General features: G+C 40.3%; 15 protein-coding genes across 28 annotated transcripts; 11 read left to right on the top strand and 4 right to left on the bottom strand.

The window, feature by feature from the left end:
* The first annotated feature begins 948 nt into the window (after positions 1-948).
* On the top strand, positions 949-3,623 carry LOC134640288 (transmembrane protein 229b-like). The gene is made up of 2 exons (XM_063491970.1): positions 949-1,043; positions 3,034-3,623. The coding sequence occupies exons 1-2, from the start codon at positions 995-997 to the stop codon at positions 3,513-3,515; spliced, it is 531 nt and encodes a 176-aa protein (XP_063348040.1). The 5' UTR covers positions 949-994; the 3' UTR covers positions 3,516-3,623.
* A 2,619-nt stretch (positions 3,624-6,242) lies between these two features.
* haao (3-hydroxyanthranilate 3,4-dioxygenase) lies at positions 6,243-18,502 on the bottom strand. Of its 3 annotated transcripts, none has more exons than XM_063492070.1 (11): positions 18,450-18,502; positions 14,624-14,778; positions 14,360-14,438; positions 12,145-12,228; positions 10,798-10,904; positions 9,056-9,145; positions 8,926-8,969; positions 8,706-8,851; positions 7,838-7,906; positions 7,673-7,755; positions 6,243-7,537 (listed from the first exon to the last, which is right to left on the bottom strand). In XM_063492070.1, exons 2-11 carry the CDS (start codon positions 14,710-14,712, stop codon positions 7,465-7,467), a joined length of 864 nt encoding a protein of 287 aa, XP_063348140.1. In that variant the 5' UTR covers positions 14,713-14,778; positions 18,450-18,502; the 3' UTR covers positions 6,243-7,464. The 3 variants fall into 3 exon arrangements, with proteins under 3 accessions (XP_063348140.1, XP_063348141.1, XP_063348139.1); XM_063492071.1 differs by having other exon boundaries at positions 14,624-14,775; positions 18,450-18,466; XM_063492069.1 differs by lacking the exon at positions 18,450-18,502 and having other exon boundaries at positions 14,624-15,045.
* Positions 18,503-18,561: 59 nt separating this feature from the next.
* On the top strand, positions 18,562-36,732 carry papolg (poly(A) polymerase gamma). Of its 3 annotated transcripts, XM_063491162.1 has the most exons (24): positions 18,566-18,897; positions 19,600-19,758; positions 20,048-20,114; positions 21,373-21,454; positions 23,154-23,263; positions 23,378-23,431; positions 23,650-23,761; positions 23,896-23,985; positions 25,368-25,506; positions 25,600-25,672; positions 27,534-27,654; positions 27,772-27,856; positions 28,515-28,568; positions 29,871-29,990; positions 30,085-30,194; positions 31,253-31,374; positions 31,470-31,627; positions 31,753-31,919; positions 32,110-32,300; positions 32,378-32,461; positions 32,568-32,627; positions 32,717-32,820; positions 32,958-33,058; positions 34,264-36,732. In XM_063491162.1, the coding sequence occupies exons 1-24, from the start codon at positions 18,881-18,883 to the stop codon at positions 34,437-34,439; spliced, it is 2,556 nt and encodes an 851-aa protein (XP_063347232.1). In that variant the 5' UTR covers positions 18,566-18,880; the 3' UTR covers positions 34,440-36,732. The 3 variants fall into 3 exon arrangements, with proteins under 3 accessions (XP_063347234.1, XP_063347233.1, XP_063347232.1); XM_063491163.1 differs by lacking the exons at positions 32,958-33,058; positions 34,264-36,732 and having other exon boundaries at positions 18,564-18,897; positions 32,717-32,824; XM_063491164.1 differs by lacking the exons at positions 25,600-25,672; positions 27,534-27,654; positions 27,772-27,856; ... (10 more) ...; positions 32,958-33,058; positions 34,264-36,732 and having other exon boundaries at positions 18,562-18,897; positions 25,368-25,510.
* Positions 36,733-38,348: 1,616 nt separating this feature from the next.
* Positions 38,349-51,572, top strand: rel (v-rel avian reticuloendotheliosis viral oncogene homolog). Its single transcript, XM_063492026.1, has 11 exons — positions 38,349-38,762; positions 39,192-39,230; positions 40,811-40,950; positions 41,065-41,213; positions 41,998-42,089; positions 47,653-47,793; positions 48,498-48,602; positions 48,780-48,998; positions 49,097-49,162; positions 49,250-49,324; positions 49,409-51,572. Exons 1-11 carry the CDS (start codon positions 38,756-38,758, stop codon positions 50,242-50,244), a joined length of 1,869 nt encoding a protein of 622 aa, XP_063348096.1. The 5' UTR covers positions 38,349-38,755; the 3' UTR covers positions 50,245-51,572.
* A 10,805-nt stretch (positions 51,573-62,377) lies between these two features.
* On the top strand, positions 62,378-66,484 carry pex13 (peroxisomal biogenesis factor 13). The gene is made up of 4 exons (XM_063491514.1): positions 62,378-62,536; positions 64,326-65,044; positions 65,334-65,456; positions 65,625-66,484. Exons 1-4 carry the CDS (start codon positions 62,463-62,465, stop codon positions 65,996-65,998), a joined length of 1,290 nt encoding a protein of 429 aa, XP_063347584.1. The 5' UTR covers positions 62,378-62,462; the 3' UTR covers positions 65,999-66,484.
* An 8,420-nt stretch (positions 66,485-74,904) lies between these two features.
* Positions 74,905-97,765, top strand: sanbr (SANT and BTB domain regulator of CSR). Of its 4 annotated transcripts, none has more exons than XR_010095399.1 (21): positions 74,905-75,333; positions 76,554-76,705; positions 76,858-77,032; positions 78,266-78,362; positions 78,529-78,767; positions 78,961-79,019; positions 79,445-79,605; positions 80,668-80,754; positions 80,878-80,988; positions 81,129-81,252; positions 81,374-81,526; positions 83,236-83,378; positions 83,468-83,564; positions 83,664-83,696; positions 83,830-83,929; positions 92,418-92,503; positions 92,884-92,936; positions 95,696-95,769; positions 95,869-95,957; positions 96,105-96,239; positions 96,320-97,765. XR_010095399.1 is itself a non-coding variant. In XM_063491642.1 (21 exons), exons 2-21 carry the CDS (start codon positions 76,556-76,558, stop codon positions 96,354-96,356), a joined length of 2,151 nt encoding a protein of 716 aa, XP_063347712.1. In that variant the 5' UTR covers positions 74,911-75,333; positions 76,554-76,555; the 3' UTR covers positions 96,357-97,765. The 4 variants fall into 4 exon arrangements, 3 of the variants coding, with proteins under 3 accessions (XP_063347712.1, XP_063347713.1, XP_063347714.1); XM_063491642.1 differs by having other exon boundaries at positions 74,911-75,333; positions 96,157-96,239; XM_063491643.1 differs by having other exon boundaries at positions 74,914-75,333; positions 92,908-92,936; positions 96,157-96,239.
* A 1,658-nt stretch (positions 97,766-99,423) lies between these two features.
* Positions 99,424-126,738, bottom strand: xpo1b (exportin 1 (CRM1 homolog, yeast) b). 2 transcript variants are annotated; one of them, XM_063491230.1, is made up of 25 exons: positions 126,346-126,738; positions 124,767-124,898; positions 124,433-124,534; positions 120,345-120,417; positions 118,926-118,987; positions 116,717-116,761; positions 114,872-115,053; positions 111,750-111,798; positions 111,526-111,645; positions 111,268-111,396; positions 111,020-111,178; positions 110,696-110,893; positions 107,725-107,863; positions 106,429-106,610; positions 106,140-106,296; positions 105,861-106,024; positions 105,600-105,734; positions 105,329-105,512; positions 104,540-104,646; positions 103,914-104,108; positions 103,119-103,287; positions 102,718-102,852; positions 102,012-102,171; positions 101,827-101,923; positions 99,424-100,872 (listed from the first exon to the last, which is right to left on the bottom strand). In XM_063491230.1, the coding sequence occupies exons 2-25, from the start codon at positions 124,890-124,892 to the stop codon at positions 100,726-100,728; spliced, it is 3,216 nt and encodes a 1,071-aa protein (XP_063347300.1). In that variant the 5' UTR covers positions 124,893-124,898; positions 126,346-126,738; the 3' UTR covers positions 99,424-100,725. The 2 variants fall into 2 exon arrangements, with proteins under 2 accessions (XP_063347300.1, XP_063347301.1); XM_063491231.1 differs by lacking the exons at positions 124,767-124,898; positions 126,346-126,738 and adding an exon at positions 119,482-119,530 and having other exon boundaries at positions 124,433-124,538.
* Positions 126,739-141,561: 14,823 nt separating this feature from the next.
* Positions 141,562-152,624, top strand: LOC134640337 (RING finger protein 122-like). 2 transcript variants are annotated; one of them, XM_063492062.1, is made up of 6 exons: positions 141,562-142,462; positions 145,046-145,202; positions 146,383-146,425; positions 146,583-146,624; positions 148,513-148,595; positions 149,462-152,624. In XM_063492062.1, the coding sequence occupies exons 1-6, from the start codon at positions 142,438-142,440 to the stop codon at positions 149,574-149,576; spliced, it is 465 nt and encodes a 154-aa protein (XP_063348132.1). In that variant the 5' UTR covers positions 141,562-142,437; the 3' UTR covers positions 149,577-152,624. The 2 variants fall into 2 exon arrangements, with proteins under 2 accessions (XP_063348132.1, XP_063348133.1); XM_063492063.1 differs by lacking the exon at positions 146,583-146,624.
* Positions 152,625-163,396: 10,772 nt separating this feature from the next.
* pcgf6 (polycomb group ring finger 6) lies at positions 163,397-175,274 on the top strand. Its single transcript, XM_063492194.1, has 10 exons — positions 163,397-163,864; positions 164,129-164,228; positions 165,149-165,245; positions 167,329-167,384; positions 167,479-167,538; positions 168,111-168,228; positions 168,966-168,993; positions 169,413-169,511; positions 173,346-173,432; positions 173,551-175,274. The coding sequence occupies exons 1-10, from the start codon at positions 163,790-163,792 to the stop codon at positions 173,599-173,601; spliced, it is 771 nt and encodes a 256-aa protein (XP_063348264.1). The 5' UTR covers positions 163,397-163,789; the 3' UTR covers positions 173,602-175,274.
* A 107-nt stretch (positions 175,275-175,381) lies between these two features.
* Positions 175,382-180,567, bottom strand: inaa (internexin neuronal intermediate filament protein, alpha a). Its single transcript, XM_063492193.1, has 5 exons — positions 180,237-180,567; positions 179,125-179,355; positions 178,292-178,819; positions 176,419-176,543; positions 175,382-176,022 (listed from the first exon to the last, which is right to left on the bottom strand). Exons 1-5 carry the CDS (start codon positions 180,528-180,530, stop codon positions 175,848-175,850), a joined length of 1,353 nt encoding a protein of 450 aa, XP_063348263.1. The 5' UTR covers positions 180,531-180,567; the 3' UTR covers positions 175,382-175,847.
* Positions 180,568-187,739: 7,172 nt separating this feature from the next.
* Positions 187,740-231,536, top strand: sertad2b (SERTA domain containing 2b). Of its 2 annotated transcripts, none has more exons than XM_063491764.1 (2): positions 187,740-187,904; positions 227,385-231,536. In XM_063491764.1, the coding sequence occupies exon 2, from the start codon at positions 227,389-227,391 to the stop codon at positions 228,649-228,651; it is 1,263 nt and encodes a 420-aa protein (XP_063347834.1). In that variant the 5' UTR covers positions 187,740-187,904; positions 227,385-227,388; the 3' UTR covers positions 228,652-231,536. The 2 variants fall into 2 exon arrangements, with proteins under 2 accessions (XP_063347834.1, XP_063347832.1); XM_063491762.1 differs by lacking the exon at positions 187,740-187,904 and adding an exon at positions 217,187-217,290.
* A 5,930-nt stretch (positions 231,537-237,466) lies between these two features.
* On the top strand, positions 237,467-253,308 carry slc1a4 (solute carrier family 1 member 4). The gene is made up of 8 exons (XM_063491877.1): positions 237,467-238,061; positions 243,177-243,219; positions 244,700-244,765; positions 247,912-248,078; positions 248,223-248,456; positions 249,076-249,270; positions 249,382-249,516; positions 249,852-253,308. Exons 1-8 carry the CDS (start codon positions 237,547-237,549, stop codon positions 250,078-250,080), a joined length of 1,584 nt encoding a protein of 527 aa, XP_063347947.1. The 5' UTR covers positions 237,467-237,546; the 3' UTR covers positions 250,081-253,308.
* A 4,350-nt stretch (positions 253,309-257,658) lies between these two features.
* Positions 257,659-403,276, top strand: LOC134639660 (stromal membrane-associated protein 1-like). 4 transcript variants are annotated; one of them, XM_063490968.1, is made up of 11 exons: positions 257,659-257,950; positions 279,513-279,646; positions 281,666-281,751; positions 288,023-288,098; positions 312,217-312,285; positions 318,249-318,326; positions 353,113-353,173; positions 369,959-370,080; positions 390,796-390,988; positions 397,275-397,501; positions 402,183-403,276. In XM_063490968.1, the coding sequence occupies exons 1-11, from the start codon at positions 257,833-257,835 to the stop codon at positions 402,327-402,329; spliced, it is 1,311 nt and encodes a 436-aa protein (XP_063347038.1). In that variant the 5' UTR covers positions 257,659-257,832; the 3' UTR covers positions 402,330-403,276. The 4 variants fall into 4 exon arrangements, with proteins under 4 accessions (XP_063347038.1, XP_063347039.1, XP_063347040.1 ...); XM_063490969.1 differs by having other exon boundaries at positions 312,220-312,285; XM_063490970.1 differs by lacking the exon at positions 312,217-312,285 and having other exon boundaries at positions 402,183-403,275.
* Positions 403,277-405,288: 2,012 nt separating this feature from the next.
* b3gat2 (beta-1,3-glucuronyltransferase 2 (glucuronosyltransferase S)) lies at positions 405,289-472,210 on the bottom strand. Its single transcript, XM_063490972.1, has 4 exons — positions 471,154-472,210; positions 440,412-440,556; positions 421,012-421,160; positions 405,289-407,812 (listed from the first exon to the last, which is right to left on the bottom strand). Exons 1-4 carry the CDS (start codon positions 471,685-471,687, stop codon positions 407,726-407,728), a joined length of 915 nt encoding a protein of 304 aa, XP_063347042.1. The 5' UTR covers positions 471,688-472,210; the 3' UTR covers positions 405,289-407,725.
* A 42,869-nt stretch (positions 472,211-515,079) lies between these two features.
* ogfrl1 (opioid growth factor receptor-like 1) lies at positions 515,080-525,761 on the top strand. The gene is made up of 7 exons (XM_063491464.1): positions 515,080-515,408; positions 516,934-517,020; positions 517,142-517,220; positions 517,515-517,593; positions 519,817-519,883; positions 520,722-520,867; positions 522,170-525,761. The coding sequence occupies exons 1-7, from the start codon at positions 515,223-515,225 to the stop codon at positions 522,714-522,716; spliced, it is 1,191 nt and encodes a 396-aa protein (XP_063347534.1). The 5' UTR covers positions 515,080-515,222; the 3' UTR covers positions 522,717-525,761.
* Positions 525,762-566,537: the final 40,776 nt, after the last annotated feature.

The raw sequence follows: 566,537 nt of genomic DNA on the forward strand, positions 1-566,537 counted from the left end.
TGGCATCTTTGTGTACATGTCAGTTGGTGTCAGTGATTAATGAGCATAATCCACTTCCTTATTTCTATAATAAGAAAAGAAAACATAATAACATCATATAAATTTCTCCCCTGTATCTGAGCCATTCAGCTCCCTAAATAAACTAATAAATGCATAAACTAGCTACAGAGAGGACAGTGAAAGGTTTTTATGCACACCAAATAAATACAATACATTTGAATATGATGCAACTATGAAAATATTGAAAGCTATTTGAATGTAGACTGTACTTGGACCAAACTTATTAGTCTGTACTGGGTGTCTGGTGTATTGTTTTTTCTGTTCACTTTCTAAATTTGTGTTATTGCGCTAATCTTTACTAATCATTTTAAAGGTAAATGCCCAATTAATATGTCCTAAATAATGACTGAACAATGAAATTTCTGGATTTCACGGCAATCTGCTTCAGACTTGTTGAAGTGTCTTAGGTGGGAAAAGTGGTGGACTGGCCAACCAAAGTGCCATTCTTTAATTTACCTGATTATATAATGTAAATATTAAACTGATCTATTAATATGATTTCTGACTAGCTTCTCTGACACACCTAGGTACTGTAGTTCACTGATAACCGCCAATCTGACCCACTGCATGACTCAGATACAGCATTATATGGCGCTTCCGTGTCTGCCCTTTGAAAACACTCATCAATACAATTCTTCGCTCACTTATTGTATGCTTAAAACATTCAAACAGCCACTGTGGGATCAATACTAGGATTTGCACACAACACACACACAGTTACTGCTCAGGTGGTCCAGGTTTGCTTCCCGAGTTTTCCCTCAGTTCACAGCTTCAGCCTGTGACAGGGACATCACTGTCTCACTCTGATAACATGGAGCAGCTTAATGTTTAGCCCAAGACCCACGCACATGCACACACACACACACACACACACACACACACACTAGAGAGCTAAGAGATTACAAAGGCACAGAGACCCATATGCCGACAAGCAATGGAGACGTGTAAACTCAATGTGAGGCGAATGAGAGGTAACGATCAAGGTGAGTTATAACTGCTAATAGTATTTTAAAACGTGTAATGACTGAAGAAGAAAAAACTTTCAGGATTGAGGTGGTGTTACCTGCCACTGCATCTTTATTTCTTCTGCACTGAGTGAAGAAGCAAAGTGATGGAGTTTAATTCTGTACATATGGTAAATTATTACTGATTGTATTGACTGGGAAAAATAATTGACCGTGAAAGTCGCCTAGCTGATATTTATAGCAAAGTGAAAACTTGTTGAAGTCAGTCCAAGCCTTTAATTTGCTAAGTAGGGCTATTAGCCTGTTAATCCACACGAGAGCCTGTCAGCTGTGCTGCGTGGCCTGAGAATGAGCGAGTGAATTCATTTTGAACTTGTAATAATGTAAGGAACAAAATTCAACAAAATTTTCTTTCTCTTAAAATTTTAAGATTTTTTTTTTTATCTGGACAGGAAAATGCTGGCAAGGTAGATTAATGTTAAACACGCTGTTTAATATATTAATAGACTTAACAGCCTTCGACACCCGTTCAAGAAATTATGAAAACAGGATTTATTGCTTAGACTTTACAATTTCATGAAAGAGAGTGTTGAATAATGTAATTTAAAGGAAGGAAAATGTCTTTAAAACAGACTTTTATCCGTAAATAATCTGATTACTTTTCAGAGCAGGAAGCTATTTCCATCTATGGTTGAAGTAATTTATCATTTCATTTTTTTCTGATTTTGATCATCTTACTTTACATCCATGAAAAACAAAAGAGTGAGAGACATAACCCATAATCCAGAGACATTATGAGAAAAAAAACATGGCACAGAATAGTTTGTTGAAATCAGTAAACTTTTTAAGTTTGGCTTTTAATAGTTGTATTAACATTTACAAATGTACATCATCTCAATAAAATTTATAATACAAAAGCTTGAACCTTCCACAAAAAATGAGAAAATAGGAAGTGAAAACTAAACTGTAGTCTTTGAACTTTGGTTAATTAAGGCTAGCTGTTACCCTCAGCTAAAGTTAATATTTTGTAAATATTCTTTTCTGAAACTGATGTTTACTTCAACATATTTTACATTTAATTTGTTTCACCACCAAATATTAATTTTCAGTGATATTTCTGACCAGGCAGCATCTTCCTCTAAAACCTCATTTCAGTCCATGTAGCACATACGTGTGTGTGTGTGTGTGTGTGTGTGTGTGTGTGTGCGTGTGTGTGTGTGTGTGTGTGTGTACATATATATTCATATTTGTATGTGTATATATTGGTTTGCTCTATATGTCTGAAATAAAGATACAATAACAATATACGTAATACTGTACATTCAACCTACAGGCTGACTGAACATTGTAGAACAGCCGGAGACAGAGGGGGGGGGAGTTAGTCTGACACAACCCAAAACTAACGTAAAGTCTTATAAAAGTCAGCAATTATTATAATTTTTATTTTTATTCTGTACAAATTCTTTCAAATAAAAACACTTTATGGGCAATTGGCTGTTAAAGTCATTCTTGTCTGTGCACAGTAAACATTAGAAGTGAACTGAATTTATTAGGTTGACAGGTAGACAGACAACTCTAAGAAAAGGGTGCCCCAGGCAAAGAAATAGTCTGACGGCTTTTTTAATATTTGAACTGTTGAACAAATGAAACAAATAGAAGTTCATACCTCTGACAGCACTAGTGCCGAATTCGATTAAATTTTTCTGTCAAATCACAACAACAGGCACCTCTAGGTACTTTGCATTATAACGTGAAACCCTACAAAAACAGAGAGAAATCAGTTGAACAGTCTTACTGCTAAGCTGAGCTAAATATCTGGATGCCCTTAATATTTACAGCAAAGAAATAAGAGCACTCATCTAATTTATTCTCATCATTTATTAGCCCAGGCTTAATCTGTTTACTCTAAACTATTAAAAATCTTTGAAAAGTTATTTAGAAAACTACACATATTAAATAGTTTAAGAAAAGACGAAAACATCCAGTAATTTCTGTCTCTTTTTGACAGGGATTGTTGAAAATGACTCCCCAGCAGAACCACATGGCAGCAGCCCTGCTCGACCTGTTTCTGCTCTTGTTCGCCTCTACGTGTATGCGCTGCATGGCTGCCTCTGCGAGGTGGCCTTCACTGCTGTGTGGGACTGGTGCAGCACCCAGGACAGGAGGCTGGCAGGCCACAGTAGTCTGTGGGCGCTGCCCATGTATGCCACAGCAATCTATCTCATGGAGAGGCTGAGGGCCCTGATGCTCGCTCAGAATCACTCACTGACTGTGCGGCTCATGCTCTACACTGTTTTCATCTACCTGTGGGAGTTCAGCTGGGGTGTGGGGCTTAGTTTGTTAGGAGCCTGTCCATGGGACTACTCAGGCCATAGGTACAACCTGAGAGGACTGATAACTCTGGACTATGCACTTCCCTGGGCTGTGGCTGCATATATAGCAGAACAGCATGTGATCAGGCACACTTTAAGAATAAGACTGCATAACTGAACCGCTGTTGTGACGATCTGGATTCATGTGCTTCCAAAACACTTAATTAATTAATTTCATATTAATTATATTGAAAGTAACTATTCTGTTGTTTTTAGCAGTATAATAAACCTGACTGTTTAAGTACATTAAAGGAGTAGTCTTGATTTTGGAAAATAAGATAACAAAAAGTCTCTGTACAAAGCCACAGATATGAATTAGCCTGGACACTTGGAAAAATAAAATATTATGAAGAAACAGCAGGTGTAGTTTTATAGTAAAGCGAATAAAAACAGAAAGAATGATCAACAATGAGCTTTGAACTATTGAGAAAGTGAAGCCAGCTTTTTTAAATCCTTTGATCTTTTCCCAAAGGATTGACTCACACTAAGCTAAAAGAATCCAATCCCTTAATACGGTCAACACTCACCTTTTTATATCTTTGCTTTAAAAAGCAGTTTTACTTTAAACATTTAGCCTCATTGAAAGTAGAAGAAATTCCAGCAATCTATTCTCTCAATGCAACATAAATGCTCTTCTCTTTGTAGCTTCAAGGCCAAATTCATGCACGTAAGCGAACGAGGAACTCTCCAAATATTTCATCCTTTAAAAAGATTGTTTAAAACAGCTTGTACCGATTTGCAATGAGGAAGTTAGTGTATGTATTTAAAAAAACCCTGAACAATAACAGCACACGTGGTTCAGCACTTTTATGCGGGTGCACAGACACAGGCCTATTTAAGTCTCCACAGATAATGTGAGACAAAGTGTCTTGCAAAGTAATAGATGGGAGCAAAAATTAAACAAACAGTGAGAATAAAAAACAGGAAATGTCCACAAATGTAGCTCAATGCTGAAAAGTAAGTGTCAGACCAGAAACTAGTTAGTCAAAAACACAAACACGTACCCTGCATTGTGCGTCTAGCCCTGTACATTTGTCTGTGCTGTGATTGGTGCCTTCCTGGTAACGTTTTTTGCTGGTGCACCTAAAGCAGTAAAATTCTGAATTCAAACAAGCTCAAATTTCAGCACTGGGGATAAATAAAATAGTAGACAAAACCTAATAAGTGGGTTTTAAATTATCTTCATATATGACAATAACATCATTAAGCTTACACACTACCACCCCCAAAGTGTCTGGAACAATTCAAATCTTTATTGAAAGGCTCTTTCAGACTGTCGACTGAAGGCTAATTACACTGCTGATTTATAAAGTGTCACCAGTTCTTAAATGTCAGCTTTGTAAGAGACTACATGACAAATGTAGGTGGTTGAAAAGCAGAAGACAAGTACTACAACCAATCAGAAATGTCCAGCGCAGCAAGCTCCACACCCATAGTTCCCATTACTTATTAATAAATATTGTCCCACTTAGCTGGAACGTTTTATTGCAGGGCAACGTTCCTGGATCTTAATTTATAGCTTACACGTTCATGGGAAAAGTGTAGTGAAAATGATTCAGAAAATGTTCATTAAAAAATATTTGTATTTATTTTTTTAGTCTGGGTGCCATCGATAATTATGACTGGCATCTCACAGCCAAATATGCTTTGAACTCATTTCCAATCATTTGTGCAGTACTGGGGGAAATCCCGTACTCCATTAAACAGTGATGATTAAATAGGAATCTGGCAAGCTGAAGTTGGCACCTAACAGCAGTGTCATCTGACAACAAGGCTGCGTTCCTGATACTCGTTGAAACTTGTGTTTTTAAGTCCTTTCAGCCACTGGGACTGAAGTTTATGAGTGACAGTCATCTTGCAAGGAAAGCACATAATGTTATTTCTATAGATATTTATTTATTTTTCTCTCAGCACTCACGTACAATTACATCTGATAGGAGAGTACAGTTTTCACATTCTTTAATCACTTTTATTGCAGGGTTTACATCATTTAGTCTTTATGTGTTAGTCCATGAAATGCTTCTCAGTGAGCAGGACAGTGCTTTCGAATACAGATGTGACTTAGAGTTCATGCTTGGATTGAGGAGTATTTAATGATTGAGGGTATCGATTAATATAGCTACAAGTAAGAAAAGTAAAAAGAAAAGTATCCATAAATAATTTTTACATGAAGATTTACTCACTTTTCAGAATTTATGATTGTACTACTTTAAAATGTAATTAATTTTCTCATTTTAATGATCCTGTGCTATCCAGGGGGAAGGAAACAAAAGAAAAGTGAGTGAGACAACACAAAAATCAGAGACATTTTAAGAAATGAAGGTGGTTGAAATCTATGGGAAAATTTCACAGCAGCAATGAGGGTAATAGAAGGAAAAAGCTTTGCTAAGGCCTTATTTTAGGCCCAGGTTGGACCTAAAAACACTTGCTGTTGTGTCTTTTTTAATATCAAATTTTCCTTGTAAATTTCTCCATACTGTTTTGGTGACCAGGGCAATGGTATGACATAGAGGTTACTTATATTACAAATATCTGAAAATTTTGGGGTGTGATGCTTAAATTAATTTGTTTTTACATCTATTTTTGTATAAAATAGGTTTTTCATGAACACAGCAATGTAATGCCTCACAGTACTAAATTGAGAAATCACATCATCATTATGTCTTCCTGCAATCTTCTACATGACGAGAGGAAAGAAAGAAAAAATATGAAACATGGCATTCTGTTTTCTGCATGCAGTTGTGTTATAGTTGCACTGGACGTAGCGCAGTAGCATTTACCATCAGTTGTGCAGTTGTACTAAGATGTGCAGGGAATAGACAGGGTGGAGCAGTCTACAACGGAGGAGTGGAAATACCAACATTACTTTTATTTTCATTGCATAAAAACACAGGAGGGTGATGGTAAAGTACAAATTGTGTCCAGGACAGAAACAGCTGCACTGTACTACTAACACAACATCAGGTCTTTGCAGACATCTACACAAACAATGTGCCAGCACAGAGCTAGCAAAGACACATCTTATTTATCACCATGTAACAAAGTGAGTGATGAGTAGTCAAGCTTAGAGCACTGTAGCATTCATTTTAGAATCACAGTGGCAACACTTTGAAGTCTATGTGGTGGTTTTCCACTTTGTTTTGTGTTCAAACGTAACCTTAAAAGAAAAACTGCTCTTTTTAAGAAAAGGATTTATCTTATTATCTGGGACTGTAGCCTAAGGTTCATACTGGTAACTGGTAATTATGTCACAGTGTATTTCAGGACATGCTACTGAGTAACATGAAAGAAATATAAAAAAAAAAAAAAGCAGCATAACAAATTACTTTTTACTGGGAAGTAATCAAATTCATTTCTTTTAAGTAATTGTAAAACTAACACTAGATATGACCGTAATGTTATTAAACAGAATTAATTTGGTTACAAAAATCCAAACAAAGCATTGGGTTTGGCTCCAAAACTGTCAGTCTGCTGGTTGACGTGAACAGACGTGAACAGACAGCCTGCTAAGGAGTCAAATTCCTGTTAGCTCGCTGTATCAGTTCACCTCCATGCGCTACCACCTCAATGCATCTGGAACTATTCAAATTTTATTCAAGTGGCTAAAAGGTTTATGAAACAGCAGCAGGTTCTACATGTCAGTTTTGTAAGCAACTACACAAAATGTGTAGGTGGCTATGAAGCAGTTCGTTGGAAAAGTTCATCTGACAACAATCTTGTGTTTCTGATACCTGTTGAAACTTGTGTTTTTAAGTCATTAGAGCCACTAGAAATGCAGCTTATGAGTGACAGCCAACTTACAAGGAAAGGGCAAATGCTCAGACATGAGCATGTTTTTATTTATGCATTTTACTCGCATAAAATTACATGTAGTGATTGATGAATGCGAGAATATAGCATCATTTTGTAATTGTTTATTAATACTGTTTACCCTTACTAAATGGTCTATGCTACTTACTGTATTTGTTTTATACATAAAATACTTTCAGTTGTTCGAGCACATTTAAATAATACGTGCTCCCCTCCCAGCATATGTTTCAATGCAGGTGTGATTTGACGGTTGATGCTTAAGGTCTCTTCCTCTCTGGGTTTTGGATCACAACCAAGGCGACAGTCCCCTCAGCTCTCTGCCACTGGTATCTATGACAGAGAAAGTCACTGCATGTAAAACCACACTGGAAACCCTGGAGAGTTCACTTTCAACACTTTTGATCCAATAATTTGTACACTCAGTGAAAGAGTTTGTGATTTACTGACAACTTAATATTGACTTACTGGCTCTGCTCGGGAATGAGCAAACTGTCTCCTGCAGAAAGACTGAACTCCTGCTCATTCATAGTCACTGTAGAAGATCCCTCCTAAGAAAGAGATGTAGAAGAAGAAGGCAGATTTACATGTGCGTCCAGGGACAGACTGTTGGGACAGACTCTGCATACATACCAACTGCCAAACCCACACATCAGTTTGGGGTGTTGTCATCTCTGTGAGTCCAGGTCCGAACACCATCGCCTGTTGGGGAGGCAGTAAAAAGAGTCTTGTTTATCACTATCATTATCTACAACACATCTAGTCTCCTGTTATTTCAACAATAATTATACCTTTGACTTGTACTTTTACTATCAAAACATCCTTTCTGCTGGATAGACCTTACTATACAGTTGTGGTCAGAGGTTTACAGACACTCATCATGGGCATGTAATTTTGTCATAGTAATTTTGTTCCAGTAGTTTCCAGTTCAGGGTAGGCTTGTGCCTTTGTGGCCCCTGGATTGTCCCTGAAAGTCCTAGCCAATACCCTCTCATGTGAGGGAGACAATTTGTGTCTTCTTGTGGTGGCACACACATTAAACCTGTACTTACAAATATTTATTTAAGGTGTGATCTTGCAATCTACAGTTACTTAGTGCTTTCAAACAAATCTTGTTTATACTGGCAAAAAGAAACAACCATTGCCAGCAGTCAACCATGATCTCTGACAAGAAGCTGGTCTTAAAGGACACTGCAGAACCTTCAGGATTGCTTATTAAAAGAAATAAGTGAACGCATGTTTATATTTGAGTGCGTATGTATACGTTTGACCCTGCATAGATTTAAGACATTTTTTGGGGTTTTTTGTAACTAATTAAAGATGGGTGCTGTGCAATCATTCCACTTTGAGGAAAAAAACACAATTCAAAGAAATCATGAAAACCAAAATTGTAACTATATATGAGTGCAGGCCTAAATTAAATGTTTTACTGAAAATGACTGAAAAAAAACCCTGATCAACCATCTCATATAAGATCATTACCTGACACTAGGTTTCTTACCTCAGTCTCAAACTGAGCTCCGAACATGTCGATGGGCCTGCCATTCCCCAAAGACGGCCTCTGTTTTTCCAGCCAGTCTTTGAAGGAGAAGGGCGTCATCACGTTCATGGTGTTCAGCTGGAAAGGAGGTTCCCTGAAGACTTCATCTATCCATCCAATAATAAACATTGACACCAGCTCAAAGTTTACAGGGACTTACAATTTCTTCTGAACAACTCACTTGGATCAGGTTTTCCCGTTTTGCACTGCTTGGATGCCATGAACCTGAAAGTAAAATACAGTCAAGTCAACATACTTAAAAGAAAGAGCATGATCTAAGTATGACTTGTAAAGATGAAAAGATGCCTTACTCCTTGATTATTGGCACCAGTTGGGTTCCTAGATCCTGACAGTAGAACCATTTTTCAAATAGGATGTCAGTGGTGTTGTCTACATAGTACCTGAGAGCACAAATACATGCTAACATAAAAATCTGTTTACAGGATTGTTTTTTGGTTTTTGTTTGTTTGTTTGTTTGTTTGTTTGTTTGTTTGTTTGTTTGTTTGTTTGTTTGTTTGTTTGTTTGTTTGTTTGGGGGGGGTTGTTTTTTGTTTGTTTGCTTCTTTTTTTTTTTGGTGGGGGGGGAGGGTGTCCAAAAACAAAAACAAATGTGTTTCACTAAGATCTAAGACTCAATTCAATAGAATTTTTATTTATCTATTGTAAGACCCTACAATAAAACAGAACAAAGTGGCTGCTGATGAAGATAGCCACTTAATTAAATCCAAGGCATCACTTAACATTTATCATTTACATATATAAAAAATGTAGCCAGTGGTGTAAATACATATCATTAAAGGTTTATTTGTTCAAATAATTAATCATTAAGCAAAATGTGCTGGGTATAATCTGAAGTATACCAGTCCCATAAATTTTATTTGACCAGATTCGATAAAGTTAGACATTTTACATTGTACTTATTTTTGTTCTTGCTTGTACTTGAAAATTGATTAATTAATTAAAGTAGTTTAAGTCAACATTTTGGGCATACATTTTTGTGAGTGTAGTTTTAAGTCTTACTTAATATAGCATGCTGTCTATTTAGTAAATTATGGTCCTGTATAGAGAAAAACAGACAGTGAGGAGAGTATTCTTTAGAGCAGGGGTGTCCAAGTCCAGTCCTCGAGAGCTACTGTCCTGCAGCTTTTAGATGCATCCCTACTCCAACACAGCTGAATCAAATGATTGGATTACCTCCTCAGCATGGCATCAAGGTTGGCAAAGGCCTGATAACAAGCCATTCATTTGATTCTGGTGTGTCGGAACAAAGATGCATCTAAAAGCTGCAGGACAGTAGCTCTGTAGGACTGGAGTTGGACACCCCTGCTTTAGAGTATAGCCGGCTTGTGATTTATGGAGGGTCAGGAGTGCCAGAATGAATTAATTAGATATACCATTAAATAATTAATTAAATGTTTACTAAATTAATTAAATTTGGAATTTATTAATTACATAAATAATTAATTAAATACCCATTCATTTTATTCAAAACATGTAATAAATTATTTATTTGTTTCCTATTCTAATTAATTAATGACATGTTTAATTAATGAATTATATATTTTATTATGTATTTATTTCACATTTTAATTGATTATTGACATAATTGATTAATTATTTAATTGTGTATTTATTTAATGATTTTGGCACTCCTGGCCCTCCAATTGACATGGGGACTGTTAAATCCCCAAAATGCTGCTGTAATTTGATTATGTTGTCAGATTTGAATTTGATTTTATTTGTTGTAAAAATGTAAATTTGTTACATACTTACAAGGTAAACATTCAAGTTTACATCAAATCTGGTCAAATAAAATATATTTAACTGGTTTACAGTTTATACCACACGTTTTCATTACTGATCTTTGAAAAACCTCTTTTTATGTCAGTTGAGTTTTAATTCAATTTATTGCCTCGTGTTTATGAGGGCAAAGAATCTTTTTTTTAAGTGCAGCTGTGATTTTCCTGTCGTGTTTGTGACCTTTCATCATTTTCTGCTGTCAACAACTCTCTAAGAAAAAATGCAGAAAATCTAAACTGCCACAGCAGTGAACCTCAGGCAGTCGGTTTCAGTGAGCAGTCTTCTCCTTTCCATCACCAAGCCCACGGTGTTAGCCTGCCTCTGGGGGGAGTGAGGGATCCGAGCTGGCAGCAGGAACATCTAGAATTTGAGACAAAAAGTAGTGGAATGCACAGTGAAGAAGATTCACCTGAGATAAAGCTTATTGCACAAGCTTGCTGTGCTTCCTTATTTTTAATCAGCAGAGAGCAATGGGAACTGGAGCAGAAAAATAGTTTCCAGGAGGGTTTAGTACAGCTGTCTATCTCAACCAGCATTTCACTATTATGTATAAAATATTTTTTATTCCTGTTTTGAAAGATGACTAAATAATTTCTATGTTCTCTGTTAAATAAGTATCTTACTACAAATTTAGAGCTAACACACTACATTGTGGGGGACCTAAGAGACCTGGGCCCATCCCGACTGGCTGTGAGAAGTATTTTCTTAGGTCTTATCTTCAGTTACTAAATTTGGTTTTGTTTGTTTTTTTGGGTTTTTTTAGTAGACAGCTTTTATGACATTATCACAGACAAATTCTGACTATTCACTACAGCCCGTTTCACATTTACAAATACCTGTTAAATCTGAGCAGCACAGCGTGGTTCAGCACAATGTGAAGAAACTTTCCTCTACTTTATTTGGACGCTGCTGAAGACGCCTCAGGTTGTGACATGGGTTACTGAACTTCTATGACTTCCTTATGTCTAAAAGATATTTGCACCAGTCTCATCGGGAAAAACCCAATTGTTAACAAATTGGTTTTCGCAGGTTTTCTTCCTCCTTTTCACAGGAGGAGTATACTTCAGGGTGTGTCAGTGCAAAATGGGAGGAAGGGGCTACAGCATGCAAGTCAATGCATCAAATATATTTTCTTTTGAAAGTAAAAAAAAATGTGGAGGATAAATGGTTGTTCGAGCTGAAAATTTCAGTAAAGTTCAGGGGCTCTGCAGCGCACCGCTCTCTCTGCTGCTCTCTCTCACTCTTTCTCACTCATCTGACATTTAATTACAATCTCTTTGTTTAAGTGACTAGACGGCCTGTCTCAGTCTTCACAGTTAATAATGATGCATTGGGAATTGTATTCTTAATCTTTTCACACATGTGTAGCAGAAGTATTAAAAATAATAATCTGTGCAATTAAAAGGCCCAGACCAAATTACTCTGTACCCATCCAGAGGTAGTATCCTGCAGCTGCCCTTGCATAAACAGCTTAATTAATGCTTTTTTTTAAAAGTGTCATGTTTTTATGCAATTTTACAGTTAAATTCCATCTGAATGAATGAATTTGTATTTGTGAACAGCAAAGTACGAAGCAGAAACAGAAAAGTTTAGAGCTTACCTCTCCCTCTTTGATGTGTACATCCTTGTGTTTACCATTTTCAATCACCTTCAGACACATGTCCCCCTTCAGCTGGTAGAATAACTACTTAATGCAGAGAGAGAAAGACAAACGAAGAATGGCAGTGGGTTAAATACATGTTATAAATATTTATTTGCAGGCATCAGCAGGTACTTCAGTTGTGAAAAGCTGCCAGTCACAATTAACATAAAGAATTCTCAGACCAACCAGTCAAGGCTCAGTCTGGGTAATTTAGTACATCAATACTGAAAGAACCAAGAGGGAGAAATAACACAGAGGGTCCCAAATGCAAGGAATCAAATGTCAATATTATGTTTAGCTCTTGATATTTCTGATATTTCTTAAAGGGCAGTGAATCCTTTCAACTACTTTAGTCAAAAGTATTTCCATTGGCAGAAATGTACACACTCCGTGCTTTGTGTTAGGAACAAAAAGATCCTACACTGACTGATCGAAATCAAAATTATTAACCTAGAGAGGTCTGAATTCAAAGACATGCTGAAAATCACATGAAAAAACAATGCAGCAGGTTAGTCTAATTTACCAAAATTTTATTGCAGCAAATCAATCAAATGGTCCTCAGTAGTTTGTATGGACTCCACGAGCATGTATGCATGACTGAAAATGTCAGGCATGCTCCTATTGAGATGGCGGATGGTGTCCTAGAAGGTCTGGACCGGGACATCACTGAGCTCCTGGACAGTATGAGGTGCAACCTGGTGGCATCGGATGGTCCCAAAGGTGAGCATGGGGGCCAGTAAGTGGTAATTCTTTCATTCTCAATGAACTGCATGGAATGTCTCACCACATGAAGCCGGCTGGGTATTGTCATGCACGAAGAGCAACTCAGACCTTCCGTGGCCCTGTCCAGCTCTCCTAGAAAAACTGCCTGTCTCTGTGCTGGGAGACACAGCAAACCTTATGGCAATGCCACATATTGCTCTGTCATCCTTGAGGAGTTGAACTGCCTCAAGAACTACCTCTGTAGTGCCCACATATTACCTTCTTTTAATTTTTTTTGAGCAGCATATTTACCACCCTGCTCATCCATGAAAACTAAAAAGTCAGAGGTGGGTAGAGCAGCAGTAGGACCCCTAATAGAACAGGTTTTAATGACAAAAAATGACAGTTACTAAGTCAGATACAGCATGAAAGGAGCAGATGGAAGGGAGGTGGGTGGCAAAGTGGCTTGCAGATGTGTAGCAACTGACAAAGCAGCTTAAATAGAGCACCACATATGAGATAGCCATATATGTGATGTGTGGATTGTATCAGCCGAGCCTTCAGCTGATATGAGTGGGCATTTCTTGGAACTGCAGCTGACCTTGACTTCATGGCCTGTTTGAACAAACACCATGTTTAGATTTACAAACAAAGAGCTCATACGTGACTCTGATTCAGCTGACTGAGTGTGATGCAGTTGGTGTTCAGCAAGAAGCACAACAACAGTCTCCAGGATGTAGGCACACATGTTTCGTTCTCAGTGAGGAGAGTCACTGAACAAGAAATGTATAGATAATCAAATAATCAGCCTCAATTAAAATCAAAAGAAGAAAACCCGTAGAAATAATAATAATAATAACATTCATGAGCCAAACCAGAAGCTTATCTTCCTGTGTTATGGCATAAATATTTATGACAGTCAGATTCCTCAGACTGCCTCAGGCATTTAGTGGGTTTTGTTTTGTTTTTTCTTTTTTTCCACAATCTGGCAAGTGTATCAAAACTTACTGGATGGCATTTCTAATCTAATCTTTCTTCCTTTCTATTTTTAAACACAAACTCTGTTACAAGAACTGTAGTTTCCATATAATTATGTTATTATTAATATGAACCAACTTAAATTAAAGCCAACACCTTTGTTTTAAAGTTTAAAATTGAATGTGCAGAAGCATGCAGCTTTCACAAAAAATCATGAGTAACTGTCGAAAAAGACAGAAACGATCTGTATTTTTAGACCATGTCAGAAATTACCACAACACTAACAAGGGTATCCAAGAGTCATGATTCAGTAGCAGTGAATGTTTAATGTTGTGAAAGTGGCTGTCAGCTGACATACTCAATACTTTGACACAGAAGCAAGGAAACCCAGTAGCAGCAGCTGGCCAAAATAGCTTAACCAAGCACTGCAACACTTTGGTGGAATTTGCCCTAAAAGGACAAATGAAGCAAAAGAGACTAGTCCACCTCTCACCTCCTCCCCTTCCTCTATGTGATAATCCTTCCTGGTGTTAGGGCCTCCGACAAACATGACAAGCAGCTGGGAGAAGTGCCTGAGACAAAGAAGAATTGAAATCATGTCAGTGCATGCACTGCGTGTCCTCGCAGTTCAACTGTCTGAATCCCAAGTGTTCAAACTGCCACATAAATTACACATTGCTCAGTAATTACAAAACTCAATTCACATTTGCAAAGAATAAAGAGTGAGAGTGTAGCTAATAGTAAATGTGTTACTTACATGAGTTTGTTGCACACTGGGGGCAGGAAAGCATTCTGATTTTCTGCAATCCAGTGTTCCACATTGACCTGAAGAGTACTGCTGTTCATTTTGATGTGATTTGTGCTGCAGAATGAAACCTCTGGGACTGACCTCTCTGTCTGCTGTTATGACTGCTTTAAGCAAGAGGACACATAAAGTCCAAAATGCAGAAGTGGGAGTAAGCAAATCGGGGTGGAGCTCCATTTCTTAGCTGGGTTAAAGGTTGTTGTTTAATAAGTAACATAATGCTGTCCTGCAGACCAAATGGAATCCTTTGCAACATGCACAACGCCACAATGGGAGCAGTTTTTACCCGGCCTACGCTGTACAAAGGGTATTTGAGGTCTAGTTGAGGTAAAAAAATTATTCTCACTCAGTTTTCTGCTTCATTGGTGGTTGTATATTTTGGTTGGGTTTCAATCAACTTGTAATTAAAGTCCGTTCCTTTAATTCGCTATTTTTATTTAAGTGAAAGCACACAAGTTACACTTATTGTGCATTTCGTGTACTGTTGGGTTGATCTGACTTTAAAACAAACAAACAAACAAAAAACTTGCTTAAATCATGTGTTACCAATTCATGTAATAAAATTAAGTTGTTCTTTGTTTTTTCAGTGGTGTTTTTTTTTTTGGGGGGGGGGGGGGGGGGGGGGGATTGTGTATAAGATGTAAAATATTTAGCACCTTCTTAACATTCAAAATAGCATAAATGTTAAAAATCAGACCTGTATGCTCATTTCGAACCAGAAAACTGTCCTGGGGTCACTCAGACTGATCAAACTTTTTATTTTATTTCTGGAATTTGTGGATGCTGCATCCTCCAGCCTAAAGAGGAGAGGGACCAGAGGCCATTCTGGCTCATTATCAGCACACACTTCAAAAGCTACAAAACACATGGGTGTACAAACATGGTGAACAAAAAACATTGATCTACTTGGATTTTCCAACACAACCATCTATGAGGTTTACAAAGAATGGTCCAAATAAGAGAAAGCAACACTTTTCTGGGGGAAAATGCCTTGTTTGTGCCAGAGGTCAGGGGAGAAAAGCCAGGCTGCTTTGTGCTGGTAGAAAGGAAACTGAATAATCATTACAACCAAGGCATGCGGAAGAGCTTCTCTGAACCGAACCCCAACAGGTCGCAGCAGATGGCCGCCCCTCCCTGAACCTGGTTCTGCTGGAGGTTTCTTCCTGTTAAAAGGGAGTTTTTCCTTCCCACAGTCACCAAAGTGCTTGCTCATACTGGGTCACATGATTTGGGGGTTTTTCTCTGTATGTATTATTGTAGGTTATACCTTGCAAGATAAAGTGCCTTGAGGCGACTGTTGTTGTGAATTGGCACTGTATAAATAAAATAAAATTGAATTGACTGCACGACACATCAAACCTTGAAGATGGGCAGGTTCCACTCACGTTAGTAAGAACAGGAAACTGAGGATAGTTTCTACAAGGTCACCAAAACTGGGCAAAAGAAGACTGGAAAAGTGTTCCCTGGTTTTATGAGTCACAATTTCTGCTGAAATATTTGGATAATAGGGTCAGATTTAGGTTAAACAACATGCAAGCATGTATCCAAACTACCATGTATCAACAGCTCAGGCTGCTGGCAGTGTTTCTTTGCCCACTCTGGACCCTTTAGTACCAACTGAGGATCTTTAAAACATGCCAGCCTACCTCATTGTTGCTGACTATTTCCATCCCACACCGTTTACATGGCTGATAACGTGCCATGTCCCAAAGCTCAAGTAATTTCAAACTGGTTTCTTGAAAACCACTGAGGTCGCCAGATCTCAATCCAGTAGACCACCTTTCACTCCATGGATGTAAAGCCAACAAATCTGCAAAAGCTCTGTGATCCCATTATGTTAATATGGAATAAACTCTCTGAGAGATGTTTCCAGCATCTTATTGAATCTATGCCATGAAAAGGTAAGGTCGTTCGGTAAGCAACAGGTGGTCTGGTAGTACTAAAGTGAACTGAATAAGATATGTGGTAGGTGTATACAGACTTCAGACCAACATGGGCTGATGTTCATGTGAAGTCCCGCTTGTTTCATCAAGATACATTTTGAAAAATGTGTTTTGTAATATTGAAGTCAAATTTGTGACTTTAATCGAGTGGAAAAGATACTGAAGGACTTCATGAAGTAGTTACTAGAAATAAGAGTCACACAAGATGTTAAAACAAAATTCACACACTTCTGTCCCTTGAACATGTAATCCTGGAACATTTTACTCAATAAATAAATGACAATGTCCAGCATTTTTGTAACATGTTTAACTGAAGAATTTACAAAGAGGGCATTCTAAAGGGTTTACTAACTTTTGAGAATCAATGATGAGTGAAGATGAAAGTCTGTGTGAGATATTTGGTCATGGGCAAAGAATACACTGACCAATAAAAAGAGTCAGGTTTAGTCAGCCAAGCTTACATAAAGCCACAAAAACATCCACCACAAAGAAGTGAAAATGGTAATTTAATCTGTTCAGTATCATATCTGCTGTGCAAAGTGTGCTTAGAGTTAAGACATTTAATCAACTGATAATCACTTAACCTTCAGTATGAAAACAAAACAATTAACTATACTATTGACAATGTTTTTGATGCAAGCTCTGTCGTGTTTTCAGTGTTTTCTTGCCAAGATATGTTGAGCAAGATTCATCACAAGAGCAGTTGCTTCTTCCTTATCGTATTATTTTGTCATGACTAATATATTCTTTGCTGAGGAATTATGAGTTACCAGTGATCAGCAAGTACATCAGAAATTTGAAGTCCAGTGGAATATGAACAAAGAAGTCCTTCAAGTGCTGTTCAGAGATATTTAGTAAGTAAAAACCTACCTCCTAGTGGGCCAACTTGAAATGACAGTTTTACAAGTAGCTCACATTTTTTAAACATATACAGCAAAAAAGTATATGCTGTAAGTTATCGAGAGCATAAACAGATTTTGCTATTGAAACAAAATTTTAGGAAACTTATCAAAATGTAGATAAATGAAGACGTGTAAGTGCACACAGTCATGTGGAATGTTTTAGACAGTAAAAATGTATTTTGTCCCAAAAAAGAGCTTGGGAACATGGTTATACTACTTCTGTTAACCCCATTCAATAAAAAGCTGCGTCTACACTTAAGGCACATTTTTTTATCCTTTCAAATCCATCGTGCTGGTGTGCAGAGGTGCACAAAGTTAAACTACCACTGTCCAAAAACATATTAAACTCGCTGTAGATGCCTTTAAAGGAATTTCCGCCAGTTTATTCAAAGAGTGAAAGTCTGACTTAACTCTATGCCATAAACAAAATAAGAAAAAAGAAAGAAAATACTTTTATTTATCTAGTTATTGTAACTAAAGCTATATTTTGTTGCATCTGTTATTCATTGTTTTTTTCTGTGAGACGGTTCCCCCTCGTGGTCACAAAGGTAATAAAATATTATCCCAATACAACAGTTACGCAGTATTTATTTTGTAGACAGACTGTACATAAAGTCAGAACGTGTCTATCAATTACAATTCAATTAATATTTTTTTAATGTACTTTTAATTTTATGAAAACTGTTTAAGCGGGGTCATTCAATAAAGGGATAAAGATTTAATTGGTTCTCTTCCTGTGTGTTCCTTTTAACCTATCACAACCAATATTAGCTTGTGTACACTCAAACTAGTAACGTGACCTCTAATCAACGTATTATATATTTTTATACTTAGTCGTTTTGAAGCTTATTATTTATTTAAGTATTGATTATAGTTCATATGTTATTCCTGAAGATACACTTTTTTAAGGAGAAAATTGGATGTTAGTGCTACCTGCATCCGCTCGTGTTTTGTTGGGCTCATCAGGTTCAAGCTAGGCCTCGGTGGTCACGTGATTTGTGGCCTCACTGAGGCGGTGCCTTCTGCTCAGCGTGCTGCACGCAGTTGTCTCAGCAAACACCGTCACATTTGTAATTTGGGGTTCAAAAAATTCCATATAACAATTGGACGTGTGTTTAGCTGCTAGAAATCGAAACGTCCTTGCTTTTTGCGGATTAATTAGATATAAATATTCTTTCAGGGACACGAACCGATATGTTCACTCATAAGAACTAATTCCGGTTCACTGGGAAGCTTTGAACTGCTTTCTGGAAAGTGACCATTGTTGTAATCAGGTCGAGGCTGTTATCATTTCCACTTGCTGACTTTCTTTGTGTTTTTTACGGATTTACAGCAGAAAAACAGCGCAAGCTTTTTAGAGTGTCATGAAAGAAATGTCAAGGTAAGTTATGCATGTGACACATTTTTTCCTCATGAATGATTTTGCCCGCGTTTAAGACAATTCTGAAGAATAGGCTAAAGGCTAACGTTAGCAAACTGTCACAACAAGGCCTGCAGCCTTCGTTTGCTGGCTGTCTCGCTTTGTCGCTGGTGGGAAACTGCAGAGTAAATGTGTCAAAATACCCGCATAGTTTCCACTTGTTGGTTTTATTTGGGAAAATGACAACTTTTAAAATGTCTTTCTTTCGAGTCGTTACTTTAACCAGTTCTTCCGTAGCATCCGGCTAACGTTTTGCCAACTTGCTAAATTAGCCAAATTGTTAGCTTCCCGTCGTGTTTGTAGCATCTCTGCTAATGCTCGCACGCTGTAAGGAGAGGTTGAATAGTGGCACTTTTTAAATTTGCTGTCTTGGTCAACTCGCTTTCCAAGTTCGACATTGCACACAACTATGGATTTAAAGCTTGTTGTGTGTGAGATATGTGATTTAATCAGGTTGCTGTCTGTGGAGTGTTTACACAGTATAGTGTTCGCGGCAACAGAACAAGCTAACTGCAAAACCCGACTGGTGTTTATTGAAGTCTTGTTAACGAGTTGGGTAATGGTTCATGTCTTGTTCTTACTGAGCTTGAAACTTTAAAAAAAAGTGTGCTAAGTGGTGGTGTAGTATCTGCTTTTTGATCTGTTGTACCATGTTTATCGCAGCACCATGCCTAGTGGGCAGCAGCCTCAGAAACACTATGGCATCACCTCTGCGATTAGCCTCGCGCCCCCACGAGAAATAGACCACCACTACACTAAGAAGCTCTGCGATGCAATGAAACCTTTTGGAGTGTTTGAAGATGAAGAAGAACTCAACCATAGGTGAGGAATGCATGTTCTCGCTCTCTCTCCCTCTTTCTTTGTTAATAATATACCAATCACCACAATACAGTTTTTGAATATGTTGATTACAAACCTATGATTTGAAGAGCTATAAGCATTTAAACTAAGCCTCTCTGATATCTATTGTCTGCATTTTATTTGATGTGCACATTAACTAAATGAATGTACATGGGCATGTAAACTCTTAGGACAGGTGACCTTGTGAAAATCATTTTCACTCTCTCAATGATTGTGAAAGAAGTGTCAGCTAAAAAGTCTTTCTTTTCAGACTTGCAGTTCTTGGGAAGCTGAATAACTTTGTTAAAGAATGGATTGCAGAGATCAGTGAGTTAAAGGTAGGTTCTGCTTGGGAAGCTGAATGATTTCTAACCCTATTACCAATTTCCACCCCCAGAGTTCATTTTACGTTCATGCTGAAGTGAGATTTACGGTCCCAAAAATGTGTCTGCCTGTTTGCGCATCTCGGTTTGGGGGGTGTTCACCCACCCCAAACCTACTGCCCTAAATCATATTTGCTTCCACACACTCCTCCAAAGTCCTGACTTCCTGTCGCTGGAAGTGGGTGATGTGTCGTCCTACTCTTGATTAGTTGACAAGTGGGCCAGAATAGAGAAGGGAGCAACAGTGGAGTTCGCTGGGAACGGGTGAACTGTGGAAAAAGAATTCAAAGATAAAAAGAAAAAGAAAAAAATACAGCATGAAATACACAGACCCTAGCTACTGTAGGCACTACTTTTTTTAACATTTGGTTTCACTTCAGCTCTTTGTACATCAGAAGTTTGATCTTCTCTGTGTCTGGAGGAACAACAATATTACAAGCAAGAGTGGCCCACAGATCAATTCTACCACATACTCTGTACACTACCTCCACTACGCTGATGACAAGCCTGTCTGCAGGCCTGGAGTGGACAGTGACCGCACCACCACCACTGGGCCATAAATCCCATTTAAGACTAGGGCTGTTCTACTGTCTAATGCTTGTGCTTGTTTTTGTTTTGTTTTTTTAACTGTTTATTGAGTTAGGCAAAATTTTTGCAGAGTTTTACAGAATTTTCCACTCTTTATAGCAGTGTGACATTAATTATTGGATTAACAGGGGAAAGCCCTCAATTGAAATGAGCTTTATCAACAATGCATGAGGATCACAGCAGATGTCCACGTGTTTAGCACTTTATTTGTGACCCCACAGAAACACTGTGCTGCAGAGGCAACAACTACGCAAGCACCCTTTAAAGAATAAATAACAGGTGTCTATTGAACCAGCAGAGTATAATCTTTGCTTTAAAGTTTCCTCGTCCACGAATATGCAGAATCATATGAGGACATCCACATGCCTGCCAATTTTTGTGACTACTCAGCTGCACTACAAAATAATAAATACCTGTGCAGTAAAGCACAAATGGTCTTTGGTGTCTGCATCTCTCTACGTTTCCAACCAAGTGTATTCCCTGTCTTGGGCGAAGATGATGGGGCTTAGTGCTTTATGAAGTGTTTAATCTTAAACTGTCTAATCAGACACTAAAGTGACACTAACACTTTCTTCTGTTGTGTTAAGTCATACTGACTTCACGGTTTCTTATCTCTGCTCTACAGAACCTTCCACCATCAGCTATTAGCTGTGTTGGGGGCAAGATATTTACATTTGGTTCATACCGACTTGGAGTGCACACAAAAGGTATGTGTATCTGTTACTCTAATAATTTAACATCTTGTCAACGTGAAACCTGTAGTGTATGATGATTGTCTGGTTCTTTTGGCACAAAAAGAGCGTGTTAGCTGAGCATTATTACCACCTATTGCAGAACCCTGTACAAGCAGGTGTGCAACATTGTTTTTGAAAAGCTCAGCTCTCCCTGACCGCACTGAAACACAAGGCTGTCATTGTCATGTTCCTGTGCTATTGAGTGGTTTTGAAAAGGCTAGTTTTGGGGTCAGAAAACTGGGTAAACAAACACTGGTGTGACTGTGGTTTGAGTCTGCCATTGTTTTAAACAGCTGGCCAGTGTGACAAAAGGGGAAAACCTTTATTTAAATACAAGAGTATAATAGTGATTTGCACTCTTCTCATTTTTTAAAGTTACCTGGTTAGCATGTAAACTTTGCAGTATTTTATATTTCAACCTTTTGCTTTCTCGGACAGAATATATTATATATTGATATATTATTGTAATTGTAAATATTTTTCTTAGTAATGAGCAATTACATATTGCAAAACTGCAAATGAAGTTCTTTGTCTTTCATTTCAGTAATTTTAGTTGCTGCAGAATGAAAATGTAGTGCAAACATGCTGTCATTAAAAACCTGCGATGTTACGTATGACAGCCTGAACTGTATTACAGTTTAGTCCAACTTAATGCAATCACGTGTGAACTACTGTTATGCATTGGTGTTTTTAATGTGAGACAGCAGTTACCAGTCCTGTGTGAGATAATGAGCTGTTATGGTCACAAACATTGCAGCATCACGTACCCAAGTTCCACCATCCTGAGCACATTTGGAGATAGTTCTGTTAAGCTAAGGGTGCACAGTGTGTTTGATTTTGTTTTGTTTTTGTTTTTTTCCCTGCTTCTCGTCAGTTGAGCTGATTTGTTATCTTTGCAGTCCTTGCCTAATGCCATCTTGGGATCTTTGTAGAATTCTATTGTAGAATTCTTCTATTTTACTGCCATATGACACTCTTTCAAATCATGTGTCATATGAATCTCATGTCTCACTCTTATAAAAATGTTACAAAAATGTTTTACCAACTTCCTTCCACACACCTACAGTTGCCTCTGCTGACTTTACTAGAAAAAATCAATAGCACCATCAAGTGGACTGAGAAAGCAATGGATTTTATTATTGTAGTGCTAATTTGTGTAATAAACAAAGGAAGGGCATTGCTGTTCGACAAATTGATGCGACAGTTTCTGTTATGCTGGCCACAAATTGTCTCTTACTTAAGTGATTCAAATATTCCAAATGTTTATCAAAACATTTTCATCTATATGGCCAATATTTAAACTCCTTTGTTAAAAATCTGCTCAGTTTTGAATGTTCCCTACGTGTTCTTCCTTTCTAGTCCCCTTGGCAGGTTTTTTTTCCCTCATGTAAATGTTCAGTAATTTAGTCACCATGAACATTGCTACTTCCTCTAAACCCATAACATTTTCTACGCTAAACATGAGCAGTCATTAGGCATGTTGTACTCAATAGTTGCAGAACTTCTTTGGATGTTTACATACCTAGTTTAGTATTTCCTAAGTCGGTGCTTTAAACCATAACGTTTTATCATGTAATCTTGACTGAACCAACTTTACTATAATTTGATTTATCAACCATTTATCCTGCTGATCAATCCAGATGACACTGATCAAAGTAACTCCTCCTTACAGGAGCTGATATTGATGCCTTATGTGTGGCTCCACGGCATGTAGAAAGAACAGACTTTTTCCAGTCTTTCTTTGAGAAATTGAAACAGCATGAAGAGATTAAAGATCTCAGGGTAAGTCTTGTTGACACAGCGGGGTGGGGGGGCACACTGACCGACCTACAGTGTCCTCAGATGTCCTTTGTTTGTTGTTGATGAGGCCTTTTGTTTGTTCTCTACTCCCTCAAGGCTGTTGAGGATGCTTTTGTACCAGTGATAAAATTCAAATTTGATGGAATTGAGGTGAGTTTCATTGTCACCCAAATGATAATCATGATTACATCAGTGCATGCATACTGATTAAAGTAAACTAATTACACTACTGTGTTGGTAACATGCTTGCTGCAGGTTACTTTGTGCCATGTTGCTTTGGTCATGTTTCCCATTTCAACAAGTATGAAGGGTTAATCCCATGACGCAAACATTTTTATCTCTAATGTTTTATGTCTCTGTGTGAGCAGATTGACCTGCTTTTTGCCAGATTGGCCTTACAATCCATTCCAGACAACCTGGACCTGAGGGGAGACTCCATCTTGAGAAACTTGGACATTCGATGTATCCGCAGCCTTAATGGTGCGCTCAGTGGTCACTGCTGATCTGAGGCTTTAAGTTAAAACTGACACATCTCCAAAGTGACAAACAGCCAAAGTTTTCCTAATGGGAATTTCCACAACTGTAACACTGCCCTTTTGTTTTTTTTCTTACAGGTTGTCGAGTAACTGATGAAATTTTGTACCTGGTGCCAAACAAAGAGAACTTCAGACTGACACTGAGAGCCATCAAACTCTGGGCAAAACGTATGTGTGCTTGCACTTTCTATGTGTTTGCCGTTGTTTGCGTTTATTGTATTTATTTGCACTTGGGTTGTGTATCCTGTATAGAGGTTTAGGACGTGGCGTCATGCACACGTCGCTCAAGAGCTGCCATATTGGACATAATAAGCGTTAGCAATCATGTCTAATCGCTCAAGTAGTTTAAATAGAAATTGGATACAGGCATCAAATAAACAGTATAATGGCATAACAAATATAAGTTACTTGAATTTTTAAAATCACCAGTGTCTGTTTGAAACAATATTTGACCATTTAAAAATTTTACATGTATTTTCTCTTTGTAGTTTATTATTTTTTTTATTTATTTCATTATTATTATTATTATTATCTTCATCTGCCTTCTTCACCACTACACTCAGCTTCTCACCCTCCTCATCTTAAGCCTCACTCCTGAGTTGAAGTTAAATGGTAAATGGCCTGTATTTGTATAGCGCTTTACTTAGTTCCTAAGGACCCCAAGGCGCTTTACACTACATTCAGTCATTCACCCATTCATTCACACAAGCTACATTGTAGCCACAGCTGCCCTGGGGCACACTGACAGAGGCGAGGCTGCCGGACACTGGCGCCACCGGGCCCTCTGACCACCACCAGTAGGCAACGGGTGAAGTGTCTTGCCCAAGGACACAACAACCGAGACTGTCAGAGCCGGGGCTCGAACCGGCAACCTTCCGATTACAAGACAAACTGCCAACTCTTGAGCCACGATCACCCCAAGTTAGGGTTATAACATGAGTAATCCTATGTGAACAAACTTAGTTTAATCTCTATATTGTTGCAATTGGTTAACGGTAGCAGATCAGACGTGTGACCCTCCCGTCTCTGGACAGCTGACAAGAGATGGCTAAACAACAACATAACATCACAAGCTAACATCATGCCAGCTAACATTAGACTCTAGCGTCCAAAGACTTTTAACTGCTTTCCCTCTGATCAAAACTTTGATTACATTCTCAAATCACCAGAGTTTATATTCTAAGTTCAAACAATTCATCTCAGTGTGACTGTCGTTAATCAGAAATGAGCTACGTTGACCCATTGATAATGTAAGGGATAATGCACAGAGAGGTGCCAATATCAATATTGTGGTCCACTTGATACAGTGACTACAGTCCAGTAACTAGAGTTTGTTACCCATCTTGACAAAAAATACTGATAAACATTCAAACTTTTGTAGACTTGTATATCTCGTTCAATATAATGTTTGATATAAATCGTGTGGTGTGATGTTGGGGAGAACGCCAGGGTCACAGCTCCTCCTGTTTTTCTCACATGTCAGTGTATAACTCAACAGAGTGGTTAGTGATGCTCTTCTCAATAACCTGTAAAATTTCCCGTGGCTGCAGGTCGAGGAATCTACTCCAACATGCTGGGCTTTCTGGGTGGAGTGTCATGGGCTATGTTGGTAGCCAGGACCTGCCAGCTCTACCCCAACGCTGTGGCTGCCACACTTGTCCATAAGTTCTTCTTGGTTTTCTCTAAATGGTGAGATTCTGCAACTTATCGTCTTCCGCTTTTTGGCAGCGTCTCACAGCCCAAATATATTTGTTTACTGCATTCATTACCTTCCCCCTGCAGGGAGTGGCCGAATCCGGTGCTTTTGAAACAGCCTGAGGATAGTAATTTAAATTTGCCTGTGTGGGACCCGAGAGTGAGTATTACACCAGTGTTTTACCTTCTTATGGTATTGTTATGCCCTCTGTTTTGCACATATATTGCTGTGTAGACACTGGTAAAGCTATCTGGATGGAGATGTGATAAGTTTGTTGGTGTGTTTTTTAAATTTGGCTCGACAGCTAGTGTGTAGGTACATTTCACATCTGTTATTTCATGTCTCCTCATCCCTATGTCCTCACGTGACCACGACATTGATTGGGTCCCACTCATGAGCTCCAGTGCTCTTAACTCTGCTCGGAGGAGGCCTCCCAGAGCAGAGCAGTTTGGAGGAAGGAAGACTTCCTACATGGACGTCTTGTCAGATAACACACCCCTACAATAGAAAGTGCATTAGAAACTGAATAGAGCAGACATCTTTTTTATGGGCGTCTCATTTATTTTGGAGACTAAGCCCTTCGTACTTTCTAGCGCTAGTATACATATGGCAACCGTACCCTAAGTGGTAGGGCTGAGTGGGGCAATGGTGTGTGTACAGAATATTTCAGGACATATTGAGTCTTTTTTTGCAAATGTAACTCTGTTCTAGCTTGTCAACCTCACAGAGCCATGGGAAATTACTTAAACTGAAGAAGACATTGAAGCTATTAATAAATGACTTGGATCTGTGTAAAAATAAAGAACATTTAATCAAACTTTCTCGGGATTTGAAAAAAATCTTTTCGTCTGAACATTTGTTGTTCCTGTGATAGTTTGGGTGGTTTTTAATGAACATTGTTTGGTGGTTTGGTGGCTTTTAAATGAACGTGGCCTCCTAATTTTGCGTTTTGATGTAAAAAAAACAAAAAAGAAATTGTTTTTGAATGTAAAATGACTGTAGGTGATTGCATCCTTACACCAGGGGGTGCTGCAGAGTTGATGAGAGGGGGTTATTGAGCCTGTTCTCTTACAGTCAGAGCAGGAGCAGCTGTCTCTTTCAGTCTTTTCCTTTTCCAGCTGTTTCATATGTTTGTTTTTATAACTTTGCTTATAAATCTCTTTTCAAACTAAATGCTTTTTGCCTTAATTGAAAACACTCAAGCTCTTTGTAACTACTGTGTCATGTTTATTGTGTCCCTTCAGCAATAAACACTTTTTAATTGCATATTGGTGTCCTTTCCGTTCAGTCACTTGGCGACTGCTGAGCTGTAGGCTGAAAGTACCGTTTAGATTTTATTCATGCCACATGTTTGTTTTACTCTGAGACATTCATCACAGTGTGGACTGTTAAAAGCAGAAACTGTTTATTTCCTGGTGGTAAGTTGGCATTCGGCCGTAGGTCCTCCCCTCTTTTAAATACAGAAAAGCAAGTATCCAATGTAAAACCAATCATATGCAGGATACTTCAGAATGTGTCCCACTTTTGTGACAGGCTAAATCCAGATTTGGTGATGCTTATCATGCAGCTGGTGTTAAGGCTCATTGTGCACATAAAATTTCAAGTGTTTTGTAATGCTGGCAAACATGAATAGCTCTCATTTAGGAGATGATGTTAAAGATTAGTTATAGCTCATAGCCTTTTTTTATTTTTATTTTTTTTATTTTATTATTTTTTTTTTTTAGAAATACTTTCTTTAATTCTGCCATCCTCACATTGCCTGAGGGGAAAAAATGCAAATGAGGGAAATTTAAGGCAAGCAGAGTGAATTGGGATGTACTGTGTGGGTGGGTGGGATGTGTGTACCTTTAGCTTTATGTTGCTTTTGTGCGTGTGGGTGTGGGTTGTGGTGAAATTGATCTTCTCATTCAGCTCGGTGGGTGGAGTGCACTGACGCAACAGCTCCCTGATCTGCAGTGAACCCAACAAGAGTCCCCTGTGCTGCGTCTTTCCTTAATTAATCGACCTTTTTAAATTCTAGGTGAACCCAGCTGACAGATATCACCTGATGCCCATCATCACACCTGCCTATCCCCAGCAGAACTCCACATACAACGTCTCCACGTCTACACGTACCATCATGAGCGAGGAGTTCAAATACGGTAAAGAGTGAATCAGCACCGTAGCACTGTGAAGTCACTTCATCAGTGTTTTCCAATTTACACTGGGTGTACACGAGGGCTGAGTCATCAAATCCATCTTCGTTCTATCATGAACAGGTCTCAGCGTCACAGATGAGATTCTTCAGGGCAAAGCAGAGTGGTCCAAACTGTTTGAGCCGCCCAACTTTTTCCAAAAATACAAGTGAGTGCTCTGTCTGTGCTTTTGAAACCACCTGAGGATAGCAATGTAAGTGTACCTGTGTGGGACACCCCTCCCCTCCCCTTTGCTTTTTGCTTGTTCTACATTTTGAATTTGCCAGGTGCATATTTAAAAAAGACAAATATGATTTATGCAGCTGAAACAAACTAGTGCAACTTGCTTTACAGCCCCCCCCAGCAAGTTATTGTTTCTGTGGTGTGGGCAAATTTGAGTCATTCTGTGGTCAGTTTGGGTGACTCACTTTGTTTATGAATGTTCCTCCCACACGCAGTTTCTGCTAGCTTTCTGTTGGTGCTGCTCTGTTACTGGAGCTACAATGGTCACCTGAGCAGTGGTGGGACTGTCGATGCCCAAAAACTGTGGATTTTGCTCCTCGGTGTGGTATTGAGGATTGGTACAAGATCATTAAGACTGCACAGTAGTGCATCAGCAGACCAACACCAGTCTCTGTGAAAGCCTGAGGTCTTTCAGGACCTCTGGATTTATTATTTGCATAACTTCCATCCATTCTCTTCCGCTTATCCTTTTTAGGGTCGGGGGGGGGTGGAGTCTATCCCAGCTGTCTCAGGGCGAGAAGCAGGGTAAACCCTAACCATAACTTGTCTAACTTTATTTCATTTATTATTTTTTTTTGTGGCAGACATTACATTGTTCTCACTGCCAGTGCATCCACAGAAGAAAACCACTTGGAATGGTGAGTGTCAAAGATCAGGATTTCTAGTAGCTCAGGAGCTCTAAATCTGTAAATCACCATCAGCCATCATTGTCTTTGAAATTAATTGATACATTTGAGCCTGCCAGTTTGCATGCTAGCTTAGTTTTACTTCTCATGTGTGTGAATTTCATCTGTATTTACAGTCATGGTACAGGATCATCTATGTAAAGTGTGTATGAAAAAGGTGAATGTAGCTTCGGTGTGTGACAAATTAAGCTTTTGCAGAAGTGTGTGACTTTTGTTCTTTTTAAAACAAAAAGTGAAATTGTTTAGATGAATAGGTCTTCATCTAGAACCTCAGTAAACTCTTTCCTGATGAGTTTAGTCTCAGCAACTAGTGTCAAGTCTTATTGAAGACAGTATAATGATCATTTTTGTCCGATTAAGTCCAAAACAAGGATTTAGCAGGCCTAACTTGTGATTGTGAGCCCCATGCGGTTTCCTTAGGTTTCTCTCTGAGATTTGCGGCAAGAGCCAAAACACTCAGCTTGAAGCTTCAAAAACAGGCCTTCGCTTAATGGGTGATGTTACAGTGACTATGTCCAGCCGTTTTATACAGTTTGTCCTGCACATCAGTTGGAAAACTGTACCAAGTGCACTGTAACTGGGCGATTTGCTTCATAGTTCAGTCATCCTATTTCCCCCTGTTGCATTGCCACTGGGTGCCTGAGAAGCCTACCATTATGATTATGCTGCTATTCACCATTCATATCGTACAATACTTTTCATACATGCACACAAAAGGAAAAAAAGCGTAACAGCTACAGCAAGAGTCACATTTATAACACACAGAAAAGTTTGCATGTTGACATACAAACTTTTGTCATTAGTAGTATAACAGTCATTACTGTTATCCTGGGTCCACTGTCATGGGGTGCACATATTTACGTCGTTCAGAGCAGATTCATGGATGCGGAAAGTGTAATCAAGGCTGAGCAGTCAGAATTATCCTCCCGTTTTCTCTTATTTGATGATGATTATGATGAATCAGTGTCGCCGCGTCACATACACACCAACCTCAGAGCACGCAGGAGTCAGAGTGTCGATGTGTGCGCGCTGTGTTGCAAGCGTAAGTTATCTGTGAAGAATTGACGGGAATCTGCGGCTTTGTAGGTTGAATTTAATGTGACTCTCATGCATCAGATAAGTATAGATAAAAATCACCTCGATTGGTCAGTTATCACCTTTAACTGTGACCATCATCGATCAATGACATCATTGCCTGTCAGCACAGCCTTGTGGTGTACCCTCCCTGACTACGTCCGAATGTTTTTTCCCCAGGATCGGCCTGGTGGAGTCAAAGATCCGTGTTCTGGTGGGAAACCTGGAGAGGAACGAGTACATCACCCTGGCTCATGTAAACCCCCAGTCATTCCCGGTATCTAAAGAGAACCGGAACGAGTGAGTCCAGCTTCATCCACAGAAGCTCAACCAGAACATCGAAACAAATGCATATTCTAAGGGAGCGTGCTCTTTTTGTGTTTTTCTCCAACAGGAACGATTTTGTGTCAATGTGGTTTATTGGGATCATCTTTAAGAAGGTGGAGAATGCAGAGAGTGTGAACATAGACTTGACATATGACATCCAGTCTTTCACAGACACTGGTAGGTCCAACCTCACTCTGCGTTTTAAGTGAGTTGAAGGAAGAATTGCTTCTAAATCTTTTCAAACATTCTAGGAAAAAGGACAATGGCTTGGTTTTGGGGGGTTTTCAGCATTAACATGTGCTCTACTTTAGTGTATATGTCAGGGAAAACAGGTGAGTTTATAAATGAACTGAATGGAACTGCTGCAGAAAATACCTTTCCAAACATTTTAGCTCCTTTTACTAAAGGTTTAGTTCAGATGTTTGTTGTTGGGTTTTTTTTTTAAGGGATCCTATGAGATGTCAGTGTTGTGCCTAGTCTTTATAGTCTTTGCTATGTCCTCAGTTTGCAAAAGCTGAAGAGGGTAATGGTACCGAAGCAAAGGCAAAAAATATGTTTTTACTGCCGCACCATATCTTACGGCAGTCCTTCCCAACAGAACATACACACACTCTCTCCATTCTATCCACACAAAAAATCGTTTTATTTCCAGAATACACAAGTAGATTTTTATTTTATTTTTTTTAAACTAGGCTTTTGAGTCCTTCTACTCAGATTCACACAGTGTGATGAATCATTCAGGGCGGCTGTGTAACATACAGCTTTGAAACGTAAAGTTTCTGTATGAGTCAAACAAATCTGGTGGCTTTCAAAAGCGCATGTGATGAGTTCAGTTCTCCACTGAAAATGGGCTGGCTGACGGCAAAGTAAAGTGGGGGAAATGTTTTTGGGTTTTTTTTTATATATATGTATATTAAAAATTGTTAAAAAAAACACTATAGTTTTTGCAACTTTAACAATCAATCATTTACTGTGGTTTATAGTGTTGTGTAGGTTGTGTGCTTCTGCTGCTGTAGTTGTTACATTTAATGTAAATGGAGTTTTAACATTAAAAAAAGGACACAAACATACTACAGATACATATTCCGGCCACATCTCAGGTGTTTCACTGAGTAAATTGGCAGAAATGACCGGAGCTTATTTGTATGATTTTTTTTATATGTTTAACAAACATTTATATACACCTGTAGAGGTTGTCTGTCCTGTCAATGTTAACGTGACATTGTGCACATCAGTGTACAGACAAGCCAACAACATCAACATGCTGAAGGATGGGATGAAGATTGAAGCAACACATGTGAAGAAGAAGCAGCTCCATCAGTACCTGCCTCCTGAAGTGGTGCAGAAGAAAAAGAGAGTAAGATGTTGTTCTGGAAGTTGTTCTGCGATGCTTGTGTCTTGTTTTTAGGTTTGTTCTCCTCCTTTAACAAATCCGTCCTCTCCCTCCCGCAGAGCATAGCAGAGTTGAATCGTAGTTCTAATGGTGGCAGCTCTAAGCGGCCCTCCCTCGACAGCAGTCACCTGGACAGCTCCAGAGACACAGACTCAGGGACTCCCTTTAACTCCCCGCCCAGCAAACTCTCCAAGCCTGCATCTGACACAGACGACAGGTATGATGCACTACTTGTGTGTAATTTTTACTGTTAGTGTTGTCCTTTTTTTCCTAATCCCCTTTTACCTCATAAATACAGTTGTCTTCGAATTGTTGTCATGTTTTCTGCTCTTCATTTTGCAGCGTCAGTCCTCCTAAGCAGCTTTTTGTGGAGGGTTCTCCAGCACCTGTTGCAGCTGCTCCTCCTGCTGCTGTTGCTGCTCCTCCTGCTGCTGTTGCTGCTCCTCTTCCTGCTCCTGTTGCTGCTGCAGCTAAAGACCAGGGCATGTCCATCCCTGTTATTGGTTCAAGTGAGTTAAAATAAAATCACACAGGGACTGTGTATAATGCATGTTTTACTTTGCTTCCTAACAGAAATGTCGATTTAAACTGCAATACTTTAATTAAGGAAATGCAGAAAGTGTTACCGTGCACTTGTTAAGTTGGTCTCTAACATGTCCTCTTTTGATTTCCCAACTCCATCACCTCCTCATCCTGAAGAACCTCCTCTTAAAGCAAAGCCTCCTTCCCCACCAGCCAGCAGCTCCATCACCGGCAGCGCAAAGCCTACCGCCACCAGCAGCCCCAAAGAGGAGCCCAACGGCCTGGAGGACTCAGTCAACGGAGCTCCTTCCAAGAGACCACACTCACCCACACAAGAGGACCCGGCCAAGAGGCCAAAAAACACAGATGTAAGCATTTGGACAACTTATTGACATATTTAAAAGAATGGACCAGATACTGACACTGTTGTGTTTTGCTGCTGCAGGTGGTGTCAAATGATGACACTACTTTCAAAGAACCATATCCACCCTCGTCTGACCCCCAAACACACGGAGAAGCATCCAGCATTGTAGGTGTTACTGCTGCTGTGTCCGCCTCTGTTAACTGTTAATAATAAAGGATTTTCTCAGTAATGTAAAGCAATAAAAAAAAAAATTACATTTTCTCTTCGTTAGACTTCTCTTGCTGGATCAAAGGCAAAGCCCATTCCAACCATCGATACCTCAAGAACACAAGCAAGTTCTTTATTTTTACCCACTTGTTAAATCACTTATTAAAAGACTTGAGGTGATTTCTAACACTGCTGTTGTTCTTCCTCCCTCAGAGACTTCCCAGCATGGAGCTGCCTGATGCCTCCTCGCCTCTCCCTGCCAGTAACAGCTGTCGTGTTGTGAAAAATTCCATTAAACTGGCCCTCAACCGCCACAAGTGAGTTTCATCAGTTATTTATATGTATGGAGTTTTTCCCCCCTATCACATTTAGTAGTTGAAAGTGCTGCTTTCGCTGATGCAATTCTGATGTGCTGTATGTGTTGTCCTGCTTGTTTTTCAACGTGTCTGTGTAGTATCACACCTCCCAAGCCACCCGTGTTTGAGGACACCCTCACCACAGACGCTCCTGCTGCCAGCGAGGAAAAGGGCATGTCCATTCCTGTGATTGGCTCAAGTGAGTATCTGTTTCAATAGCTTCTTTTCATAAAACTGCACATAAATAATTAGAAATCAAATAAATTACAAGCAAGAAACAAACTGCAGGGATGTCCATAAGATTTTTTTTTTTTTTTTTTAAATAAACCTGTAGTAAAGTCACTGCTGCGTCCTGTCAGTTATCAGAGACTATATTTGCCTTTCTTGTTTACTTTAAAAGGACAAGAGATTAATCACCCTGCGATCTGGTCATTTACAGGTCGGCAGAACAATCCGACACCTGCTGCTTGTGGAATATCAAAGAATTAATAGGGTCATATATCTTCAATTGCATCAAATCATTTAATCAAGCTTCTGTAATCAAATTCTCTTGTGCTTTTATTTATTTATTTTAAAGAGCTAAATAACCCAGATGTGTGTTATCAGGTTTAGTGATCCTGGTTCTTGAATCAAAGACATGCCCAAAAGTAAAATGAACAACTCCTTTAAAAAGATTGACCTTTTTAATCAGATAAAAAATGAGGTTAGGCAACTTCAACCAATTCTTTTATTTTTCAGATCGCAGTAGCATTGGATTAAAGATTTTTCAACAAAATACTTATGAACCAGCATGTAATGGCTGGAGCAAATGCAGTAACAAACCCCAAAGCCACACAGGACAGCACACCATTTGTTTTAAATGGTAACCGTCACCTCAGCCTACATTACCAGCAGCTGTCCTAGAATTAATTGTGACCTCCAGAAAGGTGATTTTGCACTCATTTCTGAGTGAGGCACACTACATTAGTTCAGATATTTTTTCCATCGCACCGCTCAGCTGTCGACTTTGGTGACGCGTCAGAGCTGCTAATCGCAAACCACACTCGTGCATTTGTAGTGCTGCTCACTACAGGTGTTATTTAGCGACCTGCTGCGTTTCTGATTTGCCCCACTAAACACACCACATTTTCCATATCATTGTAAAGTCAAAGCAGAGCTTTGTTTTGCTTTCCTTTACGATGTTGAGTTGGTCAAGTAAGATTTTAATCTTTGTGATCTATTAGATTGTATTGTGTGTGTATATAAGAAAGTGTTTTGTTTTTTTTTTTATCTTATTCATTAATGAAAGTCCAAATGTATTGCATGATTTCTCCATTAGTTTGTTAGCACATGCTAAGCTAAGATATAATACAAAGGCTAGTGGAAAAACTCTCACCATTTCTGTCCCAATCTTTCTGTCTGTAGAACATGTGACATCCAAACATGTGGTGCCTCCCATCGGCAGCTCCATCCCCACGCTAGTGAGTCGAGTAGTCGACCCTCTGAACGGAGCGGCCTCCAAGAGACCCCACTCCCCATCGTCGGAGGAACAGGCCAAAAGGCTGAAAGAAACAGAAAAGGCCAGAATCCATATAGCTTGAACTGCCAACAAAGACTGGATTCACACAGATAACCGAGGTGAGGGGCTTTAAGTCAAGTCAAACACCGAGGACGTGACTTCACACAGGGACAGGCGGCGTTCAGGTCAGTCAGTCTGAAGCGTGAAGCAGCACAGACACCTCACCTCAGACTTCGAGATTACAGTCTTGCCAGTGGATAGGGGATTCGGCCATTGCTGTCACACACTCACAGCCAGAGGGGAGTTTAACCCCCCTCCCGCAGTCTCGGAGATATGACACGAGAACTAAAGCAGCAGGTTTTTGTTTTTTTCTTTTCTTTTCTTCTTCTTAACTTTGTGTTTAGAAATCTACACATTACAAGAGGAAAACATGCTGTTCTTCTATTTCATCGTCTCCTTTTTCCAGTTGACGTTTAAAAAAAGAAAAAAGAAAAAAAAAAAAGGCCCTGATCATTTATCAGCACTTGCTACACACATTTCTGGTGTATGCTGATTTTCTTTTACTCCTTCATTTTCTTTTGTCCTCAACAGAAACCTGTACAGTAAATGTTGATGTGCATAACTTTTTTTTTGTCTTAAAAAGGAGCAAAAGATCACCGTTAAAACTTTTGACCATTCTATTGTAGTTTTATCTAAAAATGGAAAAAAAAAAGTATATAAAAAAAATGTAATTTTTCTTTGTTTTCTCTACTGCTTGTCCAAAAACAAACTGTCCCCTGCCCTGGATATCTGCAGTAGATACTGCATAGGTTGCAGGGAGGGTTTAGTGAGGGTGTGCTTGGATGTGACTGGATACTAAAACCACAGCTCATTGGACCAGCATGGACTCCAGGTGTAGGCGCGCAAATGATCTTGGGCAACACGAGAGCTTCTCAGGGGCTGGTAAGGGCAAGAAAACGTTGTCATGACAACAGGAACGGTCACCAGAACCATATCAAAGTGCCACAGACGCTTATAGTTCTATTTGTCTGAGCTTCAGTGTCGCACCCGTCCGTCTCTGATTGGACAAGAAGGCTGACTTTTTCTGCTCACGTTCGTTCAATCCCTAGATGTCAGAAAAGTGTCCCGACACAAAAAAGTGAGCGCTGAACAGTTTAGATGGCCCCCCCGAAGTGCTTTCTATGTCTGTGATTGGCTGATTGTCTGACACCTAGTAATTTCACTCTAGTCCATCAGGAGAACTAAACAAAATGTTTGGGATACTGCTTGACCCCCTCCCAAACACACACACACACACACCCCTCCACCTGTTCACTGTGGTCTGGTTTTGCTTGTGAAGCGTGGTCCTTATTAAAACCAGGTCCCGGTTGTGAGTGCATTTCATGTCCTTTTGGGAAGTTTGTGGTGCTTTGTGACAAGAAAAAACAAACAAATAACAAAACAAAAAAAGATGGTTCGAAGCTTTTTGAAGAGTTGTGCTGGTTTGTGAGTGTATGCATGCATATCTGGTTGACTGTGTGTGAGCGTGCATGCATAGATGGCTGTGTTTATGTGTTGGAGAGAGACAAAATTCCCTTCTATTTGGGTGTTAACCCTCTGCGCCTCCTGTGGAGGTTCTTAAAAGGCATCTCCTGGGGCCACTAGTGGCAGTGGTGGTGGTGAGGAGAGGGGTCAGGAGATAACTACTTTCTTGCCTTGCCTTGCCCAACCCTCCATCTTGAAGCTGGGTGTCTTTGCATTTGATTTCAGTACAGAGGATATATAAATATAAACATAGTAAAGTGTAAAGCGATGCTAATGGGGCGCCCTCTTCATTGGAGCAGGTTGACAGTTGGGACATAGGCTTTCCAGCATCAGTTTCCCCAACTAAATGTACAGAGAACAATTTTTTCAAAAGGCATATTCTTCATTATTTGGGGGTTTTCTTATCACTTTATTTATATTTGCATATTTGTACCATGTGATTTTTTTTTCTTTTTTTTTTAAATAGCATTCATAGCAGGTAGGTCTTTTGAATCTGCACCACTCTGTTTCAGACAACTCATGTTTTACTGTTCAGAAACATTTAACAAAACAGGTCGTTTAGATGTTTGTTTCTAAAAATGTATTGAAAGGGTATTTTTGTATGTGTTTATCACTTCCTTTAAATAACTGTACACCCATTAAACCCCTAAAAACAATGTGCTGTCTGTGGTTTGGTTTGTTTTTTCCTCAATTTTATAATTACACCTTTGACAACACCGTAATGGGAGAAATGGGATTGGATGATAACTGATGTGCCGTGTTTGATTTCCTGGAAATGTTTATCGTTGAAGTAAAAATTGTCTTCTAAGAATTAATAAATGAGAGCCAGTAACTATACAATCCAGTCTGTTTGTGTGCAATGGGGAAGAAAGCCAAAACGGGTCAGACAGCAGATGAGCTGAAGGGGCCGAGGTTACTGTAGTTAACTAAAAAATCATTAGATGGCGGCGGGGGGGGGGGGATTTCCTAAATCTTTCCTCTGGCAACTACCCCATACAATAATAATTAAAAATGGTGAAACTGATTTTTTTTTTTTTTTAATCTACTATAGAAACTGAACTGGATTGTCAAAAATGAAATCAAAAGTAATTAGAAAATATGAAACTATAATAACAAAGCCTGGTATAAGATGCAAAGCTCCTCTAGCGGAGTCCAAGAACTGAAATATAGATCTGGGAATGAACAAAGCAGATCCTGTCTTAGTGAGAAGCAGTATAATGCTGACATTACTATATTAAAATGCGAGGTATGGCATTTTTACACAAATTAGCTGCTGACCTCATCTTTCACCTTGTGTTTCCCATTATTTTAATTCCTCAACATAATATATTTGTAATCTTTAAAAAAACCTTGAATCTCACTTAGACTTTCTCACAGATGTTCTGTTTTTCTAATCATCTAGAAGAAATAGAAAATCAATTTGAATTTCATGCTTGCACAGAGCGTTCAGCTTGTCATAAAGGTTGCAAATGTGACTTAGTGCGGCAGCTTAACCTGAGAACTTGCATACTGGCAACTCTAAAGCTAAAAATGTCATGAACAAATACCAGATGTTTTTCTGAGCTGCAGATTCAATAAAGAATAGCCAGTTGCCTACACTATCAACTACAAAACAGCAGAGAAAACACTGGAGCTGGGCAGATCAAAGTATAAATACCAATGCTGGTAGTGGTATCAGATTGATACTGGTACTACAACAATAATAACTTTGCTTTGATCCTCTAAGTTCAGTATGTAGCCCACTAAATTGTTTTATATGATTTTTTTTCCCCCAGAAATTAAGAAAATACACCTCAAACATATGGCATAGGGTCCAGAATCGGCTGGTAAAGAATTCAATCCGGCCTACTGGATGAGTTTGGAAAATGTGAAGGAATAAAGACATTTTTGACTTTTAACTGTATTTTCATAAGTTTTTTTTCTGCGTTCCCATTTATGCCACACCAAAGTAAGTTAGATTCCTGAAATTTTACACATTTACTTAACTTTAAACCAAAATATTTTTACTGATAGACTTATTTCTGTTGAAATAGCACTTCATTTTTTAATGTATAGGATATCTCAGATGCTTAGTTAAGCTTCTGTGCCCAGAAAGGACAGTTTCACAACAGAAGCCGACAAAAAGTGCTTTAGAGACGGGCACATTTACAACCTAGATACAACATACATGAATAGCTGAACGGTGTGTTTTGTTGTATTAACTAATAACTGTGTAAAGTAAAGAATCATAGTGATTTGGTGGTCATTCAAATGTGTTCAGAATTTTGCAAATTCATGATGATTCATCTCGTAAATCATGACATACTTGCTCTCCCCTACCACCGTTATATGTTAAAAGTATCAGTATCGGTATTGGTAGTGACAGCACTGTTCCTGTATTTACTTGGTATAGCTCAGTACTCATATCTCAGCTGTATATATGTTATATATACAGCAGATATATATAACAGTGTGTATATGTAAACACATAGTGGCTGTGCGTGTGGTGCTCCCTAATTGATATCTATTATCTATAATTTTTCGTGTTCTTTATTTGCGGCTGCTGTTGCGTGGCTCTTCTTTACGTATGTTCCCACCCTCATTCTCGCACTTCCGCCACCCACTTTAACCTCCAGCCCTGAAGGACCGACCCCGGTGGACCGCGCCGTGCATATCCTCGAGCGAGCGGGCAGGGAGGAGGCATAGTTGAGAGTGAATCCTCTGGACCCCGCCCTTTATTCACGGAAGCTTCTCATTGGCTACATCAGATGTGACGGACGGGAATTCCCCCGCTAGTGTCTTGACAAAAAATAGTTTTCTGTCCGCTGTCACTCATTCAGCCCGAGCTTCTCCAAGACACAATAACCCGTGACAGAGTGAAAGAGTGTTTGCATCATGGACGGTGAGTAGCGACACCTTTTATTTCCTGTGTAATAACAGCGATAAACGTGTAGAGTGAGCGGGTAGGAAACAAACGGTAATAACCACACCTGTGTACCTGTGTCAGTCAAAAAGCCGAAAATGTAGTACTGGCTATAGGTCGTACAACAGAATCGTGTAGCTGTACAATATCACCACGAACTGGAGTACTTACTCTTGACTTTGATAGTATTCGACACTGGTTGTGGGTACTATCACTGCTGAATGCTGTGAACTTCCTCGTTGTTGCATGACTAGCAGTGTTATTGGTTGGGCAGCTTTAGCTAAACTGATTGGGCTTACGAGACCAGTTTTAGCAATAGCGCCATTACTACCACAGAACAACTCGTCTGTGTGTGATTTGGATATCTATTTGCCTAAATTTTTTTCTGTGTCACATTTTCCTCTCCAGTTCTTATGTCCTCCGTGCTGCGGGACGAAGCACACCTACGTAAGTCAATTTCATTTGTCTCCTGACAAAAATAATCTTCACAGGTTAAAACTTAAAAGTGCAAAAATGTGTGTGTTGGGGGGGATGGTGTTGGTTCACTGAATAGTGTCTTTTCACTTCCTCTTTTTTGTTTTATTGGTAAGCACTGTATTTTCAGACTTATGTTGTAAGGATGTGAGAGAGCCTGAGGTTCTTGTAATCCTTGTCTTTACTGGTGTGTGTGTTTATATAGTGTGTAGTGAGTGCGCTTGAGCCTCATGATCTTTCAGTTCCTGCAAAGTGATCAGGGCAAAACTTGACTGGGCCACTTTTCTTTCTTTTCTTTTTCTTTTTTTCTCTTAATCATGTCAAAAATGTTACTTGACTTGTTTCATACTGGCCTGCCGGAATAACAAGCAGCACTCTGATCTGAGTGCTTGCTGTCATGTCCAAAAATAACCACGTTTTGTGTTGTTACTTCAGTGGAAACAGTGTACAACAAAAACTGAAACGCTTCCCGGATCAGTTTTAGTTCCTCTCTTGTACGGGCATCATGTGGGGTCGGTTTTATTTCCTCCAAAAAAAAAAAAAGCTTGAGGAAACAAATTTCATGTCTTGTCATTATGCAGAACGGCTGAAATGTGCTTTTCTGAGTTAACACTTGTGTTAAGATTTGCAGTCACGTCCTATCAGCATAAAGTTGTTTGAAAGCTGAAAGATTTCTACACATCTGGGTTGCATTCAATAGGTCTGTTCACACAGCAATCTTTAGGATGTAGAAATTACTTTCTTACAGACCTGCTAATTTCCAGTTCCATATTTTTAGTCTTGGATTCTACTGAAGTAGCTTAACATGATTTGATTCTCAAAATAATGCCTCTTAATATCCCACTGGTGCAGGCCCTTTGTTTTAGGCCCCTTTTCGTTTAAAGAGACATTTGCTGCCCCTCAGAAAGAGAACAGCAGTAGGTGCTCACAGCCAGAACTGTTTGCATGAGATGACCATATTAGGGATAGATGCTCTCAGTGACATCACACAGAGCCAAGATGAACTTTCTAAAATGGAGCCTTAAAAGCAATCTGAAGTAAAAATTTACACATGTGCTGATGTAAATCACTAGATTTAATATGAAGGTTCACAATTGTAAGAGTATATAAAATAAAAAAAGGAAATGGCTTAATAGGTTCCTTTTAAGGTTCATAGACCAATACATAAAGATTAGTATTAAACCATAATAAGCCTTTTTCACAGCAGGCTCGACATAGTGGGAAAGGTTCAGGTGTCACTAAAATCATGGTTCCCAAGAAGGCAATGACTGAGCCTGAAACCGAGGCAGCTAAATGGAAAGCAGCCAGCATTTTTTTTTATCCTGTACAGCTGCATTTTTACTGCTGCGACATGTCGAAATGTTTACTGAGAAAAAGAAATTTGAGTGTTAGATGTAGGTTTTGAGCCCCCCGCCTCCCAGCACCAAACCACTCATGTGGCAGCCCAAACAGGAAAAAACTAAAGCAGATAACTGTGTCAGATTCACACTCGGGTTTTCTTTCTCGTCTTTTCAAATCTGTTTATCGACTGCTTGTTGTCACCCCCTCCTTAGTGCCTGAGCCGGGGATTCAGATCTTCGAGCAGCCCAAGCAGAGAGGAATGCGCTTCAGGTACAAGTGTGAGGGTCGCTCAGCCGGAAGCATCCCGGGAGAGAAGAGCTCTGACAACAACAGGACGTACCCCAGCCTGCAGGTTCGACCCCAATCCTCCTCGACCGCAGTAATCTGTGTATTTGTGCGTAGAAGCACCTAAGCATGTGTCCTTTCTACATGCGTCTGAACGCACACGATTCCTCCTTCTCCTCAGATCCTGAATTACTGCGGGAAGGGAAAGGTGCGCGTTTACCTGGTGACGAAGAACGAGCCGTACCGACCACATCCGCACGACTTGGTGGGAAAGGACTGCAAAGATGGATTCTACGAGGCCGAGTTTGGCCCGGACCGCAGAGTGATCGCGTGAGTGCTCCTCCTCCCACGGTCGCCTCCACCTGTCCAAACTCGCTCTCTATCAGCGTCTGCTTACTTCGCTGCCAGTTGTTATCGTTGAGAGCCCTAGTCTCAATCTTAATCAGCACACTTTCACCGAAATAAGTAACCACTCTCTCTGTGACGCACTCACAGAGCCACTCACTGCACAACCGAATTGCTCTCTATTAACAGTATTTCGTCTTTCGCTTGATGGTTTCGGGAGGCATCATGTGTAAACTGATGTCCTCTCAGACACAGCTGAAGAAACTCTTACAGCACACTGCACACACACACAAAGCATATTTGTCGACCCATGTCTGTGAGGATGGCAATATGGGAATTCCCCAAGTGACATCACCCATATTTGCTGTGTGTTAGAGAGAGAAAACAAAATTTTGCGCGTGTGTGAGTGCTGGAGCATGTGTGTGAGTGTGTGAATGAGTCAGTATCTTTTGGTGTGTATAATTTGCAAATCCCAAACAGACTTCTGTAGTAAATACAGAATCATTTTGAATTTCAGGCCTTCTGGGTAAACAAACAGAATTAGTCCAGCATATTCATTACTGAATGTTTTCTTTACTACTGAAAAATGTGCCGGTCTGACTGGATAGGTGAGAGTAATTGCGTCATTACTTTGACCTTTAAACACAACAACATCATTGAGTTCATTTACAGTTTTAGAGCTTCCTTCACTCAGGGTTTATTCAGCATGTTTGAGTGCTGTCATTTTCCTCATAACATTTCTTTTCTTTTCTTTTTTAATTTCTTACAGTTTCCAGAATTTGGGTATCCAGTGTGTGAGGAGGAGAGAAGTGAAAGAGGCAATCATACAGAGGATCACCAGAGGAATCAACCCCTTCAATGGTGAGTGCTCTGAATTTTTATACTGTGGCTCTATAACTACATCAAGGGTCAGTGTTTTTTATGTTTGAGAAAAAAAACATGTTTTTAGACAAAAATGGAAAAAAAAACCTGAATAAAAAAAAATAGGTAGATATGCTATATTTACTTATTTACATATTTATTATTGAAACCCAAATGTGTATTAAGCCACAGTTGAAAATACTCACCCAAACCTTACAATATACCCCCAAATAGAATCATTTAAGTTAAATTGACAGCCTTCATATTTGTATGTTACCTTTATTTGTAAAAGCTGGAAAATAAGTTGGCTTTCTAGCCTTAACGGGCCTAAATTCAGGCACCTTGCAGCCATGAAAATGAGCTAATCCAAATTAGCCGTGTAAAGTTAAGCTAATCTCAGTTCTGAGTGTACAGCAATGCTAGCGGCTCTGTGAAACTATATGCCAATCTTTGCAGGCTTGCAAACCATAAATGATTGCAAATGTTTTGGGGGGTTTTTAATCTAATAGTAGCCCATCGAGCAGAATTTGAAATAAGTTATTCATATAATCCTTCTTTTCAATCTAAAACAACATGTAGCAGTTAACAGGCTAATAACCTTCTAGCTCCTAATAAAGTACCAAACAAGTCAGCAGAGTTTTAAATTAACAGAGCTTTACAGGACTTGGTAAAAAGTAATTACAGAATGTCTTGGAGTCTTTTACACTCTTTCTTAGCAAAAAGTAGTTAGCAAATTACTAAGCAGTGTGTTAGTACTCCAGAGGATAAGGCTAGCATTTGTTGTGCCGCCAATATGTAAATTAAAACAAGACTGTTACCCTTCAAAGAAACCTGTCCAGCATTATGTCCAGTAACACATCCGGCTAACTTCAGTGGTATTTCTGCTTCAGAGTTATTTTGTATAACCAGACATTTGCAGCAGGTAATATTCACTAATGTACATACAGAGATGCTTTGCTAGCTTTATGATTCTTATGTGTAGCTACAGCTAAAGTGTAATAAAAGTGCAAACGCTTGTGTGATTGAAATAATAGATAAATAACTAGAGTTTTGCTAGTATAATATCCAGCCTGATGTTAGCTGATATTGTCATCTCCCCAGTGGATGATCCACGCTAAAGTCAGCAGTTGACAAAACAGCAAATGGAATTGTATGTGGGTAAAATATAAATATCAATCCTGTTGCTGCTGCTTTTCCTGATCTTGTTACTGTTAAGCAGCTTCAAAAACAATTCACAAGAATTGTTTTCTAATGTTGGTTGACCCAGTTCTCAGGCAGTTTAGCAGATTTTCCTAACATCAAGTCACAAATCCGCTCTCTTGCCACCGCGCTATCTACAGCAATGCCATTTCCTCTCTGTGCTTTCATTCTGCGGTCCTCCAGAGCAGACAGACAGTTCTCGTGTACAAACAGGCGTTGAGCTACTTCCCCATTCTTTGTTACAGTTGCTCAATTCAGCACAGTGCAGAGATGCCACGTGAGAGCTGGGAATGCAGGATTCATTAAAAGGGGGAGGGGGTGGACCGAGGGGGTTCCCCAGCCCTGAGAGATGATGATAAAAGTAGAGTAGGGTGCTTTACAGGTCTGTAAAACTGTGGAGGGAGTGTGCTTTTAGCTTTTGTTTAGATCTCAGCTCTCACAGTTGCTATAGAAAAGAAACGGTGTAAGTGCACTGAGTACATTTGCATGGTAGCAAGTGGCAATAAAGAACAATTTGAATTGCCTTTAATTACTAAAACCGGGCCTGCTGTAAAGTGCACATCTTTCACTTGTTTGTAGTCTTTTTACCTGATAATTGTCTTAGCCTGAGCGCTCTCGCAGACCAAAATATGCAAGTGACACAGATGTGTCCTGCATGATATGAAAAGTAAGCCTGGCTGACATTTTTAGCACCTGTCACCACTGACTCAGATATGATCACATCTCTGTTTCTTAACCCTGTTAATAGCCACTTGGCCCTTAAAAGACTTGAGCTACTTGTTGCGTCAGGCCATATAGAAGCCCCACTATAAGCACTTGTGTTAAAATGTCCTTAGCTGCAGGAACTCGGCGTATTTATTGCCACAGACATGTGCGATGGACAGCTCGATGTCTCTTTTTTTTTTTCACATGGCTCAAACCTTCCCTTCTCTTAAGTTCACTTCTGCTCTGAAACTCAGCTGCTTCCTGTGTTAGAATGGGGTGTGGTGGAGTGGGTAAGGGGGGTTGGAGGCACTTTCCCCTCCCTGTCCGTGAATACATGCATCTGCACTTGCAAAAGTCTCTCTGTGAGCACTGTCCGTTTTTGGCCCAAAGCTCCCCTCACCTGCACGAGTGATGACACACAGGCATCCTGAGTAGGGCGTAGTAGATTTTTCTGTAGTACCGCTCCGTCACATTTTAACATTGTGGTTGCACACCTGGCAAGCGTTTGTTTATTTCACACGGGACATAAATCTGCTGTAAGACGGCGTCCATATTAATTCAAAGAAATACATGTGGCTATAACCGCACTGACAACCAAAGAAAATGCACAGCGGGGCTTCAGATAAGTGCCTGTACAATTCTGCTGAAGCCTGTGGTTTTGAAATATCTTCTGTAAACAAGTGGAAAACTACTTCTGAGCACAAAACTCAATTAAACATCCTTTGATTTTTTTGTTTGTGAAGTTACCGGCATTGAATTTTACCATTCTTCTCGCAAACTGAAAATCTCACAGATCCTGCTTTTATCCCAACTCTATCGGATTCAGCCACAGCACGATCACGTATTCTTGCAGATTTAATTGTGAAACTATGTCTGAATATCAATGGACATGTACAGATTTGCCGGTGCACTGCAGACAGTAGTTTTCTATTAGAAATAAGCTGTTTAAAAATGAACATTTTACCGAAGAGGATTAAGGTGCAGTGATTGTCCTTTAACTAAGTTCCACCATGTTCGGCTCCAAACGGTCCGCTTTTATTTTTGTTCCCTAACGAAACTTCCTTATGTTCTGTAAATGCACACACGTTCATATAATGTTATATGATGCAACAACAGTATGTGACTTCTCATGTAGCAATTGCCTCAGCCTCAGCCAGACACAAAAGCTCCACGTCCTAAAACGTGGTGAAATTGTGAGTCATGCAGTGGAGACATTGTTTGTGGTGAGACTTGGCACCTGCCTCCCCGTCTTTCTCACTTTTACACTCTGCTCTCACAGTCAGAATAACCACTTACCCTGAACACCCTCCCTTCGGAGCCACATACCACCCCCACCACCTGCAACCCCCCCTCCGCTGTCACTGAACATGACCCACCCCCCCTCCCTTGCAGCCCAGTGTGTCTTATGACCCTGGGCCCAGTTTCTTTCCACCACACACTCTCAAACATCAACCACCATTGCTACCTACAACCCACTTTCCTGCACCTGTCCGTCCAAGCTTCTCCCTCTGTCAGCGACACTCCACCAACACTCACGCAGACCAACACAGCATGTTCCATCAATATTTGTTCTGACGGTTTCGTCTTCACTTCTCCCTCCTTCAGTTTCTCCACTCACTGCGTGTCTCTGCCACCCACAGTAGGCAAACCTGATGACCCAACAGAAAGCTGCACAACAGAGCAGTGCTCCACACCGCAGAACAGAGTATTTGAGACCAATTAGACGTCCAAAGCTAGCAGGATTTGTTGTGCATTCTCAATGAGGAGACCTACGCTACCTCCTTCTAGAGGCTCTCTTGTAATAACGTTTTGTTACGTTGATAGAGTACACTGGCACAAGACCAGAAAGAAGCATTATAGGGAATTTGCTTTTTTTAATCTGACTGCTGCCGGTAAAGTTTTTTTTTAAACTAACAGTAAATCCCTCATCGGGTAAATGTTTCATATTAATTATGCCACATAAATACAAAATTCTTGAATGGTAGTCATGCACACAGGCGAAAAGGTGCGGAAAAGCAAGTCAATTAGCACAGACTCTTGCGTTAAAACTTCAACAATGACAATAACATTACTACGGGCTGCAGTCATGGTGTCCATAAAACAATTCTTTATGTGTTTAGCTAATTTACCTCTTCATAGCAATCTGGTGTGAGCCCACTTCTGGCTTAGAAAAACCCAAACAAACAAACACATCAAGGCACATGTCATGTTCTTCCCTGCTTGTTGCTTCTACTGCTATGAAATCAAGTCAGATTCACAGCATGAATCTGATTACTTCTGACTAAACACAAGCAGACTGTGAACCTAGAGAAGATTAATGTCCGGTGCCAGCAGCACATGCAGAGACAGAGCAGGAGAGCTAGCTGGCTCACTATTGGCACTCAGCATGCCCACTAAGAATGACGACTTTCCCTACACAGCTAATGTGTGACTGCAGTTGTATTGTTTGGGTTTTGCACATATAATTGCCACCTTATATGCCTAAAATAACAAAAAAATGATCATGCTTGAGTATACAGAGTAAGACGCCACTAAAGAATCAAAACTAAAAAGCTTATAAGATATTTTCTCATGTCACACCACTTTCACATACGTCAGGAGGCTCCCTGGTCACTCGTGCAGGAGAGTCTCATCTCTTTACTTATGTGCGGTGTAGACACTCAAACACACACACACAGAGGCGCATACTTGTTTCCACTCTGAGGTGACGTGTGGAGCGTCACAGTGGCGACACTTTGTAGGTGGGGATGGCCTCATGAGCACGGAAGATAGAAAGTAGGTAGATGTGAAAGCCTGCTCTGTGTGTGCGTGCGTGTGTCGGCACGTGGGCGTCTCTCAGTATAGAGTGTGTGTTATGTGTGTGTGTGTTTGCGTGTTGCTTCTGAAGGCGGGTGATGCAGATGAGCATGTAGGCTGAGGACGTTTGAAAAAGCTTATCTGTGACGTTTTTATGTTGATCCAAAGGTGAGGTTTTGTGGACAGCCTACAGATGTGCCTGCATAACTACACTGTGTCTGCCTGTTTCTCAAAGCAGGAGCGTATGCTTATAGCATGCCTTTGTTATTGCTGTAATAACGTCTGTTCAACAATGGTGTGCACTTGAAATGCAAGTATTTAGTTGTGCTGTTGGTTTGAAATACGTCGGTACTTCAGTGTGCAGCTAGGTAATCTATATCAGTGATATGTCACTATTAGCCAATAGCAGATGACATTTACTAGTCACAATGACCGATGTTTATCCAGTTTGCAGGTTTTAGATTTTTTTTTTATAATGAAATATTGTTTCACTGAAACAAAAAAGAAAAGACATAATGACTGGCATTTATTTTTATCCCCATGCTAAATAGGCAAAGTCAGAGAAACTAGAACATGTTACGTTTCAATATATTTGCTCCACACAAATATAAATTATATAAAAAAAAAGAAAAGGCTGGACATTAAACAAACTGCAACTCTAAATGTAGCTGGTTTGCCAGTAACCTGGTAGGTGCTAAGAGTGCCAACAGTCTCTACAAATTACGTCCACAGTAACCACCAGGTAATACTTGCACTGGCCCTTTAAAGGGAAAGTCTGGTGTAAATGTTTCTTAGTTTATATTTCTGAATGTTTGCTTTATTACCAGCTTCATCTAACTGATGTAAGTGTGTTTTATCGTAGTGCCACGGGAGCAGCTGTTGCAGACAGAGGAGTACGACCTGAACGTGGTTCGCCTGTGCATTCAGGTTTTCCTGCAGGATGAGAACGGCCACTACACCCGAGCTCTTAACCCCATCGTCACCAACCCCATCTACGACAACAGTGAGTGACCGAGCGCCGTCTGTGTCAAATACACTGACGTCACATCAGGCAATTGCATGAGAACATAATGAAATAGCCGTATAGTTGCCCTGACGAGGACACGGGCTCCCCGAGGTCAGCTTTGTACACCTGTAGAGTTCAGATAACAGCAGATTTCAAGAACTGATTATATAAGATTAAGTACATACTTAATTCCCTTTCCTGTGTGAGTATAACAATACTGTGTAAGTACTGAGAAGTGACACATGTAGTCGTGTTTGTACATACAGTATGTACCAGCAGCTGCAGCATATGTGAATGCAAGTGCTTTTTGCAAGACCCGTGTACGTGTGTCCAGTAGTGTTTCAAGTGTTGCAGTTGGTGAACTAGTTCACTGTTCCTCACATACACAAACACGCAGAAAGGGGAAGTTCTTTATACACACCAACCTTCAAACAACACTGTTACCATGGAGCACTTCCTCTTCTCGCTCCAGGCATGTGACATGTGACTCAACCTGCTGAAGCTTTAGCTGTAAACTGAATGAGGATTGTTCTTCAAAACCAAGGCAGCTTTTTAAGCTAGGCCCACTGTGTCACCTAAACACAGCGGTTATGAAATGAAAACAAAAGCAGATCCTGGTTATATTGTTTTTGTACTGAGTAACTTGTAACTTGTAGTATTTGTTGCGTTGTGTGTTTAGAACTTATTTTGTGTATTACCAGGGGCCCCAAACACTGCAGAGCTGAGGATCTGCCGGGTCAACAGAAATAGCGGAAGTGTCAGAGGAGGAGACGAAATCTTCCTACTGTGTGACAAAGTACAAAAAGGTACTTCAAAATGTTCTGCACTATAGACCTTTGCATTTTTGCACACTGTACTAAATTTATTTGCATCTGTTTTCTTTCTTCATCTTTATTCAGTCCACTGATCTAGTTTACCTCCCACACCCATAGTGCCTGTCTCTTTGCATGCTGATGTACTTTTCTGTTCCTGTATTGCTCCAGATGACATTGAGGTGCGGTTCTTCTCCCCTGATGGCTGGGAGGCCAAAGGCTCCTTTTCTCAGGCTGATGTTCATCGCCAAGTTGCCATTGTGTTCAAGACTCCGCCCTACCACAACACGTCCATAACAGACTCGGTGACCGTCCACATGCAGCTACGCCGGCCCTCTGATCAGGAAGTCAGTGAACCAATGGATTTCCGGTATCTGCCCGATGACAAAGGTGAGCAGCAATCGCTTTCTTTCTGCGGGGGCTTACTAGTGGCACCTAGTTCTCGGTTAGACTCACGTAGTGTTAATAAATTGTTGTTTTTCCATCAGATCCTTATGGATACAATGAGAAAAAGCGCAGAAGAGAGCACTTGATGAAGATATCGGGATTGTCAGGTAAGCAATGTAGTACAACTCATGTGATATGATTACTTGTGATTGCACAAGTTTGCATCGCAGCTAAGGTTTCCCGTCTCTTTTTAGGTGGTCCTTTTAGCGGTCTGACAATGAATAGGCCCAAGGCAGTACCACAGAGTACCATGAGTCACCTGAAAAGAGGTAACTACGTTTGAAGTCATGAAAAAAAGGAGGATGGCGATATACTTCATTGCTGTGAAACTAAAACTCTTTTCTTTTTTACAGACATGGGCAATGCATACCCAAGACAACAACAGCAACCTTCTATGTTCACCCAACCCTACCAACAGGCTCCTCAGAATCTAATGGCACCCAATCTACAATTAAGCCATGCATGGGCGAATTCCAATCCAACGCTCTCTATGGACACAGTCACCATAAACCCAGGTGCCAGCAATCTGCCACGTCCTGTTAGCAGGCAACAGCCACCGAACCGCAGCTACCAACACCGTGTGGACCACAACAGCTGTGAGAACAATGCCCTCCCTCAGCTCTCCATGCGGGACCTGCAGTGCTTGGATACAGGTTCTCAAGCCCCTGTAATGAGAGAACCAGAGCAGCTCTTCCACCAGCAGAATCAAAGGGAGGAGCTCCGATCAGAAACTCCAAACCAAGCTCAGAACCATCTGGTCAGCCAGAACCAAGGTATTCAGTGGTCCAATTTTACTACCATGGGTACAGTTCCGAACCCCTTTAATGGATCTGGAGGTGGAGGGGGATCACAGGGGGTAGGGTCATTCCCTTTCCTAGAGGGAATAGAAGAGAATGATTTTCTGAAGAACATGCCGGGAGCACCTCAGCCGTGCTTCCAGTTGAAACAGGAGTCCCAGATCTCAGTGGGACAAGAGAGCCATACTCCCCTCATGCAGTCCCCAAGGGAAAGTCAAGGAAATACGTATACTAACCTGCTGCCCCGTCCAATGACCAATGGCACCAACAGAGATCCAATGCGGCCAGACGGTACTGCCATCAAAAATCTCCATAGTCCTTACGTAAACAACGGCATGGCTGCAGAAGCCCACTATGCAACTTTGGAGGACTGGATGAGTCAAAATGACTGAAAGCTGCTCAAATTCTTCTTTTCAAACAGTAGCAGCTCAAAGGAGAGCAGAAATTTCTTTACTCACGCTGGCCCTGCTATGCTCAGTAGGCCTTTGCTTGGGTTGTTACCTCAGTGGGACCAAAATGATTGACAGCCAGTCAGCCTAAGGCAATGTTTCACAGAGATACAACTGGTTACTGATCGCTTGATTGGTTAGCAAGAGTACTTCCTGATTCTGATTCTAACAACATGGTACCTTGTGGTTGGTCTTTACTTCCAGTTAGTCATCAACATTATCAGGTAAATTTTGTTTCTTGAAAAACTGGAGACAAGCTATTCCCAGTCCTTGTCCTATTTAAATTGGTGATGCATTGTTTCATAATTCTGTTCAGTGGGATTCTGTAAAGTTCAGCCCCAACTTGTAACCTGTGATTTGTTGTTGCTTGTCCAACAAGCCTTTTATTTGTAGGGGTTCAGCTTTCAGCTGCTGGTGTTCGCCATACTAGTCAATTGAAGTGATTCATCTGGTCTCTTTAGGGGGTAGGATCTTTAAGTGGACGATCCATGCTTTTAATGACTATAAAAGAAAAAAACAGTAGCGTTGGCTTCCAAGCCAAAGTTATGCCTTTGAAGAAGTGAATGTACTACTTTCTTTCTTGAATATTTTTTTGTAAAGTTAGAATTACTACCAATATACTGTAACATAAATGATTTGTTTGAGGTTTCTTAGATCTTGAGAAAACAAAGGAGTAAATTTATTGTTTTTGTATAATGCTGGAATATATTGCTTATTGTTTTACTATTGATCTCTTTGTAAAATTTTCATACGTATGAATTATAGTACAATACTTTTTTGTTGATTTTTGTTTTCTTTTTTTTTATTTGGTACCAAAGCATTTACTGTTAAGTGCACTCTGTACATACATGTTAGCCATAGTTGAGAGTTACAGCAATACCAATGCCGAAACACTCAAGAACTGGCAAGGTACTGAAATTTCCATTGAGGAAGTGGGAGGAAACACATTCAGCTGTGTCTTTCCTCTGTAATGACTATGTCATACCAGAGATTGCATGTATTCAGAGTTCTCAGAGCATTTCTAACAGATGTTTTATAGATAAAGATGTCAGTTTTATTGTTTTATGTATTCAGCCGATGCTCTCTGAAACACCACTGAAAGTATCTTGTTAAAGCATTGACGGCACAAAGCTGATGTTAGACAAACTTTGTAGGCCTTCCAAAAGCTTTATGGTCTAAAATATAAACGTATATTCTGATGACTACTTTGTAAGATTTGCTGTTTTCTATTTGTTTTGATTTTTTCTATGAGATCAATTCTTAATAAACAAAGTCGGTCATTTCTAAATATTTTTGTCATTGTTTGTTATTTATAATATTTTAAACGGTAAAATGTTATAGCTCATTGCAAACATTATGCATTGTCATGGGCATATTATTTCATAGATGGTCGTGATATTGTGTGAAGGCATAGATGTGACTGGACATGACAGAAAGAAATACATTTTAAATCCACCAGTGCTACCTTAATGTGATAATGTGATAAATAAAACCTTAATATAGTTTAAATAACCCAATTTGAATAGCTGTGTTAAAGCTAAATTCTCAGATTAAACATCAGTTAATAGTGTAGATATAAAAATTTAATGAACAGGGTGTGGCACTGTGATTTTTCTTGAGACAATAATGAGGGGTCGATAGCCTGTCAGAGGATGTCTTCCTGAATAATTAGTGTCTCAACAACAAAACAATAAGTAGACTGAAGCACATGACTCTTAACTTTCAATTTAGACCGAGTCCATCCTCATGTTGATATTTAGCATGAGGACAGGCTCATGACTTCTGCTGTGACCAAAGCATTATTCACTTCCTTCTCAATCCAACAAAATAACATCAAATGTCCTGAAATGAATATCTCAAGCCTAACAGCAAAACTTGGGCTTTATGAGTTCAGACACAGGTGTAGACAGCTCTTTCTATGCTAACTTTAGAGTTGAGATTTAAAAAATTAGGTTTTATAACTAGCAGGTAGTTAGCTTAGCTTAGCATAAAAGCTAACAAGAGTGAATGGTTTAGGAGAATTTCTCAGCTTAACAATAGTGTGGCATATTATCACATAAATGTTAAAATGAATGTTATACTTAAATGATCTCCCCTATTTGGGCAAAGTCTCATTTTTTCCGTCAAAGATATTTATTTATATTTAACTGTTAAGATTGGTTTAGCTAGTTTAGCTTAACTTAAAAGACTCGAAAGATAACAACATTTTTGCAGACTTGTAGAGATTGTATTTTTAGTTGTACTGGTGTTTTGTCACATTTTGACAAAACCAGGCTAACAATCTTCCCCATTTTCGGTCCCTGTTCTATGCTAAGTTCAAGCTTGGCTGCGTTGCCTTAACACTGTCGCTGCTGAACAAACAAAAACAACTTTTATTCAGTATTCCTGTAGGTCAGGTTTCTGCACATGATATGGACAAAATCAGGACTGACCAGTTGCACAACAGGGGAAATGTAGTGACTTGGATATTGTTGAGCAACGTAGGTTGAGTAAATGGCCACGGTGTTTGTCCCAAACACTTTGGAATAGTGCAGTAGCTTGTTATCAATTACTTACAATTTCTGAGTAAAAAAGGCACATAGAACCATCCTGCAGAAAATCTTTTACATTTATTATACCAAATCATAAATCATTTTGTTCCCTTTAATCTATATGTTTGATATTATTGTGTTTTCAATGATTCTCCAGGTGATCTTTTCCAAGTAAAGGCTTAACTGCTCTCAAGAGGAGCTTAGTTTAGTTTCACTATAGCTAAATACATTGTCATAAGGCAATTTACTTGAAATCTGTTAATTTGATTTCTTATCAGTATGACATTTCCTCACCACCAAAAACAGATTATCATCCGTTTTTGGTGAATGGTAAAGTCACTATGTCATCTCCTGACATATTTCTGCCTATTCAACGTATGACGTACAATTCTGACACATGTGAAACTGAATTATCTCAAGGTGTCAATAGGCTGGCGGCAAGAAGGTGAAATTTTTGCTGAATATCTCAAATCTTTCAAAACAGAGTGGTTCTTGCAATTTTCGGCCTTTTGCTCAGTAGCACTTCATACAAACATAAGAAATAACCTACAGTTTCTAAAAGGAGTCAGACTGAAAAATCCATATCAGTGTGCTCTGTGCTACTCAAAAAATAAAGAAGCTGCAAGAAGAATTAAGAATGGAGAATTACTATAGTACAGTGCAAATGTCATAAGCCAATTTGACAAATTGCTCATCACCACTGGCAAAATGACAGAGCCTACAGATAGTTATGGATGCTGTTGTTTCTATGAGGTTAACACATCACATCAGGAGAAAGGCTTTGGCATACAGCTTAACCTTTAACTCACTTAGACAATACTGAAGCCATTATGACGAAAGAAACATCAAACAAGTGCAGCTAAAGGGAATTCACGAATTTCATATTTACATCAGTGCCATTCACATTTTCATCACAAATAAGAGATTTTGATGTTGATAGGTGACAAATCAACAGCTGATTATCATCTTTTCTTGTAAAATTCAGTTTTTCGCTGCCAACAAGGTAGTTTACAATCAGTGTGTCCTGAAGCGTCATTACCAAGGAACCCAGGATGTACTACAGGGGAGACGTTTGTTTTCTCTCGTATCAGGAGGCTGAGAAGAAATGCTCTGTGTAGCTTCCTTCCTGTCGCGTTGAACGGAACCACAGCGAACCCTGATTTAACCTCAGTGCACAGGATACTGTAAACAATCCACTCACAGGTTATATTGGTTTTGGTTTATTCCCCCCAACTTATTTGTAGACACAAAGCATATTCTTATTGGAATCTCAAGTTTACACCTCACCTGGTGTTTATTACAACTTCTAATAGAGAAAGTTTTCTAGTTCTGTTCTCCACCAGCTAGTTGCTCCTAACTTTATTAAGGAAAGCAAAATAGGTAAGTTTCAAGTGACAACACCAAAACAATGAGCTCAAAGAGGCTAAAACAACCCCCAGAGATGACTGCATCAGCACCATTACACTTAAGAATGCATATTTAATTTGCTTTAATCCATATTCATTAACCTGACAAGACAAAAAAACTGTAAAAAAAAAAAAAAAAATCAGATTTTGTGCTTTTCTAAGTTTTTGAAACATGCCACAAGACAGTGTTGGATTTTATTTAAAAGAAAAAAAAGAGTAACCACAAGTAAGCAACATGTTCTTTATTGCTTTTTTAAATCTGCAGCTGAAAGATGTAAGATGTTGGTTCCTGTAATGGTGCAGTTGTACTGACATTCAGACTGAACATTCATAATAACATACTCGAACTGGGCTGACATCATTCCTTTTGATGTTTATTTAGATGCAACTCCATATGTTGTGGAGGCCACAGAGAAGCAAACCATTTATCGACTCTGAAAGCTCTGAATTGGATGAAAACCAACATATGGTGCTCTGTGATTACTAGATCTTCATTAACTTTGAATCCCAAACACCAGCAATGTCACAACCACCATATCCAGTACAGTTTTCTCAAACTTTCAGACCGCAACTCTGGTCTTCTAAGATTGTTGTTGTTCTACTATCCATTAACTTCCAGTCTTTTAATCCAGCACTTAATTAATGACTTAATAAAAACATGTGGAAACAGGTTAAGCTAGAACTGTCCTATATTGCAACATCATATCCGGTTTATTGGTAAATAATTACAGGACAGAATGTCCTCACGTTGACAAAATAATGGAGTAACTCATCAGGACATTTCACCTCTGCAAGGATCTGCATGGAGATAGGCACACAGTTCTCACAACATCAGCACTGAATGAGAGTTTAGCTGCACACAGATTCCACATGCATGTGTTTGGATCTCTGTGTGATAGACACAGCTTGTCCCAGGTACTCACTGCACCGTATGTCTTTGAGTATTTCTTAACCATGTCCTGGAAAAGGCGAGCTAGACCTGTTTAGCCACCTATTTCCCGTAATGCCCCTCCTCTGCTGCTCTGTCTCCTCCCATTTCCCTCAGGTCCCCTCCTCCCCCTTCTCTCCCCCTCTTTCTCTTTCTTCCTTCACACTATAAATAGTTGCTGATTACACCAGCTCCACCTGAATGAATTTGCTATCAACTCACAAAATTAGACAGAAATTACTACAGGGCAGTCCTTTCCTCATTGCATTTATTATAATCAGGAGGTTTCTTTTAATGGCATTTATACACTTCCCTTATTTACTTACATACTTCTCGATTACATAAGTTATGGGAATTTATCAGATTGCAATATATTACTAAATATAGAAACAAAAACTGGATATTTTTTGTCCTATCCTGTGCACAAATAAGAAATTTAGACTAAAGCTGACTTTACACTATAAAGCTCTGTGTTTTTCAGTTACCTCAGTTTTGCATGGGGATTTAAAGAGTCCGTTCACTTTTGTGACTAATATTGATCTGAATTAACAGATCAATAACAATGCCAGGATCAAAACTAGCTCTCTTTCCCACTGATTTGTCTATGAAGTTTGGAGCATGCCTTTACTTCCATTCTCTGATCCTACAATTTCCAAACTTCCTGCTGCACATTTTAATGATAGGTATTGTACAGTATGTGTTGCTAGAACAGCTCCTTATGCAAGACCCAACTCATGTTCAGAGCAGGGAAAATCCCATGTAGCTGTTGCTGTGAATGTTTGACTAGAAACAGTATATACCTGTCTGTTGCTGAGTGTTCAGCAGACATGTGTGGCCTCATTGTTTTCACTGATTATTTTTCATGTGAGGCACACACACACACACACACACACACACACACACACACACACACACACACACACGCACACACACACACACACAAACACAAACATCCACCCAATCCAACCCAAATCAGGAAGTGTATTAGCCACTGCTGAAAATACTTTTAAAGTAGCAGGAAGTACAAATTTGCACACAAAGGAGTCGACTTTTGTACTTCAGTGTTACTCAATGAAAATTGGTACCAAATGTATAGCATTCATGATTTAAAATGAGCAGAAACCGAACAAAGACGGACTGAACTCCATCATGATCAAGTGTATAGTTTGTCTGTGTGACTTGTCTTTTCAAATCACCACATTTAGTTTCTTTTCTAATCAGAGACCATAGCTGAATGACCTACAGCTATTTGGCTAGCTAGTTTGTTTAGCAATTACAAAGGATGCTAAATTTGGCTAGTCAAAAACTGGCTTAAAATGAACCTGCTTGAAAAAACAGCCACACTGTTACACTGCTACAGCTTTAACTTTAAACCTTGTTAGTTCAATAGAACAAGCAGTAAAATGTAAACAGAAAGGACAGTATTTAAGCTAGCTTATTCAGTCCAGACATAACTGAACTGAATAAGCTAGCTTATACCGGACCTAAGTTTAATTTGCTAATTTTCCAATAGACAAGTTTAAGTTTAAGCTTATTGTACTAAAGCTTATTCTGGAAACTAAAAATACAACTTAAATAGAATATGCTATAAAAAATATATTATAGAAAAAACAAACAAACAAAAATGCAGCACTAAGAGCTTACTAGTTTAGTCCTTTAAAACAGAGTACAAAGTTCTTGAAGCAAGCCAAAACTGCCATCATTCATTACTAGAATGATTGCAGCTTACTGACCATGGCCTGATATATTTTTTGCGATAGGTTATTTACTTTACTACAACTGCTTCTGAGTATTGTGGTTTCATTTCTAGCTCCTTCCAGAGTGCCCAAATGATGTCTCACCACTGAAAAAAATGTCATGTTGATTCAATTTATCAATATGGTTAGTCAAGAAAATCCTAAGTGCACTTGTGATAAGGAGATATGCCTGCTCCCACTGAAACTATTGCGACTCTTTACTAGCCTACTGCATAAACATGGAACTGCAAATGGCTGGTGCACTGATACTGGTTCAGCTGTTGATTGAGTATTTGATTGCAGAATATAAGGATTCAGTGTCATGATGCCTTCACATCAGATGACTTAATAATAATTGCCTGCATTACAACACAGTTACCTAGTTTGACTCTTTTGCCTCTACAGTCGTGACATTACTGCATTTCCCTTTTTTGACAAGCAGCCACTCAACTGTGTCAACACAATGTGGCAGACAGACGCATTAAGTAGACATGGACTTCGAATAGCTTCTGTACGTTCCACCAACATTTTTCTCTTGGCAGTTCCACTTTTGTTAGAGTTTGTTTATTCCCCTCTGTCATGTATATTTGTACAATACCAAGTAGTTGACACAAAGAGGAAGGGTGAAGCTGTGTGTGTAAAAAAGTACGCCCAACACTCTCAGGTCATTCCAGCGTGCTGCCCATAAAAAATACAGCAGGAACACTGGAAGTTCAGAATGAGTGCTGAAATTGACATGTCAGATATACAGCACTGGGGAAAGCTTAGGGATTATTTGAACTAATCTTTACTATGCTCACCACCTATTTCGGTTGTGTAAACACAGGAATATACAGGGTAAGTTTCTGGCTGCCCCGCCAAATTTATTTCCAATTGATTTAAATGTACATCTCAGAGGCTCTTACAAAAAACTTTCTTTTGGTTCCTCTTCATTTTGGTGATTTCTTGCTCATTCAGCATTAGCGGGGACTAGATTGCCCGCTAAGACCCAAACCAAGTTTATACTGCTGGGTTCTTTGTGCTCAAAGAGAAGAACAAACAAAAAGGGACTAGGAAGTATGAAGCAACCAGAACCCTTGGAACGTCAACAAAAAAATAGCAATTTTTAGCTTTATAAAGGGAACAGTTACAGTAACTGTTCCTGTCATTGCTAAAAATTGTGGGTGGGTACTGAGTTCAACTAAACTCTCTCAGTTTTGAAAAAAAGGCGGAAGTGATATCCATTGGGAGAGAAGAAACTGCTGACCAACAATGTGATAGCGTACAACACTGTAATCTACATAACCAGAGCCTGGAATGTGTGTTAGCTAGCAGATGTCAGGGTTTGTTTTTTCTTTTGAACTTTAATCAGCATCATCCACTTCATAGGTTAGTTTTTTTTTCTTCAAACTAAGCAACTCTAGAAACTTTTATCTAGCTTTGTCAAAAGGTTGCTTTTTTTTTTTTTTTGCTTTTTTCCAGGTTTTATGCTAAGCTAAGCTGCCTAAGCTAAGCTATTGTGGTTTTGCAGTCGTGTAACCGCTACATGTTAACTTTTCTGACATTTTGGTGATGCTTTGGGCCCAGTGACATACGCCTACAGACTGGTCACATACCATCTGGTTACCACTGTTCACAATGGAAAAATGTGTATTCCCTGACTAGGTTGGCAAAAACCTCCATCTTATTGCTTTAGTCACTAGCAGATTGTTGCAGTCACCTGTAGTTTGCACTGAAGACACCAACTTGTCTGCAAACACTAAACCAAGTACTAGTGAAACAGTGAGAAGTGTGATACAAAAATGAAGCAGAGAATATTGATCTATAGTAAAAATCGAGCCTTTTAAAATGTGTTGGTCGTGCTGAGATACAACTGATAATTTGATACATTTGTTTCTGACAGTTTAAGCCCAAAGTAGCATTTCTTTGTCATGTAGAAATACTGAGAAGTATCATTAAAACTGCTCTTCTTTTTCTTGTATCAAAATATCTAAGGGATTAAATCTGTAGTTAAAGTGTATTTAATGTTTTTACTTTAATGTTTAAAGTGTATTTAATGTTTTTACTTTAATGTTTAAAGTGTATTTAATGTGACAGATAGGAGCGTTTCACTGGTCCGGCTCACTTAAGATCAAAGTGAGTTGCCTATGGCCCACAACATAAAATGAATTTGACATCCCTGCCATAGCGGTTACCTAACCCTTATTTTGGAAAACCTGTCTTTGGATAATAGTATCCTTTCAATTTGCTTTCACGGTCCTGCTTCGGTGTTACAGCATTTTTGTGCATCATCAAAAACTGTTTACCAAAGAATGCAAGCTTGATACAACCCAACATGTTTGGCATTATGTGGGACAAGATTTATAAAAATTTCCAGGTTAAGATTTTTCCCAGAAGAGTGGCAGATGCAGTATTTTTACAACCAACAATCACACTTACAAATCCACAACCTTTTAGCATGTAATAAATTAAATATCTTTAGTTCTGTGAATTAACTCAAGTGTAAAAATCATTCTTCTTCCAATATCATCACAATCTGAAAAGGTCACAGGTCACAGTTGCATGGCACGAACCCCTAAATATCAGAAGCATCATCAGTTCAACAGTCTTCCCCCACTCAGTGTCACCACAGGCAGACACTTGGATTCGCACCTTTGGCCCTGGATTCTGACACCATCACGCCACAGAAAGGCAGCCTCAGTATTGTACACCTACGCTGTGAGATCACACTGGTGTTTTCTGTCGTCCCACCCCTAGGGAATCTAATGTGACAACGCTGCGCACACCCCACCCCCACCCACCCACACGCACCAACAGTGCTTGACATCACAGGACTCCCTCCTGGTTCTTAGTGGTTTTTAAAACCACACTGTACACCTCCTTTGCTCACGCTCACAGCAGCGGAGTCACAGATCACCCCCTCAGTTAACTGACGTTACTGAGAGCTAGTGAACGCATCCTCAAGCCAATCTCACACAACAGGTTAATAGTAAAATCTTGAAGCTGCTGTCAGCAATATTTCTGACAACAGAAGTCTTATAATGCTAATATATATGTCTATATCCATAGATATAGATATATATAGATATATATTCTACTCGGCAAACAAGTATCCATCTTCTGTTAGTGTCAGAGGTGTGAAACTGTGTCAGCTGCATGTTGTTTCTTTTTGCTAAGCAGGTTACAGAGGATAACACAGAGATGTTATCAGGTCTTAGCAACTTTACTGTCTAGATAGAGGAAATTGTGTCATCTCGGGTGCATTAGAGTGAGGACAGGAGACTCTGTAGTGTAGTATTTTCTTTGGTTACCAAAAGCTGTTCACTCACATTTCACATTCTGACTGCCTGTTCTAGGTTTTGTAATAAAAATCCAAACATCAGCAACGTGTTGATGACTCTCGTCAGATTATACTAAAAATGACTGCATTTTAGTTAGTAAAACCATGTTTTTTAAACAAAAACGTGTTCTTTGTTTAATTACAGAGTACAAACAGGGGAAATTCCCTTTCATCTGTAATATTAAAGCCCACAGAAGTGCATCAGTCTTATCTGATGAGTCACAGCACCCTCTGTTGGACAAAAGCACAAAGTGCAAATGTTTTTTAATTTGATGACATTCTGAGATGACCTCACACGTCACCCAATTTCTTCTGTCTTTGCTTTTTTTTCCTCTCAGGGGTGTAATGACTGTTTTACCTGTAAATACTGAATTTATGCCTCAGGTCTTATATATATATATATATATATGTATATATACCACACCAGACAAGACCCCAGGGGCAGGCTTTGTAGAGATGCCCCTGAGACAATGCAGCACATAACAGCAGGGTGTAAGATGCTAGCAGTCAGGGCATACATGGAATGTCATGACCAAGTGGCCGGCACAGTATACCTGGTCATACTGTACCAAGTATGGCCTGGAAGTCCCAAAGTCCCAAGGTCAAAATGGGAGATGCCCCCTAGGGTGGATGAGAATGACCAGGCTAACATCCTTCCAGATACAGACAGACAAACTGGTAATGGCTAACCAACTAGACATAGTGGTGGTGGACAAGTAGTGGAAGATGGCTGTAGTGACAGATGCAGCTATACCGAATGATAGCAACATCAGGAAAAAGGAAGTCGAGAAGCTCAACAAGTACCAAGGGCTGGGAGAATAGCTTGAGAAGATGTGGAGGATGAAGACAACAGTGGTCTCAGTAATCAGGTAATCTGACTACTTGGTACAGTGACCCCCCCAACCTGGGCAAGTGACTCTAGGAGATCAGACGCAGTCCTAGGAACAGCAAAGATACTGCGCAGGAGCCTCGAGCATCTGGTAGAGGACCGGAGGATGAAGGATATAGACCGCCTTCAAGGAGAGAGGGGAATTTATACCATCCAAGGTGTAAACTCAGTGCAGGGGAACAATATGAGAACAGTGCCACCGAGACTAGAGATAGAGTAATACTGGAAGAGCATGTGGGAGAAGGGACCCATAACAACAATGCTCAGTGGCTAGCAGAGCTAAGAGCAGACCACAGCAACCTCCCTGAACAGGAACCAGTAAGCATCACAGTGGAAGACATCCAAGAAAGATTAACAAGATCAACAGGACCCTGAGAGCCTTCATCAGGAGTTTGTTGATCACTAGAGGCCAACTTCGAGCCAATACCACAAGTCACCATCAAGTGTGGGATCTGAAAAGAAGTGTAGTTGGATGGTAACAAAGAGAGGGAAAGGAGTCAGAACTGAGGGGAATGTACTACCAGGAGGCAACACTGTAGACATTAAGGACAAAGAGTGGGGAAGTTTTTAATCATATGGATGGCATTTGGATTTAAATTAAAATAAAATGAAATAAAATTAAGATTCCAGATTTAAAATGAAGCCACAAAGGACAATGATTTGTCAAAAAAGTGACAGAGTCCAGGAGCATTTTGAGGCGAAAAGGAAAGGAAAGGTAGCAAACACAGAGAAAGAAACAGAGAAAAGAGCTCTGAATAAAATGTAAAAAGACTTTCAAATACCAAAAATGATTTCATAGAATTAAAGAAAAATGTTAGAAATGTGCATGAAGAAACAAGAAAGACAAAACTCAGCATTAACATTTAGACTTGGACAAGACTAAGACTTTTCCTTAAACAGATATTTCCTGTTTATTTTATTTCAGAAAATAAAAGTTAAGTCTAACCTCACAGATGTCAGAGAACTCACAAAATTAACCGCAAAAGGTCATATTTTGGCATAATAGATAGAAAATTTACTCAAATGATGCATTTTGTCAACATTACACTACAGGTCCACAGAGTACTTCACACGGCAGTAACTGAGCTCTCACTGTCAAAAAGATCCTCTGGGGAACAGTGGAGTGGAGTGGAACGCGAGGGCAAACACCAATTTTGGGCTACTTTTTTGACAGTGAGAGCTCAGTTACTGCAGTGTAACTCCACACCAGATGGTGGCGGTAAAGCGTCTATTCTATGTTTTTAAACAACGATAAAAACCCAAAGGAGAAGTGGAACTACGGGTAGGCAGTAGTGGAAGGAGATTCTGCGAGGGCTCTATATTATTTGTGTACTGTGCACACATATTTTGCTATGGATTCACAGCCCCCGACACGGCCATGGGAAAGGCGGATTCCTGGCTCAGTTGGTGCACCTTTAAATTACAGGTGAGCGAATTTCGGAGGGGCCGCAGTCGCGAGAAGTCCCTCGTGTTTACAGCTGCAGCTGCTCGCAGTTGAAATGCTAAAGTTGTCGCTGTCACTTCGTGCAGGAGTTGTTAGACGACAGTTGACATTTTGTTTTAATAATTGACACGATGGTGAAAATTATTGCAAAGCGATGAGTCGTGTTTGCCCTTGTAAGAGTAATTGGTTGCCATTAAAAAAGCCCCAAAAATAAAAACGGCAACTAATTATTTATCTGCACAGCCGTACAAGTGGCTAACTGCTAGTTTGGTCCTCTGAGGCCGTGTCCTAGTCAGTGTGTCTCGCTAGATTTCTCTCCCTTCTGTTAATTGAGCGTTTTTGTTTGTTTGTTTGTTTTGTTGCAGTTCTGGTTAATAAGTGAAATTAATAAAACCCCCAGAAATATTTTAATTGCATTTCTGTTTGTTCTGTAGTTGTTAACAGTCAATTCAGAAGAAAATGTAGCTGCTGTCTTCCTGTTGCTGTTTGCCAACAAACTCAGTTACTTTGCACGATAATTTACTTCAGAAAATGCATGTATAGAGATATAGCCTCTCCAGAGCGTCTTGGGTCTGTCCCGGGGCCTCCTGGTTGTACATGCTTGGAACGCCTCACCTAGGAGGCATCCTTGCCAGATACCTAAATCGTCTCATCTGCCTCTCTTCAGTTCTACTCTGAGCCCCTTTCGAGTACCTGAACTCCTCACCCCGTCTTTGAGGGAGAGGCAACACCCTTCGAGAAAGCTCGTGTTTTTTCTTTTCCATTTGTCAGTCCTCTGCTCACCTGTCCCCAAACTCGTAAACAAGACCCAGAGACTATTAAACTCCTCCGCTTGCTGCTGCAATTCATGTTTTTTAATTGGCTTATTATTATTATTATATTCGGATAATTATAAAAATATATGTACAACAGTGTGTTTATGCAGTCGGCTGGCATTTGTATATATACAGCAGTACTCTCAAACAAGCAACAGTGAACGTACCTGTGTGAGGCAAATTCCACAATCACAGTTCAATCAGTCCCCACCCTGACACTTTTTCCACTTTAAGGGGGGAAATGGAGTTAAATCTGGACACATCTTTATCTTTTTTGGACATATCAACATATCCTTTTAAGGTTAAGAGAATATGGTCATCAGATCGGAGAAGCTGAACAATCAGAGCTGTGATAATGATATTTAAGGTGTGTTGACTGGTTCATAATGTCAGCTCATGTGAGAAAACATCCCATGCTAAAAGTTGCCGGTAGCTGCTGGTTGATGGTGAGCGGCACGGTGAATTTATTGTGTATTTTCCACAGTCTGTACAGATGAAGAGTAGCAGAGCTGGAGATGAGGCAGGAGGAAGAGTTGACTCAATTCAATTTTAGTTTATGTATATAGCGTTAATCACAACAACAGTCACATCAAGACACTTTATACTGCAAGGTGGAGACCCTATTGTAATACAGAGAAAACTAAATGATCAAAACAACCCCTTTTGAGCGAGCACTTGGTGACTGTGGGAAGGAAAAACACCATTTTAACTGGAAGAAACTTCCAGCAGAACCAGGTATAGGAAGGGGCTGCCTCTGAGGACTGGTTGAGGGGAGGGAGAAAGGACAGAAGACATGCTGTGGAAGAGAGCCACTCTATGAGCTGTTCATTCAGTTTGTGGACTGTGGTTTAGCTTGACTCCATGACGTTTCTGAACTAACGCTTTGGTCAATTAATGTTGCAATGAATTATGGGTGGATTTTACTGATATTCTATCTTTATGTTGTCACCAAACAGATCTACAGATTTAGGACTAGCTAGAGGCTCCTCCACCTCTGCTGGCCCTTCTGTCCTGCCCAGGATGGTGCCCCCGGTGCCCCCTCGTCAGGTCCAGCAGTCCTACCGTCCATCCTACAGCTCCTTCTCCCCCTCTTACAGCCCCTATGGGAGCTCCATCTATGGTGGCTACAGTCCTTACAGCTACGGCTATGGTGGTGGCTATGGTGGCGGCTATGGTGGTGGCTACAGCCTGGGAGGATACAGACACACACCTCACCTTGAAGACGTCCCCCCCAGCAGGTTTGTGCAGCAGGCAGAAGAAAGTAGCCGCGGTGCCTTTGAGTCCATCGAGAGCATCGTCCATGCGTTTGCTTCAGTAAGCATGATGATGGACGCCACCTTTTCTGCGCTACATAACGGTTTCCGTGCCGTACTGGAAGTAGTCAACCACGTCACACGACTGCGCGTGCACCTCACCCGGGTTTTGTCAAAGTTTGCTCTGGTGCGCACATTGCACTACTTGTACCGCTTGGCGCAGAAGCTGCTCGGGCGGAGGCTAGACCCTGAGGTCGAAGCCCTGTGGCCCAACCCCAGTGAGGCCACTGGTACGAGATCATCCAGAGAGATGGAGGACCAGACAGTTAAATCCTGGCCCATCTTAATGTTTTTTGCTCTGGTCTTGGGTGTACCCTACCTTATCTGGAAGCTGAGCTCCACTGCTGACTCTGAAATCAAAGGTAAGGCTTGCAGATGGAACAGCAAGCACTCACATATTCATAAAGATAAATTTTGTTTTGTTGTTTGCAGTATTTGCAGTTTTGTTGTTTGCAGTACACATGTAAGGATGAGCCTGCTTGTATGACATCATGTGCCTTTCTGTAACTCTGTGGCAAATAAATTGGCTATCATAGCTCCATATGCCATTAGTCACTTTACAACTGACAGTACAAAGCAGGTGGACTTGTTTTTAATTAAAACAAGTTAAAATTATGAATGTCTTTAATTCAGTTTCCCTGCTTGGTTTAGACACTAACTGGGCAAGTGGGGAGGACGACCACGTGGTGGCCAGAGCAGAATACGACTTTACAGCTGCTTCTCAGGAGGAGCTTTCTATGCAAGCTGGAGAGATGCTCAACCTCGCTCCTAAAGGTGATGAGCTTTTTACTGGCTGCGGGACATTTGATTCTGAGTGCTTTGACCAAAAATCTTCTATTTTTGTTTTCCTTATCTTAGAAATAACAGATAAGGGCTCTTCTTTTGTGTGAGCGTGCATCATGTTTACATCTATCACAGTGTTTTCCTCTCCCTCGTGTTTAGAGCTACAGCCCCGTGTGCGTGGCTGGCTCCTGGCCAGTGTGGACGGTGAGACCACAGGGCTCGTGCCAGCCAACTACGTTAAGATCCTCGGCAAGAGGAGAGGTCGCCGGGCCGCAGATATGGAGAGGCTCGCTCAGGCCCAGCGGGCGAGCACGCAGGCACCCCAAACAACCTCGGCTGCACAAATGCAGACAACTGGAGCCCAAGGCTTTACCCCGGACCTCCCCTCTGCCTCAGTTTCTGCCTCGGCTTCCTCAGAGGACCTTCTGGAGTCGGCGTACAGAGAAACACCTGCTTCATTCAATCAGGGATCATCCACCTCCACCATGCCCTCCAACACACCACTTAACATCCCTGAAAAGACTGATCCATGATCTTTGTGTCCATATGTTTTCATTCATAACAGCAGTTTGCTCAGTGTGTAACTCTGGAGCTTAACTAATAATCTGCTGTTAGTTGATATTTTGGGGTGGTGGGCAATCCACAGACCTCATCAGGAACTGTTAAAGTAATTTTCAATTCAATTTTTTTAACGCAGTATGGACCTTCTTATTACTTGCCAAGAATTGTTTCCTTACACAAGGCTCACTGCGTCTGAAAATCTGAGCTTAATTTTTTTTTCTTTTTTAACTCAAAGCTTTTACAGAAATAAATGAGTATTCTAAAATGTGTTTTTAGGTGCACTGGCACATGTGTGTATGTGTACAAGGACAGTGTAAGAACACAGTTAAGGTGTTTTGTTTGATCATGTGATCACGTTTTGTTTTGACCCTCACGTGTTCGGGTTTCAGTAGAGTTTTCTGTGATGTTAATTGGATCTATTCAGAATAAGAAAGGGGCGAATTTTGCACAATTTCAACCATTACCATTTAGAAATTTTTTGAAATATTTAATATGATTATTATGAAAATAAATAATTTAAAAATCGTTTTTGTCCATTGTGCTATAAGGTATCAAGTGACAATGTTAGAAATTTTGTAAAGATTTTGAATTTTAAACTTGGACCTAACTGTTTAGTTTTAGTTTATGCTAATTTAAATGACATATTAGTATAATATAATTTCATTTAATTTGTTTTAAAGTCTGACTTTATGGCAGAAGCGCTTGATTTGCGACCACTGTCTCCAAGCAACAGGACGCCTAGCCTGCTGAATTGCGCCAACAGTGACGAGCCACCGTTGCAGATACAGACCGAATAAACGCATTTTGTTAATCTAAAGTGTTCTGGGGGTAGATTTTTATGTAGTATTTTGATAGTGTAACCTGTCGATAGCATTTTCTCTGTGTTGTCGGGCTTAATAATATACATACGTCAATTTATATAGCCACTTGCTCAGCCAACTGTATGCTAGCTAGAAGCTAATGCTACCTTCCTTGGCTATCGGAATTACTGAGGTTAAGGACGGAGTTGAGCCTGAGGGCACATTTTTGATGTTCTAGTTCACTTTCGCCTTTGGTTTAAATGTCATAGCCACCGTGCTCAAACGACTTTAGAGAAAAAGCAAGAGACAGATGATTACATCTGTGTAAATCCCACCAGCAACTATATAACCCATTAGGACGGACCGCATCACTGGTGACCGTCGTTTGATATTTACGGGGAGTACCTGAAGGCAGCAGCTCTGTCCCGTCCCGCAAACGTAGCTAGCATTAGCATCACCCACACGCACAATGAGATGAAACATTTACCCGCTTATTAGATTGCACGAGACGACGGTGAGGATTATCTCACAGACCAGAACAGTAAGTGTCATTTCTGTTGTTGGATGGATGTGTGTCACATATTTTTTTTTCTCAATGAAAATGTGTTTCTGAGGCATAACAACCAAACCATGCTAAACAAACAATATTTGTCTCAGTAGTCTGCCAAATTTATTATTTTATGCAGTGGTGCACAGTTTCACAACTGGTCCATCCCTTTTACCTCAGACTATGTGCACGTTAGCATATGCTACTTCCGGTGCGGAAACTCCTGTGGGGAGCTTTGTTTCCGGTGTCCTATTCGCGCCCTGTTTACGGTCCAAAACAAGTTAAGCAAATGAATAAATCAAGCGGCGATTTACATTTCTATAGATGTCTTGGGCATTTACCCAATATATCTGTAAATGATGTTCATCGACTTGTCCATATTTTTCCCCAGCGCCTCTCTTTTTCTCAAAAGAGAAAAGGGATTCAAATGTTATATTTCTCAGTATCTGTAAACAGCTGTCCCTCGTTTATGGCGGGTGTTATGTTCTAAAAATAACCAGCGATAGGTGAAATCAAGTAGCCAGTTTTATTTTTTGACGCATGGACATCGTGGACATACAGTACTGCACTTCAGAGTCACACTGCTAGCGATCCATGTGGCGATTGTGTACTGTACAGGAGAGACGTCACGGAGGAGATCGTCTGCAGCGATCAGGACGCAGGACACAATGTGATGTAAAAAAAAAAGCATGCAAACTTGCACTAAAAAAATCTGCGAAACAGCGAGGTGAAATGTGAACTGCGTTATAGCGACGGACCACTGTAATTCTGAAGGTAAGTCACAACATACCCTTCGTAAATACTAATGTATAGAAACCCTTACCAGCAATCATTCATTTTTTGTGTGGCTTTTTTTCACGGTTTGTTAACATGCTGTGTAGGTGTGTACTTGACTAGCTGATATCGACATAACGGGGAAACATCTGGTTTGACTATTGTTCACCTGTAGTTTGAATGCTGAACATTTGCCTGTTTAAATCATAAGACCAGTCACTATACAGAGATGTGCTTCTGAATGTGGACGATGTGTCTTCTGATTCTGTAATGCAGTTCTGCTTGTGTTGGGTGATGTAAACAACTGATCGATCTAAACTCTTTAAACGTCAAAATTGATCATTAGATTTTTTATGACACAACAGTGGTGAGTGTTCCCACCTTCTGCTCTTTGTAACTTAACGCGATCTTTCCGTTTTCGAGTTTTGGACATGATTTTGGAGTATATCTTCGCAGTAGCGATTGACCGCAAAGTAAAGCTACCGGAAATGTACAACCCCACATCCGGTCTCAAACCAGGAAGTTAGCATTTTCTCGTGCACATAGTCAATTGGCCCACTCTATTTACCTCACAAATAGTCCAAAACCTGAAAGTATTCAGTTTAGACAAAGAAAGGCATCAAATATACATTTTTTATGTGAGAAACTGAAATCAGAATTTTTTTTCCAATAGTGTGTGACACATAATGCTTAAAGGCAATTAGAACTTTCTATGTTTTTCCTACGTAAGTGTTTTCTATCTGACATTCACACAGAGATGCATCGAAGATCACTTTGTGGTTAGTGCCTTCTCTTTGGTGTACAGACTGAATAATACCACCTTCTAATTAGTATGCCACCTGCACTGTCTCCTATTGGTGCTCTTCTACGAGTAATCAGTGCTTGATAGCTTACTAACCTTAACTTTTTCACAACATTGATAACAAACTCACAAAAACCCCAACAACGAGTGTTGGTATGTACAAGGTTTGTACACATTACTGTTAACAAGAATGTCTGCGACGGTATCTTCTCCCACGTCTGCGGACACTGGGGGCCTTGTGGGGTAAACCCACGACTGTACAGCAACACACAGCTCCAACACGATCATCAAATTTGCAGATGACACCACCATCATCGGCTGCATTTCTGATGGAGATGAGATGGCATACAGGGCAGAGGTGAGAGCCCTGACATCATGGTACCGCGACAACAACCTGCTGCTTAACGTCAGCAAAACCAAGGAACTCATCGTGGGTTACAGGAGACTGCAGAGAGGAGGCCACACCCCCATCCACATCGAAGGAGCAGAGGTGGAGAGAGTCAGCTGCTTCAGATTCCTGGTCATCAACATCAGCGAGGATCTGAGCTGGTCACACCATGTTGGTGTGATCACAAAAGCAGCAAGACGGCGGCTCTTCTTCCTGCGGCGCCTGAGAAGATTCAGCATGAACCTCAGAATACTTACAAACTTCTATCGATGCACCATTGAAAGTATTCTGACTGGCTGCATCACCACCTGGTACGGCAGCTGTAATGCTCTGGATTGCAAAGCTCTGCAGAGGGTGGTGAGATCAGCACAGCGCATCACCAGGACTGAACTGCCGGCCATGCAGGATCTCTACAGACAGTGCTGCATGAGGAAGACGCAGCGGATCCTCTCCGATCCCAGCCACAGACTTTTCACACTCCTGCCGTTCGGCAGGCGGTTCAGGAGCATCCAGACCCGCACTACCAGACACAGAGACAGTTTTTGCCAACAAGCCATCAGACTTTTGAACTGCTGACATCCCATACACACCACTACACACTGACTACAATTACAGGACTCTGCACACTGTCACTTCAACAAATACCACTTAAATGCTCGTTGCACAACTTTGCGCAACCTGTAAATACCAACTCGTCTTTCATGCTCTAATATTTAATACTTTTTTCTCTCCTTTTCTCCTTTTCATTGTTATCATTATTATTATTATTATTACTACTGCTAAATTCTGTTATTTTCTTCTTAATATAACTGCACACTGTATGTGCTCATGTAAAGCTGAGGAGCACGGGCCAAAGAATTTCATTATGGATAAATGTGGCTACACTGTTTATCTGTACATGAAATAAGTCTTGAAACTTGAAACAAAGAATATCTTTAAGAGAGAGGCCAGGCACCCTCAGAGAAAACTCTTTTTTTTCATCTGTCAGTCCCCTGCTCACCTCTCCCCACACTCGTAACCTCTCCCCACTTTTTTCCACTTTAAGTGAGGAAATAGAATTAAATCTGGACACATCTTTATCTTTTTTGGACATATCAACATATCTTTTTAAGGTTAAGAGAATATGGTCATCAGAATGGAGAAGCTGAACAATCAGAGCTGTGATAATGATATTTAAGGTGTGTTGACTGGTTCATAATGTCAGCTCATGTGAGAAAACATCCCATGCTAAAAGTTGCCGGTAGCTGCTGGTTGATGGTGAGCGGCACGGTGAATTTATTGAGTATTTTACACAGTTCCAGTAGAACACATGTGTCAAAGTCAAGGCCCGCGGGCCACATCCGGCCCGCGAGATAATTTTATATAGATGTACTATTATTGTTATGCATGGCCCGGCGATATAAGGCGCTAATAATATACAAACTACAGATCCCATAATGCAGCGCTGCAGCCTCCTTGCTGAACGCTAGGCTAACTGGGAACATTCCCGCGTCAATCAAGTCAAACTTCTGTTATTGCGAAGCTAGCCGCTCACAATGGTGGAGAGAAAAGTTGATTCTGAAAGCAGAGCCTTTCAGCGCCAGTGGGAGACTGAATATATGTTTACAGACATTGCTGGTAAACCCGTGTGTCTTATTAGTGGAGCTAACGTGGCTGTAGTTAAGGAATTTAATTTAAGACCGCACTACCAGACAAAACGTCAGGATAAGCTGAAAAACCTAAATGCAGAGCAGAAACTACAGAAAGTAGAAGAGCTAAAGAAGAATCTGACATTTCAGCAGACTTTTTTCACCAGAGCAAAATCACAAAGTGAAACTGTTGTGAAAGCAAGTTTTATTGTAGCAGAGGAGCCAAATCAGCCCGGTACCACTCTGAAGAGCTGCATGATGAAGGTGTGCGACGTCTTGTGTCCAGACAAAACGCAGATTTTGGCAAATGTGAGCCTGAGCAGAAATACGATTGCTGATCGGGTTTGTGAGATGGCCACTGATTTAAGAACACAGTTGTGTGAAAGAAGCAAAAACGTTATTGCATACTCTCTTGCTGTGGATGAAAGTACAGACATGATGGACATTGCACAGCTGGCCATCTTCATCCGTGGAGAGGAAATATTGAACATTAAATCGATGCACGGGAAAACGACAGGAAAAGACATTTTTTAAAACGTATGTCAAAGTGTAACCGACATGAAACTGCCCTGGGACAAACTTGTTGGACTTACAACAGATGGAGCGCCGGTGTTATGCGGTGAAAAAAGCGGACTAGTCAGCAGGATGCGAGTAAAGATGCAGGAGGAGAACTGTACCGGTGAGTTAACCAAAACCTAAGAACTAAAAAAGACGCATCAAGAAATCAAAGATTAATAAAACAAAACAGAAAACACTCCGCCATCAACCCAGGACCGTGACATTCAGTTTCTCAAGGAATAATCAAAGCAAACATTTTTTTTGTCTGTTTTTGAATAAGAGATTTCCTTTATGGGTTACATGATGGTGTAACTCTGGAGGAACTCAGCAGGAGAGGGAAACAAGGACAAACCCCAGCTTGGTAAAAATAAAAACAGAAAAAAAATCAACATTATTACACAGAGGAAGATGCTAACCCAGTGGTTCTTAACCTGGGTTCGATCGAACCCTAGGGGTTCGGTGAGTCGGTCTCAGGGGTTCGGCAGAGCCTCTGCCGTGACATGCACGGCTCATTTTGTGCACCAGTAAAAAACATATCTCTGTCTTGAATTTGAAAAAAAATCATATTTTATTTTTCACTAAAGAGGGGTTCAGTGAATGCGCATATGAAACTAGTGGGGTTCGGTACCTCCAACAAGGTTAAGAACCACTGTGCTAACCATTGTACAAATGTTGAACTTCCTGACATGCTAAAGGAAGGTAGAAATTACCGTATGTTCCGGGTAATAAGGTGCATTAAACGAAACAAAAACAGTCGGATAAGTCAAACTTTGCTCAACTCGTTCTTCTTTCTTCCTCTACTTCCGTGCCATTGATTCTCTCGCAGTTGCTCTGTTCCCATGATCTGGACCTGAAAACAGGGTTTGATCTTTGGTTTCATTCTATAATACTGGACTTCTTTTTCTACGAAGGTTTGAACTTTAAGAGTGTTTAAACAAGAGAGAAAAGTGTGAAAATGTTCATACCTGTCTGAGAAAAGTGGATAAAGTGTGTATTGAGGGGTTTTACAGCCTTAAAACATCTACAGTAATTGTAAAAAATAAAGTTGGCTACTTCGCAGATTTCACCTATCGCGGGATAACATGTTCATCAACGTTACTTGAAAAACTCAAGAGGAATGTGATGTTACAGTAGACTAATGTGCCTATATTAATTCATCTCCATATTATTGTATGAAGTTGCACTGGGTTGGAAGTGGTTGTGTGTGTGTGTGTGTGTCACATTTCTGGTGAGCCAATGGCTGTAATTGGACTAATTAGAGGCAGGTGTAATTGATTGCACTGATACACTAGTCTACTTATAGCCCACACTACAAACACTGCTGTGTTATTTTGTCTCTCTGTGCAGGTATGTAATTTGATGAAACCTGATATGTTGGGGATGGATGGGTTTTGCCCTGTGAATTATATAGTGAAGGTGTTATTTTGTCTCTCTGTGCAGGCCGGGGCCTATTTTGTGCCACGGCCTAAAGGCAGCTGAGTTGCAGAGGCTGGAGTGACCACTGGCTATCTACTTACAGGGTGGTGGGTCTCAGAGGACAACTGCTAACCCTGTTGAAGTCAACACGTGGAGTACACCTGGCGTTGTGGCATAGCTGGCGCTGGCCTTGGGACTGTGTGTTTTTACTTGATCTGCAACTGGGACACTGGGCTGCTTAATCTTTTACCTTTTGATTATTGTGTTAATAAATTATCTTTTAGAATTTTATTGACTGTCATCTTTTTGCCCACAGCTGAGATGGTTGGTCAGACCTAGAATCTTTTTGCGTGTTAAATTACAATAAAGACAAGGCTCCAGGTGTGTGGCATGGTGCCCAATGGCCAGATGTTGGTCTTGTAAACTAAAGGTCATGGGTTCAATCTCCATCCGTGGAAATCAGCACAGGTTATTCGCTCCTTTACTTCAACGAACAAGTTGCTTCAAGTGGGGCAAACACTCTGCTCCCAATAACCAGAAACACAGAACAGAACTTTGGACATGACTCTGGTGCCACAAAATCACTATTGATAGCACTTTACTCAGTGTATCAGTTTATTTTACTCACAAGTTAATATATTTAAGTGAATATAACACACGTTATGAACAAGGGGAAACATTCACAAATGCATATTTACACTGATAATTCATATTAATGTTAATAATAACATTTAAAAAAAATGTTTTAAACAATAAAGGGAAAGGAGGTTCTTCCAGCGGGACAATCAATTTCGCAAATGTTCACCCACTTTGTTCTGTTTCCAAAAAACAAACACACAAAAAACCAACAAGAACACGGTTACAGACTGACCTCTCCCATTACAAATGATATCTTATCTAAAAAAATTGATTGGGCCACAGTTTGATGCTCATGCTACATGTTTATTGAGATTGTCTAACGTCTGCGACGGTATCTTCTCCCACGTCTGCGGACACCGGAGGCCTTGTGGGGTCTCCTGCGTCTGCGAACGGGTCGAGAAGACCTCGCATGTTTGCTAGTGATGTGTGATACCACTGATTTCCTTTCCGATCCGATACCAAGTAAAATTCAGGGTGGTCGTGAATCGATTCTAGAACATACATTACTGGTATTGGAAGAATCGATTTTTCAATATTGATCTGCACACCACTAGCAGGCGCACCTCGCAAACGGAAGGCGCCCTTACTCCCAGCAAATGGGCGGCAGAAAACCGATTGGTGCCTATGCTATCCCCAAAATGCGCTGGCTGATGTCGGGGCAGCATGAGTGCGAGCAACCTGTTTTTTGGAGATGCCCGTGATGCCGCCCCCACCACGATGCCACCCTGGGCAACCGCCCACGTCGCCCCTATCAAAAAACCGCTACTGCCCTCACGTGTTAGGGTTTCTGTAGAGTTTTCTGTGATGTTAATTGGATCTATTCAGAATAAGAATGGGGCGAATTTTGCACATTTTCAACAGTTACCATTTAGAAATTTTCGAAATATTTATTATGATTATTATGAAAATAATTTAAAATTCGTTTTTGTCCAGTATGTTATAAAGTATCAAGTGAAAATGTTAGAAATGTTGGCAAGATTTTTTGATTAAACTTGGACCTAACTGTTTAGTTTTAGTTTATATTATACTAGTATGTCATTTAAAGTAGCATAATTTCATTTAATTGTTTTAAAATCCGTCTTTATGGCAGAAGCACTTGATTTGCGACCACTGTCTCCAAGCAACAGGACGCCTAAAGTGCTGCACTGCGCCAACAGTGACGAGTCACCGTTGCAGATACAGACCAAATAAACGCATTTTGTTAATCCAAAGTGTTCTGGCGGTAGATTTTTATGTAGTATTTTGATAGTGTAACCTGCCGATAGCATTTTCTGTGTTGTCGGACTTAATGACATACATACGTCAATTTAAGTAGCCACTTGCTCAGCTAACTGTATGCTAGCTAGAAGCTAATGCTACCTTCCTTGGCTATCGGAATTACTGAGGCAGAGTTGAACCTGAGGGCACATTTTTGATCTTCTAGTTCACTTTCGCCTTTGGTTTAAATGTCATCGCATAGCCACCGTGCTCAAACGCCATGAGAGAGAGAGAGAGAGAGCTAAATACGTCGGTGTAAATCCCACCAGAAGTTATATGACGCAATAGGACGGACCGCATCACTAGTGACCGTCGTTTGATATTTACGGGGAGTACCTGAAGGCAGCAGATCTGTCCCGTCCCGCAAACTTAGCTAGCATTAGCCGGTAGGAGAACACCGCAGCATCAGCATCACCCACACGCACAATGAGATGAAACATTTACCCGCTTATTAGATTGTACAAGACGACGGTGAGGATTATCTCACAGACCAGAACAGTAAGTGTCATTTCTGTTGTTGGATGTGTGTTCTAGGAAATCTGAAGATTTTAATGTGACCTGAAAGCATCTGATGTTGATTCAGCAGGAGGGCAGAGGCACTCGGCCTACCCTAATCTGTGCCTCTACTGCATCCCATAAACGTGCAGCATCTACCCGTATCATGTATAGTACATGAATGATCAGTCTCCTCTTTCAGCTCATACATAGTCACCAGTATGCTCTAACCTGTGATGCATTTAATAACAGAAAAACAAAACACAGGAACTTTGAATAGTAGTGAATGGCAAGTTCAGCCGCCAAGCAAAGTCTTTTACAATAAACTTCTTTTTTTTTTATGAATGAAAATGTGTTTCTGAGGCATAACAACCAAACCATACTAAAGAAACAAACAACATTTGTCTCAGTAGTCGGCCAAATGTATTATTTTATGCAGTGGTGCACAGTTTCACTTCCTTTTATCCAGCAATTTATCATCTGGGCTATAAAATGGTCCCTCAGACTCTATTGGGCCACTCTACTTACCTCACAAATAGTCCAAAACCTGAAAGTATTCCGCTTTGGAAGATCTACAGAACACCCGCTGTCTTAAAAAGGCCCAAAACATCATAAAAGATACCTCAAATCCTGGCCACTCCCTGTTTGAACTGTTGCCCTCAGGCAGACGGTACAGAGCAATTAGTGTAAGGACTAATAGACTCAAACACAGCTTTTATCCAACTGCAATAACACATCTGAATACTGCTACAAAAAAAATGCCAATCACGCCACTCTTGTATTAATCTATGCGCTGACTGAAGCATGTATGTGGGAATGTATGTGAATGTTTGTTGATACCTCTTATTAGCACTTTAAGTATTCTATTTATTTTATTATTGAATTTTATTGTTTTATTTATATTTTGATATCGTTAGGGATGATGCAATGATCGGGGACCATTTTTAATTTCGTTGTACCTGTGACAATGACAATAAATATTCTGATTCTGATTTACTATCATGAGACAAAGAAAGGCATCAAATATATATATTTTTTTATTTGAGAAACTGAAATCAGAAAATGTTTTCCAATCTCGTCTGACACAGAATGCTTAAACTTTAAGCATTCTGAAATGCTAACTGCACAGTGATTTCAGCTCTAATTTGGGTATGATGATCAAACAGATGAAGGAATTTATTGTTGACTTCCTGCCTGTTGTTTCCTGCCCTCTGTGTGTGTAGAGATGAGTCGCTTCTGTTCGGATAACAACAACTTTCCCTACGACAACAACGTCCTGGTTTTGGACATGGTGCTGGGCTCCCTGTGGGGTGTGCCCCAGCCCATAAACTGGGACAATGTGGCCAAGCTAGTACCAGGCTTTACTCCTAAGGAGGTAACTGGATCACTGGGTAACTAGAACCCCTTCATTCATCCTGCCTCTCCATCCATCCCATCCCGCCCATAGTTCGTTCCATGCTTTAGTAACAAGAGCCCTGAATTTTTAATGAGAAATAATTCTGTGGCTCTGATGTGATTGTGTTGCAGTGTGCCCGTCGGTTTGAGGAGCTGAAGAGCATGGGGGGGTTTCCTCATGTGGATAACCAATGCAATGCCCTGATAGAAGGAAGCAGCTCCCCGTCAGACCTCCTCTCCACACTGTTGGACACTCGGGACATAGTGGAGAGAGGAAGCGGCCAGAGCAGCAGCAGCAACGTTACAGGTCAGTTACTTTCACCCACAGATAAAACCTTCAATAAGTTTAATCAGCAAGAACTGGTTTTATCGATAGCCTTACTCATGTCTTTCAAACTTCACACAGTACTGGACAGTACACAGTTCATTGTACATGGGGAGCAAGAGCTGTATGTGTGCATTTAAACCCTGTGAACCACAAGCTCAGGCTTCAGACTGCTCGAAATATGCTGTTTCAAACAGTTTCCTACACTTTTGGCTCTCCATGATGTCAGTGAGGGAGGATATACTAATTTTGGTCATCTCAGGCACACAGTTCTGGCTGTGAGCACAGAAGCCCCACCCACCTGCAGTTCAAACCAATAATCTTTCAGACAGTGGATAAACTCGGGGGCTGCACCGTGAAATTAAAGAATAAAAACGCACTGCAGGAAATGAGCGTAATAGGCAAACATAAGTATAATAATAACATAATTTATTGTGTTGTTACATACTACTAGAAAGTGCTGAGAAAATATGAAATTATGAAGGCTATTTATATAATTTGACCACTTTTGGTCTTTATATATTTGCCTGTTTTACACTGGCTTCCTTCTACAGTCCAAAGACACGGGAAGTCATATATCTTTCTTGAACTGTCATGAAATAATGAGGAATGCTGTCCAGTTACTTCTGAGATGCAGAAAATGTCAAATCTCAAAAGTAATCGAAAATGTATAAATGTATAAAAATAGCTCCAATTCCTAAACAGTTAATGCGATCCTGTTGTTAAACCCGCTGTAATTTAAGTCTGGATTTTAGTTAGACCTGCTAGCTTGAGTTAAAGAACCACTCAGATGGTGTATAGAGTTAAAAATACAAAAATTGTGATCATCCAGATACTTATTGTGGATGTGATTTTATGTGTTACAGTATAATCGATTGGAATTACTATAAAGCAGTTTAAATGGCATTCTACTCTAATCACAGGCTATATCATAAGTTTAATGCCTTTTTTTTCTCTAAATTTAGAACTTCAGCTAACATAAACACAAACACATAAACATTTTTTGAATAAGAAATTTCCTTTATGGGTTACATGATGGTGTAAGTTCCAGCACAGCTCATTTAGTTTGCGGAAGTGCTCAGAGGCCCCTATGAAACACATAATTGAAAGAATCTAAAAAATTAGAGGGGTGCAGTAGCTGTAGCATGATTTTTGTTCTCATGCTGCATGACAACTTTACTTTTGTTTTGTTTTTTCCAACGTTTTTGTGTACAGGGTCCAAGTTGAAGTCCACAGGAAGAAGTGCTGCTGTGGAGAAGAAAGAGAAAGGAGTGTCAGCAGAGGAGGATGAAAAACCTCAGAAACCACGAGAGTACGCTGGGAGATACCTTTTCATACCACAGTGAACCGAGCTAAGAGAGATTCCTCACACATCCTTTGAAAATCGAATCTATAAACATGACTCCATGTTTTCAGCATTAATCACTCACACCCTGTGGATGAATATGATTGAATATTATTTTGGCTTTTCCCTACAGTCCCAACATGGTCATCCATGTGTGCGATGAGACCAAGAATCTGAAGCAGGACTTCACTTGTCCCAGAGATCTTCTGGTCAAGGAGATGCGTTACTTTGCTGAATATTTATCTGTGGACCCCCAGAGGTGGGAGGAAGTTGACATCTCAGTCCACTGTGACGTGCAGATCTTTGACTGGCTTATGAACTACGTCAGGAGGAACTCGGCAGGAGAGGGAAACAAGGACAAACCCCGACTTGGTAAAAAGAAACAAGAACAGAAAAAAATCAACATTAATACACATCCCTGAGCTGTCATTTACACCACCTGTGGCGCTTGATTTATTGGTCACTAAACGTGGTGTGTGTTTGGTGCGTCACTGGCTGCGTGTTCTGTGTTGTTTGTCGTTCGTGGGGTTTGCTCGGTTGGTCATGTGGTATTTGTCGGTTACAGAGCCCAGCAATGTGATCTCAATCCTGATCTCCTCCGAGTTCTTGAAGATGGACACGTTAGTAAGTGTTGTGACATGTGACGCAAGGTGTGGTGATGTGCATCGGGCCTTTTGTTTTTCAGCTGTGAACACATTTTCTTAGATATATCCAAAAAAAATGTTACAGCAAAGGTGCAAAAGTCTCACATTTGCCCTGTAAGGCACAGGCAGTGTGTAGAATGATAGTTCAAAGGTAATAATGGGTAATTGCTCCTAATCCACAAAAAAACAAGAGGCCTACACACAGTGCTTTGTTAAGTTAGTGTTGCATGAAAGTGCAGATATTCTTTTGCCCCCGTGCAGTTATGGTAGCAGTGTTTTCTCACCACTACTCTTAAGAAGAGCTAGAGCTGCTAAAGAAGTGTTGAAATGGTTTGGATGGAGCATTGTTGAAAGGACATTTCCCATTTTTGTTTGATGAGTGCTCTGTATATGCGTCTGGCTCAGGTGGAGGAGTGCATCCAGTACTGCCACAAGCACATGAGTGCCATTGTGGCTACTCCCTGCAACATGAACTGCATAAACAGCAACCTGGCCACACGGATCGCTGAACTCTTTAGCCACAACGAGGCCGACGACATCAGGGACAAAAAAGACAAGTTCAAAAGGTAAGAGGGGGGGAGCTGCTTTGCTTATTCTCGGCACCGTATTTGTATTCTGGGTCTCTGTGAATACAAATATTTGGACAAAGCTGTGAATCAGCTTTGCATCATTCGCATTTCAAAATAATCCTTTTTTAACGCCGGGCCTTGGCGTGGACCCTCAGTTAGGGTTAGTCTATCTAAAACAAGCCATTTTAGCTTCTTCCCCCTCCATTTGTGCTAACTGCTTCTGATTTGTTGCACTTAGCAAACAGAAGGTTCGAACCGCAGAGAACATCTTCTTCTGCCATTAAATGCAGTTGTGTTTCAGTTCAAAATGAGGACTCAAATGCAGACAAGCAACACCAGGAACAACGTGGAGACAGGGAATGGAGACAAATATATGCACTGAGACTTTGTAGGGAAATGGGACACAGGTAGGAACAGGTGGGACAGGAAAAAAATAGGAAAAGACTGGGAATAAATCTACAAAAGATGCACAGGGAGAAGTGCCAAAAAAGAATCACAAAGTAACTATAGCTGAGACAAATGAAGACCACAGGCAAAGAAAGATGTTAATTAAATAACCACGAACCAAAACTTAAACTCATTCAGTGCTGACTGAAGCCTGAGCTTTTGGTATGAGCATCTGCCAGTGTAATAGTATATTTCCTCGAATTCGCAATGATCACAGAGAAGTTAAAAGTTCCGTCAGTAACACTATGACGGCTGCAGCAGTTCAGCTGCAGACAGATGGTCTCTTTAAGCTCCACAGATTCGATTTAGAAAACAATGCAGTGACTTCTCTTTTTAGCCAGTTCAGTCTAAAGATCTAGGAAGTGTCAGACTTTTTTACATGAGCCCTACGCTGAAGTTTTGTCAGGTTAGAGTTTCTCCATATAACACCAATAAAAGAAATATTGCATGTGTTGCATTAAATAACTGAAGCACAAGCACAAAGGCTACTGTCACAAAAGCACCTGGTATAATTTTACTAAAGCAACAGTGGCTTATACTTTTATAACCTTTTATTAAGATATATGCAATATCAGCTCAAGTTTGATCCTTTCTTGTCTTTCACCCTCAAAGCAAACTGTTTCAAAAGAAAATTGAGCGTCTCTTTGACCCAAACTACCAGAACAGAGATTCACCGGGAAATGCCTCAACTCTGTACAGGTGAGTATAAGATTTTTATTTTTGCATTGTGTTTATTTTTATGCTCTGACATGTGTAGCGAGCATGTGAATATTCTCTGTTAATTTAATTTATATTCTTTGTCATCCATGCTTTTCATCCCAGGTGTGGTCTGTGCCTTAAGCTGTTGACCAAAGACACAGAGAGGAAAATTTCTTGTGTTCCAGGCAAAATCAATATTGACGCTCGTGGAGAGATCATCTATACACACACCAGGTATAGCAGCACGTTTTAATGGCTGTTTTAAACCTTTTACTTTAACCTTTTACTTGATTGGCTGAGTTCCTGATCACAGTGTGTGAGTGATCGCGCGCGTGTGTGTGTGTGTGTGTGTGTGTGTGTGTGTGTGTGTGCAGACAAAAGAGTTGGGATGTGCACGAATACATCACAGGCCTGTATGAGGAGCTCAAGTCCTGGGTCTTGGTTTACTGGAGAATCTGGGGTACCATCAACTACCTCACCTGCTTCCGATGCCAACAGGTTGGAGTGTTATAGTGTGTGTGTTGCACAAATGAGCAAAATGAATAATAAAGAGAAAGTGAACAGAGTAAGAGTGCGTGCAGGATATACTTTTAAAAATCATTTGTATGTGTGTGTGTAGGTGTTTGTATGTGCAGAGCTGACGCAGTGCAAGTACCACCCAGACAGCGTCCTGTACCATGGCATGGGTACAGAGAGAGGCTGGCACGGTGCAGGAATATATCCGTGCTGCAACCAGCGGGTTCTCCGCTTTGACCCCACTGGGATACCAAAGGTATGCATGTGCATGCACGTGCATGCACACAAACACACACACACACACACACACACACTTACCTATTCTAGGTGCAAGGTAATGCTTAATGCATTAATACTGCCTTTGCTTTCTTAGGGCACCTTCACACTTGGAGTTCATTTAACACACGTTTTATTGATAAAACAGGACAAGTAAATGTGAGGACATATAGACAGGCATACGTCAGTTATAGGCATATCTCACTTATTCCTTTTTCCAGTTCCACATCTTCTTCTTTCTTTTTTTTTTTACTTTATATGATTAATAGCTCAAAATAATCCATATTTATCCGATGCCGATATACTTGTACAGCTCCTTAGTTCATCTTCGTCTAAAACAAGCTGTTCTGCCATGCTCTGTCCTTTAAGGCAACCTTCTTCTGAGTGGCTGCCCCTCAAAAACAGCACTGACATCATTCAGAGGCAAGAATAGGAGAAAGACTACTTGAATTGAGTGTGTAGATCAGGCTTAAGCCTGAACTTCTGGCTCACGGGAATTTCTTGTACATGCGTTGACATAGTTATTTGACAATGAAATGCTTAATGCGACCATCCACCACTGTAGTAGTATATGTTAGTGGAAAATAATTTACCAGGTCCCCCTTAAGCCTCTGAGTTCATATTAAAACCACTATGAAGTGGAGCAGTACTCTTTCACACTGAGCTGATGCTGCTTCTGCTGCATTGCTGTAGCATACAGCTAGTTCAACAGGACCAGGATATCGTTCTATAATCTGGACTTGGTGGTGTTGGTAGCATCTGACTGATCTAAAAGGGGTGGTTCACGGGTCATGTGACTTTTCCCCAGAATGTTATTAAGAACTTTGTAGCAGAATGCTACACATGGTTGCACATCAGATCTCTGAAACTTTAAACTGGATCCATTTAAACATTAACCCTGTCATAAGTCATATAAAGAACTAAACTATAGCACCCTATAAAGGCTCAAAGGTTACTGCCCCAAAGCCTAATAAATAAAATGTGGAAATTGCTTCATTTTGTCGGTAGATCAAAGTGAAATTAGTCTGATTGATGGAACAGATATGCTTGGTGTGTGTCCTGTGTGCTAGTAGATGCATTTTCCAATGTAGAAAGAGTCTCAGCAGCAGAGTAGAATACAGTATAAAAACATTTCTACAATTTACCAAATTACCATAGATGCATTCCCACAACAATACTACACAGTTTATGCTTCATTCAGCTGTTTTAGTAAGGTACAGAATAACAAGCTGCACACTTAAAACACATTCCCTCAGCTGAGAATTTACATTGCAATGAAAACATGCTGTGAATGCAAGAATCAGTGAAAACTTGGGACTTCAAGCCAATTTTAACGCAAAACCTGGAGAATAACCTGAAAGTAAGGATTAAATATAGAACAGAAATTAAGCAGACTCAGTCTGTGTACAGATGTGATATTAGCTCAGCTAGCACTTCCAAGGCCACATCCCTCAGGTTTCAAACGTTGGCCCCCACAGTTTTGTGGTTACAGGCTAAAGACAGTTTTCGTTCTCATTTGCGTGCACCTGTGACGTGGTGCATGTTAATTAAACACTGTGCAAGCAGTCTCATTCTGGCTGCAGCAGAGTTTGTTTGACATCTCTCTCACTGGTGGGTAAAATTGACAAACACCCAAATTTACCCTGCAGAAGGAATCCTGATCCAGTTTGCTCGTGTTTGTGTGTGCAGGGCTGTAAGACGCGGGATCACATAGTGAATGTGCCCGATGAGGAGAACTGTGACGAGGAGACTTCAGCCCAGACCCGAGTCCTCAATGACCTGCTGCTGCACAGAGACGCTGTGTGTGTGTCAAACTCTCCACCGGCAGAGGGGTGAGTGTGTGAGGATTCTTTCACAATGTTCTTTTTGATTGTGTGTGTTATCGATACACTAATTGCAAATGTTCCTGTGTGTGTGTCAGTGCTGAGGAGAGCCAGTCCAGTGCAGAAAAAGTTCAGGACTGTGACGTTCTCTTGGAGCCAACAGTCCTCAGATCTCTGAGAGGAGATGGCAACACCGTAAGTCGCACACTTCCCATTTCTCTGTGTGCTTCTGTCTGTCTGCCCTCAGCCTTTCTTACTGTGTTCTTACTGTGTCTACTTTGTGTCTTTAACCAGTTTTCCCTTTTGAAAAACTGGAGTCTTCAGCTGGTAGGACACTCTTTTTTCATGATATCTGCTTACTTTTTTTAAATTATTCAAAATTACAAATGAGGAACCTGCAAATGTTGCTTTAGACAAGAAAGAAGACACTGTCTAAAAGCCTTGACCTTTGCCCTTTCAGAGACAGCAGTCTCTTTTGTCAGAGGATGAGGAGTACACCACAGGGTCAGAGGTCACTGAAGACGAGGTTGGGGATGAAGAGGAACTCTCTAAGAAGCAAGGTGGAGAATTTATTCTTGTTTTTTGCATCAGCTGGATCTCATTCTCTATTTTATACGGCTGAAGGGGAGCCTTGAAAGTGCTTAAAAAGTCTGTGTGTGTGTGTGAGAGAGAGAGATAAAGCCACGCATTACATTAAAGTCACTGTTGCAGAGACAGATGTTGTTGACATAATTAACAGCTCTCAGTGTGCTTAAGTGGCTGCCAGGAAACACGTTTGTGTCCATTTGGGCTCGTGTGTGTGTGTGTGTGTGTGTGTAAGAAAGAGAGACTGAGAGAAGCTGAGCTTTATTCAAAGTGATTTAAAACAAACTGCAGCAATAAGGGCAAACTAGTGCACAGTTATGTTTACGTGACCGTTATTTTGTATGCATTTGTACAAAATAACTGTGAGAGTACATTGATAGCATTTAGCTTTAGTAACAGGCATTTGTACCAGTGAGAATGAAAAAGTAGGGGAAAGACCTAGTATGTAAGCACTGACTGGTACTGTACAGTATATGTGTGTGTGTGTGTGTGTGTGTGTTTTTATGCTCGAGTGTATGAATAAACGAGTCAGTTTTAAACAGTAGCAATTTAAACAGTAGAAGAGTAGCACTATATTTATAAAGAATTACAAACAACAACTATTTATGCTCAAATTAATTAATTAATATCCAGTTTATTTCCAATTAGTTCCGAATTCATCTTGAATTCAATTCAATTCAATTTTATTGACATAGCAGCAAATCACACCATCAGTCACTTCAAGGCTGTATGTATTATTGTACGGTAGACCCTACAATAATACATACAGAGAACCCAACAATTATATGACCCCCTATGAGCAAGCACTTTGGCGACAGTGGGGAGGAAAAACTCCCTTTGAAAAGGAAGAAACCTCCAGCAGAACCAGGCTCAGGGAGGGGCGGCCATCTGCTGCGACCGGTTGGGGTGAGAGAAGGAAGACAGATGTTGTAGGTCTGATTGAAGGACTGATGTGATGGTAAGTTGACTGCTGCTCCGCTTTGAATATTGAGAGATTAGTCAATGGATTTTAAGCCCAATTGTGCCTAAGTTTAAGACCATATTCATTGGTTGTTTTTGTTGGTGTTATTACTTTGGGCTTTTTTCACGAGAATTGCTAGCTTCCCTAGAGTTTGGGACACCCAGACAATCAGATGATTGCTGAGAAAGCACAAGGTTTCATACCCCTGTGCTATTCATGTTGGTGCAGGATGGTCTCTTAGAGAGGCCAGGGTTGAAAAAAGGGATGCTTCAGAACCTCCGAGGGTGTTATGCGCTGATTTGCATCCAAGGCCAACATCTGTTTGATTAGCCTGACAAGTAATTGTTGGCCATTTTCAGGTCCTCGCCTAACCTTCATTAGTTTTTCGAGGTCATCGAGACACTTAAGTTTTATATATCGAGTTTCCTTGGATTGATAATCTGTCTCGTATTCAAATTGTTCTTTGGTCTTAAATGTCCAGCGCTGTTCGTTGTAGTTATCTTCGATGAAATAGCAATCAGTGTACACGCCAGAATCCAGAAGATGATCTGGTAGCTGACCCTGAGTTTCAGTTATGAATCTCAAAACATCATAATCGTCTTTCCCAGGATAGAGAGGCACCCCTGTAGCAAGCTCCACAGCTACCAGCCCCAGAGCCCACATGTCAATTGCTTCATCACATGGAATGCCAAGCATAACCTCGGGTGCACAATAACCAACCGTTCCCACACGGTCACCAAGAATCAGTGCAGAAGCGGGACGTGCGAGGCCAAAGTCTATAAGTTTGACTTTGACGGGAGACTCATGGCGATTCACAACCATTATGTTTCCAGATTTGAGGTCAGCATGCACTATTCCCACAGAACCCAGGTGGAACAGAGCATTTGCGAGCTGATGCAAAATTGGACTGAGTTCGCTTATTGGGAGACCTTGGTTATTCCGGTCCCCTATGTAGTCCCACAGGTTTTGGTCGAGGAGTTCAAAATTTAAGCAAATACGCTCTCCATCGAGGAAATAGCCGTTCCATTCAACAATGTTGCACCTGTCTGGATCCAAGCATCGCAGCTGCTCCAGGATGAAAATTTCCAGTTTTGCCTGTTGCAGAATTTCAGGGTCGCTCTTGTTGACTTTAATAGCCACAGTTTGGTTGTTTTTTGTATTGCGACATTTGGTTACAACACCAAAGCCTCCTTCCCCAAGGAAAGCCTCTACCACGTGGTGATCTCCCAAAATGGTCCCTTCAGGTATTTCAAGCTCATCTTCAGAGGAAGATGATATTTCAGAATCATCTTCAGAATCATCTTCAGGGGAAGATGATATTTCAGAATCATCTTCAGAATCATCTTCAGGGGAAGATGATATTTCAAGATCATCTTCAGAGGAAGATGATATATTATCTTCAGAGGAAGATGATATTTCAGAGGAAGATGGGGTGGCTGAGGTGTTGACGTGTCCTTTTTGTGGAAATTCAACTGAGTTTTGGAAACTGCAGTTGAATTTTTGCGACCCATGACTTTCCCAGCTTGAAGGCTGCTGAGAGACCACAAGGTTTTCTCCCCCTGTGCTATTCATGTCAGTGCAGGGGGCTCTCCCTGAGAGGCCAGTGTTGAAAAAGGGATGCTTCAGAACCTCCGAGGGTGTTATGCGCTGATTTGCATCCAAGGCCAACATCTGTTTGATTAGCCTGACAAATAATTGTTGGCCATTTTCAGGTCCTCGCCTAACCTTCATTAATTGTTCGAGGTCATCGAGACACTTAAGTTTTATATATCGAGTTTCCTTGGATTGATAATCTGTCTCGTATTCAAATTGTTCTTTGGTCTTAAATGTCCAGCGCTGTTCATTGTAGTTATCTTCGATGAAATAGCAATCAGTGTACACGCCAGAATCTAGAAGATGATCTGGTAGCTGACCCTGAGTTTCAGTTATGAATCTCAAAACATCATAATCGTCTTTCCCAGGATAGAGAGGCACCCCTGTAGCAAGCTCCACAGCTACCAGCCCCAGAGCCCACATGTCAATTGCTTCATCACATGGAATGCCAAGCATAACCTCGGGTGCACAATAACCAACCGTCCCCACACGGTGACCAGGAATCAGTGCAGAAGCGGGACGTGCGAGGCCAAAGTCTATAAGTTTGACTTTGACGGGAGACTCGTGGCGATTTACAACCATTATGTTTCCAGATTTGAGGTCAGCATGCACTATTCCCACAGAACCCAGGTGGAACAGAGCATTTGCGAGCTGATGCAAAATTGGACTGAGTTCGCTTATTGGGAGACCTTGGTTATTCCGGTCCCCTATGTAGTCCCACAGGCTTTGGTCGAGGAGTTCAAAATTTAAGCAAATACGCTCTCCATCGAGGAAATAGCCGTTCCATTCAACAATGTTGCACCTGTCGGGATCCAAGCGTCGCAGCTGCTCCAGGATGAAAATTTCCAGTTTTGCCTGTTGCAGAATTTCAGGGTCGCTCTTGTTGACTTTAATAGCCACAGTTTGGTTGTTTTTTGTATTGCGACATTTGGTTACAACACCAAAGCCTCCTTCCCCAAGGAAAGCCTCTACCACGTGGTGATCTCCCAAAATGGTCCCTTCAGGTATTTCGAGCTCATCTTCAGAGGAAGATGATATTTCAGAATCATCTTCCTCTGACGATGATATTTCAGAATCATCTTCAGGGGAAGATGATTTTTCAAGATCATCTTCAGAGGAAGATGATATATCATCTTCAGAGGAAGATGATATTTCAGAGGAAGATGGGGTGGCTGAGGTGTTGACGTGTCCTTTTTGTGGAAATTCAACTGAGTTTTGGAAACTGCAGTTGAATTTTTGCGATCCATGACTTTCCCAGCTTGAAGGCTGCTGAGAGACCACAAGGTTTTCTCCCCCTGTGTTATTCATGTCAGTGCAGGGGGCTCTCCCTGAGAGGCCAGGGTTGAAAAAAGGATGCTTCAGAACCTCCGAGGGTGTTATGCGCTGATTTGCATCCAAGGCCAACATCTGTTTGATTAGCCTGACAAGTAATTGTTGGCCATTTTCAGGTCCTCGCCTAACCTTCATTAGTTTTTCGAGGTCATCGAGACACTTAAGTTTTATATATCGAGTTTCCTTGGATTGATAATCTGTCTCGTATTGAAATTGTTCTTTGGTCTTAAATGTCCAGCGCTGTTCGTTGTAGTTATCTTCGATGAAATAGCAATCAGTGTACACGCCAGAATCTAGAAGATGATCTGGTAGCTGACCCTGAGTTTCAGTTATGAATCTCAAAACATCATAATCGTTTTTCCCAGGATAGAGAGGCACCCCTGTAGCAAGCTCCACAGCTACCAGCCCCAGAGCCCACATGTCAATTGCTTCATCACATGGAATGCCAAGCATAACCTCGGGTGCACAATAACCAACCGTTCCCACACGGTCACCAGGAATCAGTGCAGAAGCGGGACGTGCGAGGCCAAAGTCTATAAGTTTGACTTTGACGGGAGACTCGTGGCGATTCACAACCATTATGTTTCCAGATTTGAGGTCAGCATGCACTATTCCCACAGAACCCAGGTGGAACAGAGCATTTGCGAGCTGATGCAAAATTGGACTGAGTTCGCTTATTGGGAGACCTTGGTTATTCCGGTCCCCTATGTAGTCCCACAGGTTTTGGTCGAGGAGTTCAAAATTTAAGCAAATACGCTCTCCATCGAGGAAATAGCCGTTCCATTCAACAATGTTGCATCTGTCTGGATCCAAGCGTCGCAGCTGCTCCAGGATGAAAATTTCCAGTTTTGCCTGTTGCAGAATTTCAGGGTCGCTCTTGTTGACTTTAATAGCCACAGTTTGGTTGTTTTTTGTATTGCGACATTTGGTTACAACACCAAAGCCTCCTTCCCCAAGGAAAGCCTCTACCACGTGGTGATCTCCCAAAATGGTCCCTTCAGGTATTTCGAGCTCATCTTCAGAGGAAGATGATATTTCAAGCTCATCTGAGCCAAAGGATGGGTTGGCTGACATGGTGTAATGTGTTTGTTTGTTTTGTGAATTGGTGAGAAACAAAACTGAACTTGTTTTGGTTTCTGTTATAAAATGCTCTCAAAACTTCTCGAAAGGGTTTTCGTTGCTGTCAGGTCAATGTCCGTTAAGCTATAAAATATGATAGGTGAGCGCGCCTATTTAAGGGTTTTGGGATCAAAGCAAAGTTGCCGCGTCAGAAAGGATCAAAGCAAAGTTACCGCATCACAAGGGGTCAAAGCGTTCGAATATGTGCGCGCATGCGCACACACGTGGTTGTTTGTGTAATGTTGTTCACGGTAAGAATTTTAAAAGGAAACTGACAGTTGCAAAACTTTTTGTTCGTTTATTTGTATTTGGGGTTTTTTGTTGTTGTTTTCTGCATACCATGTCAAGCTTTTCTGTATAAAGTAATGAAGAATCTTGGATTTTAATATTGTAGTGCGTGGATTTCGGATTTGGTGCTTAAAAGTTCGTGAAACTGTAACCGTATTTCATTCACCATAAATAACTATCTGATTTTGAATAGTTTTCTTATCAGATAGAGAAGTCTAAAACCAACATTTCTCTGCCTGGGCTGCCTTGTACCTCTGCACGTTAGTCTGTTTCAATGTGTGACCACCCTCCCTCCTCGAACAGTCGGGGGTGAGTGATAACGTGTCCGGAGGTTGCCGTTTTAATGAGTGTTTGCTGGAAAACGAAAAATACAAGGAGTCTGCAAGAAGGATTTGTACGTTTTCACAATGGGGGAGTTTACGTAAGTCCTAGTAAATAATTTTCTCGAGTGTGTACGTTACACATGCTAATTTTTAAAATTGTTTTTATGATTTTGCTAGCTAGCAAACTAGCGGGATAAATGATTGAAATGTACTCAGTGTGATGCAATACGGTGCCGCTATTATAACAGTTAGTTATTGCAGGGTAATTTATGGAATATGCTGTGAATTTAACTAAGATTACACAGCAGTAGCAGTATTGCGAGTTACTTCCCCAAAGTGAACGCTTTAAACGTTAGCCCGATGCTTAACTTGAAGGCTAAAAGCGGCGTTGTCACCAAGTAAACAGAATATTGATTATATTTTTGTGTATTGCTGCAGCTTTTTCAAGTATGAACTTGGTGCTTTTGGCAACCTTAGGGGGAAATAATGGTAATATGACTGATCCATATGGACACAAAGAATATACACTTTTTTGTGCTACCGAAGTTCCCTCGCTTTCATTCAAAATCTGTTTATCGTTAAACAACTTAAACATTATAATGGCTTCAAAATCACATTGAGGCCTGTGGGGCACTATCAGCCACTGAAACAGTAGACAAATGAATATTTCATACCTTAAGGCTGCCTGTTTATTTAAGGGAGATGAACAATACATTATAATTGTATATAATAATATCACAGATGATAGATTAAATAGGTTTTTGATAGATGCTTGTGTATTCTTAAAGTCTTATATGTTGAATTGAACTGAGTATGTCATCTGTTCAAAGCCTCTCCCAGTCAGTGCTGTTCTCTGTGCCTGTCTTACTCTACATGATGTTATTAGCACAAACACTTTAAAGGTGATAATTTAGGACTTCAACAACACAGACTGCAATGTAGTTAAGCGTCTTACAGTTAGTTTTGAATGAATGAACTTAAAAAAAAAAGACAAGCAAACATCTGCCTCCTATTTTTTTGTGTCACGTAAGAAAGAAGCATAAATATCTGATGAGAAGACTTATGAATTTGGCCTTTCTCATGGTCTTACTGAGGGGATGCGAAATATGCATCCTTTTTTGGTAATGTGCTGGAAAAGCTTGAAGATGGAGATTGATAGTGCTTACAAATTGCTTGAATGTCACCCTGAAAAAGGTGTATGAAGTAAAATCTGATTTTGATGCTTTCAGCACAAAATTTAGTCACACAGGACAACATCTGATTTACCTTCATTGGGAAACATGTTTAAAGCAGGAGTTCTGTACATATTTTGTTTTTTGTACATATTTGTATAGATCTTTATGTTCATTAACTTTTTCTTATTGTATGTGTTTTATAAATTCAGGGCTACATCCTTTCTATAGACAAAGAGCTTATCTTGGAGCCTTCAGCTTCTTCTTTAGTACTTTCATAGGTGGATGTAGGAAGTAACAATAATATGTGATGATTATCTGTGATAAATGAAATAATCTTAGAATAATAGTAATAATGGATCTGTTCTTGTCAGGAAAATGCTTGTGCAGAGGTTTCATTGTGCTTGACACTGTCCTTATTACCACCACAGCTCTCAACTACTGAGCTGATGCATGCTATAGTTACAGCTGGATAATTTTTTCTCTTTCGTAAAGTGTTTTCATTGAACAGACTCGTTCATTATTAATTGTTTTACATATTTTGTCTTTTATGAACATCAACAAAAACACTGCTAAAATTAAAGTACTAGAAACAATTAAAATACAGTGTAATTAGTACTTTTAGCAATTTGATAGATGCCTTTTATTATATTTTTTAACATCAGCATGCTAAGGGACTTGTTTAGAAGAGACTGCTAATTTATATGCTAAAATATGTTTTTCTTTTTGGCCAAGTTGGTGAAAACACTTTATTATCCTCTAATAGATTTTTTAAATGCTTGGTGATCATAGTACCCAAAACTAGCTGCATCAGGTACTTCCCTGAGAGGATCAGAAGTCCCAGGTATACTGGTATTGGGGGTTGCAGCTGTAGGGATGACTCTTTCTGAAACCTCCAGCTGACTGTTTCCTCTCAGCTGTAAAAGGCTGATGATTTACAAAACAGACACCATGTCATTCAAATAGATGAGGCTCGTCATACAATAAGAGATATTTTACTCTCTGAGCATTGTTCCTAGTGTCCATTCATCCATTTAGTTTACTCTGGTCTTAATAAAGAGCTTAAGAAGAGATATTGTTAGAACTTAGAAATAGGAGGAGCAATTCAGACGTTAAGTTTTTAATACGTATCGCTGGACAGAAAAAAGTGGCACACCTATTCGTCTTCAAAACAGGTTTGACTGACAGGTTAAAAGCTTACAACACAAGATCCTGAAACTTTACATACATGGCTGTTACATACTGGGCTGAACTGGCAGCTTATCAGAAGTAGCTTTTGATGCTGGCAGTGTGAGAGCTGAAAATCCCAAAGTCATCCTATTTTCATCACTGACTGGTTTTAATCACGTGATGGCTTCAGGTTACCATGTGCTCTGACTAATGATCGCATAATGTTATGCTTACTCGTTTCCTTTAACCCCGACAGTCCTGTAATCCTCTCGTCACAGAGCGCCTCTTTAAGTGATTAAAGCAAAATGAGGACACTCGACGAAACACGATCTATTCATAGCACATCACCGCTGTTCCACCCTCATCGCCACCGCCTCATCTATTTTTAACATTTCATTGTCAGTCCTCACAGCTTAAGAATGGAAACTGAAGGCATTTCTCTTTTCAGCCTGCAGATGGCGCTGCAGTCCTTCACTACATCTCATCCTGTTTTTCTGTTTTCCAGCTGCTAAGAAGGCCAAAAAGGCTCACAGACCTTTGAAAAAACAGCTGTCCTCGCCAAACTTCCAACGCAAAGAAAAATCTGAGAAAGTGAGTCAGCAGTTTCATGAATATTTCACTGTGGCTCCTTAGTGGAGTCAAACACAGCAGAGTTCAACCCAAATATCTGACACGTCTTATCTGTAACCTACAACAGGATGAATTGTTTTTAGCTGGGTCTTATAAATAACTGAAATGCCCTAAATATGGATACAGAACTGACTTTGTAGCATTTTGGTGCATATCTGATATTAGTGGACATCCTGCAGGAAAAAGCTGGATTTATTATTGATACTCCACAATATCTTATTGTGTCGATAAAAAGATCTCACACACTTACACTGACTTACACTTCCTTTTAGATATCCTGTCATAATTTTTTGCTTATCTTTTTTACTTCAATTTTACAACATTCATTATTTTGTCTTCAGAATGTGCTTTTTTCCCTCCCTCAGTCACAGACCAGGGACAACACGCCTTTCACGTGAGTAGATCTACATATTTATCCTATTTACAAATTAGCTAAGCAGTAGCTGTGCATTGAAGTTTAATTCTTTAAAATGTAGCTGGAGCTAGTATAAGGGTTCAGCACTTTGTATTAATCACATTCATAGACTGTATAGAAAAGATGGATGAAGCCACCATGCTCTCATTAACTTGTTGGTGAAGTCCCGTTGTGAGGGGAGTGTCATCGCCTTTACAGTCTTGGTGTTTTAAAACTGGGCGTGGCTCAGACTGAAACAGAATTCATGTTGCCACATCTGTGTTTGTTTGCATATTTGGCTAGAAGGAGTAAAGCATTATGGGTATTCAAGCTATCCAGACTTCACTTCAATTAAAAATTTCTTTGTCTAGCATGACTCGGATCTTGTCTGTGGCAGAAGAGCCACAGAGAACGATAGTAGCCCATAGACCAGCTGGTGCCCTCTGGTGATGGTAAACAGTTACAACAGGTAAACCAGTCCTGGGTAGAAACCAGTGGATCCGCTGAGCTCAGCTTTTAGGGTTTTCCATTAGGTGGTAGTTAGGGCTGGGCCATATCATACCGTTCATGGTAATACCGGTATAATGTTGGGCAACGATAAGAAAATGAAATACCGCGATGGAATATGGGTAAAACGCACATGCGCAGTGCCTTTGTTTTCATACGCACATGCCGGAAAAGGCATGGCGGCGACAGAGAATGAGAAGGGCGAAAGCGGATCGTTGAATGAAACGGATGAACCAGAATTGGTTTGTAAAAATGCTGCAACTTCAGTGTGGAACTGGTTTAGCTTTCGTCCGTCAGATACACAACAAAGCACTATTTTTGGTAGAGCATGCTAGCGGGCCGTCGTTATTACCGTGTTTTTTGGAAAATACGGCACACTTAAAATCAATCCTTTGATTTTTCTGAAAGTCGACAGTGCCCCTTATAATCCCGTGTGCCTTATAAGGATTATAAGGTTGTGTTTACTGACCTCGAAACGATTTTATGTCGTACACGGCGCTCGAAAATCTGTCAAATGTTTTAGTACGACTTTGCTAAGCTACGAAGCCGCACCGCTTGATGGATTGTCGGAGCATTACAGCTATCGTAGGCAGGAGCCTCGCGGAGTGATACGTACTGTGCTTCAACATAATATTACGGTATTGTGTGTGTATAACCTCTTTTAAGTTTTGTGGATATTATACATGGTTATGCTGAGGATATGTCGGCCAATTTCCACTGGAAATGCCTTTTGGTTAAACTGTCAGCAAGGATTTTGCACTGTTAAATTTTTATATAACTTTAATGCACATAAAAAAACAGCTGCTTGTTTAAGTGAAAATACATAGATTTTTTTTTGCACTAATAAAGTTGTGGAGTTGTAAAGTATTTTGTCTAGTGTCAATTATATCATCAGTTATATCGTTATCGCAAATTTTCAATTGTATATCTTGATAAATATTTTTGGTCATATCGCCCTGCTCTAGTGGTAGTACTTGGTACCAGGTAATGTTTTTGTAGTTTCTCAGCCGAGTTTCCAAGTGATCCAAATCAATTTGAAAACAGACATCAACAGACTGCGTGCCACCGATTGGCCAGTTAGTGACTTCAGACTCCTTCACAAAAATCAAAACTGACATTTTTGAAATCCGGCAGTGAGGGAAATAGCTATACAAAACCCACCTCCGACCTTCAGCCCAACCAGTCTGGTTTTAACATTAGAACTTTCTTTTTTGATAAGGCTTATGGTCAGGGCTGGATCAAGTGACCCAGAATCCTACCTTAGTTACCCTGCAATAGGCTTAGGCCCTTGGGGTTTCCCATGATGCACTGCTTCTACTTTACTCACCTCTTTGCACTCTCTGTGTTTATACATCCCTCTGCATTTAATTCTTAGTTATTATCAATCTAAGCTGTCCTCCACAGTTTCTTTTCTCCTGCCTCATGCCCAGCCGGTGGTGGCAGAAGGCCGCCCCTTCCTGAGCCTGGTTCTGCCGGAGGTTTCTTCCTGTTAAAAGGGAATTTTTTTCTTCCCACTGTCACCAGGTGCTTACTTGAAGGGGGTCATTTGATTGTTGGAGTTTTCTCTGTATTATTGTAGGAACTATGCCTTACAATATAAAGTGTCCTGAAGCCACTGTTGTTGGGATCTGGTACTATATAAATAAAGTTTAATTTTAAGTTGATATAGTGACTCTTCTGAGAATCATTAGTCCCAGTCAGTAATCATTTTGCCATCTTTATGTGGAAGTTAGCAGGATCTGACCTTTGGTATCAAGAATGTCAACAGCAACTAGTCAGAGGTGTGTTTTGGTGTTTTTTGATTTGAAATGTTTCTCCTTCAGTCTGCATTTGCGCCATGTTCACTGCATGTGGGAAGGCGCTCTGTGTCCTGATTGGTCGTCGTCACAGGCACAAGTTATTTTGACTCAGGAGTTCCAGGTAAGGTGTGGAGAATCAGGCAGGACATTGTCCTTGGCTGCCCTTTCTGACACTTAACTGGAGATAGTCCGCTTAAGCTGGGTACTCACCCTGGGAAAAATACTCTGTGGTTAAGGGGAAGCTGCTCCTTTTCAGTCCCTGTTTGTTCCAGGTGGGGCTGAAAGTGTACGGCACGAACCTGATATAACAACGTATTCATGCTCTGAACTAATTTCTCTGCTGTAAATCTGGATCAATAACATTGATTTAAAAAAAAATGTATAATCTATTTCTCGTGTTTGCTGTTTGAAGTTAACTGGTGCTCGCTCTGTGGGTGTTTGTGTGTGTTGTAGAGTAAGCGTCCAGAAGAGTAAGTGGGACAGCTCTCGCTCTATGCGCTACAACCAGGACGCTCAGCGAGAGGAAGGTAAAGGAGGACTCATTGATGCTTTTCTATTTTAAGCCACTGAGTCAGACTACGTTCTTTCAGTCTTGCATTAACCATGCTTTTTTGCATGTTAACCAGACCAGCGCCGCATGGTGGAGATCATTGGCTACCTGACAAAGATGAGGTTTGGAGACCAGGAACAGAGTAAATCCAAGGATACTAAAGAGGTGGCTGTTTATTTACTGTACACCTAAAATGAGATTGATTGTCAGGGTGCAGGAAATGTGACTTTGACCAGGATTTATTGTCTTTCTTCACATCATGTGGTCAAGATTGGTGCTGAGCTGTCAGACCTGCTGTCCTTGTTTTTGCAGCTGCCTCATGTTGGATTGTTTTTCTTCCGGACTGTGTGTGTGTGTGTTACAGCCTGCAGGGGGGATCTACTCCAGACTTGAAGTGCAATTTAGGAGCTCCTCTCAAGTCAGACAGAGTTCAGAAAAGACACCCAGGTACATTTACAGTGTTACACACACACACCCTGGTGTCTCACTCAATAACTAAGCACTTTTTTCTGTCTTTACCTCTGCAGGTCTAAAACACGCTACGCTCAAATCCGAACAACATAAACAAGCTAATGGGGGGGAAAAAAAGGCAGTGGAGCTGCTAAATAGACCAGCATTAAACCCGATGAAGAGGACAGACTCGCTCCTCAACCCCAGCACTTGTCAGCCCCCCCGCCCCTGCTTAACTCAGGTGACTATGTATGGATCACCGTCAACCACATCTCCTCTCATTCGGCCCACTGTGTGTTTGTTCAGCTGCATCCAGTCCACAAAAACAACAAGCAGAACTGTGGACCCAGCTCGGCTCATTAGAAATGCACTTTGACTTTCCTCAGTGTTTCTTCAAAGACGGACAGGTGGGGATTTCTACAGAAGGCAACTGGAGAAATGTATGGAAGTCCACTCATGCCAGTGGGAAAAGAAAAAGTCATTTGTATTTCAGAAAATATATTTCATAGCAATGACAAACATGTATCTTATTGTAAAATACATAGTTTCTGTCTGTCCACCAACTCCTACACAATCAGGAGTTAATCAACCAAACTTGGCACACAGGTACATCTTAGGCCCCTATACGTTCTTACCTATATCAGATACTGGTGTAATCACATTACGCAACTACCTACTGACCAACTAAAAGGACACACTTTGTGTCTATGCACCTATCTCACCTTATACAAGCATTGTATCATTTCAGTTTCACAACAGTAGCATCTCATTTACATCAGATGCTATAGTTGTGAATATTTTGATATGCAATATCATCGTGTTGCTTGGCAACCACCTGGTAACAGAATAAAATGACATTTATGTAGTAGAGCAGGACATGGGATGTAGTAGTAAAGGTAAATTTAAAAAATAAAGAAATTACAAAAATGCCACAACAGAAAAAAGTTTTGATGTAAAAAAAAAAAAAAGAAAAGGAAAAAAAAGCATAAATCAAATTGACTTGAACTGAGGAAAAAAAACTACATCAGGATACTGGAAAACATGTGTGTCTAAAGCTCCAATGACATTTTTTTAAATGCTAAATTGAGATCAAATTTAATTTTGAGGTTAAGAAGTAAAATTGAGATAAATGTATTATATGTTATATGAACATCGGTCAAAAAGATGTCATGAGAAAAATTTATGAAAAAAAAATTCATTTTCTTAAACTGGCAGTGATTATCTTCCTGGATACCTAGGTTTTCCTTCTTAAACTGACATCTTTTATTTCCACCGTAGTGGAAGGTCAGAGATGTGTGGCATGAAAATTTTACTGCATCAACTGAAATTTACACCCAGCCTTACATTTACACTGTAATTCTGCCTGCGTTTTGTGTAAAGCTCATTCTTTAGGTGAGAAGGATGCCACATTTGTTCCACCAAGTTCTGGTAGAGATGTAGTTCTAGTCTTTCCTGTGTTTACTGGAACGTGACTGTGCCATGTACCACACCTAGGCCAATAAAATACAAGTGACTAAATCCATTCAGAGCCTTCTGTGAACTTTTGTTTCTGGTTTATATCCACTGGGTGGCAGCAAATCACACTGGGGGAATAACTACGGATTCCCAAGACACAACCTTTGCCCCAGTTTCACCATGACCTTTCACCTCACCTTTCCAACAATCTACCAGGTGACAAATACGCACTTGATTGGTTCTCAGCTTTAGCAAAGAGTGTTAGTGTTGTTTCCTGTATGAAAAGAAGCCAGAGCAGTTTGTGGAAACTGAAAGTCCCAGAGAGGGCTGGTATGCGCCACTGGGTTCGGGGTCACGCCGCTCCTCTCTGCATGAGAGGCACTGACCAATGGGCGTGCTAACCTGGCTCTTCCTGTAAGACTTACTCACAGGGGTATTAATAACCCTGGCTGCTCACAACACAGACCCAGAGCAGGGCTTAACGGGGCATAAAGCGTAGAGGAGGTGATGTGGGCATTTTTTTTTTCTCCCCCTGTGGGCGGGTGCTACCCCAGCTGTTCTATCTTCTCCTCAACAGCAGATGCCAAGAATGGCTGAGGATGTGGATCTGGGTCAGGAAGGGGGGGGTGGGCGAGTCCTGTTACAACCGGACTGAATTATGGTCCCACAGAGATAAAGAGATGGTTGGATACGAAAGCATCAAAGCAAACACGGCAAACTGACAGAGATGCTCAGTCTGCCAAGACCTGCAGAACTAAACTGTTACTGCTGCAGATTCCTCTGAAGCCTGGCTCTGGGACACAAGGAAATGAAAAGTTGAGTGAAATTAGAATTCCATCTCCCTCTCTGGTTACATCAGAGCTGACAAGATTGTTGGGATTGCGTAAGACGAGCGTTTCAACTTTCAATGGCACAGCGTCAGCATAACCTTTAATCTAATACCAGTATGTTAACAGGGATTAGTGGAGGAGTCCACTTACACAGCAGCAACCTTGGCTAAAGATGCCCAGGCGGAAACGGTCGGATGTCGCGTTGCCTGCGTGACGGATGCCATCCGTCATCACTGAGCTTTCTTTTTAGGATTTGTGTTTTGAAAACTTTTCAAAGCACGCTCCTCTTCACACGTAGATGTATGCGATCTAACAGGAGATGGGACAAAATAGTCACTATGCTTAACGACCATGTGGTCAGAAATCATTTTCCAGAGTTGGTTAACAGTGCATCGGGTCAAAGCGCAACAAACCTGTTTAGGTTGGCTTTAGTTTCACACAACAAATCTGACACAAGATGTCTTCTACTCCAGCTGGCATGTGGCAAATCGTCTTTTATAGTAAGTGAAAGCGAAAGCAGCCTGCGCTGTAGGAGGTGGGGTTGGACAAGTAAACGCGAGTTCTCAGAGTTGATGACTCAATCAGCTCACAACTGAATTCAGCACAACGTCAGTGTCATTGTTCAACTGTTGACACAAGAAAAAGCTAGTGAGTAAAGCTCTCACTAACAAAGGCTGTATGTTACAATGTTAGGTTAGGTTTAGAGTTTAGTCAGCTATGGCAGCGATGACTTAAAATTCAACAGAAAAAGCCTGCTGTATCGTAACACGATAAAGACTGCATTCTTACTCGGTATTGATCAAGGCCAACACTGTGAAGTCTTCAGACACAAACAATATCTGCTCATATAAAACTCGAGTCTCTGCTGTGGAATGAAGAGATCTGAGCGAAGGCAGGATTATAAAATTCTCACCTTTAATCGGTTCAAAAAGTTCACAACAAATGTAACACCTTGAGAAGGGAAATCTGCCATTAGAGATTGGATGCTTATTTGGATTTATACATTCTTCCTAATTAAACTCACTGGCAATTCATTTACTCTCTGGACAAAAAAAAAAGAAGCCTTTATTTGGACAAAACTCAAACAGTTACAAATGAAAAATGCAAAAATACAAAATTAAATGTAAACCCAGGTTTATTTCTCATTTTGCTCTAAAGGTAGTGTCTTGAAGCACTACTGCATGGTAAACAATCTAAATTAGTACAATTCAAAATCTCCAAAGCCATCTGAGTTAAACAGGAGTTGTTATAAAGATGCAACCAACCAAAGAGCCCATAAATACCTCCGCCACTTCCTTAAAACATCCCATTAATGAAGGCTCACAAATGAGCAACAATCCTCTTAGAGGAAAACAAAACGCTGATGTCGACTAGGCGACAGCACACACGCGCACACACCCACAACAAAAAGAAATAACAGAATAAGAGGAAAAAAATGTTCCCATGGTATTAAAGATGCTATACAATTGGGATGATATGCACATATTCGCTTTTGCTTTCCCTGAAAAAAAAACCTCACGCTGGCAGCAGCAGCAGCAGCTCAGTTTTTTGGGTGAAGCAGAAAGTCATGAGCAACAAGATGCTGCTGCACGAGCAGCGTCTCTCAGCCTTCATTCATTTTCCATTAGATTCACATTCTCCCACAATGCCGTGGGGCACCAAACAAGCGGTGCGTGCGCCTCTAAAAGACCACTTTCTGTCACACCACGGGTCTAGAAGCTTCTATGCCAACTCAACACATGGGCCGATTTTCACAACACCCCCGCCCACCCCTGCCCACACTGGGTGTAGAATAGATCTATATATAAACAAAGAGATGGGAAAGAGGGAAGAACTAGGAAACAGAACCAGGGAAGTGACGGAAACTGATCCAAAACAACATGGTTAACTTGTCCTAATCGTTATAACTTCATCATGCAGGTCTGAGAAGGGCCAGAGACCAACAGAACGTAAGCTAGATTAACAGTTTTGGAAAGTTATTACACAAAAAGTCTCCATAGAAAACGCAGATCATGTAAAAAGGACCACAGGGTGATGCGGTAATCATTTACAGAGTATTGGCATTATTTTGGTCAACAAACATCCAATGGGATGGCCCACGGCCTCCCACCACACTCAAGTGCCTCTCTTGGGTTTTGTTGCGTTTGCTGTGGTTAGGGTTAAGTTTGGAGTACTGTACAGTTAGACTGAGCAGACGCTCAGTCACACATCTCCTCTGGGATCTCGTGAGGATTCAGGATGCCGGGCACCGACATCTGGATCTTGTGTTTCTCCTCCTGGGCCTGTCGGAGTGACGCCTCCCTCTCCTCCAGGAAAAGGTCCGAGGTGTCCTCACCTGCAAACTCCTGAACAGCGACACAATCACAGAAAGCTGCTGTTAGCTACAAGGTTTGAAAGCCATGCTGCTTTTCTACCACAGCGACCGAGATCCTAATTTTTTACTGTTAGACTGCTCAATTAAATGCAACACTACTAAACCCCCATTTGGACAGGAGTGAGGGATCAAATACTCACTATGGGTGCTGGTAATTGAACTCACTCTTCCAAATGATGGGCTTTTATTTGTAACAGGGTTAGCATGCACATGCTTTTTAATAAAAAGTCATTTAAAAGCATGTATTAGGCTCATTTCCAGCATTTCTACATTTTTATATTCTTAGAGCTTTGCATGAGCAGTTCAGCTCACTTTTCCTTTCTTTGAGATAACTTCCTTCTGATTGGCTGCTGCTCACAAACAAAAGATCTGATTGGCTGATTGGTTGGGCTTCTTGGAATGCCCATCATTCAGATATTCCCTTTCATTTCTTTTCGCCCTCTTGGACAAAAAACAAACAAACAAACAAAAAAAAACCAACATGCTTGGCCTCAGCAATTGGTTTAACAGTATTTGATTTACTGACGTCATAATTACCACCTAAATGTCAACTTCAGTGCACAAAAATAAACAACAAAAAAATAATCATATAAATAATAACAATAATAATCAGACCAATCAGGACACATGACACAACACTGACTGTTTCCAACAGCACCCACAAACCTTCCATATAGTCATGGCCGCCTGACCATGAAGTGGCAGGAAAGTGTTATTTGTGGAAACAACAGCTAAGCAGTTAGCTATGTAGTCAGTGATAAGGAGAGACAAAGCTTCCATAGAGGGACAGGCTCCATGTGCTTCAGCTCAAATACACTACTGAGATACACTCAGTCTAACAACTTACACTTTGTGTACCTCCTCAACACAGAAAGGACTACTTAATACACCTCCAATCAAAGTTGCTACAGTCTGACGAGCTCACCTTTATCTGGACGAGGAAGTCCCTCAGATGCTCCTTGAAGGCAGGAATGTCCTGGTTTAAGCTGAACAGCCCTGTCACAAACACCTTCACCTGAGCACTGACAGACAAAACACACACACACGTAAGCATCGACTGAAAAACAGATTCACTCCAGCAGAGATTATATGCGTAATGTTCACACTCACTCCTGTAGGTGGGGGAAGGCAGTCTTAAGCAGGTTGGCCACATATTCCTGGATGAACACCTGGTTGTTGGTGGGGCTGGCGGGGTTCAGCGCTGCAGTGATCTTCCCCTCCTCCACCAGGTTGAACATGTAGGCCAGGATGGACGCGTGCATCGTCAGGCCTGCAGAACACACACACACACACACACACACACACACACACACACACACACACACACACACACACACACACACACACACACACACACACACACACACACACACAGAAAATGAATCCATCGTCTTTCCCTAATTCCCTCATCTTTGTAAAGCCACATTCAAATTGATTTAGTTCTCTGGGGGAGGTGTTAATATTACCTGGCCTGGTTTAGTGACTTTAATCCAGTTCAGATAATGAATGTGTCTTTTTAAAAATGTTTTTGATCCCATCACCAGGAAGATTCAACACTACAATCAACTCCTAAATAAATCAGTACTGAGTAATGTGTGATCTTTTAAGCAAGAAGTCACTTCCATTTTTCAAACTAGTGCCTTTAAAAGGTTGTACTGAACTACTACAGCCTTACTGTGATCTGAGCCAATGATTTTAACATAAACATGTTCATCTGACCTGCACAGCAGACGCCAACAGTTTTTGAAAGTATAAATATCATTTGGACGACTGCAGATTCAAACAACTGAACGGCATCAATTGTGTGTGAGCTCACCAGCAGTGTGCGATGTGTCAGTGACCACAGAGAAAATGTGCTGCAGGATATCGCAGAAATATGTCTGGTAGAAACTTTGAGCGGCTGCCTCCTCCTGGGCCACATTCTGCAGCAAGGTGTACAGAATCTGCAGACCTGAGCAGCAACAAGACACAAAACAACACAAAATTATAGTTGCACATCCTTCAAAGACCACAGCAGCTTATTGTTAAAAGCCGGGTTGCACAGTGATGTCGCTGTTCTGATGCACGTCTGTTTCAGTGTGAAAAGGATCACAGTGCACCTTCATGTCACGTTTCTGCCTGTGGATCCCACAGTGGGTTTTCCCATTATCAGTATTTAAGATGTTGTTGGTCAATAAGAGCATAAACATCTTAGTGTACTCATCTCTGTGCCCTTACCAGTGTCAGCCACATTCCTCATGGTGTGCTTAAAGGCCCAGATGATAGAGTCCAGCACTAGTTTAAACTGGGCTGGAGGGATGGCGAGGAATGCGGGAAAGCAGTGCGAGTTTACAGCTTGGAGCAGGTAGAAGAAGTGGGTCCTGTGCTCTGGATACTCCTCAAAGTTCTGGTACAAACATACAAACAGATGATGAAAAATTTAAATCTACAAGCCAAGTTATATCATAATCCTACACATGAAATAACGTATCAGCAGTCTAACTTAAATCTGGCCTCACACTGCTGCAGGTTTTTAGTTTCTGAGAGGCACCTGATGGGTCCCAGTTGTATTTTGGAGTGGAAACAGAGGCTCAGGTCAGAGTGAACAACAGCTGAAGCCGACTGAATTTTAAGATTTTCATTTTTTTCCTGCAGAACACAAGCACTTAACTGAAACTCTGTCAGATAGTGACTAAAACCAATGCAGTGCTGCAGTTAAATAGATTTTTTGTTTTCTATCAACAATGATGACGTGCATGAATGTAATTATCAGTCCAGTGATTTACACACTGGAGTGAAGGCCGCATGGTAGATTGCTTATCCCAATGCAAATGAAAGCTGCTGATTTGATGACTGAGGTGTTTACTCACTACTCTCAGTAATAAAAGAGCTGCTGATAACTACTAACAGTTGAACAGACAGCCGGCCACTTGATAAACAGAAAGACAAAGACTGCTGTCTCGGTCACGTGTGCAGGAAAGATTTAAAAACAAATATCCACATATGATGCGTCAGCGGCTCACTGGGTCGTACCTTGTTGATCATGTTTAGAGTGCACTCAAAGACGGCATCAAAGATCTGGGGTATCTCGCTGGTGATGTGCCCCCCCAGCTTGTTGACAATAGTTGCCATGGTGCTGAGGACTTCAGGCTCACGGGCGGCAGGGACATTGCGTTGGTAGTCAATGAGGACGGCATCCAGCAGGGGGGGAACAAAGTTCTCACCAACCTGAAACAACAACAACAACAAGAGGCGTCAGCAAAGAAAGCTTTGAGGGACGCACAAAAACCTGAGCAGACATGCTTTAAATAAAACTATGAAAGGTGACCAACTCCTCAGCACAGTGACAAACTGTGAATATTAAAGGGTTGTGCAGATGCAAACACAGAGGGGGGCAGAAAAGTCTGCCACAGGGGAACAAAATCTTTGTGTCTGATCTAAAAATACCAACTGGATTGTTCAAAAGCTGTTCCACAGTCAGCTGTTCCACTGGCTGCTACAGTAGGAGTAACTCAGGAGGACACAAGAGTGTAAATATATCACTTCTGATATCATCAGCATTTTTAGTACAGCAGCTTTCTTCCTTCATTCTTTGTCAATATAAAGCCCCAACTGGGTTTGTCTCCTTCAGCAGTGACATATGTGAGCGCCTTTCTCACCATCTGTGGGTCGTTTGATCGGCTGACCCAGCCTGAGATCAGCTTCAGAGTCTCCCGTTTCACTGTTCTCATACTCCGGATCAGTGGCTGCTTTGTCACCATCTCACCTGCAACACAGGCATTAGCAGAACATGCGACTTCTTAATGAGGATGGAAAAAAAAAAAGTATCACACATAGCAGCTGGGTCTAAATGTGTAGCTCTCACTAAACTTAATGTGCACTGCACACCTCTCAAATCTCAGCTTTTTGTGCCAATGAAACCCATCCCATGTTACATAACACATATCTGACACGTAGAATTACCTTAATTACTGTAATGCAAAAAAAAGAGAGAAAAGACTTTGTAGCTGACTAAGAGCCCACTTGGTTTGGTAGAGAACAGAAGTCTGCTAGAAAAATGGCTGGAATGAAGAAGTATGATATAATTACAGATCATTAAATATTATACTAGCGCTGCACCCATTTATCAGCTAAACACTGGCCCCTATTCTTCTCGATGACTGGTATCAGCAAATAAGATGTCAATTATCTGAAACAGTGGCTGATATTCATCTCATCTACCACATTGACTTAACCCTGATTGGAGTGTGATGAACACTATAAAAGTAAAATAAACAGTATAAACCTCTGAAAATCAACTCCGTTTGTGTGCTGCTTACAGAACAGCTATAACCTCACTGCTCTGACAGTAGCATGACAGTAAGCATGTTTACAACCATCTGTCTGCAGTGACCACCATGCAACTGTGACAGTCTGCTGCACGATGAAAACAAATGTGCCGGTCTTACCGTTTGTCTGAATGGCAGCAGAGATGTTCTCGCTGAGGCACTTGTACACGTTGAGCATGTCAAGGTAAATCCGTCCCAGCTGGATAACAAAGGGGTGTCCCACTGCCTTGCAGGCCCTGACGTTGGTCTTAAGAATGCTGCCCAGCTGTTTGACGGTTTCTGGGTCCTTCAAGATGTCCACGTTCTGATGGACAGAAGAGGAGCAGAAGAGCTATTAACAAACAGCTTGTGTGTCTCTGAAATGTGAATAAACGGTGATACACCATCTTACCTTGGTGGCCTGCTGGATGATACTGTCCCACACTTGATTGGGCAGCAGCATATATTTCTCTATCAGGTGCTCCTGAACAGCCTGGTCGGTCTGTGCCCCAATCATGTACCCTACTGCCTCATAAAATGTGTGCACCTGTACGTACACACACACACACACACACAAACAAACAAAACAGTCAGCACAGACACTCAACTGGGCAAATAAGAGACAGCTGTGCCTCTCTCTGATGGATTTCTGTGGGTAAGAACACTTAATGACCTGCTGAGGCTGAAGGTCACAGATGATCGTGTTAATGTTGTTGAGGATCTCATCGATGAAGGGCATCACCTCTCCCACCTGCACCTGGATAAAGTGGCGCCGACACTTCTGGGCAATCTTAATGAAGGTGTCGCACGCCATGTCCTGAACTCCATCATGGGTCTCTGTGAGGGCAGGACAGAAAAATAAAAATGCATTAGAGCTGTATCCATCTATTCATCCATCTGCCTGAAATAGATGCAAAGAGGGAGTTCAACAAATAAAAATACTCCAGCTCACCATGCATGAACTCAAAGAGCTTGTTCACAACAGTTTTGAGGAACTTCCAGTGGGCTCTAAGAAAACGAGGGTACTGGCCAACAATGTACATGATGTTAGAGGCGATGATGGCCTTGTTGTCTTTTCCTCGCTTCTGCTCACAGAGACCCAGCAGATCCTGAAGCAAACACCAAAGGATTCACTTAGGCTTAATGTTAAACCTTATGGGTGAGACAATAATTAATATGAGGCACAAGTATGAGTGAGGGACTGCTGTCACCTAAACCTAAATACACAGACACATCAATACCTTAATGACAGTAACAAGGAACCTCTTCTCATCCTCCTCGTGCATAGCCCCACTGATGGATCCAATGGCCCAGCACAGTGTGTTGAGGTTCTTCCAGGACCATTCAGTACCATTTACCTGGTTGTGAAGCTTCTCTGTCATTATGCGTTCTGTGTCCGCATAATCCAAGTGAGTCAGGTACACTGCAGGACAGTAGAGCAAATGTGTATCAGAGTACAGTACAGTTTCTGCTAAATTAAGAGTTAAAACTACAGAGACACAGTTCAGAACCAAGACAGAGACAGAGGGATAAAAACAACAAAAAAAGAAACAAACATATATGAGAAGAAATGGCAGAATGAATTTTCCCTAAAAAACACTGACGCCTGTGTGATGAGTGACACTGATCAAGCCAATTTAGTCAAATGTAAATTTATAGTCAGTCAGTTCTACAGTCAAAGCTAAAGCTTTCCCTACATCCATCCATTATTTAAACAGCTTATCCTTTTGCCAGTCTACGAGCTTCCAATCGATCTAACCTGCATTTCTTTGGATCTGTGGGGGAAAACCAGAGCACCCGGAGGAAATCCACGCAGACGCACAGAAAGGCCCCAGCCAGCCGGCAGTGCTAACCACTGAGCCACAGTGCCGCCCGATTCTCCTACAATATTTAAATATTACAGTGGTGCTGAGAACAACTCGCCTAACCTGTTGGAGGATGTGTCTGATCAGTAAATACAAATCCAGCTGCTTAATAATGATGAAGCCACTGGATGGATGCATTAATTAAGATCTATTCAAAAATATGACCTCTTGTGGTTATGATCAGTTAAACACTGCTTCTTAAGACAAGTGGCCTAGAAAAAAAAGACAGTTTAAAGCTTGATTTACAGTCCTGTGTTGAATCCCCGCAGAGCCTACGTCGCAGTAGCGTCGTCATCATTTGCATTTGTACTTGTGTGCTGCTGAGTTGCACTGGTCTGCTATCACCAGGGTAAACTGAGACAATCACATTCAGTTCAAGCTAATAGTATCATACCACTGCTACATCAAAATGCAAGAAAAAGAAAACCCCCCCAAAAAGAACTCAGAAGCAATCGAGCCTTTACACAGATTATTCGAGCTTTAAAACAAGCAACCAGCATGTACCTGCATTAGCAAAATCTTATTTTGCTAATCATTATACCACGTTTACACAGGATTTTACTAGCAAGCAGAGACACAACTGCTGCGGCGTAGATTATGCTGCAGATTTAACACAGTACTATAAATCAAGCTTAAGGATATAAAATATTAGAAGCTCTCATTAAGTCATACCAAGGGTCTCCCTCATATTCTTGTAGAGATTGATGGAATCTGTGTCCTTCATGAACTCCCTGACCACCTCCCCCTGATCATTCTCCACCACCAGGACCTCCTCTGGCTTGGCCATCCGACTTACCATCAGCAGACGCACCTGTTACACCAGATTAAAAAAAAAAAACCTGTCAGTAAGTACACACATCAAAACACCTGCCTTTCACACACACAGGAAAATATAGCTTAGCTTGTGTTCTCATAAATGTAAAAGGACGATACAAGTGGTTTGTCTCCCGGTTATAGTCACATTTCACACATATGGAATGTAAAATATCATCAAGTAGAAAAAAAAATGTTTGTATTACTTTAGTAGCTGCTGATTTTCAGTAACACTGTAACCAGCATCTCTTTTGGCAGCTCTGAAGCAGCCACCTGTCGCTGGCCTGAGCCAAGTCTTTCTAGTATGACTGCGAGCTGAGACGCTTCAGGTTCCACAAACTGGAAACACTTCAGCAACCTCTGTGTCATCTTCACTATAAACGTAAGACATGCTCCTTAAAGAAGAGTCTGCATTTATAAACTCAACTTCAATCATGGGGCTCTGCGATCATGTATGTGGTATGAATAAATACCATCTCAGGGCTCGCAAAATTTCAAAATCCCTGGTAGCCCTTCGGGCAGGGACTCTTCAGTTTTTGGTAGCCCAAAATAAATTTAAGTAGCCCGAATAAAAAAGGGAGCAATTTTTTTTATGTTTTGTTTCCTGTTTTGTTTCCGTTACAATATTATACTTTAATGTATAATATTGTAACGGAAACAAAACATTAATCAAAAAATTGTTGAAACACAAATTACAATATTGTATAAAAATTACAATCATCAACTCAAATACTTGGTTGTAATTGAACAGATATTTCTATGAACTTGTAAGAACTGTGTACAACAGGAATCAGTCTGTGTCAGATCCTGAATTTGAAATTTCCACTGGAGTCACGGGTAAGAGGCAAGTGGAACCAAGATCTAGGCCATTTGCTTTTTGAAGTTTGCAAAGACTGCTAAATTTTGCCAGTGGTAGTTCACTCTTTCCAACATAGTAGGCTGTTCTAAACAGATTTTTCAGGTTGATTTTTAGTATGTTATTTACAGACTGAGCAATAATCCATTTCTTGCATTTCTCATGGGTTCTAATGGGGGCCTTTCTTAAAATTACTGGTCCCAGTAACAAAGGCACTTGTCGACTCAGAAATCGAGGGAAACCAACAACACACCCGGCAGAACATTATGTTATTTACACGGGTGCACATAAGTGGTCCGCATGTGCGCATTCGCTGTCACAATAAAAGACGCGCACCAGATAAGAAGTTGCAACGCGCGTTTGCGTCCATATAAAAGGCACTGTTTTTGTCCGCTAGAGTGGGATTTTCATGGCACATTCTGCACCAAATCTCTGTGCATTCATCATTTGTTTAAAGCCAGCTCACCTCCTGCAACCACTTTTCCTAGAATACGCGCTTCTTTTGCGGTTCGGACTCCATCTGACATTTCTTTGGAGGTGGAGAAACACCAAAGTAATTGCTTAAAGGAGCTTCTTCGACATCTTTAAGAGTTCTAAACAAATGTCTGTCCTCCTCCAGAAAATCTTATGGACGCAAACACGCGTTGCAACTTCTTATCTTGTGCGCGTATTTTATTTTGACAGCGAATGCGCACCTGCGGACCACTTATGTGCACCCCTGGTTATTTAGCTTGTCATATTCCAGCCACAGAAATTCTTTTGTCCATGAAACCATAAAGCTGCACTTTCTTTTTGCCTTATAGTCTGATTTGTCATAACTTTTCTGTTTTGTGGTAAGCTTTTCTTTGGCTGTCACTTCTTCACCCTGACCGGTCTTATTTGGCTCAGCAGAACTAAAATATATATCCTGCTGCCTTTACACACGCACTCACATAACGCTCAGCGATTCTCTGCGCGATCAACCTCTCACATGTTTAAGCTTCCTGCGGGAGATTTCACTTGTCATGTTTGATAGTAAACTAACGATTGATAAGACGATGTCAGAGGAATTGGTGCGCAAATTATCGTCACTCACCAATCAGTACTGTCGCTCTCTATACACAGTTCGCGCGATTGCAAAGTGAAAGCAAAAAACAAGCGCAAATTCAAATGCGATTTCAATATGTCACATATAGGGCTGCTCGATTATGGCAAAAATGATAATCACGATTATTTTCACTGAAATTGAGATCTCGATTATTTGATGATATTTATTTAACAATAACAATGTATTGAATAATGGCTTTAAAGATTGTCAAAAATAGTATAAAATAGTGTGCAAATACTGATAACAGTGCAAATGTTTGCAATATAAAAAATAAAATGTAAACATCTATGTTTAGTGAACTTTGCCATGTCGCTCTGTGGTGCAGCTACGACACCAAAGTTTACACACTATGTCTACTTGATCCACGTCTGACTCCGCGAACCCATAATGTTTCCACACCACTGAAGGGTTTTTTTTACCTCTCTTTTCAACCAACGGCAGTCACTCTCCTCTCCAAATAACTTCTGCTTAGCTTTCCGAGCTTCCCTCTGTTAGCTCCTCTTAATTGTTGTGCCTTGTGTTTGAAACGCAGAGAGGTGCGCTCGATTTGCCACACAGAGCAGGGCGAGAGTAAAGCGCGAGGGAGGTGCTAATAATCGGCTCGGTCATTTTTAATGATCGTTGAAAGCCCAGATCGTAATTTAGATTAAGATTCGATTAATTGAGCAGCCCTAGTCACATATTGACAGTGGCTCACCGATGCCAATGACATATTTACCCAGCTACATTTCCGAAAGAATGCAAAAGCATTGACATATATTTTCCTTCCTATGATAGCCCGACGGGCAGGGCAGGGATAGATTCTGGTAGCCCGACTGGAAAAATCGCTAGCCCCGGGACGTCGGGCTAGCGATTTTGCGAGCCCTGCATCTTGTTCTATGCAGTACCTTGGAGAGAACGGGTAGATAGAGCTGTCTCCGTGGAGGCACGTCAAAGTGCTGGTTGCCAGACAGCAGAGGGGATGTGGATGTGGAAAAGGGACTCTCTCTGTAGAGCTCAGCGGCCAAGTGATTCCAATACTCCAGGCAGATTTTGAAGATCTCAGTCTCTTCCACCTCTGACACCAGCAGCATGTAGTGGAGGGCCTGAAGGAGAACCAGGGGAGTTGTAACGTAACGTGAACATGTTAGCTAATAATTACCATAATCTTCTCCTGTGTCCTCCTCCTATGTAGAGCAACAACAAAATACAGAATATCGTGCTTCCCTTACCTCCATTAATGTCTCTCTGAGGTTGAGCCTCTTCTCAATGAGTTGCCCGTGCTCTTTAAGGAAAGTACACAGGAACAGACTGAGGTTCTGGATGAAGTTTTGCTCGTCATCTTTCCCGTTGGCGTAGGCCAGCCGAATGTTGGTGTTCAGAGGCAGCATCTGAACAGATTAGAGTTAAAATTCATCTAAGAGTCTCAAACCGAGCAACGTGTCAGTGTAGCTTTGTCAGATGTCACCGGGTAACCCACCTGTTTGAGCTGACACATGGTCAGCGTGAAGAGGGTAACAAACTGCTCCTCGTACTGGCTGACACTCACGCCCGCAATTTCTGTCAGGCACTTCAACGTCACGTTACGAAACATCGGCACGTTCAAGAACTGTTTAAAATAAAAAATATATATATATTAAATATCCATTATCAATTGATTTTATGCACATCATCGAATATTTTAAATAATCACACAAATCTGCATCTTTGTGTGTTGTGTGGGTCTTTGCGGCCGCACCTTATACACCAATGTGCTGATCAGTTTGGTTTCAAAGATGTATCCCAGAGGAATCCAGTTGAGAAAACGCAGAAGTGTCTCCAGGGTGGCATGGACCAGGGGGGCATTCTGGGAATTCTCCTGAGGTGCACACAGCAACACAAAAATCAGCTGAAGAACAAACACTGGTGTGTAACCGATGATAAAAAAGAATGTACGATACAAGGAAAAAGATGAATGCATACCATAACAAACTGACACAGCTGGAATATCTGGGAGAATTCATTGCACATGCTGAAAGAAAACAAACAACATGTTAAACAGCATCTGACACTGATAATGAAAGGCAAATCTGAAAGTTTCATGTACAACCTGTGCCCTGAAACAATGTAAATAACCGTGGTTCGTTTCTTTTGATCACTTTATGTCTGTTCATGTTTGGTTTCAAACTAACACCGTTTAAAAGGTTTTGCTGCACTGACAGCAGCTAACAAGTTGCCACCTACTCAAGTAACACTGCCCTCTCTTCTCCCCCTCTCTCCGGTTCTACACTCGACCCGTCTCATGCAGCAGTTTTCACACATGAACTTTGGGCCAGTTCAGGAGAGTCTAGTTAATATTTCTCACATTTGTCCTTCCTCACATGTAGCACACAATGGGACATGGTTTGCTTCAGACACAGTTGCACCACTGGAAAAACACTGTAGTTTAGTGGAGGGTGCTGCCTAGACAGACTGTGTAGGAGGTACCACACACGATGCCCAACTGGCCAATAGTAAATGCACTAGGTGATGTTGGGTGACTTCCAGAAAAACTCAGGGAACCAGGCCATGTAAGAAAATGGCTACACTCTGACGTCTGGTGACAGCAGAACAGGGAAGTTTTGAGAAAATACATTAAAGGCTTTAAGATGGCATTAAAATAAAGTGAGTGCATATAAAGGAAGGAAATAAAAGATGGTTTTAATATTCTATCAATATCTTTTCCTTTGGCGTTTGTGTGTATCGTGTGACACGGTATTCCTGGGTAGCAGTGTATTAAGTGTTTAGTCAGATTTAGTGGTTTACAGCTTGTTTAGTTATACTAGACTTGGTAAATTCAACTGCAACGAGTCTAAACATAATAAGCCTCATTTGTCATTGAATGTAGTTCCAAACAGTCAGTCGGGATGACCTTCTTTAGTCATCTGAAGAGAAAAAAAACAAAACAAAATATCTAAAATCTAAAATGACTTCAGCCCCAGTGGACATATTTCGGATTCTTTGGATGAGGAAACAATAAAACATGAAGCTCCCAATCACACAAGCTTCATGTTTCAGGAACGGCCTCCCTGATCTGAACCTGAGCGGTGTTTTGTTATTGGACTTCTGTGCAAATCACAGTTTGGCCATAACAAACACCTTGTTCGAACATAAGAGTGTCCATAAGTGCATGTGGCACACGAGGTCACTGAGGCAGTTACACAACTCCTTGGTGGCATAGCCCCTGGTGTGGATGAGGTCTGCCCGGAGTTCCTGAAGGCTCTGGACGTTGTAGGGCTGTCCTGGCTGACATGCCTCTACAATGTTGCGTGGAGATCAGGGGCAGTACCCCTGGACTGGCAGACCAGGGTGGTGGTCCCCATTTTTAAGAAGGGGGACCGGAGGGTGTGTTCCAACTACAGGGGGAATCACACTCCTCAGCCTCCCTGGGAAAGTCTATGCCAGGGTGCTGGAAAGGAGAGTTCGTCTGCTAGTCGAACCTCAGATACAGGAGGAACAATGTGGTTTTCGTCCTGGTCGCAGAACACTGGACCAGCTCTTTATCCTCTCAAGGATACTTGAGGCGCATGGGAGTTTGCCCAACCAGTCTACATGTGTTTTGTGGACTTGGAGAAGGCATACCTCCTGTGGGAGGTACTACGGGAGTATGGGGTGTCTGGCCCATTGCTACGGGCCATTCGATCCCTATACAACCGTTGCAAGAGCTTGGTTCGCATTGCTGGCAATAAGTCAGACTCGTTCCTGGTGGGTGATGGGCTCCGCCAGGGGTGCCCTTTGTCACTGATTCTGTTCATAGTTTTTATGGACAGGATTTCTAGGCGCAGCCAAGTGGCGGAGGGCTTTCACTTCGGTGGCCTCAGAATCTCATCTCTGCTTTTCGCGGATGATATGGTTCTGTTGGCTTCATCGGGTGATGGCCTCCAGCTCGCACTGGAACGGTTCGCAGCCGAGTGTGATGCAGTGGGAATGAGGATCAGCACCTCCAAATCTGAGGCCATGGTTCTCAGCCGGAAAAGGGTGGAGTGCCCACTCCGGGTTGGGGATGAGTTCCTGCCCCAAGTGGAGGAGTTAAAGTATCTCGGGGTCTTGTTCGCGAGTGATGGGAGCCAGAGATCGACAGGCGGATTGGTGCTGTGGACGCTGCACCGGTCCGTCGTGGTGAAGAGAGAGCTGAGCGTAAAAGCAAAGCTCTCATTTACCAGTCGATCTACGTCCCTACCCTCACTTACGGCCACGAGCTGTGGGTAGTGACCGAAAGAACGAGATGGCGGATACAAGCGGCGGAAATGAGCTTCCTCCGAAGGGTGGCTGGCGTCTCCCTTAGAGATAGGGTGAGAAGTTCAGCCATTTGGGAGGGGCTCAGAGTAGAGCCGCTGCTCCTCCACATCGAAAGGAGCCAGCTGAGGTGGTTCGGATATCTGACAAGGATGCCTCCTGGGCGAGGTGTTCCGGGCATGTCCCAGTGGGAGGAGACCCGGGGCAGACCCAGAACACGCTGGAGGGATTATATCTCTCGGCTGACCTGGGAACGCCTTGGTGTTCCCCCGGATAAGCTAGAGGAGGTGGCTGGGGAGAGGGAGGTCTGGGCTTCTCTGCTCAAGCTGCAGCCTCCGCGACCCGGCCCCGGATAAAGCGGAAGAAGATGGATGGATGGATGGATGGCTATTAAACATCAACAACAGTCAACTGTGCTAAACAATCAACCCACATCTTTAGATATGAGGAATATTCATAAAAAAAAAAATCAATATGTTTATTTGATCTGTTTTTTTTTCCCACAGCAGAATTTTCAGGCAAGTACACAACTGCATATTAATAATATAAAAGAAACTGTATAACAACCTTATTGCCCTGACATTACTGATTGATAACATGGAGCCACATTTCATCTTAAAGTGAAATCCATTTTCAAATGCCAGCACAAAGACATCGTGTTTCATGAGCCTCTGAAATAATGTGGCAACACAAAGTTGCAGGACTGAATTCTTTAAAAAGTTGATTTGATTGATTTCGGTGTGAACCTTCTATAGAAAAGCTTTCCTATGCTAAGGTATGTTGGGGGTGATGATCAAAGACATTTTGGCATCCATGCTCTCAAAACTGACCTGTCTTTTAGGTGTTTGGCCTTGACCTGGGTCATTTGGCCACTAGAGAAGTCAAACACCTCCTCGCTGAGCAGCTTCAGAATGACCATGTTGTTCTGACAGAGGCTCTCGCTGGTACGACTCGCCCCCACAATGTCACTGATGAAGGTGGGCCAGTGCTTGGGCCACTCCTGCTTCAGGATCTGCAGACGTAGAGGACACAGACATGTTAGTGAGAGATGGCACACACTGAGAAGAATGTGTAATCTGAAGAAAAAACCGAGATCAAACTGCAACTCCCCATCAGTCTCAAGTCAAATACATTGCTTCTTTTACAAGCATCCCGTAATGAAGACAAAGCTGTTTTTGTTAAACTCCATACTTAATTGTCCATATTGAACATAACCATTTTAACCAGCCTCCTGACGATGAACGTGGAATCTGGAGCTCTTCGGCCCCTCCAGGCCAAAACAACGTTAGCTCAAATGACGTAAGCGGTGACTCATTCTCACTGGCATTAATGCAAAGTCACTTGTGAAGTCAGTGAACCAATCTCTGCCTCTCGCTCCTTCGCTCACACATACATCAAACGCAAAAACATGGGAAAAATGTCACGTTGCACATTTAGAAGCACTGAGGTCTAAGTTGTTGGTCTCATGGTCCTGATATTTCTACAACTCTGCATTTACAGATTTCAGTGCCTTGCTGAATTAAGGATGCTGCCATCAACAGCTCCATGATGATTTCCACTTTGCCAGTTTTTAACTAATTTGTATGTTTCCATACAGACACATACATCCATTTTTCTGCCACACTCTTCGAGATGATATCCTTTATTATCACAAGGTCACAGTCACTTTCTAAGCATCGTTTGCCTCGGCTGAGACATTCAAGTAGTACTGATGTCCCTTTTTAATGACACTGATGTTTTTTGAGCCAGATCTTCCAATTAAGAGTGACATCTTCAGGTTAAAAAGCACCACTGCAAAAGAGAAGCACTGAGGCAAAAACATAAGGTTCAAACCCAGCGTTTTTAGATTTACTGCTTCATATAACGACACCCAGAATTTTACCATTTAGGAGTCGATAATAGTCAATAATACACGCCCACTTGTTTATTAGACATTAACAAAGCACTGTGTCTTTGGTAGCAAGAACCACTTTGCTCATGGACCTGTAACATGGTCTCCAGTGAAAATTATGACATTTGCTGTGTTATCTTTACTGTATATACTGCTCTGAATCAGACTGTATAGTACATATCATAGTACTCTGTGACTCAGTGGCTCTACCATGCTCCAGGCAATGAGTACAATACACGTAGCTAGCTACAAGTGAATCTCTGCTCTGATGTACGCTACTGCTGTCAGAGTGAATAGCTTCTTGGAAACTGTTTGCTGACACTTTCTTTATCCCTCTCTACTATTCACCCACATGAACGCTGAGGGTTAACATCACAGTTATAAACACAATGAAGTGTTTCTCAGTGTTACTGAGGCTCTGTAAAGATAATACTGATAGATTTAAAAGAAAAGTAACGCACACTTTATTATTTACAGTGTAACCAATACTATATGTTTGATATAGTTAGGTATTTAACAGGTCTGAAATGAAAACAAAACCTGTGGCTGAAAGTGCACAATCAAATCCTTTGTTTTAACAATTCTTGGATTCTCTGATATTGTTTTGCAAATAGAAAACATTTACCACATGCAGCTCAGACACATCTAAGCGCACGCACGCACACAGACAATAGACAGGCCACATTTTTCATTCAGTAAACTAACAGTAACAACGCAAAATGAAGAGAAAACATCCCCCACAAAGGACTGAGTAGGTCCAAAAATGAACCCAAGCAACTCTTACCTGAACAAGGATCATGTTCAGCTTGCCAATGTACACCTTCTCTTTCTAAAAAGAAATAAAAAGAAGTAAGTCAAGGAACACGTTTCAGTTACACAACCATATCCTTTAAACACATCATGAAAAGGTAAGGTATAACAAGAGAAAATGCATGAACATGTTGATGTTTGACATTTTATATAAAATTAGTAAAGGCTGGGTTTCACCCACGAGATAAAGTCACAGGTGTTTGTAACAGAAATGTCGAGGCTGGTCATGTGTATTTGAAAGTAAACACCAAGAATTGAATTTATCCTACAATTATAACCTGCAGTAAAGTACGCTAGACACAAATAGTCATTTCTATAATGGAGAGTTATGGTTTTTAAAGCTCACTGAAATTATTCTTTTTGAGTGCTCTTTTGGAAAATCCCCTCACAAAACCTCCAGTCTGGTGTATCTGGTTGGTTTAATAACCTTAATAAACTTGATAAATATATCATGTTTTGTAGAGTTACATACTTGAGAATGATGCAAACACCTGAAACACGGCTGGAAAGTTGCTTGCTCAGCAGGAAGTTAAATACTAACTAGACATCAGTTTGTTGTAGGTGGCATCTGCACTCCTTCATTTTTATGTTGTCTTCTTCTCCTCAGCTAACCTCTTGTTAAAGCAAACAAGTATTTAACCGTGTTCACCGTCTGGCTCTTCTGACTTCACATTTAAAATCATTTAAGGAACATTTACAAAGCACAAATCCTTTCCATTAATCAAATCTAAAACAAAATTTTACATTTTCCCTGCAGTTACCTTTCAATTTACCCCCCTTTCTTGCTGTTTTTATAACAGCAATACAACCACCAAGAAAAATCAAGCTTCATTGGACTTAAAAACCTTAAAGCTAGGCCAGCATGTCATATTTTCACGTATCAATCTCTGTACTTATGAGAAAAACACTGCATTCTCCAGATGAACACCAGAAAAGCTTGCTGTCAGTTTAAGTTTAAAACATTTAACAACTCCAGCCTTTTAACTGCTTGAGTGCTCACAATGGCTGAAACAGTGAGAAAAGCTGCTGAAGTCACCATAGTTGTTCTGAATTACACAGCACTCTTAGCAGCTTAAGTCATGGCTGCCCTACTAACCTGCCTGTTTAAAGTGCTGCTGCAATAAAACATGGACACAAATAACGAGAGAGGGAACAAGAGGCTGTTTGTGCAAAATTTTTTTAACATTGACGAGGTTATAAATTGTTACCCTGACACCAAAACTGTGTTCTAGCTTTGTGTTTTTAAAGTGAATCTTCTAATATGTCTGACTTTTCCTTAAACCACAGGGAGGTTGTGTAAAATGTAAACTTTAATCATTTAAACCCTTTGCTGAACTGCAAATAATAAAAGAGCCATATTAAACACCGGCATGAGAAAGCCTGTTTATGATTTTTAATATATACCCATTTAAAATTTCCCAGTGACATGCTTCCAAAATCCTGAAAACGTGGACAAAACTCTTTACAAAAGAAACTCAAACAATCAAACAAAAATCTGGTGGAACTTCTTTGCTTTTAAGCTAATTTGTAACATTACTGAGTACAAAAAACGCACCGCAGGCAGGATCTCTCCAACTTTACGATGGGGAGGGTCTCACCACCTTGTTCTTGACTGAATGGGCAAATTGCCCAATTGTAAAGAACCTGGGAGCAATTAAAAGATTCACAGAATCCAGACAAATCTCTGCACATAAGAGATAAGACTCCAATGTTTAACAGCCATGGACTTTGGGTCCTCAGACAGCACTGCACTGCTGTAGAAATTACTATGAATACGGTTCATCAATGCATTCACAAATACAAATAAAATGTTATTTAAAGAAGAACAAAAAGCTCTTCTCCAGGCCTGAGCTCATTTAAGACAGACTGATGGGAAGTGGAAAACTATACTGCGATCTGAATCAAAATGGGAAATTGCTCGTGGACACATGGGCACATCCCAGACCTGTGACCCACTCAAAACATCTGGAGCATTATGGAAACAAAGATGTGACACAGGCAGTCCTGAACTACTGACTATTTGAAATCCAGTTACGAGAATGGGAAACCAAATTCTCCAACTCTTACAGGGTGTTTTTAACGGAAGAGGTGATGCAACAAAGTGGGAACTTTTTTTTTTTTGTTCCATCACGTACTATTACCCCAAGAATACAACCTATTTATAAAATATAAAGTTTACTCACCTCTACACTTGATGCATCAGATGAAGTCTTGATAATGAGCCCAACAACATACTTTTTTATACCTGGCAAATACACAGAGAATATCAGAAGATGTCCGTTAGCATGCACCAATAAAAATGCGTTCATCAGCACATCCTGACATGACGAGTTGCCTGGAGCACATTAGTCAGTAACCCTAACACAATCTGCGGGCTCATAACTAGCTGAATCTGCCAATCATATCCCACATTTGTACTGTAGAAAAAAAAAGGTGTGGTTCTCCATATACACACACTGTTGCAAAGCCAGTTTATAAACACGTGGACGTAAGCTGCAACTGCCACTGAACTTTCACAGGACAAAACCCTTTGGTCGGTTCAGTGGAAGTTCCATTTTCCCCCACGTGTTTTCACAGACATTCAAGATTGTCAAAGTGAGCAGAGCATCTTTAAAATGCGTTTTCAGCTCCCTCGCATTTCTCTCTAGACTGCAGCTGACTACGAAAATGTGTGTTTTGGTGTGGTGAGAGGAGCCGAAAACAAGGCAATACTCTGACACAAGGGGGGAAAAGACATACTTGCCAGTCGCCCTGCACTGGGTTTGCCACTTGAACAAAATTCAGGCATCTACGGTCAGAAGCAGGTAAGTCTTAGGTCAATGAAAAAATTAATTTTGAGCAAAATTATAGAAGAATGGAGGGAGGCAGAATCATCTGATTTGCACATGATTATCAAATTTATTTCATTATCACTGCTTTCTCCTCTGAAATTTTTTTCTAAATAAATTCTGTTCCACTGTGTTGAGACCTCTGCTATGTGCTAATGCTGATGTGTCCAATTGGCAATTAGGCAATAATTAAAGGCTGAACATTAAGAACCAATAGCCATATACTGATAACACTGCAACACTTTATATAGGTTCATACGCATATTTACCTTGTCAACAACTTCGTGTAATGTTTAAAATTATCAATAAACATTTTGAAAATATAACTGACAGCGATTACCCCACTCCATTAACCCATCCCTCATTCCTCCATGGGTACAATGTGGAAAAACTGGCTCAAAGCAACACACACAATCTGTCATTGATTTTAGAAACAACAACATATCCCATCAGAATAATGTAAGGCTAGACAGCAGTAACAACTTTGTTTCCTCTCAAAAAATTTCCCTCACAAAGCATTAAAAACAAAATAGTGCTGGGGTGTTTTCCTTGTTTCCTCTCTAAAACGACTGCTCAAATGCAGAATCCAACCTTTCTGAGTAGCCAGTTCGAGTCAGTCGAGCAGAAAACAAACCAGCATGCTTAGTGGGGGAATACTCCTCAACATGGCAACCGCACGTCACATTTACAAAGAAAAAAACTAAACAAAAACGAAACACACTAACACCATGGGAATAAATGTTTCAGGAATTTTTCCACAAAAGAAACTTTTACCTTCACACTGATTCCTGGGAAGAATCTTCCATCTGGTTTTGATAACCGTTTCCAGAATTTGGAGAGCATAGTACTGTAACACGCAAGGAAGAAGCAGCATTAGGACAAAGCTGTTATGACAGCATCCAACAATAAGAAGTGCCCACCTTTAATCCAAAAACAGTATGAAGTGGACCAGTCTGTAATAACTTGCATTTCTAAACTAGATTGCACTGAACCACATTTCATGCAGATTTTGTAGTGTGCAACACTTTCAACAGTAGTTTTTTTTTTAAAATATATATATATATTTGTACAAGCAGCATTATGCTGGAACACTGCAGAAGCCCTGCTGTTATTCTCAGCATCACACCAGACACAAAAAAAGGAAAAAAAAAAAAAAAAAAAAAAAGAGAGAAAAAGAAAGAAAAAAGGCAACCCATTAACCAGCTTTGTCACAGATTGCTTCAAAAGGGAGTCAAATGGCCTAGAAGACATAACAAGGTTTAAACGCTTCTCTCTAGGCTACATGGACCTTGTAGGGTTGGGCATCGAGAACTGTTTTTAAAGGACAATTTGTTCAAGTGCATAATTGCTACAGGTTTCTTTTGTCCCTTAAACTGATTGTGCTTTAAGACCCCTTAAAGCAAATTCTGAGCCCACTGTGCTTCAGTCTACATTAAAGGTGGAGCATGCATCATACAAGTACCCACCACAGGAGTCTGTGGGATGTTCTGAGGCAACTGGACAACTGTACAGGTTTCCACTGCAGAACTCATATTACCTTTCTGACTGCTGTTCTTTTCAGGGAGGAAAACCCGCTCTGGGGTCGATAGGACCGGATATCCTAAAAATACAACCAGCGTTTCTGCTGCCAACTAGCAAGAGCAACATTTTAGTTAGAGCCTGACCAAAAAATTAGATATTGGACAATAGCCTTCTTTTCCCCACCTCAGACACACAAAATATAAAAATCAAATTTATTTTTGCTCAGATCAGCTGGTTGTTGTGTTTGCCAACAGGGAGGCTGCAGAGCACCCACTGGTGGGCAAACTATGCAACATCACTCTTAACATGTTTGAAGGGTGTTTCTCTCACCTCATTTTCTTTTAGTTTTTACATTTTTATTCATCAAAGGATACTGACACATCGGAAAATGGGTCATATCAGCCAATCGCTACAGTGAAATAAAACAGAGGTTCAATATAAGCTCATACATACTGAGGAAGAATTTATGTATATATACTTTGTGGCTATTTTTCATACCTGTTAAAAGTATCACAACAATGCCAACGTTAACAACCATCAAACCTTGATAACTCCTCGATACTAACAGTCTGTGTAAACACTGTGTCTGTCTAGGTTGCTCACAATTCTACATAACCACTCTTTCAGTAAAGGCATGCCATTTTCTCAGGTTCACAACTCTGTCATTACTTGTATGAAGTCAATCTGTTTTTTTCTCTAGTTCCTGCAATTAAAAAAAGAAAAAAGGAACAAAACCCAAGCAACAAATAAGCAGTTTTAGCTGAAAATGCTGCCGATATCAAATATATACAAACACACATTTATTTTACACTTTTTGTAATACCAAAGGTTTGTCTCTGTTCCTATGAAAAATATAATTACAGCTCATGCAATAACTTGCCAGAACTACCTCATAACATTGGAACTCCTTCAGACTGACAATCCATCAAAATCAGTTGCATTTTTCAAACTGTATCTCGTGGATCAAATTTCACATTTCACTGATGCCTGAAGCAACATGTGGCCATCCAACAGAGACATACATGTTTTCCCTTATTTTAAAGCAGAGATTTTTTTTTGGACTGAAAGCCCTTTAAAATTGCAGTATTTTCAACATCTGAATTTTTTGTTATTTTCCCAGGGGCAGCATGTTCACAAAAAACTAAAGCCACATACCGCTATGAAATACAAAATTTTATCCCCTGTTTAGGTGTTCTTGCCTTTAAAGGTCGTTTCTTTATAATAACCAGAATTTAAGGAAGTGAAGCACCAACCTAGCTACAAAAAGATAAAAAAAATAAAATAACAACAGTATCATGTTGTCGATACCCAACCCTAAACTCTAGTCCATTTTCTTTACAATGCTTCATTTCTAACGTAAACTCAACTTTACCTGGTGTGTCATAAAGAACAGCAGGACCACCACAGATTACACTAATTTAAATCACTTACTTGTGAAGCATAAAGAAATAAAAATATAATTTGTTAATCCAGGTTAGTTTATGATCTGATGTTACTTCAACTGACTGTTTCAACTGTAGGGATCATCACTTGAGACCATGAGTCAATAAATTAAAAAAAAAGAAGAAGAAGAAGAAGAAAAAAAAAAATAGTAGTAAGAAATGACTTGTATTACAGGATGTTATTAAAGCAAGATTAACAGTGTGCTACAAACAATGGATGCTGGAAGATTAAAGGTGAAAGCTCCTTATAACAAGCTGACTGTACACCACTCGCAGGTGTCACCTGGAGCGCTGCATTAAATTCTGCCGTGTTTTATTTCACCTTTAATTACCGGACTACACAAACCACTGCGCAAGGTAAGAAGAGAGAAATTACAAGTAGGAAACTGCCAAATGCCTTGCAACATTTCAGCTCACAGAAGTGCATCTTAAGAAGAGGCCATGACTAGAGAACTCAGCTGTACCGTTTAAAAAAAGAAAAAAGAAAAAAAGGAAAAGCATGAGAGCGAGGTGGGAACAGTGCCATGATCCCTACAGTTGAAATTAAATCTTTTAAAGTGTCTCTTTACGATAGATCCTACTGACTGCAGCCTGCACCCACCCTCTGTCCAATGAAACAGATGCAATAAAAACGGATGAACAGAATTCAGTCAAAGGGAATTTAAAAAGGGTAGACCTTGTGGAGGCCTGCCGTCAAAGCCTAGCTGTGTCATGATGCACAGGATGACACACCCCTTCTCTTCCTATTACAAGCCATAAACATAATGGAACATTGTGATTAATATCAAAAAGTCACAACTTGAAATCATGACAATTTCAAATATAGCTACTGTAGTTAATTAAAAAAAACAAACAAACAAAAAAAAGGCAGACACCCAAAGTGCTTTGAAACTGGGCATTTTTCAAACTTATCACTGAAGATAGAATGCAGGATTCAAGAGGTGTTTACCTTGTTTCCCCAATTATCCCTATTTATTTGGCAAATTTATGAATTTTAAAGTGATATTGATACATCAAGAACTCAGATTAGTATTGAATGTCAGTATTAAAAGCAGTCTTACAAGCAAGCAAAAATAAATAAAATACAAATGAAAAACAAGTATCAACATTACTTTGAGGAAGTTGTGTATGATTTGCACTTCAATTAATTCATACCATGTAAATATTATTCTTTGATTATGGATATGTACTGGCTTTAACAGCACAATTCATCTGTAAATCTTTGACATCTGAATGGTTACAAAGTCAGACGTTTACCATTCACAACTGGTTGCTTAACTAGCAGTACCACCATGCAGAAGTAGCACAACATACACTTGCAAACAGATGTCCTAGAAAACACACAAGACCCAAATCTTTAAATAGTTACCAAGATTCATTCTGTTTTCTTAAATCAAAAAAACATACAACCACATAAGCAGAAATGCCAAATACACTTTACATCTATGTAAATGTTAATTATTAGCAGGATGCGTGTGGAAAGTTACTTTAACCATCTTTCATAACCCTTTATATTACCACACAAACAGGATTGGCATGCATGGAGTTTTACGATAGTTGTATTTAGAGAAGTACATTTTAATAATACAACAGTAAGATGACAGAAAGCCTCTATTGTTTGTCTGCTAGGTTCAGATCCAACAGAATTCAGAAGGACAGGGGTCCTGCATAGCTCAGCAGTTAGGGCATGAGACAAACACTGCAAGTGCATAAAGCTGCTTCCAACAAAAAGATCCACTACAAAGTATCTTTTATATAAATGAAAGCATGGTATAGGCTAACCACTGTGAGGTAGGGCGAAGCTTTTATGTTGTTTTGCGTGCTGGCTAAAAATACTTCTTCCTCAAAGTACATGTAAGTTTCCTTTCAGCAGCATTTTGCGGGTAAGAGTTAGCTTACTTTGGTGTTCATGTTCTGGGAGAACTCAAGGATGGTATCCACTCTCGTCCAGGCATCTGGGTGCTCTTTTAAGTGTGTCAACACTTCTTGTGCCATTCTTTGCTGTAAATCGATGAGGATAACACTTTAGAATTAACACTGAGGTGATATGAAAAGAACTGCAAGGAAAACGCAACAGTAAAGTCAACATTGTCTGTCTTACAAAAAGTCAATGTGTTACTCTCAGGTGAATGTAAAGTGGAACTTAAAAGAAGAAATTTACAAGCAGCTTCTTTCAGATATGGTGTAGAGAGAGAGAGAGAAATCGAGAGAGAGAGAGAAAAGGATAACATACCTGTGGTCCTACCCCATGATACAGACAGTTCACCACATTATCCAGCAGATTGATATCCAGTTTCTGGTTGAAGTCCAGCAGCTGCTGTGCTGCATGGTCTGCTAACATTGTCATAACTGCTGGCATAGAGCTCTGCAACAAGGACAGGGGGGCGGGGGTCATGAGTGCACAGAACGCATTTAACAGACAAAGTCATGTGAACTGTGTGTTTAGAAACCATTCTTAACAGCTGACCGTGTAACAAACATCTGCTAGACCAACCACTGAGCTGTCATTTTAAGATATTAGGCTCATGGTGTCACATGCCTGTCATGTTCAAAAAGTACAGGAAATCTCCTGGTTCCTTTGCTGGACTCAGTTTAGGAAACTTCAAACTGGCTGAAAATGCTGGACATAGTGCTCTGGTTTACACCAGGAGCCCAGGGACTCGAGCAGCAAAAGCCAAATTAACTCAATATCAATCTCAGTATAATTCCGAACCTTTTATTAGAGAAAGAGAGTTACAGCGCCACGTTATCTTTCAAAAAAAAAACAGGCCAGTATTGATCCGTAAACAGATGAGTGCACTATTCAGAAAGCCGAAGTCAATGACACTGCGCTTTTGCTTTAAACAAACAACTTAACAGCTGACTCAGACACAGTTACAAGCAGGCTTTTAATCCGTCCATGGTGCCTGCGTTGTTTCACTAACCAAGCACTCATTTCTACAACTGCATTAGTATCATTAAATGAGCCACGTGCCGCATATACTATCCGACGTCACGTTGTTTACGTCTGTAAAACACCGAGCACACCGCGAATGACTGGCAGCAACAGTTAAAAAACAACAAACGCATCTTACAACCACGTCTACCTAGTGGCACCACCCGCTAATTAACAAAAAAAAAAAAAGAGAGAGAGCACAAGCGCGTCTCCCGCACACATTAACCAGCCACTAGGATTCACCCCACACATGTGCTCCCTCACTGCTCACTCCAACCACTCCCACCGAGGATACCAGGGACGGAGGGCGCTCATACATAAATTTTACTCGCTGTGTCGTCACCGCTGTTTAGAGAAGTTAGCGCTTCTTGCTGCGACTCTACTCCAAAGACTAGAAACGGTTATGGGCCATTTTCCGGTACAGTACGGTAAAGTTAATACTGACGCCGTTTAGCACCTAGCAACATCAACTCGACATCCGCTCGCATCACGTACACGAGTGATGCTGCCTCGGTGGGAGAGGCACGGATTTAATCTCACGCTGTTTGGTGCTCGTCTGCAGCGTCGCACGTAACGTCAAAAGAGGTAGCCTGGTTATGCGTTTAGTTCGGTAAAGTTACAACACTTTCTCTGACAGCCAGCGTTAGCTTATTTTTAAGTGACAAATGCTAGCTAGCGGACAGTCGATGGCTATTTGGTTATCCCCACTGATGCCATTGCATTCTGAATTAGCATGTCGTTACATGAGCTTCAAGGCAAATTACAAGATAACACAGGTTAATGTGCACACAAAAATGCATTTTATTCTCTATAAAGGGTAAAGCCAAGACACGTTAATCACAGCATGGCAGGTTCGTACTTCACCCCAGTTACCTACCTAATATCCGAGGCTCTGACTGAAAAGAGTGGCGTTTGCCAAAAAAAAGCTACTAGGTACTTTGAGTACTTCAGAGTATCTGATGATTAGAAAAGATTTCCTATCTCTGCAGCGTTGACTATCTCCAGCTCCAGTAGTGAATGATGTCTGGCTGGTAAGAACCACTGATGTGGATTCCAAAACTACTATCACAGTAGACCTAACAATCTGTTACTCCGATACATTTTACGAAACTAAGTAAACCTTGATTCACTAATTTATTCTTTACTCTAATAATTTTCCAGCAGGGTGGTATAGAGGTTGTGTGCCTGCGCCTCCTCTCTTCTCTCCTCTCAAGCAACTAACTCGCAACCGGTTGAAACCGGTTCAGACTGGGAGATTCCATCTCGGTTTAGTTTTCAGCCGATGGCGCCGCGTAAAGTTTGGACTTAGGTTACGCCCAGGCCGCGCTGTGATTGGCTGTGTCTCTGGCGAAGACTTCCTACTTGGCGTCCCATTGAAGGATCGACCTGTCAGTTTATTTCAATTCGCACAAGCGCCCACGCGACTACTCCGCCCGGAGAGAAAAAGAGGGCAGACTCCCTTGCAGAATGGACTTCTACACGACTCCGTTTTACAGAATGGCGAATAACTTCTCGACCTGACTTTCGTGTCAAAACTGAGCTTTAACATAAACATTTCAATTATTTGAGCAATTACAAGAAATAACTGGAGCGCGAGCGTGCAGCACGCGGAGCAAAAGTAATGGCGTTTGATGTTTGTTATCCATTTAAGTCTCTCTGTGGAAGTTTTACTATTTTGAAGCCAAATATAGCCAGAAAGCAGAGTGCCTAGTTCATGCAGGTAGCCTGTTGTTTTGAATGATGTGATAAACCGCAACTACCATTCATTTTGCCTGTTGCTTGTAAGCTGGTAATTTTCCACCAGCCACGAGTGGGCGTGGTTACATGATCATGAACGCACGGGGTTAGAAAAACGACCTGGAGCAGAATATGTTTCCCCGAATGGGTAACGCTACCAAAGTGAACGGGGGACATTATGTGTATATATATATATATATAGTGTCAGCAGCAGCCGGGACGATAAATGCAGAAACGCTGTCTTGTATTTTCCTATTTGAGCGCCATATATTCAATGCACCGCTGTCAATGGAGGATGCAAACATGACAGCGTTTTTTTTCCCTCCTCTGTGGTCACGTGGTCCAGCGCGCTACTTGATGGAAAAATACTGGATTTGGTGTGTAGCGGAGACAGTACACAGCCCAGTAAAGTCATTCTGAGAGGATATTTCGAAGGGCGTTTTGAATGTTTACCCAGCAACACTATCTACCGCTCATTCTTTATGTTTCTTAGAAACCTGTAAGACTCGCTTTTTATTATTATCATTATTATTATGATGATGTCAAAGTAGTCGGAGGTGGGAAGTAATATCTATTTTTAAAGTCCAAGTCGGACTGAGGTGCACGACAGTCAGTCAGTGAAATTGCGCAAACTGCAATAAAATCCATTACCATTCGGGTTGTTTCAGAGTTGCACGCTGCTCATGAGAAGCGTACGTGTTATGTTATAGTGCATGTCATGATGCAGTACAAGGGGAACTGATTGCACACAACTTACAGTGTAATGTCAAAGCTATTCGTATTAAAGAAAAGTTTTTTTTTCTTTTTGCATATTTTCCATGTCGAAAATAAGTTATGTTATTTCACCTGTTCTGCCAGTGTGCCAATGGCGTCCCAGTGTCCTTGGATCAGCCTCACACCTCAGACAGTTGGCCTATATCCGAGCCTTTGTTATTAACAAACAAGATTTCAAAGCCTATTATCTATGTGTGGAGTCATGCACGCCATTTGCTTTGCCCTCCGTCCTGTCACAGAGTGCCTGACCCTCAGGAGGACAGGAGGCGCACATTTCTAGATACAAACAGGTCATCCTGCTTTTTGGGAATGTAATAGACTAGGCAAAGCTATCTGAAGTCCAATTTATATTATGTGTAAGGTAAGACATATTAACATTGGGATATGCTTTAACTGTGGTGGTTTATCATTTACATATAGTTCATGCACATAGTTGTCCACCCTTGTGAGTTTGACAGTTGTAATAAATATGCAAACAAATAAGTAAGTATGATAGACTGCTATTTTTAATGCCCAACAGGAAAATGTAAGTGCAAATCAACAAACCTCCAAGTAGGTGTGTGACCTCTGCAGGAAAAAGTTTCAGGTACAATTTACAGCGAAGCCTCAGATATTGAAAAATGGATCTAAACCCATACCACAGCTGAATGCTGATTTTTTTTCATAAAGCCAGAAAAGCTCTTTTAAACATCAGCCGTGTCTTCACTGTAGGGTCCACCAGTGCCCTTATCATAGAAAGTAGGCCACACTGTGTAAAGTTTACGTCACTCTGATATCATTAAAAATAGATGTAGTACTATGAAAATCCTCGTCGTGTCATTCATTTTCCCACCCTACATGAACCCAGCTGCCTGCAGGGCCTCACTGTCCACACAAATGAGGTTCTCTGGTAGAGCGGTGCTGGAATTTACTCTCAAACATGTGTGAAGTTTGGAGGTAACCAAGCTCGATCAGGCACAGGCTGGTTAAAGCTTGTTCTGTCTGGCTGGAGCATAGTAGGCCATTTACATATATTATCGTTGCACCACACTAGTGGGCTGACCTCTATGTGGCAATCAACTTAAAAAAAAAAACATATTGAAAGTTGTTGTGCTGGCTCATACTCCTCCTGTCCCAGTGCCTGAATGGTCAGCTTTGGCATGCAGTTCTATGATGGGAAAAGGAGAAATGAAAAGTGGTGCATAATTTCAGGGTATTATTGCGCAATGATTCCAGTGTGACAGAAAAAGTCAACTTGTTGGGTACACTGTGGGCTGTTTAAACAATGCGTTTTACTTGCTTGTACCAGCTGCTGGTCGGTACAGGAAACTAATCTGTGCTACAGAGAATAAAAACACTCATTGTTTTTTGATTAGCCTCTGACTCTAGCCCATGTTAAAGTCAGGGCCTTATAAACAATTAATAGCGCCATCTCCTGCTGTAGAAGTGTTTCACACTCCTGCTTCTAAGATGTGATTTTGGAGTGCCATCTGCTGGAGAAATGGCTTCTTTTTTGAACTATCACTGAGATCAAATCTCAAAGCAGTATTTTGATTTCCATTGTATTTGCAATATTCAGGTATTATAATTTTCTGAGCTTTGTCCACAGTCTTACAAATTTGGATCTTGGGTGTCATTTTAATGAGCTATAGAAAGTCTGATGGTCTTTTAAAGTGTGTGTTGGTTATCTGGGTTACCAAAAAATTCTGGGTTCCAAACCAAAGTTAATTTATCAAATTGAAGCTTAAATCAGTGCTCATATGGAGACCTTTGCTGTAGGCAATACACATAGATATTTTGTTTCTAAATCTATGCTTAAGTTTTTAGTTTTAAATGCAAAAAACAAACATTTATTTAACATCTCTAAAGCACATAACAGTGGATGAAGAACCCCTCATTTCTTTATATTTTGTTGCCAAAATAGGTGCAGCTTTTTACTGAGACATGTCCAAACAAAACTGGAAACACAGTGTATAAGACTATTCTAATGAGCTTGAAAGTCTTGAAACTTGAACTCCATCAAGTTTAACAAGCTCTCAAACACCACTGGTTGAAATGCAGCCCCAAAGCATGACAGAGCCTGTGCCGTGTTTTACAGATGGCAGGAGATACTCCCTGCTGTACCTCTAAGACCTATTTCCACTCATTTTCAGTCCAATTCTTGTGCAGTTTAGCATACCTCAGCCTTTGACATGACTTTTGGAAAATGTTCATCTGATGTAGATAGGCCTGACATTTCTTTTTTTTTTGTCCTCCACTCCACTTTCCTAAAAAACAATTTAAGGACACACTGCACATCATGCCCAGATAGACCAAGTTTTTGACTAATAGCTCTTTGGTCTCTTAGTACCCACTGAACATAACTTGAATTCCAGAGCCTGTCTGATTGTTTTTGCTTACAATGTATGTTCTTTTATGTTCTCATCTTCTGACGGCTGCTTCCAACAGGGTAACACACTAAAATAATCTCAAACTGGTTTCTTGAACATGATAATGAGATCTCTGTATTCAGATGGCCTCCACAATCACCAGATCCCAATCCAACGGAGCAGCTTTGGTATGTGGTGGAACGCTAAACAAAACAAAACAAAAACCCCCCAGAAAAATCAAAATAGGGGAACTTGATTTAATAGATTTTTTATTTTTTTCCTCAACTTTTGAGTTACATATTACTGATATGACTTTACATGATTAAACAAAAGATTAGGCAACTTGAATTTTCTTGTTGAGCTTTTTACAATTTTTTTAGAATTCTGAGAAAAAAACAAAACACATCCTCATTTTTTCCAGTGTCCATAATCCTCCTCTATAAATAGTGCATGCATACTGAAAGCTAAATTGTGTGTGTATCCATAAACTTTAATTTCAAATGAACACCATCTACAGTTAACATGAACTCACATTTCACTAACAATCAGTTTTGGGTTGTGCTCAGTCTTTGTGCAACTCAGAAATCCTTCTTCTACAGTTAAAAATGATTTAGGGCAACTATAGAATGAGGGTTTGGGGGTGTTTTATTGTTTTTGTTTGTTTTTGACTGTTAAGCTTTTGCTTGTTGCCAACAATCAGAAAAATTTGATATCTTTACCAAGATCAACAATTTCTAGGTTCTCATTTTTACATTTAGTGGAAGATTCACATCATCTACGCACAGCCAATGAATCTGGAGGACCTGTGTGATGTTATCATGTCACTAATGACCAAAAGCTCTGAAGAATGTTTCTAGCACCTTTTTGTATCTGCCACAAACAATGAAGGCAGTTATTTTCCTAGTGTTTCAGTCATTAAATGTTAAGTTTTTTAACATTTTATTTTCAATAATACAGCAAGTGTCATTTAGGTCAGCGGGTGTGTTCAAGTTTTAACGAAATGCTTCAACTTTTCGTTCACATCTGGAAAGTCAAATAAGATAAAGGTCAAGCTGTCTGGAATACCCTATTACCCGTCCTCAGACTGTGTTTAAACAAGACTTATAAGTGGTGATGAGATATTGTCTTTAAACAGTGAAGTTTAAAACATATGAAACGTGCTCTAATAGGCACATAACACATCAGTTACAGGTTATGCAAAAGCTCAGTGCTAAAATCCAAGTGTCATATAGTTATAATTGTGGTTTTGACTTAGCGACAGATGTTACCCGTTGAAAGCTTACACTGAAGATGTTGTTTTGTTTGTTTGGGTTTTTTTTTAGCTCAAATTCAGTACCCTGAGGAGCTGGAATTTATGAATGTTAGATGATCAGCAGCTCAGCCATGAAGTGTTAGGCCGCTTAAAATCACAGAGCGGGGTCAGTGGATGCCGAGGCACATGCTGCACAGAGGTCACCAACTTTCTGCAGATTCAATTACTACAGACCTCCAAACTTCATGTGACCTTCAGATTAGCTCAAGAACAGTGCATAGAGAGCTTCATGAAATGGGTTTTCATGGCATCTAAGCCTTACATCTCCAAGTGCAATGCTGGATGTAGTGGTGTAAAGCACACCACCACTGGACTGTAGTGTGCAGACATGTTCTCTGGAGTGACGAATCACGCTTCTCAGTCTGACAATCCAATGAACATCTGGGTTTGGCACTTGCAAAGAGGATGAAAGCAATGGGCCTTATAATGATCTGAGTCGGACTTATACCTGCCATAGAGGTATAAGATGTAACAAATCAGATTATAGCCACAACTGTCTGTTTAGTCAAGTTTAGCCAGTCAAAAAGAAAAAAAAATTAACTGTCTGCCCAGGCAGCCAGCCTACGTCATTTTGTCAAAGTGATGTAATCCATGGATATCCCTCACACAATATATGAATTCTGCATGACATCACCATAGTTTCCATGTCAAGGTATGCGGTGATTCCATAGAGGCACACACACTGAATATTCAACTCCATTTGGATCGTAGCTGATAGAAAGTGTAGCTCTTACACTTTGATCTGCGCACAGTAAATACATTTGGATGTTGTACAGCAGGAGCAGAGCCAAAGTAGCCACTGTGATTTTCAAAGTAAAGCTGCAGAAACACAGCTGTGTGTTTAAGAATTTTTAAATAAGTTCAGCTTTTTAGTATTTTCTTTTAAGTGCTGGTATGTTTTACTAACACAATACTAAGATTACATTTTTTTTCTTAATGTCAGTCTTTTTACTTTCGAGTTCGGTTTGATTGGCACTTGTTTTCTGCCTCAGCTCTGTCACTGCTTCCTTGCGCAAACAGGGCCTGAAGGGGTTTAAAAACATGGACACAGACAATTCAACTACTGAAGAGAGTATGTTGAGATGATAGAACCAGTACTTTGATGACCTGATGAATGCAGAGTTAGTGTTTTGGAGACAAAGGTAGAGAGGCAAGACTGAGATTTGGACATGTTGAGAAGACGGAGAGTGGATATATTTGACAAAGGATATTGAAGATGGAGCTTTCAGGCAGGAGGAAAAGAAGATCACAGAGAAGATTCATGGATGTAGGGGAGGATGAGGATCTGCTGCGCTGCCCCCTAGGGAAAAGCTGGACAATTTAAATTCATCTGGTAGTTCATGAATTCGAACAGCAGGTGGCACTGTTGAATAAAATAATGACTTGAGATTCAAACCTACAGCAGCTCATGTGCTCAAGAACAGCTTCTAAATGCATAACAACACATGAGACCACCTGTGGAAGTGATAAGAAGGTCACTATGCATCAACAATTTTACACAGCATCATATGTTAGTAGATTTTTTTTATTGTGAAATCTAATTCATGGGTGAAAAAGATCTAAGATCAGCGACAAAGGACAGGTGGACCAATTGGATATACATTGAAAAGAGGTGAGTAAAGGAAGTAAACATAGTCGGGTGCAGTGGAACAGCAGAAGCAAAGAGGTGTTCCAAGATGAGGCTCGTTAATCTCGTTTAAGAAATGGACACAGTAACATGGTATAAAGGCTGATCTTTTTATACACGAGTGTGGCTCTCCTGAGTGTGTCTCTATCAGCCCTTCACAGCACCTTCAACATTGCTTGCAAAGCCAACAAATTTTTTCAGAGTTTCCCCTCACAATTGCAGGATGTCGCAGACGGCAGCCTTGATGCATAGCTGCAAATGAAAAAGTTTTAAAAAGAAGTAGAATTCACCTTTGTGAGGAGACACTCGCGGCAAATCACGCTGTTTTGATAGGTACAGTAGAACAAGAGGGTTTTAGGGGGAAGGAGAAACACATTATACTGTAAGTACTTTAAAAAAAAACCATTCCTACACGGTACAGCTGTAAGTTATTTTAAGTATTTAGTAATTTGGGGGTGTTTTAGAGAAAAGAGTTTATGTGAGGTAAGCCAGCAAACTAAAGTGATGAAGGAGTTTTGAAGGAAGTTAGGCAGCTACAATGAAGCCATTGTAATGCTCTCTAAGAAAGGGTTCAGATGGGATCCTGAAGGCAACAATGAATCAATGCTCAGTGTTTTCTTTTAATCTGTGAAAATACAGAAATAATCACAATCTTTTGAAGGACTCCTGCTCCTACTGCAGAATGAATGTGGCACTAATCTGATGTGTCTCTGCTGATCTTGACTTTGTCTGTCACCATTTCCCTCTGGTCATCACCACGAGGACATTTTAATTTGTGAAAACACAATATTCAGCCACCTTTCTGCAAACAACAACAACAAACAAAAGGCATTCCTAGCTGTACTTTGTATGTCTACAGTCAAATATGTAAAAAACATTTTTCTTTTCATGTCTACGACTTTAAGTAACAGTAAGACATTTTTACATTCACGTGTCACTTGAGTCCAGAATTGCTGTTAAATAGTTAAACAAAACTCATCAGTCGCCCTGGAGTCACACGTCCATGTTCTCTATTTCACAACATGAATTATTATCTAAAAATCACATCAGCAGTAGAATAAAGTACTACTAATAGTAGAATGTATTTCTATTTTATGTTTTTGTTTAATTTTAAACAAGCAGACCATTTTGTACTTGATGCTGTCTGAATGCCAAATTTAAGCTAGTTCAGCTGTAAAGTGCAGATTTGCATCATGTTGCTAGGAAACAAACTGGTTTGAATCAAGTTGAATTTATTTTCAAAGCTGTAACGGTGTCTTACTTTTAGGATTTCTGTCACAGGTCTACACTTGGTTACAACTCAGCTTATTTGACAAATTTGTTTTTGTTTTTCTTCAGTTGACATGTGACCAAATCTGCACTTAAAAGCTGTATTCTGAAATTACGGTTAAGTTTTTGATCCATAATTGCAATGGATGTCATCAGATATGAAAACTGCTATGCACCCAGTGAGGTTTCCAAACAGACGGTTCCTTCAGACTGGAGAAATGTTGAATGGACCAACGTATGTTTCCCTTCTGCTTTCTGAGGATCATAACAGGTCAACACGTCAGCTCTGCGCTTTGCTGTCTGACTCTGTGCTTTACTCTGACAGAAAATGAAAGTCTATCTGAATTCTGACCAAGCTGTTACTGCCAAGGATCTGCTCAGCATGTTCTCACCTTTTGGATGTGTCATCTCTGTTCAGGTAACTGTCTTACAAACGTGCTTTAGAAATGCAAAATTCACTTACATTCAACTTGAAATTGCTTCATGATTTTCCTCTCGTACTTCAGACGACTGTGAAAAACAATCACAGATACGGCATGGTGCATTACCGCAGTGCCGATGAAGCTGCCGTGGCTTTGAGGGAAATGAAGAGCAGCACCAAAGTCTTCTTTGTAGCTCAAGTAGGCATCAGGGAGGTCAGAGAGGGCCCCAAGGATAAAAGATCAGAACGTCCCCATCGAGCACCACCAGGCAGCTGTAGTTACCGCCCACTGCACAGACGTCCCATTCTGTGGGAACCACTGTTTCCAGCTTACAGACAGGTAATGAAACATTTGGACTCCCACAAAAAAGAAAAAAAAATCTTAAGGTTTGTTGTTTTATGGCTGATGATGGATGTTTTGATAATTTTATGAAATCTTTTTATTTTCTCTTGTCAGACTGTGTCTATTGAAATTGATAACCTCCCACGATCTTGGTACGAAAGAGACCTGCTGCTCAGCCTCCTCCCTCCGACCACCATTGATGTAAAGGTGCTTACTCTCCAGCATTTAAAAGCACTGATTCAGGGAAATACATATGTACACAGCACTGAAAGTTTTAAATACTGTTTCTATTGTTTTAACATGTATGCTCTGTATTATGACCGTGCAGATGTTTAAGAGAAAGGCCTGTGTGGTCTTGTCGGACGTCTCCAGTGCCTTGAGGCTCAGGGATTTGTTAAACAGTGCCTTTAACCACCTCCGCTTTATCTTTTCACCTCGTGGAAGACGGAGGTGCCCCGTAGTGCGGCTTTTCATACGAAAGAAGATATCAGCAGCCGGCACCGTGCTCTGCTCTCAGTGACCTGTGACCTCTGCATGCTGTTACATATACAGATCAATACAAAAACAGCAAGAATCCAACTTCAGTATAATAATAAACGTAAATGCCGCTGTAGAGCTGGATCCATTATTTCTGCATTACATGTGTTACATGATTAAAACCAGAGAAAACAGGAGCTTAAAAGATGGGAAACAATAAAAAAACCAACATGCACACTGATCATGGAACCTTAGTGGGATATATTAGTGGTCATTTTTTCCTCAAAGTTGCTGTGCTAGAGTCAGTAAAAAGCACAAGGTCCAAACTGTGATGGCTGGATGATTGGGTCAGCTTTGGGCATCTCCAGATCTCCAGTTCTTGTGGGGTGTTCCTGGTCTGCAGTGGTCAGTATGGTGAACTAAGAACAGGGCCATAGGCAGCCAGTGCTCACTGATGCCTGTGGGGCGTGAAGGCTTGGCTGTGAGGTCCAATCCAACAGATGAACTACTGTAGCTCAAATTACAGAAAACATTAATGCTGGTTCTGGTAGAAAGGTGTCAGAATACACAGAGTATCACAGTTTGCTGTGCACTGGGCTACATAGCTGCAGACCAGTCAGGCTGCCCATGCTGACCCCTATCCACCACTGTGAGCACCAACAATGGGCACATGACCATCAGAACTGGACCACAGAGCAATAGAAGAAGGTGTCCTGGTCGGATGAATCACGTCCTCTTTTACATCACATACATGCCTCGGTGCATGAGCCTGTGTGTAGGTGGTGACTGCCTGGTACCAGGATGCACCATGGGAACAACACAAACCAGCGGAGGCAGTGCTGTGCTGGGAAAACTTGGGTCCTGCTGTAAAACTGGGGTTAATGATTGATGTGGCGTGAGGGGGAAGTTAGCAGTCACTGATCTGAGTAAACAGAAAGCTTACAAAACAATGCCCCACTAGTGACAGAATTCTGGCTACCTTGCAACAACGCCACCTAGGTTTAAATGAGCCTAGGAACTCTAATGTAGTTTCTGTTCCACAGGGGAGAGAATCTGAATCATTATTAATCCAAGACAATTAGAACAGTAACAGGCTGAACTAAATTAAATAATACAATATATTACAAAGTTTACAATATATAAGAAATTGGTCTGATATATATATAAATAGCTCAATTATAAATATCCAGAATATTACAGAGATGAGATATATATGACTGACATTTTACTCTAACCTGTCAAACTTTATTATTTTTTAATTTCACTGTAGAGCATGTGCAAAAGTAACTATTGCTCTGTGTACTGTGCATTAGATGGAGGAGTTGTACAGGTATGGATGATTCATGATTCATGATTTTCCTCTCGTACTTCAGACGACTGTGAAAAACAATCACAGATACGGCATGGTGCATTACCGCAGTGCCGATGAAGCTGCCGTGGCTTTGAGGGAAATGAAGAGCAGCACCAAAGTCTTCTTTGTAGCTCAAGTAGGCATCAGGGAGGTCAGAGAGGGCCCCAAGGATAAAAGATCAGAACGTCCCCATCGAGCACCACCAGGCAGCTGTAGTTACCGCCCACTGCACAGACGTCCCATTCTGTGGGAACCACTGTTTCCAGCTTACAGACAGGTAATGAAACATTTGGACTCCCACAAAAACAAAAAAAAAATCTTAAGGTTTGTTGTTTTATGGCTGATGATGGATGTTTTGATAATTTTATGAAATCTTTTTATTTTCTCTTGTCAGACTGTGTCTATTGAAATTGATAACCTCCCACGATCTTGGTACGAAAGAGACCTGCTGCTCAGCCTCCTCCCTCCGACCACCATTGATGTAAAGGTGCTTACTCTCCAGCATTTAAAAGCACTGATTCAGGGAAATACATATGTACACAGCACTGAAAGTTTTAAATACTGTTTCTATTGTTTTAACATGTATGCTCTGTATTATGACCATGCAGATGTTTAAGAGAAAGGCCTGTGTGGTCTTGTCGGACGTCTACAGTGCCTTGAGGCTCAGGGATTTGTTAAACAGTGCCTTTAACCACCTCCGCTTTATCTTTTCACCTCGTGGAAGACGGAGGTGCCCCACAGTGAGGCTTTTCATACGAAAAAAGATATCAGCAGCCGGCACCGTGCTCTGCTCTCAGTGACCTGTGACCTCTGCATGCTGTTACATATACAGATCAACACAAAAGCAACAAAAACACAACTTCATTAAAATAATAAATGTATGTAACTGTAGAGCTGGACCCATTATTTCTGCATTACATGTGTTACATGATTAAAACCAGAGAAAACAGGAGCTTAAAAGATGGGAAACAATAAAAAAACCAACATGCACACTGATCAGCCATAATATTATGACCACTGACAGGTGATGTGAAGAATACTAATCATCTTCATCATGGAACCTGAGTGGGATATATTAGAGAGCAAGTGACTATTTTGTCCTCAAAGATGCTGTGCTAGAATCAGTAAAAAGCATGACGATATGAGTGAGTCTGACAAGGTCCAAACTGTGATGGCTAGGTGACTGGGTCAGCTTTGGGCATCTCCATATCTTCAGTTCTTGTGGGGTGTTCCTGGTCTGCAGTGGTCAGTATCTATCAAAAGTGATCCAAGGAGGTAACAGTGGTGAACCAATGATCATGGACCCAGACACTGATACACATGGTGAGTGAAGGCTGGTGGTCCAATCCAGCAGACAAGCTACTGTAGCTCAAACTGCACAAAAAGTTAATGCTGGTTCTGATAGGAAGATGTCACAATACACAGTGTATCAGTTTGCTGTGAATGGGGCTGCATAGCCACAGACAAGAAAGGCAAAACTGGTAGTAAGCAAAAATGCTTCAGGAACGGTTTGAGGAGCACAACAACGAGTTTGAGGTGTTGACTTGGCCTCCAAATCCTCCAGGTCTCAATCCAATCGAGCATCTGTGTACCGGGCAAACAAGTCAGATGCATGGAGGCCCCGCCTCACAATTTACAAGACTTAAAGGATCTGTTGCTAACATCTTGGTGCCAGCACAAGGTCTTTGTTAGCAACACAACACAGTTTTAGGCAGGTGATCATAATGTTATGACTGATCAATGTATAATCAGGATGCATTGTGTAATACAGGAATTAGAAACACACCTTGCCACTGAACACTTGACAGAATAATTGTAATAATTTTGTTTTCTTTTGCCCCCTGTTACATTTTATTTAAAGCCAAGGAACAAGTTGCTGTTTTTAATTAACTGAGCAGCTTTTTGGAATTAAACAACTGCTTTGATGTCTTACAATTAGCATTTTAACCATGTTTAACCTAAACATAGTGAATGGCAGATTTTAGTATCACAGGATCTTAGTTCTGCAACCGTGACCATCGATCACAAAGCAATAACAGATCAGATGGCAAACTGTGTGGGACTTCCTGGGACAATGCTAAAGGAGTTTGAGTCCTACTTAAGGGACTGAGATGGCTTTGTGTCTGGATAATTATTAGAGTCTGTCTCTCGAGTTTAATGTGAATGGGTTTTCTGTGAACTCAATTCTACTTCCAGGAGCTGCACTCAGCCCAATGCTGCACTTCTGCACAACAACCACTAGATGGACCATTGGATTCTCTGAAGCAGCCGCACAGGCTGAACATGGAATACGTATACTTTACATTATTGTTTCTTTTAACGTTAACTGGATATTTTTCTCAGTTATAAATATTTCTGACATACAAAAACAAATAAATCACTTTTACCTCATTCTATTTCCATTTTAATTTTATATTATAGCAGTTATATCACACATCAACTGAGCAGGAAATTGATTTTGCTAGACTCACTCAGCTGAAAAGGTACAATAAGTAATTTTTTCAGGTTATGTAAAGAAAAAAAGGAACGTTGCACTCATAAATATACACTGATTAGTGTTTAATTACATCATCCATCAAATTCATGCATTGTCATAAACTTAGAATGAATCCATTAAAAATACATGGGAGCAGGCACTGGTTTGCATGTTATGCTGACTTCATGTATACATTGACTGAGGTGGATATCGCTGTTTCGCCCAATTGTGTTTTTTTGTATGTGGCTTGAGACCAGCAACACATGTAGTATGTCTTAAAAGTTACTTTTAATTTAAAGACCACAAATACTTCTTTCAAACTATATATGACCATTTAATATTTTTACGTGTATATTTTCATCGTCCTTCTCATTATTCCTTCTCAACTCAAGCGTCATCTCCTTAACTGAAGTCGAAATCGTGGATAAACATGTTTGTTTATTCTCAATATTGTCGCAATTACTTTGTCAGATGATAAACAGTTTGATTACAGTATCAGATCGTGTAAGAGTTTATTCACTAAGTGGCCGAGTCCATTGATGTTAGATCAACAAGACAGTTTTAAGTTTTTTACATTGGCTAACAGAGGCTAACAGCAGCTAACAGCAGCGCTTACTGACAGAATATTTTAGAATATTCTCCATAACTCACCTTGGTATCGCTGAAACGGACACATGTGAGCTTCACTGACTCCTCGATGTCACAACGAATGAGTGAACTCAAGCGCAGGACTCTGTTGATGTTGAGAATAAACAGTTTATTTACACAATCACCGAGTGCTATATACAAAGTGCGAGGGGAATAGGGCTCCAGGGAATCCAGGGAAGGAGGGGGAAAGCCACACACTTCTTTGTCCTACAGTAGCCACCATAGACAGGATTATGCACTTGAACTGGGAGGAGTAAGAAAAAAGCATTCAGTTAACCATAATCTGCCATGTACTGACATCTAGTGGTTAGATTTTACACGCTGTACCGTTAAGAAATCATAGAAGTCCCATAACCAGCTTTTTGTTTTTTTATAGCTACTTAAATAACTTTTTTCTTTTTAATGTGATTCTTCGTGAGATGAAAAATTTATTTATTAAGTATTTACTGGCCAAAAGCTGAAGTCATAAGGCGGGTTGTAATTCTTCTTCTATAAAAGCAGGTCTGAGGGTAGAAACTCATTGAACCCGTTAATCCTCACTTAGCAGTGAGGATTTTTCTTTTTTTTCCTGGCCCATAACCTCAGGCTGCATTTACAGTGGTTTATCTGGACTGTTTACCTTTGGCTAGGTTCATTTGTACAGGTGAAAGCACTGGAAAGGTGAAAGCAACAACCAGCAAACACAGTGACACACCCATCCATCTGTCTGTCAATAACAGCTGTACTGAACCTTCTGTCTCTCTGTGTTATATTCCTTCCATGTTTACCTATCATGATTAGCTATCTGCTAACATCTCTCTTCCTGTCTTATCGCCTGCAATTGGCACTTATCTTTACGATTATTGAGCTTATTGAAGCTATTTTTATACATGGGCAAGGGGCCCAGAGGCAGTTACATTTTTAGTTCAGTTGGAAGTTGGCTTATGGAAGTTTTGAGGGATTCAAAATTCCCCTTTGGTTCAGGTTACGAGTTTTGCATAAACAAAGCGAGTTGCTGTTTATCAGTGGAAAACACTGCATCTAATTAATCAAACTATCTTTCAACTGTCATATCGCTGACTTTCCCCTCATCTGCCTGTCTGCCATCTGCTCTGCAGCTACTTCAATAATAGCTTGCAGCTGCATAGGAAGGTGGGGATGGGGTGGGGGAGAGAGTGGGTGGAAGGAAAACCCAGAGGGGTAAAAGGAGGGCACGCAGGCGAGCTGGGAAGGAGGGAGGAAGGAGGGGGCGGTGAAAGCAGAGCTATGATGCAGACAGCGAATCACATGAGCAGGGATCTGTTTACAAACTGAGACCTTTAGACAGAGAACGTGGGGAAGAGAGACGAGGAAGGAGAGTGAATGTGAGAAGAAAAAAGAAAAAAAAGAAACCACAGGCGGAGAGAGGAGAGCCTAGGTCTGAGTTAACATTGGCTGCATTGTCTTCCTGCGTTGACATACCTCCCCGTGTTCTGTGTTCACAGCAGGAAGCCGGGGGAAGAGATGAGTTGCTGCTTTCCACGGGAACACTGAGAGGCTGCCCGCCTGCTTGGCTGGCTGTGCTGCCGGGAGAACCCGTCCACGTCCCTCCCTTTGTCTCTCCATAATTGGCAACGGCAGGTTTTCACAGCCAGAGAGGAGAAAAGCGGCGTGGAGATCTAAAAGGAGCGGACAGAGGAGTGAGAAGAAAGGGAAAAGAGAACAGAAGAAGAGGAAGGGAAGGACAGCCTTGTCACAGTGTTTTGAAGGGGGAAACAAAGCCAGAGGCTCATAACAAAAGTGCTGTATGGGATTTGGAATACATTTCCTTGTCTTGTCAGTGACATTGGTGTCTTCTCATCAGCACAACTCCACGTCGGATTCTTTGTCATGTGTTGGGAATGCACAAAGGAGCACTTTAGTTTCTACCTCTGATACATTCGCAGCCGTCTGGGAGTCAAAATCTCACATAAGTGGATGTTTTTTATGACATTCATGGGGTAAAATCATCACAGCAGACAGAAAAATTGTGTTCAAGGTCCTAGGCGTCTCTGATCAGGTGTACTGACTCTAGACCACAAGGATTTAACACAGGTATAAGAGGAACCTGGAGGCGGACATCATTTTCAGTGCTGGAAACATTCCCAGAAAAGTTGTGCAAATCATAGTTTGTGATACTGGAACGGCTTACTGGGTTTGCTATATGAACATTTCTATATGAACATTTGATGCATCCTGTCCACTGGTGTAACGGTAAGTGACCTGGAGCCAGTTTGCCCTCCTAAAAGAGTTATATTAAGCTATTCCACCACGATTTCCTTATACATAGTTAACTGATTTTGATTGGATAATGCTACTGGTGTTTTCTAGCAACTGATTTATACATTATTAAGCTGTTTGTAGGTAAGACATGTTTATATATAATTGTTACTAAGAGGTGAGGAAGGACTTTCCACAGTCACTAGATTAGTGAAGAGCTGACCCAACCCTATCCTGATGTCATGAAGTTATGACAACAGTAACAACTAGGCCACAACATGTTTTACTATTTTTATAATAAAAAAAAAATGACTGCAAAAAGGTTTTTCCTACTTAATCATCTTAAAGATTTTTATGCTACACATTTCTACAAATTTTCCATCCAAAACACATCACAATAAAACTAGTCATGTTTAACAATGATTTAATCCTATCCCCAAATAATGCATGTGCACAGTGGCCTAGCCTTTAGTGCTCCACTATCAATGATTTACTAGCATCGTGCTAAGATTACCTCCTTTGTCCAGATGTCCTCCTTAACCCTCCTCCTAAAACCCCCTGAGACTGTCACCTGCTGCAGTGACCCTTGTCCATTAGAGAGTGACTTCTGAACCAGACTTCCTCCACTGTAGCTTAACTTCCTGCACTTTAGTCTTGTGAAAACGTTAATTACTGTGGTTTAAACCTGACGTTTGTTGCATGGAATGAAAAGTGCCTTGCTCAAACCCCTCAGGCTAAGAACTTGTTTCTCCCCAAGCTAAACTAAGGGGTGTTGGGCCAAAAAGCAAGTAGAACACATTCCTTTGTGATGCAAGGACAGATATAAAAGTTCATATTAAAGTCGGTCTATTTTAGGGTGTGGAAAGATGCTTGTTTTCTCCGTCTTCATCATGAGGATAGCAAACATCACCAGAAACAAAAATCTGACCCCAAAATCCCACGATACTTCAACTTTCACCTGAATTCAAACACTCTGGGAAGCCCAAGAATGCTAACAGGGTAAGCAGTTTGCAATTTGAAACAAGAGGCTTCACAGATGTCGTGTGCAGCTCGTGTGCCAGGCTTTACAGACTGCACAGACACAAGAGTGCACCACCTAAAACCCAACCCTACATCCGCTGTGGAGGGTGGAAGGAGATGAAGTGTAGGATGGCCAGACAGGGTGATGTATGATGGGATATGTTTGCTACAGTGACCTGTGTGGAATATACACCACAGGCAAACCTCTGGTGGAGCTGGGTGGTCTAATACTCACATAAAAATGTGTTTATACACACAGGTGTTAAACTTATGTTGTTGACCTTCATTCCCTTGATCTAAAATAGCAACGCGACACACATGGGAAGTCCAGACTAGTATATTTTTTGAAACAAGTTTAACAGCCTGATTTTAAAGGCTAAAATGTTTGCTAATGCAGGCAACATTAACAACTGATAACTCTAGGCTACTTGTTGTCCACCAACTGCCGAGGAAAGTTCTGGTTGTAGCTGCTAAATGTTACACGTTGATCAGTCCTTAGCTCTTAGCTACTACTCTGGTCAAGCTAATGGCTACATAGCCTTTAGCTAGGTAGCTAATGGCAACGTTTAGATATGAAGATAATAGCTAGGTAGATGGGCATTAGCTTCCTAGCAAAGGGATAAATTTATCTGCCACTTGATGCCGGGCAAGTAGGGTACATCTGGTTCATCAGAGTTTTCTAGTGACAAGTTTGAAGAGAACAAAAAGAACCTGTAAAACAGTATAGTTATGAGGCATTGCAAAAAATTGTTTAAAAAAATAAAAACTATTGTGTATATTAGCTTTTCCTTTCCTTTTGTGCACATATATATATGTCTCTATAACATATATACATAATATATTGGGCTATTAGGGTCATTTCAGAACTACAGACAAAGGACATAAATTGTTCAGAATAAAATTAAATAGAAGCTTGCCCACATCTTTATGAATTTTGCAAACTATTTGGGTCATAAATATTCTGTGCAGAAAAAGCAAGCATGCTTTCTTTCTTTCCTAATGATTTCTGTTGGCATTTTAATTCCACAGCTGAATTAGCTGACTAATAGCTTTGTCTATTGTGTTGCCATACAACCAGGCATGAGAAACCATGAATCCGTATTTGCATTATCACCAACAGTATATTCATGAGTGGCTTGTTCTTTGTGTCAAGATATATGAACAGTGAGCCTTACATACAGGCCACTACCAACGTATTATGGAAATATTATACACTGATATTGTAAAATGATCCAGTTTAATAATTAACTGTATTTTAACTTGAAACCATTCATAAATGATTGCTGCTATAGGTATTTATTATATAGCTCAAAATACCTTTTCATAAATCTGAATAACTAAAATGTTTATTATGTCATTAAAGCAAATTTCCTTAGTATAAAAAAATCAGCTGTGATAAGCTATTGTGGTGGGACTGGTTTACACTAACGTGCAAGTGGTTACGGAAGTAGTTTCCTTGTGAGCCAAACTGTGTTGCTCTAGCTGTTTTAATACAGGTTGAGGTAGTTTATACACTGGGTGCAGTCTTTTTCCTCTGTGTGTATCCTATTCTCTTAGGGTGTCTATGTAACCTCGGACTGCAGAACTCTGATCCTTACTACAAGATGACATCAGAAACATTGTACGAACTGCCGCTCAACGTCTACATAATCATCCTGGGCATCGGCCTCTTCATCCTCATGCTCAGCCTCATCTTCTGCTGCTACCTGTTCAGGTACAGGACAAAAGGCAGTACAGCTTTAGAGCTCCTGCATCAGATAGCTCTACAAAACTCTTATATTTGTGTGTTTCTATGAACTAGTCACCATTTAGTCATGTGCATTAATTCATTCTAAGTCTGTCAGGCTCTCAGCGGAATTGGTCTCTAATTCCAAATAGTAAATGGGTCTTTCTCTTTTAATAAACATCATAAAATCTGTTGTTAAGTAGACAGAATTGTACACCTAACTTACAAATACAAATAACAAAAGAGTCAAAAATAGTTCCAAGACATATTTAATCCTCCATTCACTTGTACAGGATTTTTTATTTTTTTTTTTACCTATATTGGAGTGTGTTACAAAACAAAACATCTTATTTCTCAGTTTCTTGCAACTGTGTTTCATCCACAGCCAGACTCACTTCTTCGTATCATCTTTTATCATTTGGCATTCATATGGGAGTTGAAATGAGTCACATGAAACTATCAGTCCAGCTGAAACAAGCTAAATTATATTATGGGGTGGGTTCACATGAGCAGATCTTAATGGCTGACTCTGAACATTAGGAGATAGTATTTTCCGCTGTCTTTGCATTGTGTGGAAATACATGGAACATTGTTGTTTGACAAAATGAAGTGCTGACAGAACAGGGTTAGGACAGGGTGCTGCTTTCAAGCGCTAGCATTCCTGGAAAAAGTCCATCTAAATGGATTGATGAAGTCATGTTTCATCAGTCATATTGTGGTTTCGCTAGCAAAGGTGTAGTGAAGATACCCCGGAGACAAAGGTGCCTTGGAAAACTTGTAACTCAATCGTTTTTATTTATCCTTCAAATTTAGTAAGGGATTGGTGAACTAGATATTTACTTGTTCCCCAAACCCAAAATAACGCTAATCTATTTATGCTTTACACAGCTTGTGATCAGTGCAGTAAAGCTGAATTTCAGCCAGATTCTTTTCCTACAAGCGCGCATTCCTGACAGAGTTGCAGTTCTGCTCAGTACAAGAGTGGATGGACAGGCTGATACATGAATTTCACATTGTGTGAATTCCAGACCTGCTCAAAGTACTATCCCAGCTGATTCCTACAGCATGACAAGACTTGTAATGGTGAAGACAGATATGGAAGCATCAGACATAGTTTAGAGCTTTCATGCATCTAAATAATAATATGTTTCTTATTTGTGCTTCACAGACTGAGGCGACGAGGTGCTAGAGGGCAGTATGGCTACAACGAGGTAATATATTGATATTGTGACCAATAGGACAAGTGCCAAATTGTAATCCAGTTACACTGATGTGCACTTTTTCTAGAGAACTGCCATTTATATATATATATATATATATATATATATATATATTTTTTTTTTTACACAAATCCCTTCTTCTCAACAGGTTGTTTTAAAAGGAGCGGAGAAGAAACTGAGCCTACTTGGTGTAAGTTAAAGGGGCAAACTGGGCTGAGATGAACAGGAACCAGAGCCAGTGTTAACTATTTAAAAGATATTTGTTATACATCCTTTTTGTTAAGTGATTTAAAATGTGAAAAGCAAAACTAAATAAAGGGATTAAACAGAAGCCCAATTTACTGCTGAGCTGTAGTAAATCTGTAATTCACCCAAAGAAATAGGGAACCATTGTTTGGTGTGACTGCAGCGTAAATATAGGATAGGATCAGATAAGTGTAAACTTCATCCTACTCCTTTGACTCTTATGACAAAATGCCATCATATCTTTAAAGGTCAAATAAGAAGAGACCATGTAAAAGCATTATACATTATGTAAAACCTGCCAGTTACCTTTAGAACTACTTTCTTAACCATTAGCTACTGGTTTTGAGGTTTAGCTAGCTACAGCAATTACAGTCATGTGAAAGTTTTCATTCACAGTAATCTAGGCAGTCCTGTGAAAAACTAAGTACACCTATACTGCTTTATTGAAATTATGACAGTAAATAACAGCCACATTTTAAATAGACTCTAAAGTCTAGCATTTACCCAGTATATATGAAGGGAAGGTTTTTTTTATGATAGTCAGATAGTCACCTGTCCAATGCCATACTCATCAGCGAATGTTACAAGTCATCAAATGTAACTAGCAGATTTTGTTGAATATAATGCAAACTACTACAACAAAAATGAAGTGGCAGTATGTTCTTAGAAAGAATTTTTGTCTTCTTTGCTAGAGTTATTTTTCGTTTTCCCACAGGAGGGAACTATGGTGTGAACTAATACAATGATTTTTGGGGTCATAATTGGTTAAAAATGGCTAAAATTGTCAGATATGGCTGAAAAAAGTATGCCAATCTATGGATTTGGCATCTAGATTTAGATTAATCAAAAGTGAAACATACAAACTGCTGAAATAGCAGTGAAATAAAACAGAAAACAGGTGCATAGTTGGCCTATACATAATTTACAATCTGGTAACATGCACAATTGATTGGAGTTTTATTTTCAAGTTTGATGTGACAAATTTCAGTCTACTTTTCAGCGTTGTCATCCCGCTTTCTCCTACACAAAAACAGTTTTTGCCTCACATTTGGCTTTTAGTGATCTGGTCAGTCTACAGGGCCTGGGCACCTTGCAGTCACTGAGTCAACCATTAACTCCTTTGTATACCAAAGTATTCTGAGTCAAATATGCCATCTGTCTGACAGATAAAGCTTGACCCAAACTGGGTCATAAAACAGGTCAGTGATCCCAGGTACAGATGCAAATCTACAACCCGAATGGGTAAAAAAAGAAAAGAATCAAAGTGACCCAGTCGAAGTCCAGACCTCAACCCGGCTGACATGCTGTGACAGGACCTTTGTGCATAAACAAATGCCCACAAAACTCAATAAACTGAAGTCACATTGTATAGGAGCCACTGATAAAGTCATGCAGACTTTACTGTAAGTTATTGCTGTTACGGGTGCTCCACGAGCATGGCTTCATGATTGTAGCTACCACTTTGTGCTAGATGTTATGTATTTATATTTCATTATTTTAGCAGTTTGATACATCATAATAAGCGTAACTAGATTTTGGAAAAGTAAAGCAATCGAATAACTGATTAAATGCCAAATTGGTATTGTGGTTATTCACCCAAGAGAAACAGGCGAGGTACTCACAGCTAGCAATAAATGTGTGGTTCAGGAGCTTCTGGAAGATCTCTGAAAAATTATAGTAACTGCTATATCTTAATGTAACTCTTAAGCTACCAATGAGTGAATTAAAAGATGGTCTCTATTGTGAAATCACACCCTGATGTTACACAATAAGTGTAAAAAAAAAGGTAGTCGTTTTGAATTTTGAATTAAACCGTCATTTGGCCTTTTCAGCAAACATGTGCGGTGTGCTTGGAAGAGTTCCGCAGCAGGGACGAGCTTGGAGTGTGCCCGTGTTCCCATGCTTTTCACAAAAAGTAAGTTGTTTAGTACATCATTCCATGGTAATTATCAAACCTTCATGAGAGCAAACAACTGACTCCATGTTATGAAAACTCCAAACTCAAAACATGTTTCATTTGTTTTAGTGGTTTCACAAACTTGTAATGATGCACCTAAGCTGACTGCCTGACCGTGGCTCCATTCGTCTTTTTTAAAGCTTAAAAATTTTAGTAAAATGTGCAAGGATCTCGACCAGCTGGAGAAACGACATGTGCAAATTTCTTGCTGGTCTCTGCCTTCAATTAGCAGCTGACGCAATGACTGAGGCCGTAAAATTTGGAAAAAGATGCCCAGCAACGCTCGCAGGAAATGACTACCAGATTTCTAAGAACTCTTGACCGTGCATGTTTGAACAGGAGGACTTTTGTAACTGAGCCTTGAATTTACCCTGCAGCTTAGGTGTGACAATAACAGCAGCAGTTTTAGACCAGCTTCTGGAATGTACATGCTGTTTACAAAGTGTGTGAGCTGTCACTGTTCCTGTATTTCTCTTTTGTTGTGTTTTTAACCACTAAACCATCATTGGGTCGCCAGGGATCTTTTTTGGGGCAGGGTAGGTTCAGTTCATATTGACCCTTTTATATAGACTTTACACCTACTTGGTGTATTCAGGTTTAAATCTTAAAATAGGAAAGCTGAAAGGCCAAAATCCATGTAAAGGAGCTGAGTTAAAAGGTAACATGATCTTGCTTCTGAGACTGTGCTTGTTTAACATGTTGCTAAAATGGAACCTGAAGTATTTCTCTGGTGATCTGATGGATGCTACGTGGTTAAAACTGAACCTTTTCACATAACTTTGCAACTTTGTGACTTTGCCTCATGTCTATCCACATTTATGCAGGTGTCTGCTAAAATGGTTAGAGATTCGCAGCGTGTGCCCCATGTGCAACAAGCCCATTTGTCGCCTCCAGCCTGACCACCAGCAACCAGTGCCTCAGAGTCTCCTGGAGGTCTGAGAATGGAGCGTACGTCCAGCAGCACTCCACAGCTCTTCAGTCACTTGACCTGTCACTGTACAGAATCCTGTTCCACAATCTGACACACAGTACTTTTAGTAATGTGAGTATTTATGAGGCAGAGCTCTTCTGAAAGTGGAAATAAATATAGATATGAGAGTAAATAAGGAAAGCCAAAGAACATTCCCGGCAAACTGAATAAGGTGAGAGATGGGAATGGTAATCACATTTAATCTGTATGTACACGGCAGTAGGTAGAAATCAACCAAAGGCAGAAAAAAGGAGAAAGTTCGAAAATAACCAGCCATCTCCTATGGCTTTCCCATCGTTGGGGTTCCTTCCACCAGATGTGCACAAGATTATGTGCCCAAAACAAGGTAACTTTACTGTTAACATCATACAGAATTCAAACCTCTCTCTCCCACCTGAAGGTCCTGCATGTCCCTGCTTGGAATTCATTTCTTTAGATAAAAGGTGTACATTTTGCAAAAACATGTCTAATTTAGTTTGGTGTTATTCTCCCTTTGTGCAGCCATGCACAGCTCCGAGTGCTCTCGGTATGTTTGGATCACCCGTTGGAAGTCCCATTCATGACTAGCTTTGCAGACACAAAACAGACTTTTTTTAAGTCAAACTAACGCAACCATGATAGCGATGATCATCAGTATCGACAGTAGCTGGGAATGGCCCAGAGACCAGAAAGCAGTTTCTAGTGGAGGACTTGTTTAAGGCCAAAAAGGCATATCAGGTCAGAAGGTAGCACCAAGTTTTTCAGTTTTGGCTCTCTTCAAGTTTGTCCTCTTTTCCCAGCCTACATCAAGTGAGGTTTGACTGTTTTGAACAGAGGTGGAAGAGATTCAGTGAGCATCCACCTGGGCACACCAAGAGTTAGCAATCCAAGTGGAGCAGATGTGGAGGGAGAGGTGCAGCACTTCACAGTGGGATAATCTGGAGTCAGATTTAAATAAAGCTACTTTTTAATGGTGTGGTCACAGAATTATTACTTCACCTCTTGGCGATCAGCTATTCCAGTCTGTGCGGATCACCTCGCCGATCATGAGCTAGCTTTTTAAAGCCTGAAAACAAAACCCAGAGAAAGTGCAGCAGTCCACTTTCCTCTGCAACTGCTGGATTACAGCATGCTGGGAGGTTATCGATTTTCTTTTTTTTCATTGTTGCCAAAACGATTTTGTCCACTGTAGCTTTAACACAGTCAAGCCAGATGTGTAAACTAATGGACAAGTGCCTTCAAGATGCATACAATGCAAAGCCCACTAAAAACAGATGAAGTATTTAAGAGACTTTGTAATATAAAAGAGAAAAAGAAACTGGATTTGAAGTGAAAAATGTAGCATTCATGTAGTTTTGCCAAAAAAACAGACAAACAACAAAAACAACAATAACTCAGACCACAAATCATGCTTCCCTTCATCAACCTGTGATGACAAAGTTGTTACGATTCGTGTTTGAAATTCAGTTTGCTGGTTATGGTGGAAGAGTCTGTGCTACGTGTGAACAGTGAATGCGAAACTTGTCAGACATAAGTCTAAACTTCAGACTTCAAAAGGCTCCAGTTTAATATAGACACAAGTTTTGCTTCAGGTTAATGTTCTCTGGCTCCAGCCACCAAACTTTTGTGCAATTTAAAGACAGCGTCATCATCAGCAGTATATGAACAGGATCATTAGCAGAGATACCAGCTAGTTGTCACTAGTTAACACAAACTTGCTGATCAAGTGGGGTCAGATAATATAGCTTTACTGTAACTGAACTAATGAGATTATTTCTGCCTTCAGAGCAGCTCTGCCTCTGAGAAATGTTTGTATGACAAACTCCAGTCTGCTTGTTTTTTTCCTTTTTTTTGTTTTTTTTTACTTTACCCAAAAATGACATGCAGCTCCTTGTGAATATGATTTGCTTTGATCGTTTGCTACATTTTCATAGAGCCTGAGAAAAAAAGTACAGTCTCTTGACAATGTTATGAAGCGATCTGAACCTCCTTTGTCTCAGTGTGATGAGACGACAACGATGATGATGATGATAATGAATGCAGAGACTGTAAAGAAAGTGCAAAATGACCCACAGGGCTGATTTAACTTAAGGAAATGGGATTATTGTGAACTAACAAGAGGAAGAGGTGTATTTATTCAGGTGTATCTACTATTTCTCAGTCAGCTCTGTACTATATTGGGTTGCCAAGCTGAGTGAAGGTAGCCATGTCCCAAATGACAAGACAGTTGATTCATATAGGCTCTGACAGAAAAGAGCTGCTTGTTCATCTACAGCTAAGGGTCTCGAGTGACTCACCCACTAAAATATACCTGATTTTGATATTTGTTTCTTCTTTAAAAAAAAAAAAATCATAACAAGGTTTCAGTAAAAATATACTGTGAGTCTGTGATGACACAGCACTTTTGCAGGAGTGCTAACATGAACTAATTCACCTTTAAGGCAATCTTAGCTCCCCATGTCTGAAGAGCTACACTTGCTAAAGTAAGAAGGGACTGCAGTGACATGAAAGAGCCTGTCCGAGAACAAGTGAGGTACATCATAAATATAATTCTCTGTATTCACCATGTTATACAGGTTAAGTACTGTGTAAACTGTAACTATAACTGTTTCTGACTTCTAAAATATATTCAGTACAATCAGCTTTTTGATAAGGTTGTCTGGATCCACGTCTTTTTTTTTGTCTAGATTTGTTACATGTACACAGTTAAAACTGTTTATTTCTATGTTGTCATTTTAATATATGAAAGAAAAACCTGTTGGTACTCTCGCTATATTTTAGCAACTCTGATCTTTTACAATGTGTCCTCATACAGAATAATCACAGTGTTATAACCAATGAGGTGCCACCTTATCGGTGCTATATAAATGTACCCACCAATAATTCTGTGTAAGTTTAAATACAGTTTGTTGTTATCTTTATAGCAGTGTCTTTGGTGTTGACAACCTCAGCCTGTTGGTTCGTCTCTCCATCAAACACTTTGAGCTTTGAAGAAACCAGACAATTATTGTACCGCTATGGGATGCTGTAAAAACCATAACTGGTCCCCAGTGGGGATCCAGATTACTTTAAAATTAAAGTATTCACATATCTGTTGATGTTTATCCAGCACCTTCATTCAGTCAAAAATGAAATCTGTGTTACATTTTATGGTTTGTGCCTAAATGTCTGTGTAGGTTCTCAGTCATCCAGATCATGGTAGACTTAAATGCTTGAAATGAAAGCAGCTGGACCTCTTTTTGGTTTCACCTTTCATCCAAGGAGGCTTCTTTGGTTTAATCCAGCAAACTGAAGAAGCCTTAATGGTGTGCAGCACCATATCAAAAGAATTATAGGCTATTTTCATCAGCGTACCTGCTAATTCACTGACATGCTAAACTAAAATAGCAAACATTACTTTTGAAACATCAGCAATGTTAGCATTATTACTGTTAGTTTGCTAGCATACTGACCTCAGCATTCAGCTTCAAAGTTCTGGTGTGCCTGTAATAACAATCTGATTATTTCATATCACCATTTCTGCCTGTATTTATTACAGGAAGTCACGATATACTGAACTCTCAGACAGTCGATTCTGTTCATCTGTAACCTTTTCAGAGGGAGAAACATTTCCTCTCTCATCCAAGTGTCTTCTTCTGACTGCAAGCTTCATCAACCTTATACCTGTCTCAGCCCCAACCTAACAGAAACTAGCACCACTGACTAGCATTGGGCCATGAGGTCAGTTTAATGATCAATAGTAAAACTGTCACGACCATTGATCAAACGTCATGAGTGCCATACACAGAGAGTTGGAAAATGGTTGCATATGTACACTTGGGCGCCCTCCTCAGTTCAGAGGTGTATGTTTCCTTTTTTCATGTAAATGGTCTCACTGACGTCCCGCTCAAACCAGCGTTCCTCCCTGTCTAGGATGTGTAAATCCTCATCACTGAACAAGTGTCCACTGGCCTGTAGGTGTAACAGACTGTGGAGTCCTGACCAGTGTTGGTCAAGTTACTTGAAAAAAGTAATCAGTAACTAATTACTGATTACTTCCCCCAAAAAGTAATCCCGTTACTTTACTGATTACTTATTTTCAAAAGTAATTAATTACTTAGTTACTTTTTAAAAACAGGATTTACAACCTGAATAGTGATAAAGCAATAGATCTTTCAGCCCAATTCTACTTTTTCTGCATAATCCATCATACAAAATGTAATCAAATGGAAAAGTCTCTTTTTAAAACTTGTTTTATTAATTTTAATCTTTTAACTTTATGCATCAAGCAAAAATTTAATTATATGTAACATTCTCTGACTGGAAGAAATTTGTTTAACATTTAAACCTATTTTTGCACATTCCAGCACATAAAATAAAATATTTATTTGTGTTTACACTCACTCTTTCAAATAGATGCAAGTAAAACACAGCAGAAAATAAATAAAATCAAAGACTAGCGGTCCTGTTGCTCTATTTTGACCTGTAAGGTAGGAGTGGGGTGGCGGAGGTTTGCCCTGGTGCAGGTGTGCCGCAGCGGTCAGTGGAAGAATCCGCCAGTTTCTCTGTGAATTTCCCATTACGTTGTAGCGCACTTGGTGCTTGCTTGGAAGTTTAGGGGTTTTTTTTCGCTGTAAAAAGAAGTTTTCTTCCCACGCACAACGGACGCTAATGTTTTTGTCACTTTTTATGGAATCAAACTCAAAGTAAGGTCAGTACTTCCACGCTTTAAACGCTGCATGCTCATACTCTCTCCCGCACTCGACATATTATCCATTGTTGATCTGCACACAGCTGTTGTCACGAACGTCGCACTCGCTTACGTCATTCTCGCAAAAAAATCACGGTTTTAGTAATGCAGCGTTCCTACGGGAAAGTAACGGTAATCTAATTACCGTTTTTGCAATAGTAATCCCTTACTTTACTCGTTACCCGAAAAAAGTAATCGGATTACGCGTTACTGCCCATCTCTGGTCCTGACCCAACGAGGTAGTTCTTCTGTGTTGTGCCATCCACTTAGCCAGAGGTTGTTTGGTTTCCAGGATTTAGAAATCACAGGTCCTCCTGGCTCTTCACCGCGTACATTATAGTAATCGGCTTGTGCCGGGGGATCGATCCTTGGGGTGGACCAGTTTATAATGTTTTAATTAGGGGTTTGAAAGCCTGTCTACTGGGGATTAATAACACTAGAAATAATTCCTTGCTGCAGAAAATTTGCATCAAGCTACATCTATCCCGCAATACAGAACAGAAGTCTTCTTAACTCATAAACAGAATTTCTGGTCTACTACAGGGTCTTTACTGGGACAAATAAGCGACTGTACAGGTACAAAGATGCACGTCTTACTGCATAAATATGCACAACACAAAAGCAGAGACAAAAGAAAGTCAGCAAATGTCTGGAAATTCCCTGCTCAGGTATGACATCAGGGTATTTGTGCAAGAACACATCAACTGTGTCATGAAAAGGTTTTCAAAGATGCTAATTATTGGTTATTGACAGTGATTAACCGGATTACCTGCAGACACTTGAAAAGGCAGAAATTTCATTTGAGTCCCCAAAACACCACACTACAAATGTTCTAACATCTATATTCCCACATGCCCTGAAAGTAGTCCACAGTTCCTCATAAAGTAAATATTTAACTTCAAGAAGTCTCAGATATCAGCGTGCATTCAGTGTTCTGCAGACAAATGACCTCATTACAGCAAGTGGAGAGAATGATTGGAAGATAGCGAGGATAATCGCAAAGGGAGGGGATAAGCTGGTTCACAAGTTCTCTCAGTGCATGACTTGTTGCCTTAATTATAAATAGATATCAAAGAGCATATGGTTCTCTTTATGTTTTCGTCTTTGTCTGGAATGGTTGTTTTTGTTTCCTTTGCATCCATGCGTGTATAAGCAATCAAATCTCCGGGCTTAGTGACTCACCCAATGTCTCATTCCTCTTTCTGGGTGCACAAATCTAAGTGGCTGTAGTCTCTCAGTCAGCAAATGGGCTGATTGTTATCCTCCTGCAAGATGATCTGCCACATCTGGCATAACCTGACTCGAAGAAAACAAAACAAAACAAAACAAAACAAAAAGCAGGAGAATGAAGAAAAACTTTATCGTATTTGAGAGTGTAATAAAGGATAATACATCCATCTACTCATGATACATATTGTACTTTATGGTTCACATAAAATGAACATGTGTCACAGTTGATACTTTACCAACAAATTAACCATCTGTTCTGATATACAATACACAAGCTAGTCACTGTTATTCCTGCCTCTTGATTCCCAGGAACTGACTGTTGTATTCCATCATCAGCACAGGGATGTACCAGAAGTCACTTCCCTAAACAAAAAAACACAGAGGCAACCCGATGTCACACAACTCAACAACAACTCACTGTTGTTGCTATTTGACTTTGTGGATTATAAAGAAGATGTGATTGAAGTTCAGCTTTAGTTTAATGGTTTTAACAAAAATAAAATGTCAAAATTCTTTTTTTTACTTGGATAAAAATCCCTTACAGCTGAAGACTGCAATACCTTAAGCTGCAGCTTGTTTGTGAGTCTTTTCGTTAACTGAAAAGTTTACTAAAAAAAAATGTTGGTTTTTTTTCCCATTTTTAATAAAACAAAGAGTGGAAATACCTCCAACACACAAACATTTGACAACCCAGCATGCAATTAATTTGCACAAATGTAATGTCTTTGATATGCTGCTCAGAGATGGTCGTGACTCTCAAATCGGAGCCAATGATAACTCTTCCTCTATGCTGTTGCATGCTGGAGCGGCAGGTTGGGTGCTGCAGATGCCAATGGTCACAGGAGCACGCTCACTGAGAGACCGAGGTTACACAAATGCACCACAGAACGACACAGGAAGTCATCCATACCTGTACAACTCCTCCATCTAATGCACAGTACACAGAGCAATAGTTACTTTTGCACATGCTCTACAGTGAAATTAAAAAATAATAAAGTTTGACAGGTTAGAGTAAAATGTCAGTTATATATATCTCATCTCTGTAATATTCTGGATATTTATAATTGAGCTATTTATGTATATATCAGACCAATTTCTTATATATTGTAAACTTTGTAATATATTGTATTATTTAATTTAGTTCAGCCTGTTACTGTTCTAATTGTCTTGGATTAATAATGATTCAGATTCTCTCCCCTGTGGAACAGAAACTACATTAGAGTTCCTAGGCTCATTTAAACCTAGGTGGCGTTGTTGCAAGGTAGCCAGAATTCTGTCACTAGTGGGGCATTGTTTTGTAAGCTTTCTGTTTACTCAGATCAGTGACTGCTAACTTCCCCCTCACGCCACATCAATCATTAACCCCAGTTTTACAGCAGGACCCAAGTTTTCCCAGCACAGCACTGCCTCCGCTGGTTTGTGTTGTTCCCATGGTGCATCCTGGTACCAGGCAGTCACCACCTACACACAGGCTCATGCACCGAGGCATGTATGTGATGTAAAAGAGGACGTGATTCATCCGACCAGGACACCTTCTTCTATTGCTCTGTGGTCCAGTTCTGATGGTCATGTGCCCATTGTTGGTGCTCACAGTGGTGGATAGGGGTCAGCATGGGCAGCCTGACTGGTCTGCAGCTATGTAGCCCAGTGCACAGCAAACTGTGATACTCTGTGTATTCTGACACCTTTCTACCAGAACCAGCATTAATGTTTTCTGTAATTTGAGCTACAGTAGTTCATCTGTTGGATTGGACCTCACAGCCAAGCCTTCACGCCCCACAGGCATCAGTGAGCACTGGCTGCCTATGGCCCTGTTCTTAGTTCACCATACTGACCACTGCAGACCAGGAACACCCCACAAGAACTGGAGATCTGGAGATGCCCAAAGCTGACCCAATCATCCAGCCATCACAGTTTGGACCTTGTGCTTTTTACTGACTCTAGCACAGCAACTTTGAGGAAAAAATGACCACTAATATATCCCACTAAGGTTCCATGATCAGTGTGCATGTTGGTTTTTTTATTGTTTCCCATCTTTTAAGCTCCTGTTTTCTCTGGTTTTAATCATGTAACACATGTAATGCAGAAATAATGGATCCAGCTCTACAGCGGCATTTACGTTTATTATTATACTGAAGTTGGATTCTTGCTGTTTTTGTATTGATCTGTATATGTAACAGCATGCAGAGGTCACAGGTCACTGAGAGCAGAACACGGTGCCGGCTGCTGATATCTTTTTTCGTATGAAAAGCCTCACTGTGGGGCACCTCCGTCTTCCACGAGGTGAAAAGATAAAGCGGAGGTGGTTAAAGGCACTGTTTAACAAATCCCTGAGCCTCAAGGCACTGGAGACGTCCGACAAGACCACACAGGCCTTTCTCTTAAACATCTGCATGGTCATAATACAGAGCATACATGTTAAAACAATAGAAACAGTATTTAAAACTTTCAGTGCTGTGTACATATGTATTTCCCTGAATCAGTGCTTTTAAATGCTGGAGAGTAAGCACCTTTACATCAATGGTGGTCGGAGGGAGGAGGCTGAGCAGCAGGTCTCTTTCGTACCAAGATCGTGGGAGGTTATCAATTTCAATAGACACAGTCTGACAAGAGAAAATAAAAAGATTTCATAAAATTATCAAAACATCCATCATCAGCCATAAAACAACAAACCTTAAGATTTTTTTTTCTTTTTTGTGGGAGTCCAAATGTTTCATTACCTGTCTGTAAGCTGGAAACAGTGGTTCCCACAGAATGGGACGTCTGTGCAGTGGGCGGTAACTACAGCTGCCTGGTGGTGCTCGATGGGGACGTTCTGATCTTTTATCCTTGGGGCCCTCTCTGACCTCCCTGATGCCTACTTGAGCTACAAAGAAGACTTTGGTGCTGCTCTTCATTTCCCTCAAAGCCACGGCAGCTTCATCGGCACTGCGGTAATGCACCATGCCGTATCTGTGATTGTTTTTCACAGTCGTCTGAAGTACGAGAGGAAAATCATGAAGCAATTTCAAGTTGAATGTAAGTGAATTTTGCATTTCTAAAGCACGTTTGTAAGACAGTTACCTGAACAGAGATGACACATCCAAAAGGTGAGAACATGCTGAGCAGATCCTTGGCAGTAACAGCTTGGTCAGAATTCAGATAGACTTTCATTTTCTGTCAGAGTAAAGCACAGAGTCAGACAGCAAAGCGCAGAGCTGACGTGTTGACCTGTTATGATCCTCAGAGAGCAGAAGGGAAACATACGTTGGTCCATTCAACATTTCTCCAGTCTGAAGGAACCGTCTGTTTGGAAACCTCACTGGGTGCATAGCAGTTTTCATATCTGATGACATCCATTGCAATTATGGATCAAAAACTTAACCGTAATTTCAGAATACAGCTTTTAAGTGCAGATTTGGTCACATGTCAACTGAAGAAAAACAAAAACAAATTTGTCAAATAAGCTGAGTTGTAACCAAGTGTAGACCTGTGACAGAAATCCTAAAAGTAAGACACCGTTACAGCTTTGAAAATAAATTCAACTTGATTCAAACCAGTTTGTTTCCTAGCAACATGATGCAAATCTGCACTTTACAGCTGAACTAGCTTAAATTTGGCATTCAGACAGCATCAAGTACAAAATGGTCTGCTTGTTTAAAATTAAACAAAAACATAAAATAGAAATACATTCTACTATTAGTAGTACTTTATTCTACTGCTGATGTGATTTTTAGATAATAATTCATGTTGTGAAATAGAGAACATGGACGTGTGACTCCAGGGCGACTGATGAGTTTTGTTTAACTATTTAACAGCAATTCTGGAATCAAGTGATACGTGAATGTAAAAATGTCTTACTGTTACTTAAAGTCGTAGACATGAAAAGAAAAATGTTTTTTACATATTTGACTGTAGACATACAAAGTACAGCTAGGAATGCCTTTTGTTTGTTTTGTTGTTTTTTGCAGAAAGGTGGCTGTCAGAACAGTATGATTTGTGTCCTTGGAAAACTGAATTCTGCAACTTCTTTTTCCAACGTTTTAATTTGCAGCTACGCACCAAGGCTGCTGTCACTTTAAATTCTCTTTTTGCTGGTTTTTATCATTGTTTTCATATCTAAATACCAGAAGAAAGATCATATCTGTGTTCTCATTAGGGTTGGGATTTGTGTAGGTTTAGCCTATGGCCTTTAGGTTTATTTTGTTAAATGCTAATTGTGACACAGTGTGCTTCAGGTCTCTTATGGAGGAATGTGATAGTAATGTCATGAGTACTGTAATGAATTACTTTCTCCTTGGAGTAGGTACTTAACATACTGCGTTACTTTTTAGTAAGAACAACAACACTGATAAGAGCAGAAACAGCTCCAGTGTGCACAGACAACATCCACAGCAAGCAATTAATTTGCATGAATGCCTGATATACTGCTTAGTGACGACGGTGACTCTGAGAGTGGAGCCAATGAGAACCCGGTGACCCGATAAGGAATCAGGATGGCTGAATTCTTATCAGTTCCCATCTCTACTGAAATACATTTCCTATAGGTAAACGACAACATAACTGAAAACAATTCCTGTTTTGAGAGATCATTGAGCTCAACCGTTAAAAAATAGAAAAATATGTTTTCACTGTTGGTATTTCACAAAATGACAGAAAAAACCTTTTTTGTGAATTAGCTGACGAGTTCTGTTTGTTGTTTTGTTTTTAAAAAAAATTACAGGATAAAGTCCAAGTAAGCTGAGAGTACTTTCTGTAACTCTACAGATTTATTTCTGATCGTGTGCCTTCAAAGTAGTGATGTTTACTTTCCTGTTCAGTGGTTCCTTCCGGTTCATGTTACTCAGAGAGGTGCTACATTAACACTAGGCCCCTAACACTGATGTAAGGTCTGTTCTAAATGCTGCTTTGGTTTATCTATAACAGCATGTCTTAACTGTGATGGTCATATCAGTGCAACATGTAACTCCATTAGGACTGCTTATCTCTATGTTACCTTGGAAACAAAGGTGACTTAACGCAGAAGGCTATGTGTGGACTTTGTTAAACTTTTTTTTTTCTCTTGTAGTTACTTAAATAACAATAACATGTACAAGTTTCACACAAAGACTTTATCATGGAGATTATCATGGAGATTAACAGCTCTCAATGACAACTGTGGAACAACACCTCTGTGATGTATATAAACTTGAATTACTGGTAGCTTTTAAAAGCATGTTGACAGTAAATACCCAGGTCACCCATAGGTGTATTCATAGATATCGTTAAAAATAGCAGAGGAAAATAATTGCTTTTACACCATATTATGGGCAAATATTTCACACAAATATGTTTTCCCTAATCTCCCACTTAGATATTTGCTTTTGGGATTTCTTCTTGTTTTCTTCAAATCTGGAACTCCAGGCACCTCGCTCGATTCATAAGCAGTCCCAGTTACTGTCTCTGGTGACCCAGAGCCGAGTTCCAGAGCCGAGGAGCAGAGCGACTGAAAGCTCTGTGCCCCATAGTGATAAGGCGAGCAGAAGGAACAACAAGATGAATGGCAGATGAAGATCTGGGAGAGCGGGAAACTGTGGTGATATGAAGCAGATCACAGAGATAAGGAGGGGGAAGGTTATGAATACACTTAAATGTGAGAACTAATATTTTAAAGTTTATCTGGACTTCTATGGGCAACCAGGGAAGCTGTTGAAGAATTGGGGTGATATAGTCTCTAAAGCAGGGGTGTCGAACTCCAGGCCTCGAGGGCCGGTGTCCTGCAGGTTTTAGATCTCACCCTGGGTCAACACACCTGAATCAAATGATTAGTTCATTACCAGGCCTCTGGAGAACGTCAAGACATGTTGAGGAAGTAATTTAGCCATTTAAATCAGCTATGTTGGATCAAGGACACATCTAAAACCTCCAGGACACCGGCCCTCGAGGCCTGGAGTTCGACACCTGTGCTCTAAAGGGGGTACGAGTTATGACCCGAGCTGCAGAATTCTGAAGAAGTTGAAGTTTATGGAGGGACTTATTGGGGAGACCAAATAGGAGGGAGTTGCAATAATCAATCCGGGAAGTAATAAGACTATGGACAAGGATGGCAACAGCATGGGGAGTAAGGAAGGGACGAAGTCGGTTAATGTTACGTAAGTGAAAGTATGCAGACCGGGTTATGTAATTAATGTGAGGCTGAAATGAGAGAGTACTGTCAAGTATGACACCCAAACTCTTTACCTGCGGGGAAGGAAGGATGGGGGAATTTTCAATATTAATGGGGAAACTGAGATTTGGTTAAGGTAGAGGCTGTGCCAACAAGTAAAACTTCTGTTTTATTACTGTTAAGTTTAAGAAAATTGGAGGGCAACCAAGATCTGATCTCCATAAGACAGTTTGAGAGGGAAATAGGTGGAAGGGATGAATTAGGTTTGGAGGAAATATAGAGCTGGGTGTCATCAGTATAACAATGAAAATTAATATTATATTTTTGGAATATTTGGCCAAAAGGGAGCATGTAGATAATGAATAAAAGTGGCCCTAATACTGATCCCTGGGGCACACCAGCAGAAACAGGATAGAGACTTGAAGAGTGGGATTTAAATTGGATAAACTGAGTGTGGTCTGAGAGATATGAGGTGAACCAGGCAAGGGGGGTGTGACTAATGCCAATGGATGCTAATCTGTTCAGGAGGATATTATTAGAAACTGTGTCAAATGCCGGACTAAGATCAAGAAGGATGAGAATGGTTAAAAGACCAGAATCAGCTGCCATCAGAAGGTCATTAGTAATCTTTAACAAAGCAGTTTCTGTACTATGATTGGGGCGGAAACCAGACTGAAATTGTTTGTAGAGATTATGGTCATTGAGGTATGAGTGAAGCTGGGAGGCAACAACTTTCTCAAGGACTCATTCCCCTCTCATATGGACTCTGCTGACTTTAGCAACTCTCTTATATAGTTTTTCACTCATAAAATCGCTCATATCCACCAACAACTTAGCTCTGTAGGAGTTTTGTAATTTTACTAAACAATGAAAAGGGAGACCTGGAGTTACCTTCACTAGAACTGATTAAACCAGAATAGTATGCAGATTTGGCTGAAGCAATGCAGTCCTTATACAACAAGATATGATTGTTATACATTTCTTTGTGTATGGTAAGTCCGGTTTTCTTGAACAGACGTTCCAGTTGGCGTCCTTTAGTTTTGGATATTCGAGGCCGCCCGGAGTTGCGAGGTTGACAGATGTAAACAAAGTCAGATGGAGAAGAGTCATGAAGTGAAACAAAATCCTTAGGCTGTTGCCACGTTTCAGTCAAGCAAAGAAAATAGTTAACCTTCTCTCTATGATCTCTGGTCACTACATTGCTTGGACTTTATTTCGTGTGGATGGAGCTTTAGTAATTAGTTTAGCCGTTCAGCGCCTTTACTAGCTATTCATTGAAGACTGTCTCAGGAGCACCATCTGCTGTGCGCCTAATGAATTACAGCCAATTTCTGTGCAGAAGGATTAACAGGAATTTCACTGATTCATTACAAAGTGTCTATTTCCATGAGCCATGAGTATCTCATACAGGGCAGTCAACCCTTCGCTACAACACTTTCAGAGTCATTCACGGATACATGTCAACCTGCCAGCTGAGTCAGAGTCTGTGAAGGTTCAGATGCTTTCTAACAACAGCAGCTACTTAAACGCATAAAGACAGGCATACAATTGTTTGTTGAAGGTTTCTTTAAAGAACACTTGGGAGCCACTATATATTCAATACAGTATATTAATTATATATTAGTGATAAAGAAAAGAATAGGTTTTATGTATAATTTATGCCCAAGTCTAGGGTCAGATGACATTTATTTTGAAGTACCCAGACCGGAAGTTGCAATATAGTCGCCATTCGCTGAACACGAGCGGAGGGAAATTGAGTTGTTTATATGAGCATGAAGAAAGCAACAAAGTGCATTAAGTTAGGACGTGATATCGTTTTGTGTTAAATGTAACTTTTAGGCATTAGTACGTCTGAAGGATGTTTTTTACTTAGTCATTTTCAGTAACGCTAGCTGCTAAACGGTTACCGCTTTCACGTGCGTTTTTTTTTCTGGTCTTGCATGTAGTAAGCCAGCTAACGTTAGCCGCCTAGCCAAGCGTGGCTAACTTACAACAAGTTTAGCCAGACTTAAAGAAAACTTCGCTCGTTAGTGCAAAGCTGAAATTTAGCCAGAGGAAGCTGTTTAAGTTTCCATTTTGGCCGTAACTAAAAGAGACGAGTGAAGGGTTTTGAAGCGGGAATGTCATCGCCTCCGTTAGGTCGCAGGAGTCATGAAGGGTCAGCGAACGCATCAGACAGCGACTCCGAGGACGAGGTGCGTTTACAGGTGTTTTCCCTCGCCTGTGTTTTTTTCCCCCCCCCCCTGCTGTTTATTCATAATGGAGGCGGCTTTTCATGCTGTTCTGACAGTTAAATCTACTGTTCAAGAGCTGTCCTGCCCACTGAACTTAGCAGAACAATGCACTACACGAAATGTACACGTTAATATAAATAGTAGCTGACGCATAGTAATTATAAGGTTATAGTGATTTTTTTAAATTATGTAATCATTTACGTTGGTTTGTTTACATTTCCACAGCCCACGCTCCCCCTTAATCAGTTCTATCCATACATCCGCTGTGCCCTTTGCTGTGGGTTCCTAATAGATGCCACCACCATCACAGAGTGTCTGCACACATGTGAGTTACATCTTTATCTGCTGCGTTTAATGATTTAATGTGGTGGGAATAATGGTTGTATCAGCATTTATGCAGTGCTGTGCAAAAGTCTTGTAACTTACAAAAAATGTAAGGAAAATGATAAAAAGGTGCATACATGTATTAGAATATGTGCAAATATACATGGAAATGCAGTATATAAGGCAAAAAAGAATTTGTACAATTGCTACAAGCTTGAAAGCCAATATTTGATCTACTACCTTAATTCTATAGGCAAGCTTTCTTGTAGTTTCTTTAAGTAACTTTCAGAAATAGTTCTCCAGGCTTCCTGAAGTTAGATTCAAACCTTTTTATGGATGTTGGCTGCCTTTTGTTCCGTCTCTCTCAAGATGATCCAACAGTGCTTCAGCAGCATTGAGGTTGAGATCCACGGGAGGCACAGTGTTTGGGGTCACTGTCAAGCTGTAATATGAAGCCGTTGCCATTCAGATGCATTCCAGACAGTAATGCGTGGGAGATCAAAATTTGATCAATACTTAATTTAATCATTTTTGACAAGATCTTCATTTCCCTGAAAATGGTAAGGTAGAAGGGCTTAACTGAAAACGAGTGAAACACATTGAATTCAGAAAGCCTGGATAACTATTGCTCAAGACCACTTTAAAAATTAAAAAAAAAAAAGGCTCTTTGGAAGCAAAATCTAAAGAAATAAAGAGTGGCTCAAGGTATTTGCTGTAGATAATTACTGTAGATAATAGAGATAAATGCCACAAATACATGAAATATGTATATGAAGCAGTGTCTGTTTGCATTGTAGCTTAACGATAACGAGTAATTTTCACACAAATTTAAATGATGCTTAAAAATGTTTGTGGTCATGTGAGAAATGGGTATTTGATGTCTAAAATGTATTTTTTGTGCTTTTTTTTTTCCTCCCCAAGTTTGCAAAAGCTGCATTGTGAAGCACTTCTTCTACAGCAACAAGTGTCCCACATGCAGCATTGTTGTCCATCAGACACAACCTCTTTACAACATCAGGTGAGTCTGACTATTCTGGTCATATAGGAATCATCTAAGCAACTTTCAGGTGCTTTTTCAAAAGGGGTCAGCACAGCAAGTAGCTCTTCATGTTGTGATTTGGCAGATTTTTATGCCAGATCAGTACTATCAGGTCTTATGGAGTTATGAATCCTAAGTAGACAGTTTTGGTTCAGATGGTTGTACAGAGTACAGAGCAGGTGAGGAGAGAGGTACAACAGTGAGTTCTTACAGCCTGTCATGGTTTGGTGCTGCGTTTCAGCCAATCATGTTGATTTGTCTTGTATTGTATGAGGCTGATCTGCCATGCAGTTCCATCTGTAAAGTGCTTTATATGCTGAATAACCATTATGTGCACATTTATTAAAAACAAAAAAACAACATCACTGAAACTATTTCATATTTTCATAGCAGAATATGATGAAATAAGGGTGGCTCAAGACTTTGGGACAGGACTGAAATCAGGGAGTGGAGAAGAAATGAGTGCTTTACAGTGTATCACAGTGACCCCAGCAGCCTGAGCCTAGAGCCGTGTAACTAATGTCTCTTTTCCATTAGTGTCAACTTGACTCAGCTTTGGTTGTTTTCCATTAAAATTGACTACCTCCTAAATGTGCGTGGGGTTGTTATAGCAGCGCGGCTAAAAGTCCCATCACGTCATTTGTACATAACACAAACACAACACAACAATGGAGGACATCGAGGTGATGGAATACTTGCTGCTCTGTCTAGGACTTTTGTCAGACTCTGGGAGCACAGTGTTGGCTTTTGTGTAGCCGGGTTTCAAAAATGACTCCAAAAATGGAGTCGCTCTCATGACTCGAATGATGCCACTGGCTAGCCAGTCAGTCTTTTGATGTCACATTTCAGATCATTCAAATCACGTGGAACCCTGGCTGAGTAAGCACTAAAAAGGTACCTGATACTAGGGTTGGGCCATATCATACCGTTGACGGTAATACCGGTATAATGTTGGGCAACGATAAGAAAATGAAATATCGCGATAGAATATGGGTAAAACGCGCATGCGCAGTGCCTTTGTTTTCATGCGCACATGACGGAAAAAGCATGGCGGCGACGGAGAATGAGAAGGGCGAGAGCAGATCGTTGAATGAAACGGATGAACCAGAATTGGTTTGTAAAAATGCTGCAACTTCAGTGTGGAGCTGGTCAGATACACAACAAAGCACTATTTTTGGTAGAGCATGCTAGCGGGCCGTCGTTATTACCGTGGTTTTTGGAAAATACGGCGCACTTAAAATCAATCCTTTGATTTTTCTGAAAATCGACAGTGCCCCTTATAATCCCGTGTGCCTTGTGTATGAATTCTGGTTGTGTTTACTGACCTCGAAACGATTTTATGTGCTACACGGCGCTCGAAAACCTGTCAAATGTTTTAGTACGACTTTGCTAAGCTACGAAGCCGCACCGCTTGATGGATTGTCGGAGCATTACGGCTATCGTAGGCAGGAGCCTCACGGAGTGATACGTACTGTGCTTCAACATAATATTACCGTATTGTGTGTGTATAACCTCTTTTTAAGTTTTGTGGATATTATACATGGTTATGCTGAGGATATGTCGGCCAATTTCCACTGGAAATGCCTTTTGGTTAAACTGTCAGCAAGGATTTTGCATTTGCACTGTTAAATTTTTATATAACTTTAATGCACATAAAAAACAGCTGCTTGTTTAAGTGAAAATACATTGATTTTTTTTTGTTTGTTTTTTTTTTTTTTTTGCACTAATAAAGTTGTGGAGTTGCAAAGTATTTTGTCTGGTGTAAATTATATCGTCAGTTATATCGTTATCGCAAATTTTCAAATGTATATTGTGATAAATATTTTTGGTCATCTCGCCCTGCTCTACCTGATACCAGGTGCTACCACCTAATGAAAAACCCTAAAAACTGAGTCGATTCAAGCTGAGTAGGTACTAGTGAAAAAAATGCGGTAAGGGATGCTCGCCTTTTTCCAGGGACTACTTGAACACGCATTGACCTCCCCAATGGAACCTTTAGCCATGTTTAATATGAGTATGCATTGAGATATGAGATTCACAGGTTTGTCTCGTTTCCCTGCAGGCCCGACAGACAACTTCAGGATATAGTTTATAAAATGGTTCCCTTCTTGGAAGAGCGTAAGTATGTAGGCATATGAAGCATATTTGATGTGCTGCATTTTCCAGTCCACATTTTAATGTGATCTCTCTCTTGCTCCCCCGAAAAATGCAGTTGAAAGAGAACAAATGTGCAACTTTTACAAAGAGAGAGGACTGGATGTACCAAAACCAGGTAACATGTTTCAACTGTTGAAGTGTAGTAAGGCCAATACATTGTAATATACAATATGTAAGTACCAGCTAAAGTAATAACTGACCACATGACCTTTGACAGTTTTGTGTTTAACGAGGAGCTGCTGTGCTCTTCTTCGTTTCTCTCTTATAATTTGACAGCACTGGGTTGTCATGTTAAACATAGACACAGTTCCAAGAGAAGCCTGAAGCCTCAGCGTTCCCCCCTCTCGCTCATTTTCAAACATTTTTCTCTTCTGCTGATGATGCATTATGATTGAAATGCAAAATCCAAATTTGATGTATTGCTGTAATTTCTGTTGCTGTGGATGTTTGCTCTGTCAGCTCTCATATCCTGATTTGAATTCATTAAAGGGCTACTTTAAGATAGACGGAGTGCTAAGGGTTGACATTTTTAGAGCTGTGCTATAATTGTGCAGCCTGTGTCACTCCTTAAGCGTAGTAATGTCAGACTAGAAACGAGTAAAAATGCTTTTTAGATTTACAGATCAAGAACTGGAAGTGTAAAGAAGGAGCACAGCAGTGCTGAGGGTTCTCCTTCCTCTCTTGCAGTGATCGTCTCCCCTCCATGTCCTGCTGTTATAAAGAGGCAGAAGAAGGACAACGTTCCTCAGTCTGTGTTCACCGTTCCTCCAGAGCTGGATGTGTCTCTGCTCCTGGAATTTGTTGGGTAAACATTTGTACTGTATGGTTGTTTGTTTTTATTTTATTATTTGTTAATCATTAGTGAGAATAACACTGTTCCCAATCAATTTACTTGTGGTCAGTCTTTCTAGCTCTTGTTTTGAGAGTTCAGTCACTGCTTTGTGGTTCCTGATTAGAGCAGTTACTGCTGTCAGCGGCTGTATTCCAAGATGGTGGATGATCTTTTTATGCTTTTATGAGAGACTCATAAAAGGATGGGTGCTTTTAGTTTTTGGCTCCACATCTCAAGGCTTTGTTTAGACACCCTGTCCAAATCTTTTTTGGGGGGGAGATTTATAGAATTTAAAAAGGCTGTACTGGTGGGGAAAAAAACAAAAAACAAACAAATGAAATACTATTTTTAGAAAAATCCAAACCAATTGGAGGTGGTTTGAACTGTGCTTCAGTCATATTTGGACAGTGCTTCAGCCCTGCTGTTTAAATCTGGTGTCAGCGTCAGTTGCAGCCAGGTCAAGCAGAACGCGATTTTAATGTTTTCGTTTTATAGATAAGTTGACATCCAGATACTCAAATCTGACCTACATTAAAGATCTGATTTGAAAAACGATTGAGATGAATGAAGTTAAACATGGGTTTTTTAGGAATGAACCGTTTATTGTGCACTTACATAGAAATACCAGCAGGTGGTTCCACTGTCTCAAACTGACAGCTTCTTTACAGCCAAAAACTTGAACATCTCTTGAATCTCTTCTTTGTTTTCAGGGCTGAAGAGGGCATCTGCAACTACAAGGTAAAGTCTTTAATATGAAGGCTTTTAGATGATTATAACACTTATGGGCTGTTGATTTCAGGACCTGTTAAAGGCTAGTTGTGTCTCATGTTTTCCTTTGTGGTTCTCATATATCTATAGGGTACAAAGTTTAAATGGTTCAATCTTTTCCCGTGTTTTAGGACTCAATGCTGGCAGCTGCAGCACGTTCCTCACTAACTTCAAGCCTGCTTACTGTAACATTAGTTTGGGGTTTTGTGTGGGTGGTGGCAGGGGGCAATGACATGGCTAGGCTACAAGAAACAGTGAGCAAAAAGTATCTCACTTACAGTTTCAGTGTAACGTTTAACACCAAGAAATCGGTGTCAGAGTTACAGAGGGTGAAAATGTTGTCTTGGTGTTATAAATGTGTCTTTTACACTTTCTGTTTTCCCATTTAGCCGTTGGAGAGGCGGTATGTCCGCGTGTCAGGTGAGGCCACCGTTCGCCACGTGGAGCTGTTCATCAGGAGGAAGATGGAGCTGAGCCCATCTTGCCAGGTGAATCTGCCAGGCTTACAGCTCGGTGCAAGACTGCACACTTACAGACTTGGAAGCAGGACAGTAATAGAACTTAGCGTCCACACACTTGTGCAGAATGACAAGTGTGTGGATATTATTCTAAATTAGGAAGACTCTATGAGCCCACAGGGCTGTCAAAGGGCGTGCAGACAGGAAATGCATGATCCAACAAAGAAATGTATTCTCAATCATTTTGCACACTTCAGGGCAGCATACACCTGTGGAGGATGATGCACATTGAATCGGTTTGTTTTGCATGGAAACCTGCTCTCCAGGAATGTTACAGCATTAAGGCTTTTTGACGCTCTGATTTGTTCCTGCAGTTTATTTTAATGATATTTGGTTGACATAAACTCACCGGACCCTTTATTAGCTGCAGTGGGGCAAGAGATGCATTTCTGCATATTAGTGATGTGCGACACCACTGATTTCCTTTCCGATCCGATACCAAGTAAAATTCAGGGTGGTATCGACGATACTGATCCGATACCGATACTTTATACAAAAACTTAATGTTTCATTGTATTTCATATATAATTGTATTATGTAATTGTAATAATAATATAATAATGTAGCTTCATAATGATTACAGGACATCAGACTACTTGTTCTTATTGCTTAATAATGCAGAATTATCATATAGAAATAAAAAAAAAAATAAAAAAAAACCTTGAAGTTGTGCGCTATTTGAAAACGTTGCCTGCCTGCAGCACTAAAGGACTCCGTGAGAGACGTCTGTCTCGCCCTAGCAGCACCTGTCCACTCCTCCTCTTCAGTTGGCCTCAACATACGCTCGTCATATTCTGTGATATGATTTACTCTGAGGTGTTTGACGAGGTTAGTGGTGTTGCCACAACACCTCACTGTCTTGCCACACGTATCGCAAACTGCGTTTTGGCTGTTTGTGGAGGTAAAATACGTCCTCACATGACTCCGTTTACGCTCAGCCATTGAGTGCGCACGCCAGGGGCTGCAACACATTTATACAGCCGTATTTCACATATGACTATGAAAGGCGTAAGAGGAAGTAGTTCCTTCCAATTTAGACGATCCGAATGACATAGTTTCTTTCCATTGTGTTCCTGTTAATGAAAAACTACAAATTTACCCCAAAGTACTAAAATATCGATATTTTAATATGAGAATCGATTCTAGAACATAAATTACTGGTATCGGAAGAATCGATATTTCAATATCGATCCGCACACCACTACTGCATATCTTGAGAGTAACTAGGGATGTTGAGGGTGACTCATTTGTTAGTGGATTAAACAAGAGAGAAGATTAGACCAGTCGACTAGTCCAAAATACAGAAACTTATTGGAGAACATTGTTTACCTGTGCTCAGTTTTCAATGACCAAACAAGTATTTCCTGTGCTGTTAATCACATTCTTCACTTATCAAATCATATTTTAAACGTCACTTTGTGCTGTGTATGTCGTTGCAAACGCGCACAGTGTCAGATTGGTTTGCTGAGTTTATCTAACTTTAGCTTTGGTTCCTCCCGTGGTACCGTCCACACCTCAGTGCAGAATGTGGTCACACATTGCTGCATTCAAATGTATTCTACATAAACATACAGCTGCTCTTATTAACAATAACACAGTGTTGGTTAGCACAGCTGTCGGCTTTTTATTTTCCAACTCATTTGTTTACTTCCAACCACAGAGAGAGAGGAGTGTTTGGTGGCGCGGTAATGTCTTTGTTATAACCCGGTAACTACCATCATACATTGTCTGTCTGAGCTCTGCTAAAAGCCATATGATGAGAATTATTGAGTGTTTATCAGGATTGTCTGGACGATGTTTCCCATTTCTTCTACGAGGCTTCTTCAGTTTCACTGGCTGATGAGAACTTCCCAACAGTTCATCTTGATGGGAGACAAGTGGAAAAGTTATCCAGACATCAAAATATAAGAGGAATGAGGAGTGCACGTGTACACGTCAGGGAATACAAGCTGAACATTGACGACTCAGCAGCTCAGGTCAAAACTCAGCAGGCTGCCGGCTTCTAAAGGACAACAGAGAGTCCTTAAATAAAACTGTAATCTGATTAGAGTCTAGTTATTAGAACAGTGATACCATATTTCTGTCTCAGAGTAGTGAACCTGCAGTAGGAGATGGCTTGTGCTGCAAATATATAAACTTAATATCAGAATTGTCCTCATTTCCAGAAGAGAAACATTAAGTGTGATCAGAGTTTTAAGGTATTTGTACGTTTTGTATTTAGTAACACAGGGGAGAGGATTAGCAGCTTACACTGATTTCCTGGCCTCAGTGTGACACTAAGGTTTCCTGTCTGGACAAACCTACAGGTCACTTTTTAATGAAGGAGATGTTCCAACAGTCTGAGGTTCACCTTAGCTTTTACATCTTGTTGCGCTTTAATTTATAACTGCCCGGTGTCTACGTCCTGCTTCCAAAGTTTACACACTGAGAAATGTCAAGGCGATGTCGCTATTAGAATCATTTCTTTGAAGTATGTTTATGTCTTTGAAGGGGGAAAAAACTCATGAATTTGATGCAAAGTTTTCTTTATTTTGCGTTTACTGAGAAGTGTCCAAATTAGGGCTGCACGATTTTGCATAAAATGAGAATCACAATTTTTTTGCTTAGAATTGAGATCACGATTCTCTCACGATTTTCTTTTCCAGTATAAATATTTATTGCACTTATTAACTGCACATCAACTTCGTAACAGTTGAAACTGAACATAAAAACAATAAATAAACATAAAAACAATAAATGCCTCACATTTTGTGGTTGCCGCAAAATGTTGTACTGCTTGAAATTCCTCCTCCACCGTTGCTCGACACTGCGTGTACAGAGCAGGTAGTGCAACAATAGAAAAATAGTTGCGGGACGGCACTGTGTAGCGTTTGTCTAGGGTGTTGATCATTTTCTTAAATCCCTCGTTTTGCACAGTGTTGATATATCTTTGGTCAGGTGATAAGTAATAGCCTCCGTAATTTCTTTGTGCCTGCGGGAGTTCGACGTGTATAGGGAAGCGCTGTATAAGGTTCCCGTTATTGATGTTTGGGTGGTTGACCGGGACGAATTTTCTCCTGTCACTTTCTCGTCATCCCTGACGTGTTCTCCGTTGTTTTTCCCTGCCAATGTGAGCATCACGGCACAGCTTCTGTATCACGTGGTATAAGGCTCCGCCCTTGTCATTTGTTGAGCAGGAAGAGTGAGCGCTTGTTTTCATGCAGATTACGTCCCGGATCAAAATGCGGTACAATCGTCGTCGTCTTTTTTTTTTTTTTTTTTTTTTTGAAATCGTTGTCATTTGGAAATGAGATCGCACATAAGTTTGAATCGAGATCGCGATTTTCTAACGATTAATCGTGCAGCCCTAGTCCAAATTATACTTGTGGTAAGATAACTGGTAGGATGTTTGACCTGTCTTCTGCGCAGGATTGTTGGATTTGTATTAAAATGCTTGCTTTCCTAGCACAGCTAGGACTTAAATACAGGCTTTGTATTGTGAGTAGGTTTGAGGTCCCAACTTCAGCCTTCTCAAAGCTTCCTGAACTTTTTTCAGATCTAAACCACTGAAGCTGTTTTTGCCATCGTGTTTAACAGTTGGTACAGATTTCTCGAAATTAAAGACTTTGCCTTTCCTCCTGATAAATATGGCCACACTCCTCCTGAAGGTCTTTTTCTTTGTCAGGATCTGTTACAAACTGCAAATCCAGAATTTTGTACCTCAGCTTGGGGGTCTGGATTGAATGCCTTGATTTTTACCCAATGTTCTCGCTTGGAATCACATCACTGTGATGGTCTGTAATGCTGTCTGTGTGTGTCCTGCAGGTAGATGTGGTTTGTGGAGATCACCTCCTAGATCACTACCAGTCACTCAAAGAAGTACAGAACTTTGTGGGCGAAGATGCACTACAGGTTAGAACCAGAAAAGCACGTAGTAGGACTAACCTGTAATAACACTGGAGGTTTTACAGAAGGCTGGGGGTTATCATCCTGTGAGTAATCACTTTGCTTTTGTTTGTCTTTCCTCCAGGATGGTTTGTTGGTGCTACACTTTGGCTTGGTGCTGCCCTCCCAGTCTTAAATATGAGGCGTGGATTTAGCCATGATCTGAACTGCTGAACTGACATTTTGGTCTTTGTTTCTTTTTATAAGACTCGTGTCTTCATAAAGGTCTTGGATATTAGACTTTAATGAATTGTTGCTAGCTGATTACAAAACATATAAAATTCAAACCTGAACATAGCCACATTTGGCACCTGGCAAACTTTAATGTATTATTTCTTTATTGAGCAGACTGGAATGAAAATGAACTGTTTTGATTGAACTTTTAACAAACAAGATGATTATCTTTAGTTCATAGTTACCACGAATCTGCTGGACACAGATGACATCCATCTGAATTACGTGGTACCCACGTGTATAACATGAATTTGACCTGATAAATGAAAATGACACATTTCTGTTCCTGCTAGGCTGTTGTTTGAAGATTTGTTTAAAACTGTTTGCTACTGTTTCTGTAGCGAAAACTGGACTGAACCACTGTGAATAGATCTGAAACTCTTAAAGCTGCTATAGCAATATAGGCAGCATCTGTCTAGTTTACCCAACTTTTTGCAACCCAGGGATTGTCTTTAATGTTTTATGTTGACTACAAAGCTGTGATTTAAAGGGCTGCAAGAAAAGGACTGCCACTACCAAAGATTTATGTATGTTAACGCTTGCTTCTTAGAGATTGATAGTTATTTTAAGAGCTGTTGACTTCCTTCTGCTGTTAATAGAAAAAACTGATCAGCTGAAAAATACTTTGAGTACAAAAGCAGTTATTTAAAGGGAGTTTGTATAAAGTCTTTGTTATGGTTTGTCAAAAAAAATGTTTGTACTTGCTTTTGTCAGGTTGAATTAATAAAAGCACAACTGAGAAATATTTCCTGAGTCATCCTTGATCTCTGTTTTTAGAGATTTAGAAAGATCTGAATGGATGGACTAAAGGGTGGGTATGGTATTTAAACAAAAAAAAAAAACAACAAAAACATTTTAAATTGTTCAGATTTTATAATTTAGCGTATTAAATAGTTTCATATGCAAAATCCAAAAGGATTTTTCTCCTTCTGGGCTCAAATCTGTGAAATTGCTTGTCGTTAGGCAAACGTATAAACCGTTACACTATGGAGCCACTTGTCCATAAACAGTACACCTAACCTAAATGGTTCCTGTTGGGGCGGGAAATGACACTAGTGTCAATGTTCCACCAGTGACGCACATGCTGCCACTACATACTGTGCAATAAAAGCCTGTAGCTCAGGGACGTCAAACTCATTTTGCATTTAAAGTGGACCGTTCCAGTTCAAGTCAGTCATATATACAGTGGCAAATCACAACTGTCGTCTCAAGGTCAAACTCCCCTCTTTGTCAGTGTAAAGAGGTTTAACTGCTCATTTAGTCTCTGAAATGTTTTAATATAAGAAAAGGGACGATTTTAACCATGCATCTTGTTTTTAAAAAAAACAAAGCCGCTATAGTAAATGAAAGAAATATGCCAGCATGACTTTTTGGGCTTTCACTGTAAGAAATAAACGTGTAAAATTGTAGAATAGGTTCTGGTTGCCCAGATCACCTTGTAAAATCATTCACAAATATTTTTTCTATGGTAGGTAGTGAAAAAACAGGAACTTTCCATCATTTGATTTTCTATTACTTAACTATTTTTCCAAAGCCATGCAGTGAGCCAGATTGGAGTCTTTTCCAAGCAAAGCCAAGCCTTATGATCACCACCCCTGCATTAGATTATAGAAAGCATGTGGTGACAGTTATTTGCTTAACACATGATTAGGAGCTAGTTGATAATTATTAGAAACTCATGAAAGAAGTCGGAGAAGCTAGATTTATTGTTCCATTCATTAAAGTATAACATCTGTCTGCCACCTCGAGTCATCATAAGAAACCACAGTTCCAGTCATGTAATTTTATTTGCTTATCATTTTAGTGATATCCAAGTGGAACTGACAACCTTAATTTGTGGGTAAATAAACGCCATGCCTTCAAGTCTAAGCAATGTCTATTTCCTCTCATTTCATACAGTTTTGAGTGCATGAAACTGCAGCAGCAAAATGAAAGATTCCCCATTAACATTTAGTACTAAGGTTAATGTTTGGAGTGTCATGTTAGCTCCATGTTAGCTGTCGGTAGTTAATGGAGATATTTAAGACTACAACAAGAAATGTCAAATACAGGATGCTGACTATGACTCAAAACACTGACTTTAGAGACTACTTCCAAAACATCTGTTTCGGACTTAACAACTATGATGTCAGATTTCCCCGTATATCTTCAGTTGTTGGAGTTGATGTCCGCCTCGTCTTTATCCTCGCTGACGTCTTTGAAGCTTTCCTTCGCACCTCCTTCTTTCTCCCTCCTGGAGGAGCTGGATGAGGCTCGAGGTTGGTAGCTGTAGTTGAAGGACATCCCTGAGTTAAAGTGGGTCTCCTCCCCTTCCAGCAGTTTCCTTATAGGATCATAGGAAACAAATGTCAAGCTGCACACAAATAGAGTACGTCAAGAGATAGCCAGTTTGATTTTCAGAGGAACTTCAATAAAAGGTTAACACACTATTTACTTTTCTGCAACTGGTATAAGGGTAAATTAAAGCCTCCCTACTAGGTGGACGTGCCAATTAATTGTTAGGAAAGATATTTATGTATTCGTAGTTATAGTTTCAATGAGACTGAGGGAGTACATGTAACTTGAAGAGGGTTTATTTGAACTTTATTTTGGGAAAACCTCATCAGACAGTGCTATTCTGCGTGGTCTTTGAACTAAAGCAATACCTTTAATCAATACATATGTTATTTGCTCTTTAAGCTAAAAGATAAGGTTGCATTTTCTTGAATCCACTTAGCACCTATAAGCAGCGATCTCGATGTCCAGGGCCATCTTGACATTGAGCAGGTCTTGATACTCTCTCAGATGATGAGCCATCTCGCTCTTCAGGTTCCTCAACTCAGTATCCAATTGGCTAATAGTGTCCTGTTACAATGGAAATGAGACAATAGATGTAGAATATCAGCACTGTCAAATGAATGACACCTAAATAGAGTTGTTGGGTTTTTTTTAATCAGTAGCTGTACTTTTTCTGTTTCCTGAGTCATTTTCTATGACATTTCTTTTTCCTGTAGTTTCCTGTGATAAAGACGCCTCTAAAGTTTATTAAGGGATTTCCTTTTTGTTTCAACAACCTTTGGACTAAGCTTTACTGCCCGTAAAAAGCCAGTGAAAGCCAGATGGCCTTCCTGTATCCGACTGAGCAGGTCAGATGTTAAGCTAATAGACATTCAGAGTTAATTCACTAAGAACTGCTACAGCCACAGAGGCTGGTTAGACTGCCGACCACACACCAAAGGTCAACTCTGTGCCGCAGCTTACACGTTTTAAATATTCATTTCCCCAAAAAACAGAGCCAGAACTTTTTACAGATAGTCAAGTGTCCCCCTATTTTAGCCTCAATACAATTTTTTGTGAATTTGTTTTTAAAGTTTTTGTTGTTAGAGGAAAAAATGTTGCTAATTCTGAAGCTAAAGCTAGCAACTAGCTTGCATAGCCTAGCACATGAAAAAAAAAAACTAGCATGGACCTTTCCAAATGTAATAAATGCTTTTATTAGCATCTCTAAAGCTCACTGAATAACATGTCTTTTTTCTGATTCATAAGGAGGCTCTCAGAGTCCCCCTGTTTCTTTATGATCTAATTTATGCTAAACTAAGCTAACAATCTCACCGCCATAGCATCGTTTTTAATGGTACGAATATGAAAGTGGTAGTTTTCTTCTTCATTGAACTATATTACAATGAATATTGCATCTTCTCAAATAAAGATGAGCGGTCAATTTCCAGTGGTCAGTGGTTGGTTTGGTAGTGGTAGACACAAAAATAAAACCCTAGCCCCCAAATTTCAGTTAGAGAAAGCGATGTGCATGTCATGTTCAGGTATGCCTGAAAATATTTAATAAAGCAAACGCCACTAAGATGCTGAGGGCTGTTAATTTGCAATAGTTACATGAAGTGTAAGGAAGTTATGGGTTTAAACAACCAAGGCTAAGCCTATCTTTAGCTAAAACTTTGAGTGTGGCTGTAAATTTTTTCCATTATGCTTAGAGTTGAGTTGTTCAGATTGGGTTTTAGTTGAGCAGTTGAGATACATAAAAAATAAGAAATGGGTTCTAATTAACAGGCACACCATCGATCTGATCTAATTATTGAATGAATGTCACGGTAAACCCTGAGAGTATTTAAAAAACAGCTTTCAGAGAGTCTTGATCACAATTATTCTGTAGGATTATCTGTATGCTGGATTCCTTCTACTAAATCCTTGACACCATGGGGACACCGTGGTGTGTGCTGTTAGCCAAAAGCTTTACTCAAGCTGTGACATAATTGATGATTAACTTGACCTTGATATCTGCAGACTTTCAATCCTATTATTCTACAGGTTTACAGATAATTATGACCTCCTTCCAAGATTTCTCCCAAACGATTTTAAAAGAAGTTGTCTCAACTTTGGCTTTTTACAGTTTCAGTTCTTACTCAGATTTGATCGAATAATCCTTCATCCAACGAGCGTATATGAGTAGCACAGTATTCCCCCCTCTTATTGTTGCTGTTTATGTCTCACAAAAACTGCATGGAATTTGTGGTTCTAGTTCTGCCTTTAACTGTAGGTTTATGCATGAATCATAACATAATGTACAAAAGACTGCTTTAAAGGTACTGTTTGCTTGCCTGCATTGCTGTGACTTCAGCATTGTGTGTATCCTCCATCTCTGAGATCTGCCTCTCCAGAGACTCGTTGGCACCCCTTAGGGTCTCTATCTCAATGGTCTTGGACTGGAGCTGCCTCCTGAACTCACTGATCTCCTCCCTGCTGGCCCTCATGGCCTCGTTGCTCCTCGTGGCCTGCTCGCTGAGGCTCGCAAACTTGCTCTTGTACCACTCCTCAGCCGACTGCAAGTTCTTGGAGGCAATGGACTCGTACTGGTTGCGGATCTCCTTCAGCGCTGAGGTGAGGTCTGGCTTGGCGAGCTCAACCTCCACAGAGACCTGCTGCGCCTCCATCATGCTGCTCAGCTCCTCAATTTCTTCCTCATGGACTTTCTTGAGGAAGGAGATTTCGTCCATCAGGGACTCCACCCTGCGCTCCAGGTCCAGGCGGACGACGGTGGCATCGTCCACGTCTTTTTTGAAGGACCTCAGGGTCTGTTCAGCTTCTTCCCTCGCTCTCACCTCCTCATCATACTTTGCACTTAGCTTCTAAAATGAGACAAAACAGCACGGTTAAGAAGTGAGAAAGTGCTAGAAGTTTGATTCTAATGTGGATTCTAGCTTTGAAACAAGCTGCCCCCTTCATGCCTGAAAGAATGAAGCAAAAAACTGCGGTTCCTCTTATTTCCCCCCTTTGTAACAACTGTACTGGAGATGATCTCTTTAATACCATCCATTTAAATGTCTGTGTCCATTTTTAAGTACAGTCTATGTTTTTGTTTGTTTGAACTCAAATTCGAACAGAGGAAGAAACTTCTTCCTTTCGCCCCTTCAAGCCTGCCCTCTTCTCTCACCTGCAGCTCGTCCTCCATGTTGTTCCTCTCAATCAGCACTCGGTTCTTTTCCCTGTTCAGCTCCTCCAGCTGCGAGCGCAGGTCCCTCATCTCCTGCTGGTAGAGATGAGCGACGCGGGGCCGCTCGCTCTGCTTCTGCCGCAGGGTCACCAGCTCCGTCTCCAACACTTTATTCTGCTGCTCCAGGTGTCTGACTTTATCGATGAACATGGCAAAGCGGTCATTGAGACCCTGTGCAACAGAATAAACACTTTTTTACTACCAAAAAATATTTGGCATATTCAATGCATGACAGGCAGCAAACCGGAAGCTGCCTGTCATATGGTGGCTGTAGCTCAGGAGGTAGAGCAGGTCATCTGCTGATCGGTGGTTCGATTCCTGGCTCCCCCAGTCTGCATGCCAAATATCCTTGGGCAAGATACTAACCCCAAGTTACTCTCCAATGCATAGATCGGAGTGTGAATGTTAGTTAGAAATCACTTAAAAGAATAGAAGAAAGTGCTTGTGTGAATGTGGCATGTTGTATAAAGCGCTTTTTAGTACTCTGGGAAAGTAGAAAAGCGCTATAGAGGAATCAGTCCACTTTGTTACTTTGTTTCTGTCCTCTAACTTCAGTATGTAGCCCACTTAATAATGTTAAATAATTTTTTTTTGATAATAAATGAATAAATATACCTTAAACATGCACTGTGAAAAATTTCAGAAGCTTTTTTTGTTGACTGTCACATCTATTTTGTTAATAACACATTTAAACAACAGAAGTTGACCCAAAGTCCTTTAGAAACAGGCGCATTTATCAGCAGTACTGGCCAATATCAAAATTTGCAGTACTTTTAACAAAGTTGGCTCTCGTGTTAGCAGTTGTTGTATCCATGTCCAGAATGTGTCTGCTACCCTTCAGAATTAATCTGTCACTTTCCTTTGGGCTCTATTTTGGTCTTCATCTAACTCGGAGGGAAGTATCTGCTTCTTTGTCATTAAGTCTTGCAACCTTGTCTGAACTAGGCAGGTAAGTAAACAGTAAGGTGTAACGGTCCACGGTGAGCTCGTCACACTGCTGCGCATTCTTTCCTGCAACTCCTCTTCGTTTCTCGGGCTGTGATCACACCTACCTGTAGCTGCTCCTTCTCGTTGGTTCTGATCACTTTGAACTCATTGCTGACCACGGAGGTCTGGGACAAGTCCAGGGAGGCGGTAGGCACCGTAGAGAAAGAGGTGGAGGTCCGTCCCCCCCGTCTGTACAGGGTCACAGAGGACGCGCTGTTGCGCGACGCTGCCATGGATCGGAGGCTCGGGGAGCCCCGCGGAGACCCACCGCTCATGCGAGAGGAAGAGACGGGGAATCTCGGAGAATCTCCGAAAATCTTCCGATAGGAGGACGACGTGTAGCGGTCTCCGTAGCTCATCTTTGCTGTGACTCAGAGATAACACCGTGACGCGTAAAGAGATTTTCAGGAGCTTATAAAACTGCGGGTGGAGCGAACCATTTACGCACAGCGGGACTCGTAATATTTGTCCAGCCGAACGAACACACTGAACCAAGTTTAGCCATTCAAGAAAAAAAAATCAAGCTGATAACTTTTTCCCATATTTAAACTTCGTCTGTGTTTTATTTTGTGTGCACTGAGAAAACAAAACATGAAGGAACAGATGGAATTAGCCACGAAGACACTTCACCTCTCCTTACCTGTGCGCGTGTGTGTGTGTGCGCGTGTGTGTGTCTTGTTTGATGGATACTTGTTATTAGCGCAGATTAAGCTCTGTGGTTGAGGGGAGAAAGAAGAACAGTTTGTACTATGAGCCAAGCAAAAGTCGCTTAAATTCAGAGACGTGAAAAAAAAATTGTCTGACAGAAAGAAACGAACATAAGTCTTCTTGTCTTCCTCGGGCCAAAATCAAATGACGGCTCACTTCACCGCGGTCAAAATCACTGGAGTTCAGCCAGGATGAAAAACTTCCAGACCCAAAAAGTGCTCCATGTTTCCTGGTTCGCCATTTTTGACTTGTATGTATGTTTTTAGATATTTCTTTTCACTGTGCACCAGAAAAGCTCATTATCAGCAAAAATGAGGGCTGTAACACCCGCTGGACCAGCTAATTGTGCATGTTAGAAAACATGTTGGACCAACATGTCCGTGTTTAAACTTCCTCACTCTCGTTGCGACTTTTAGTCCCAAACTTTACAGATTTCAAGTCACAAATATTGTACATGGTCGCATTTTTAAAGGCTCAACAAAAAAGAATAAAAATATGCCAAAACTGGCATCCTCACCCTAACAGCTCCTCCTCTCTGCCACTTTGAACACTGCTTCCGCGGTTCGTGTCTCCGTGTGCGTTGTTAAAGCTTTCCAAGAACCCGACAGAGCTGGTCAGATGTTAAAGCTATCAACAACTGAAATAAATGAAACATTAAATAATATGTTTAAAGTTATAACTTTCACATTTAATGAAAGTTTGATATTATATGGAAGAAGACGCCAGAAGTCCAAAGTAACGCGATATTTAAAATCCCCATGTATCAGTCCTATATTCACATATGTTGTCAATACAACAATGCCAGTACGAAAAATAGCTTTTAATAGCTCTGTATAACATTATAATCACTTTAGATCAATCTATTCACCTTGAAGGAGAGGTCAGAGGTCAAATGTAACATATTTTATTTTATATCTTTGTACTTTCTATATGCCATTCTAGGTTCAAACGTTTAGGGGGACTCAACTCTTGATTATAATGTCATGCATGCAGTGCCTTGTAATTAATATTAATGGAATATGCTGTTTGCAAATGTAATCAACTATTTTCACATTTGTAAGCCTCAATTCATAAACATAATAAATAAACATCATCATCTGATTAGTTGGATGACCAATTATAGTGTTTAAGAATAATCAGAGTGAATAATCAGAGATTTCAATCTAATCCACCTCTTTTAGGGTGGAGCTTTTCGTTAATTAAACCAGAGGCAAAGGCTCAGTCATTAAAGAAGTTAAAGAACTATTTATGTCAAAGAAGACAAAATGAGAAACATTATTTCAGACTGCTAATCACATAGAGGCAGTCGACCAAATCATCAAGCACTTAAAGTAGCATCATTCTGTACAGACACTGGAAAATCACCCTGCCGCTCACAGACCTGTACGCCAAGCTAACTGGTAATCGAGTTGTTTCATATTAAAGTTTTTGAATGCATACAAACCCTCCCTTTATTATGCAGACTCAGCATAAAGCATCATGTACCCCAATTTCACGAGTGGAGAACAGATTTGTACTCCGTCACATGAATGTAGTGGCACCATCGTGTTCAGCCATGTTTAGAGTGACAGAGTACGAATCCTGTAAAATGCCACCATTCAATATACTCTGTATAGAATTTGCACTGGCATTTTGTAAGTGTGCTTCTGAAGAAGATGCAAAGTATCCATGAAAATAATAATAATGAGTATCTGTGAAAAATAACTTTTGTTTTTCCAGCAAACTTCAGTATCTGCTCCCTCATCCCTCCTGTTCTCTCTCTCTCTCTCTCTCTCTCTCTCTCTCTCTCTCTCTCTCTCCTCATTACTCAACTAGAAACTAGAAAAAGACAAAAATATAATCTTATGAAAATTACTATAGTAGCAAGTTGGGGGTCCATGACTGATTACAGTACAGCACACGGCTTAGTTATGTAAAATCATCATAAATGAATGTGGGAATTTTCATAATTTTTGGTGATTTTGACTAGATCTCCACTCTTTTCTCTCCCTCTGTCCTCCTCTCTCAGACTTTATGCCATCATCCAAAAGTTAAATAACAGTGAATAAAAGACATAAACTGATCCTTATCAATTTATAACAATATTCAAACTGAATACAGTTTGATTATTTGGACATAGACGGGTAACATCATTTTGACTTCCTGGATCTGGAACTGCTAAACAAACACTGACGCCCAATTCGACCAGAATAGGAACAAATTTTTTTTAACTAACTAAAATAATAAAGTTCATCAGCTCCTTGGCTGGCAACTCAAGATATATCAGCAAACTAGTGGATCAGAAGGTCTCTAGTGATATAGGCTACATTAGCAAATGTTTTTGACGCGATTTAGAGAACAAATAAAAATAAGCAGACACTTTATTAGTCACAAAAACAGTTGCCTCAATGCGATTTATGTTGTAAGGTAAAGATCCTACAGTAATACAGAGAACAACCCAACAATCATATGACCCCCCTGTAAACAAGCACTTGGGTGAGAGTGGGAAGGAAAAACTCCCTTTTAGCAGAAAGAAACCGCCAGCAGGTTTGGCTGCGCCATCTGCCTTGGCCGGTTGGGGTGAGGGGAGGAAGACAGGACAAAGACATGCTGTGGAAAAGAGCCATAGATTAAAAATAACCAATAAATGAATGCAGAGTGGTGTATAAACGTGTTGGTATAAACACAGTGAGTGTAAACGGTGATGATGATTTAATGACGCTTTTTCCTATCAAGTGAGGAAGAAAGCTTCCAGATGCAGTCCGTGGCTGTGAGCGCAGCTCACTCACAGCTTCTGCCCTGACTATGTTCTCAGTCTGTGGACAGTTAGTTAAGTGGATGGCTGTATCTGCGCGTGTCTTTGCAGCAGCGTTTCCTGGTCTTGTTTATTTTCAGCCAAATGAAAATCAAAGCATGACGTTTCCACATTCTCGGGGCGCATTTTACGCACGTGGCACAGCAGCCGCAACTTAATTGAGGAGGATATATTTAGATCTCCTGACACGAGATTAATCCCACAGTGTTCACGTGCAGTGATTTGTTACTCACGGACAGCTTTTACGCGCAGATCTCAAGTCTAAAACAACATCTGGAACACAGCCGCGTCTCCATGACGAGTCCAGCTCTGTCACCGCTGTGGGCACGTTTATTTTCAGCTGAATCCAAAGAGCATTTCCTCCGGACGATCAAACATCCTTCTGTCTGAGTTTAAAGGTCTGCTGCTTCAGATCATCACATCAAGCTTGATGTGATGAACGCGTGTTTCATCATTAAGGTTAACAACGCGATATGACAACAGCGATGAAAACAAATATTACTGGACCATAAATGGATCGATACACTAACTCCAGCCGTTGCTGCTCCATTGTGTTGGTTCAGCTCTTACATCTTTTCATTCGTCGCCTGTAGCTCACCGAACCGACGTGTGTCTGCAAACACATGAACATCAGTGCCGTAAAAGAGACTTCCTCTAAATGAATTCACACGCAAACTGAAGTTATGTCACATTAATACAATCACTGTGACTGAACGCCAACATTTCCCAGGAGTATTTGCGGTTGTGCACGCCCCCACCGCCTGAGGGCGCAGCAGGACACGAATCAGAAAGTGGTAACCGAAAAAAGTCCAAACAAATATTTATCGTGGATCTTCACGTAAACGCCAAATTTTAATCGTCTGGATAAATCCTGCTACATATCAGCTTACCTAAACTAACTCTTTCATCTGTCTCACTTCCAGCACATCACACCAACACAGCTTCTTGTTGTCAGTCTCTCACAAGTTTTTCTTATTTTCGTGCACGGAGACTGAAACCAGTGCGCGAATGCTCAGCTGATTTCCTTTAATGTTTCATGTCAGCTTACTGACAACACAGGGAGGGCTGATGTGGTTAATGTCAGCGCCTTTTTTGAGTTATGTTGCTGCCAACAAAATCAAGGTGGGCTATTTCTCATTAAATTGTAAAATGTCTCAGTTATTATGCATTTCATGGGGAACTTGGTGTCTACTTGTAAATGCATTTATTATTATTTTTATTCCTTACGAAGATCCTAGTCTCTAAGGATGTTTTTACTTATTCCACTCAATGGAAATTCCAGCATAGGTGGATTTTTGTCAACCGTAACGATTCTTATTAGTTTCAGAAGCTCTCCCTAAAGAGTTTGGGGCTTTTTCACGTGTTTGTCTCCTGGGTACTGCTGCATTAAACACTCCAAAGGCACATTTGAGGACTTTCAGATGGCTTTTTTTTAATGTCACACACATACACACACTGACAGTGTGAAAACAATACCAGCTACACTGTTGTGGTTGGTGATTATTTATACTGGTCTGGGGCAATAAAAACAAAAAGAAATTTATAATGCAGTTCCTTCACATTTCCAGTAGATGTCACAGAAATCCAGAGTTATTTTCCACACATCTCACACTTTATAAGTTAAATGCTAATACTGTCCAATTGTGTGTGTGTGTGAATGTGTGTGTGTGTGTGTGTGTGTTTTCATTCAGACAAATCTAAAAATGAAGTGCTGACTTGAATTTGAGAGTTCAAAATGATCCTGTATTACTTGAACTGCATCATACTGCTGTTTCTGTTTTTTGGCAGTTTTATAGAAAGTTAAATAGGTGAAGTCAGAAACTCGGTGGAGTAGCAGTTACTGAGTGGCAAAGCTTTTTTTTTTAACCATTTTTCAGCTTACTAACACTCAGATAACTATGGTTGCTGGTTAGACCACAGTTTAGATCCATCCATTTTCTTCCACTTATCCTTACTAGGGTCGTGGGGGTGCTGGAGCCTGTCCCAGCTACCATAGGACTAGGCAGGGTACACCCTGGTCAGGTCAGCAGTCTATCGAAGGGCTAAGACAGAGAGACAGACAACCATTTGCACTCATGGGTAATTTAGAATCACCAGTTAACCTAAGCAGCCTAACCTAACACAAGCAACCAGCCAGATGGTGGAATCAAACTGAGGACCTTCTTGCTGTGAGGCAACAGTGCTAATCACTGTGCCACCATGTGGCCCAGTTAGCTTACAGTTTAGTTTTTATTCCACAGACATATTTGTATAACTGCCTCCTGCTTCATTGCTGTCTACAAATCATCACTCTACAGTGGGAAAGTGAAACTAAATGCTGCTCCAGAAACTACCTGCTATGGTCGGCCACTCATACTTGTCCTCAGAGCCTTACTAAGCAGTGCTGAGAGCGCTAACACAGGGGCGTTAATGATGAAGAAGTCCTTGTAGAAAAAGATATTAGTGGAGCTTCAGAAGGTCCTTGCCAGCTCCCAAGCTGCTGCAGACCAGCAAAAACATTTGGCACACAACCAAAGTGCACCATGCAGAACAACTCCCAGGACTAAATGCTTCTCCCTAAGACCTCTGCAGGGTTACGACAAAGAACTGTCAGGTAAAAGTCCCCGATTGTTATGCGGAAGAAGCCCAGAAACAGGCAAGCATCAGAAGAACTGAGCCACTACAAACTCTATGACATCAGACAGAAATATCAGGTAGATACAAAAGAGATGGACATGGGAAGAAAAAGAGAATTACAACAATCTTATGGGGTAAAACTCCAGTTTTGGAAGATTAACCTCTCAGTGTTGCTGCCAGCACACAGTAGGATATTATCTCCCAGCCAAAGCCAGCTGCATGAGGCCCCGTAAGGGATCCAGCAGGGTGGAGTGCAACCAGGCATGTCCACGGATATCTTTCAACACTCTAGGAGAAGCAGCTCAGTGACGACAGCAAAAATGAAGTAAGTCCATTTTCCAAAGTAGCTCCTGCGTGAAAGAGCTATTTCATATAAGAAATAGAGGTGGCAGTAGTTTTATACCTCGACCATCAGATGGCCGTGATATCTCTTCCTATCTATGACACACAAAGTATCATCTCTAGTCTGCAGGACGCCTGCACCTTCCCCAACCTGTAGCCAGGCAGAATGAAGACTGACCACGACCCGTCAACTGTGAAAGCCCCATTTAAATGCTCAAACCCAACTATATTCTGAGGGTTTGGTTCTTAGCTTACAGTCTTCTCACTTTTCTTTTAGAGGGTTTCCACCAACAGCTGCATAAATGGACAGGAGCTACCTGCTCAGGTCAGAATTTAGGAATAAAAAAATGAAAAAGTTACTCCACAGGGCACGTTAAGCATTAAAGGAGTATTTCAGGAGTTTAATCTGGACCAACAAGATCTGTTTTCCCCCCCAAAAACTGGGAAGATACATGTCATCCATAGATTTCACAGACTATGGCCAATGCAAGTCAGCCTGTGGTCTGAATTCACTGACTCAGAAATCATCCTTCATGTTTCCTTATATTCATGTGAATGTGTGCCCTGCGTTCCCACCCACCTGCCTTTAATGGTCAATGGGAACGATTTCCGTGGACGGAGCGGGAGCTTGGGGTGAGGGTGGGTGTGTGTACGGGGCTGGCGTCCCTTTAAACTGCACACTGAGTTACTGTTGAGGGCTGCGTGACTCCTCGCCGCCGTACCCGCTTCCGCACAGGCGCGATTGGCCGCCACCGCTGTGTGGGCGGGACACGAAACAGTGAATCAGCTCTGAGTCACTGCACGACATGTCTGTCACAGAGCGAAGTGTGACGCGTTCACGGACTTCAGGAACAAACGACTGATAAAGAGACTCAAAGTCAGACTGAAACATGGCGAATTTTACAAAGCACATCTCCGTGTTATGAATCACATATATAATATGTTTAATAGGCTTTCGTAGGCAAGTGAACCTCCACACTGAGTGATTTCTTTTCATTCAGGAGCAGAATTCAAAGCATATTATTTGTCCCATGACACTTGAATGCAGCACGAGGCTGGCTGATATTACAAGACTTCGCATTGGCCGCGGTCTGTGTGACATTGGAGACGTTGGACTGAGCCCGTACGTAGTCCACCAGATTTTAGGTAGAACAGAAATTAGACATCCCGGCATTGGCCGTGTGACCTTTCTCCCATCACAGAAGCTTCAGAGTCCATTTTTTCAAATCCATTTTCTACTTCAGCACCGTGCTGGACGGATCTGCCATACAGGGTGAGTGTCTGAAACTGCATCATGAACTCTTGTACAGACACTCGCTGTCTGGGGCTCCTCTTGGTTGTGATCCTAAGTGATTTATTTTTGTGTTTATGTTTCCATCTCTATGAGTCTTCTTATCTTTAACACCTTAAACATCTCCACAAGTAGCTTTCAGCATTGTAAGAAAAAAACAATAACCCATCATAAATGGGTTCAAAGAAGGAGCAAGTACGTTGCCTGTGTACATCAGCAGAGGCTGTCAGAAGTGGAAAAGTGCAGCGTGGAATTCCCGTTACGCACGATCATAACGCGCGTAGACAGTTCAGCGCCAAACTTCACTGGAAAAATAGCGATTTGTTGGAGCGAACATGCTGCTGAAAGATAATGCATAACAGGTCAAGCGCGCAGCTGTGTTTTACGTGTGAAATGACGACGCTCTTGAAATCGGCCTATGTTTGACAAATGAAACATCGCTCATTGTGATATAACCTCATATTATTTGCGTGTTTAAAAAGTTTAATTAAAAGGCGTCACTTCAAGTTCTTAATCATGAAGGGAGCACAGGAACTTTTTTTTGGGGGGGGGGGGCGGGGGTTATAGTTTTAAAGGACTTTCAGGGAGATCTGATTCTTCTGGAGTTGGATGAACTCACCGCGGTGTTCTCAGTTGACGCTCACACAAAATCAGCGCTCATTTGCTGTTCTGCTACTGCCTTCATTATATAACCGAGTTGTCTTTAAGCTCACACACACCAGCACTGACTGACTGACAGGCAGATCGCGCTGCGCTGCTGCGCTGCTCCAGTGCGGCACAGTATTCCCCCGTGCCTGGACTTCATACACACATGTACTTATAATTTATGTGCCGTCAATGTCAAACCGAAGGAAGAAACACGTGTAGAGGATCGTGTTTATTGGGTATTTTAAATCATCATTGCTCACTAGGAGCATAGACTTTCATATCTGAGTGCAGCCCGGGCTGACCGGCCTGAATGAACACTCCTGCCGTCAAATGGCCAATGCGGGGCTGGCTGGTGGAACTTTGGCAGAGGGATTACATGAGCATCCAGGCCTCTAACTCAGCAGCTAATCCAGATTAAGGTGCTGTGGTTCTTCAGTGTTCCCAGCCTGGGTCTCAGACACTGTGGCCCGTCTGGCAGGCAAAATCAGCAAATCGTCCAGCATTAGCTGTCGCTTTCCCTACTTTCAAGACTCTGCTGTACTTACAATCCCCTGCAGTACACTAAAAGGCAGAAATTCCTGATCTATTATAATCATGAACCTGACCGTCACAGTAAAGAGAACACCATGTTGCTAAAAGCTACCTTGATGATCAAATCTGGACTTGCTTTGGGCCAAAAGCTTTTCAGTAGCCACACTGAACAGATGCAAAGCCCTTCCAGAAGCAAGTCTCACCACTGAGCGGCTACCTTGAAAGTCCTCTGGACACTTATCTGTTCAGGTGTTTTAAGTCATTATGGAAATGAACTTTGCCTCTTTATATCCAGCAAGCCACTCAGGGATGGGGTCAGGGTTCCCTTTAAGCCACATGCTACATAAAGAATGACATGCATTTCTACTGGGGTAAAATTCCATTTAAAGAGGAAGGTGTGGACCTACCTCTAACCCTAAACAGGTCAGCGGTGACTCTGTGGATGTTAAAAGGTTCTGTGGTGTTCTGTTTTCAGATGTTCCTGCTGTCTAAGCAGGCAAAAATTATTTCTTGGGGTTGTATGATATCCAGACACAAATTCTACCCCTTACTTGCAACACAGCATGGGTAACTAATGACCTGGTATATGTTAACAGGTTAGATCAGAAAAGGATATAATCACTAGTCAAATCTGGTCAACTGTAATTCTTCCATACACTTCAAACTTAGGATTCTTTGACTGTCCTCATGTCAAGAGTAGAAGAGTAGACAGGAAAATGGGGAGGCAGAGACCTGGGAAAACGAGCAGCAAAGGGCCACAGGTCGGAGTCAGACTCAGGCTGCTACGTTTAGCCTTGCAGCATCACCTGCTCACCCTGTGAGCTAAACTGGCTCCCAGCTGCAGAAATCTTGACCTACAAATGTGTCATAATCTCCAGTGGTGAAAGTTGCATTCTTGGCCTCATAGAAGTGAACATAAGAAGTCTGCAAACCTCAGGGTACAAATCTGTGTAAGACAGAGGACAGGTGTTGTACTTGTTTCTGAGGCTCAAACCGCTAAGTACTGGTTAGTGGTTCTGTTTTTCCTGACCTTCTGCTTTTAATGCATTTGGCATTCAGTATGGAGAATGTGACAGAGACCGAGAGAGAGAGAGAGAGAGAGAAAGACAGAGAGGGAGGGAGAGCTCTGTGAACTATAAATAGACAGTGGGAGAGTGGTTGTGATGATAGCATCACCACACAATAATCCCTCAGCAAGACTGGCGTTACTCCACTGCACTGTGCTGGCTCTAACAGGGAGCAGGTATCCCCTCTACTTTCCCCCTATACAGTAAGCAGGGTTATCCTGTGGACCCTTGACCTTATGCCAAAAGTCTGTGTGCATAAATGATGTATTAAGCTTGGTAATATGGAACGTGTTTCACTCAGCCTGAACAGGTTGGAGGGTGGATGGAGCTCACTGGTCAGTCAGACAGCAGGCAGGGGGGCAGATCATGTTCCTGCAAGGTTGTGGGCATAAACTGCCATTTGTTGAATGCCATCCTGGACTCCCGCTCATATCAGCTCCGTCTCAGCAAGAAAATATTGGCTATGATCAGTTTCAGCACCCACAGATCTTTTTCTTGTCTTGGAAAGCTAACTATAAGCTCTAACTGCAAAAATTACAAATGAAATGGATCAATGAAGGCACTCACAGAGTGCTTTTCATTGCAGTGTTACCATAGAACTTAAAGTTTGCTTATCTTGATCTGCCTCACTGTTGCTATAGAGTTGCAAAGTGGTGGCTGCTATTTTGGGCAATCCTGATCCAGCAGTAAAGTCCCATTCATTTCTCCCACAGAAAATGTAAGGTGACTCATAGCTGGAGCGCCTCTACAACTTGGATTACCATCAAAATCATCTGATTCAATCATCAAACCATTAACAATGGTGTTACAAAGTATTTATAATTTTTTTTTTAATTAAAAAAAGTCAACGGTGTAAGGTTGTGCAAATAAAACTTCCTGGTAAGAAAGTTAACTTAAATCCTTATTTGCATTTCCACAAGAACAACTGGGTTCTTCAGATTCTGTCAGGAAATCAAGTCTGTGTATCAAAATCAGTTTTGAATTTTTTTTCAATCTCATGTGATAAAATTAAGCAGCTGTGATTGGCTGCCTCTCCACCGCACTGGCTCCTGGAGGTCATGGGTATTGTAGTATTTAGACTGATGTACTTTTGCACATAAGGCATAAAAACCATCAACCTGTCAAACTCTGCGGATACCAAATATCTCTGCTAACATAGTTCTGTGTAAATGCTTTGTCACAGTCATTATAGTATTAACCGAGCATGTTTTTCAATAGTGGGGGAAGCTGCAGCTTTGTCAGTCCTTTAGTGTCCCTGTAATGTCTCTGTTTGAGGTGTAGCTATGCAGCAACATAAACATTTGGACACTATTAGAAGCCTAATCTTTATGCAAACAGATATTAGCTATATTTAAAAGGCAAATCAGTGGCTGCTGTTTTTTGTTTTTTTAAGGAAGTCATAATGTGGTCATGACACTGATGAAAATGCCTTATTCGTCTTTTATTGAGCCCATCCGTGCTTTTTCTGTGATTTACTAATTTGAAAGTCTCAATCTGAAGAAAAAATCTCGAAGCTGTTCCATAATATTTCTGGTGTTAAGCTTAATGACCTTCAGCAGATGTAGTGAAGATCATCTTAAAGGGCCAGTGCACGCTTTAGGACCTTCAACATCCTTTATATACACACAGATATAAACATACTCGACACAGATTGTCAAGCTATAATGAAAACGTCTCTCTTTTGTTGCTGTGTTTCATGGTGGCAGCGCTTGTGTGTGATGTAAGTGTTTGACTGCTGTCCATAAACTGCACTTACAGGTTTGCAGGTGCAAACAGGAGACACACACACACTCTCACACACACACACACACACAGACACACACTTGCATTTTGCTGCCTTACCATTCATTCCATTGCCACAGTCAGCAGTCGTGTGTGTGTTTGTGTGGCAGCTCTGCATTTTTGTTTTTAGTGCTTTTACTTTGAACAGAGCGCTCACCATCACCCCGCCCCTTCAGGCACTGACCTCCTTTTCATTATTCAAACAAACAGCAACTTTTTTTGTTTCATTCCTTCTTTCTTTCTCACATGTTGACGCGGATACAACTTTATTTTTAATTTTTTTTAAACCAACAGACCAACTGTGCAACATTACAGGGAGAAAGAGTGGCAATCGTAAGAGATTTTACTTTAGATATTTGATACTTTGATGTGTTTAAGAGGCTTTTATTGGCATGGATGTGCTTTTCAAGTTTGTAGTGTGGGAATGTGTAAAGCTGCGATAAAGGCTTCATTGTGTGAATGCTGCATGCCTTTTTTTCTTATCTTTTGAGATCTTGTAAAGTCAGGAAATGTTCAGGAAAGAAAACCGGACAAGAATTTCAGTGGTGGAATAATTTCATATTTGCCAAACAGAGCAGGGGCAGCATGGTGGTGCAAGAAGGCCCTGGGTTTGAATCCATCATCCATCCACCATCCACCAACAGGATAGCCGCAGATGTTCGCTGAATCTCAAAACACCCCACATTCCTGTGTTTTTAACTCCCGCCAATGTCACAGACATCAGGGAACGTCCTGTGCTAGACGCCACAGAACATGCCCACTGGTCTCTTGTCCATGCGCTGATGGGTCAGAGCTGTATGGGAGGAGAATTTAAAAAATCAGGGGGTGGTTTAACGTTGGGGCTTGTCTGTGTGCAAGAGTTAGCTTTGAAATGTCGTGAGACAAAATACTGTTACTCGAGGCGGTATTTTAACTCCCAGAACAGACCTCGTGGTAAAAGCGCGTTGTGTTACAGCATTACACCAGTGTCGGTGTTGTTTTCTGCTACGCTTACAGCATGTTTACGACTTGCATCGCAATGCACTTAGGATCTAATAACTGAGGGAGCATTGTGCTGGATTCAGAGATCCTCAGGAAACAAGACGCAACAAGCAGAGATCGGAGACACATCCTGTACACGCACACACACACACGACTGAGGGGATCAGATGTCAGAGAAGGAGCATTTGCAGAGCAGGCCTCTTAACAGGAGCAACAAACAACTGCATTCAGAGACAGAGAGACAGATGTAAAGAGAAGATTTCCAGTGTCCACTGAGAAAATAAGGAGCTCCTAACTGAGCCGCTTGCACAGATGTTGACTCGTTGGGAGGTTATCATGTTACATCCCCTAGCACACTGACTCATTGCTCCACTACCTGTATACTACGCTGAGTTACATCATGTACTCAGTTGGAATACCCCCTCCCACACACACTCTTCCTCCTACTCTGTAAGACAGCGAGAATGCTGCTCGATGCTAACGTAATGCGGTCGACTCTGACACACTTGGTTCATCATGCTGCATGAATACCAGCATGTTTTTCAGAACTAGTTTACTTTTCTACATTTTTTTGGTGCGATGATCGTCTGAAATGAAAAGATTATGATCAAAAAATGTTGTACAGTAAACACCTTAGTCAAGTGTCCTATCAATATATTCTTTTTAAAGGGGACCTATTGTGCTGTTTGTGGCCGCTCATCTTAGATATGCCTAAGGTTTCAGATAATGAGGTTAGTGTAAGTGCAGGTAATCCCTGTTAGCCAGAAGCTCATACTTGAGACTGCTCAAGTATGAGCAGTCTCTTTTAGACAGCTTTTTTAAACTTATTGTCTGTGTGATGTCACAGAAAAGGGATACCCCTAATATGGTGATCTCTGGCACACAGCTCCACCCATTTCCTGTTCAAATCTTTTGCTGGGCAGAATAAAGGGAGCTTAAAGGGAGGAGGAGCTAAAAACTGATTATTTTAGCTGGGGGATGAACTGAAGGGCATTCTCCTCGATACTGTAAATTATTATTTTTCAGAGCTGCTCTAGTAGAGTGCAAAAATAACCTAATATCCGAATAGGTCCCGTTTTTGAGCACACATTGTTTCCTGAATGCACCACTCACTCCGCGACTCTTACTGGATTAGAAGGTTATGGTCTAGGGCAGCAGTCCCCAACCCCTGGGCCACGGACAGTGTTGGGAAGGTTACTTTTAAAATGTATTCCATTACAGATTACAGAATACATGCCCCAAAATGTATTCTGTAACGTATTCCGTTACGTTACTCAACGAGAGTAACGTATTCTGAATACTTTGGATTACTTATATTATCATGCTTTTTACAACTACGTGAATGTACTATTGCTGTATGATTTATTACTATTACTGAAGGTCCACGGCTCCGAAGCGTAGTAAAGGGACCTCTGGCTAATACGTCGGGTTCCATGTCGGGCTCGTAGCCGAAAAATAGCTTTACTTTGTTGTGTGGGTCAACTTTGCTTGCGAGAGACAGAGAGAGGCGCTGAAAGGCTGCTCCAACGGAACTTATTGTTTTCGGAGGAAAACACGAACACAGTGTACAGTCGAGTCTTAATAGCTTACTTACAGCTGGGCTCGTCAGGCACTCTTCTTGGCTGCAGTGGTTATTATTATATTTACATGCTTCCAGCTCCCGTTTTTGCTCGGTGACAGCTCGTACTTTTCCACTATCCTTTTTTTCCCTCTTCTTGCTCACAGACACATAACGTGTATGGTAGTCCATTCTCCCTGCAACACGGACTACACTGCCCATGAGGCTACATTCTTTAGAGCTATGCCTGTAGCATTCTGCCTATTAGCTTAGCACAACAACAACAACAACAACAAAAAGGCGCTCTCTCACCCAGGAAACACACAGTCACAGAGAGAGAGAGAGCGTCGCCCTGTAACCATGGCAACCGTAACGCTGCCGCCTGGAACAACAGAACAAACAAACCCAAACAGTCCTGACCCGCCACAATATGAAACAGGAAAGTACCGCAGTGTAATCCATTTATTTCACCAAAGTAACTGTATTCTAAATACCACCTTTTAAAACGGTAACTGTAACGGAATACAGTTACTCATATTTTGTATTTTAAATACGTAACGGCGGTACATGTATTCCGTTACTCCCCAACACTGGCCACGGACCGGTACCAGTCCATGAGTCGTTTGGTACCGGGCAGCAAGAATTGAGGCTGGGGTGTGAAGTTCATGGTCTTCAGGTTTTTTTTTTAAATCAGTTTTTAGCATTATTTTTTAATCGGTTTTATAATTAACTCGGTTTCTCTGGGTCTTTTCCTGTGTGTTATGAATAAATCTTCTTTTTTTGGTACTTGTACTGGTTTTATTTTGTTGCATTTATCCGTGACACCTTAAAGGCTGGTCCATGAAAATATTGTCGGACATAAACCAGTGTGTGGCGCAAAAAAGGTTGGAGACCGCTGGTCTAGGATTAAGAGCTCCAGTTCCATTTCCAGTTACGTCATAATAGATTTCAAGACTCTCCTACAGCCACAGCAGCGGACCTTTGAGGTTCTCAGATAGAAGTAATTTATTAACCAAGAACTCGGGACAAATAATAAATTATTAGTATTCTGTTTCCCAAGTGTGTTTCTTATGGACAACAAAGCCAACATTTTGGACAGCAGCTGGTCTCTGTAGTCATTGTTGTTAACATAAAGCAGGTCTCCACCTGCTGCCGGTTCTGCTTAGAGCAGTTCTGTTGCTCACAGTGGATCTCAAGAACAGAACCAAAGCCATAAAGTTGCAGGCTATGATGCTGGAGTTGAAGTTGATTCATCTGCAGTACGAGAGACTCGCTGTAGCTGAAAGTTACTGAGGACTGCAATGACCTGGCCAGTGAGCTAATAGCAAGAAAAACACGATAGGAATGACTGGAGTCAGCTGGTTAACGAAGACTAACTGTTCAAAGTCAGAGTGAGAGGGATCAGCCATATTGAATAGGTGTAAGTTATGTCCAAAGGCTCTGCCTGAGGGTTGTAGCACCAAGTTGTTAGCAGCAGATTTGGACTTTGTAGGCTGTGGAGTGAGACTGAGTGTGTTGGGCTCTGTGTCAGCTGCATTATTCTCCTGGGGAAACTGCAGAGACCATAGAGGGGAGTCATGAGGGGAGTGGGGTTGGGGGCGCTTCTTCTGCAGCAGTAAGTGTGTGATATATGTCGATGATGACAGCAATGATCAGAGAAATCAGCTTAATAAGAAGTTCCATGTGCCCACGTTGGACTTTCTGACCATGATCATGCAATGGTGGTTGTTAGGGATGAGCACACAGAAGTACTGCGTTGTTGACATTTACGCATACACTAGGAAATGAGAAGAAGAATCTTTGATCAAATTAATCAAAGATGGTCCAGTGAAGGACGATGCATTATAGCAACAAGAAGGTCTCAGAGGGCGGACACCTCCACCAAGGCAGCTCTGGGTATTTACTTTTAAAGAAAGAGTACTGTATTTTCTTTTTAAAAGTGCTTTAAGAAATTTGCAGGTGTAAGACTTTTTGTCAGTTTTTGGCCAATGAATCATTGAGCTGACCTTTAAGGAACTTGATGTATGTAAGCTGAATTTTATTGACTCCAGGTAAGAGTATTTTAAAACGATAATCAGCGCCATTGTGAGGATGCCTGGGTCGTTGACCCAGGGTTTTGAGTTTATTATATTATTTATCGTTTCTAGTCTTTGGTTTCTTTGTTAGAGTTCTGTCTTATGGTTTATGTCTCTGTGTAATCCTTAGTTGCTATATCCCCGTGTCCAGTCAGTGTCTGTGTCTGCCCTGGTCCCACGTCTCTGTTCCCTCTGTTGCAGTGCCTGCGTGTGAGTCTGTGTCTTTAGTTCAGTCTGTGTTAGGTTTCCTGTTTTATTTTGAAGGTCCATGTCTGATGTTAATGTATCTGGTTTTGCTTCCCCTTGTCTCGTTAGGCCTGATTTGCCCCAGCTGTGTTTCCCTCCTGTTACCCATTCCCTGATTGCTCCCTCTGTGTATTTAAGCCCTGTGTTTCAGTTTGTCAGTGTCGTGATCTACTCTTATCTACCCTCACTCATGCTGTGTGTTTTGTTTTCCTGCCTGTGTTAATGTTTGTACTTTGAGAGTTAGTTACTTTGAGTTCACGTTTTGTTTCCGTGAGTCTGCACTTTGGGTCCTATTCCTGCCTGCACACAGCCGTTCCATAACAGCCATGATAAATAATTATATGAACCTTAGTTCAAATGTATATAAGTTCACATATCTTCTTCCACCAAAATGTAAAACCTACACAGTTGTGTGATATCAAAACACACCTTTTAAGATTTTGAATCCAACTTTCAAACAGGTTAAATTACAATTTATATTATTTGTATTTTTGTGAGAGTCTGGCAGATGAATATGTCTGTTGAGCAGGACTGTGTTCATTGTTCAGTTGTACTTTAAACATTTTGTTAGTCATTCAGTCTCCATCTGCAAAGGTGTGTGCTGAGATATTATCTGTTCACTCAAAGTGTTTGCTGAGACATTAAAAGCGTGTTGCCTCCTGAAACATAAGATATTACAAGGGTATGCTAAGTATATACACTCTCTTTAAAAGTGTGTACAAACTCTGTATTGTTAACCATCTGTAGCTTCCTCCCACTAGCCTACAGGACGATCAGTAACACAGGCTTGTAGAAAGCTTTGAGCTGGAACTGGAAAACAAATAAGCATGGCAAATGAGTCGAATCAGTTAGGGAGCATTAACATGCCAGCCCTGATATTGGGATATTTGGCTTCCAGTCACTGTATGATTACGGCCTAATGATTATATACTTTGTTATACAGTGCTGTGTCAGCTTGGCTGCCATTCAGGAGGCTGATATCTGTGTCAGTGGTGCAGAGTAGCATTTGGAGAGATTACTGTTTGGGCCTTTGACTGAATGATGATGTGTGTAACACCATAATTTGAGCCTTGTGTGGAAGCCAGTAGCGTATCCTTTGGGTAGCAAACTCACGCAGCTGGTCAGGCGAACGCTTTAAACAAGTGAAAAGCAGGAAAGCGGTCTTATTCTGCAGCATTTCTCACATTGTTTAGTGGATTAAGGTCTTTACCTGCTAGTTGGTCACTGGGTATATTTAATGCTTTTCTCATATCTGTTATTGTTACTGGTATTATATTTTTATCCTTTCACATTTTTTGGCACCAGCTGGTAGTTGTTCCTGGAGAAACAAAGCTGGTTGTCGCTAAGTTACTGACAAACTGAAGAAAACTTAAAAACGTGATGATTCTCAGCCAGCTTTTTAAAAATTTTGTTATCTTTTTTTATGTTGCTTAATGCCTCTGTGTGTTGTGTGTCACAGCCACTGCTGCAGCTCCAACTGCTGACCGTGATAAGTTGGCCGAACTACAATAACTAAAATCCCGTTGTTTTTGTTTCTGATCATGAGTACGCACCTGTCGTTTCGACCCCATGCAGCATCCTAGCCTCACATCTCTCAATTTAGATGTCTAAAAATATCTGGGAGCGCTGTAAGACGTGCTTTCGTGTGATAAAACCAATCAGTGGCTGCGTGGATGGACGGTATCTGCTGCAAAGAATTTCACATGAGCTCTCCCTGCTTTTCTAAGCTGTCAAATATTTCTCTGCTAATAGTAAAACTGAAACTGTATTACTGTTTGGATAATTAACCATGTGGTTGGTTTTAAATGGACACCTGCATCACGACAGGTCGCAATAATCACCTGATTTTAAACTGTGTTGACTGTGGAATTGTGCCTGCAATTAATATTAACATTCAGCTTGGGTCGCAGCCATATCGTGTTTTAGGTTTGCTTGTGTGTGTTTGTGTGTTTTTGTGTCTGTGTGGCAGAAGCTGGTTTTCATGACTCGTAGCTATTGGATGGATTTTTCTTTTCAATAATTAATGAGGAGGAAAGCAAACACATCCCTCTGCTGAATAAGGACAGTTTGTGTGTGATCAGGTGTTTGTTCTGGGTTGTACTGTGTTTCCTCGTGTTTACTGCTGGAACTGGTGCTGGGCCAGTTTACTGGGCCAGACTGCCACAAAGGGATTTGATTAAGACTGTTGTAGACAAGACTGGGACATACTGGTTTGGACTGGGCTGAAGTGGACACTTTAAAGATGAGTCAAACCACACTGATTAGCCCAACCCCAACCAATTGGATTGGTCTCCGGTGGACTGTATTGAGCCTGACTGGTGGTAAACTGGTGGTTAATTCAGCTAGGCCATGAAATCAAGCTCAGTCACAATCAGCAAATACTGTTCTACACTTATATTTGGCATATAGGGGGTGCTGTTTTAAGCTGCTTTATCCTGCTTTTCTTCTGCAAGCCACTTTGCAACCCACCTCCACCCTTTTTTCTTTTACATTTTTTGCTCTGTTGTGTGCCGGGTAAACAGAGCTGTCCAGCCAACTATAAAGTACTAGAGATGGAAGACTCCTCCTTACATCTATCTATCTATAGAGTTGCTGCCAGAACTGTGCATGAACAGTGTGCTCAGACAGGATTGAACCAGATTAGTCTTGGTTTTATTCAGTCAAGTCATTTTCCCCCAGTTTCCCTTCCTATTTAACATTCCCATGCCTCAAGAAGCAGCTCACATTCTCAGATTTTCCATGTTGTGGTGCTTCCAAAACATCTCACTTCATTTCATTTCTGTGGTAGTTTGTTTGTTTGAGCGGTTTAGGCTGAAGAAGGTTGGAAGCAAAGCATTTTTCTTACAGGTTTGGTTTGGCTCACAATTGCTATGGTGAAGGAGAAAGTTAAACTAAATATTTAGCAGGCCGTTCTTTGTGCGTGTGTGTGTTTTTCCCCCCTCCAGTCATTGCTTTGACTGCATTCCCCCTGATTTTATGAAGACAGATTTTATTTTGTTGCACAAATGGCTCCATTTTAGTCCCCCTGCTAGACCTGTCCACTATAATTAGCTGCTTTGGCTTTCTGCAGCTAATGCGTTTGTGTGCTCATGTTTTGGACAAAAGAGAAAATGGAAAAAATGGGATATACAATAAGAGCCTGTCCTGATTGAGCCTTTTTAAAGGTTTGTAGAGGTTTGTAGAAAAATATGGAGGACATTTTTTTTAGTTTTTCAGTTCTTATATAAACATTTGTAATTACTAGTTCCATATTCAATATTCATTCGTATTCATATTGAGCGATGATGAGTCATGAAAACCAAGCACAACCAGATCCACTGGGAAAGACAAGGAAACTCTGAAAGCTCTGAAAATAACTTTCATATGCCATGAAATAGTCTGAGTCCGATTTATCTGGTCAAACCTTTCTTTTCAAGGTCAACATCCATCTTTTAGCTCCATCTCATGTAAATATTATCGTCTACGTCCTCAATGCTGTGTCTGCTTCTGGTTTGGTGTTACCAGACAGCTGACGGAGTGTGCATGTGTTTCTTTTCATTCAGTCTCATTAAGTAAATGACTGAATCACATCTGATGTCGCACATCACCCCAGTTTTCCTCTTGGAGATTTTAGGGTGTGCTCATACAGATCATAGGGCGGTAAATGAGTTGTGTTGACTGCTGACTCATTGTGAAAGACTACTACCTGTTTTGACAGTCTGACCATATATGGAGTCCACCTGAAATACTGGGCATGGGTCTCATTGTGACCTAGACACCTATCAGTTGCATGAAGTTCAAGACATCTCCATTAATGGACCATGGAGCTTGCATTGATTTGTAAAGTGTCATCCTGAAGGTCAGAACAATTTCCCATCTTCACTAAATGTTTATCGGTACTTTCAAATTATTGTTGCAGATACAAGTCAGTACAGCAAGGGGCTTTCTGTGTCAACTGCTAACCAACTCAGCAACCAAAAATGTATAGGAGCCAGGGACATTGTCTTCCATTATTATCAGTGTCACATGATTCATTGACACCATTAGTCCTCAGCTTTATGAAGGTGCAAGTTTACAGTCATCCACACTAAAGGGTGGATCAACATCTGGGTAAAATTCACAGCCATACTTAATCTACTTCCACGCTCGGTGTAGATGCGAAATAGTCAGGGAAATGTTTCCGCTTGAATGTCGGTCCTTTGTGTTTCCTCAAAGCTCGCAGCTATATCAGGGGAGAACCAAGGCGAGCTTGCACCAACAACCTTCTTGCTGTGAGGCAACAGTGCTGACCTGAGCACCGCCATGCTGCTGACATAGCACGCAGATTCAGAATGAAACTTGCAGATCATGCATGAAATGCTTTTCATTTAACTCAAAGGAAACGGTAAAGTCTTCAAGTAGCAAAACCCTCCCTGTCATTATTATGTTATGTTTTGTTCTGTCGGTGGATTGTGACTACTGCTTACCAAGTTGGGCTTCAGAGTTGCTCAGATCACATGGTCATGATGACACGGCTCTTGTGACTCAGGTCCTTTATATGTGCCTGTTTTCTACCACATCCAGCACAGGAAACAACTATTCACACGCCATCACGTGGGTATCCTGGACCAGTTTTATTGTGTAATTATTGTTGTTCACTTCATCTGTTCACCTTAAGTTTTGGCTTGTGTGTAAAACACACAGTTCAACTGTGATACCACCTCAGCATCAGTACAGTTGTAGATGGTGTGCTGTAGTACAGTTATAAACATGCAATAACCTTGTAGATCCATATATTTATGACGACTACACATATAAAACAATTTTTTACAATAAAACTCTGAAAAGAGCTCAGGGCCCCCTGGTGGGTTAACATGGCGTTAACATGGCCATGATCAGATATTCAGTGACCCTGACTTTGTCATTAACTTTGATCATGACAAGAAAAATCACACTGATGATAAAAGTTGATTTCTCATTGAGTTGTATTCTGCTTGCATCATATTCATTTCTAACAGAGGCGCATTTAAGTTGTTAGTTCTTCTCTGGGGTTTGTAAGAAGTCATCCGGTGAAACTATGAAAGGCCAGGCAGAAGAATCAGGCAGTGGAAAAACAAACAGAGTAGTCAGAGACTTAATCACAACATATCTGCTGGAATGCGCCAACCTGCACACTTATGATATATTGCCGAGGATGTCTGGCAGTTTGGCTTACAGTGCGCACACACACATCATGATCATGCAGGTTTCTGGAGCTGTGATTTGCTGCAAGACTACTTACAGAGTTTGAGATAACAACTGAGCTCTGTTTTGTTGCTCAAATGCAATTTTTATGCATGTGTGTGAATGTGCTTTGTGTCGACTTCTTTTTTGTGGGAGGGGAGCAGGGGGGTCAACACATGTTCATCTGTTTTCCCCCAAATATGTCTTTTTTGTGTGTTTGTGCCGAGCAGAATGTGGACAAAGGACTGGGTGTCTGGAGAAGGTGCCGGGGAGGGGAGAAGGGGACGATGGGTGATGGGTGGGGGACTGGACGAAAGGATGATGGGTGGGAGTCTGCAGGGGACGGCTGGCTGGCTGGCTGACTGGCTGGCTGTGTTTATAGATGTGAGTTTGTGAGGGCAAAGGTGGGTGTGTGTGGGTGTGTGTATACATCTGCATATCTGTCTGCATGTGTCTAAGAACATGCAGACTCATCTGCCGGTGAACCCGTGCGCGTGTGTACACTGCCTGTCTGTTTGGAGGCTTGTGTGCAAGTGTGTGTGTGTGTGTGTATGTTTCTGTGTGTGTGTTCTTTTGTTTTGCTCTGGGTTGCTGGGTGATGGGACCAGCTGGGAGGGCTGAAGCCATTCACTTCCCTTCTGCTACCCTGAAGGCAGCCAGCAGGGAGGGAGGGATGGAGAGAGATGGTGAGGTTTGGGGGGGTGGAGGGGTGGGGTGGGGGGTGGGGGTTGTGAGGGGGGGGAAAAGAAAAAGAGGAGAGAACCGTAGAGTATGTGGATGCAGGATCTCTGCATGAGATTTAAAAGGAGCAAACGCAATCAGGCGAAACAGAAAGAGGCTCGCGGCAATAGTGGAGAGGCGAGGAAGTTTTGAACCAGCTCAGGATGAATGAAGAGATTCATGAAGGAAAGTTGGGGGGGAGAGACGGAGGGAGGGAAAGTGTGTCAAGCTGAATCGTGATAGAGCAGTGGAGCTGACTCAGCCAGTCTGGTCTGGTGTAGGAGGGCAGCAGTAAGGAAAGAAGTAATAGATTACTGAGGATGGATTACTATAACCACAATTCTGATGCACTTTTTTTTCTTGTCGATACAGCAAACATTTTCATATTGCCAGATTATTCCAGTAAACCGATTAATAAATGATCCCTGGAGAGATTTGGGAAATTTGGACTTTCAGAAAACAGCACTAATCGGAGTGAACAGTACAAGAATCCACCTTTTGTCTCCCTAAACGCCATCAGTCCACTTGGTTGTAAGAGACGAAACTCATATTCTGACACCTCGAGCTCACCCTGTGACTTTCTGTTTTGTTCTCTGTCAGTGTGATCACACAGGTGTCACGGAAATGAGTGTACAGTGGTGATTTTAAGATGCTTCCGTTGGCTCGGTGAGGGTTTTCACCGGGCTTGCAACTGCAATGCTGTGTGACCAAAAACAAAATAAGACAGTATTGTACAAGTGTACAAAAGTGTACAAGTCTTCCTTCTCTCACCCCAACCGGTCGCAGCAGATGGCCGCCCCTCCCTGAGCCTGGTTCTGTCGGAGGTTTCTTCCTGTTAAAAGGGAGTTTTTCCTTCCCACTGTCACCAAAGTGCTTGCTCATAGGGGGTCATATGATTGTTGGGTTTTTCTCTGTATGTGTTATTGTAGGGTCTACCTTACAATATAAAGCGCCTTGAGGCGACTGTTGTTGTGACTTGGTGCTATATAAATAAAATTGAATTGAATTGAAGTGAAAGACTTTGTTATAACATCTAAATATGACGGCATTTTTGCTGGTGGAAGTGTATCGTGTGAGCTGAAAACCAAAGAAGCACATTTTAATCAAAGCGGTGTGAGGGGTGGTTCTGTTAAGGAGATGTGAAAGTGTGGGATTTTTTTTTTCATAACCATGGCCGTCCATCACATTCATGTGGGAATATTAGCAGAAGGAACTCTGTTACATCTGACACAAATGTCCACTTGGTTCAAGGATGGACTGACTAGAATCTGATGGCAAAGTCATTGTGGCTTTTTACAAATACATATGTTTGCCTCTATCGTCAGGCTAAGCAGAAGAAGTGATGATGTCTTATTTTCAAAAATGTCTGATTCAGTGTGTTATAGGAATGTTCTGCAAAAACACGTTTCTGGCTGTTATTTAATGCGATAACCCAGGAACACCCAGGAATACTGAACTGGTAACATCTTGATGTTGTGGATGTGACTTTTGTCCTTCAGCTTTCACTTCAAAGTTTTCATGTGAGTTCAGGCAGACATGGAAGTAAACTGACACTTGTCTGGATGACAGTGGCAAACAAGTGTAAGGCAGAAATTTCTTTTTTTTTTTTAAATGTCTTAGCACTGAACGAGTCACTGGCAACTCATCTAGGATTAGAGGTAGGGTTAGGCTAATCTCCATCTGTCTTTTAAATAATTTTGTCTCTTTGGAACACCCAAATGGAAAATCCTTTAACAGAGGGATGTCAGAGGGAGCTCATTTTACCTCATGAATCAAATACGGCCCACTTTGATCTTAGCCGAGCCGGACCAGTGAAACTCCTCTTTCTGTCAGTGTAAAGAAGTTTAACTGCACATTTAATCCTGGAGGTATCTCAATGTAGGAAAAAGACTTTTTTTTACACATTAAAGAAATGCTGAAGTAGTTACTGAAAGAAACCTGTCAGCATGACTCACTGGTCTTAAATTGTAAGAAATAAATGTCTAAATGCAGCTCACAGCAAGGACTTTCCTGTAATCACAAAGCAGAATTTTTTTGTTAAATAAAATAGATGATCCACATAAAATGCGATACTTTACTGTTACTGTTTTACATATTATTCTGTAGTACAGCATTTTTGTTGTATATTTATATAGTGAAAACACATGATTTTTTTTTGTAATTTAAATGTTTGTCTATTACTTAATTGCTGTTATATGAATGGCTGTGGGGGAAGTCTTTGTTAACTAGGTGTAAAATTTGTGAAAATACAGTTAAAAAGTTCAAAATTGATGCCCTCCTTCTCATTTTCCAAAGTTGTCCAGTGGGCCTGATTGGAGTCTTTGCAGGACCAATTCTGGCTCCCTAGGCCTTATGTTTCACCCCTGTTTTGACAGAAAAGGTTGTCAAAACGTGCCCATTTTTGCATGTGGCAAAAACTAAACCCTAACCCCCAGGCAAGTCCCACGGCGATTTGATGGGTGTTAAGCGGTAAATTTATCACCGTTGTTTTGCCTGTTATTTTTGTACATTGTTCCGAGTGCATCCTGGTTTTTCAAAAGCTACACCAGAGAGGAAGAATATCTCTCTGTGGATCTCGTGACTGGAAGGAATAGGGGCGCATAAAATGAAGCTGCTTGGTAGCAGAAAATCGGGAGAAAAAGAAAGATGGATAACCAGCTAGGCCGTATAGCTACTAGCTGCTAGTCTCTAAAGCTGCTTCCTTGTGTGCCCTGACTTGTGTGTCAGCTCGCTTTCTCTCGAAGATTAATGACCTTCCTGTTTTCAGCTACAATATCCCCCCACAGAGTTTTCAGTGCAGTTTGCTTTGACTTGAAGTGCATTTAAAAAAAAAAGAAAAAAGGAAAGGAAAGAAAAGAAAAGAAAAGAAAGAAAATGCTGCAGAATTTACTGTTGGAGGCAAAGCGTCAAAGATATGCATGTGGGAGGAATTCACTCACACATGAAATGACACTGCAGTGAGTTGGTAAAAGCAATAACACTCAAGTTTTTACTATTACTACTCCACCTCTTTTTACTATGACTAACACGTTTACTGCTATGACTGCCATCACTTTCAGTATTTCTCACATCAGCTGCTATTTTCTGTACTTAGAACTTTGTTCAGACTAGTCATGCTAGAGCTAACCCCTGACTGAATTCAGTGTTTTCAGTTGGTGGACAGAGGTTTCTGTGTCCTAACTACTAATGGTAAGCTTTTCTGTTGGAATGTGTGACACTCACACACTCACTGGTTTGCTATGGATGGGTATACACACACATACACATTAAAGGGTTCGGGAAACTCCTCATTAAACACATAACTGAGTACGGTCTAAGATACATCTAAAATAGTTGTTTTAGCCTCAAATAATGGCTTTATTTTCCTTTCAACTTTGGTTTAAGTCCATTATCATATATAATTTTGGTAATCTGCCTCTTGCCTGTTTTTGGCATTCGTACTCTGATTTGTTAATCCGTTATAGAACACGGGCAGTGAAGTCAGGGACTTGAGAGAGAAAAACAATTCATGTCAGAAGTTATGAAACAAGGAAAACAGAGAAAAGTTCCCAAATGAAAGAGAAACAGAGCAAGAACGAGAGAGAGAGGGAGAGAGAACAACAACTTCTTTCCTGTAAGTCACCTGACACTGGAGGCGTTACAGCAGTCGTGAATAAACATACCTCCCTCCCTCCCTTTCTTTCTCTTTGTCTCTGTTTTTCTGTTTGGCTCTCTCACCCATGCTCAAGTCAAGTCACAAGCCCTCTCTTTGCAAGATGAAAAGTTTTGTGCAGAGCAACCTAACTTTTTTCTATTTATAGAGCTGTGTCTCGAAATTCTTCAGTCACTGGACAGAAAATAAAAAAGCGGTGTTATTTTGTTTGGGGAAAATGGCAACTCGGAAATGGCTCAGTAGAGCTTTTATTTAAAGATCATACTTTGCGTTTTGTGTTTTGAAAAAGTCAAAAAAATGTGTCTGTTTTACAAGAAATGGTCACCTTGCTCTTGGATCTCAGCCTCGAGCTTATCCTCTCAATGAAACACAATTTTGAAGAAAAAAAAAGCCTCAAAACACTTTAAGATCTGAATTTTTTTTTTTTTTTTTTAAAGAAAAAGAAGTAAAAAAGCAGAAATCGTTTCCTGAAACTGAGGTACTGCAGTTTTTACCAATGTGGCTTTTTTCTGCTGTGGATTAACGCTGACAGTACTGCGTTCTGTAGGCTGGTTAGATATTTACAGCAGTAATTGAGTCTAATTTAAGTAATTTAAGTCAACTGTAATAAACCATTATAATAAAAATTAATTTTTACAATTTTTGGAATAACAGTGGAGCTTTATGGCACAGAGGTAAGAGATATATTAGACATGCCTATTAGCAGGAAACGTTTGATTGTTTTGGTGATGGAAATATGACGATAAGAAATATATTAAATATAGTCTGGTTGACCCTTCTATCACAACGCTCATAAAAACTGGAGGATTATCTTGATTTGCCAATAAAAATACCAATTTCCAGCCAAAACATGGTATACAGTATAGAGAGTGCATACAGTAATAGAACATGACTAACTTGACTTTTAAGAATGGCAATATGAAGAGAAGGAAGAAATCAGACCGTTATGAGCAGATGTTTGCATTCACAGCAGCCTGAGGTGTGCGGATTTGATCTCACTGCATGACTAATGGGCGGGATGTGAAACCATCCGGTTGAAATAGCCTGAATTATCCAATCACAGCTGAATGAGAACGAATGTAAAAGTATAATGTGAAGAGTAACTTCTTCTAGATGGTGTCTCTGTTGCTCTAAATACTGTATATAAAAGATGGATGAATCCATTGTGACTGTCACACTCTGCTGTCTGTGTTTTGGTCACTGCCGTGTTGAATTTTGGAGCAGGAGTGAAACGCTACGTCCAGATGAACAGAATCAACTTCTTGGGATTTCCTTAACTGGACCCGATCAAAATAGCTGCTTACTATCAGTGTTGGGCAAGTTACTTTGAAAAAGTAATTAATTATAGTTACTAGTTACTTCTTCAAAAAAGTAACTGAGTTAGTAACTGAGTTACAATATTCTAAAAGTAATTAATTACTTGAAAAGTAACTATTGCGTTACTTAAAAAAAAATGTTTATAATTGACCATTTTTTACTACTTTTGATTTTCCCTCCACATTTTACCTTTAAAAACTATTTACTTTGCCTTGTTTGGTATCATCCTTTTCAGCACAACCTCACGTGTCTGAATTTACAGTTATGTTTTCATTTTGACATACTGTATTAACACAATTGAACTAAAATCAGACAGAAAACATAAAATCCGAGTAGAAAAGTTATATTTTTTACTGTAACAACCACAAACATGTTTAATGAATCATATTTCATAACTTTAAATGCAATTGCCAACTTTAAAATCCTATGCACAAGTTTTGCAAACAACAAAGTTATTTGCAGCCATTTACCTTTTACCTTTTTTTAAATAACCATTTCAAACTATTTACATAACAATCAGCTGTTCTTCAATAAGATGCCACACAAATTATTTGTGCCGCTCCAAAAAAAAAATTTCTGTCCACTATAAAGGAGAACATCACAGCCTGATACCTGCAGGTCTGACAGCAGCAGGTGTATCACTCCTCCTGTTTTCTACCTGGAGACAGCAGTCGCCTCATTGTTCTGACACACAACACAAAACTATCCACAACACTACACACTTACTACACAAGAAAACACATTAACTACACACCCCAAACATGCTAAATGTCACAAATCTCTCACATCTCAAAACTCGCTCTCTCTCTTTTTCTGCTCTCTCTCTCTCTCTCTCTCTCTCTCACTCGTCGTCACTCCTAAAACTTCCCCCTCTTCCTAAACAACCAAATGTCATGTTGCCATATCATTTTTGATTGGTCGACATGGTGCATTTTTCCACCAACACGAACGGGCTGTTTTTTGTTTGCTCATAAGCAGAGAGTGCTTGCTAGCGCTGTCCTTAGACAGTAAACGTGACGAAACTATTGAGGAAAAAACGCCGCGTATATATTGTTTATCATGACTCTGGTTTTACGTGGCCTATCAACATAATTTATAAACTGGTATATATCACCTTGTTGCTTTGTCATCTTAAAGTGGTCGTTTGATTGGGTTACCATGACTACTTTATTCTTCGTCAGTCAAACAGCAGCACTCATGCGATTGTTTTGCCCCCTTAGCTCCAGGTATTGTGCCAAAAAGTGATCGTCTGCCAGAAAGTGATTGCCGCCGTCGGGAGCGCGCACAGCTGCTTAAAGCTGTAGCGCCCAGATTACTTACAGCTACTTCCGTGCAACTGATATAGGATGCGGTAAGCTGAACACAGCTTCAACTGTCTGTTTGTTGAAAAATAGTAACGCGACTGTGCCGCATTTTCTTGTTAGTAACGGTAACGGCGTTGTAACGATAGGAATAGTAATTAGTTAGATTACTCGTTACTGAAAAAAGTAACGCCGTTAGTAACGCCGTTAGCAACGCCGTTATTCCCATCACTGCTTACTAGTATCCACCCATTCATGTACACACATTGGCAGAAACTCAGGGATCAGTATCTTGTCCTTAGATACTCTGATATGCATGATGGAGTAGCCACCGAATCAATCCATGAGTTTTGTAGTTTGTTTTTTTAATAATAGAATTTAACCCACAAGAATGAAGCATAAACTTATTGAATGAGACGTTCTACACAGAACAATTCCAGCAAAATGCTCTAAGTCAGCGGTCCCCAAACTTTTTTGTGCCACGGACCAGTTTAATGTCAGACAATATTTTCACAGACCGGCCATTAAGGTGTCACGGATAAATACAACAAAATAAAATAATTCGACCAAGACAAAAACTGTGGTATTTTGTAAATATAATAATAAACACGAATTAACTGTGTAATTCTGTAACTTTATTAGCAGCGTCCTCCTGAAATGCGGCAACAACATTGAGAGTAACGTCCTCCTCTCTGCCCCTTAATGCTCTCTGGTCGCTATGGTAACATGTAAATATTTCTTTCAAAATAAGACACACAAATACAACACGGGAAAAGACCCAGGGAAACCGAGTTTACGATAAAAACCCTGAAAACCATAAATTTCACACCTGAGACTCTCACGGCCTGGTACCAAATGACTCACTGACCGGTCCGTGGGGACCGCTGCTCTAAGTGACTTCTAAGTTCAGTGACTTTAATTAGTTACCACACAGCGATCAGCTATAGTTTCTTTTATTGCGACACCTGTCAAATCACCATTGATGTGAGTGAGGAAACTGTCCATTCAGACCAAATGGAGAAACTGAACCATCTCCTCTGGACTCCTTGTTGCCATCCTGATGCTGGTGGAAGGCCAGAAATCAGCCCTAGCTGGTTAGTTCTCCTGTTCGTCCTTTGCAGAGCTGAGAACTTTACCCATCATTGAGTGTACTTTCATCCACTACCTGTTTAACTGCATTTTCAGAATGAACACCTTAATGAGTCACTATCCAGTCTCAAGGTATAAAGTGGTAATACTCAACGCTTGCTGGTTAGCTTCAATAGCCTTCTCATAATCGTTTACACAACATCATAGCTGTTAAGTCTTCACTTTCTCCTGATAATTTTTGTTAATTTCATTTGAATTTTTGAATTTTTCTTTTTTTTTTTTTTTAAATTATTATTAAATGTTCTTACATATTTTAGCTCATCTTTATTTAAGCCTACGTAGTCTATTTTCATGAATGAAACTGATTTGGACTGCTTGGCCAACAGTGTAGCTATAAAACCTGACATCTCAGCCTTTGTACTAAAACCAGTGGCAGCTGTGGTTTCTGAGTTACAGTATCTCAAGGTAATTAATCCCGTAATCGTGAAATAAACTGTTTGCCCGGGATCACCGCTTAATTGTCCAATTTAGTTTAGATAACAAACTTTATCCTAAGGATAAAGGGAAGAGCTCTTTAATGAAAGCAGCTTGTAAAGGTCATGGTGTACAGAAGCTTGTTGTCCCAAGATAAGCACACATTTATCATATTTAGACAACAGTTTTTTATTATGTAGCAACAGCGCAGTAATTCAAGTGCAGTCAAGTCATAGGCTTAAAAAGACTGAAAAGCCCCATTTGTCATCTCTGTGGATACGTAATGATATAATTGGGTCATGTCAACCATGAGATTGCAGTTTCAAGTCATGTGAGAGGCCTAAAGATTTGTGTTCTCTTTTGATGTGAGGGTTGCTTTGTGATTGAAGAACAGTAGGATGCAGTGCAACAAGTCCTAAAAGCCTGCTCACACTCATGTATTTTTTTTTCTGCTGCACTCTTACAGCAGTACGGACTGGCTCCTAACTTTTCTACTCTGAGATTCAACATTGACACATTTTATTAATGCTCTTCTGACTATACCATTAATTGTAGATCTCATTAATGCTCATTTGGCTCGTGACAGCCTCCGTATAACATCGGCAGACATACGCTGCCATTGACTGTCACAGCAGGGTTCACAAATCACCAGCATTATAAGAAAAACCATCAGGGAGTTTAAGCACCATGACTGCATTTTGGAAGCATATTCAACTAAAATGGAAGCACTGTAGGAGGCCGAGTCGCCTTGCTTACTTGTACTTCCCCTTTTGAAGTGCATGAGTCAAGGCACTTAACAAGTGTTTGAAGTCTCAATGTAATGAGAAGAAAAAAGATGATGAAGTGTGTGTGTGTGAGAGAGAGAGGGAGGAACAGGCTCTGTCCACCTTTGTGTGGGCAGTTATATCAGTTTAGACTGTATAGCACAAAATTGTGCCACTAACTGTGGATATATCACATCAGGGATAAAGGATTTTGTGTGTATGCATGTGACCGAGGTAACAGCTGTGTCTGGGCCAAAGAGGGGGCAATGGTGGACTCTGATAAAGAGACGGGGCAAAGAGACAATGAGAGAGAAGAGGAGGAGGTAGAGACAAAGAGGGAGAATGGGAAAGAAAGCAGATGGGTGTTTTTTGGTGTGGAGCCCTTCCCCTCCCTGCTCCCCCCACCCCAATGTTTTCTCCATGTTGGGCCTGTGTGCCACACCCATGTCTAATAGTGTTAATAATATTCTCTTCACACACCCTCCCCAAATCTGTCAGCACACACGGATGTTTCTGCTGGTTTTACTCTTCTTCATTTTAAGACGTAAACTTAAAGGGGAGAAGAGTAACCAAAGATGATCAGCGGTGTAGTTTCCACTTGTGATAGAACGTAAACATTCTGTTACACAATCCCTTTACAGTAAATCACAATTACTTTGACATTAGATTAAGGTCCACTTGTGTGGGATGACAGAATAATAATCCTTTACGATAACAAACAATGGGGACAAAGTATTTTAGCACTGTAATGTAGTTCACCACAAACCATTTGCTTGTTCGATTAAGGGGCAATGGTACTGGTCTTTATATGAATTATATTTCATAGAAGATGTAATAATTACCATATAACTACGTCTGGTTCATGCACTGGCTATTAAAGTTGTCATTGACCTGTGAAGGGCGAACCCAATGCAGAAGTGTCTTGAACCTACATTCTTTTTAATGACCAGCAGGGGGCGAATACCGTGGTTGCAAAAAACCCGCAGGTTTTGTAGAAGTCTCTGAGAAAACAGTCCTTTGCTCTCTTGCTATATGATCCCAGTAAAAAATGTCCTTTAAATGTTCAAGTCTAATAAATTTTGATGGTCATTTTATTATAACAACACAAAAAAAATTGTTATCTAATTTGGTAACGACTTAGTGTATCAATCACAAGATTTGCGTTTATAGTCAGATCACTCTCATCTCCTCTTGACTTCTAGTTTCAAAAAGTAAAGAGGGCAATGGTGGAAACACTCAGCTCAAGGCTTCACAGCAAAACGTAACAAACCAATGGTTGACCTCACAGTGCCCATCTCCATCTTTTATATACAGCCTATTAGTGACGACAGATGACGCACTCAAAAACTATATCATTGTTGTATTAATTATTAAGTCGCTAAATGAAAAAAGCACTGAGGATTTAGTATTTATTCATTTGTTTATTGAAGACCAATTAAAAATAACTCAAAATGACAGTTCATTTGTAACCATCCAGCTGAATTCCATTCACAAGAATCGAAATTCTTATCCTTATTATCCTGATTCTTTTTCACCCACTCTGGAAGCTGACCCAAATATCAGTTGGCTGATAGTGACAGCGACTGATCGCATTTGTCTTTATGCAGGAAAACTTGTGTATAGAATATAATGCATTCAGAGGGTAATTTTAGAAACACAAATGCACAAATCTGACTGTTTCCACATTTGTAGCTGTGGCACATTCAGTAGAGCATCAGTTAAAGGTGGGAAGACAGGTGTTGTCTTCACAGTCTTCACTAGTTTGTGATGTACATTGGTGGAAATTGCTGGAGCCTATCCCAGCTTAAATAGGGTGAAAGGTGGGCTACATGCTGGATAGGTTGGCAGTCCATTACAGGGTTAACACAGAGAGACAAACAACCAAACACTCTTACAATTTGATATATCAATATCAGAATTTTCCACCCCCTTAAAATAAGCAAATGAAGTATCAGATGGACTCTTGTAGTAGTAACAGCAATTGTAGCAGTAATAACTGGAAATGTACAGTAGGCTGTTGTTGTAATGGTTGTAGTAATACAAGTAGCAGAGGTGTTAAAGTGTTCAGCAGGCACAGCAATGGATTACTAAACTCAAGACTGCTTGCCATGCAGGACCGCATTTACTTCAGTGAATAAGTCACCAGCAGATGGTTCGAAGTTGCTGTGATACTTCCTGTATTACTAAGAAAAATACACAACTGAGGACATAATCAATACATTGTTCACGTCAACGGCACTTATGAGTAACAGACACACGAGTGTGAATCAACTGTTGTGCTCGGTGGCATTTTTCAGCTCATGTGTCTGCATGAATTTAGAGAGCCTGATGATATGAAAATGCACCTCGTGTTGTCCTGCTGAGTATAAATGGAACATGATGTTCGTGATCTAATTTTGGTGACTGCCATAATCCCTTGTGTTACCACCCAAAGGTGCAACACAGTGATGGATGAAAGCGCGGTGATGGATGGATGCAGCTTCATGCGCTGGGTGTTGAGTTGGACCAGTGAACTCACCGTGAGTCAGGTTCACAGTTATAGTGGCACACACACACACACACACACACACGCACACAACCTGATATGTGATGAGTAAGTTATCTAGTTCCTGGTCTGACATGAGAACCTCGGAAAAAATGAAATAATTGAATGGCAGGAAAATATGTAGACTCGGAGAGACAAAAACAGAGGCACAGGAAGAAAATTAAGGTTAAGGCATCAGCAAAAAGTTTTACTCAGTGAGGGAAATAAAAGAGCAAAGGAGAAATAAATAGATAAATGGAGGGAGGGAGGGATATTGTGGGTGCAGCTCTCTCCAGTTGGTGTTGCTATGGCCCTGCCCTCCCTGCTCACTGAGCCATTTCCTGTTTTTGACCTGAAATCTTTATTTAGAGCCATCCCTCCTCGCTGCTCTGCATTCATGAGTCAACTCAGAGTCCAGAGAGATGAACGCGCTACTAAAATCAGATCTCCATTCACCACAGAAACTACGTATGCACCCTGGCTAACCCACTGGTTATCTGTACAGCAGCCGGGGCTTGATTCGGGTCTGTTTGCATAATTAAGAAACAATAGGATACATCCTTGTTGCCAAAAATAACCATTTCTCTGTCTGATCTGTTGTTTCCACAAGTTCTTCAGTGCTGAATCATTGAACAAGTTCGTTTAAATAATACTGTACTTTTTATGTCTCTCAGCCCTTATCTAAGCATGAATTTAGACCCTGTTATGCCAGAATTATAAATGAAGCAAGTGGAACATTACATGGTGGAATCAATGGAAGTTGTGTAAAAAGTCGCAGAAGCAAAAGCATTTGATTGTGTATTGAACTGTGATGTCTTTGGAGTTGTGAGAGAAAAGAGACCGCAAACCCTTGGAGTGTTGTTTGTCATTCACTCTTATGTCCTATAATCTGGTATACAGAAGAGAAAGAACTAGAAAGTTGATAGAAGTGAAATTTTAGAATTTGTGTCATGAAATTTTCATTGAATATCTGCTAATTACAAGCCAGAGCTTGTTATTGAGTGAAGAGATGTACGAGCCTGAGAAGAAAACGACACAGTGATGTAAGCCGCACAAGACAGAGCTCAGGGAGCTTCTAGCAAATGAAGACTGTAAAGAAAAGACGAACATAGCTGCGGTGGCATCACAAATTGGTTTAAAGTCTTGATGTGCCATTTTAGGTATCAGATTCTTGTTGCTTTCTTTTTCTTTTTTTCAAACTAAACATAACCAAATTTGGAAAACAGTGTGGAGCTGTTAGTATCAGCTGATACTATCATTGGCTGGCTAGCTTCGTTGGATGAGGGAGTAATTCAGTGTATAAGTGCAATTGCTTTTGCCAGTGTTAGCTGCTGTTAGCCTCTGTTAGCTGCAGTTAGTGATACATTTCTTAAAGTGGATCTAGCATTGTTGGACTCGGACATGTATATAGCAAATAAACTCTTATACGATGCAAAAATGTTATCAAACAAAACTGCAGTTTTGAATATTAGCTTGCATAATGTTTAGCCAGCTTGTTGTCAACTGTCTAGAGACAGATGGGTCTCATGTCTAGTCTGCAGGTGGCGTTGCCTCTTTCGTTTGTGTTTTTGCATCTTTGGTAACGGGGACGCCATCTCAGATGATAAAACATATCTGTTTTATTTGCCTGAACGGTATGCGAGCACCTAAGAGATCTCATCTCCTCTGCCTTTGGCATAATACGTGTATACATGTAGTAGCCACGTACATAATATGCGATTAGCAGAACAGCGATGTCCACTGCTATCAAGATAGTTTTACTAGATTATTTCTAGGTTTATGACAATTAATCAGTTTGCTGGAAAACATTGTTACAGACTCATCACTGAATACTTGTCAGTACAATATTCTTTTATTATTATTATTATTATTATTAAATAACCAAAAAATAACTTGATTGCCATTTTTTTATTTCTCAGTTAGACTAACCTGTTTCATATAACATGTGGTTTAAAAAAAAAATCATTAAAAAAAACCTGATAGCCAAAATGCCGAGCATAAACTTACGGGACGGGACTTTACTAAACAATGAGTGACACTGTAATTTGTGTCCACCTATATTTACAGCCTCTTTGCTGCTTGTTATAATTGACCTGTAGCATAGCTTACATTGTCATCACCAAAGTTTCTAAACCAAATATCTTGAAAAGATGCACAGGTGACTTTTATTGTGTACTTCCTGGTGTGAGCAGTGTACCTTAAAGGTCTAATTCCTGTTTTTGCCACCTTTAAAACCTCAGAAACTGACAGTTGGTATCTGGAAACACTGAGGTCCAGTAGATGGAAATACAACAAGTTGATTAAAGGCTGCCCTAGGAACATGCCGCCTGTCTTAAAAAAAAAGTGTTATGAGGCTATATTAGGGCACAACTGGGCAGCGTGCAACAGAGGGCATCGGGGCCACAAACGGTCTGTGTGCCCATTTTGTGCCTCAGGATGCGCCGGTGAACTGGTGTTTTTGTCTGCACGGAGCAGACTGCCGGGTTTTGTTTGAGTTTACCGGACATCACCCTGCCATCTGCTGCAGAGTAGGATGGATGTCAGTAACCAGCCAAAAGGCACCGGCCGTGCACTCTTCATTTCCGTCACCACTGACTACTGTTGTATTAATCAAGGAATAAATGAATGAATTTCATCTTTTTAATGCATTCGACAATATGAAATAGCGAAAAAAATCTGAAACGAGTATAAAATTGCTTATATATAAGAAGCCTTGACAATGCATCAATTTCGTTTCTAATGTTATTAATGTTTAATTAACTAGTCTTACACTGAGTGGGAGAGAGAAGGCACAGCGTTAAGACATTGTGTGTGTGTGTGAGAGAGCGAGTGAGTGTGTGGGTGGAAGGGTGGGCGGGGCAAAGTTGACGACGCTGCCTTTCGGGGCAGCTGTTCGGTTTCAGCTTCTCTTGTGGCGTTCAAGTGTTCCTCGTAAATATATGAAACATGACAAAAATGGATTCTAGCATAACGGTAATTATGCAGTTGTTAAATTAAAGTGGCATCGGGAGTGTAACTGATGCTCAATGGAAAGCCACTTCCAGAAACTCAATTCCATCTAACAAGGAAAGAAAGCGTATTTGTTAAGGGCTGTATATTCTTACTACACATTTTGTCGATCCGTCAAAGTGAAACTTTTAAAAAGAAAATATATCAGCCCTCTTAAGTATCCGATAGTAGATTTTGATGTGTGCCACATAACCCTAACAAACTCGTTTTTTTTCGGCAAATGACACTAAAGTGCGGGACATTAGCGCACGTGCTTTTCACCTCGCGAGCGGGTCCGGCAGCTCTTGAAGGCAGCAGCGTTCCTGTAAGCGGAGGCAGTTTTCTCCTCCTATCAGCGCCATTGTGTGACAGAGTCTCCGGGAGCTCGGACGGACTGGTTTTCTGTAGGCGACGGGACTGTTTAAATACCCTCCATGTTACTCTCTAAACACCCGGCGGACCTGGATGCGGTAAGACGTCGTTTCTCACATTTTAAAAAGCAAAGCAAAAAACACGCCGAACAAGTATGTTAAATTTCGGCGTGACTGTGTAATTTATTGGTAATGAATAATAGAAACGGTGACGGCTAGTGTTTCAGGGCTGCTGCGGGGTAGCTGAGTCTTGTTGAAAAAAGTTTCACTATTAATATTTGCAATTACCAGTTCCCTCTGTACTTCCACGGACCGTCGTTCTCTCTGTTATACAAACTCAGTCCAGCTGACAGAGTCGAGCCAGCAGCCGCCACTTCTGAGTTGGTCTGTCCGATAAACTTTTCAGTCCTCAAAATACACTGAAGGCTTTAACTGAAGAAAAACGTGAAATAAATAAACAGGTTATCTTTGACTACTGTTTATCTACAGTTAATTTGAACATTTGGCTGTAAAAAATGACACAAGTCGGTGTCAACACACTTACGTTTAAATGGCAATCAAACAAACATGTAAAGTCAACTTAGTAGAAGTGAGTTGACAACAACAAGACATAAAAGTCAGGTTTGATGTTTGAGTATATTTCAATGGTATTTATTTTATAATGTGTTTATATATATACACACACGCCACTCTTCCACTTCCTCGTAATCCCGTCGTACAAAAAATGGCTGCAGTTCGGCAACGTTCAGCAGAGGGCGCTGAGGAGAGCTACTTGAATAAATTATTTAAATAAAATAATTAATTACACTGGCTTCTTAACGAAAAGGACGCATTTTAATTTGGACAAAAAGACACTTAAGTCCTTTTGGCTTTCCTAATAGGAAGCTACTAGCATTCTTCTATTCCATGCTGATTGATCCATTAAAGGATTTATGAAATGATAAACAATGGCTAGACATGTAGAACTGTAAAGAAATTGACCTATGTCTAAGCAGCAGCTGGTTGTGGTTGCTGGTTCGTGTCTTAAGTGAAAATCGTAGAGTGGCTCTTGGTACTGTGACATGTCTTAACACTCCCAGAAACGCTTTTTGGTGAAATCAAAACCTGGAAACAAAACAAAGTTTCAGCTCCATAGGGCTCCCACTCATTCTGGACTATCTTGTGAGCCCCCCGCTACGATATCCTGCTATTGGCTACCTTTGTGAGACGTAGTGTTGGACACCAGTGAAGCAGTGAACTGTGTTTCTTAAACCTAAGTAAGTGTAGCTGTTGTGGTAAAGTTGAGGGGCCTCTAACTTTCGTAACAAGCACCACAACACATACGAGAACTCCCCTAATGACAGCAGCTCCTGACTTTTTGGTTGTGACCTGCAAGCTGTGCATCAGCCATGTCAGAGGTACTTACTTTGCGCTCACGAGTACCCACAACATAGACTTAGCATCAGACCACAGACAGTCAGCAGATGTGCTGCAGAGTTATACAACTGTAAATGAGCAGAAAACCACACAGGGGGAGAGAGGAAAGCCTAGTTTTTACTGAATGGGGAAGTCCTCAGGAGGTCCCCAAATGCCAGGTAGGGTCTAGAGTCCATTTAATATTTCCAAATTGTACTATTTGGTTTACTGGAGCATTTCCAGTTGCGGAAAAAACAATCCTGATTTTATTTTTGCACCCAGGCAGCTCGTTCAGCTCATGCTGCCATCTCCAGAACAAATGCATCAGCATCGAGCTGGGAGGAAAACATTAAAGCTCAGAGAGCCTGGATGTTGCAGAAGACATGACAGCTGCAGGCTTTTATTTTGAATCTGTAAGACCTGATAATAACAGAGTTTGATGCATGAGGGGTGGTTAATGTAGGTGAGCTGTATACCTTTAGCATGTGTGAGCGGTGCAGTTGCAAGGCTTGGTTTGTGCTGATGAGGATTATATTCAAGTAATACGGGTGCTGTCTGCAGTTGAAACGATGACACTCGCAGTACTGAAGCTGGTGCTGCTGTAACAAGGTGGGCACTGTGGTAAAAAGGCAGATTCTTGCCATGATGTGGCGCGTGCTGCAGTAATAAGGCACATACTGCAGTAATAAGGTGGGTACTACTTCACACCCGATGACCAGACATGTCAACGCTGTAGATTTCTGCAGCTTCAGAGGCTTTGTCACTGGAAGTGTCAAGCTGTTTTCTCCCTCGGTGGCTCAGCGGAGAGAGTGGAGCGCTCAACAGCATGTAGACATGTCTGCTGACCTAAATCTGCTCTCTTCTTCTGCCATTTATTTATAGACTTAAGTGTGCGTCTGTGTGTGTGTGTGTGTGTGTGTGTGTGTGTGTGTGTGTGTGTGTGTGAGAGAGAGAGAGAGAGAGAGACAGAGAGAGTCAGTTTGTGCGTGAATATAAAAAATGACCAGAAATTTGAGAAACACGCTCACTTTTTGTGCTTGTTCATTCTGTGCTACTGCATAGTTCTTTAGGAAGTGGAAAATGGTGAACTGTCCCTTTAACAGAAGTGAGCAACGTTATGATGTTATATAAAAAAGGCACCTGACATGGCTGTCTTTTATGATTGACATAGGGTCCAGTGTACTGACTGGGGGGCCCTGAGTGGCAAAGCCCCTCTGAAATGCGTCATATCAGTTCAGCTATGTGCAGAAATTAGGGAAGGAAACAAGGAGGCTGGATCCCTTTTTTTCTGGGAAAAACTGTGAATGCATGGGTTTTTTTTTTATTAATATAAAAAGTTTTGGCACCTGTTGAAGAAGTTTTGGTTTCCCATAAAAAGGAAAATCACCTGGATTGAGACACAAAACATGCTTTAAACGCTCCTGTGGATGTAAGCTTTAATATATTCTTAGTTGCTAGTTACACCTACATTAATAACAAGGTTTTATGTGCTACCTGTTCTATTTTTCGCACCTCATATTATAATCTAATCCAAACTTCAACTAAATACGACCAGCTACGTGTGTCTAATAAACAGGCTACTGAATATAGCTTTATCATGAGTCCAGGGGGGAAAAAGGGCTTTAAAGAAAGTGACTCTGTTGCTTTGTCCCTGAACTTTGGACTTCTTTTTCACTGTTCTTTTTCCTTAACACTGCGAGTAATGTTGGTGATCCGAACTAGAGCATGTGAAAAATCTCCTAAGTAACTTTAGACTTTTCAAACACTGTTAATGTGTGACTTTGATTCATGTAGTTAAACATGAATCTGAAAAATGAATTCTGATGCATTTAAAGCCCAGAAATGAAGTATTTGCGGCGTCAGCGAGGTCCTCAAGACTTTTTATTTTAGCATCACTTCACAAAAAGGGTTAAAATGCAACCTGTGCTTGCCGTGCCAGTACTCTCTCACACACACATGCGCACACACACCGGTGCTTCTTTATTAATGGGATGTTGCGTGTTGTCCAGTTGGAGCTGCAGTGTTTTGTAACCATGTCCGTCATTATGTAAGAGATCGTAGTGAATTCCTGTCTGATACCCAGCTGACCTCTGTCATGTGAGTGTTTATGATCACTATGAGACACACAGATACACGCACGCACACACACAGATGGACATTGTTTCCAGCAGTATGATTGGCTTATTTATTTTGCTTTGGACGCTCTACTACCATCTGTCCTCCCTCCTTGTTGTTCCACAGAAGCGCTCAGGAACATTTTTTTCCCAGGGATTTGAAAATAAAAGTGTTTTCCAGATTAAGGATGTCTTGTATAAATGGAATTTCAGCTTATTGTTAGATAATTTGCCAATTTGTTGGGCCACAACTGACCTCTTATTCAAAATATTATGATAAAATTACACTGCACAATTGCACTTGAATTTGCTGGAGGTGAAATCACAAATGGAATGGCCTTCGCTTCTGTAATCAACCTTTTTTCACCTTCTCCACATCTTCTTTTTAAACCACATTTGCAAGGTGAACCTTGACTTGCTTAATGAAAAGTCTTTTGGGGAATGACATACATGTGTTTTCTTCTTTTATTAGAGGTCAATGAAAAAGAGAACATTTAAGGGAGAAGAAAAGGCAGCAAGGCGTTGATAAGGATTTTCAATGATTGTCGATGCTTATGAGTAATTGGGGCACGCCTCAGCGCATGTGTGCAAGCACTCAAATATGTCAGAAAACCGGTATTCTTACAGTAGTAGACAGAGCAGGAGCAGTATCAGCAGTAGTAGCTTGTATCGTCATAGTGTAATTGTATCTTAAGTTGCGTGTGGAAGTGTAGAAGCTGGTGAGCGTAGTCAGTCTGGTCAGGCCAGAACTACACCATCTCTTCCTCTGGGTTTTGTCTGGAATGTGTTTACTAGTACTGCATTGTGTGTGTGTGTGTGTGTGTGTGTGTGTTTGTGTGTGAGTGAGAGAGGAAAAAAGAGGGAGACAGAGAGGAGTGAGTTGGACAGCGTCGTCCTCATGTGCAGAGCTGGGTGCATTACAGTGAGGAAGAACGGGATGGCGCAGTCATGCCTGCAGACTGCTGTCGAACATGCGTCCAACTTTGACTGCTTTCTTGCTCGACCTGCAGCAGTGTAGTGGAGTGTTTGCACTTTGTGCATCTAGAGAACCTGAAATAGCCCGATGTGGAGGTGAGGGGGTGGGAGGGGTGGATGCGCAGCTGAGGCATGGAAACCAGCGTATCCGGTTACAGGATCATAATATCACTGCAGAGTCCATCCACTAGCACTGCACTACTGCACAACACACACTCACTACAGTCAGCTCTCGGAGTAACATGCACAGCCCGCATGTCTGTGCGTTTACAGGCTAACATGCACTTCCACACAGCAGAGCTCACCTCTGCATGTAAAAAAAGCTCTACATGGTCCTTTACTGTTATTTTGGGATTCGATTCACACCGTGCTCTTTATTTGTTCATGCAAAGTCATCCCTTCTTATCAGTCATCTTTTCCTCTTCGCTTCATGTGATTGTTTTACTAGAAAGGCCACTTTTCTGAAAGCTTTGTCAGCTTTTAATGTAATCATATCTTTATCACAGGCTTAGCTGCAAGCACCTACCAGATTGTAAATTTCACGTTAAGGTGCTATTTGATTGTAGTGTGGTTCTATCAGTTGCAGTAAATCCTTCCTTTATGAAGTAGACGAGCCCAAAGACATTCAGGGGGCCAGCCCAGTGTGTGGTTAGCTCTTGGTTTTGTATCAGGATATTTGGTGATATTTTACGCTGCAGGCAAAACCAAAGAAATGCTTCTTTTGACAAATGTTTTTCTCATGGATCTGATGACTCTGATAGAAGTAATTGTTTATGTAGTAATTTGCATTTGTTTGGTATGTTTTGCAAAGGCAAGGAGAAAAGGATTAAACGCAATAAATAAACAGTTTTTGTTTGCCTAGATTCAAGTAATACTTAGATATTGGACTTTGAGTAAAGTTTTGTCTACTTTGTATCGTCTGCCTCTGATATGATGATGGTTGTAACCTTTTACAGAGTATTGTTACTTCTGTAACTGCTGATTTTGTTTTGCAACTCTGTATCAAATGTAATGTAGTGAGTATCAGGGGAAAATTTGTTCTATTTTTGACCTTCAGAACTGCAGCTTGTTGTATTTCTACTCAAAGCTTCTTTGCTTTGAAGGTCTGAATATACCTTTTACTATGTTTACCTCAAAAAAGGTAGTTTTAATACCTTACTTTGCAAGACAGCTAACAGTGATTCACGTCGTCACAATGACCTTGAATAAAGATCGCGGCTCCATTTTAGAGCGTAGCACTCCTCCACGGCTGTGCTTTATCACGTCGACTCATTTATGACCTGTTTTTCTTCCCCTCGTGCGGTCATATCTAGACATGGCTCATAGAGAGTAGGATGGTGCTGGGCCTGTGAACTTTGACAGCCGGCGGAACGGGGAGGTGGAGGGTGTGATGTAAATGCTGAAGGGCGGATGAAAAAGAACGATTGAGAAGAAGTAAAATTCCAGAAAGTGTGCGAAGAAGATGTGGAGTAGAAGGAAAGGGAAGAGGAGGATAATGAAGTGGAATGTAAGGGGTGGGGCACCTCTGGTATGTCAGCCCTGCACTCAGTGTGTGCGAATGTGTGTGTGTGTGTGAGTCTAAACACCCCACCATGACTCAGTGAGTCAGACATGCGCAGCTGCTTCAGCTCTCAATCACACACCCGCAAAATGCTTTGAAACTATCTCTGTTGCTCTCTCTTTGATTCTCTGTTTCTGTCTCTCTCTGACACTCTCTGATTCGCCATTTCCCTGGAAGATCCACAAGCAGCTGCAGTGAGTGGAGAGGCTGCTTTTTTAAATTCACACACACACAAATGTTAAAAATCAGTCATTCATTTTTGAATGAACTCCCAACAATTTCTTTATTGCAGTAAAGAAACACATAGTTTAAAAAATGTGTTGATTTTTCAAACTATTTCTTTGTGGATTAGTGTTGACACACAAAGACTGTTTAGAAAAGATTCATGTAGCTTCTGGGACTGAAAGGTGAAGACAATGCTGTGGTGCATTAATCCTGCATTCTTTCTATTGGCCAGCAGGGGGCAACTCCTCTGGTTTCAAAGAGTTTTGTTGAATAAGTCTGTGGAAAACTGGCCCAACTGCTCTCTTCATCTGTGACCTCAGTAGACTCTTTCCTGATAGGTTTGTCTAATTCTTTAGTTTCAAGATACTCATTTTGTAAATAATTGTTCTATTTAGAGTTATAAAGTAAAAAATAAAAAGCAGGTTATGATTTACCATTGCATAAATGAAAGCTATACACATGGGCCACGGGGCGACCATGGCTCAGGGGATTGGGAAGCTCATCTGTAACCGGAAGATTGCCAGTTCGATCCCCCTGCTCTCTCTGTCCTGGTTGTTGTGTCCTTGGGCAAGACACTTTACCCTACTGCCTACTGGTGTTGGCCACAGGGGCCGATGGTGCGATATGGCAGCCTCGCTTCTGTCAGTCTGCCCCAGGGTAGCTGTGGCTACAACTGTAGCTTGCCTCCACCAGTGTGTGAATGTGAGCGTGAATGAATAGTGGCATTGTAAAGCGCTTTGGGTGCCTAGAAAAGCGCTATATAAATGCAATCCATTATATTTTCATTTCAACCCTAACACTCAATCATCACGGTTTCAAAAAAATGGCAACAGTGAAAATGCTTAAGTTGAGACACCACAAACTAGCGGATGAAATCTTAGAGGTCCTCTCTCTATCAGCACAGAGCAAGCAAGGCTTAGCCTAACATCTTGAGGATAATTATAATTTAACAAAATTCAGACAGAGTTTAAGAGACTACTTGAGAACACCTGATGCACATCATGAAGCTAATGAAGCATCTGCCCAAACTCAGACTGCTGAAAAGTGTGCCATGCAGATAGATAGAGCAAGCTTTTCCTCCAAGGCTGGCTACTTCTGGACTCTTTTTCACCTGGGCCTGAAGCAGTGGGGTGCTTAGTGGGCTCTCTTTCATCTGATGATGGCTGTCTAAACTATAGCAACCAGCCCAGCCGTTAATCCAGTGTGTCCTCCACAGCTCACAGGATTTTTAAATAGCAATGTTATTTTTCGTAACATGATCAAGAAAAGTCCTCATTTAATTTTTTTTGTGAACAGCTTTTGTTTTTGTTTTATTATCAAGGTCACTATGACATATATAACAAAGAAGTCTAAAACTAAAACAAAACTAAAAATGTAATTTGTTTTCTTTGCTGTTTTTCAGATTTTTGTCCACATATATGATATACAAACTATAATTTAATAATAAAGACAATCCTACAGTTTTGAAATGTCTTGCTTTTGAGGGGAACAGTCCGTGGATGATGAGAATAAGTGAATAAGCCAGGACTAGTTCATACAAAATAAAATGTTAATACTTCTGATTCTCCACACTTGAAGAACTGGCTGTCACAAGAATGGAGGAGATGTGATATCGTTTATAGGTGGAGAAAATGGTACTTAGAGAAGCCATTCATAGTTTTCATACGTGCACTCAAAAAAAAATTGAATGAACATGAAACAATTAGGGAAAGGATTTTAATGTGATTAAATTGCTGTATTTTCGTATTATACAATTTTGTTATTCCAACTTAAAGCACTTGAGTTGGACCAACTTAGTTAATTAATGATGAATCAACTTATTTACTGCAGTTGAGTCCAATTTAATAAAGCTTTGTAATGTGCATCTTTTTTTCCCTCCAGTTGAATGGATTTATAACAAATTTCACACAGCAGTCACTCCATACTAAAAAAAGAAGTAGGGAAGTTATGATTACAAGGCTTGATACAGAATTTTCTTTATGTTTTTGTCTTTGGTGGGTGCATAGCCGCAATTATTTAAAACCAGATATATATGAAAATGGTAGTCGTCAGACTAAGACTTTTAACAGGTTAAACCACAATAAATAACCACAGTAAATAGCAATAGCATGTAGCCTAACATCCTGTAACAACAGCGAAATGTTACCAACAACCTGTGTATGTTCACCCAACAGTCTGAACCAACAGATCTGTAAGGTCTCAATAATGATGCAACTGGGGGTTCAGTGCCTGGCCCAAAAGCAACTGAGCAGCAGTCATTTGCTAGAGGGAGGAGAAAATGTTGCTCATTTCCCTCCCACCTTACCAGAGCAGTCTCACCTCCTCTTCTACTTCCTCTTCTCACTTTTCCCCCTCCTCCTCCTTGTCTTCCTCCTCTTCCTTCCTGCCCCGCCCCCATCCCCCTCCCCTTCTCCACCAACACCACCACCTATCCCCCCCACCCCCACCCACACCCCCCACCTTCCCTCCCGTTCTTTGTCATCTCTTTGGGTGAATTCCCAGCTGACTCTGTTTGTCATGGCAACCAACCAGTCGTGGTGACTGGGCCTGCAGCTCCTGCTTCCTGTGTGTGTGTGTGTGTGTGTGTGTGTGTGTGTGTGTGTGTGTGTGTGTGTGTGTGTGTGTGTGTGTGTGTGTGTGTGTGAGGAATGAGGAGACGCATGCGCAGTGTGTATGTGTGTAGACAGCGACTGGCTGCATGAGCCTGTCAGCCTGGATTAAAGTCAAACATACTGCAGCAATGCCTTTCTTTCTTTCTTTCTTTCTTTCTTTCTTTCTTTCTTTCTTTCTTTTTTGCAGCACAGAAACAATTCAGTAGATACATGTATCTCTTAAAGTTAATGTTTATTCAGGGAATTTCGTGCAATAATCTCTCTCAGCCGTTTTTCTCCTACTGTCCCCCCACCACCTCCTACTTAGTAACTCGGTGTGCTATTCTAATGTGGCACAAGGAGGGAGAGTGGAGGGGGTGGGCTTTAAATCTGGCCTCTGATCCTGTGGTACAGCAGGGAGCGCTGCTATTACATAACTTCTTGTGTGTGTGTGTGTGTGTGTGTGTGTGTGTGTGTGTGTGTGTGTGTGTGCTGGGCTTTAGTGTGCAGTGGTGAGGCTCCCACTGCAGCTGCTTATGGTTTCAATATATGTTTTTTTTTTTTTTAAATCCCCTGTCACAGTAAGCTCGTTGTGTTTAAGCAGCTTCTTGAATCACGCCAGTTAAGCTGCTATGCTTCAGTCTGAAAACTTCACTGTGGAGTATGTCAGTGTTTTAGTGAGATGAGGTTGGGTTTGATGATCATTTTATACTGTAATCCAGTTGGGATGCTGGATTTTACTCACCATAGGAATATATCCCTCAATTGCAAGATGAGAATTTTCTTTTTTTTTTTTTTTTAGAATATCAGAGTTGTTTTGAGGTGTATTGTGGGAAGGGAACAAACCAGAACATGAAGTTTCAGTAATTTAGAAAGACTCTATTTACAGAGCAGGATTTGGTCAGGGAAACGTCCACTAGTGAGAGGAAGTAACTAGGACTGTGAAAAACTAGCTATTTATTAAGGAATGATAGTTTATTAATGACTTTTTTTTAAAAAAGTTGAATAGTCACAAAAGTTCAATAACCTGAAAAGGGAATTGACACTTGTGTCTGGTCAGTGTAATCAGTGATTGTTGAGTAGGCCAAACCACAGTTGCTTATAAAGTGGACCTATTATGCTTTCCCTGTTTTTCAGTCATGTATGCTGTCACAGTGCTGGATCATTACATTAAAATGGGCAAAGTCTAAACTCTAAACAGACATTTTTTTCTACTCTCAGTTTTGTGTGATGTCAGTAACATCCAGTGATAAGACAGCTAAACCCTAATGTTAGCAAAGCTATGTGCGTCTTCAATAATCTCTCCTCTGTCTCTGCTTATTTGTTTTTCAGATATATGTTCGGTAAAGGTGCGAAGCGAAAGCTGGACGAGGATGAAGAGGGGCTGGAAGGCAAAACGCTGGAGGCGCCGGTGGCGGGAGGGGGGCTAGGCGTCACTCCAGAAGGTCTTTCGAAGGTGTCGTACACCTTGCAGCGGCAGACCATCTTTAACATCTCTCTGATGAAGCTGTACAGTCAACGGCCGCTGGGAGAACCCAGCCTGGAGCGTCGCGTCCTCATCAACAACATGCTCCGCCGCATCCAGGACGAACTCAAGCAAGAGGGCTCCCTGCGGCCACTTCTCCTTCCGCCCTCGCCGCCACCCGACGACCCCATGGACGAAGGCTTCCGTGAGGCGCCGCCGTCTTTTGGCGTTCTGTCAGCGGCAACGAGCACACAGGTATCCCAGCCTTCTGCACTGCTGATGCCAGCGATTGCTCCTCCGCCTTCACCCCACCCAATGGTGCCTCCCAACTGCCAGGTATCCCAGGCCTGCCCCGGCCGTCCGGAGGCCTGTCCCGCCCCTTTGGAGGCCTGCCTCACTCCTGCCTCTTTACTGGAGGAGGATGGTGGAGATTCAGCCTTTTGCGCGGTATCTCCACCCACCCCCCCGCTGTCACCACCCCCAGTGCAGCCTCCCATTTCAGCACCTCTGAGCCAGGCGCCCCCCTCTGTCCCTGTGCCTGTCTTTTCCTCCTCTCTGAGTGACATGGAGTTGGGTCCTCCTACAGCCATAACAAGGACAGCAGCAGCTAATACTACGACCATGACTACCTCCCCAGCTCCCACACCAACCACCCAACCCCTCCTGTCTACACCCACCGGCTCACCCAGAGACTGCAGGACTACGGGTGCTAAACCAGAGGCAGCTGCCGTTTTCCTAGTGGAAGGCCGCTGTGCTGAGCTCCGGCCAATGGACACTCTCCCTGCAGTGCCCCCAGGTGGCCTGGTAGACGTTTCCTCCTCTCCTTCTTGTCCCCCGTCCTCTTCCTCGCCCTCGCCCTTTCTCTCAGACTTGGCATTGGATGATGTCCTGTTCGCCGACATTGACACATCCATGTATGACTTTGACCCTTGCACGACAGCAGGGGGAGCAGGGGGTGGGACAGCAAGCACCGGCGGCCTCGCCAAAGTGTCGCCAGTGGTGACGGCGGATGACCTACTCAAATCGCTGGGGGCACCGTACAGCGGCCCCGCCCCCCAGGTTTCAGCCAATCAGCCTTTCAAAATTGATCTGACAGAACTGGACCACATCATGGAGGTGTTGGTGGGCTCCTGACTCAAGGATGCCCCCCCCCATGAGAAACAGTTTAATCAGACTGGAATGAAAACGTGGGATCGATTTTTTTTCCTGGTTGTTGTTTTTACATTGTTTTTTTTTAAAACTCTCTTCAAAAGTCGGTAATTGTAAACATCGATGGTGATGTCAGTTAGTACTACTATGACAACTACTACTACTACACAACACTGTGCATGCACTGTCCTCGCCTTTCCAAATATGGAAAAGAAGTAACCGGGAAACAAACACATATAATTGTATTTCTATACTTGTGAGGACCTCCTTTCACTTCCTTCATTCCCTAAACCTAATCCTCTTTGTAATCTTTAACTTTAATCTAAGCCTTAACCCTAAGGAGTAACTGTAAATAGAAGCAATGAAATTGTCCTTGTTGTGGACAACTCTATCTACCCTTGTGGGGACACTTACTCCTCACAGGTAAAGAAATACAAGCATAAACATGAGACACACACACACACACTGTAATTATGGCTTTTAGCAGATGAGTGCCTTTCAAAATGACCACTTATTCAATTCCTGTTTTTACAGTATTTTTTTTTCGTTTTAACAGCCTAGAGAGGTCACTCCTTAATGTTTTTTGTTTAATTTATTGTATTGAAACTATCGTTAAGTAAGGTAATTTCTCATGATCAAATAGTAATTATTTAATCTCTATCTTATTACAGATGCTATGTTTTATTTGTAAAGCAAGCATAAAAAGGAATATGTAGTTTTACCAGTGTGCTAGATGACATATTAGCTTGGCTATACGATTACAGTTTGGGAGTGGCTCTGCGACGCCTCGCCGATGTTTTGGTAAACTCTTTTTGTACACATCATGTCTATGAATTCAGTGCAGGACCTTCGTTTTTTGTTTTTTTCTTCCTTCTCCTTATCAGCAAGCACATATAACTGTGCTGGATGCTGTTTTACATGAGTTTGGTCATATGAGCTGGTTATCATGATTCACTTGCAGCAGAATTCAAATGAGCTACACCCACAGGGGAAAGCTCGGCGTGTTTACATTGGAAGCGACAGCAACAGCAGCAGCAGCACCGACTCATGGCTCCCAGTCGGATGTAGATGATGTGAAAAGTGCAGCCTAAGCAGAGGCTTAGGGCCCACTACACGCATGTTTAATTTAGCTGCGCAGGCCTGAAAACAAAACAGCTGTTACCCCATTGCAGGGAAATTCACTGTGGTACCACTGCAACTCTTGGAATTACACAAGAAAAATGTGGGCGTTTAGTAGGACTACTATTTTTTGCGTGAGGTTTAGTTCCCTCTCATTTAGCAACACAGGTGACTGGCAAATTGTAGCAGGACATACAGTATTACACACACCCTGAGTATGTTTACTTGTGCTTAGAATAGAAGCCCTAAAGTGCAAAATCTCACAGTTCTGTAGGACAATTTTGAGATTGCCTCAAAAAGCTCACGGGCCAGGAGGTCTAAATCTGACTCGTAAATAATAAGAATGCGGGTTTCCACTGAAGTAGGAAACCCAAACCACAGTGTTAACCTGATACTGCAACCATGCAAAGTGTTGTTTCAAAACACTTCCAACCCCCACCCAGCAGAGGTCACTATTGAATATTTATGGCACTAAAACACAAAACTGGCAGTTAAGTGATTCTGAGTAACAGTTGTCTGTGGGTTTATCACTGCAAGGTACATATTACACAGAATCATCTAGTGAAAGTATAGAAGGGGCACTAGAGAGTGCAGCTTTAGTGTTAACCACCATTGTAGCTGCTGTGTGCTGTATTTTCTCATCATACATATCTTCAGCATCTGTCTAGCTATTCAGAGAGAGAAGCAGCATGAAAGAAGCGTTTCTGGACACTGCAATGATCCAGAGGGCCGGGGAATGCCACCGGTGGCTAATTTGATATGGAAGTGTTTTTCAGCAAGTCACCATAAGAACCCCTGAACCCTTGTGTGTTTGCCAGCACAGCTTTGCGGTGGTCTCGCGGTATTGTTCGAGAACATTGTGTTCCAGTGGAAGATCATCAGCTTCCCAGGGTACATTTGATTTCAGCTAGCTTGTAAAAGAATGGCATTTTAAACCGAAGCAGAGTGTGAGCCGAGCACATGGCAGCACCAACTAATACCATTTCTAGATGACCGTATCTTGTTGCTTTCACCATATTTAAATTTTGGAGTGCTTGTTTTTCTTTTCTTTTTTTAAATTGTCAATGAAGTTATTTATTCGTATGGATTTTTTCCCCTTTTTTTGTAAATATATTTATTTTTTATGTGAACATTTGGATTGTAAATGTGTGTACAGAATGTGTGGTAGGAATGTACTTCAAATAGGAATGTATCCGAGTGTGGAACTATGGGGTGGAAGCCATTTTTTATATACATAGGTAATTATATTATCTTGTTTATGTTTGTTTTGTTGCATTGTTATCGTTTTTTGTTTTTTTGATTTCTGGGGTGGCGGCCACAACTTTTTACATCTTTTGTACTCTCTTGTTCATCACTTTCCCGTTGAAGGCGAAGAGTTCATGCAGCAATACTCAAAAAGCCCATCTCAAACCTTCGGATGTCAAGTCTCCAAAGCCTGTCAGATGCTCTGATGCCAAAAGTAATGTACATAGTATGAACAACATTCAAGGTTCTGAGTCTTTTTCGATCAGTGTTTGTCACCGAATCGGTTTAAGCGCTGTCCGAGCGTGCGGCAATTTCTAACCGCAGATAAGGACTGACCACAGTCGAGGCTGAGTCCCTCTGCAAAGGCTGTATTTTACACAGACCTCAGAGCTGTGCCTTTTTCTATGCAATAGAACACAAACACACAGAGAGAAACTATCAGCTGATCACTGTATTGGGATCCAAATGTGGACTGTAGATAATATATACATATATATATATATATATATGTATATTGAGATATATATGTATATATATATATATATATATATATATATATATATATATATATATATATATATATATATATATATATATACATACATAGTAAATGAAATAAAAGTACAGCTGTCTATGAATTTGAAACAGTCTTACTTTTGTAGTTTTATATATATATATACATATATATATATATAAATATACATATACAATAAACTGTAAAAAGAGCAGGTGTCTGTTGTGTCTCCCTGTCTTTGTTTTTTTGACGTGTACATGATTGAACATGAGTCACTGTCAAAGGTGGAGTGATGACAAGCAGAAGTGAAATACAACTAATAAACTGGTTCTTGGGTTAGTTAAAAAAGAGGAGGGAAATCTTACCACAAGTTCAACTTATGTGTGTAATAAGACTCACATGATGAGAGGGTTATGCACAGTACCTGTGAAGAAGATGGCCATGAAGTGTAACCGAAAGCTCTGGAAACGAACTTTTAAAAATTAATTCAGTTGCAAATCAAATGTATTTATATGGCACCAAATCACTGTCACCTCAAGGCACTTTATATTGTAAGGTAAATACCCTACAATAACACAGAGGAAAAATATCAACAATCAGATGACCCCTATGAGCAAGAACTTGACAACAGTGGGAAGGAGAAAACCCCTTTTAACAGGAAGAAACCTCAGGCAGAACCAGGCTCAGGGAGAGGCAGCTGTCTGCCATGACCGCTTGGGGTGAGGAGAGTGAGACAGTGAGAAATATCCTATGGATTCAATGAGTTTTTAGGTCAGCTCAATAAGGATTAATTACAACAGACCGTTCTAGAAGTAATACATTTTTGAACTAGTTTTTCCGCATCACTCTGAGACAGGATGTTTCTAATTTTAGAGATATTACACGAATGCGAGAAAACAGTCCTATGTATTTGTTTAATGTGCACACTGAAGGATATATCCTGGTCAAAAACAACTTCAAGATCCTTTACAGTGGCACAGTCTAATGCCATCCAGTGTTAGTATCTGGTTAAACATTATGTTGTAGGGTTGAGTACAATAACCTCAGTTTTATCCAAAATTAGAAGCAGGAATTTAGAGGTCATTCACATCTTTGTCTTCAAGACATTCCTGCAGTTTAACGAATTGGTGTTTGTTATCGGGCTTCATGGATAAATAAACCTGGGTATCATCTGCATAACAATGATAATGTATGTTAATGATACTACCCAAGGGAAACATGTAGAAAATAAACAGAACTGGTCCAAGCACAGAACCCTGTGGAACTCCATAATTAACCTTAGTGTGTGAAGAAGAAGGCTCCCTATTTATATGAACAAGATAGATATGATTCAAACCACTGCAGCACAGTACCTTTAATGCCCACAGCATGCTCTAATCTCTGTAATAAAATACTGTGGTCCACTGACGTCTAGCAAGCCAAGCACAGAGATGAGTCCACTGTCAGAGACCATAACAATATCATCTGTAACCTGTCGGCATATTCTGTTGTGCAGGGTCTTGAGGCCCCCTGGAATAACAGAATGTGCACAGCTTTAACATGTGAAAGGTGAATTATCCTATTGGTCGTGACGTTGCTATTGCTCAGAATTGACTTTGTGGACAACGCATCAGTGGCCACCTGTTGTACATGTTCTATTTTCAGCTCTCATGAGACCCAGCACATGGTGGGTCTCTGTAGCATATAGGTGTAATTGAGCAATAATATAGCATTAACAATTTGGATATTTTAACCATTATAATACAGTGCACTTTCATTTTCACTGTCGTGTTGTATAAAGGCAGAAATACTCAACCACTGCAGTAATCCCAAATAAAACTAAGCAGCATTTTTATGGATATACATTTTATAAATATTATATTTATATGCATTAATATTATTATCCCGATATGTAATAAATTTCACAATATGATGATTTTGACCACAATTTGTCTGTTAGAATATGAAGATACTTGTCCTAGGTTGTTTTCTTTAAAGTGACTGGTGAATCTTTTAGTGCAAATTAATCTAAGTATAATCTCGAACCCATACTCACACAACACTTAAAACAACAAAACTGAAACTTGCAGCTGTTGAGCACAACCTGTAGAAGACAACAAGCTTTGTGCACAGAGCTGTGAATTCCGGTTTTATTTTGACAGCAAATTTAATGAATACTTAAAATAATGTTCGTTTGAATTATGTGAATATTTCACATGATAAGATAAAATAAGTTAAGATGAGATCAATTCTTATGCCAAAGTTTAGCCTTGAGAAAACATGTTACCGTCATTGGTGTCAGCCTATTAAAACGAAAGATGAGATTAGAGTCTTCATTGACTATGATGTTTGCAGACAAAATTCTGATCTGTAGTGTAGGGAGGAGATGGTGGGTGACCTCTGAAGAGAAGAGGAATGAAAGTCACTAGTAGTGAAACTAAATGCATGTGCAGGAATGAAAAGGTGAAGTGGAAAGGTAAAGATGCAAGGAGTAGAGATAGTGAAGGTGGGAGAGTTTAAATACCTGGGGTCAACCATCCAAAACAACAGAGAGTGCACAAGAGAGGTGATGAAGAGAGTACAGGCAGGGTGGAGTAGGTGGACATGAGTGTCAGGATTTGTAAAGATGGGAGTGAGATGTAAGGTTTGGAGATGGTGGTACTGAAAAAAGACAGGAGGCCGAGTTGAAATGTTAAGATTTTCACTGGAAGTGATCAGGATGGACAAGATTAGAAATGACTGTATCAGAGGGACAGCTCAGGTTGTTTTAGCTGAGATTGAGACTGTTTGGACATGTGCAGAGGAGAGATAGTGGATATACTGGACAAAGGATGTACAATAAAGATTTTCAGGCCGGAGGAAAAGAGAAAGACCACAGAGAAGATCCATGGAGGTAGTGGAGGAGGAGATGCAGATACTCTTTTCTTTGTGGCTTGTCCTCAATCTCCAGCTGGACACTTCTCTATGATAGCAGGAAATGGACAGGTGAAACTGTGTTCCATCAAGTGACCCAGTAAGCCTTCACAGGAAGGCAGTAAACATAACAATAGACCTACGACTGGACAGCGGTTTGGTGAGACCAAAGCAGGTGCAGGGGGCAGTTTCAGTCCTTCTGGTGTAAACTCTTGAGTTGAGTTGAGCTGAGTTGAGCTGAGTTTAGTTGAAATGAGTTGAGTTGAGAGTGGCCAGATTACAAGTGGACTAATCCACTCAGTGGTAGCAATTTCAGTTTGTCCACCCCAGCTACAGCAGCTCTCACTGAAGACCTGGCACTCCAGATCCGCTCGAGTCATTATGAAGGCTCAGTATATGAAAACTGAAACAGCTGAACACTTCTTCCCCGTGTCTATCTGTTGGCATGGTGGTACTATAATCCAGCAGATGCCTTGATGGAGTGCATCAGTAGTCCATAACCACAATGACATAATGGTTGTGATACTTAGTGACCAGAAAGAGTTCCAGAATTGTTGACTTCCACTCGTTTTCTTGAATTTCTTCAATAACCAGGTCTCTTGAGGCTGTTGAGTATCCTTGCTATTACAATTGTTGAAGATCTGAACAATGTGGGTACACTAAAGACTACAAGAGGTAGTTGCCTCATCCAGAAGCACAACACCGCCTTACAATGACCATAAAGGTTATGGATAAGTATAATAATAATAATGACTAAAATAGTAAACCTTTACTGCTTTTGGTCAGTTTTGGGCCTCGGTGCCTCCCAAAAGGACCAGCTTTTTCTTGCTTGTCCTTGGGTGACAGCTCAGCAATCTCCAAGAGGAAGCTAAGTATGTGTCTTTCCCTGTTTTCTCCCCCCCCCCCTGCAGTTTACAATGGCAGGGCGCCAATGTTAGCCACTGTTAAACAGCCATGACTCCAGATCCACAAGCCGGTGGTTATTTCCAGCATTCAGGCCACACAGCTGTGAGGGGAAGGGGGACAGTCTGTCTCTATTGGTGGAGACATGCAAAGTTTAACTCAACTTAGCAACAGCAGCACTGGGGTCAGTGAGGACAACGCAGAGGCAGGGAAACAGAGGACTGCCTCTGCATGTGTCGTCTGAATATTGCCTCTCTCTCCTTTGAATGTATTAGCTGACCACTCGCACTACAGTCTTTTATAAAGGCTCTGCTGACTTTATTGTCATGCTTTCCTAAAACATTATCTTTCATTATATTTCACTTAGATTTTTTTCACAGTCATAGAAAATGTGTGAAAGCTATTGCACCATCTGAAACAGCAACAGGCTGCCAGTTTAGTCATTATAAAGGAGTGAAAACAGCGCTATTCAACGTAAGCAATCCCCATTGAAACAAGCTAATCAGACATTACAGTCATGCAAACATCATCAACTATAAAGCACAAAAATTCCTCTAAAACCACATGTCACCACTTGACAGCCATCTTGAATTGCCTTTGGGCATTTATTTTCAAACATTATCTAAATAACGTTTAAGCTCCCCCCAGTAGAAGTTAGACTTCCAAACCTCTCCCACTGATTTGACTTCAGGATTGATTGAGCACCTAACAATGTCTAACATTATCTGATTTTACATATATGATACAATCTTTCAAATGATTCATATGTGGATCCAAGATATTACAAACCATTTTTTAAAATATATTTTATAATGAAAAGAAGGTCAAATCAAATTTTAACACGTTTTTTATACTTACAGTTGCTACTCAAACATCAAGAATAATAAAGATAAACATCTTTATTAGACACAAAAGCCAATAAACTGTTTAAGAAAAATGAATATGAAAACATTTCCAGCAGCAAGGCCGCTACCTTTATTCGTACTTTCATGGCTTACCTTTGGTCAGCTGCGTCTTTACTAAACCAACTGCTCTCCAATGGGATCATCTTGTGGTCAAACACCAGCAGTGCAACAGAGAGTCTCACTAGTAAACGTGAGCAAACCTAACAGTTCTTATCTTCCAACAGAAGAGACTGTTGAACCTTTAAAATGACGGAAATCCAATGAAAACTCTCGATCTTTTTCCCTGTCGCTGCTGTTCCGTCTAAATGTGACGCTTTAAGAAAAGAAAAGGTGAAAGGAGCTGGTGAATAGCGCCCTCTAGGAGCCGCATAGCGCTGACCATGGTGCTGACAGGCCTCTGCTCTCCATCCACTACTCTCATTCTTGCACCCTGATTGGTCGCTTGCTTCAAGAGCAGATCTTGTATTCCACTGACTATTAAAGGCTTGTAAATAAAAATACAAATAATTATAATAAAAGATTAAAATAAAATATTAAATTGCATGCAGAAAGGATTTATGAGTAAAAACGATACTTTAACAGAAAAAAAGTTTAATAAAGCTCCTAAAATATCCATAATATTGCAAACAGTAACTGTTATTTTATTATCAGCATGCAGCAGCACGGGTGTGTGACAGATCACGATTAATCTCATTACCATGCCAAAAAGGCTGAGACAGACACGGCCCACTGCACTGACTATTTCTGCCCGTTAGAGAAACAAATGTTGGTGTGATCAGTGTGAAAATGAAGAGAAGACAGCTATTTCACTAAAATACCTATGGGCGTAAATATTTATAGTGAATAACTAAAAGTAGACATGAAATAGGATGCTCTCGGCCTAAGCCCAAGATTCGGGTGGGCTTTCCAAAGAGTGCAGAAAATGAGTGATGTGAAAGGGTGCTTTCATGTGTTTGCAATATTAGGAAGAAGACAAGAAAAGCAGCAGAGCGCGCACTCCGGTGGAATGGCTTTTTGTCTGCTGTTTCAATCATAAAACCCTCAGTTATTTATTCAGTACTGGACCCTGGCAATATCCCACGCTCTTGCATCATTTGCTTTTGGTATAAAGTACCCCCTTTTGTGCGCATGTTCCACTTGGCTTTTTGTGTCGTCGCTCACTCTCCATTGGCTCGCCCTGCCGCTTCTGCGCTCAGAGTTGAACACCGGACCAGCCTTCACAGAAACGTGTGTCCTACCCACGCTGTCTGCAACCGGACTGGGCTTTCCACGCCGCATCGGAGATAATAGAAAAAATTAAAAATGGAGAAAAAGAGCGAGATAAACGGACACGCCATGCCCGGCTCAGCATCCACAGACCAGATCCTGGAGAAGGGCTCGCAGAAGAGCCTCGGAGAAAAGCTGATGGAGTTTCTGAGAAAGAACCTGCTGGTGATCTTGACGGTGTCCGGCGTGCTGGTGGGCGTCGGGCTCGGGATGATGGTCCGCAGCATGAACCTGACCAAAGCGCAGATGACCTACTTCGCCTTCCCCGGTGAGATGCTCCTCCGGATGCTGAAGATGATCATTTTGCCCCTCGTCGTCTGCAGTCTCGTATCGGGGGCCGCCAGCCTGGACACTCGCTCCCTGGGCAAGCTGGGGGGCATCGCAGTCGCCTACTTTCTGGTGACCACGCTGATCGCCTCGGGGATCGGGGTAGCCCTGGCTTTCATCATCAAACCCGGAGTGGGCGCGGGAGCCCTGAACACCAACAACCTGGGACTGGAGAGCGTCAGCAGCAACAAGGAGACCACCGACTCCTTCTTAGATCTGGCCAGGTAAAGAGCCCTCTTTAATCGCCTTAAACAGCGCACACGGTAGCATGTTAGAGGGTAGTGGGGCAAGAAGGGGATTTGTGTGCTGTACTCTAGTGAATCTGATGGGAACTGTGGCACAGCGTGCCTCGGGGCGGTTGGGAATGCTGGTTAGTTACACACACGAATGGCTCCACGCTCGCAGTCATCCTAGGCATGCGTGCGCACACGCTCAGTAAGGCTACGGCTGCTGTAGTAAGCCTCACATGTGCGCCACTGAAACAACCAAGTCCTCTCTGCCACTGTAGAAGACTTTATCTGTGTACTATCTAAATGAGTGTGATTACAGTTATAGTAAGATTCCAACGGTGGTCCTGTTTGGAAGTGTTTAAGATCAATGTCACAATGAGCCAGTAAACCATCCGAGTGACCCCTGGAGCAGGTCAGTGTATCCTGCAGTGTATCTGTAAACAGTGCTTTATTTGTTCAGGTCAAATCTTCCACTGACAGTTCGGTCTGCTGCTCTGATGTGGATGGAGAGCTCTGCCTAACAGTTAAAAGTGTTTTAATGTTCCCACTCAGATTGAGAGTGGGCTCACTGCACTCGTCTTAAAGAACTTTACGTTTCAGTGTAGCCTAATAGTTAGTTTTACTTGCATCACCTGTAACCCTCTGCACTTCTTTTCAGAGCTGTATCAGAAAGCAGATGTCAGTTTTACTGCTCCACCTTCACTGCAAGCCAATTAATGTATCAATGAGTACTTTTACTTAAAGTATTTAAAGCCCTTCTTGCTTTTAAATAGTTGATTGCCGCTTTACAATGCCATGTTGCTACAAATGCTTGTCTAACCTCTGATGTAATTAGAGGAGCTGTAAGTGCCACTTACAGCAGGGAAAGGAGGGTTGCACAGTGGACTTTTGTCATGTCACATCTGATCGACACCATGCCATAACATAAGTACCTGTAATTATGAATTATTTTTAACCTAAGTTAGCTGCCACTGTTAAGAGTGTATCTTGACACCACTGTTACACACAACTGTGCCCGATAGGGGATACTTTATAGAGCCCAGATTGCAGTCTGATGGCTTCCAGGGGACAAATAAGCACATATAAAAAATCTACTGATGGCTTTTCGCTGATTATGAAGAGACACAGTCAGTGTCTTTGGGGCAAACTCTTGATTATACAGGTAGAGGTTCTGTGGTACAATTTTCAACTCAACTCCTTGTAAAGTTGGTTGATTTTTTTTTCCAGCATGGCAGTTGTTCATGGAAGCTGTGCTGTTAGCCTATAAATATCAGTGTTCTTCAGCAGCCTTCAGTGGTTAATAATAAGTTCCCACAGTGTGAGGGAAAGCTGACAGCTGTTGAAATAGTAGGATGTATTTTGGGGAAGGCAAAGAGGTGCAGAGCCTGTAGCAGACTGTAGTGCAAACAGCTAGCACACCTCCCTTATCATGATAGCAGGTGGACATGCTGCTGTTATTTCTCAAACTTTATGCTTTTGCAGGTATTCAGATGGTGTAAATTTCACAGTGGGTTACATCAGAACAGGACAGAACGCAAAAGCTAAGTCCAGTGAAGAGAGTGTTTTTGTCTGCTTCTCATTCTGTGTTTATACATATAGACTAAGGTTAATTTGTTTGAGCAAAGCTATTGATTCAGAAAGTAAGAATATTTTGGGAATATTCATTTTAACAAGTTTCTGATTCAGGTACTATTGAAAAAGCTAACATTTAACTTTGCAGGTGGAGCAGGTTGAGGGGGGCTAGTCTTAGTACCAGATAAATCACTGTGCATTTTCTTGATATAGACAGTGTGAAAGATGGTGGCTGTTGTGACGTTAACCCTGTTGCTTTCTGAAGTCTGTCAAGCCTCAAGATTAGTTTCTGCTGTCTCGACTTCATCTCGGCTTCAAATATGGGATGAGGTGGGGCAGGTCTGACTGTGAAACCACTCACACATTGCCTAACAACTTCTAAATCACAAGCCTTTAGCCAATGAGCATAGTGTGGATATTCCTTCTTTTCGAAACATAGTGCAACCACAATTTACACAACAGACCTCATTGGAAACATTTACTCACAATGCTATTTTCCCTTAAACTTCCACAAGACTTTTTGAAACCACAGATACTGTATCACCATCTGGTGGACTGAATGCAGGTTTAAGACACTTCAGCAATGGTTTCATTTTTCCCACCCAAAAGCTTTGTCCATGCTTTCTGCTGTCTATGTTCCATAAACATGTGTCATATCACAGGGTATTACATTATTTCCCCCCACTCCAGATAGTCTGTTTATTCAGTGCACTACCAGGCATGTGGTGTTTGACTAAAAACCTGAAGGTTCAGCCAGTCAGTTTTATTTGTAGTAACAAAACCCTGGTGTTAGCTTTGTGGCTTGCTAGCCTGCCCATTTTTTAAATAACCTCTCTATATTTTAGCTTTTCTTTGCTAGCTTTTAGGATTAAATGTATATTTTGGATTGTTTTAACTTGTTTCTGAAAGATGCTTACCAATTCTGCTTGATAGCAACTAACTATTTAAGGCATGGAAAGCTAATGCTCGCTAATCTAAGAAACTAATAAGCATTTTATTTTCATCTTCTTAATAAGGCTGAGATTTCTGCACTTTGCATTTTGAAGATTTACTGTTAGCATTTTAGCATTTTAGCTAGGACTATATTGGTGTTTACTGCCAAAAGTGAACATAGCTTAATGAGAGGCTAAAGCTAGCAAGTTTGGGAAGTAACCTGCATTCATAAACTGTAGGAGGACAATTCACAGCCACACACATCAGCTATTTAATACTGAGTTATACATTAATAAAAATTCTAAAATGTTCTCATCAAAGCTGAAGCACAAATTTATACTACTAAATCTACTGGCTGGATGTGTCCATCCAGTAGAAAAACCTGTAAACTGTTGCATTAAGTGCCATCTAAAAACCAGAAGAACCAGCAACAGACAGACTGGTCATTTCAGATCACATCATTGGATTTGAATTAGGCCTTGAAATGATCATTCATGATACTTGGCTTCAATTAATTAGAAAGTCAAGCTATTATGTAACATCAGTCCACAGAGAGACAGTGGGCCTCTAGGGAGACTCTGGGAAAATCATGCCAGCTCACTTCTGGGTTCCCAGGCTTAATCCAGATTCTTGCTGTGGTCATGTGCTAGGATGAAACCTGACTGCCTTCATATAAAGGAAAAGAATTTAGGGAATCTTGGGTTGCAACAAGAATTTAACCAAAACATATCACTTGTTTGCAACATCAGGAAAGGAAAGAAAAGACTAAGTGAAGATATTGTGGCTACCTGCCAGCGTGTCCTGGGGAGCTGAGATATTCAACAGCTGAAGCAGCATTTGTCCCTGAACTCAAGGCAGAGTTGACGGGGTCATGGTGTTATGAGCTGAATTGCTTGGCTCTGGTCTGGCCATGGGAATAGATGTGAGCAAAGCCTGTATTTCTTTGCACAATACAGTGTGACCCCAGAGGATAACGTTACAACAAACACACAGCAGTATGTAGAAAGGGCCTGCAGGCTTCTAGTAATCCCTGCATGATTATCTTACAGTAGTGAAAGTAAACTCCTTGACACTCTGTCTGTGACAATCTGTCAAGAAAATGTTTGAATGAGGGATTTATAACGACAAAAGGGATAATGAACCAAAGTAGGCTGTTCACTTTGAGGATGAATAATAAACTCCCTGTAAATCTGGTTATTATCCTCTGCATTACTGAGGTTAAATATGGAAGACAAAAAATCATCTCAGTGCCAAATTACTCCTATTGTTCCTCACTGTCTTTTAGTAACTGACTATTGTGATTATGTCACATTTCCCATGCTGTTATTACTGTCATGATTCAAATTACGGAAAAAACAAAACAGCAATAGTGTGTGTCTATTGCTGATCCAAAATCCAGTACTATGGACTACATACAGGTGTACCTGATCGCTAACCAGCAACGTCACTTATACTCTGTGATATTCAGATTCTGGCAATCTGGCAAATTCAGGTGTGGGATGAATGCTGTGCACTCTTTGACAAGTTGCAAGATGTTGCCATCGGGGACTTTCTGGCATTCAAAAGGTGTGCTTGGCCTGCAGCAGCATTTAGGTGGATGTTACTTGACAAAGTAACTCCCAAAAAGTTGATTCTGTTCATCTGGACGTAGCATTTTCAGTGAGAGAAAGTGACAAGTGACTTCTTCAGTCTCGACTGATGAACAGAATCAACTTTTAGGGATTTCCTTACCTGGATCATTGAGAATGCATCGAGACATGTCAAAGTAACATCTAAGATAATCTCAGTTGCTATCAGTGTTCTCCTGTGAGTGCTTCTTGTGACCATGTTAGACACAAGATTGTACTGACACTGTTAGTAGTAGTGACACTGTTAGTAGTGCTTCATGTTGGCAAAATATCTCAGTCACTATTGGAACGTGTTGCCAAGAAATTTTGTAACCTTTTGCTATGGTAATGCAGACCTCAAGTAAAGTTTGTCGAGCAGTTGACAAAAGAACAGCAGCCAAATAATGATGAAGAAAGAATAGAAAGGAAATTAATTGAATTAATTTGAAATTAATAAGAAAACTTAAGAAAATATGAATCTTCACTACACTGTGTATCAGTTTTGTACCAGAAACTAACTGAGTAGCATGTGAGACTTGCAGTGCTTGAGTTAGAGTTTGAAAAGTATAAAGGGATTAAATTTAGTCTAATTTTATTTTCCACATTTGCCTGACTTTGCTTTACCTTTAGTTGACTGGAGAACAGTGAAACCTCCAGGGAAAGATAACTAACCCTAGGTAAGACCTCGCTAATTTGTTTTACGAAAAGATGAAACAGACAGCAGGTTCGTGTCCGAACAGCTGCTTTATCAGGGAGTTTGGGCTGCAAACTTTAGGGAGGATCCTGGGAAAAAGGCCAAGATACGACGATGATAAACCAATCCTGTTGAGAATTTACTGTTCGGGTGGGATACACATGATTCTGAAATACCTGTCCAATCTTGTTGTAGATGTTGGCCTTTTACCATTTGTTCAGATAAAGTGGCTCACACAGGAGAACAGGACTGAGATGACTGTAATTTTCTGTGGCGCTAACTTGTTTTTGCTTCTGTTCTCAGGAATTTGTTTCCAGCAAACTTGGTGGCTGCTGCCTTTCGTTCTGTGAGTGCCAGCTCCTTACTTCCTGCCCACCCCCACACACACAGACACATACACCTTTTATCCTCCTCTTTCTGTCCTCTTTCCTGTACCACCTGTGTCTCGTGCAGATTGTTCATTCAAATTTATTTTCCCAACCACACGGCTGCTCCTACAAATCCATTTAGAGTTGCCATAAATCCTGGTTAGAGCACCAAGAGCCTCTTAATGAGGAGACATCCAGAATAGAGTCCGCAGCGCTCCCCTGTTCACCCGAACACCTCTTTTTCTTGTCCCTCACCAGCCGTTACCATGGCGAAACCATTCCATTAAAGCTAGCCTAGCAACCCACCTCGCCTCGGTACTCCTCAACACGGGCCGCTCCACCGCACAACATCTTGGCTGTTACAGCTAAAACAAGGACCTGGAAAATTCAATATTTGGAGATGAAGTGATAGAAATTAACTATACACACATGCACACACAGGGAGAAAGGAAAGCATGTTCACACTCTTTTAATCATGCACGGACACACTTCATCAAACCTTAAACTTCTCCTAAACCACACCTGTAAATTACACACACACACACACACACACACACACACACACACACACACACACACACACACACACACACACGCACACACACACAAGTCAGTTATTTCTCACAGAAAGAGTGAAAAAGTGTTTAAAGTGAAGCCAGGTTACAGAGTTCAGTGTACCCCCGCACACTCAGTATATGCTGTGGTAGAGCCCCCCGTGGGAACGGCTCCAACAGTGGATTAGACCAAGAAAGCAGAGGAGAGGGGGTATTTACACAAAATGACAGGCAGCTCGATGTTTAAACAGACGTTTAAACAAATGATGTGTGAGATTTGGATTATTGGATAGCTGGCTTTTTCATTTGAGACTATACCCATCTACTCTATGTGCCTACATGCCAAAGAACTTTTAAGAACCAAGACTTTTTTAAGCTCATATAGATCTTTAGGAGATGTTGGAAACCTCTACCCTATAGGGGTGTCTAAAGAAATGCTTTGAGGGAAAGGGGCATTGTTGCAGTTCTGTTTACTGAAAAGACTGAACATCAGTGGACCGTGTCCAACTGGGTCCCAAGTCTACTACAAAAAGTACTGACACAGTGAACTACTCATAGCCTGAAAATGTCCAGGATTTTTTAAACCTGAGCAACCAAGAAGAGGCCCATGGGAAATCAGAAAATAAAACCCCCGAGGAAGATTGGTATAGGAAACATCTATCATATTTTAAAAAGGGGGTCAGTGGCAGCTTGTGGGTTCCCTTTTGTGACATCTCTGCTCAGATAGATGCCCTGTTCCTCAGCAATGTCTGTAAAATGTATTATTTAAAACAGTTGCATCTGATTATTCAAAAAGCAACTCTACAGATGTCATATTATATTAGAATTCAATTTCTAAAAACATTAATTTATTTCAGCAATACAACAAAATAAACAAACGCATGTTTCTTTCTTTATGTTACAGTACGCAACAGACTACAAGATGGTTGCTGTGGGGAATGATACCAATGGGACGACCCTCTACCAAAAGGTAAAAGCTGGGAACATCTGTTGTGTGAAGTTTTGCATGCAGACTACGTAACACGTAAAGTACCAGATTACGAAAGGAAAGTGCTCTCATCAAACAGTTACCTCTGTCAAACTGAAAACAGGAGGTTAAGCCATCGTCCATCCTTGAGGTACATGTTTGCTCTGAGCACCTTGTTTGTATGTCAGTCACCCGTGGGTGCAAAACCACTGAATAAGCAGTATGTGCACGTCTAATGAAAGAGCTGGTTTTGGGAAAGAGGGTCAAGGCTGATGGTGAAATGCTGATAGCCATGCGAACAGTACAATCACTACAAATAAGGCTAAAGGCCAGTCATTTTTATTTATGAGTTTTTAATCTGTCTTTAGCTCACTGGTGCCAAATAATCGTTAGATAAATATTACTTTACTCAATGAGTGCTTCTAGTACTAGTTTTAGTACTCTTAAATTCTAAGTATTGATATATTTCTTATAATTTCTTGATGTCATAATCTGATTTTATAGATAAAAGGTGTTCAAAAAGGGAAAAACAAGTCACTTAGTAACTTTAGAATGCAACTGTGTAGACTGACACTATCACTAACGTGAATGTGAGGGGACATGCTCACATGCATGTCTCACATGCAGGGCCATGCATGTGAGCCTTGTCCAGTCTATCTATCTATCTATCTATCTATCTATCTATCTATCTATCTATCTATCTATCTATCTATCTATCTATCTATCTATCTATCTATCTATCTATCTATATAAATATATATACACATATATGAATTTTTCTATATATTATTCAGCATGTGGATGAAAGTCAGCAGACGTTAGTGTTTCAGGGTTAATATGAAAACAAGGGTTTATCTCTCTGCTCTTAAAAGTGTGGACAAGCGTAAACATGGGAATTGCAAATACCAGCAGAAGAGATCTTATGTGATCTGCAGATTGCAGGGTTTTTTGCATTTACCATCCATCCATGCATTTTCTTCTGCTACTAAAAAGCATGCTGGACTTATATAGTGCAGTTATCTTTATCAAGTGCTCACATGTTTTCCACTTCTCCACACAAGTTATTATTCCATACTGTGATTATACTGTGACAACACTAGAAAAGAACCACAGGCTAAATAAATCTAGTAAATACTGAATACTTTTTAATATAAGCTTATATGAAGCTTCAGCAGTCTGAGTTAGCTAAAGGCATCTTTGTCCTGAGTGCTTTTTTTTTTTCTTTTTGATTGCCAGGCAACAAAACTATATTACTACAATGGCTTCATAAGCTATAGTGCCAAATCACAACAATAGCTGTCTCGACGTGCTTTATATATTATATATACAATAAGAGGGAGAAAACCCCAATAATCAGATGACTCCCCCTATATGTCTGTGAAGGTTGTCAGTCATCCAGGACATCGTAGTCAAAGGAGCTTGCAAAGCAAAGCGTCTGGACTTCTTTAAGTTGCTTGAAGACGTTTCACCTCTCATCTGAGAAGCTTCTTCAGTTCAGTTGTTGGCCACCATGCAGGTCATCTTGACCCAGCAAGATGACCTGCATGCCTGATGTGAGGCAAGATGATGTGCTGGTCTTTACTAGGAGGGAAAAACAAAATCCTGACAGAGGACCAGTACCAGATTTCTTGATTGCCACTTGCCTGCTACTTGTAGTGGATGTTGCATCATAGACAAGTGTATGATGGCTTTGCTTATTTGTCAGCAGGAGAGACAGACGATCGGAAGCCGGCTAACAGATGCATAATGGTAAACAGACTGCTAAACAAAAGCATTTAGGGAATAGTACAAAAGCCTTTTTAGGCTTGTACCACAGCAGCATCCTGTTAGTTAATACAAGGAAGCACTTTTAAAGGCTTTTAGTAGCACTGCACTCAAGTAGCTTGTTTGTACTCGAGGATCGTTAAAGAGCAAAGAGAAGTTTTATAAGTTACTCTATTTGATTATATAACTTGTTAAATTTTGAGGATAATCTTTAAATCCTAATGCTTCACCCAGAGGCTGTGGCTTGTCCCCATTGACCCAGTATGGGGGAACAGTGGGGGAATCTGATTTTGGCATTGGTCCATGGTATTTGTGTGCCGTGGGTCTTGGTGGACTGTCGCCCCCTACCCACCCACCCCAGTGCCAGGGGATGAAGCTGGTGTAGCTGTGGGAGAGCTCGGCACAATGGAAAGGGATTGAGCACAGGATTTGTCCTTGTCCCTATTTGTCATCCAGTTCACTGAATACTTCTACTGCCTCCAGACTTTTGCATTCGCACATACACACTCTGCAGCATGCAAAAGGTGTCGTATATACTACTGCAGTCTACACAAGCTCTATTATTTGACAAGTTTATCTTTCCACAATGAAAGGATACACATAAGGTTCCATCCAAGAGTTCAATGTGTGATTATCAGTGTGGAACTCCTATTGTGTGAAGTGTTTCATTAGCTAAGAAAACAAGTTTAGTTGTTTTCTTAGCTAAGTTGGATCAAGTTGGATCAACAAGCAATTTTAGCCTTGCAGGCAGTTTGAATTATGGGTCAGTGGACCACCACTTTGGTCCAGTCTGATCAAACGTTTCTACAGAGAGTCATAGTTCTCAGAGGATTAATCTCAAGCATTCACAGTACAACCTCACAGTAGTGAGTGGCTAGTGTTAAGATATGAGCTGACGTAAATATGAGGCGAGCGAGAGCCAAAAAAAACTTAATTCTGTGTCATGAAAATTTGTTAGTTGTTATTCTCTCAAACTGTAAATTCTTCTGAAGCAACTCAGGAGAAGAAGCGTATTGTTGCTATTTGTGGGCAGCTGAAACTGTGTGATTCAACTTTGCTTTTATATGGACAGAATGAAAAAAGAAAGGGATTTGGTAAAGTTGCACGGTCAAACACTGCCTAGGTAATGCTGTAGCTCTTCACTTTCCAAGAAAAGATTCTTCCACTCAAGCTCTTTAATGTACTTTCAGTGACACTAAGTCTTAGTAAAACAGATGCTCTTGCCAAGATACATTTGTCAAACCTTCTGCATGACTGGAGACCCTTTCCTCTTCTGTGTTTTGCTCCCTTTTCACTTAAATCAACGAGGTTTTTGACAGCCCTTCTTAACACAGTCTTGTCAGTATGCTCAGGCTCTTACAGTGTGACTCTGCTTGGTGCCTTAGGTCCCTTATGGTACAGAAACAGATGGCATGAACATTCTGGGTTTGGTGCTGTTTGCCATGGTGTTTGGTGTGGCACTGAGGAAACTGGGTGACGAGGGAGAGGAACTCATCCGTTTCTTCAATGCTTTCAACGAAGCCACCATGGTGCTGGTGTCCTGGATCATGTGGTAAGTGCTCTTGGATGAAATTTATTGAAATGTGGGGATATTTTATGACATTTATTAGTCAGTTAAAGAAGGATAGACATTGACTGTCTGTGCTGCACTATTTATTGTTGTATTTGACTCTTCCTTTCTCCTGTGTCTCTTTAGGTATATCCCCTTTGGCATCATGTTCCTAGTGGGCAGTAAAATTGTGGAGATGGAAGATGTGGTTCTTCTGGTCACCAGTCTGGGAAAATATATCTTTGCTTCGATTTTGGGCCACGTTATCCATGGAGGCATCGTCCTACCCCTCATCTACTTTGGTTTAACGCGCAAGAACCCCTTCAGTTTCCTGTCTGGCCTAATAACACCCTTCACCACTGCCTTCGCAACCTGCTCCAGGTATACTGGTACATTGCAGAATCACTGAAGAACTGTTACAGGGAACCTGCAAATCAATGAATATAAATGTATGTAAATAAAAAGTTGACATGTAATATTAGTGAAGTCTTACACTTATTCAGTATTTGGCCCTCCCTGATTTCTTATTTTTTGCATATTTGCATATTTATTAAGAACATCATCACTGTGGAGGAATTTTCTTCCACTCTTCTTTGTAGAATTGTTTTTATTTAGCCAAATTGGAGAGTTTTTGAGCATGAACGGCCAAAGTATCAGAGTCAGATTTAAATCTAGATTTTTAATGGGCAACTCCAAAAACTTTCAGAGGTGGACTTGGTGGTGTGGTTTGGATTGTTGTCCTTCTGCATAATTAATTTGAGCTTCAGGTAGACAGCAGAGTTAATGCTTCAGTGAATTATGGCAAGTTTCAGATCTTGATGCATCAAAGCAGCCCCTAATCATCAAACCACCACGACCATGTTTGACTATTGGTATGGTGTTCTGCTGGTATGTTAGTTTTAGGCCAGATGTAATGGGACACAAACCTTCCAAAAATCAGTGTGACACATACCAAAAAAAAGAAAGATTTTTTTCATTTGCATTTTTCTTCTCTCATTAGTTCAGCAACTCTACCCTCTATGATAAAGTGTGTGGAGGAGAATAATGGTGTGGACAAACGCATCAGCCGCTTCATTCTGCCCATTGGGGCCACGGTTAACATGGATGGCGCTGCCATCTTCCAGTGCATCGCTGCCGTCTTCATTGCTCAGCTCAACAATACCGAGCTGAACGCTGGGCAGATCTTCACAATCCTGTAAGTTGAGGGAATGTGAAAAACTTTTATTAAGCAATAATACCACCAACATTTCCTACTGGCATAAACAGGTGGAAATTTATTGTATTTTATTGTGAATCACACTTCCAGGGTGACGGCCACAGCCTCCAGTGTTGGTGCAGCAGGCATCCCAGCCGGTGGCATCATCACCATTGCCATCATCCTGGAGGCCATCGGCCTGCCAACCAACGACCTGTCCCTCATGCTAGCTGTTGACTGGATTGTGTGAGTGTCATATTAGAAAACATAGGAGACTACAGATGACTACAGACTACAGACGTACACCTACACCTCACGTAGCGTATAGTAAGCCAACTAGATCAGAGTTTCCCAACTGTAGGACCAACAGAAACCCCCTGCAGTATTTTCCTAGAGCAAACACACACATAGGTTAAACAAACAAATGGAAATAGGTCATATTTAAAATACAGGTTCTTCTTTATGATACTAAGTTCAATTCTTCTTTTGAAAAGCAAAGGCCTTCTGTTAGTACAACCTTCCGTCTGCCTTGATACCATCATCATCACAAAATTTGTCACAAATGTTCTCTTTGTGAACAGAGATCGTACCACCACTGTAGTGAACGTAGAGGGCGACGCTCTTGGCGCGGGAATCCTCCACCACATAAACCAGCTGGAGATGAAGAAGCATCAACAGGAGGGGGAGCTGTCGGAAGTCCGAGTGGAGGCGGTGGCCAACGTCCAGGCAGAGGAGGAGACATCTCCATTAGTCACGCATCAAGCCAAAGCCTTAGAAGCTATGCCGGAAGCCATTGAGTCAGTGCTGTGATCCCAGCAAGACTTTTTTCCTTTCTTGACCTTTTACCTTTGACATCTCTGACATGCTGCTTTTGTGGAAGCATTCTGATTCAGTGTAAGGCCAAAAAAATGCCTGCTAGAGCATGGAAAGTCCACATAGTGTCACTGTTATTTTTAAAATTGGGTTTCCATTCTGGCATCTTAATGCTAAATTGAGTATATATGAAATTTTAGAATAATTTACACTGAAATGATTTGCCCAGTCGTTTAAGTCAATAGTTTTTGTATTTTACATTTTATTTATTAAAGCATTTTGACATGAACAGTGACAGAAACATACCAAGTCTAAAACATTCCCATAAATGTGACAGTTATGTTCATCTTACTCCAGTCACTGCTCATCGGCAGCTTTGTATAACAGGACATGATGAAGTGCATTTATTTCTTTTTATCTTCAGACTGCAAATACCATGACATGCTTAAACTATAGAGTATTAACGACTCAACAGATGCTGACAAGTAAGAGTGTTTAACCAATCTCGACGATGTCTGTCATTGTTTAAGTACTGGTGGAAGTCTGGGTATGCGTTTTACTTCAATTTGATGTCCCTTACTTGAATAGCTGGATGAAAACAACACATTTTGTAGTGTCAGGTCAGGTTGAAGTGGTAACTGTGGTAACTGTTTGGGCCTCAGTTTGAGAGTAATATTTTTCATAATCCAGAGAAAAGTTTACAAGGGCTGTTAAGAGGTTTTAGAACTGAAGAAGCTTCACAGCTGTAAAACATCTTCAAGAAACCCAAAGGAGTCAAGTTGCTTTCTTTCCAAGCTCCTTGGAATATTGGTCTGCATGCATTGCCCTATGTTCTCATGGGGGAAAGGTCAATTGTATGATCTAGTCTCTAAATAAAACAAGACCCTATTTATATCTGAGAAAACAACCATTCTTCACATCAATATTACTACAGGGAAAAAGCTGACATCAACATTTTACAAGCAGATGCCAACAATTTTGTAACGAGAGCAGCTTAAAAGTCATTTTTCAAAATGGTTAAAGCTAGCTCTTTAAAGTTCAATGTACATCAGCCTTTTTAAGTTGTACATACTGGCATATTTCTTAGCTTTTTGTGACAACATACTTGTTTGATGTTTAGCTACACTGATTTTAGCTATTTTATTAAAAAGAAAATATAGCTAAGAGCATTATTGCTATGCTACCAAGGAGTCTGAAACATAGCTAGTTTGGTTTCTTTTTTGTTTGCTAACCAGCTAAAGCTGTGTTAACACTATGCTAACAGTAAGCTATGCTAGAATATTTTAACTTATCACTTTACTTCTTTTCTTAGCTAAGTATCATGTCAGGTGTTTAGAATAAGTCCAGGGAAGCTCACTTGACACTTAGGTAATAACAACTGTGGCTAACTAGACAAATATAATAATGATATAGATATAAAATTGTTGAAGCTTGCTATTCTTATTCTGGGAGTCAAAAACAGGTTTGGATGATTTACTGTCCATAAATGTCTCATTTATGTTAGCCCTATGCTAGCCCATTCTGCAGCACCTCAGTTTATACTTAAATAAGCCATTTTATTGTGTCTTTAAGAGCCCCATTCTTAAAGCCCCCTTTGTTCTGATTGGCTACATTCTGGAAGCCAGCAGAGGAGAAGCACCCTGTTCTTGTGAGCTATATGGCCTTTACTTTATGAAAGTCGAAAAGACTTGGTATTCTGGGCAGTCAGAAGCTGTTTGAGCTTTTGGCTCACAGTGATTACATTTACATATGCTAAATGTAAATGTGGCAAACTTTAGCTATGTTTAATATGAACGTTCAACAGAAAATGGGGAAAAGATATTAAAAAATGATTTAAAAAGTTGAATACTTCACACACAGCTGCCAGAGTGTGTGTATTTGAAGGACTAATATAAGCCGTTGATACTGTTAAAGCTAACAGTTAGTTTGTTTGTGAGTACTGTAACCACACTTCTTTGACACTCCAGGTCTGCTTTTATTGAAGATCACATGTGAAACTTGAAGTTGTCAGTAAGGTCAGTAGTTGACAGTGGTGTGTCTGAGAAATCACAGCAAATTCATAAGTCATTCATTCAAAAATCTAAATCCTCATCAAATGTTTACACTCAAATACTGGACCAAATTGCAGTTCATATCACGCTGCACGTTATTTTGTTGCAAATCCATCCTTTGATTATCGGGGTGATTTTTCTCAGTGATGTCCGAGTCTTGCGCCATGACATTATGACACCAGAGTGGAAATTATATGATGTTTTTTAATATTTATATTTTATTGTTTTTAAGAGGTGCATCCTAAGCTGTGTCAGAGCATCTGAATCCTACTCTTCTCGCTTACTACATAATTTTATATTCACAAATGAGCTCACTGACTGATATGAGTCTAGATAGTGCCCCTCATTACTTTGTGGTAACCTGGGATGCGATTTTCATATCCAATGTCTTGCTGATTTACGGTTTTACGTGACTACAAGACTGCCAAATCTCTGCTGGTTGAGCAGCAGGATGAGTCTTTGCTGCCCTCTGCTGGCGGTTATGTGAAAGTACTAAGCTGCTTGCATCTCTTTCTGCATCTGTCTGAAACTTTGCATGACAGTGGTGATATCTGCTATTTATTTGATCTGTCATTTAACAGCTGGTGATGAGACTGCTTTGCTCTTGTGACATGATTCTGTATTTTCAAATGAAGAATACTCAGAAGTGAGGGATTCTTTTTTGTTTTGTTTTTTCATGTGTGAAATGAAGTCATTCATGTCGCTGTCACCTTACTTGTGAGAGGCTCGTTATGATGTGGTGGTGCTACTTTAGTTGTCTCCTTTAAAGAGGATGTAAACTAGTTTGTTTCAGGACTTATTACTCATTGGTACAGATTTCACACCTGATTTTTATAAGCTAACAATTTCTCGCTTAACTTAAAGCTTAGTAAACTGTATCTTGTACAATCACATGTAATTACACATGATGTGGTACATGTGTGATATATATTTTAATTTATTGCAATTAGTTTGACTTTTTTGTATTATTTGTATGTTATCCTTTTAACAGTTTCAAATATATTTGTCCTTATTGTACACTTTTGAAACTAAACTTCACCTGCCAGTGTTTCTGATGACCTCCTCCTCTTTTCTTTTAGGAATAGCTGCTACATTTCTGTGCCGTCTGTACAGCTGTCACTTTCCTGTTATTTTTGCTGTCTGTCAACATTAAAAGTTATTAAAGTTTTTTTTTTGTCACGCAACCCAAATGATCTGTTTTGATTCCTGGTTGTGTCAATCTAAGCCACCCAAGAGGGGCAGTTATTTCTGTGTTACACTCTCACAGCTCGAACAATGCCAGTTTGCTTTCTTTGCTGTGCAAAGTTCTTTTTGTAGACATTTTTCTTGTTTTTTAAATTTTCTGTATAATATAGTGAAAGGTGAAATATTATAATCAAGCCATATTTTTTAATTATATTGGAAACAGTCACCAGACAAGTAGATTTAATCTCTGAAGCATCCAACTGCTGGAAAAAAATATTCTGGGAGTCAGTACATATCCAAAGAGTAAAGTGCTCATTTTTGCACCACTTCTTCTAGATTTTAAGGGTGAATATTAGGAGCCAAGAAATTAGGTGAAAGAGCTAGATTCACTCAGAGATGGAGAAAGATGTAATAACTGCTCAGTGACACTTAATATACTGCAGATTTAAAGATTACATGAAATGTCATCATTTTTAATCACATATTGGATCTGTATATGATGTGTGAACATAATATACTAACTTTGTGTTATTCAAATGTTGCATGAACAGCAGGATAAACAGGTTAGCTTGCAGTAATGTGGTGAATTCATGCGTTGGACTGATACACACAGTGGCTGTGGTTTATTATTATTATAGATTATTTTACAGGTAATGATGCTTAGATCCACTGACTGAATTCAATAATTATACCAACTTTATACTGTCAGTGTAAAGACAATATACAGTCTACAGTTAGTGTAGGTAATGGGACACAGCCGAGATTGCTGTGAAACATCTGCTTACATCCTGTTGAATTCAGTTGTGCACTTCCACAAAGAGCAGCAGATCAGCCAACCTGTATGTACAACCTGTACAACATGAAAATCTACGGGAGCTTAGATTAGAAATTATTGTGAGCTTTTAGTATTTTCCCCATGCTGAGCCACTACAACAGATCTTAGTGTTCCTTCACCTGAATCTCTGTTTAGGTGTGGAGGCAAAGTAACCCTCTGTTTTTTTTCTCTTTTATTGCTTATGTCCTAAACAGTAACAGTATCAAGATGAGTACAATCATTAGAATTAGAATTTAGATTTAAATAACATTTGTATTCTCGTGTACTAATATTTTTGTATTACATTAATATAGGAGACGGTTTAGTTACCTGTGCATAAAAATAGATGGTAGAATTGTCCTACTTTATGCTTTCTGACTTTTTTTGACTGTACTTTTTCACTTTTACTTGATTCAAACCTGCCTTTGTTCTCTCCGTGTCTTGTAGTTGTATGTGAAAATGTAAGCTGGATAAAGCTCCACCAGAAAAATCCTTTCAGTCCATCTCCAAGTATTTGAATAATTAATTGGTGCTTCGTTGTAATGCACAAAAGGTCTGTATTACAGACACTAGCAATTAAAAGACTTATCTTCAAGATACAAAAGTAAAACAGCAGTTCTTTTGTCAGGACCCAACTAAACCCAGATACAAGACACAAGTTTACTTACTTGGATAGTAAGGTACAGCAGACAGTTTGGATGGATCTACCTTTAGCTGAGTATATTTGTAATGTGTTGTACAAGTTAGACCCAAGTGGAGACTTCTTAAACAAAAGACACACCTTTGGTAGAAAGTCCAGAAACCATTTAATCCAAAAGAAACAACAGAATCCAGGCAAGAACTCTCACAAGGAAGAGTAGAGAAATCTAAAGCTGCAAATTTACAGTCATGACTTAGAAAAGGTAAAACAACTGAAGTTTTTCGGTATACAGTTGGATGGAAAACGTGGAAAGTACGAAGTCAGGAAATAATAGATAAACGTAAAAGAGTTTAAAATGTTATGAGCTGTCTGGTTGGGAGTGAGTGGGGAGCTGAGCAGAAAGCACTAAAGTCAGCATACACAGGTTTAATAAGGTCAGTATTTGATTATGGCAGTATAGCATTTGGTTCAGCATCAGTTTCAATATTCAAAAAACTTCAGAAAATCCAGATTAACACTTGTGATCCAAATCAGGGGATCCTCAGAGATCTTAACTGAAAACTAGTACAAAAAGAAATGAATAGAAAGATAAAGCGGTGTCACTAAACAAACAGGACTCATGTGAAATAACCAAGACTCCATCTCAACAGGCGTGGATTTTAGGGTGAGGGTTAACAAAGGGCACAGAATTTTACATGCTAAACTTTTTACTATTGTGCAGTGTTAGTTGTCCTAAGTTGTTAAAGAAACAAAAACAAAAGCATACACACCAAAATACTGTTTGTAGATCTCGCAAATGGGGAAAATAAACCCACTTTCCACCGTCCACAGCTGTATCCTTTCTCACGCCGTTTGCTTTTCTGTTGGAGCAGATATGCAGCTATACATGCAGTCGCCACATAAACATACAAAAATCAATAAACTTCAACATAATGAATCCCTTTCAAATTAAGAGACTCCTTTTTATGAATGCATTCAGCAGTAATTTCACACCAGTGCTGAATAAAATCTTCTAATTAGTAATGTTCAAAACTTTGTTTTGTGGCAACTTCTTTTACCGAGAATTGAGTTACACTGATGGAAAAATGTCTGTCACAGCAGGCGATATATGATATTTGAGTGAAGATGAGGCTAAAATCACTTAAAGACGCAACGCTAAAAGTTTTACAAGTTTATTGCAGTCTTGAAGGGCAACAGAGAGTTATGCAAGGCAGTTATTTCAGAGTTGAGGGGTAGAGGGGGCATGCAGGATTTCAGCAGGTTTGACTACACAAGGAGAAACTTTAGAGATTGTTACAGAATTGTCTCTCAGGACTGGAGGCACATGCACAAACAATAACAGCATAAACCACAAACATCGGCACTACAGTGCAAAGTGCAACAACTGAGGGAGCTTAGTAGGAGGAAGGTCACGCCCTGCAGCACACAGGTGAGTTAATTTCCAACAGCTTCCAGGTGTGAAGTATAGAGGAACCCCACTTATGAAACAAATTAGCAGAACTAGTACACCCATACAGATACTCACACAGATATGAAACATTAAGCACTAAATGGAACACCTGTGCTAAGGTGTTTTCTGTTTTTCACACGCAATTTTTTTCTTTTTAAAATTTTTTATTTGTTTAATTTTAATTAAGCAGTTTGTGGGTTATGGTGTATTGAAAAGCTGTGAAGTAAGGGCACAGGAAAAAAAAACTTGCCACAAGGGGTCGCCACAGTGGGTGGCTCTGCATGTTTGATTTGTTGGTGTTTTATGCAGGATGATCTGTTGATGCCACCCCAAAATGGGTTTGTGTTTTAAACGAGAATAATAATGATAATAAAAATAATATTATTATTATTTAAAGTACAAGCAGCAAAGATAAGGACCTGACTACTACTAATCAGAAGGTTTGTGGTCCCTGGTTGTTCCAGCCTACATATCAAATATTCTTGGGCAAGATACTAACCCCAAGTTGCTCTCTGATGCATCCATCCGAGTGTGAATATGTGTGAATGTATATTAGATAGAAGGTTCTGAGATGTAGAAAAAGTCCTTGTTATGGGCACGCCCTATGACATCAACAAGGTCTTTAGATTGAACTAACCAAATATCATGTTGGTCCGAATAAATCATCAAGGCTTGAAAATAGCTAAAAATGTCCAAACTTACTCCCCTTTTGTGTACAGTATTTGAATTAATTTAATGGTAAAACATTGAAATTCGCCATGCTGGCTCAGGAACACCATCTGACAAAAACTCAGAGTTCTAAAAATAAAGTAACACCAACGAAGTCTTTCCTGAACAGATTTTAGATTACACCAGTCAACCAGTTGGAATTGGTGTCCCAAAGAGTAAAACACAATTTCTGTTGCTGCTAGGTAGTGCTACGAATGACTAATACTGATTGATAATGATTAATACATATTGCCATCAAGATGCATTCAGGGTCCTTATCAAACACGAACAGTTTCGAGCAGATGTCTTGAGACGTTAAACGCATATACCAAATTTCATACAAGTAGCTCAAACTATGTTTTAACTTCATTAAAATACTAAAGCTGGTTTCTTCTAATTTTTTGAATTAGTTCTCCAGAATTCCTCTTCAAGGACATTTAAAGCTCTTCTTTCAGTGTCAGCTGTCTTTTGTTCTCTGTTGTTTCTCTCGCAAGATGATCCCACGCAGCTTTAATAATGTTGAGGCCCGGGGTGTGGGGAAGGACAGTCGATGAATGATAGTGGGTATGTGTTTTCAATTTACTGCATTGCTGGTGTGTTCAGGATTACTGTCAAGCTGACAAATGAAGCCGTTACCAATAACGCGAAATTCCTTGTGTGTCCCATACCACTTGTGTGATTCTGATTCACGTGCCGCTGCAAAAATTCCCACAGTCGTGAAAGCAGCAGAGATGATGCTGCCACAGATCCGTATTACCTCGCTAGCAGGTTGTAAGCTAACTGAATAGAGGCAGCAAAGTGCGGGCAGAAGGTGATGTCCCACCCTTTTTAACACAGGCTGAGCACTCCGTGGTTTTCATCGACTCTTCACAGGCAGGTCTAACTTCCGAACTTTGGCGACATGACGACGCGGTCGGAGAGAGAAAAAGCCCAGAAACTGAATGAGCAGCATCAGGCCATTCTGTCCAAACTGCTGAGAGAAGAGGATAACAAGTACTGTGCTGACTGTGAAGCTAAAGGTAAGCCCGGCAGCCTCTGCGGCTAACCTTGGTGTCACAGGTGTGTGCGTGACAAGATGTAACGAGGAGGGCACCTGTCCGTTAAAAGGCACAGCTAGCATCATATGTATCATACAGCTAGCATCATATTGTAAGGTTATTCTGATGGGAGTCACTTGTGTGCAGCAATGCTTGTATCCGACCTTTAGGTTTGATGCTTCATATGAACTGTGTAAACCTGACGTGTCCTCCCCGTTCATATCCATGTTATGAACAATGAGTCATGCTACGCTACTGGTTTCTTAATTACATTTAAGCCAAGTATAAATATTATTGAGCGACATTTAATTAAAAATAACTGAACAACACACAACTTCCGCTTTGTTTTTTTCTTTTAAAGTAAAGTCGTTATCCAGCGCTTTTATTATCTGTTTCTTTCAATAATAATAATAATAATAATAATAATAATAATAATAATAATAATAATAATGATCCTAAGATAAAATAGGAAAAGAAAAAAAAATACAGAGAAGCTTGCCAAAAAGTTGGTTATACAATAACACATACTCTAATACAAATACTTTAATGCAATTCAGTTGATTTGTAGTGAGAATATATGTATTTATATGTTAGTATTGAGATTCAGCTACATGCCAAGTTGTGATTTTGCAGTTTCACAAAAGGGGCATCGCTAATAACTTCTCTATTTTCCCTTTTCAATTTGTATTTCAGTTTTTGAAGTTTAGAAATCCACGCTTAAGCTTTTATTTTGAAGTTGAGTGGTTAATAGTTCCGGTCTTGTGTTGCGTAAGTGTGGCTAACTTGAGGCGGTTTTCGCCCGCCGGTATCGATGTCACGTCCTTGACTGGTTTATTTATGAGCGGAAAACGCGTGTCTCCCGTGTAGACTCCACTGACTTAGAGGTGTCGTTTGCTCGCTGAATTCCTCGAGGAGAAAAGCACGTGAGCTCAGATACTGCTGCAGCGCACACCTTGCTTCTGGCTAGGCATGCCTTCCTGCGAGGGAAGCCACCTCTCCAAACTCCATTCAGAAAATTGAAAGCTTAAAATTCCCTGGAGTCGAGTGTAAAGTAGAGTGTGATGGAAGAGGTTTCATTAAACCTTAAGAGTCGCTCTTTAATTCGGCATAAACAACAACTGTAATGTATGATGTCAAAATTGCATGCATTTAGTATATATTATTAACAAAAAACGTATAATTCTCACAGGACAGCATTTCCCATAGGCTTTCACTGTTACCTAAACACCCTAAGAGAAAGTCCTGCCCATATTTGCCAGTCAGTAAATGTCCAAGCATGAAATTTCCAGCCTTTTCAGTGGTGATTGAACGGCTCTTGTTGGGGCTACCTATTACTGAGATTAGATGCCTTTTGCGTCATCATGGTTCTTCTACCATCTGACATTTGTAATCCGTAGTAGCAGACCTCAGTGAGTCAGTCTCACTGATCCTGTTGCTGCTCCTTTGTTTCGTCATATCCTCCTCATCCTTCATGTTGAGCTAAATATATTTCATGATTCTTCAATGGTGATCTCAGTAGTTGCCATCAGGTGCACTATGGAAGGGAAATGTACCTTAACTACCTCTGTTTGTGTAAGTGGACTAGTATGCAGTATTATTATTTTCTGTGATCAGCCTTCCTCTGTGGAATAAGTTTTGGAAAGGTTTTATTTTGGGAAACCTCTGACCGAGGCATCTCACATCAGACTGGAAACAAACTGTGTAAGTGCTGGTGTTTATTAAAGTGGGCCACAGGGATCCGGTCTGCTCTTTCGTAACTCTTGCCAAATTTGACCTTTATACTGGGCTAGAGGTTGGAAAGCAGCCATAATGTTTCTTGTAACGTGGGCCTATATATTATAGAATGTGAGGCCGGAAAACTTAAGTCAGTACTGGTCTCCCAGTTCATGAAGCAAACCAATGTACTGGAGTTTACAACAGAAGTGCTTATCTTACTTGTTTCTAATGCACTTATTCCCCTCCATTCCACCTGCTGAATCTCATTTTAACCCCTGCTTATGGAGGGACCAATATCCAAAATTAATGAACAATTGAAAATGTGACTCAAAAATATGTAAAATGTATTAAAGGGGGGGAAAAAAAAACTTCACACAGTATCTCACCGATTTATGTTTTTGCATCTTTGGTCACATGGCGGTCCTGATTTTACTGCAACTGGCAAAAACAAAATAATGATTAAATAAATAACTGACTAAGAACTAAGACAAAAACAAATGAGTCTGTAAAAGGATTTTAAAAGTGTAAAAGTTTTTTTGTGTCTTATTTATTTATGTATTTATTGATGATTTGAGCAGTTTCAGTCCTCCACACATTCTGGTCTATTACAGATATGTTTATCGGCTATATGCTGTTTGATATATGGCCATATGATTTTCTTTCTTTCTTTTTTCTAAATTGCAGAACAAAATAAACCCTGTGAGTAATGGAGAAATGGTGTCAAAACAGGGTTTGTCCATTTATGGTTCTTCCAACTATAAATTTTTCCTCTTTGTGGGATATTTTTAGCAAGGGAAAGGGATGTGCCTGAATGCACCTGACAAGTAAATAGCAGGGTGTCGAAGTCAGCTGTGAGCTCTCCAGATGGATTACCATTTTTGCAGCTGCTTAGCCTGAGTTCTGCTGTGCAGCCTCTGTGAACCTGGTATAGCAGCATACGAAACAGTCCTCTAGCTGCTCCAGAACAAAATAAGGACTACCGTGACAGTGATTGGACAGTGAAAGCCAGTACAAATAAAGCTGCTGTGGTACCTGGAGGCAATGGAGAATGGCCTTGTTTGCTGTTCTGTGTTGTTTAATGTCAGCTAGTTTGTTTTGCACAGGATTTTTGGTGTTAATGTGTGTTTCCCATGTGAGTTGACTTATTTCGCTGTTCTTGTAAATCCAGCTTAAGCGTTTGTGTGTGAGAGAGAGAGAGAGAGAGAGAGGGAGACTGGGCTAGCTGCTGAATGCAGAGTGCAGATTAATGAATTCAGCAGGCATTCATTATTTATAGTGTGGGTGTACTCTAACTTTTTTGTTTGTTTTTGTCTGTGTCAGTCCTACAAATCCCTATCCTTAGGTTTCTTAAATGCAAAGTGCTTATAAATCCAGATCTTTGTTCTGAAATGCAGCGATTCTGTATACAGTGTGCTAAGAGGATGGGGTGAAGGCTTTGTTTTTATATTAAAGTACCTGTTTTATTTTTGCATGTATAACTGGCAGAATTAATCAGAACATGACAAGAAGTAGACCACAGTGTTCCAGTGGGTCACTACTGAGTCCCAAAAAAAAAAAAAAATCTGAAATTAAACCAGTTGAGGTGGTTGGGGGCATCTGAGCAGGATGCCACGTTGGTGAGGTGTACTGGACGTGGTCTATCAGGAGGACACGCTGGATACATATACACTGTATTGCCAAAAGTATTCACTCGCCCATCTAAATCATTGAATTCAGATGTTCCAAACACTTCCATGGACACAGGTGTATAAAATCAAGCGATTGTGAATGACAGCAACTCAACCATGAAGTGCTAGACCACCTTAAACCACAGAGTGGGTTAGCTGATGCTGAGGCACATGTTGCACAGAGGTCTCCAACTTTCTGCAGAGTCAATCGCTACAGACCTCCAGACTTCATGTGGCCTTCAGATTAGCTCAAGAACAGTGTGTAGTGAGCTTCGTGGAATGGGTTTCCATGGCTGAGCAGCTGCATCCAAACCTTACGTCACCAAGCACAAAGGATCGGATGCAGTGGTGTAAAGCACGTTGCCAAAGTGACTGTTGGGTCTGTTCCCACAAACCCCGCTAGTTCTAGAGACTTATTCATCATGAAAGAAAACAAGGCAACAGCGTTCGATCGATTACTTGCGCAAGTGGAGGCCTCATCTGTGTCCAGCACGAAAATGACCTCAAATCCGGCCTCCTCTCGCTGCCTTTTATTGAGAGACAGTTCACACAAAACACAGCAAAGCAACGCCCACATAGTTCTAAGGCATTGTATGTATATGTGTGAACTTCTGTATGTAAGTAAGAATGTGTGTGTGTGTGTGTGTGTGTGTGTGTGAGACCTCCTGCTGGGCAGGAAGCTTACATCAAAAAAGACCTTCACAAGGATGTTGCCTGTAATAAAAGACTACAGCCCCCCACCCAGAACCTCGAGAATTTGGGGAGGGGGACAGTGAAATTCCTTTCGTAGGGATGGTAAGCATAAAAATGACAAACATTTAACAATTCACTCTAACAGTGACCAATTATACTTTACCAACCAGCAATCCGATGGACATGTCTGGGTTTGGTGGTGTCCAGGAGAGCGGTACTTTTGGTTGTTGTGCTCAGTCTCTTAGTTCCAGTGTGAGGATCTCTTAATGTTTCAGCACACCAAGACATTTTGGACAACTTCATGCTACCAACTTTGTGGGAACAGTTTTGGAAAGGCTCCTTCCTGTTCCAACATGGCTGTGCACCAGTGCACAAAGCCAGGTCCGTAAAGACATGGATGAGCCAGTTTGGTGTAGAAGAATTTGACTGGCCTGCACAGAGTCCTGATCTGAACCTGACAAAACACCTTAGGGATGAATTTGAGTAGAGACTGCAAGCCAGGACTTTTCGTCCAACATCAGTGTCTGACCTCATGAATGTGCTTGTGGAATGGTAAAAAATTCCCATAAACACACCCCTAAAGCTTGTGGAAATTCTTCCAAGAGGCGTTGAAGCTATTATAGCTGCAAAGGGTGGGCTGACATCATATTAAACCCTATGGATTAAGAATGGGATGTCACTCAAATTCATATGTGTATGAAGACAGATGAGCAAATAATTTTGGCTATATAGTGTGTTGCCCAGCTGCCTTTCGACTTAGTCTAGTTCCCCTGTGACCCAGACTTGGATAAGCGAAAGAATATAGATGGAAGGATGTATAAATGAGTGAATGGTAGTAGAAAGTTTCTCACGTCCCACATGAAGACAGAGTAGGCAACACTACCTAGAAAGCTGTCCACTTTCAACAATAACTGATTCAGCCTGCAGTAACTACAGTACAGAACTGGCACCTGACTATAGAACTATATAAAGTCATAACATTTGACTGGTTCCTAGTTCTGATAAGTCTTTCAGGTCGCTATATTTACTATAATGCTTAGTAGTAACAGTAAGTGTTGAAACTTTAAATGGCACATAAACTATAAGTCAACACACATTCCTTATTATAATGAACAAAACCCACACAGACTCATCATGTAGATAAAAACCAAATGTAGTTTATTTGTATGTTTCCCGCATACAAAATAAATGTGGTACACAAAAATTCTGTGGTCCGTCTCTGGTTGTTTCACTCCGCTTTTCCCATAAAGCCACTGACTGCCCTTAAGTGTTCATTAAGCTTCATTATGTATGAGCAGTGGCCCTGCAGGGACATGCATGCAGCTCAACATGTATTACAGAGAAAGGAAATGAGTCATCCTAACATAGAGTGGACCTTACAGCGATAAGCAGTGTTAGTTAGGTTCCTGTAGTCGGTTATTGAGATACATCATCGAGGTAATAGCAAAGTCCTGGATGTGGAGGGTCATGTGAGGCCACAGGTATAAACTCCTGGGCAGTAAATAATGTCTTTTGACTGGATGTCTTTAAAACACTCCTTTCGGTCAACCAACAGTCCAAAACCCCAATTTCTTTGTAATACTTCACATAGAGTCATGCTAGTAACTGAGGCGTTGTTGCATTATGAGCAAAGAGAGTTGTGGCTTGCTTTTGAATATAAAGCATCATTTCAATGTTGTTTGTTAGTAATTTGCAGTACTATGCAGCATAATGTAAAAATGTTTTTTCTTTTTAAGATTTATGCTATATGACATTTTTCTTATTTAAGTTACCAATTTGCTGCATTGGTGAGACTTTATAAAGGTTTAAACTGGCTCCTTCTATCAGTAGTATATAGTGTATTTTACAACATTTCAGGTTGTCATTAAATGAAAAATAAAATAACGCAATCAAAACTGAGAAAAATGTAGTTCTTGTTAAAAATTAAATGTCTGGTACACAGTCTCTCTTTTTTTTTTTTTTTTTTTTTTTGTAACCTAAGTCAGCATATGGCTCATTAGTATTAAATCTGTGAAGTGTGACTTTGGGAGAGCTTCCATTTAGTCTTCCAAACTTTGTGGCACAGATGATTCTTTGATGAGTAAAAATACGTGTCGGCTCAGCTGATGAGGAGCCAGGTGAGCTAACACACTATCCTCGTCCCACCTGGTTCCCTGTGGCTGAGTGTGGAGGAGCTGCCTGAGCCTTGGCTGGAGATTAAAACCGAAAAACTTCCGATCCTTCGAAAGGAAGGGTGTACCATTTATGCAGGCCTCCTCTCAGTACGCTCCACAGTAATATAATACTTTGAAATCTTTTGATAATCCACAGTGGGCTTTTTGTCCGTACAGGACCAATTGAGGTCTCAAAAGCACGGAAGTTGATTTTTAAAGCGACCTTGACTGATACTATTCACAACAAGTAAGTATTATAGTTTTAGCTATTCTTGATAAGAAAATGTGCTAAAAAAAAAACAAAACTAGAGTAATGTCTTAAAGCTCTTATTTATTTCCAGCCTTACTGTGACTCAGTTCCACTACTGGTTCAAATTCAGACTAGAAACGATCCCAGTGGCCCCAAAACCTGATCTATTGATTTGTGGTTTCCTCTGCAGCCTGTGGCATATTTTATGTAGGTTATTTAGAAAGCGGCAGCATCCAGTCGGACCCTGTGAGTCATACTGTCACAGCTATTTTTATCCAAACACACTATGGATAAAAAGCTTTAGAAAGCTGAAAGTTTAGACACTTGAATGATTCTAGATTCCAAACTGTTTTTAAATTATACTTAGATCTCACACTATCAGTTACCAAGTGCGAAATCAGCCAGCTGCCATTGCAGACTGTAGACGAAAGATGGATGGAGCCAATGGTTTTTGGACCCCACAAGTCTCAGTGTTAGCATTTTGGCTGCTGCTGTTATATTTTGGAGCCAGATGCTAACACATTTGGATGTGAGGCTGAAGAGCCTAGTTACACAGCTGATCTGTTACCCTGTGGCAACCTCTGGTTGCTAGGAAAAATGGATATTCTGAGCAGTTGTGAAACTTAAGTGTAATGTAGAAATGAAGGCCACCTACAGAGTAAAAGTTGCACCTCTTATTAAGAAAGCACAGCTTTTACAATGAAGTAAATGTTCTCCATTTCCAGTTTGTGTCATGCTTTTGACAGTTTTACTACCTCTTAGTAAGTGGTTGGAGAGGATGTGCAGACAAGTTAGCACCTTCCATGCAAACTATGGACAACCATGGCTATATGCTAACAACCAAAGACACTCCAAGGAGCTTTTCCTTGAACCGTAAACATCATTACAACCAGCTTCCTCTAGCAACAGTGCAACCACTCACAACAGGTTAGGAAACACACATTTTTCTGTAGCACTCAGTAGTTGTCAGGTGGTTAGTAACTGGATTCTTGGACCAAGGCAAGCTCACTTGGTAAGCTGCATTCACAAACTGCACACATGCACAGACTGAGTTACCAGTTAGCAGTAACAGGATAGTGAAATATTCAACTTGTATAAATACTCATCAGACTTCTTGGATATTTTTACGACACACCAAGCCACAATATTTGTCAGAAAACTCCAGTAAAAATCACAAAGAGGTCCAGTGCCTCTGATTAGCAGAGAAGGGTCCTAACAGACAGGAGCTGTGTACACCTGTCAGTAAAAGCAGCCATGTTTCTAACTTTTCAACCTCAACAAAATCCAAACAGGGGAGTTATGAAAAACTCACCTCTTATGCAGTTGTTACAAATGTGAAGAGTATAGATAAAAGTAAGTGTTTTGGAACCAGGCTGTAACCGTTCAAGTTGAAAGTAAACGAGTGTGGTGGATCAATACTTAGCACCTTTTTTTCACAGTTACAGGGACCTGGGTTTGAAGTCGGGCTGGGCTCTTATGTGTTATGTTTATATGTTCTTCTTGTGCTCTGTTTTCTCACACCACCAGAAAAGACACTAGGTTAATGCTCTCCTTCCTGGAACAGGGTTAACTTCCTGGTAATTGACAGGCAAAGTGTTCATAGCAGAAGAATAACCTTTACTTTGGGGCAAAGACAGTCCTCTGAATCAGATTTTAACACATTTAACTTAATAATCTTTTATTTATGGATCCCTCTGAATGAAAACATGCTTTGGGAAGCACTTTTGTGCTGTGATTTTCTTTGAAAAACTGTTTTTCCCCTCTGTTTTTGTCTTGTTTGTGTTTCTTGATTAAGACCACTGGGATCTCCAGTAATCAGTGAAAATGAGCAGAACAAAAAGACTCGGATGCTAATCTTTCCTATCATTACCTTCACTTTCAGTTTATGTAACAACAGCAGGAACAAAAGGAGGTGTCAGTTCAGCACATATGGGACCATGTGTTGTTCCCAACTGTGACAACAAAGTGTTTTGATTTTGCTACCAATCTGATTTGTACGTGTGGCCAGCTCGTTTCTATAGCAACTGTCTGTAGCAGCTGACTCATTATAGCATTTAGACCATGGGAAAATGACCAACCCAACTTGATGTTGAAAAATTAAAGATGAAATAATCAAAAGTGCTGCCCGTCACATGAACCTCTGTGGTCATTGTTATCCATGTATCCTGTGTCTCTATGTTAAGTAGCACTGGGGAAAACCATTTCTAGTAGAAACTGACGTGGGCGGAAATGAGAATTATTTATATTTAACCTTTAATTTGAACTTTGAGCTAGATCTAAAAAAAGAAAAAGGAAAGAAAAAAAACATTACATTTTTTCCAGTCTCTGGTCAGACAGAAATTCCTAATATTTCTTTGTTTGTGAGGAGTTTTTGCTCTTTGCCGGATATAAAAGTCGATTGATTTTTGGCTGCTAATTGTTGAATAGGAAATGTGACATCTGGAAATGCTGACATATGATTATTTGATGGAAAAGGATTTGTTAGTAATTTTCATAATACTCTGCACTTTTCTAGCACCCTTGCTTCTCCTGGCGGCACGTTTGTGTTTGTGCAAATATGACTTGCATGTAGTTACTGTTTAGGGTTTGATTTCTTCTTCAGTGTAAAATATGAAAAATTGGTTTCACTGCATTATTGAAGGATGTAATCAATCATTTAGTAGTGGATCTGAAGATGAAATTGTAAAATGTTTTTTGAGCTTTAATGTTTAATGCAGTGCACTGCAACAGAGCTCGACCCATTTATCAGTGGGCAGATATTAGCAATTTGCTTATCTACTGGTATCAGAATTTGTAACAGTTGATAAATGGAAAACATAAAGAGGACAAGCGAGAAACACCCTTCAACCATGTTATGAGTGTTGATGCACAGTTTGTCCAGCAGATGGCACTTTGCAACTTTTCTGTTTGGAGTGCTACAAAAACGAGTGCAAGAACTCCAAATAACAAATGTTAGGGAAATTTGTTTATGCTGTGTGTTTCTCAAAGGAAAAAAGATAGTGACTGACATTTTGGAATGTCAGATTTTTAATTCACCAAACAATGATATCTGTCCTAAAAATCTTACATTAGTCGGGCTCTGCTCCGCACCAAGAGCAGAGGCAGTGTATTAGAGTTTATTGATGTGGAAAACAAGCTTTCACTCTGTAGCTGATTGACCACTCGGAACGCAGAGCTCCGGTTTCATTCATCAGTTTGTTTTAGGCTTTGGTGTGATCAGGTGCCATCCATCCTCCGTGCTGCCTGCTGCAGTCAGCGTATTTTGGGTGTGGCAGCCATTCTGTGACCACTGCAGAGCAGTGACTCACCTTAGCCTCTCAGCTGTAATTCCACCCTCAGACCTGCCTGCTGTCTACGCACGCTGCCCTACATCTCTGTGTGTGTGTGTGTGTGTGTGTGTGTGTGTGTGTGTGTGTGTGTGTGTGTGTGTGTGTGTGTGTGTGTGTGTGTGTGTGCGCGTGTGTGTGTGTGGTGAGACAGTGGTGCACACCTTTTTGATTGTATTTCATTTGCCTGTTTGGCCTGGCATGTCAGTCTATCTACTGCTTAGTGGATTATAGACTATAATTTTAATTTTCTGTTTTAACACAATCCTTTCATCAGTGTAAGCAGATTCTATACACACACACACACACACACTCTGCCTGACTACGCATCAGTATTATGATTTGTGGCAGGCGGTGCTCTGAGCTGGCACATGCTCTCTTGTGCTGGCGCTGCGGATCTTGGCAAGCGCCTGTGGGGTACTCAGCACTTTGACGACCTGTCCTTGGTACTGCTCCCCTGTCATGCACATAAAATACTATGGCACATACACGCACTCACTCAGCTGGGTTTAGAATCTGGTGCCCACACACCTGTACTTGTACACATTTTAAAGGTGTGAAGGGCAGGTTAGTTTTGTAGTGTCCTGTCAAGGAGACAGCCTTTGGTAGGCTGCAGCGAGGTGGTACAGCATCACAAAGCAAATGTAAATTTAATCTTAGACACGTGAGGAAGAAAAGTGCAAGTTTGGTGTGATTTTTGTGTCTGTGTGAACAGCTTCAAAGTGAGAAAGGGGGACACAGTGTTACTGCTGTTTAGGAATCTGCAGATGCTGGCTATAAACCTGTTCCTAAAAACTAAATCGGGTTTGTCTAACTGCTCTTTCTTACAAGCCAGCAAAGTCTTTTGGCTAAAACCATAATTTTATTTTGCAAAACCCAGAATTTGTCTGGTGCTTCTCTAGATTAGTTATTTGAGTTACTTTGTGGTACATTGCGTTTTTGTGTATTTTAATAGATTAGTTCACACAATCAGCAACTCCAGGTATTTGCAGGCCAAAATCTGTGAGGTGGTTTTAAAGTGTGTAAAATCAACAAGGTAATGCATACCGTCAACTTCCAATTAGAGTTGCTGAATCAGAGTCGTGCTTCACTTTCCCTGAAGCAGAACTTTGTCAGCTTAAACTGCAGACGGAGAGTTGGGGTGGCCCCGGCAAATCTTTCTATTTGTGAGGATTTGCAGCACTGGTGGCATGAGCCAGTAGGTTAAAGATTCTATTGTCAGTGTGATTTCTAAAGTATGCTGTCTTGAAATGTAAATGTGTAAAAATGTGTGTGCCATTTTTGTACAGAGTCAGAGCTAGGGATCCAATTAACCTGTATCTGAAGCTGAGCTGTAAATAGATTTTTAGCGAAAAATGAGAATTTTGATGTAATGTAAGACAAATATAACACATGTAGCTAGCAGTGATTGGCACTATTGCCTCACAGCAGGAGCGTCCTGGGCCTATCTGTGTGGAGTTTGCTTCCTTCCCCAGTCTAAACGCATGCATGTTGGGTTAATAGGTGGACCCACAGTGACCATAGGTTTGATTGTGAGTGGATGTCTGCCTCTCAATTTGAAAAATGGATTGCTATTTAGTTTTACAGATATTAATGTGGTGACTTCCATAAATGAATGAGAAAAAGACATTTTTCCTGTAGGCCTCTGTGGGTCACTTGTGCTCCTGGGTGACTGAGGTACAGGAGCAGCAGTGGGAGGTGCGAACGTGTGGCTTTGCACATAATCCTGCATCTTCAGATTTGGTGCTCTGTATTGCACATTAACAGCAGATGTATGTGTGACTGTCCTTATAAAATAAGTCCATGTTGCAAAGATTGTTGTCAGTAGTTTTTGAACAACGTGGAGCTCTGCTGTAACGTCGTACACAGATCTGGCCTGTACTGTCTCTAATGAGAACAATAGGAAATGGGCTCTGCTGTAGTCTCCTACACTACCTTCTGTCACCAGCAGATGGAATCCTGTCTTCACTTTATGCTTTTATTCATTAAGTGTATAAAATAAATAGTCATATATTGCTCAGGACTGTCATTGCGCTCATTTATCCATTTCATGTTGAAAACATAATGAGACCGTCCACATGCCAGACTTGTGGACCTGTTATTGTATTTGTGTCCCCTGTGTGTACGCCTCTGTCTGTCTCACTCTTTATAACCTGCGATGAAGCTTTTTATGGTTTATCCATCTGTCCTGATTTATGGACTGTCTGCACTCTAATGTTCCACCATTAGTTTGAGGACAGGGAATAAGAGCAGATGATGGCTTTTTATTAGATTTTGCTCTTGTTGTTATGAAGAGGAAATACTGTTGGAGGGGAGCTCGGTTCTCCTTGAGGATGCACTCCTTCCTTCTTCCTCTTCACTGCTGACACCGAGTCGCACTAATGGGCCAGCAGGGAGCAGCACAGTGCTTCTTTATTTTCCCCCTCAGCCTCCAGTCTCTTATTCTCCACTCCAATACTGTACTGAAGATTCTGGCAGTCTTTCAATGATTTGCTAAGAGGGCATTTTATTAATTAGAAAATGGGGGTTGTTAACCTTCTTTAAATGAGACTACTGCTGAATTTCAGCACAAGGATGGTGCGTTTTCTCGCCTCGGGCGCCATTCAGCCTCTGTGCACTAACATTAGCATTTGTTTTTGGTTCCTAGAAAAGAAAAGAGAGCAACTAAACTAGATCCATGCAGCCATACATAATTAAAGGATGCATGAATATTCTGTAACGATTTGAGCTTTCGAGGTGTTAATAGGGCATTAAGACAAAGGAATGCAGAGTGAAAGATAAATGAAAAGGTAATTCAAATAAGAAGGAGATACAAGGGTGGTTGTGACTGTGACCAGGAAGATTTCTACAGGTCAGGTCCACAGAAGCTGCCTCTTTGCAGCCACTAAAGCTTTAAACTTTACAATTTCCGGTTCTTCCCTAAAGGAAAAGGAGCACTGGATTGATCTCCACGGAATACACCTGTGGCCACCCTCTCCACCTTACTACCACTGCCTGTCACACACAGCGTTTACGCACACTTGTCACTCGTCGTCCTGACTGTCCTCAGGTTGACAGTTGGGGCTTTAATTTCATGCTCGGCTGACTGCCCACCTCCCCTTGCAGTTGGGAAGTTCCTCTGTCACTCATCAGGGCTCCTCTGCGTTGTGTGTGCGTGTGCATGCGTGTGTGTGTGTGTGTGTGTGTCACAGTGGAATATTTGCCTCTGCATCTTTCTGTCTACACATGCTGCTAATAATGTGTTAATCTGTAAATATTAGTGTGCGTACTTGCTGGAGTGGCTGTCTGTGATTGCTTGTGTGTAGGTGCATCACTTAGCTTTTATGCATGTGCAGCTGTGTGTGTCTTTTGTGCAGGCGTGTTTTTGTGTCTATTCGGGTCAGCAGTCTACAAATTGTGTGCGTTTGTTTGGGGGAGGGGGTGAGGAAACTCCTTTTAGCTGTCTATTTTTGTCCAAACTTCAGTGCAAATACAAAGTTTGTCAAGATGAATCTATACAGATCTACACGAGACAGGGGAACAGATACTAATGCTGTGGCTCATTCATGTACTGATCACTTCCCAGACATTATATCCATCAGCAGAGGTAAAGATTGGAATTAAAAATAGGACAGCACATTAGTGGTCAGTAGGTTAATGGACACTGACCAGTGTAGAAGGTCGGAGCTCATAAATCAGAGTGGCCTTTAGTCTGCAGGGCCAAAGCTCTACTTTTAGATTGCTAAACCAGCCAGTTTTACATTACACCAAAGCATTTTTCTTCTTCCTTTCCCCCCCTTTTTTTGAAGCATAGTACCTGTGAGATTGAGCTTTCCCTTTTTTGCAGTTAAATGTGCATAATTGATGTTTTTGCCCACTAGGGGGCAGAGGAGGAGGAGCTTTTGGAGATAAAACTGACACAGGATTTCCAACAGAAACCTTCTTAGCCACACTGGCTTCAACCAGCATAGGAGTGCAGCAAATTCATTTTGCACTCAAATATTATCAAGCTATCATACAGTTGCTGACAAGAGTGACGCACAGCAGGGAGCTTATTTTCTACTTCACCACCAACTTACTTGCTACCCACTGCCTCCTATAATTTAGTGGACCGCTATCATAAAAAATTGCTAAAGCAGTATAAAGTTGTAACTTGCTTGTTTTTAAAACTAGTTTGCCATTATTGGACAACAGGATGATTATAGAAGCTTAATGAGATTCATTTGCTAAGTTAATAGTGGTAGCTTTTGAAGGGGTAAATGGGCAGATTCTGCGCTTTAAACATGAGCCGTGTCTTCTGTTAGCTTCAGATGTCAGAATGCCTCGTTGATGAATGACAGTTTCAGCTTAGAGGCTCATATTTTGCTACTGCTGGTCCAGATTTAATCAGTTTGTGGGCTGCGTTTTCCCTTTTTGTGTTTAAGATCTGTTTGTAAAAATGCTGTAGCCAATTATAGTTCAGATTTAAACTGAGTTTACCTCGCTTTTCAGCTGGGTTGCACACCTGTTGTAGGACTCAGCAGTATGTTTGACACCAACAACCTTGTATTGTACATTTTAACTAGGTTAAGACAGACTCCATGTGGGTCCTTTTTCAACTCACACAAAAGACTGAATTTCTAGGATACATTTAGATAAAGCAGTAAACCTGATAAGATATTCACAAATAAGCAAAGCTCCAATTTAAATAAAGTTGGTCAGCAGTCAGATTTTGCTGCTGCTCTGGAGCATATTGTTAAAGAAAGACTGGCAAATTATAAAAGAGGAAAAAAACATAGTAACATCCCAAGTTTTGTGCATGAATCCTGAAAAAAGACCTGCTGTACACATGAGAAAGTCAATTTGGTGTTATACTTAATAAGCCAAACATTATAAACACTGATAATCTGTGAATTATCCCTGTCAAGGTTTAGGTTATATTTAGCACTGTATAGACTGAAAGAGACACGAGTTCATGTAGTACTGGGAGGAAAAAAGTGTGGGTTGTCCAGAGTTAATTGAAGTTTGGCAATTGAAGTTGCCACCAGTAGGAGCAGAGGATACAGTTGATTGACAAATGACAAGGTGGTAAATGCAGAGTTACCTAGGTAACCGCAGCTGTCCACTAATAAACAGCTGTCGTCTACAAAGTGATGAACAATGAGTGAAACACTTCATATATGGACGTGACTTTAGACAAACAATCAGACAGTCAGTTGTGTGAAATGAAAGGGGAAGGGGTAATGACGTGAAAGAGTGAGAAGTCTCAGAGACGCAGAGACTCCTGCACACAAGTCAGAGCATCAAGAAACATCAGTGCAAGCCACTCGTCATTGCATGGATGAATGTTATTGGCTTCTAGAAGTAGTGCAACACAGTTAAGCATTCGGGGTATAATTTGTATGAGTTTTACTTTTTGACTAAGCACAACCAGACTCTAAAGCTCTGTGGATTTTCAATTTAGAAATACTCACTTTTCAATTTAGAAGTCCTTCCTCTTCACTCCGAATTCCTTCTGTGAAGAAGGCGTGAGTGTATCTGGATGCTTTGCACTGCACTGAGAATTCATTTCCAGCCTCTTCAAGCACTGTGTTTTCTGTTGTGTGTAATTAGACCTCAGGTGAGGCTGTCGCACATTTTTTAGTGGAATATTTTTGAGAGAGGTTATCTGAGAGCAGACCAAAGTGAAGTCCAATAGATACTGATAGATATCCAGCAGATAGAGCCCAGCTTACAATAGCTGAGCTGCTTGATTTGGGCTTAACACTCAGTCATCCCTGCTTTAATGCTCCTTTAGGCCGTCTAGTGCATTAGTGCCACTGCATTAACACACTGATGCTCTTAGCTGAGACAGTCAATCCTACTGCACTGTGTGCTGCTGCCGCCGTCCAACCAGCGCTGCTGCACCACCATAATGTAGCCTAGACCCAAAGAAGTTGCACCTTTGTGCGTGCTGTGTTCAATGCCATTTTCAGTCCTTGGATTGACAGATAGTAAGCTTCACGGTCTGGAGAAGGATGGAGCCAAAGATGACGCTGCGGGACTGTAGCCACTAGCCCATTAAAATGATTTGACTGTCGTTTCCGTGCCATCTCCTATTCATCTCCATGGAGATTTGGCTGAGCTTGGGTTGCTTTGTGCCATGATGGATGATGCATTTGCACAGATTTCTGTGGGAAGCTCTTACCCTGAGTTTACTCAAAAAAAGATATTTTAGAGAACTGACTAGTATGCACAATTATATTAATATTTGGGGTTTCAGAGGGCTTGATGTTCTACGCTTCAAAGTTTTCAATGCAGGACTACTGTATATGAACCTTTTGTCTGAATTTTCTTAATTTTCCTGAAGAAAATTGGTGTGAAAGTAAGGCAGAGCTTAAAAAAAACACTGCTGTAACTCTTTTCAGCGTAACAGACTCTTCAAATTTGTGTGCCGAGCATCTTGGCTCCAAGACTACAAAGAAGCCTCTCTTCTTCCCCTTGAATGTGGTCATTCTGGGCAAGTGCAAAATCTTTTATCTTAACACATTGTTGAACTGTGCATGCTGCATTGTTCGGAGCATGTGGAGGATGCCCTTAGTATTCTGCCTTAACTACATTGTTCAAATTGTGCCTATAGTGCAATCAAGCAACGTTAGATGATACCTATTCATCGTATTTTTTATTTTATTTTTTTAAACAATAGGTCGTTGATTTAAAATGGAGGTTCTTATTGTTATCTGACATTATGCTTAAAAGGGATATTGTACTTATTTCTCAACTCATAGTTTCAAATAAGGAAACATTATGCAAAAGTAATGCTCATTATTTGAAACTGAGGCTTCAGATTGTTCTGAAAAACAGGTTTCCAAATTTTTTTTAATCTGATTTTGAGACGTCACAGACTGTTATTTTAATTATGTGATAGGCAGAGATGGGCAGTAACGCGTTAAAATAAATGCGTTACTGTAGTCTGATTACTTTTTTCAAGTAACGAGTAAAGTAAGGGGTTACTATTGCAAAAAAGTAATTCGATTACTGTTACTTTCCCGTAAGCATGCTGCGTTACTGCGTTACTAAACCGACACTTTGTTTGTGAGAGTGTCTCATGACAATGACGTACGAGTTTTCGACGTTCATTGTAGCAGCAGACGTGTGTAGATCAAAAATGGAAAACAGGGAGTGTGGGAGAGAGTACGACGCAGCATTTAAAGCTCGGAAGTACTGACATTACTTTTGAGTTTGATTCTGTAAGAAGTGACAAAAACATTAGCGTCCGCTGTATACTCTGCGTGGGAAGAAAATTCATTCTACGGCAGAAAATTCAACTTCAAATCTGAGCAAGCACCGAGCACGCTGCCACGGGAATGTGACATTCATAGAGAAACCCCCGGATCCCGCCTACTGACATGACCGCTGCGGCACCGGGCAAACCTCCACCGGCCCCTCTCCTGCTAAACAGGTGAAAATAGATTACCCTCCTAAGACCCGAACTCTTCCACGGCATGCATTTTTAATTTCTCTTTGATATTTGGGCATATTGGGACCTGATGAATGTAAAAACAAAGAATTACCAATTTTTTTAAATTTTTTTTTTACCGGATTTTTGTTTCTAAGAAAAATGAGAGCCACATATGAGGATATTCGTTTAAAATTTTGATAGAACAGTAGCAGTATAATGTCCGCGTAAGTGGATATCAGGCCCTTTGTAGAGCAAAATTGAGTATTTTGGGTTATTTAGACCAAAATACTCAATGTGATGCCAGGTCCTAGGAGGTTAAAGAGCGACAAGACTTAGTGCCGCTTAAGCTTTGATTTTATTTATTTTTTGCTGTGTTTTACTTGCATCTATTTGAAAGAGTGAGTGTAAACACAAAAAATTATTTTATATGTCGGAATATGCAGAAAATGGGTTTAAATGTTAAATACATTTCTTCAAGTCAAAGACTGTTGTACATAATTTCATTTTCACGTGATGCAATGTGCATAAAGTTAAAAGATTAAAACTAATAAAACAAGCTTTAAAAAGACACTTTCTCATTTCATTCAATTTTATATGATGGATTATGCAGAAAAAATAGAATTGGGCTAAAAGGTATTCAGGTTGTGTATCATGGTTTTTTAAAAGTAACTAAGTAATAAAGTAACTAATTACTTTTGAAAATAAGTAATCATAAAAGTAACTGGAAAATTTCTTGGAGAAGTACTCAGTAATTAGTAACTAATTACTATTTTCAAATGACAGGTACCTTTTGCAGTGTCTGTTGCCTCTATGGTGCAAACAACTATAATCAAAAAGCCAACTTAGATGTCACATATCAGCTACAGTGGCATTTGTACATTACTGAGGAAGGCTGTGTTTAAATCTGTAGTTCAGCCTGTAATGGCTAAAGCGGCAGTTTGTAGGGCCCGAAAACTCGCAGTGGGAAGGCCCGATTGTAATCGCTCCGTTTATTATTATTCCTTTATGCCTTTAGTCGGCTTTTTGAGGCTTTGAGCATGCTCAAGAACTCATGAAATTTTACACACGTGTCAGATCTGGCAAAAATATACATATTTTATTGGTTTCACATAGAGAGAATAAGAAATGGCTCAATAGCGCTACCAATGATAGTGCTACAGAATTACTAACAAAATTTGACCCATTGACCCAAACTCAACAGGAAGTCTTCATTTTGAATTGAAGATGACATTTTGGCGATTTTCTGGTGTTATACTTTTGCAAACTCCTTATGGATCAACTTCATATTTGGTCAGTGTAAACTACAGACCGGGTCCATATTAAATTGCGAAGCTTTTGAGTTTTCGTCAAAGGGCGAATTTCAACATTTGCCATTAATCTTAATTATTTTACAATTTGGGCTACAGTTTTAAGGTGGTTGATCCCAGCAACCTGAAATTTCCCAGGAGAGTTGGTCTTAGGTTGTATTCAAAACTATGAGTTTTTGTCAGAGTTCGTAACTATGAAAGCTACGAAAGCTTGAAAACTCATAAAACTTGGCGCACACCTCCGGTGTGAAATCCACGTTCCAGTTCTATAGTTCTTATTGGTAGTTGCTGCTAAATGGCTCCACAGTGGCCCCTAGAATATTTCAAAAGAGCAGTCCCCGTGCTTTGTTTCATCTGTGGGTCTGAAATCATGGAGCTATGACCTAAATCCAACAGGAAGTCAGCCATTTTGAGTTGAAAGTGTAATTATGGGGCCATTTTCAGGCCATATAATTTAACGAACTCCTCCTAGGGACTTTATCAGATCCACATGTCCTACCATGAGTGGATTCTAAAGGCCTCAGTCATGTTAAATTGAGAAGCGTTTGAGGTTTCATGAAACACTGCCGTCATGGCCGCACGTCAAGTTTCGATCATTTGCCGTGAAGAAGGAAACTGCTATAATTTTGACCCTGGAAAGGTTTTCAAAACACTTTTCTAAACTCCAAGCTGCTTTCATTGCGTTAAATACTGTTTTCATGATTTCCTTTCATACTTTCAAGTAGGTTCTAAATTAAATTTAATAAATTTAATTAAAACTTTAATCACTAAATTGAAGTGAGAATGCATACAATAAAAATTCAAGACTAATTTTTTTTTTTTGTCTTTAAAAGACAGACACTAACACAACCCTAAACGCCTAGGATTGTATCTTTCACTTTCAGATTAACTGCAGCCATTCTATTGACACATAACATTCACATTTAATTGGCTTTTATATGTAATAAACTGCATGGGCTCTAATCAAATGATATCCATAAATGAAAACCACACGCCTTCATGCTTTTCCTTCAAGATTTAGGGATTTAGAATATTACTTCCTGCACAGTTTTGATAAGAATGTCTTTAAAATGTCTCAGAATATTATAAATGGCATTTAGCACATTCTGATGTACTAAAGTGAGTGAGACAGTATTACCAAAGCAAAACAAGGCTTTGATTGTTGCTGCTTGGATTTTATGCTTTTATGTTTTTTAATTTCTGCTGAAACCTGATGGTGTACTTTACACAACTACAACACTTTGTCAAAGAGTTTGTTCAAATTGTTTCTTGTGAGTTTGAATTTGTGTTGATGTGACTTTGTTAAAGCTGTTCATAACCTGCTATTCTTTGTCCACTAACAAACTTCTTCCAAAGCACGCCAATAATCACATAAACTATATTGACAGAAATATTCACTCAACAATCCAAATCATTGAATTATGGTGTACCATTCACTTCCATGGGTACAGGTCTATAAAACCAAGAACCTAGATATGCAGAATGCTTCCGCAAGCATTTGTGTTCAAGTGAAATGTTAATGCTTCAGCTTACCAAGATATTTTGGAAAATTTTATGCTCCGAACTTTGGGAAGATGTGTATATAGAGATACAAACAGTGAGTTGATACCATATTAACTCCTATTGATCAGGGAAACAAAGTTCATATTCTTGTGAAAGCAGACAAATACTTTTGTTAAAGTAGTGTAACTAACCACTACAAAAACCAGAATTTTAATTCAGTTGAATATTTTTTTTTATATAGCGTCAAATCACAACAACATTTTGAAGGCACTTTATATTGTAAAGTAAATACAGTAATTCAGAGAAAACCTCATCATACAGACAACCCTACCAAACATTTGGCAACAGAGGGAAGGAAAAACTCCTTTTTAACAGGAAGAACCCTCCAGCAGAACTGGGCTAAGGGAGGGCCAGTTATCTTGTATCCACGGCTTGAAGTTGCCTCCCACCCTATCTCCAGGGCTGAAGAGAGGTACCTCATTTATCCTCAAGGTTATTGTTCCAAAGAACAAATCTCATGGCTTTTGGTGTTTTTTAGAACGTTGATTGACTGGTAAATGAAAACTTTACCTTTGGGCTTGACACTCTTGTCACTCCAATGGTGCGGTACAGCACAGGTGCTCGGTTCCGTACCAAGCTCCTCCTTCCCATCCTTCACATCTCTTGTTCTGTCACATCTTAAAAGTGTTCAACTTGATCCAGATCTGGCGCTACTAGGGAGGATGCTAAAGTCCACTAAGTCCACTGAACCTGTGTTTATTAAAGCAATTGGGCAGACCTTATGCTTTGTGACATCGTGTATTATCATGTAGACCTTATAAAAGGTTAAACTCGGGCAATAAAAAGATGCACACAGTTAGTAAATAGACTCGGAGCTGGTGCCAATTAAATCATGACTGATTGCTTTAAGTGGCTACCAAGACAATTCCCACATGATGACACAACTAGCAACTCACTTCATATAAGGCTGGTTAAGACTCACTGGTCGATCCATTGTCCATTGTTGCTATATTCTGAGCCTAAAATTGGTAGCTTTATCTGACATTCATTTCAGAGTGATTATCCTTAACTGAAAATTCCAGGAGATCAGTAGCTTAAAAACTGTTCAAACCAGTGGATAGCAGTGATTTAAGGGCCATGCTGGAGCCTAGAAAATCTAAAAAATAAATAATTTCACAGTATGTAGCATCAAGTGCCAGGTACAGGTACCTTTTCACACTTGAAAGCATAGTTTTGTAGGATGGTGGTGGGGTAAAGAGCTTCAAAGAGAAGAGTACTCCTGGCTTGCTTTTTCATTTCACAGTTGTATTTCATTGATTCTTTACTTCCTGCTGTTCTTTCACTTCCACAGTTTTGAGTTTATTTGGGTTTTTGAATTCCTTTGCAGTCTAAATTGTTGAAAATGATTGGGATCAACTCACATGCAGCAGCAAGTCACTTAAACTAACAACACAGCAGGAGTTTTACAATAAAACTGCAACCGGAGTAATTCATAGTGGAAATATCCTCTTTTCTTCTTTTCCATTTCAGGGCCTCGGTGGGCGTCATGGAACCTCGGGGTGTTCATGTGTATCCGCTGTGCCGGCATCCACCGCAACCTGGGTGTCCACATCTCCAGAGTCAAATCTGTCAATCTGGATCAGTGGACACCTGAGCAGATCCAGGTATGCAAATGATACTCCCCATACTAGTACTGCTCTTAAGGCTTCTTAATGCATTGATATAACATGTACCCCGTAATCTGTTATTGTCTAATTCTTTTAATGATCTCTGCCACTTACAGACAAAAGCTCACTGTATTTCTTTATGTAGGCGTTAAATCTATGTAGTAAAGATCACAAATAATAGCAAAAACCATAAGACTCATTGTTTTCACTCGTTGCTTGTGTGCAGCGCCTGCATATGTAACTAGAATCACCTGTTCTGCTTTCAAGGATGATTTACATTTGAAATTAGAGCATTTGGAACAAGGCAAATGGTCAAAATAGTTAAAAACAACAGGAGGAAAGATTTATTATTTAGGTTATTGAGTCTTTTTTTCTTTCTTTTCATTTTTCATTCAGGCAAAGGCAAGAAACCCACCTCCAAATTATACGAAACATGATCCTTATGATTTTTTTAATTACAGTTATCAAACAGTAATCTGGTTCATTTATGTTTCAAACATAAACAGGAGCTGCTGGTGCTTAATAGGGTTGGGAATAGAGAACTAGTTGGCAATAATACACCCTCAGTCTTTTCCTTTTATATGTGCTGGCGTGTTTCTTTTTTTATACTTAAGCATTGCTAAACACACCTGAGTTGCCTCCGAGCATTTCAGAGACAATATAACAGCTGTCTTTTAAAGTTTGTCAAAAATCAAGAAAAGACGCAATAAAGTATGGGCTCTATCAGAAAAATTGATAATAACATTTAAAATGAATAATGTCTTGCCAACATGCATCACTAAGGCCTAATGCAGCGTTATGTTTTCATAGTGGATTCTATAGTCCTCATATAGTGTCCTAGCTCACTGACATTCTCATTTCTTTCTGTACACACATTTGCTGTGTGTTTAAAAACCTTTAATTGTTTTTTTTTATATTTTATTGTCTATAATACATTTTTCATAAACAACTATTATCCTTCTGGGCAAAGGACATTAAAGATGGCAGGAAAGGAGGAATGGAGACCGCAGAGAAGGTAGTGAAGGAGGAGGTTGGTGTGAGAGTGGAGGATGCTCGGGATCGGGTGAAACGGAGGCAGATAATCTGCTGTGGCGACCCCTGAAGAGAGCAGCAAAAAGAAAAAGATGTATTATACTGCTGTTGTATTTAGAGCTGGCTGAGCCAAAAAAAGAATAAATAAACGGCCCTAAGACATGTTGGCATGAGCAAATGCAAAAAACCCCAGATGGTACCCCCCCAAAAAAGTGCATTTTAAGGGTTACCTTGATAGGTGAAGTTATGCATATACTGCAAGGTCATTCTGTATGCACTGACACAGCCTCAGAAATCCACTGTTTAGTATGCATTCAGTGTTTTTACACACACACACGCAGCCATGTGCAGTACATGCACAGCAGCACGTGTGCAAATGCACATGCAGAGGGAATGCAGAGAGCCTAATGCTAATTTGTAAGTGCGGAGCTGTGTTTTGTGGATAACTAGCATGTCACATTGATTTTATTTCACACACTGGGTTCGGCGAGCTCTGTGTTTGTGTGTGTCTGTGTACATCTGTGAAGCTCACACAGCAGTAATCGCTTGGTGTGTAGCAGGGGAAAGGTGTGCGCCTGTGCGTTTCTCCTGTGCTGTGCCGATCCATCAGCTGAGTGCGAGTGGAACGGGGCTCAGTCTGAATGTTAATCACTGTTTTCAATGACTAATTAATTCTGGATGGCTGATTATTCCGACTCCGTCTCCTCCACTTCTCCTATCATCACCCCATTCATCACCCTCCTCTTAATTTAGCCCTGACACATACGGCCAGTGTGTCTTTCACTTGGCATGTGCGTGTTTGTGTGCGAGCGGGAAGGAATCGGCAGCAAATTGAGTCGAATGCAAATGTGAAGTATGAAAGAACTCGCTGTGTGTGTTTGACAAGGTCTTAAATGTGTTTCACCGACTGCCTTTTCTGTATTAATGACACAGTTCTTCCGTCTTTTCTCTCTCGGCTCTTTTTCCTTCCTCCCCTCCTCGTAGAGTATGGTGGACATGGGCAACACCAGGGCCAGACAGCTGTATGAAGCCCACCTACCGGAGAACTTCAGGCGACCACAGACGGATCAGTATCCTCCTCCTGCTGTCTCCCTCACTGTTTATTTATTAGTCTCAGCCTCTATTGTCGTAAAACCAGATGCACTGGAATAAAGCATCGCTCTCACTGAACACTTTAATCACTGCTTTCATATAACATATGCATTAAAACTGCCAACTTCAATACACACAGATATAAAAGCCTCTGTTTCGCCACACATGTCGGGATATCTACATGCAAATATAAAAGCTCCTGTCATCATATAGCTACATATAAACTATAAATGTCACCATAAATAAGTAGTTTATGCATTATACCACCATACAGGTCAAAGGTTTGGACACATCGCATTATATTAAGCACAAAACTTTAAATATTTCAGTCTTTGGTTTCATAACTGCTTTGTAAACTCTCCATTCATCAGCCAGCTTCATGAAGTCATCACCTGGGGCTCTTCCAGCAGTCTCAAAGGAGTTCCCATATATGCCGAGCACTTGTTGGCTGCTTTTCCTTCACTCTGCGCTTCCACTCATCACAAACCGTATCACTTGGATTTGAGGTGATGGGGCCAGGTAATCTGATGCAGCACTCCATCACTCGGCTTCTTTATCAAATGGGCCTTTAAAGAACCTGTGGGGCTGTGTTCAGGCTGCACAGTGGAGACACTGGGCCATTAGGTCTCAAATCAACACAAGTCTTCTGCCCTCCAATATGCATAAAACTTTTATGGTATAACGTTTGAATATATAATGGTTGCCGGGAAATTATAGCTTTATATATCAAATAGTTTTCAAGAAATATTCAAGGTGGTCCATCAAACCACTTTGAGCCTTTTTTTTTTTTCGCACGTTGAAATCTATGACAGTGTTTACACATGAAATTTTTTCTCTGGCCTTTCTTATCGTCAGAATCAGAATCTGTAATTTGGGACAAATGCAAAAAAAAATGTTTGAGTATTGGTTTGTTTAAAATCTGGAACTGGACTCGGCTTTTTCATATTTTAACCAGCCGATACTCATTTTTTGATGTATGTGAGATGCAGAAAAAAATAACTGGATTTGAATTGAAAATGCAGAATTTACAGCACATTTTAATTTGCAGTTTTTTTTTTTTACTGTACAGTAAATTCCTTATGTCCCAATAAGGAAAAATAAAAAAAAAAGTGGTTTTATAATTAGTAAGTAATTGACTGTGCCAGTTACCTGTTCAATTTATTTTTACTACAAATCCCTAAAATGTTTACATATATTGTAAGTGATTTTATTTTTTTGCGTTTCTGCTGGAGATTACTGATAAATAATCAAAATCAATTCAGAAAGCTTTACAGCAACAAGATAAAGATGCAGAGTCCTTTTTCATTATGACGTTACAATCTCAAATCGAACTCATTGTGGTTATCAGGCTTGAGCTTCAGCTGCACACACATCGCCACACATAATTTCCACACATAGACTTGCCACTTTTGCATCTTTCCGCACATTTAACCGGGACATATCGAGCAGTTTGTGTTTATACGCAGAGCTGTAACAGCGCTTTCCAGCTTGCCCTTTTCCAAGATACAAGACAAGACAGCTGTGTGGTTAACACACCAGCATATGTTCATATTTCCACCAGCAGACCAAAATAAATAATCTCCCTGTTTGAAATGCTCCTCTAATACCCTATCTTGTATCTGGCAGGCCCATTTGTGCGGGTGGTCATCATTCTTCACTCTTTTGAAGTCCATTAGTTGCTCTGACAGCATCGCCGCTGGCTGAAAGCAGCAGATAACAGACCCAGGATTAGAGGAGCTCGCGCCTGAATGTGGGTGTTTCTGTGTGTACTCCTCTGTTTATACTCACGCAGCTTCTCAGCCCTGCTGTTTACTGTGCTTATGTATGTAAATGACGAAATGGACTTTGAGTCCTGTCACTGTATTTTGTGTGTGTGTGTGTGTGTGTGTGTGTGTGTGTGTGTGTGTGTGTGTGTGTGTGTGTGTGTGTGTGTGTGTGTGTGTGTGTGTGTGTGTGTGTGTTTGAATGCATTAATATTCATACATGCAGGCGTGTTTTACACAAGTATGGACTAAAATGGGATTCGAGATTAATGTTGTCTTAGAAAATGTTTTAAATACTGTTTTAAATAAAAATACCAGTAATACAGCAGTACTTTATCAAGTTAGTCACATTTGAACATGTGCTTTTACTTTAAATGTTTTAATTTTAGAACAGCTTTTTTGTTAGTTATCAATGTGGAAAAAAACCTGAATTATATGAAACTAACAGGTGCATCAAATGTGTAATTTGTAGTGATTTTTGTAGTATTAGGTTTTGAAATTGAAAATAGAAATTGAAACAGCATGTCGGTAGCGCAGATGAGATTTTTCTGTTGATACTTGGTAAAACAGTCCCCAGTATTACAGTGTTATAAATATGAAATGAATTTAATTGTGACCCAGACTTTGATTTTATGTCAAAGAACAGCAGTCGCCCTTATGTCAGAATCCCTGCCCCCTTTGGTGTGTTTTATCGGTCTTTCATGAGATTTGTGGTCACGTGTGCCTAACCACCGTGTCATCAGGCCACACATTTATCCACTACAGCCGTGAGTGCCATGGGTGGTATCTCAGTGCGGCATCCTAGTTCTGCTCTGCTGTTTCTAGTCAACAGTAATAAATAAGCAGTGTGTTTGAGATGCAGCCACAGCAGGCTGCCTCTTCCAGCCTATCTAGCAGCTCCACTCGTGCGGGTGGTCATCATTTTTCAATCTTCTAAAGTCTTTTACTTGATCCGACAGAAGCGTCACTGCTGAAATAGGCAGATAAGAACATCAGGATTTGCGGCACAGCAGCACGCAGTTGTGTTGGTTTGTGTGTTTAGGGAAAGATAGAGTGGGGTTGATTGTTTGTGTATCCTTACTTATCTCACTGTCGTGTGCGTGTTTTTCCTTTGACATTGTTGGGTTTCTTAGTGTAAATGTGCTCTCCTATTACCTCAGTTGTTCATGTGACCCCCTTTTTATCTGGGAAAAGTTTGCTGATCCATCAAATGGAGTGAACATTATAAGTCATGTCACTAGCAGCGTGTGGCAAAGAATCAAAATCCATGTCTAGACCGAGCGTCTTTTATTAAACTTCCTGGTGATCATGAAATGGAGAGACGAGCATAGCACACATGGAAATCAGACATGTTAATAGTTTGTTTTTTCATTTTTTTGCCCTTTTTAAAAGAGAAACATTATAACTATGCCCAAAAGTGATACATTCTAGCAAATTGGAAAAGTGGAAGAAAATGGATGGATGGCTAAATTGTATATACATTTAAATACTGTATGTGTTTCAAACATAATATTCAGTACTGTGCAAAAGTCTCGAGTCAACCCTTAATTCTTTTTATAGTTTGCTTCTAATCAGCCGACTTTTTAAGATGGTGTTGAGGCATCTTTTTCAGGCTGTTTTTTTTTTTTTTTTTTTTTTCACTCATTTTCAGTCCAGACCGTGTACCTGACCATGTTCAAATAAATGTTTTTTTTCTTAGTTTGTTTGTTTGTTAAGCCACTTAAAAGTGACCTGTTAATCATTCGAGCATAAAACTGGACCCAGGATGAACCACTGTTGTATCTACACAGAACAGACAACCTGGCAGAGAACCGATTTTACATTTGTCTGTCACCAAAATGCAAAATTTGTTCCCATTTCTTTGGCTGATTTTATGAAAACTGTTAAAGACAACATCTACTATATACAGAGGAGATCAGGAGAGAGACCAACAGCTGTCTGATTCATTCAGGTGTCCGACTCCAAGTAACTGAAATCCTCTGCAGTATTACACTGTCTATTATTCTCCTGACATACAGCCTTCTGTTCATGGCCCAAACGTTTAACTGCCAATTGTCAGCAAAGGGGACTTTTCAAATATCTTAGCCCAAACCTTGTGTTCCTGCCCCAGAAGTGGTTAAAGACTTGTCATCTGAGGCCACTACTAGAAAGCCTTCTTGACATAACTTTTACTGATTTGGAGTCTTGTGTTCTTCATTTAGTAAACACTTTTTTGATGAATTTGCTTCCCTTCAGCTCTCAGTCAACAAATGTTCAGGCATTGATCTTCTAATAGTGCGCTCACTTTAGATCTGCCTCATTGTGTTTAGGATACAATTGATCCAGTTTCTGCTGGGCCCTTTTACAAACACTCAGTCTAATCAGGATTTAAAGCTGACAAAGCCCCTCTTCAGTCTTTCTGACACTTTCACTTAGTTGTGATGCTGTAATTTCTCGTCAGTCCTACTTGTTGGGCAAAATTCTGCTGCAGACTTTAGCGAACGCATCATTTCAAACAGGTGGGCAATGCAGTAAATATGAAATCCCTTAATTTACATCAACAATCCTCTGACAAATTGATTAAATCAAGCAATCGCATAATTGTTTTTACCTTTACACAAAGTGTTCAACATAGTTACTACTGCTAATCTCCCAATGTGATGTCAGATTTAGGGATAATGTTCAATATAAAAGAATAAAAGTGATCAGTATTATTGTTCTTAGATGTGACGCTTTTGTCACCTGGCCTCTCATCTCACATATTTCTAAGGGGCAAAAGTGTACAAACCTTTGCTTTCAATGTAAGTTGTAGCAAAAACTGCAGCTAGGGTCTCTGGTAATAAAATCTTCTGTACAGAACAACAGAACACCTTGAACTCGTCAGGATTTCTTGAAGTGATGATTTTGGTTAATGTTCTGGAATCTTCCAGAACATTAACTTTAGTCTTTTTTGACCTTTTTTGCATGACTCGCTTTCTCTTAAGATTCACCTCACAGATATGTGTCTCGCTGTTTTCCTTTAGAACTTGCGGATATAGTTAAAACATTAACTGTTCCTTCCCTGATGACTAGCTGTCCCTGCACAAATACAGCACACAGGTTGAATCTGTTATACTTCTGTCGCCTCTGAGTTTTATAACATAGATAAGGTTCTTATGCTGCAATGAACTGTTTTCTGATTGTCATATGAATCAAAAAGTTCTGTTTTGGTCAAAAAAAAAACCTTTTAACAGCCTCCTTGTGATTTTCACTGTCTTGTTGTTTAGTGTTATCCCAATGGTGGTCCCATGAGCATGGCTGTTGGGCATTGTATAGCTTGACTGTTACTTGCTCTTGGAGGGAGCAAGTCTTGCTTGTAGCTTAGTTTTGTACACTTTAGAGATGATTCCTGAACCTATAAAGATGGTTCTGTATTCCGGTATACCCAGTGTGCCCAGGTCAGTTGTTGCTTAACCTTCAGATTGTTGTAGAAATGTTTTTGTAGCATCATGAGCAACATCAGCTCTTTTTCTGAAGCCAATGTAGCCTTGTTTCTTCAGGCAACGAGTCTTTCTGAAATATATGTTGTGAAGACCAGATTTAAGAGATTGCTGTTCAAGAAGTAAAGTACAGCCGATTATCATCCCACTAATTGAAAACAGCAGATATAATTACATCTTATTATTGATTGCTCATCACTGAGGTTGACATTTTCCCAGTACATAAATTCTGTCAAATATTTCATTTTAATTTTATCTAACAGGATTCTATTTTTCTTTTAGCACATTGGGATGATCAGAATGTAGAAATGTAGAAAATCTAAACGTTTCCTCTATCACTGAAACGTTGAATGTTGTGCTTCTGACAAATATAGACACAATTGTCTGTAGCATGCATTGGCACTGGCATCATTACTGATGCTGGTCTATGTTAAGATTTTTTTTTTAATTGCTCACTCCCACAATCATCCACTTAACCTTGTTTCAAGGCTCTACATCAGCGTCTGCTTTTGATCCTGACACACATGCTGTAATTCTGGCAGCCTCTTGAGGCCATTGTCAATTAAAGATAAACATAAAGCTTTTGAACATCACACATTATCTACATTTCTAATCTCTTCAGTGTATTTGAGTTGACAACTATTCCACAGAATACATATCTTAAAGCTTATGAGTGCATGTTGTGAAAGTTTTTTCAAGAAGCAAGTTTAACCAACTATCTTGAAATATCCTTGGATCCTTATTTTGGGGGATTATTAAATATTATTTAACAAAATCTCAGTTTCAGTAGTTGCTGGAACTTAAAACGTGTATGCATGCGATTTAAGAAAACAAAACAAAAACAAGGATTGAAAAGGCTTTTTCTTCCCCTGCAAGTTTTACTACTACTCCCACCTTTGCTGTGCAGAATTCCCGTGTACATTCGGTGCATGCCGTTTCTCTGTGATGCGTCTCGTGTGGTGTGTGTGTAAGTATTGTCCATTTGGATACCTTTGTGCACAGCTTCAGTCCTTAACCCCGACCTTCAGAGCAGTGGAAGTCTTTATCCGGGACAAGTATGAGAGGAAAAAGTACTACAACAAAGAGGCTTTGGCCACAGCTCAAGTGAGTATCAACAACTGTTTGTGAGTGTATGTTATTGTTGTGGTTCCATGCAGCGCTGCCACGGTTGGAGGCGATTTCATGTAACCTCAGTGTGAGTGGTTGCTTGGCGGCTCTTTGATTGCCAGGATGTGCTTAAGACAGAAGCAACATAAATGTAAAATGATGGCTTTTCTGTCCCTTGAGCTTTGCTTTTTTGGGGGGGGGGGAAACCTACCATTTTTCCCTCTTTTTTTAAAAAAAAAAAAAAGCTTTAACAGTAGCAAACACTGCATGCCAAAGTTTTCTTTAATCATGAAATTGGAATTTTTTCCCATCCCTTGCCTTTCCTGAGAAACCAATGATTTCTGAAAGGCTAAAACCTGCAACAAATAGTGTTTGGCAGCTGCCGTGTTTAAAATGTGTTACTCATAATGCTTGGCATCTTTTCCTCGCACAAGACTTGTTGAATGCCTTCCAGTAGGATCCTCAGTTTCTTTCAGTGCACTTATCTTTCACTCATCCAGCCTGAAAAATTAGTTGGGTTTTTTTTGTTTTTTTAACTGCCACTGACCTTTTGTGCACTTTAATCTGTTGTAAAAATGATGTTTGCTAAGCAAAAAAATCCTTTTAAACTCAAACAATAGTTGTGCTGGATCCAATACAAAGAGTTGCTGCACACAGTTAGAGAATAACCTTTCAAAAACACTGTTATCTTCTCATACAGGTCTTTATCAGTAAGTAGATATCTGTGTTTATGTGTGTGTGTGTGTGTGTGTGTGTGTGTGGATCAGTGTGTGTGTCAGTGTCAAGACTGAAGCTCTGTGTGGGTGAAGGGAGAAAAAGGACATGATGGTGTAGGTGTGTTTGTGGGCGGATGGGTGCACATATCCTTGTCTTGTTTCCACAGAGGTATCAGAGGTGCGTGCATCTCTGCATGTTTCAGTGAGTGGGCTGTTTCTGTACTGTGAGTTACTCCGTGAAGGGCGGTGTGAAACTCCACAGAAATTGGTGTGATGCAGTCAGACTGTGTGTCTGTGTTCACATATGTATCACCTTGTATACTCCCAAAAAGGACAATGACAAAAAAATGGAGACAACTGGCAGTTGGACTCGATGCTGTCGGCTGTTATTATCCATAAACAACAGCCGCACTGTCTACATGCTTTCTGCAAAGTTAGATTCACTTCTACAAATAAAACTCCAGTATTGGACATACGAATTGTTAGGCTAACTTGTAACTAGCCATCTTTAGCAATTTAGCAACAGAAATAATCTCATAATTTTTGGACAGATTTGAATTAGCTAGTTAATGCTAGCTTACATGTCATGGTTTAGTGAAACACTAAAATTGGGCTTTTCTTAACATCGATGCTTTTCATAGGCTCATGTTTTATGTTAGAATCTGACCAAAGTTGGATTTTAAGCAGAAATACCTGCCAAAATGTCAAAGTGTGCTAGAGTTTATATAAAAGCTTCAAATGGTGGTGACATAATGTATTACCTTTGATATATTGTATTTAACAAACTGGGTAACTTTCATCGATCAGCCTTTTCAAAGGCTATCCTCCTCCTCCTGATGTATTTTGGTACTGAAGTAAGTATAATCTCAAATAACTTTAATTTCACTGGCTATTCAAAACAGCCCTAGAGCATGATGCTACCACTACCATGCTTGACACTGGATATAGTGTTCTTAGGTTTGAAAACACACAATAAGTTATATGTTTGTTTGAACTGATGATTTTGGAATCTGCAGTTGCTCAAAGAGACCCTCCCAACTTGTGTAAATCTACAATTCTCCTTCTTAGATACTCACTGAGTTCCTTGGAGTTTGCCATTGTTCTGAGTATTGGTCAGTTAAATTAGTGCTGTGAAACAAATCCTGTCTATGTCGGCAAAGAGAAATGCCCGTTTGTTGTCAGTTATAATTACTAACAAGAAGCTAATAATCCATTTCCTTGTTAAGTTAAAGACATTGTAGAACGTTCAGCACCACTTATTCAAAGATCTAAGTCAGTGTATGTTTTTATTTGACCTTGTGTGGATTAGAGAAAATCCAGTTCAAACTGTACAATCAATCTGCACTGAAAAAGAAATCATCAACAGCTCCATGACAATTTGTGCTGGTAAGTGTATGCATGTAAACTTTGGACCACAACTGAATACTGTATATAATCTATATTCAATACTGATGCTCATTTGGGAAACGCAAAGACATTAGATACTTTTCAAACTTCAGCAACTTCTACCAGCATGCTATGTATGAGGTGTTTGTGTCGATATTCTGTGTTTGGTTGTCTTCAGCGGTGTTGCTTTGCATTATGGCCAAATATCTACACTTTAGTCTCGTCTGTCCAAAGGATGAGATTTATGGGGTTGTAAACAAACCAAATGAGTATATGTTTTTTTTATAGGTTTGGCTTGGAGTTGTGCGGGGTGCGGGAAGAGAATTTGTGTTGTATCACTACTGAAGGTTTCCTGCACTATTCTCACACTGGCACAGACATTACATGCACTTTGTAGTAGAGAGCTCAGAAGGTTAAACTACCTGATCCAATGAACGACTTTAAAACTTTAGATCAGATTAAATCTGACATTTGCTGGTTCACATGCAGCGCTGTCAGGGAATGTCTAGAAAAATTCAGGCGTGCTGAGCCTATGTGATGAAAGCTTTACAGCTGAGGCCAGTGAACTATTACTGCATGAGCTTTTTTGTTAAATTTTTAAGCCAATAGGTGAGAGGTGTAAAACAATGAAAGATGGAATATTAGACTAATAGATGCAGTCTGTCAAGGAAGTTTGACAACTACCTAACTGAAGAACTGCCACCTGGTTTTTGGATAAGCTCCATTTTTAAGGATCTGAATGATCTTTCGCAACAAAATAGTTTCTTTATTATATCAGCTAATTCATTTTTTTTGTTCTAGAACTCTTTTAGAGTAGATTTACATGATTCACATTTTTGAGTAATCCTTTTTTAACTTATGCCGGGCCTTGATACCTTCAGTTTAGAGTGCCCCCTTACTGATTTTCCATTTTTGTGTTTACATGTGTTATCTTTGTCTAATATTTACATTTGTTTGACAATCTGAAGCATTTAAGTCTGTCAAACATATAAAAATGGGAAATCAAGAAGGGGGCGAATGCTTTTTTTTACACCACTGTATCTATTAAATGTGCTTTTTTAGCTCCTTTCCTGCCTCCTTTTAAGCCAACTTTCTTTTGATTGGCTGCCTGTTTGAACAGCAGATGGGCGGGGCTTCTGAGCTCATAGTCAGAGCTGTGCGCCTGACATGACCATATTAGTTAAATCATTGACAGTAGACAAAGTCTGTGAAACTGTATGGTCGATTAGATCAGTCTGATCTAATCGATCTTAACTCTGAGCTTTGCCTCACAGGCAGTACTTGCAGATATGCTCACCTCTTTATTTAAAATTGAGCCCTGTCTAAAACAAAATAGACAAAAACAGAGAATCTGACAATTGTGGTGGACTGTGTGGAATTCAGAAGGATGCAATCTTTGCTGCAACAGCATCACATCCATCACCTGCAGATTTCAGCTGCCAACGCCACCCAGCATGCTGTTTAAAATACATAGATAAATAAAAACAATAATAATAATACAGTGTGATGATGCAACTGCAGTGACAGAATGACACAAAATGTTTCTTGGTGCTGTGTGTCCAATCCATAAATCAAACCAGTGGATGCCTTAAAGTCATTCCAATACACGAGCACACATGTGCATACGCCAACTGTAGCTCAGGGTTACTGTATCCCGCCCTCTCCTCTTCGTTCTCCATCTGCGCGAAACTGCTTAAAGTGATAATGAGTTGTTTTTAATAATTAATTTGCATATAAAAGCCAAGCCGTCTGCGTGGGTGGCAGAAACAGATCCTAGATCACAGTCTGGCTGCTGGCAATGCTTCAGAGAAAGCCAGAGACAACACAGAGTGTGTGAGAGAGAGGCAAGAGGCGAGTGGGACAAAGGGGGGAAAAAATGCATAAACTGAGAAACAGAAGCGAATGAGGGAAACTTAGACATTGCAATGGAATAAATATGCACCAGAGGAAGCCTGCTGTGAACAAGCCAGTGTGAATTAAAACACTGCTTGGTTTTTATATTTCAGAGTGTTTCCTTTGTGCTGAAACTTTTTGTTCATTTTGTCTGCCTGCTGTCAGATTGAAGCCTCGCTAGTTTAAGTGAAGAGCGTTTTTGTAACGATTGAAATTGCATTGTGTCATTTCTGTAATGTTATTATTACATCACAGTATTGACTTGAGGGCTTTGTATTTACAGATAAACACGCTGTGAAGACGAAGGTTGCTTTCCTCTGACAAATGTAAGCCTCATGTTGGCAGACATGAGGATGAGCACAGCAGCTGATGCTGTTCCACTTGTTTATGTGCCTTCTATCAGGCAAGGGACAAACTCAAGCTCAATACAGAACAAGCCAGCCATGATTTTTTTATTTTTCTGTATATTAAAGGAGGTTGCTGTCCTGTTTCCAGATATGTAAGCATATAAGCTATGCTGCCGTGTATTTTGAGAAGGAAGAGGCTTTCCCCAGGCAGCCCTTCCAAACAAGCCATTCTTGATTGTACTGTCATGAACTTTTAACATTTAACATGCTGACTGAATCAGAGATGTGGCTCTCGAGTTTTTTGCAATTTCTCTGAGAATGTATGATCTGACCTTGGGGTGAATTTTCTGGGAAGATTGTGGCATTGTGTTGACACATACCTGGATATTGCAGACCAGCAAAGTGCCAGATTTTCTGCTTTTATTGAGGTCGTCACACTTGTTCCTGATCATCTATTCATGTTAGCTGCAGTTCGCTTATACTTATATGCTTATATTGGCTTATACTGCACACACATACACTGTGTGCACAATTATTAGGCAAGTTGTATTTTTGAGCATTAATTTCATTATGGATCAAGGACAGTCAATCCTAAATGTTAATGAACCTAAACCCGAATGTTAAAGAATGTAAAAGTGAGGTTTTGTCTTTCAGAGAATATATTTATTAGTGTGCAGAATTATTATGCAATAAAAACAAACATTTTCCCATCTCACTAGTTTATTTGCAAATGTTAAAGTGAGAATAGTAAAACAACTCAAAATGTACATATAAACATTTCTGACATGTCAAAATAAAAAAAAAAATGAATAAAAAAAATTAAAGAATCAGTGACCAATATCACCACCCTTCTTTTCAATAAGTGTCACAAGCCTTCCATTCATGGAGTCTGTCAGTTTCTTGAGCTGATGACGATCAACTTTTTGTGCAGCAGCAACCACAGCCTCCCAGACACTGTTCAGAGAGGTGTACTGTTTCCCTACACTGTAAATCTCCCGTTTAAGCAAGGCCCACAGGTTCTCACGGGTTTAGGCCTTGAGAGTTCAAGAGTCACTCTTATCTCATCAGTCTATAAAACCTTTGAAAAATCTGTCTTCAAATATTTCTTGACCCAGTCTTCACGTTTCAACTTGTGTGTTTTAACTGTTTACTCAGTGGAATCTGGTGGCTTTGAGACCAAGAAAGTGACTTCAGTAGTTGTCATAAAGGGCTGTCTGGTGTGTGTGTGTTGCTGACCCTATCCACAGCTTTAGCTTTAACCTTCCTGTTAGCAGCGTGCTGTGGCTCTGTCCTTCACATTAAGTTGTGAGCAGTGAGGGACATTAATAAATTGTAGCTTAATGCTTAATAGTTATCTATTTGTAACATCTCAAGTGGAGAAAATTCTGACTTGTGAACTTGGAAGGTGGTCTGTTCTTCCAGGAGGCTAAAGGAATAGTAAGTGACTTAACTTATGTCAGAACTTTACAAACATGTTTGACTTCAAAAGTACAAAAACCTTTGTCCTTGAGTTCATTATTAAAGTCTCCTGTTTGAACAACTGCGTTTCCCTATTTGAAGCCAGATCTTCTGTTAGCAAGAGATGTGATACAACAGCTTCTTACCATTTCTGAAAGTCTGAGAGGGGGAAAAAGAGATTGTGTAATGTCAAACAGCCTTGTTGATGCTTGCAAGTCCTACTGCTTGAAGTTCTGGGTTTTTTTTAAAAACTTCTTTAGAAAGCCAGTAAAAAGAGAACTTGATAGAGTGCAGCGGTCTTTTGTCATCTCTTGCTTTTGCATGCTCATGAATGCATGCATGCTTTTTCCCCTGCCCATGTAGCATGCTCTCATTGTTCTGCTGTGAGTAAATTAGTTGGATTGTGTTTGTGTATAAACCACAAATAATTTCAGTGTTACTGGAATCAACAATCCATCAAAGTGCATCTTGCAAACCCTCGGTGATGAGCCCAGTGATTGGCCTAAAAATGTCACAAGAGAGCAGCACGGTCGCCTTGGAGGAAGGCTGCTGATTTTTAACCTTATTTGCCTGTGTTAGTCATGAGTGTCCTCCCTGCAGTGTCCACAGTACTTACCAATGTTGTGCATGTTCTAGCAGCCAGCTGTGGCAACCTAGTTAACTTCTGCCATGCTCTGACATGTTATTTTCTGACGTCAGTGGCTAGCAGATGAGCTACGGGGAAGGTTAGACAGAGGTCGCTTTAAGTTTGTTTGTTTTTTTGGTTCAGGAGAACAACACAGATTTCTCATTTTGTGAAAAGGATGGGTTGACAATTACATTAGATTGCAGCTTACATTGCAGCTACTTGTTGTGCAATTTAAATAAGTCACTTTTACCTTTTCATTTAGCCAGCATACAGTAGACATTAAATCCACCTGAAGCAGAGATTGACCCGCTATTAAGGGTTTGATCTTCTCTGAAAATGATCCTTAACAACAGAGCTAACATCCTGGGGGACTTTGTTCCAGGCAGACAAACAGCTGCTTATTAACCAACCAGAATAAGTGGTGGCGGATGAGAAGCAGAGGACAACGGACAGCAGTTGCTATAGATGTGGCTGTTAGTAACATCAGAAATATGTAGAAGGTGACATTCAAAGTAGTCCCAAGGGTCCCAGTGGTCATAGCAGCAGTAGGAACTGCAACCCCCAAACAGGAAGAGTGGCTCCAGCATGACATCAGGAGTCTGTGTCCAGTAGCGTGCGGCCCCAGAATCGACTATGACACGAGAGCAGAACTAATATGGGAATTATTTTAAAAGACAGTTTTTTCCCCATTTATGTTTGTCACACTTTGTTTCAGATGATCAAAGAGTTGTAAATATTAGACAAAGATAACACATGTAAACACAAAATGCAGTTTCTAAATGAATATGTTTATTATTAAGGTGGACAAATCGAAACCTACATGGCCCTGTATTTTATTTCAGCATTAAAATATGGTTATGGTAGTGTGATGGTCTGGGGCTGTTTTGCTGCCTTAGCACCTGGGAGACCTGCTGTGGTGAATGGAACCACAATTTCTGCTGTCTATCAAAACATCCTGAAGGAGAATGTCCAGACATCTGTTTGAGCTCAAACACACTTGGATTCTGCAGCAGGACAATGATCCAAAACGCACCAACAAGTCACCTCTGATTGGATTAAGAAAAACACACAGGACCGTGTAGATTTCGATTTGTTTCCCCTTAGTGATAAACACTCTAATTTAGAAACTGCATTTTGTGTCTGAAGCATTTAATTGAAATCAGGAAGGGGACAAACACTTTTTCACAAAACTGTAGATACTTTTTATTTGGTGATTTAAAACCAAATATGTCCATCCATCCATCAATCCATGTATCTTCCACTTATCTGGGGCCAGGTTGCAGGGGCAGCAGCCTAAGCAGTTGGGTCCTGCGTTGGGTCTACCTTGGGGCCTCATCCCAGTAGGACATAACCAGAGCACCTCACCTAGGAGAGATCCTAGTCAGATACCTGCACCACCTTAACTGGCTTCTTTAGCGTGGAGTGGCAGCAGTTCTTCTCTGAGCCCCTCTCGAAAGACTGAATTATTCACTCAGTCTCTCAGGGAGACGCCAGCAAACCTGGCTTTAAAATCTAATATTCCAGTATATTGGTCCAGTATACTTGGATCAGCTGGTTGTTGTGTTTTGTGGCATTCCAAGCATGTGCGTTGCCAGCAAGGAAGTTGCAAAGGGACCTGGTGGACAGACTATGCAACATCAACACTCATAACATGGCTGAAGAATGTTTCTCATGTTTCTTCTTTACTTTTTACATTTTTATTTATCAGTATTTCTAAATGCAGACAGTTATATATTGAGAAATGGCTAATATCAGCCAAAAAATATTGGACTGCAGGTAACTCTGAGCTCCATATGATACTGCATAAACTCAGTTTCCTCAGATTTTGTTGTCACAACTCTTTTCTGTTTATTTCATGTTAACATGATTTAATTGAACAAAAATCGTGTAATTCTTGAATCTTGAAAAATTGCACCACACTCAGGAACTATTTTTGCTACTGATTAATTGTCGACTGTCAGACTTTTAATTCTCACACTGAAAATGCTACATACAGATGAATAAAATCAACTTTCTGTAATTTAGTTCTTTTAGTTCCAAAGTGGGAGTTTTCTCACTGTAAAGACTTGAGTTTATTTTTGACTGTATGCTCTGTGTTCTTGAACTTCACCTGAATTGTTCAGTTTTTGGTAGTATTTCCGCTATTTATTTTCTACAAAAAATAATTGGTTTATAAGTCTACTGTATAGAATTTAGGGGAGTGTCATGGTCAAAATTGAGTATACTATTTTAATATATTAGTGATTACATCCACTAATTAAATTACTTGAAAACAGGTCACTCCCTTACAGCTTTCTAGCTTTTTCTCCATTGTCCAACCTCAGTACCCCTACCAAAAAATAGTTTTCTAGTTGGTATTCAGTTGGTTGCCGTTTGCGATCTTACTTCTAGGTGCTTGGTTCTTTAAATACTAATTAGCAAAATTAACAGGATGGTGAACCTGTGTAACTTTATTCAGTATTACATCAGGTTTCAATATGATATAGGGATGCAATGATGGTTGCATTCTCCAAGCCATGATCCAAAGAAATTACTGTGTCTATTTATTCAAATCATGGAAATTAAAAAAAGAAAAAACCCCACATCAGCTCTTATCATCAGCAGTACCAAGCTAGCAGTGTTAGCCTTGAAAGCTGGGTATCTGCTGCTTTATTTATTTTTATTTTTTTTTTTTTCTTCATGTGTTTCCTCACATGATTTAATGATCCTTCCTGCTCCAAGAACCTGCAACGTCTCTGCTCATGAAAGCATGATTCAATTCATGGTTATAAATAATCATCCTGATATTTGCCTGCTTGATGTTAGCTAGGTTCAAGATCGTCTGTGAACCTATGCACACACTACACTGTAGTTTTAAGACATTTATCATCTCAACCTTTTAAACCCACAGTCTGGTTCAAGAGACTGTTCTCAGACCAGTTAAATACTGAAGCTTGTCACTTGCATTACTTCAGCTCTTTTTGCTGAGAGAAAACACAATTCAATGCAACACTTTAAAAACACTTGAGGACCCTAATGGTGAGTTGAGTCTCGTGTGATGCTTCTTGAATGTGTGTGACAGATAATTGCAGCACTTAAAAAAACAGCATGTACACTCAAGCCATGTTTACTGCGGCTCACTAAATAGCTCAGTATAAAAAAATGACACGTTAGGCGGTGCTCGAATATCGACCGTTGCAAAGATTTGCCAAGCACTTCAAAAGTGAACAGTTAGGTAACACTCTCATTCATATGATTTGATGTCCACAACTTTTGTCTAGTCTGAAAGCTGTTATCTCTTTGAGCTAGAACACCTGTTTATTCTCAGTGCACTGGTTATTATAAGGCAAAGTCTCTAAAATGAGAGAAAGAAAATCCCAACTGAGTTCATGCTGAACTCTGAGCAAGTATTTGGTGACTGGGGGGAGGAAAAACTCCCTGCAGAGCCAAGCTTAGAACACTTTCTAGTTTCTTTCAGGTTAGTTTCAGAATATTGACAAAAATGCAGAAAAAACACATCCCTATACCTCATTTTTAAAGCCAGTGTGATGTACAGAGCTGTAGTGGGATAAAGTTATCCCATGAGCCATACCATGAGGATATGGGAAAGAGTTGTTGAAGCTAGGTGAAGAAGAGAGGTGACCATCAGTGAGCAGCAGTATGGCTTCGTGCAGGGAAGATTACTACTGATGTGATGTTTGCTTTGAGAGATGGAGAAGGTCAGAAGGAGTTTTACTGTTGTCCTCGTTCTTCTTTGATCCTTTGCTCATACTGAGGCTGCTGGTTATCCACTTTATCTTTGTTACTGTGTTTAAAATTTCCATATTCATCTGCGTGATTGTGGTGGTGATTAAAGTTTCTTATGTTTGTTGGTACTAACCCCCTATTAGTTTACTTTGATGATCCTAGCCTGCGGTGAGAGGCTCCTACGTTAGTGACACTTGTGAGTGTGCACGCAACTGTTTTCCTGAATAATTGTGTGTGTGTTGCTCATGCGTGAAACGGACCGGCTCATTACTGTACATATGTAAGACTCACTGCCCGTTCACTTGTCAGGGCCAAGAGGGGGCCTGGCCCATCAATCAGTGCATCTCTAACCACAACACATAGCTCAAGGTCACTTAACAGACTGCTTTGTGAGAACACTGTGGAAGTGGATTAGAGCTCAAACACCTAACATTATCCCTCGGCCTCCATAATTCTTGTTTTATTAGTCTCTGTGTAACTGTTCCACTTCTCCGCGGTAAGTGTTCTCTGTAAGAGTACAAATGAAGCTGTTAAAGGTCTGGCCAGCAGACAAATTTCAGTAAAGATGTTAAGCATTTTTCTCTCTCACTATCAGCACTCACCACACTAGAGAGCCAGACACTTCCATCTCTAAGTCCTAATATCTATTCAACCTCTGTTCATCCTCTTTCACCCAGTGCGTACTAGTCTTGTTATCTATCCTTTTTATATCCCCCCTCGCCCTCCCCTCCCTCTGCATCCCTTTAGCCTCACCCTCTTACCCTCCAGCCTCCTTTCTCTTTATCTTCATCATCAGCCCATCTGTGCCTGTTTAGTATTGACATCTCCAGCAGCATCAAAGTCAGAAGATGAGGAAGTTTTGAGAGAAATGTATAAAAAACAGCCTTAAAAGACATCAACAGAATGAGTTAGGGGGGTAGAAAATGCTCTGAATTCACATCTCAGCTGCGCTGCTTTCACCACCACAGGCAACAAAAGCAGTAGAAGGGGGAGGGAGGAGAAGAGAAATGTAGAAAGATGAAAAATAGAGAAAACAGTTCTCTGTTCTGGCCTCAGAAAGACATACTGTAGTCAGCGTTACTTTCCACCCTGAGGTGGTTTAGGGAGCGGAGGAGGGGAGGATGGCACTGAGAAAGGAAGGAAGGTGGGTTGATGTTAGTGATACAATGTAACATCTTTTCTTGAAATGTATTTTTCCCAGGGAGTTAAATACTAAAGAGTGTTTTGGCGTGCATCATTTTAGCCTCATTTTAGCTTCCAACAAAACAAACAGGAGCTTAACAACAGTGTGCTGCTGGAACTTTGTAGCTTGGTTTGAGACAACAGGACTGACACCCACAGCTTTCTTTTCTTTCTTTCTGTTTTTTTTTTTAAAACTTGCTACTACGATTGAACCATGGAAGGTTTGTCTGATCATCAAGGTAGGATCACTTGAGCTTGGACCAAGAATTGGATTCACTGTTCAGCTGTTCCTGGTAGCGTGAGCCAATACACTCGCTTAATTAACAAAAATGGAAAATTATAAATATACATTCAGCCAACCATCATTTTATAGTTCCACCTGGTATCCAGTACACTCCCAGGCATTGTGAGACATATAATCCCACAAGTTCTGGATCTTATTCTGTGCCTTCTCCCTGCTGGATGCGCCTAGAAAATTTCCAAAGGAAGGCCTCGAGCTTGCATGCAAACACATGCTCAAACCACCTTAACTGTCTCCTTTTGATGCAAAGGGACAGCTGCACTACTCTGAACTCCACTGACACATACAAACTCTTCATTCTGTTTGAATTCAGGTACACACTTTGCTATTTTGGATTCTCCAAGACAAAAGAATAAAATATAAAAAAGAGTTGCGACATTATCTCTTTTTTTTCTTCCTTCATATCTTTGGTGCTTCATCTCACAGTGAGACAAGTTTCAAGCTGTCCTCGTAACAACAGGAATAAAATTCTGACAGTATCTTGATGTCTGTCAATGTGACTATGCTGTGCTACAGTCCTAATCAATTAATAGGAATGCAGCATTAAATGATGATCAACCAGACACCAGTAATTGTTAAAAAAACAAAACAATCAGTAGATGGAAGTGTAGGAGCCATAATTAAATGTATTGAATTTTGATGATCACTGGGTTTTCATTTGTTTGGTTGCTATGGTGATGTGTAACGGGAGTCACGTGGGTGCTAGCGGTGACATTAAGAGGGCGTTGTCAGTCTGTCATTCACTGGTTTGATTTTGACAGAGAGGAGGGCTGGGTAGCCGTAGTTTTTGTTGACCGCTGCACAACGAGTTTCCCCTTGTTGCATTAGAGCCCGTGATGTTTAAGAGTCTGAATCGGGAGCCGATCACATTACTCTGTAAACTCTCAAAGCACTTTAATAAACAAGCAAGCAATTCCACCTCTCGCATTATTGCGTAAAGTTGACAGCGCGTCAGCCAAAGAGGCCGGCTCCATCCCCGGCCTCTAGCGACTGTGGAAGTCGCTACATCTTTAGTCAACAAAAAACGGCATTTTGGAGAAGCAAGCCACAAGCAGGATCGAAGAAATTAGATCAAGGAACCTGAAAGACGCCAAGTAAGTGCAGCGCATCTGAATGAGTGAGCCAGCAGCGCCGACACACCTGACGCAATTCTGAGGAGCGCAGGTAAGACTACCTGTGCATGTCTGATTGTGGAAAAGGAAGCCACATTGCATTAGCGCTGAGATGTTTCAAGAGGAGACATTGAATGGAATGAATGTTGGTTAAATGTGCAACGTTTTTGGCTTTGCTCTTGGATTGATGTCTGCGCTGCGTCTTATTAATTATGCTGCTTGGATGACGTTCAAATGGACAATTAAAGTGCCGTTATGTTGAAAGGATTTTATGGTCAAAGTCTATTGTGGCTCCCAGTGGATATATGTTTTAATGGATGATCATTGAAGATTAAAATAAAAATAAATAAAAATCGAACAAACAAACGGGAAAATCATGAATCAAACAGGTGGTGATTGTTCCTCTAATGATTTGGGGGAAAAGAGAGAAAGAAAAATGATTGGAAAGGCATTGTTGAATAAAATTGAAAAATTACAAAATGAATGCAAAATATATGTCAATAAAATGAAAGGAGTAATACAAAAAATGAAAGGGCTCATGCAACACAATGAAAATCTTTCTCAAATTAAGCAGTATGTGGTGGATTTAAAAGCACTGTGTGAAAAGGCTTCAATTTCACATGTTCAGGTGTTGCCTTTGGTGCCAGAGGAAGAAGTAATAAAACAAGAGGAATGGTTTTCAAGTATCATGAAATACACCAATGTGTTTTTAAATGAAATTCAAAACTGGATAAATCAAAGAGAACAAAACCCTACTGTTTGTCCAAAGCAAATCAATTTATTGGAAAACAACGTTGCATCAAATACTGAGACGGAAGTGGAGGATGATATCAAGCCAAGTGACAGTGTTTCAAATGTTGAAAGCCACAAAACTTCATCAAGATCTTCAACTTCATCTGTTCGTATGAAAGCTGAGGCAGAGTTGGCAGCTCTAATGGTAAAGCAGATATTATTGGATGAAAAACATGTACTGGAAGAAGAGGAGGAACGTCTTCGTAAAAGAAAGGAAAGGCTACAGTTGGACACTGAAATTGCTGAAAAAAATGGCAACAATAAATGTCCTTAAAGTTCAAAGCATAACAAGCAAGAAAGGATCTTCAAAAGTTTCAGATGGAATGAATTCATACATTTCCAATGAAAGATCTAAACAAACCCTTAATGTTGATGCACTGGAATTTATACCTCACATTTCTGCAAAACAAAATTCATTGAATAAAGCTGAAACTCAAAACAGGAGAAAAGAAAAAACCCAGGAATGTGTCATGGAACAAGCAGTGCTGACTGAATCTTCTCAAAATAATCATCCTCGACAATATTCAGTTATTCCTTCAAACCCATCTGATGCAAATGGACAAAATAACTGTCATACAAATGGTATGGAGGAACTGGAACCCCAAAATGATGTTATTGGAATGATGACTAAACAAAATGAAATAACAACACTCTTAATCCAACAACAAAGCCTCTTTGCCTTACCAAAGAGAGAAATACCTCATTTTGATGGAGATCCGCTTCAGTATTATTCATTTATTAAAGCATTTGAGAATGCAGTTGAGTGCAATACAAAAAATAACAGTGATTGTTTATAATTTTTGGAACAATACACAAGAGGCCATGCAAAGGAATTGGTGAGAAACTGTCAACAAATGAACTCGATGAACAGAAGGTCGCAGCTGCATATCTGGATAAGGCACTTTCGTGGCCTTCAATTAAAACAGAGGAAGTAAAAGCTCTTCAGAACTACAGTTTGCTCCTCAGGGGATGCTGTAATGCATTGGAGGAGGTGCAGCCTCTGATTTGGATGATTGACTGATTTGGACATGCCTTCCAATATGGTGAACATTATTAAAACATTGCTGTATAAATTCAGGGACATATGGAGAAGCCATGTTTGTGACCTACAAGAAAAGCATAAAAGAAGAGCCAAATTTATGGATATTGCAGACTTTTTGGAGAAGCAAATAAGAATATTAACTGATCCTGTATTTGGTAATATTCAAGATTCTCCACTTTCTTTACCAACTAAAGGAATGAGTAAACCCAAGTATCAAGGTCGACCTGGAAATAAAGGAACAAGTACCCACCACTATGCAAGTTGTGGAGAGTACACCTAAGCCTGCTGTCAGGAGTTTGTGTAATGACAAGACATTCTTCAGGCTGAATAAAGACACTCAGACAGTTTAGAATATAATAACAGCAACGTGCACGGGTGAGGACTCTGACGAGACTCACCCCGAGTGCAGGCGATAGCTCTTTATTTATAGGACACATCGCGTATGTGAATACATCACATTTCCTGTATATCCCATTCCTTGTTTCCATGTAAGGGTATTTTGTTTGCGTGTGTCTGGTTTGCCTTCCTGTGAACAAAACATCAGCTGCCTCTTCTCAAACTTGGTCGACAGTTGTGGGAAGCAGGAAACGGGAAATGTGGGGGTGCAAGTGTTTCTTCTCATAATATGGAGAAACACGGTGAGTGAAGTGAAAACATATGAACACTTTATGATATACTTGTAGACTAAAGATAAGAAAACAAGAATAAAAGATGTAAAAACATAAAATCTTTTAACACCTGCGGAAACGGAAATGAAAAATAATCAGGTTGGAAGGAACGTCTGTATTTGTTGTGGAGGAAGACACACGTTGGACGTATGTGCACAGTTGGGAAAAATGGCTCATGAGAGGAAGATAACCTTCTTAAAGGAAAATGGCATCTGTTTTGGCTGCTTGTGTATAGGACACATCAGTAAAGATTGCCGTAAGAGGATTTCCTGTTCCAAATGCAGCCGGAAACATCCTGCCATCCTGCACAAAGAAAGTACACCTTCTGAAAAGACCGACAGGAACATGCAGCCGCATGTGAACACATTGGTGTCGAGTGGTCTTACAGGGGCTGGAGACCAGGAATGTAAACTGCCCATTGTACCTGTCCAAGTAAAGTCAAAGAAAGGAAGCAACATTAGTACAACATATGCTTTTTTAGACCAAGGGAGCACAGCAGTTTTCTGCACTGAGAGTCTGATGCGCAGACTACACCTTGAGGGAAGGAAAGGAAACGTCCTCCTCAGAACCATGGGCCAGGAAAGAATTGTGAGCAGCAACACTTTATCAGGACTGGAGGTTGCTGCTCTTTGTTGTGACGAATTTCTGGAGCTGCCAAAAGTGTACACACAGGAGTCCATGCCTGTACATAAAGGAAATATTACAAAACCAGGAGATATAGAAGGATGGTCACATTTAAAACACATGAACTTGCCTCAAATAAATGCAGGAATCGAACTTCTGATTGGAACAAACATTCCTAAAGCCTTGGAACCTCTGGAAGTGGTGTGTAGTGTTGATAGAGGACAGTATGCCGTAAGGACAAGACTTGGCTGGACCATAAATGGTCCACTTTCAGGAAACTGTGAAGATACAGGTAATCAGAAGCATCCACAAATTACGGTCAACAGAGTTTATGTTGTGACCCTGGAGGAGCTTTGGCAGCAACAGTTCAAAAGTGACTTTCCTGAGAGCAAAGTTGATGAGCAGGTTGGATTGTCAAGAGAGGATCAGAGATTTCTGGAAATAGTGACTAACTCTGCCAAATATGTGGGTGGTCATATCCAGATAACATTACCTTTTCGGAGTGCCAGTATCAGTATGCCAAACAACAAGAAAGTTGTTCAACAACATCTGCGCTTTCTAAAAAAGAGATTTGAGAGAGACGCAGTGTTTCATACTGAGTACAAAGTCTTCATGAATGAGCTCCTGGCTAAAGGTTATGCTGAAAAGGTCCCGGAAGAGGAGATCAATCGCAATGATGGCAAGTTGTGGTATATACCACACCATGGTGTTTACCATCCTACCAAGAAGAAACTCAGAGTTGTGTTTGACTGTGGAGTGAGTTATCATGGAACATCTTTAAACTCCCAACTCTTACAAGGACCTGATCTTACAAGCTCTTTAATAGGAGTGATCACAAGATTCAGGAAGGAGTTAGTTGTAATTATGGGAGATATTGAATCCATGTTCCACCAAGTCATGGTTCCAGCTGAAGATAAAGATCTGTTGAGATTTCTCTGGTGGCCTAAAGGTGATGTGGAACAACCAACATCTGAATACAGGATGAATGTACATCTCTTCGGGGCAACTTCATCACCAAGTTGCGCCAACTTTGCACTCAGAAAGTGTGTGGATGACTTTGGACATCTCTACAGTGAGGAAGCTGTGAAGAAGTTGTTGCACCGTTTTTATGTGGATGATTGTCTTGTGTCCGTTGGAACTGATGAGGAAGCAGTGTTAATGTACCAGGAGTTGGTTTCTTTGTGTGGAGGATTTCCGCTTAAAAAGTGGATCACCAACAAGCCTGGGGTGCTGGAAGCCATTCCTGAAAGTCACAGAGCAACAGGCATGAAAGGGTTGAACATGGAATTGGATTCCTCAATGATCGAGCAAGTTTTGGGTGTGGAGTGGTGCATAAAATCAGACTCCTTTAAGTTCAAGATTGTGCTCAAGGACAGACCACTCACCAGAAGAGGAATCCTTTCAATTGTCAGTTTTATCTGTGATCCTCTTGGAATGCTAAGTCCTGTGGTATGTGGTAACTGCAAAGAAAATCGTAAGAGATCTATGCAAGGAAGGAATCAGCTGGGATGATAATGTGCCAGAGCTGTTTTCCAAAAGATGGTTAACATGGCTCCAGCAGCTTCAGCTATTGAGCAAGTTTGAAGTGAGTCGATGTCTGAAACCTGATGGATTTGGAGAAATCACGAGAGCTCAGTTGCACCATTTCTGTGATGCCAGTGAGGATGGGTATGGAACAGTGACCTATCTGCTGATTGAAGACATCTGTTCAGAACGGCACTGTGCATTTGTTATGCGAAAGACTCGTGTTGCTCCTCTTACATCCTTTATCATCCCGAGAATGGAGCTGATTGCAGCAACCATGGCCAGTCGAATAGATGTACTCTGGAGGAAAGAGCTGCAGATGGAGCTTCAGGATTCTGTGTTTTGGACAGACAGTGCTTCTGTTCTTAAATACATCAGGAGTGAGACTTCAAGATTCAAGGTTTTTGTGGCCAACAGAGTTTCACAAATCTTAAGAGTTTCATCTTCTTCGCAATGGAGATATGTGGACACAGCCAGTAGTCCAGCAGATATGGCCTCAAGAGGAGTGAAAGTCGATGTTTTTATGAAGAAGACAAAATGGTTGTCCGGGCCTCAGTATCTTCTACAATCTATGAGTGAATGGCCTGTCCACCCAGATGACATCAGTCTGCTTTCATCTGATGATCCTGAGGTAAAAACAGTTGCCACAGTGAGTGTTGAGCAAGCTGGAGAAAATTCTGTTACTCGCTTGTTTAAACATTTTTCCACCTGGACACGTCTTAAGAAGTCAGTGGCATGGCTGTTAAAATTTAAGGACTTGCTTCTGTCCTTTGTGAAGAAAAGGAGAGAATTGTGTTCAAGCTTACCACAGTCAGAGGTCAGCAAAGAGCAATAGAAATCATTTGTGGAAGAGAAGCTGAGGAACTTCAAGAGGACATCTGTGATTAAGAACCTTACAGTGGAAGATCTGGACAAAGCTGAGGTTGTCATCATCAAGTTCTGTCAGAGGATGAGATTTTCCTTGGAACTGGGTCTGGAGAAGGGACAACCCATTATAAAATCAAGTGCTCTTCGAAGACTCTGCCCACAGCTGCAAGATGAAATTCTCAGAGTGGGTGGGAGACGCAGTGGATCATCGATGCCGGTTGAGGTGAAACATCCCATAATACTAGCAAAGGATCAACACATCTCCGAGGTCTTGCTTAGACATATACATCAGGAAGTTGGACGTGGTGCTCGTAACCACATGCTGTCTAAGCTAAGAGAAAAGTACTGGTTGATTGGAGCTAGTACAGCAATAAGAAAAGTGCTATCTAAATGTGTCATCTGTCGATGTCTTAATGCTCCACCAGTGAATCAACAGATGGCGGATTTACCCAATGAAAGAATCATTCCAGATGAACCTCCATTCACGCGGGTGGGAGTGGATTACTTCGAACCCTTCAATGTGAAAAGTAGGAGGAGCGTGGTGAAGATATACGGTGTTATATTCACCTGCCTTGCTATCCGTGCTGGTCACACTGAGGTTGCTCCATCACTGGACACTGAATCTTTCATTAATGCATTCAGACGTTTCAATGCAGAAGAGGTCAGGTTCGAGAACTGCGTTCTGACAACGGAACCAACTTTGTAGGTGCTGAACGTGAACTTAAACTGCCATTGAACATTGGAACCAGGCGAAAATCAAGGATGTCTTTCTGCAAAAGGGAGTTAAATGGACCTTTAATCCACCTGGAGGCTCACATCACGGAGGAACCTGGGAGCGACTGATAAGACTGGTTCGCAAAGTACTTAATTCCATAATGAAAGTACAAAACCTGGATGAAGAAGGTCTTCATACAGTACTTTGTGAGGTTGAAGCCATCATTAACAGCCGCCCAATTACCAAAGCCTCAATGGATCCTAAAGACCTGGAAGCTTTAACCCCTAATCATCTTCTTCTGTTAAAAACCTCACCGATATTACCACCAGGAGTATTCCGTTCCACTGATATGATATGTATACACACAGAAGATGGAAACAAGTCCAATACATTTCTGACTTGTTTTGGAAAAGATGGGTGAAGGAATACCTACTGCAGCAACAGGAACGTCAGCGATGGATTGGAGTAAAGAGGAACCTCATCGTGGGAGATCTGGTTCTCATCATGGACAGTGTTGGGTCTGCGCTTCCACAGGCCCCGCTGGTTTAGAAACTTATTCTCGTTAACGAAGGAAACAAGACAATCAGCGATCGATCTAATTTACTTGCGCAAGGGAGGCCCCGGTCGGTGTCTCAGAAAGCACTCTGAATCCAACCGCAGAATGGCCCTGCCTTAGGCCTCCGCTTGCCGCCTTTTATTGAAAACAGTTATAGTACACACAAGCACCTCCCATTGTAAAACCCCCCTATGGTTACAAAAGACAAGGCACTATGTGTGTATGTGTGTGCACGTGTAAGCACGTGTATGCATGTGCAAGAATGTGTGTGTGTGTATGTATGTGCGAGAGTGTGTGTGTGTGTGTGTGTGTGTGACCTCCTGTCCACAAAAGGATCATAAAGGCAGGAAGTTTACTAAGCAACAAACAGAACCCTCACATAGATGTCACTACAATAAAACACTACAGTCTCCCCCCACCAACAAACTGGCTGGAGAGGTGGTCAGAGACAAAGGAATGTCTTTGATCCTACAGTTTGAACTAAGACTTACAAATTTAAGTAACACAATGACAACATTTAACAATTTGACTCCAACAGACAGTTCGGCACCTCGGAACTCTTGGCCAATGGGACGTGTGATGAAGACCTTTCCGGACCGAAGAGGATTTGCTCGTCAAGTTCGGATTAAGACTCAGACTAGTTGCCTGGATCGACCTATTACCAAACTGTATTTACTGCTGGAGGCAGATCACAGTTAAAGATTTCTGGGTCCAATTATCAGACTTTGATTGTATTTGGACATAAAGTTTCTAATTTTTCTTTAAAGGTAGACTTATAGATTACCTATAGGATTCCTGTGGATAATATTGAAAATATAGGAAAGGATTGACTTTTCTCTGCATGTTTTAAGTCTCCTACTTGGTTAATTCTGGGTAATTATTAGAAGGGATCCTAATAATTAGGGGCTGGTGTGTAGGAGCCATAATTAAATGTATTGAATTTTGATGATCACTGGGTTTTCATTTGTTTGGTTGCTATGGTGATGTGTAACGGGAGTCACGTGGGTGCTAGCGGTGACATTAAGAGGGCGTTGTCAGTCTGTCATTCACTGGTTTGATTTTGACAGAGAGGAGGGCTGGGTAGCCGTAGTTTTTGTTGACCGCTGCACAATGAGTTTCCCCTTGTTGCATTAGAGCCCGTGATGTTTAAGAGTCTGAATCGGGAGCCAATCACATTACTCTGTAAACTCTCAAAGCACTTTAATAAACAAGCAAGCAATTCCACCTCTCGCATTATTGCGTAAAGTTGACAGCGCGTCAGCCAAAGAGGCAGGCTCCATCCCCGGCCTCTAGCGACTGTGGAAGTCGCTACAGGAAGCATTGTGCAAAACAAATTGAAGGTTGGTTGAAGTAACAGAAAGCTCAGTGTTTAGTTGGAAACATTACAAATTGTTTGGATGTGAAGGCAAACTGTAAATTACAGTCCAAACCTCCACCACAGCAGTCGGCCCACCTTTAATCCGCATGATCACAAGGTACTATTTTTACTTTGTAACAACAAATATGCACAGATGCCTGTGAAAATACAAAATTATGTAATAGTTGTAATAGGATTTACATCTGAACCACCTGCAGCATCACATGGCATGCAGGATATTAAAAAAAAGCAATGCAGTTATTTATACATGTGGAAAAGCAGCAGTATTTGGTTGAATAGTTTATAATTTACCCTGAAATGAGACGATGCATAATTATCCACAGAATCCCCAATGTAATGTTTATCAAAAAAAGCTCTATATTATTCTGGCGTCTCCAGAAATACAGGTCCAAAATTTACTCTTTGCCTGGTCTTTGTTTTTGGTTTTTTTGCAATTTTGAAATAAAGTGGCCACGTCCTTGTTTTTTTTAATTCTGGCCATTTTCTATCAGTGTGTCTGAAAGGCCGGCTGATTTAAATGGGAAAGAAAGTTAGTCTTTCAGATATAGTAATGCGTGATAGGAAAATGAGACGTTCAAACATCCATGTGTCTGTGAAGGTTCTCAGTCATCCAGGTCATGGTAGACTAAGGAGCTTGGAAAGAAAAGAGTCTGGACTTCTTTAAGTTTCTTGAAGACATTTCACCTCTCATTCGAGAAGCTTCTTTAGTTCTAAGAGCAACTGGTGGAGAGTCCCCCGAGAGGGTCACGAACCCCCTATTGATCCTCTACCTAATCACACGAGCCAAGGTGTGAAAACGGGTGCAGGTTTGGACAGAGTAGACAGATGGTTTGAAAGAGGAGTGAAAGAAGCCACTGTGAACAACCATCTTTGAACAGAGGCGGTGGCTTACAACACCAACTGTCTGCCATCTATAATCCAGTTTTGAGATCCCTTCCCAGACGCCTTAATGCCCACTCACGTCCTGGGCCATTTGACCTTTGGAAATCACATGATAGGGTGGGGCTAGGTGATTAGGTAGAGGATCAATACGGGGTCCATGACCCTCTTTGGGGACACTCCCTTAGGGCTTAAAATCTGGGACTCTCCACCAGTTGCTCTTAAAACTGAAGAAGCTTCTCGGATGAGAGGTGAAACGTCTTCAAGAAACCTAAAGAAGTCCAGACGCTTTTTTTCCCCAAGCTCCTTAGACTACAAACATCCATGGAAATGCAGTTTAGAAGTTCAGTTCTAACGATTTTGAAAGTCAATGTTTTGTATGGCTTCCTTTTATTCTTCAGCACAGCCTGAACTCTCTGAGGCAACTTCAGGAATAGCTCTCCAGGCTTTATGAAGAGCATTCAAAGCTTTTTTTGGATGTTGGCTGCTTTTTGTTCTGTTCTGCATCAAGATGATTTTACAATGCTTCAATAATGTTGAGGGGGTTGTATCTTGCTAACATTAAGGAGTTAAAATGACCCAGGAGTTCTCTAATTTTCCTCCAGTATGTGTGGATTGTAGTTTTATCACGAGAGCATGATTAAAGTAATTTCAGACCCTAACATTTATTGCTTTTTATGGTTTTCATTTATACTGGTCCTGGGCAAAATCTTGTTAAACATTTCCCTGTTGCTCCACGCGGCTCAGGCGGTGCACTGTGTCATTTTCACCCACGTAACAGACTGCAAAAGAAATGTATATATTTTTAGTGCTTTTATGACCTCATTACTTTTGCTGCTTTTAGGAATAATTACTCTGTTCAGCTGTTGTGTGGAGAGGCAGTAAGTGGAGACGATGTGCAAATCTTGAGGGAGGTAGCTGGAGCCGTGGCGCATGTAGAAAGGCAGCAAACAGCCAGATGGCAAAGAATAAACAAGGAACAGATAAAGACAAAAGCAAGGTAGCATCAAAACTGTTTAGTTAAATCTGCTAACTGACATGTCTCATTACAGCCAGGAAAGTTTTAGACTGTTATGTGATGAAGTGGCTGATGGGATTGGGTATGGATTTTGAAGACGGACTGAAAATGGCAGTAATTACTGTAGAAATTGTGTTTTCATTCCTTGGTGTTGGGCTGCCTTTCGCGATAGATTTTCTTTGCAGAATGCAAACGTGTAAAATCAACAAAATATAAGGTTTGAATTCTGTGCCAAAAACATGAAATCTGTAATATATTATGCATGCAGATGTTTGCAGCGATGGAAATGAACCTTTGTGGACCATATCCTTTTCAAATTTCCCCCCTAACAGCTATCTGTTATTTGATTGATCGTGCAGCCTTACAGCTCATATACTGTATGTCAGCAGAAGTCAGATCAACACAATATTGGGCACATGGTCATCATGTTATGCCCGATCAGTGTAAATAAGAAGAAAACTTAATGCAGCTCAAACTCCCTCTAAATTTGTGCTTAAATGTTATGTTAAATTACCACAACTAAATAATAATTAGTCAGCTCTAAAGTCATTTATTAGGAAATGATTTAATCGATATTTTAAATGAGTGAGTAGAAAGCACTGATCTATGTCAGGTGAAATCACCAAATATGTCACTCATCTCTTTGAGCAAGAAGCATACAGAGAGAATAGGTTTTCATTTCCTGCCAAGGGCTGAAGAATGAGACTATTTCATAAATTTATTGCTCCTGAAAAAGTCTGGTATCTGTGGCGGTCCTTGGGGGATGTCTGCTACTAGACAATACAAACAACCTTTCAACTTCTCCACAATTGTAATGTCAGAGGAGGATGTGGCTACTGTCATGCTGCCTGATAGCTGATTCCTATTCTATGAAACACTGTGATGGACAGAAAAACAACTATTTACTGTAGCTGGTTGGCTGCAGAGGTCAATGCAAACCCAGCTGTCGGTCTGTCTCGAAGGTCAACGGCAGGTTAATAGAGGTCGTCCCTACACTCAGTAACTGTGGGTTTGTGTGTGATGTGAGTCTCTATTTAGAGACTATTCATCCTGTGCAGCTGCGGGGCTGAATATAACCTTGGTTTGCTGCATCTCCTGAAGCAAAGACTACTCTGCTGTAGTGGAGAAAATCCTTCGTTCTCTCTAATTAAGTCACTCCTGTCTCTGCTTCACTCTCCTCCCCCTCCGTCTTGCTCTCTCTCCATACTGTGCCCTCCTTGTTCTTCTCGTCTCTCTTGATTTTTTTTCTTTTCCCCCTTCTCGTCTTCATGTCTAACCCTCTGTCTGAAATTCTGTCTTCCAGCAGAAGTCATCTGAAGCGACTCCTCCCACCACCTCGCCGTCCTCGCAGACTGACAAGAGCAGACAGGAGGTGCACATCTCCTCTTTCACCCTTTGGTGTGATGGTGCCTTGCTGTGCTTGTGTTCTGGTGCCGTGTAGTCCTCTAGATTTATGTCTGAGTCCCGTGTTAGTGTCATGTTGAGACAAGTGAGACAAGCTTCTTTAATTCTCTTTCTGATAATTGGCCAACCAGCTGGGCCCAATCCTGGATCTTTCCATCCTGCTTTCAGAAGATTCAGCCTTAGAAAGATTTCAGATGTTTTGTTTTTTTACAGTATGGGAGAGTCCTCGATCACACTAGGTGCTTCTTCATCCAGTTGCCTCTGTGTGTACTGTGCATCTGGAAAGTATGTTGTTGATTATGTCATTTTACAGCCTTATGCTAAAATGGATTAAATTCCTTTTACAAAATTCTACATACAATACAAACACAATGACAAATTGAAAACATTTGTTTGGAATATTTGCAAATTTATTAAAAATAAAAAAAACAACAACCCCCAAATATAACACGTACATATATAGTCACAGCCTTTGCTCAGCACTTAATTGAAGCATCTTTGGCAACATTTGGAGCATCAAGTCTTTTTGAGTACGATGCCGTAAGCTTGGCACACATATTTTTGGGCAGTTTCCCATTCTTCTGTGCAGAACCTCTAAGCTCCATCTGATTGGATGGGGAGCATTGGTGGCTGGCCATTTTCAGATCTTTGCAGAGATGTTTACTCGGGTTCAGATCTGGGCTCTGGCTGGGCCACTCAAAGACATTCAGAGTGATCCTGAAGCCACTCCTTTGTTATCTTGTCTTGTGTGCTTAGGGTCATTGTCCTATTGGAAGATGAACCTTTGTCAGAGTCTCCTATTATCGACGTTTCCAAATCATGTCCAATCAACTGAATTTACCACAGGTGGAGTCCATTATCACAGATGATCAGTGGGAACAGGATGCACCTGAACTCAATTTTAAGTGTCATGGAAAAGGGTGTGAATACTTGCATACGTGTTTTAATTTTGTTTTTTCTTTTGGGGTTTTTTTGTAAAAAGTTCAAGCAAACGTGTTTCATTTTGTCATTATGGGGTATTGTGTGTAGAATTTTAGAAGTTCAATCCATTTTGGAATAAGGCTGTAACATGACAATGTGGAGTGAAGCAAGTGAAGCACTGTGGAAACTTTACAAATGCACTGTAGTTTTAGGTTACCAGTATAAAATGCTATACTGGTCAGCACCCAACAAGTTACCATTAACAGGTGTATCAAATCTGCCTTTACAAACATTTCGAAACGAATTTGGTCATTCTAAGGAGCTCACTGAATTGGAGTGTGGTATCATAATAGGATGCCACTGCTGCAATGAGCCCTGAAACTTTTTTTCCCCCTTTTCACAATCCACTGTACGTGGTATTACTGCAAAGTGGAGGGACCACAGCAGCTCAGCCATGCAGTGGGAGACCATGTAATGTTACAGAGTGGGTGTCAAAATCACCAGTGCTGTGCTGACTCAGTAACTGCAGAGTTCCAAACTTCCTCTGGCATTAACATCAGCACAAAAACTGTGTGCCAGGAGCTTCATGGTATGGTATTAGGTTGCCTATTTGCAAAAGTTTGTTTGGTTATTTATTACAACAAAAACAGTAATCTGAATATTCTGCTTGTTACACATTAAACCTAACACTATTAGCCAGTGAGCAACATTTACTTCTGACATTACTTTGTCTTTGCTTTGTGTTCATAACGTACTAAGAGAAAGATCTTATGTGTGTCCTCATTAGAATATAGAGATTTGTGTTGGTGTGTGGGACTGTAGCCTATAGGTAATATTGTTAAGTGGTAATTCTGAGACGGTGTGTTTCAGGTCTTTTTATGGGAAAATGCAAAGGTAATGTAACAAGTAGTCTAGTAAAGACAACACCGATGGCTCCAACATACACAAACATTTGACTACACAGCATGCAAGTAATTTGCACAAATGTCTTTGATATGCTGCCTGGCGATGGTGGTGACTCTCAAAGCGGAGCCAATGAGAACCCAGTGAGAATCTGTATTATTTTGGGTTACCCTGGTCAACCAGAGGGAAACTGATTTAAAAAGCAAAACAAAACAAAAAATCAAGTCAGAAGCATAGCCAGCATAATAGCAGGCAAAGGATCCCAGCTGCAATTTATTGTGTTTTATTAGTGATGATCAGATGGGACTATAATACCCTGTTAATGCCTCTGAAGCAATGCTAGCCTCATTAGCTCATAGATGATAGAGTTAGAAGTTTGCTGCCTGCCAGAGCCTCATGATAATATACTCTAACTTGGTGATTGATATGAAAACAATAAGGAAAGATGCAGCCAATGTCTTGTAAATGAACAGCCAAGAAGCAGTTGAAGCAGAACTGAGACCAGTATCTGTTATGCTGCTCGTGTATAAACAGCAGCTATTGTCGCTTCCCCTGAGAGACACAAAGGATCCAGCAGATTTTTCCCCTGTGACAGTACCTGACATTGGACATTTCTTTTTATAATATGTTTGCTTTTTAATATTTCATACCACTATTCTAAAGTTTAAAAAACAAAACAATCAAACAAAGAAGAACCGCTGACTTCATATGCTCACAAAAGATACAATGTCCATAATAACAGCAGATGCCCTCAGTGCTCGTTCTGATTTGCACCATTGTAAATACTGATGATCATGAAGCTATTGTTTCTGATGTTCAAGTAATTGCACTGAGAGTAGAGCCGGCGAGGGAGAGAATGAGGCGGTTATTGTTGTCATGATGGCTAGATTGTAGGCTTTACCTGCTAAACTAAAGCTTTCCTCTTTGGCATCCTGACAGTCATTAGCTAAAGCCTGTTGGCATCAGTGCTGACTCATTTACATATAACAAAGCAAGACAGCAGCATTAACCTGAAAACATTACAGCGACTCTGCGCGCTAATAATGTCTGCACATTAACTCTGCATTGTGGACACATTATAATCACATTAAGGAAAGGGATGTAATTGTTTCCGACCTGCTATGAGGTACAGCAAATCTTTACCAGTCCAACTTATGCGTTCTCATGTAGAACACTATCAGGTGAAGAAAAGTGGCTTGTTTCTCGATTCCTGAGCAGTGTTACGTGTTAATTATAGTATCACAGGACAGCAAAGTGTCAGTTCAGTGTATCAGGAAAATATTGTAATTATCAGTTTGATTTGCTCTGTTGCACCTGAATTGTTGAGTGTAGAATTATAAATCTGTTAATAACTGCTACAAATTTTATGCATGTATCGTCAAGCCCACTGTGTGTAAACATGCATTATTATAGTTAATGTTACCTGGAGTTTTTAACTTCTGCTGATGTAAATATTGTCCCAAGCTAAGCAGAGAAAATTAAGGAGGTTTAATTGAATTATTTATTATTGCCATGTTAGTTATTGCCATCAGCAATATCCCACTTAGCATAGAAACACGCAACTCTCCCCGATAATGTCACGGTGGTTTATGGTTTTTACCAAATTAAACATTTTTTTTTTTAAATGTAATTCTGTGCTGATGAGCTTCAGCCTGATGCCATGGAGGAGAATAGGGTCAGGGGTAGGAATGAACTTTGGCGCTCTTAAGCTGCTCAGTTCTGCCAAATTCATCTAATTAATCAATTAGTAACACTTAATAATCTCACCTGCAAATAGGGGCATAATTCCCCCGTAATTAAATAGAATTTCAAGGTATTTGAAATTACAGTGTAATAGGGCTGTTCTATATAACGATATATATCGTTATATAGAACAGGCTTTTCCCCGCAGCACGCTGTGTAATAAATACTCCCCCCAAAAAAGGCGTCTGTTACAACTTATGTCTAAAAATGTATCGTTTCATGCATCGGTTAAAACACTCGACTCCAGGTACACGACGCCCAGCTGGAAACACTTCACGCAAGTCGAGCTGCCCGAGATTCACAGAATTTACAGAAAATGTTGCATTTTTGTGATTTATATCGTTATCGACGATAGATGTCTTAATATCGGGATATGAGATTTTGGTCATATCGCACAGCCCTACAGTGTTATTATATTTACCTCCAAATACTTAAAGGCAGGCACACTAGAATAAGGGAGTAACACATCAGGTTGTTACAGAAAACAAAGAAATAATTAAATTAATTACTTAATACTTACTGTGAAAATAATTTTAAGTAGTGCATTTACAGGAAACAAGAATTTACATTATAAGTAAATGTAAGTAGTGCATAAGAAATTTAAGGTAGTGCCAAAATTCTGGGTATTTTACAGGAAAAGAGACACAAATTACACTGTAAATAATTTTATTTTATTTTTTTTTATGTAAACCAGCCTTGTTACCTCCTTATGTGCTGACCTTTAAATATTATAGGTAAATATAATTTCGTTTAAATTTCAAATAAAATACAGGGTGTATCTAAATCAGTGTTTCCCACTCACTGTGCAAATTATCAGGTGTGCTGTGGAAGATTATCTGGTTCCACCTGATTAGTACTAAGGGAACGGTGGTAGTAACGGGCAAAACAATTGCATTCTCGTCCACTAGAGGGCAGTACAACTACCTGCTCTAATTAAATGGGTTGCCAACTGCCAGTAAAACAGAAGAAGACGAAGAAGAAACTACACAATAGTCATGCTGTGAGATGACACACCCAATGACTGTCATTAGACACACTGCGTAATAGCAATGGATAAATATTTGAAAAGAAAAAGCAGTCAATCTGATTGGTCCCAGATGAAAGCAAAAAAGGTATACTGGGGACAAACCGAGCCAATTCTGCTATACCTTCTGCGTGGGGAAAAATGATCAATATGCTTTTTGTGACTTTTTTTTTTTGGTGGTGTGCCGTGTGATTTTTTTAATGTTAAATATGTGCTGTGGCTCCAAAAGGTGGGGAAACACTGGTCTAAATCATCTGATTCCAAAAGGGACATATGAAGTTTGAGGTGAATTTTAAAATACATTACTGAATATAGTTTCACAAACACAACTTACAGTTGTTGCGAGCATGTCTGGGGTCGAGTCTAGCAGCACGTGTTTCGATGGTACCGGTGAACAGCTCTGTAATTAAAGCACTGTGATTCTTCTTGATACACACTGAAATTTATTCTATTACAGGGGACGTGCACCCTTAGTCATGGGCCGTAATATGAAGTTACCAATTCATTTTAAGAAATTGCAGTTTCCAAAATTAAGTTTTTCAGATTCCATTGGTAGCTTGTCATTTTGTACTGCGGCTTTCATCAGTTTCATGTCTATTTGAGCCAAAAAGCGCTCCAGTTGTCACCATCCATGTAAATATCAATGTGAAGAAGAAGGGACTTGTATAAATGGTAAATGGCCTGCATTTGTATAGCGCTTTACTTAGTCCCTAAGGACCCCAAAGCGCTTTACACTACATTCAGTCATTCACACATTCACACACACATTCACACACTGGTGATGGCAAGCTACATAACCAGAATTCCAGTCAAAGAACCACACTGACCCAGGCTTAAAATGGACTTATTATGCTTTTCCTTATTTTCTGTCATATTGTGACAGTGGTGGACATTACACTTGGCCAGAGTTTCATATAATGAGGTGACTGTGTAATCCCTGTGGGCCAAAACTCAGGCTGCTGATAGTTTTTCTAGTCTTGAAACTTTTCGATAAAATGCGCTCCACTCAGACACAGAACCCCACCCACCTGCAGTTTACCTTCTATTTGCATGTGACAGCCAGTCAGAATTAAGTTGGCTTTAAAAGAGAGGAGCTATAACAAATGGTTTCACATAGAGGATGAACTGATGGGCTGCAGGGTCCAGCATGCTTACATAAGAACAATTTAAACTAGGAATCGTGCAAAGCTGGTCTAGTAGAGTCAAAGAATAAAAATGTGGAGCTGAAAATGAGCACAACAGGCCCACATAAATGTGTGTACATAAGTTAAATGGATATGTGTGTTGGTGGCACCAACTATACGCCACTGTCTCACACTATCTTTTTATTTTGTTCACAGAAGGAGCGTGAAAAGAAAAAGGAGGAGAAGAAGAAAGAGAAGGATGGTGACAAAGTAGAGAGACACAACAACTCAAAGGTAGACACACCGCTCATAAATCATGGATTACAGGTGTAATCTAAAAAATGAGAGATTTGATTTAGGTTCATATGGTTCTGGTATGAATTCAGTTATTGAGTTGAGCCTACGATAAAACACAAGTAAGCTTAGGTTTTAGCCATGACTGCACTGTACTGTCAGCCAACTTAATGGAGTGCTGTGGTATATTTGCGGTTTTGATTTTCAAGCTTCAGAAAAGCCAGAAAATCAGAACCACAGCATGCAGCAGTTTTGGTAAAAAAAACAATCTTTACAGCCTACTCGGTACTTAACAAACACTGTAAGTTGGCAGCTAACCGGTGAACAGGAGTGGAGCATTCCCGGGTGTTTTTTTTACATGGAACCATCTGGAAAGTTATCCCTTGAAACTTTGTTGATTGGTGCAGGCACTTAAAAAAACACTTTGGATGAACATCTGTCTGTCTCTTCAACAAATTAGATCAATGAACCACTACCACCAGAATCAGTTACAGTTATTGAAACTCATCTTTCACTGATGAAGCACTCTCCAGTTTTTGAGAGACCTAAATATACGGCTCTAGTAGCCCATAAATGATGCAGATTAATCTGACCAATTGGGAGTTGTCTTAAATCTGAGCTCAAGTAGCTCAAGAATCCAGCTACCTCGCTAGTTAAGACCTGCAAGAAAACCTATAACCATATCTCCCCAAAAGTTGGGGTGCTGTGTAAAATGTATATAACAACATAATGCAATGGTTTACAAACCTATAAACCTGTTTTTATTCACAATAGGATATCGAAGCAAATCGAATGTTTAAAGCGAGAAAATGTACAATTTAAAGAGTTAATAAAGTCATTTTCAATTTGATGGCAGTAAAATAGAATAGAATGCCTTTATTGTCACTGTACAGATGTGCAATGAGATACAGAGCATCTCCTACTCAGTGCAAACATGTGGGAAAAGAAAAGGGGATGAGGTGCACAATTTCTGCAGCACTATTTTTATCTATCTATCTATCTATCTATCTATCTACAGTATTCAGAAAAAAATATAAAATGTAAAAAATAAATAGTGTTATGTATTTACAGTGTGGGTTATTGCACGTAAAATTAAGTATTGCACAGTGGTAGTTGTGTCGTCTGTTTATAGAGGGAAGTCCTTGGGATTGAGGATGGAACTGTGTTGACAGTGCATGTGTGACTTCAAAACATCGCAAAACATCTCAGGAAGCTGTTTACCACTTTTGGCATCCCCTCTTATTTTACAACAGTCAAGACATTTGTGAACTGATCAGATCAACTGCTGGACATTTAGCAGAGGAATGTTCCATTTTTGTCTGATATAGGGTTCTAGCTGCTCAACAGTCTGGGGTTTTGTTTGGTGAAAGGTCTGGACTGTGGGCCAGTTCAGCACCTGACCTCTTCTACTACAAGCCATGCTGTTAAATGCATCCTGAGAGAGTGCTCATAAAAAGTTGGATGGTCCTGCTCCTTTTGAATGAAGAATGTGGTCTCCATATTTTCCAATTCAGTTTATATTTCAGTTTGACTGAGCACAGAACAGTTTTCCACTTTGCACAGAACAATGTTCCTCAAGCTTTTTTGTTGGTTTTTTCACGCCTACTTCGTGTCAGCCTTTTTGAGACCTGTTGGATCCATTAAATTCAGTAAACTTAGTTTAAACATATGATATATTTTCTGTCTTGCAGTTTGAATAAAATATGGGTTTATGTGATTTGCTGATTCTGTTTTTATATACATTTTACACAGCATCCCAACTTTTTCAGAGTTGGGTTTGAATGGAAAAAGGGCAGAAATGGAAAAATAATCTTTAAAAAAAAAAAAAAAAAAAAAAAAAGAGAAACAATGTAAGCAACCAATGACAATTTAAAACTCATAATTTTTAATATGGGTACAGAATTCATAGAAGCTTTTCTCCTGCTATCTTTATGATGGCATCAGCTTAGGGGAAAAAAACCTGCTGCTCTTGGGATGAATTTATTGCTGTGGGGTTAATCCACTGTGCTGCCCTACTCAGCACTTGGCAAGCAGAATCCAGGATCTTGGCTGGAGTCTTGCAGTGCTTTAGCATGTATCTGCTGTCGGTGTGTATCTCAGTCTTATTATTTACTGCTACTGTACATACACTTTATTCTGGCTCTGTCACCAGAACCTTCCTAATCCAGTCTCTCAGACACAGCCTATCACCACCCAGTGTGCTTCACCTTTAGCTTCTACAGTGCTCGTATAGCTCACATGATCATGGATAATATAGTTGGATATATTTGGAACAACAAGAAGTAAAAAAATTTGGCACACAGATCTGAGGCTCAAAGCTGTCAAACTACAGTTAATCGGGCTCAACTATAGCTAGTATAATTAGGAACTGGTCCAACTCAGGCTGGACATGAACCCCTAAAGACTTCTGTTGCATATGCAAATATAAAACTGCATTTTGATTAGAGCCTGCAGGGCTTTGTTTCTTGGCACATTCAAACTGGTTTAAGTAACCATGTGTAGTGTACAGTACTGTTTGCTGTTGTATGGTGTGCAGTGTTCGTCAGGCAGATCCAGCCTCAGTAGGTCACATTTGTATTATTATTTTTCTTCTAATTTTTTAGGCAGTTTTTATATGTGTAAGTTATACTTAAACAAACAAAAAGGTAATTAATCTAGCTTAACAGTTGTAGCTTCTGTCAAAAAATAACTTTGAAATAAGAAGATCCAAGATGTTTTCACCCAAAGTGTGTGCGTGTGTGTGTGTAAACTTTATATTTTATCAGGATTAGTGACTAAATCTTTATTTTATATACAGTCTTTGCAACAACAGAGTCAAACCACTGACAGCCTAAATGTAAAACATTGATTATTGCGTTTCAATGCAGTGTTCTTCTGGGAAACATTGATTCCTGGCATGTGCTGTCATTATGGTTGGCAATAGCAACCACAGACATTAGTGCCCACCCCCAAACATCTCACTACAGTCCAAAAAAATGCTCTGGAACAGCTAAAGAAACATGACAAACATCCTAAGCCGGTAACTCAGCCTCCAAACTAAGCTATCCCAATCCAATCAAGCATCTGTGCTGGAACAAGCCTGATCCAAGGAGGCCGTACCCCCAACCCTTAGGACAATCTGTTGTTTCAATCTTGGTGCCAGATACCAGAGCACGCCACCAGAGTTCCTGTGTCCGTGGCCCTATGTGCCACAGCTGTTGCGGTGGAACTTGGAGGGCCAACATAACATGGTAGCTGTGGCTGATTAGTATGTAAGCAAGAATTTTAAAAGCTGATGTGCTGAAGAGAAATACAGGGAACATTAAAAGAAAACAACCCATAAAAACCCTCAAAGTGAACCTACAGTAACCAGAAGGAGAACTCAGGCCAGTAGCAGTGATCATGTTTTATGTACAAGGCTGTAGCAGCATTGTGAAAGCCTGAGTTATGACAAGGTGACGTGCAGCTTTTCTTTGCGTGTGCCCATGCGACTTATTGAATGCACAATGTGCGACAACAGTGAAAGCCAAGAGCCTGTGAAGCCCTCCACCTGAATCCTGAGCCCATCCTCTAGGGGAAACCCCTCATAAACATTCATGTTGTTCACATATGCTTTAATATTGCTACATCCATCGGTGTGGATTATTTCTTATTCACACACAGGGGCATATAGAGGGGAACTGTATCTGGAAGGACGATAATATCATCAGTGTGTGCAATGAATAATATATAAGTGGGACCTCAGCTGGATTAAACAGGTTCCTAATATAATGGTGTAATATCTGTCCAGAAGAAGCCTTCTGTCATTCAGAGGAAGTAAAGAAAATGTGGCAAATGTAGCTTTTTAAAAAATGTCGATAGACTGTTAATGCACTAGAGTGCACCAGAAAAAAGATCCTCTCCCATCCCGAAAGACAACTTGCATAATGTTGCGTTTTTAAAATAAAATCTGGTAAGTTGCTGCTGTCAGTCGAGATAAGTGATTTTGACCGCAAAGAATGACGCGGGTCTGACTAGAATGTAATTCCAGATCAGGCCGGCCTCGCGATGAGCTGCAAATAATTGATGTGTGGAGGTGAGGGTCAGCGAACGTGTGTGTGATGCAGGCATAATGGGAGTTGGCCTTTGCTGTTACCCACGTGTATGTGCGCTAGAGCTGTGCTATGCTTTCATGCATATCTATAGTGTGTGCACACACTTATGTTTGCTTGAGAGAGCACGAGAGAGGAGCGAAAGGGGTGAGTGCGTGTGTTTCTGGGTCATGGTTAGTGAATTCACAGAGTTTCCATGGCCTGTGAAGCAGTGAGGGAATAATATAGCTCTCAGCAGCGCGCGCGCGTGTGTGTGTGTGTGTGTGTGTGTGTGTGTGTGTGTGTGTATGTATGTTCTGCAGAGAACAAAAATGTAGGCTATGGGGAACTGTACCAACTAAGACTGAGCCCTGTACTCTCTGGTGTTTTCATCTGATACATTCGCATATTCAAGATTAATCTAGTCTTTATGACTCTTTATTGTGTCCCATTTTATTTTCTATCGATATTTCTGCTCTGACATATTTACTCACTCATTTTATTTACATCCAAATAACTACTGAAAACTAATTTTTTTTTTCTATGAACATGACCATGCTTTACAACATCTGTGTGTAAGGCAACCCTGTGAAAACATAGTGAATATATTGAAATGTGATGTAACAGGTCACACTGAATTTGCTTGTTTGTGTTTTAGTCTTCCAAAGATTTCTCAGTTCATAACACAACTGATGCAATTCTGCAATCTCTCCTCTTGTTTGCTAGGCTGTAGAATTTTATTTTTGCCATTATGCACATGTCCCAAATAAAATCCAGTGACTGCTGCATTGTTCTTGGTAATGATGGTAAATGCTGTTGATATCCCCGGTTTGAACTGGATTCTTGGAGCTGAGCATTCATTGCGATGCCCTTCTCGCGGTCTTGGAGACTGTTCTCAGACTGCAACTTGCAGAGACGGAGGCTTGTCGACAGCTCATCTGGGCCTCCCAGGCCATAAAAGCAGGTCTGGATGAACTGCTCTGCCCTTCGTCTCCTGTCTTTGACGTTGACAAGAAATGTTTTCATCTCTAATACATTAATATTGTGTTGGGAAACTACATCCACCTTAATAGAGGGTTTTCTCTATACTGTCTGCTCTGACTAAATGCAGTTTATAGTTTCCACTCCAGTTAACCTCCATGTCTGCGGAAGAAAAATACCCAGGATGCCACTTCACACACAGAGGCTATGTGAACTTAATGCTGGGAAGCTGTAAGGAGAGAAAACACCAGAGAAGCACAGAGAATAAAACAAAACTACTGACAAGGCTGTTATGGTCATATGCTTGTAGTTTGTACATACAGTACTGACTGGGTGGGGGCTTACTGTATGTATGTGTGTGTGTATGTGAAAGCATTTGACTGAACTGAGTCCCATTAAATGGGAAGAAAAAAGCTAAATGAGAAAAACATGAATGAATAATTCTAATAAATGGGATCTCTGATGGACTGAAGGGAGAGATGCTGCAATGTCCATTCAACGCCCGCATTAGTTTTTGGTTGGACTTCTGATGATATATACAATATTGTGGTGCTTTTGCAGTTTGTACTGTAATTTAATCTTCTTTTAACCTTTTTTGTTGTGCCATTTGTCTCAGGTTATTCCTGTGTAAATGTATCCAAAGCTGGTCTAAGAACGCAGCGTTGCTGTGAATGAAGAAGAAAAGCAGTGTTGAAAATAGAGCTTGTATTCTATTTTAATGGCATCAAAAGCAATCGGCATATGATTAAGCCCTATCGATGAAGATTAAATTGCCTCCAGGCTTTGTGTGTAGTTGCACTCTCTCCCCACTGCTTTCAGAGCTACTAGTAACTGTGCGGTGTGTGTGTGTGTACTTGTAACGGCTAAAATGTACACAACAGTGTTTTAAGTCACCTGGCCACAGAAGGTGTGCAGAGGGTTTCTGCAGAATTTGCACTATGATTTGTGTCTTATTAAGAATGTTGAAATAACTTTGCCCCCCCCCCCCCCCCAAAACATACAAACAAACAAAACATAACATAACATAAAAACATGCATGTTAGTTTAAGTGGTTTTAACTGATTCTGCTAACTATAGTAATAACTGTAATTTAGACACAAATTAGCCGATAAGTTGATGCTGAAGATATTGGAAACTAATCAGTAAAACTCAGTACTTTAGTCCATGCAGTGGCGTGCAGAGTGAATATTTCATGTTCACTCTACAAATCATTTCATATTTTTTTACTTTGTAAAAATTCAAAATTATTACTATTGTTATGTTCCCCTAAAAGGTCCAGAGGATGAGGGAAAGTAATAAAAGGTGTCCAGGTTGAAATAAATGAGACAGGAAGGCAAAATAGTTAGAGTTTTATTGTTTGTTTATTGTTTCTATTTTGAACTAAACTAAAAGAGACGTACACGCTGCTATCACCTTTTAAAGAAGTAAAAAACAAAACCTAGGTGTTGGTAAATAAACTGAAAAGTAAGCTAAAAAGAGAGAGCTAAAAAGAGTCACCCAAACACACTCTTCTCCACAGAGCAGGAGCAATCAACCACCATATGCACACAGCTCACTAGCTGCCACCCAACAAGGCTCTCTGGTAGTAGAGATCACCTTTCTCTGGCCTTAAGTATTCTTAATTGCTGATGAGAGTCAGCTGTACAAAAAAGGTGGCACCTAAGGCAGGACACACCCACACAAGGTCAGATTCAAAGGAGGCCCTACTAGGGCCATAACAATTATTATTATTTCTTATTTTAATTTTTTAACAAAGAATTATTAATTTGCCCTTTAGATCTTTGGCGATGTAGCTATGATTTGGATTATGTAACCTGATGCTTCCTGAAATGCGCAGATTTTTTTGCACCACACCCGACAGGTGGCATCAGCCCTCCTTTGGCATGTTTTCACTGCAATTTTCTTCTGTCCAGTATCTGTGATTTATTGCCCATCTTCATTGGCAGTGTATGAAATGCTCTGTTTTTGACAGTTTCCCAAATCAAAGTTGTCTTTATTAGAAAAAGAATAATAATAGTTTTAGATGATAGTTCTATTTTTTAGCATTTGTTGTAATAGCACAGTAAACAGTGGACAGGAAGGCTGGGGGAAAATGTGCAGTGACTATACCGGGGCAGACTCAGATCTACGCCTCTTCTGTAAACTTACTGGGTCATCAGCTCAGCTCACTGAGCTGTTTATTGGTTTTTGGGTTTTTTTAGACACTCTTCTGGTTTAATTTTTTGCTAATTTCTTAACTCAAATTTTCAGCTGTGCTAGCAGAACTGGCTAATTTGTTAAGACAATCAGTTGAAAATAATAATCAGATCACAGTTGATCATTAACTGGTAATGACATAAGTTCCAAGAAACGCTGTGTGTGTTCTTCTTTTAAAAAAATATTTTTTTTTGTAGTGCTACCTCCTGAGTGTGAGGTAGTAAATCACTTATCCTTGAGACCCAAAGAATGCTATAGAATCTATGCTAATAGCATCTTTCATAATTCATCTTATGGTCCATATACACTTTTGCAGATATGAAATGGGCTCTAATAGGCTTAGGCTGCTTCCCATGATGCACCGAGTGTGTTTAAAAACCACTCTACATTTAATCATTAGTTCTTATTCATCTCTGGCACTCTTCCACAGTGTCTTTTGTCCTGTCTTCTTCCCATCACAGCAGATGGCTGCCCCTCTAAGGCCTGGTTCTGCTGGAGGTTTCTTCCTGTTAGAAGCAGTTTTTCCTTTCCGCTCTTGCCAGGTGCTTGCTCTTAGGGGTTGTTTGGTTGTTGGGGTTTTGTCTTTGTTACCTTGTTTAAGAGTCTTTACCTTATAGTATAAAGTTGTTGTTGGGATTTGACACTATACAAATAAAATTGAGTTGAAATGAATGAACATGTTTACACAGATAAAAGTTCAAATTTCTTAAACGTGTGAGAATCTACTTTCATTGAGTTTAGAGCATTTAAATAAGTTTGGATTATAATGTGAACAATAAGTAAATATAAGTTCTGGTAGTCACAGAACTTAGCCAACATGGACTTAGATATCAAAACTCATCCGTTTATGTGTGTGTGTGTGTGTGTGTGTGTGTGTGTTTGCATAAATTGTGCAACAGATGTTGTCTGTTTGCAAGAATGGCTGTCTTTGTGCACGTGTGTGTATGCTTGCAGAGATATGTGATGTTGTCCATCTCCTTTTTGTCCTTTTCCTCCATCTCAGCTGTACTTCAGCTGTCTCTGAAGCCCAGTGTCAGGGAGATAGTTGAACGCTTTGTGTGTGTGTGTGTGTGTGTGTGTGTGTGTGTGTGTGTGTGTGTGTGTGTGTGTGTGTGTGTGTGTGTGTGTGTGTGTGTGTTTGCAGGGACACAGAGTGAGAGACTTGTTAGTCCAAGTGTGTGTTGACACACTGAAAGCTGTTTAATCTTCAGTTTAACGGGGAACATGCTGACAGCCAGCCCCCCCCACAACACCCCCGTCTTCCACACTTTGGCTTCTCTTGCACTCTCCCATTCTCTCGCTCTCTTCTTCACTGAACGCTCTCACCCTTTAGCCTGCTGTGCACCTTTTACCGTGGCACAGCATGTCTTTCTTTAGCATCTTTGCGTACAGATGATATGCTGTACACGTTTGTGGAGGACATTCATACATGTTGCAGGGTTGTTACACCATCATGATGACAAAAACTGTCAGACAGACACAGTGCCCGAGGACTTTGTGAGGTTTTTTTGCTACAGTTTGATCACATTTGGCCATGACACACACACACACACACACACACACACTCAGAAACTGAAAACATGCTCTGATGTAAGAGGTACTAATTACATATGATTATATAAATACTAAAAAGAAGAATCCACAGGTAAAATACTTTTTTTTAAAGAAAATACTTACTTATACAGAATTTACCACTGCCTGATTGAGGTGGTAATGCACCAAGAAGCTGAAGAAAAAGAACATGATACTAACTAGCAGGTTAGTATCTAAACCGCTCGAGCATCCGTGGCAAAATGAGATTAGATTCTGCTTTACAAACAGAATAAATATGCAATGTCAAAAACTGCAACAACTGTCAAGAAGATTTGTGTGACACTCCTTCAAAAAAATGGAAATTGGGTCCAGTGCTTCAAGGCCTCAGTCACCCAGGCCTAGAGGGCAGTTGGCACCCTCCTTGCAATATCCAGTGACTGGGGAAAAATGAGTATTTTCCAGTGGGTTGCTGGTGGTTGTTGGCTGTTTATTGTAGATGACACTGGTCATCCAGAGAAGAAGAAGGTGACTTACATTTAAAAGGTTAGACTCTTTTCTTAAGGATTTATCAACTTTTCCCTTTGTAGTATCTCTTGTTCAAAAGCAAGTGAAGAAAAATGAGATGCTGGTTTTAGATTTTGACCCTTTTGATGCCCCCAGTTGGATGTAGATATATATACATATTCTAACTGTATTCTTTATTCTGGAGAATAAAGCGTCATTTCAAAATATGAAAAATATCACTTCTTGATTACAGAGTAGAATGTGGGTGATTTATTTTGCTTCCTTAAACCTCTCACATTACCTTCTAATATTTCCTTCCCATTCCTCATATTTATTTACCAAAAATATCTGAGCTACTGAGACTTTCCTTATTGGTACATGCTAATGGGATCTAATTAACTTTAGCAGAAGTGAGTTCAAAGATGTGTATGGTGGAGACGGGTCAAATGTACATGCTATATCTGCATATTTTTCAGCCAGTCATCTCTATCTAATTAAATTGTGCTGATCGGTTGCTTGCAGTTTGAGCAAGGTCTGGTTAATTGTCTGAACAATCAGCGACCTGGCACACGGGCTATCGGAGACATTTCCAGCATATTTTAAGCTGGGTGGACTATTTTACATGCTGTGGATAAAAATGTATTAATGCTTCTGTGAAGGGAACTTAACTTTGCTGCAGAGGAATTAAACTTCATTGCATACTTTACTCTGGGCTTTCTTTATGAGCTATTACCAGAATGGTGTTGCTATGGTTTTTGAACAGGGTCATATATTTTAATAGCTGTAATTTTGCTACCATAGCTATCAAACCTGCAGTCCAGAGCTTTTCTGTCTCTCTTCTGGCAGTGAGCGTAATTAGGCAGTTCAGCACTTTTGATTTGTGCTTATCAAGAGGAAAAGCAACACCAATGAAGATCCAGGCTTTCCTCATCATTGATTGCTTTCTTAGTTTGTAATAAGGAAAGTCTTCTCGGCCACTTATACTGTAGTCTACTCTGTCTCCATAGATAATGTAAAATGTGGACTTCAAAAACCCACATGTTGAAGGTTCAATCATCGTCATCTTGGTTGCAAAAACATTATGTTACAAGAAGGGTGGGTCTTGTGATTGACAAGTCATTAGCCAAAGACTGAAGTTTCATACCACACATAATACTCCATTTTGAAAACAGGAAGACCAAGGTTTACAAAATAGATGCAGCATTTTTTCCAGTATTAACCAAAACGAGTGACTGAGCCCATAAACTCAGCCTGTTATACTGTCTTTGGTCTCCATCACTACAGTTATGCCCCTCTTAAGCTCTAGTAATTGCTTTGCTATTGTTAGAAGATTTAATGTAACTGAGTTCGACTGATAGACTTAATGTTTTCGACTTTGACTTGAATGTAACACACGTTAATTTAACTGCTTTCAAAAACTTCAATCGAACAACATAGTTTCTAGAGTTTTATCTGAATAGGTAGCCAATCAAAAAAACTGTTTACAGTGGTCCCTCACTATAACGCAGTTCACCTTTCGCGACCTCGCTGTTTCGGTGATTTTTTTATTTTTTTTTGTGCAATTTTGCTTTCTTTTTAATTTTTTTTTTTTTTTTTTTTACAATGCATTCTGTTCTGCGTCCTGATTGGCTGTAGACCATTGTCAGTCAGTCTCCTGCGTGCCCTGTCTCCTGTACAGTACAGAATGCGTTCAGCTTGTCAAATTTACATAAATTTTCGATCACTAGCAGTGTGACTCTGCAGTGCTGTACTGTATGTTTGTAAGTTTTCTCCCCAAAAAACACAACAATACCGCCGAAACATTTTTCACTGTCAAAGGCAACCGCGGGTGCCTTTGGTTTCGTTCTATAATACTGGACTTATTTTTCTACGAAGGTTTGAACTTTGAGGGTGTTTAAACAAAAGAGAAAAGTGTGAAAATGTTCATGCCTGTCTGAGAAAAGTGTATAAAGTGTGTAGTGACGGGTTTTACAGCCTTAAAACATCTACAATAATTGTAAAAAAATAAAGTTGTTCTGGCCTCGTTGTTCTTAAAATCCTACTTCGCGGATTTCACCTATCGTGGGTTATTGTTAGAACATAACTCCTGCGATAAACGAGGGACCACTGTATGCCCAAAGTGCTTACTTTAAGTAATTTGATTACATGTTAATTTTCCATGTAACTTTGCTACAGAAGTGCACTTTAAAATGTTACATTTAATAGAATCTGGTCAAATGAAATTTACTTGATTGGTGTACAGTCACATTATACCAGGCATATTGTCCTTAACGATTAATCTTTTGAATAAATACATCTTTGATTTTATATAAAACATCAGAATTTTACTCAAAATTATTGCTACAGGTTTAGGAGTTTATCAAATCGATCCAAAATCAAACACAAATGGACCCACAGTACATGGTAGGAATTTCATAGCATTTTTGTGTGAAATTCTTGGCGACTTTGTTGATATCGCCTTTCAGTCAGGGTCAGTAGCATTTAAACGTAAACATCAAAACCTTTTTCCTTCTTTTCCCCTCCTTTTTTTAAAAAACATGAAGGCATCATATATCAGATAAAGTTATGATACACAGTAGAGTGTAACATGGGTATAATTATCAATATGTTTGCCAGTTAGATTGCACATTACTCTTAAGAATATTTGCTGAAACATGTTGATTTTATAATTGATGCCATCTTCTTTACTACTTTAATCAAGCACACTAAAGTGTGGATTTCTCCCCTGGTGTGCCATAACACAGGTGTTCAGACAGATGTTTGCGCCTTCACTGCACGTCACTCCAATGTGACTGTCTCATGCTGTACCTTACCTCAGCAGCTCACTCCCGTAGCATTACGTTAATGATAACAAAGCTCCTCTTATTCTCATGGTGACAGCCATGTTGGATCTATCTTTCTAGACAGTAGTAGCTCACCAGTCGCACTGTAAGACAAACATGTGAGGTCACATGATGTTGAGGCAGGGTATGACCTAAATGCCTAAATGTTTACATTTGGATGAGATGGTGTCTCACATGTGAAATATAAATGTTTAAAAAAGGGCTTCTGTCTCAGGAGTTGCATATTCCATTTATGCACCTGCTGATTGATATTCACTGTCAGCATCCAGTGCAAATGCAGGAATACAGTAAATGCTTTACTCATTGTTCATGGAGGAGAGCTCCTGCATGTTATAGCTTTATTTTTATGTTCCATTCAACAGTGTAACATTTTCTTGTCCACTGAGCAGGTCAAACGCTTTCTGGCCCTGTGTATGTTTTTGCCAAACTGCTGAAAAGAGAAAAACTGTTAATAGAAAAATAATAATAAAATCTGTTTATGAGGATGCACTTCAGCCAATTTTCCTATATTGCCATGTATGTATAGCACCTTTTAAACCTTTAAACCTGAAATTTTCTTAAAGACTAAATCTTCAAAAATGCCACCAATAGTGGCCAAGCTTCAGACGTCTCTTTCTGAGTCATGTGGCCAATAACCAACCAGAATTGTATGATTTAAAAAAAAAAAAAAAAACATAAAATAAACTGCAACTTTGGGGTAATATTCATTAAAACCTTTTTCATGTTTAAAGAACTGTTAGTAATCATTAGTCATATATAAACTCAGACCTCATTGTTTTTTCTCATGACCTTGTTATGGTTTGTTGTTTTTGCTCATCAGCTAAGCCTCTTGAACACTATCTTGACCTTCCAAAACCACTCAAATTTTCTCCTCAGACTAAATTAATTCTTCTGTGTTTGCAGCTGAAGGGTAGGTGGCTGATGTATCTTTTAATTGACAGGAGGAATTCTGGGATATGTTGAGCATTTTAAATGAAAAATTAACTACACACGTTGACTTCTCTGCCCAGCCATTTTAAATTAAATGGTAATAACATAATCACCTGCTGCTTTTAGACAAGCGATGGTCTGATTTCAGATTGAATATTCAGCGGCATGTATTTCGGACAGTCTTGCAGATAACATGGAAGAAACCATAGTGTGTTAATGTAAATATAGACAGTCATGCATACATGCATTTTGTTTCACAGAATTTTAAAGAGTCTTTTGTTAAAATATTGACTCTTTCTGTTTGTCTGAATTTATACGACCCATTTTTATACAGCTTGATTGGGGTTGTCAAAGCCCAACTCAGTCTCTGCACTTTCTATCCTGCCTGTAGGCGCTAATTAAACTTCAGCACTGATTGGAAGCTGGTCTCAGCATGTTATCCACTTGTCGTCACACAGATAGAAGGTTGAAGAAACACAGTAAAAATATGATTCTTGGCTGATGAGAATTAGAATAATGTATAGGTGGTGATAAGGGCAAAAGATAGGTCTGAAGACTGGTTTCATGGTTTTTTCATGGTTCAATGGTTTATCAATGGACTGTCACTCTACTGATGTCTTTGAAACTAGGATTAGTTGATTGTTTCAGCTAATCGCTAGGACTGTGCGATATGACCAAAATCTCATATCCCGATATTAAGACATCTATCGTCGATAACGATATAAATCACAAAAATGCAACATTTTCTGTAAATTCTGTGAATCTCGGGCAGCTCGACTTGCGTGAAGTGTTTCCAGCTGGGCGTCATGGACCTAGAGTCGAGTGTTTTAACCGATGCATGAAACGATACATTTTTAGACATAAGTTGTAACAGCCGCCGTTTCCTACGTGAGTATTTATTACACTGCGTGCTGCGGGGAAAAGCCTGTTCTAACTTTTGAGTCTAAGGTTTATTTTTTAGCACCTGACGGCTCTTTTTTGCTTCTCATCCGTAAACACTCTGCATCTTTCACATGATTCAGTTTATTTTGAAAAGTCTCAACAGGATCTTGAGCTTTATTGTGAAAGGTTTATGTGGAAGCGGATACGCCGTGGTTTTACCGTCGTTGTTGCTGACGACAACGCATAAAAACAAGTGCTGGTCTGCCTGTAGTTTGTTTATATTAAATATAAGAGAAAGAGAGAACTTTAAGAAATTAATATAGCCACTACAAGCTGTGTCCAAATTCATGGGCTGCATCCTCCTGAGGACCCGGCCTTCACGGTCTACGTGGGCTGGGTCCTCAGAAGGTCGGGTAGGCCGGAAGTAAACGGCTGTGAAATTGGACGGTCTAGCCTTCTGATTAATGTCACCGCTGTCTCGGTGGAGTTTAATAAACTCGGCCGTCTGCTCCTTGCTATTTAAAATATAACAGGATACTGGAGTAAATTCTCGACCGTCTCATACTTCTGTTTAATCAGTTTTCTGTTTGACGTTTATTCAGTGGTGTAAAAACCAAGGAGGAACCTTGGTTCCTCCTTGGTGCAGCCAAACCGATTTACTCACGAACAAATAAAACACTGAAAAAAGCCAAACAATAACATTTTTAGGTTGTCTAAGTGACTTATATATAACGTTTAACCCGAGTAGCGAAAGTCGGCGGTGATCTGAAAATGATGTGCCGGGAGTTGTGCCGTTCTTGGCGGCTTCAGTGACCCTCGAGCTATCGGCTAGCTATCGAGCTGGTGGGTAACAGACGTCTCCGAAAACGTCGAAGCACTTTTGCAAATATGCGATATCTTGATAAACTGAGCAGATATTTCAAGTTTACACACCCACATTCTCGCCTGAAAATATGTTAAAAGTTTATTTTGTGACCCAGAAGGATTAATAACAATAATTTTAAAACTTAGTAGCGGCCGCCATTGCCGGAAACTGCAGTTTGGCTGGGCCGCGCTATGAATTCTGGGATATGGTGGGCCACGAAGGACACACCCGACCCATCCTTCAAATTCGGGGAAAAGGAGGACGCATTTGTCGGCTGCATTTGGAGGAGTCTACGAATTTGGACAGGCTTCGGCGCGACGCTGTGACGTAATCGGTCTACAAATGCGTCCTCAGGAGGATGCAGCCCATGAATTTGGACACAGCTAACCCTAACCCATCAAAATGATGAAAAAATATTGCCGTAAACAGTTTATTTTGCGACACCACGAAACAAACGATAGCGTAAAATGAAACGATAGACGTTTTTATATCGTCATCCGATATATATCGTTATATCGAACAGCCCTACAGTCAAATAACTGACATTGTGTTCTGCAAAACCTCTTAGGGGGGCGGTTCGGACATTTATCTGTCTAATTGTAATTGAATGCAAACTATTAGTCACCTTTCACTTTATGCTTATGTACTCTTCTCTTTTAAAATTAATAAAGTCCTGCTTATATAGTAGACTCATCCAGTTGGTGTTGCTTTCTAAAAAAGCAACCTTGGTTGGTAATATAAAATATGGTAAAATCAACCTACTCCATTTACAATGATACAGGGAGAAACGTTAGTGTCTGCTACCACTGTGATGTTGAGATGAGCCAAATGGTTTCAGCTGGGATGATACCTTAAAGCAGTGTTTCCCAACCATATTTCACATTAGGTAGTTGTACTGCCCTCTATTGGAAGAGAATGTAATTGTTCTGCCTGTTACTCACACGGATCGCTTACAGTACTAATCAGGTGGAACCAGATAATCTTCCACGGCACACCTGATCATTTCTCATGGCACACCTATGTCCCGTGGTACAGTAGTTGGAAAACACTGCTCTAAGCGATGAGGGTGAGTAACGGGCAGAACAATTACAATTAAAGGTTGGGAAACACTGGCTTAAAGAATAACATTTAGGTTAATTTCAGAATTTTTGTTTACAGATTATTAAAAGCTCATCTGTTTGCTTTAGATGTGTCTATTTTCTGTGCCTTTTTCCTACATGTAACTGTGCTGCGTATATATATCAGCCTAACAATATCTTTGTAGCTTTCCACACATTGAAATAACAACACTTTAAATCAAAATGCAATCAGAACATGCTTGGATGGAGAGTCTGTAAAGCTTTGCTTGAAACTTGCAGGCTTAAATCTTATTTGAAATTGGATTTATAAAGTAAAGTTTCTATCGCGCTTACTGTGATGCTGTTGTTTGACATTAAAACACATTATGATTTATTCAAAAGCATGAAGTCTCACTATTTCAACTGTAAACCAGAGCCACATCAGTGTCATGAATCCTTGGTACACATCCAGCAAAGATAAAAGCAGTGCAAATACTCTTTTGTTAACCACAGCTGTTAAGTAACTCATTTAGGCCACAGCGCTGATTTCATGTTAGAAACAAGACACAATACAGAGCTCAACTCACCCATTCTGACACCAAGAGGTCCTAACACGTTGCCTGAACAGTTTTGTTCATAAATAACCGGACGGCGGAGGAGGTAGTGTTATGGGCATGCGTGGCTGCTAATGAGCTGTTCTGTTGGCAGTAGCCACCATGTATGAGATGATGTGGTTTGCTTCTGATCATGAGCCATTTGTTCCCATCAACCTGTTAGAAGTTATTCTGGGTTTCATCTGGAAAAAGATTTTTTTTTTTTCCCAGAACTGGGCAGGTTCTTTAAGACGATTCTCTGGCCTCGTTGTTCTTGAGCATTACCAGTAGTTTGGATCTTGCTGTAAACTTTCTATATTTCAAATCATGACGGCTTCTATTGAATATTGCAAAAGCAACCCAAGAGCTTCTCAGGGCAAAGAAAAGAAACATGTTCAATGGCGTAGTCAGTGACCTGATCTCAACCCACAAGAACATGCTTTTCAGTTACTGAAGATAAAACTGAATACAAAGTAACACACAAACAAACAGCAACTCAAAGCAGCTGCAGTAAAGGCCTGGCAGAGCATCTCAAAGGAGGAAACGCAACATTTGGTTCTGAACTTCAGACGGTCTTTGACTGAAAAGGATTTTCTTGAAAACAATGCTTCCATTTAACGTTATCTTAGTTTGTCCAATTAGTTGGACATCTGAAAATCAGGGACTATGTATAAAAATGACTGTAAAAAAAGAAAAAACTTCCTACGCAGTTAATGCAATAGTTTTGTTAAACAACTTTAATTGAAGCTGAAAGTCGACACTTCAGTCACATCTTGATTGTTTGATCTAAAATCCACTGTGGTGGTGTTCAGAGTCAACATTATGGATCTAACTGGATGTGCAAGATGAGAGTGAGGCTGGTCTTTGGTGTCTTTTGGTGTTGTGTTAAGTCTTAAATGCCAAAGGACACCTTGTGTGCATCTCTGAGACAGCCAGCATCTTTGACAAAAACAATATTTGATGCCCTTGCAGGGAGGACAGGCTCTGTCAGGCACTAAAGAGAAAGGACGCAGTGTGTGCCACTTGCACAGTCTCCTAAACACAAAGTGGTTTTTAAGCAAGGAGTGACTCCATTACCTCCTCAGTTGTTTTCACACACTCCTCCCCTCCATTCATCTCCATCTCTCCTTCATTTGTCCCCCTTTGTCTTTCCTCTCTCTCTCTCTCTCTCTCTCTCTCGTGCTCCTTCTGCCTTTTGCTCTCTACAAACACTAAATCACTGTCGTCCCGTTGGACTGCTGGTGTATGTTGTCTCTTTCTTTCAGCCCATGAATAAATTATCAAGGAGAACAAGGGGCTGCTTTCCTTCATGGAAAACACTGGCGCTTGCCTTTGCGTGTGTGTGTGTGTGTGTGTGTGTGTTGATGTATATGTGTGTATCTTTGTTCATTCAGTGGAGGGATTTGGGGAGTGTGTTATCGCTAGGTGCTCAGTACATCTGGACTGAGTTGGACTCTCAAAGGTTCCTGAGATTGAATGTGACACACACACACACACACACACACACACACACACACACACACACACACACACAGTCAGCAGCAATTGCAGCAGCTAAAGCATATCTGTGGTCGATTGGAGTTAGTTTGAGCGGATGGTGTGAAGGGCAGCCAAAGGAGCAGCCTTCTGTGACTAATAACATGACGCGCACACTCTCTCTCTCTCTCTCTCTCTCTCTCACACTCACACTCACACACACACACACACACACACACACACACACACACACACACACACACACACACACAAACCGTGCACCACACACATAGAACACATTCTCTCTGAAGTCAAAGGATCGATAGCGTAGCCGCAAGGAGGCTAATCAATAGGCCGGATTTGCGCTGCTGGAGGAAGAGAATCAAGTCTGTTTTCCCAAGAAAACTCACGCACATGGGACAGATGCAGTTATAAGCGCACATTCTCCCTCCCCCACGATAAATACATAGATGCACCGATACACCAACGAGCTTCTCCTCCAATTCCTCACATGTACGGCCGCACACGCTAATGCATCTCCCCTGGTGTGGTGCCGCACAGCTTATGCACCACTGAGACAGTTGTAACGCAGTCTACCTGTAAACAGAGAGAGCCACGTCCGCTGAGCTGGTTGGCATTTACAGAGCCTACGGCTTTGTCAGATATATCATACACCAGATTTATTTTCAGCCACAGATTTGTGTAAATGCCTTGTGGACGTGTGCGATGGAGATGGCACATAACCTCTTCATTTTGACAGAAAAAAGAAAAAAATTAGAGGAACAAGTGACTGAGAAGTTTGCATGTGGCTGCCTTTAAATATGAGTAGTATCATTTTTCTTGTTATTAGCGGCACAATAATCAAATTCAGTTGGTTTTTTTTTAAGTTAAATATCTTGAATTAAGAGTTGTTCCTCTAATAGTATTAGGAAAATAAAATAGTATTTTGTATTATGTTGTTTATATTGCTCAGTCATAAAGTTTATTCTTTGAGGTTGGAGTCGGTTTTGGATGAGGTACAGGCAGGTGATTACATATGAAGCCATGTGAAGCCTCTTACTGTCTGCTGCTGGCAGAATATAGTCTAACATTTAGAAAGCTAGATCTGTCTAAATGCTCTGAAGCAGTGTCCTAATTGCTCTCCATATGTGGTACAGACATATAGGTGAAAATGTTGTAAGTTACCTTCTATACTTTATTCTCTATGAATAGCTCTACCTGTAAATGTTCAGTTTTATTCATGTGCAGGAAGTATGACTTTTCCTGGATGATTGAAGTTCAACCACGGTTTTGCATTATTCAAGTATTTGAAAGCACTTCTGAATATTAAGGCGAATGTTTCTGCAAGTGTGCATCAGGAGGAAAATATGCACACACTTACAGAAGGCAGACATATTTTAAGGAATAGTGTACACAGATACATCAGGACTGTTTTTCAGGGGATCTGAGGATGTGCTTGGTAGCCTCAGACTTTATTGTACAAAGAGCACTTTACTCATATTTATGGAAACATGTTGGATGGTATTTAAGTGTTTCATCAGTGGAGATATGCGATAGATTCAACAGACGAGCTTTTGAAAACTCGTAGTTGGGTAACAATTATAATTTTTTTCATTCAGTACAACCTCAATAATTTAGCACATTTTTATAGGGAATTTTTTTGAATTTTGAATATAATTCCAGTCAAAACAAATAAAATAAATCATAAATTAATTGGCAAGTAATGCTAAGTAATGGACTAATAAAACACTAGTTTCTATCACCAAAACTGAAGCGCAAACATCTTGGTTGGTTTGTACTACATAGGAAGCCATTCCGTTTGTGAGATAAGTACATTAAAAATGCTTTAAAAGACAGCAGCAGTATAAAGTCTGCAGGTGGTTGAGATGTTAAAAATAAAATAATCACCAAACTTGTTATAAAGGTGGACACTACTATTTGTAGATATGGTGCTGATGTTCGGGCTCTTCACTTATCCTAAGCAATCGCAAAACAGAGACTCTGGGTTTATGCCACATTCACATGACAAATAAACTTCATCAGTATTTCAACCGCGTCATTCATGCAGATGCACACAATGACAGTGCCGTTTATAATGAATTCACGAATCTGACAGTCGGAGACAAAGGCTGTTTAAAACGTCAGTTTTATCACAAAGAAATGTATTCTCTAACATGCATTTAGTAGCAAATGCAGACAGTGTTTTTTTTACTTAGTTTTTAGCTTTAATTTGTCAACCTGCTTCATTAAACAGACAAGAATTGTGTTTGTGTTTGTGTGCTTATTGATGAAGTCACCAAGGATAGCGTTTGAAAAACACAGTACGGTAAAATATGTATTGAACGTGTCACCAAAGTAAATATAATTCTAAAGATGCCACTGACATGAAATTCTCACCAGATGCCAATATCAACCCATCCAATCCACACATGCAAAAAAATCAAAGTATAGATGTCCATAAATTAATTAATAATGAGAAATGACAAAGTATTGAACACATGAAGATAGGGAGGTGCAAAAAGACATGGAAAGTAGTGACACCAGCTGAAATCTATCAGTAATTGGAAAGCAGTCCTGCCACTTAGTGCACATTAATATCAGCTGTTTCAGTCCCAACAGATGGTCTATAAAAAAAGATGTCTTGATACCAACGTGTCACACAAGAAACATCTCCTGATGGGTAAAACCAGTGAGCTCTCTTAAGAACACAAACTTATTGTTGCAAAAAATACTGATGGCATTGGTTACAGAACCATTTCTAAACTACTAAAGGTTCCGGGGAAGTGGAAAGACACAGGCGTGAAAAGAATTAGAAGAGTTCCAAGAGCCAAGGATCACTTGTAGAGAGCTACAGAAAGACCTGGAATCAGCAAGTACAGTTGTTTCAAAGAAAATACTAACCACCATGGCCTGTATGCACGCTCACCAGGCAAGACTCCAGTGCTGAAGAGAAAGCATGTTGAAGCACCATGGTGTGGGAATGTTTTTCAGCATATGACACTGACACACTTCATATAACTGAAGGAGAGATGAATGGAAAATCTGCTGCCATGGATAATGAAGACAAAATGAGGGTGGACCTTTGAGTAAGATAATTACCCCAAACACACAGTCAGGGAAACTCTGAGATAGTTTCAGAGAAAGAGAATAAAGCTGCTAGAAAGGCCCAGCCAATCGCATCACCTGAATCCAACTAAAAATCTATGGAAGAAACAAAAACTCAAAGTTCATAGAAGGGACCCATGTAACCTTAAGGACTTGAAGACTGTGTGGAAGAATGAGCCAAAATCACACCTGAGGTATGCATTCAGTTCAATTCAATTTTATTTATATAGCACCAAATCACAACAACAGTCACCTCAAGGCTCTTTATATTGTAATGTAGACCCTAATAATACAGAGGAAAAACTCAACAATCATATAACCTTCGATGAGCAAGTACTTTGGCGACAGTGGGAAGGAAAAACTCCCTTTTAACAGGAAGAAACCTCCAGCAGAACCAGGCTTGTGGGAATGGGGGGGTCCTGCCACTCCTTTTGTCTTCCCTTTCACAACCGGTTAGGGTGAGGGGAGGAAGATGGGACCAAAAGCATGCCATGTGACTAGTTCTAGTCCTGTGAATAGGAGGCATCTTGAAGCTGTCATCACCAACAAAGAAATACATTTCATTAAGAGTGTTCAATACTTTTTCCCTGTGTCATTTCTCATTATGACACATAACTTATGGACATCTATGATTTGATGTCTTTGTATGTGTGGACTGGATGGGTTGCTACCGACATCTGGTGAGAATTGCATGTCAATAGCACCTTTAGAAATATATTTACTTTTACTTATGAAATTGGTGATGTGTTCAATACTTATTTTACCTGCTGTAAATCCAATTATTTACTGCAAATGAGGCAAGTGCGGCCTTCCTTTTTCACTGTAGGAGTCGGATATTAGAGGGAAGAGGCAGGAGAACGACTGAAAAACCCTCACAGACAGACGGATACTTTCCCTCATCTTTGATGTCTGGTTAAAAACACTGGACAAAAATGGGGGCAGTAGATGTCTGGAGCAGTGTTCCACATGAACGGCAGCATGCTAATCCAAATCCTGCCTCTCCGTGCTTCCACAAATCCATCTGTGGGAGAGTTTGTGTTTGTGTGTGTACGCAAGAAATCCAACCCATTAAGTTTGCGCTTAAAAAAACAGCTGGGCACTGGGACTGTGTGCCCAGCTGTTGAGTGTGTGTGTGTTCCCTAAATCTAACAGAATCTAACTTGATGCTGGCTGTCACTTTCTCAAAACCACAGCCTAACAAGATTCTCGATGCTCTGGAAGCTCTCCTGTTTAGTGACAAATCAGATTCACTTCTCCAAATACCTGAAGATACCTTGTTTAAATTGGACTTTCTGTGTGTGTGTGTGTGTGTGTGTTTGTTGCCAGGGTTGTGATTTGATTAGGTATTCTTTCCCTGAACAGCGCCGTCATGCATCAACCGTCAGACCACACCGTGACCTTCCTCAAGCGCTCCAGTGTGTGTTGTTTTGTTTGTGTCTCTGTGGATGCATATATTTTGAGTGTGTGTGCGCCCTGGGCTTGGTTTGTGTGAGTTTTGCGTGCTTGCACATCAGCATGCATTACTTGAATTTGTTTGTTTTTGCCTTTATCTATAAGAGTGTGTGTTTGTGTGTTTAATCACGTGTGTGTGTGTGTGTGTGTTAAAATGCAATGGTATCTCTATGACTGTCAGATAAATGTAACTATGTGGAAGAGGTGCGTGTGTGGCAGCTTAAGATCTTCACTCTGTGACAAAACCTTTTAGTGTGTGTGTGTGAGAGAGAGAGTGTGAGCGTGCGCCTTCGTGCGTGTGTATGCGTGCCACCAGCTGAGTGACAGATCGTGTTGAATGGTGCGGAACTGCAGCAGCCGAGCACACTTCACAGCCACTGACTTACTGCGGTGCCACTCAGACACAGTCAGTCTCTCTCTCTCTCTCTCTCTCTCTCTCTCTCTCTCTCTCTCTCTCTCTCTCTCTCTCTCTCTCTCTCTCTCTCTCTCTCTCTCTCTCTCTCTCTCTCTCTCTCTCTCACACACACACACACACACACACACACACACACACACACACACACACACAAAAATGGACTTTGTTATGTGTCTCCGGGTAGAGATAGCAGACTGCTGACTTTATGATATGGATGCCTCCGTCTGTGTTGATAATGCATTTTCAACACACTTCTCCTCACTCCACTTCTAAGCACATAATTCACGCACACATCTGGCCCTCCTCCTCCACTTCACTACATCTCCTCTTCTCTTCCTCCTCGCATCATCCCCAACTGTCCATCCTTTGTTTCTTCCATTACTTTACTCGTCATCAGTCTTCATGTCATCTTTCTCCTCCATCCCCATCCTTCCTTTGTCATCCTCTCTTCCTATCATTTATCTTTCCTTCATATCTTTTTTTCCCGTCCAACTTCTCATCCTCTTCATCCTTCCCCACCCTTCACATCCAGTACTCACCTTTCTCCTGCTAATTGGCCCTTGCTCCACTCTGCCTGCATGCCTCCCTTTTTTTCCCTGCTCCGCTCTAACCCAGTTGACCTCTCTGTCCTCCCTTTCTTTCCCTCCTCTGTCATCTCTGGCTCTCCTTTTTCCCCCTTTCTTTCCTCCTCTCTTTAATGCAGCTGTCTGTCTTGGGCGTCACTTGTTCATCCCGTCATGGCAGCTTTATTATTCTCTTTCATAGCGTTAATAAGGCAGCTGTCAGCCAGAAGAAGACAATCCACTCTCTGCAGCATAACTACAGCTACTAATGTTCTCTGCTGCTCCTGATGGTGACATGGCAGTTTCCACCACTAATACAATAAAAGCCACTATTCAAATTAGTACTTTTCAACATTATGATGCAGTACAATACTCACTACTCTGCCATCTTGGGTTTTCTTTTTCTTTTTTGTCCCCTTGAATCGTTCATTTGCACATAGAAAGTCATTCTTGACCTTGCTGCTGGTGACTTCATACGAAGCACTATAGAATAATGATTGGGTTAAATTTGTAAATAAAATTCTTTCAAAATTCAGGGCCTGCATCCTGTGTAGTAGCATCTTTGCTTTCACTGCTTTTTGCCGGCTACGCTGCATACTGCCGTGTCGTACGCCTCCCTTTATCGTCTTCCTGTTTATTCTTCCTCGTTCTGTTATTCGTCCTCTGTTTCTCATTCCTCTTGGATTTGTCTTCTTTATTTCTCCTTCACTTCCTCGCTTCCGCTCCCGCTTTCCCCACCAACCGATTTCCCGCCTTCATCTCGTCCCACTCGTCTCCTTCCACACTATTTGCTTTTCCTCTCGCTCTCTTTAGTGCTGTTTTGTTCTTTGTTTGCTCCATCACCTCGCTCTGCCTCTTCTCTTAGGATAAGACATTTGTTTCATCTGCTTCTCCTACGTGTGAAAGAGGACAGTAGACTGTTTGCTGTAAAGTGGCTGAATGCACTCTCAGCGGGTCATCGGCCTGTTTGGAGTCTCAAATTCATGTTTATATATGATGAGTTTATTCGGAAGTTACAGCAACTGAATTAGTTTTTTTACCCTTCAGCCTGAAATGTTGGTTCACTTTGTGAATATGAAAATTTGAGAAAGATGTCACCTAGGGGTTTCAAATTGATACCACATGTGCATCTTTTAAAAATCGCAGACATCTTCTAATATAATTTACTTTGACCTCAAGGTCAAGGTCAGAGGCCTAGTTTTGAACATAAGTTGAGAAAAATGAGGTGTAGTGTGACAAATATGCAAACGAAATCAGGCAAATACTTTTTCATTGCACTGTATGTAAAGAATAGTTTGTGTTAGATATTTAGGACCACAATCCATGGGCAGACATGGGGACGCACTGTTTCAAGGAGTGGCTGTTGCTCATGACAGTAGCAGGTCATCTACCAACCTGAAGGTCGTCGGTTTGATCTCTGGCTGCTCCTGTCATGTTAAAGTGTCCTCGGGCAAGATTTTGGCCCCAAATTGCTCTCGGATGTGTTCATCTGAGTATGGATGTTTGATAGAAAACACTTTGATGTAGGAAAAGAAAGTGCTTGTATGAATGGGGGCTCAAGTAGAGTAGACGAGTGCTACACAAGAATGAGTCCACTCATTTTTTTAAGTGAAATAAATAAAATAAAGGAAGAAATGTCTTTTTGCTCCCAAAAAGCCACTGACAGCAAACATATGCTCACCCTTACACTTACATGCACACTAGTAAACATTTACAGCTGACCTGTGTTTGTGCTCTTACACAGATGGGTTCAGTAGGTTTAAAATGCTGCTTGGAGCCAAACACCCTCCACATGCGTAGTAGAGTTTTGAGCCGTGCTCCTCGAGCAGTTAAACCAGTGTAGGCAAAGGGTGTGTTTTGCATATTTAATTGTCTGCACTTATTTCCCAATATTTATTTAATCTGTTCCAAAATATGTAGTAGTTCTGTCAGATATTTTCAGTGCTTATGAAACTTGATGATTTAACTTTCTGTTTAAGGCATTGTTCAGTGGGATAGTAATCTCTATAGCATTTTAATTTCAAACTAAACTAAACTATATCGTGTGCCCTTTTAATATAATTGCGAACACCACATTATTCGCACATTATTGCATTGTTATTCAGCGGCCCCGACAGCAGCGCCCTTTTTTTTCTGTCTTGCACGTTGTTTGACCTGTTGTGCTGAAGATGGTAGACATCCATAAATACTAAAGGTCATGCCTCTGTGTGCATGTTCAATCTGCTGTTTTCCCTTTGAGATGTCAGCCTGTGTTGTCCACTTAATATAAGCTCAGCGTAGAAGCGGAAATGCCAGGTATGCTTTCCAACTCCTGCTTATCGCCTCATCAAGCACTTTCTATAACAGCATTATTTCACGCTTTGATGTAATTTGAACGCGGCATGTACCTGGAGAATGTTAACTCCAGTTTCAGACAACGAGTGAATGAATATTCATACACAGTCTCTGGCAGCTCATTCCCAGATCATGTCCAGGTCTTTGCCTTATACATCCCTTTTTGTCTCCTTTCACATTTGTTGTCATTGGTGTTTATATAATATATATTTTATAAAAATATTATAAAGTATAATATATCTATATTTTATATTTGAAATTATATACATATGCACTATATTATATTAAATAAGATATATGTTACAGTGAAGTAGTGAGAAAAGTCTTGAGCCAACCTTCATTTCTTTATATTTTGTTAGATATAGTTCTGGAATGATTCTCCGACTCTTCTTTGGATGTTTCTGCCTTTTGTTCTGTTCTCGTCAAACTGATCCCACACTGCTTCAATAATGTTGACGTCAGGCTCTGAGAAGGTGAAAGCATTACTGAAATCATTTATGCGACTGTATATGTAGCTATGTTTTTACTGCATTAGCAGTGTGTTGTAGACATAACTGCTGGAAAAATCAAGCTTTTGACAATCAGATGCTTTCCAAATCGTATTGCACGGTAGCTCAAAATCTGGTGGCAGTTTTCTGCGTTCATAATTACGTCAGTTTCAGTGCAGGTTCCCACACCACTGACTGTCTCTCCAAACCATGACAGAGCCTCCAGCATGCTTTCACAGACGGGTGTGTAGACTCTTACTGTTGTACCTCTCTCCTGACCACCTTCATACATATTTAAAGATTTGTGTGAAAAATGTTACATTTTGGACTCATTCATAACCTGTTACCACTGAGCTTCAGTCCAGTTCTTGTATAATTTGACATACCTCAGCCTTTTTTGTAGCTTTAACTGAAGAAATAGGAAAAAATTATGTGTTTTTGGCAACAGCTGCTAGTAACAGAGTGCCTAAAGATACAGTTCAAAATGGGTTCTCGGCTACGTTTTCTGTTATGTGTAGACACAACACTGGGTCAGCGTTGAGTGGCTCACAGTAAAGAAAATAATAATAATAATAATAATAATAATAATTCCTCTCAAATGGACGGGACTGAAAATTTGAAAAAAACCTTTTTTGGTCTTTAATAATTGTTCAAACCCACTTGAAAAAATTACAAGAAATTCTGGTTGTTTGGATACATAATACAGTCATGATAAAAGTTTAAGACCATTTAAAAAATGGCAAAAATATCACATTTTGCATGGTTGGATCTTAACAATGTTCCAAGTAGACCTTCAACATGCAACAAGAAGAAATTGGAGTGAGACAAAACATTTTTTTGAGCGTGCAATTTATTGAAAACAACTCTTAAACTGAAACAGTTGATCAAAAGTTTAGGACCCCGTGCCTTTGAAAGGTCAAATCTGTGCAAAAATGTGGATTCATTGTCATTTTCTGTGAGGTGGTCACACTGTCATGACAATCTGATGGCAAAGGCAAAAAAACATTTTCTTTTTTGAACGTGGTCAGGTTGTTGAACTCCATAAGCAGGGTCTCTCGCAGCGCGACATCACTGCTGAGGTGGTACGCAGTAAGACAGTCATTTGGAATATCTTAAATGATCCTGAGGGTTATGGAACAAAAAGTCAAGTGGAAGACCCAAAAAAATTTCACCAATTGGCTGTCCATCAAGACACTGGATGATCCCCGACCCAAATTAAGGCCGTTACTGGTGCCGACTGCAGCCCCATAACCATCAGACGGCATCTGGCACTCAAGGGCTTCAAAAACAAAAACGTCTTCAAATACCTCGTCTCCTTGAACACCACAGAACTGACCGTTTGGACGTTGAGCACCAAACATGGGACACTGAAAGGTGGAAGAAAGTTTTCTTCTCTGATGAGAAAAAACTTAACCTTGATGGTCCTGATGGTTTCCAACGTTACTGGCATGACAAGCAGATCCCACCTGAGATGTTCTATACGCGCCACAGTGGAGGGGGCGCCACAATGGTCTGGGGTGCTTTTTCCTTCAATGGAACAATGGAGCTTCGTTAAACAGCTGCAGGCTACGTCCAGATGTTGCAGAGAGCATCCCTCGTCTGTGTGGTAACGAATGGGTTTTTCAACAGGACAGCGCTACAGTACACAATGCTCACAGGACAAAGGACTTCTTCCAGGAGAATAACATCACTCTTTTGTTGTGTGTGGCTTCATTTTGGCTGTTTAACATCGCTCAGCTTGATCGAAAGTTGCAAGGAAGCCGCTAAACTGGACCTTGCGTTGACATGTTGTGTCTGTTTTTATTCAGCAACTTCTTGTTAAAGGGAGGTAGATTAGACTCAGCAGGCAGTGCTTCACTGTCACTTGGCTTGTCTGTTGAGTACATCAGGGAGGAACTTACAGCAGGCTGCGCCCCAGCGCAGACGTTCCGTGTGACAGCCGTCAGATGGTAGCTTTGACTGGTGTGTATTTGACAGGTGATCTGATTTGACAGCAGCCATAAGAGAGTTTAGTTTGCTTGGTGCATTTCATTCAAACTGCCATCGCCATCAAGTAAAGACTCTATTCACCTGTTTGGGGGGCTGGTTATCGATTGGCGTCTCCCTTCCAATTCCACATTCTCTCTTCAAACGCAGCTGACCCTGACAGCCAGTCACAGTCTGTCGCTGGCCGTCTGTCAGCTGCATCACTTTGTGTCACCTCAGATAACTAATTACAAGGGATACTCGTTCCTCCATAACCAGATTGTGGGCAGGAATGCTCTGCGTGACTGTCAAGCGTTAGGCCACAAATTTTGGCAGCATGTCTTTCCAAATCCTTCCGAATATACAGAAGAAAATTTAAGCTTTTCATCCACAGTGATATTTAGGATTTCCTTATTTATTTCTCCTCTGTTTCACAGCTGCTGTGTGGGATGTAGCATTGAAAGGTTATGTAGTCTCAATTCTGTAACACTCTGCATGCTCTGAAATCAAATGGACAGGCATACAGCAACAAGCTCACTTGTTGCTGTCTTCTTGCAAAGGCCCGTGATGGACTTAAGAGAATTTAAGACTAAAATTCGATCTGCTTTTCTATGTAAATTTGATAATATACAGCTTTGATAGAAAATATTTTAGATCATATTAGATCTTGACTGAATCTACAACATACTGATGCTGTTAAGCCAGGGGTCAGCAACCTTTAAGACCCAAAGAGCCATTTGGACCCGGTTTGCATGGAAAAGAAAACACAGGGAGCCGCAAATACTTTTTGACATCTAAAATGAAGATAAAACTGCACACATTGTTTTTTACCTTTATGCTTTGTATAAACAACTATAGTGTGTTGCTTATGAAATCCATGAAAGGCTACAAAGCAAATGAAATTTTATTTATGTAATGAACACATTTTGAACTCTTAAGGTCTCTTTTAAATGAATTAAAAAGCTGAACTTAAATTATCCATGTAGCAAACAAAAACTGATCCTTATATCGCCTTTGGGCTTTCGGAGCGTGTAGAGCCTTGACCTGAATTTTAAAAAATAATCGGAAAAAAGTGAATAATAAATATTTGCAAAAGGTCTACATAAATATTTATTCTACCTGGTTAATGTGTATGGCGGGGCGTGGCCTGCAGTGCCGCTGCAGGAGAGGTGGTCGCACCTGAGCGTCATCCGCAATCAGGCCTCGCCGCCTTAAAGTCTGTGCTCTCTCTGCTGTTGTGTTATGTGTCGGGCTGTGTGCTGAAAAGCTAAAGCCAGCTGCATGTGTACAGCAACCGTGTGTGAAAAGTGGTCAATAAAGAGAAGCTGTAAAGCGTGTTCATGCAAACATCATCGGGTCTGCCGTGGTATGTTTACAATGGGACTTCTGCTCCTAAACCTCTGCGCACAGCGTCTGCAGACCGGGGCTGTACGAAGTCACTTTCATCTTTACGCAGGACTGTAAGCTGCCGTCTGTGAGGTGTGAGCGGTTTTTGTTTTTATCATAATTCATGGTGGGGAATAGCTGCTCAAATATGTATGCGGATCCGAAGATCGACAATACACAAATTAGGCATACTGGTAGGCCACTCTCGTCAGAAGTAAATGCAAATAAATCTGCCCAGGCATCATTAAATTTTGTTCAGATATTTTTCTTTTTTTTACATTTCTCCATACTTGGCCTACCTGGGGTTGAAAGTCTCGATAAATGCACGGCGTTTCGGCAGGTATACCAGCTTCCGCAAGTGTGACGCTTATTTTGAGTGACGAAAAATAATTTTAAAAAATCATTTTATTATGTTTGAGCTATGAAAAATAATAAAATATAATTTTATTTTTATATTTCAAGATCATGATAATCTTCCAATTTAGAACTACAAGTTAAAAAAGAACTAACACAAATAAAATACACTTCAGCTAAATACTTTTACAATTTATTTTCCTAAACCACGGAGCTGCAGTATAAAGACTAAAGAGCCGCAGGTTGCCGACCCCTGTGTTAAGCAGACGTGGCTATTTCATATTTGCAAATTTCTCATGTGTAAAGATCTCATTCATTGCTCTAGTACATGAGAAAATAAACATTGTGTATTAATTACATTACAACTCTTGAATAAAAATAGACAAATGTTATACAAACCTTCTTATTCTGCAGGTTGTTCCATTATTATTCAGGATTTCAGCCAATATTATCATCAACCAGCAAGGTTGTAAAGATGAATACCATTAGCACTTAATTTAAAGAATAAACAAGTGTTATTGGGCTATATTATCAAGTGTAACTATACTCTGCTACTGGAAAGTTACCCAGTCTCAGCAAATGATGAGTTTTATATGTGAATAAAACACGTGAAACAAAAACCATTTTGCTATTGAAACTCCATTCTTTACAAATCACCAAATACAGGTTTTATATAATATTTACCTGCTTCAGCTGCTGTTTAAGGAAGGTGATCAGGGAGGAAAAATCTGTGTGTAAAGCTTACAGAGTACTAAAACAGCACTTTCATAAGCTGATCACCAACATTTCATGTAAGATTATAGATGGCCAAAAACAGAGGAAAAATAATACTCTTTAACAACTAGAGGGTTCATTGTTAGCAATCCTAAAAGCACACAAAACAAGCATTTTATCAACACGAGAAAAATCCTGAGAACCAGATTGAACAAGCTTTTAATTAAGCGTGTTACATTTTGTTAAAAAATGCTGAATCCCAGTTGCCTCACCATTTTCCCAAATGTTGCAGAGCTAAATTTGACATAAGAGTCTTCTTTATATTAAGTTCTAGTGGATTAAAATAAATAAATAAATAAATGAACTAATTAACAAATTTGCAACAGTGATGAGAATTTAATTAATGGTGGCCTTGAGAGGTCAAAATGCCACATGAGAAGAAAGAAAAGCTCTGCAAAAGCACACTAAACACAACAAATAAAAAGTATTGGAAATTTTAAAAAACTGCACCAAAAACACAATACAATGAATGTTTTGGGTCCAAAACAGCTGCGAAAGTGACAAGCTAACAGTAAACGGCTAACAGCAAACATGGAGCTACAGTACTGTGTGACTCATGCAATTAAAACATACATTACCTGCATCTTTTTCTGTCACAACACCAATGTATCGTTTCAGTGAATCCTTCTCATGTTGTAGTTTCTGTCACTTTAACGTTGCCCCACAAACACTCCTGTTGTGCTTTATTTAACTGCCTTTCTGTTTTGTTAGCTTTTGCAGGCGTTTTCTTAAGTTGCAGTGCCTTTGACCTCTCAGGGCCACCGTAGATTTTGGTTTTTGGTTTGAATTGTTTTTTCTTTTTTCAATCCATTATTTACAGTGTTTTCTCTTTCTGTTTACTCTGTCACCCTTTGCTGTCTCCCACTTCCCCAATCCCCTCTTTATTCTTTTATATTGATTTAAGTTTTATCTCATAAGATAAACTGGAGGGGATTTTTTAATAGAATTTTTCAACATTTCTAACTGTACAGAAATTTATCATGCAGTTATTGGCTACGAACTTAAGTGAATCTTACTAATAAGTATTCCTCAACCTTAGTTTTGTTATTGCTTTTCCTTAAAAATTCCCTAGAATGGTCCTTTACTGTTTCCCAATAAGAATGCATTGCACAGTCCAACCTCTGGCTGCTGTACAGAGATGCTCCTTCCTTCTGCGGTTCATGCGCTGCTGTTCACACTTTGCTGCAGTCCCAACACACATCAATTTACAGCCAATGCATTCCTGATTAGGCATGGACACGGTAATTGTTTTCATTGCCTTGGATTGGAACAACATAGAATCTAATGTGCTCCATCGATCTTTTGTTGGGGGGCCAACTGGGTTTGTTACCAGTGTTGTAGATTTCTCTTGGCCCACGTATTACCCTTTTAGACTCTCTCTCTCTCACCACTTCTTTTTCTCCGATGTTCCACTGTCTGTCTCCACACCCCTTCACTCTTGTGTCTTCCTTGAACTTTAACCCCCATCTTTCTCTTCCTTGCTGTCGTTCTTTCATTAGCCTCTTTCCTTGTCTTCTTCTCCTACCTGCACTACTTTCCAATTCTGCTCAACTTATCAGGTTTAAAGCTAAATTAGCACGATTACATATCAGTAACCAATATCACCAAGGTAGTATACCCCTGATAAACTTCTAAAATATGGCAGTCTGATTGAATAGAGGCCATGAAAGAGCTTAAGGAATGATGATGCGAGAAACATTATGCCAAAAATGATGCTGTACATCTTGTTGACATGGCGATCATCACGGCCAATAGAACTTGTGTTAAAATTCGTCTTCTCTGTTCTAGGATTTTATATGTTAGGACATAACAAATATCTAGTTTTTTACAAGCTCATAAAATTAAGCGAATAAAACCTGAAATGAACAACATATAACATGTTACACTGTTGTTATTGAGTTAACAAAAACTAAGCCAGAATGCAGAAACGAACATGAAAATCTAATAACAGCCCATAATTAGATAGCTTAGACCAGGGGTTTCGAACTCCAGTCCTTGAGGGCCGGTGTTCTGAAACTTTTCCATGTGTCCCTGTTGCAACACACCTGAATACAATTAGTAGGTCGTTAGCAAGACTATAGAACTTGACTGCATGCTGAGGTGGCAGTTCAGCCATTTGATTCATGTTACAGCAGCTCATGAGTGAATGAACATGGTGTAATAAAAGTACTTTAAGAAGTACATTTTTCCAAACACTTGCATTTACTTAAATTTACTTGAGTAGGGTTAGCTAATGACCTACTAATTTTATTCAGGTGTTGCAACAGGGACAGATGGAAAAGTTTCAGGATACCGGGCCTCGAGGACTGGAGTTTGAGACCCCTGGCTTAGACTTCCCAACACCTTGATTCTTTTCTTTTTCTTTTGTTGTAGAATTGCTGCTGTGGGAGATAATGGTATTTGGCCTGGTTCTTACACAGTGCTTTTCTACTCTACTCGACTACTCAAAGTGCTTTATACAGCATCCCTCATTCACCCATTGACACCTATTCATACCAGCACTAACATCTAACATTCACCCACTCATACTCTGATGTGCACATCAGAGAGCAACTTGGGGTTCAGTATCTTGCTGAAGGGTACTTTGGCATACACACTGGAGCAGCCAGGGGATTGGACCAAGAGCCTTTCAAATAGTGTATAACCTGTATTTCCTGAGCCTTGGTGCCAAAAATCAACTTTCTTTGTATTCCAGAACGTTGATTCTTTAGTGGGAGAAACATTTTTGTCTCTCATTCAAGTCACTTCCTCAGTCTCCATATTGGAATTTCCTTACTTGGATGACTGAGCATGCATCATGCCTGGGATCTTTGTCCTGTTTACAATGACCCAACTTTGGCCAGGCTTTAGAAGTCGGAAAGATGGCCTCGCATGACACTAGAATACTTACTTATGCTGTCTGCCATTCTACCCCTACAAGTAAGCCAGCAGACTGAGAGCAAAGTGCTCTATTGGGGTGATACAGTACAATGGTATGTAAGATAAGATGGGGGCTAATTATTTAAGACCTTATATATGAGGAGAATGATTTTAAATTCGATTCTGGATTTCACAGCGAGCCAATGAAGAGAAGCCAGTATCGGGGAAATATGTAATTTCTTTTTAGTACCTGTCAGTACACTCTAGAGCATTTTGGATGAATTGAAGGCTTTTAAAGGAAGTTTTTAGGACATTATTTGAAAGGTAACATCCTCTAGTTCCTGAATATTTAACATCTGTCTAAACCAAAACCCAACAGCTAACAAAACCTGACTCTGCTGCCACAGATACCAAGTAATTCTGTAGGAAAATGCGTTCTGACAGTTGTTTCTCTCCCATTAAGTTCAGTGATTGTAGGATAAATTCCTAAAACATATCTCAATATAATACATGTTGAGCTGCACCACAAACCTTATTCTCTAAAGTTGGGATTAATTCCTTTCTTTTGCTGATTCACTGCTTCACTTTGTGAAACACAACATTTAGCAACTGATCCTGCCAGCAGGAGTGTACATTACATCACCCCTGTGCATATATGCAGGCTAGTAAGGCATTAAAGCATCAAACACTTCATGTAGTGTCGTAGCAGTCAAAATTGCCTCAGGATCCATAGATGAAATCATACTCTCCACTGAAATCAAATGTAATAGAATTTTTGAGGTCATGTTAGTAGGGTGACTCAAAATGCCAACTTCTTGGTTCTGCTGTGGAAGTCACAGAATGTACTTGATGGCCCATATAATGAGGATATGATTAACTAAAAGTCATCCTGACAAATTTGCAGTAGAAAAGGTTTGCAGACTATAGCTGCATTAAAAGGAGATTACTCATCTTAGGGCCAGTTGCTCTCATTGATGATCCAATCTAGTATTTTTAATAAGGATCAATATTGGATTGTTATACAGAATGGTAAAAGGTCTAGTCTCTATGGATGTAATTATCATCTACAGTCTAGTAATGTTATAATTTTGATCAAATACCCTGCTTGAACAAATCAAATATTATGTTTTTATATCATTATTATATATTTTTTTCTCTTTTCTCTTTGTTGTCCTTAACAGGCAGAGTACAGAGGCAGTCCTAAGAAAGGCACAGAGCCAGCCGTGGACCTGCTGGGTCTGGGTAAGCCATGGACAGCCTTCTTACAGCTTACAGGATAATTAACCTTAGGCTATATGCTGACTTGTCAAACTGTATTTAAATGTCTGCCTAATGCCTCTGACATGTTTGTTAAACCACTTAAGTTGGAAGATGTTATAATATTTTTTGATTGATATAGCAATGATTGGAGGTTAAGTAATGTCTGACATTATCAGAGGGAGGCTTCATGCCATCAGGCTTTATTTGGATCATGCAGAGAGGGCTTTCATTACATTTTGATGACTTAGTGCATTAACAGCCAGATGGTATACTATCAGTGACTTCAGCCATGTAAGCCTACAGGTAAAACCATTGAACAGTCTACACACTGATGTACCCGATGCAGATGTCAAGCATGTAAGACAAAGTAAAATGGAGCAGGTTTTACTGGATATTTTGTGATGTGAGTGGTAACCACAGGAAATAGATATCCTCGACTGAGTCATCAGCTGAACACAGGGGTTAAAATTCTTGAGAGTTCTGGTGTTTTAGATCATTATAGGACAATATATGACTATGTATAATTATGCCTGTGGTAAATATTCTTGCTTCTCTTTTTTAACTCTCCCATAGAAAACATCTGCTTGTATATGTGTGAATCTAGCCTGGAACACTACATTTCATTTGAAAAAAAAAAAGATTTTGAAAAAAGTGTATGTTGTGGTGTAAAAAAGTTTGCAGTAATTTGAAAAAAATGCACTGAAGCAGGGATCTTCTCTTTGTTTTCACATCATCATCGTGATCTAATGGGCTAGTTAGTCGATTGTTTCACATCAGTAGACTCATTACATTGCATATTGCTGTTAAGAAACCACACGCGTCAAAAACAAGCATCAAAGAGTAAAGCTTCTTTGAAGCTTTGAAAGTTGTGTTTGACTTGAAATCCGGCAGCCTAATTGTATCAGACTGAGGAACCAGCGAGTGATGCATTTTCTGTGGACGGTCCTTTCATGTAATATAAATGTGAGGATTTACATTTGGCAATGATCACATTGTGTTTCTGAAATGGGTCATGATTTGTGCGATGGCCATCATTCATTGCGCTTGTGTTACCAGTTTAGCATCTTATACAGAAATACATCAAAGAAGTGGGAACATGTTGCCCTTAGTGGTGCAGCATCCCTTCCCCTTTTACATGCAGATTCATAACCATGGAAGAGAGAGATGGCAGAAGGATCAGCAGATACAACATTACAATATTTGACGTCTGAGTCCCACATAAGTTTTGTTGCTTGGTGTCTAAGTAATCTTAAGGCCCTCGCATGTCCTTCAAGATTTCTCTCATTCTTAATAACGTAATGAAGACTCTTCAAAATCACGCCAAACACAGAGATGTCTAAAGTTTTGGACATTAACAGAAATCTCTCTGAACTCCAGAAGTGGATAAATTATTGAAAACAAATCAATTTACTATGACATAAAGCCACACACGCATTATTAAAGAGGTTACTTGTTCAAATAAGCGATGTGTTGGCTCAGCTGGGATTATATCGTGAGAAAATGTATCCTACAGAAAAATAAATATTTGTCTCATCCTTCCTGCATTCTGCTTCACTTTCTCTTTCTTTTATGTAAATAGAGACATTTCCACTATCTGTTGATGCAGAAAAGATACAAATTGAAGCATAAACATTTAGCAAGAGACAGAAAACTAATTCTGAAACTCCTCTACATGTCTCTTCCATTGGTGTTTTGTTTGTTGTCTAATCACAAGCAGTTTCGATTCATGTCCAAAATATATTTGGGGCACAGAATTTGTCCCTGCTTTAAGCCTTGATATTGGCAAACAACAAACACGTATCGACTCTAAAGCGCTCGGGGTCTGACAAACAATCGGTCTGACTTAAATGCCTACTGTGGGTAGCAATCTACTAACACCTGTGGTGTAGTATATAACCAACAGAGAAAATAATAAATTCACAAATGATACAAGTGTTAACAAAAAAAGCCAGTTATGATTTAACAAGTAAAAAAAGTAAATGTTAAAAATATTAGATACTATATAGCTACTATATTTACACATGTTTTAAAGACCAGGGAAGTTGTGATATTCCAGTAATGTTTAGCAACTGGGAAGGGTTTATATAAAGCACTCAACAACCTCAGAAACAGGAACTTGAAACATGTAAAAGCCACAAAGCTATAGTTTGAATTTAGAAGGGGGGATAATCTAGACACATTTTTGGACTGTTACATTTTAGGCCATAACATTAAAAAATGTACAAGGGCATTAAAGGCTTCACAGTCACAGAAGAATAAGGATGTGAAGTCCTGGCTGAACAAGGTAAACTACAAGAAGAACACTCAGGAGCTCCTAATGGAAGCAAATAACCACTTTCCAGACTAGAAGTGAGCATCAGAGATGCACTGAAATGTACAAGTGGACTCACAGCGTATCCAAAAAGTATTCACAGCACTCCAGTTGTTCCACAGACTTCTTCCAAAATGGATTATATTTATTTTTCACAATACCCAATAGTGAAAAAGTTCAGAAGTGTTTGCATGAAATTCTTACAAATTTGTTAAAACAAAGAAAAAAATATGATGTAGCATGTACATAAGTGTTCACGACTTATAATATGCTGTTAGCTTGGTTAGTATAGTGGTATCAGTACCACCATACAGTGGAAGTAATTCATTGCAAGTAAAACGTCTGTGTTGTTGGTATTTTGTGATACAGTCTTTACATCCTTCGCTTTGAGATCTGTCTCAGAGAAATTGCGGTTGTGTCCCTGTTTTTAGTTCAGCAACTTTCTGCTTGTGTTTCTTTTTCTTGCTTTGTGTCTCTGCTGGTGGTTTGGTGGTGATGTCCTTGGGTTCTAGACTTTAGGCAGTCATTGACTACAAAAGATTTTCATCCGTATATTACAAAGAGTCCTTATATTTAAAATTATATTATTCGGTCCATTTATGGTTTAGCCTCTGAAAATGGGGAAGTATGTATAACAGTGGGTGTAATTCCTAATGCTTTCATTAAAGCCCTTGAAAGTCAGCACTCATGTCAGACTTTCAAGGGCTGATATGACTCCACTGTGGTGGTGAAAAGGCTGGAGTGCCCACTCTGGGTGAGGGATGAGTTGCTGCCCCAAGTGGAGGAGTTTGAGTGTCTCTGGGTCTTGTTCACAAGTGAGGGGAGAGTGGACCATGAGATCGAGTGATGGATTGGTTGGTCAGAAACTCTGGGTAGTGACAGACAGAATGAGGTCGCAGAGACAAGCGGTTGAAATGAGTTTATAGATGGGGTGAGGAGCTCGGTCATTTGAGAGGGGCTCGGAGTAGAGCCGCAGGTCCTCCACATCGAAAGGAGCCAGTTGAGGTGGTTCAGGCACTTGACTAGGATGCCTCCTTGATGTCTCCTAGGTATTCCTAGCAAGTCCTACTGGGAGGATGCCCTAGGGCTGACCCAGGACTCAGTAGAGAGATTATATCTGTCAGCTGGCTTGGGAACATTTCTGTGTCCTCCCGGATGAGCTGCAGGAGGTGACTGGGGTAAGGAAAGTCTGGGTTTCTTAGCTTGGACTGTTGTCTCCGTGATCCAAATCCAGATACGTGTCAAAAAATGGGTGGATGGATGAATGGATGCGGGAATAGCATTTCATAAACTGTGGTATTCTCAGAAAACTGAAGTATAGTTGTCAGGTTAAGTTCAGTAGTTCACTGCATTGGGTTTTTGGACCAGTTTCTGGAGGATTACAAGATAATTCTGGGAGGTCATGAAATGATTAAGAAAAGTGAGAGTGCATCCAGGCTAATTTTTTTATTTATTTATTTTTGTGACGTCAAAGAGTTGCAAAAATGTTGTGAAAAATGGGGAAAGTCTTTAAAGTAATTTAATATTTTAAAATATTTCTATAAAAGTAGCAGTTTGAGTAATAGGATAAAGATCAGTGAAATCAGATGGTGACCAACAGTTGAACAGGAAAAGGAACAAAACGATCACATGATTGGGATCAGATCTTCAAAATAAATATGGCAAAGCACCATCTTCTTTCAAGTGTCGTGTGTTTTTTAAAAAAAAAGTCAATGATCTGTGCAGACAAATAAAATCCAAACACCATATCAATTATAGGTAGGACTGCTTCAATTACACTCAAAAGGAATTCAACAATAATTAAGAATGCACTGTATTAATAGGAGGAAAAATCTTACTTTGCTTTTTTGGTTTCACCTTAGACTTAGGAAGGAAGACTTTTCTGCTTTTCCTTACTTTCCTTACTGTCTGAGCAGTTTTGATAACAAGATCAGCATATGTGCAAGTAATCCTCCTCATATATTTCTTTCGTTTTTGATAAAGCTTATAGTTAGGGCTGGATCAGGTGACCTTCAGTCCTCTCTTAGTTATGCTGCAATAAGCCTAGACTGCTGGGGGCTTCCCATCATGCACTCAGTGCTTCTTCTTCACTCACCTCTTTTCACTCTGTGCTTACACAACACTTAATCATTAGTTAGTATTCTGCCTGTCTTCCAGACTATGTCACTCTCAGACCCTGGTTCTGCTGGAGGTTTCTTCCTGTTGAAAGGGAGTTTTTCCTTCCCACTGTTGCAAAAGTGCTTGCTCCTAGAGGCATCTTTGATTGTTGTTTATTTCCTCTGTATTATTGTAGGTTCTTTACTTTACAGTATAAAGCGCCTTGAGGCTCCTTGCTGTTGTATTTTGGTGCACTATAAATAAAATTACATTGAATATATAAACCTAAAATATTGTTCAAAGTCTACTTTTAAAGCAAGTATGAGCTATAGCTATTATAAAAAGTCCAATATTCCCTTCTCAAAAACTCACATTTTACTTATTTAATTGAGTCCGTTTACCCACCTTTACTGCTATCTGCTTTACTGTGTTGGGTCCTGCAGTTTTTTTGATTGATACTATTTCTTGACCCAAATGCTCTATGCCAAAGCCCGTGGGTAAAACTGCCAGGCAAAATCCAGACAACTGACTTGTTTCTGCCTTTACAGATTCCACATCTATTACAGCTATATATTAGAACATGGGATTTGGTGCCCTTTAATTCACTCCAGTTGCCCCGTCCAGCTTCCACTGGGCAAATCACCCAGGAACTAATATAAAACGCCTCCAAATCTCCTGACCTATATCAGAACCTCTTATATCTGATATAATTTGCCATCAGATCATGTGCTCAAATGCACCACATTCTCTCTGGAATTCTTTTACTATCAGTCTTACAAATACTCAGACTTGCAGCTTCAAGGTGGTTGAGAGGTATTGTGTATATCCAGCATGAAAGCATTTTAATGACATGTGTGCTTTGCTGACAAACACAACAGCACAATGGCCAGAAAGATTGAATGCATCAAGGATATGACATTCAAAAAAGGTCACAAGCTGGATTCAAACCTGTGACATTTTGGGTAGACAGTGTGCGTCTTGGCCCATTAACCGCCAGACTTTTTGCTCCATGCTTGTTGACCTTAATCCTGAACAGCAACAAGGCAGAAGAGGCAGCCCGGGTCGCTTTAGGGTTTTCACCATAAATTTGTAATGTGCAATCACCCTGTGTTTCCCCGATCTCGGACCATATTATGTCGAACCGAGGTGAGGGTAAGCTGCACTGCCAGAAAGAGAGTCGGTGAAAATGGCATTGATCAGAAAATTTCCCGACGGCAGTGTGGAAACGTGAGAGTAGTCACCCTGCTATAAATAACTAATGCTGCACACCTTACAGCCATGTAGAGTGGATGAGATTTCACACATAATCAATAAGTCAAACATGTGGCTGTGTGCCTTCAGCATCCCCCCGCCTCTTGTGTTTATCCTTCCCTCTATGTCTCTGGTTACATTACTCTGCAACCTTCAAAGAACCTGCTTTGGTTTATGTGTCTGTTTTCGTCAGTTCAGTTTGATTCTGTTTGGTATATAAACTGTGTTAGAGATCAGATGAGTGTCCTTTTTGTTCTTTATTTTTATTTAGTGTGTGTTGTGTACATTAAGAAAATGTTACCTAATTCATTTTATCAACTACTGTCTGAAGACATTGTAAGGCAACTTAAAAATGAGGCATTCCCTGACCTTCTCAAGTGTCTAACAGCTAGTGGAGTGAAAAAACTCATGGCACATTTTCTGCAAAAATTCAAAGGACGTGATCCTCACGCTCAAGTGCGTCTCGCCTCAGTGCCTCTTTTCTACTTCCAGCATCAAAAATGAGCAGCACTGGCTAACACTGCCTTAGAAATGGAGTCCACTAATCACTAACATCAACAAAGGACAACAAAACTCCACGTAAAAACAACGAAACAAACAAATATGACATGAGATAAAATTTGTTAGTGAATTGCTTTAGTGGTTTTTACATATTCAGTAATATAGGAGTGTACTCTGAACTCAGCTGAAGGAGGAATGGTGAGACAGAGTAGTTCAGACAGCAGTGCCATGTGGAGCTGATACGAAGCTTTCAGTGTTTGGATGCTTTTTGCCTTGCTGGGTAGTCTTTGGCAAAGTGCACAGCTTTTTGTTTTCGGTTCTGTGTGTGTATGTGCATCATACGGGCAAATTAAAAACTGCTAGCAGATTATTCACCTTTGTGCTGACTGAACCCACAGGTAGCAGGATTGTGCAACAGGTGTCAAGCAAGTTAGTAATAATTATTTTTAATATCTAATAATATCTATTTGTTATACCTAAGTAAATCCATCTGGCCAAACAGGACCTTTGCCTGGAAATGAACAACAACACTTAATATCTAATGTTAGCTATTTTATCCAAACTCCTGAGGCTGGTAACTGAGCTGACCACTACTTTATCAGCTAACATGACAATTTGTCGCTGGTAGCTAAGCTACACCCAGCTGACTAACGTTGTCTTGTTTGCTAACGTTATCACTTAATCATCCAAGTGATCCTTGATATAAGTATAGTATGCATAATGCAAAATTACTAGTGCTGTCAACGTTAATCTCGTTAAAATGACGTTAATGCCATAACCGCATTAACGCAGCAAATCTCGTTAGCACTGTAAGGGCACTAAACACAGAAGTATAACTAACCTTTGCATTGCATAGTGATAGCTAACATGTTGGCAATTACCCAGCTGTAACCATCTATATCTGACATACATATCTTGTTTTGTCTTACTGTTGAGCAGCTGAATAATGACTGCAATTTTTTGTTCATCGCTTTCATTTGTGGAAACACTTTGAAACCCATCAGCCAATTGTGTTACCGCCAGACGTTTGTTTTGTTTTGGGGTTTTTTTTTGGGGGGGGGGGGGGGGATTCATGAAGATGCTGCTCTTCTGGCCTTTTTACTATCACAGTACTAGGAGTGGATAGATCAGAGTGAAAGATCAGAGCACAATGTCCAGATTGGTTGGAGTTGACAGAAAGATTATTCTAACTTGGATATCTACCCTTTTCTACCGTGCTCAGCAGAAAAACCTTCTAACACTCAAAAATATATTCAGCCTTAAGGTGGATCGGTTGCACCAGCAGAAGACCACAATGGGTTCCACTCCTGTGAACCATGAAAATATATCTGAGGCTGTGATGGGCTTAGGGTAACTGGAAAAATATAGTTTGGTCTGATGAATTTCCATTTTCGCTGAGGTTGCAGATGGTAGACTCAGCGTGTGCAATCAGCAGCATGAATGCATCGACTAGCCTGCCGTGCATCAACGCTCTGGTCTGGAGGTGGTCGTTTAGTGGTGTGAGGAATGTTTCTTCCATCTTCCCTTAATCCCAGTCATTGTGGTTTGGCGAGATGATTGCTCTGAGTATTGTATCTTTTTATGCCTACGGTATCTTGTCTTCCATTGGCAGTATAACATGATATTGTACTGTGACACTGAACCTGTGGGGTAGAGCATGACATTCAGAGCTTTGTGATCATGGAAGAGAATCTCAATGGAAAGCTTCGGACATTTAACGAAATTGATAAAAACCAAGGGCCGAGGCTGTTTGACAGATTAGTATGTAGAATGATGTTCTTGATAAATGTTGAAGGACTTTGAAGAGATGGTGCAGAAAGGTTCATTTGATCAGAAGGGGGAAAAACACAAACTTTGAAGAGTTTGTGGCTGGCAGCGGACAGATGCAAGGATACCGATGGTTCCACCCTCAGAATGAACACAGTTTTAAGAACACTTGCTACACAGTTCAGGTAACCACGCCATCAGCTCAAAAGTCTGACTGGGCTGCTGGGGCAACACCACAGGACCCTGCAAGAAGGAGGGGCCAGTCAAAATCACTGTCAAACCTCATGTAGTGGGTGCTCATGTTCACAGCATAAAGTGGACAAGGTGTAAAAGTTCCACTGTGTATTTAATTTGTGATTCTATATACATTTTCTTAGATGAAGTTCAGCTCGGCAGATATTTTCTTTGTGATTTTAAATTTAACTGTCTAAAAGAGCCTTCAACACTTTTGCCTTAAAAACTAGGTGCATTCTGGGAAATTTGCACTTCCTGACCTTGCTGACCTGACCTCCCTGTCATGTGTGCAAAGTGCCTGCATACTTGTTGACGCTAACAGTGCAGCAGTTAGTTTTTTGGTGAGTTTGAGAGTGCAGACATTTTACATTATGTTTAGCAAGCAAAGCAAAAGAGTGGTACTTAAAGGAGAGAGGATAACAGGATGAAGACTGGATTTGAGATGATGGTCTGATGAGTGAGGGGTTTGTTTTTGTGAAGGATTGAAACATTGATGCCACTTTAATGTTGAAAATATGCATTCATGCTGTAATATGTGTGAGTGATAAATGTAGAAGCTGGTACTCTTGAAACAATTGCTGAGTGAGAATTTCTATAAATGAGTGTGCCTGTTATACAGTCACCCATCCAGTCAGTCTCTGAGGACCTGTGGTTAATGGGCTTCTCTCATTTGTTTGGTGCTTTGCAACATTACAAGTGTCTTTATGTTACTTTAGCGAAGCTAAATCTGTTTTATGCTTGGGGTAGCTTGGTTGAATAAGATGGTATGAGTAATATTATATAATACTATAATGGTGTTATAGCATATGCTTATGCTAGATAAATTTGTCCATTCCCCCAACCTCAGACTGCGGTTGTTGTCCATGGTGCTATTTAAAACATTACTAATTATTCCAAAAATATTATTCCATATTTTTTACACTTACAATGTGTGTGTGTGAGAGAGAGAGAGAGAATGTTGTTTGCTCTGGTTCAATGTGGCAGTAAGAGCCCAAAAGAATATCTGCCCCCAGGGCCTGTCACAGAGTTGTTACACCTGGCCATCAGCTATGAGCTCAATAAGAAAGCAGCATGATCATCTTTTTGACAGTCGAAAAATAAAGTAAAAATTTGTGGAACCAGAATTTATTGCAGTGGTGTGTAAGCCATGCAACCCCAAACCAACCAACTTGGGGTTTTTTTCTTTTCTTTTTTTCACACAATAGTGGAATTATTAAATTTATTTTCATTTCATCCAATTTTTATTTATTTATTTTTTTACTATTCTCGGCTCTGTATGGAGTCAGTAAGATGGGAGCGCTCTAAGCTCATAGCTGTGGCTTGTTTATATTATAGTAGTAGCAGTCCAAGATGTTAAATATGTAGTTGGAAATGTGGGTCTATTTAATGACATCCCCTACTTTTGGCACAGTAGAAAATAAAATGAACGTTTAGAGCCGTCTGAAGTGCTTAAACTCACATGGATTGCTTGTATGTTTAATACGAGCAACTGCCACGTTATAGTTACTGTTGGCCTGTAATCGCTTAACAAACAACAATCAACTGAAAATCATCAGGTACAAGCACTGCACTGAAAATGGGTGAAAACCTTAAACTTAGACTATTGAATGCTTACTTCTCAAGAGCTTTTCTAAAAAGGACAAGGATGAAAACATGGAAAAAAAATTGAGGTGTGGCTCAAGACTTTTGCACATTACATAAATGTGACTGGGGGAAAATAGGAACCCAGAGATAGTGGTGAACTGGTTACTCTGAGTCCTTTGACTGCAGCACATCCTCACTTTGCACATTGATAAATATTCTTTGGAGAAGTTGCTTCACAACACCAGCATCAGCAGGTAATAAATATTTTCTCTTCACCCTTTGACATCAGTGGAGACATGGGAGGAGGTGGTTTCTCGCTCTTCCTTTATCTTCTAACAAACACATTGCAACTGCAGTCGCTCCTTCCATGTCCGTTTTCCACTCTCGCCTCTCTGTAATGACTCTTCCTAACAGCAGCTAATGGCTGTGGTCACCAGCCGGGCTCGTGCTCTCTTTTCTGGACTCCCAGAGTCACTTAAAGGGGAAGTGGGGAAAACTTAATTTCATGCCCTAGTTGGGACTTGTGTTTTGAGGAAGAAAGTGGGTTGAATTTGCATATCTCTGCCTTCATGGCTGCATTAAGATGTTGGTGAATAACTAACAATTGCAAAGAAGTAAAGTCATCTGGTCTTTTGACCAATGGGGTAAAACCATCAGAACGTTTTGTCATAAATATATGTCTCATCAGGTTATTGCATTAAAAATAAATTCGAAGCTTAATCAAGTCAGATATTTTACCACATGTGGTGCTGACCTTAATGTGACAGCTCTCCCATGCTGAATGAGACTGTGTGTGAGAGAGAGTGAGAGCAAAGGGGTCCCGAGTGATTATGAAACACACCCCCTGCCTAAACTATTGGTCTGTTTCCATGGTGAAGTTGAGAGTGCTCTCAAGAAGCGGCTCCATCCCATAATAAGGGATGGCGGGCGCAGTGCCTGACATGGCAGTGATGATGAGCCCTATTCTCCCTGCAGCTCATTTCCATGGCAATGGCTGAATGAAATTTTGGTAATGGAGGGGTGGGCTCAGACTGGTAGGAGGGTCACATCTTTATTTTTCTCCCTTCTGCCTCAGTGTCTGACTTGTATCTGTCACTGTCATCAGACCATAAAGCAGTTATCATAATTATGATCGATGTTATTCTTTATGCAAATTCATCTTTCTTTTTTCTTTTTTTAAAGTTGGAAGTGATTTAACAGTGAAAGCCAAAGCCAGGCTCATAAATGACACGCAAGGATCGTAAAATACATAAAGGGCAAAATCGCTAGCTTAAATATTGGGACGTCACAAAGCATTCATTTGAAAATGAGGTTTAATAAGTGGCTTCAAAAGGATGTCGAACCCATCTTTCTGGCCTTCTTGCGGTAAATGCTTTTCCTTGTACTGTGCTGTCTGGCTAAAAGAGCTCAGACTTGTTCACACTTTAAAAGGGCTAAATTATAGATGTCTCATCACTGTGGTTATATAAATGACCTCCGCTGCGAGCTCTCTCTCTTACACACACACACACACACACACACACACACACACACACACACACACACACACACACACACACACAGCCAGTTGACTCCCTCTTTTCTATTTATCACGCTCTCTCTCTCTCTTTATCTCCCTCTCTCTCACTCTTGTCTGTTAAATGACAGCAGTACATAGTGTACTTTGTTTTTCTCCCTTCAGCACCATGGGGACTGCTCATTCTGGATGGTTTTTCTGCAATGATACTGTCTTCAACAAAACTCCAAGATAAACTTAGAATATAATCTAAATGCACCAAAGGCTTGAAGTTCTGTGGCGGTTCAGCTTTGAAGGTGGATAATCGAGGATCTGTGCTTGCTTATTTTTGGCAACTGTCCTGTAACAAGTGTGAATGCATTCGGGAAACCTGCATTTTGTATGAATGCAGCAGACCTATGACAAACGGAGGAACCAAAAATAAAAGTTTGTTTACTCTGTGCTCATCGTGATAGTTTGTTTTCAGATCCTGAATTTTTGATGAATTTGTCAAATGTTTGATACCAGGGTTCAGAACAGTCATACTCGATGTTCTTTATGTCTGGAAAGTTGTGTTTGACTTGAATCCAATTAGGCTACCAGTCTTCAGTCTCTGACTGAAGAAATGGTGAGTGATGTATTTTCAGTGGATCAACCTGTCACGATAATGGGAGGATTCATATTTAGTGGTTATTACATTGTCTTCTTGGCTTTCCAAAACTTTCCGAAAACCACAGCTGTCATCCATCTGGCTTGTGCAGCTTGCTATGCTCTTGTTTTTTTTGTTGTTGTTGTGGGGTTTTTTGTTTTGTTTTTTTGGGGGGGAGGGGGTTGCATCATATACCACCAAAGTTGGAGACAAGCAGAGACAAGACCTCCCGAATAATTAGAACACATGCTGCTACAGTACGTGCAGGAGCAGGTGGGCTGACAGCAATGGAGCCATAAGGAAAGAGCCATATTGACATCCAGTATCTGTACTCGAGGAAGCCAGTTGGTGTCTGTGTAGGTTCTCAGTCATCCCGGTCATGGTAGTTTAAGGAGCTTGGAAAGAAAGCGACTGGACTTCTTTAAGTCTCTTGAAGACGTTTCGCCTCTCATCCAAGAAGCTTCTTCAGTTCTAAAACTAAATGCTGTACAGTCCTGTATTTTAATCTTAGTGGGAGTTGTCCCTTAAGAAGGTCGTTCACCCACTATTGATCACATGCCTCATCACATGAGCCAAGGTGTGACGAAAGGCGTGAGTCATTATCAGCAGAGGTTTAGGGTGAAACCATTGTGAGACCTTGCCTCACCCTATCATGTGACCTATTGATATCACCTGATGCAAGACATGAGTGGGGGTTGAGGTGCTGGGACGGGATCTCAAAACTGGATTATAGATGGCAGGCAGTTGGTGTCTTAAACCACCCCCTCTGTTCAACGATGGCCGTTCACAGTGGACGTAGATGACCTCTTTCACTCTTCTCTCAAACCGCCTGCCCGAGATGTAGACCAAGCCAATGGGTGGGTTTTTGTTGTTGTTGTTGTTTTTTAAGTTTTATACTCTAGGTTAGAGACTCTACAATATACCCCAACAAGTAAACAACCCCCTACAACAAGACCTTGGCATCAGTGGAAGGAAAAACTCCCTTTTAAGAGGAAGAAAACTCTGGCAAAACCAGGCTAAAGCAGAGATGGCCATTAGCTGTGATTGGTTGAGGGTGAGGGGAAAGGATAGAGTAGAGGGAGATGGGATGAAAGAAATTTTCCAAGACATAAATACTTCGAACATAAATTGATTCAGAAAAAGTACAAATTGGTGTTAAAATTTCACCAGAAGGCAGAAAATTTAGTGTCTGGAGCTCAAAATGTTCTGTTTTCCCCTCGACCTTACTGGAGTCATTCTTGATTTGTGTTTTGTTTGTACAGTAGGTGTCCTGTCACAGCTAGGGCTGCAACAAACAATTATTTTGATAGTCGACTAGTCACAGATTATTTTTGCGATTAGTCGACTAATCAGATCATGCGTCCATTGGACGTAAAACGTACAGCTTATTGCACCAGCATGCATCTGCTCTTATATAACTGTCATTAGCTTACAGCTTTAAGTGTTTAAGGTATGTGCTAACTAAAAATAAAGACAAGATGATAGTTTATTAAATTTTAATGAAATTTGCAGATTGTTTCGGTGAAGTTTAATAAACTCAGCCGTCTGCTCCTTGCTATCTAAAATATAACAGGATACCGGAGTATATTCTCGAGCGTCTCACACTTCTGATAATCGGTTGTCTGCTTGACGTTTATTCAGCTGTGTAAAAACTATAACTTTAATCTCAGCCAAACCGATTTACTCAGGAACAAATAAAATACTGAAAAAAGCCGAACAATAACATTTTTAAGTTATCTAAGTGACTTATATATCATGTTTAACCTGAGTAGCGAAAGACGGCGGTGGGTTTGAAAACGATTTGCCGGGAGTCCGGTGTTCTCACCGGCTCTAGTGAGCCTTGAACCCCGACTAGCTGTCGAGCTGGTGGGTAACAGACGTCTCCGAAAAACGTCAGAGCGCTTTTGAAAATATGTGGTGTCTTGATAAACCAAGCAGATATTTGAAGTTTACACAGTTACATTCTCGCCTGAAAATATGTTAAATGTTTATTTTGTGACCCAGGAAGAATAATAAGAGTAATATTAAAACTAACTAGCTGCTGCCATTGTTGGAAACTGAGCAGGGCCACGCTGGACCGCGCTATGAATTCTGGGATAGGTTGGGCCATGAAGTATACACCCGACCCATCCTTTAAATCTGAGGAAATAAAGGGCGCGTTTGTCGGCCGCATTTGTCGGAGTCTTTGAATTTGGACAGTCTTCGTCGTGTCGCTGTAACGTAATTGGCCTACAAATGCGGGCACAGGAGGATGCGGTTCCCGAATTTGGACACAGCGACGATACCGGACACTGCTTCTTCTTCTTCGGGGTTTAACGGCAGCTGGCATCCTTGTACATGCAGTGCTGCCATCTTCTGTTTCAGTCCGTTATTACACTCTTAAATCCTACTACTTATTCCTTCGTCTTTTGGGATCTTACAAAGCTTCAAACGACGCGTCGACTATTAAATTAGTCGTCGACGATTTTGATAGTCGACGTAATCGTAACTAGTCGACTAATCGTGGCAGCCCTAGTCACAGCTAATTCAGTCATTGTCATATACACACAATGCTGATAAACATTGTCAGAGTCTGGTTTTGATCATTAATTTGTACTCTATACTTTTGTTAATCTAAACATTAATAAAAACACAAGGTCAAAAATATTTGCACTTACAGCAAATTAATTTTCTAGTAGTGCTCCAAGGGCAAAAGAAGAATTTTTGCAACAGAGCTAGCTACTGAAGGATTGCGTTTATCAAAGTTGTCTTGAGCATGTTCAAATGAAAAAGCATGGTAATTTTAAAGTGAAAAGTATCAACATACGGAGGGCTGAATTCAGAGACACCCTGAAAATCAGATTGAACAATTGAAGCATCAGGCTAGTCCATTCTGCCAGACTTTCATTGTAGTAATTCAGCAACTGAGGTACAACCTGGCAGCTGGACCGAAACATGATGACCCTGAGGTGTTCTTTTGGATTGAGATCAGGCAAGTGTGGGGCACAGTCAGTGGTATCAATTCCTTCAGCCTCTAGAAACTGTCGACATACTCTTGCCAAATTAGGCTGGCCATTGTGGCTCAAGAGTTGGGAGTTCGCCTTGTAATCGGAAGGTTGCCGGTTCGAGCCCCGGCTCGGACAGTCTCGGTCGTTGTGTCCTTGGGCAAGACACTTCACCCGTTGCCTACTGGTGGTGGTCAGAGGGCCCGGTGGCGCCAGTGTCCGGCAGCCTCGCCTCTGTCAGTGCGCCCCAGGGTGGCTGTGGCTACAATGTAGCTTGCCATCACCAGTGTGTGAATGTGTGTGTGAATGGGTGGATGACTGGTTGTGTAAAGCGCTTTGGGGTCCTTAGGGACTAGAAAAGCGCTATACAAATACAGGCCATTTACCATTGTCGTGCACCAGGAGGACAAGCATGCACCGCACAAGCATGGCGTCATGTTGGGTCTGAGGATTTCATCCCAATACCCAATGCCTGTCAGGGTGCTGTTGCCTAGCCTCGAGAGATCTCTGCATCCCTCCGTGGATATGCCACCCCAGACCACCAAACAGCAATCATGCTGAACAATGTTACCGACAGCATAATGTTCTCCACATCTTCTTCAGACCATTTCAGGGCAAAAGAAGAACAATTTTTGCAACATATCTAGCTACTGAAGGAGCTAGCTCAGGCAGACCTTTTCACTTGTGGTCAGGGTTAACCTGCTCTCATCTGTGAAAAGCACAAGCCATGAGTGGTGGACCTGCTTATTCTGATATTCTATGGCAAATGCCAATCAGGGTAGAGGATGTCGGGCCCTCAGACCACCCTCATGAAGTCTCTTTCTGATTGTTTGGTTAGAGACATTCACACCAGTGGCCTGCTGGAGGTCATTTTGTAGCTCTGGTAGTGCGTATCCTGTTCCTCCTTGCACAAAGGAGCAGATACCAGTTAAGAGCCTTCTATACCTCTTAATCCATCACCAGGGTTAAGAACCATAACAGGAGGGTGAGCTTGAACAATAGGCAAGCATCATTTGTTTGTGCAGAGAACAGAACCTGACCTACAGCCGGTAGGATGTGACTCTGAGCAAAAAGACCAGTTTTTGTTTCAGCCTATAAACAACTTAATTCTGTTGTGAAGTTGTGAGAATTTAACAAGTTGTTAATGTTAAAAATCATGTTGCAGTTTTTAACTGTGTCTTATTAGCTTCATTTTCAGACCCAGAGATTACTGGTTAAGGTGAATTTGTATTTACTGATGGCATCAAAATCTGCAGAGTGTGAATGCAAGCAACTCCTAGTTCAAGCAGCAAAGTGGATGTCTCAGCCAGATAATGATGTCAGCCATGTTAGCCAAAAGATGCTTTTACAGAAGGCGGTTAATTCAAAGCAAAGATGCTAAAGGACATGAGACTAAACAGTAAAACACAATCGTTCCAGACTGAAAACTGTCCTTGGATGCAGCTTTCTGTCCTATTAGAGACAAATATATATATCTTTGTGTATTTGTGTTAATTATGTGCCACATATCAAACTATTTAGTGAAATTTTTACTTGACAAGTGTGCTTGTGGTGTCCTCATTAAAAAAAGATGCCATTTTGTTTTGGCATTTTGTTATTTAATATAGTTCATTTAATGTCAGAGCAGGCTGGGCATACTCTAAAAATAGCCTGTGCATATGTAGATTGTTGCCACACATTCTTTCTTTATAAATACCAATTTATGTGAGGATTTTTAAAACAAAAAACAAGCATATGCATGATTGTTGTGTATATACCTCACTTAGACATCTAGCCCCAAGTTTTATTAGTTTTTAGAAGTTGTTAGAGTTGCTTTTATTCTTGATCTGTTTGCTTCTGTCAAATATTTTTGGGAGATACTGCACATCTCTTTCTATCTCTGTTTCTCTCTTAGATGCTCCAGAGGGGGGTGGGAAGGGCTCAGGGGGTGCTGCACCAATTGGTGATGAACTGGATATCTTTGGACCAATGGTCTCCAACCCACTCCCCTCATCCAACAACACACAGCAGGCTCAGGTAATGCACTCTCTCTCTGGCTTTCATCAGCTGCTTATCACTGCAGGCAGGCTGCAACACACAGAGTCTGCAGAGAAAACACACACAGCAAACACACCATCCGCCTTGTACGTGGCGACACACACTCTCTGAGGATCATATCAAAGCAAACCCCGTAGACTCTCTTTTATTGAATTAATTTGACCAGTGTCCTTCAAAGGAGAGAGTGTGTTTGTCTGACAGGGAGCAATAACGGCGAGCTGCTACAGTGAAGACAACAGCTGGGAGTGATGGAACGCAAGCGAACGGCATCACTGAATTTGTTGTTTTCTTCTTTAAGATGCTATCTAATTAATGGCGATGAAAGACACTATATAATTCAAATGTAGAATGACACGAAAATGTATAACACTACTTTTTACCTGTTCTTTGAAGCTGTGACTGACCACAACCATATTGATCAAAGATATGCCTGATAGGGAATAATAAAGATTAAAAGTACTTACATTTAGTCCGGTCTCTCAAAAACTGGCATTTTAAAAGACCAGTTTTCAGATTTTAATGATATCTGTCATAATTCAGAATACTGACAAATACTGTTTGAGGTTGAAAACGTCAGTTTTTCCATGCAGAGACAGTTTCATAGCCTGAATCTGTCACCAGGTGCTACATGTTAATGTGAGCCACGCAGTCTGAACTGTTCATGTAAGCTGTGTGTTCATCACTCTAGCCTTTTAATGTTTGATAAACACATGTAATTGTTATTAGTTTTTGGAAAGTTGGCTTCACATTCAGCTATTATAAATAATAGACATTTAGCAAAAAATGAGCAGTACAGTTGTGAAAAAGAGTTTTTACAGCAATGTGAAAAACTAGTGAAAAAGTACACTTTTGGTGTGTCCGTAGGAATTAAGAAGGTAAGAAGAAGCCATGTGTTGCTTATCAAATAGCCTTGATTATTTGTAAGTGTGAAAACATCTATAAAAGAAGAGTTGAGACAGTTTGATGGTTTGTGGCATTATGTTAATGCACCTGGATGTGCCAAACCTCCCAGGACTGGACATCCCAGCAAATTCACCTCAAGGTCAAACCCTGCTATGCTCAAATTGCAAAAAACCTGAGAGCGACACCTCTGACTCTCCATGGCTCGGTTAGCATGTTAAATGCTAAAGTCTATGACAGTAAAATTAGAAAAAGACTTAATGAATATGGCTTGTTTGGAAGGGTTGCCAGGAGAGAGCCTCCTCACTCTAAAATGAGCACGACAGCACAGCTTAGGTCTGCTGAGTTGCATCTGAACAAACCACAAGCTTTCTAGAGCAGTTTCTTTTAGACAGGCGAGATCAGAACGGAGATGTTTGGTCATAATGCAGAGCCCCACCAAACACAGCATGTCTGCACAAACACCTCAGATCAACTGTCAACTCTGTGGTGCACGCTTGTTTTGCATCCTCAGGACCTTTGTACCTTGCAGGCATTGGCTCGACCATCAAAGTATCACCTATTGCAGAAAGAGACGCATCACTGAATGGAAAGATTCTTGGAGCCTCTGAAAAAAATCTCCCCTTCTGAATCCTTTTAACTCTAAAGATTTTGAAAAACAGCAAACAAGCAAATAGAGGTTATAGTAAACATAAATTTACTTTAGTTAACCAAACTACTAACTAAAACTAGATATGAAAAAACATTTTAGGTAATAAAACTATCAAAACTAGACCTTTGAAAAAAAATTCACCTAGCCGAAAAGATTTTGTGAGCTTGGAAAACAACCTAAAATAAAATTATAGAAGAAATGCCCTTTTCTTTTAGTTTGTATTAATAAGGTCAAATTTGTTATCACAAACTGAGGAGGATGGTGATGTTGGGTTAGGGTTATGAAACAAACCTACACAAACTAACTGAAACTAAACTGAATTAAAAACAAAAAGTTCAAACAAAATAAAAATAAAAACTAATAAAAAAAACGAAATTATAATAACTCAAATAAGTTAATAGTCTCATTACATTTTCGGTACCAAGAAATCATGTGTACCACCATGCACAGTCAACCCCAAAGATCTGAGCCTGTGAAAACCCTGAAATATGCTCCATGAATACTCACCGGGGTTTAAAGAAAATAATTACCTTTTCAATCACGATGACAATATTGGTTAGAGATGTTGAAATGAAATATTTATGAGCTGTTTTTCTCAAATCATTAAGAGCATTTTTACATATTTCTGCAAAATAATTGAAACTTGGGAAGATGATTAAGGACAAGGAGAGGGCAAAAAAATAAAGTAAATGAAGGATGAAGAGCAGAGATGAAGCTGTTGTCCAGTGGGTGTCTGCAGCCATATTGGGATTTTCATTTTCTGGGTAAACAAACAGGATGTTCATCAGAATGAGAACAAAAGAAAATTGGAAAAGAGGTTGATGCTTGACTTCATTTTTCCTCCTTTCCTCTGCTACTTTGTCAGCGACTGCTCTCATGAGGATGGGGAAGTTGTGTTGAATTAAACATTTTCAAGGAACTGTTCAGTTTAAAATGCGGTTGGCGTCTTTCAAGCATGGCCTTTGACCTTTGATTCACATGGAAATGAGAACTCTGACAGGCAGAACCACATAATGTCTATTTATATAAATGGACAGTGTCTGATTAACACATACTTGCAGCAGCACAGTGCTACATGTCAAATATACGGTAAACACACACGTATGTCATGAACTGTAAAATCTGAACACACACATACATTGAACCATCATAGTAAATCACGGTCAGGGTGGATTTCACTCTCTGACCTGTTCTTAGGATTCAAATTGTACACCTCACTCTCTCACACACACACACACCGCGGTGCCTCCTGGGGCAAGACCAGGCAGTGACTCACAGGAGACCCAGGCATGAAGAACAATTATGGGCTTCTGTAACTGCAAGCTCTCCCTTTGCCACTACCAGCCTCCCACTTGCCCTATAATCTCCCCTCCATGCTCACCTTCTCTGTGACTCCATCTACTGCACTGGTGCTTCTGCCTCACACGTTGGCTTATTTCCATATATTCATGAATCACAGTTTGGTTTTTTGGGTTGTTTTTTTTTTTTTTTGCTCTGTCGGTGAAGCTCTGGTGTGGTTGCATGTAAAGCAGTGTAACACTGGTTGCAGCTCTCCTTCAGGTCAAACAGGAAGAAAGGTGTCAGAGAGGACATGAAGACCACTACTGAGCTGATGTAAAGTGAACATAGCATTAGTGTTTGTGTAGGTTCTCAGGCATCCAGGTGGTGGTAGTCTCAGGAGCCTGAATAGAAGGCATCTGGACTTCTTTAAGGTTTTTTTCAAGATGATAAGAGGTGAAATGTCTGTTTAGAAAAAAAAAAAAACCTCGAAAAAGTCCTGTCTTATTCTTTTCAAGCTCTTGAGAGTGTTTCTTTTGCATTTCCCAGTTTGGTATCAAGCTTCTGCAAATTTGTTAAAGGCAATTTCTGGCAGTGTTTCTCACTTGGGAGAACAGCTTCAGCTCAGTGGGCCTTTATACTTTATAGGCATCAAAGTTTCCATAAACAATATTGCCAAAGCTATAACAGTAGTTTATAGATTAATATCTAGTTTATATAAAATATAATCTGTCCATATATGTAGGGGGCTCACAATAATAATGATATTAGCAGTAATTTAGCAGCTAGAGAGTGAATTCCTGCATTAACCCGGCTGTCAAACAGTCACCACATATTGTGTTTACTTTTGTTTGCCTTGCTTCTTTAAACAGAGGAGCAAGGCGTTTCTTCCTTGGTTCCCATTTTGTCGTTGCTGAGCCTGAATCTGTCTCTGCTTTCTATTCCTGATGCAGAAAATATCTAGACTCTGGAAAGTGCTTGAGTTGGCAGATATTGTAAAATATTTTGGCTTTTCGATTCTTCTTTATTATTTTTTTTTTCACATAGTTATAAATCGACTTAATCTCGATTGTGTTTAGAAGACATCGAATGCTGCAGTAACAGCTGCAGATATCAACAGTTTCGTTTTTATCATTAACCCCTCTAGGACATTATCTGCTCTGACAACAGCTGTAACTAACTATCCAATCAGATCAGAGAACAGAATGATATTTGGTAACTTAAAGTGACGATAGGTGAGAGAAAGGTAGCACAAAGTCGGCCGTGCAAACATCATAATCCATGGAGACTTCTGCCTAACCTCGTCTGTCAGCCTGTCTGTTATTAGTGCAGACATGAAGGGGCTCAGAGCCAGTCTCTGATGCAACCCCACCCCACCTGAAACCCATCTGTCACTCCTACCACACATTTCACCACTATCCTCACTCTCATCGTACACGTCACATACTTTTCTGCCGCTCTTGACTTCCTCATTCAGTACCACAGTTCCTCTCGTTGCTTTCTCTCGAATGTGTCTATAGAGACACGCCAGACCTTCTCTGCACTTCTCCATCAACACTCTCGAAGCAAACATCACATCTGTAGTGCTCTTTCTCAGCATGAAGCCATACTGCTGCTCACTGATCGTCACCTCTCTTCTTAACCTAACGTCAACCTCTCTCCCATATCAACTTTACCTCTCTGCACATCACCCTTCATCACTACCAGTACACTTCTTCTCAATTCCTCAGGCGTCCTCTCGCTCTCCAGGGTTGTATTAACAATCTGGTTAAAAAGTCCACTGCTGTCTCTCCTAGACATCTCCTTGTCTTACATCTGCACCACCTGCTTTTCCACTCTTCATCCTCTTCATACACTGCCCTCACTTCCTCCTTAGTAATCTTCTTAGAGATTATTTAGTACCTTTCTGTCTCTGTCCTTAATTGTCCTAAACCGCTGCGTATCCTTTCCAATTCGATCTCTCTGTTTAGTAAATGTTCAGTAAATGTCTTTTTCTTGTTCCTTAGTGTCAAGCCTCACATACAACTCATTGGGGGTCCCTCTTTGCCCTACGCCTAGCATCCTGGTACTCCTGTCTAATTTCTTCTTCTCCATGTCAATCGCACTTTTTCATTTTCCTTAAATTTTTTCTCGGTACTTCCTCATTCCTCCATTTAGTGTCCTTGTCTTCTTTCCTCTGTCCAGAGGATACACAACGTACCTTCCCTGTATTTTCCCTTATCGTTTTAGTTGTACTTTCCCAGACAACTAGCAACTCTTCCCTACGACCTGAAGCTTGTCTCAACTTCTTCCTGAACTCTTTACAACCTTCTTCCTCAAATCCTTATGTCTATTATTTGGTTTTGACTAGTTGGAGTTTGAATTAATAATAATTGACAACTTTACAGCCACTATTATAAAAAACAATTATCAACAATTATTCAATTTCATCCTTGCTACTTCAAATGTACACTGTAGATATCTGTTCACAATTTATTTCTGTCAAGTAATGTAATTATGATAAGTAATTATGATAAGAAAAATGTAATTATTGATAAGTCTGGCTTAAATAATAACAATTCAATTTTATCTATCTAAAACTGCATTTTAGATATGCTCACTGAGTATTCGCCGGATTCTGCTCTGCATGGATTCGTCGTGTCTTCTGTGTATGCATAAAATAGCATACACAGAAGACACAAATGCAGTCAAGATTGCTGGAGTTTAATGGTCAGATGCCATCTGTGTCTTTACTTCCCAGTCGTAGCTTAGCAAAACTAAGAAGGCAGGTGGTGGATTTGTAGTTGGTGCTTGTGTAGTTTGGAGGGATGTGTCCTTATTTAGTCTTTTACAGAACCAAAAATGTAAGAGCAACAGTGTGATAAACAGTGTGTTTATCCAGTCTAATGTAAGCTAATGATGTTGGCTTTCTGCCTGCAGTATTAATCAGGCATTTACTCCACGGCCAAGAAATGGCTTTGAAATTACTTTTGAATATTGAGTATTTTTTCAAGACATACTCATGTATTGTGAAAAACTGGATGTTTTATATGTTACATGTAGTTTAGTGTGGTGTTAATAACGTTGCTTTGCGTTGGTATTTGGAGAAAGTTACTTTGATGTTCTTTAGGATGACATTGCCAAAGTCAGTGCTCCTTTATCCTTTTCAGACTTTCTCTCATTTATAAGGGAACATGCAAACAGGGTGACCTCCATGTTATCTCTCTACCCAATCAGGATCGCAGACTTCACCTTGAACCTTATGCTCTCACTCTGCCCCAACATATCTGATGTATTAGGAAGCCTCAAGGCCCCCTCCCAGGGCCAGTTGACCCAAATTACTTGAGCTGATTATTTTCTCAAAAGCCTCGAGTAGCTGTGCAGGTTATCCATGCAGCTACACCCAACCCCACATCTGATTGCAACTGTTAATTTTAGTCAGACAAAGTTAAAAGATGTCTGCCTTTGTTCATCAGCCAGGACCAACAGGATTGATTGTTTTCTAGTTTCCTTAATAGTCTCAGTTTTTTTTCTTGAATAGCATCTCTAATTAAACAGTTAATAGAGAAGACATGAACAACATATTCATTATTCCAGAAAACAATGTCCCAGTGACATTCCTGGAGACTGGTGGCACTGTGTAATGCTATTCTGTAAATTTAAGAATTTATTTTCTGTACAAATGCAATTAATAAAAGCCATTAACAGAGCAGTGAAAGCTACACGAGTTAATTATTTGACACACTGTAGCTGTCGTATTTATCTGTAACTGAAACAGTCATTGACTCAGTGTGTGAGATTTACATAAGATCTAAGTCAATAAGTGTTATACAAGTGGTGCAGTCTTATTTTAGTTTCTTCTCTACACTGTATTCCCGCTTCCGCACCAAACACAGTTTGCCCTCTGTTTGCCTACACCTTAGACCTTTTTCCCCCAACTGATTTTATGCTCTATTATCCCCTCCGTATGTCTCCCATCACCCCTGTACTTCCATTTTCTTCTCTTTCCGCAGGTGCTCACCATTCATTCACTCACAAGAATATATTTCTTTGAATCTGCACACACAGCACTGTTTCTATTTATCCTTTCTCTTCATCCTTCAAAGGTCTCTTTCCTGCTGTGGTTTACGTTCCTTTTCTTCCCGGTACATCACTATACTGCTTACAGTATATTTTGTTACCTTGATGGCAGCCAGTCTTAATGCAACATATTGAAAGTAAACAGGACTCAGTTTTGTTTGGCATTTTTATCTCATGTTTTTAGTTTCTTTTTCGCTAAAATAATGCATACAGTGCTACGCTGAGTTGTATCTGTAGGTTTTTCTTTCAGTCTGCATACATACCATATATAACTGAACAGCCACAGAGTGCTACTCATATAGACTCATATAGACTTTAGACTGTATAATTTAGTTTTAAAAATTGTCAATGTATAAGTATTAATGATCTAATTATCAAGCATTGTGGATCAATAAATCTTAACACCACATAGTAGGTAGGTCCATCTCTTGGAGTGGTTCACTTCATTGCTTGCTGATAGAACACTTTTAGTCTCAGTGATTTATCTTTGGTCAGATGTGGCTGCATCGTGTTGCGTTCCAGGATCTGGTTGAAGTTTCTTGTTATTTTCATTTCATTAGTAGTTTTAAAACCATTTCTTATCATTTGTGCACTGACAACATTTAACTGTACCTCTCATTTAAACCTTACAAATTGGATAAATTATTAACAATGAATTGATTGATTTAATGCAGTCGATGGTTGGATTGCAAATAACCCTTCCCAGCTTAACACAGACAACACAAAATCTCTACTTATCACTTCACACACCATTATTCCCTAAATTAGACAATGTCTGGGGCCTTTCACATTTACTGTAAAAGCTAATGTATAGAATCTTTGGTTCAATTTGGATTTTTTTTTTTTTTACTTTTAATGCCCAAATCAAGTCTCTTCCTTTTTCCATTTAAGAAAGAATTGCTAAACTCAGGACTGTTGTCTCAAAACATGAACTGCAGGTGCTCAGTCTTGCCTTTATCTCATTCTGCTTGGATTTTTGTAATACTCTATTTTCTTATCTGTCTAAAACGTCTGTTAATCTCCTCTATTTGTCCAGAATGTTGCTTTAAGGCTTTTAACTCTCATTCATAATAGGGGCGGCTGTAGCTCAGGAGGTCGAGCGGGGCATCTACTAATCGTCTGCACTGGCTTCCCAGGTCAGAGTTAGGGTCAGTTTAAAACCTTGGTTTTTACTTTTATTCCCTATGAGGTGAAGCCCCCACTTATTTTGTTAATCTACTCCACCCCTATTCACCAAGTCGGATCCCTAGGTCGATAGATAGAGGTGTTCTTGTTATCCCATGTAACCATCTGATAACAAGGGGAATTGTGCAGTCCAAACTTCAGGGCTCTTTGCTCCCTTGACTCTGGACTCTGTTTCATCCTTTAAGAAACTACTTAAACCTGCAAAAAAAACCCAAAAAAGGTTTTTTATTTATGCCTCTAAAGCACATTGTAACTGCTGTCTTGTCTTGAAAAGCACTATAGAAGTAAATTCTTACTTCATGGAAGTACTACTATTAATGTTGATGTTTTTAAGTTTGTTTTATCATTAGTGTTAATATTAGATTTATATGACACTTAATCGGTCTCGCTTGTTATACTTTGGCATCTCTGAGTTTAGCTGGCACATACACCCACATACATCACGTCAAACAAACTCATTTTGTCTCAAAAAATGTACTGATTTCAATAAGGTTGCTTTTTGTATTGAAAACAAGGCAATAGGTCATCTGCACGAGCAGGGTATTATCACCTATAGTTATTTTTAACTATACCCTAACTACTGCATGACCCTTACCTTAACCAAGTTAGTTTTAATGCCTTAAGTTAAATAGTCTGCTCTCAGGCCTTGCCAGGACATCAGATGCAGTCTGTATGTTCTCCATGTCTGTGTGTCTCTCGGTTAGTCCTGAGATAGACTGGTGAATTGTCCGGGCTGTTCCCCTTCTCTTGTCCTTTGACAGCTTTGATTGGTTCCGGCCCAACCGTGACTCTAATGTAGCAGAAAGATGGACGGATGGAAGAAAGTAGGTAATCTGTGAGTGAAACAAGCAAATTCAAGAAGCAAAAATAAAATTGCTTAAGCTGGATGTGTCAACCTTCCGCCAGCACCCCTCTATGTATCTGCAAATATTTAGGCAAATCAACAGAACAGTGGATAACACTGAGGTTATTGAATATTTTTCCCAATAAAATTTCCCCATAATATGCAAAGGCCTAAAAAGTAATTATATTCCTATTATAACCCATAGAAGACCAGTTGGTAATGTTTGAAATGGCAGTTAAAGTTGATGTGTATTTGCTGCTTTTATAGCTCAAAGCGCAGCTCATTTTGATGTTAATAGCTGAAACTAACGGTCTGCCTTAATACAGTATCAAAACTGACACTGTTTTTGTTTTTCTCTGTTTGACCTTTGAGTTACTGTTGAAGTTTTACTAAAGGCACTGACTCACTGTAACACACGTCCAAAGATTCCCACTCGATTTGATATTATTTATATTGTGTTTCACTCTTTCCTTTGTTCACAGTTCAAGGTTACTTTATTTGTCACTGTACAACAGACGTGAAACTTCTTGCACAACTTCTTAAAAAATGGTTCTCCTTGTAAAGTAGAAAAGAGGAAAAGTAATAACAGAATAAATGAGAAAAGAAAAAAATGGAACAAAATAAACTTTTCTCACAGTCAGTAATTTCAGTGTGCTAACATGTGCTGTGAACATAAAGTGAATGTAATTCTTAAGTCATTGTTTAGGTGAACTCACAGCAGCCTTTAAAGTGGTGATGGTCTTTGTGTGAAAACTGTTCAAAAGTCTAGCGGTGTGTTTTTTCATGTCCTGTATCGTCTGCCAGAGGGCAGATATTCAAAGAGAGAGTGCGCAGGGTGTGATGACTTCTTTATGAAGTTTATTGCGTTGTGTTCCCAGTAAAGATGGTCCTGAAGCATCTAGCAACTACCTGCCTGCACAGAGGTTAGCTCTGCACAGACCCATTGAGTCAGGGTTGTGCATTTCTAGCTTGTGCTGACAGAAGGTTTCAAATTTGTGTGTGTGCGTTTCATAGAAGTTCAACCTCTTAATGGGGACATTGTAGCTTTTCCATTTTTTTTCCAAGACAGATGCCAAAGGACATGTGCGTCATTTGGAGATCAAGAGAACACCAGTTTTGACATCCTGGAGTTAGAGCACGTTGACCTAACCGATCAGCGAATCATGCCGGTGAAAGTAGAACTTAAAGATTCAATGTGTAAAATCTCACCGCTTTATGTCAGTAGATTGCAGATTGGCATTAACTGAATTCTGTTTTCTTTGCCCGCCCAATTAAAGTGCATAATCCTGACTACGAAGTGAATATGTGTCAGTATGTGTCCGCGTCTGTTTAGGCGTCTTGAAAGAAGTTGTTAAACTGTGAAATGAGTCTGATATGATTTGATGAAAACTCACTTCTATCTGATCACAGCCATGCTGAGCTGACTTGTTAAGAGTATCCTGAACTTTTCTTTTAGTTAGCTCTGCTTTTTCCCCACCCTAGCTGCTTCTAGCCTCTATTAGCTGCTGTTTTCCCTGAAGTGAATCTAACATTGTTGGACAAATTCATATGATGTAGTCAAACTCTTTGTAGTCAAAGCGTGATTCTTAGGACTCTCAAGTCTAAAATTAGCTAGCTAACATAATATTAGCTTGTAACCAGCTGTTATTGCTTCACTGTCTTGTTGTCAGCTGTCCGGAGACAGCAAGTTCATCTGTCTGCTGACGATATGTAATTGCAACAATATCAGGAATAAATAAGCTTGAACTGAAGCCCAGTCAGGGCTGCAGATCAGGAGAATATTTTTGGGTTGAGGAGGAAGATGAGCTGCAAATAAGGGAGGAGAGAGAGCAGTGGTGGTGTAGGTGAAAGACTTGATGAGAAAGAGATGATGAAATATGTTAAATGGTCAAATATAGTTGGAACTATTTGTGATCTTTAAATTAAAACTAACCTATGAAGCGTAGTGTATGTGGCACCAGTCTGTAGCCACGTATATAAAATGATTAGGCAAAGAGTCTATTGTGTCTATTTTGATCACTGTGGCAGTTTTGTGTTTTTAATAGATTAATTTTAAGTTTATGATAATCTATCGATTTGTTGGAAGACAATTATGTACGGTTATGAGTACAACATTGTTTATTTCTATAATATAACATTTAAAAAATGGTTTACTATACCCATAAAATGCTTGTAAATAAAACTCAAACACTCAAACTAACACTGACGCTTGGAAAATGGAAACATGGGTTAATTGAAGGGCTTGATGATGACTGAGTCACAACGTTTGTTTCTTTGTCAAGGACAAATCTGCAAAACTAATGTCCTACGAATGTTCCAGCCTCAAACAGAAACACATGGGATTTAGATGACCTTGTGACATTACCTGTTATTGCACACTTCTAGATCTATAATGAGTATATATATTATCATATGCTTCCTCACTCACATCAGTCTTCTATAAACAGGTTCAGACTCCCGAGAGAAAACCCCACAAACCAACATGCAGCGCCACCTCTCACACGTCGACTCATTTCCGTTCCTCTCCTATACATATGAGCCATACACACAATAACACAGTTTTCACAGTCAGTACACATCCCCTGATTTTTACACATGCACACAGACATACTGAGGAATGAATTTTGGATTCGGCAGGCGGATATTGCTTTACAGCTGTGATTAGTCGGGCCCATGAAGAAAGAGGAAGCCGGCAGCCTGCTGATTTGGGCAGCTATTAACCGGCATCGGGGCGCGCTCGCCTATCTGTGCATATGTCAATTATAAAAATGCGATTACAGCCTTGTAGGAGGGGGAGGATTTGTGTTATCCGCAGCTTCTTGCGCTCGCTCTCCCTTTCACACAAACACACTTTCTCTCCTCGTCCTGTCCTCTGTCTCTCATTCACCTCTGCCTGAGTGTGAAAAATGCAGTTATGAGATCTTTTTTACTTGGAAAACTCAAAGTAATGTGGTGGGGAGTGAAAGGGGGATAGAGCAAGGAGAGAAAAAGATTTCTCTGAGTTCATTTTGTTTCCCATTAAAACTGTTTTCCCCACATAATAGTAATAACATGAAAGTACCTAAAAGCTAAAATGTATTATAGTCTCTTGTAATTCTTGGAGTAAACAGTTTTCTCATTCGAAATCAAACCAACTTTGCTTCGTTATCTTTGATTTTCTGAGTATAGCATCTCATAGAAATTCCACCTCTGAACTATGGCAGCTGAGCTCTGGCGGAGTGATGCGTTAAGCTCGGTCCAGGATCTGACTGCATAATGAGCTGCTTTCTATAATAAAACAGATATGGAAGGCACCCAAGTTGAAGCTGAAAAGCAGTAAAAATGACAGCAAAACATTTGTTTATCAAATAGTTTTAGTAAATCTGATCTTCAGCCTTTAAAAGCACAGTTTAACTTTTATTGGGACAGTTATGTCCAGGTTTAAGAAAATCCATATATTTAGCCCTTTATTGTCATTGTGCATGTTCAACGAAAATTGTGGGCGCTGCACACCAACTGTGCAGGAATAAAATAGAAAAAGTGGACAGCAGGAATCAATAACAAACAGGAGAAAACAAGAGAAGAGCCTGTTAAATAAAGTTGCTGATGTTGATGAAGCAGGCAGGTTGTTTTGATTCAATTTCAATTCAATTTTATTTATGTAGCACCAAATAACAACAACAGTTATCTCAAGGCGCTCTATGTTGTAAGGTAAACACCCTACAGTAAGACGAGGGAAGCAGAGAAAACCCCAACACTTATATGGCCCCCTATGAGCGAGTGCTTGGGCAACAGTGGGAAGGAAAAACTCCCTTTTAACAGGAAGATACATTCAGTGTTTCATGTCCACTTTAAAGCCTGTACTATAAGGCAAGTTATAGATGATCTGGAACAACAACAAATATTTTAGACACCCTTAAAAAAACAATTAGTGTCTTCCAGGAATAGTGTGAGTATTTTCCAGAGAATTGATTGATTAGGCTGTGATCTCAAACCTGCTGATCTCTAATCTTTAAAATAACCTGCTCCAGAGCTACAGCATGAGTTACCATGGTGATGTACCCCCAAAAAGATGTGAACCACCTTCATAATACTGAAAACGGAGGGTTAAACATAGAGTGACCTCACTCAGCCCCAAATTGTGTTTTTCAGTAGTGGACTTTGTCTACCAGTCACAGATGACACGTAAGAAAAGCAAATACCGAAACGAAACAGGAGGTGAAAGCAGGGGAATACAAGAATACTGATACACAGACTTAAAGAGTCAAAAAATAATATTTATTATAATCTTCTACCATCTTTTCATAGTCACTTTACTATGACCTCCATAAAAACCTTCATGAGGTATAGAAAAAATTTTAAGGACTTAGGGAAAGAGAAGCACCGAGCTCAGAGAATCTGAGAAACATGTCTGCTCATAAAGCACTGACAAGATGGGCAAAGTAGGTGCAAAATGTCATAATGTGTTCTTTTTTACAAAAATAGGGACCACAAACAGAAAATTTATGGTATTCTCAAAATTCCTCTCAATTAAAATCTTGTCTTTATTCGTAGTTATATAGTAGTTGTTCTACTTAAAGCTATCCGGTCTTTAAGTGATGACGTATGAACCCTGCTTCCGGGTCCAAACTACTCTGGATTTATTAAGGCTGTTGTCTTTTTAACATGTTTTAATGCTTTGTATCTTGTTCTGTTTATCCTGAACAAGCCCCTAAAAAAAAAAAAGTCAGTGATCACTGTCGGCCTCTCTGGGTTTTATTACTGCTATTCATCTGCAGCATGTTTTAAAGCTCAGTTTTTAAAACCTTACGGTGTAACTACAGCCCAGCCCATGCAGCAGTATATTAATGACTAACCTCGCATTATAGATGAATTATCTCAGTTGTTCTCCTGACTGAAGTTTGGTCCGTTTACAGTATCCTGCCATGCAATCAGGAACCCTCACATTAACGCTTATCAAGTGGAAAAAGGTTAGCATTCACCCTCCAGCTTCAAATGTTCCCGTGTTAGGCACATCTTTTTTCTTGTTTGTTTTTTAATAATTGAACCTCATGGTGTTAAATATAAACACAACAATAAAGAAACCTGTATCGCTTGACGCTCAGGTAACAGAACGGTGTGTTGTCTTTGTGTAACGTTTAGAAAAAAGCAGCATTTTCACTGAAGTTGTGACGTTCTGGTGAAGCAGCTCTGCACATGACGATGTACCTAAGCTTGATGACTGATTGACGAATGATTATTTTTTGTGCCTTTCATGAATCTTTTTAATACATAACTGAAACATGAGAATGGCAAAGCTAGCTTAGATAATTTTAGCTTAATGTTCAAAATAAAGCCAATCAGCTGCTCTTGTAAAGCTTTGAATTGATGAGATTCTTGGCTAGTAACCTCTGCTGCCTTTAAACTGCAGAATTACTACAGTGTAAGTCAGGAGGTCAAACATGGATGCGCTCTCCAGGAAAACATGGGCATTCAGTTAAGACCAAGGCTACTGAAATGGAACGAGGTGACAGAGCTTTATTATGAATATGTGTCATTGCTCTTCAAAGGTAACAGTAAAAGGCATTTTCATGCATTAAATTCCCATAATTCAGTGGAAAAACATCACGTTCTCCTCTGTTTTCTTTGTATGAGGAAATGATTGCCATGACTCACTTAAAGCTATTCATACAGCCCATTAATGCTAAATGTGCGTCAAAGTATGCGTCGCCTGAATATTTTTGTGACACCTCAACCAGATATGGAACATTGTGGCTTTAATGGTAACTTTGTAAAATGTATGCCAGTATGCATGGGTTTCAGGATTACATCCAAGGAAGAAATGGAGGTCTGGGTCTGAAGTAAACAACAGAAGGCAATGTGAACACATTTTATAAGTGGTCAGAAACTTGTAAATAACTCATGAGAGAATAAAGTTACGTTGAAACCAAGCACACCGTTGTTTTTCTTGTGACATTACCAATAAGTTTGATGTGTCACATGGCCCTCTTCCTATTGAAAAAACAAAAGTTGTATCCAAGATGGCCGACTTCTAAATGGCCACCATGGTCACAACCCATCTTGAGGAGTTTGCCCCCTCACATATACGAATGTGCTACAAACAGGACTTTAATATCACCAACCATTCCCATTTCATTACGGTGTATCCATATAAATGGCCCACCCTGTAGTTGATTGCTGAGGAAGGGATGAAGTGCTAGACAGGCAAACGGATGAACTGCATTTTGTTGAGAGTACAACAAAGAGGGTGAGAAGGCAGAGAGCAGTGAGGTAATGAAGCAGTGACCAGCGATCTCGATTTTTGCCTTTGTTTCTTTCTCTGCTTGTTTTTCTTTTCCTTTCTGGCACACTCATGGGCTAATTCTGATTTTTCCAAGGCAAGCTTTGCTTTTGTTTTTAGTAAATTAACACACACACACACACACACACACACACACACACACACACACACACACACACACACACACACAGCCTATTACAGTTTTAAAGCCACAGATGGTCTATCAGAGGGGAGTGTATGAGTATTTCAAGCAGTGATGGTGAGCACAAGTGTGTGTGTGTGTGTGTTTGGCTGTAGAGGTCTATGAATAGTGACAGTGAGGAAAAGGCTGTCAGAGCAGTAATTCAGAGCTCTGGCTGCCCTCATCAACACCAACATTGAGCAAAAAAAAAGAAAGAAAGAATGGAGCCTTGTTGAAGAGGCTTTCTATTACACAATATGCTGCTAGGAGCCCTGCAGCACCTCACACACTATGAGGATGGTGTGTGTGTATTTGATGTATCTGTGTATGTAGAACTGCCACTGTGAACGACGATACACATGTGACATTTCCTGCATGAATTTCTTTTGCATTTAAAGAGAGCAAGAATGGTGCATCTCTTACATTGTGTGCCACCTGTCTAGCTTTGGCAAAAAAAAAACCCTTCTGGACTGCTTTGCTGTTCTTTCAGTGCAAATAGAGCAAATTCTCCTGGAGTGTCTGGCAGTCACAGATGGTGGAACAAGTGAAAGGCCAGTGGAAGCTGTTTTGTTTTAAGCTAAAAGAGGCAGCAATTTAAAGAAACATCTTTGAGGTAAAGGATGCTGATTATGCTCGCTCTTATTTGCATCACCTCATCCCAAACACATCTCTTGACAGTAATATGATGTTTTGAAAGACTGCAACCTATCAGCCTGCCTGTGACTCTAATACATTTAAGGGAGTGGGTCTGTAAATATCAGCCATCTTTACTTCATCATTTAAAGTCATCTTCTCCTGCACCTCTGCATAGTGGCTGCTATTTTTGATCACTACATGGAATTCTGTACTTGTGCCTCTGTGGTACATGCCTGTTCTCCTCCACTGTTTCAAACTGTGTTAAACTGTGATCTGGCAAGTGGTCTAGGTGATAGGATATGATTTTTTGAAAGTGCAGTGTTATTTGTACTGTACTGATTCATCACTGGCTTCTATTTGATGGCGTGTGCAGTTACACATGCAGATTGAGCAGCTTGGCATGTTTACATGCCTGTTGGCCAGATATAATTGCTAGATCCCGATGCACACTCCCTTTCCTGATCCTCATTATGAGTTTTCATTTGTTTTGTTTTGTTTTTTTGTTTTTGTTTTTTTTAATTCTAAAAGATATGTAATATTGTATAACAGATTAACCCTCCAGTTGTGTGCACCCCCACCCCCCTTACTTTAGTGTTCCGGTCACAAGTGACCATTCTCTTTTAACAACTCTTAAATTAACATTAGAAATATTTTTCACCACCAAATTCAGTTCAGTGATCATTCAGTGGGCCATTCAGGGGTCAGAGGTCAAAGTGGGGTGGGGTGGGGGGTGGATTCCCATTCATTTTCTATGGCGGTCACTTTTGACCGGGAACACCACAGATGTAACAAAGTTGATTAAAACACTCAAAATTCAACGAAAGAGGTGCTCATCACTTTTATATGTTCAAGTGCATAGTGTGGAGGAGTCATAAGGCCTTGAGGTAAACCGGATGTAAAACACAATATTTATGAGTTTTTAAATTTGTAAATCGGTCAGATTTGACCCGAACACGACAGGAACGTGGGACAGCAGCGCATATTCCAAACAGAGCTCTCAAACCAACCCAGACATTCTGTCCATTAACAAGCTGTTATTATTATTGCAATACAGCCATTAGTAATGTCATTTGTCTTTGTGGTTCTAGTCCCCTCTGGAAGTGATGGTCACTGAAGGTATGAAGAGAGAAATCACTTCCAAATAAAATACTCTAGAGAGGACACATTCTCATTTCCAGCTCCATGTGTTTATTCTTGGAAATCGGGCTACTAGAGTAACCCTGTTTGTCTTGGTGCAGCTCCTCACTTCCTCCTTTGTGTTAAACAGGCAGTTTTAGCCCCTCTCCCTTCAGGCAACTTTCCTCTGATTGTCTGCTTCCCAAAAACAGGAGAATGGGATGCTCGCAGCCAAAGAGATGTGCTTTCATGATCATATTATTGATCTGTTTTACTCACATAAGCGTGTGAAGCCTGAGGTCTTGGTTATGAGGGAATACTCGTGCATACGCTAATCTCATCCTCTGAAACTGTGGCCATGTTTAATATGTGCATCCACAATTTGCACAGGACCCTGACCTTAAAATTACATTAGAAAAGGACTCCTTATTTGTTATTGTCAATAGAAATGATTACAGGAAGCACACCCTGTTTCACTATTTAAATTGCTTGTGAGTTTTAATTTTGACTTGATTATGCTAAAAACTTTTTTTTTTAAATTGATGCATTTGAAAACTTTATGGTTGTCAGTCTACTGTCGTTGTGACTCCTAAAACAAATAGACAAATCGTCAGAAGTCGTTATTATAGCTCTGCATCAACAAGTAGACATCAGAAGCTAGTTACCCAATGTTAGTGCCAGCTTGGTAAAGCTCACCCCACCTGCCAGCTGCTTTAATTGGCTCACATCCCACATGCTCCACATGTTGCAGCTCCCTTCCCAAATCATCCCGGATGATGGTCTTATCTCAGCGGTTCAGAGCCTACAGACTCTGTCTGAGTCATGCCGTCGCTTCCATAGCACTTTCCCGAAGAAGGGAGCTGAATGGCTGACGATTACTGCAGCCTGGAGATTTTGAAGTCTATTAAATGTATTCTTTTTAACTTTGCAAAGAAACCCCAAAACGCTTAGCAGGAAATAGACTTAGCTTCCATGACTGAGTTATGTTATATAGCTCACTGACATGAGGCAGATCAGGTGTTCTCACCTTCCTTCATGCTAATGTTCTATAGCTATTAATAGGAAGCTCCTCCTGCCCCCTTCAATACCTGACTCACCTTAACTGGCTTCACTTGAGAGAAAATGGACCGTGTGTGTGTGTGTGTGTGTGTGTGTGTGTGTGTGTGTGTGTGTGTTTATGTCTCTTGGTATGACTAGTCATCCATCTTACCTCCTCTGCTCTTGTTATTCCTCCATCCTCACCTGCCGCTTTTCATTTCAGCTCACCCGTGTTCACTTTGTTTTTCTCTCCTCTTTCCACCTCTACCTTTACTTTCACCTCCACTCTTTTTGCTTTTCCCCTTCCTTTTTCCTATCTTGCGCCCCCTGCCCCACCTTTTCTTCTCCATTCCCCCCTCCACCTCATCTCCGCCTTCCATCATCCAGTTGGATGAAGTCTGCAGGGAGAGACGGAGGAGCGCAGTGCTGCCTGCTAAGCAGCAGAGGACAACACATGTGCCTGCATTTCTGTGTGTGTGTGTTTTATGTGTTGTGTGTGGGTGGTGTGCAACTTTGTGTAATATATGATGTGTGCTTGTGACACTGACTGCAGCGTGCTTATTCACTGCAGAGCGGCTTGCAGGAGCTGCTGTTTATCACACTGTCTCTCCTTATCTTCTTCATGCTGTCTGTCGCCTTCCCCCTTTCTATTTTCAGTCTTTGTCCCATCTCTTCACATGTGTACACACACACACACACACACACACACACACACACACATTCCCACACACACCTGAGCAGAGCTTTTAAGCAGGTGTTGTTTTTTTGTCAGCTCCATCCATTAAACATAATGGGTGTGTGCATGAAAGCTGTTTTTTTTTTCTTTATAATGAAAAGGTGTATGTGAGCGGAACAGCGTGCGTGTCCTGTCTCCAACAGTTCACGTCTTCCTCTCTTTGCAGCAGCCTAATTAATGTCATCCGTCTCACTTACACTGACAATGTTCCTCTCTTCTCTCTCCTATTTTGTCTCCTCCGTTCTTTTCTCCCCTTTCTTGTCCTTTATTTAACTCTTGCTCTTCGGCCCTTTGTTTAGACCCTTTTTTTCTTCCATCTTCACATCAGTCTTTTTCCTGTCTTGGCCATCTTTTCTCTCTGTGGCACATTGAGTAACCAAAGGTATGACTAAATATATTTCCAAGTCTGCTGTGTATTCAGTGACACAAATCTGTTGGATTTATTTTATAATTATGAGTGCAAGCAAGAGAATATGTCCAAATCTGCCAAACACACAGTTTGACGGACAGAAAATGTTATATTCTGATTTTTTTATTTGTTTTTTGTTTTGTTTATTCAGTAAAAGTTATTTTATGGCTGCTCATGTTTATTTGAGAACTTGCTCTCTTGTCTTCACTTCCTTCAGGTTATGTCTTTCTAACCATTTCCTATTTTGTTGGCAATTAATGTGTGAAATGTGAGTAATTGGCATTTATGCAAAGCTGTTTAGCAACAATGAAAAGAGCAGCAAAGCAGGCGACACTGGACTGAGTAACTAGTGAGAACTTCTTTTTTTTTTTTACTCTTGGACTTACTCAAGTACTTTGACATGATATAAAATCTTATTCCTCTTTGTTTTGGACTTGGCCCCTTTTCCCTTCCTTTAAGCCAAGTTTCTTCTGATTGGCTGCCCCTCATTAGCAGAGGATTTTACACAATAGTTGGGAAAGGCTTCTCAGCTCACGGCCAAGAGTAGAAAATATCGAATCCTGAGTTTTTGGCTCACAGGGATCACTTAGTGACTGGAAGTGGAAGTCACTGTGAAAAAGCTAAAGCTCCACTCACACAAGGAATAAAGACTAGCTGGTAACTCCCAGAAAACTTAAAGTCACCATAGAAAAATGCATATTCCCTGACTGGTTAGCAAATGGTTGCTGAAGGTTGCCAGCAATCACTGGGTAAAATCTGTCTGCAGTTTAAAAACTCGTTGGGAGTGCTTTGGATGCTGGTAGATTGCCCAGCTGCCCGTAGTTTGCATGGAAGATGTCGACTTGTCTGCAAAGACTTGCCAACACACAAGCGGCAGTAACCGCGATGGAAAACTGAAAACGTTCTCCTTCAAATTAAAAGTTGTGCCTTCCTGCAGGTGCAGCTCTTAATATGAAGGCAAATATTCTCCCTTTGCTGTTTGTGTCACACTCGTAACACTTCCCCTACAGCTCAGAGAGTAAATGGCAAGTTGGTTGGTTGGTGTTGGTGGTGTTGTGTTTCTGCCAGTGTGACTGGGGTCTAACACAAACGTTGGCATTATCATTTGAAACTATGACCATGTTTATTCTCATGTACGTTAAAGATAAAAATAAGTAAGACAGAAACAGGTGAGAAAACAAATCTAAGCTCCTCTGCCTTGTTTCTCTGGTCTGGTTCTTTCTGCTGATTAGGTGAATAAAGGTTCCGGTCACACTTTGAGATTTACATTACATGTATATTTTTAGGGTATGGTGACAAGAGCAACTACATGATTGTAGTGTATGAGAAATAATCTGTCTGGATGAAAGTCTATATATTCATGACATTTCTCTCCTTGCCCTGTGTCTTTCTGTCTGACAGTCCGGTTCCAGTATAACCACTCCACAGGTGGACCCCTCCACCTCCTCCTCTTCTTCCTCCTCTACCTCCACCACTACCACAGCGAAAGCAGAGGAGAAGAAGCTTTTATCTAAAGACTCGATCCTGTCCCTGTACGCAAGCAGCTCAGTGGGCAGTCAGCCACAAAGCCAGCAACAGCCTGCTCCAGGACAAGGTAACACACACATGCTCTCATACAGCCAGCAGTTATTATTAACCCTTTGCTAATCAAGTCAAAGCAGCTTGGTCTATTTACTCAAACTCACATTTTCAATTCAAGCAGAGTCACCCAAGTTTGTAGGTCTTTTTAAAGGATACAGTTTGCAGAAGGTGTTTCTAAAACTGGTAGAGGGAAAAAATAAAGATTGACAGTTTGTTGCTAAGGAGTTGTGATTTCATGCCACTTGTATGGACCTGTTTTTCTCTTTTGGGTCAGGCTCATTTGTTTACTGAGCTTGAGTGTCTTTTGTCAACTGAACTATGTCGACACAAAAGCTTAAAAATTTGTTTTAAAAAATCACATTTATTATCGGTTTCATATTAGCCATTCTACGAAAGATCGAGCATGGTGTTATTTCAGACAGGAGACAAAGCTCAATCCTGGCAGAAAAGCTGATCTTCAATACTCAGCTGATATTCTCCTACTAGGGCTGCACATGTGCCAGCCACTTGGCAACCCACCTCAAATCAAGGCTCAATAAAGGTTCTGGCTTTCAGTTCTGTTCAGTGCTGGGGGGTCTTCCTGCTTCCAAATCTAAATTACAGCAGTAACAAACTTTTAACTTCAGTGGTCTTGGCTAAACTGTTTACAACTACACTGTGCAACACACCGCACTCAAACATGGGGTTGGACGTTACCCACAAAGATGGTGTAGCAGTGAGCTTGGCATTGATTCTCAACCTCTTAATCTTCTCAAGAGCCGCCGAACAAAACTAATCCTCACTTTATTTTCGCTATTTAACTTTATTTTATTGCATGCATTGCATTGCACCATTGTTTCTGTGGCCATGAGCTGAAACCTACTCCCCAGGAAGGCCGGGAGGATTGAACGAGGACCCTTCTTGTTATGAGGTGACAGTCTGCACCTCTTCACCACTGTGCCGCCTCAAAACTCGAAATAAATTGCACTTTTGTTTTGTGTTTGACCTATAAAGTGTCAAATTATTGCTAACACCTTCATCATATCAACGTTTTAAGAGGACTAAAAGGCTGATGATCCGTTTATAGCTTGGAAAATGATCTGCAAGTGGCTGGAAATCTGCAAATGAAGGCAACAGTGTGTCTGCTTGTGCGAAGAGAACATTTTAGCCTGGCCAAAAAGCTGTGTTTATTTTTGGTCTACATTTCAGAGATGGAAAAAGGAGACTGGTGGAAAACAACATAAACAAGTGGAGTTGTGGCTGACTTTGGAGAGCAGTCAGAGGCTGAGAGCTCACTCACACCCTGCATAGCTTCACTTTGTGCTGACATTGTGTATGTGTGTGTTTGTCTGGTAAAGCTGATCTATTAATCAAGAGGATTCTTACTTGCTCATAGCCTGACACCTTTACAGATGCACACAAAATGAAAACTTATGGCATTAAGAGCTTTTGGACCTTGAGAACCTTTTGATACATTCTATAACTCATGGTGGAAGGGCAGCTTTCTTGTATCTTCACTCTGCAGAAACTAGAAAGTATCTTTTTTTTTTCTTTTCTTTTTTTTAGCTCCTGACACTGACTTCATCAGTACAATAATTTAATAATTAAGATCATGATTTGATCATGTTAAACAAAAGATGCAAGTATTTTTTTGGTAGCTACAAAACAATTTACGGTACCCATACACGTTCCACAAAAATTTGCTATACATTATGCTTTTCTTAGCTTTGTTCTTATCTCTGGACACTCACATGAACCTTGTGACCTCTTTGGAGAATCACCCCCAGAATGGGAGCCTACATTTTTAATGACTACATGTTGCCACTGCAGAAAATAGCTACTGTTAAGGCAAGAGGTGTGGGAGCTGTTATCGTAGCAAAAGTACCGGCAAGTGCTTTTGGAGAGTTGTGTAACTGTATCTTAATGTGTCTGTATGTAATCAGATCTGAAAATGTGTAAAGGAATCTTTAAATGCATTTTGAGCAATCTGATTACACACAGACACACTGAGATCAAGTTACACACTCAACAGAAAATATTACTGCTACAGTAATAGCCCCACACAAAGAACCTCGGCAGTTACTATTTATATGCATTACTGGACTCGTGGATCAGAGGACTGAAATTCAATTTACATTCAATTCAATTATATTTATATAGTCCCATTTCACAACAGCAGTCATCTCAAAACACTATATGGTAAAGGCATCACAGTGTCAGAGAGAGAACTCAGCAATCAATGAAGTTCTCTCATTTGATTGCTAAAACAGAGACCTCCTGAATGAGGCTCGAACATCAGAACATTTAGAAGACAAGAGGGAAACAGACGAACAAAGAGCTTAAAAAATAAACAAGATTAGACGCAGATTGCGGGAGAAAGTAGACAGAAGTTACTGACATGTACTAGTGGCATGTAAAAGAGGAAATGGGAGAAGAAAACGCTCAGTGGATCATGGGATCAAGGGAAGTCCCACAGCAGCCTTTGATTGAAGCAGAAAACTAGGGGATGGTTTTAATTAATCAAACTTAATCGTAAAGATTGATTAATAATTTTAAAAATGGATGGTGTTTGACTCTGAACCCAACTGGGAGCTGTTCCAAGCCTGACAGCTGAAGACGCTGCCTCCCATTTTACTTTTAGAAACTTTAGGAAGTTGAAGTGAGTGACGTGCTGAAGTGGGATGATCTATGAGATTTTTAAAATTTCAAGTGGTGCAATGATTCAGAACTTTGTATGTGAAGAGAACCCCATGCTTTTTTCCAAGACTAGAATTAGCTAGTAAAGCCAATGAACCTAATGTGGGAGTAATATGCACTTTTAAAGAAGCTTCTCGGATGAGAGGTGAAACATGTTCAAGGAAACGTAAAGAAGTCCAGAGCATGCAGCAGAAGGGGCTGCTGCGCTTAGCCTGGCTGAATACAGCTGCCTGCTCAACCTGTAACTTAAACCGGCACTCAAGGATGTTCTTAATGTAATTCATTTTTTTAATGTGCAAGCTGAAGGACATATGTTCAAAAAGGACTTAAAGGTTCCTCACAGTAGAAACGTATGTGAATGTAGCGCGTAAACAAACATTACACATACACGGCGTCTCGTAAGCTGGCAAAGACGTGCAGGTTATAAATACAAGGCTGCAGACTCAGACCTAGGTGTTTACACACAAACAGATGCACACCTAGGCAATGTTGTACACACACACATATGCATGCTAGAGGGAAGATGTATCATAAAAACGTAGGAGAGTAAAGATGAAAGGTCAGCGTGCTGAAAAGCAGGAACGTCTAGTTCACACTGCATTTACTAGGGTCCCAGTGCAGCAGTAAAAATAGCGAAGTGTCTGCAGATTCGCTTTCATCTCACAGTTATTATGTGTAAAGACTGAAGTGTCAGGAGAGTGTGCATGAGCGCCTGTGCGAGGATGTATAGGTAGGCGGACGTTCACACATACATCATACATCAGCCTGTGTGGGAAAGCATTAGTGCTGCATGTTTTCTGCTTGGTGGGAGAAAACAGGCAGCAGATTTTTACAGCAGGCACATGCATTGATTATAGTGTTCCATGTTTACACTGATGTATCAAGGATTAGGAATGGAATGAAGGGCTTTCTGCGTATTGTCCTCTCTGAATCCAAATAAATGCAGATTGAGATCAAAGCCAAAAGAACCTTGCCAGGCTAATGCTCAAAAATCAGACTTTCATCCTGCATGCACTGTATGTTTGCGCGGGACTGTGTGCACTTCTCCATGCTGCAATGGAAAGGCTCTAAGTGCAGCCAACAATGAGGTGATCAGAATGTCAGAATATACAGAAGGCCAAAAAACATTGCTTCGTCAGTGATCTGTGGATTAGCTATTTGTCCATGGATCTGTACTGATTTTTTTGGCTTTATAACAGCTAAAGACTAAAACCTGTGAGGCATTATGACTTGTGCTAAAGAGGATATATTATAATATGAGAGGAAAGTCTCTCATTTTGTACATGCACAGAGCAAAGCAGGGAGGCAGGCAAAAATAGTTTGTTTTTGCCTGCCTGATGGTATCAGGCTAACTCTGCAGATGTCCTTCTCCCCAACAACCTGTTCTGTTTCTTCTTGTGAGGTTATGAAGTGTTCCCATACCGGGTGAACTATGTAACTGGTAAGAGGTCAGGATCTCTTTTCCTGGAAAACATCCAGTGGAAGGCACACAGGAAACTTGAGCCTCATCATCTGGTTTAAATGAGCTAACTGTGGATGTCTTATCCTGTATCCAAGGATTGTTTCAGCCAAAAGTCCATTTAATACGCATGAAAATTCCAACACCAGCCAAATCTCCGGTGAGGCCTGGGGGTCTCCTCTTCGTAGGACATGCCCAAAACACCTCACCTAGGAGACTAAATCACTGTGGATCACCAGTAGCTCTACTTTTGAATGACCAAGCTACTCACCCTATCATGCATCAGACGCTGGTTCAATCTGTCTGTCAATCTCCCACTCCACTCTTCCCTCACCAACTACAAGATCTACTTGGTAGTACAAGATCCTGAGATACTTAAACTACTCCAATTGGGGCAGCAACTCAAAACCTGTAGTGTGCACTTCCCTGTTTTCTGGCAGAGAATCAAGGTGATTCTCTTTCCAGTTTCTTCACACTTGGCTGCAAACCATTCCAGTGCGAGGAACGGAACACAACCTAATGAAGGCAACAAAATAGAACATCATCTTTAAAAAGCAAAGATGAAATGTTGAAGCCACCAAAGTGTAGACACTCCAACACCTGGTTACACCTAGATATTCTGTTCATAAAAACTATGAACAGAATCGGTGATTAAAGGCAGCCTTGGCAGAATCAAACACCCACTGTAAATGAGCCACATTAAATGCTGGCAATTTAGACTAGGCTCTTGCTGTGGTTGCACAGGTACCAAATTGCCATTTACAATGGACCAAATACCCCATTTTCCCAAAGAACCCCCCAATTGAAGCCTTTGAAGTAAACAAAACACATGTAGACCAGTACCGCATTATTCCTCCTGGATCTGAAGTTCAAGTAATGGAAGGATTCTCCATTCCAGTACTCTGGCATAGACTTTCCCAGGGAGAATAAAGAATGTGATCAACCTATAATTGGAACATAACTTTCGGTCCCCAGTTTTGAGAAAGAGAGAGTCCAGCCCTGAGAAAGAGTCCAGCCACAGTAGGGAGGAAACTCATCTGTCGTACATGGTAGAACCAAGTTTCTATTTATTAATGATGTTTACGACAGAAGTAGAAGGATGAACTCATGAGCTCAGATTGAGCCAAATGCTTCAAAACTGATTGGATACAGCTTCATAGCACAAATGGAAATTGTTTTTGTACTTGCACAGTAACCAGTTTGTGTGGTTTCCCAACATACAGGCATACAGGACTTTATTCTATATACTGCAAGTACCTTGCAGTGAGGTGACAAAGTCAACCACTTCACTGAAAATGGCCCAAAACATATTGCTATAGCAACTCTACAGTTTTTCAAGGAAAGAAAGTGTATATTCGTTAATACAATGCAGTCATCTGATGTCAGTCCATTAGAGCATACTTTCAGTTACTGAAGGCAGAGAGACCCACAGAAAAACCACTGAAGGTGGCTGCAGTAAAAGCCTGGCAACTTAGTGCCAGCCTGCAGGAAGCAATTCAATGTTTTTAGGAAAGACACTGTATCTTTAGACTATGAAATGCTGACATTACAGCTATTTCAACCACTGCTGAAAACCTCCTTAGTACCAACTGAAGGTCATTGTCTCACAAAGCCAATTTAACAACATTGTCTTCAAACAACAGACAAAATTCCAAGGTCCTCAAACTACACATCTCATCTGCCTCAAGTTGCACCAAAGCTTTTTATCACTTTTTCACGGTGACCCAATGCATTGCTGATGGCATTTGGGCAATACAAGAGCAGCTAGTGGCTCTTTGGCTCTGAGAAGGTTCATCAGGTCATCATTTTTTAATAAAAATGTCAAGAATCTGCCTTTCCCTATTATCATCCGTCTTCTTGCCACACACTGAATGCAGCACTCTTTGGTGACCTGTTAGAGATGTCACTCTTCAATGAAATCCCAGTCAGAGGATATCACCTGCAGCTCTTCACCTCACTGTTCTTTGTGCATTCCCCTTTTGTTTTTATGTTTTTACTGTTTCTCAACATCTCTACAGGATGAGTGCTAGTACGTTTGTTTGTTTTATTGATTGTAATTTGGGATGTTTGACTTCCTGAAGATTCTTATATTTGAATTTGAAGGCAAAGTTTGCACTTTTAGTTAAATGTACGCTTGATTCTATTCTGTTGTCTTGTATTGCAGGCAGTGTGTACATGGGCCAGCCTCAGATGCAGTTCACTCCGCAGGGCTACGCCACAGCAGTGGCTGGAAGTATCCCACCCACCACCACCATGATGGGGGCTGGGGCCATGGTGTCTGGCATGGCACTGCCAAATGGGGGCTACATGAGCATGCAGCAGGGTGCGATGCCTGCCAACCAAGGACAGAACATGTACAGCATGCAGCAAGGACAGTGGAATATGGGCCAGGTAATAGGAAGAAATTTAAATCTCTGTATTAAAGTGCAGTCAGAATGATGATTAACATTTAGCTTTTTGCCCACTCCAGTTGCTGTGAATATATGGATTCACACTTAGATCTGTTCCCCAATTCTGTGTGGAGCTCGGTGCAGTAATAACCTCACCAATTTAGTAAAAGCCCAAGAGGTGCAGCTTTAATCAGCTATTCAATCTTTTTTATAACCAGGGTTACTGTATAATAATATGAGGGGTTTTTTTTAAATTCTGTCACATGCCTTTATTCCTTTGTTCCTAATTCTGCCCAGAACAGTACATTACTTAGTATATAACCTTGGATTTAGGATCTTTTAATACCACTTAGAATGCAGAATGAAATTTGATGATTTGTGTGACTTGATCATTGGTAATAACTTTTTTTCCAGCCAATTTGGAATGGAAATTACATAATAATACCATAGACTGTATATAACAGATGGTCATAGCCACCATGATGCTATCCACTGGTTTCTTAGCTTCCCAATTTGAAGCCTCAATGATAGTGTCTTACCCACCACCATGTAGATTTCTTGGAGCTGCAATCGACTTTATTTGGACAAGAAGGTGAAAAGTTAAGAATTACTATCTAACCTCCTGAGAACAGAGGGGAAAAAAGTATCTTTCAGATTTTCCCACTGCAGAGGACATAATGAATGTGCTGGGTCTCAGGAGGGTGAGGCTAACAAAGCTTTGTTGCATAAACTGTATGGGTGCAACCCATTGTTCTGTTGATGTCGTCCACAACTGTGATTATCTCATTTGGAGCCATCATTTTATCATTTTCATCCTGCTTGTTTTGTAAGAATCTCATAACATGAATTCACATGCATCACGGGTCACAGCTCTTTAAGGTCCAGCCACAGCATTTTAATCAGGCAGAGGTCTGGACTTTGACTGGGCCACTGCAACACCTTCAGTCTATACTTTTTCAGTGATTCTGTTGTAGATTTGCTGCTGTTTGGGGATCTTTCACCTGTTGTATGACCCAATTTGGGCCTCACATTTTGACTCTAGAATACTTTGGTATACAGAAGGTCAACTCAACTCATGGTCAACTCAGTCGATGCGAGGTTCTCAAGTCCCATGGCTCAAATCATTACCCCTCCAACGCCTACCTTGGCAGTTGATGTGGTTGTGCCTAAATTGTTTCAAAACTGTATTTTTCACATGCCTGTATATATTGTAGAATCCTTCATTAATGTTGTAGTGGCCCACTTCATGGCCATTCATAGAGCTAATGTTACTGAAGGAGCATCTGCTGTAGGATTTCCTTTTGGTGAAGTGAGTGCTTCCAAGATTAGTCCAACATTCAGAGAGTTTCGGTGACTTCTAATCACATCCCTGACAGAAATGCTCTTAGATTATTAAACTCGTACTTAACTGGTGCAGGTGATTGCAGTCTATAATGTGGAAGCATAGTAAGGGTTCATCTGATAGAACAAAATTAAATTGGACGTGAAAAATTGTCTGTCCAGGGAAAGATGTGAAACAGACACATCCCCCTTTATGTGTTTAGATACACTTGTGCTTTTGCTGTAACTGCATTACTGTGTCTACATTAATCTTTTCTTCCCATGGTCTCTTAAATGCATCTTTCTTTCTTTATATTGGTTATTTATTAGATCAATCTGGTTTTCTAAATCGAAAGAGGAAATATTACGTTTTACATAGAAATCATACCCCCGTGAACCATTACCAGGAAAAGACACCCCATATTGACTTGTCTTTACAGAGCCTGAAGTTCGTCTATTGAATACTTTCTGTGGTCACAACCTAAAAGGATGTATTTACTACAGTCGCATAATGTTGTACTTCACTGGTACTTCAGATTGTATCAGTGAAGTCCCCAATGTATATTTCTATCCAATGTTTCAGAGCAGGCAGTCATGAAATACAGTGGACCTCTAAAAAGAACAGCTCAGTCCACAAAGATATTCAGTCTTTTGTCTCATCCAGAAAGGATTCAAGAGAACTTGGAGCATTCACCAGCTTTCATGTGAATGAGTTTTCAGGGCCTGACAGATGAGTCATGAAGCGATTCAGGTTGGCTTTATTCAGCCTAGATCACAATGGCTAAATCTGAATGAATTTTTAAATATGACACAGAAGTTACAAAAATAAAATTTCAGATCAGCTCAGTTCACTGTTAATATTTTCTTGACTATATCCTCATTGCATGATTTTTCAGTTTTTCTGTACAGCATTCCCATACGGAAAAGAAATTGTAAAAACTTATAAAAGACTTGCATAAGATTTGGCTTACTTCATATAGTGAATCATATAAGGCTTATATGATTTACTCATGAAAGTGGCCTCTTTCTCATTACTTTCATATATTGTTTTAGTAAGTATCCAAAACATACAAGTTTCACTTATATAATTTTTCAAGGGATCTTATATCTGTTTTCACTCTTGTATGCTTTTCATACAAGTTTCACACAAGACAGATACAAACTTTATAAGATTTATATACATCTTTTCCATATGGGTTGGCAGCATGTAGGGATTTACATTGACTTTTTTTTCGGGGGGTTTTGGCACAGAAATGTTTCATGACACCTGTTCTCCCTCTTAATATCTTCAGGACTGCCACATCCCCCACAGCAATCCTCTCATCGCTTCGCTCTGTTTTTCTAAAGATGTTTTTGAGCATTTTATTGATGTCAAACTGCTCCCTCATTGCCTTCGTCTGTTCCCATGCCACTGTTGCTAGCTACTTATTGGTTAACAAAAATGGGAGAGCATTAATAATTACAAGTTCTCATTATCAGTCCTTATCATTTAATTCAAAATATATAAACTGTAATAATACAAAAGACAAAGTTCATGTGGTGCAACTGAAATTAAATAAAATGAAAAAATAAAACGTGCAAGTACCAAAAACTACAGTTCATGTAATGGCCACTCGAGGCTCCAAATTGGGTCAGTTCCCATAGACTCGCATGTTAAAATGCCTAAGCTGAGCCATGAAATGGAAATATTTACAGCCTGTTTTTGGCCTCATGGATAGATTCACCCTTTTAAAAAAGTGTCTTAGGGTTTAAAGCTCTGAGTGCAGGGCACCACAGTAGCTTATCTAGTAGAGTATATGCCCAAAAGAAGCCTGAAGGCCAAAAATAAATATGTAAAAATATGCAAAAATAATCCCTGCTTTGATCAACAGATGTGCTTAAAAATGTAAAAAAAAAAATAAAAAAAATGGAAACACAGAAAAGGGAATTCAATTAATCAAATTCTAAATCCAAAAATATGAAATGAAGTCCTTCTTACATTTGAATTTGAAAACAGTGTCCAGCAGTGTGTTGAATACATGCAGAGGGTGGTCAGGATCCATTATTTATATAGCCATTTATCCCAGCCACTGTGCGTTTGGATCACATCAGATGATGGAGGAATCCAGACAGTTTGTTGATTGAAAAGCAATCATCCATCAGTAAGTTGTGGTCCTAAAGGGATGGGCCAGCAACAATACTCAAGTAATCTGTGGTTGGTAGTAAACACAGATGTGTTCTTGTTTTTACATCAAATTCTCACTCAAACATCTGATTGTTGCAGCAGAAGTCATAACTCATATATTTAGAAGTGTTTTTCTGAATATATACAGGGGTAAAATAAGTATTGAACACATCACTAATTTTCTAAGTAAATATATTGTTGACATGAAATTCTCAGCAGATGTCTGTAACAACCCATCCAATCCACACATGCAAAGAAATCAAACCATAGATGTCCATAAACTAAGTTATGTGTAAGGATGAAAAATAACTTAGAGAAAAGGTGTTGAACATATGGACAGTCATCACACCATCATATCATATGATATTATATATGTCCATAGTGTCCAACCCCAGTGGTATTAAGAGGTGTTAAAGTGTTATATCTGAATCTTCTTATGCTCTCTGAACGCTGGTGTATGAGGTTACATTTTACAACTGAGATTATTCAGCGAACATAAATTGCCTCTGAGATGCTTTGGGTTTGTTGGTTTTATATAGTTGTCTTTTATTAACCTATTACATTCACTCCTTTCTTACTACCCCTAACAAAGTCCAAACATGAAGCTGACTGAAAGTCTGAACCCTCAAAGCTCCCTTTGAAGTTCTGTCTAAAATGTGATGACCAAAGTGCCCTCACCCCAGTGTATGGAAGTCAGTAGTCCGCACTAACGCAGCTGTACAGTGCATGAAAGTGTGTGTGTGTGTGTGTGTGTGTGTGTGTGTGTGCACGTGCATTTTGTGCAGAAGATGGAACGGTGAGCTGATGAGTGCTTGGTTAGCTGACACACATGCATTACTACACACACACACAGTACCTACACACACGCTCACTCTCAGCTCTCTGATGACCAGATAAGTGAGCAGCACTGCACCAAAGCACATTCATAATAGATAAGACCGAATGGAGGGAAGAAGTGGGGTGAAGGGGAGTGAGTCAGGGATGTGGAAGAGGGTGAGGGATTGTGAAAAGAGAGGAGAGAGGGCAGGGAGCATTTAGGAACAGAGGGGAAGTTAAAGAGGGTTGGAAATAAGCCAGGAAGTGGAGTTAAAGGATGGAGAAACCCCAACACCCACCTCCAGGCTCTGAAATGACAGAATAACTGTGTTTGCTCTGATGAACTCAAACAGTAACTTTTCTCCTCTGTTTTCTATCTCAGATGACCCAGCAGATGTCAGGCATGGCTCTGAGTGGTGGAGGGCCTGCGCCAGCTGCTTCCAGCCAATCAGGCACCCCTGGGGCCGGTTGGCCCGCAGCTCCATCGCCAGCTTCAGGCCAGACCCTCAGCACTCAGCTGTGGAAGTGACGAGGATGGGGTCCAGAGGATGAGGTGGTGGGGTGGGGAGTGGAGGGCAGCGACATGGCAAGAAAACACCCATATTTTCCAACCAATCCATGTCCTTACAGCTCTGATTATATACAGCAAGGACAGTCCGTGTGCCCCAACACACCTTCACCGCAGTTCCTTTAGAGGGCCAAGATGACATCACAATGGATTGGAGCAGTAAAAAACAAAACGAAAAAAAACCTGGCAACCGCTATGTTGTGTCTATAGTTGACTTCCTTTTCTTTTCTGATTTCCTTTTTGTTGTTGTCGGAAAAAGACAAAGAAAACAAAAGAGATGTAACAAAGCTGCTGGAGCAAAAACTCCAAGTGTCTGTAATACTAAGATGATATCATTACCGAACTGGATAGTTAGTGAGTAGTCTGTCAGTATCTGCAGTAGATATGGCTGTCTTGTGGTTGGTCTATGCTACCTGTCCTCTCCCTTCTCTCTGCACTGTATATTGTAATGGTCCCTCTTCCTTCCGTCCCTGCTCCTTTAGGGCAAGCACAGCCTCGTAGCAGATAATCATCCAAGCAGTACTGTATTTATGTGAAAAAAAAATGTGAATCTCCTGGGTTTTTTCAGGGGAGAGAGGTCAATGCTTCAGCTCAGAAAAACTTTGGTTCAAGGTTTTTTTAGCCTCTGCTGAAATGAGGTCTCGCTGACCTGCTAATACAGTAGGTGTTACTTTTGTTTTTGCACTAATGATCAAACAGTTCAACCATTTTCCCTTTGAAACGTGTGAAGTCAAGCTGTCTTGTTACAGTCTCTGCGGGTTCAGCTTATTCCCACAGCAGACAGTGTACTGATTACATACACCGGTGGTTTTCAGTTGTGGGGAAACCACTTGCCCAAGGTTCATAATAAATCTCTGTGTTTATGGTAGACTTTTTTTTAAAAATAAACAGTTAAATAGCATAAATTGTTCCATTTTCTTTTCTATTTTATGGTTTTTGTTTTGATAGTAATACTTTTTTTTATAAAGTATTATATAATTAAATAATAATATTTTAAAGTTAGAGAAATAAAATATGTTATGCTTGGGCTTGCTGACATATAATCTAAAACTACTGTTTTCCCCACACGTACACAGATTTAAATATATAAGTACATATTTTCTTGAAAAAAAAAAAGAAAAACCTTAATGTTTGCTGTAAAGCTTGAAGCTAAGATGCAGTTAGCTTAATTTAGCAGACGATATGCGGATATGCTAATCTGGCACTGTTCAAAATGATCCAAAAAAAACAAAACAAACAAACTGAAGTCTCTCTAAAGTTAAGCAAAATCTCTAATGTATCGCAATTCAAACAATTCACACTGTAAATGTAAATATATTATCACAGGTTTCCTGATTTCTAGACTTTGCGTTATTGTATGTTGTTAGCTGCTCGGCAATTGATTCACAATTAAGGTGCCAGAGTTACTCGACCCTTAACTTATCCTTATTACATATCCGCTTATATGTCAGACAAACATCAATGTGTGTTGATTAGATTAGTTTTCGGTTTTTATTTTTGTTTTTGACTTTTTAAAACTGTTTCAAATCTTTCCGTTCAGCTAGTTGCTACTTAGCGCTAGGGCAATTCTTAACCTACAGGTGCTAGCTAAAAGAATTTTCTGGAACTGGTCACCGACTCATCTGCTTAGTTATCTATGACAGGGACAGACTGCAATAACTGCACTCTTTCATCTTCAGTACCGTGAACATACATGTCTTTAACAAACAGAAGCCATTAGCACAGTTAGCGTAGTTATTTAAAAGAGCTAATGCTTAACAAAGCCAATGCTTTGTTTGATATGTCTTTTATCGTTATATGTATTTATACACACAAACACACATACGTGTGTAGAGACGCATCTCATTATCCAGTATACTTTGTCAACCGAAGGTAAACTTGTCCATGTTACTCAAATTGATGGCTGCATTAAAAAAACAACACAAACCTTCAAATGTCAAACATTCCCTTTAAGTCTCAGTAATTGCTGGGCGGTCCCGCAGTCCCCTGGGTGCCTTTGGTAGCCTCGCTGTGATGTTTTGAAGTGTTTTAAAACCAAACGAGTTAGGTTTAGTGCAGACTGGGCTCCAACCCAGTTAAAATATTCCTTGTTGTTGAAGTGTGCACCGTCTCCCATGCACCTTGAGGGAAATTAAATCACCACTGGAATCCTGGGATCACAGCAGTATGTCTTAACTAAATTTTAAATAGCAGAGCAGGTACTGTATCAGTGGTTGATTGTGATTCTGCGTCTCAGATTTTTGTTGAGTGGTAAATATAGAAGAACTGGCAGTTTGGTCCCAACTACCGAGTTGGAAATCTGTCTTTTTATTTGAAATTCTGGACCTGTGTGACACCCAAAATGCTTATCCTTCCATGTATGATGCTGTAACCGTATGTTCCGCCATTCGCTGTGTGATGTTTTGTTGTGTGTAGTACAAGAAAAGCACAGTTAGTCTGCAGCAAATAAACCTGGATGACCAATCAGAGGGCTAGATTGGCAGCGGGAATGGGACTGAACAGTGGAAGATTAAAGTGGACCTGTATGAAAATCCTTGATGGGTTCATCATTACATCATCATTACTCTTCAGTTCTTCAGATCACACTGCCGAAAGCCGATGCAGAGATTCATGTCTGTACAGGGTCCCTATGCCATGCAATAACTGTAGCACTCTGTGGCAGAACGTGTATAACAACATATTCTTAATAACTTAATGTCATCCAGGTTTATTTCCAGTGTGTTTACATTTTCTGGTGCCTAGTACAGGGAAAAAGATGTGTTTTATGCATTAAAACTGTAAATATACAGGAAATTTTCTGTGATCATCTTTGTTTAATGACTCTAAAAATATGGTTTTATCTTTTTGAGATCTTTTACTTTCTTTTCTCCCTTTTTTTCTGATGCCTGTTTTACAAGTGAGTCATTTGAAATAAAAGCTGTTGAATCCTGGATAATAAGGCTTGTTTTTATTTCTTGTGTGTACATCAAACACAACTGTACATACAGTCCCCTCTAAACTTCAGTGCTCAGGACAATACTGCTGTCAGGAAAAGAGCTCTTTGCACATTAGAATAGTGAAAGTGGCCGCCTGTGTTATACCGCTTATATACCAGCTTCTCCATTTCTTTTCCCTTCTCTGCTGACAGATGGGTTTCCTTTGTTGTCAGCTCACAGATGCTACATTATTGATGGCTGCTTGTCAGGAGTGTTGTTACTTGATGTGGGCCACTTCCAAACTTCATTGCATTCCTCATATACACGGAGGAGAAAACGCATGTTGTCACTTCATTAGGTTTATATGATCAGCTCATTCTAATAATTAAATAGTATTTAGGCATCAATCAACCTTAACAGCATTAACTTTGAGACATTCATGTGATTTAATTTAAACAAAGAAGCCCAGGGGCGGCTGTTCCTGACAGAATCTGATTGGCATTTCACAGCCAGCAGTCGAACTGACATTATTGTGAAATCTGAGCTAAAACTTTGATGAAAAGGATTCAAACATTTTTTTTAAACACACCCAAAGTTTTCGGGGGAATTATGGGAAGAATAGTAATGTTCCAATAATTTAGGAAATGCACTTTCTTCAGTTTCCAAGAGTGAGGTTGGAAAAAATGTTTTATTAATTACAGAGTTGGAGCCTAGCTTAGCATAAAAACTACCAGAGAAGGAAAGCTAATTGCCTGACCCTAATTAAAGTTCAAAGATGCCTCTACAAACACATTTGAAGCTAGTTACTACATTATCTCTAGAATTTTTTTTAAATTAAATTGTAGTGGGTTATGTTGCATTTTATAGCAAAGACTGTAATCTTGCTAGAACGCTAGCAAGATATTAGGCCAGATTCCTTAAAGGATCATGATAGCCGTTTCTGCTCTGTTTAGCTAACAATGAGCAAAAATGGATGTGTGGAGGTGTTTAGAGTCATTACTGGGTTTATTTTTTAAAATAATTATATTTTACCTTCCAGTCTTCACGCTAAGCTAATTTTATGTTAAAAGCCTTCTGATACCAGTTTTTGGCATGGGTGTGAAATTGGTACCAGTAAACAATCATGTTTCCAAAACTGTAGGGATCCAGAAATACCGTCTTTTTTTTTTTTTCAATCAAACTTACATTAGGGTACTTGCCAATACTAAGAACAGAGATACTTAATTACAGAATTCAAATAAATGTTTCCTGTAACATGAATGCTCAGTTGGCTCCGTATCATCACTACTATTAATCACACCCAGTGATGTTAAACTGTCTTTAATCCACTGCGGTTAAACAGAAGAATGTATAGAAGTGGCGTTATGAAGTGGTGAAACTAAGGCTACATGTTCTGAAACTGGCTGCTGATGTTCCTTTTAAGGCCATCTAATATCATTTGGATTTGCAGACTTTGGACAGTGACTGGGTATGTTGTCTTGCTGCCTCTGTTGCTGTTTCTAATTGAGTCTTCAATAGATTACCAAGGGTGTTCTCTTCCTCTCGCCCTGTGGCAGCCTAGAAAGGCCTTAATCCACAGTAACAACGTTCCTGATGAGTTTATGATCTCAATCACACATTTTAAATCCTAATGAACACAACACAATTCTTATTTTGCAAATTTTAGTCCCAATAAGTGTCCACAAGAACAATAAAGTAGAATATGCTTTAGGGTGGGCTTACTTGCAGACTGAAAAGCAGCTACCCTATAAACATGTAGTGTCCTTCAGTTTCACAGCTGTGCTTGTGATGTCTGGTTTCAAAAATGCTGATGACAGTCATAACACCGAACTCAAAGTTTTGGGAACAGGACTTCACAAACTAGTGGGAGAGCCAACTCCTAGAGGAGAGGTTAGCATTGTGTGACAGCTGTTATCAGAGTAGCTACATGAACACAGTATCAAACAGGTAAACAACACTGGTGTTGGTATCAGTGCATCCCTACAAAAATGTTAAACATTCCTTTAACACTAGGAAACCTTAGCAGTATGCCTCACATCCAGCACACAAGCCTTTTCTTCTTTTAGCAATTCTATCACAATTTCATGGTTTTAATTAGGACACAGAATTGTTAATTAAAAAAAACATATCAATGATTCGATGCGTCTCACATGGCACTTTTCAGTTCAGCAACATGATATGTTACATTTCTAGTAACATTTACTTTTTACATCAGCAGGCTGTGGATGCGAGGAAATGAACAGTCTAGGTCATTCCAGTTTGTAAAAGGTATTTGGTGCTATCCAGTTCTCACAGAGCAATGTTTGAAAGACAGCAAGGAGTCTTGAATCATGCAGCTCCTCAGAGACTCTGTCCATCACCAGCAGATTGTATTAACCCGAAAGGCAGAGGAAAGCAGAGTGCTGCTGGTAGTCTCAGCCAAGAGATGACGGGCAGCCCCGATCACACCTCGATGGCGACGGTGTCCTTTCGATGTTTGGGCTCGTTTGCGAGATGTGGTTTCTCTGTGCGAGTGTGCCAAACCAGCACCTGAAAAAGAGAAGAGGAAGAATCAGAAAACCTGCCGGCAAAGAAAGCGTAATGCACTAAAAAAAAAAGAAGAAGAAGAAAGGCAGTCGTGTGAAACACACTCCCGTTGATGGTTTCATGCAACAACAATAACAAAAAAAAGGAATACAACAGCAAACCATCAAACAGATATAAAAAAATATGGGGGTGGGGGATTGGTTTTACAATAAATATCAGGGTACATTAAACTCATTTTATTGTTGAGATATAGAAATGCAACATCACCAGGAAAACAAGTCTATCAGAACAAACGTAATAACTATACATGTAATGTATCGTATTAGTTTAAATTACACATATAAAAAAATAAAGAACCAGCAGATGATACTGATACTGTTTCACTCTTTGTTTGATAACTGTCCGCTATTGTCAACTAATAATAGTGGGCTAAATCTGTCATAAGTGTATGACAGTGGGAACAACTCTACTCGGGGGCTCTGTCCCTCCTCTCTCCTCCTGTATAGCTGCACAATGGTGGTCTGATAATGTGTCTCACTGTTCATTTTCTTACAAGCTTTCTTATGTTTCCAGAAAAAGCCTTCACAGAACCTGACTTGGACTTGATTCGAAACATATATTTGTAAACTTAATAGGCCGTCCAACTAAAAAAATTATACTGGTCATTTGTTCAGATCATCTGAAACACTCTGATGTGCAGCCGTGTTAAAGTCGAGTGTTAAGCGGCAAATGAGGTGACAGTGGCAGACGGTGTAACCTTTGCAGTTCCTCTAATGGCCACTTGGGACTGAAACGAAAAGTGAGTCAATCCCTGTGGGCTCCCATTTTAAAAAGCATGTTTACAGCCTTGCACACAAAACCGTTTGGTGTTTTGGATACTGATGAGACTTAAAGTTAGGGGTGGGGCTGCTTTGACTGACAGGTGTGTCCACACAGGGGGTTGTAGCTGTGTGCTAGCTTGGAGTTGGCGGAGTGTTCGTTTCCTCTGTATGTGTGCAGTTGATGGTTTTTGAAACATATCTGATTGAATTATGTAGATTTAGTGACAGAAATTGTTATTAATCACTTATTTAGCACAAATTGAAAGCCTTGTGTGATACCCTGGAACTCCACCCTTTCTCCCCCCAGAACTAAAAGGTTGTTAGGTGTTGGAAAAAACAGAGTTTAAGTTAACATGCATGCAGCATGGTGCTTTGATCTTTACTGAGATGGAAGGTGTGTCCTTTTAACTGCACAAATCACTGTCCTTTTATTCTTCTATGAAAGTATAAACTATTAGTATTTTAATACAAAAATTTGAGGTACAATATTTACTGCCACAGATCAGTGGTGATTTCTACTCAGTGGCTTCTTGGTGTCAGTATGAAACCAATATACTGGTCTAAATCTAGTGTGCAGTTGTATTTCCACTCACTGCAGATGCATTTTGAACCTTCAGTCCTCGATGATCTGCATATGAAATGCCCCATGGAGTAAAAAACAAGTCTGTGTTCTCTGCAGCAGAGATAGCATTGTATCCTCCTGCTGTTGGATTTGATGGTGCCGGTGTGCTGGGAGGGATTCCACTTGCAGGAAACAGTCTGACACCTCGAAATGGATTGAATCAAAAGCAGCACGCACCTCACTGCAGCTGTTTGTCTTGTGTTTTCAGTCAATTTCACAGCAATATATTGGTGAGAAAACAGTACAATGGATGCAAAGATTGATATTTTCCTGGAGAGGAGAACAAATTCCATTCCATATAGTTTCAAGTGAGTTTTTTGGGGGGGGGGTTTATAACTAATGAGCCTATAATTCAAGTGTGTCCGAAACTGCACACACAGTGACTCACAAAGGCATGATTTATTGCTGGCTGTGGACACTGACGTTGTTTTTGCGCTTCTTCAGGTGGAACGTGTCACTTCCTGCACACTGAACTGCTAATTGGCCCGCTTTGCATATCTAACGAGGCTAATGTAGCAGCCACTAAAGTGCCGCTCCAGAGCTGTGGGGAAAATGGTATCTGTGCGTGCGCGTGCCAATTATGCAGCCAGAGTGCGCTCCCTGTTCCCTGTACACTCTTCTCTTCCCCCCAGTTTGCTCTCTGTTTTCCTCATCATCAAGTCCACTTTCTCTCCCATGGCCTTACTGCTGGTTTTACCTCAGTCCTATTTCCTGCTCTAGCTTTCGTTTCCACCCTCAGGCAACTCGGAGACAAAAAAAGCTTTTTCAGGTTAGAGAGCTCTGTGCTTTTTTTTTCCCTTAATAGCATATGGAGGGGGAAGGCCTGTTCCTACCTATGAGCAAGAGGAACTTATATAGCAGAACTTTTACCTTAAAGGGGACCTATTATGTTTTTAGCTTTTTCCTTTCAGAGCTCTTCAGATCACAATTGGAGCAAAGCGGAGGCTGTGATGTCACCCATTGGTTTTGGATTTAACAGTAGTGTTTGGCTGCTATCATGTTAGATGGAGTTTGATTAAAAGTTGGATGCTAACCTATCATACTTAAGTAGCATGCTGCATAAATAAAGTGCACAGGTGCATCACGCAGACACACAAACCTGCTTGTCTTTAGCCTTCTGAATTTTCCTTTAACTCTTTAAATCTATTTTAAATCTATTCAGTTCAGTTTAAATCTATTCAGTTATGTTTTATTAAGCTTGATATTTGTATTTAACTCCTCACCTTTGTACTTTAACGTTGTGTTTTAGATTGCTCTTCAAGTTTTTGTATTCAGGTTTATTTGTTGTGTCTTTTTTCTTGAGCTCTTTGTTTTTATTAGTATTGGGTTGTGGTTTGATTCTACTTTGTATCCTTTTATATCATTTTAGAGGTTTTGGTTCTTGCTGTTAGCCTTGCAGATAGCCTGGGCTGCTGGAGGCTTCCTGTGATGCATTGAGTGCTTCTTCTTCACTCACTTCTTTTCACTCTGTATATGTTTATACACCACTTTGCATTTAATCATTAGTTATTATTCATCTCTGGCTCTCTTTTGTCCTGTCTTCCTCCTCTTGCCCTGAACCGGTTACTTCATATGGCTGCCCCTCACTGAGCCTGGTTGTGCTGTAGGTTTCTTCCTATTAAAAGGAGGTTTTTTTCTTTCCACTGTCACCAAGTGCTTTCTCGTGTGTGTTGACTGATTGGTGGGGTTTTCTCTGTATTATTGTAGGGTCTTTACCTTATTCCACTCTAAAAAGGGCTTCAAGGTGACTGTTTTTGTGATTTGATAAAAATATAAATTAAAATATAAATAAAACTGAAATGATGTGAAATTTAGGTTCTAGCTTTGGTTATTGATGGACAGTAATGGATTTGAATCTGTTATTTTAATGCCTTAGTGTTTTCTCCCTGTGCTCATGTTTAGTTCAGTGTGTCTTGTTTTCATTTCAAAGTTTCTGCTTAGGTTTTGTTTTCTTTTACTTAGACTTTGAATTACACCTTTTATTTCCTCATTATTCTATTCTGGTGTTGTTTCCTTATTGAGCCTCTGGTTTCTGTTTGCTTTGTGCTTTTCAAGGAATAAATTCAATATTTTGGTGTTTCCCAGTTTCTTGAATTTATAGATTGGTGTCATTGTCCCTCCTCTGTCTCATTCTGTGTTTGTTTTATTTTTGTTTTTTTAACCTCACTTCTTTCTTTTTTTTATTTCTGTGTCCTGTCCTGTACATGCACATCTCATTTACCCCCTGCATTCAATTCCCTTTCAGTTTGTGTATAAATAGTCATTCCTTCATTCACTGTTGCATCATCCATATGTGCTGCGTATCCCCTAAAACGTTTTAGTTTCATATTCCAAGTGGTTTTCAGGCTTTTAAATTCTCTGCTAATTTTTGTCTTGATGCATGCTCAATCTTCCAGGTAATAAAGTTCTGAAAGTCAGAAAGGAAAGCTATATCCACTTAGATGAGTGACAATATGTCTTCTCCCAAGGCGAGGGCCAGCATGGCGAGCCAGATGGCTGGCTTACTGTTCCTCCCATTTACATGAATTAAGAGTTAGCACTTTGTGTGTCTTCCAATCAGCACTGGGCCCTACACTCTGGTCCTTAAAAAGAACTGCTCCGCATAGAAGATTGCTAAGTAATGGACTAATAATGCACTGGAATTTCAAACTTCTTGGATTGCTCATACCACAAAAGGCACCAACACAGGGGAAAGGTCCAGTTCAATGACTATTTAGTGGATGTGAGCTGCCTCTATTCAGACTCCTATCAAAGTGGCCAAGCCCCTAAATCCAACATCCAGTTAAATAAACACAGATTTCTTTAAGTGCCATCTCTCCTGATGTCTTATGTGCTAATTATTGCTCCTTCAAACAGGAGCTTTTGCTCTTGGTATCCAACAGTGACACAAATTTTTAAGAAAAAGGGTTCCAGCAACCAACGACACTTTTAAATACCTCTGTGATGTCAGTGGTTTTGAACAAAACAGTATTTCAGAACCTGCTGCACAGAAAGGACACAGCTTTGATTTACCTGATATGGATCAGACCAATTTAGGTGTTATTATTATTATTTTTTTACTGGGTCACTTCCGCTAACAATGATTTTAAATTTCCTTCAGACTCCCTGTGACAAAAGTCTAGGAAGGGAGCACTAGAGTGAAGTAGAGTCAGATTGAAAAGATAATCATGGCACTGCAAGGAAAAAGTGAGAACTCATTTTGGATTCAACACCATACTGCAGATGGATTAAAGTAAGGCTGCTTTTTATAAAAGTCACTATGAATAAAAAGAAGCATGTCAGTTTTGCAACTCAGTTTGGAACTTAGCAACATGGAGTGTATTCAAATGAATCTGAAATTATGTTTTATTTCTCTCTTTTCTGTAATATGCACACTGCTGGCCAAAATGGCCAAAAAATTTCAAGTAATCATGTCAGCCTATGTAAATATAATCCAGACCCAGAGCGAAGAACTCAGACTTCAGGCTGCTCTAAAGGCTCAGTTTCTGACATGTTTTTTGCACTTTAAGCTCTGTATGATGCCAACGACAGGGGATATCGCTAATGGGGTCATCTCACGCATAAAGCCCCACGTACCTGCTATTTAAATTAGTCCAATAAGAAGAGCCCTGGCTAAAAGAGAGATGGAAAGCAGCTAAAACAGCTTGATTCAGCTGCTTTTAAGAATCATGCAAAAAAAAAAAAAGCTGTTCAATTTTAAGTCTAAGAATAAAATATGTGAAGCTGGAAATGAGCATCATCAGTTTTGTCTAATGGTTTGAACTTCATTTAAACTGAAATCAAATCTGCTTAGCAGTGATTCCAAATCTTTGGAGAGAATTTACCTGATTGTCACGACTTGGGATTTTATTTATTAAGACCTTTTCTCACTTGCTGCCTCCAGTGTCTATAAGCTTCTCCAGGCTCGGTTCTTACATTCAATTGAATCTGAAATATCTCTCACTGGACAGAAAGGAAAAATGCATTCCTAATTTGTAAATGCACTCAAGATGCTTTAAGGATTGTGTCACCAAAAACCAGACCAAGAAGTGGTCAGAGATGTGTTTAGCCACATTAATGCCACTAAAATTAACTTTGGCAGAAAGCTGAGAGCCATTTCTAATGAAATAGACAGCAGTGCAGTCTTTCACCCCAGAGCTCCCTGGGTCCCCTGTCATTCTGTCTTCTTTTTTTTTTTTAAATCTTCCTCAATCAATCTATGTATCCTCTTTTCTCTGCATAGACTTTTACCCTCCTCATCCTTTCTCTCTCCTCGAGCTCCTTTCCCTCCTGTGCTATCATCTGTCTCCATCTGTTCCCGCCATCCCCCCTCCTTTCTTGTCCTGTCACTGCTGTCTGTTGCCATTACTCTCTCGATCTAACTACATTACAGCTCCTGACAGTCGTCTCCAGATACTGACCCAGCCGTCAGATGAGCGTTTCTGGCCTACATTGTCAAGGTCGACGTTCAGGTTCTATGGTCTGATCCCAGATACCGTCCTCAAAGTGCCCAGAGCTGGAGTTAGGGTGTGTCTGCTGGTAAAAGTATTAATATCTTCCAGTAATATGAATAATAATAAACCAGTTCAGACCAGTCTTAACCAATAAAACCAAGAACAAGGTGTAGACCCAAAATGATTACAGTTCATACTAAAAACAGACCCTGAAGTAGGGTGTGCTTCTCACTCAGATGCATTACTTCCTCACAAAGCCAAACTGAATTTTTGAACACCAAGATACTGACAGTTACCATTTACAGTCTGAGTAATTTCAGAGTTTATCTGTGGAAAAGCTGAAGCTACGAGTTGCCACACAGCACCAAGAAGCCTAAAGGATTTAGTTTTTTGTAAAGAGAGGTGGCCAAAGTCTCTCCTGAGACGTGTGCAAACCCAATAAGAAAAACACGGGTTTTTCCAACTGTAAAACCATTCCTGTTTTGGGGTTGTCACCCCGCTAGGACACCAAACCAGCTGAAACTGATTAACAGCCCCCTCTGCTACTTAATGTTGACACTCGCTGTGGCTCTATGTGTCTGTGAGATTTCATGTGCAGGTAGATACATTTGTCAAACTTGCTACAGAGCCAAACTAATTGTCTCCAGTATTTGTGCAAAGCCAACAGGTCAATTCTGCTATATTTTTACCTTTTACTCCTCATGTAACTCTAAAAGGCAAAAAACAGCTAGCTGCTGTTTAAACCTCTATTTAAGAGGAGTAGCCAATTAAACGAAACCTAAAGAGAGACGGGCCTTTCAGAATCATGCAAAGTTGCTTTAGTAAAATCTAATGAGCAGAACAGGAACTTAATTTGTGTGATAAAGTGACAGATCCTGATAAAAATCATGACCAAAACTGAAGCAAAATTGAAAGCTACACTGCTCAATAGTGAAGAGTAGTGTAGCTACTGTGTAACTGATTGTTATGACTTGTAATTTTATTCCATAAGACCTTTCGGCATTTGCTGTTTCCACAGTTTCACCTCAAGCTAAAAAAGGCAACATTTTTCTTTATATTATACTTATGTGCTTAATATTCAACTTTTTAAGAGGTAGCAGTGTAAAAAGTTTATGCAAAGATTTATGTTAGTCTGGTTTTTTTTTGTTTTGTTTTTTACGTCAAACTGCATGTTTGCAAATACTTTTGATTAGAAACTGTATTACCCAGTAAGTTTTTACCTTTTACTTTTTGATTTTTAGCACTAGGTATTATTTATATACTTAAACTAAACATGATTTAGATTGCACAGTCTTTGCTGTTGCCTTGTCATTTTTTACTGATGTGTCTATATGACAGATGTGACAGTGTGTGAGACGTGCTGCGTTCTGCACTGCCTGAGCGATGTTTCGCGTTTTAGCCTCACATAAGTGACTTTATGAGCGATGATGTCACATCCCTTTGCTATTGTAACGCTGACGTGATAAATGCTGATACCAAATCGTCCTTTCTGGGCTGCGCTGGCTGATGACTGATGATGTCACAGGCTGCTAATAACCTGTATTAATATCAGCGGCAGGGTGCCTCCATTAGTGTAATGGGGTTGATAATGATGATGATAGTTTCAACACAGAGCTGTCTGCAGCAGCCGCAGCCAGCAGTAAATGATGATCCAGCAGCTCCAGGGGATCTTTATCCTATTCCCTGCAGGAAACATTTACCCATAACCCATCAGGGACTTGGACCCAACACTGTGACCTGCACACACATATCCTGAACCACAATGATTAAATTCTGTATTTGCTTATTTCGGATAAAACAGCAGCTTTTGGTATTTTTTTCTGAAAATAAAAAGTACTTGAATGCAAGCCTTAAAGAAAATGAAGTTAAAGTACTCCACTGGTAAACAAGTCTTTGAGTTGTACCATCATCGGTTTGTAGCAGGAAAATCTGGGCACTGTTGTGTGTAACAAGCTGTAATGGTGAAGTGAAATAATATTAATAGAGTAAAGTGCACTAAAAGCTTACCAACAAGAGTTCCACCAAACATAATGAGACTGAGAGTGGGTGAGAGGAAAGCCAACAGGGAGGCATCATCATCATCTGAGCTTTAGTTGTGTAACACTTGTGACCAAAGTTTGTCATCAAATAAAAAACTATTTCAGCATTCATGAAGAGATGTTAACATTGCTGGTGTGAAACTCCAAAATGCTGAGAACCCTGTGCTGTGATTTCCTCCGTGTACTCTCACTAACACCTGTGTGCTAATGCTAATGTGTGGCGTAATTAACAAAGAAAACTGTTATTTAAACTAAACGGATAATGTGACAATAGAGATCAGTTGACTACATCATCCTATTGTCATAATATCAGATTGACTGATTATTTATTTATTTATATTTGAGTCGGTATCGGACCGATAGCCAGTCCACAAATCGGTGCATCAGTATCTCTCTCTCCAGCAGTTTTCTTACATCAAGCCTTTATTTTTACCCTGTGAAATTCACATTAGTCATTTTTAAAAGTAATGCAATAGTCGACGTAAATACCTCCTGTAAAAAGTAATTTACAAATTTTTTCTCAAAATTATGTGCTTTTACGCTTAACTGCAGGTTAAAAATCTTAACCTGAGTGTGTGCATATTTCCTCTAGCAGTGGGATTATTCATATCCTGAGTAACCTGGGATCCAATAGAAACACAATATGTTGCCCACAATAACAAAGTTGTTTTTTTTAATAACAATAATAATAATAATAACGATGTCGATATTATGAGATACTTGATACACTGCAAGGCAATCATCAGTGATTACGGATGGGAACTGAGAACCGGTTCTCATAGATTGGTTCCCAGTAGTCAATTCCTTGGAATTGTTAGTCTGCCTGCCTTTCGATCCTGCACTCAAACTATAATCAGCTGATTTCAGTACGCGTGTCAGAGGAGGAAAATAGCTACAGTCTAGAGCAGGGGTGGGGGAACTCCAGGCCTCGAGTGTCGGTGTCGTGCAGGTTTTAGATGTGTCCTTGATCCAACACAGCTGATTTAAATGGCTAAATTACCTCCTCAACATGTCTTGAAGTTTCAGGTGTGATTCAGGTGTGTTGACCCAGTGCGACATCTAAAGCCGGCAAGACACTGGCCCTTGAGGCCTGGAGTTCCCCAGCCCTGGTCTAGAGGATGGATATGGGCATTTATTTTTATTGCACAAAAGGACGAGATAAATGTTAAAGTGGAAAACTGCATCCAGGACAGAAACAACCGGATTATGCTGCTAACACAACTTCACTTCTTTGCAAGCATCTGTCAAGATACCAGGCTAATGCTAAGCTAGCCAAGACCCCAGGGTGAACGCTGAGTGGATGCCGACCCCAGCAGCCAGACCCTGAGGCTGCAGCCTCTATTTCTACCTGTTCACGCTTATAAAGCAGAATCGCTCTGGTTGTCGCTTTTTTGTGCTGCTTTTCATCTTGTGCTGTCAGCTTTGAATTCTACAATGAGAACCCAATAACAACTGATAAGAGAATCAATAAGGAATCAAATTAATAACTGATATCAATAATGGTAAAATGGTAAATGGACTGGTTCTTATATAGCGCTTTTCTACTCATCTGAGCACTCAAAGCGCTTTACACAACTTGTGCATTCACCCATTCACACCCATTCGCACAAGCACATCTTTTTAAGTGCTTCATAGCTAACATTCACACACATTCATACTCCGATGGATGCATCGGAGAGCAATTTGGGGTTAGTATCTTGCCCAAGGATATTTGGCATGTAGACTAGGGGAAGCCAGGAATCGAACCACCAACCTTCGATAAATAATGGAATCAGAATCGCTAAATTCTTATGAATTCCCATCCCTATCAGCGATACAGCGCGATACCTGTGTAACTGAAAAAGATAAAGCACGGCAGGATTGCTACATTGGTATTGGTATTGTTTTTCCACCCCTCATCCCCGCCCACAAAAGTTACAGACCCCTCTGTGGTTTTTGTCCCATTTTCTGAATAAACTAAGTTGAGCTTGTACACACACATGTTAGAGATGTTTTTAATTTTGTTTCTTTGTTTTGTTTATTTTCAGGTAATTGCAACACTTATGTAGTACAACATCAATATTAAGTTAATAACTCTAATATAGTCATTGAACTTAATAATGTGTTACTTACCTTTACATTCTCTATAAAACTTTTTTAAGTCAGTGATAATTACAACATGTTTTCCATCAGATTGCTTAGTTTTACTCTCCTCTTTCATTTTCTGCAACAGCCTCACTGTCTTCAGCTTCAACAGCAGCAGAATTTGAAACTAATTATGTTTGTTGGGCCACACTGTGGATCCTTTTGAGGCTCCGCTGTTGACAAAAAAATAAAATAAAATCTGGCAACAGCAATGATGTCCTCACAATGCAACTAAAAGAAACATTTTAAAACAACAAAGCTTCACAAGGTAAAACTCACTGAAAATGTGATGGAGTTCAGCAAATGTCTAATTAATCATTTTAGGAATTTAGTAAAGAATAAGAATAGACAACTCGATACATTTAAGAAATCAATTTAAACCTGCAGGTGTCGGGAGGACAAAGATCACAGGGTCACCAGAATCTTTTAAAACCCTCTCTCTGGGAAACCATAAACACCCCAACCCAATTTTACAGAACAGCCAGTAGCTGTTGATGTATTGGGTACTGATGAAAGGTCCCAGTGGGCATTATCAGGATGTATTTCTCAGAAAAAATGATCAATAAACTTGAGTAAAATTGATAGAGCTATAGAAGTTGTTGCAAATAAATAACTCTTGAATCTGAGGATTTCTGTCACTGATCCTCAAATTCATCCACTGAAAAAACAACAAACACTGGTGTGATGGATATCCAGTGGTCACTGCTGACTGGTCTGGAGCTGAAAAGTCAAACTGCCTCTAAGGCGTTAATAAGAAAAGCGCCCAAAAAACAAAACAAAGAGAGCATGTAAATGCCAATTGCAGACTTGGTACTTTTTGGAACAGCTGTAGGCATCGCACGTTGAGCTCAAGCTCATGTGTTCCTTGAAAGGTAAAAACATAATAGGATCCATTTGTCACAAAAAGTCCTTTAAGGCGCCTCTGTGATGGTTGTCAAGAGGATGAGTGGCTTCATAAAACCGGGTGCCAACAGGGGCTGTGGCGATTTGAGATGAGCTGCATCGATCTAAGCTGTCTAAGCACACAACTAGAATTGATAGCGCTATAACGCGCTTTCTATTCAATTCAGGCTGTGTGTGTCTAAGTTTAGACTGTGCCACTAGCTTAAAGCATGACTCATGCTGTCAATAGCAGAGGGGGAGGGGGATACCCCATGGTTACTGCTGTGATGGTCACTATTATTATGGCTGTAGTTGTGCCCCAGACACACAAACGTGCACATGCTAGATTAAAACTGATAAATTGGATAAATAAATTGGGCTTTTATTAAGCACTAGTCTGTGTCATTCACCTCCAGTGTGCAGGTCACTGCAGTCTGATAACTCTGGCTGAATGTGGCCTATTTACAAACTGCATATTGAGATATACCATTGTTTGCTCCTGACATTTTGGCCTGTCATTCAGTTTCACAAAATGTGCACAACTGCTTAATGTTTGGACTTTAAACATTTATATAGGAATAAAAATAAAAGTTGCTTTCCATCTTTAGTGGAGAAGAATGTAATGCATTGTGTGAGTTAAAATCCAAGTTTGCTCAGTGACCTTGAGGCTGTGTGCATGTAAGAAAAAAAAGCAAAACATTAAAAAGAATATTTACTTAGGACGGAAAGAGAAAACAGCCAGTGGGCTCCCTAAAAGTGATCGTCATTCCACCTTCTTCAAGGTGTAGAGACACACAGATACAGTTGTGCAACACCAAATGCTTCATTTTTTCTTTAGCCTCTTGTGTCATTGGTGAGAACTGCATCTCTCCAGCCTTTAACAAGTACAATGTCCTCTCACAGGATGTTAAAAACACTTCTAATCAATGATTATTTGATTGAATTGAAATCTGCATTAAATAAATGTTAAAATTAAACAGATACAGATACTGACACACCACAGCTATATCAAATATATAGCACTGTTATTATTTGGACATTGTAGATCAGGTCCAACGTAGATCATTGTAGATCAGGTCCAGTCTATCAGCATTGTAGCAGTTTAGTAAAGATTAAGACTAGACACCTGGTTTTTGAGACATATTTCAGGGAGCAATTTGAACTTGAAGGTGACGGGCCAAAAAATAAGGGTCAATATTAGGATTAATGTCTTGACTAGAAGAACTAAGAGAGGTCTTCACTGACATAAGCAAAACTCGCAGCCTTAAGTGGATGAATCCAGTTTCCCTCTCTTAGTGATATCATTTTACTTACGATGGGAGTGTGAGCTAATGGTTATGGCAGGATTTGAACTGGTCGAAAACAGCTGCGTAACTAGGTAACTACGTTGAACTGCCTTATCTAATTGAATGGACTTTTTTTGGGACCAGGAAGTTGTATAAAGAGGTTTCTTTAATACATAATCATTTGATGAATCATTTTCAATTTTTGCACGTTCTTTCAAGGCAGTGCCTAACCTCAGCTCATTAACTTAAAATTGCACAAGGGGCCAGGTTTCAGGATTAAATATAATACCTATGTATAATCAGCCAAGCTTCATCCTACACTGCACAACTAATTTTGTAAAAATGTCTGAATATGGAATTGAAATTTCATCTGAACTGCATTTTCTGCATTTCATTTAAAATGTGTCTGATCAGGTTACATGTAAGTGTCTACACATACAATATAGCAGCACATTAGCAGGAGTAGGAGGCATCTCAGGCTTGGCAGTGCTTGGAGCCCAATACACTTTCACTGGCGTTATGCAAAACCAGAGAAATACACCTTAAGGGTAAAAATGAGTGAGTAAAGTGAGCAATTGTACTGCAGCAGGCAGCTGGACTGACATAGGAATGTCTCCATTCTGTGAGAAGAAAATGTAAAATAGCAATGAAGAAAATGTTTAAAAATGTTTCTGTGTGAAACAGTTCAGACCATCTATCTGTGTGTGTATTATAAAGCTCACTGCAGTCGCCAACTTCAACATGTCTACAGTTGTTGAGTTCTGGTCAAAAATCTGATGGGACAATCGTTAGTCTTAAAAAGAACATCTTTGCTTTAAATTTGAGTATAAAGGAAATTTTCCATTTCTAGGAAAGTCCTCTTCAGCATATTTGAACATGTTTTTACTGGGTGTTTCAGGTCCCAGTAGAAGGTGTTAAATTCTGTCACATCATCTCGCCTTAATGAAATTGTTTTCATTTTGTTGCAATAGACACAGACATGCCCGGTTACTGACCCGTGTGCAGTTGTTCGCCTTGGGCTCCAAGTCGGTGACCTTGGTGATCTGCTTGAGGAAGTCGGATTCCTGCATCCCCGGCTGGGAGCCTCGCCGTTTGAACTGTGCCCGCGGGTTCGCCAGGATCACCTGGAGATTCACTGCAAAACCTGAGGAGCAGGAGGAAGAAGAGACGACTAAGGTGAAGGGATGAAGACGCTAGCCAGCATGGATAAAAGGGACATTACGAGGCTGTTATAATCACAGCAGAAAATGACCAAGTTGATTAGTGCATCTAATGACTGTGATATGGCTGATATGAAATTCATTTACCACAGGGGTCTGCATTCTCTGGTGATAATTGTACTGTAGATGAGAAGGAAAATAAGTGAATGTCAGAGGGAAGAATGCTCAGGATGCCAGTGTGCTGGAGCAGAAGCAGGGATTAATGCTTGGCTTGAAACCAGATTTAATCAATCTGATTAGAAAAACTTGGTAACTGTGGGGAGAAACCGGCTGTGTGACTCCATGTAATTACAGCAGCGGGGGGAAAAAAGGTATTAGCTGCCCTACAGCCAGAAATACATTTGAAGGTTGGGAAGTATTTCACATTGTGAGACAAGTTTTATATAATCTTTTCCATAACTCCACAAATTTTTATTTTAGACTCAAATCAAACGTGACAAACTAAACAGGAAAGCTAATCCCTGCAGCTGCTGCAGTTAACCTTGTGCAGCATGTGTGTGGAGAACACGTCATTCACACATCTGATGTGTTGTTGACCCTGTAGCCACAGGTCTGAAGGTGACACGTGATGAGTCTGTTTTGCATAATTTTTGCCTCCACCACGCTGAGCTTCCACTGTCAGAAGAAAGTGTCATCTGCAGTTAGTCTGTCAGCTCTCGTTACTGCCACATTAGGTACCGTTGAGTTTTTAATAACTGATGCTCTTGGAATTCATGGCTGTGGCCTCTGTGGATTTTTATTTTGAAAAACCACATTTGCTGACTGTAAAACAGATCTGCGCCAAAGTTACAGAACGCTGGTATTTGGCCCTCAGCTCAGTATTTCACTTTAATGCAGGAGTTTGTCCTCGTCTTCAGGGCTAGGTGTATCACTAGATAATGACATAAGCTATTTACACCTTCATTTAATCTTGACCTAATAAGTCTGTCAGTAAGCTCGGAATATCTATGGTTATGTATTAAATGGACAAAAACACAGGACCAAAACTGACCTCTGTGCTACAGTTTAATTCAGTGATTGGGTCTGGTCCAAAGGAGTGGATTGGCTGTTTGTACACATAACACATGCAAACCACTCTGTTGTTGTGAGTGCTGTAAATACTGAATATTAATTCCCAGATGAAATCCTATACTCTAATGCAAGTAGTATGGTCTCAATTTCAATCTAATTTTCTAAGCTGTGTGTTGCTTCTGGCAAATGTTTTCTTAACTTTCCACAGAAGACGAATGCGTTCTACTACTTCCTTTCTTCGATGTTATTTCCCTTTACGATGCCACCGTGCAGCCTAAAGCTACCTCTACTGTGCTGGTTAAAAAAAATCATTTTCTTTCTGTCTGTTGAGTCAGTAAACAGAAACAGCAATAGAAGACTGAGTGACTAAGCTAAAGTTGTTTACTTACACATGCAGACATGAAAATAGGAGCCTGTTTTAAAATTCATTACTTACTATGAACATACAAGTTAAAGAGACATTAATGGCTTGACTGCCCGTCCACTGCCACTTCCTAACTCATTTACTCCATGAAGATGAACTAAGGATGTATAACACACTGACATTTGCTCAATTCAATTCAATTCAATTCAGTTTTATTTATATAGCACCAAATCACAACAACAGTCGCCTCAAGGCGCTTTATACTGTAAGGTAGACCCCACAATAATACATACATTGATGTATTGAGAAAAAAACCCAACAATCATATGACCCCCTATGAGCAAGCACTTTGGCGACAGTGGGAAGGAAAGACTCCCTTTTAACAGGAAGAAACCTCCGGCAGAACCAGGCTCAGGGAGGGGCGGCCATCTGCTGCAACCATAACTGGACGCTGGAGAGAATAAAACAAACAACAAACTGCAAGACAGCAACAGTACCTCAGTGCTTAACATCTAACCCGGTAAAGAATACTCTCAACGAGGTAGGTGTACCATCATCCACAATCAAGAGACGCCTTTAGCAATAAGGGTTTACAGCAAGGTGCAAAACTGAAGGCAGAGAGACCCACAAACATGCAGCAGCTGAAGGCGCCTGCAGTAAAGGCCTGGCAAGGCATCTCAACAGAGGAAACTCAGCAGTTGATGATGTCCATGGGTTCTTGACTTCAGGCAGTCATTGACCACAAAGGATTTTCATCCAAGTCTTAAAAATTATATTTAACATGTTAGAGTTTGAAACTCTAAAAATAGGTGAAATGTCTGTAATTTCTAAACAGTTCATCGTAATTTTCATAAACCCCTTCATTTGATGCTGAAAGGCTGTATAATTAAAATCCACTGTGGTGATGTGCAGAGGTAAAATTTACAAAGATTCTATCAGTGTTTACGTATAGATCTAACTATACGAGTCCTCAGTCACATGAATATGTCATACCTATTCTATATCTATAGAACTATGGCGATCAGAGCACCATTCCTGCCCCAGTTTTAGTATTAACTCAAGTCCATTTTTGCTTTTAACTGAATTAAGCTTACATAGACTTGCTCCAGAATACTCTTGAACTTTAGATCAGTTCACCTGTCCCTATGTCCCCTTACTGCTGAGCCAAATAGTCTCTCCCAAACTCAGCTACTTATCACAGACGCAGTATCTCCAAAATGAAATAAACAAGCAGAAGATCTGTTGGAGCTAAATAAAGAAGCCAGACTGATGCTAGCAGACAGGGCACGCATGGAATGCCATAACCAAGTGGCTGCCAGAACATCCGTGCTGATTATGGTCTAGAAGTTCCAAGGTCAAAATGGGATCACTGAGATAAGATCCTGTGGACCTTCCAGATACAGACAGACAAACTGCTGATGGCTAACCAATTGCACAGAGTTGTGCTGGACAAGCAGAGGAAGACAGCTGTAGTGATTGATGTAGCTATACCAAGTACCAAGCAACATGAGGAAGATGGAACAAGAGAAGCTTGAGAAATACCAAAGCCTGAGAGAGGAGCTAAAGGAGTGCAGGGTGAAGGCAACAGTGGTCCTCGTGGTAAACGGGCCACTCGGGGCAGTGAGTGGCTCCAGCAGATCCCAGGAGTGACATCCAACATCTCTCTCTCTCTCTATCTGTCTCTCTCTCTCTCACTATATATATAGATATAGATATATAAAGATATAGATATATATACAGATAGATAGATAGATAGATAGACAGATAGATAGATAGATAGATAGATAGATAGATAGATAGATAGATAGATATGAAACTCACATTCACTCTCCATAGAGAATATTGCTGCTTTGTCTGCATTGTTTTATTTATTTATTTTGTTATATTAAAGAAAAAAGTTTATTCTTTTCCCAAATGTGTGTGTGATTGTGAGAAGAGTTCTCTGAGCATTAATTATTGCTTCAGTACTCATCTGGGAACTGTTACTGAACGGCTAGAGGGAGAGAAGTGGTGCTGACGAGAGGCGCTGACAGGAGGAGAGGAGGAGATCGTCAGGGAACAACAGGTGTCTGTTTTATCCTCATAAAAAACATACGAAAGGCTCTGGCTGCTTCAATTTCCATTTAATATCACCATAAAGCTTTTAGTGACTCTGTGACTGGGGTGGGGCAGTTAGGTAGGGTATTCTCCATATTTTGTGCACCTGTATGTACACATTCCTGTGTGCCACGTTTCCTTACTGAAGAAAAAAAACACCTGATCACAAACATCAGCCACAATGTTAAGACCTATCCTTGTTGAGCCTGTTTTCCAGCCCACAACTTTACTGTTTTATTTTACTCCCAGCACTCTTTTTTGGCGTGTCATCAGTTTGCTGTAAATCACGAGTAATAACATGAATTTGGCAAATTATTCATCTGACTCTGAGAAATACCAAAACATAGCATTTTTTTTTTTATTGGAAAAGAAAACAGATGTTCACAGGTTTCAGATGTTAGATCTTCGCGCTGACGCCTGAGGTGAGCCAGAAGCCTTGTAAATATTTTATGGCTTTACTTTTTACAGGTGTAGTGTGAAGTAAAAAGACTCAGAAAGTGAAGGAAAACACAATGAAAAAAAAAAATCTAAACACTGTGGTACAGTTTAAAGTAATTTATAGCCATCCTTAAACGCGACTGTCAGGACAGGAAAGAGCTCGAGTGTGGGTGTAGTTATGTTTTAAGCATTTCTCACACAGAGGTTTCTAGTTCCACGTGTGACAGGAGGATATTTGCAGAAACTTCTTCTGTGCACAAGGTCTCAACATAATTACTGAATATTTATTTATGCAAATCATCAGTGGGTGGCACGCCTTTGCAATCAGTGTGGCAATTTGCCCCTGGTAATTCACCATCCTCGCCTCTATTTTCCCCTCACATCCGCCACCTCTAGCTGAACAGAATATTCTAGGCTGCAGTTATCCAGACACGGTGATACATGGCTAGCAGACAAGACAGCAGTCCTCTGAGGTAAGTTAGTGTCAGAGTGGGTCACACAGAGAAAGAAACAGCAGACATGCAAATGGGTTTGGTATGTATTATCTCTCTGTAAGTTTAGTGTACTTTAGACCAAGTGAAAAGCAAATCCACACAGATGTACACAGTTAGATAAATGTATCCCTACAGGACTTATATAGTATATAGTATAAAGAGAACATATTTCTCCCATATTGGCTTCTTTTTATTGGATCCCTAATAAATCCAGAATCAAGTTTAAAATCCTTCTCACATACAAGGTCTTCAATAATCAAGGCCCCATCTTATCTTAATAACCTCATAGTGCCTTATCACCACAATAGAGCACTTTGCTCTCGGACTGCTGCTTTACTTGTGCTTGCTGGGATATATAAAAGTAGAATGGAAGGCAGAGCCTTCAACTCTCTGTTGAACCAGGGAGTTTGAAATTGAGAGACAGACACCCGCTCTACTTTTAAGTTTAGGCTTCAAACTTTTCTTTTTGAAAAAGTTTATAGTTTGGGCTAGATCAGGTCACCATGAATCCTGCAATAGGTCTAGGCTGCTGGGGGCTTCCCATGATGCAATGAGTGTTTCGTCTTCACTCACCTCTTAACTATGTGTTTACACACAACTTTGCATTTAATCATTAGTTATCATTAGTCCTTTTTCCTGCCTCCCTGCCCTCACCCACATCCATCTCCCAGATAGCTGCCTCTCCCTCAGCCTGGCTCTGCTGGAGGTTCCTTCCTGTTAAAAGGGCGTTTTCCCTTCCCACTGTCGCCAAATGCTTGCCCAAAGGGTTTCTCTCTGTATTACTGTAGGGTCTTTACCTTACAATATAAAGCACCTTGAGGCGACTGTAATTGTGATTTGGCGCTATATAAATAAAACTGAATTGAAATACTGAAAGCAGCTATTTTTTTTTTTAAATTTGACAGTCTTTTCTTTTTATGATGTTCAACCTTTGGACATCCACTAGTTAATTGAGAAACCATCGGAGGTTAGGGTTAACGACTGGGTCCACTTAATGGCAACCCCTTTTTATCAAGTTGGTGCCTCTGTGGAACACACAAATGAAAAAGAAGATTTTAGCAGAAAAACTGAAATGTAACATTTTCTAATTAAAAAATAACTGACGTAAAACAAAACTCAACTTTAACACTCAGAAGACTTATAACTCTAAAGCCACAGGCAAATTCCCTTTTTCAAATTAGCTACACAAAGGCACACACAGGAAAGTGCTGTAACACCTCCACAGTTATTAGGTTATGTTGGTGTCAGGCTCATTACTGCTCCATGTGCAATACTGCAGGCTAATCACAGAGATAAATGGTGCTCAGGTGGAGTAGATAAGATATTAGAGCTATTACATGATAGGCGTCTCCTAAACCTGCTGCCAGCCACTGGACATCACAGCTTATCTGAGCCATTTTTGCCCAAGAGGAGGTTGTCCAGACTCTGTGCTAACTTTGTCCCACTTTATACCTGACCCACTCCAGCTGACCTATATGACTGTGTATCTATTGCAAGTAAAGCCCAGGGTATATAAGCGTGTTTGGAGAGAGAAAAATGTTGACTGTAGTTCATCATTATTTGGGCCCTGCATATAAAGCAAGTTAGAACTGTTTACTTTTGCATGAACATCACTCGCTGGTCAAACAGTTTCATAAAACTGCACTCACACTGTAGCACTCGGTGCCACTAGGATCTTATAATGTTGACTTGTCTTAGGTACCCTGCTGTATTTGAACATTTTTTATGTTTTGCTTGATTTTGTGATGAGGAAGAACACAAGTGGGTAAACAAAACAATTAAAACGTAAAAACTGGGTTTCCCAATCACGTTGAAGAAAAGGTCTCGCTGATTCTGTCAGCTGATCACCCGACCTTTTAAGGACGCACAAAATGCAGCCTGGTGAGTAAACAAGCATTCATTCTTTTACAATAAAGCTCCACAGGGTACCTTTAACAACAAAATTACATACTCAGCCACCTGATGAGCCTAAAAAGCAGAAGACAAAGAATGCATCAGCACGCAGCGGACAGGGGAGCTACCAAGAAAGCTCATAAACAAGAAAAAGTAAACAAGAAAAAAAAACTTTGCCATTCTGGAAACAGTGAAGGAGGGTACATCTGTGAGTCTCCTGTGCATTCATTTATTACATCTATTCATCATAGTCAGACCACACTACATACAAAAAATAACACAGCAACTGGTGTTTCTTATGTTTCCATTGTTTCCTTTGTGTGTCAAACTGATACACAATCACTCTTTGTTTGAACTTTTCTTAAAAATCGTCTTTTTATAGAAAATTGCAAAAATAATTAATTCCTAATTCAGCTTCACTTGCACCTTTGTATTTGGGACTTCTTGTTCAAAAAGGAGCATTAGAGCATGACCACAGCAATGATTCCATTTAAAAGGAAAAAAAATCCACCAATGGATTTTTTGGGGATCCAATGGATTCAAGTTTTCTCCATCATCTCTTTCCTCACTACAGGGACATTTCAGAGAAAAACAGCAGGTCAGGCCAAGGTTTCTCAGCCATGCCAGTCCCAAAGTATTAAATAGTATCATCAGGCTAATACTCTTATGACAATCTATTTCTGAGTCCCACGAAGAGGCAATTCTGGCAATACAAACACTGTCAAACACTAATGGAGCAACGCGCTGCACTCATGTGCGCATCAAAGCTCCATCTACTGATTTCATTCAATGCATAAAGTGTAAAAATTTCCATTTCACCAACGTTTGAATAATCTGTCATTCCAACTGCCACATATTCAATGCTGTGGACAGGAGGAACCCACAGCTTATTCATTTTAAATAACAGCACAGTAGGAAAGTGTTTGGCGGCAGGAGCTGTGAGAAGCAGATGGCTTGTTGCTGAGTCTTTTGGGATATTTAAGTTCTTAAATCTAAACACTTGGTTTTGTTTGTGGTAACATATTTTATAACATTTTAGGTGACTACAGATATAATGAATACTAATAATAAAAACTTTATTTGTATAGCACTTTTCAAAACACAGAGTTACAAAGTGCTTCACAGTACACTGTAAAAAAAATTGGAATATAAAAGTATTTTACTGTGTATTTTACAGTTTTGTACAGAATATCATTAAATTTACATAAATAGACTGTGATTTTACATTTCAAATGTAAAATAACATAAAATCACTCTAAATGTAATAAAACATAATTTTCTTGTTTTTTAAATGTATCTGTCTGTACATATGCATATTTAGATTGTTAAAATACATTCACAAATGTATAATAATTTTACAAATATTTGTCCGTTATTTGACAGATTGAACTGTTAAATTCAAATCTAATACTATGGAAAAATATATAAACTGATTCTTATAAACTTTTTTTTTTACATCAAATAATGTTATTTAGGGCGATCGTGGCTCAAGAGTTGGCAGTTCGTCTTGTAATCGGAAGGTTGCCGGTTCGAGCCCCGGCTCGGACAGTCTCAGTTGTTGTGTCCTTGGGCAAGACACTTCACCTACTGCCTACTGGTGTTGGCCAGAGGGGCCGATGGCGCGATATGGCAGCCTTGCTTCTGTCAGTCTGCCCCAGGGCAGCTGTGGCTACAACTGTAGCTTGCCTCCACCAATATGTGAATGTGAGAGTGAATGAATAGTGGAATTGTAAAGCGCTTTGAGGGTCTCGAAAAGAGCTATATAAATGCAATCCATTATTATTATCATTTAAACCAACTGTTAACTGCATATTTCTGTACATTTAAGTATTATTATTCATATTGCTGCATTCATTGACCTTGTTTATAGGTAATTTCATTGTTTAATCACATTAAAATGTTCCTAATTTAATGTTTAAAAGCACTTGAAAAATCCCATGTAAAATTAGGGCAACAAACTGTATTGTCATTACTGAAAATAACCGTATTTTTATGAGAAAGTTATTTTCTGTTATTTTACGGTATTATTTTGGCGCCCCAGCTGCTGGAATATTACTGTTTTTTTAGGATTTTTTTTTTTACAGTGTAGGAATAAAAGCCACATGCTGAAGATAAGTATGTTAAAATACACAGACAGTTTTTAGACCCTGGTTAGAGGTTCGGAGAGGCCGGCTGCTGTGATAAGGTTTTAGAAGCTCTGCTATATAAGCAGAGGCCTGTCCATGTAGAGCTTTATATGTTAGTAACAGAAAAGTCATCTGTCCCTTCACTGAAGGTGAGTGAAGGGACGCAAGAAGTGTTTGCAGACAAAAGCAGTCACAAGGACGTATTTTTGCCTAGCGACTAAAGCTGCAACCTGTCTCAATACTTGTGAGAAAAAGGCCTTAAATACTACCTTAGCCAGCTGACTCCAATCAGAAATTAGGCAAGAGGACTCCCAAAGCTTGTGGGAGCTACCTGGTACCAACCCCTGTCCTAGACTTTTGTTTTGTGGCCAGTTATTGTTTTCCTTTTGGTAATGATAGTGGCTTGTCCTTCATGTTACCAAGTCTTATACTTGTTGCTGTCATTCACTGCATCCAGCTGAACCAGCCGGTTGTGGATAACCTGGCCATTCGGGTATGCAGGACACGGGTATGCAGACCACTTTGAAAGGCCTTGAGATCACCATTGTTGGCGCTGTATAAATAGAATGCATGTTTTTTTTTCTTGAATAAAATTTGTAGTGATTGAATATTTGGGTAATATCCCTTTTAGAGATGTTTTCCAAATAATTGCCATGTCTCACATCTTTGGCTGTCAGATAAAGTGGTCCATGTCTTCCATTCGATTCCTTTTTCTTCCGGTCCATTATTCTCTTATTGCCTCGACTTTAATGTCGAATCATTTCCTTTTTACCTGAGCCGGAGTCAGTGCTGCAGGGGATACAACAGTAACCACATGGCTTATTGCAGCCCAAGCATCATTTTTCTCTACTGTTGTTACTCCTGAGGAAACACTTTTGAAAAGTGTGCCTTCTCCAACTTCCACCTTGGAAATGGCTTGAATTTCTTCAGCAGTAAAATTATTATTGCCTTAGCTCTCTCAAACTTTACCACTTACTCCATGCATTCTCACTCACTATGTGTTAACAGACCTCTCTGCATTGGATCATATTTGTTAATAATCTCTGTCTCTCTTCCACAGCATGTCTTTTGTCCTGTCTTCCCTCCCCCTTCCTGAGCCTGGTTCTGTTGGAAGTTTCTTCCTGTTAAAAGGGAGTTTTTCCTTCCCACTGTCACCGAAGTGCTTTCTCATATAATCATATAATTGTTAGGTTGTTGTCTGAATGTATTATTGTTGGGTCTACTTTACAATATAAAGTGCCTTCAGGCGACTGTCGTTGTGATTTGGCGCTGTATCAATAAAACTGAGTTGAACTGAATGCAAACAAAGGCAAATGTGTTGGCTTACATAGAGAAATGAGGGTGTGGCTGTGTGTAGATTTTAGAATGATTCTGATTTACCAACATACAGTGGTAAAAACAAAATTTGCCAGTGCACATGTGCAATGTTCCCTCTAATTTTTCATGTGTCTGAGCGAACGCACAAACCTCCTGAGCGATCCCTTGGACCACTGTGAGCGACATCAGACGTGTGCACTGTGGTCACACCAGCATCGAATCCATCCAAGTTACATGGTTTATTAAAATAATCAAATTACAGCATTTACATTTACGTTAGACTACTTTTAATTAACTGCTTTAGCCCACTTACAATGAAAATTTAAAAAAAATCTTGTTCATGACCTGTGTAGTATGTTAACACTATTGGAAGTAAAAATAACTTGAGCTCCAATTTTGAAAACACAGCTTTCTTTCTTCCTTACTTTCTTTCTTTCTTTCTTTCTTTTTTTTTAAATAAAGCTCTGACGTGTATTATGAGTATGAGTCTGTGGTCTGGGAGAGAGTCCTGTAACTCTCTGTCTGCAAAATACAGTATATAATGACCAGTGTTGGGCAATTAATAATATAGTTACTTCTTCAAAAAAGTAACTGAGTTATGCAAACAAAGTTTTTTTTGCAGCTGTTTACCTAAAAATGCAGCCGAAGCGTTTTTTTTTAAATAAACATTTCAAACTATTTACAGAACAATCAGCTGTTCTGAATCAAATTTGATGCCACACAAATTATTTGTGCCACTCCAAAAACTAATTTCTGTCCACTATGAAATAAAGAAGAACAACAGTCTGATACCTGCAGGCCTGACAACAGGAGATGTATCACTCCTGTAACACCTGTAACATTCAGCAGTCGCCTCATTGGTCTGACACACACAACAAAACTATTGACTACACTACACACTAACTACACAAGATTTGAGCTAAACGTGGCAAATCTCTCACATCTCAAAACACCGCAGTCACTCCTAAAACTTCCCCCCTTCCTAAACAACAAATGCCATGTTTTGATTGGTCGACATGGTACATTTTTCGACCAATAGGAAAGGGTGGGGTGTTTTTGGTTTTGTTTTTGCTCACAGGTGGAGAGTGCTTTCGAGCGTTTTCCTTATAAAACGCCGTTTCTACCGTTTCTTCCCGCAGTAAATATAAACAACGATAGTATTCAGGAAGAAAACCAAACATTGCATTTATTTTTATCACAACTCTGGTTTTACGTGGCCTATCAACACAATTTAAAAACTGGTATAAAGTCCACACTTTTTCCGTCGATTGTTCCGTCTGTCCTGCTCACATCTCCAATGGTTGTTCACGTTGTCATTAACGTGGCTTCACTCCACATCAGCCACGCCGCTTTGCTAGCTAAAACACCGGTATTGGCGCATAAGGACGCTGTCCTAGCCTGTCAACGACGTTGATTAGCTGCGTATATACAAATGTGAATCGCATTATTGGCTGGACTATGGGATAAGGTGGCATCGTTCTAATCCCATACTGGAGCAGCCAGTCACTTACTGACTAACACTGCAAAACAGAATCGTTAACATATTTACTTTAATTTCAATTCAGGTTAGATTTTTTTTTGTGCGCAGCGCAGATTTTTTCTGCGCAGAGACCGTGCCAGCAGTGCGCAATTGCGCACGCGCGCAGCTTAGAGGGAACATTGCACATGTGTCATGAACTCTGAGTCTCCACGTCGATTCCTTTTTTGCTCGAATTAAGACCCTGTTCTACACAAATATTAGTGAATGAGGCCCATTTTACTTCACAGAGTCTGGGACAGGTCCCTCTGACTAAACAACCAACAGATTATTCTGCTAGTAGTGACCTAGTAACCTCAAATGTTTTAACATTTTCAAACTACTAAACATGTGCTCATTTTATGGGTTCAACTTCTGATTATTTTACTCTAAAGACAAAATAACAACTGCTTTAGGAATCATGCAGTGACCAAAGATTGTTAAGAACATTTATGCTGTGTCACAGAATGATGATGCAATTATACCTGAAACAAACTAAATGACCTGAAAGCACACATTTAATAATAAAGTAGGCAAGTCCAAACAACACGACCACACAAAAAAGTATTAATAATTATTGATATAAATTATTAATAGCAAGAATTCAATGTCTAAAAACATTAAATTCAGGGGTTCAAAAACCCAGGACCATGACAGGGTGCCTTTTGATATGTTAGTCAGTCTTACCATCTAGTATCAAAGCTAGACAGTTTCCTTTACTAACAGTATTATATTATATGCTGTTCTTCATCACTAGCTATAAGTTTAGCTGTACATGCTATGGTTATAGCTGGGCTGACCTTTATAATAACACTAGTAGAAATATTGCATGATGAGGCAAAACACATTTAAAATCCTTCTGATATCTGGAGCAGATTGCAGTCTTTGACGGTGAGAGGAGAGAATGAGTGTTCAGTTGAATGAGCGGACGTTCTGTCCATGGACAACCCAACTGAGAAATGATAGGAGGAAATGTGTACTGTCACAATGTGAGTTTTCCAGAGCACTTTTACAAAATATGCTTCACAATAAAATCCTTCTTGAGAAATGAAGCATTGATTTTGTGCTAACAGCATGATGCAGAAACATTAACAGGACAAAGGAGCGCATCATGTGGAGGTTATATATGTATACTTATCAAACAGAGGGAATTAAATAGGGACTGCATCTTTTTTTAAAGCCTGCTTTTTATCTTAAAAGATAAAGACAGGTTCTTAGAATTAAAACTAAAATCTGTACACACCAACCAACCCCAAACGGCTTCATTTTAGCTGTCTTACTATGACTTTCGAGCTGTCTGTCTGAACTGTGTAGAATCTTTCTGTGATTTTAGCTGTGGTTTAAACCTTCTTTTTGTATCCATAGCTTTATAGCTTGCTGCCAGTCTGAGTCTTTAGGTATGTAATTAACTTTTCTCACCTACAGGCATGGATTTAGCTGTTAGCTTACTATGGTTACTAGGTTATTGTGACCCAGTAAGTAAATTCATCTTTGTAGTTAGCTATCATTCTGTTTCACTGTGCAGTACAATTACCTGCTACAGCAGAGAGCACACACATAACTAAGTAAAATGAGGAAATAGAAAGCAAGTTGAAATGTGAATAGAACATAAAATGAAGACGAGAGCAATGTCTGGCACAGCCTTATGGACTTTATTGATTAATATTAGCATGGTGTAATGTGAGGCTTTGATAGCCTGAAGGAACTGTGTGATCACACTGTTATGCTATAGGTTAGCATGCAATGTGTGCACCCAGTTTTCAGTTTTGTTTTCTCACTTTATTCATCTCTTCGGCCCCGCCCATTGCTCTTTGATTTAGTTCCAGTTAAGACGTTGACAGGAAGTGCAAAAGAGTTTATCCAGGGTAAAAACAGACATAAGAACAAAGTACTGTGACACTGAAATCATAAGCTAAAAACGAATGACCTTCTTCTGGAACCTCCGTCACCCTTTCATATACCACAAACAGTTTGTGGTGTGTGTAGCAGAGAGATAAGTTTTTAAAAAAATTTGTTTTAAATAATGACAAGAACAACAGAACATCCAAGGAGAAAGGTGTCAAGTTCCACCACACCATGTGACTGACAAGTGGCAACTGGGATTACAAGCACCTGACAATGAACAACAGACAAAATCAGACAGAAAGAAGTGAGAAACAAAGGCAATCCAACGCCAGGTGTTGAGTTCAGGAAACCGTGTACTGTACTGTAAGTCCAAACTTCTCAAGACAACCTTAGCACATTACATCCTACTCATAAGCAAGTGTGACTAATTATTGCATCTTTGCTTTGAAGTATGATTATTTTCATGTGCGTTTGCTTGGCTGAAAGACAGCTGAAAGCTGGGTAATAATTTTCACATAGAAATTCTCTTTCTTTTTATCAAAAAGTAGTCATGTGTTTTTTCCTGAACTTTTAATAGACAAACTCAGACTACCTTTACTTGTATTTATACTTACGCATAATTTAGGAGCAAGTAAATCTGGATTCCAGGACAAAATTTTAAAAAACAATAAAAAAAACAGAACCCCCCACAGATTAGCAAACTGAGCCAGAGGATTTGTTCATTTCCTTCTCCATTTTTGAGCTGAACTGAATTACAGCGTAAGCAATCATATGTAAGTTATCAGCAGTGCTATATTTATTAGGATGGCCTGATTCTCTGGTTCTGACACCTTTATCACTGGCTATTTAAATCTGAAAGTGTGCACTTCGGTCCTGACTGTTGGATTTAAAATGCACTATGGTGGTATACAGTGGCAAAATTACACAAATTGTGTTACTTGTCAGACTTGCTCCCGAGCGCCACATTAGCAGATCCATACTGCCAAATTAAAATGGATTTTACTTTTACATTAAATTTGAACCTGTCCAAATTGATATGTATATGTGTCCCCAAGCACTTTCAGTCTGTTACACTATATTTTCCTCGTGTGCCACAAATGTTATTGTCTGTTGAGTTCAGCTTCTTACTCGGGTCCACTGGGGTTATTAGGGGGTTAAACATTTTCATGTCCCGATCTCAGGAAGCACTCCCAAAGCATAAGCATCACTTGAACAACAGAGAGACTGTCTTTGTGTTGCCATGTCTGTGCGTGCTCGTGTTTCTGTATTTGCTCTGTGAGCCCGTATGAACGCATTTGCTCTGTTCTGCAGCTGTGATGCACTTTAGGAAAATTGCATGCATGAATATGTGCGTGCCATGGAACATGAACGCCTGTCTACTTGTATCAATTCAAGTGCCTGCAGGTGTGTGTTTGCTTGTGTTTTTTTCCCCAATAGACACATGATATAATTGTATCTGTGTGTCTGTGTGCACATGTGCATATTCACACACACACACACACACACACATGCTGAGGTGAATAGTACTCCACACCATCATTGTCCAGGATCCATTGTGTCTGGCTAAATGAGACCGAGCAGTAGATGGGAAGCTTTAGTGGTCTGCTAACAATACAGCACTGTATAACACAATACTATTAGGACACGCACTGGCACTCACTCAGCACTCTGCAGACACCCTATTGTAAATCCCATGAATAATAATTTAAGAGTGAACAAAGTTTGGGTCGCTTTCCCAGCTCAGCCATTGTTGTCCTTACAGAATTTAAAGCAAAAAAAATGCTTTGTGTTCAGGGCTCGGCAGTAAATCTTAGCGTTGCAAATTGACAGCGTAATTATATAGTGCGGTGTAAAAGTAGGGCTGATAATTACAGTGTGTGTGTGTGTGTCAGTGTGTGTGCTGTGTGTGATTAGGTGATGGTTTGAGGGAGAATGGAGGGATGAGATCTTGGCCCGCTCCTGTTATCGTGATTTAATTAAAACCAATCCCAGGGGCTGACCTTCGCACGTGTGCTGTGTGTGTCCTCATTGGGGTTTGGAACGATACAAGCCTGCAATCGCTATAGCCTGCTATTGTGTCACTTTCTCTAAACATTTAACAAACAGCATCTTGCGCAGAGGGTCTAAATACAGTGTATGTGCGGGTGAAGTGGGATAATGACTGGGGACTGGCAGGGTGGTATTATTTGGTCAGTGTGATGAATTATTTGCTCTCGGGTCAAATGGAGCTCGGAGGCTGACCACTAGTCTGATTGGATTTTTACACAGGAGATATGAAGATGTAAACAGATTGATGGGGATGTCTGCTTTGCTCTCCATTAAGTGGATTATAAATATAAGGACCAATTTGGAATGAAGTGCTCTCTTCAGAACTCACACACCTCGCACACGCTTTTTCATTAATGCCGTCAAAGTTGTGGAGTAACATCGGTTCACTCTGTGCTAAAGTTTGGACACGACTTAAAGGCTTTCTTTCTGTTGCCAACACAAAGTTGACAAAACAAGGTTAATGTGTGTTGCATCAACAGCATGAAGTGATCAATGAAACCAATAAACCTGATGACATAAACAGGACACCTGTCATTGCCAGTAACTGTCTGCTCCAATTATGACAATCTGAAATCCCTAAAACCAAAAATCTGGCTACAGTTTAGGATTTAACGCTGATTTCATATATTAATAACAGAAAAACATGGAAGTAGCTTCCTGTCTGAGAATTAAAGCCAATCCAGAAAGTATCTGGCAGCTATGCAGCTATGGATTATTACTGCAGAGTGAACATTATCTTTGAAGAACATTACTTTTGAACCAAGTGTACTAATACAGCTAACATCAGTGCTGCTTGTTAGGCTAGTATAGCTAATATTCTTATTAAATCAATTAGATGCCAAAGCTCCTTATTCCCATTCTCTATTTTTTGTTTCCCATTTTTTGAACTATCCAATTACAATATGATCACGTGACACTTGAACATTGAGCTTTCCATACTTAAATAAGACTGTTTGTTCAAACCTCCATTAGAGCTGCAACTAGGGGGCAGTGGAGCCGGCTGTAAATATTGTAAACAAGGCAAAACATTCAAACTGAAAACTTTAGCAAACAGTTACTTATTTAAACATCCTGTATGGGGTCATGTATGTGTCCACCTGACAGTATAGGTCCAAAAATCAGCTTCCTTTTAGCTTTGTTTTGGTTTCGAGAGACTCATGAGAGAAATGCTCCACTAGCTTCAGTATGTAAATGTTTACTTGATGTTTATTGCTGGCAGGTGTTGCAGTTGTTAATTGGACTTTTTCACCTCTGACAGCAACTGCCTGCTGCAAGTCAAGCAGAATGATGAAAATGAACTAAGTCAGTAGACTTCAACAAGCTAAAAGACACTAAAAAATCTGCATAGAAAACGTCTTTTCTACAATGGCCATTTGAGGCCAATAGCAAGTCAGTCCCCACAGATGTTAAAATATCCAAATGTACAATAGATGTGTGTGTGTGTGTGTGGGGGGGGGGGGTCTGTTTTTACAAACATTTTGGTAAGGATGAGTTGTTGTAAAGAGCTCACTGTATTCGAGTGTCGTGTGCCATGATTGCAACAAGTGAGCTTGTGAAATTGCTTTCTTCCCAGATATTCCATGATCAGCTGTAAGTGCTCAAGAACCAGAGAAATTCAGCCATGAAGTGGGGAGAGTGGGGATGCCAACTATTGAGGTGCACAGTGTGTAAAAGTCACCAGTGCTCTGCTGACTGAGTAACTGCAGTTTCAAACCTCCTCTGGCATTAACATCAGGACAAAAACTGGGTACTGGGAGCTTCAGGGCATGGGTTTCCATTCTGTAGGTGTAATGTGTAGATGGCAGCAGCTGCTTCTTTGACTGATAGGTGTGCCGGCACAGGTAGGTGTAACCAGCAGCTGTCATCTGAGGAGTGTTTCTAGAATCTGCTTTATTTAAAATACATCAGCTGCCGAGTTTCCTGATGCCTCCGACTTTTATTTTCACCCCACTGGTTTCCTTAAATTCAAATTCCTCCCAGTCTGTTGCTGTTCAGCACTGTTTTACTTAACAGCGCTCTACAATCCCGTGTGGTGATTTCTCCGGAACAAACAATCAGCCAAAGCAGCACAGCAGGTCCTATGTGGAGGTCTTACAATCAGAACATTAAATTGGAAGGATCGGATCTCATTTTACGGCAAATTAATCCATGAAAAAACAGAAGCTCAACAGAAAAGCTGTCTGATCTAAGCAGGTAAATTCAGGACACAAGGAACACGGAGTAATGTTTTCTGTTTGGTTTCCTGCTTTGATGAAAGCCAGCAGGCCGAAACACTCCAACTGGCTTTAACTGTTTTGTAATCAATGAACTGGTCAATAAAACCTTTTGAAGCTTCCAGAAAGAAGTTTAAAAAAGCAACCGAAGTTGCATAGTCACCTCTATTACCTGACTCAGCACACTCACAGATTCAGAGTGAGTGCAGTGGCATTTCTGCAAACCTGTTTTACAGTTTCATAGCCCCACATGTAATGGCTAATTTCCTATTCAAATAACTCTGCTGTGTAATCCACAATTTGGCAACGAGTGGTAAGAATTAAACCAACAGATGGATGACACGTGACCTGAATTCTAAAGCCTCACAGTGACTGATACAGTATCTATCAACTGTAATGATACATTTAACCAACTGATTTGATTTTAAAGCGCTTGATGATCACGCCCGGTGCAGATCTCTTTTAAAACTATGACTAAGATACAGACAGAATGAGACATCTACCACTTGCACAATCTACTTCTCATAGCTCCATTGGTCACACTGTAAAAGTAATGCTGAGTCAAACTGGCTGCAAACATGATTTAGCTTTTCTACACTGCAATTTCTTGTTACTGATTGCCTGACATATACACCGATTAGTTGCGACAGGTCATTTGGAAAAAGTCGTGCAAGTTCTACTCGCTGGCAGCAAGTAAATCTGTGGTTCGAGTAATAGTGAGTCAGTAATAAAATTGTATAAATCTGGATAAATTAATGACAAACATACTGGCTGGCTACAAGCAACCTTACTGAATAAACCACATATATGTAATATGTATGCAACATTATTGCCTTAAGAAAATTAAGTGAAGTCAGCAGAAGAGAAGTGGGTTATACCTGTTATCTTGAGGGGGCACTACGGTGCTTAGGCGAAGTCACATGAACTTAATGTAATATACCAAAGGAGCAATGTTATAAATGTTAAGCCACCTCACAAAATGTCACTATGAATGTTTAGATGCTTTGTATAAATTTTGGAATAATTATGCTCAGTATAAATGTTTTCTATTGAGTGACAAGGACCTTCCATGTGCCCCATACACCACACAGCCACAGGAACACTGGTTTTACTAAGAGTTTAATAAACAAGAATGCTGACACTGTTCTCGGCAACACAAAAACTAGAAAATGCCCACAAGAAATGCAAATCTAAAAACCAAATATCTGGGAAAAACTGATCCCAACAACTTTAAAGTTTGAACATAAGAATAACATTTTTTTAATTATATAACTTATAATTTTTATTTTCAAACCCCCCACTATAAAGAAGTCACTGACAGAGAAGTCATATGAACCTGTCTGCATATCTGTGTAGCTCAAAAGATATCCTTGATTTCTTTCTGTAGTTTTAAGTACAGCATCTTGCTTTAATGGCCAGACATTTTGCTAGTAATAAGGGAGCCACAGACATTTGGTTAATATAATAAAATGTGTTAGATTTTTATTGTGAAATGTCTACTTGAACTCCTTGCCATGTCAGCTGACTGTCCACATAGGACACATTCAGTTTAACAATTCATCTTTTAGATTTTGAAACTTGAGCTGTCTGCGTCCTCCCTTTGGACCATTTGACCTTAAACCAACATCTTATCCATGCCAAATTCATTAAATGGATCTAAACCTTTAGCTACTTTTCTTTAAAAAAATATAAAACACTAATCCGGATCCATATATCTCTCTGGATGTGGGGACATGGATGGTAGAAGCTCGATATATTTATGTCCGACCAAGAAATCCTTGCACTTTAGCTGATTTACAGATTGCCTCTTACCTGCCATGTCGGTGGCAAAAGGTCGGTCTGGCCTCCAGCCAGTGTACCAGCCCACAACTTTACCCCCAGACACCAGGGGGCGCTCATATGCTCTGCCACCCACAAATCCCACAGGCCAAATGGATACACCTCGAGTACTACGCATCTGCAAAACAAGAGAAGGGAATGGGATTAGTGATGACTTCCTGCATGCGACCATTATCACAGAATGTGTGAAATGTAACTATTTGAGAGTTATTTAAAAACAGCAGGAGCAATGCTCCAATGTTAAAAGTCCATTTAATGTAGTTGTAACGACTCTGACCCCATAGAAGACCACATTTTTTTATCTGCACAATCGCTTTCCTTGCTAATCACAATACTTGTTCTGCAATAGGAAATCAGACACAGTGTCGGAGCCTACAGGCGACATCCACCCTGAGGAGACGTCAAAGGCCCCAGAAAGTTAGAGACTGGGCGTGTGGTGTTGACTCTGAAATTAATTACTTTTGTGTCAGTTTGCGTAAGCGATTAGACATCTTTAATTTCAACTGAAATGTGGGTGAGAGCAGCATGCAGAGAGTCTGTGGCTAACTGAATGAGACTAAATGAAAGTGTGCAGCGCGGAGCTGCCTTCCATTTTCACAGTGAATGAATTTGCACACAGCCCGAAGCAGTGCAACAAGAAATGAAACGAGGAGAGAGAGTGAGATAAAAGACTGGCGATGTGTGTGTGTGTGTGTGTGTGGTGGGGGAGAGGTTGGACTGTGCAAGGACCACTGAGTTTTTGTGTTCAAGTATGAAACATCTGTATCTTGTCTTTGTGTATGGATGCATATGTGTCTGCGTGACATTCCATTTTCCACCCCTGGCCACCCTGAAGCCGTTCATTGAGACAGTGCTCCTCATCGCTCACCCAAACAGCCTCCAGCCAGTCGCTCATGAGAAAGCAACAGAACAAAACCAAATCAGTAAGCAGCACTGCATTACTGCAGCCAGACATCACACAGAGTTCTAGCTTTTAAAGCCACAGGAAGCCAAGTGTATATATAGCACAATATAGAGAGGATTTACAGCTCTTTGCAAACTTCTAAGCAGGAGGAGACTTGGCACTGTGCAAAGAATAGCTGAGAGTGTATGGGCAGTAGACAAATAAAAATACTCTGAAAAGTTCATGTTCACTAAGGTATTTCATATAGAATAATTCTGAATAAAGTGAATATTTCTACCTTGTTTTAACCTTCTGAGGTCATCATAGGTAGTAACCATAATCCTAACATTTGGAGAAGAGGGGAAAACTACTTATTATAAATGATTATTTTCTTTGTTCCCTAGTTACTAGGAGTTGGGAGAACAATTACATAAAAACTAAATTATATTTCCTACTTGCTTAAATTTAGGGTTAGGGTTGGTGGGGTCATCACCAGTGACGGTTTCACACTTAGAGGTTTTCCATGGAGTTCCAAAGAGGGAAAAATTCTTTGTGCCTGTCCCTGGTACTAAGCCCATACTGGTCACTACTCACCTGATGGATGGAGGTGAATCAGCACAAGTAAAACTAACTGATAGCCTATTAAATTTGTGTTAACGGTAACAGTTAATATTGATGTTTTAGTTGAGGGGGTGGAGGGGCTGTCAATCTGCTACTGACAGCCTAATTAAATAATGTCCTCCTCAGGCAAAACACATATTGAGCTCAGTGACTGGAGTTCTGAAATTGAATGAACTGAATAAACTGTAAGCTGCGACACCATAAATGTTAGATAAGATTTTAGCACAGTTCTCAAATGTTGTGCATGTAAATGTTGTAATATTAAAGTCAGTTTATCTCAAAACTGATTTTTCTGCTCAGATCTCAGGGTTCATTCAACCCATTAAATTAACCTTGCATAACTAGCATAGTAACAGACGTCCCAGCATGCACTGTTTGAGGCACTCTTCTTTAACAAAAATAAACAGGTGTGTGTGTTTCTATATGTGTTTTTTGTGTTTAATACATAGAAAGATAAGTCCTGCTGCATGTGTGCACAATAATAAAAGGTGATGAAGCTTTGTTTTGAATTCACTACTGAAATGAGTTAACCACTTCAAACTAAAAGCCCATTTTAATTAAGCTTCAGTGGATTTGCAAGTTCAAACAACTAGCAACCTGAGCAGTACAATAAATTACAAATCTCAATCAAGCAAACAAAGAGTATACACAAGGCATGACATCTAACAAAGACAGCATTCATTTTCATGTAGCTTTATCACTTCATACATATCACTACGTATATATATAATATAACCTCAACTGACTTGTATCGATGGCATCCTATTACAGCACCACACTCAAATTCAGTGAGCTCTTTACAACAACCCTTCCTTTCCCAAATGTTTGTAAAAGCAGACTGAATCACTAGGTCTTGATTTGATACACCTTTTGCAAAGGGACTGGAAACACCTCTTAATTTGAAATAAGAGGAAAAAAACGGTGACCCCTTTAAGAGCCTTACTTTTGTCCATGCAGTGTATCTACGGGCTATAAAAAGAAATCTAAAAGCCAGACTTCAGATAAATGTCTAAATTCATTGATTGCACAAAGCAGTTTAGTGACTCACTATGTAAAGTAGGACTACTGTATTGTGAATTCTATTATATTTTATCAAAGCAGAATAAATAGCAGCCCGAGTGACCGTGTCCAACTGCTCAGCTCTGTGTACGCTGCCAAGAAATGTTTGCGTTTTGGAAGAATTCAACAGTTACAAGGACATTTTACAAAAAAAAAATCCGTTAAGCGTAAACAATAATAACACAGGAAAAGCCTGACATGAAAAAATAATTTTAAAAAATACAGAAAAAGATGTAGTAAATTTGCTCTTGCTCTGCTACATCTTTGCGGTGCAAACCTTCTGACCCTGCTGATTCTTCAATCAGACTCACAGAAGTTTCCTTTTGTAAACACAAAGACAGATAGCTGACGATGTCCTCACTGCTCTAAAATGATTTCCCTATCTCAGTTCCCGTTCTCATCCCAAAACGTAACATATTACTTCATGTGATAAATCGTATGTTACTCTTTAGGCCACCCAATACATCACTATGTTACGCGTTCGGAAACGGCAGGAAACATGAGAACCATTTGGAATGAATCTACACATGTACATTTCTTTTACTTTCAAATCATTAATCGCTTTGGAAAACAGTATCTAAGGCTACGTTCACACTGCAGGTCTTAATGCTCAATTCCGATTTTTTGATCAAATCCTATTTTTTTGTCTGCTTGTTCACACTACAAATAAAATGCGACAGCAAACGAGCTCTAGTGTGAACGCTCAAAGCGGCCCGCATGCGCAAAAGAAGATGTCACACACAACGCGCTCTGTTTAGACCCAGAGCAAACAATATTGTTTGACTGATGGCCCTTAATATAAAGACTTCGGACTTTACGTTTCCCAATTTTTGCTTTAAGTTATTTTGTTATTTACATAATAATGTAGATAACCTAATAATTATCCTTATTGCTGTTTTAGAGGAGCGGTGCTTCAAAGGATAGTTGCAGATTTCGGTCAGAATCTGCAGATTATACAGTACAAATAAAATGTTCACGTTTCTCCAACGTTGTCTTCCCAACAGTTTCACTGACATTACACTGGATGGCCAGGAAGCGTTCGCGATGTCTTCTCGGGCGCTTCTCCGGCGCTGATAATTGGCGTCTGTCTCGTGTCAGTGACGTAAAAGACGGATTTAATGCGACATGACCGTCCAAACAGCAGTCGCTTTCTAAAACATCGGATATGTATCGGATTCAGTACCACATACGAAAGTGACCCAGATCGGATTTGAAAATATCGGATTTGTGCCGTTCACACTGTCATACCATGATCGGATATGGGTCGCATAGGGTCAAAAAAATCGGATTTGATGCGCTTTCGCCTGCAGTGTGAACATAGCCTAATACGATTGAGACTGTCGTTAAGGTCAAGGATAAGGTTATGGTTAGGATTAAGGTTAGGGTTAGGGCTGGAATACACGGTTGGAACGTGTGTTACCGATGGGAGCGTCATTCTAGTGGATTCCATCCACAATCCGGTGCGTATCATAGGGACCAGGAAGGTTACCTTTCACGTTCCTATGGGACGCCTTGGGACTTGACAAATCGTCGGTATGTTACGCATCGGGAATGAGAACGGTCTGGTTTTTCCCACATGGAAACAATCAATCTGGGTTTGGCAACAAGGGCCAAAAAACTGCAATTCCCCTAGTGACCACATGATGCTAGGTCCAATAGGCAAACAGTATATATTTACAAAAACAAACTTTTAAAATGAGTTGGCTCAAGTATCTGCACTCTGACTGTGGACCTCTCTCCTCCTGCTGAAGCGCTCTTACATAAAAGTTGGAAATGCTTGCATGTTGAACAACAGAATCTTATTTATTGAACAGCCAGTGGAAAATGTGCAGAATTCTTTTCTTTAGGATTTCAGTGAGTACAGTTCGAGAATTTGTGACAATCACGTTTTCTTCACATTTGTAATAATTTCTGTGGAAAACTTAATGAAATATATATATATATATATTTGGGGTTGGATGTTCTAGTTCTTTGGTTATAGTTTATGCTCCCAGTCAGTTTCGTGTTCTTTGTTTCGTCAGTGTATACTTCCTGTTTTACTTTGTAGATCCATTTGTGACTTCACTGTGTTCAGTTTTGTGCTCTCCCTGTCTCGTCTGTGTAATTAGGATCAGCTGTGCCTCCCTCCGGTTTGCCATTTTGTGTTCCTCTGTGTGTGTATATATAGTGTCTGGTTACCTGTGTTCATCGTCGGTTCGGCTGTCTTGTTTTGTGTTTCTCCGTGTCGCTCTGCTCCTCGCCTCGTGTCCTTCCTTTGTGTTATGTTTCAGGCAGTGTTGGGAAGGTTACTTTTAAAATGTATTCCATTACAGAATACCGAATACATGCCCCAAAATGTATTCTGTAACGTATTCCGTTACGTTACTCAATGAGGGTAACGTATTCTGAATACTTTGGATTACTTAATATATTATCATGCTGTTTACAACTACGTGAATGTACTATTGCTGTGATTTATTACTGTTACTGAAGGTCCGCGGCTCCGAACCGTAGTAAAGGGACCTCTGGCTAATACGGTGGGTTCCGTGTCGGGCTGGTAGCTGAAAACTAGCTTTACTTTGTTGTCTGGGTCAACTTTGCTAGCGAGAGACAGAGAGAGGCGTTGAAAGGCTGCTCCAATGGAACTTATTTTTTCCGGAGGAAAACACGAACACAGTGTACAGTTGAGTCTTAATAGCTTACTTACAAATGGGCTCCTCAGGCACTCTTCTTGGCTGCAGTGGTTATTCTTATATTTACATGCTTCCAGCTCCCGTTTTTGCTCCGTGACAGCTCGGACTTTTCCTTTCTCTCCCTCCCTCGCTCACAGACACATAACGTGTATGGCAGTCCATTCTCGCTGCAGCACGGACTACACTGCCCATCAGGCTACATTCTTTAGGGCCATGCCTGTAGCATTCTGCCTTTTAGCTTAGCACAACAACAACAACAACAAAAAAGCGCTCTCTCACCCAGGAAACACGCAGAGAGAGAGAGCGTCACCCTGTAACCATGGCAACCGTAACGCTGCCGCCTGGAACAACAGAGCGTAGCTGTCAAACAAACCCAAACAGTCCTGACCCGCGACAATATGAAACAGGAAAGTACCGCCGTGTAATCCATTTATTTCAACAAAGTAACTGTATTCTGAATACCACCTTTTTAAACGGTAACTGTAACGGAATACAGTTACTCATATTTTGTATTCTAAATACGTAACGGCGGTACATGTATTCCGTTACTCCCCAACACTGGTTTCAGGTCAGCTTACTAGCTTTCCCAGTTCAGTTTCCTTTGTAATTTTCATCACCGCTTTGTGTCACTGTCGCCCGTCATCAATAAACCTCACTCGCATCACCGCCGTTGTCTGCTTGGATCCTTCCTCTCCAAACACCACACGACTACTGCCCCAGCCGTGACATTGTTAAGATCCAACCATGCAAAATATGATTTTTTGGCATTTTTCAAGTGGTCTTAAACTTTTGATTGGGACTGTATCTTAGCACTTTATCCTCTGCTCCAAAAAGCAACAACAACAACACAGCACCTAAAACATAATTCAATTTTATTTTATTTATATAGCCCAAATCACAACAACAGTCACCTCAAGATGCTTTATATGTAAGGTAGAGACCCTACAATAATACAGAGAAAGTCCCAGATGACCTCTTACAGGCAAGCACTCAGCCACAGTGGGAAGGAAAAACTCCCTTTTAACAGGAAGAAGCCTTGGCCAGAACCAGGCTCAGGGAGGGGCAGCTGTCTGCCACGATTTGTTGGGGAAGATGGGAGAGAGACGGGACAAAAGAAACACTGTGGAAGAGAGCCAGAGATTAATAATAACTAATGATTAAATGCAGAGTGCTGTGTAAACACATAGTGAGTGAAAAGACTATTATAAGCTACAATAATACAGAGAAAGTCCCAGATGACCTCTTACAGGCAAGCACTCAGCCACAGTGGGAAGGAAAAACTCCCTTTTAACAGGAAGAAGCCTTGGCCAGAACCAGGCTCAGGGAGGGGCAGCTGTCTGCCACGATTTGTTGGGGAAGATGGGAGAGAGACGGGACAAAAGAAACACTGTGGAAGAGAGCCAGAGATTAATAATAACTAATGATTAAATGCAGAGTGCTGTGTAAACACATAGTGAGTGAAAAGACTATTATAAGCTTGTTCAGTCAGGGTGGCCACGTCCATCTGTTACCTGCTGTCTAATGCAAACTTCCAGTGATCCACTCAAAGATTTCAGAGCAGCAAGAACAAAAGTTTTAATGGGCTGGAAATCTTTGTTGTGTTCCAGCATAGCAACAGAAGCAGAAAACATGGAATGTGACATTTAGTTATACAGTAGTGTCAAAGATAATAAGTGTACCTTATTCTTCTTCCAGTAAGCACACCTAGACTTTAGATTCCACAGAATGAGAGGAAGAGGATAAGCTGAACATTTAGTTAGTGGCTGACCTCACTCTGACAGAAAAGAGAAAAGCGTCTTCTCGCTTTCCTTCCTCTTCCTTCCCTTTCATTTCTCTTCTTTCCATCTTTTTCCACCCCGCACCCTAACACCTCATCTCCTGCTTGGGGCCCCTGTGCATCACCAACAGCTTTGAAGCCCTTTCCCCATTAATACTGTGGCCCCTTGAGTTTGCCTGTGTGACGCTAAAACCCTTCCCCCTTGTTCCTCTTTTGCTGCTGTCTGCCTTTCTCTCTCAGGTCATTTTTCAAAGACTCGGCTCCTCTGCTTTGTGAAAACACAGATGAAAAGAAAAGGAGAGGAGGTAGAGAGCGAAGCAGGCTCGGTGTGTTCGTCGTTCCCAGATAGTTCCTGGAGTACGATCGTTAATATGGCTTAGCAGTTAAGTCCCAGTTTGACTGCTAAGGATCTCCTGGTTTTGAATGCAGCACTTCAAAGCTCAGTACAGTTTGACACATTATTAGAGAGCGCTGGACTGAACTTCATGCAAACATATTTAGAATCTGCAGCTGGATTTACAGCAAGCCCAGTGTTTTTTCTTCTAACAATAACACTTTGAAGACCAACATTTGATTTTCTTTTAGAACACACGTTTAGCTTTAGCCTGCCTTTACAAACCAGATTTCCACCACAAAATGATAAGAACACTTCTTATTTCTTGCATGAACACACGAGTCTCTTTTCTATCTTTAGGTTTTTAAGTGTTCACAGGGGGCTTTACAAGTCACAATCAGTCATTTTCAGACACTTTCAAAGTGCATTCTCATTGTTTTTTTTACAAGCTTCTTGCTGTTTTCTTAAGTATCATTCAAATGCCATGGAGAAAACAAAACCGCTTCATTTGTGTCCTCAAGAAAGGTCACGTCTCCTAGATTAATATTTCTGCGTGAGAAACAGCTCCCAAAGAAAATCTGTGCAATGCTCCATATCTGAAGAATTTCACCAAACTGTAACTTTCTAATGAATATTTATCACATCAGCTGGAACAGAGCTACAGATAGCAAGGTTAGAAATCACTATAGTAGAAAACTGTATTAAACCTAACCTTATATGAGAGCAAACCAGTTACAGCCCTACAGTAAATTTTGCCATGGACTGTCCATGTCCTTGGCACAATTCATTGTAAAACATTCAATCAGTCGGCATTTCTGCACGATAAATGTGTTTACTCATCGTTTGATTAGTGAGTTTCTCAGTGTGAAACAACACACACCTACTGGGTTCACTCAGAACGTGTTTTCAGCCAGTCACAGACCAAGGCAGTGTCTCCCACACATAGACTTTACTTGGGCAGTCTGCCTGTGCAGAATAATGGCTGTTCAAGCATATTTTACAACATCTTTTTGTTTTTGTTTTTTTAAATGAATCAGTATGCAAATCTTCAGAGGCTGCTAACCAACTTCTCTGGTATTTACAGTCTCATTTTGCCCTATTGGCTAGTTGATCAGGTCACTGTTTTCATGTTCTTTGACAGCATCAAGCTGCTTCCGTAGAAGATCACTAGTCTAGCGATCAGATGAAGTCCAACTCCAGTGTCGACTACTTCAGCGCGGACTGCCTATCAGGAAATCCTGGAATTTTCCAGTGGGTCTTACTTTTGCTTCCTGACTGTGGTAGGAACTTGTGTAGCTGACAGGAATAGTCATTATATCAGCTTCAGTGACCAGGTCAGCCAGCCAAAGTGGAAACACAAGATGGGCAGCACCAGTGGGGTCATTCCATCTCAAACCAGCCGGTTTTTACAACATTTCCTGCTTGAACTTCTAGAATTTGAGTTTGTAGTAGTGTCAAAAATGAAAAATATGCCAACAAAATACAATCTGCATGTTTTTAATGAATGTGTGCTCACATATGAGACTTTTCAGGAGTGCTGGATGGTTTTTTCTTTCATATTTTAATCTGTCAATACTCTGATATTTTTTTGATGTTCTTTATCTGTCCCAAATGACAGAGTCTGATTTATTTTGGCAAGAAAAATCTGTGAAAATTTTAGGCTTTTATATTTAATAGACTTTGAGATCAAAACATTGCCTCAGATTTCAACGTGCAACAAAAAGGCCTGAACGTGGCTCAGCTGGGCATTTTTCAAAAAAATCTGTCTTGAAAAGTATTTGATACATGAAGCTAAAATTTCACAGTAATCATTATAAATGTTCACATTTTCTACCATATAATTTTTTATGGCAATCAGAGATGGTCGAGCAGAAGGCTCGTTTGATTTGAAACATATTTGTCTAAACTTCAGTGGATCGCTGAAACCAAAATACACGTTACATCATACTTAAGTTATTATTATACGTGCATGGCTGCATTGTTCTAAATTAATACCAAAAATGTACTTGGCTGTATAAATTTATATCATTAAGCATGTTAAAACGTTACTGAACATTGCAGAATTTCCTAAATTCAAACACCAGCATCAGATCGGTACTCGATATCTGCAGATCCCAGATGCCAGGGTTTCCTCATCATATTGGAACAGGAAAAAAAATGTTTTGCACTCACCCTAACACCTCTGTTCTGCAGAATTTTGTTATTAAATTGTCAGTTTTGCCTAAAATTGATTTTTAAAGTGTCTGTGTTGGTTTAGAGGAAATCATTTCACATCTGCTGCTTGTTTGGTCAAAAACTCGACAGCTGAGCGAAATATGAGTATGACCAAGTTCATATTGAAGTTGGATAAAAAGGAGTAAGAAGTCAATAATCCATTATACAGCCTAGTTAAAATACATCTGTCTAATATGAATGCTGGTTGAACCTCTGCATACAGAAGTAAATGTTCTTGATGTCGGTTTATAGCTTTCATTCGTCAGGTCAAAGTGGAACCGTGTCCAGACTGTGGACTTGCGTGTTACAGGGAATCTGTTGATCTAGAGGGGCATAATGAATTGATTCAGAATAAACATGTGACCTTCAAGATCTCAAGCAGGAATCAAAATCAAGTTTTTTACATGATATTATATGTGTATGATAAAAAAGATCACAGCAGCTCTGAATCCCTGAAATGCAGTATTTTGGTTCCGGCGACGGAAACAGCCAAGTACAGATGCTGTCTCAATTTTCATTTTCAACACGGCGCAGAGCTTCCTATCAACAACAGTTCAATGTCAAAATGTTTGCTGGGAGCCAAACAAAGCTGTGGGGTGACAGTGTTTCAACAGATGGTACATTATTCTGCTCAGTGGAAACTGCTTTAGCGCATGCTGGGTTTTCATGCCATCGTCTGCAGACTGCTGCTGCCATGGAAAAAAGTTTGCAGCACAAACTTAAACCTTTATTTACACAGAGAAGGCTGGCTGAGCGCACAGGACACACTGTCATTCCCCGATGCCCTTTCGGCAGATGAATCAAATAATGTGACAAAAACAGGCACAAACAGAATAGCAAACAGAAGGGAGGCTTAGAAAAAGGCAAGTACAGCACGAGCCTGGTGTTTTGAGCTTAACGTGAACTTGCAAAGTGAAGTTTCTTTTCTGTTTCCCAGCGTACCCCTGACTAGTCTCAGCAGATGGCTGCTTCTGCCAGAGGCTTTTTCCTCTTAAAAGGGAGTTCTTCCTTCCCACTGTCGCCAAGTGCTGCTCATAGGGGATCATCTAAATGTAGGGCTTTTCTCTATAATATGATAGGATTGTGTTGTTGCGAATTTAGGCTACTGTAAATAAATAAAACTGAGTTGAAACTGAAATTGAGTGAATTAAAAGCAGTTTTTTCTAAAGCATCAATGAGTCCTACACCTTTTTAAGTTCACCAGAGTTCCATCACCATGTAAAAGAGAGATGACAGTTCCCAGACAAGACCTTTTCAGACAGATACAAACGGTGTCTTACATCTCCGGTAATGAACCAAAGAGCAGAATGAAAGGAAAGAATAAAAGCAGAGGCAGCAGCATGTCTATGGTGACCTCCAAAAATAATTCTCTTTTCACATCTCAAAGAAAAGCTGAATTCTAACCGCAAATGCAAAAGCAAACTTTTTAGTGTGTGTGTGACCCTGTCACAGTGCAAATATGCAAATTACTATAATCTGCGTTGCTGGATTTTTGGAACAGCATTAGGAAACAATTTGATGCATGGCATTAAAGGATACTTTTAATTTAATGAGTGTAATTTAATGGGCTCAGCCACATGGTATAAAGCACATCACCCCTCTAAATGTAAATTTAATATCTTATATCGTGTAAGATGCAAATTCCAGTTATTTAAGAACTTGATGCACTCATCAGATTAGTTAGGTCAAATAATTATGAGAAGTGGTCCTGGCGTGCTACACAAGTCAGGGTGTCTTGCATAAATCATGTAAGTTATTGTAACAAAAAACATCCAGCTTCGTTACAATACATCATCACAATTGACCAAATTAATCTCTTTGACTTCCATCACCTCTTCACATCTACAGTAAGTCAAGAGGAAGATCATTATTAGTGTGTACCTAAACTGTTTCCTCCTTTCTGTTGCTGTCTACTAGAACAGTAAACACTGCTGCTCCCACTGGTTAGCATCAGAAATATTGGTTAAATGCATATTTTCATAATGCATGAATACATTGTGCACAGGTGTGCACAATAATCTGCAGGGAAACAGACTGCTGGTGCTGGCCGTGCTTACATTAGCAACAGTCAGCAAACTAAACTGATGCCGTGAGTCTGCAGTCTTTTAAAAGTTTTAGCAACATTACAAATACTCTTTGAGCAGTAGTAGTATCAGCAGTACTTGTGTACTTGTTCAACCTCGACCATTAGACTGGGCTCAATGTGACTGCAAGGCCATCTTACTTTTAGAATAGTCTATATTAAAACTATTTTTAGGTAGTAATAATAATAAAGTCACAAGGACCATCCTGACATCATACACTGAACAGTACATTAATGACAATTATTGTATATTTCAACTATTTGCTCCAGGTTGATTTCTTTCTTAATGTGAGTTGCCAATATAAGAGTAGGATTTGATAAATGCGTGTATGTGCTAGGAGGCTGAGGGATAGCTCAGTATTTTTTACTTTCAATTTAAATCACTACTCAGTTTGGTTTAGTTGCTGAAACATTCTTGGTTAGATTCAAAACTACTTGGTTAGGTTTACGAAGATGTGGTTTTTCTGGGTTAATGTGCTTCTTGTCAGCAGTCGCTTTGCTCGTGGACAGCACTAGTGCTAAAAACCAGTGCGTCAGAAACCAGATGTCAAAGGAAAGTGTGTCTGTAAATGAGCCACAGCAGCAGATTTGACGGCGCTAATTGACGCTCCAGGGAGACAGCGGGCTGGAGAATGAGCTAGACCTTGTTGAGGGTCAGTCAGTAAACTAAAGCACCTGCAAGTGCCCCATTGGCAAAGACAAATCCTGCCATATGGATGGAAAAACACAAAATTGCACGCAACTATGCATCTGTTATGACAAAACACCAAGCCAGTAGTTTATTTGCAGTCAGCACTTGTATGCTTATGTGGTCATTTTCCATAACAAAATCGAAATGACAAGAACGAAAAGTGAGTATTTTTTTAACTCTGATGTGGAGTACTGAAACATCAAGACACACAGCAGTAATAATAATAATAATAATGGATTGCATTTATATAGCGTTTTTCGAGACCCTCAAAGCGCTTTACAATTCCACTATTCATTCACTCTCACATTCACACACTGGCCGAGGCAAGCTACAGTTGTAGCCACAGCTGCCCTGGGGCAGACTGACAGAAGCGAGGCTGCCATATCGCGCCATCGGCCCCTCTGGCCAAAGTGCAGCACAATGAACAAAAAACATACACAGCAGCCGATGCAGCAGACGTTTGGGCACAGAAAAAGTGTTAGCAGGTTCGATATGGGGCAGTCCAGTGTGTCTTCAACACATCTGACCACATCCTCTGAAATTAACGATGAACAGCTGTTAGACTTCATATACAGACTGTCATACAGGAACTTCTTAGGTGTCTCACTTGGCAGCTCTAACTGCAGCTCTGCATTCAGTCCTTTATTGCCTAAATGCATCAAGCTTACTGCCAGTTTAGGAGTAAACCAGAGAAAGCTCATTCCATCTTTTATGAAACAGTTTCCTGTCATCTCTTAATTTTTAATACTAACAAAAGCACTTTGTTCCTATTTCGAGCTCTTATTGTTCGGAGATATCATATATTTATCTGGGAAAATTCTTGTGCTGAAGTCCTGTTTCACTCAACGGCTTAAAGACTCACCAACAGTGCAGCAATCCTTTGAGAGCATTGACTCAAAGAAAAATATCTATAAAACACTGAATGTAATCCTCTGCACAGAGGGGCTTCTATTTTAGGGAATGTAGAGAATGTGTATATGAGTGAGTGCGCATGCTTTTTAATGTGTGTTTTCCACTGGAAGGTGAGTAAATCCATATTTTCAAAGCAATGTGCAAATAGTTTGTACACTAGGAAGGAAAGAATACACACGTTCTGGCATTCGGCTTTATGAAATCAATAAAGTCTATTCATTACAGCAGACCACAGCAAAATGATGATGTTGGATAAAGGATGACAACAAACAGAAGAATTACAAAGGCTGGTTTTAGTCTTATACTGTGTCACTCCCAGAGTGAGCTATCCTGTGAGAACCGGTGAACACAAACAACTCTGTCAGAAAGCCAGAAACCGCAGACCTCACCCTTATGATCAGGTTTGAAATCACGAACAAGCTCCACACGTCCCCCACAGGGACTGAAGAGGGGAAGGAAAACAATGAAAAGGAAAACAACAAGGTTGCTACAAGAGCATACAGCGGAGCTTGTGGACACAAAATAATTTTTTTTCTAGATTAGAACGACAAACCTTCAGCTGAAACATCTCTGTGTGGACCGTACATGCTCTCTGTCCACACCTTTACTCAGCTCAGAAACAACTGTACTGTTTAAAGAAAGCAGACTAAGAGTTTTTCTTTCCAGTGCTGGGCCAATCTCTGCACCAGCGCCAAACATCGATGTGCTTGGTCGAGATTCCTTTGCTTTACATTTGAACGCTCTGGAAACATCTTTGGCCCTGACGAGTCACGCATTCAACAGTCGTATCTAACAGTGTCTCTCTGCTTCTCTACATTAGTATGAGGCAAAGGATGATGGAAGGAAAGGTGGAGGAGAGGGTGAGAACAAAGACGAGTGAAATGCTGAAAAAGAAGTGGAGCCAAGGAGCAATTCAATCAAAAACACAAACACTTGTTTGCCAGTTTGTATTGTTTGTATTTGATACCTTTGCTGTCTCACTCTTTCTCTGTCAAGAGGGGTAATCTCACTGTGGTGAGCTCAGATTAGGTACAACTGACCGCTGGTTCCAAATTTGTGGCATTTATATTCTGGGTGATTTCATCTTAGACCAACATGGCAAACACAGTTTGTCTTTTGGAGGTTCCTAAATGCCTCCTACCAATGAAGAAAACTATGACAATTAACAATTAAAGTATTTAAAGCAAAACATCTAACATCCTAAAAAAGATGTCATTGTACTTATTGTACAGATTTTGTATTAATTTTGTTGACCAGTGATTTTCGTCACAGTTTTTCTCAGTGACTTTTTCTTTCTGGCAGAGAAGACGAGGTCCAATCAGAACTGTTTAAGTTGTGCTGAAAAGGGGGACGAGCTTAGTTAGACATGCTAGCTCCCATGCTCCCTGTTTCTCATGAAAACGCCATAAAAGCTGTGATTCTTGTGTTTTGATTCTAAACCGTGTGAAGCAACTCTCAAACTTTTACACTCTTCATTTTAGTCAACTTTAGACCGAGTCAACGATCACCTTAAACACTATTTAAGTTTTGGCTGAAATAGATTAACTGCACAGTGAAAATCTCATTTTGTGACAATCCTAAATAACACACAAATTTAGCCGTGTGTTGGTTTGTGGGAACAGAGTGAGCTTAGATGGAGTCAAATCTCCTCTCTGTGTTATTGTTTCAGCCGGTCTTGAGACAGTACACACTGAAAAACATCCATGCTTTTCCTAAAACCTATCAGAACAATTTTTGAACCTTACTGAGGGAATTCAGCTGTATGTATCGTCCTAACTTAACTTGTTCAACAGCTTTGCACCAGCCCTAAAGGAGGCTCCATTTCAAATCCATTCAACCACAACAATCTCCTTTATTTGCCAGGAATTCTCTCACCTCTACGATGGCATTGAACACTTCCCCCTCACAAACACAAACAAATCATTTTGAGTTGGTGTTTCATAACAACATCAACTTTTCTGGATCTGTAATGGAACGTCCCAGAGGAATGAAAAACACAGTTTGTGTTTCAGCACCATGGACAGCTCACTGATCGACAGGAAGGCTCACAGCTGAAAATGTACATTGAGAGGCTGTAACTGCCAGCGGAGGAGGCAGTAACATGTTAACAGTGGCTGGCTGCCCACTGTGAGCAGTGGTTTCATTCCCAGTGACATGAGGGTCACTTTGGCTTGACTTGAAAATAACAAGCAGGAATAAGGCAACAGATTTCTCACAGTTCTCAGACAGACACTTTTTCTTTCTTCATTTTTATATTTTATGTGTTGTTGGCTTCTGTGGCATATTTAAAGAGGCTTTTCTTAAGGAGGACAAAGTTCAAAAGCGGGTCAGGAAACTGGAGCTATTCCAGCAGCCTAAAGGGGAGGTTGTGTGTATCCCTGAGAGACAGTGGCTCTGACAAAACAGGAACATTTGACCTCTGAAAATGAGAACTGGTTGCAAATACAGATGTTTCTGTCAAAGCTGACAGGTGAGCACAGACTAAGAAGAGAAGGGGGAACTCACTTTGTAAAAAACAAACAAGAAATGCTGGATAGATGGATTTGTCCTGTTAAATAAAGTCTGTCTAACTATATTTTCTGCTTTAATAGTGTATGCCACTGCCTTGCAAGCTATTATATGGAGATAAAAGTCGCAAAATATTTTTTATAAACAACTGAGAGGTGCAGCACATCTTCACACAAGAATCAAACTTTAAAGTTATTTACAACTTTCAATGGAATATACTGTAATGCAGCCCGCATGCATCCTGTAATCTTTAAACTATTTTTTTCTACTGCTAAACAGCTTTCCACATTTGACATCTTCTTCACTGAACCAGCACACATATATGCATGAGGTTCCCTAAATGTGCATGGGGATTTACAGAAATCATCTTCATCTCAAATGCATTATTACCGGTGATGTAAAACAAAAAGTGCAAGCAACATTAGATCAGATGCTTTTAGCAACCTTAAATTAGATAAGCAGAAGAGAAAGAATGGATGGATGGATGGATGGATGGATGGATGGATGGATGGATGGACGGATGGATGGATGGATGGACGGATGGATGGATGGACGGACGGATGGATGGATGCTTTCTTGGTTTTAGTATGTTCAGTATGTGTGTGGCAGTCACTTTTGAAATGAAGTCCTTTTCAGTATCATAAATTTTCTCTTAAAGGTTTTTTTTTCATTTGCTGTTCCAAGAAGATGAAAATTTCCTTAACCTCCTAAGACCCGAACTCTTCCACGGCATGCATTTTTAATTTCTCTTTGATATTTGGGCAGATTGGGGCCCAATGAATGTAAAAACAAAGAATTACCAGATTTCTTTTTTTTACTTAATTTTTGATTCTAAGAAAAATGAGAGCCATATATGAGGATATTCATTTAAAATTTCGATAGAACAGTAGCAGTACAATGTCATCGTAAGTGGATATCAGGCCCTTGTAGAGCAAAATTGAGTATTTTGGTCTAAATAACCCAAAATGTGATGTCCACATGTGTGGATGCCAGGTCCTAGGAAGACACCAACCCAAAGTTTGGTTTTAGAATAAAAGGTAAATGGTCTTCTCTTCCTTGTTCCCTGATTTTCATGACTTGGGGAAAAAATCTAGTTTTTAAAAATTGACTTATTCTGACTGCCTAGTGTCTGGGTTATGGGGTTATGGTTGGGTCAATGATTACTCGGACCTCAAATGGATAAGAAATGGATGGGTAAGATAACCCAAGTTCTACATCTAATCCTAGAGAGGTCGGTTGCCTTGGTTGGTTGATTCTTGAGAAACATTGTCTGGCTAAATGACCTAAGGGTCATGCAGCAAAGGGTTTCTTCCTCAGCTGACTGTGGAAAGCAGCCACTGCTGGAATACTTCCAGTTTCTTGACACACACTTTCTTTGAGGTGCAGTTGTCTTTCTGGACCAATTTTGACTGTATTTACTCTAAGCAGAAACAAAGTGATAAGACTACCCCACAATCAACAAGCCCTCAGGATAAATAACCATTGTGTTTGGGATTCTAGATGAGGCGGTGGAACTCAGCCCTGCATGGAAATCAAGGGTCAAGTGGGTCCAGCCATGAATCGCTGGTATTGTTATTGAGTTGGTTGTCACCTGACTTTTAGTTCAGGCCTGCAGGTGTGCAATCTAATGCTCTAATGGAGAAAAATAAATCTATGTGTACAAATACAGATATGGGCGTAGAATTGAGAAAAAAAGCAAATGACTCAAGGAAAATGACATTTCGTCCCCTCCATCTGATAACACTTGGTGACAAGCTCTGACTCTCCACACTCTCTTTGCTTCACTGATAGATCTGTGAAGATCTTCGTTCTATATCCTGCATCAGTTCAGGCCGTATAGTGGAGCCCGCAGGCGGACACTGTCATGCGTTAAGAAAGCTCCCGTCTCATTATCAACATGAATATCTTCACCAGAGGGCAGACGCCGCGCTGGGATAACAAATAATTCATCACATGAAAAATAATTTCAGATGCAGCCGAGCGCTCGACAACCTGTAAGTCCTGACAAATTACAGCGGCGCCAGCTCAGTCAGTAAACGCATGCTATTTACAAGTAAACAAAAGAAAAGCTGGGGGTAAAACATCCAGTGCTGAGAAGAATCACATTTCATTTGACTTGCAGCCAGGACACTCTGTCTGGGAGCACCAGAGCTTGGTTGGGTAATCAACTCTGACTCCCCTTGCTGCAAACAAATAGGTGAGAAGTGAATTGTGTGTACACACAAAGAGACTCTGGATGATGAAGTATATGAAATCCATTATGGATGTTCTCGTTTCCTGCCTCCTGGCCCGGAGGGAGCAAGCCATCATTGTGTTGTTTACGCGCAGCGACGAGTGCCGGGGTGGCTGGGCCGGCTGCGATTTTAATCAAGCGTATTTTTATCTGCGTGTTATTAATATGCACAGCAGAGGCAATCGGAGAAAAGGGAGGGGGAGAAATGAGGTAGGAGAAAATGAATGACTCGAATTAGAGGGGCTGAGTATGGGCTATGAAACTGATGCAATGGTGCATGATATGTGTGCAGGTTCAAGGCTTTATGGGTTTATGTGGCAAAAACTGATGAGCTGAAGGTGCGTGCGCGTAAAGGAGAATATTCGCACCTCTCTACATCTGCTGTCAAATGCGAATGCATCAGTGTAAGTGTATATTTACTGTATACACATCATAATTCTGTGTGCAAGGAAAATATGGTAAATCCAGTGGTTTTATTCTCCCCCAAAGGGAGGAACTATGTCATCAATACTGTTTGCTTGTTGGTTTGTCTGTTAGCAGTCTAGCATCCACAGGATTCAAGTTTGTATGATAGTAGATACCAATAACAGCTTGAGCTGATTTAATTTTGGTGAAATTCTGGTCCAGATCACACCAAATATGTGTGTATCTGACCTTGACCTTCATTGTTAGCACCTAAGGTCAAAGTTGACAGGAAAAAAAATTCCAAGAAACTATATCGAGCAATATATCATACGAAAGAGCTCAGAGAGAGCTGTACAACACACTTTTTTTCTATATGATGTCCTACGATGTTACACTGATGCTATAACAGGCTGACGTAGCATGTTGTAATAAAGTATTGAGCTCTTTGAGTGTACTTGTTTTAATTTATATTGATATAACTTAGCAAATGTTTATAATTAATCTAGAGCTGGGACAAAGCTTCCTGCTCAGTTGACTGTGAATACCAGTAAGTGCTTGAATGCTTCTTGTTTCCTAATCTGCATTATATCTCATTGACTTTCTGGATCATCCTGTCCTTCCCAGTTAATGTTCAGTTAACAATCCGTCACATCTGTAATGAACGGAATATTTGTTTTTATGAAATTGTTCATCCTGGTTAAATCAATCCAGAAACAAAGACAAAATTATCAGCCCACACAACAAAAACTATTTATGTTTTTAAGACCATTTTGTCCCTGAATGAGAGCTTTTTTTTTTAAGCGGATCTAACATTGCTGGACTCGGATCCTTAGCAAATGAACTCTCATGCACTCAGACACCCGAGCCTAATATTATCTGGCGTAATGTACGCTTATAACCAGCTGTTGTTGTTGTTTAGCTGTCTCATTGTCAGCTGTCCAGAGGGGTCGCGTGTTTAATCAGTTTAACCTGCTGATGATAAGTACCTACAACAATATTGGGGATAAGCATGTTTGTGCACGTTTGCAAGTGTGAGAGACCTGACTTCATTTTGAGAGATGAGACTTGAGGTGAGGAGGACGAGAATGAGGTGGACGTTAGGGAGGAAAGAGAGCAGTGGTGGAGGAAAAAGCCGTAATGAGAATATGATCATGAAAATATACATGTACAAATGTTAAACGGTCATATACAGTTGGATGTGGTATTTGTGATCTTTAAATTACAAGTAACTTATAAGGTATAGTACGTATGTGGCCGGTCTCTATCCACATACGTAAAACATGATTAGGTAGGACACTAATGTCCAAGATGGTGGGACAGAATTAACAGAATTACACACTAATCATTGTAATTTCTTCTATTAAATAACCTAAAGTTTACTTACTCTACCTTTAATATTATTCTATAATAAAATGAAAGACAGAAAATATTTTCACTTGTCAGAGTGTAAGAAACAAAGATATATTACCTCCTGTTTGGGACTCTCAAAGCCATCATTTCTCATTCTACAGAAGGCATTTTGAGCTGCCTGGCTAATGGATAAACACACTAGTTAAATTACACCATGTCGTTAACACTGGAAGGCAATCTCTGTGACAGTGTTCACATAAGTTAACCATGTAACACAGGAGGAAATAGGAATCTCTAACACCTTATACGTAGTCGTTTGTTAAGCCCTAAGTCAACAATTAGTGACTAATGGTGTGTTTCACCTTGTTACTTGCATTGGAAACAACAAATATTTGCCCCTTGTTCAGAGCAAACAGTTCAACCAACAGATGGAAACAAAAGTCACCAAAGTTACAAGAATATATTTTCACAACTTCATATGAATTCCTACAATTTTGCATTCTTTCCCTCTTTTTTCCCGTCTCTATATAAAACCAAAGTTGAACACACAACTCCAGCTGCCTTCAAACAGCGTCAATAAGCTCGTCCTGCTGCTTGTCGCTTGCATCAGAATGGAGAGACTATCACAGAATACACAGCATACATACCATGACACAGATTTTTCCCTGAAGTGGAAACATTTTCAGTTGCATGAATGTGTACTGGCCTCTGTCTGCGCTGCTCAGTGTGAACTCGCCTCATGGCAAAGACTTTCGCACTGCTCAATAACTTCCCTTTGTGTCTGGTGTGAATGTACCATTAGCCTGCAGAATTACAGGCAGAACTGAAGCTTTAGCAAAGTGACAACATGCACCGTCCAACATTTGTGTTCATGATCATGATCAAGTGAGCAGGCCTGGGATAAAAAAAGAACACGATCTAAAGAAAGAAAGGACTGGAGAACGGTAACAGGACAAGTGTGCACTCACTAAAGATGTCATTGAAAACTAGGGATAAATTGTCAGGAACTGTTTTTTTAATCCACATACATGGGTTTGAGTCACAAGTTTATTAACATCAATATCTTATTTTCATCAGTACTTCCAACTAGCATCTAACTGTAATTACCCTCTGTACCATTAATTAATGAATAAGCACAACTTGTACCTGGATAAGCAGCATTGGATGAATATTTATTCATTCGGATTACCAGATTAAAAATAACCCAGTCAGGGTATCAATTTGAAATTCATAAAATAAAGAGCAGGAACAGGAGTACAGGACATTTCCTATTAAGTTATCTAAACCCTAATAATACATAATAATACCTTGTATAATACCATAAGATGCCCATTCTTGAAGAAATTTCTTTAAGACCCACAGATACCTTGATAGTTGAAGATGCTTCTATATTGATTTTAAGCTGACAAATAGTTGAAAAAAAAACCTTTATACTTTGTTCTTTTTGTTACATTTCTGTTGTGGTTTAAGTTTAATAGCCAGATACTTTGCTTAGAGGCAACTTTCTTTCTTTCTTTTATTTCTTTTCTCTATTTTGTGGAAGCCTTGCTCTATCTTCACTGCATACTAAGCAAATTAAATTCCAACTTGAATTTGCTGGCATAGACTGCATAAAAAAATTCTTTATGATTATTAGAAATACCAAAAGATCGGCATATAGCCAATATCAGCTGATGTCAGCCGATAATATCAGACTGCTGATGAACTGGCGGTGTCAGGGAGCTGGATCTGTGACCCAGCGCCCCTGAGGGGGTTGTAAGGTTGAGGTTGTAATTTTTTTGTAGTTCTTTGTGTTTGGAATGTGTAGTTTCTATTAGTTAGTATTAGTTATTCTTTGCTTTGATTGTATATGTAGTTATATTTGTTTCCATATTGTCTCAGCTAGGTGTCTCGTCTCCCCTGTCTGTCATGTGTCTCCGTTTATGCCCAACATGTCTCGTTCCCTCTTCCCGTGTCCGCTGTGTTGTCTTCTCCCTTTCTCTCTCATGCTTTCCCCCTCTCGTTCTCCTCAATCCCTCTTTCTGTCTTTAGTACCAAGCTTGTGTGTCCCGGTTTACGTCTCTCCATGTTTTCTCTTTTATTTGGAAAAGTCTTGTGTTTCCATGTTCAGTGTTTGTTCGGTTCAGGTCATCTGTCTACATCGCTTCATGTTTCGTGAAATTCATGTCATCTTTTCAAGTTTCGGGTTTTCCAGGTTCATGCTCGTGTTCATGTTTACATTTTTTCATGTCTAGCTTTAGCTTCACCAGTTTAGATCATAGTTTTCGCCATTGTTTCTCGTTCCTACGTTTTCTTTAACAGCCATAAGAAATGCTTACTTTTTGTTAAACTTCAGTTCTGTCCCTCGTGTTGTCTGCATTTGGGTCTGCTCCACAAACACACCGGCCATCCCAACCGTAACAGGTGGGACAGTATCTGTGAGGGTGTCAGGTTGCACTATGCACTATGTTACGCTGTATTTTTACTGCTACTTTTTTCATTATCTGTGAGCATAAAGGAAGGAAACACCACAGGTGACATGTTTAATGAGTTTCTGAAACAGTGATATTTCAAGTCTGCTGTAACTTGTGATACCATAGTGACTTCATTCTTGTTTACACAGTTTATTAATTTGACTGGACGGCTTTACGCATTTTAATGGCAAAACCTCTTTTAGTAAATTACTGAGTTTAAAACTAGTGGGTAGCTACTGAAATTTCAAGAAAGACTGAACAATTTAAGAGTAAGTAAGAGTTAGTCAAAGATTTAAGAACTCTTGATCCAACTCAATACTGGCGACAGAGCTCCATGTTAGTGTTAACACAAATAAATCAGACGGATGTTTCTCTGAAAGAATGCAAATAAGCCTACTTTCCAAAAGGTTGGACTATGTCCTTCAAAGCTCCTTCTAATGTTGAACACATCCTGAGGGAAGGACACCAGCCAGTAATCAATATGTTGAATTAGCAGATAAAATTATCCACGAACCTCCATGACTGCAACAATGCAATGCATCATCAAACATCCCACTGTTACCAACATCCTCAGATACAGGTGCTAAAAAAACCATCACATCAGTCTTTGCTAACCAAAATTCAATTTCAATATTTCTGTGACATTATACATTACCAGTAGATATATTCTAAACTATGATGAAACTATGAAATCACAGAAAAATATTTACCTCCAAATAAAACAGCTTCTGTTTAGCATGGATGCATCCCAGTCATTGTTACACACCCTGGTGAATAAGAGAATGCAGGAGATTTGATGAGGGAGTAGAGAGCACGGGGAGGGTGTTTCGTCAAACTGACAATTCAGATAAAAAAGGCAGTGGAAATAAGCAGAGAGCTGGTGCATAACACTTTTTTTACACTTACATTGGCCCTTAAAAGCCTTCAGCTTTTCCACCACCTTCCTCCCTCCACCCTCCTTATCCTCTCACCGACCCTACCACGGACAATTTCTCTCTGCAGGGTTTGTCTCCTTTCTGCTTCACTTCCCTGACATTACAACCCTGCCACCCCTCGCTTCTCCCACTACACTATGTAATTATGATAATTGCTCATATGGGTTAGAGGAAATTGAATTTCCCATTTCCCTCTGGTTCCTTTATCCCACCAGTTTCTCTTTGTGCTGCCTCCTCATCAGCTTGCCGCTCTCAGGCTTGAGTCTGCTGTGTGATCAGATATATTGGATGTTTATATATGTGTGTCTTTGGGATGTTTCCAGTGAAAACATCATTACTGACCATCAAACTGACTCCCCAGTGGGATGTAAAACATGTGAGAGAAGGAAAAATAAAATACCACATCAAAGTATAAAGAAAATCTGGAATCATTTAAAGATGAGTTTTCAAATAAATTAAAAGTATTTAGAGAATGAACCATCTGATTCAAAATTCAAAAAATCTTCCATCCACAGAACTACTAAACCCAGGTATGGAACCATCCAAGAAAGGTGTTCCTGAGTCACACTTCAGCACTGTTTCCTACAGTAGCTGCTCCAGAAAATAGTTGCTGTGAATGCTATGGAGCTCTCGGGGCCAGGGGAGTTCAATTATTCAAAACAGGTCTGACGAAAGTCTTGCTTGGCTGACAGGTTGCTGCAGCTGAATCAAACAGCTCTGCCATACTGCCGTCAGCTGAAAAAGCCTCCATCCCCAGAGTCAGCTTTTCAGGAATGGAGAGTGGAGGAAAAAAAAAATGGCACAGCTTAATTTTCCTGATTGCTTGTTACGCAGCTAATGCTGACGGTCTGTGCGCCAAGAAACTCACCCAGAGAAAGAAGGGGTTAGGCTTGAAATACTGGATTTATTGGTGAGTATGTTTAAATGAACAATTTACATATTAATATTACGAGCATGCTTTTAAAGGATAATACAGATTTGGTAAACCTCAACACCTTTTTAAAACGAAAGTTCTTTCTGTTGTCGACTAAAACACAGGGTTTGGGTTTACATCATCAACAAGGCTTGATCATATTGTCTTGATTTCTGGCCTGTGCCTCTGCCAGTTTTATTTCCAAGGCTCTAGATAAATCCTACAAAACGCAGAAAGCCTATCGCAGAGGAAACATTTAACATTAAACTGATTACTTTATGAGTCAAAAGGAAATTTCCAAAGAACAACGTAGGACTTAAAACCAAGCTGATTCTATGATTGGACATCCTTTTAGCAATGTCAGTGCAATCCCAGATCTCACATATCAATTTGTTGAGTGCAGTACAGTGCTACTTCATTAATGGATAGCCAAATTAAAATCCCCTTGGCCCCTCTTGATTTTCCATCAACCAGAGAGATCCTACCATTGTGCAATGGGACATACTAGTTTCCTAAAATAACTCCCAAACCATCAACGAATCCTCATTTACTGCCCCTTACAGATTTTCTGACCCTGTAACAATTCCATTACGGTGGGTATAAATGAAGTTTATGTGCAATTTACAAGCTTGTCTGTCCTCACGAGAAGTTACCTGAAAGTTCTGATATTTTTAAAGACAAAAATCTGTGCGTTTCAAACTAAAGAAATATGGTCTGAAACGAGGACGTTCCCATGACGACAGCACACTGACTTCTAAGGGCAAAAATACAAAATCACCTGAAGAAACCAACAGGCTTCTGTGTTAAGGGCCAATCAAGCCATAATTGTATGGGAGGCATTAAATGCAGAGTCTTGCATTTTCTGCCAGTCTATTGAGTGCTGGGAGGCGACTGAGCCGGAACGTGTCATGTGCAATAATAAACCGTGCCAAACTGAGGCCTGACTAATGTGCAGAAATGAAGAATACACCCTTTAGCTCTCGACTTAATGGTATGCTTTTCCACCTGACTTGTCGCTCTGACTGTGATGCCGGAGAGAGATGGGAAACACTTTGGAGGCCTGTTAAACATTTGCTTGGTACCAATGTATTTTTCATAAGGGGGGAGGAGAACAGGTTTGGGGTAACACATTTTGCTCATTACTCTGCAACAGTTTGTAGCCTGCTTTTTTAGGATAACAGCCTGGACGTTATTTTCATGTAATCAGCACCCAATGAGGCTGATTTTCCCCCAGCAGTTGTTCACTGCACAACCGTAGGTCAGAAATGCCGTACTTTTTGCCTCTTAAATCAAGTTGTCATCAGTGACAACCCCAACGCTAACTCCTAATTCATATTTACACATTTATACACCAGAGGCATAAAATCCATGCAAACATTTTGTGGGGATTAAGCAGAATAAGAAGGAAGAATTTGCGCCATTTCTTTTTTTTTTGATCAACTTGATTTTTTAGATGTTTCAGGTGTGTATAAGCACATCTCATCAACCACAACGCTGTCTAGCGGTGAAACAACCACAGAGTTCAGCATGGAAGAACATTTGTTGTGTCACAATCGCCTCTCTGAAATGTTTTCTCTCTTCCTCAGATGTGGTCCCAACTCTTTCAACAAGCACTCAAACTGCCGTACTGACATTCTCAAATATGTACGAAAGCAGCCATGATACAGCTTCACCTCCTGGATTAAACCATGAAATTCTCCCTGCAGCTGTCTTCTATTGAGAACGGGATGAACCCAGAATCTCAGTTTCTCCCGTTTTTGGTTTAGTAAAATCAGGACTAGCTCACCGTCGCTTGATATCGACTCCATTTTGTTCACAGTGTGTTTTTGAGGGACAAATTTTTCGCAATGTATTCAGTGTCTATATAGGTTACCTGGCATGTTCACATCTGGAAAATTCTGAATTTCATGTCGTTTTTACGCAACACATTCAGTGCGTAATGGCCTGAACCTTGATTATGTGAATATCTAATTTTGTGTTTGTATGTCTGTTTCAGCTTCTCTGAAGCAGTGTTTCCCAACCTTTTGGAGCCACGGCACATACTTCACTTTAGAAAAATCACGCGGCACACCACCAAACAAAAATGTCATTTTGAGCACTACTCATGCTAGGGCCTTCATCTGGGCTGGAATTTTCAGATTGACTACTTTTTCTTTTCAGATATTTATCTACTACATCATTTATAGGCGCTGCATCGTGACTATTATCTCGCTGCTTCCTTCTTTTTCTTCTTCTTCTGTTTTACTGGCAGTTGGCAACCCATTTAATTAGAACAAGTAGTTGCACTGCCCTCTAGTGGAAGAGAATGTAATTGTTCTGCCCGTTACTCACGCCAGGTGCTTAGAGTACTAATCAGGTGGAACCAGATAATCTTCCATGGCACACCTGATCATTTCCTTATGGCACGCCTATGTGCCGTGACACAGTGATTGGGAAACGCTGCTCTAAAGAGCTAGCATGGAAAGTTTAAGGAGGTTAGGGGGGTTTGTTTTAGCCACATGCAAAATGGTCAGGTTTTAGAGGCTAATCTCAAAATACTGAATGAGGTTTATATTTTCAGCCTGAATATATCCAGCAGTAACCATACATTATATAAATGATCAGTTACATAATTGTACTGCAGCTTACACCAGCTTGAAGGATTTGGAAAAGTACACATCTCCATGTTAAAATTACCTCTACTCTGTGGAGCTGGTGCATAAGTGGGTGGGTTAATACGCAAAGTCATACAATGAAAATCATTATGTGCTTTTAAAATGTCATTTTTAGCAGAGGCTGTTAAATTTGAATTCTTAAAGAAAGACATGAGAACAGCAATACTTTTACTTTTTTTCTCACTTTTCAGTCTAGTTTTGTTCATTCAAAAATGCATTAAGTTTGGATTTTCTTCACTCTAAGTATAGTACATTACTTCCATGGCTTATCTATAATAATTACTTATCTATAATGAAAGGTAACTGCTCACTGTAATCACTCAGCCACTGCTGTTAAGTAGCTCAGCTAATAAATCGCCTATATTCGTCAGGCCAAATATTAGCTTATTCCAGACATGTGCCCATTACGTAGTTTGTCCTCCAGGAAAGATAAACATAACATAAAGTGACGTCCCAATCAATGTGTATGTCTTGATAATATTTGACCAACAACAATGAAAAATGTAGCATAGACACGCTTGGAAGTAGGGATAAAATAAAAAGGGCCAGCTGTTACCAGTCAAAAAACCTGTTTGCCTTTTGAAAGATGGAAAAAGAAGTTAGTCCCAATGTCTCACAGCAAAGGATGGGTTAAAATTGTCCTTTCCTTCTGTTACCAGTGAGGACAGATAGAGATTTGAAACAGTTCATTTCCAACTGTGTGAATGAATAATGATATGCAATCCGTCAATAGGCACCCTGTATCTAATTTAGCACATTTTTAACCCTGTGAGGTGTTAGTCATCATTGCTGATGCCCCTAACACTTTGCTGTCAGAACATACCATTTTTGTTTTTGTGTTGTTCACCTACGTTCTGACGAATGGCACACATCAGAAACTATTTACAGCATTTTCTAAATTGTAGAAAATTGCAAAGGATACAGCAGCAGTACATTAGGGCCCAGTGACAAGCAGCTGTACCTCTAACACTACAAGATACACCCTGACTGTCCATTTTCTATCTATCCCTATGAGGCAGGTGTGTAAAATTAACTATTGATGATGACGAGTGATCAAGGATCCAGTTTTAGTATTAGCATACATAACTGCAGGGGAAATAAAATAAGATGAAGACTATAACTTTTGTGTAGTCACACTACGAAGACATTGCTTTCTAGCCATAAGGTTGTCTTGTATAATGAAAGGCTTAAGACCATCTAAATTCACCCTTTAATACCTAGATTTACAAAAGCATGCCTACCATGATATTAAAATCTCACAGTGGATATATTTTTCTGAAGGTTTATAGTGAAATAATGTTTTTTAGTTGCATGAATCATTTTTGTTCTTGAAATGATGTAAGGTTTCCTAATGTGAAACTGCCACCCACTGAGCAAAGTTACTGTCATCAGTCTAAAGCTGCAGACAGTTTCTGCAGGTTATTACTGCTGTATGACAGCCTATTATCTCTCTATGACAGGCCATTAACTGCACAGAGGACTGGGAAATGAAACAGGAAGGAGGACAGAGAGAAGACAATGTGCTATCAACAAATCAAACAGACGGCCTTTACACTCCGCCAAAGTCAGCGAATACAGCACTGAGACTCAGAGGAGGCTGTACTTTGGTACTCTGGGCTCAGGATGGTGTGGATTTTTGCCTAAGTGCACCATTGAGTAAGCAACAGAGTGGAGTGCTTTCTAAAGTCACCATGTTATTGTTGTTATATTAGAATTTCTATACTCTTAAGTGATGTAAATAATTACTTCTGCTGTATTGGATTTATTGGCCCATTGTGACCAGATTATGGCTGATTAAATGGTGGAGATGGGATGGATTCCCATGTTAACAACTTTGTGTGATGGACTTAGGTCAATTTATATATTCAAACAATGTTTATGTTTAGTGTTTTATGTTTATGTCTTGGATGGTGAACTTATTTGGACAATTGTCTAAAGAAGGAAGCCTAATCATGTCACTGCTCTTCTGAAATAAGTCTGTACCTGAACCTTTGCATACCTGCTGGTTAGGTCCATCAGTTTGAAGACTGTGTTGGCACTGTGAGTGTTTCAGGTACAATCCACTATATAATATATATATATATATATATATACATATATACATGTATGTATCATGTGGCACATCGGATTTTTAAATCACCAAATTTTGGCATCGGTATTAGTCAGGTTCGAATTTCAATTAAATAGGACTGACTTCTGCACTTATAACAATATATTGTTTAGAAATGAGAATATTTCTCGACGTGTTTGCAGTTCTAGTTTTTTTTCTGTTTATTTATTTTATTTATAATTCTGTATGGTGTAAATAATGAGCACAAATTACAGAAAATTACTCTACAAATATTTTAATAATTTATTAACCTTCACTAAGTAAGTTATTACTGTTGCTTGGATCTGAAATGTGAATATTTGTTTGTTTTTAATAGATTTTACATCATTGTAAATTGTGTGCTTTTGGAGCTTGGACTGTTTGCCACAAAAAAATGAATTTAGAACTACATGAAGGGCTTTAGGAAATTGTGACCGGCAGTGGTAGTGATGGATACAGGAAAAGCCTTTCTAAGTAAACATACATTTGTTTTTTAAATTCTGCAGCGTGCCAGGAAATGTTCACATAGAGAAAATCAATATACAAACGCATATGTGTATATAGATTTGCACTATTCTGAATTTACTTCACAATGCTCTGCCTTCTAAAATTTCATTACTGGTACAAACTAAAGTAATTTTAGATTTGCAGTCAGTTATCAGTGATGGGCAGTAATCAGCGAGAGGGGCAATTAGAGGCATTCTTCCAGACTCTCATTTATGAGAGGACTGTTTTGTTGCTTATTATGCTTCTGTTGTTTTTGTCTTCATTACCTACGCACTTTGCTAAAGGAACACACCCAGGCTTCACTTTAAGCATGCCTGTTAAATGAAACTCCCAAAGATACAAACAACAGTCATGCATCAGCACACTCTGGGATGTAGATGTTGTTCTGTATGGAGGTATCACTTTACTAGTCGAGAAGGTCAATACTGGCATATCATTAGGTCTGCTCATCTGCACATCTAGTCAATGCAGTTCGATTTTCAGTGCCTCTTATTAGGGGAAATATTGCCTCAGAGCATTTTACATGAGATTATATGAAATATTTAATGTTGATATCCATCTAAGTAATTAAAAAAGTACACCTTCCTGAAATTCAAAATAACTCTCAAAGAGCTCCAAAAAATCCAGTGCTAACTAAATTAATTCAGGGCTAACAGACAGAAGACTGCAGCACCACAGTCTCCATTCATTCTTCTCAACTTTCCGTCTTCCCATCCTTGTCTTTACTCCTTTCTTTTCATCTCATTCATTTTCATCATTTGGTAAAGTCTCTCTCATTTTGGACACAATCGCTTAAAACCAGAGCAGTTTTACCATTTTATCTAAGACTGAGGAAGACTGGGGTCTGAAGCCCAGGCAGGGTGTTTACCAGTGGGATCCTGTCAACATGAAGAACTGGAGGATTTAAAGAGCTTGGAAAGAAAAGCGACTGGACTTTTTTAAGTTTCCTAAAGGTGTTTCACCTCTCATCCGAGAAGCTTCTTCACTGAAGTTGCTTTTCTTTCCAAGGATGACTGAGAACCTACACAGACAACTGGGGGACTTCTATTTGTGAAGGCTTGAATTCCTTTGCAGTAACACCACTAGGGGGAATTCCTGTGACCTTTCAGAGCTTGGCGCAAAGACAGTCGGATTTTTACCCTGAGAGTGAAGATGTACTGAGTAAAGGAGCTCACATCAAACCTAGGTAATACACAGATATCAGGTGACAAAGCAACGCAGTAGTTACGTAGTATTTAAAAGTTTATACTACGGAGATAGACCTGTGTGAATGTTGTTGTCATGCAAACGTAAAACGACAGATTTTAGTGGAGAAAAGTCAGAGATGCTACTCCACACTTCTGCAGACCCACTCCACACTCACGATACTCTTGTGATGAGAGATAACTATGACGCAAAGTGACAACAAAGGCAAGGCATTACCTCCTCAAACAGCTCCAGGCTGTACGTGTTGTCATCATCCGCGAAGAAAACCACACCGGAGTCCCGCCTGCTCCGGTGCTGCCGGAGCCAAGTCAGAGCCGCATTCCTCTGTTCGGTGGCGCGTGGCATCCCGGCGCGCTTGAACCTCCGGGGAGTGAACACATGTAGGTGGGTATACGGCACCCCGCACCGGGCCAAGAACCGCGCAACCAGCTCCGTGCGCGCAGTCGAGTCCTCCACTACGATCCAGTGGAAGCGGGGCACCTGACGGAAGGCGTGGGACAGTCGGGTGAGCTCCGCTTTCTGCACAGGACGGCTGTAAGTGGGAGTGATGGCGTAGATAATCGGCAGGGCGGACTGGTTCTGAGAGCCACCAATCCCCGGTGCGCCGGTTCGGACGGCTCGCTGCGCCTTGCCGGTCCGACCGGCTGCTGGAGCCCGGATCGTCCTTTTACTGTCGATATCAATCATAATGATGACGATGAGGACCCAGGGCAGCAGGATGAAGAAACGGCTGAAAAACACAGATTTCATGGCTGGTATGAAGTTGCCGTGCGCGCGGTCTTTCTCACTCCATCTCAAACGGAAAGGCGAAGAACGGCCGACCGCAACTCCAAGAAGCTCTTTCCTTACATCCACTGAGCTGATTCCCAACAACCCGACCGCACACAGCAGCGTGCTGAGTCCATTGCAAACTATGTAAAGCACACAATCATCCGCCGCTCTCCCCCTGTCCCGGCGGGACCGTCTCTCCGGTGCCCCACTACTCCTCCTCTTCTCTCGGATGGGACTTGCGTGCTTGTTCGTCCTCCTACCCTCCTCCAGCTCTCTTGCTCTCTCACGGAAGCCTGGTTAAATTCCCATCACTCGTTCTTCAGTGCTTGTTTTCAGTAGAGAAAAGAAAAAACAAAACGAGCCGGAGCAGCCGTACCTGGAGCGGGCTGTGATAAACCAGTGATGTAGGTGATGCGGGCAGACGAGGAGCATCACTTGGCGAGGACGAAGGAGCGCTGCTCCGAGTCTGAGGATAATAAGGCAGGAGGGGAGGAGCAGGTGCAGAGGAGGGGAAACGGGATAGAGGAGGGAACCTCGGGAGGGGGAGAGAGAGAGGGCGGGGGGGGGGAAGCGACAGAGACCTTGTGCGCGTCAGTGTCCGCTGAGAATTAACCCAGCTCACACTGAGACACCCGGAGAAGAGATCGCGCAGGCTGTGTTTCTCATGCTGTGCTTGTCAAGCCCAGTTTCTCCAAGATAAAATAGAAGGACTTGATATGTGGACCCGTGGGACACCATGAAGGAGTTAAAGAGACAAAATCATTTTACAAATCGACATAATGAACATTTTGAGACTTCATAAAATTATTTCGATCTACCACCTTTTTTCTTTAACTGACCGTTTAGTGCATAAAAATGTGCATGTCAAATAAAAATAAAGAAGAAAAAACAGACTTTATCTCTTATCTTTTTGTAACCGTTAAAAAACAAAAACAACCCGTCAGAATAGTAATAGTATGAATAGTGTAATAGTAAAATCTTAGAAGCTGCTAGAAGCGCACTGACAGTTCATAATCTGTCATGAAATATTTCCTGATTGATATTCTGTCAGTGGATTTGTCATCTAATCGCTTCAGTATCGGTTGATGCTTGGGGAAGTAATAGATCTGCTATTCATTGCGACCGTCATTAGAGGCCCAGTGATCATATTTCACCACAGGACACCCAGAAGGTTAATCTAATGATGCTTCCAGCCTCTACACTGTGATGATATGTTGATGTTCCTTTCCCTTTGGCACCAAGGAATAATATTCATTCCGTTTAATAAAAATGGAGATCATTTGTACAGGAGTAGATTTTCTGCTCTGCCACTTTTCAAACCAAAGACTTTTTGCAGAATCTTGTTATTGTCATAGAAAAATATTATTTATTGACTGGTATGACTTTGGAGAAAATAGGACCACCTGGCAGTGAAGTGTCAAATGCAAAGGAGTGCAGGGAACAACTATGAAGCTGTTTATGTATTTTAAAGAGCATTTTAGACTAGATAACAGATTACTAATGAAAAAGGAAGACATACATGGTATTAAATGAGTTGCACATTCATTGTGACTTCCTTGATGATGAATATCAATATTTACATATATAAAAATGTTGTTGTATTTCACAAATTTAAGTGCTGGGCCCAAAACTGTTTAAACTGAATAAACATAATATCTGCATTGTCTCCAAATCACAGTAATTTTCTTTATTCGCTGATGCCCATGATTTCTTTTGCCGGAACAACTTCTAAATACAGCGGAAAGACTGGAGTTCATGCATTTAAAAAAATGCATGAACTCCAGTCTACTTCTGAACACTGGAAACATGGAGGATTGAGGGGCTGTAACACATGCAATCCATGCTAAATTGGAGGCTACAAGGATTTGTGCTATATCTGCCCTCAGATTTGCAGAGTAATATGAAATTTTATTATTTTGTATTTAAAAAAAAAAACCTCAAGTAAATCATGTTTCCTATTTGGGCTTTGCTCAGTCTACCAACTTCACATGACACTGTTCTGATATTTTAAAGCTGCTTACCTCACAGGTCAATAAGACCTCAGCATGAGGCTACACAACAGCAGCCAGATAGTGTCCTGGCCTGAGTGACATGGGGAGCTGGGGTGGAAAACAACTATTGGCCTCAGCAAATGAATACACATTAAACAGGATAACTTTGTCTTGTTTGATGTTCTCATAAGCAGAAAAACATTATTAATCTTTTCCTTCTAAAACAGCTACAAACCACCGATCAGAAATGTTCATTTGGTCTGACCATAAAACCTGTCTCCAGAACACATTCGGCTTATCTGTGAGCTGCTGCAACTTTAAGTCAAGCTTAAAGGTGTCCATTTTGGAGCAGGGGCTTCTTTCTTGGTTGGCACCCTCACAGTCTGTGGTCATGTGAAACTTTTTGACGCTGGTGTTCCAGCTGTTTGCAGCTCACGGCAGGCTTAATCCTTAGTGATTCCTGGGTTGTTTCTGAACATCCTAACCAGTCATCTGTCATCTGAGGGGGGCAGTTTGGGTCTTCTTCCAGATCTCAGCAAACTGGTGAAATAATCTGAATATTTTCTTCCTCATGTTCAGTTTTTTAAATGGATAATTCTGGAATTTGCAGTTGTTTAGAAATGGTCCATTAAGTTTCTGGAATGGCCTTCCCAAAGCACTGACCTCAACCCTATTGAAAATTTGTGGACCTTGTTTAAAAGCCAGGTCCCTGCCAGGAAACCAGCTAATATTAGTAAATCCTGCTAATTCCACCAAGAAAAGTGGTCAAACATCCAAAATTATGCCAGGAGCCTGTAAATGATCGAAAGTGTCTGTCAGACGTGCAACTTGCTAACCAAATAATTATATGTACACATTAAATCCTGTGTGGATTACAGAAAATCCTAAATAAATTCACCTTTATGCACACACTTCTTGTTTTCTGAAGATATTAAAGATATATGCGGTACAATCTAAGGAGCTTGGAATGACATGGATGACTGAGAACCTACACAGAAATATGGAGTACAATCATTCCATCCTGGGAAACGAACAGTCCAAGGAAATCATTAAGAACCCAAATTTACTCCTTCAACTTTTCCAGGGTGCCACAAAGGTGTTCCCAAGCCAGCCAAGAGTCATAATCAAAGTGGCCAATGCTGGGCACAGTCACTACTCAGAGGAATGTCATTTCCTCCACCTATATTTGCATTCTTCTACTTTAGGTCATTACACACAACTCGTGCTCACAGGTGACGGTGTAAACACAGACAGGCTGGTAAATCGAGTGCTTCATTTTCATGCTCTGCACTCTCTTCACAACAGACTGTTTGTGTTTGATGCCGTTCAACACAAACGCCTAAAGCCAGAAGGCCAAAAATGTTGTGCTGGGAACAACCAATCAAGATATTCATTACAAACTCTCACCTCTCTAGTGTTATTACCACCTATCTGATTTTACAAGGGCAAAGTTAACTACAGTGGAACATCTCACATCAAGTTTATCTAAGAAGAGCTGGATTATGAGTCAGTGGTTTATTGCAGATCCATTTAAAGGTCCTTGAAGCACATTTAGTCCAGCAGCTTTCCAGCTAACTGGTGTTCTCCACTTCAGTTGAGAAGCTAATCATTGATGGTTAATTAATGCACACACCATGGATCAAGAGATCTGTCGGAAAGAAAAGAAAGGAGAAACCACTGAGCCACGTTAATTGAGTTGGTTCACACCAAAGTAATTGCAGGCAAACAAGCTTATATGTTCACAGGATGAAAGCACCTTTGATTGTTTGGACTAGATAGCAACACAGGAGCGCTCATGTTTAAGGAGGGGCAGTGAAAAGCAGGGATACTTGATAGCACTGTGCGCTATTGGATATTACATTGTTCTCAAACAAAATTACTTTTGGAGGCTTAATCAATCTCATGCTCGGTGATTTGAGTGAAAACCAAGTGATGGGCTTACTCAATGACAAATCACTTTTAAGACACTGATGTGGTGATAGCAAGTTGTTTAATAGACTCTATTCCAGAATTAAATTGTCATGCTTTATCAACTTTGATTGCATGTTCTTCCATCTGTTCACACACAATGAGCAATTTGGAAACGAGGACGATGCATCAAGCAGGATGTCGCTTTAAATGGGATCACTTTGATTGCTTCAGATGTTATTAGTAGCCAACAAAGAGGAAAGACAGTACTTTGAAATCAGTTGGACGACCCATCTCAGGCATTTGTTCTGGGGATTGTAAATGTAAATCTTGGATTATCTTCCCTGGAATCATTATCAAATTTGTGCAATTGTACAAAATAATCATACTTGTTGTCTTTTAAAAGCTGCTGTCATAGATTGCACTCAGCATGACATTCAAGTCACAACTCCCATCTTGAATCAGCCCCCGCCCCCCTTTCCTGTTGTCACGCTGTTGTATCTGTCAATCACTCGTCTGACTGGCTTGAATGCCGTCTCTCTCCACATCATAAATCCTGTTTTATTCATAGGAAGAGTCTGCCCCTGACTGTGCAAGTTATGTAAACGACAGGACAACTGAAAGGACAGCCGATCCAAAAATAGACACATTTAATTATACATTACTGCAACCAATCCTGCAGCAAGTACAGTAAATATCGGGCACCCTTAGTTTTAAAGCAACTGCCACCGAACAACAGCTTTCAAACAAATTAGCCCAGCATGTTGTTAATTCACACAGCTGAGGAATGATTTTCTAAATTAAATGACGATTTACAATAACAAAAGCTTTGCCAGATGATAGTATGCAGATTTTCTTTTTTCCAGTGCTCTGGAGACATAATTAAGCCTCAATAGGCAGAAAATAGTGTGCAAATTTAGGCATAAGCCCAATGATGAGCAAAAGATAAAAGAAGAGCTAGCTGATATAATGAAAACCTAGTCTCATGCTACCAAATAAAAAGAGTATGTAGACATAGTTAGCTTGCTTTCAGTTAGTTAACCTCCCATTTTCACAGCTATAGACTGTATACAAAGATGGAGCACATGACAGCAGCCTCAGAAGGGAAATCTTTATTACAATTGCTTTACTAACTGCGAGGTGAAAAAGTATTTGATTTCTTAGCTTTTTTGCACAAATGTTTCAGACCATCCAACAAATTGTATTATTAGACAAAGATAAGAAGTAAACACAAAATGCACTTTTTAAATGATGATTTCATCTATTAAGATGTTGTACCAAACACATTTTGCTTTTCCAACATGAGCTCTACTAATTCTCTATAGGCTCCTCTTGTTTATTGATGTCTACAGTCATTTTTAAGGCTTTGGGACTCCAGTGAATTATTGTGAGTGCCATTACACACAAATGGAGAAAACCTGGACCAGGAGTGGCTGGCTAACCACAGTCACTCCAAGAGTGCATCAACGACTCATCCAGCGAATCATAAAGGAAACCAGAACAACAATTAAAGAACGTCAGAGCTCACTTGCCTCATCAAAGTCAGTATTAATAATTCAATATTAACAACAAAGAGTCTGGGCTGAAATGGCATTCATGATAGACATAAAATTTATGGTTATGGTTTTTCTACTGTTTGTGTATGAAAACATTTTTGCACACAGTATATTTGAACATGTTTTTATGAACACCTATGAGCCTTTGGCATACTACATATGTGGCTGGTGTCTAGCCAAATACATAAAACAGGATAAGGCAGAATAGCGATGTCCGTGTCGCCCACTGTACTCAGGATGCACGGGCAATATGTTGGCTTCCACAATTAAGTTTATGAAAGTGCATGTTTGTCATAACATGTAATTTCACACTAATTAATACATATTTATGAGTACAACATTCTTTTTTCTATTAAATAAACGAAACTGTTGTCTAAAACTGTCTACGTGTGCAGGCGGTACACAAATTATTTGAGCTGCTCGGGATATCGCGCACAAACTGGCTACATAATCACAGACAGTCGCTGTTGTTCGTCCTCAGCTGTAGGTCAGTAGGTCACGCACTCATGACATTTCTCATGGACTCACACACAAACCTCGAGGGTTTTTTTCAACTGTCCACTTAGAGAGAAAGCTCTTTCTTGCGACTTGGTTCATTTGCATCCACATTATAACAGGATGTGTGGATTTTGTTTTCATTCAACACTGTGTGTACTTGTGACTTCATATTAATTTAAAAACATTTCTGACTTTGCCTTTAATGAATGAAAATGTTGACAAATCAATATTATGTACAGAAAATGTCTCCATGGTGGCAGTAATGACTGTATCTGGATAGATTGAGAAGAGTTTCTGACATTTGTGTAGAACGATCATGTAATTCAAAGAAACTGATGAGCTTCAACTGTATGTTTTAAATCAGAGTAGCTTGCTTTTTTAGAACCTAATGCCTGTCTATTTTTACTTATGTTTGACTGGCTGTGTTAATATAAAATGTTTTAATTTCATAACAGTGACAAGGCTAAGGCAAACGCTGCTGTTACCTGGCTGTTACTAATACAAGCAGATCAGTGATGTGATGCTGGAGGATAGCTCACGGCCATGCACAGCTGACAAGGAAAGTCCAAGGAGGGGCTCGGGTTCATGTGTTCTAGCAAAACTATAAAAATACAAAAAGCATGACATGCTTTTCATTTGGATATGATGCCATGGATCAAATATAAAATGAAAAATTATAAAACTATAAAACTGAAACTGAAAAAAAACCCTGTCTTGCAAAAAAGATGCTTACTGTACAAAGTAAGCAGCCAAAAGCGCCGGTGCTTGAGCACCACATGTGGTTATATCTTTGAATATGCTCTGCCAAGCCTGCTGCGAATCTTCAAATCATTTATTAGGACTTAGTGAGTTTAACAAAATTTCATCCTGGATACACAATTTGGTGACTGTTAACTTATACATGAGCTACATATATAGAACGTGAAACCAAAACACTGCATTCGCAAAGGGGGATGATTGAATTCAAAATCGAAAGAATTTGAATTTATAATAAATCTTTAAAAAAATCATATCGATTTTAATATTTGCTGTATACGTGAAGTTTTGGACAAATGGTAGAACTGCAATTATGGAAAATATTAGTGATTTACTCATTTCTTGGAGTAAAAACAAATACAGTGCAAATCAGTCATCACTCACTAACTTTAGCAATCTGTAGAGTAGCTACAGAGATACCTACAGTACTTGGTACCTATACAGTTAATTAGCCAGATTTTATATACTGACCATTTTATATAGCAATCCTATGTATTTTTAATGGGTTAATTCTAAGTTAATTCTAAGTATTGGCTCCATACCAGTGTATGTGTCAGTCATTTCTTTCTCCATGCAGTATTGTAGTATTAGCCATGGAGTCATTTTAGAAGAAAGCATATTAGTCCAGAGCAGCTCTGACAAATGTTTGTACAGCTAAAACTCCAATCTGCTCAGCATTACCTGAGCACTTTGTCAAAGCGTGATAGCAGTAGATGCAGCGCCACGAACAAAACCAAACAAAAACACAGCCCATTATTTTTTTACACTCTCACTCTGGAAGAACCCATCCTTGTCAAGCTCACAAGATTACATGCATCCCCAGTAAGCACACTGGTCCCAGTAATGTCAGCCCTCGTGATGTATATCCTCAAAATGATTTGAGTCAGCTGCCTGTAACCTGCACAAGGTTGGAGATGCTGATGTTTTGAGGCCTTGCAATTATGTGGCATCATGTCAAATGTCAGGAGTCTGTGCGACTGAGGCCAGTCAGGGACAGGCAGTGTGGTGACACAGAATCACATGGATGCCTGAGGCCTCGCCTGCAACGCGCACAGTAGAGTCTACAGAGGAGACTACGGACCAGATCATGCTCAGACCAGTGGACACACACTGGGAGACTGCACAGCTGAACAGTAATCCACCTCTCACATTTATAGTCTGTTGCAGTCTTTTGTTGGTTTGCTTGGTTTGTGTTAGGAACGTTTGAGAGTTCTTCTTTTAGTTTGATTTTTTTTTAAACTGAAAGCCTATATTGATAATTCCTGGTATGTGTAGGCATATTCAGACAGTATAGCATCAACATTATATGCAGGATGATGCAATGAAACTTATAGATGGAGAGAAGGAGACAGAATGTGCCAAATGCTGGGATAAAGAAAAGAAAATGACTGAGAAGAGCAGATGTGAGTTTTCGTTTGTGTGCCTGTGTGTGTGTGTGTTCTGTGAAGGAGAGCTACTGTATAACCCTGAGGGTACCTCACTGTCATCCCCTTCAAATACTACTGAGATAGAAAATGGAAGATGGAAAGTACAAAGGAGAAAATGAAAGCATCAGAGGAAAGTGGAAGAAAAAAAAGGTCGGCAATAAATGAATGAATAAAAGCAAGTAAAAGATGACTGAAAAAAGAAACGAGCTGAGAGAAGTAGGGAGAATACATGAAGCGTGTGTGTGCGTGGAGGGGGTGAAGACTGATGTTTGCAAGTGGAGAAACATCCTGCAGTGTTTGAGTCAGACCAGCCGCACAAACGCCACAACCAACGAACTGGAGCGCACCAGCCTCAACGTGCAGATAAATCACAGCTGAAAATGCAATTATATGATAATTCACACTACAATTCAATTCAGGGCGACAATTCACGTCCGCTCAAAAATGGCAACCCCATCGCAACACATTTGTCAACACCATTAGCATAGAAATAAGTTTCTGTCCCACACTCCTGCAGATTGGTGGCAGACTTGATGTGTTTTGCGCCCGGATGAGAAGTCATCCAGAGGCGCCGCTTGACATTTGATGGCATCAGCAATAAAAAAGTCAAGAGTGTAATACTCGGTTAGATGTTAAATTGGCCACTCTTCTGACATTCTCTTAAATATGGAAGGAAACTATTTATATCATATATAATGTGAGTGACTAAAACCACAATAGCTGCTGAAAAAACCTGTTTGGACTCTGAATTGCTTTTAAATGGTTTATATTCCAACAAATGCAGATATGAAATGTCTTTAAATTTAACTCTGCATCAACAAAACAAAAAATATAAAAAACTGCATAACTCCTACTACTATTAGCTACTCCGCCCTGCAAGCTAATTGTCCACACTATATGTCCATACTCCATTGGCAGCAATAGGGTGATAGCTCAATCATTAGAGTAAAAGTAGGATGACTACTTACTCACTACTTGGAAAAATCTGTGGTTGCCTGGTAATCCATTGATTTTCTTGTATTTGGAAAATGATTGCAAGTTGTAGGAACAAACTGGTTCCCCAGAGGTTGGGGGGGGGGGGGTCACACGGTGGGAGGCAATTTGTCTCCAAACAATCAAGTTCTGACTCACACTGACTGCAGACACATTGCAATTATTCTGAGTCAGTCTGCGCTGATGAGTACAACCCGTCAGTGACACATCTCTTTACATTATTAGACTCGTTACACTATTAGACTTGTTGCCAACTGTTTGTATTTGGTTGTATTTTTTATGTCCTTTTACAGTTAAATGACCGCCCCGCAGCAATTATGTCACTACTTCTAAATATCTGTTTTAAATTTATAATGTTCCAGTTGGACTCTGTATGTAAGTAGTTAATATAAATTTATGTTTAAATGTGAATTTCTGTTTAAGTAGGCAGCAACAGATTTAATCACTGTCATTGCCAGCTTGAATAACCTGACTCCAGGTTATGTACTTCCGGTGCCCCCCGTGTGCGGCAGCCTGTTACAGCAGCTCTGCTCATTCTGAGTTTATTTCTTTCTTATCTTTTTTCTTATCTTTTCTCTCGTAATTTTTTATAACTAACGTATTAGTAATTAAACTCTGCAACCATGTTCTACCGTTTTGTGCTAGTTCTGGTCGTTTTTCTTAGTTTTTTTCTACTTCTTTCACCCGTGTCTGGGGACCCAGAGCAGGGATCCTTTGTTTACAGTAAGGATCAGCTGTTAGCGCTGCGTCCCGCAGCGGTACTGCCGGTGGACAGACCCGACATTCCCAGCGAGCTGAGGAGGAAAAGACGGGGGTGTCGTGCTGGGAAGGAGCGCCGTCGCCCGAGAAGGAGACGTTATCGACCATCTCTTCCTTCTGTAATTATTGGAAATGTACGATCTTTGCACAATAAATTGGATGAGCTCACGTCGCTAACCTGGTCACAGAGGGAGTACCGGCAATGTAGCATCATGATGCTAACGGAGTCGTGGCTAACACCGCTAACTCCGGACACGAGCGTGACACTACCGGGATTCCAGCTGCTGCGAGCGGACAGGACGAGAGAGAGCGGTAAGAGGAAAGGAGGGGGACTGGCAGTGTTTGTGAATGACAGATGGTGTAACCCTGGGCACATCACTGTGAAAGAACAACTCTGCAGCAGAGACATTGAGCTGTTAGCCGTTAGCATGCGTCCGTACTACCTGCCCCGAGAATTCTCGCATGTTATCGCGATAACAGCGTATGTCCCCCCCTCGGCCAACGCAGATGCAGCCTGTGACACTCTCCACTCAGTGGTCAGCAGACTGCAAACACAATCTCCGAGAGCCCTCCTCATAATATCAGGGGACTTCAATCATGCCTCACTGGACTCCACACTGCCCACCTTCACCCAGTATGTGACCTGCCCAACCAGAGACAATGTTTAAGATGGCGCCGAGTATGGCAGCCTCGTCGCGAGCTCCCCCAAGCAACAGCTGTTTTTTGTGTTTAATTTTACTTTTTCTTTATTTTTTCACGAGTAGCACATGTCTCCTTGTGTACGACCGACAAACCTTACTGGACATAAAAGATGGACTTTCTCATCACTTTCCGGAGTTCAAGTTTTGCAACACGGACCCCCGTTTGCAGACCCCCCATTCATCTCACCTGAGACGCCTTTGTTCTGGGCCCGTGGAGGCCGCAAACGCCGACGCAGAGGGAGAAGATCTGGCGTTCTGGTTCGACTGAGACGGCGCACTAACAGACCACCGTTACCCAGTTTATTACTGGCTAATGTGCAGTCTCTGGAGAACAAGCTGTGCGAGCTTCGGGCACGGATCTCATTCCAGCGAGAGATGCGGGACTGCTGCGTGATCTGCCTCACAGAAACCTGGCTATCGGACAAGGTACCGGACTCCGCAATACAACTACCGGGGTTCTCTGTGCACCGCGCGGACAGGTCACAGGAGCTTACTGGGAAAAGCAGAGGCGGTGGTGTATGTTTCATGATCAACAACAGCTGGTGTGATTATGCAAACGTGCACCCGGTCAAATCTTTCTGCTCACCGGACCTGGAGTACCTGATGATTAAGTGCCGGCCATTCTGGCTACCGAGGGAATTCACAGCAGTGATTATTACGGCGGTTTACATTCCCCCACAAGCCGACACTGACCGAGCACTCAGGGAACTGTACAGCGCGATCAGCAGTGAGGAAACCGCACACCCAGAGGCGGCGTTTATCACGACCGGGGACTTTAATAAGGGTAACCTGAAGAAAGTCTCACAAAAACTCCACCAACACATCCATTTCAGCACTCGTGGAGACCGGCTTCTTGACCACTGCTACACCTCTTTCCAGGATGCATACAAAGCCCTCCCCCGCGCCCCATTCGGCCAATCAGATCACCACTCCATCCTGCTCCTTCCCGCCTACAGGCAGAAGCTCCAACCCTGAGGGCGGTGCACCGTTGGTCGGACCAATCGGAGTCTACGCTGCGGGACTGTTTTGATCACGCGGACTGGGAAATGTTTCACGTGGCTGCTAAAGACATTGATGAGTACACAGACTCAGTCTGCGGATTTATCAGAAAATGCGTGGAAGATGTCGTCCCATCCAGAACAGTTAAATCCTTCCCAAATCAAAAACCCTGGATTAACGGAGATGTTCGCACAGCACTGGCGGCACGGAGCACCGCTTTTGCCTCCGCGAACACATCGGACTACAAACACGCACATTACCAACTCCGGAAGACGATCAAAGCAGCCAAACGTGAGTACAGGGACAGGGTGGAGGAACAGTTTGACAACCCTCGGAGTATGTGGCAGGGACTAAACACGATCACAGACTTTAGAGGGAAAACCAGCACACCGCAGACCATGGCCTCTCTGTGTGAGGATCTAAACGTATTCTACGCTAGATTCGACACAGCGAACACCACGAGACCGGACAGTGCACGCACCGCGGATGACGTCAGTGCGCACACTGTGTCTGAGGAGGATGTGCGGAAGTGCTTCAGGAGGGTGAACGCACGCAAAGCTACTGGTCCGGACGGGATTCCCGGCCGCGTCCTCAAGTCATGCGCGGCTCAGCTGGCTGGAGTGTTTACACACATCTTCAACCTTTCCCTCTCTCTGTCTGTAGTCCCAGCCTGCTTCAAAATGGCCACCATCGTCCCTGTACCCAAATCCTCCACCATCTCCTCATTGAACGACTGGCGACCCGTAGCCCTAACCCCCATCGTGAGCAAATGCTTCGAGAAGCTGGTCAGGGACTTCATCTGCTCTGCACTGGGCAGCACCACCTCATCCCCCATCACACTGAACACTGGTGCTCCACAGGGGTGTGTACTGAGCCCTCTCCTGTACTCACTCTACACCTACGACTGCACGGCCACTAGAAACTCCAACATCATTGTGAAGTTTGCGGACGACACTACAGTGGTGGGTCTTATTACCAACGGTGATGAGACGGCCTACAGGGAGGAGGTCAGCGCCCTGACCCACTGGTGTCAAGACAACCATCTCACCCTCAACGTCGCAAAGACAAAGGAGTTGATAGTGGACTTCCGGAGGTGCAGAGGAGTACACACCCCCATCACCATCAACGGCGCCGCTGTGGAGAGAGTGAGCAGCTTCCGCTTCCTTGGTGTACATCTGGCTGAGGATCTTACGTGGTCAGTACACATAAACAAAACAGTGAAGAAGGCGCAGCAGCGCCTCTTCTTTCTCAGGAGACTGAAAAGATTCGGCATGAGCCCCCGCATCCTCAGGACCTTCTATCGCTGTGCCATTGAGAGCATCCTCACTGGATGCATCACCACCTGGTACGGCAACAGCACCACTTACAACCGCAAAGCTCTCCAGAGAGTAGTGCGGTGTGCTGAACGGATAATTGGAGGTGAGCTTCCCTCCCTCCAAGACATCTACAGGAAGCGGTGCCTGAGGAAAGCGGGGAGGATCATCAAGGACTCCAGTCACCCCAGCCATAAACTGTTCAGACTACTTCCATCAGGAAGGAGGTTCTGCAGCATCCGGTCCCGTACCAGCAGACTGAGAGACAGCTTTTTCCATCAGGCCATCAGACTGCTGAACACTTCATAGACACCTCACCCTCACTACTGGAACTTCAACATTATGCACTCCATACTGTATATAAATACCACTGTTTTGCACATACCAACCTCTGTATATTTTATATATCTTATTTTATTGTTTACTTTATTTCATTTGTAAAACATGTATATACATACTATATACACACTCAAACACACACACGTAGAAAAACATATTTAGTATACACATTCAGTAATGTATATACCTTTACATATTGTACATATATTTATTACTTTTTAGATTAGCCATTTTTATATTTTGCTTGTTTTACATTATTGTATTTTGCACAACTCTGTTGCTTGTGAAGCTCGCACACAAGAATTTCACTCACATGTACTGTACCAGTGTACCTGCACATGTGATGTGACAATAAAAGTGATTTGATCTGATTTGAAAACACTGGACTTACTGTATGCCAATGCTGAAGAGGCATACAGTTCATCACCTCTCCCTCCCCTGGGCAGATCTGATCACAACCTGGTGCACGTTGTCCCTGTGTATGAGCCCTTAGTGACCTATTTTATCCAGGCAGCATCTTGAAACGGTAATCCATGCTTTTATTTCATGTCGTCTAGATTACTGTAATGCTCTGTATTGTGGAGTTAGTCAGCATCTTCTCTCTCGTCTGCAGCTGGTCCAGAATTCTGCTGCACGACTTTTAACCAAAACTCGTAAAAGAGAGCACATAACTCCCATCCTGGCTTCACTCCATTGGCTGCCTGTATATCTTAGAGTTCATTTTAAAATTCTCATGTTTGTGTTTAAATGTTTAAACGGTCTTGCCCCAACTTACCTCTCTGAGCTTCTGCATCCTTACTCACCCCCCAGGTCTCTCAGGTCAGCTGACAAGCTGCTCCTGGAGGTACCCAGGTCCAAGAGGAAGCTCAGAGGGGACAGGGCCTTCTCTATTGCTGCTCCTAATCTGTGGAACAGTCTGCCCCAGCACATTAGAGAGGCCCCTTCACTGTCCACTTTTAAAACACATCTTAAAACCCATTTTTATTCCTTGGAATATGACACAGTCTGACCCAATTTTATTGATTTTATTGTTTTGATCTAATGTGCTGATTTTATTGTTTTAAATGTAATTCTCATCATCATTTTTTATACTATTTTATTATTGTCTTTGCTATTTGTGCTAATTTTATTTATTTTAATGTCATTTTAATAATCATTTTATATATATATATATATATATATATATATATATATATATATTTTTTTTTTTTATATTATTATTTTTCTTATTTTTTAACATGTTCAATGTATCACTCTGGCATGTCAAGTGTACAGCACTTTGTGTTCAGCTGGGGGCTGATCCGAAAGTGCTATATAAATAAATTGCTTGCTTGCTTGCTTGCTTGCTTGTATGAGCCCTTAGTGCGCAGGGAGCCACCAGCCACCCGCACAGTGCAGAGATGGTCGGAGGAGAGCGAGGAGGCTCTTAAGGACTGTTTTGAGTCGACTGTGTGGGAGGTGATCTGTGACGACCACGGAGAGGACATCGACAGCCTTACCACATGCATTACGGACTATATTAATTTCTGTGTGGATAACACCGTACCTACCAGGACTGTACGGTGTTTCTCCAACAACAAACCTTGGATTACCCCAGAAATTAAAGCCGTCCTCAAGCAGAAGAGGAGGGCCTTCAAATCCAGAGACAGAGAGGAGTTGAAAAGGGTGCAGAGAGAGCTGAGGGGACTGATAAGGAATGGGAAGGACAGCTACAGGCAGAAGATGGAGAACCAGCTTCAGCAAAACAACGTTGGTGAAGTCTGGAGAGGCCTCAGAACCATCTCAGGCCACAAACATCAGAACTCTCTGCCTGGGAGGGATGTGAGGTGGGCAAATGAACTGAATCATTTCTTCAACAGATTTGATTCAGCCATGAGGCAGTCTCCAACATCGGCTGCAGACTCACCCACCCCCACTGCTGCTGTTCCACCTCTGACACCTCAGACACTTCACACCTCCTCTATTCACCCTGCTCACTCCTCCCCACCCCCAACAATAGCATCCAATACACAATCAACACAAGGCTCCAGCCTGTCTCTCTCAACCACCCAGGTTAGGAGGGAACTGAGGAGGATTAAAGCCAAGAAGGCAGCGGGTCCAGATGGCATCAGCTCAAGGGTCGTCAGGTCCTGCGCGGACCAACTGTGTGGTGTGATGGAGCACCTCTTCAACCTGAGCCTGAGGCTGGGAAGAGTCCCACAGCTCTGGAAAACCTCCTGTGTTGTACCAGTGCCAAAGACTTCACGCCCCAAGGACCTCAACAGCTACAGGCCGGTGGCTCTGACATCCCACCTGATGAAGACCCTGGAGCGGCTGGTCCTGGCTCAGCTTCGGCGCCTTGTGAGCTCATCACTGGACCCACTTCAGTTTGCCTACCAGCCTGGCATTGGAGCGGATGATGCCGTCATTCACCTCCTACATCGTTCCCTCGCTCACCTGGAGACCGCTGGGAGCACTGTGAGAATCATGTTCTTTGATTTCTCCAGTGCCTTCAACACTATTCTTCCCTCGGTTCTGAAGGACAAGCTGGAGAACTCTGGAGTGGACCATCACCTCACTACCTGGATTTTGGACTACCTCACCGATCGACCACAGTATGTGAGGACTCAGGGCTGTGTGTCGGACAGGGTCGTCTGCAGTACGGGGGCCCCACAGGGAACGGTTCTGGCTCCGTTCCTCTTCACCATCTACACTGCAGACTTCTCCCACAACTCCACCCAGTGCTTCCTGCAGAAGTTCTCTGATGACTCTGCTATAGTCGGCCTCATCACTGCGGGACGACAAGGAGTACAGAGGACTGACTCAGGACTTTGTGGACTGGTGCCAGCTGAACTACCTCCAGATCAATGCCAGTAAAACCAAGGAGCTGGTGGTAGACTTCCGCAGGCACAAACATCCTCCACTGCAACCACTGAACATCCAAGGTATGGACATTGAGGCTGTGGACAGCTACAGGTACCTTGGTGTTCATCTGAACAGCAAACTGGACTGGACTCATAACTCAGACGCCCTCTACAGGAAAGGGCAGAGCAGACTGTACCTGCTGCGGAGATTCAGGTCGTTTGGAGTGGAGGGCCCACTCCTGAAGACCTTCTATGACTCTGTGGTGGCCTCAGCCATCTTTTATGGTGTGGTCTGCTGGGGCGGCAGCATCTCTGCTGGGGACAGGAAGAGACTGAACAGGCTGATCCGCAGGGCCAGCTCTGTTCTAGGATGCCCTCTGGACCCAGTGGAGGTGGTGAGTGACAGGAGAATGGTGGCTAAGCTGTCATCCCTGTTGGACAACATCTCCCACCCCATGCATGAGACTGTGACAGCACTGAGCAGCTCCTTCAGTGGGAGACTGCGGCACCCACGGTGTGGGACGGAGAGATTTCGCAGGTCTTTCCTCCCCACTGCTGTCAGACTGCACAACAAAGACTCCAACTGATCAACACACACATCCACACATGTGCAATAACACTAATGTGCAATAATCTTTTCTGGCATCGTTGTATTTTTACTGAGTTGTATATAGCACTTGTATTCTATTTTTATCTTATTGCATATTTTATTCTATTTTATTCTACTGTATATAGTATTTTATTTTATTCTATTCTGTACAGTTGTATACTGTATTTATTCTTATTTTATTTTATTCTAATTTTTGCTTCATAACTTTTGCACTGTCCACTTCCTGCTGTGACAAAACAAATTTCCCACGTGTGGGACTAATAAAGGTTATCTTATCTTATCTTATCTTATCTTATCTTGTCATTGTATCACCACCTGGGTTAGCTGGCTGAGGACAGCATTTCTTGCTAACTTTCTGGCTAATCTTTTTACACGTTATCTGTAGATTTTCACAACTTCTGTAGCAGGGTGTGAATCTGGTATCTGATTTAGAACCAGAGTTCATGAAAAACTGGGTTGAGCTTCCTTTTCATGTTTGGCTTACGGGCAGGGTCCTAACAGGAGCATCTGTTTTAAAAACCTGGGATATATTTGTCACTGGGAGTCATGTAGTTTCAACCCCTCCTTACAGCTGTCAAGCTGGCTGAATAGCTCAGTCAGTGATTGTCAGTTGGCTCAAAGACGATGAGCCAGATTAGTGTATAAGTGAGCCAAAAACCCTGGATAAACCTGTCAAATCTGACAAGAAAAACAATCATGGTTAGCATTTTTAAAGCTGGGACCACCATTTCATAAATTGTCCACATATACTCACATCTAGTCCAAAAATAATGTTAAAATAATTATAATTCTTAAAAAAAGGCACAAACTAGATGTTCAGCCTCAACAATAGACATTCATCACAACAGGAACAGGAATGTTGTTACTAAATTTCTTCTGAAACCAGGATTGGGCAATTTCATTTTCTAGGGGGCTCCACTGTCCAACATGAAGTTTAATCACCTCAATGTCCACCAGGGTGTGAGTCCCCTATCATCACAATTTGCAGCTTTAACACTTTCTTACTTTATTAATAGATAGATATAGATATAGATATAATTTTATTTCGAACATGCAAATATAATTGAAATAACAACAGAAAAAAACAAGAAAAACAAAACTTAAAAATCATCAAGTTTTCATGTATATATCTTTGTCTACAGAATGTGTGTGCTCGAAAAGGAGTAGGATGAAGTTTACACTTTTCTTGTTCCTACCCCCTTATTTCAAATTTCATTGCTTACAAATCCATATCCAGGATTCAACATTATTTGATCATATATGGTTAACTATGTACAAGTCTAACACATTGAATATACACAAATAAAAACCATTTTCAGCACGTAAACCAGAACAACAACAAACTACATTTTTACATAAACTAATCACCCTGTCTATAACACCCGCTTAATCTCTGAGCTTATTTTATATCTGTGTGACAAACACCTTAATGAACACTTAAGGTTGGGTTACTCAGGCCTTGATCTATAAAAAAAATGAGGACACAATGAGACAACTCAGTCACTGAGAGGAAGATTTCCTATATTCATGCAATTTATTATTTTTGAACAATCGTGTGAATTTTTGTATTGATGTACTTGTCTTGATTTCATCTGTACAGGTGTTCCACACACTAACTCCTCTGACTGTAATGCTCTGATATTTTACATTTGTCCTTACTACTGGCTTGCTGAACATAAGGATTCCTCTCAGGTCATGAGTATTTGGTCTTATTTGGAACAAGTTCTGAATGTTGTGGGGCAAAGATTTATTTGCTGCTTTGTACATTGTTTGCGCAGTTCTGAGGTCAACCAAATCTTTAAATTTGAGAATATTTAATTTGATAAAAAGTGGATTTGATGGTTCTCTTGAAGTAGCTTTATTTATTATCCTTATTGCTCTTTTTTGCAGAATGTATATTGGATAAGTGTGTGTCTTATACGTGTTTCCCCACACTTCCACACAGTATGTCATGTACGGCAGTATAATAGAACAATAGAGAGTATATAATGATGTTTGATTTATGAGATCCTTGACCTTATAGAGAATTGCCAGAGACTTCGATATTTTGCCTTTGATATGAGTAATGTGGGGAATCCAGGATAGTTTGTGATGTATTATCACACCAAGGAATTTTATTTCAGATACTCTGTCTAATTCAGTGTTATTTATTGTCAGTTTGCTGTTAGTAGAATATGTGCGATTCCCAAATATTATGAATTTTGTTTTGCTCAGGTTCAATGTTAATTTATTATGGTCAAACCAGGTCTTCAGATTATTTAATTCATTTTCTAGCTCATTCAGAAGTTGTTCCAAGTTACTTCCACAGCACAGTAATTTTGTATCATCTGCAAATAATATTATTTTCAAAGACTTTGAAATAGCACATATCTCATTAATATACAATATAAAAAGCAGCGGCCCCAAAACTGATCCTTGGGGAACCCCACACACAACAGGTTTCAGTTCTGACTTCATGGCATTTATTTGGGTAAATTGTTTACGGTTTTTAAGGTAACTGTTAACCCATGATAATGCCACCCCTCTGACCCCATATGTACATAGTTTGTTAAGTAACAGGCTGTGATCAACTGTATCGAATGCTTTCTTTAAATCTAAAAAAACTCCGACAGCATATTTTTTGTTTTCAATAGCAGTTGTTACTGTATCTATAAACTCTATTTAAGGCATGCGTTGTGGTCCTTTTGGGTCTAAATCCATACTGCTGTTCATATAGTACATTGTTTTTTATGATAAAGTCATATAATCTATTGCAAAATATTTTTTCCAGTATCTTAGAGAACTGCGGTAGTAGAGAGATGGGCCGATAGTTTGTGAGAAGATGTTTATCTCCAGCTTTATATATTGGAACTACCTTTGCAATTTTCATCTTATCAGGAAATAAACCACTTTGTAATGACAGATTACAAATGTAGGTAAATGGTTTCACAATACATCCAAAAATATCTTTAATTAAGTGCATATCAATGCCATCACAGTCAGTTGATTTCTTGGAGTTAAAGGATGTAACTACATCCATAATTTCCTCTTCATCTACTCCCCTCATAAACATTGAGTTTGCTACATTAATAGTTTTAGTTTTAGGAGGGTGCCCAGTTTTTACAATTTCTTTAGCCAAGCCAGGACCAACATCAAGAAAAAAGTCATTAAAACCATTTGCAATTTGTTTTATGTCACTAGTTGTTGTATTTTGTATTTGAAAGTTATTTGGATATTCTAATCCTTTAGTTCCTTTATTTACAATATTATTTAGCACTGTCCACATGTTTTTCATATTTTTTTTATTTTCATCTAAAAGTTTACTGTAGTAATTTCTTTTACTGCTTCTCATGATCCCTGTCAATTTATTCTTATACCTCTTATAAGTTTGTTCAGCTTCTATTGTTCTTTTCTTTAAAAATGTCTTGTACAACAGATTCTTTTTCTTGCATGCGTTCAGTATCCCCTTTGTTAGCCATGGTTTTTTTCCTGAGTTTTCAGTTTTCTTTGTTTTATTCACCAGGGGACAGTGTTTATTGTAAAGAGTTAATATTATTGATAAGAAGTTTTCATATGCCACGTCAACGTCTTGAACATAGATGTTACTCCAGTCTTGGTTGTTGAGCTCTTTCTTAAGGCGGCAAATTGCTTCTTGTGTTTTATGTCTAATTAATTTCTTATTAGGTTCACATCTGTTAATCCTGGCGTAGCTCTGTACTGTTGCAAAAACTGGTAGATGGTCACTTAAGTCATTTATTATTAATCCACTTTCAACATTCCTGTCAACAACATTAGTGAAAATATTATCGATAAGTGTAGCACTATGTGAGGTTATTCTTGTTGGACAGCTGATTAAGGGATAAAGACTAATGCTGTACATTGTATGGATGAAATCAGTGATGGCACTGTTCACAGTTGGATTCAACAAATCTATATTGAAATCACCACATATAAATGTCATTTTCTTGTTGTTAATGGGATTGTACATCTTCAACATTTCCTCTGTGAACATTTTTATACATGATCCAGGGGTCCTGTAGATACAGCTGATTTGCAGATTCTTTGACTTTTCAGCTTCTATTTGAATAATCACATATGTAATAGTTTTATGTATTTATCTACTTGTTTTCGGTTGCTACCCTTTGCCATCTTTAGGGTAACATTGATCCACTTTGCTGGGTTTGTCTACGTTAGCATTAATGTGTTGCAGTTTACATAAAAGCATTTGAATGTGTTTAATCAAGCGCACAGTCAAAAATTTGTCTCAGTTGTTTTAATTATTTTTTTATGTTCCTTTTACATATTCTTTGGGGGGGGGGGGGGGGGGGTAGACATACTTCACACTGATTACCACAGGACATGCTGAGCATTTGCTGGTTCTTATATCAGTGAACTAAACCAAGTGGAGGCGGGGTTTGTAGTAATGTAATTCTGTTGTTTGTTGCTGTATACATACAGTACAGTGAAATTCATAATCCTTGAAGCTGAAGCACTTTCATATTCATGCAGCTAATATTTGGTTCTTGTGCTTGCCAGGTATGTTAAATAGAGCTCTTTTTTGAGATGCTTTTTGAATTAAGGAATAATTTAAGATTATTTGTCTTTATGCAGAGCCATTTCAATGTGTAAATGAGCTGGTGATGAGTCAGAGAGTGTTATTTGATTCTCTGTCTCCTTCACCACAGATGGCCGCCCCTCCCTGATTCTGGTTCTGTTGGAGGCTTCTTCCAGTTAAATAGGAGTGTTTCTTTAGCACTGTTGCCAAGTGATTGTTGGGGTTTTCTCACTGTTATTGTAAATAAAACTGCATTGAATTGAACTGTTATCAGTGTTCACTTTGGTACTGCCTAAACTACAGGGATGAATGGAGGAGAAATAATTTGTCAGGGAAATACACAAGTTTTGTAGTTCCTTGTAAATGTACATGTACTAAGAAGAGGAAAAGTTCATCATCCTAACTAATGTTGTATTTAAGGCTCAGCTCACTTAATATGTCTGGCTCATTGCTCGTTTGCCCATTCTCATTTTTGTGCAAATGAACAACAAATATACTCATTTATGTCACAGATACCTTAAGGAAACAACAACAAACAAACAAAAATACACAATGGGGTATGGGCACTCAACTATGATGCTGTCACTATCAAAAGTGCTCTCTGTTTGTGCAACGACTCAGTGGGCTAATATGACTCCCAGAAGCTGTCTGAAAACATGGCTGGCTCTTCATCAGGATGTTTATGGGGCAAAAATGTTATAGCCACAGTGACCTTTGCTTTTTGAGCATTAATATCTAATCAGTTCATCCTTGTAGTTCAAGTGAACAACGGTGCAAAATTTCAAGAAATCCCCTCAAGGGCTTTTACAGAGATATTACAGACATAAGGACAACCCTGCGCCTCGGGCCATGGCTGCCGAAGGTTTAGAGGTATAACAAGAAAAAGCACGCTGCCTGCAGACAGATGGTTCCATCGCGAGTCTTTATGAATAATTACAGTGAGAAGAGGATCAGAGACACCACTAATAAAGGCTGAAAAATGGGTAGTCAAACACTTCACCATTACAAGGCACGCTACTTGTTAATAACGTGCATGCAACATCAGTAGCTTCTCTGTCACATCAGCTTTTAGATTTGCATGATTTGCATCAGCCACTTGCTGATGCTTAGCATTGATAAGTGTTTATTAATCACCAAACTCGAAAATTGCAGGTCAATTTCAAGTAAAAGGACACTCAAAACATGAGACTCTCACTCTTGGAGAAGACGCTTGGTTTGGTGAAAGTGATTTTCTTGTTTGCCTGCTTTTCCCCAAAGTCTCTGATGCACTGTAGCTCCAAATGTCCCCCCACACGATCAGAAACCCACTGCCACAGCCTTGTTTTTATAAAATATTATCTCTTATACTCACTGATAAAAAATATAGTAATATATCGTGGTGCCAGTACAATGGCCCTGTATAACAAAATCTTTTTCTGTGAAGATTTTCAGCATTCTTTGCAATTTACAGAAATATTAATGTATAAAGATGTTAAATTAGGTTATATTGTATTGAGGAAAACTGGACAGCTACAGCTATAGCTTATAATGTGCACCAAGTTAGATTATCTTTGAATAAATTCAAAGAGGAGTGAACACTGACAGAGGCAGAATGTGTAACAGGACTGCTTGACTGTAGTGCATTACAGTGTACGCATGTTTCAGTTTTTATTATTATTTGATAACATTTATTAACATGTGGCTGTGTGTCAGCTAGAGGAGCGCTTGTACATACAGTACAGTGCAATTCACAATTCTTGAAGCTGAAGCACTTTCATATTCATGCAGCTGTTATTTGATTCTTGTGCTTGCCAGGTATGTTAATGACAGCTCTTTATTGTGATGCTTTTTACTGCCAAATCCAATTCTCATATGTGATGCAAAACGGGCACTGGCTGCAGACAATGATGCATGCTTCTGTAATCTGCGTGGGCTGGTACACCATTAACTTTTTTTTTTATTGTATTTATATATTTATTTTTGACAAACACATAATGGCAGAAAGAAAGAACACGGACAAACGTGCAGCAAGAACAATACCAGCATCATCAGTGCTAGGGCGTAGGAGCTCCACTTAGCAAAGCTGTTAGCTGAACTATATTTCCCAGTAGTGGTTGGGTAACTTAGCTATTATCAAAATTAGTTTGCACAGTTCCAGTGGGAAGCTAAGCAGCAACTAGGGTGACTCAGCATTACACTGCTAGAATTTAGTCTAGCAATGTAATGTTTGCTAGATTATACGGTTCTTGCTGTGATTACACCAGTTGCTAAGCTAAAGTGAAAGCGTTTAAAGACAGGTGGTCTGAAATGTGAACGCTTGTTTCCATTTAAGCCTACAAACCAACAAAAGACACCAAAAGAAAAGAAGGCTGACATCTTACCCTAACCATACATGTTTGGGAGTATGAAAATAAAGCTTTTGTGTTTTAAAAGAAACGCAAATAGTTTTCTGTGTGTCAGAGCGATATTTTTGTCCCTTGGTTGTCAAACCTTGGGAGAAGGTCAGAAATCACACATTCTGATTCTTTAGGGTTTTCTTCGATTATTTAGACTTTAGACTTAGATCCACACAGAATCAAAAACGTTTTAGCCATTTAAAAAATATGTCATGTGACATGCTTCTTTTCAAATCAGGTCATGGTGACTCTACATCACCCTTGTTTACTGATCATTTTAACAGAATACCAGATTTTCTAGATTTGATCAAACTACTCATTACAAAAGGTTACTTCTGTCAAAAAAACAAACAAACAAAAAAAAAAACCCAGAAATATTTTAAATTCTTAGCTGGTCTGAGTGCTCTGGACTTTCTGGACTGGTGGGGATTTCTAGCTCTTATGATATGCTTTTGTGAAAATGTCTTTTGATTTATATTTTCATGTGTGCTCATGCTACAGTTTTTCATCTTATTATTGCACTTTATTTGTCTGCTTGTGGTCTTTAAAAAATCATTCTACACATCATTCTGTAAACTGCATTCATTTTTGATCACCTCTTTACTTTTGTTTGTTTTTTCTTATTTGTTTTTCTGGTTGATTTTGGAACTTTTCCCTTTTCAGTTGCAGAGACTTGATTGACCTTTCCAAAGGTTAACAGTTGCTTCAAACAGAGGCAGTACAGCAGGGGGCCCATGAGCACTTAGTCGCCTGGGACTGTATTTAGCCGGGGCCGGCCAATCCTTGCTAAATACTGCCGTTATGCTGCTGAGACTGAAAACAAGAAAAAACACACACACACAAAAACAAAGAACAAATTTGCTTTCAGTAATCACAATGTGTCCAGTTAATTCACTCCCAAGCAGCAGAACAATGTTTGATTTAAATGTCACTATTCATGGAGACCTCCTTCACAGGGTTCAACCAAAAAACAAACACCTGATTCAGTGATGCCTAAAAAAACCTGAAACAAACAATTTTTCAGATTTTGCCACCAAAACCAAAGTACATTTATGGAATTGACGCAGTCAAGTTTGTGGCTATAATAACATCTTTGCACATTTGCTTGAAATCAGAACAATATGAGACCTTGTGAGGAAGACCATAAAGGGTAAAATTGCCTCTTCTGTGTTCCTGGCAGAAGCTGCTGGTGTACTAAACTCACTGTGCTTCTAAAATCAAATCTTCAAAAGAATAATTCTGTTTTTCTGCTTCTTTTCTTACCATGCAGACAGGGTGAAAATGCAATAAAGATTTTCTGTGACGGTCTTCCCTGTTTATCATTTTCTCTTTCTCACTCACTGCCTTTGTCTCTTCTTTCCTCCTGTGGCTTTTTTTGGCCCCCACCCCCTCTTCATCGTATTCTCTCCTTTCTTCTTTCATTTGATATTAATCTCTATTTCTCACTCCCGTTTCAAGAGCGCTGAGGCAATCTAAGCTGATTTGTTTGAGAAAAGACACACACACACACACACACACACACACACACACACACACACGTACACACACGTACACACACACACACACACACACACACACACACACACACGTACACACACGTACACACACACACACACACAACAGTAGGTTGAGATTCATCCTCAAGGAGTCCGTCTGCTGCTGTGAGGACACTGATTTTTTAGCAAGTGAAACTGACAAAATGTTTGTCAGGACCCTTTAAAGTGTACATATCTAAGCCCTGCGTATGCATACGGCAGTGCCAAATCCCACTTTCCCTCAGATTGTCTCATTGCAGGCAGCTATGCACTTCGTACTTTTCCATGCGATTCTCTGCTGGCTCGCTGCCCGGCTCCCTCTTTGTGTACAACACAGGGCTGGACTGGGAAACAAATGCTGTACCTCGCACTGTCTGTGCAGTGACATTGATGGCTGTAGCTCTGCCAGCACGCTGTCGAACCAGGACAGGAAAGTCTCTCGAGCGTGCCCAGCAACCAAACAAACTGCTGTTTGACTAACCTTGAATTACTGGTGATATCTAGGCCTATTAGCATAACAGAGGGGAGCTTCCCTTTAGAAACGCAACATAAATGTAAACTTTGTGCACTGTGCACGCATGTGATGTTAACACTGCATTTGGGTTCGGCTGAGTAAATACAGAAGTGCATGCTGACAGCACTTCGACTAGAACTGGGCTGTTTTTATTTCTTAACATCTACCAGATCACCAGAGACCTGTTTAGGGTTAGGGTCAGGGAGTTAGGGTATGGTTAGGTTACTCAATGTAAAAATGCATCATTTTAAATGATTACTATGATGAAGACCAGGTTAAGACTGTCTGTCTGCGACAGTAAACATGCTGGCTCTCCTCTAGTGTGTCAAACAGCGACCCTTTCACACAAATGGGAAATCGATCAAATTAAACATTTCTGCACTTCTTTAATCACAAATATAAGTTTGTTTTAAGCTTCAATAGGCCGAAATCTGGAAAGGTCAAAGCAACAATAGTCAAACATACAGGTGTGAAAATGCAGACCTTGTGCTGCACCTCTCTGTCTCAACACAACAAAACACACACACGTTCTAATATTACTTAATATAGTAATCCATATGAGATATTAGTCATTTCAATCATTGTTAAGTTGAGGTTCAATTTCATATGACCTTCTTTTCTTTGTAAACCTGCAGGCTTATAAATCTGAGCTTCTAGCTACATAAACTTCTAACTGAATTAGTCACATTCACAGATATTCATGGTTGGCAGGATGCTAAATTATAACTACTATTTAAAATAAGATAAGATAAGATAACCTTTATTAGTCCCACGTGTGGGAACTTTGCTTTCATGGTAATTCTATGAGTACAATCCAGTAACTGTATCAAAGCCTCTTCTCTTTTTGCCTAATGACAGCTGGGATAGATTCCAGGGCCCTTACAATGCTGAATTAGATAAGTGGTGAAGAAACTTGATGGATGGATGAATCCTGATCACAGTGTATTTGGCTGACAGGCCAAACAGACAGTTAATAGCAAAGGGGCTAAGTGTTGTTGGTATGGACAGTGTCTACACTTTTCAAATATGGGGATGAATGGAGAAGAAATTCAAAAGACAAAACCTTAAAGTCTTAACGATTAGTTAGCACAAGTTTGGTGTATGTTTTAACGTCTCCTTCTTTGGATTCATCCAACTCACCCCGTCTCCTGCATCCTACTCTGCATGTCCTCCTTCTTCAAGAATCTTCTCTGTGGTCTTCCTCCTCAGCTAAGTATTTATATTTGTCCAATACATCCACTATTCCACCTCTTTACATGACCAAACCATCTTGTCATTGCCTTCCTAATTTTGTCTCCAACCTGCCTTACCGAGCTATCGCTCTTATGTACTCATTTCCCTACAAAAAACTTTTCATCTTCGGCTTGGCCACCTCGAGCTCTGCCTCCTGTTTTTTCTGTCAGAGCCACCGTCTCCATACCACGGTCTCACTACCATCTTGTCTTCCCCTTCACTCCTGTAGCTGTCCTTCTGTCACAAATCACACCTGATATTCATCTTCACCTGGTCCACCCTGCATGCACTCTGTCTGTTGTTTTGGGTGGTTGATCCCAGGTATTTGAACTCATCCACCTTCAATACTTCAACTCCTTCGATCTTCAACTTTCCATTTAACTCTTTCTCAAAAAACAGCTCTTTTATGTTTACCTGGCCAAAGATGAAGAACATGGGGAACTAGTTACAAGTCATCTAGGTGTTAGACTAGCTGGAGGAAGTGTATATTCAAATGTCTGATTTAGCTTCAGACAGTAAGAATTCATTAGGGTCTCATTTTTTTCCATACCTGATACCCAGAATAGCCCCACTTGGGATGGCCTGACTCTTTCAGGCAGAGAATAAACAGCGCATTTTAAACTGAAGTCCTATATATTACCTTATAGCACCAGTGCACTGCAGCTGGGAGTAATCCATCTTTACTGTGGCACCTGCCATTCTTTCCCTCTGCCTGCTCATCTATCACTTTAGCATTCTAATTCAAACTGGAAAACAGAATGTTATTTTTACTTTTCAAAAATACAAATATGCAATGCCTCAAGCACTGAACTGGATATTATCTATCACAGTACTGCTTGCAATCACTGGCATAGGCAAACTGGAAATAAATTAGTGAGCTGATGGAGCTCTTCAATTAAGCACTGATGTTCATTTTACTGTTTTATGAATAACAGAAGACTGCTTCTCAACTGGTGCTGTGCACATTGTATTTATTTGAGGGTAGATTTGAAGAAACATGAATTAATTAAATGTGTTCTACATTTGATTAAATACTAAGGATCAATAAGTTGTTGATGTATTGATTTAATGTAATTGTGGGCTGGAGGCTGGTGTTTATTTGCCACCAGTTCATTTTCGCGCTGTGAATGATTTATCACAGGCTACATTCATGCCTGTAGCTTTTAGTGTCTGTAAACAGGTCAGGGTAGACAGCACCCCCATCTGTTACGCTGACACTTAGTCGTTAGCCATGAGCCTGACTGTCGGGCTGAGAGATTAGCTGCTAGCGCAGCGCTACTTAAAAGCTGCAGGGGGATAGAAAATGGAGGGGAAATTCGACAAAATGTGTTTGGGTGCAACATCAAGTGGTTAGAAGTGAATTTGTAGTGGGGTCTGACAGATTTAGTAACCAGTATTTATTGGGAGAAACTTTACCCAGCATAGTTTTCCAGTTGTTTCTCTCAGTCTGTCACTTGCTATGTCTCTCACTCACTCTCTCACACATGCACACACACACACCAACACACACCTGACTCAAGATCAGCTAGAGGTCCTAATTACCAGAGCGGAGAGATTGTGGTTTTTTTTCCCCGTGAGCTGTAATCTGTGCTGATTGCTGATTGTTAATCCTAAATGACTCGATGCGGCGCTCTCAGATTGTCGTGCTCATTTGTGAATCTTCTCCATGATGATAATGGTGCAGGTGTTTTTCCACCAGAGTAAAGACTTTTCTTTCCTCCCATCTTAGCCCCAAAGCTATAAATCCCCTGACTGTCAGAAACACACATGTATATATGCATACATATATCACTGTATGCTGCTACGTATACAGTTCGTGCTAGACACGAAGCAGCAGAGCTAAGCATGTTTACAGCCTGGTCTCTCTCTCCAGGTGATCGTGGCAGATGGCCGCCCCTCCCTGAGCCTGGTTCTGCTGGTTTCTTCCTGTTAAAAGGGAGTTTTTCCTTCCCACTGTCGCCAAAGTGCTTGCTCATAGGGGGTCATATCATTTTGGGGTTTTTCTCTGTATGTAGGGTCTACCTTACAATATAAAGCGATTGTTGTTGTGCGCTGTATAAATACAATTGAATTGAATTATACTCTCTCGCTAACTTACCCATCTGTATGCAAGACGAATTATTTACTCATCTCATAGAGTTATCATTCTTATGGGTGTGGCAACTTTGATTGACAGGTTGTAGTCCACGCTGCTGACTGTAGCCATTAGCTGCCTGCAAGGTTACACGTGCCTTTTTGAGCTCTATTAATAGAATGCCTAAAAATGACACAGCTTGTTGGGCAGTTAATTGCACTAACAGCCTACCAAGATTCCTGTACTTCAGTTCTGGTGAGTGTAATGCTACTATTCTGTTAGTCTCTTAGCAATAAATTAGCAGCTATGCATCTGTGCATTTTATCTGTAGTGAGGAAGTAGTTTACTAACTAAGCTTGCTAGCATTAGGTGACAACTAATGCTAAAATGTGATAATTTTGGCTCTAAAAAACCTGCACGCAGTGGCTAAAATACTAAACTCAAGGATTCAGAAAGTAAGTCTTCATTAACTGATCGTGGCTACATTCATTTTTTTTATATACAGACCATATCAAGTTCTCTTTAATACTGAGCCCACTGAGGGGGCACAAATATAAGCACGTTCCATTAGTCTTTGTCTCTGAGAGACTCACAAGTGGACATTTAATTGAATTTGTATATGATTTACTTCAATACTATATTCCATTACTTCTCCAAAGAAAATCAAATCTTTAAAGTTCCCTTGGATTAAATGTAGGCAACCTTCCACTGACGGCATCTGAGATGCTCATTGACTTCTGCCCTATTGCCATGTTATGTGCACAATGTCACATTGATAACAGGGGTCGTGAGGTTTGCTGTAGGACAGGTCTAACACATGAAATACACACGCATTTCAGAATCCATTTTTCAAGCTAGGTAAACTGAAATACATTTGGCTTATGAATGAGGGGGCGGGGGAACAAAGCAACTAGCTGGGCTCTAGAAGAGCTGCCGTCCACCCATGGTGGGAGGTTGATTTATTTCAAACAGCATGCTGACTGCAGACTGTGGCGAGTCTGGAGGATGAGTTTGCTGTTCCATCATTTTCACCCACTACTAATAGGATCCTCTGAACACCTGTCATCTGCCTGTAAAAGATTTATACAGGATTTATAAAAACTAAAACTAAAATTCACTTTCTCCTTCACACCCCTCCATAACAGCAGATTTGTCACACAATTGAAATGAGAGACACTTGCTGCCATGAGCACTGTCTTCTCTGTGGGTAAATCCCCAGATTCAGAGCTATAGCAGGACAAACAGCAGCACCATAGCACCCATTGAATCCAGTCAAAAGGGTACTGTTAAATTAGCCCAGCCACAGACATAAACACATGTGTCTCTGAGACGTCAATACTCTTCCTTTATCTCTTAGTTTGAGCCACTTGAGAACATCCACTGACCTAATTAAATAACATTATTGCTTCAGAACAGAGATTCAAGATTCAAGATTCAAAGCGTTTAATGTCATGTGTGCAAAGAAAAGCATTTCTCTGCTGTCCATACACAGATGCCGGTTAATATGTACAAATAGAACTAGAACAGGTAAAATACAAATAGTATGAATAAATAAACGGAGATTAAATTTGAAGTATTAAATAGATTTGTGTGCAAAAGAGCTATGAGCTTAGTATGCTGGTTTGATATGTAAGATGACCTGATGTTTACAAAATTATTATTACTGCTAAAATAGGTCAGCTGAACAGTGAGTTCCATCCTGGTCTTTATCTGCTTTAATCGAAAAGAGAGTAAAATAAATAAAATAAGCATAAAATGCAACATTTCCTGAATAAAAAGTTACTGTTTGACTGGGAAAAACGTCCCATCTAATCTGTGACTACTTCTCTGTAGTTAAAAATATTGGCTGATACTGAAGAATATTTGGCTAAACTTCAATCTTTATTATCAATAGCATTATTAACTCACATTTTCACACATACTGAAAGTGCTTTGTAGGTTTCCTATTAAAACGAAGAGAATGCAGCATAATGAAATCAGAAATCAGAAAGGGTTTTATTGCCAAATGTTGAGCAGGTTTACAACATTAGGAAATTGCTGCGGTGCTTAGTGCATACATACTGTCATATAATGCTTAAATAGACATAGAAATAAGAATTAAAAGTGCTAAGTAGATAGATATATACATGAGTGCAGGTGGTGATCAGTGCCAAACGTGGGATGATGCAGTGAACACAGTGTAGGGTCATGTGTTAGTGGTGGGAACAGTCATATGGTTATTGTTCATGAGTCCAACAGCAGAGGGGAAGAAACTGTTCTTATGGCGAGAGGTTCTGGTGCGAATGGACCGGAGCCTCCTGCCTGAGGGGAGCAGGTCAAACAGACTGTGTCCAGGGTGAGAAGGGTCAGCTGTGATCCGAGCTGCACGCTCCAGTGTCCTGGAGGTGTACAGGTCCTGCAGAGATGGGAGTCTGCAGCCAATCACCTTCTCAGCAGAGCGCACAACATGCTGCAGTCTCTGTTTGTCCCTGATAGTGGCTCCAGCGTACCACACGGTGATGGAGGAGGTGAGGATGGACTCGATGATTGCGGTGTAGAATTGCATCATCGTCCGTGTTGGCAGGTTGAATTTCTTCAGCTGCCTCAGGACGTACATCCTCTGCTGGGCTTTCTTAATGACGGAGGTGATGGTGGGCTCCCACTTCAGGTCCTGGGTGATGGTGGTACCCAGGAAGCGGAATGAGTCCACAGAGGTGATGAGGGTGTCAGTCAGGATGATGGGGGGGAGTGGGGCTGTGTGCTTCCTGAAGTCCACAATAATCTCCATTGTCTTCTGGGCATTCAGCACCAGGTTGTTGTGGCTGCACCAGGACACCAGACGTTCAACCTCCCTCCTGTAGGCAGACTCATCCCCGTCCGAGATGAGTCCAATAACGGTGGTGTCATCTGCAAACTTGATTAGCTTGGCAGACTGGTGGGTGGAGGTGCAGCAGTTGGTGTACAGGGAGAAGAGCAGAGGAGAAAGAACACAGCCCTGAGGGGAGCCGGTGCTGATGGTCCGGGAGTCCGAGACATTCTTTCCCAGCCTCACATGCTGCTATGCTATAGATGTGACTTTGAGTGGGTGCATTCATGACTGACCCTTCTTTTTCCAGAAGCAATCCCAGAGCAGCTCTCACACACATTCCACCATAATAAAATCAAAGGTTACTGATGTCACACTGGCAGACTCGACACACCATTTGATTGGCAGGTGACCTCTGGAAGCCTAGCAACAAAGGCACACTGGTAATGAGGTCTTGACCCTAAAGATTGCTGGAAAAAAATCCTAAGAGATGATCAGTTTAAAGAGAGGGACCAATCTCATTAAGAGGTACATCAACTAAAAAAAGAGTGTGTCTTTCTTTTAGACGCTCACCCACCTTCCCATCTTTTTACTGAGACTTTCTTAAGGTCATTATGGTAGATCACTGCTTTTCTAGCTCAGGTAGTCAACATAATGTTATTGGCAAGCCAATCTCTGGGGAAACCGATTGGCTTTTTTAACACTTGTACGTGCACAAACACCCACCCACCCACCCACACACACACACACACACACACACACACACACACACACCCCCCCCCCACACACACACACACACACACACACACACACACACACACACACACACACTATGTGAGTGTGCCTAATTCCCCTGCAGAGATCTGCCTATAAGCTCAATCACCTACATGCAGCGCGTGAATACACTCACGCAGACTGGTGAGACGCCTGTAATGAGACAGCCTGGCAGTATTCTTTGGGAAACAGTGCCCCCTGGTGGTACTTGTACTGTCAGTAAGGAGGAAAAAAGAGGAACTAATCACTCAGAGAGCCTGAATCTCATATTGCCTCCTACAAGTTTGGCCCTGGCCTGCCATCTGTATTTTTATTTGTAGGCGTGCGTTCAGCCAATCTAAAACACATATGTTTCCTCTGTCATTATCGTTGCCACAAAAACTACACTCCTTTACCTTTTTTTTTTTAATCTCATCCTAATTTATTCGGCATTTATCTTTGTGTTTTTGTGGTGTTTCACAGAGAACATGAATCTGATTATCACATATGAGTATCGTGTAATCGTATCCCGCAACGTGGAGAGGAAACAACACCAATGTTTTTTGCAACATTAAAGCCGCAGTAGTATATTGTCTTTGTTTGTTTGTTTGTTTGGGATATTAATTAATTACTTATACACATATATATTTGGTGTTTATGGACTTAAAATGAACATGAAACACTGCATGTTTTAGTTCATTTACACCATGGAGCTCTAAGTCCCTCTGAAAACTGTCAGAAATATAACATTGTCTATGAAGCTGGAACTTAAGAATGTGTGTTTAACGATTTTAGATCATATTTAACACCATTTTGTGCCAGTACAGAATATGATGTCACGGGGACAGTTCGTTGTTTGCTGCTAATCAGACTTACATTAGTTTATTTTAGCTAACAAGTAAAAGAACAATCGACTCAGAAGAAAAAGAAACTAAAACTATTTTAATCCGTTCTTGGGGTTTTCAATTAGGTAGTAGTACACGATACTTTATTAGTACCTATTCTGTTGTAGTACCAAACAAGCTGTGTCGAGCCAAAAATGTGACATCAACAGACTGCATGACCCTGATTGGCCAGGGAATGACATCACTGGATGAGTCATGAGAGTTACTTCTTCACAAATCAACACTGTGGTCCAGATGTTTACCATCACAAGCACACGACTGTTTCACTTGAGTTACTTTAAAGATTAGGTTAGCTAGTCGACCACTGGCCACATCTTTCTTTCAACTTTGCAACAAATTCAGAACGATATGCATTTCTGACAAAAGAGCCCAGAAGAAAATGAAAATATTTTCTGATGAAAACTTCTGGTCTAAACTGGAAGATGTAGGCACATCTCAAGGTACATAGTAGGATCCCAAAATTCTGGGACAATGAAAAACAGAGCAGATGGTTTCTGCAAAGAAAACAGCTTCTGTGGCGTCATGAAAATGAGGTCCTTTGTGCCCATACTGAGCACAAAGCCTGAAGTTGACTGATGTGCAAAGAATGGGAAAGTCAGAAGAAGCCAACAAGACAAAGGAACAATGACAAACCAAATTCAAGATACAATAAATCTCTTGTGAAAACTTTGATGAGGACAGTTTCTGGTCCATCATAAAAAGTAACACTCTGCACTTTTTCCTTCCCACTGTCACCAAGTGCTTGCTCAGAGGTGAAAACCTGATTGATGAGATTTCTCTTTTATATTGTAAAGTCATGAATTTAAATATAAAGGTCTTTGAACTTATTGTTATTGTGTTTGGCACAATACAAATAAAACTGGATTGAATTAGACTGAATAAAATTGAACTGCACTGGAAAACTTGTTTTAACTTATTTTACCTGTATGTACCTTTTTTCTGTTGTGTATCAATACTGGTATGACGACTGTTCATGTGGTGTTCAGTTTGCAAAAGCTTCTTTCAGTACATTTCTGAGTGATCACTTGCCAAAGGACATAGGACAATCACCTTGTATTCATTAATCATTTATTAATCAGTGTGTTTAGTAGACTATGTTTAAACCTCAGTTATACCAAAGCAAGCACTGGAAAGTCATTCGCACGGAAGTGTTTAAAGTTGTCTCAGGTTTTATTTTATTTTAATTCTCATGTAATGCCTCAAACATTTTAGAAGTTGCATTTTATTTTTCAGCAAATAGGCTGATCTGAGCATGAGTGATCGGTACATTAATGATTACGTATTCAAGTCACGTACTGTGTGTATCACATGTATTGTGGTTCTTTTTTGTTTTTGTCTTTGAGCGTAGTGGAAGACGGGTGCCACCTGCGTCCCTCTGGGCCCTGTTTATCCCTGGAGAACCCATGGGGTCAGAGCCGACCCCATTGGTTTTCTAGGGAAACCATGGGGTCAAATTTGACCCCATGGGTTCTCCAGGGTTAAGGATGGCTAACTGCTCAGATTGTCTTCTACTGTGTTCCAGTTTGTTTGTCTACAGCTTAACCCCCTGGGGGCGCTTTTTGTCTACTTTTCATCTATGCTTTATTGAGTTTATTGAAACTGTTATTCAGTACACTGTTTTTTGGAACTTGAAGCTGCATCTGAGTTTTTGAGTTTTCACTATAGTAGCATTAGCTTAACAGTTAGCACTAGAACTGCCAAAAGACATCATTCTGACCCCATCCTGCAACAGCAGCAAAGTGCTTGCTAAGTAAGTTGGTCATTTTAATTTTAATTTGTATTAATATATGAATGATTTAGATAATTCATTACAGATCATAAAGTTAAAATACACATTAGAATAAACTAATAAACACAGGGTACAACAAACACAGCAGCCAATACATCTAAAAACTATAATTATTACAGACCAAGAAGTTTGTAAAAAGTTAGAAATGAATTTATCATAACGTTTGGCATTCATTGCACTAAAATAGAGATGGTATAAAAATAGCGGACTCACAGTAAAACACCTCATTGACATCACGACTAGCTACAGAAATGTAAGAAACATATTTAATTAACTATTGTAAAAGTAAAACTTTGAAAGTTTATCATCTCAGTCACGGTCAGCCAGTCAGAATTCAGTTTTTTTCCTCAGAATTCTGGGAAAAAAAGAAAGAAAAGACATCCCCACTTTTTTTTCCAGGGGCCCTAATCCTCCGCCAAAAGTTCTCAGTAGAAGTGGTCAAAATTGTTTTTTTTTTTCTTTTGATCCCACACACCCCCAAAATAATATTTTTAGGCAAAGTCATGAAATATGAAATGATGGGGTGTTAACAGAGTGACAGGATGTTTAAACTGATTGAAAAGTTCCATTTGAAATTACCTGGCACTTGTTTCTTTTTTTGTTCTCGCCCCTCGTCTTTGATGCCAGCTTATTACTGAGTAAGTATCTTGATGCACACAACTGGAAGGAAAGTCAGGCTGCAGCACACTGAAAAATTAATTCACTCGACAGTAAATGCATTAACCTGCCTATCGGTTTTAATTGCATGTTAACTGGAGGTGTTGGAACATCATACTGGATCGTTCCAGCCCACTTTAACCTCTGAGTACATGTATGTATGTAATGTAATGAGCCTGAGAGGATGATACTGCAGTCTGCCAAACCCACAGCAAATTATGTTGGCAGGAATATTCAAGTGTAGAGGTGTTTTACTATTCTGGAGATCTACGCTGTATACCAGCACTGAATCCAGACTATAGGCTATGATGAATCTAACCAATGTAATGTTACACATAAATTTTACACATAAATAATTATTATTACTTTTTTTTTAATTTGCCTGTTTAGCATGTGGTTAAAAAATCCTTATCTTCGACAGTTTGAAAACTATACACAACAAAACAAAACTATACAATTTGTTAGAAAATCCCATTAAAAATGCTCAAAAAGTCACCAACACCTCAAAAGAAGAAAATTGGTCCATTTCAGAGATTTAAGTCAGTGAAGTTCAGACCTAACAGACATCAGTCAGCTAAGTCCAAGGAAGACCTAACATCCCTGACAACATGAAGTTCTCTGTAACTTTGTTAGACCTTTATCAGATTTGTGGGTTCAAGCACTGTTATCATTACTGTCATAGACAATGACATAGTGTCAAAAAAAAAAACTACAATCACAGGATAAATGTATCACACGAATCTTCTATTTAAAAAAAAAAAAAGCCTGTTTAGCAAGTGGTTAAAAAATCCTTATCTTGGACAGTTTGAAAAGTATACACAACATCTACAAAGGGAGAGTTTTCTTGTTTTCACAGCCCTTTAAATACATCCTCTTAGTGAATTTCGCTTGAGTAAGATAGTTCTAAACTTAATTCCTCATTTCGTTTTTGCAACTGTAGTTATGTGGTATCATGTAAATTCCACTACTTCCGCAGTTGTCAGTAAAATAGAGGACCAATGCAGTGTGTTAACTGCCACAGAAACAACAGCACCTGGATGAAAACATGATTGTATTTGTCAGATAATTAAACCATTTTAATGTAACATGAGTCACTTGAAAAGGCAGTTGTTTGACCTTCATTTTGACTGTGAAGATTTGTCATTTTTCACTTCTTTTTAACATGCTAGAAACCAAAAATAATCAGTTACCCTGGTCCTGGATTTCCACTATAGACAACAATGGTTTTATAGTTGTAAGAATTCTTTAAATGTTGGTGGTTGGTGAATGGACATTTCCACGACTTTGGTACAACATTACGTTTTTATAGAGAAATGAATCCCAAAATAAACTACACAGGTTAACATGAAGGAGCCGACTAACTGCAGCTATTTCAGATATTAATTTCAGATAAAATTTTCTATAATGTTAAATTTGAGTCATATACCACATATACCAACTTCAGTTTCTGTGTTTGATGAGCTGACAGGAAACACTGATGATACTCTCTCGATTGCCTCACTGTAGTTTCACTGTAGTTCCACATTGCGCAGTTTTCTCTTGACCAACAAATGACTCTATCCTCACCTCACTGACACATGTTTCACCCAGGCCACCACAAATCCCAGTTTAAGGGCTGGAAGTTCAGAGTCACATCAATGTCATTCACTCTGCCAGGAACTGCAGACTCCCCTCTGATGAATCATCTTCCTAGTCTAACAGAAGCCAAAGCACAGGCTTAAGCAAATCAAAAACACCCACTCGATCTGGACTTGTATGTGCTTTTGGAGGTCAAAGCTGACTTTATGACATTTGCTTTAACATTTTCTTTTAAATTTTTAAAAGATAATCACTTTTAGAAATAGGGTATCTAAACTTTAACTTTTCTATGTTAATGCATGTTAACTACCACTACTCCACTGCATTTAAAATGCTACTAAAGTAAAAGTATCAATGTTATGATCAAAATGCACCTGATGTATCACCAGTAAGAGAGCACATTCAACAGTAAAATGTCTCTTATAATCCATATATTACTGTGTACTCTAGTTTGCTTTAACTACACATTGCTTGAGCTAGATACAAAGGAGGATGCACTGATATTTATTTATCTGTTTACACCACATTCTGACTCTACCATCCAACTGTCAAAGCAGAAATGAAGACTCAGGCAACATTTTTCCAAATGTTTTGCTGTGCAGTTTGAATAAGTCAATGCAAACTGTAGCTTCAGTTTTCTGCTCTTAGCTACCATGAGCGACACATGGTGTGGTCTTCTGCTGCTAACCAAAGTTTTCATGTGATGTGAGAGCTACTGGGACACGCCCCCTGGAGGGCAAAAACAGTACTGTGGTCCTTTACCCGCCAGCCATCTTTGATTTTAACTTAGCCGAAATGCTAGATAGTTGCTGTGCTATTGGATAATCAGCTAATCACTGCACTAATCAACATTTATTTACAGCTACCAGAATGGCCTAAAGCAGGGGTAGGCAACCTTTCTGATGACGAGTGCCGTCTAAAATTTCCTCAGAAGTCAATGTGCCATATGATTGCATTAGCAATAAATTTAATAACGCTCTATATTAACAGTTACACACTATATAGAACAACTTTATAGAATTATATTTGTTCGCAGATGTTGGCAGCTATCAGCGAATAGTTATCAGCTATTTTGAAACAAAAAAAGACACTTTTTATCCATAACAAGAACTCCATAACAGCAAATGAACTGTACAACAGAAAATACAAATGCTATTTATGGTCTCCTCACAACAATGATAAGAAAAATAAACTGGGCCAATATGGCATGTTTGTTAATACAGAGATACACATGTTAATGTGATCACTGGTCTCCCACTCAGAGACACAGGTCTCCGAGTGTCCAGCATTCAGACGGCTACCTGAGGACACTCTTCATGTGAGAGAAAATCTGCTCACACAGATATGTAAAGTCAAATACTGTCAATAAGGCCTCTGCAATGTTCTGAAGACAGTTAAACTTGTCAGGTAGTGATGTCCAGCAGGTGAAAATGCAAGCTCCATGAACACGCACAGCTATGGATTCCAGCTCCTTCGATGTCGCATTAACTCAGCCAGTTAATGCGAGACAAATCTAGCTGCTCATTAAAGCGTTCTGGTTTGATCAGAAAATAAAACATTGGTCCATACACCTGAAAGTCCCAAAAATGCATTGTGAATTCTGTCTCGAGTCTACGGATGTATCCGTGTATTTCCGTGGTGCTGATGCTGTGTTGAGCGGAAAGCTCCTAAAGCTTTTGAAGTGTCGGAATGTGGAAAGCTAACAATGTCCCTCTCACCGGTAGGCCAAGTTATTTTTAGCCAATTACAAGTTGAATCTGGTAGTTTGGGTTGTTAGCTAAGATACCGTCATTAAGAAGCGGCACAACTAACATGTCTATGCGAGCTAATTTGCGATGTGCACCACTGGCCCGGCCATTTATTTTTTAATGCACCTTCTCAGATTAATTCACTGCGTGTCGTGCCCAGGGCTGGACTGGGACAAAAAATCGGCCCGGGCATTTTGACCAGAGACTGGCCCACCAGATATTAAAGCCATAAAGCCTTTGAATGAAAACAAACGCTGTTGTGACAGTGATGTACACTGTCTTGTTGGTATATGTATGATTTCTATACATTTTACATCAGATAAAAACTTTGATTGTAAGCTTCAGATAATTATTTAATAACAGCCAGACATTTTAAATGAGAATAAGAAAGTATTTCTTTGTGCCCCCCTCTCCCTGTTAATGCCCTACCTGGCCCCCTGGCAAAACTTTGCTAGACCCGCCCCTGCACAGTTACCAGCTGTCAGCTACATAAAAAAAGGATCCTGGTGTTATTTGTCTCTCAGAAACAGTTCATAACTTCCCTTCAACTCATTCATGTCACCTAAAGGTAAACCTGTTTCTCCATCACCTGTTCAGCTCTGATGATTCAGTAAGGACATCTCCTGGTTTCATCTTCATGTTTCCCTCTCACCACATATCCAAACCGATATCATGACCAGCAGCTTTTACGGCTGTGGCTCCAGCAAGCATCAGCTGATACTAGAAATTAATATTAAATAAATTCTAACAACAGCTGATCAAACTTAAATGTGCTGCTGTTGTTTAGCGCGACATCCGCTGGTTTCCTCTTTCTGGCACAAAGTGAGCGATAAACAAACAAGAGAGAAAAGCCGATCAGCTGATCATTGATCAGTTTCATGATTGAAGTAGCAACAGGAGAGGGAGGGGGAGAGAATGAGAGAAGAAGAGACAGCTGACAGCGTAACGACAGAATAAATCCAGCTTTGTGTCTTTTTCCATTCTAGCTGAAGTCCGGGACAAACTGTGTTCCTTTTCAGCTCAATACGAAACACGTAATATTTTCTCTGAATACGAGACGATTCTATTTTTTACGGGATGGTTGGCAACTCTAATAATTAACCTTATGAATAAAATAAAGTTCACTATCAGTAACATAGCACCCACCCAGCTGTATAGAAACTCCGTCATGCTAGCTAGTACGCAGTACGAGTTATTGTAACTGACTGTAAAAAGTCAGCACAACGAAAATAAACTCCACCTAAACTTGGTTTATATCTGACCCAGATAGACTGCAGGTCATAACTTCTTACCTGAAGTTCAGTTCACCTGACACTCGGACCGGCGTCTGCCTCGGGTCTCTCCTCTTGCCTCCCCTCTCTCTCATCCACCTGCTGGCCTCCACCACTTGCTAATGTTATTGAATCTGTGGAAGCTACGCCATAGCCACCACGGGCCAGCATCTGGCCAATCCACCACCTTTCATTGTTTATACCGTTACCAAAAAAAAAAAAAAATCATCGGCCCACCGAGCAAATGCCGGATGGCCAGTCCAGCTATGGTCGTGCCATCAGTACCCTTCGCGTGCCAACTGTGGCACGCGTGCCTAGGGTTGCTGACCCCTGGCCTAGAGTGTGGCACCGACATGTGAGCAGACCTGCCCAATCAATCAAATTGCTTCTCCACAGCAATCCAGGCTGTCAATGGAATAGTTTACCTGAAATTGGTAAAATACTCAGTCAACTTTACTGTTATGATACAACATTGTGACAAAAGAATACTACCAGAACTTTTTTGGCCCTAGACTGTAAATGTCTAAGTTAACAAAATGTAAGATTTAAGGTAGTTCATTCAAGCTAGGTATGTAGCACTTATATTTGCTTTAACGATGAACAATTTCTTGTTCTTCACCTCTCACACAGCAGCTTTATTTACCCAATCCAGATCAAAAATACACATACCTGTCCATGCTTTGAAAGCTTTCAACCTGGCAGCACTGTAAGGTGAACGATTCTCTACAAGGTACATGTAGATGTCACCAAACTGGAGCTCTAGGAGAGAGATGGCCACTTTCAGGCGTTTAAATAAAGCTGCCGGGCAGAATGTGGCTCACAGGTCCCCAAAATTTGTAGTTTCTCTTCATATCTTCATTTTTCTGCCATGAATAGATGAATAGATGATCCAAGTTTTTCACCTGGTTTGAGACAGGTGAAAAAAACAACACTTTTGTCCTGCAGTACTACCAACTGTTCTGCGTTGGCCGTCATGATGAAGCAATATTTTACCCGTCAGGGTAGCAAGTTGGTCACCTGACTGAAAGTCTGGATTTAACAGGTGGTCAACAAGGAACTTTTCACCAAGAGAACTGCCACAACCTGGATACTTTCTCTTCTCTTCTCAGACCATTCTCTGTAAACCCCGGAGAAGGTTCTGTAGGAAAATCCCAGTATATCAGCAGTCTCTGACATACCCACATCAGCCTGTCTGGCACCAACAACCATGTTTCTTCCCCATTCTGACACTCGGATTAAACTTCAGCAATTTGCATTATCTGCATGCATGTAGGATTAGTTTCTGCAATGTGATTAGCTTGTTAGATATTTGCATTAATGATTAACGATTGATTAATACATTATTTAATATGTATACATATACAGTCAAACCCTGCACTAAACCCTCTTTCACCAACAACCCAGGCTGTCAGTGGTGAACCTGTATGAAGGCTTTGCATGACAATGGAAATAGATTTTTGTCCTCAAGGACTGTGCCTCTAAAATGACTGAAATCTATGAATGATAGCTAAAAACAGCCAAACTGCAAATTTTTTAACAGGTTTTTTTGGGGGGTTTTCTTGAGTTTAGAGCTTTTTTGTTGCAAGGTCCACTAAAGGAAATTGAGGAAAGAAAATAGTTTCATAGAAAGTCTGAAACGGAACAGCAAGAAGAAGAACAATGAACAGTCATTTTACAGGAATTTTCATGACAAGATAATTTAAGCAACTTTGTGAGTCATAAGAAACAAACAGATGCTTGATTGAAACCTGCCACGAGCCACACGATAGGGAATTCCCTTTATTAAATCTGTAAGTGGTATCTTGGGAATTTATCACAAGATGTATACACTTACAAATATTATAAGCTTTTTTCCTGAGAAAAAGAGTGGTATGATGTAAACATTTACATTCGAACAGTGGACTTTTAGTGACATTTTATGAGCTCTTTTTACACCATAAGGATGTAATTCTTTTCTGTTTATATCCATACTTTAAAAGTTTTTTAAGTTTGATTAATTGGGTTAAAAACAAAATGGCAAATAAAATGTCACTTTTTAGAAATCCACTTTAAAATCAATAAACTATAAGATCACATGGACTTTCCAAAGGAATAACCAACACAGTTTCACTTTCCTCCTGGAGAGACATAATCGCTGTTCTTGTGTCACGTGGTGCACTTCTGGTCCTGATGCTGTTGTTGTAATGAATTGTATAGAAGGTGATTAATGCCACAGAGCAATAGAATACAGCAAATAAGAAACACTGTATCTGCCAGTAATGATGATAGACTCCTTAAAATACTTACAAAGACTCATGCCTTTGAAAGAACATAGAGCAACATAAAGGTATTTGATTTGGAGCTCTGTTGGAAATGTGCTGTAATTATCATATTTGCATCTAAGTTTAGCTTTTATTAGTGTTTGTTTTAGTGTTAGGCTTTCGTAGTCCCAATAAACATGTAAAGCTAAGTGTCCTCAAGCTGATTGTATTGATGTAAAAAAAAATCCTACATATATATTTTTGCTAGTTATCCCAGATACCAAACAATAATTGCTAAATTAATCTTTTACTGTCAATTTTAATTCGACTGAATCAACATTAAATTCTGACATTGATTCTTGTTCATTGTTCACACATTCATTTTTGCACCTATTCAACATCATTGGCAGGGTAGACAACTTACATATGTATGATTACATGTATACTTACACATATATAAGTAATCTACCCTATTTTGTTGTTGTTGTTGTTGTTCTAATTTTAGCTTTTTTATTTGGAGGTTTTCCACTCATAGTTTTAGTCTCTAGCTTAGCTTTACTCAACTGTAACCTTGTTTCATACAATTCACAGGTGTAAGACCGCCTCTTGCCTCTGCGGCACTAATCGCCTTTCATACAGAAACACGCATCATCCTAGCCAGTGTGGAAATCCCCCTTTTCTGCCATTTAAAAGCTCCGCACTAAGCGCAGTGCAAACCCACCGCTCTGCAAACCGAAAAACGAGGCTGGGGGCAATGTAGCATTTTTACTTTTTTAAAAAAGCGATCATTAAAAAGAAGAAGAAGAAGGCGATTATTGCATGTTTTTTAAATGGGAAACCTGGTGGGCAGCTGGCGTTTCAAGGAGCCGAGCACGATTGAGGAATGTGACTCGACGTGGGGATCGGACTCGGAGAGCGACGAGCCGGCGGCTGAAGATGATAGCGGCATCTCCGACTCCGTCAGCCCGGTGGAGAGCGAGAGGGCCGCAGGGCACGCCGGAGACAGCACACCGCAGGTACGTTTCACGCCGGAGAGCCGGGACATGTGGGCCACCGGCAAAAAGGCCGGGACACAGTAAGGACAACCGTGCTACGGTGATGTCTGCACCCGAGACACAGCTCACACCAAACTTTCATTCAGAAATACGTTAAGTTCATGTACCGTGAAGACGTGCTGTACACGCATGCTGTGGAAAACAGATATACATTCACGCGGGGACAAATTATAGGGGACAGGTTCTCCTCGTAATTTAGAGCAAGATTTAAATGGGAAAAAATCCACATGAGAAAATCATAGCAACAATCCTTCTGCCATACTGCCATTATTTCAATATGAGTTATGAGTTCACATAACCACTAAATTATCTGTCGGGAACAAACAATCAGCAGCAGCTCAGCCTCTCCTCTCCTCTGGGACCGAGCACAGGCAGGTTAATGACCACACACAGAGCAGCCAGGCAGGATAAGGACGAGGTGGCCCTTTATCGCGATGTTTTATTTTTAAATGGACTCACCAAATAAGTTTGTTTGTTTTTTTGTGGAAGTTTAGATGCTTTTAGCAGGTTACTACCGCAAAATTATAACATATTCAAACTCCCAAGTGTAATTTTCAGAGTAAATCGTGTCTGTAAGTGTGCTGATTCAGCACAGATAATGTTAAACAGGGTAAAGATAGAAATAACTAATAAATTCTGAATGCTAGAGAGTGTCACTGCAATATATTCTAGTATTTAAAATACTGCGTATTTATCCCCCCAGCCCTCTTGCTACACCCAATGCTGTGATCTTACTGTAGGCATCAGCACGCCAGGTGGGACTGTGCAAGCTAGGTGTCAAAATCATGCCAAATTTGAGAAGAAATGGATTCAGTCTTGTGTTGCATACTGTACACTACTGTCATACATGTTATGGGCTACATCGTGTTCACGTGATGTTTGTTAATTATCAAAGTAATCTCAGGAACCATAACTCCAACTCTACACTGCCTACAGGTTTACAAAGAAAGTGAAAACTTTTTATTCTTTTTAGGCTACAGACACATAAACTGTGTGCCATAACGTTCAGAATAGCTGACGGGATTGTTGTTATTAGGCTATTTCACACTGTTTTATAATACAGGAACCAGCAGGTTATAACAGTCTAACATGAGCACTCTTTCATGGATTATTTCTTAAAAGTTAAACCAGACTTATGGTTTTGCTCTTTTTTTATAAGTTGGACTTGTTTCAAAGTCAGGAGGGAGATAGTTTATGGATTATAGTAAATGAGACCTAAGAAACATATTTCACTTAAAATTTTATGAAAAAAATGACCCAGATTAGACAGAGGCGTCTGGTTGGTGGTGGCTCACATTAGTGCTGATGTAAAATGTCAATTTTTATGAGAAAGACATAGATATTAATGTTCGAATTTTTAATTCAGCTAAATGGCTTCTGAGGGCAACACACCATCTGTTTCAGATCTGCATCTTTTCTTCCGTTTTCTTTTTTCCATTCTTAAGAGTCATTTTTTTCTGTCTTTCCTTCTTTCTTCCTCTCTCAGTTGACTGACTCCCCGGAGTCTGTTCCAAAGATGAAGAGGAGTTTCTATGCCGCCAGGGACCTCTACAAATACCGGCACAGCTACCCGGTACATGAACACACACATGTGTACCCTACAATGAGAATAGACAGGCTTCAACACACACATACACTCACACTAATGCAGACACCCTTTGTGATATATTTTATCTGTGTGTGTTCATGTGAAGAACTTCAGAAGGTCCCGGCAGCCCAATGAGTACCGCAACCTGCGCTTCTACCTGAACAAGATCCCTCTAGTACCTGATGGTGAGATATCACACACACACACACGTGCGCGCGAGCACACACACACACACACACACAAACTAACACAAGTGCACTCTCCATGCAGATCTGTTAACACTGGAGAGAAGTGATGTTAGTGCTGGGCTTAGTGAGTCTGGTTTGGCTAAAGGTCATGTTTGACAGGGAAAGCCCAGCAGATTAGTGGACTGATCCACTGTTTAAACACACGTACACACACACACACACTCACCCACAAGCGCACACACATGCAATACAGATGTATTTTGCAGCTATTTAGCTCCTCTTTCTTCTCAGGTATCTACATAGAGGAGATTCTCTCTAAGTGGAGAGGCGACTATGACAAACTGGAGCACAATCACACCTATATTCAGTGGTGAGACATTCCCTCCATTTGTTTTAATATTCATGCAGCTTGTGTGTTTGTGCATCAAGTTGTTCTTAGCTTGCTAGAAGGCACAGTAACATGACATGTCAAAGCTTCCTTTTTCTATCCTGTTACAGATTAAAGTTCAATAAAAAAAACAGGAATATTTTAATGACCGCTCACTTAGCTTTAACCTGTCCAGTCAGGTTTCAGAACTGATTTTAGTGGCTTAAACCAGTGGTCCCCAACCCCTGGGACATGGACCGGTACCAGTCCGTGAGTCGTTTGGTACCAAGCCGCAAGAGTTGAAGCTCAGGTGTGAAATTTATGGTTTTCGGAGTTTTTATCGTTAACTTGGTTTCTCTGGGTCTTTTCCTGTGTTGTAGTTGTGTTTCTTATTTTGAAAGAAATGTTTACGCGTTACCATAGAGACCAGAGCGCATTAAAGGGCAGAGAGGAGGACGTGACTCTCAATGTTGTTGAGACGTTTTATTAGCAGGAGGACGCTGCTAATAAAGTTACACAATTAAACAGTGAATTCGCGTTTATTATTATATTTACAAAATACCAGTTTTTGTCTTGGTCGTATCATTTTATTTTGTTGTATTTGTCCACGACACCTTTATCCGCGACACAACGCGACTACCATCGTGAAAATGTTGTTTGACATTAAACCGGTCCGTGGCGCAAAAAAGGTTGGGGACCGTTGGCTTAAACGGTGATTGTCACATCAAGCTTGACAGCTGTAGTTAGCTTGATATGCAAACACTATGCGTTGTATAAAGGTTTTGACGCCTCTGTGTTGGTGTATCGGACTGCCATCTAACCTCTTTGTAGTCAGACGTGACCATATTTAGATAAAAAGGTGTAGTGCTAAATTAGCAGCTAACACTAGCAAGCTAGGTGTCTGTGTAGCACTAAAACAAAAAATTTGTCTAATGCGGTCACATTTGTGCTGCCCCTGGCTGCAACAATGAGTCTGTCCACTTTCACTCTCTCTCTCATTAGTAGTAAAGTGTTTTCTTGTTGTTTGGCTAGCTGCACTCGAGAGGGAAATCCCCCTGTTAGCTGCAATGTTCAGGCTTGTAAAGCACATTATAAATGAGGACTGACACTCCAGATTTTTTTTGATAGACCGGGTGTACCAAGCCGCGTAATCAGTTGGCAAAGCAAATGTTCATAAAGTGCTATCAGCACTATTTAATACAATAAAATATTCTCTCTTTTCCTAACCATAACTAAACAGTTTACAGCATCGCAAGTTACTATATGCACATCGCACCACAAACATAACTGTGTTTAGTGTCCCTATTTTCCCTGAGTTATTGGTTCTGTTAGTAGTTAGCTAACATAAACCTATGTGAGGCTATTGACGGCAACCACCCTGGTGATGTAATGTTCCGTACTGACAGAAGATGGCGGTAAACCTGTTTTTAAAACTTTAAGCAAATATTTCCTAAATCGAGCTACACAGACAGCGTTACATCTATGTCAGTTTTTGAGAGCAGGGCTCAATGGTGTAAATTAGCCCTTATATGTGTAGTGTTTCATGTTGACTGTAAACTAAAAAAGAGAAAAAGAATATCAGCCTTCATAGAGTTATTACAATAGGGGGACACTATCCATGAGGAACAAAACTGTGTTTTTGTTCCAGAGTATAAAAATCCTTTTTAATGCTCTGAAGTTGTGCATTTTAACATGGAAGTGTTACAATGCACAACAAGTGTTAAAGGGGAACGACTTGCTTTTGGGGCCAGCCTCATGTGGCCATTGAAGGAACTGCAGTTTTTTGGCACATCCATGCTAGCTTCATTGTTAAGCAGGCAAACACTCCTATTCAGTACTATTTTACTTGTGTTTTTGGTCTTCATGTACATACACAGCAACTTCCAGGCTCTATGTGCAGGCTGTCTTTTTTGCTGCTGACCTTTACATGTTTGATATAGTGAATGTAGCGATTCACATAGTTCTGGTAGGGTTGCCAGGTTAACATTTGGGGGAAAGGTTTTAGCAGTCACTTTACTAGTGTTCACACAGCCTAGAAGAAAGAGGTGGACAGCCTTTACATACCATGCACAGTGAGCAAACAATAGCACCTGCTGATAAATTACACTGAGTAAATATCTTAATTTTATTTGGTAGGCAGATGTATTTCTTGACCATTCCATCACATCCCTGTAGTTATTGTGTAGTATGTTTTTACAGTGTTTTTACTCCATTTCTGTACCCCAGGCTGTTCCCATTAAGAGAACAAGGGCTCAACTTCTACGCACATGAACTGACTCAGGACGAGATCAAAGTGAGTTACGTACACATATTCTGTCTCTACTAGTCTGTGATGGTCCGCTTTATTAATGCTGTGCTTCATTAAACTGTGATGACATGTGCTTGATCTCCAGCTGTGCTCCTGCGGTCCCTCTTCTTTTTATAGTTTCTACCTAAATATCTGTTGTTTGGTGTTAGATTTCACTTCTGCTTTCCTACATTAGCATATTAGATCCTTTTTTACTTAAATGTGGTTATATTCAGACATATAACACTGACAGCTTTCCACCTGTGAACCGATTTTGATGCTTTCATTGCAAAGAACTATGAGTTGCTCACAGTTAGTGGAGTGTCGCTGGCAGCTCAGGTATATTATAATGCGCTTTCAGTGCAGGGGAAAAACATAGCTCAGTGTCACGGTTTTGCTAATGTTTTGCATGACTGCTTTAATTGTGGCTTTTCATCACGCAAGTGTTTCCCATGGTTGAGTCTTTACATTTCACTACCAAAATAATTTAGCACAGGGGCAAATTTTGAATCGAGTGAAGTTTTAAGAATGCCGATACACTCTCGTTTAAATAACTCGCTCAAATGTGACAAAGCAAACAACCATTCTGGGAAATACTCATTCAGCTTTGGCTCTGACTAAATTAGACATCTGTTTGAACAACACAGCTGGTTTGCATGTGCATGCTCCCATTAAAAGTAGGTAGAAATGTGTCCCTCATGAAATTTCAGACTCGTTTTCGGGCGATTACCCAGTGTTTGCATACAGCTTTCTCTTCTGCTTCTTCTGATCACCTAAAGAGAAAAGCTGCTTTTGTACACAACCTGTCTGTTTGTTTCTGATTTGTTGTGTTGAATCACATCAGGAATTCCAAAGCACTCGGGAAGCAAAGCGGAGATTCCTGGCGGCCTATTCCCTCATGTTGGACTTCTACGGCGTCAAGCTGCTGGATAAGAGTGGCAATGTTGCTCGGGCTCCAAACTGGCAGGAGCGCTTCCAACACCTTAATGAGTAAGTACACACACACACACACACACTTGCGAACGTTATATATTTAAATGCACTGTGCAGTAGCTTGGGGGGAATAAAACTGCAGCTACAATTTGTGTGAAGTTATCGCATAGTTGCCAATAGCTGCTTTTCAGTTCTTTAGCAAGGCAATCATTTTAAATCCTTTGCAACTTAATTGCTCCTCTAACAGCAGCTGAATGTGAAAGAGCATGTTTTGAATGGACAAACAGATGGTTAAAGGGCAATTTAAAAGAACAATTGTTTTTGTGTTTTTTGTTTCACATCCCGTTTCGATGTTTTCATTGCTTGAGATAAGGTACGGTGTTTCCTCCTGCCAAAGGACCACCTGAATGCCGCACTTTGCAGTTTGCATTAAAGCGTGTGCTTGTCCTTGTACCTAGAACCCTTTAGAAGGGAAAGCATTACTTTCCCTTCTATTACCACAATATCCTCCAGTCACAAACCTTCCTTAAACCATTTGAATCTAATTGTTGCGTTAATCTCTAAACACATGGAAAACAAAGCTGATAACAGTGTATTTTCTTTCCATTCTCTTGCCATTAAAATGCACAAAGATGTCTGAATCTGGTTTCTAGATTTCTCATGGGCCAAGTAGCCACACCAAACAGTAAATAATAATTATATTGCCAGAGACATCAGACTGTATGTCATGCTATATGGTTGTATTGAAGGCCATCAACTTTACTTCAGTCTAGACCACAGAATGAACAGTGGTTGGGTTGTTCCATTGTTTTTTGTTTGTAACTCCTATAAAACTGCCCATCGATGTGCGATTGTGTAGGGACGTGTGTGTCAGCTCTGGAACAGGCTTGTGATCTGTCCATCTTTTAACCTGTACGTGTGATAAGTGGTATAGGTAGAGCAATAAATGGGTACTTTTAACCGCCCGTGTCCACAGAGAGGTGATGGTTATCAGGAGGACATTATGCCAACACAGGGTTATCTGATGCTAGTGGATATGTTCGTGTCAAATTATCGTGCAGGAAAAAAAGCTGTTACACCAGAAACATTATAAAAGAGACACTGAAGGAATGGGGTCTGAAGATGGTGATACAAGAATAACTTCCAGGGGGAAATAAAGTTTCTAAAAAACAGAAATGATTGGTACGTGCAGTCTTCCTGTCCCAGTGACCGTTGAAATTAAAGTTAATTTGATTATGTTTCAAAATAAGTGTCCAAATAAGTCCCCAGAGGAGGTCCTAGATGGCTATTTCAGAAAGGCTATTTCAAACTATTCTAATTGATCAAAATTCTCTTTCTCAACCTCCTTGTTTATTGAAGATCCCACCACAACTACCTGCGGATCACTCGCATCCTGAAGTCCCTGGGTGAGCTCGGCTATGAGGCCTTTAAGGCCCCACTGGTTCGCTTCTTCCTGGAGGAGTCGCTGTGCCACGGCACCCTGTCCAACATGCAGCACAGCATCCTGGAATACTTTGTCTACACCATCCGCCTGCCAGCCACCCGCCGACGCTTGCTCCGATATGCCCGCCAACACTACAGGCCTGCCCACGCGTTCCTCTGGGGACCACTACCTAAAAAGCGGGGAGGTGGTGCTGGTGCTGGAGGTAGCGTGGGTGCTGGAAGTAGTGGGATTAGGGCGCCTGCTCCAACACCAGAGCAACAGAGGAGGGGGATGGAGAGCACCATATTCACATCTGCAGGTAGTGGAAATATTGTGTCTTCCCACAATGCCACAATGTGCCATGAGCTGGCTGAAGGAGGACTCAAGGGCTGCACAGGACTTGGTCCCAACATGGAAGGAGCGCTGATGATGGTGGGAGCTCGAGCAGAGAGGAATGAGTTCAATGAGATGATTCCTTTGTAGGGAAAAAGTTTTGAAAGCAGAAAACAAAAAACAAAATGAACCACTTAAATTGTAAAGAAATAAACTTGCTTTGTGGAAGGACATGCAAACCAGGGCAGTAAAACACAGGTACAGATGTTTGAGCTGTTAATGAACACATCATTAGAATCTGTTTAGGTTAAGGGCTGACTATAAACTCAAACAGTACTTTATTTATTGCAAGTGAATTATCTTAACCTCTTAAGCCCCAACGCCCCCTGATACGGGGGCAAAAGGCAGGAGATCAGTTAGACTTGGGGCTTAAGAGGTTAACTGAATTTGGGATTATAATCTAAAGCTGGGTTATTTTTTGTTTGTTTGTGCTTTTGGTGGGGTTTGTATCCTGAGCTAAGATAGCCGAATCCCAAAATTATCTAAACTAGTAGAGAAGGTTTGACAGAAGCCTTATTTAAAGTTTTGGCCTGGAATCATGAAGATCATTCTACAAGCAAAGCTCTCTGCTGAATGTTTGCTGGTGTTGGGATGGTGAGATTATTGAAATGCTGTAGCTGGAGCTCCGCCAAACAACACGCTGGACTGAGCTCCTTTTGTACAGGTTCTGTACAGCAAATGTGAAAAGGGAGATCAGGAAGAATTTGTCTTATTTCCACGTCATGTAAAAAGCATATAAAAGAAGACTAATTTGTCAGCAATACTTATAGATTTTTTTAACTTGACTGACTTGAAATTTTCACTTTGTTGTTAATCTTAGGCACAGCTCAGTTATGTATCCGCGCTGCGATTTTACTCTCTACAAGTTAAAGGTAGCCAATTCTGCTGAAAATTGTACAGAACTATATAGCAAAAAATAAAACGTGTTGGTAAGCTGATATCTTTAAGAAATACTTAAGAAAAGAAAGGCTTTAGGTGACATTATTACCTGTGAACTCCAAGTGGCAGCTCAGCAGCCCATTGGAAAACTTGATAGGTAATTTTTCATTAAGGGAAAAGTTTCCTGCAGAAATTGTGAAATCTAAAACTGTGCAATAAATATTTTGCTATAAAACAACCCAGGGCTGCTTAAAGCCAATTATCCAATGGCAGTGACTACACTGATTTAAATAATGCACTTTGTATTTCAGTCTAAAAGATGAAGGGAAAATACAAAGTGTGTCAGATAGGTTTGTCGCAGTTCATTTTTTTCTGCTCTTGTAGGCAAGAATTCAGAAAATATTATTAATCCTTCAGCAAAGAGTAGAAATGCTAGTACCAATGTTACTGGAAATTTCCACCAGTTACAAGCTAAAGATGGTGTTTGTATCAGTACTAGCAAACAGGCATAATTAAACTGGTTAAATTATGAATAAATAAAAATATACAAATCATATTCCAAAGTAGGCATTACTGTAATCACATTATATTATAATATACTATATATATCGAGTTTTAGTGACATGTGAAAAACAGCCGTGAGCTAGCTTGGCTGCCACACCTCCACAGTGTGTTATGCCACCTAAAAGCCTTCTTCCATTCTTAACTGGAAGTTATGGATTGAAGTTAATGTGATCAGACTGGTGGTGTGCAGTGTGTTCTCATAGACAGTATAAAAGATGGATGTAGCTACCATAGTGTTACCCAAATGTATGGATATGAGAAGGAGGGGTGGGTCTTTGACAAGTTGTTAGCTAATGAGCATTTTGTACCACAAATAATCCTCCATTTGGAAAAATTGTATGACCAAGATTTACAACAATAGACTTAATCTTTTTATTATTCAGTAACTAAGCCCATAAACTCATCGGATAGGGGTTTAGAAAGGTCAAGACCAAATAAAATTTGAATTCCACGGGCTTCTATAGGACTGGAAGCCTTTTTGCATCCACAGCTATCACCATCTGGTGGACTTTAGGTAAAAAGCAGGGTTCAGGCAAATCCGGATTGGCTTCATTTTAATTCAAAGTTATGTCAGACTTTGATACTGTCTATGTGTGTGTTGCACTTTTTGGACAATCTGTGTCTTCCTGTTAAAAGCGCTGTAGGTTTTAAAAGGTTATGCATCATAGTCATGATATAGTGACGATACTGTCTAACCTTGCAATAATGTGACTTACTGAAATGAGAAGTTAAACACCCTTGTTAGGTTTCAACCATAGCTTATCCCATGTTTTTGAGAGTTCAAATGTTTCTAGGGCTAAGTTTGCAGTGCTGCTGATATTTCTGCCAGAATCTTTTAAGATGAATTTGCTTGCCACTCAAATCAACAAAAAACAAATCTGGAATAATTGATTTCAGGTTAATGTCAACTCATCGCCCTCAGCATTTCCTTGGTCATGTTTAGCTTTCAATAAAAGGCAAATATTAGCCATCAGGAAGTGTGCATTGATCTATCCAGTCAACTTAATCTAAAAGCTAAGCTTAAGTTTTTTAATTATAGGTGTTAGCTTAATAGTTATTTGTATGTTTCTAGTAGCAATAGATTAAAAGCCATGTTAAGTATAAGAAAGATTGAAGTTTAAAACTTCTTTAGTTGGCTGTTCTTCCTGTAGAAGGTGGCCATGCGTATGTTAGCTAACAAGGTTTTGACATTGCTTTCCAGCCAAGTGTATCTGATATAATTGTAAAAATAACTTTTCAGGTGAATTGTATGATAACATGGGCTCAAGTATTCTGATTTCTAGTATACTCCACATGTACATATGTGAGTATGTGTATGTCTGTGTGATATTCTTAAGTGCCTCTTTTGTATTTTTAATTTTTATCTGGATGCTGTATGGAGTGTCTTTCCTGTACATCCTGTTTTTTGTACAGCGTTTTGATATCTACATCATTGTCCACAATATAGTCATATACACTATGAGTATATGAGTATGGGCAGGAATACATTAGAAGAACTGATATAGAGGAGAAGTTAATACTATATAACACTTGAAATTGTTTGTATTGTTTCTTTGAATAAATTGTGATTGCTACATTGATAAATGTTCACTATGCTTGCTGAACACAGTTTTGTTTTGGGGTTTTTTTTCAGAACTGACAGGCCAGAATAAGTGGACATAAACCCTGAAATGTGAATTTTGCCACATGTAACTCTAATAAAAATGGGATTGTGGATTAACAGTGTTCTTTTCATTTGTCATCTCATTTTGATGCACAAGTAGTACTAACTAAATTCAAGCAGGTACACTGTTATGAATGAATATTTTCCCCTTCCTGATGTATTTTTAGCTATTTTTCTGCATTAAAATGTTTCAGATCATTAAATTTATTTTAATATTGGCTAAAGATTTTTTGGAAAAATCTTTGTGGCTGAGGTCAATTTCACTAGCCACAAACAGGCCTGACTACTGCCAGACTTCTTGAGTCAAGAAATCAATCAAAACAACCTGTTTGACAAAGCGAAGAAGTGAAGCGAAGATCTCAAAAAGCAACACATCATGCTATGATTAAAAAAAAATCTCAAAACAAAAGGCAAAACAAATTAATTTAAATCTTTTAGTCTGGAAAGGGCTTCCCTGGAGAGGGAGGCAAAATCCAATCACCACCTCCTCGAGGTGCCTCCTGGATAACCAACCAACGGTGATGGTCTTCGATGTCAGGCGGTGCGACAAGTCGATCAAAGCTTCAAATCGTCGCATCAAATGGCAATGGAACGTCAAAATTTGGAAAATGCTAGGGCGTCCCCCGCAGGCGACGCATGCCGTTCTCGCCGGAACGACATGGGAAATCAGCAAGGGCTACCCACTCATGGACGGAGTGGGCTAAAGAGACGAGTCCATCTTTGTTTTGGAACAATCAATATCGGAACCATGACTGGAAACAACTGGACCAGACAATATCCCAACCGAAGTCTGGAAGTTTCTCGGGCGACCGGGAACGGCCATCCTGACAGAACTGTTTAACAACATTGTCAGGGGGAAGTCCCGAAGGCCTGGATGACCAGCATTACCATACCCATGTGGAAGAGCAAAGGGGATGTAGCCAAATGCTCAAATTATTGTCCTATTCGCCTACTATGTCACACGACGAAAATATTCGAAAGAGTCATCGATGCACGTCTTCGGGAAATTGTCAGCGTCACCCCCAACCAATGTGGTTTCGTAAAGGGATGCGGAACAACTGACGCCATACACGCCGCCCGCCTCCTGCTGGAGAAGCATAGGGAAAAGAACAAGACGGTACATATGGCCTTCCTAGACCTTGAAAAGGCTTTCGACAGGGTACCCCATGACCTCATATGGCACTCCCTAAGATCGCATGGTGTCCCTGAGGCGTATGTCAAATGGATACAGCTCCTCTACGACAACGTCACCAGGTCAGTCCGATGCGCCGCTGGACTATCACCTCCCTTCCCAGTTAGTGTTGGGGTCCACCAAGGATCAGCTCTGTCACCCCTCCTCTTCATTCTATGTATGGACACCATCACGGCCGACCTCCAGTTACCTCGTCCATGGTCTCTCCTCTTTGCCAATGATGTATTCCTCGCCAGCAAAGACAGAGAAGAGACCCAAACGACGACTCAACTCTGGAAGACCCGGCTCGATGAATATGGTTTGCGGCTCAACACGAAAAAGATCGAATGCCTGGAAGGAGGCCCCCAAACTGATGGCACCATCATAATTGACAACGAAGAGTTGAAGAAGACAGAAGAGTTCCGCTACTTGGGCTCAGTCATCAGCTACGATGGAAATATCACCTCCGATGTCCGAGCACGAATAAATGCAGCCTGGTTAAAATGGCGACAGGTCACTGGTGTCCTTTGCGACAGAAGAGTGCCAGATCAACTCAAGGGAAAAATCTACAAAACGGTGGTCCACCCAGTAGCCCTGTATGTCTCCGCATGTTGGCCCGCATTGACCACACATGAACAGGCCCTAAACACCATGGAGATGCGCATGCTCCGATGGAGCCTGGGAATTACAAGACGGGACCGTGTTACGAACAAAGACATACAGAAGCGACTAGGCGTAGCCCTAATTAAGGGAAAGATGCTTGAGTCCCGCCTGAGCTGGTATGGACACGTGATTCGAAGCGATGAGAACTCTGTAGCAAAAATGGCTATGACGATCGACCCAGAAGGATGCCGGCCTCGAGGCAGACCAAAGAAATGGTGGATGGACAAAATTAAGGAGGACATTAAGACCGTCAACGCATCACCTGAGGACGCCTTGGACAGAACCAAATGGAGAAACCTTTGCCGAAGAGCAGACCCTGCACCAGCGGGAACAACGCCAGGATGAAGAAGAAGTCTGGAGAGGGTTTAAAACCCATTTCCAAGGTTTTGGAATTCCAGCGAACCACAGTGAGAGCCATTACCCTTAAGTGGAGAAAACAGGGATCATTGGTGAACCTTCTCAGGAATGGCCAGCCAGTTAAGGTCAAAGTTCACAATTGAACAATAAGAAAGATTGGGCAGAAATGGCATCAATGGAAGAGTTCCAAGAACAAAACCACTGCTGATCCCCAAATATTCTGTGGACTGACGAGACAGAATTTAAAATTTCATAAACAGCATTTCATAAAAAGCTCATATACCAGCAGTCAAACATTGTGGTGGTAGTGTGATGGTCTGAAGCTACTATGCTACTTCTGGACCTGTACAACTTACTGTAACTGATGTGCCATGAATTCTTGACTAGAAATCCTGAAGTAGAATGTCCGGCCATCAGTTCGTGCCTCAAACAAACAAAAAACAAAATGAAGGTATTGAAATGCTTTTGACCTGATCTTAAACAGACTGTTTAATGATCCAAATCATCATAAACATCATCAGAGTGGGGAATGAGATGTATGGAAGAGGATTAGGGCCACTGGAAAAAAAAAAGTGGGCATGTCTTTTTTTTTTCTTCTTCTTTTCCAGAATTTTGAGAAAAAAGTCAGAATTCTGAGACTTTAATCTCAGAATTCTGACTTTATCTCAGAATTATTTTTTCAGAAAAAAGTCAGAATTCTGAGAAAAAATAATTCTGAGGAAAAAGTCAGAATTCTGAGAAAAAAGCCAGAATTCTGACTTTTTTCTCAGAATCCTCTTCCGTATGAGATGTTAGATGGACTGGGGCAGTATTAATCTCTTGTGGGGAGAAAAGGTGAGTGTAAATGTAAAGCTATTGATTTGGTCAATCTATGTTTCTACCCTTACCTACATTCACGAGCTCTGAAGATTTCCGAAAGAATGAAGTCACAGATGAAAGTGGCGAAAATGAGTTTCCTTTGAAGGATGCCTGAGTCTACATGAGACAGGATCATGGTCATTTGAGAGGGACTCGCAGTATAGCTACTGCGCCAGTTGAGGTGGTTCAAGCATCTGACTATGACATAGTTAGACACTCATGGGCGAGGTCTTTTGGGCACTGATAATGATAGTCCTACTAGGAGGAGACCTGGGGCAGACCCAGGACTGGCTGGGGAGGTTATACCTCCTGGCTGGCCAGGAAATGACTCAGGGTCCTCAGGGATGAGTTGGAAGAGGTGGCCAGGATCAGGGAAGTGTGGTGCCCCTATGACAGAAAAAACTAATGGAACATATATTTCACTTATCTACAAACAAAACAAGTTTTGTTAAGTTAGCCAGCAAAATTTGCTAAATAGTTAGCTAATTAGCTAGATTAACATATAGCTTAAAATCTTAAAAAAAAAAAAAAAATACCTGCCATGCTATACTGTATATTTTAAACAATATAGACTTCACACAGTAACTAACAAGGTAGTCTCCCAGATACCTTTTCATCTGAATACCAGGCTTGTGGGCGATGTGTATTTCAGCATTTTTGGCTACTTCAAATAAAAATCACAAGTTATTCTTAACAACTGGCAATAACAATATTAGTGACTGAACATTTCACATATAGTCATACAATTTCTATCACTTTTTCTCTCCCTATTCACTTCAGTCCAGTCCAAATACATAGTAATTCACAAGAAACTATGGCTTTGCAATACTTGTTCACTTCAGTCACTTACCTCAGCTGATTTTTGTTTAGATCTTTTTCAGCTATTTCACCTGTTAGCAAGTAGACATATTTTCCTTTCTCTGTTTGCCACATCGTTGCTAGTCCTTTGCTATGTATCCCCCAGTTAGGCTTTGCCCTGTGCTACTAAGTGTGTTTATGTGGCACTTTAAGGAATCAATATCCTTTTGATCACAAAACATCAGTGCCTAGTTTTATGTCCTATGTCATGTACTTTCTGTTGTAGCTGTAGTCATTAGCTTCTATTACACTGGGCTGAAGAGTGTCACCAGAATTTATTACTGCATATGTCACTCTGAGATTTGCCTTGAAGCGTGCATAAATTACTCACGAGTATTATTTGCGGAGAACATTGTTTATTGCATAATCATCTGTTTTTAATAAAACAATTACACTGTCATTTTCCATGGTGTCCAAACAAGAGATAAATTACAAGTATGGCAGGCGTAAAACACCACTGCACACTCATACATGGTTTAATTATACGTTGACGCACAGACAAACAGAGGTGCAGATAAATTAACAACAGCAGGGCTAAAAGACCTCAGGCAGCACATACTTTGCCTATAAAATGCATTTTTAAAAATGACACGCTGCGCTGCTTTCATTTGTCACAACGCTTGACAACCTTTATTTAAGTTTCTAATGTAGTTTAGGGGTATTGTTAAGCATTCATTACTTGCGTAGTCACTTCTGAAGCATCTTACAGTCAATCACGGACTGCCTGTGCCTTCCAGAGCCACAACAAGAAAGAAATAACGCTCTGCTTCTCTGGTACAAAGAACACATCTGTTGCAGCAGATCTGCCAGCTGAATAATAGGATTAAAGTCCTCAGTAAAGGGAGCGCAAGAAGGAGCTGTAGATTATGTGAATAGCAACTGACTGAAGAACCCTCTGTGAGAGGAGTTTTCTCTACAAAGAAACTGAAAGATAAGAAGAGGGATAAGATTAGAACACTTGCTGCCTAAGCAGAAAGATGTGACGGAGTCTTCAAAGAACATCGACTCTGTTGTAGCACGACTCATCTCGCTCCTACTACGGCTTTCTACTTTGTCCCATTGGTGACAGAGTCAATCCAGCTGTTCTTCTTTGCTGCTGTTGATGAGCCTTGATGAAGCTAGACAAAAGAAATGAAGCATCAGAGGAGCAGCCTCACGTGGTTCCAAAACTCAGCATGAGGTATGATCTACAGTACATGATGCATTTTGTAAAAAATATTGAAAAGAAGGCTCCTGATGTCTCCACAGTACAGTAAACCATGAAAGATATTTTTTCTTGACCCTAACTAAGCTTAAATTGAATAGTTAGGCTGATCTGAACTGGACTGAAGAAGCTTCTCAGATGAGAGGTGAAACGTCTTTAAGAAACTTAAAGAAGTTCAGACGCTTTTCTTTCCAAGCTCCTTAGACTACGATAACCTGGATGACTGAGAACCTTCACAGACAGGCTGATCTGTTTATCTTCAGTCAACCAACAAATTGAGTTGTCACATGGACGTATACATGCTATAACGTCTGGACTGTAACTCTTAACCACCACTGATAAAACCAAAGGTTGCGTAAGGTTTTGTCCTTGTCTTCTATAGATGTGTGATGGATGGTAAATTGACTGGTTCTTCTATTCTGCTTGAGCATTAAAAGCTCTTTTTAGAACATACCTCAATCACCCGCATTCATACAAGCACTTTCTTCTATGCATAAGTGCTTTCTGTCTAGGATTCACTCTCTGATGAACACATTATAGAGCAACATGGTTCAATATCATGCAGAGTGGAGCAGGAATCAAACCACCAAACTTCCCTATTAGTAGATAACCTGCTCTACCCCCTGAGCTATAGCCACCCTTAAGCTTACAGTATCTGGTATTCCCAGGCAGTCTCCCATCCAAGTATTAACAAGGTCACATCAGACCAGCTATGCTCAGGGTGATACGACATTAAGGCTGAGGACCTGTCCGGCACGTATACCTAGGACAGCTGGGAGCAATAGTTACCTTACAACCTTAAGGTAGAGAATACCTCACTCATACTAGAGAAAAAAATACGATGGCAACACCTTGCAACTAAGTCGCCCCAGTGATTCCACTGAACTTTTCAGCATTCAATGACCAGTTGCAAGTAGCTGCTGTGACCAACTGGTTGCACAGAAAGTGAGTTTGCAAAACCTCAACATGTGCTCGCAGGACTGGTCCCCGTTTCCAAAGCAACCATTTCAAATTTCAGTGCACATTAAGGTAACACTTAGGTCCCATCTACACAAAAAAAGCCATTCTCTACACATTCCTGAGGCAGAGGAGCATGTTAAGCAACAGACTGCTGTCACTGTACTGCACCACCAACAGACTGAGGAGGGCTCCTGTACCACAAGCCATAAAACTCTTCATTGCATTGCAGAAATAGAGGGGAGACATTGATTTTTCAGCATAACTCTGTGCAAACCAGTGCTAAGATTCTGGATACAGACTATATTAGTTCCATGGAAACTTTTACTCTTCACTTTAATGTAGTTTCTGGCTACAGCTTATTCCAATTTGTACAGTAGTCATAAATCTTGTGCTGTGAATGAATTATGTGCTGTTTGCCTGTATGACTACCTTCATTTTAAGTCACCCGTCATAAAATACACCCCACAGACATCATATAACAGGAACAGCTCTCTTTATTGAGTCTGACATTAGACTACCACTTCACTATTGTAGTTTCCTCACCATAAAACTTCTGTTATCCCGTATTGTTATTGCTCCCATGTGGCCTCTATTTACTGTTTTTTGTGTATATATATCTGTATTTGTCTCCTGTTTGATGTCTTGTGTTTTACAAGCAACTGGATGTCTAAGTTTCTTCCGGGACAAATAAAATACTCATCCATTCATCCGGTATGACCGTAGCATAAGCAGTTTAAAAAAAAGATTGGTATATCTTTGCTAAAAGAGGGGCATAAATTAATATTAACTCCTTAAATCAGGTTTTTTTTTTAATGTATTCATAGTGCTACTGGGAGTGTTTTAAAGCCCTTTTAAAGAATATAATTGAATTCTGGCTCCAGATGTTAATGGATGTTAGTTGAGTTAAAATGCTATGATATTAGCACACTGAAAACATTGTGTTTTGTGGAAAAAAAACAAAAAAACATACTTAAACAAGAAAAGAAAGAAACTCAGATTCTGGGTTCATCCACTTCCCATAAAAAACAGCAGCAGGGACAGTTTCATGGTTTGATCCAGGAGTTGAAGCTGTATTACTTTCATACATATTTCAGGATGTCAGTAGGGCAGCTTTGCAGCTTGTAAAACAAGGTTGATGTCACACTGTTTGAAGACATGCAGACAATGTGTGCAGATAAAATGCTAATGAGAGAATAATCATGTGCAGTGTGAAGACTCTACATGTGATTTCGTTTCCCCAGAAGGCTCCTCAAAACAACACTGCTGACACAGCCACTGATGCTTAACAAAGTTGTCGCTAACACAATTGTGAAAATTTATAGGCTGAATATTATTAAATCCCAATAAAGAAACAAAAAAAGTTTAAATGACTTCTCTGCTCATTATATCGTGTAAAATACACTCTGCAGGGACACACAACTCCACAAAAGTTAGAAGAACTTTAAAGTTGATGATTCTATAATTTTATCACTACAATCAGCCACTCTTACATTAAGGATCCAGCTTTAAGGTGATGCGGTTTGTAGGAATAAATGGCAGAAATAATTGTGAGTTTAGGTCGTTCAGTTCTCCTTGGAAAAATCCAGCCCACATCACAGACAGGCACAAAAACACCTTCAGGAACTGTGAGGGAAATTTAAGTTAACACAGCAACTAAATGGAGATATCTGGGGGCCAGCAGAGGTAAGTATTTTGAATCCTAGCTCAAATGTTTTTTAATTATCTAAAAAGGTCAACTTCAAATGTGTGGATTTTTGACAGCCTCAGCCTGTGGATCAGTGTGGGATACAATCTGAATACCAGCAGTTTAGAGATGAAGGAATAGTCTCCATCATGGGGGGTTAAGTAATAGTCTACTGTCAGGTCTGTGATAGAGTTATACCCATATACTTTTAACCAAGTTAACTGTATTAGAATTACAACTATTTCATGTAGAGTCCCTCATTTTAAGATAAGATAAGATAAGATAAGATAAGATAACCTTTATTAGTCCCACACGTGGGAAATTTGTTTTGTCACAGCAGGAAGTGGACAGTGCAAAAGTTATGAAGCAAAAATTAGAATAAAATAAAATAAGAATAAATACAGTACACAACTGTACAGAATAGAATAAAATAGAATACTATATACACTAGAATAAAATAGAATAAAATATACAATAAGATAAAAATGCTATATACAACTGAGTAAAAATACAACGATGCCAGAAAAGATTATTGCACTTAGTGTTATTGCACATTTGTGGATGTGTGTGTTTGATCAGTTAAAGTCTTTGTTGTGGAGTCTGACAGCAGTGGGGAGGAAAGACCTGCGAAATCTTTCCGTCCCACACCGTGGGTGCCGCAGTCTCCCACTGAAGGAGCTGCTCAGTGCTGTCACAGTCTCATGCATGGGGTGGGAGATGTTGTCCAACAGGGATGACAGCTTAGCCACCATTCTCCTGTCACTCACCACCTCCACTGGGTCCAGAGGGCATCCTAGAACAGAGCTGGCCCTTCGGATCAGCCTGTTCAGTCTCTTCCTGTCCCCAGAAGAGATGCTGCCGCCCCAGCAGACCGCATTGTAAAAGATGGCTGAGGCCACCACAGAGTCATAGAAGGTCTTCAGGAGTGGGCCCTCCACTCCAAACGACCTGAGTCTCCGCAGCAGGTACAGCCTGCTCTGCCCTTTCCTGTAGAGGGCGTCTGAGTTATGAGTCCAGTCCAGTTTGCTGTTCAGATGAACACCAAGGTACCTGTAGCTGTCCACAGCCTCAATGTCCATACCTTGGATGTTCAGTGGTTGCAGTGGAGGATGTTTGTGCCTGCAGAAGTCTACCACCAGCTCCTTTGTTTTACTGGCATTGACCTGGAGGTAGTTCAGCTGGCACCAGTCCACAAAGTCCTGAGTCAGTCCTCTGTACTCCTTGTCGTCCCGCAGTGATGAGGCCGACTATAGCAGAGTCATCAGAGAACTTCTGCAGGAAGCACTGGGTGGAGTTGTGGGAGAAGTCTGCAGTGTAGATGGTGAAGAAGAACGGAGCCAGAACCGTTCCCTGTGGGGCCCCCGTACTGCAGACGACCCTGTCCGACACACAGCCCTGAGTCCTCACATACTGTGGTCGGTCGGTGAGGTAGTCCAAAATCCAGGTAGTGAGGTAATGGTCCACTCCAGAGTTCTCCAGCTTGTCCTTCAGAACCGAGGGAAGAATAGTGTTGAAGGCACTGGAGAAATCAAAGAACATGATTCTCACAGTGCTTCCAGCGGTCTCCAGGTGAGCGAGGGAACGATGTAGGAGGTGAATGACGGCATCATCCGCTCCAATGCCAGGCTGGTAGGCAAACTGAAGTGGGTCCAGTGATGAGCTCACAAGGCGCCGAAGCTGAGCCAGGACCAGCCGCTCCAGGGTCTTCATCAGGTGGGATGTCAGAGCCACCGGCCTGTAGCTGTTGAGGTCCTTGGGGCGTGAAGTCTTTGGCACTGGTACAACACAGGAGGTTTTCCAGAGCTGTGGGACTCTTCCCAGCCTCAGGCTCAGGTTGAAGAGGTGCTCCATCACACCACACAGTTGGTCCGCGCAGGACCTGACGACCCTCGAGCTGATGCCATCTGGACCCGCTGCCTTCTTGCCATTAATCCTCCTCAGTTCCCTCCTAACCTGGGTGGTTGAGAGAGTCAGGTTGGAGCCTTGTGTTGATTGTGTATTGGATGCTATTGTTGGGGGTGGGGAGGAGTGAGCAGGGTGAATAGAGGAGGTGTGAAGTGTCTGAGGTGTCAGAGGTGGAACAGCAGCAGTGGGAGTGGGTGAGTCTGCAGCCGATGTTGGAGACTGCCTCATGGCTGAATCAAATCTGTTGAAGAAATGATTCAGTTCATTTGCCCACCTCACATCCCTCCCAGGCAGAGAGTTCTGATGTTTGTGGCCTGAGATGGTTCTGAGGCCTCTCCAGACTTCACCAACGTTATTTTGCTGAAGCTGGTTCTCCATCTTCTGCCTGTAGCTGTCCTTCCCATTCCTTATCAGTCCCCTCAGCTCTCTCTGCACCCTTTTCAACTCCTCTTTGTCTTTGGATTTGAAGGCCCTCCTCTTCTGCTTGAGGACGGCTTTAATTTCCGGGGTAATCCAAGGTTTGTTGTCGGACAAACACCGTACAGTCCTGGTAGGTACGGTGTTATCCACACAGAAATTAATATAGTCCGTAATGCATGTGGTAAGGCTGTCGATGTCCTCTCCGTGGTCGTCACAGATCACCTCCCACACAGTCGACTCAAAACAATCCTTAAGAGCCTCCTCGCTCTCCTCCGACCATCTCTGCACTGTGCGGGTGGCTGGTGGCTCCCTGCGCACTAAGGGCTCATACACAGGGACAAGGTGCACCAGGTTGTGATCAGATCTGCCCAGGGGAGGGAGAGGTGATGAACTGTATGCCTCTTCAGCATTGGCATACAGTAAGTCCAGTGTTTTATTGTCTCTGGTTGGGCAGGTCACATACTGGGTGAAGGTGGGCAGTGTGGAGTCCAGTGAGGCATGATTGAAGTCCCCTGATATTATGAGGAGGGCTCTCGGAGATTGTGTTTGCAGTCTGCTGACCACTGAGTGGAGAGTGTCACAGGCTGCATCCGCGTTGGCCGAGGGGGGGACATACGCTGAGGAGGTCAAATAAATATATTAAAAAATTAAAAGTTCACTTTCAACACTTTGCCAATTTTCTTTGCAGGTAAAGACTCATGTGGACGTCACCAGACACTGTTAGCTACTAAGTGACACTTTGCCGGGTAGCTGTAGCTACCTTCAGTTTAGTCTTCAGTTTAGCAAGCAATAGGAAAACTCAGCTTCAAAAACTTCAAAAACTCCATACTTCATGTTGCAGTGTGTTTTGAGTCACTGTCAGATTGTACTGTGTACTGTCACTGAATACAGTGAAGGACTTTTCATTTACCACAGAAAGGATTCTGCAGTTTCTGCAGTCATCCATTATCGCTGTCTTCCTTGGGCATCCAGGCAGATTTATGATCGACTTTTTTTCTCCCTCAGAGTGTACCACAGCTGTTATTGCTAATGTTCCTGTCATTTTTCATATCAGTGTGGTTTTTTTCTGTATGATTTCTTTTTTTTTCTTTTTTTTGGGGGGGGGGGGGGGGGGGGGTAGTAATAGATAAAAGGTAGATGAAAAATGCATGAATACATAAGAAGATACAAGCACAGAGACTTACATAAATATATTCTAAATATAAAATACAGAAGTATAAATGTAGCATTTAGTCTTCATTTTTACTGTAATGCTGTAATGAAAAGTACATTTCCTGTAATAAACCAGGAAGTAACTCACAGTGGCATAATAAACTGATAGTTATTATAACACACACACACACACACACACACACACACACACACACACACACACACACACACACACACACACACACACACACACAAACAGCAGTTTGGCTAGCAGTAACCAATGCTGTGTCATTGTGGGTACTCATGTTTCTCATGTTGGGCACTTTAAGAATACGGCTTCATCTCATAGGAACACCATCATTTTTGTAGGTGTTTGGTTGTAAAGAATAGAAAATGTATGTGAATTAAACAAAGTACATCAATATCTGTGCTCTATACTTGCTTCATTTTCTGCTATCGTGATTTTGTGCGCCAAATCTTCTCATCCTTTGTGGATCTTAAATGTTGACACATTACTTTCTCTCTGACATGCCTACAGTGTTGATTCTGGCTGTTTTTCTCTCTGTCTGCCCTTTTCTTTATATTGTGTGTGTGTGTGTGTGTGTGTGGGTGGAGTATGGGGGGGTTGGCACTTTTTTTCTGCATTGTTGCCCAACAGCAGATGGTGTCTCCATGTGCTTCCTCTCCTCTCGTCTTCCATTTCCTCCCAGCATGTACTGCAACACACCGCTGCGTCTTTAAAGAGATATTTCACAATGTTCTCCACTCTCATCATCAAGGGGTGATTACAAGTTCAGACACCGCTGGAGACTGACAATCACCAAAACTCACTTATTTTCACAACAGTAAGTCTAAAAGGCCAGATCTGCAACACACAGCAGCAGATTTGTTTTCAAGTTTTTGACAAGAATTGTTTTTTTGCTCTCGCCCGTCTGCAGATATCAGTACTGAGGCTGAAAGATGAATGCTCCTGGTCCTAGCAGCATTCACTAAAACCACCGGTGGACAAATGAACCTCATGAAACCATTTTCAGCTTCCTGACAACACACAGCTGTCTATCAATCAATCCCAGTCAGAGGCTGTTTTCATTCTGAGGTGTGCCATATTACATCAAATACAGTATCATAGTCTTTAATACTGCAGCACCCATGTGATGGCAGGTTGGATGTTAGATAAAGATCTCCTAAAGTGAGTAATCTAAATGATGATAAATCTAAGTTAAAGCTAACTTATTCAACCAAACGCTCATACAGTATTTACAGACTGTCTAAAACATCCCATCTTCACTCAATCGCTTTTCCCCTCATTACAAGTCAACGTTGCCACCATTAGCAATTCATTACTCTTCAGGGTTCTTATCTGACTGTGGTTCCTTTCCTGTAAGAACTGGTCAAATCTGCAAAAGGTTCTCACCTGACCCCACTCAAACTTCATTAAAATATGAAAATATGCAGGAGGATCTTGTGCAGATCTGGGAATGAGAGCTGGGTTGAAATGTTGGGCATTTGAACAACCAGAGTAACTGTGCAAATTCTAAGTGGTAAAAGAAAAAGAGTGGGGAGGAGAGTGAGAGCAGTCAAAATGAAACAACCTTGGACAGGCATTCACTCAATGCAGAGAGCTCCCCAAGATGGTACAAAAGCGGTGTTCAGCTGGCATTATTTCTTCTATATCTGCATGTGTCAAACCTCCCTATTGCCCACAGAAAGCAATCCAGAAGCATCTGGGAAGTTATTATTGCACCTTCAGTATCTCTTTATAAATGGCAAACTGTGACTGGGGAAAACTTGCTGCTGTTGGAGATCTTCGTGCATGTTCAGGTTCTTCGATGTGCAACAGTGGTGCAGAGTGGTGCAGTGTGATGGACCCTGTTGTGGTCAAGCAAGAGCTTCAGCATGAAAGCCTATTGTTACTGATCAACTGACAAGCTTGCAGAAACAAGTGTTGATAATGGGATTCCTCTGAATGGTGCCTGGGGCTCAATGATGAGCCCCAGGCACCCAGTTGAAGTGAATAAAGCATCTGACTATGATGCCTCCTAGGTGATGTGTTTCAGGGATACCCCACCCTCTTTTTCACAATATGTGAGGACAGAGGAAGATTACATCTCTTTTGACCTCTATCATCTCACTTGGAAACACCCCTGTGCACCCTCAGACGAGCTGAAGGAGGGGCCTGGGGAAGTAAAAACTGCTCGGTCTGCTGCCCTGTAACCCAGTCAAGTGGTATAACATACATGGAAACTTTTATAGCTATATTTGAACATTAAAAACTTTAAGCATATTTCATCAATTTTGAAAAACATGCTTTGACAATATATATTCATTTTCATTTCATTTTATTTCACACAGGTCAAAGTTTATTTTTTTCCCTGCAAAGTACAGCTCCAAATGGCTCCGTGTAGATTTAATCTAAGTAGCTGCTTCAATGAGCCTCACAGTCACCTGAGCATGGATGTTTATACTTTTGTGATTGTGTAAAAACTCGACTAGCGCTATTCCTGTCTCGGTGACAGGCGGTCGCTGCGGTTTGTTTTGGTTTCGGGGGCTTTCCCCGTCTTTTCTCGATTGTGGCAGAAACTATAGTGATGACACAGAGTGTACTTCTGCTTTATGAGATGCAGAAAGCAGGGAGTTGTCATTTCATCTTAACTTGCTGCTAGTCTGCCTTATAAGCAGAAAACTATGTGCAAGAAGAAATTATGTATGTGCCCTCAGATAATTCTGAATACCATGCCTTGGGACAATAAACCAGTTTAAGTCATGGTACTACTGCATAAACCAAAGCCTAAAATATTTTTTTAAAAAGGCAGTATAAATTTTCCTTATGAATTGAGATCTGGAATAACATTATACGTGTAAGAAGAAAATGTATAACATTGAACACATTTCAAACTCATCTCAAAGATGCCCAAAGAGGAGCCAGATCTGAGACCATTCAAATCAAATTAACTGAATTTTGCACTGCCAATATTTACTCAGTCCTTTTACACTCCACTGAAAATAAGCAGCTTGTCTGAAGTTTTGATGGGTGTGCTGGGAAATAGAGTACTTGTACTTCCTGACCTTGCTCCCTGTCACAAAGCTGTTGACTTCAACTATGCAACAACTTGTTTTTCAGCAAGAGCATCATAGATGTGACAACCTTTTCTCCAACAACAGGCTCATGGTTAGTCAGCACAGTGGCAGCATTTTATGTTTAGCATTCAAAGCGAAAATGCGGTGCTCAAAGGAGGAAGGAGGGGACGAGTATAGGCTACATTTGAGCATATCAAAATGGGTTTTCATACTGTAACATGTGTGTAATTTGTATGATATATCTGCAAGCTGTCCCAATGGAAGTGATTGTTGAAAGAGGAATTCTGCAAATGAGTGCACTAGTTTGCTGTTTCGGTGACACACATTTATGGTGCCATTTTTAGACTTGACTTTAGATTTGTTAGAGACATATTTGCAACAACCTTAAGTGCTTTTTTGTTTCCTCATTATTGCTTTTTCAACCTGAACTTCAGTCAAAGATAACATCTTATAGGTTGGTAGCCGCTGAAGCACATACTGGATTACAGTATGTGATGTTACTGTGATTTTATGCCTCCATCTTGTGGCAAGAAATGAGCATGAAAGTGAAACCTGACTGATTGAAAAGGTATTCATGGTGTGTTCTGTGTTCTAACAGCTACAATTCCAGCAGATTAGATTCAAGTATAACATTTATACCTTCTCTGAATCACCCACACACTCCCATAGTTGACTTTGCTCAGTTTTTCAGAGGTTGCTTGTTTTGAAACTAAAATAAGCTATATCTTATGGATTTGTGTCTTCTCATATGATGTATGATTTTTTTTTTTTTAAATACATTTAGAAAAAGTTTTCATATTACTTGTGCTAAAACTGGAGTACTGGTCATTGCAAAGTAACAAAGCACTGCATTAACGGTCCTGACAGGAGTTAGAGAGCATAACTGGCTTCCTGTTGAATCCAGAATCAAATTTAAAATCCTTCTCACCCTAATAGAGCACTTTGCTCTCTGACTGCAGGTTTACTTGTTGAACCTAGAGTACTTTAAAGTAGAATAGGAGGCAGAGCCTTCAGCTTACACAGCCCTCTTCTATGGAAGCAGCTCCCAGTTTGGATTCCTGAAACAATCCTGAAAGTAGGTGTCCAAGTTTAAAATGTTCTTTTTTGGTAAAGCATATAGGTAGGGGAGTTTGTTATTAACCTCTGGCTCTCTTCCTGCCATCAGTCCCAACTGGTCGTGACAGATGGCCACCCCTCCCTCAGCCTGGTTCTGCTGGAGGTTTCTTTCTGTCATGAGTTTTCCCCATTCCTACTGTCTCTAACGTGCTTGGACATTGTTTGACTCTTGAGGTTTTCTCCGCATTATATTGTAATGTAAAGACCTACAGTAATAAAACTTCACCATCCTGTAAAATTGTCCACCCCCCCCAAGTGTAGATTGACAGTCAAGTTTAAGTACAGAAAACACACTGAATGCTTCCTCTAAATGAAAATGAACAGGTCAGAAAACAACATGGTGATTTATGTAGACTTTCACTTCATCTTCTAGTGCCGAAAGAGTTTTGGTACCTAAAGAGAGCTATGGAAAACTCATTTTTCTATTCTACTCTCTGGACTCGGTCACATGCTCTGAAGAGTGAATGTCACCCCCAGCCCCAGTGGGAGAGGCATGACCAGGGTCTCTGGGTCAGGGAAAACAACCAATCAGAAGTCAGCCGCTCCCCATTTCCTGTCCCGAATGCTAAGCATTCACAGCAGCTGAGGTTGAAGGAATCACACTAGTCCTTTAGTTGAATCTTTAATAGCCTTTTATTTACACAGACTTCCATCATTTGTACAGACAGTTCAAATTAATACCAATGAGGTCCTTATGAAGCTAAAATGGAGAAAAGAAAAAAAACTCCTGTTGAAAGCAAGTAGTGGGTCCATGGCTCAGCTGTTGACTCGTATAAAGAAAAACTTTTATATATCAGCAAACTCAAAGTTTTCAGAACACATTCAGGATTAACATTTATCAAATGCATTTGATAACATCTAAATCCAGACTGTAGATTGTAAGTGTCAACTTTCCTCTTCTGTTTGGAGAGTTCCTGAGCCGGAGAGTGCAAACAGTCCCACTCCCGGCCACCAGAGGGCAGATGCCGAGAGTGTAGGATGTTTACACTTCCTGGATCTCAGAGGTCAGAAGGAAATGTCAGGCTGGACAAAGTTTAATACTGTGGAGGTAAGCATCAACGACACAGTGCTCTCAGTCAACACTGGGTGTGAGTGGAGCCCTCTAGTGGTCCACCACAATACTCAAATTTTAATACCACATTAACAGAAATTCCAAATCACAGAAAATAAAATCAGTGTTTATTCTTCATTCTCTCAAAAAAAATAAAATAAATCCCTTGTCAAGGCAAATTGATATGTACATCACAATTCAGAAGTGAGGTAGTTCAGAACGCTTTACAGAACGCACTACTTTTCACAGCACCAACTTACACTTCCTGCTTCCTTGTGTTTCAGTCCCATACATACACTTCTAAACAGAAGTATCCTTGCTGTTCTTCCAACATCACATCCATGCCAAAACATTGAGTACTCATTATGTGAACGGGTTCACATAATCACATTCAGGGTGAAGCCCGTTTGGTTAACACAGGGCTAACAAACAACGCACACCTGCAGCCAGTTTACACTCGCCAATTAAGCCAACGTGTCTTGCCAACCACTGCGGCCCCCTGCCCCCTTTGTAAAGCACACTAAACTATATTGTTTCATAAGCAAAATATTTTGAATTCAACAAGTGAACTGCAACATCCCACAAACTCATCAGGAAGAAGTCCAAGTGAGATCTCTTAACCCCATAAAACATAATCAGTTTCTCTGACTGTAGTTCTTATATACACCATATGTAGATTCTCTCCCCCCCTCCAAAATGCTGGGAAGAGTTTTAATTAGATGAATTCTGAGTGGCTAGACAAAAAGCCTCTGTTTAACTCTCAGTTTGACAGTATTAATACTTGCAAACACTGTCCATAGCTTTACCGGTGAGTCTGCAGAGTTACAATTATATCCTCCAGTTTAGCACAGAAGCTTGTGCAGCAACAAACATGCTGCTTCATCATCTTTAAGTTTCTTGGTGAGACCCTCTTTTATGCAGGGGGGGCTTTTGTGAGTGGAACAGGCCCATTTCCTGGGTTTTCCAGCACCAAGGAAGGAACGCTGAGACTGTTTAGACAGAAACGGCAAGCAGCACAGCATGTTTTCATTCATGTATGATGAATGTGGGGGTGGGGGCAGTTTGTAATATTAGAAAGCTTCCTTCCTTCCCTGTCTGTGGCCCTCTAGTCTGTGTTACACCCACTTCCCCTCAGCTCTGATGACATGGTTTATCTTAAAAAAATTTAAAAAAGAAGAAGAAGAAAAAAAAAAAACCCCACTACACTCTTAGACCCTTAAGTCAAATTTTCTGAACTTTAACCACTCCTACATCTTCTTCCACCCCTCGTCTCATCTTCACCTTCTATCCCTGCTTTTCTCCTTTCAACCCCACTCCTTCCTTTCATTCTTCCCCATTCCTCCCCCCAGCCCTCGTCTCAAGAGAGGATGAAGCCGCTCCCATCCACTGGGAATTGAATGGCCTGAGTGGAGACAGCTATCAAAGCCAGCCGTTTCACACTGGTGCACATTTTTTTGTATTTTTGCTAAGCGTGCTACTTAGTAACCACCTTACAGCTTTACCAAAAAAAAAAAAAAAAAGGCAGTATAAAGTTTTCTGAAATGTTTTGCATTTCTTCACAGCCATACGATACACATTTCTGTGATGGTTTCTGCAGAGATCACCTCTTAGACCGTATGCGTTGCTCTCTGGCAGAGTGACCTGATCACCTGTCTAGATCACAGTTTACACAGATTCATATACACAATGAGGGAGCTGAAAATACCGTTAGTGCCTAAAATGGATCCAACAACCCCGTTAATCAAAACACTCCTAAACAATGTGGGAACATGACAGTGGGGAAACTGTCCTTTTTTCCCCAAATCAGCCAATCACTGATTACAGTTTAGCTTTCAGCAAACTCTGTATCATCTGCCATTCATAGCACTAATTAAACAGTTAGAGTTTTATGGTTTCAAACATTCCAACATCATTACTCCATTTAAGTTTCTTTTAAAAAAGTATACTTAGTCATTTTATTTGGTTAATGTAATTTAATATTACTCACACCATCCTCACTGGCGTCTTGTCACTGATTTAGAAAAACTTTCATGTCTTCACCTGTGTGCTGCTTTTATGAAGTTGAGGTGGAGCTGTTTGAAACAGAAAGAACTGAATCTGGAACGAACCACCTATTGTCCTAGCACAGGGGGAACATGGCTTCTCCGTATTGAGTTTAGTCGCGGTCTCTATGCCTTTCCCCCCTTTGCTTTAAATCGCTTTGCGCATTAGCTTATAGGTTCAGGTTCCTCTCATTTGGTTAGGATGCAGTTATGTTCCTGTGTTCCGAAGCAGAAGAGTCAGCTCATTTCTGAGGAGTGGTCCATTTAGGACTCATTTTTAGCACCATTTTTCGAACTCAGTTTAAACCATAACCTTCCTTTGACACTGTTCTCCTTTATGTCTGATTTTTCCCTTATATTGTTCATGACAGTTCAGTCACTATACTTACAGCTGTGTTCACTCCTGTCGCAGTGATGGTACTAGCAGTTGGCTGCTGCAAACATCCGACTGAAAGCCCCAGAAACTAACACCAGCTTCCAGTCAAGGATGTTTACAGTAGCCCTGACTGCCAACCGGCCCGGAGAGGATGAAGCATCTATGAACACACAAACATTTCCGTTAGCCAATCAACAGTCACTTAAAAATACAAGCTTGAATCAGAGTGATCTGCACTGGAAATAATTCAAAGCACACCTCATGTGCCTTTCAACCTTACTAATAAAATGAGAATGATCCTCACAGTTATGCACTCAAGTGTCATCACCTGAAAGTCTCATGATTGTGGAGTGAGCCTTAAAAACAAAGGACTGGACACATTATCAACGTAAGAGTACACATCTCTACTGGGAAGATTTCTTTTTGTCCTCCTGCCAACTTGGACTGAAAGGCAACAGCGGTGTCTGTGTCACTTCCAGTCTTTCTGACATCTATTCTTAATCTCAAACTTCCACACAGCCTCGCCCTGTTCAGGGTATAATCCATCATCCAACACAAGTTCAGGATGAATGTAAAGTTGTGCTCGAGCTGGGATCAGCGCCATAAACACATCATCTTACCCACCCAAACCAACAAAAAGTAAAGTAAAATCATTTTTGATTTTGTGCGAAAGGAGCTGGAGCTGGTAAGGTCCCACTCCACTTTTATATGGAGACAAGAGAAAGAGGAGAGGGCTTTGAGAAAAGCGAGCAATATCAGAGGATGCGAAAATATATGTTACTGTGACTCAATGCCAACTGGCTATACAACTAAATTCATATATGTCAGATTTTTAGTATGCATATGCGAAGCAGTTTATTTTGGTCAGTTTACCAATGATGTAACTAAGAGGCTGAAGTCATCCATGACAACGTAAGCTGTCAAATTTAGGCTGTAAATGAAAAGTCTGGCTTTACTTTTCATGACTCGGATCTAATCTAAGACCACAACTTAGGCTGACCTATCGCTACACACTTTTTTGTAAAACTAGTCTTTGTGAGAGTTAACAGCGACCCCCATGACAGTGACACAGATGCAAGGTAAGTTTTCAAAGAAAACACCTGATGATGGGCCTCCCCAGCAAAGTTCATACACTACAGCCTTCATTCTATGCTGACTCAAGTGCTGAGCAGCGCAGACCAGCATAATTACTGGTCTCCACTATGTTTTGCTGCCCTGCCTTTGTTGTCCAGTAAGCATTCTATCAGCATGTGACATTCCACAACCTTAACTCCCAACCCACACATACACACACAAACACACTATTTACCATGTAAACACAACCCTGCATTTCTGTTTAGCTACCATACACACTCCCACAGCTCAGCATATGTACACACACACACACACACACACACACACACACACACACACACACACACACACACACACAAATCTAATTACTTCTTCACACGCAAATAAATGTGCAGGACTCCCATAGTGCCCTCTCTGACCCTCCTCCCCCAACCCAAACGCCTACTTCCTGTTTCTTCCTCTCTCCTCCACTTTTTCTCCATACATACAATAATGGAATGGCATTCTTGTGTGTGTGTGTGTGTGTGTGTGTGTCTGTCTGAGAGAGATAGAGAGAGAAAGACAGAGTTAGAAAGACAGCAGAGTGCATGTAAATGAGTGTACATGGCTTTGAGAGCATGAATGTGCCCTTGTGTGTGTGTGTGTGTGTGTGTGTGTGTGTGACTGGTAGAGATTGAGAGTGAAAGAGCAAGAGTGCATGTAATCACATGTGTCCTGCACTGAGATAAAGACAGGAATGCTGTTTCCCCATGGTTCCCTCCCTCTGCTCCAATAACAAAGACCTCAAGTGTTAAGTTATTGTAAATCAAGTACATTTTTCTTTACTAAAACTGGGTTAAATGTAAATGGTAAAGTCACCTGGAGTTCTTGACATTTGCTACTACATATAACGAACACCAATCATTGTTCTATTTTAGCTGCTTGTGCATGTAAAAGCCTGGTTAGAAAGACCAGGCTTTTTTATAGAGCTATAGACTGTATATAAAAGATGGACAATTATTAGTTTTGGACTCTGGATTCGGTGACGACCACATGGTGTGCTTGTTATCTGCTAACGCTAGCAAGCTCAGTTAGCAAGCTACTTTTGTAAAGTGTACGGGTATGAAGCCCTAACTCAAAGACACAAACATCTTCTAAAAAAATGCTGCAAAATGTTCAGATGTCTGAACGCCTGTCAGTCAAATCCACACCCCTAACTGTAAGCCTTTAAAAATCCAATTGTTGTGGACAGCTACAGATTTGCATGTACTTCTATACATACCACAATCTGAAGAATGTCTACAGCATCACGCTGTACTCAAAAAACACAATAGCAACCTCATGATGTTCAAAAAGAACAGCTGCATTGTTTATTACGTCAAAAAGAGGACACTTGATTGTTTTGTTAGCTTTTTTTTAGCTTGTGGAGATGGATGCATGATGAGATTTACATCATACAGACACTGATTGAGACATTACATGCATACTGAGCATGTCTACTTTACTTAACAATGTGGTTAAATGGAATATCTTAAATTCCTAAACCAAGAATAAAGTTACAGGTTTCGCTGTACATACTCACAGTTACTTTTATCTCTTTGATCATAAATCTTTCCACAAGATAATAACGTATAAGCAGAAATATTTGTGTCTATTCAGTAAGACTGAGCACAAGACCATAGAAAGCTAAACAGTGCTCTTTTTGCCTTGAGAATGTTGTTTTCCTTGCTATGAGAATACCACAGCGGGGTAGACAACCATTATTGGTGAGCCATCTATGGATAGGGTTATGATTGGTTTAATGTCTACGTCTTTTTAGACCATTTTTCCTGTCTGGAAAACCCAAAAGGAAAATCTTAACAAAACGAAAAACTGTAATGACAAAATTATGAATCTCATAGTTTCTAGAAATCGCCTAATTTAGCATGTAGCTAAGGCAAACGCTCCCCTTAGCCCTAACCCTGACTGAGTTTTCATTGATTTGTTGGATGTTAAAAGCTTGCTGCTCGGTCACTGCTAACTAGCTGAGTAAAACAGGAAATCATTTTGCATGTTCCGTTGTGCATGTACATAACAACTTTTTTATTTTGTTATCACACCTTCAAGCTGTAACCTGTTTACTTTTATAGTAATTTAGCCACTAGCACAAAGATTGTTCCTCACATTTTGAGCAGATTCTGTCATTTAAGTCATACCAGTGACACACACAAGCTGCCTCCACTGGACCACAAAGAAAATTATAGGGTTAAAAGAAATGAAATATCATGTTAACCCTTAAAGGAGAAATCTGTCTGTTGTAAATGGATGGTTTAACAATGCAAGACAAAGACAGTGTTTCATGAATTCTGCTGACGCAACAGTACATGCTACTGGCCTCGAGCCGTGTCTGCATTTATATATAGTGTGTGTGTGTGTGTGTGTGTGCCTGCTTTACAGTAAGTTTTGGTTACTATTGCTTTCCGCACTCCAGTGTCCTTTTGGAGAAAAACAAACTGCTCATGTGCAAGTATGCATGTATGTGGACTGTATATGTGTGTATGTGGACTTATGGCTAGTACTCCCTCTCTCACTCAGGTCACTTTGGGGAACAAAGCAAACTTTATCAGAACATTGCAATCCTGCATTCCCCAGATTCTTAGCACTTGGCAACCAGCTAAAAACGGAGCAAAGAGGGAGAGAGAGAGAGAGAGAGAGAGAGAGAGAGAGGGCAGAGGAAGGCAAGCGGAAGACAGAAGACAGAGGAGAAAGGCAGGAGAAATAAAAGGTGTACGCACTACTGATCTTTCCTCACAGCGTCTGCTGTAGGTTTGAATACAATCTGTACTGTTGCCTAACAGGCTGCCAGATGATCTAAAAACCAAGAGCAGATTTTGAAATGGGAGGAAAACAACTCCTATTGTTCTATTGTGAATGATGTTTGAAAAATGTATTTGCAAGAATGTCTTTGTGTAATTGTGTAGTAGTGCAGTGTGAGTGCCCTTTACCTATATCCAAGAATAGCAGAATGAATATCATTTCCAACCAAAAACCTTCTATCAGTGGTCTAAAGTTGTAGAGAAAATGGGGAATAGGAAATTCATGTGAAAGTGAAGTTTTGTAGACATGATACAGGAAAAGTACTTAGAGCTAACATTTAGAAATATGCCCAAAAAGTTGATTCTGGACGTAGTGTATCCCACTGAAAACACTATGTCCAGCTTTTCGGGATTTCCTTACCTGGATGATTGAGCATCCATCAAGACATTTAGAAATATGGTTGCAATTTTTGTGTCAACTTTAGGTAGCACTAGTTTGACATTTTGGCGTTCGGTAGAGAACAGCACAAAGAGTAAGATCCAATTCTAAAACCAGGCTGTCTGACGCCTCCTGTCTTATCGCCTAAAGCCGTGAATGACTACGGGCTGCTTTTCAGTTTGGCTTTCGTAAAATCCAGAAGATAAACTCCTGACACTGCTCGCTGCCAAAATGAAGCCGGTATTTGGTTAAACACAAAGAAAAGGGCTTTGAAAAACTAAGCTCTTTTGCAGTTTTATTGTTTGGAAAAGCTGGAAACAAAATGGACACTGCCACATCTTTGAATAGTTTAGTGGTTTCAAAACTAGAATTTACACCGAGGGTTTGGGTATAGAGAAGTGTACAATTTGAATGAGACAGTATGGCAGTAAATTATTTTATCACTTTATTTTAAAGGGTTAAATGATATTTGGCAGTCGAAACAGTAAGATAAGGATGAAGGTGGAGCAAGGGCTACCAGACTACTCCATATGAAGACAGGTAATAGGAGGTCATGAACCTGTCCTCAGCCATGTTAGCAAAGGAAGTATAATTGAATTATATACAGCAAAAAACTTTTGGCTAAAAGTACATAACAGGGATGAGCAGAATGAAGAAAAATTGATTCTAGAATTTGCAAGACTTCCAGCACTAAAAACATCAGTGTTCTAAGGCAGAGGCCATCTATCATGGCCTGATCTGTGTACAGTAAATATTCCAAGGTGACGGGCAGTTTAGAGGTGATACATGGATGTTTAAAAATGCTACAGAGGAAACCTTTAAAGCATAGCAAACTCTGTGTCTGCACATTCTTTCATGCACTCGAGAGGCACTTCTCTGACATCACAAATACACCAGCACAATGAGAAAGCCACAGTGAGCCAGGTCAAACACCATTAAAGGTACAGTAGATCAAGGACACGCACTTCAGATGACCTTAGCAGTGTATTGTGCCAAAGTGAGCGTTTGAAGTCCAGCAGCTTCTCATTTGTTCAGTCGCCAGAGAACGTACACTAGAAGATTTGTTGCTGACTTTTTAGAGGAGATGAAACTTCACTTATTGTATTGATTAAAACTAGGGGTTTGAGGTTTGTTTGGTTTTTTTTGGTCTTGCTAGTCATCTATTTCTTGTAGCTCTTTTGTCAAATCAGTCAGATCTGTAAATCTGAAATCTGCTACGATACTCTGGACAAACAACACCAAATTTTTTTAGTCGTGCCATAAATTATCTTTTTCTATAAGTAGTCATCTAACATGCAGGAGTAAAATAAAATTAGCTTTTTAGAGCTAAAAGTCCCACGCTGAACTCGACAATTTTGTAAATTAGTAAATGTGGTGCATCTGATGCCAGCTGGAACATTAGAAGACAGATACATATCACCGACTGAACAAATCCTGAAGTGAAATCTACAGAAGAACTCTAGAGCAAAGACAGTGATAGAAATATAACTTACACAGCAAGCTGAGTTCAGTTTTCTTTAAAAAAAAAAAAATCTGTTTGGACTGCTGGCCCCGTGACCCAAACCCAGATAAGCAGCATAAAATGGATGGGTGGATGGATGAATGAATGAATACTGTAGTTTTATGTCTTGGTGACAATTGAATGTAAAGTTAACTCTGCCCAGATAAGGGACCGGATGACTAAGATGACCACATTAGAACTGCTGTGTGATAACTTATAGTTACACTGGTCATTAGAATAAATAACTAACAATCATGTAAACCGAGGAGCTTTTCTGGGCTCTGAAAGCCTGAGAACCAGATTTCTCATTGCTTTATTGCCTATTCTTAAAGTTAATATCAAGCTTCAGAAGAATTACTTTACTTACAATATTTTGGCTTCTATCAAGCTTCACATGGTGCACATTCCTACCTAAAGTGTGGCTGAAACATTGTGCCCGATACAGGCCAAAAACATGTTGCAGGCCTGTGAATTGCATTGATGGATGAGTTTTAAGGTCAAAATACAAATACTAGTAACTGCTGGTTGCTTACAGTATCATTGCACTTCTGAGTCAAGTTACTAACGTATAAGCATTAAGAAGCTATATGGTGTGACCAATAATTGCAATAACACTTTAGAGTCCAGATTCTACAGTACACGCCACTATATCCCTTGGCCAACCCGCACACCTCCACCAAGAACACTCCTGACTCCTAATAAAAGTACAATTGGTGACCGAGTACCTGGATTCCTGGATTATCAAGTTGACACCTACACTTGACTAGTTACTGGTCAGCTAAGTGGATTTTACATTTACAGGCTTCGTTCCATGGCTCAAGCGTCAAGCTTTTCACAGTTAAGCCAAAAGGTTTCTGAAAACACGTCACACAAATACACCGTCTCCCAAATGACTAGCATTAAAGTAAAACAAGTGCTCTCAGAATCAGACTACAATCCACCTTCATTAACAGGCTCGCCCCTGGCCACGACCTTCACAGCAGCACTGAGTGTAGCTGGAGTTTTTCTACAAGTTTCCATTCTTTATCTGATAGCACAAATCCGGCCCTTTTTTAAGGCCCTCCCTTCCTCTGCCATTCAGATCTGTCTCTTTAGTTCTCTCTCTCTCTCTCTGATGACCTGGCCTCGTGTATGAGTCTCTGTCAGCAGTTTAACGGACCGGTGGATATTCCGATCAGGGTTGTGAATACTAACAGAGCTGGTGGCCCGTGAAACCAGAACCTCTGATTATTAACATCGCTGACTCCTAGAGGACCAAAATGAGGAGTTAATGTTCCTCAACACCCTTGGCTACAAAGCAAAAGAGACTCTCAGGAAACTTAAGTTGGAAAAGTTGGTAATAATATGCCCTGGTGTTTCACACACTTTTTGGTCTACATTGCTAAAATACATCAACACCAACATGCTAGCAGTTGTAAATATAAATACTTACTGTTACAGTTTTAAATGATCCAGCAGTTTTGGAAATACTTATTCGTTTATTCCCAAAAGTGAGAGAAGATTATTTACTTGTACTACTCAGGTCTGTGCATTAATTACTGAGCTGAAATTAAGCTGAGCTCAGCTTTGCAAGCTAATAATAAAACCATTTCTTTAACCAGCCCTCTTTAGTGACTCCAAAATGCCAGCAGAAAGTATTCTTTTCTCTATCTAGTGCTGTTTACGGCTGACTTTCTCCCCTATAAATTGTAACCTAATAAAAACCAGACATATTCTACTAATCTTCTTCTTTACTATGATGACCATAGTTACATGTGTATCTGTATGAACCCATCTTCTCTGCAATAGGTGGGATGCTTAAAAAAAAGATTTAGTATAAATCCCAATTTCTTTTGATCTTTATATATATTATGTCCCTTTGTGAATGTAGTGTTACACTCTCCGTTTGCATTTCTATCATGCGTCACATTCAACGTAAGGTTCCCATACGTAACTTAACAGTCACCACAATGGAATTTTGTTCAATTCACCACTAAATACGGAATGAAGAATTTGGAAAAGCACTAAGCTAAATATTTAGAGCAAGTTGATTATTTAGCTAGTGCTAAAAAACCTTGGCTACACCATGTTACAAAATGAAGGTCCATCTATAGTATTAAAACCGCATGTTTATTGGCTAGAAAGTGTGCAACCACAAGTCATTAACCAATAAGCGTGTGGTTTCCCAGTCAGGCACACCCCTCCTTGTCACATCCGGTTGTCTACGACCAAGACAGCAATGGCAGAAAAGGTCAATTCAAGGCTTTAAAACAGGACTTTAGAAATCCCTGGATGATGTAACGGTAGCTATGTTCATACAGGTATTCTTGGACTCAACTAAAGTAGCTTAGCATGAAACAGCTGGAAAAAAAAAAATTTAAGTTGACCCTTAATATACAACTTCAGTTTATCCCCAATAATTTAAGCAACTTCCCTCTTAGCCTGCTTTCTTCCGATAGGCCAGCTTATAGACTAATAACTGTTTTTGGTACTGAAAGCAGTCTGACGCCAAGTTTATGGGATTACCTAATTATCTGATTTGATTTAATTTGAACATCTTAATTTTCACTTTTACAGAGACTCTGCAGGATCATGCAGACTTTATAGCTAAGACTTGTCTTCAAATGTTAGCATGCAGTGCATTCAGCTTGTTTCAGCTCAGGTCCATATTAGTTCTGCACCATTACTTTCCATTTCTTAGAATAATCCCATTAAAACAGAATTAGGTTTTCCTTCCTCCCTCGTTTCCAGTCCAGTCCTCACTTCGACTTTGGGTCCCCTGCTCTGTAATGTATTGCGGGATGGGCCGAGAATTCAGGAAGTGGCTCCTGCGGTCTCCATAGTAACCCTGAGGTCAGCCCCGCAAGGCCGGAGACCCCTCCTCAAACACAAAGAGCTGAGAGGCCTAGATAAACACAAACAACCCAGATTGCACACACTTAACAAACAAACACTTGCACACACAAACCCAGGCGAGCACACAAGGACGTGGAGTGCATTCAGCTAACTAAAGAACTTCCTGTGTAATCTATAGCAGGAACACAGCATACAGCATGGAAACTACTGTAAAGCACTGGTAAAGATAAAGCAGGCTATTTAGCTTACTGGTTAACAAACTGATCCCTTGACCATCCCAGTGCTCCTAGTAGATTATTGGCTCTGCTGTTACATGGTACTGGCATTTTAAGAAAAGGGACACCATGACACCAACATTTTTCTTACATTTATCAAATATTTATGTGAGCTTTTTACGTGAATACACCAAACTGCTTTCTTCTGTTAAACTTTTTGCACAAAAAGGAATGGTGGTATATAAGCAGACATCTAAACAGGCCTATCGTATCCAAGTAGCGACAGTGACAACAGAAAAATGAGACGTCTTTTTGTGCTCATTCCTGTGCTGTAGGAATAATACTTACTTCTTCCTCACTGTGCCTCTGTCTTCCTCACACTCATGTCTGCCTGGGAACCAAACTGACCTCCATCCCATGGGAGGAAAGAGCCGGGTGAATGGGCAGGCCCCAGAGCTTCGCTTTCATACAGCGCGCAACCCGATACAGATTACACATTACTTTTTAAAAGTCAAACCAGTGACAGTGCGACTGAACTGTGACCTCTTGGTTGGTGATCATTAGAGCAAAAAAAACCAAACAAAAAAACTTATAACACATCATCCTATAAGGGCCCTGTAACCTTTGCTGCATGGAGTTTACAGTGCTTTGTCCTCCTCTGCATCTCTTTGTTCTATTAATGTTTGACCTGATTACACTGCTTCATAGTATTTCTGGAGTAGCCTACTTGAACTTTAAAATGTTCAGAACTAAGAGATATTTATAGACTACTATAGCCCGTGGAAGTTGTGATTCCAGTTAGTAAAAAATGAAGACCCTGTTTTCTTCTTTGAATATAACCACTCTGTGTAATCTGATTATTCTTATTTCTAAGTAGCAGCAGGCACAATTTAATCCAATAGAAATGGCAATGCATCCTGTCATAAACAGATTCAGTTAGGGAGATGACATGCAGATCTAGACAGGCGGTTTTCTTAATAGTATTCACCTTGAAAAATAAATCTGTTTACTCCCTGGGATTTATTCCAAAGAACAGCATTACTAAAAGCACAACTTTAACAACTGTGTAATGACTGATGGGCAAGTGATGCTTCGACAAACCTCACACGAAAACCCGACCCCCCAACAAACTTTAGTGTCAGTCTATAAGGACATACAGGGTACACAATGAGAACAAGGCCAGATTATAACAGAAATTATTGCATATTCGGCCTGCAGATATGTAACAACTTCTCCGGTGAAATCTTTTTCTGCTTCTCATGTCGCTTGACTCCGCTCATTGGCTCATTATGCGGATGTAAGGTGTGAGAAAACAGAGGAACCGATTCTCAAAGTTATTTTTGTTCGCAACTAGCTGCGCTTTTGATGTTACAGCTGAGCCGACCTAAAGAACTGGCTGTTATAATGCGGCGAATAGCTAAATGACTACTCTCCAGTGTATGGAAACGTGCTGAGAGTTCCGGTATCTCAAAGGTCGTTGTTTTTTTGAAGGCGGTTTGGCACCATAAGAAGTTAGAGGACGGAATGAGTGCAGAGGTAAGTTAAACTCACCGTGTTAACGTCCCCCGCGGACAGCTGCGGCAGGCAGAGGGCCAGCTTTGCTGCTCTTTGTATTTCGGGATAACACTGACAGCGACTAGCATTCTTTTAAAACAGTTAAGAGGTCGAGTGAGGGTCAGAAAATACACATAGTCTTCTATGAGTGCTGCTCACTTGTCCCGGGAGTCTATGGCGGAGCAGGGATAAAGTTCTTCTTAAAATTATTCCGCCGAACCTGCTCTCCTCTCAGCCTGCACTCTGTCAACTCTAGGTTTTTGTAGGAAGAACGCTGGACGGAGCCCCGCCCCCTTTGTGCTGACCGCTGTCAAGTTTGCTACAAAAACGATGAGTTTTTCGGTCATATTTTTCCGCTTAAAAATGCCGCATTTTTTTAATAAAAGTTTGCAAACATTATTCCTATAACTACTTAAACATTGTTAAGAAAACAGAATATTTACCAAGTATTTATTTGAATAGAATTTGATGCATTTTAACAGTAAAATTAATGCTTTTGTTTTGAAAGTATTTACATTATTTCCGGTATAACCTTGTTAACTACGTTCAATTTGGTGTTTTTCAAGACTGGCCAAAAGCAGGCAGGCCGTAGGACAGCCAAATCTCATTGTGGAGGCTGACACACACACACACACACACACACACACACACACACACACACACACACACACACACATTGTTTGTCCTGATCTTCTAATAAAACTTTTATTTTTCACGTTTTTAATGAGGCCGTTTTAAAGAATTGACTGAATACGTGAACTCAACTACAGGTTAAGCAGGTCATCACAGACTGTTGGCAGGTCAGCTGTACGCTGATTTTCTTTCCTTCCGCACGACTCAGCTCAAAATGTTTCAATAGTACGTCTCCTTTTATGTGCAGATGTTCTCCAACTTGTACTGCTGGTTATGTAAAGGGGTTTGCAGTTTTATTATTCTCACAAGAAGCCTCAGTTGACCACATGTAACAGAAGAACATAGTCAAACCCTGACAAACTGTAATGTCATAATAATGTAATAGTATTCATGTTCTTTAAAGGCTATAAATTAGAAAACGTATTACAGTTCGTAGACTCAAAAGAGCTAACAGATTCCAGTATGTTGGCTGAGGAGTAATGTGCAGGTATCAAAAAGCAGGTGCTCGTTGGATTCAAGGACAGAAAGAGAGCGTAGATTTTTTTGTAATCAGTAAGTCATAACTAAAGAAATGCAACGCAGACTCCTTTTCAAAAGTAGACAACAATACTTTACAATATTTGACCCGAGGTCTGATCACCACATATAATTCTGAAGTGAAGGATTATATATCCTGAGAACATGTATAGAAAATATAACAGCCTAACTATAGCTGTACCTAAACACAAACTCACATCATTTTATGCAATGTCTGATATGGACTTCCCTTGTTAGCTTACTATTACTGTTGTTGTAGCAAATAGGCTACCAGGACTTAATACTTTAATTAAACAAATATTGTAAGAAAAACATGTGCACTTAACCTTTTAAATTTGAATACATAATTGTATGTATCCGACTTTGAAGAATTTATCTCCTCTTTATCTTGTATAGATAAAAATGCATAGATGCATTTAATTTTAATAAAATATCTATGGTCAGCAACAATTCATCCAATGCTTATATTTTATGTCAACCTTCTGTGGCCTAATATGTCACTTAAGCTGACCGAAAACTCTAACCATAACCATAACTAATCCTAGGCAACCAGGATATGTTTTTTAATCAGAATTTTATTTTGATTTAATTATCATTCCCAGATTTGCAATCAGGAAACAAAAAAAATCACCATTCTGTGTGATTCAATTTTAAAAAAATTATCAATTAAGTCTGTTTTGCTTTTCTTCAAAATATATGATTGGGGTAGGATTACTTATCACCTGTGATGACTGTAACATCAGAGTGTTAAACCAAATTCAATCGACATCATGCATCAGACAGATGCACTTATCCTAGCTGGAGCTGTGCTTGCAAACACTTTACAGTAATCCTTGTACTGTATTCAGATAGGCATCAACCAGTCTTCACTGGCACAATCCACCTTTATTCTGCCTGAGATTATTCTGCCTCTATAACGATTTAACAAAAGACGACAGTGGCATTCGATTTCTATCAGCATTTCTGCCCATAGGCTGTCTGTAAAAGATTGGTGTGCCATTCATGTAAAGTACCTACTTATGTTAAGTATTTGTGTAAATGTAACTAGTGATCTTTTTTTTCCCCTAAACTGTCATCATCAGTGTTGGGCAAGTTACTCTGAAAAAGTAATTCAATTATAGTTACTAGTTTCTTCAAAAAAGTAACTGAGTTAGTAACTGAGTTACAATATTCTAAAAGTAATTAATTACTTGAAAAGTAACTATTGCGTTACTTTAAAAAAAAAAGTTTAACCCTCTGGGGTCCAGGGTATAACTGGCCATTTTAACTACTTTTGATTTTCCCTCCACATTTTACCTTTAAAAACTATTTACTTTGCCTTGTTTGGTATCATCCTTTTCAGCACAACCTCACGTGTCTGAATTTACAGTTATGTTTTCATTTTGACATACTGTATTAACACAATTGATCTAAAATCAGACAAAAACCATAAAATCCGAGTAGAAAAAGTTATATTCTTTACTGTAACAACCACAAACATGTTTAATGAATCATATTTCATAACTTTAAATGCAACTATAAATTGTCAATTTTAAAATCCTATGCACAAGTTTACTTTTACCCTTTTTTTAAATAACCATTTCAAACTATTTACAGAACAATCAGCTGTTCTGCATTCAATAAGATGCCACACAAATTATTTGTGCCACTCCAAATATTTCTGTCCACTATAAAGGAGAACATCACAGCCTGATACCTGCAGGTCTGACAGCAGCAGGTGTATCACTCCTTTTTCTACCTGGAGACAGCAGTCACCTTATTGTTCTGACACACAACACAAAACTATCCACAACACTACACACTAACTACACAAGACAACACATTAACTACACACTCCAAACACGCTAAATGTCACAAATCTCTCACATCTCAAAACTCTCTCTCTCTCTCTTTCTCTCTCTCTCTCGCCGTCACTCCTAAAACTTCCGCTGTTTTTTTTTTTTGTTTTGGTCATAAGCAGAGAGTGCTTGCTAGCGCTGTCCTTAGACAGTAAACGTGACGAAACTATTGAGGAAATAACGCCGTGTATATATTGTTTATCATGACTCTGGTTTTACGTGGCCTATCAACATAATTTATAAACTGGTATATATCACCTTGTTGCTTTGTCTTTAAGTGGTCGTGTGATTGGCTTACCATGACTACTTTATTCTTCCTCAGTCAAACAGCAGCACTCATGCGATTGTTTTGCCCCCTTAGCTCCAGGTGTTGTGCTAGACAGTGATCGTGATTTTCGCGTCCGCGGGAGCGCGCAGCTGCTTAAAGCTGTAGCGTCCAGATTACTTAGGTAGTCAGCTACTTCCGTGCTACTGATATAAGATGCGGTAAGCTGAACACAGCTTCAACTGTCTGTTTGTTGAAAAATAGTAACGGACCGCGTTTCCTTGTTAGTAACTGTAACGGCGTTGTAACGATAGGAATAGTAATTAGTTAGATTACTCGTTACTGAAAAAAGTAACGCCGCTAGTAACGCCGTTACTTGTAACGCCGTTATTCCCATCACTGGTCATCATACAGCTACTTTTTATGAGGTTAGCCCACCCAGCCAGTGCTGGTTACGTAACAATGATTTAAGCATCAAAGAGCTGTGAAGGCGATAGCAGGAGGAGTACCTGGATTCCAACAGGTTTCACTGAAAACCACATGGTGTTTTTCATGAAGTAGTTCTGAATAAACTAACTATTAAAAGCAAATAAAGGCCGTTTTGGCTTTGCCATGGCCCACTTTGAGAGTTCAGGGCTGGACAGCCTTTGTCCAAGTGCTGTGTGATGTCTGGGCAACCCCAGGCAAGCCCAGATCCTAACCCTGAACTGGCCCCTTGAAGGAGAGAGAGCCGACCCAAATGTGCTCACCTCGAAAGATTAACCTCTGAATGTACTACACATCCAGTCAAGTCCCTTTTATATGTGCAGCACTTTTATTTTTAAAACAGGAGCTGACCCATAGTGAGGGAAATCTCCAGATGAGGGAATTTTATAAATACAAAAACAATAAAAAGGAAAACATAGACTTTGTAGATTTTATTTAACCTCACACTGGTGAAATTCCCTTGGAACAGCAGCAGTTTTAACCTGAAATAACAGTATACATTTTAGCTGTTTGCTTTTTCCACTGCCCTCACTGCTACATTGTTTTGGCTACAAGGTAGTGCACAAACCTACTAGTAGGACCTGCTGAAAGCAGGTTACACAGCTAAGGGTAGAAGGGCAAGTGTTTATACTCAAAGCGCATGAGGATGTGGGTGATAGGTAAGAAAGCTGACACTCACAGCAGCGTTTGGATGTGTGACCAACAGACGATATCAGCTGAAAGTTTACAGCAGGTCACTGTATTATAAAAACATAATTTCATAATTATGCAAAAATTGATTGAGAACTGTATTTAAATGCAAGTTCAACATGTTGATCTGTTTTAGCGATGCTAATGATCTAGCGGTCTCAGTCGGGCTATCCAGTGGTCAAGACTGAAAAGCACAAAGCAGACTCAAAAATTCCTGCAGCTCTGTCCATAAAACCACTGTCCCCTTCAAGGTGATGTCATCTGACCTCTGGCCAGTGTGCATTTTCTCAAATTTGCTCTCAGAGCAGACAGCTTTTGTGTCAGAGGACCCAACTATCATGTCAGCTTGGAGACCAAACAACAGTGTTCAGTCAAAACACCTTATGTGCCCAAGATCAAACGAGGAACTTTATATCCAGAGTATGCTCTACTTGTGTCAGCACAGGCTCATGCACTGTAACTTAACACATGTCAAACTCAAGGTACTCCATGTAGTAACAAAAAGACCCTAAAATAATACAGAGAAAACTCTGGGGAGAGAGAAAGGACAAAAGGGTAAACTGTGGAAGAGAGCCAGAAATTAATAATAACCAGTGTTGGGAAGGTTACTTTTAAAATGTATTCCATTACAGAATACCGAATACATGCCCCAAAATGTATTCTGTAACGTATTCCGTTACGTTACTCAATGAGGGTAACGTATTCTGAATACTTTGGATTACTTAATATATTATCATGCTGTTTACAACTACGTGAATGTACTATTGCTGTGATTTATTACTGTTACTGAAGGTCCGCGGCTCCGAACCGTAGTAAAGGGACCTCTGGCTAATACGTTGGGTTCGTGTTGGGCTGGTAGCTGAAAACTAGCTTTACTTTGTTGTCTGGGTCAACTTTGCTAGCGAGAGACAGAGAGAGGCGTTGAAAGACTGCTCCAACGGAACTTATTTTTTCCGGAGGAAAACACGAACACAGTGTACAGTCGAGTCTTAATAGCTTACTTACAGCTGGGCTCGTCAGGCACTCTTCTTGGCTGCAGTGGTTATTATTATATTTACATGCTTCCAGCTCCCGTTTTTGCTCCGTGCCAGCTCGGACTTTTCCTTTCTCTCCCTCCCTCGCTCACAGACACATAACGTGTATGGTAGTCCATTCTCGCTGCAGCACGGACTACACTGCCCATCAGGCTACATTCTTTAGGGCCATGCCTGTAGCATTCTGCCTTTTAGCTTAGCACAACAACAACAACAACAAAAAGGCGCTCTCTCACCCAGGAAACACGCAGAGAGAGAGAGAGCGTCACCCTGTAACCATGGCAACCGTAACGCTGCCGCCTGGAACTACAGAGCGTAGCTGTCAAACAAACCCAAACAGTCCTGACCCGCGACAATATGAAACAGGAAAGTACCGCCGTGTAATCCATTTATTTCAACAAAGTAACTGTATTCTGAATACCACCTTTTTAAACGGTAACTGTAACGGAATACAGTTACTCATATTTTGTATGTACATGTATTCCGTTACTCCCCAACACTGATAATAACTAATGATAAATGCAGGTGAGTGAAGATGAAATGCTCAGTGCATCATGGGAAGTCCTAAGCCTAATCTTTAAAGTGGAGCTCCCAAATCCAATCTAGGAGCTGGTTCCAAAGAAGAGGGGCCTGAAAGCTGAACACCCTGCTTCCCATTCTACTAAACCAGGAGTCTCTGAGGGAGGCGCTCTATTGGCGTGATATGGTACTAGGAGGTTTTTATGAAAAGATGGGGCCTGATTATTCAAGAGCTTGTATGTGAGGATTTTAAATATGATTCTCTCTTAGTTGTTCAGGCATTTTGAGACATATTAAAGGAACTGGAGGGACTTGATTGTCTAACTCCCAAATGAAAACATTTCATGCTACATGAAAACATTTCATGTTGCATTTATGCAAGACTGAGCTTTAATTAGCAACTGCCAGCATGCTAATGTTCCAGGTGATAGCTAAACTATAGCTACAAAAGAGGAGGTTTTTCTCTGTATAGTTTTTCTTTTGTGAGCAGGACTATGTAAAAACCAAATATATATTGCTAGGAGGTAAAAGAAGAGAATGGCAAGTCTGTTAACTTTAACACCATCAGTACTATTTAATGTTGTAAAAGCTACTGTTCTCTACATTGGTTTAGTTATGTGTGGTAAGAGTCCTTTTATCCGCTTTATTGTTACCATTTCCCTATTGACCATCAGGACAATCCATAAAACACTTTGCACAGTTATGGCCACTAGGTTTTCAGGTAACCCGTCCGTCCTTGTGTTACTCCAACCAGCTGTCTATCATATGAACATAATATCACAAAGCTTCACTCAACTTAAAACTGAACTGATTAGAATTTGATGGTCGAAGATCAAAGGTCAGACTCAAAGTGACCTCTTAAGCACTTCTTTAGATTTATAAAATGGCCATAAATATGAAAAAGTAGGAAAATGTATTACTTTTGGTTCTGTTAATATTAACTGAGTCAGATCCCTCTATCGGTTTAATATATACAGCCAAAGCTGGAGAACAGACATCAGTGCACTCCAACACGTCTCATGGGCAAATAAGGCAGGAAACACGCAACCGACAGGGATAAAGGCATTTACTGCCTTTACTGGAAAAAGCCTCTGCATTAGTAATCACGATCTGAGCAGCAGCGACAGAATGGAAAGACTCATTAGTGTCAGTTCTTCTAGACAGTAGATCATTATCTTTCAACTGGAGAGTCGGTTCAATCTCAAAAGAGGTGCTGATCTAAACGCAGAACACACAGTTTTCATGAAGGAAACCACGTCAGGGGTGGTCCTGTTTACTAAGCAAATGTAAGTTTCATATACATGAAAATACAAACATAGCAGCAGAGAGACAAGCACAGGGGTAATGATCGGGTTTCACTGATCTCTTAGAAGCAGCCAGAGAGCAGCGATGATGTGATGTGTAGAGTGTTCCCTGGGATTGACACACAGGTGATCACTGATCATCTGAAACGTGTAGAAACAAGATGCTCTGCAGCCATTTGGGTATCTTTAACAGCACTCTCCCCAACTTTCCCATGGATGCTCTTTCCCTGGGATAGTAGGTTATATCTGAGAAATAGATACCTTTCCTAAAGACAGCTAAACAGTCTCCACAGCAACAGTAACTAAACTTGTTAGCAGTGTGATCAGCTGATGACCTGTTGAGGATGTACCCATCACCCAAACTTGGATAAACAGTTCAGGACTTTACCTGTGGATTCTTCAAAAACACATTCTCTTTTTCCATTAAACAGTAGCGCATATTGATTTTCATAGCTTCTTTTTCAGCTGTATACACCACATGTAAACATGTGAAAGAAATGTATAAAAAATAATGCAATACAACATAACAATTCATACATACACAGAAACAAGCCCCCTGTGACTGGGAATAATGATTGTGCGCTCCAGGATGTAGTGATGTTGTTGATACTGTTTGCTATATGGGAGAAAGGAAGCCATGCAGTGAACTGTATATGATATACACTGTGTGTGGGCAGGTCTGTTTTTTTATTTATTAAACAATAAGAAACATAAATTATTCTTGCAATAAAATTCATCAGAAAAAAGTTTACTGAGGTCATGAATCAAAAGTGCCTGGTGGTAATTTTCCTAGTTACCTTCTGCAGCCAGAGGTGGCACCTCCTGCTGGTCACTGGACTGAATGCACTCTACCAACAGTATCTCTACATTAAGAACATTTTACTTTCATCTGGATAAAGAGCAGTGCCTGAAATGTCCATCTCAGCCTCCCCAGAAAGGTTAATGCAATCTTAATTATTTTTCCAAAATATGACCACACTAGGAATAAGCTAAGAAGCCCGTGTAGGAGGTCTTCTAATGTAATGTCTCTGGAATGAGCTAATGCAACATCTGCTCTCATTTCTTTTTGTGTTTCCCTTTTCAAGATCCCCCTTTTAGGGCACTATTTTCACATTTACACACAAAGCAACTTACTGTTAAAATTGTACTTTTGTTTCTTATGTAAAAACATTAGAGCGATTCAACATTTGATTTGTGACACAGGAAGGGGACTTGGGATCAAAGCGGGCTGTATGTGGCTTATATGTTTGACTTATTCTAAGTTCTTTTAGTGCACTTGTACCAACATAGATGGGAATTCAATTACTATATTTTCCCTAACGTTATGTATATTTTTTTCATCCTGTTTATGTGGTCATAAGATTTAGAAAAGAACTTTGGCACTGTTCCTTAAAGATGTTCGACACATCTTGCCTGTGAAACAGAGTCTATGTGGATACTAAGTTTCAAATGTGAGTGAAGTTGGCCCCCCCACCTTCTTCAAATCCAACAAAAGTGGTATCAAACGTTTGTGCTACGTTTGTGCTGGTTTGTGCTGCAAAAATTTTCCTTTGTGCTGCTATCATTTTAAAGATATTCAAGAAAATTTCCAGAGGTCATCAGAGGTCAACCAGCCCCCCGACATTAATGGAATCAAACAAAACTGGTGTCAATGGAATGGAATCTCTTGCGTTTCTCAGTTTGCAGAGGGAGTAGAGTCACTGTTGGTCTTCTCCACACTCAGGGACAGATTGTTGTAGCTGCACCACTCTGCCAGATGGTTAACTTCACCCCTGTAGTAGATCTCATCATTGTTGCTGATGTGACCTACCACAGTTGTTTCGTCTGCAACTTGATGAAAAGGTTGGAGCTGTGTGATGGTGTGCAGTCGTGGGTCAGCAGAGTGAAAAGAAGGCGGCTCAACACAACTCCTTGAGGAGCCCCCGTATTCAGTGTTATTGGGCTCGAGGTGTTGCTGCCGACCCGTACTGTCTGCTGTCGTCATGTCAAGAAATCTAGCAGCCAGTTATAGTGGCTATTTGGACCCCTTGAACTTTCCCACATTTTGTCACATTACAGCCACAAACATGAATCAAGTTTATTGGAATTCCACGTGAAAGACCAATACAAAGTGGTGTACACGTGAGAAGTGGAATGAAAATCATACATGATTTCAAACATTTTTTACAAATAAATAACTGAAAAGTGGGGTGTGCGTAATTATTCAGCCCCCTGAGTCAATACTTTGTAGAACCACCTTTTGCTGCAATTACAGCTGCCAGTCTTTTAGGGTATGTCTCTACCAGCTTTGCACATCTACAGACTGAAATTCTTGCCCATTCATTTTTGCAAAACAGCTCCAGCTCAGTCAGATTAGATGGACAGCGTTTGTGAACAGCAGTTTTCAGATCTTGCCACAGATTCTCGATTGGATTTAGATCTGGACTTTGACTGGGCCATTCTAACACATGGATATGTTTTGTTTTAAACCATTCCATTGTTGCCCTGGCTTTATGTTTAGGGTCGTTGTCCTGCTGGAAGGTGAACCTCCGCCCCAGTCTCAAGTCTTTTGCCGACTCCAAGAGGTTTTCTTCCAAGATTGCCCTGTATTTGGCTCCATCCATCTTCCCATCAACTCTGACCAGCTTCCCTGTCCCTGCTGAAGAGAAGCACCCCCAGAGCACGATGCTGCCACCACCATATTTGACAGCCTGCTTTAAATTTCTCAATAACTTTATCCCTGACCTGTCTGGTGTGTTCTTTGGACTTCATGGTGTTGTTGCTCCCAATATTCTCTTAGACAACCTCTGAGGCCATCACAGAGCAGGTGTATTTGTACTGACATTAGATTACACACAGGTGCACTCTATTTAGTCATTAGCACTCATCAGGCAATGTCTATGGGCAACTGACTGCACTCAGACCAAAGGGAGCTGAATAATTACGCAGATAATAATTCTCTTCACTCTGCTGACCCATGACAAGAGATTCAACCCCCATTATGAGCACCTTCTACAGAGGCACCATTGAGAGTATCCTCACCAACTGCATCACTGTGTGGTATGACTCCTGCACTGGGTCCTGCAGGAAAAAAATGACAACGGGTAGTGAGAGCAGCAGAGAGGATTGTGGGGACCTCTCTTGCCTCCCTCCCCAGGAGATCTACTGCGCCTGCCTCATCCGGAAGGTCCTCTCCATTACAGGTGACTCCACTCATCCCTTCAACAGCTGCTTCAGTTTGCTGCCATCAGGAAGGATACTGAAGAGCCTCCGGGCCAGAACCCGCAGACTGAGAGACAGCTTCGTCCATCGGCTGTCAGGATGCTGACCATCTCTGAATCGAGAAGGGAGGCCCAAGGGTACATCTTTCGCCATCTTTCAATGCTGTGATTGCAGCCATTCCCCAACTCTCTGTGAATGGTACTCATGGCCATTCGAGAATCTGTGTCTTTGATTAGTAGTCGTTGATCAATGGTCATAAGAATTTGCATACTAACAACCATGGAACTAACCCCCCAGCCATTTGTTCACTCAGTGGTGCTAGTTTCCTTTGCTGTGCAAATGTACTGTTTATAAGGTTGGGGAAACCTGCAGTCAGCTGAGACTGAAGAAGTCACTTGGATGAGTGACAAAACGTTTCTCCCACTGAAAATGTCCGGATGAACAGAATCAACCTTTTGGAATTTACTTACCTGGATGATTGAGCACGCATCAAGACATTATTTTATTAATATTTTTGAAATGATAGCAGCACAAACAAAAATTTTTGCAGCACAAACGTAGCACAAATGTTTGACATCATTTTTCTTTGATTTGGGTAATGTGGGGGGGCTGGTTGACCTTTTGACCTTTACATTTTCGTTAATATCTTTAAAACAGAAGCAGCACAAACGACAATTTTAGCAGCACAAACCAGCACAAACGTAGCACAGTTGAATGATACCAGTTTTGTTTGATTCCATTAATGTGGGGGGGCTGGTTGACCTCTGATGACCTCTAGAATTTTTTATTAATATCTTTAAAATGATAGCAGCACAAAGGAAAATTTTTGCAGCACAAACCAGCACAAACGTAGCACAAACGTTTGACATCAAATTTGTTTGATTTGGGTAATGTGGGGGGGCTGGTTGACCTTTTGGACCTTTACATTTTCATTAATATCTTTAAAACAGAAGCAGCACAAACGACAATTTTAGCAGCACAATCCAGCACAAACGTAGCACAGCTGATTGA

The sequence above is a fragment of the Pelmatolapia mariae genome, linkage group LG13 (genome assembly GCF_036321145.2).
Source record: "Pelmatolapia mariae isolate MD_Pm_ZW linkage group LG13, Pm_UMD_F_2, whole genome shotgun sequence".
In the NCBI taxonomy this organism is placed as follows: domain Eukaryota; kingdom Metazoa; phylum Chordata; class Actinopteri; order Cichliformes; family Cichlidae; genus Pelmatolapia; species Pelmatolapia mariae.

Bases quoted from the DNA above. Each gene is read 5' to 3' on its own strand.
- papolg (XM_063491162.1), top strand. The intron at 25,673-27,533 runs GTGAGTATTACA...TTTAAATTCTAG, and splicing joins TGCCTGTGTGGGACCCGAGA to GTGAACCCAGCTGACAGATA. The intron at 30,195-31,252 runs GTAGGTCCAACC...TGTGCACATCAG, and splicing joins CCAGTCTTTCACAGACACTG to TGTACAGACAAGCCAACAAC.
- b3gat2 (XM_063490972.1), bottom strand. From the start codon at position 471,687: ATGAAATCTGTGTTTTTCAGCCGTTTCTTCATCCTGCTGCCCTGGGTC. The intron at 421,161-440,411 runs GTAAGAGGCAAT...CCTGCTCCTCAG, and splicing joins TTTTGCCACCGACATGGCAG to GTTTTGCAGTGAATCTCCAG. The intron at 407,813-421,011 runs GTCAGTAACCGG...TCTCTTTTTCAG, and splicing joins AGGCGAACAACTGCACACGG to GTGCTGGTTTGGCACACTCG.
- inaa (XM_063492193.1), bottom strand. From the start codon at position 180,530: ATGAGCTACGGAGACCGCTACACGTCGTCCTCCTATCGGAAGATTTTC. The intron at 176,544-178,291 runs GCAAGCAAACAG...CCATTGTAACAG, and splicing joins CTGAAGTCACAGCAATGCAG to GACACTATTAGCCAATTGGA. The intron at 176,023-176,418 runs GTGCTAAGTGGA...TGATCCTATAAG, and splicing joins ATCGAGATCGCTGCTTATAG to GAAACTGCTGGAAGGGGAGG.
- pcgf6 (XM_063492194.1), top strand. From the start codon at position 163,790: ATGTCATCGCCTCCGTTAGGTCGCAGGAGTCATGAAGGGTCAGCGAAC. The intron at 165,246-167,328 runs GTGAGTCTGACT...GTTTCCCTGCAG, and splicing joins CAACCTCTTTACAACATCAG to GCCCGACAGACAACTTCAGG. The intron at 173,433-173,550 runs GTTAGAACCAGA...TCTTTCCTCCAG, and splicing joins TGGGCGAAGATGCACTACAG to GATGGTTTGTTGGTGCTACA.
- rel (XM_063492026.1), top strand. The intron at 39,231-40,810 runs GTAAGTCAATTT...CCCCCTCCTTAG, and splicing joins GCGGGACGAAGCACACCTAC to TGCCTGAGCCGGGGATTCAG. The intron at 49,163-49,249 runs GTAAGCAATGTA...GTCTCTTTTTAG, and splicing joins GAAGATATCGGGATTGTCAG to GTGGTCCTTTTAGCGGTCTG.
- sanbr (XM_063491642.1), top strand. From the start codon at position 76,556: ATGAGTCGCTTCTGTTCGGATAACAACAACTTTCCCTACGACAACAAC. The intron at 76,706-76,857 runs GTAACTGGATCA...ATTGTGTTGCAG, and splicing joins CAGGCTTTACTCCTAAGGAG to TGTGCCCGTCGGTTTGAGGA. The intron at 79,020-79,444 runs GTAAGTGTTGTG...CGTCTGGCTCAG, and splicing joins TCTTGAAGATGGACACGTTA to GTGGAGGAGTGCATCCAGTA.
- pex13 (XM_063491514.1), top strand. From the start codon at position 62,463: ATGGATTCACAGCCCCCGACACGGCCATGGGAAAGGCGGATTCCTGGC. The intron at 65,045-65,333 runs GTAAGGCTTGCA...TGCTTGGTTTAG, and splicing joins TGCTGACTCTGAAATCAAAG to ACACTAACTGGGCAAGTGGG. The intron at 65,457-65,624 runs GTGATGAGCTTT...CCTCGTGTTTAG, and splicing joins GCTCAACCTCGCTCCTAAAG to AGCTACAGCCCCGTGTGCGT.
- xpo1b (XM_063491230.1), bottom strand. From the start codon at position 124,892: ATGCCAGCAGTTATGACAATGTTAGCAGACCATGCAGCACAGCAGCTG. The intron at 124,535-124,766 runs GTATGTTATCCT...ATCGATTTACAG, and splicing joins ATCATGGGGTAGGACCACAG to CAAAGAATGGCACAAGAAGT. The intron at 102,172-102,717 runs GTGAGCTCACAC...TGTGTTCTGCAG, and splicing joins TGACACATCGCACACTGCTG to GCCTGACGATGCACGCGTCC.
- LOC134640337 (XM_063492062.1), top strand. From the start codon at position 142,438: ATGCATCCTGTCCACTGGTGTAACG. The intron at 145,203-146,382 runs GTACAGGACAAA...TGTGCTTCACAG, and splicing joins TTCTGCTGCTACCTGTTCAG to ACTGAGGCGACGAGGTGCTA. The intron at 148,596-149,461 runs GTAAGTTGTTTA...ACATTTATGCAG, and splicing joins TCCCATGCTTTTCACAAAAA to GTGTCTGCTAAAATGGTTAG.
- ogfrl1 (XM_063491464.1), top strand. From the start codon at position 515,223: ATGGGAAACCTGGTGGGCAGCTGGCGTTTCAAGGAGCCGAGCACGATT. The intron at 517,021-517,141 runs GTACATGAACAC...GTTCATGTGAAG, and splicing joins AATACCGGCACAGCTACCCG to AACTTCAGAAGGTCCCGGCA. The intron at 517,594-519,816 runs GTGAGACATTCC...TCTGTACCCCAG, and splicing joins AATCACACCTATATTCAGTG to GCTGTTCCCATTAAGAGAAC.
- LOC134640288 (XM_063491970.1), top strand. From the start codon at position 995: ATGGAGACGTGTAAACTCAATGTGAGGCGAATGAGAGGTAACGATCAA. The intron at 1,044-3,033 runs GTGAGTTATAAC...TCTTTTTGACAG, and splicing joins AATGAGAGGTAACGATCAAG to GGATTGTTGAAAATGACTCC.
- LOC134639660 (XM_063490968.1), top strand. From the start codon at position 257,833: ATGACGACGCGGTCGGAGAGAGAAAAAGCCCAGAAACTGAATGAGCAG. The intron at 279,647-281,665 runs GTATGCAAATGA...CCCTCCTCGTAG, and splicing joins GGACACCTGAGCAGATCCAG to AGTATGGTGGACATGGGCAA. The intron at 370,081-390,795 runs GTAATGCACTCT...TCTGTCTGACAG, and splicing joins ACAACACACAGCAGGCTCAG to TCCGGTTCCAGTATAACCAC.
- slc1a4 (XM_063491877.1), top strand. From the start codon at position 237,547: ATGGAGAAAAAGAGCGAGATAAACGGACACGCCATGCCCGGCTCAGCA. The intron at 243,220-244,699 runs GTGAGTGCCAGC...TTTATGTTACAG, and splicing joins TGGCTGCTGCCTTTCGTTCT to TACGCAACAGACTACAAGAT. The intron at 249,517-249,851 runs GTGAGTGTCATA...CTTTGTGAACAG, and splicing joins CTAGCTGTTGACTGGATTGT to AGATCGTACCACCACTGTAG.
- haao (XM_063492070.1), bottom strand. From the start codon at position 14,712: ATGAACAGCAGTACTCTTCAGGTCAATGTGGAACACTGGATTGCAGAA. The intron at 14,439-14,623 runs GTAAGTAACACA...TCTTTGTCTCAG, and splicing joins CCAGTGTGCAACAAACTCAT to GCACTTCTCCCAGCTGCTTG. The intron at 9,146-10,797 runs GTTCACTGCTGT...TTGTGCTCTCAG, and splicing joins ACTGAAACCGACTGCCTGAG to GTACTATGTAGACAACACCA.